Source organism: Mesoplodon mirus (assembly GCF_964341445.2).
Source record: "Mesoplodon mirus genome assembly, chromosome: 12".
In the NCBI taxonomy this organism is placed as follows: Eukaryota; Metazoa; Chordata; class Mammalia; order Artiodactyla; family Ziphiidae; genus Mesoplodon; species Mesoplodon mirus.
In genome coordinates this window covers 6,719,830-7,207,416 of record NC_138988.1, presented here as the reverse complement: position 1 = coordinate 7,207,416, position 487,587 = coordinate 6,719,830, and the positions used below count along the sequence as shown (strand labels likewise).

The following is a 487,587-nucleotide window of genomic DNA, read 5'->3' as shown; positions in this document are numbered from 1 at the left end:
GGTAGTGATATAAAATTTCTTCTCAAATGTGTTTAATTGCTTGCGTATGCATAGAATAATTTTGAAAGGAAGGACAAAAAAACATGATAACTGTTGCCTCCAGGAACTCTCTCTAGGTGGCTGGGGGGACTGGGAAAATTTCACTTTATCATACTTTTCTGTACAAAACTCAAATTTTGTGACCCCAAATGGAGACAAAACAAACTTGATCAATGAGAAAATTAGTAAATAAATAATAGTGCAGGAGGTAGGGAGAATATGGCAAAAACCATGAAGGTCTTAAGACAATGAATGAAACTAAAGAAACGCTGTGTCAGAAACGTACGAGAGGTACGAGAATCCAATTTACAGGGGAAACCCTGCGACAGGACGGCCTATCGCTACCGCCAGCTTCCGTGAAAGCGGGACCCTCAATCGTCAGGGGATCCATCTGAGCATGCGCACGGCCTCAAGCCGGCCATCTTCCAGGCTGTATTCCACCCCCCACCGAGAGCGCGCGAAAACTGCACGCACGCCTGCCGGGGACGCGCACGCCCCGCCCCGCCCCGCCCCGCGTGGCCCACGAATCCCGAGGCGGCTAGGACCGGGTAGTTCTGGCTCCGGGAGGTAATGCCCGGGAGGGCGGGGAACGCGGAAGAGGCAGAGACCGGCGCGGAGGAGGCTGACGCGGAGGAGTGCGGCCCGGAAGAGCCCCACCCGGAGGAGTCCCACCCGGAGGAGTCCCACCCGGAGGAGCCCGGCTCCCAGCAGGAGATGGAGGCTGGGCGGCCGCGGCCTATGCTGCGCTCAGTGAACACTCGCGAGCCGTCCCAGGTCATCTTCTGCAACCGCAGCCCGCGCGTGGTGCTGCCCGTGTGGCTCAACTTCGACGGCGAGCCGCAGCCCTACCCGACGCTGCCCCCCGGCACGGGCCGCCGCATCCATAGCTACCGAGGTAGGCGGGCCGGGGTCGCCCAGTCGCGCCCGGCCGCGCCGCCCCCTTGTCCTAGCCTCAACGGGCCCGGTGCTGAGCTGTGCCCAGCGCGCTGCCCAGCGCTCTAGGCCTGATAACAACGATAACGGTGACTCGATCTCACCGAATTCCCGCCCCATCCTGGGAGGCAGGTGCTGTTGTCATTATTATTCCCATTTTACACCTGAGGAACTGACGCCCCAGAGAGGTTGTGACAGATCCAAGTAGACTCAGCTAGTGACAGAGCATTCTTCTTTTAAGAGTGCATAATTTGCATTTGATGATCGACCCCACGTGTATTCCCTCCCTCACGCCCATTTGTTCAGTCCGTGAATGGGAGAATCCCACATTCTCATGTGCCCCGTGGGCCACGTCCGCGTAGGGTCCCTGCCTTCATGGAGATCGCGGTCAAGTGGGGGAGACGAGACAAATGCATAAGTAGTTAAGAACAAGCCAGTGTCATAATTGCTACCATAGGAACGGAGCACAGCAGGGCACCTGCTCAGTGAAAGAGAGGGGTGTGTGCTTTGATCTGGAACTTCCTACAGAAGAAAGAGAATCCTGCAGGATGAATGGGATCTTACTAACCCAAGACAGGAGTGGAGAGTTGTAGGCAGAGTGAACAGCATGGGCTAACACCTGGAGCCTGGGAAAGGGGAGAGGGTATGGAATGGTGGGAGAGGAAGTCTGAAAGGTGATCTTACCCCTAGGGAAATGGGGGCCCACTGAAAGTTTTTAAGCAGGGAAATGACATTGCCTGATTTAATACTGAAAAGCTTACCCAGGTTGCAAAGTAGTTTGGAGGGGGAAGAGTACTGGTAGCAGTTAGGAAACTGTCGTAATAACCCAGTTGGGGCTGTCTAGGCCTTACTGCCTAAAGTGGCAGTAATCTTCCCTAGGTTTTCAAGAAGAAAAGTTAATGCTTGCTAAATTTTCACTACCTTCCTCGGAGGATCCTAATGAATCTTTTTTCCTTGAGGGTGGCATATTCAATAATGCTCTTCAAACTTCTACACCGAAGTTCTGCTAATATTAAATGAGGAAGAACGTAATTCTTCCAGGCATTAACATTTCTGTAGTCTCCTATTTTATCTAGGAAATTGTGTGAATTTTGTATTCTTCTCCAAAATTTATCTGTGCCTGATTTAATATAAACATTAAAAAAAAATTACAACGTGAATGTACTTAATGTTATCAATGCTAAACTGTACACTTAAAAATGGTTAATAGTCAATTTTATGTTATGTATATGTTACTACAAGAAAAAAAATTACTTCCTACTTTACATTTCTTAAATTTTCCCACCAAATCTTCAAGTAAATTTATGCCCCAGGAACACATGCTGTTTTTTATTCTGAGGCAGCCTCCTCCCTCCTTAAACAGAATCTTAGCCCTGGGATTTTGTCTCCTTCCAAGTGGCCCCTTCTCTCTCTCTCTTATTTTTTGCATAAGATGTGTTTGTTTCTTAAATTCAGGTATAATTTACATAGAGTAAAATACAAATATCTTAGGGTGTGATGGGTTTTGACAACACCTAGATCAAGTTACAGATTAGAATATTTACGTCACCCCAGAAAGTTCTCTCTTACCCCTTTTCACTCTTCTGATTTTTCACACCATTGACTAATTTTATCTCTTTCTACAGAATGTACCCTTTTCTGTCTGGCTTTTTTCTTTCAACGTGATGTTTTTGTATCTTCTTGCTTTTGAGAAGCACAGTTCTGAGGAGTTGGTGACCTTTTCTCTCCTTTTAGTTTGCAGCCTTTGGTGTGATTTGCAATTCCCATACTTTGCTTTTGCACCAAGATAGCAGAAAGGGCCTGGGCTTTGGAGCCTCACTGGAATACTTGCCCTTCTCCTTACTGTCCCTGTTGCCTTGAGCAAGTCACTTGGCATTTTCAGACCTTTTTTTCTCATATTTACCTGGATCTTTTGTGAGGACTAAATAAAATAACATTATTGGAATGGCTTTGTATGGTATTTAAGCAGAAAGAGAGGCAGATATTTTCAGTGTCAGAGTGAGGAGATGAAGGAAATAGGTGTGTGGCTCCTTAACCTTTGCTTGTCTGAACAGGTCATCTTTGGCTCTTCCGAGATGCTGGGACATCTGATGGGCTTCTAGTTAACCAGACTGAGCTGTTTGTGCCGTCTCTCAATGTTGATGGACAGCCTATTTTTGCAAACATCACACTGCCAGGTACTGATGTTCCATCTTACTTTTTAAAAAGATAGGCTGTTGTACCAAGTAGAGGATAGGCCACTTGAAGGAGCCCAGTTATTAGTGATTTTTGCCTGATGCTGAGCAAGGTATCCAGCCTTTCTGTGTCCTATTCTCCACCATAAATAAAGTGGAAGTAATTTACTTGTATGCTGTATGTTGGACAAAGATGTCGTGGTGCCTCAGAAGCTCTTTGGGCTGGTCAGGGGTGGGCTAAATTAAAATACTTGATTGTAGAATTATGAATGCGTTTTGTTTCGCTGGCCCTGGAGCAGAATTATGCCCTGGAGTCTCAGGAGAAAAAAAGGTGTAGAGAATGAGATATCATGGCTTATTTATTGACTTCTAGTGTTGTATCTTTCAATGTAATTTAACCCAGTCAAGGTCACTGTGTCAATCAGGGGTTTTAAGAAGAATCACTGGGCTTCCCTGGTGGCGCAGTGGTTGGGAGTCCACCTGCCGATTCAGGGGACACGGGTTCATGCCCCGGTCCGGGAAGATCCCACATGCCGCGGAGAGGCTCGGCCCGTGAGCCATGGCCGCTGAGCCTGCGCGTCCAGAGCCTGTGCTCCGCAACGGGAGAGGCCACAACAGTGAGAGGCCCGCGTACTGCAAAGAAAAAAAGAAGAATCACCAAATTGAACATTAGCTTCACAGCTTACCACTTGTTTAAAACTCAAGTGATTTTATTAGGTTGAACCCTTAGAAACTGATGATCTGTTGGGTTAAAAAAACCCAAATACCTGCAGCTTCAAACGAGTATGTATGTAGGGTTCAAACTAGTATGTGTACTTAGATCCTGCTTTAAGGCAGTGGGTATACAGAAGTGAGCACTGGTAAGTTAAATGTAGGAAATTTTGCCTTAAAGGAGACCTTTAAAGAGTAAGTTCCCCGATAAGTTTAAAATAGGATTTGAGTTCCCCCAAAATCCAGTTACACACTTCTTTGGTTATCTATTGCTGTGTGACAGCTACCCCCAACCTAACAACAGCCATTTTATTTGTTTATAATTCTGCAGCCGGGGCAGGCAACCGGGGCAGAGCTCAGCTCGGTGGTTATTCTGCTCACTGGTGATCACTGCCTTCTGCTGGCAGGTTGGCTGGGGCCTGGGCCTCTCTCCCGGGTCATCTCAGGGCTTGGCCCTCTTTGTATGGTCTCTCCTGCTGGGTAGCTCAGAGCTCCTGAGAGTGTAAAAGCGAACGTTGCCAGGGCTTCTTAAGGCTGAGACCCAGAATCGCCACCGCGTCACTGTGCCCACATTCAGTTAGTTAAAGCACATCCCAGGCCCAGCCCACTCTCGAGGAAAGTTCCTACACAAGGTCATGAATACTGTGAGACGTCTGTTGCAGCCATCACATTACACTCTGCCGCAACCCATGTACTCACTTTTTTTGTCCAAAGCGAGGTCCAGCTGTTGCAAATGTAATTGCCACGGTTGGCAAAGCCTCTCACTCAGCGCTCGTCCTCAGGCCTGAGTCTGCTGCTGAGAGTCGGTTTTCTGCCCTTACAGTGTACACCCTGAAAGAGCGGTGCCTCCAGGTTGTGCGAAGCCTAGTCAAGCCTGAGGATTACAGGAGACTGGACATCGCGAGATCCCTCTACGAAGATTTGGAAGACCACCCAAATGTGTGGAAGGACCTGGAGCGGTTGACCCAGGAGCATATTGAAAATCAGCGGATGGTAGAGGAGACTGACGATTTTAATTGAAATTTACACTCCTGGGTCTCAACTTTTGACAGTCCTGACAAGTCTTGATCTAGACCTAGGACTGGTCACTTTTTCTTGGCTTCAAAGTGTCTCATTCTTGGAGTCAGAAAGCTCCATTGCTTAAAAGAAAGTTAAGTCACCTCACTACTGGGCACTGTGATGTTTAAGGGCAAATGTCACAAAACGTAATTTAATGCCTGTTCCTTCTAGAAGTATTTATTGAAGGGAAAGTAGTTGCATTTTTGCCTCCTAGTGAGTCAGGAAAGTTTCTGTGTAAGGACTTTCGTGTAAGTAATTCAGTGAGAATTGTAGCTTATTCTTGAGTTGTAGGAAAGCAGTGACGTCTGCTTTTCATTCCTGTATTGTGGTTGGTGATGTGCCCGCGTCCCGCACTGAGAGACCAAGATGTCCTTGGGGCAGGGGCATAGCGGTCTGCTCTTTGAGACTCCAGTGCCTCGCACGTTATGAGCCTTCCCTCAGTGTTTGTTGAATGAACAAACCAGTGGCTACTTTGGTAGAAAGTGTTAGACGTTTTCACCCTTTTTTTTGAGGGCGGGTGGTAGTGGGGACCTTACTGTATATACAGTAAACAAATGTTTTAAAGGGCATAATTTTATAGAAAGCAGTTTTTATAATTTTCTAAATTGTGGCTTTTCTCTGCCCACTGTTGTTGCAGAGCTGTTTTATTTCTGTTTCTAAGCCAGGATTAGCTTTCTACAGTTCTTATTGACGATAGCTTTTTTGAAACTTGCTGTGTGCACAGAAGATGGGAGAAAATAGCCGTCCCCTTGTTTAATCATAGTATTAAAGAGCTACTCCTGTACTATAAATAGGTTTTTGCCAAATGTGGGTACTTCTGTTCCTTTTTGTAAATCCAGGACATTTTTGTTCGATTCAGCAGTTTTTCATCAGGCAGGATCTGGTGACACTTTGCACCTGGCTGGAGGAGAGGACAAAGCCCTCCAGCCTCTCGGAAGTTACTGCTAACACACCATGGATTCAGAGGGTAGCCTGGAATGTTTTCTAGTTTTATACATGTACAGATCCTTTCCGATAGGCTGGACTTAAATTCATCAAATTCAATACTTCTATCAGGCCTCCTTTTTTGGTAGCTAATCGTTAAAAAAAACAAAAAACAAAAAACAAAACTACCCAGTAGAGAAGGTGTTGGAAGAGACAGAAAAGTAAAGGAAGAGAAAAGATCCAATTAGGTACACTACTTAAATACAACCACTAACTTAACATTTTGAACTTTTAGCCTTTTTTTGGCTTGGTTTTACGTAGTAGTTGAGATCATACTGAATATAAAGTTTTGTATTTCTACTTTCTCATTTAACTTTATAACTTAAATATTTTTCCATGGTATTATAAGCTCTTCATAGACATGAGTGCAGCCTTTTATAAATAATGTTGGGATATTTCTTGGCATCTTTATTAGTTCCTTTGAGCACAGTTCCTATGCTCTGATATCAGAGTGAAGCGAATGAATCAAACGCCGTACAGTTTTCCCACCTAATCTTATTCTCCTCTTTCAACATTCAGCAAGCAAGTGGGCTTTTTTTTTTCTTTAGCCTATTGTGGTACTCATTCAGTGACACACCTATAATTTTTTATCTAATTTTTTTGTCTAATTGTTGGGTAGGGAAGAAGAAATGCTGGTACAGAAGGCAACCATATGATTTCAAAAGTGGGATAGGATGGGAGATTTAAGGAAGCCTGCTGGTGCTCGATTAGTTCAGTGTTGGTTTTATTATTTTTTAAACCTGTCTTTGTGTCAAAATGAGATTTCATGTTCCTGTCAAAACTTGCAATTTGAGTACTGTGTTTTTTGTGTTTTTTGTGTTGTCCAAGGAAGATTGAAAACCTATAGCATGTATGTACTCATTTGAAATCTTAAGAATGTATTAAATGTATTACTTTTAAGAGACTGTGATCTTATCTATTTTGAGTTAAAAAAAAGCTTTTTTGGATACATTAAATGGTGCTAAGTAAAGGAAATAGGTAAGGTGTGGTGGTGTCATTTGCCAGGCTCTTCTCTCTTGGAGAGGTGTGAAGGCCATGTTTGCTTAAAGGCTTAAGGGGGGCGGGGCTGGGGTGGGGGAGGTGGATGGACAAAGGCAAGAAACCTGCTTTCATTGTCAGTCCCTTCTCTTTCCAGCACTGGATTTTGTTTAAAACTTTGTTTCTTTTAGCTTTATTTTTCTTGTAAAAATGAAATATCACTGTAAAAAATTTAAGCTCTACAGAAAAGTATTAAGAAAAAAAGCATTCACATTTGGAACACAGGTGGTTTGTTTTTATTTTTTTCATGAAAATAGAACCAACCGTAACAGACACCTCATACAGGTGGCAACTAAGTATATGAAAAGATGCTCCACATTATATATCATCAGGGAACTGCAAATTAAAACAACAGTGAGATACTACTACACACCTATTAAGAATGGCCAAAAAAAAAAAAAAAAAAAAAGAATCGCCAAAATCCAGAATACTGACAATACTAAATGCCGGTGAGGATGTGGAGCAACGGGAACTCTCTCTCATTCATTGCTAATGGGAATGCAAAATGGTACAGCCACTTTGGAAGAGAGTTTGGTGGTTTCTTACAAAACATATTCTTATCGTACAATCCGGTAATTGTGCTCCTTAGTATTTACTGAAAGGAGTTGAAAACTTACGTCCAAAAACTTGCACATGGATGTTTACAGCAGCTTTGTTCATAATTGCCAAATCTTGGAAGCAACCAAGATGTCCTTCAGTAGGTGAATGAACACATAAACTGTGATATAATGGAATAACTCTAGTACAATGGAATATTACTCAGCATTAAGATGAAGTGAGCTGTTAACCGTGAAAAGACACGGAGGAAATTTAAATGCATATTACTAACTGAAAGTAGGCAGCCTGCCAACGCAGGGGACACGGGTTCAATCCTTGGTCCAGGAAGATCCCAATGCCGTGGAGCAGCTAAGCCCATGCGCCACAACTACTGAGCCTGCACTCTAGAGCCCACGAGCCGCAACTCCTGAGTCCACGTGCTACAGTTACTGAAGCCCGTGTACCTAGAGCCCCTGCTCTGCAATGAAGAGAAGCCAACACAATGAGAAGCCCATGCACCGCAACAAAGAGTAGCCCCTGCTCACCGCAACTAGAGAAAGCCCGCGCACAGCAGCGAAGACCCAACACAGCCAAAAATAAATAAGTAAATATATAAATACATAAATAAATACATAAATAAATAAAAATTTAAGAAAATACTGTTGTCTTTGTTAAAAATAAATAAATGATAAATAAAAAGGGGTAGGGGGAGGGCTTACCTGGTGGCACAGTGGTTGAGAGTCCGCCTGTCGATGAAGGGGACACGGGTTCATGCCCCGGTCCGGGAAGATCCCACATGCTGCGGAGCGGCTAGGCCTGTGAGCCATGGCTGCTGAGCCTGCGCATCCGGAGCCTGTGCTCCACAGCGGGAGAGGTCACAACAGTGAGAGGCCCGCGTACCGCAAAAAAAAGAAAAAAAGGAGAAGGTAGATGCTTATTTAAGGACATGAAAAACTATTATTGATTGAAAAACATTTACAGAAAATTAAATGTTTTAAAATTTTTTATATTAAAAATTAATTTTATAGAGATCTAAAAATACGTGAAAGTATATACAGCAAAGTATTAATAATGGTGGCCCATCCAGGATGAAATTATGGGAAGGTGTTCATTCTCTTTGTCTCTCTCTCTCTCTGAGATAATTGAGATAATGGAATAGATACAGATATATAGACATAGACATAGATATAGATATAGGTATGTCTCTGCCCCAGTTCCTGGCACAGAGCTCCTAAAGCCCTTGTAAATTCCTAAGTGACAAGATCACTAGGGGCACCTTTTGTTCTAGCGAGAGGACTCTGGTGGGTTCCTGGATGACTGGGATGAGGTCTGGTCACCAGAAAAGCCAAGCCATCATTAGAAGCTTGGAATTTTCAGCCTGCCTCAGCCTTCTCCTGAGAGGGGAGAGGAGCTGAAAATGAGGTTCATAATTGATCCTGCCTACTTGAGGGAGCCTCCATAAACTCCCAAAGTAGGGGGTTCAGAGGTCTTCCAGGGGGACAAATGCACCCACACTGGGAGGGTGATGCACCCCAACTCCACTGGGACTGAAGCTCCTGTGCCCAGGACCCTCGAAGATCTCACCCTATATTTCTCTTCATCTGGGTGTTCATCTGTATCCTTTATCATATCCTTTAATAAACTGGTAAGTGTGTTTCCATGAGTTCTGTGAGCCACTTTAGCAACTTAATTGAACTTGAGGAGGGGTCCTGGGAACCTCTGATTTGTAGCCAAGTTGGACGGAAGTTATGGGTAACCCGGGGACCTACTACTTGGGACTGGCATCTGAAGGGGGGTTGGGGGCAGTCTTGCGGAACGGAGCCCTTAACCTGTGGGATCTGACACTATCTCCAGGTAGATAGTGTTAGCATTAAGTTTAATTGTAGGACACCCAGCTGGTGTCACAGAGAATTGCTTGTTGTGGGGAAACTACCCCCTCTCCTCCATTTGGTGACCAGAAGTGTCAGAAGTGACATGTGTAATAGTGTCACCGAACGAAACTTGGGTCTGCTTGCCCCGTGCAGTAGAGCCAATCCACTGACGCCCGGGTGTGGTGAAGGGGAGTGCAGCGTTTATTGCAGGGCGCCAAGCAAGGAGTCCAGGTGGCTGGTGCTCAAAAAACCTGAACTCCCCGAAGGCTTTTGGGAAAAGGTTTTTAGAGACAGCGTGAGGGAGAGGGTGTTGTGGGGTGTGTGGTCAGCTAGTGTACACTCTTCTGATTGGTTGGGGATGAGATAATTGGGAGTCAACAACATCAACCTTCTGGTCCCAAATGGTCTGGGGTCTACGTGCTTGTGGGCAGCGTAAGGTTAACTTCTTCCACCCAGTGGGGGTTTTAGTGTCTGCAAAACAGTTCAAAGAATTTGGCTCAGAATATTACCTATAGCCCTTGAGGAGGAGCTAAAAGTCCACAACTTTGTTTAATGGCTAAACTGTTATTGTTCTGTCGTGCTTGACTGTTTCCCTTTCTTTCTGCATTTTCTCACATTGCTGATTAAATTCACTCTTTGGAACTCGAGGAAGGCCTGGGGGCTAAAGGTTTTCTACAGACAAAAGACAGGCAGAGGACACTGGGGGTGGCAGGGGTGCGGGGTGTCTGTTCTGGGAAGGCCCCATAGGGTCCTGCTGGGTTACAAAGGTAAGGAGAAACACAGAAGGGGAAACTGGCTTTCCCCCTCTACAGGAGGAAGAAAGGTTAGGACTGGGTTTTTTCTTTTTTTGATGTGGACCATCCTTCAAGTCTCTGCTGAATTTGCCACAATGCTGCCTCTGCTCTGTGTCTTGTTTTTTTGGCTCTGAGGCATGCGGGATCTCAGCTCCCCGACCAGGGATCGAACCTGCACCCCCTGCTTTGGAAGGCCGAGTCCCAACCACTGGACCGCCAGGGAAGTCTCTGGGTTTTTTCTTACTTCACTCCTTTTTTCAGACAGTGATCATGTACTATCAGAAAAACCAATAAAGTTATTTTTATTAGAAAAGAAAAAATATGTGCAAAGTACACAGAAAAGCCTTACTGTGGTTATTTCCTTTTCATCAGCCTTCATGCCCATCTTCCTGTTGTCACATGGGTCCTCAACTCTGCTGGCACATAAGTAGAACTACCCAAGAAGCTTTTTGAAATGCTAGCGCCTGAGTCCCAGCCCAGAACAATCGCGCCTGGATCTCTGGATGGAGGTAGGGCTGGGCCTGTAGAGTCTTTTTAAAGCTCCCAGATGATTGATTCTAAGGTGTAGCAGGGATTGCAAACCTCTGATTGTAACTTCAAGGGAATAAAACATGAACAGGTCAAAATGGCACACTATATCACTAATTACATTCGGCCTCAATAACTGTTTCTAACTGATCCTGGTGCGGAGGCTGTTGGTCACGGAAAAGCGAATTAGGAGAAGACATGTGTGCAGGATCACAGGAAATTTTTCAGGGTGAGGTGATATAATAGGGCACAAAGAGCCCTCCCTTTGGAATCAGACTTGGGTTGAATCTTGTCACTTGGCCAGTTTGGCTTGGACAAGTTACAATTGACTTGAGCCTCAGTTTCCCCATCTGTAGAATGGGAATGATAAACCTACCCTGTAGGGTCGTTGTAGGGATCCCAGATAATATGTGTTAAATGCCTGGTACTTGATAGGTGAGTGGCAACTCTGTTAATTAGTGATAGCAGAGACCTTACTTTGAAGAACATATTCTAAAGAATGGGGACAAAGACGTGTGCCTAAGATGGCCTGCTTAGGCCCAAAACTACTCAGTCGTCTTTGCAGGAAAGAATCCTAGGACTCAGGTCACAAGCTCTGGAGCCGGGCAAGAAGGAACCCTGCAACCAGGGGCCGGAGGAGGCAGCAGAGAGAGAGGGCCTGCCCGGCCTGCCTGTCTCCTGGATGGGCCAAGGCTGTTGCGAACCTTATGTGGTTATAAAGCCTCACCAAGGGGAAGAAGCCCCCTGGCCCTAGGGGAAAAGCACTACAAGGGACAGCGGCTCTGTGCTTGCAGCAGAGGGGAAAGCAGGCCGGGACTCTGCAAATAGAGGAGAGAAAAAGAAGAACCCTTATCCTCCTTTGCCCCTTGCACCTGGGATGTAGGTGCTTTTTCCACTTGGCCTCTGTCAGACCATTCCTGGAGCTCTTCCACCTCAAATTCCTCCTTCAACCACTGCTGCAACACGAGACTTCCCCTGAAAAGCAGTCTTGGAGCGCTGGAATGCACCCCGTGTCAAACACCCAGGAGGTGCACTCACATAATGGTGATTCCTTATGGGGCTCAGCACTTTACAGTTTACCGCGAGCATTTTGGGGTCTGTTTAAATTTCACAGAAATCCTTCGAAGTGGGTGGAGCAGGATACCCAATTTACAAAAGAAGAAACTGCAAATTGGCTCAAGGATGAAGAGCCAGAGACAGTGACTGAACTAGGACGCAAATCCCGATAGGGCCCCAAGGCCGGTGAGCGCTTTTTCAATATTATCAATGGCGACTACCATTTTTGGATCGCATTCTCTGTTCAAGGAAGACCCTGTCTAAATTGATTTAATCAATATATGAGCGATTGTTTATAAACTAATCTGTTTATAATTGTGTAAATTGATTTAATCCACTTCCTTCGCTCACAGCTCTAAGCAGGAGGAATGATTAGTCCCACTTTAAAGATGTGGAAAGCGAGGCTCGAGAAGTGACATGAGTTGTCCAGGGTCGCAAAACCTGTTGGTAGTAGAGCTGGGGCTTGTTCTCAGGGCTGCTCACTTTCCTTTTAGTTTCCTTCTTCTTTCCATCGCTGATGTTTGCAGCTGCAAAGTGGTGCTCTAGTTGCTTATGTGCCTTAGATGATACTGCCTAACTTCTTGGAACCCATTTACTTCTGTGTAAAAGCATAGGCTTATGAGAGTTACATAAAATGATTTATGCAAAGCACATTGTAGGTATAGATAAACGGTAGTTATTGCAATAACGAGGCAGCTTGTAGCTAGTGGTCAGACTGATTGGGCTCAAATCCCAGCTCTGCCACTTTGTACCTGTATGATTTTAGGCAAGTTATTTGACTTCTCTGTACCTCAGTTTCCTCATCTGTAGAGTGGGGGTAACCCATAAGGTCATTGTGAGGAGTAAGTAAAACAACCCTGGTGAAGTTTGCCCATCATAAATGCTTAATAAATAGTAGTGATTATGTTCTCCTTCTACCCTATTCAATAATTCACTTTGCCTCCCAGTTCCTCTTACCGTATTCTGCTTTGCCCCAATAATATTTATCACCTTCTAAGACAATGAATAATGCAATTAGCTACTCCTACTCTCTTTTACTCTATTCTATTTTTATTCCCAAACGTTACCTATCACCTTCTACAGTGCTAAATTATTTACTTATTTAGCATTTTTACTGCTTATTGTGTGTCTTTCTCCAGGGCAGGGATTTTGTCCTTTTTTTCTTCAGAGGGAACCCCAGCACCTAGAATAGTCCCTGGCACATAGTAGCTGCTCAATAAATATTAGCCCTTAAAATCAGAGTCTAGGGACTTCCCTGGTGGCTCAGTGGTTAAGAATCCACCTGCCAATGCAGGGGATATGGATTCGAGCCCTGGTCCGGGAAGATCCCACATGCTGCGGAGCAACTAAGCCCGTGAGCCACAACTACTGAGCCTGCTGGCCTAGAGCCCGTGCTCTGCACCAGGAGAAGCCACCCCAGTGAGAAGCCCACGCACTGCAATGAAGAGTAGCCCCTGCTTGTAGCAGCTAGAGAAAGCCTGCGTGTAGCCACAAAAACCCAACGCAGCCAAATAAATAAATAAAATTTATTTGAAAAAAAATCAGTCTATCCTGACTACCTATTTAATACAGTCCTCCCCCTGCTCGCTCTAAACTCCTCATTCCTCTTTTTCTTTCCTTCCCCCACCCCCTGCCATAGCACTTTGATCTTTTAGCATTTCATGTAACTTACCTATTCAATACTGTTATTATTTGTTGCTAGTTTCCTCCCCCACTCCCACCCCCGCCTAGGTTGAAAGTCCCATGAAAACAAGGACTTAGGTAAGTTTTCTCCACTTATGCATCTCCAGCACCTCGAACATTGCCCCACATATAGCAGGTAATTAATAGACTAGCTCTTGAAGGAATCGTATGTGGCAGAGGGCCAAAAGCCCAGGAAGTGGAGTCAGAAGGTCTCTTGGGACTGCCAGTGAATTCCCGTGTGGCCTTGCACGTGTTCCTTCGCTCCTCTGGGCCTGTTTCCCCTCCCGGCGGCTCTGACCCTCTTGGTTTCGCAGCCGCTGGTTCAGCCGGCCGGGAGGCGTCGCGCCCCTGGTGGCCGCTGGGGGGCAGTCGAGCCCAAGCCCAGCCCCGCCCACTTCCCGGGCGGCCCGCGCTGGGTGGACCCACCGGCCGGTAGAGAAGCAGAGTCCTGCCGCGTAGGACTCAGTTGTCAGCGCCGCCTGCCCGCCGGCCCTCGGAGCCCGGCCATGTCCTGCTACATCTACCAGCTGCCCTCCTGGGTGCTGGACGACCTGTGCCGCAACATGGACGCGCTGAGCGAGTGGGACTGGATGCAGTTCGGTGAGTGGGCACCCCTGCGACCCCGCTAAACCCTCTCCCCGCCTGTTTACGCGGGTCCTGATTGTAGGGGCTCTCTGTGCTGCCATTCTGGACCCGGGCCTCGCTGTGTGCCCTCGGGCAGGCGCTGCCCCCTCTCTGTGGTCATTTGGAAGGTGTTAGATGATCTCGGAGGATTTCTGTTGTTACTCAGTCTGTCGCTAAGTAATGACTGGCTCGACTTCGCTGTTTACAGTAAAGCCGAAAATGATCGCTCTCAGCAGTGACTAGTGCTTACTGTGTGCCCGGCCCTGATGTAAGCACCTGACACCAATTATCTCATTTAATTCCCACGACAGCCTGTAAAGTGCCTATTTCTCTTACCCCATCTTACAGACGACGAAACGGCTTTAAAGGTAGAGTTACTTTGGGGGGCCAGGGTATGGCGTTGCTAAGTGGCGTACTGGGCTGTGAACCCCGGCGGCTGGCCCCGACAGGACATCGTAACTCCTTGGTGTATTTTGTTTATTTGTGCTTGGTGATTGGCTGAGGGCTTGGCATCCTGTGGGAGGCTGCGCGTGTGGTCCTCAGGCGCTTTCCAGGTTCCACCACATCCAGCTGGTGACTTTGGGCAAGTTGCTTAACCTCTCTGAGTCTCAGCTTCTTAATCTGTAAACTGGAGGTGGTCATGAGGAATGAAAATTGTATAAAAAGCACTTGACACCTATGTGTCAGAGGTTCTTGTAAGTATTAAGGAAGTGTTAACAGTTATTCTCAGGTTCATGTTTTAAGTCAATGTGACTGGTGCCACTTTATTTTTAAAGTAATATCTATATTTTCTTTAAAATTGAGATTATAATATATACCATTCGTACAAAGGGAATATAATATTTACGTACAGTGGAAAGAATAATAATAAAATGAACATGTATGTTTTTATCCATCCAGTTTGAGGAAATAATATATATTTTAACCTAGTAGTTCTCAACCAGGGGCGACGTTGCCCCCTTAGGGAACATTTGCCGATGTCTGGAGACATTTTTGGTTGTCGTAACTTGGGGGACGTAGTGAGTAGAGGCCAGGGATGCTGCTAAACGTCCTGCAATGCACAGAACAGCCCCTCCGCAAAGAACTACCCAGCCTAAAGTGTCAGTAGTGCTGAGGTTCAGAAGTCCTGTTTTAAACCAGTCACAAAAATAATGCACTCTTATTGCAAAATCCTGTGGGAGATAAAGAGTAGCTCAAACTCCACCACTCAGGGATACCATTTTTTTTTTTTTAATTTGGAGGGAGGTTTTTTTTTTTTAATTAATTAATTAATTAATTTCTGGCTATGTTGGGTCTTTGTTGCTGTGCACGGGCTTTCTCTAGTTGCGGCGAGCGGGGACTACTCTTCTTTGCGGTGCGCGGGCTTCTCACTGCGGAGGCTTCTCTTGTTGCGGAGCATGGGCCATAGGTGCGCGGGCTTCCGTAGTTGTGGGACGTGGGCTCAGTAGTTGTGGCTTGCGGGCTCTAGAGCTCAGGCTCAGTAGTTGTGGCGCACGGGCTTAGTCGCTCCGTGGCATGTGGGATCTTCCCGGGCCAGGGCTCAAACCTGTGTCCCTTGCATTGGTAGGCAGATTCTTAACCACTGTGCCACCAGAAAAGCCCAAGGATACCATTCTTTTTTTATTTTTTCCACATCTTTATTGGAGTGTAAATGCTTTACAATGTTGTGTTAGTTTCTTCTGTACAAGAAAGTGAATCAGCTATATGTGTATATATATCCTCATAAGGGATACCATTCTTACCATTTGGATGCCAATAGTAATAATAACAGCGGCCTCTGACATGTATTGGCTTCTCAATATGTGCCAGCGGAGTGCTGGGTGTTTATGCCTTCTGGTCTTTTTTACTAACCATATTTATTTATGTATGTACGTTTTCCAAAAATCGTATCATTTTGTACATTCTACTAGCCTGCTTTTTTCACTTAAACTATATCACAATTATTTTTTCTTGCCAAGCAATATTCTTTAGCAACATGGATTTAGGCTTTTACTTTCAGTGTGTATTTTTATTAACTTTTTTGTGGAAAAAAATAACAGATGTACTAGGTTAAATGGTGTAAATCATGCCCCTGGGACGGAGGGGAAAATAAATATCTTTTCCCTCCCTGCCCCTCAGCCTCCCCACAGAGGCTGTCCCTGGTAACAAGTCAGGGCACCTCTGAGAATGTCTGTCACCATCTGATTTTCTAGACTGCACTGTGTCCCTTTGCTCAGGTGATCCGTGATTTAACTACTTGCGACTGTTTCCTGGGCAGTGGACGAACTTTGTGGAAGAGACTCTCTCTAGTGTTTTCCATGTTGGCCTCAATTGTGAAGGCCACACCAACTTCTGTTTCTAGGATATTGTTGCTATTTTAGAAGGCGCACCTATGGCTTTCTTTTTTTTTTACTAAAATTTTAAAAATTAAGGTATAGTTGATTTACAATGTTGTGTTAATTTCTGCTGTACAGCAAAATGATTCAGTTATACATATATATATATATATATATATATATATATATATATACACACACATTCGTTTTAAAAATTCTTTTCCATTATGGTTTATCACAGGATATTGAATATAGTTCCCTGTGCTATACAGTAGGACCTTGTTGTTTATCCATTCTGTCAATATATATATTAGTTTGAATCTGCTAATCCCAAACTCCCAATTCATCCCTCCCCCACACCCCCTCCCCCTTGGCAACCACTAGTCTGTTCTCTGTGTTTGACTTTTTCTAAAAAACAGCTTGATTGGGCTTCCCTGGTGGCGCAGTGGTTGAGAGTCCGCCTGCCGATGCAGGGGACACGGGTTCGTGCCCAGGTCTGGGAGGATCCCACATGCCGCGGAGCGGCTGGGCCTGTGAGCCATGGCCGCTGAGCCTGCGCGTCCGGAGCCTGTGCTCCATCGCAACGGGAGAGGCCACAACAGTGAGAGGCCCGCGTACTGCAAAACAAACAAACAAACAAACAAAAACAGCTTGATTAAGGTATAATTCACCTACCATGCAATTCACCCATTTAAAGTGTACAATTCAGTGGCATCTAGTATATGCAGAGTTGTGCATCCGTCTCCAAATCAGTCTTAGAACATTTTCATTACCCCAGAAAGAAGCCCTGTACCCCTCAGCTGTTTCCCTCAGCACTCTCACACACATCTCCCATTTCCCCCCAGCTTTAGGCATTGCCTATTCTGGACATTTCATATAAATGGAATAAATCATACAATATGTAGTCCTTTGTGACTGACGTATTAACATGTTTCCAAGGTTCCTCCATGTCATAGCATGTATCAATGCTTAATATCTTTTTTTTTTAAGATTTATTTATTATTTATTTTATTTATTTCTTGGCTGCGTCGTGTCTTAGTTGTGGCACGTGGGATCTTTCGTTGCGGCAGACGGGCTTCTCTCTAGCTGTGGTGTGAGGGGTTTTTTCTTCTCTAGTTGTGGTGCGCAGGCTCCAGGGCACATGGGCTGTGTAGTTTTGCGGCAAACAGGCTCTCTAGTTGAGGCGTGCGAGCTCAGTAGTTGTGGTGCACCGGCTTAGTTGCCCCAAGGCATGTGGGAATCTTAGTTCCCTGACTAGGGATCGAACCTGCCTCCCCTGCATTGCAAAGCGGATTCTTTCCCACTGGACCACCAGGAAAGTCCCAATTTCTTTTTATTTATTCCTGAATAACATTCCATCATATGGATGTACTGCATTTTATTTATTCTTCTGTCATTTGATGGACATTTGGGTTCTTTCCACTTTTTGGCTATTATGAATATCGCTCCTGTGTACATTTGTGTACGTCTTTGTGTGCCTTTATGTTTTCATTTCTCTTAGGTAGATACCTAGGAGGGGAATTACTGAGTCATAGGGTAACTCTATGTTTAAGATTTTGAGGAAGTGTCAGACTGTTTTTGGAAATGCGAGTACCATTTTACATTCCCACCAGCAATGTGTGAGGGTCCCAATTTCTCCATGTCCCCTCCCCCCAACACTTGTTATCGTCTGTCTTTCTGAGTTTGTAGCCATCTGAGCAGTGAGAAGTGGTTTCTTGCTGTGTTTATTTATTTATTTATGTATTTATTTTGGTTGCGTCGGGTCTTAGATGCAGGCACACAGGTTCTTCGTTGTGGCGTGCGGGCTCTTCGCTGTGGCACTTGGGCTTCTCTCTAGTTGTGGTGTGCAGATTTTCTCTCTCCAGTTGTGGTGCACAGGCTTCAGGGCGTGTGGGCTCAGTAGTTGCGGCACGTGGGCTTAGCTGCCCCTCATCATGTGGGATCTTAGTTCCCCGACCAGGGATCAAACCTGTGTCCCCTGCATTGGAAGGCAGATTCTTTACCACTGGACCACCAGGGAAGTGCCTCTTGCTCTGGTTTTGATTAGCATTTCTGTAATGACTAATGATGGTGGGCGTCTCTTCATGAGCATTTGTACATCCTCTGAGGAGAATACCTCTGACTCCTTAGGGCTTGGAGACATCAGAATTGCTCAAGGTCCTCAGGAGCTGCTCATTGTGATTTAGGTTATAATCCAAATCCCTCACCAGACCTGCCTGGTCTGGCACAGTCTGAGCACCAGTGACTTTTGACGTCCTCTCCTCCAACACCCTCTCATGCCCACCCTGCTCCAGCCACACTGGCCTCCTTGGTCCAGACTCAGGGGCTTTGTACTTGCTGTTTCCTCTATCTGGGACATTCTTCTCCCTGTCCTCCACGTGGCTAGCTTTCTAGTCTCTGATGGTTTCTTCTTGCTGCTGTAACAAATTACCACAACTTTGATAGTTTAAAAACAGCCATTAGGGCTTCCCTGGTGGCACAGTGGTTGAGAGTCCACCTGCCGATGCAGGGGACACGGGTTCGTGCCCCGGTCCGCGAGGATCCCACATGCTGCAGAGTGGCTGGGCCCGTGAGCCACGGCCGCTGAGCCTGCGTGTCCGGAGCCTGTGCTCCACAACGGGAGAGGCCACAACAGTGAGAGGCCCGTGTACCGCAAAAAAAACCCCCAAAAACCAGCCATTATTATTTTACAGTTCTGGAGGTCAGAAGTCCTAAAATCAAGGTGTTGGCAGGGCAGCTGTCCTTCTGGAGGCTCTAGGGGAGAATCCATTTCCTTGCCTTCACTGGCTTCTAGAGGATGCCTGCATCCCTTGGCCTGTGGCCCCTCCTCCACTTTCAAAGACAACGGGATAGCATCTTCAAATCTCTTTCTCTGACCTCTGCTTCTGTCATGATCTTCTCTGAATCGTACACTCCTGCCTTCCTCTGATAAGGACCCCTGGGCTCAGTCAGATAATCCAGGATAATCTCATCTCAAAATCCTTAACTTAATGCCATCTGCAAAGTCCCTTTTGTCATGTAAGGTACCATATTCACAGGTTTTGGGGTTTAGGACACTGACATCTTTGGGGGGCCATAGTCTTTCATTTCTCAGTTCATATGTCACCTTGTTTGAGAGGCTGACCCTGTCCCCCTTTCCTCTTTATCTTATCAGCGTGTTTTATTTTCTTCATTCCTCTTAACATGCTTTGACCTTGTTCCTTATTGGTTTATGTCTGTCTCTCCCTATAGAATGTCAGCGCCATGAGGGCAGGGACATCACCCATCTAGTTTGCTCCTGTATTCCCAGTGTCTGGGGCAGTGCCTGGCCAGTGGGCAGACACTCAGTGCCACTGGAATGAATGATGGGCTGAAGGATGTGGGAACAGTGGGGACACGGGATGGCTTGGAGCCCATGCTTGGCCAGCTCTCCGTGCTGGGTCAGAGGTCACTGGGCTGGGAGCTAGCCGTGCCCCTCAGGTAGCAGCTCCTTGGCAAGTCACAGCACTCCATGGTTTTCTGTTCAGCACAGTAAGCGACTGTGATTGTCCTTCCACTCCTAGAGAGTCTCGGTTTCTGCGAGTCTTTTTTTTTTTGAGGTTGAAAAATCCTACTGCATATTCCACAATTTTTTCTTTTTTTTAAAAATGACATTCTAGTTTTTGACTATTACAGATAATGTGCATCATTTTAGAAGAGATCATCCCTTGGGGCTGATTGTGATACTGGGGAGTGGAGGTGGAAAAATCCATAAAGTGATTCAGAAAACCACAGAGCCACAAATATGCACGCTCTTTGGATTTGACAGTTTTGGCAAATAATGTGGCTGCCTCCTGCTCATTTCCCTATGATTGTGGCTGCGTTCATTTTTGCCCTTGGGGGAAACCAGGCTTCTCGCAGCTTCACTCACCCCAGGTGTATTCCGAGGGCTCCTGGGGCAGGGCTTCCTCTGTTGGATGGCTCTCCATCTTGCTGTCTCATGCATGTGCCAGCCTTTGTGCACAGGCCTGCTTTGTCCCTGCCCAGCTATGTGCTTCGGGCGAGTGACTGCCTCTCTCTGAGCCTTTAGTTTCCTCATCTGTAAAATGGGGATGAGTTGCTGAGAGGCTTAAGGGACAAGACGCTTCCCCCTTCCCTCAACCAGGAAAGAGTCTGGTTAGTCTGGACAAAGGGTGTTTCACCCGAGGGTGAGAGACCAGGAGGGATGGTCACCAGGTAGTGTTAACCATTGGGGATAAAAGCAGGTTTTCATGGAGTGTAGATGGCTTAACAATTGCAGTGAACATTTATATCACATACATATTATTCTATACATATAAGTAATCTAATCCTCACAACAACCTCTGAGGCAGGTGCTGTTGTTTTCCTCATTTGCAAATGAGGAAACTGAGGCACGGCGCGAAGTGAAGGGCCTTCCCCAAGCACGTGGGAAGTAAGTAGCAGAGAGAAGATTTGAACCCAGGCCTCAGAATCCAGTCTGGGCCCTGAACCCACCACTGTACCATACTGCTGACATAAGCATGTATTTTTATATCTAATAGAAAAATCTAGCAGATTAGAAGCAAGAGTATAACCGGTGCTTTTCTTGGGGTCTTCCAAGTGGGATGATCATGGGGGCTTTGATTTTCTCCCGCTTTCCAAATGTTCTGTAACGACCAGGTATTACTGGTGTGTGTTGGGCAAAGAGCCATGGACTCAGCAGGGCGCTCGGCAGTGACTCATCCCCCTGACATCTCTATCTTGTCTTGACCCTGTTTTAAGGGTCTTGTTAAACGCTGACAGGTCAACACCATAAGAGATGCCACTTTCACGGAGCTACAACATCCACATTGCAAGGCCCCTCTGGGTTTAATTCCTCTTCCTCCTGCGTTGCCTGTGAGGAAAGTGCAGCCCACGGACATGAGGGCTGGGCTTGGCTTCTGCTGCCACAGTGGAGCCCCAGGGGCGGCCCTGGGCTTCTGTTCTTCCCATGACATCACTCTACCTCAGAGAGTGGGAGGTGAGCCCACGAACAGAGCTCTGTGCAGGGACGGCTGGGGGGAAGGGGTTCCTTCCTCTTCCCTCTACTCTTTTCTCTCTGCTGCTGGAGGCAGCCCCTGACCCTGCTGACATCACTTCCCATGGACCAGGAATCCGGCCTGGGGTTTCCAGTGACTAATGTTACAACTCAAGAACTTTCCATCCCTAACAGGGCGCTTCTCCCAGAGGCTTTCTCTCTGTGGGAGGCTGTCACAACCTTCCCCATTCCTTCCCCATTCCTCCAGAGGGACAGGGACTGTACAATATGATCACGTCCCTCCCTGGCTCTGAGGTCTTCCATGGTGTCCTGGTGTCCGTGGCTCTTAGGATCAGGTTCAAACTGTAGCCTGGCCTTTGAGCCCCTTCATTACGTAGGCGTGGTCTCTTGTCTTCCTCTTCCCCACTCAGTTCACATATGTTTGTATTTTTCAAACAGAAAAGCTCTGTGGGCTTCTGGTTGACTCACCACTGTATCTCTAGAGCTTCTCACAGGCCTGGAGCTCAATAATATTTTGTTGAATGATTGTGTGACTTGATGTTCACGTAGATACCTGCTCCACGATTTCTGAAATCCTGGAACTGAAGTCCGATTATTTTAGTCCTAGTTTAGGGGAGTAAAAAATGCCTCCCTCACTCCAGGAAACTCAGCAGAATACTATATGACCGTTCAAAAATTCCATGTATGAAGAGCTTGTACCAACTTGGAAAATGCTTATGGTATAATGTCAGTAAATAAGGCCTGGATGCACAGTCTTACTTACAGCCTGGCAGTAACTGCATCCAGAAGCACACCTGTGCGTGTGGTGGGGAGACTTTTGGAAAGGGAAAGTACCCTAGTGGGATGCTGTGTAATTTATTAGCTTTTTTCCCCTGCATTTTTCCAAGTTTTCTTTAATGAGCAACCATGTTATAATAAACAATGAAAAGAAGGAATGCATTCGTTTTAGTATTGCAGACAGTAGCCCCCTGCAAATTGCACAGTGCTTCAGAGTTGGCAAACTGCTTTTAGATCCGTAGCTCTCTTGCTCCTCATAGCAGTTCTGTGAGGATGGTGGGCTGTGGATTCATTCATTCACTCATCCATTTATCCATTCAGTCCCCCCTGCCAGGGCTGGGACTTAGAGATGAGGAGAATGAGATGCCCAAGGGAAAATTATAGGAGGCACCTACTCTCTGGCTGCTGCTGCAGGTGGAGGACCAGCCCTGAGGATGAGCACCTCCTTCAAATTTGTGCCTTGGGTGCCTCCCCTGCCTCACTCTGGTCCTGGCCCTGCCCCCACTCCGTGCCAGGCACTCTTCTCTGTTCTGAGGATCTAACAGCGAACGGAACAGAGAAAACTCTCTGCCTACGCGGGGCTTCTGTTTGGAAGGGAAGTTCTCTCTTACAGTTGAGAAAACCGAGGCTCCAGTCCCACTGGGGAAGTGACTTGCCCATAGCAAATAAGCAGCTAAACCTCAAGGCCCCTGGCCCTCTCGTCCACTGGTCTTTCTCCTAAGTCTTGTGTGGCAACCCAGTTGACATTTACATTCAAGCGTGAGTGTGCTGGACCCCGCGGGCAGTGAATGACTTGGGCTGCCTGGGGACCCCAGCTCCTGTGGAGTTGCACGTAGGATGGGGCCAGGAGGCTTTGTGGTAGACAGAGCTGGGCCAGCATGGTGACCCTCTGGTGGAGGGGCTGCCCTTCTGGCTCTAAGCATCCCTTCTTGCTCGCCTTCCAGCCTCCTATGTGATCACAGACCTGACCCAGCTGCGGAAGATCAAGTCCATGGAGCGGGTGCAGGGCGTGAGCATCACACGCGAGCTGCTGTGGTGGTGGAGCATGCGGCAGGCCACCGTCCAGCAGCTGCTGGACCTCCTGTGCCATCTAGAGCTCTACCGCGCCGCCCAGATCATCCTCAACTGTGAGTTACCAAGGCCCCCTCGCAGCCAGCGTGAGCTGTGCCCTCTCACCTTAAAATCTTTCTTGGAGTTTCCCTGGCGGTCCAGTGGTTAAGACTCCGCACTTCCACTGCAGGGGGCATGGGCTTGATCCCTGGTTGGGGAACTAAGATCCCGCATGCTGCTCGGCATGGCCAAAATGTAAAAATAAATAAAATTAGAAAACCTTTCTTAATCTTAAAAAAATTTGAAAGAGTTTACCATCCAAGTAAGAAATTAGTAACGGTGGTCACCCCTGGGGAGAGGAATCGGGTGACCAGGGAACCAGGTGTTGGAGATAGACTTTATTGTCAGTCTTTTTGCACCTTTAAAATTTTTGTTCTCTGTTCTAAAAATAAATAAATAGAAATTTTAAAATGGCTATAACATAAAAATTCAAGAAAGTCTACAGTAAAAATTATTTACGTCCTCATCCTGTTTCCCAATTTGGCATCCCAAGAAGTAACCAGTAGTCACAATTTCTTATCTACCTTCCTAGAGATTTTCTAGGCAAATGTATATATGTGTCTACAACACTTTTTAATACAGATAGTAAGAGAACACCATGCACTTGGCTGTCCGCTTTATTTTCACCTAGCAGTCGATCTTGCAGATTGTTTCATATTGAGCCATTCTTTCAACAGCCACATTGTATTCCTTTGACAGATGTACCATGATTTATTTGATAGGTGTTCAGGTTGCTTCTAGCAGTTGCCTCTTGTGTACAGTGTTGGGATGTGCACCCCGTTTGCACACATGTGAATCTCGCGTGGGATGACTTTCCAATATTGGAATGGCTGGGTTGAAGGTTTGTGTATTTTAAGTTTTGATTGATATCAATACCAGTATTACCAAATTGTCCTCCTACAGGAGAATACAACCATGGTGGGAATGTATTTAGCAGGTAATAAATAATACCTCCCTACCTTGCAGGGTGTCTGTGAAATTGAAGAAATAGAACGTGTCAAGGGCCTGGTGTTCAGCCAGTGTTCAGCAGAGGCAGGGGGATGAGGGGTCTGATTATCTCCACCTGGGCCCCCCCGCCATGTCCCCAGAGACCCCTTCAGTGTGGGACAGTGAGCCAGACCTCTCACAGGTACTCACTGAGCCCCTGGCCAGTGCCTGGTGCCTGGTGCTGTCCAAGGTCCTGGAATACAGGTGGGCAAAGCGATAGGTCCTCTGCCCTCGTGGAGAGCATAGTCACGAGGAGACAGTCAGTAGACAGGAAAACAAGTAAAAATAATGGGATGGAGTGACAAGGTAGGGGAACCTTCTAGAACATGGTTGTCATGGAAGGCCAGTCTGAGGAGGTGAAGTTGGAGGAATGGAAAGAAGACAGCCACGTGAAGAGCTGGAGTAAGAAAGCCCAGGGGAGGGAGGGAGGGAGATGCATGAGGGAAGGGATGTGGGAACAGATGTATATGTATGACTGATTCACTTTGTTATAAAGCAGAAACTAATAAAAAAAAAAGAAAAAAAGAAAAAAAGAAAAAAAAAAAAAAAGAAAGCCCAGGGGAGAGGGGACAAAGGCCCTTGTGCAAAGGCCTGGGGTGTTGCAGGAACTAGCATAGAGCTGGTGTGGGAGATAGAGAGCAGGGCATTCAGAGCCCCAGAAGCCTGTGGAAGACCCTGTGGGCCCTGGAGCTGTCCTGGCTGCGGTTCCTGAGCTGGGAATAACCTGGCTGAACCAACAGACCTCAGTTCAGCACCTGCCTGACTAAATCAGGGAGGGCTTCCAGGAGGAGGAGTGGGGGCTTAGAGACCTCCACCCTCAGAGATAAATCAGGAGACACCTGGGTGGCCTTACAGGTGGAGACCTGCTCAGACCCATGCCACATTGGTTGGTTGGTGAGACCAATGCCTATCTTGTGTAGCTGCTTGCAGACCCCTCTCTGGCTTGTTTGTATCCCCAGAACCTGGCACGTGGTAGAACTGATTATTGAGTAGATGTGCCTTCACATACTTTTCATGTTTTAAGAGAATTAGTGATAAACTCTTTTTGTTTTAATTTATTTTTTAAATTTATTTTATTTTTGACTGCGTTGGGTCTTCGTTGCTGCGCACAGGCTTTCTCTGGTTGTGGTGAGCGGGGGCTACTCTTCGTTGTGGTGCGCGGGCTTCTCGTTGCGGTGGCTTCTCTTGTTGCAGAGCACGGGTTCTAGGCGCGTGGGTTTCAGTAGTTGTGGCACACGGGCTCAATAGTTGTGGTGCGCGGGCTCTAGAGCGCAGGCTCAGTAGTTGTGGCGCACGGGCTTAGTTGGTCCGTGACATGTGGGATCTTCCCGGACCAGGGCTTGAACCTGTGTCCCCTGCATTGGCTGGTGGATTCTTAACCACTGTGCCACCAGGGAAGTCCAGTGATAAACTCTTACTGGGTTCAAAAAGAGGTGAGGAAATTCATGCCCACCCAAGGATGCCAGAGAGAGAGAGAGAGAGGAGAGAGGGAAAGAGGTAGGTGTGGAGAGGGGGGGCTGCAGAGGGGGAGCGGGAAAGCCGCTGGGTCATGTACAGTTAGAATGGAGGGACCAGGCCTCCTGCTCAAGCCACTTTGAGGAGGGGGACGCCGGTTTTGTCTCTGCAGGGCACTGGGATGCTGCAGGGGTGTCCCGAGGCCTGTGGGCAGAGACGTACTGGGGATTGTGACACAGGCCTCTCACTGGGCACACCAACTTGCCACTGACGTCAGAACCTGGCTGTTGACTAATCTCGAACATATTCTTAACGATTTGAGGTCAGCACACAACACAGTGCCAGATTCAAAGAAACACACTCATTGCATTGTGACACTCTGTTTGAAGCTGACACTGACTGGGCACTTTTGAGGCACCAGGCGCTGTGCGTGGCTCCTCCCAGCAGCCCCTCGAGGTGGGCGATCTAAGGAGCCCCTTCTCCCCCTGAGGACACGGAGGTCAGGAACGGCTCAGAGCCTCCCCCAAGGGCACAGGTCTGGCCACACGCAGGCGCGTTTGGATCAGAGAGCCCTCGTTCTTAGCTTCTCTCATGGGAACTTCACTGCACTCGGTGTTGGGCTTCCAGGAAACAGTGATATTTGTCTGTCATCCTTTCTTCTTAGAACTTTACTCAGTTCCCCAGTCCTCTTTTCTCTGCTGCTTAGCCTTGCTGATTAAAATTGCCTGAGGAAGAGAGGGTCAAGCCTGTCTCCACACCCACTTTTGTCCTGGGAGTTCGGTTGTGTTGTCACTGTTGCCTTCAGTCCTCAGGCAAGACACTTCCCCTTTCTGTATCTTGGGTTTTTGTTTGTTTGTTTGTTTGTTTGTTTGTTTTCATTAGGGAGAAAAAGTGCCATAAGTCTTGGTCATTTTTGGAAGTGAATATAGAGGGCATGTGTGAAGCATATTAAGCTTCTCTTATTCCAACCGGTCAGTTTTCCCTTCCCTAATTGTAACATTAGTTAAACCTTATTTTTGCATTTACTTGCTGAAGATTGTTTATGAACTTGTGCAGTGGCCCCCCGCAGTTTGAGAACCTGACTTCTGCCCACCACTTATTAGAGAGCTTTAAGAATAAGTTTGAATAAAACAGAGCTTGAAAACCAGATACCAAAAGTCCCAGAGACAAAATGTTGTCCTCAGAGACTTATGACTCCAGGTAATATATTTGCATTTAGCAGAGGCCTTCCGGAGGGTGTACGTGAACCGAAAGGTGGAGTGTGGGGTTCCCTGGGGGCCACATGTGTGTCCAGTCTCTTGAAATCATGTCCTCTGGGGCTGCTAGTCCCATTGTAGAGAGAGCTAGGTGTGTGGGTCTCTGTTCCTTGGTATCTTCTCAGCATTAATTGCCAAGACCATTATTGTTCAATTGTCAAACATTAAATGTTATAAGAATTAGAATAAATTAGTGCAGAAGGCTTACCATTCCTTCTTCTGGCAAATCTGCTTGCCAGTGTCAACCATTTTACTCTTTTAGCTGTTTCTTGGTGGCTTTCTGTATTAGCATCCCAGGTTCATTGCTATTACTAAGGGTAGACTATAGTGACTTAAATGAGACAGACGTTTATTTCTCTCTCCTGTGACAGTCCAAGCTGCCCAGGGCTCATAGGGCATCTGCCCAGTGTCAAGGACCAGTTTCTTTCGTTTTCATTGCTCTGCTGTCTGGGACAGCTGGCTGCCAGCTCATACCTGAGATGGCTACTCTGTGCCTCCACATGTACCTTCCAGCCTCCAAGAAGGGCACAGTCCCCTGGAAGCTGCAACATAACCTCCCTTCCCAGGCCGATGGCCAGGACTGGTCACATGATCACGCCTAGTTGCAGGGGAGGCTGGGAAATGTAATCTGTAGCTGGGAGCCTGTGTGCACAACCAAAGCGTCTGTTACTCTAGAAGAGGAGGGGATACATACTGGAGGGACAGCTGTCTTCCTACAGGCCTCTGCTTTGGGCCACCCAAATATCCATATGCACCCTTCCTCCCACAAGCAAAACATGCTCACCCTTTCCCCAGGGGAGTGTCTTCTAGCAAGGGGAGTGAGTCCTTTGTTTGGTCCGTCTGGCAGCCCCTTGTTCTTCTCAGTTGACCAGTGATCCTCAAAGTGTGTTCCCTAGACTTCTGAGCATCAGCATCCCTTGGGAACTTGTTAGAAATGCAGGTTCTCAGGCCTCACCTCAGCTACCGATTCAGAAACTCCAGGGGTGGGGTCCTGAGTCTCCCTCCAGGATATTCAGGTGTGGATAAAAGTTTAAGAACCGCTGATCCAGTACCTGGTTCTCTGACTTCTGGCTCTGTCTTGGGGGGTGGGGTAGGCACTGGGGGAGCATGCCTGTGGCCTCAGTGGAAGTGGGAACTGGAGAGGCTGCCCTTATGGGGGCGCTACATGGCTTTCACAGCCCACTTCCTGCTGGGGGAGGGGTTTGGGCACCTGGGAGGAGCTGTGGCGTCAAATAATGGCCGGCTTTTGTCACACCAGGACTGTGGCTTCTTCAGCCGTACAGGTCTCTCAAAATGCTAGAAGCTTCTGGTCTCTTGGCTTCTCATCAGTTCTCTGTGTGATAACCACAGCTGATGATCTAGCCTAGGGAGCTTAGTTCTTAACCCTGAAAGGTTTGTTCTTTCACTTGGTGGCCTGTGTGCTCGGCCTGCCCCCCTCTCCTCCTAATTGAAGGTACAGACCTGGAGCCTCCCTCGAGGCCACCTGAAACAATAGCTTAGATGGGGCGGAAGCGCTCTTATTTTGACTCTTGTTTCTGGGCTCTGTGTCTGGCAGAGAGCCCCTCCTGCAGTTCATCAGTGGACTGAGAAAGGTGGAGTGGGGATTAGAATGGTTGGGGCCATGGTATCACCTCCTGCTGGGGCTGACCCTGCAGGGCCCCTGACAGGGGGGTTCTTGGTCAACTTGGATTGTCCACTACAGGCCAGGAGCCTTCCTTTTCATCTCTGCTTGAACCTGGTCTGGCTCCAATGGAGTTCTTCTCCCTTTGTTGGAGGTCCCTAAAAGAGAAGCAACATGCACCATCATTCAGAGCATTTTCAGCTTCTCCCCTTAGAGTCATGGGCACTCTTAGCACATGGCCTGCCTTCCGAGGGTCACGGGTGACGGTTTTGCTTTGGTATAAGAACCGTTAATCAGCTTTCCAGTCTGCAATATCTGGGTCCTTGCCACCTGGAGCATTGTTATGTTGATTTGGTTCCGGTAAGAAAGGCCAAAACAACAATAGGTTAAACTAAAAGAGGGTTTCTTTCCACTAGTAGTATGTGTGTCGGCAACCCAAAGCTGATAGAGTGGATCCACAGTGTCAGGGATTCAAGCTTTTTTTCTACCTTATTCTGCTGCCCTGCGCATGTGGCTTCCATCTTGTGGTTTGAGATACTCGCTCCGGCTGTTCCTCTCTTTTCCACTTTCCGGGCAGCAGGAAGGGGAGGGGATTTTCTTTCCTTCTAAGGGTACAATCTGGAAGATGCACTTTATCACTTCACTAAGTTCTATTAGCTAGAACCTAGTCACATGACCACAATTAGCTGCAAAGGGAGTCTGGCAGTAGCTAAAAAATGTGGTTTTTAGCAGCCATATGTCTAGCTAAACCTTCTAGAATATAGGAAGACAAGGGGAACGGCTGTTCTCTACCACATTTGTACCATCTCTAAATAATGTGCTTCTCCTGTTCTTTTCATATGTATCGATTTATATATTATCCATTAACTTCCTAGACAAGGATTCGGCTCCACATACCTCCTCTCCCCCTTTAGCTCCTCTGTGGGTCTGTAGGTCGTTTTTCTAACTTTTAACAAATATCATTACATATATAATTATTTTTCCATTAGCCCTAAGCAGTGCCTCTTGATGCTTCACTTTGTAAGGTGAAGCATCATTTACTTGCCCTTTCTTACCCTCCCCTCTCCACTTTCACCTCCCGACTTCTGGCAAAGACCCGTCATAAAGTGGTCTTCCATGGATGTCTTCACATCTCCAGGCTCTTCTGAGCCCAGAGGGAAGAGCTGGGTCTTGGATGAAGCCCCAGTCTGTGGGTCAGGACAGGAAGAAGAATGCCGCCTTTGTGTCCTGATTGAAAAATGTCTTTTTGTGATGGGGAAAGCACTGTGTGCATAGGACGTCCACAGGGCGAGTCATGGTGCAGAGTAGCATTCCCCCAATCACATACCCCAGACGTGTGCTCCAGCAGGTTACGCGGTGCAACTGGAGGCTTCATGAATCACTAACCTTGGAAAATCTGTATGCTTTATCAGTGCCCCCTACCTTTGGAGAGTCACAATGCACACCCAACGTTTTAAGGCTCTGATAAGTTCTATAGCAAAGAAATCTATTTAGGTCAGTGTTTTCCATTTACATTTGACCACAGAGCCCCCTTTTCATTTGATACTTATTAATATTCCCATGGAACCAATACACTGTGGGAATCACTGCTCTGGTAAAATGGTGGCCATGGTGCAATTGCCGGGCATCCCAGGGGAGCCTCATTATAGAGAGTCTGGGGGATCAGGGGTAGCATTTGCATGGCCAGGTCAGCATTCAACGTCAGGAGAGTCTGACCCTGGGGCCTAGGGCCAACCATCACCCTGGGGCTTAAAACGTGAGAGTCCTACTCCTGAGGAGGACTTTTCCCGACCACCAGGCTTATTTAGGGAGAAGACTGTGAGACAGGCTCCAGGGTCTAGTTGCTGGCATCTTCGGGTCTCAGGAGCCGGAATCAAGGCAGAGGCCGATGTATCAGAGCTGTGGCTTCCAGCCAGAGGCAAGTCGGCTGTCATCACGGCCACTGAGGCAGGCAGGGGACCTGAGCCTGCCAATGGGGGGGGTCCGATGGCTCTAACTCTGAGCATGGAGGCTTGAAACCAGGTGTGCCTGATTCGTGAGGTGACACTCTCCCTCGTTCCTCCCCATAGAGAGTTAGATACACAGAATCTGGACAAGAGAGTCAGTAGTGAACCGAGACATATTATCAAGTGCCTGCTGTGTGCTAGGTGCCGGGGACACAGCAGTGGAACTACAGACAAGGTCTCCGACCTCAAGGAGCTTACAGTTTAGTGTGGGAGACGGGTATGAACAGGATGATGGCATAGAGACATGTACCCAACCACAACAGGAGTGCTCAAGGGAGAAGTGTAGGTCGGGTGAGTAGGTAGGTAGGAGGGTGGGAGAGGGGAAGGTTTGATCTCATCTGGGGAAGCTTCCCCAAAGAGCTGAAACTTGAGCCTCCATTCAGAGGACTGGCGGGCCAACCACACAGGCGTATCCAGGCAGAGGGAATAGCATGTGCAAAGGCCCGGTGGTGGGAAGGAGCAGTGCTTGGGTGTGGTCAGGTCTACTTTCATCAGGCGTGTAGGGAAGGTTTTCGAGAGCTTCTACCTGGGAGTACCCCCATTGCTCTGGCCACAGTGGGGAACAGGGGCCTGTGAGGTTCCAGGTGTCAACTGAGTAGGAAAGCAAGAAGCTTCTGGAACCTGAAGGGACTCCAAGGGAGGCGACCAACGTTTCATCTTCCCATCTGCTACTACCATCTTCCTGGGAGTTTCTTTCAAGTTTCCCAATTTTCACACAGTCTCTTCTTGGTTGTGCAGCTTTCACAGTTTCTAACTTTTGGTTTGGCAGCTCAGCCAAAGTCATTTCCTTCCTGGAGCTGGGCTTTCACTGCGTGGGGAATTTCTATCTGCTGCCCGAAGTGAAATGGAGGAGAACACACCCTTTCTCTCCCAAAGAGGCTGAGGTGTTGCAAGGGCCAGACAGGGCTCGTGTGTGTTCTCCTGGAAGTTTTCCCAACATCTGTCCCTTTCCTACCACTAGGGAACAAAAAAGCGTGGGAAGGACTCAGACCCTGGGGCCCCTGGAGACTTGCCCCTGGGTGTGGCACTGCACAGGACCAAGACCCACCCCCCCAGAGTCCTGGCCAGGAGTCACTGTTATCTGAATGCTAGTCATAACTTGTATTTAGCACCTAATATGTGCCAGGCAAGCATCTTATCTCACAAATCTCGCTATTCCCATTTTACAGATGAGGAAACTGAGGTGCAAGGATTAAGTAACTTGCCCAAAGCCACACAGCAAATAAGCAATGGGCTGGGAAGGGATGCAGGTCTGCGTGACCTTAACCCCTGCTGGGGGAGGTCACTAGATGGCATCAAGTCTCTGAAAAATAGGCATAGACATTGCCCTGTCTGCTTTTCTCGTAAATGGGGGCGCTTCAGAACATAAGCGATGTGAGGCTCTTCTAACATCCTTGCTGTGTGGCTCAGGATGGTCTTCTGACTGTCCTGCGTGTTAGTTATTCCACTAGAAAAGAGCGAGGCTTTAATCACTGCGGGTTTCTTGGGAGTAAATGTGAGCATGGACAGAGGGGCTTGTGTGTGGTGCCTCTAAACCAGCCCCCAGTTTTTCAGAGAGGATGGGTGGGAGCTGGAGGGAGAGGATGTGCGGTTTACTGAGCTCCCGCTCTGTGCAATGCGGTCGTAAGCAGCTCCTCTGGGTTACGCGCTTTGGACACATGTCGAGGTTACCCATTAATCAGGATGGGCTACGTTATGTTGCAGTCACAGATAAACCCAGAAATCTCAGCTGTTCAACACAGCAAAGAATCAATTTCTCCAAGTCCAGTGCTGGCTCCTGCCTTCTTGCCCTCGGCAGGCCGTTGGGAATGCACAGCTTCCAGGGTCACTGTGGAGGGGAAGAGACAGATGGACGAGGCTCACCAGCTCTTCACTGCTTTGTCCAGGAAGTAACAGTAGCATTTCCACTTAAAATCCATTGGCCAGAACGAGTCACGTGGCCCCAGCCTAACTGCGAGGGAGGCTGGGGTCTGAGAGGGAGCCAATGACTATTTGGTAAGCCCTGTCTCAGCTACCGGGTACCTCAGTTCAAGGGGGTTTATTTTAAGGTTCTGCCTAACCATGGCCTACGAGATCTCACGTGGACTAACCCTTGCCCAGTTCTCTCACCTCATCTTGGCTACTTTCCCCCGCATTCATTCAGCTCAGCCACTAGGGTCATCCTTCATTTGAGGAGATGCACCAAACTGTTTTCTTCCTCAGGATTTTTGCATATGCTATTCCTTCTCCTTAGAATGCTGGTCCCTCCCGAACTCCCTTGCATTCTTCCCATGGCTCATCCCTCTCATCTTTTGGGTCTCTGCTTAAATGGCACCTGCCCACAGAAGTCTGCCCTGGGCACCCCATGTAAGTAAGTGTCAGGTACCCCCCCTCCCTTCCTCCAGTTTGTTGTCAACATAGAACTCCTCCCAGTTTAAAATTAGGCATCTTTTAACTGTCATGTGAGTTTTGATAACACAGTCCCCAGTCCCTAACACAGTGAATAAATGAATAGGGATGGATGAGTCATTTTAGCAGCCGGTGAGCAGGTCCAGTGGAGGAGCCGTGATACGGCGATTAGGTCTTAAGACAGGTCATGCCCTCCTATTTGCCTAACTTCCCATCTAGCTTGAGTTGGGAGTTTTGAGTGGTTTGTGTACGTGGACTTTGGATGCCCAGGAAGGTTGAGCCCAGGGATTGGGAGGGAAAGGAAAAGGAAAAGAGAGGGTCCAGAAAGCTCTTTTTGTCTTGATACGGCCAGCTGGCACCTAGGTTCTTTAGTTAGGGATGAATCACTTTCATTTTCTCTGGAAGGGATCTGTTTCAGCCACATGAGTCAGAATAAATACAAAGAATAAAAACAAATATATAAATATTACCTCACTGTTTACTTTGAGGGCTGAGAAGAGTGGGGGCAATTCCAGACTGTGCTCACTGGGGAAAGACCTTGCCGGCAGCTGGAGTCCCCTCTGCTCAAGCATGTGGCTCCCGGATTTGCCACTGTGTTAAATTTGCCCCAGGCTGCCAGCCGGGGAGGAGAACCCAGGCCCCTCTGCCAAGGGCCCAGCACACATAAGCCTTTTGACCAAAGGAAGCGGGGCCTCAATAAACAACATGTAAATAAGAGAACTATTTCAGGTTTCACTTTACAGAAGTATAACCTAGAGAGAGCAACTGGGCTTTCTCCCCAGAGGTATCCTCTGAATTCAATAGGCCACACCTACAGGAAAGCACTTAGGACCAAAAAAAAAGCCTGACCTAGATTTAGGGGTCATGATCCTAATGATAGTAAATTACAATAGTAGCTTATAACTGTTGAGCACTTACTTATTTCATCATCTCTGGGGGTGTAGGATACAGTTCCTTGTTCCACTTGTCGGATGAGATTTGGAGCGTTTCCCTTCCCTGTGAGCCTGGCTGTGGTGTGCATGGCGGGTTGGAAACCCTGAGTTCATCTTTGGGCTCCACAACACATGTGATTTGTGCTCATTAGAGAGAGTGGGACATCCTGAAAATACAAAGCAGAGAGAAAAAGGAATCAGGCCCGTCGTCCCCTGGGAACCGTGGAGAGAGCACAGAGAAATGCTTTTGCCCCCTTTCTCTGCCCTCTGGTGCCAGAAACTCAACCCTCATCACTCCGGGTTAAGCCAGTCCTTCTCAGCCTCACCTAGGGAACTTTCGAAAGCATCCAGACTCTGATTTAATTGATCTGAGAACCAATACATCAAACCCCTTGGTGCCCACAGACACTGAAGCTGTTATTTCGAGCACTGGTATCCCCTCCCGTCCCTAGGGGCACTGGCAGGGAAACCCCAAGCCACCTGTCCTCCTGTGTGTGACCAGGCTGGCTGCCAATGACACAGCGGGCGGAAGCAGGTCTAGCTGGGCTTCTGTATTACTCATCCCCACGGCCACTGCACCTTCAAGGCCCCGCCACTGCCCACTGAGAGTCATGTGTCCATTAGAGGGTTTTTTTTTCTTTTTTCTTTTTGGCTGTGTTGGGTCTTCATTTTTGCGCGCGTGTGGGCTTTCTGTAGTTGCAGCCAGCGGGGGCTACTCTTTGTTGTGGTGTGCGCACTTCTCGTTGCAGTGGCTTCTCTTGTTGCGGAGCGTGGGCTCTAGGCTCGCGGGCTTCAGTAGTTGTGGTGCGTGGGCTCAGTAGTTGTGGCTCGTGGGCTCTAGAGCACAGGCTCAGTAGTTGTGGCTCACGGGCTTGGTTGCTCCACGGCATATGGGATCTTCCTGGACCAGGGATCGAACCTGTGTCCCCTGCCTTGGCAGGCGGGTTCTTAACCACTGTGCCACCAGGGAAGTCCCCATTAGAGGGTTTAAACTGTTGGATACAGCCATCCACCCCATTTGCTTCCTTCAGGGACCCTAAGTTGGGATCACAGGTTCTTTTGGGTAGGGAGAGAGGACAGAGGATGACTATGTCATGGGTTGTGTCCTGGCCTTAGCCTTGGCCCAGCTGCTTGTTGTATCTAGTCCCACTGAGTCCTGGGACTGTTCTGGGACAGAGGGGTTATAATTATTCTGAGTCCACAGAAGATGCAAATGAAGCTCAGAGGGTTAAGAAGTCTGTCCCTGTGCGTACAGCTAGGATCAGAAAGGCTGGTTCTGGAAACTTCCCCACACTTGCTCTCGCTTCTCCTCTGTGATCATAATTCCTATTTTTGGATCTCATGATCCTGCAGAAGTAACTTTATGCGTGGAATCTTTGTGAGAATATAATTCTAGCGGAAGAAAGTGCTGTCCTAGAAGCATGAGGCTGTTCCTGTACACCAGTCATAGGAATAAGTGATATAACCGGCTTGCTTTTTGGTCTTGGCCTTGGCAGACAGGAAACTCACAGGAAACTCGTGAGATTTCAAGCTCCTCACGACCCTTTTTCATGAACATTTTGTCCTCCTTTGCTCCATCCTGCCCTCGATGTTCTATTTTCGTTTCAACAGCACTCTGGTTTATGCACCGGCCCAGAGGAGTGGGTGTTGTATCCGCTCAGCTATCAGGGGTCAGCTTCCAGGCATTAAGGGCAGAAAAGCCCCAGTTTCTCCCTCTTCTGGGTTTGCTGGTGGGAAAAGAGGCCAGCAAAGGCCTGCCCCGCACCTTCCAACTAAGATCGGGCACCAGCAACCTAAGAGTCAAAATGAAGACGTGTCCTGTTTATGCCTCTTATTTATTGTCTGCATCTGAAAACCCACAGAGGGCTGAAACGGGGGTTTCACAGGAAACTGAAGCCTGTCATCTGATTGTTACTGCAGGCCTGACGTTGGCCTCTGTGGCTGGGTGGGGCCCTCGTGTGTGACTAGGTGGGATGGGGCGCTGCAGCAGAAATGCACTGGCAAGCTCCGTCTCAGGCTGGCACCCACCGGTGCCGGTGCCGATGCCTCAGGATTGTTCCCTCCTCGGGCGGGCATGTGCCCCAATCCCACGTTTGCATGGACCACGGTGCCAGCTGTAGGCCCCTGCCTGTCACTGCAGACTCACCTTAGGTTGAGAACATAATGAAGCCTTTTCTATCCCCTGTTGGTGGAGGCCAGGGAGGTCAGCCACAAATGGGTGGGTGGCTTTGGTATTCCTGCCACATAGGTCTTGATGGAGAGGCAAAGATCTGTGCAGAAAGGGAAAGAAAAAAGGAACAGGACACTGAGGTTAGGTCAGGCCGGGACCGTCACCTTCACTTCCATTTGTCTGATGACGAAACAGGCTCAGCCAGGCCTTGGATGGGGGAAAGTGTTGCTTATTCTGGGGACGCAGGCAGTTGGGGTGCAGGTGGCACCTTTAGAAGCTGATACAGCCAGGAACACCTCCTACTGTGGTGGGCTGTCTGGGGTCCCCTTCACCAGCAGGCCCGGCCTGCCTGACGTGAGGGGAGCTGGGGCCGCAGAGGAGTCACATCTGCCCTTGTGTCTCATACACAGATGTCATCATGAGGATGGCGTGGACGTGGCCCTTTGAGGTACACGGGTGGGACCCCAACTGAGGCAGTTGGTGGAGGGAGGGTGCATCAAGGGGCCGTCTCCCTGGGCCAGAGAGGGGAGGGCAGGGGGGAAGAGGGCTCAGAGTGGCACTGGGACCCCTTCCTCCTGGGGTCTTTGCTTCTGCCCTGGATCTGCTCACGAGTCAGCCTTTGCCACCAGTGACTCTCACCGGCAAAGTTGTCACTTTGCACGAGGGGCGGTGTCACCCTGTGCCTGTGGAGAGCAGTGCATTACATGAGCAGAGACGTGGGAGTCTGTGAGTCCTGCCGGCAGGGCTGCCCTTGGGTGGGAGCCTCGCTTCTGGGATCCCAGTTTGGGCCAGAAGGGCCTCTCCCTGAGGTGACTGGGTTGGGGGTGCGTGGTGCCTGAGGACCCCAGGTGGGGAGAAACGAAGTGTGTGTCCTCCGGGGTCCCCACAGGGGCCGTAAATCCTGCTCACCGCCCTTGGTTCTGGCAGGGGACCCCGCCTCCCTGAGCTTCCGTTTCCCTCCTTGCTACCCCTAGGGTTGGGGTGAGGACACACACAGTGAAGGTGTCAAGGGCACGTCCTAGACAATCAGTGGCAAAATCCAGGAGCGAGCAGGCCCTGCATCTGCTGCTCACCTGCTTTCTGGCTACTCACCCTCATCGGAAGACTCCGTTCTAGTCCCTGTTTGAGCAAGCTTGCTTACTGACTTTTTTCTTAAGAAACAATTTAGGGGCTTCCCTGGTGGCGCAGTGGTTGAGAGTCCGCCTGCCAATGCAGGAGACACGGGTTCGTGCCCTGGTCTGGGAAGATCCCACATGCCGCGGAGTGGCTGGGCCCATGAGCCATGGCCGCTGAGCCTGCACGTCCACAGCCTGTGCTCCGCAACGGGAGAGGCCACAACAGTGAGAGGCCCGCGTACCGCAAAAAAAAAAAAAAAAAAAAAAGAAACAATTTACTGTGCAACTGATACATACATGATCATTGCTGAAAGATTCTGCCAAATGCAAATAACCCCCCCAACCCACAATTATACAGGCCTTGATAATCACACCATCCAGAAATGTTCACAGTTAGCATTTCCTGTATATTCTTCAGGTTCTTTTTCTCTTCATATGTAGATGTCTTCTATACTTCTACACATATTTTACAAAAAAAAAAAAAACCTGGGTAGCACATTATATATCCTCTTTCGTTGTCAGTCAACAATATATTGGTGGTTGCCAGAGGTGGAGCGGGGGCCCAAAATGGGTGAAGAGGGTCAAAGGGCAGAACTTCCAGTTACAAGATAAATAGGTACAGGGGATGTAATGTGCGTTATGGTGACTGTAGTTAACAATACTGTATTTCGCATAGTTGTAAGTTGCTAAGAGGGTAGACCTTAAAAGTTCTCATCACAGGGGCTTCCCTGGTGGCGCGGTGGTTGAGAGTCTGCCTGCTGATGCAGGGGACGCGGGTTCGTGCCCCGGTCCGGGAAGATCCCACATGCCGCGGAGCGGCTGGACCCGTGAGCCATGGCCGCTGAGCCTGCGCGTCCGGAGCCTGTGCTCCGCAACGGGAGAGGCCACAACAGTGAGAGGCCCGCGTACCACAAAAAAAAAAAAAAAAAAAAAAGTTCTCATCACAAGAAAAAATGTAACTCTGTGTGGTGATGGATGTTAACTAGACTTATTGTGGTGATCATTTCACAGTACATACAAATATCAAATCATTATGATATATACCTGAAACTAATATAATGTTCTATGTCAATTATATCTCAATTAAAAAATATATTAACACCTCTCCATATCATGGATATCCACATACATCTTTTTAGTTACTATTAAAGTGAAAAAAAAAAAACCTCACACAAGTCAAAATATTTAAATGAATAAATTCATAGAGACAGAAGGTAGAATGATGGTTGTCAGGGGCTGGAGGAGCGGGGAGGGGGAGTTGGTGTTTAATGAGGGCAGAGTTTCAGTTTGGGAAGATGAAAAAGTTCTGGAGATGATGGTGGTGGTGGTCGGACAGCGGTGTGAATGCACGCAATGCCACTGAACTGTAGACTTTAAAATGATTAAGATGATAAATTTCACGTGAAATGTATTTTACCGCAGTTTAAAAAAACAAATACAGTAAAACAACAAAAAAGTGTAAATGATGCGGAGTTGTGTTAAATGAAAACGGAAAGACTCCCGAACTATGCTCCTTACACCCACTCTGGGCTGTTTAAGAGGTGACCCGGTATTTTAAAAATATGATAACAATACCACCAACGAAGTTCCCACGTTTTGAGCTAATTGGTTAACATGTGCTCTCTCCCTTAGTCTCATGGAAGTTATCCAAAGCAAACACAGCTGGGAGGTGAGGGACCTGGTGTCAGGTCAGAGCCTGGACCCTGAACAGCTAAGCTCTGCTACTTCTTTTAGAAGATAGTTCCATTTAAAAGAACAGTATGTTGGGCTTCCCTGGTGGCGCAGTGGTTGGGAGTCCGCCTGCCGATGCAGGGGACACGGGTTCGTGCCCCGGTCTGGGAAGATCCCACATGCCGTGGAGCGGCTGAGCCCGTGAGCCACGGCCGCTGAGCCTGCGCGTCCGGAGCCTGTGCTCCGCAACGGGAGAGGCCACGACAGTGAGAGGCCCGCATACCGCAAAAAAAAAAGAACAGTATGTCAGTAAAGGAAACAAGGAAAAAGTCACCCACTCTCCCCCATTCGGCCTTCTGGTTACCTCTGTGCATTCCCTCTGGCCTTTCCTCACTTGCTCGTACCCTTTGTCCTGCTTTTCCTCAGTCGGGGCCCATCTGCAGAGGGGAGTAGGGATGCTGAGGACAGTGGCCATGTGAGTGGTTCTGCTGGACCGGATGACAGCAAAACCATCCCCAGGTTTGAATCCCATCAGCTGTTTGACTTGGGACAAACCATTTTAACCATCTGAGCCTCAATATGCTCAAAAATAAAATGCAGAGGGGCTTCCCTGGTGGCGCAGTGGTTGAGAGTCCGCCTGCCGATACAGGGGACACGGGTTTGTGCCCCGGTCCGGGAAGATCCCACATGCTGCGGAGCAGCTGGGCCCGTGAGCCATGGCTGTTGAGCCTGCGCGTCCGGAGCCTGTGCTCCGCAGAGGGAGAGGCCACAACAGTGAGAGGCCCGTGTACCGCAAAAAAGAAAATAAATAAAATAAAATCAAATCAGAGAATTCTGTTAACCATCAGAGGTTGTCAAGAAAATCAAATAAATCTGCGTCGTGCCATACACACTGTAGTGCCATTCACTGAGGCATTGCTAATATTGTTCTAGTCCCAAAGCTGGGATTTGAGAAGCTTGGTCCCGTGCTTGGTCCCGTGCTGACGATCGGTTTTGTTGAGAGAGAGAGACATTGTTTACCTGTTGGAATAAGTGCTCCTGGAGACTGAAAGGCTGGAGGTGTTTTGTCTCAGCCCCACCTGGTGCCTCATGTGAGAGTGAGCAAGTGGGCTGGCCTTCCCCGGACGTCAGTGCCCTCTGTTTTTTCGGTTCTCAAACATGGGTCCACCTCTGACCACCAGAGGATGAAGGGCTTTGAATGCAGGGCTGTAGAATTTGGATTTGGTCTGGGAGGCAGTGGGGAGATAGGAGGATTCATGTGAAGAGTGTGAGCCTTATCCTGCCCGTGGGGAATCGTAAAGGCTTTAAGCAGGGAGGTGGTGAGGCCAGGTCTGTATTTTAGCAAGATGCAGCCTGGGGAGGGCTCTGGAGGCCACTGGAGCTGGAGGCTGGGACCATCCTGGAGAGAGGATGGCAGTGGTGGGGGGAAGGGAGAGGAAGCAGGTCCACTCAGAGCGGAGCGGGCTCTGTGGAAGCCGGTGGAGACACACCCTCTGGCACCTTTGGGGTTTCCCAATTCAATGCAAAGAAGAAGTGATTACTCTCGAAAAACAGGTGACCTCCACCCAGGCTCTTTCAGCTGCTCCTGCCTGACCAGGCTGTGTGATCTCAGACAAGCCACTTAACCTGCTCAGGCCTCAGGGTCCTCATCTCCACCAGGCTGCAGTGAAGGACCTTGTGAGGACTGCATGCGTGCAGAGCTAGACCTGGCCACGCATCGTACATTGTCAGCTGGCAGTTGATGTGGCTGCTATTTTCAGGCTTCCCATCTCTAAAACAGGGAAGGATGCACATGTCTCCACTGCTCTTGGAAGGGGAAGCTGGAGGACTGCCAGTACTTTTATATTTAGGGGCTCGACTTAGGGACTCAGCTGGATGGAGGTCTTTGACTTCCCCATGTGCTCAGGGAACCGTGTGGTCTGCAGAGGCCTTTCATGTCTGCACTCTCATTCCCCCCTCCCAACAGCCCTGTGAGGGAGGCAAGCAGATGTTATGTTATCATGATGATCATCTCTGTTTCATAGGTGAGGAAACAGGCTCAGAGAAGGAAAGTGACTTGTCTAAGGTCACACAGCGGGTAGGATTGGAAGCCAGATGTGTCTGACAGGGTGTCTCAGCTGGACGATTGTCGGGTCCAAGAGCTACACCTTACACATTGGGGAGGCCGAGGCCCAGAGGGGAAAACAACTCTCGGGGGCACATCGTGAACTTGAGGCCGAGCCAAGACTCTGATCAAGGTCTCTGACTTCTGGACCCAGCCTGTCGATGGCTAGCCCCCTTCATTGAATGATAATAGCTTTCTTTCTTCCCACCTCATTTCAGGGAAATCAGTTCCTGAAATCAAGTCTTCCATCCCAGACTTCTTGGATATGGTGAAGCCAGGAAAGCCTTTGGCAGCTTCTGTAAGAAACGCTGAGGATGAACAAGAAAAGGAGCAGCCCATGAGGCCAGCCACCTTTCCAGGCCCGGGTAATTTTAATTTAACTTAATATTTTAATTTAAAGAAGATTTATTTAAGGAAATGTTTTATCTATAAATATATTTAGTTCAGGATATAATAGCAAAAAATTGGAAACAACAAATGTGGATGGCAAAATTAACCACAGATGGTGGTGACAATAAAATCCTGCTGGCAATGATGTAGGTCTGTATACATACATGGAAATATGCTCACGATATACTGAGTTTAAAAAGTTAAAATGTCAGATGACAAAAGGATATATACCGTCTATTACCTTTTTTTTTTTTTTGGTTGCTCTGCACGGCATGTGGGATCTTAGTTACCCGACTAGGGATCGAACCCATGCCCCCTGGTGTGGAAACGTGGATTCCTAACCACTGGACCACAAGGGAATTCCCAGCGAGGTGTATTTTAATTATTATTATTAATTTTTTTTTAATTTGGCTGTGCTGCGCAGCTGGTGGGAATCTTAGTTCCCCAACCAGGGATTGAACCCATGCCCCCTGCAGTGGAAGCGCAGAGTCTTAACCACTGGACCGCCAGGGAAGTTGCCCATTTTTGTAAAAAGAAAAAAGACACTCAGTAACTGGGGGCTTTCGATGTGTCAGACACTGTTCTAAGCCCTTCAAGAAGTTGAGCTGTTTAACCCTCAACTAACTGTATGAGTTTGGTATTGTTTTTCTCTCCATTTCACAGATGAGGAGAATGAAGCACAGAGAGGTTAAACAGCCTGCCAAGGTCATATGCTACGGAGCCCAGGTATTTTACCTGTGGTTTCCCAAGCCCCCAGCACAGGCATCTGAGCCATATGATTTGAACGCTTATATCCTCAACCGCTGCACACACCCCTACCCCAAAGCCTCTCAGCCCACTTCAGCTTTGTCTCCATCCCCTTGTGCCCAGGGAAGGGCTGGGGGACAGTTTGCCAAATGATGGAAGGACTCAGCCAGCGGGTAACTTCCCGAGGGGTACCCGCTCCTCATGCCGTCCTCCCCACCTCTCCCCCGGAGCCCCGCCCGCCTTCTGCTCTCCTGCAGCCTCATGAGTGCAAAGCCGGAGACCCCAAATCCATGAAACCTCCCCAATCCATTGACGTGGCTCCCAAAGCCAGGGTCAGCATTGGCTGAGAGGCGTGTGCACGGGCTTTTGCATCAGGCAGACCCATATTTGAATTCCAACTCTGCCCTTTCCAGCAGGAGAATGACTTAGCCTCTCTGTACCTCATTTTCTTCATCTATAAAATGCACATAATAATAGAATAATAATTCGTAACCACGTACATCATCGTGTGTGGTTAGGAATCATACACCTTGGTGTTGCCACCACGTAGGTGCTCATTAAATGTTAGCTGATATTAGGAACATTCCAGGCACCCCAGATAGGTTGAGTCTGGAAACTTAATCCTAGACCAAGGAGTCTAAATTATTTCCTGTAGCTAAAGAGTTTAAAAAAAAAAAAAAGCAGAACCTTGATCAGCAATTAAAGATAAGGGGAAATGGTCCTAAAGCTAATATGGTACTGATTGATGGCCAACGGGAAAGATAATAATAAAATAGGGAAATTCTAGGGGAGTGCTAGTGAAGCTGGAGGAGGTTACTGGTGTAGCAGCTTCTTCAGAGCTTCCTTATCTAGGCTGCCGTGGAAACAAGCATCATGTGTCTCTGCCAGACTTTGCACCCTCTGCTTTCTTGAATGGCACTTGGGAGGACATGTGCCCACACAGGTCAGGACGATAAATAGAATCTGTAGACAGAGACAGGAAGTTGATTGTCTATCTTTGCCCAAACTAAAAATAAAGGCATCATCATTAATTTCATCAGATAACCCAAAGCCAGTCTTTTCTTGGGAAAACCCAAAGTTCCATTGGGCCCAGAGTTCCAGCTGATTATCTCGTAGGAGTGGAGAACGCGGAGGCAGAGGTGGCTGGGGAGGAGGGCACACACAGGGAGGAATGGTGCCGGCTGTCACTGAATCAGCCTGACCACACGGGGAGGGGGCTCTTGATAGCTGGGGAAGGAGACATAGCCTGCCAGAGTTCCATGGCTGAACAAGCGGTGGGACTGGGATTCAGCTCAGGTGGATTGTTCCAGAGCCCACATCCTAACATCTGTAGTGGGGAGAGACATGGAGAAGGAAAATACACGAGCAGATGAGCCATGGACAGGTTCTAAGCACCTCCTTCAACAGATTCTCAAAGCTAGATTTCAGATAAAAGGGCTCTGAGTGGCTGAAATAACTGTCGCAAAGCCTTACCTATGGGAGAGGCCATCGTCTGTCCATCAGAATTGATTTAATCCACACATAGTTTTACCAGCCTTGGTACCCCACATATACCAGAGACTGATCTTTGTGCTTTATATCATGTCGTTTAATCTGGACAAGAGCCCTACAAAGAATGGACTATTTCTGTGTTTTTGTTTTTTGTTTTGTTTTCTACATCTAAGAAAGCTAAAGAAAGGAAGCACAACCCACCCAAGGTCAAATCTTTAGTAATGACAGAGCCAGGACTTGAGCTCAGTTCTGTCTGCTACCAAGAAAGAGATGGGGAAGCTGTAGAGGCCGACCCACTGCCAGCCACAGGGCAGGATCCAGAAAACCCCAAATGAGATACAGCAACATTGCGTGTTCTTTGTTGCTGCCTGCAGTGACGCAACTCAGCAGGACAAGATTTGGTGCATTCTGCTTGAGAAAGCAAACGTTCTAGAAAGATTTCTGTGGGAAATGGCACCGTGAAGGGTTAACTCTTAGTGTTTTGGAAATGTCATTTGTGTAGACCACTGTCTTCCCTGGCCCAGGCCTTCCATGAGTGGAAGCAAGGGCTAGTTCTTATCTGATTTCTCAGCCTTGCGGTATTGGTTCAAATTCCACTCCCTCCCCCCGCTCCCCCTCCGCAAACCACAGGGATAAATAGACTCAACCACCCCTAGTAGCCCTCCTGTGTCACAAGAGCAGACCTCAGTGATCCCCCCACACTGAGAGGCCTGGTGCAGCCCACAGAGCAAACCCCAGGCATCAATCAGACCAGAGAATCATGGCTGTGTGAGGCCAGCACTGACCTTGGCCTCGCTGGGCAGTGGGAGAGGATAAGGGACCGTGTGTGCAGCCTGCTCTGAGGTCAGCCCCGGGGCGGGGAGAGCAGATAGAGCAGAACTCCAGGAAAGAGGCAGGAGGGAAGTCGAGTTGGCCTGGAACAGCAGTTCCCAGAGTGTAGAGTCTCTGTCCCCAGTGGTACATGGAACACGGGTGTTAGGCAGAGAATATATCACATGCACAAAAACTAGGGATTTCAAGGCTGAATATGTAATACGTGAACTGGAGTGGATTGAAAGAAAACATCAAGTAACTCATTGTAGAGCAGCACAGACACATGGCCCACACCTAGGAGATGGATGACTGTGACCACACTTTGGGTGACTCAGGCCAAGGGTATTGAGCTGAGCCCAAGAGAAGGCAGGGCAAGGGCAGAGGCCTCCACCACGGGAGCAGCAGTGGCCAGGAGCCTTACTGCAAGGCAGTCTCCCCTCCGCACCCAGTCACCAGGGCTGGGGGCTCGGGGTGGGAGCAGCCTCGGGAAGCGTGGCCTGGGTGCACGTGGATACGTGGATGGATTTAAGTGAACAGCTGGGCTCTGGTCGGTTACAGGGCTGCCAGCTGGTCTGTAGCACGTTGCTGGTTTTAGTTATTTTGTTTTTTATTTTACCTTTTTATTTTTTTAATTGAAGTATAGTTGATTTACAATGTTGTGTTGGTTTCAGGTATACAGCAAAGTGATTCAGTTATATATATCTATTCTTTTTCAGATTCTTTTCCCTACAGGTTATTACAAAATACTGAGTATAGTTCCCTAGGCTATACAGTAGATCCTTGTTGGTTATCTATTTTATATATAGTAGGGTGTATCTGTTAATCCCAAACTCCTAATTTATCTCTCCCTCACCCTTTCCCCTTTGGTAACCATAAGTTTGTTTTCTATGTCTGTGGGTCTATTGCTGTTTTGTATGTAAGTTCATTTGTATCATTTTTTTTTAGATTCTACATGTAAGTGATATATGCTATTTGTCTGCCTGGCTTACTTCACTTAGTATGATAATCTCTAGGTCCATTCATGTTGCTGCAAATGGCATTATTTCATTTTTTTTATGGCTGAGTAATATTCTGTTGTATAAATATGCCACATCTTCTTTATCCATTTATTCTGGTTTTATTTTTGCCTTTTTTTGCCAAAGGTTTAATTCCCGTGTCTGAGCTATAGCTCTTACCCTGAAGCTCAGTTTATATATTAAAAAAATTTTTTTTGGCTGCATTGGGTCTTTGTTGCTGTGCAAGGGCTTTCTCTAATTGCGCCAGCGGGGGCTACTCTTCGTCGCGGTGCACGGGCTTCTCATTGTGGTGGCTTCTCTTGTTGCGGAGCTCTGGGCTCTAGGCACGCGGGCTTCAGAAGTTGCGGCATGTGGGCTCAGTAGTTGTGACGCACGGGTTTAGTTGCTACGTGGCATGTGGGATCTTCCCTGATCAGGGATCGAACCCATCAGGGATCGAACTCGTGTCCCCCTGCATTGACAGGCGGATTCTTAACCACTGCGCCACCAGGGAAGTCCAAAGGTCAGTTTAAGTTGTAGTGCACTGAGAGACAAAGAGGGTGTGTGTGAATGTGTGTGCGCACCTGTGTATTTTGGGGAGGGGTGTTTATTGTTAGTACCCCATTCTGGGGGTTGCTGGTGCAGTGTGGGTGTACCAGCACGGTACCTTCTCAAGTTTAGTCCTTTCAAATATCGCCAATGCTGGAAAATGTGAAAAAAAGAAAACAAACAAACAAAAGACTCTAGAAGCAGCAGACAATGCAGGGAGAGAGGCTTAGGGTGGCCCCTCCTCTGAGAGGATGAAAGAGCCTCAGGCTTTCTATCAGGTGAGTTTTGTTTTATCAGCTGCCTTGGTTAATAGTTTTGGAAGGCTGATTCTAGTTTCACCATGGTGCTGTTTTCAGTATTCTGAGTTAATTTTTTTTATGGTCAAAGGTCCACATTAATCACTCCTTTCTTGATGAGGTAAGCCAGAAATACTTGAAATAGGTGGATTTGGCCAGCAACCCTTGGGTCAAAGTTAGTTTCCCTTGGAAGGGCCGGCCCCCTGTTACTCAGAGGCCAGCCCTGCAGTAGGGCCACTTGGGTATTTCCAACGGTGACATCTGAAGCTTCAGGCTTCTGGTCAAGGTGCACTTTCATGTGGGTCAGCTACGTGGCCTGTCTTGTTCCCAGCCTGCACCTGCTCTGACCTGCAGACCCCAGACTGCCCCATTAGTCTTCAGATTAATCTTCACGTGGTGCCTGGTGAAGACATGTCACCCTCTTTAACCTGACTTTTCCCTGACCCTGAACTACTCTTCAAGCCACACCTCTCTTGTGAATCTTCTACATTCACTAAGGGATTAAGAGCACAGACTCTGGAGCCACTGACTGGGTGCCCTTAGAAAGGTTGGGTCACCCCTCTGTGCCTTAGTTTCACCACCTGTAAGGAGTAGATCATACTGGCATCTTTCTCCTGGGGCTATTATGAGCGTGAAATGCGTGATCTCAGGGAAGCATTGAGAATGCTGTCAGTGTTTGCTAAGTAAGCGTGCCCGGAATGTTTACTGCACGCCTGGGCTTTCCCGCTGCCACACCTCCTCGTGGGCCGGTTCCACGGCCTCGGTGCCCTCCCTACGTCATAGCTACTTGTTGCAAATGTTTTCCCCTTTTTGAAGCTCAGGTCAAGTGTTCCTTCCTCTGTGAAGCCCTCCTTGATCTCCCAACCCACTAAGGCAGGCTTCTCCTGCCTCTGCCCTGGGAGGCTGGTTATTGCCATTCCTGCTGCCATGGAGGTTTCTGGAAGGCAGGCTCTGTAGCTAATGCACCTGTGTCCTTCTCTGCTGCTTTTGTGGGAGGTGGGACAGTGTAGGGGTTGGAAGGCCCAAGGATCTCCATTTAAAGGCTGACTCTGCCACTTACTGTCAGCATGGCCCTGGGCAAATGGCCACCTGCAGTGCTTCCCTTTCTCCACCTGTCACATGGGGACTTTGTGTAGGACCAACCCACAGGGCTGTCATAAGGCTTCCACGGGGTAACGCTCGAGCAGCGGGTAGGCTGGCTCCTGTGGTGTCAGGAAATGGCAGCTGTCATCACTGACAGTAAAATGTGGAGTGAATGAGAGACTGACTGGGTCTGGGGACCAGGCAGGGACCCGTCCCTCCTTCCTCCAGTGGCTGTGGCCTGACCCACCATCCCTCCTTTCCAGGGCCTGCTCCAGCCAGAGCCAGCCTCCGGGGCCCTGCTGAAGATGCCTCTCCTTCCGTAAACACCGACCCGCCAGCCTCATCTGGTTCAAAGGTAAATCCTCTGCCTCCAAGCAGTAGCCCCCAGCTGTGAGCCTCTCTCAGAAATGCAACGTGTTGATTCCTCCAGAACAGTTTGGGGGTTAGGGGTCAGGGTAAAGGGGAGAAACGAGGCCCATCGAATTACTCTGAGCTTCTAAGACTCTCAGTGCTGGCCCTCAGTAAATCAGGGGCGGGGAGAGGGTGCACTCTAGTTTTTAATGAGCTTTTCCATTATTTGTATTTAAATGAGAGCTGATAATTGGCATCTTCCTCCTCCCCAAATATCTTGGTTGCAGTAGTCAAAACGCCTCCCCTTCAACCTTTTTTCAACACAAAATATATCGGAGTTATCCTGAATTTTTAATGATTTGGGTCCAGGGTCACAGTGACTTCTGTGAATCTTAAGCATTTTTGCCTTTCTAGGCCCTTTCTTTCATTTAAAAATATTACTTAAAATTATATTTTACGACTGCAATGGTATAAAGGTGAACATAATCCAAGTTGAATTAAAAATTAAAACATTTTCTTCAACTTGAAAAGTTCATTTTTGTTCATCAGACTTCGAAAGAAATGACGTTAAGATGTTTTCGTGGGCCCCTAAAGGTGTCCTGGGCAGAGTGCCTGGCTGGGAAGCCAGTGCTACATGGGTCTGGTTAGTGGAGCTCTTCCATAAAGGGGACTGTCACTTAAGCAGGCTTATTTATTTTTTAATAATTAATCATTTTCAAAGATGATTAGTAATTGGAAGAATGATCATGGTATAACGTTTAGAGAAAACACTGGAAATCAAAACGGTGGGTGCGGCATGGTCCCAATTTTTAAAAATAAATTCTCGTGTATCTAACTGGCAAGAATTACACTAAACTTTAATAGCAGTTAAGTGGATAATGAGATCATGTATAATTAGCTCTCCTCTAATTATCTAAAACTGTTTATAAGAGCACATATAACTTAAAAAAATGGAAGTTTATGTACACCTATTTTTAAGAAGAAAAGGGATTGATGCAGAGCTGCTTTTCTTAGGCTTACACAGGTTATGTGAACCTGTGTCCTGCTTCCCGGCATGTATACCGTGTGCAGGACCTGGGGCACAAGCCCAGCCATTGACCCGCTGTGTAATCTCACTTCATTTCTTTGACCCCCTTGGTGCTCACCTTTGTAAACAGGGGGGAAAAAAAAAAAAAGGAAACCTCTGCCATGGGCTGGGAATACTCACATTTTAGTTAATCTTCAGAATTACCCTCCAGGGTATTATGGTTATCTTTATTTTTGCTGATGAGGAAATGAAGGCTCAGAGAGGTTAAGTAACTTGTCCAAGGTCACGGAGCACGTTAGAAGCAGAGCTGGGATCTGTCCTCTTTGCCATCCCTCCTCACTGGATGAGATGATCCCCTTCACCCCTCAGTTCTGCTGTTCTAAGAGTCCCTGAGGTAGTAGGGAAAATAGCATTTTCCATATTAATTCCATATTAATCTCAGTCTCTTCTCTCTGAATTCCCAGGATTTCAGCACCTCCATTCCTAAGCAGGAGACACTTTTGAGTCTGGCTGATGACAGCCTTTTCTGGAGCGAGGTGGACGTGGTCCAGGCAACTGATAACTTCAACCCAAACCACAAAATCAGTGAGGGGACCTTTGCTGACATCTACAGAGGACAAAGGCTTGGCACTCCATTTGTCTTCAAGAAGCTCAGAGAGGTGGGCACTTCTTGGTTTCCAGTAAGGGGTGGAGACTACATGGTGAGGCTAGATTTTCATGTTTCAGTGTCTTTTCCCACAGATGGCGTGTTCAGGTCCAGGGTCAATTGAAAGATTCTTCCAGGCAGAGGTACAAATTTGTCGTAGGTAAGCCTCCCCTTTGGAAAATACTTTGTTTGATAGTGATGACCGCTAACCTGTATATAGTGCTTCCTATGTGGCAGGCACCTTTTAAGCATTCTCTTTATGTAAACTCATTTAATCCTCACAAGACCCCTGTAACATGGCTACTATTATCACATTATTTTACACATGGGCACACTGAGGCACAGAGACGTTAAGTGTCTTGTCCAAGATCACACAGCTAGTAAGTGGCAGAGCTGGAATGTGGTTGGTTGGTCTGGCTCCACGGCCGTGCTTTTTCTCTGTAGCCACTGTACGCATGGATTAGACTTAGAAAAGGACCTTGGCTCACTGGGCTCAACTCCTTCCTTCCGGGGAGGGGGCGTGGATAATCTGTTTTTGTCCCATTTTTTGAGACGGACAGAAACTTACTGATTCCAACTTTAATGGCGAATGATGACCCACAGGCTCAATCTGGCCCAGCCTGTGTTTTTATGGCCTGAGAGCTAGGAATGATTTTTACGTTTTTAAAAGGTTGAACAGGGACTTCCCTGGTGGCACAGTGGTTGAGAATCTGCCTGCCAATGCACGGGACACGGGTTCGAGCCCTGGTCCCGGAAGATCCCACATGTTTCCGAGCAACTAGGCCCGTATGTCACAACTACTGAGCCTGCGCTCTAGAGCCTGTGCTGCGCAACAAGTGAAGCCACTGCAGTGGGAAGCACGCGCATTGCAACTAGAGAAAGCCTGCACGCAGCAGCGAAGACCCAACGCAGCCAAAAATAAATTAATTAAATAAATTAATTTTTAACAAAAAGGATTGAACAAAATAAAAAGATTATTTCATGACACATGAAAAGTATATGAAATTCAGATGTCAGTGTCTTTAATGAGGGTTTTATTGGAACCCAGCCGTGCTCATTTATTTCTGTGTCATCTGTGGCTGCTTTGCGTGATCCTTCAGCAGAGGCCAGATGGCCTGCAATGGCTCTAGTATTTACTTTATAGAGAACTTTTGCTTACCTCTGGTTTTGAGCAGTAAGGACCTTCAGAAGTCATCCTCAGACCTGCATTTTACAGATGAGGAAACTGAGGCTGGAGAAGTAAAGTGAGCCTCCCCGTCACAGAGCTTGGTGGGGGGGACTGGGAAAGAGAGGGGGAGGACATTTGGATACCTGGACACTTATCTTGGCTCTGCTGTCATTGCCTGATGAATTGAACACGCACATACTGGACCCCTGCAGTGTGCTGGACACCAGCTGTCATTCAACCTGGCAAGTCACTGTCTGAGTTGCTCTGCCAGTGTGTAGCCTCGGCCAGTGTGTGATGATTGTGGAGTATTTTAATAAATAAAGAAAATTATAAAGAGGAAAATAGAAATCACCAATTTTCCATAGCACCTATAAGTAACTACTACGGTATTCAGATTTTGATATATTTCTTTAATCCTTTCTCTTTTCATACATATGCATGACTACACACACACGTGCGCACATGCACATATATACACACACACTTATCCACACACAGACACACTTAATGGAAACGGGAAATCTGATTCCCTTTCCACCTGGCGTAGTGCCTTTCTGGAGTCGGTAGTCACTCCTTCATTCATTGATTTGGCAAATGTGAGTCGTCAGTCAGGGCCTTTCTTTGTTCTAGGGAGTGCAGACATGAAGAATACACAGCCCCTGCCTTGGGGAAGCTTATGGTCCAGTGGGGAGAGTGAAGTGTAAATAACTCTACTGAGTGTGAAAATTGTGCAGTAGGATGGCCTGGGGGGAGTGGAGGGGGGCCAAGGGATCAATCAGGAGGCTGTTGCAACAGTGCTGGGGAGAGTTCATTGGGGTCGGACCCAAGGCAGAGGAGGGGAGAATGAAGGGGGTGTATTGAAAGCTATGTATGACAGTGAACGGTGACTAATTAGATGGGGGAGGTAAGGAGGTTTCTAGGAAACTGGATGGATGGTGGTGCCCTTGGTTGAGAAAATAACTGTGGGCAGAGAAGCAGGTTTGGAACTTGTTGAGTCTAGGTTGTTCACCTGGAACATTGGGATGCAATTTGACAGTCAGTTCTGGTGTGTGGGATGTGCCTGGAGATGAGAGGTTTGGGGGCGTTCCTCATAGAAGTGAGAGATTCCTGGTGGAGAAGCTTATAAAACAAGATGATGAGCCCAGCCAGGGAGATTCAAGTTTCAGGGGAAGGCAAAGGAGGAGGGTCTTAGTGGAAAAGGCCAAGAAAGAGCAGTCAGAGAGGTAGGAGGAGGGTCAAGAGGGAACATTGACTCGGAACCCACCAGAAGAGGATTTCAGGGAAGAATCCGAGTCCTGGGAGTCAAACAGACCTGCTCTCTGGTCCTGGCTTCAGTGTTTGCTAGTTGTGACCTTGAGCAAGTTCCTTAACCTCTAAGCCTCTGTTTCTGGAAGATGGGTGGTTAGGGTGTCATGTACTTTGAGTTACTTGATTTTAAGCTCCTTGAGGGCATGCAGTTGTCATCTCTCCTCTGTTGCTGGGCTCTCAGGGTTTAGAGCATTTAGTACCTGGGAGGTTACTGGTGGCCTCAGGGGTTGGAGAGGGCAGAAGAGGTTTAGGAGGTAGGAAATGGAGCAGTCTTTGGTGATTCTTTCTGTCTGACTCCTCATCCCTGTACTGATGTCTCATTTCAGATGCTGCCACCCCAATGTCTTACCTCTGCTGGGCCTCTGCACTGGAAAACAGTTTTACAGCTTGATTTACCCGTACATGGCAAATGGTTCTTTACAGGACAGACTCCAGGGTCAGGTAAGGGGCTCGGTCATGGTCAAAGAACAGGATTAGTCAGTACCCAGTTGGAGAATCAAGGGTTAAGGACTTTTAGGAGTCCAGAGGGGAAAGGGGCCTTTGAGAGACCCTTGAAGAGGAGGTGGGCCAAGACAGATAAGATCTGGCTAAACATCTTCAGGTAAAAACCTATTTAAAATGTTTTTTGACAAGAGGCATTTAAGTCAAGAGCAAGACAAAGGAACCCCATAGTGCTGTATTATTCAACATTGTTCTGAAGGTGCTAGCCAATGCAACAGGACAAGAAGAAGAATTAACAGAGTATGGAAAGTGGAGGCAGATTTTTATTAAAAAATGCTATTCTAATTAATCCCTATTTGCTCATGAATTTATGGAATATTTCTTGAAAGATACAAGAAACTGGTGCCTTGACTGCCTCTGGGGAGAACTATGTAGATGGAGCATAGGTTGGGAGAGAAACTTTTACTCCACACCCTTTTGACCTTTTGCAGGTCATACTATGTGAGTGCTGTATCTATTAAAATTACCATTTTTAAGACAAGCCTCCTTCCCATAAAATCCTCAAACAGAGGGCAAAAAGTCATTCTGCAACAGAATTATTGCTTCCCTTGGCAGGGACCAGACAAAGCAGTTATTCATGGTATAATAATGATTGGTAGCTTTGCTGAACTCTCACTGTGTGCAAGACAACTTGGTAATGGCTTTACACATCTCCTTCGGACCTTGCCACAGCCCTGGAGGTTTCCCCCATTTTCAAAAAGAGGAGTCTCTGGCACAGAGAGGCAAAGTGACTTACCCAAAGGAACACAGCTGACACGTATCAGGGCTAGAGTTTAAACTGGGTTTGTGTGGCTCCAGATTCCAGAGTTTTTTAGAAGAAATCCATTAGCAAGGCCAGTTCTTAGAGGATGTGGGACCTAAGAGACGACCCAAAAAATAAGAGGTGATTTTGCTTGGACATTCAGTGGCAGGTAGGGGAAGGTAGGGGGCTTTAGACCACCCATAATCCCCATCAGCTCTTGTGAGATCTCCCCAGATACTTATAAAATCAGCCCATGTGCTTGGTGTGCCAACACAAGCTCCCTAGCTCCTCTCTCAACCAGCCTCTCCTAGAGAAGAATTCCAGAGCTGCCCCACGATAGTCATGATAAAAATAACTTCTGTTTTTTGAGCACCCACTGTGTAACAGGCACTATGCTAGGGGCATACCATTCACTCCTTTGAATCCTTACAACAACCCTAAAGCATAGGGATTAACATTTCTATTTTATATCTGAAGAAGCAGAGGCTCAGAGACGTTGAGTGTCTTTTCCAAAGTCACACAGCTAAGTGCATGTCTGAGCTGGGATTTATACCTAGATGTGTCTGATGTCAAAACCGGTACCCTGCCAGTAAACCATGCTGGCTGAGCCCTGTTGCAGAGGACATGAGGGCTGGAGGAGAGACAGGAGCCCAGGACTCTGCCACTGGAACTTTACAAAGGCATATGTGTGACTGTTTTCTCCTCCTTTTCTTTGTCTTAGGGTGGCTCGGACCCCCTCCCCTGGCCCCAGCGTGTCATCATCTGCTCAGGGCTGCTTCATGCTGTGGAACATCTGCATGGCCTGGAGATCATCCATGGCAACGTCAAGAGGTGAGAGAGGTGGGCTGGGCCCTGCCCAGGGCTGGGCTACAGGGATGAGATGTCGCACACTCCTGGGTCCCATTCCTCTCCCTCTGTCTCTCTTCTCTTTCACTTTCTCTCCCTTGCCTCTCTTGGGGCTCTTCTTTCTTTGTTATACCCTCGAACATCAGTGTTTCTGGGTTGTACTCTGTCTCTAATTGCTGTCAGCATAAACTGCCTGTCTCCACGTTTGTCTTTCCCTAACAAAGGTATTTCCCCCAAAAGCTTGTTGGTATTTCCCCAACAAGCCCTCCACTTCCCTTCTGTATTTCACTTCCCCTCCAGCAGCTGGTCTGGATCAGGTCCTTGAGCTGTGGGCCATGTCTGCCAGGCTCCCTCAGCTTTGGAGCTCCTTGCTCAGGGTCTTTGCGGAGACCTGTTCTTTTTTTTTTTTAAATTAATTAATTAATTTTTGGCTGCGTTGGGTCTTCGTTGCTGCACGCGGGCTTTCTCTAGTTGTGGCGAGCGGGGGCTACTCTTCGTTGCGGTGCGCGGGCTTCTCGTTGTGGTGGCTTCTCGTTGCGGAGCACGGGCTCTAGGAGCGAGGGCTTCAGTAGTCGTGGCATGCAGGCTTAGTAGTTGTCGCTCGCGGGCTCTAGAGTGCAGGCTCAGAGGCTCACGGGCTTAGTTGCTCCGCGGCATGTGGGATCTTCCCGGACCAGGGCTCGAACCCGTGTCCCCTGCATTGGCAGGCAGATTCTTAACCACTGCGCCACCAGGGAAGTCCTGGAGACCCTTTCTTGCTTGTGCATCCGTTGTCACAGATACTGTGATGCAAGTTAGGTGTGTACCCCAGCATATCAGTAACGTGCTCCCAAGACTGGAAGCACGGAGAGGGATTCCAGAAGAAACCAGAAGATCTGGCAAAACTGACCTCGAAACCGTAGAATTCATACTTCCCCAAAGTTCTCTCCCCATTTGGCAAGCGGAAGCCCTTTCCTCTTTTCTCCCTCCTGATTTTTATTTGATTGCACAAACAGTTGTAATAGGAAGAAAGGAAATGAAAGGGCAAGTGGTCATCCTGGCCCTGCTGCCCTCACTCACCAGCTGGCCGCCGTTTTTCTGGGTTTTTTCCAGCCCCTGCCCACGCAGACATCTCAGCCCTAAGATAGCACCGTTACCTGTTTACCAATTCATATTCTTTTCCCCATGATTTAAACATGGTAAATGTTTCCCCACATTGCCTGTCATCATTTTTCATAACTTGTTAGTCTTCCATGGAAGGTATTTGCCCATAATTTACATAACAACTCCTAACAGTGGATATTGGAATTGGCGTCTACTTTTTATGACAAAACCAAAGGCTTTATTGAAAGGGGGAGCTTGAGCGCAGAGCAGCAGGGTAAGGGAACCTAGGAGAACTGCTCTCTGTGTCTACTTTTTAAAAACCATTTGGGGTTAGTTTGAATATTTCTATACTTGAAGCTTAGTTTTTACAAACTTTTAATTTTTCCTTTGGAGTACTTTCTCAGAGTGTTCATTCCCACTGTCCAAGAATATTTTTTTTTTTTTTTTTTTTTGCGGTACGCGGGCCTCTCACTGCTGTGGCCTCTCCCGTTGTGGAGCACAGGCTCTGGATGTGCAGGCTCAGCGGCCGTGGCTCACGGGCCCAGCTGCTCCACGGCATGTGGGATCTTCCCGGACCGGGGCACGAACCCATGTCCCTTGCATCGGCAGGCGGACCCTCAACCACTGCGCCACCAGGGAAGCCCTCCAAGAATATTTTTTATTGCTCTTATTCCCCATGATCTGGGCAGGTTCAGTCCCAAAGGATGCTGGCATTTAGACTTGAGTCAGCTGGGCCAGAGCTGGGGGTTGGAGCAGCTTCTGAAGAGATGGAGGCGGCACAGCCTCTGGGCTTGGCAGGCTGAGGTTGATCCGGGCTGACATCCATGGGGATCAGGATGGCTGCACCTGTCTGGCCACCAAATGCCATTTCTGGGGCAGCAGGACTAATCTTAGCTCCATCCCCATTTGCTGGTGGAGGTGGGCTCCCAGTCCCCACCCCCCGTCAGGACTGGCTTATAAACTTGTTGAGGGTCTTCAGTGACCCTAAGTTGCTGGCACTGCTCACTACTAAGCTGTTTTCCGAAAGGGTCTGCATGGCAACCTCTTCTTGTCTACCTCAAAACAGGAGGGTTCTCTCTGCCTTCTTTCCCACAGCTCCAATGTTTTGCTAGACCAAAACTTCACCCCCAAGCTGGCTCATTCGATGGCTCACTGGTGTCCTGTCAACAAAAAGTCAAAATACACCGCGATGAAGACCTGCCTTTTCCAGGCCTCCGCTGCATATCTTCCAGAAGATGTCATCAGGGTGGGGCAGCTGACAAAGCGAGTGGACATATTCGGCTGTGGAATAGTAAGAGCTTCCTTCTCTGCTCAGATCTGGGCCTGTACACATTTGTCCTTCCCATGGCTCCTTTGTAAGCGCATAATAGAGGGTCTTAGAAATGTTCCACCAAGTACAGCAGGCGTTGGCAAACTATGGCACACAGGTCAGAACCAGTCCAATGGCCTATTTTCTATGGCCTATAATTAAGACTAGTTTTTACATTTATAAAAGATTGAATAATAACAGCAACAACAACGATCATAATAAAAATATGTGACAGAGATTGTTTACGGCTCACAAAACCTAAAATATTTACTATCTAGCCTGTTACAGAAGAAGTTTGCCAACCCTTGAAGGTCCCCTGCCCCATGAGTGTCCAGATTCCAATAGGCTACAGATGCCTCCTGACTTCCCTGATTCACATCCAGCCGGCCATCTAACTATCTATCCAGTTGTCTCTTTGTTCTTGTTTGTTCATCCATCTGTTTTGTTCATCTGTCCATCCATCCATCAGCCCAGTTGTTATCCAGCCATTCATCGGCAACAGTCACCCATCCATTCAGTATCTATCGACCCATCCAATCTCTGTCCTTGTCACCACTGCGGCCCATCAGTACTGTGTGTCAGGCACTTGGAATGTAAATGTAACTGAAACGCAATCCCTCCCCCAGGAGTTCATGGTCTGAGTGTAGCAGTCTCCAAAGAACACCAGTTCTCTGAGATCTCAATAGGTTTGATGTGTTTAAAGGGTTTTGATGTGTTTAAATAGGTTTGAGAAATGCTGGGTTGAGCAAGGTTAAGCAGGAAAAAAAAAAAGTTACCACAAAATTAACAAGAGCCTTTCATATGGTAAATAGCCTTTAATCTGGTACTTGTGAATTCACCACCACCCAGCAATGGTATGGAGGTGAGCTCCCAATCCCCACCCCCCATCAGGACTGGTTTATAAACTTGTTGAGGGTCTTCAGTGACCCTAACTCGCTGGCACTGCTCACTACTAAGCTGTTTTCCGAAAGGGTCTCCATGGCAACCCCTTCCCAAAATGTTTCCCAAATTCCCTTGACTATGGAACCTTGTTTTCTTAGTATCTCTAAGCATCAGACACCTGTGGATCCTGGTCTGGGAAATGCTGGCTGAGAAAAGTGACAGTCGCTGGCTGACCTCTGCCAGGAGCCAACAGCTGCATCTTGGACCTTGCCTTCTCTCTTCCTCTCCAGCCTTAAACTCCACACTTCCTCTCTTTGAACACAGTCTGTCCATCTACCTCTCCCACTAATGCCCTTCCTCTGAGCCACTTTCTGCCCTCAGCCCAGCCTCCACACACCAGATTCTGCTTCCCTCTGTCTCCCAGCCCATCGGCCCTTCTGGTTTACTTGTTCCCCAGTTCCCTCCTGCCTCCCCCTCCTCGCCCCCATCAGCCCCACTGCGAGGGGCCCAGTGAAGCTCAGTAGGGCCAGCCCAAGCTCCTGCTCCTTTAAGAACCAGTGGAACTGAACCCCAAGGCTGCCAGGCACTTACAGGGTGGAGCTTAATAGCATGGGTTTGAGTCCCAGCTCAGTTACTTTCAGCTGTGTGACCTAGGGTGTCACCTATAACTCTGGGCCTCAGTTTTGTCCTCTGGAAAATGGGGGTATTCATACATATGGAGATTAATAAGATAACGTATATAAACTGGTTAGCAGAGTACGTTGCATAGGTCAACATGATTATTATTATTATGGTTATCGTTATTATTCCTACCTTCACACCCTCACTCCTGATTTCTGTTTACTCTTGACTTTTTAACTCGGCTCCTGATGTAACAATCGACTTTCCTATTCACTCATTCATTCATTCATTCAGTGAGTGCCTACTGGCTCCCTTCAGTCTTTTTCTCAGCCATGCCACTGATGGATGGTATGATTTTGAACTTTGGTTCTTGTCGTGGGGAACACTGCATTTCTCTGTGTGTTTTTTTTCTTTATTTTTTTATTGACGTATAGTTGATTTACAGCGTTATGGTCATTTCTGCTGTACAGCACAGTGACTCAGTTATACACATATATACATTCTTTTTTATATTCTTTTCCATTGTGGTTTATCCCAGAATACTGAATAGAGTTCTCTGTGCTATACCGTAGCAGGTCAGTGTTGTTTTTGATGAGCGCTAAGAAACCTCTGTAAAAGGCCTGGCACAGGGCCTGCCACGTGGAAGAGGCAGAGGAAATGTCTGTCTATTTATTTCCTGTTATGCTTCCCTTCTGCCTTGGCAGGACCCCAACCGGAGTCCCTTTTCCATGGGCTCCTCCGCCAGCTGCAGGGGTGCCCTCTGCTGCCCCCTCCTGGCCAGTGCCAGTCTGTTAGTAACCCTGCAGGCCCTTTCTGGGTGGAGGAGTTCTTGGCAGTCATGTGACCTTATTCTGACTTTGAGAGAAGTTGTGGGAGGGAGATTTGACACTAAGATGGAGTGCCCACTGCCTCATATTTACAGCCACTAGATCACCATGTACCACGTAAGGATACAGGCTCAGATGCGGCGTGTAGGATCTTAGTTCCCTGACCAGGGATCGAACCCGCACCCCCCTGCAGTGGGAGCGCTGAGTCTTAACCACTGGACCGCCAGGGAAGTCCCCAGATTTTAGTTTCTTGCCCAAAGAGCACCAAAGCATGTAAGGAACAGAGTCAGAACTTGAACCCAGGCCTGTCTGACTCTGGACCCCTTAGCCAGTGTACTGTCATCTCTGCTGAATTTCTGTTCAGAGAAGGTTTCCCATTTATTAAGATACAAATCAGTTTGTCAATTTTGTGGTGGCTTACAGAGCTGTGCTCCTTTCTTAAATGGATGTATTAATGAACAAATAATGTAAATAAAGGCCTGTGGATGAAACGTGCTATGGATATTGCTGAGATTTTCTGTCTAGAATAGGTGTCTGCACGTGGATTCCTCCTTTTCTTGAGATTAACATAGCAATGCCTGCTTACCGTTCCTGATGGGTTTTAAATGAAAATATCTTTAGTATATATAGTGTGTGTATGTATATGTATGTGTGTATACAGATAGATGTATATATGTATATCTATATAGAGAGAGGTGTGTGTGTGTGTGTGTGTGTGTGTGTGTGTGTGTGTGTGCGCGCGCGCATCTACCTATCTATCTGATGGTAATACACACACGTTTGGTTTTCATCCTCCCTACCTTGCTGTCAATTAACTTAAACCTTCTCCTAGTAGCTGGGTGGTGTGTTAAGTTGGAGGAGGTGTTCAGTGATAATCCCACGTTCCAGATTTTGGGCAAGTGTCTGTGCTGGCAGATGGCAGAGCCAGGCCTGGAGCTCAGAATTTGTTCCTGAGAAGAAACTTCTTTCTTGGCCAGAAGCTCCTGCGTGAACTTGTGCATGTGTGTGTGAACCGTGCTAATTCCATGTTCTCACAGGTGTTAGCCGAGGTCCTCACTGGCATCCCTGCGATGGACAACGACCGGAGCCCGGTTTACTTGGTAAGGGAACCAGTCACTTCTTTCTCACAGCTATGAGGGGTCAAGGGGTGGGGAGGGCAGGGACCTCCACTGTACCCATTTTACAGATGCTAACGAGGCCTCAGTCCCGGGTTTGATTTGTACTTGTGAAAAGTAGCTGTAACCTTCCCCCTTCACCATCCAGGCAACAATTACTTTTTCATGATAAGAAAGTTAAGAATGTTTAGGGGAAATCCATGTCTTCTCTCTGCATGTCAGGCAATCATATAGAGTTTGTCTTTATTTTTTTATTTTTAAATTTTTTGGCCGTGTCGTGCAGCACGTGGGATCTTAGTTCCCCAACCAGGGATCGAACCCATGCTCCCTACAGCAGAAGCCCAGAGTCTTAACTACCGGACCTCCAGGGAAGTCCTAGGGTTTATCTTTAAATTGGTGAAAGCTAATTTCAGCCCTTTTAGGTTTCTATAATAAAAACAATAATTTCCATTTTGTAGGTTTATAAGAACTGTCATTCAAATATACATGTGCATGTGTATAGTGTCATTTCAAAAATATAACAACATGGCCCAAGTCTGTGTTTGGCACTTTACATATATTACCTTTCTAAGTCATCTGAGTCCCCATGAGATTGATAAAGTCATTATGTTCACCTACAGATGAGAGCAGGCTCTGAGGTTTGCCTGAGATCTCAGCTTGACTAAGTATCAGAGTTGAGATCCTGAGGCACATCTGCTGGACTGCAGATCCTGAGTTCTTAACCCCAACGCTCTCCTGACTGTTTAATTCTCATGACAGTCCAACCATATGGATTCATCATCGTTATTATTACCATCCCTATTTTACAGATGAGAAAACTAAGGCCAAGGTGAAGAGAGTTATCTTATGACCCCCAGCGAGATGTTGGAGCTGGGATTTGAACCCATGTCTCCTGTAGAGCTCTGACCCCTGTGCAAGCCCTAATCCTCTTCACTAATTTGAGGGGGGAGCACTTTTCTGACTTGAAGTGGAGGCCGTTGGAGCAGCTGGCTTTTTTGTGACTAGACTCCAAAAGCATCCCCTTCACCCTGGGGTGGGAAGCTGAAGACCTCCCCTATATGCGGCCAGTCACGACCTGTCCCTTTGCTGAATTCCCAGAGCTCTGCCCCTTTTGGGCACCAGGCCCCCGGTACTGCAGAGAGGTCGGTTTGGTCAGCTCAGATGTGGTTCAGGGCAGTTTGGGACAATTTCTCATATTCTGACAGTTTCCTTCAGATGTATTACCCAGCACTCCTGTGGGGCTCCCTGGGTGAATGTCACAGGGGAAGGAGCCTTTGGAGACACTTAGGTGAAACTTTCCAGAAGGCTTTTTTGGTAAATGGTTTCTAAAAACGTGGAGGAAATAATTTTTTTAAAATCTAGTTTCTTTCTCTTCTTCTGGACCCAAATAGGATCTCCCATCATCCCTTGTGTGGTACTTATAATTCATTGTGCAAATAATTAAAATTCGAGTCAGAGATGAAAGCTGCTGCCAAGTGTGGTCCAGGGTGGGAGGAGCCGGCCTCTCCTCCACGCTTGGAAGTGTTCATGGCTGCAGTGTTTCTGGAGGTCATTGGGTGGTTTCCATCAAAATTTAAAATGTGTGTACCCTCTGATGCAGCAATTTCACTTGTACGCTAGGGAAACACATACAAGTAAAGAAAGACAGAGGGACGAGGATGTTCGTTTTAGCACTGGTTATGGTAGTGAAGCGTTGCTAACAAGTGAAAGATCTGTCAATTGGGAGGCAGTGAAACGAATGACGGCATGATCATACACACCATGGAACACCGTGAAGTTATGTATAAAAGAAGCTCTATGCGTATGTCTGCAAATACTTATAATGAGGATAAAGTGTATAATATGATAAATGTTGACATTTGTGTTTATCTGTGAAATCGTCACCAAATCAAGATAATGAGCATGCCCACTACCCCAGAAGTTAACTCTCCTCATTTGTCACCCTCCTCTCACCCCTCCCCACCCTGCCGTCCCCACAGCCATTGGTCTGCTTTCTGTCACTGTACAACTGTACAAAAGTTTCTCTTTTCTGGAGTTTCCTGTAAAGGAAACCGTAGAGAGTGTGTGTACCCTTTTGTTGTCTGGCCTTTCCCACTCAGCGTAGTTTTTGTGAGATGCACCCATGCTCTGTGTGTGTGTTGGGAGTTCATTTCTTTAGATGCCAAATGATGCTCTAGTGTGTGGATGTGCCCCCATTTGTCCATTCACCTGTTGACGACGTGTAGGGCGTTTCCAGCGTTTGACCAGTACACATAAAGCTGCTGGTACCTTTGTGTGGGGATCTCAGTGTGGACGTATGCACTTATTTCTGTCAAGGTGTAATTCACACTTTTGAGGTATACAAAAATGGTATGAGTTTTGACAAATGTAGACGGTCGGGTAACCACCACCACAATCAAGATATGGAATATTTATTTCATTCCAGAAAATTCCCTCACGTCCCTTTATAGTCAATCCCCTTTCCCCGCTTCCAGCCCCTGGCAACTCCTGATCTAGTTTCTGTCTGTGTAGTTCCATCTCTTCTGGAGCGTCATGTAAGTGGAATCATAGAGCGTGTGCCTGTTCGTTTCGGGCTCCTTCCACTTAGCGTTCTGCCTTTGAGATTCATCCATGGTGTATGTATCAGTGGTTGATTCCTGCTGGGGAATACTCCGTTGTATGGATGTCCGACCATTTGTTTATCCATTGACCAGTTGCTAGACATCTGGGTTGTTTCCAGGTTTTGGCAATTCTGAATAAAGCTGACATAAACATTCTTATTTTAGAAAAAAAAGAACAAGAAAGACGTATATTTTCTGACAGGGAGATATCTACAAGTGAGAAAAAAGCAAGTTCAAAACAGTATATATAGTGTGATCCCGTCTTTGGTAATAAATAGATGAATGAATTTACAAATTGTATCTTATATTTTCTTATTTATCTGGGGCTAATAATAGTACCTACCTGATAGGGTTTAGTGAAGATTAAATAATATGTGAAGTACCTAAAACAGTGACTAGAACATAGTAAGCACTCTGTGTGGTAGCTATTATTATTACTACTCTTTTTTTTTTTTTTTTTTTTTGCGGTACGCGGGCCTCTCACTACTGTGGCCTCTCCCGTTGCGGAGCACAGGCTCCGGGCGCGCAGGCTCAGTGGCCATGGCTCACGGGCCCAGCCGCTCCACGGCATGTGGGATCTTCCCGGACCGGGGCACGAACCCGTGTCCCCTGCATCGGCAGGCGGACCCTTAAGCACTGCGCCACCAGGGAAGCCCACTAGTCTTATTTTAATAGCTCTTAGGAGATTGCTTGCCACTATTATAATTACTGCATATAACTAAAGTGATTATAACTGTGGACTTTTATAGCAGAAACTCTAGAAAAATATAATCCAGCCTATTAGCAGGGGTTGCCTTTGGAGAGTTGAAATAAGGGGAAGGGTTAACTTTTGCCCTAAAACTTCAACTGCTTCTATTTTATTTTTTAACAACAACAAAAAAATGTTTTTAATAATATTGTTGATTTTGAATAATTTCTTTTTAATTAAAATGTTTAATTCAAGTAATCTGCATACTTGGCTTAGAAAACGTAGCAGCACCTAGCAACTACTCCAGGCCTCTTTCCCTGGCCTGCCCTCAGGGACGCCCACTTCCTTAAAAAGTCCTTTTTATTATGGACAATTTCAAACATACACAAAAGTCAAGAAAAGAATATAAGGAATCTCCATTCATCCATCCCATCAGTTATCAACATCATGCTTTTCTTATTTCTTTTGCATCCCCCAAACCATTTTTGTCTGTGTACTTTCAAGCAAATCCCAGATATTGTTATTTCACCCATAGAATTTAGTTTTCTTAATTACTTATCATTTAATACCCATTTCATATTTAGATGTCCCAAATTGTCTCAAAAATTGCTTTTTAAAGTTGGTTTGTTTGAAACCAGATGCAAGCAAGGTGACGTGTTTCTGAAGACTGGTTCTCTCATTGTGTCCCTCCCCACTTCTTTCTGCCTAGCATTGCATTTTTGCATAAAGTGGGTCGCTTCTGTGGTAGACTCACGTGCTGGATTTTTCTGATTGCATCTTGTTGTATCCTTAACTTGTTTCTCTGTTCCCCCTGTTTCCTGTGCCCTGGTTGTCAGCCCTTGAGACTTGATTAGAATCATGGTCTAGGTGGTTCTGTGTACTTCCTTTTGCATCACAGCCTGAGGAGTGCGGCAGACTGCCCTCCTTTTAGTACTAGGATTCATCAGGGTTCAGGTGGAGTTGCTGAGTCCCTCCATTACTAAGTTCCCTGTCACTCTGCCTCCGAGTGTTCTTGATGGAGGATGGCATCTCGTGATGGCCGTTACTGCATGAGACCCAGGATTTCATGGGCGGTAGTCAAGTGGGGAGCATCTTCTTACACTGTTCTTTCAGGGCAATCACTATGCACAGTTTCTCATTTGTTTCAGATGGTGGTGACCTCCATATCCATAAATAATATGCTTCTATTCTTATTGACAGATCTGTCAACTTTAAATACCATTACACTTTTTAAAAAAATAAATTTTATTTATTTATTTTTGGCTGCGTTGGGTCTTTGTTGCTGCATGTGGGTTTTCTCTAGTTGCGGTGAGCAGGGGCTACTCTTAGTTGCGGTGCCCGGGCTTCTCACTGCGGTGGCTTCTCCTGTTGCAGAGCACAGGCTCTAGGCGCGCGGGCTTCAGTAGTTGTGGCGTGCGGGCTCAGTAGCTGTGGCTCACGGGCTCTAGAGTGCAGGCTCAGTAGTTGTGGCGCACGGGCTTAGTTGCTCCGCGGCATGTGGGATCTTCCCGGACCAGGGCTCGAACCCGTGTCCCCTGCATTGGCAGGCGGGTTCTTAACCACTGTGCCACCAGGGGTGTCCCACCATTACACTTTTTAAAAAGATAAACATTTAAAAAGGCAGAGCTCACATGAAAGAATTGTGCAAAAGGGCATTTAAAAATGAACCCCTTGCCAGTTTTAGGTTTTCAGTCTGCAGGTACTGAGTTACCGATGGTGTCAGGTGTCTAGGTATTTTTTTGATCCTTAGACAGCCCATTTTCTCAATTGGGAAACTGAGGCAGAGTGGGGACTATTTTGTTTTGTTCTTGAAGCAAATATCACAACCCATGTCTGATAATCTCTGATAATATTTTACTCTGAGTTATAACTATTTGTATACAAAGCTGTATGAAGCAATAAAAATTTAGTTTTACATTTAATGAATCACTTCTATTAAAAATAATAAAATTACACAAAAAAGAAGAAACTTAACCAGAAAATAAATTAGCTTGTACAATATGTAAAAACATTTGTAAGGAACTTACTATTTGCCAGGTACTGTTCTTGGTGTTGGGGATACAAAATCAAAGCTCCTACCCTCCTGGAGCTTTCATTCTAGGGGAAGAGAACAAAGGATATTTAAGTAAATGAAAATATACGTAATTCCAGGCCAGTGGTAAGTGCTATGAAGAAACGTGAAGTAATGTTAGGGGACAGAGTGAAAGAGTTGGAGGAGGGCTGTTTTAGGTCAGGGAAAGCTTCTTGGTGTAGGTAACATCAGAGCAGAGACCCAAATGAAGGGAGGGACCAGAGCATGATAAAGCTCAAGGGAGGGGCATTCTAGACAGAGGGAAGAATAAGTGCAAAGGCCCTGAGGCAGGATGAGCTTAGGGGCTTCCAAGATAGAAGGAGGAGACAGAGTGGCTGAGTACAGTGAGCTAGAAGGACAGAGGGAGGAGAGGAGATGGGATAGGTCTGCAGGGGCCAGATTGTCACAAAATCGGGGGTTTCTGAAGGCCATAGTTAACAGATGGGGATGTATTATAGGAGGTCGGGGACGTATTATAGGAGGTCAGGAACTGTTGATGTTAAAAACAAACACACAGGGCTTCCCTGGTGGCGCAGTGGTTAAGAATCCGCCTGCCAATGCAGGGGACACAGGTTCGAGCCCTGGTTCAGGAAGATCCCACATGCCGTAGAGCAAGTAAACCCGTGCGCCACAACTACTGAGCCTGCGCTGTAGAGCCCGCGAGCCCAACTACTGAAGCCTGTGCGCCTAGAGCCCGTGCTCCGCAACAAGAGAAGCCACCACAATGAGAAGCCCGGGCACTGCAACTAAGAGTAGCCCCTGCTCGCCGCAACTAGAGAAAACCCGCGCGCAGCAACAAAGACCCAATGCAGCCCAAAATAAATAAATAAAATAAGTAAATTTATTAAAAAACACACACACAAAAAAAACCCTTTTATTTTCCAAATATAAATGCAAAACAGGCTTGTAGAACATTTAGTAAATATAGGAAAATATAGAAAATAAAATAGAAATCATTCTTGGAGATGACTATTGTTAATATTTTACACCCTGTCCCCTGGTATTTATTCTATGTATATATATATACACACAGTTTATATTATTTATATTTAAATATATATTTATATTTTATATTATTTATAACATGGATTTTCAATTTTTGCATTTTATATAGCATGAAATATACAATATTTTTATATAATGCATGTAGCATATAACATAAAGTGCATTGAAATATTTCTGTATAAATGTTTTATATAGTTATTTAAAGTATTATATATTATATATAAATATATATTATATATTTGTATGTTATATATATAGTTATATAAAATGTTTTATATAGTTATATGTGCAACCATATAAAGTACTATATATCTGAAATATCATTACAAATACGTATATATAAAACATATTGTTGGGCTTCCCTGGTGGTGCAGTGGTTGGGAGTCCGCCTGCCGATGCAGGGGACACGGGTTCTTGTCCCGGTCTGGGAGGATCCCGCATGCCGCGGAGCGGCTGGGCCCGTGGGCCATGGCCGTTGAGCCTGCGCGTCCGGAGGCTGTGCTCCGCGGCGGGAGAGGCCACAACAGTGAGAGGCCCACATACCGCAAAAAACAAACAAACAAACAAACATATTGTTTAAAGTATACAATATTTTATATATAAATATGTATACATGTAGAATATACATGGAAAATTTATATATAAATGTTATAGTGTTTACATAAATAAATATACCGCAAATATAAAAAATACATACAAATGTTTCATATTTTTTTAACATCTCATATGTTAATATATGATAGATTAATGCACTATATACTATGTCAATCAATATTATACATAATTATATTACATATTAATTTCCTATATTTAATATATTTAATCAGTACAAGTAATATATTTGTAACCTATTTATATAAGTAGGTTTATATTTATGTAAGTTGCAAATAAGTAAATATATACATGTGCAATGTCATATATAACATACAATTTGTACTATACAAGTATACTTATATACTAATATATTTATTATTATTTATACAGCATATCTTCTGTTTTAGGAATAGTTCAGATTTCTGCTTTCTAAGTAGCATAAAATGTAACATGTAAATACAAAATTTTAAATATAAAAATATACATAATATTATATATAGTACATCTCCTATTAAATATACATGGGTCAGAATCCTATATCCTAAAATGTTTATTTTGTATCATGAGAGATTTTTCCTGTAAATGTTATTAATAAGATGAATTATTGGTGTAAGTAAAGTGCTCAGCACATAGTAAGTACTATATAAATGGTAGCTATTATTACTATTAATTATTATCACTAATAGACTATTGAATGTAGATTGTGTCAAGTATCACACTTTATCACACTTTATGCTTTAGATGCACTATGTCATTTAATTTTTGTGTTAGTCCTATTATCCCCATTTTCCTGATGAAGCACCCCAAGGCCTAGAAAGGTTAAGCCCCTGCCTGAAGGGGCTTATGAGTGTGGTATGGAATGCCCTGTACATGTGGGGAATTTAGCAGTTCTCCAGTTCCGCTGTTTTACTTGTTCCTGGGATCCTTGCAATTATTTTTAAAAACACTGTTGGTTTTCTGAGTGTTTGCCGCTCTGGTGCAATCCTGGAGGCGGGTGGGGCCCGTGTGGTTAGACTCCACACCGCTGCAGCTCACACGGGGGTGTTCCCACTCTGCTTCCCACAGAAGGATTTACTCCTCAGTGAAATTCCCAGCAGCACCACATGGCTCTGCTCCAGGAAGACAGATGTGGAGAAAGTGATGGCCAAGGAGATCTGCCAGAAGTACCTGGAGAAGAGAGCAGGGAAGCTGCCGGAGGCCTGCGCCGAGGCCTTGGCCACGGCCGCCTGCCTCTGCCTGCGGAGGCGCAACGCCATCCTGGCGGAGGTGAGCCTAACGTTCAGCCTTACCCCAGCAATGAGCCCTGTCCTGCGTCAGCAGGGCCTCACTTCCCCGGCTGCATGAGTCTGCTTTACCAGGGGCTCTGTCACGATCCCTTTACCGATGGCTTTACCGAGAAGTGATTTCATACACCAGGGCCATATTTGTTTGCAAACAGCAGTATCTGCTGGAGCCCCCAGCAGCCAAACTGGGGTCTGGTCCTGAGGGTGCCCAGGACCACACCCTCGGCTATAACAGAAGTCCGTCTGCTTTCTCTGAACCGGCTTTATTCCTCCTCCTCTCTGTAGGCCCCTTCTCATTCCCTCCATCCTCTTGGTCAGGGGATACAGCCATATTCATTTACATGTCATGGTTCTGTCTTCACTGAGCGGCCCAATTCCAACCTCTTAGTGAGAGAAACTGATTGGCTTAGCTAGGGTCAGGTGACTACCTGTTGGCCAATCAGGTACGGTGGGGGTCAGGTATATAAACCCGGTGGCCAGGGGGTCAAGCCTGGAGGGTGGAAGGGCCAGGTTCCAGAGAAAGGGATCATTCCTTAGCCCATGGACTAGGCAGACATCAACCACCACAGAGGATAAAACATTTTCCTATGGACAGGATATGCAGAGGGGGTTTCCATGGTAACAGGTGTAAATTTGGGCACCAACTTTACTAGGCCTTTCTAAGGACAAAATAACTGCCTGAGAGGGCTCATAGAGATCATCCCACAGAGTGATTTTCAAGTGGTGTCTGACAGACAGGGGCTCCTTGGGAGTACCTTTTGGCAGGAAGAGGGCTGTGGATGGCTGCAGGCCCCACCCATGACTCCACGCAGACATCCACTGTCACTTCTCATAATTGTATGGGGTTCTCAGTATTTTATCGGAGGAAAGGGTTTGGTAGCTGAAAAAAAAAGTCTTCAAACACCGCTGCTATAGCCCAAGCCTCCCCTTTTACAGATGGAGATGTCGAGGCCAAGAGAGGGGGAGATGAGGCCAGAGGGAGTTTCTGTCAGAGCCCTCTGGACTCCTGGCTCAGCCCCAGGTCTACCCTCTTGCACCAGGACGTGGCAGGAGCTAGAGACCAAGTCACCACTCTCAGCCTAGGCTGTGCTCCAGCTGCCCGTGTGCCACAATGTTCAGTCACTCATTCAGCAGTGGTGTGCTGGGCCCCGGGGATATATTGGGGAGCAAGGCAGGCCCAGTTTCACTTTCCTGGAGTTCACAGACATTGTGCAGTAACCATCTGGTGAGCGCTGGTGTAGCATATTACAGCGGCCCCACCAGGACTTTCCCAAGGAAGTGATGTGTAAGCAGATGAAGAGCAATCGAAGCAGAAGGAACAATTCATGCAAATAGCCTGAGTTGAGAGAGAGCCTAGCAAGGTCAAGGGCCTGGAATAAGGTCAGAGTGGCTAGAACACAGAGTACCTGGGGCAGAGTGGCTTGTGATGAGGCTGCTGGGGAAGGAGGAGCCCGACCACAGAGGGCTTTGCAGCCACAGTCAGGATTTGGAGGAAGTCACTGGGGGTATTAAGCAGGGGCAGGACATAATCAGACTTATGTTTTAAAAAGATCTCTCTCCCTCAACCACTTATTCTTTCATTCCTTCATTTTATTCTTTTGTTCAGTGCATCAGTTAAAGTACATTCAAAGAAGCTGCTATAATGAGGAGACTCCAAGTGAGATAAAAGTTTGTTCTGTTTAGCTCAACAGTTTGAATGTAGGCAGTCCAGAGCTGATGTGGCAGTGCCGCAGTATTGGGGATTTGGGCTCCTGTATTGTTGCTCTGCTACCCTTATCATGTGACTTCCACTTCAGAATCCAAGAAGGCTGCTCTAGCTCAGGCCATCACATCTGCATTCCAGCCACTGAAAGGGGGTTAAAAAGGAGAACATACACCCTTCCTCGTAAGGGTGTGACCTGGAAATGCACATATCACTTTTTCTCCCATAGGCCAGAACCTAGGCCAGAGCCTAGTTATATAGTTTTGTAGTTTTTAGCTTGGCAAGTATTTATTGGGCATATATTGTGAAGATTTATCTCAAAAGGTGACATTTGAACTGGGCCTTGAAGCATGAGGAAGCATTTGCTATGTAGAATAAAGGGGATAGGGCACTTTCATATACAAAGAGGAATGAAAATGGTCATTGTCCGCAGTATTTCACAACCAAGCTAGGAAGATGAGAGATCACAGGGTCATGGCCTTGAAGAGAAGCAGACTTGGGTTTAGTGGTCAGCTCTGCCACTCACTGACTGGGTGATCTTAGGCAGGGAACTTAACCTCTCTGATCTTTTAATTTTTTATTTATAAAAACTCATTTACATTATGTGTCAAATGTGCTTTGTAAATTGCAAGGCACTGAGCAAATGAAATTTGTTATTTTTACTAAGGGTAGGTTTGTGTGCCATTTGTTGTGTGTGTGTGTGTGTGTGTGTGTGTAAAGAAGAAATATTCCTTCCCTGCCTGCCTCTAATTTTACTAACCTCCCTAACCAGAAAAGCCCTCAAGGGCAATATCTATATTACTTAGGGCATTTCTAGCTGAAAGTGATAGAAACTCAACTCGAATTATTAGATTCGACCCACAGACACACACGTAACCACATAACAGAGAAGGAAGCAGGGAGCCTATGAATGAGAGGATGAATGGTTTATTGCTCATTTAACCAAACTGCAGGCAGGATAGGTATTGCTGGGGCAGCTAGACCCAGGGTCTCAACCAGCAAAAGTACAAATATCTGTATCTCTGTTCCTGTGGTGCATTCTCTCTCTCTCTCTCTCTCTCTCTCTCTCTCTCTCTCTCTCTCTCTCTCTCTCTCTCTCTCGGCCTGGGAGACCTGGTAGATTTTTAATTTCAGGAAAAGTTCTTGGTGAGTGCTCTTGTCTCTCTTCCCCAAGGTGTGTGACTCTGTGGCTGCTGTGGAAGAACAGCTGAGAGGTCAGGAGACGTCGCTCCCTTGGAGTGGTCTTTCTGAGCGCACAGGCTCTTCCTCCAATACCCCGGAAGAAACGGACGACGTGGACAATTCCAGCTTCGAAGCCTCCTGCTCCATGAGGGAGGCACCCTGGGCCGGGGCTGCCGACTCGCCTCCCCCCACAGCGGATGGAGAAAGCGAGCTGCCGGCTGGTGGGGCAGTGGAAGCAGACTCCTCCTCTGAGGCCCGCGCCAGTCCAGAACCTCCCCAGGATGGTAAGCATGGCATTTGAGTCCTTATACACTCTCATTTATGTCCCCACCTCAGCCTATCATTTATTCCTTCTCTCCCTCATTCATGCGTGCATTTGATTATCCAGCTGTTCACCTGCTAGCTGGCCGCGCCAAGAGAATCATCCTCCCTCTCCCTCAGCCCCCGATGTCGAGTCCCTCACTCAGTCCTGTCCACTGACCTAAATATCCCTCGGCTCCATCTGCTTCTCTGCATTGCCCGTCCCCGTACCCCTACCCCTCATCTAAGCTACTCTCCTCTTGCTGGATGACCGCACAGCCTCCCTGTGGCCTCCCTGATCTGCTCTGGCCCCTCACCAGTTCTTCCAGGGGCCAGCCAGAGTGGTTTTTAAAAACAACTCATGTCACCCCCCGTTTAAAGCCCTTCTGTGGTTCCCCTTTGCACTTAGAGACCAAGTAAAAACTCTCTCTTGGGACCAGCAAAGCCCCTTGTGGTCTGTCGCCGGCCGCCTCTCTATCCTCACTTCACGCCTTGCCAGCTGCTTCCAAAGATAGCTTCTATTTCTGACTCTGGGGTCCAAACACACCAGGTTTCCTTCTGAAATAAAAATTCGGAAGGCCTTTACAATTCAGCGTCCTCATCCCCTGGTAAACGTGGCTCTGTGAATGTCTCAGGCTCTGACCTTTCCTGTTGTTCCTCCTCCCACATGGAGGTGAGAGGAAGAAGAGAGAGAGAGTGTAAGCTTCATTCTAACACTGCCCCCCACCCCCAGGGGAGAAGCATGGAAGCCCCTCCTCTCTGAAAGGTGGGGGGCAGGTGACAGGCCTTCCCTGAAAAGGCAGAAGCAATGACAGTGCTCATTCCACTCAGGGCCTGATTCAGAAGCCCGATTTAAGTGAAAAACTCTTAAAAGTCAGACCAAGTCTGACTTTCTAAGAATTATAACAACTGTTTCCAAATACCTTTTGTTCAAGTTCTTTACTTTGCATTGAATGTCAGCTACAGAGACTTCGTGGAAAATTGAGATCAATGAGGCCAAAAAGAAACTGATGGAGAATATCCAGCTCTACAAAGAAGAGAAACTGGATAGCATCGAGCTTTTTGGCCACTGATGACTTGAACACAGCTGAGGACCCTCGTCCTCCATTGGAAAAATGAACGTCAATCGAGAAAAAGATCTAAGGAAGAATCAGGATCTCCCAGGAAACACCAAACATCAGCTTCCCTTGGGTGGCGGCAGAGACACTTCCATTTTACCAGAGTGAGTTAGGGGAGACGGGACCTCAGCTTTCAGAGACACAAAAATCCATGAAGTCCTCTTCCTTTCTGAGATTTGTCAATCAGAGCTCTGGGTTATCAGGAGACTAAAGGGGAAACCCTGATACATGAGCCCAGGATGTGAGCGATTTTGTGGTTCCGGGGAGCATGTGACAATAACCACCCCAATAGATGCCATCGCCTGGCTCTCACCCTCGACAACCGACTGAGCATTCTGAGCGCTGATGGAACTTTCCAAAGCTAAGATCTCTGGGTAATATTTGCCACCAACCGCCTGCAAACTTTCATGACCTTTACATGAAAGACTTTCAACTTGTGTCCCATTTTGGTTCTTCACTCCCTCGTCAAGGTCTCAAGTTTTACAAATGCCAGACACCTGGCAGAAGGCTCTAGAGGTTTTCTGCTTTCTCTTTCAGAAATCTTGCAACCCACAGATATTTATTTAATGCCCACTCTGCACCTTTATCCTCCCATCCCACTAATGCTAATATTTTAAATGGAGTTTTTATTTAGAGAATATGTATTATTTATGGCTGGATGAAGAACCAGGAGAACTAGGTTCATGTTTGATTCTGCTGCTAATTTAATTTCAGGAACCTCAGTTTCCTTGTAAGTAACATGCATTCATCCTCCCTCCCTGGGCTGTTGGGGAGGAATGGGTGAGATATGGCTACAGAAGTACTTTGAAAATGCACTTGTCCTGTTTTATTAAATAAATTTTAAAAAAAGACATTAAGCGTTTATTTTTGTCACGTACCTAACATTTATTGCAGTGGGTATATTTCTGAAAAGTCACATTGCAAGTCTTTTTATTTTTTTTATTATTATTTTTTTTTGCGGTACGCGGGCCTCCCACCGCTGCGGCCCCTCCCATTGCGGAGCACAGGGTCCGGACGCGCAGGCTTAGCGGCCATGGCTCACGGGCCCAGCCGCTCCGCGGCATGTGGGATCTTCCCGGACCGGGGCACGAACCCGTGTCCCCTGCATCGGCAAGCGGACTCTCAACCACTGCGCCACCAGGGAAGCCCTGCAAGTCTTTTTAAATTCAGCGTGTCCTATTTTATTTTTATTTTTTAATAAAATTATTTATTTTATTTATTGATTTTTGGCTGTTTTGGGTCTTCCTTGCTGCGTGTGGGCATTCTCTAGTTGCGGTGAGCGGCGGCTACTCTTCGTTGAGGTGCGCGGGCTTCTCATCGCGGTGGCTTTTCTTGTTGCGGAGCACGGGCTCTAGGCGTGCGGGCTTCAGTAGTTGTGGCTTGATGGCTTAGTTGCTCTGCGGCATGTGGGATCTTCCCGAACCAGGGCTCGAACTCATGTCCCCTGCATTGGCAGGCGGATTCTTAACCACTGCGCCACCAGGGAAGCCCTTATTTCTATTTATTTATTTATTTATTTTTGGCTGCGTTGGGTCTTCGTTGCTGCACACAGTCTTCAGTAGTTGTGGCGCATGGACTCAGTAGCTGTGGCTGGCAGGCTCTAGAGCACAGGCTCAGTAGTTGTGGCACATGGGCTTAGTCGCTCCACGGCATGTGGGATCTTTCTGGACCACAGATCAAACCTGTGTCCCCTGCATTGGCAGGTGGATTCTTAACCACTGTGCCACCAGGGAAGTCCCACCCTTGTCTTAAACTCTGGTGGCTGTGAGGATTCAACCAGAGTCTGTGTTACGTGCCCTGAACAGGACCTGGCGTGTGGTAAGCACCTTAAAATTATGAGCAGTATGTTTCCAAAGCGTTTTGAGCAATAGAGGACAGTTGCCAATTGGGTAATATTACCCAGACAGATTTGTATTTCCAGACCAGGGCTTCACAAATTTCTGAAGAGGTCAGAGAACCACTTTGAGAATCCATGAAAGCTTTGGACCTTCTTCCTCCAGCAAGCTGTAAATTCATACATACACAATTCTGTATATGAATTCTAGGGGTTCATGAGCACCAAGGTGTCTTTCCATGAATTCCTAGAGGGAAGGCCTGACTTTTTTTAAGTTAATAGATGCACACAGCAACAAACAAACAAAAAACTCAAACAGTAGAAAAGATTACATGGGGGATTCCCCACTGGGATCTTAGTCCCTCATTTCTTCTTCTCAGAGGCAATAGCTGTTACTAGTTTGGGGATTCTTCCAGAGAAGATAAAAAAGAAATTTTTTTTTTAAATCTTTGTGCTCAACTTCATTAGTTATTAGGGAAATGAAAATCAAAACCACCATACAGAGAGACACCCCTGGGGGAAAAATATCTTCTAAAGAGATTTTTGAGAATGACTGGAAATTCCAATTAAAATGAGATAGATTTATCTTGACCAATATTGCAATACTAACAACATTTCTCTGAATGTGGGTACAACTAAGAGCATTCCAGTGACTTTATCATGTATGTTAAAAATTGAACATTTGTCATCTGTTTTGTCATCTCTATCAGGTATTTAAAATAAATTTTATTAGGTATTTAAAAAAATCAAAACCACAATGAAATAACCACTCACACCTGCTTAGATGGCTGGAATAGAGAAGACAGACAAAAACAAGCGCTGGGGCTTCCCTGGTGGCGCAGTGGTTGAGAGTCCGCTTGCCGATGCAGGGGACATGGGTTCGTGCCCCGGTCTGGGAAGATCCCACATGCCGTGGAGCAGCTGGGCCCGTGAGCCATGGCCGCTGAGCCTGCGCGTCCGGAGGCTGTGCTCCGCAACGGGAGAGGCCAACAGTGAGAGGCCCGCGTACCGCAAAAAAAAAAAAAAAAAAAAAAAAAAACAAGCGCTGGCAAGGCTGTGGAGAAATTGGAACCCTCATACATTGCTGGTGGGATTGTAAAATGGCCAGCCACTTTGGAAAAGTTAAACATAGTTTCCATATGACCCAGCAATTCCACTCTAGGTATCTACCTAAGAGAAATGAAAACATATTCCTACAAAAACTTACACACCAGTGTTCATAGCAGCAATATTCATAATAGCCAAAAGGTAGAAACAACCCAAATGTCCATCAAAAGATGAAAAGTTAAACAGAATGTCGTATATCCATACAATGGACTATTATTCAGCCATAAAAAATGAAGTACTGATACATGGTACAACATGGGCAAACTTGAAAAGACAATGCTAAGTAAAAGAAGCCAATCATATATTGTATGATTCCATTTTTGTGAAATGTCCAGAACAGGCAAATCCATAGAGACAGAAATTAGATGTGTGTGTGTGTGTGTGTGGAGGGGGAGTGGCTTGGGGAGGGAAGTGGTAAAGATCACAAGATTTTAGGGTGATGAAAAGTTCTAAAATTAGATTATGGTGATGGTTGCACAACTCTAAATGTACTAAAAAATCATAGAATTATATATCGGTGAACTTTATGGTATGTAAATTTTATCTCAATAAAGTAGCTAGAAACACACAAATACAGAGTGCTTACTCTCAGGCATTTAAAAACATTTTATCTCGAGGCTCCACTCCTCTCTCATTTATTATTTTTTGCTGTACACAGGGTATTTTCATTCATCCAGGAACCTGTGTTTTCTCATGTCTTTCTTGGCCATTCTTCCTCAACAGTCCTTTTGGAGCATTTCATTCTTTTTGCCTGGATTCCATTGTATGGTCCTTCTGTAATTTACATAACTAGTTTCACTTGCGGGTACTGAGATTGTTTCCATTCTTCTTGCTCCCAATGGTGCTGCCTTCCAAGGAGGCTCCACCAATACGGTGATGTATGGGAGTGCGTTTCCCCACATCCTCAGCTGCGAAGCATGTTACCAGGCTATTTGATCTTTGCTAACCTAATGGGTGAAAACATAATTTTGTTTGTACTCTAAATGACTGAGATGGACCCATTTTTCATATGTTAAAATGAAATCTAACAAATTTCGTGATTTGTTTCGTTCATCAGTTCGTTTCCTTTGTCCGCTGAAATATCTTATTGCCAGAGTTTTTACATAGTAGGGACATCAGCCCTTTGCCACGTGTTCCAAATATTTTTCCAAGTTCGTACCTTGTTTTTTAACTTTTATATTTTTTGCCAGAAGGATATTTTACATTTTTGTGTAGTCTTTTTTATTTTTTCCCCCGTAGTTTCTAATTTATAATTCCAATTCTCTCATTTTCTGTGTTTTGTCACTTGGTCTCTGTAAATGGAGTGATGATGCTGGTGTGGGTTCGATGAGCGTATCTGAATCTGAAGGCGTCCTGCTAAGGGGGACAGCGCTGAGTGGCAGGGAGCAGCCCTCGGGAACCCGGCTCCCCTTGTTGTCCCCTACCCACTCCAAGGGCAGGCCTGAGGAACTGCGGCCCGGCCTCAGCTTCGCGCTCTTCGAGCCAACGTGAGTGGCTCCGCCCCGTCTAGCTTCCGACCAATGGACGAGCTTCTTAAGGCGTAGGGTCCCGCCTCCAGACATCCTGGCCAAAAGGAAAGCTCCGTCTTGCTTGGAGTCCCGCCCCTTGCCGAGTTGACCAATGGGCGCTCTCCCTTCAGCGCAGGACCCGCCTCCGCCGCCCGCTCGGCTGCAGACCTCACTGCTCATTCCGGTAGGCGGGCGTAGCGGAGGCCAGTGTGGTCAGAACCCGGGCGGAGGCAGGGCCGGCGCCGCAGGAGTGGGGCGGGCGGCGAGCGAGCGGTGAGCGGGCGGCCAGGGCAGGGCGTCAGGCCGGTGCAGGCTGCGGGGCCGACGTCCGGGCCGCGGGAGCAGGGACGGGAGGCGGGGCGAGGCGGACCCGGGGGTGTTCTGAGGAGGCGGACTGGGGCGCCACCGGCTTCTGAGGGGCGGCTCGCCCCCTTCCGGCCCGGGGCTGGTCGGCGGGGCCGCGGGGGCAGGGCGGGCTGCGTGCCGGGTCTGGCCCTGCTCTGCGGCCCGCGCTCGGCGTTCCGGGCCTCCGGGCCGCGCTCTCGCCCAGGGGCTGCGGGTCTGGCCTCCAGGTGTGGACCTAACAGCGCCCTGTAGCCTTCTGAAGCGCTGACATCTGCGAAGGGCTTTGTATTGTAAACTCAATCAGAGCGCGTCGTAGTCCCGGAAGCGCTTTGACATCCCCGAAGTAGCGCTGTGCAAACTGAAGCGCTTGGTAATCGCGGAAGCACGTTGTGGGCTCGGAAACCAAATCGAACGAAGCCTTTGGTAAATCCTGGGACCTTCTGGACTTCTCCGAAGCGCTTTGGAATCGCAGACATTCGAAGCGCGTTGACATCTCTGAAACCTTGTGCACTGTGATGGGCAGTGGAAAGAAGGGGGAAAGGTCAGTGAAGCCAGCCCCTGGCTCTGACCTACTGGCCTGCCCTCCCTCGGGGAGTCCCGGGATAGCGGGAGGCTGAGGAGGGGCAGCTGTAGCAGGAGTGGTGGTGGATTCCCGGCCCCCTCTTCACCTTGCAGGTGCCCATGGCGTCGGAGAGGCGCAAGGTCAAGTACCACTGGAGCAGCCCTTCGGAGCGGAGTTCCCGCAAGCGCAGCTGCCTCCGGGAGCCCAGTGATGTGGCCCCCTCCAGCCGGCCAGCTCACAGCTCTGTGTCGCGTTCAGGAGGGGCCAGCAGCCCCAAGCGCATGAAAACCCAGAAGGAGCATGGTGTGTCCTGGGGCTCATCCCGCCGCAGAAGTTCCTCCTCCTCCTCCCATTCCTCTGGCCCAGGTGTGGGTGGGGCCGCCTCCAAAGGAGGCCTGATTCAGAGCTCAGGAGAATTCCTTTCGTCAGGGGGATCCCCTCTGTGCCCTGCCAGACCTTCTCTAGAAGAAATGGCTTCTCTCCAGGAGGAAGCCTGCAGCCTTAAGGTAAGTGGCCCCAACGCCTTGCAAACGGTGAAGCCCTTTCCACTTGGCTTGAGATGTTGGAGATGGGAATTTTGGTGAAAGGATACTAAAAAAAAAAGACCAGGTCTCTTAAGATCTCTGGGGTCTCCCCAGGGGAGAGCAAACTGGAAGACGTCAGAGGATGGCCTGAAGGTCGGTGGAGAGGTAGTTTGCAAACTTGGCAGCATTTTGGAACTACTTTAGAATCCTTGCGCCTTCCTGCCACCCTGATGAGGTTATGCTGGGGTGTGGGCGGAGCTGCCAGGTGTATATAAATATTCCTCAGGCGCTTGTAACCCACAGTCAGTCAGGATGGAGGCTCGCTGCGCCGGGAGGTAGATGGCGTGCCCCGGAGACACAGATGTATGTTATTTCGGTTGTAAATTTAGGGAATTGTGCCCTGTGAAGCACAGAACCAAGAAAAAGAAGTTGGTTCTTGGTGTGGCTTTTCACCAAGGTTACGGTTTCCAGCACGTTGGGGTTTTGCGTGGTGGGGCAGGGTTTAGTTTGGAGGTTCAGGGTTTAGTTCCCCAGTGGGTACACACAGGAGGATTTCATAATACTGGGGGGCAGACTGAGGAGTGCTTCATGGAGGACGTGCAGTTCATCCACTCATTTGTTTTTTGTTAACTCTTTTTAACTTTTTAAAATAAATTGGTTTGTTTGTTTTTGGCTGCGTTGGGTCTTCCTTGCTGCGCACGGGCTTTCTCTAGTTGTGGGAGCGGGGGCTACTCTTGGTTGTGCTGCACGTGTTTCTTATTGTGCTGGCTTCTCCTGTGGAGCTCGGGGCTCAAGGTGCGCGGGCTCAGTAGTTGTGGCGCACGGGCTTAGTTGCTCCGCGGCATGTGGGATCTTCCCGGACCAGGGATTGAACCCGTGTCCCTTGCATTGGCAGGCGGATTCTTAACCACTGCGCCACCAGGGAAGCCCAGTTTTATGTTAACTTAAAAAAAAAAAAAAAAATGTTTTCTCGGCGCGTGCGAGTATGTGTGTGTGTGTGTGTGTGTGTGACAGGGTTGATCGTGAGTTTGGAAAGGTTCAGTTTCTTGCAGTCAGTCTGCTGCTTCCAGGTTAGAGGGAGGAGAGGCGCCCTAGTTTATGTTACTGGCTACTGTGTTAGCGTCATCCACCTCTTTAATCAGGTCTTGAACAAATATTTATCTAGGGCCTGGTTTGTGCCAGGCAGTGTTTCTAGTTGCCTGGGATTTGCTTTCTAGGTTTTGGAGGTCTGGGCCTTCAGAGGTGGGGAGGAGTTCTGTGTGTGAAGGAATGGAGGAAAAGTCTTACTTGGGTGAGATGGGCTGCCCCTAGATAAAGTTATCATAAAAAAAAACCCAAACGCAGCCGGAAGGAAAGTGGTTTGTCCTTAAGCCTTTGCTCAGTGGTTTCTTACGTGGAATTGAGAAGTGAGGCTGTATTTAGCTCTGTATCCTCGTTGGCAGGCTGTTGTTTTTAGGCGAAGTGCTCCAGGTGTTTTCAGTTTGGCCCTCACAGTCAGAACTCTTGTGGGCACACTGAGTTTTTAAAAAAATTTAATGGTGAGCTGAAAAGCTTTGTCTGACCTAAGAATGCTGAATATGACTCAAATGTAAATCAGGTAAATATGAGGCTAATTTGATCTTGTCATTCTTGCTGCAGCTTCAGTGGTTCTGGGTACAGGGTAAAACTGTCAGTTGATTAAAGGTAATGGCAATAACAAGCTGAGGAGGCACGGGGGAATCTAGCTTAGTGTTTCATGTGTGCTGCATCCTCTCCGCTCGGGCTGTCCTGTGGGGCTGGAACTGGAGAGTTGAGGGTGTGGCCTCTCTTCCCGGGTGGTCTAATACAATCACAGACACACGTTTCTCTAATTTAGGGCTAATGGGTCTTGTTTTGCCCCAATTTAACGGTTAACCATGGAGCGATGAGTAGTCTGGTCCCGTCTCAGAAGTCTCGGGTTCTGCCGGTGCCTTGCTCTCAGGCATAAGCGCTTGAGTGAGGATTGTGTGCCGAGCATTCTGTTGGATGGTGGAGCCATGAGGTGGCTTGTAAGGAGCGTCCAGTCCGGAGGGAGGGCTGCGGAAGTCACAAGACTGCCTCACCAGGTGGTTTGGTGCGACAGAGATTCCGGAATGGAGGCTGGGGAGCTAGGTTGGGGGCAGCTTGCTGTACGGTGTTATGAGCCAAGGGAATTTAGATTTTATTCTAAGCCGTTAGGGAGCTCTATACAGGGGGAAGGCAGATTTGCGCTTTTGGAAGATCATTCATGTTGGATAGAATACGAGGATGTTGATGGGATCGATCCCAGTTGTGCTACTCTAGTACTGCTAAGGGCTCTCCTTAGAGAGTGTTTGTTAGTTTGAAAACAAGATACAGTACTTTACTCACATTTTAAAAAATAACTAATTAATTAAACGTCCTTATTGGAGTATAATGGCTTTACAATGTTGTGTTAGTCCCTGCTGTATAACAAAGTGAATCAGCTATGCGTATACAAATATCCCCATGTCCCCTCCCTATACTCATCTTGATGAATTTGAAAATGCTTCTCTGACCTTCCCCTCTCTCTGCACCTCTTCCCCCCCTTTTCTGCAGTCATTTGCACGCTTGTTTATCTAATAAGTCCAAAGTCCTGTCAGCAAGCGCTGCTGAAGGGCATGCACAGAAACGGCCTCTTCTCCCCTTGGGTCCTCCTAAGGTCCCCTTACCACTCGCCTACCTTCTACCCACCCATCCACCTGCTCTTCTGCATTTGCTCTGTAAACATTGAGGGGTACACACTTACCTTCATGTGTCCCCCTCAACGCAGAAGTCTCTGTGCCAGGTCATGGAATATTCTGAGGGGAAGATGTTTGTGTTAGTTCATTCTGGCTGCTGTAACAAAATGCCTCAGACTGAGTAGCTTATAAACCACAGAAATTTATTTCTTATAATTCTAAAGGCTGGAAGTCTGAGATCAGGGTGCCAGCTTGGTCAGGTGAGGACTCTTTTCTGGGTCACAGTCTTCTCTTTGTGTCCTTACATGGCAGGAGGGGGCAAGGAAGCTGTCTTGGGGCCCCTTGACTAGGGCACTAATCCCATCAGTAAGGGCTCCACTTTGATGACCTAATCACTCCCCAAAGGACACACCTAATACCATCACCTTGGGGGTCAGATTTCAACATAAGAGTTTTGTGGGGAACACATTCAGACCATAGCTAGACTGGGCATTTTGGAATCAATAGAGATTCCTGCTGGCCAGCCTCTCTTGTTTGTGCCTTATTACCTCCAGGATAATTGCGAGGTTTTTCTCAGATTCTAATGGTAGCTGATGATCTTTGTTTACTTTATAGAGAAGGTTAAATGTGTCTGTCATGAGCATCTTCACCTACCTTAATTTTAGTTTTTAGTATGACATACCCAAATTTCTAATTCAATTTAGGGAAGGAAGAGTGGAAGGGAAAATTTAAGCTTTATTATGTGCTAGAGCTTGTCAAATATGAGTCTCAATATTTGACCTCTAGATGCTCACATAATCCTCAGTCTTGTGAGGTGGGCCTTGTTATCTTTTTTTTTTTTGAGAAGTAAAATCATGATTATGCTAAACCCTTGAGATTTTAATCTTTTTTTGTTTGTTTTTTTATAGAAGTATAGTTGATGGCAGTGTTACCTTTACGTATTAGTTAACAAATACTTAGATATCAGTCAACACATATTTGAGCACCTGCTCTGTGTAGGCCCTGGGAAGATGAGACTCAGAAAAGTTAAATGACTTGACCAAGGCCACACAGCTTGTACGGGGCAGAGCTGTGGTATAATCTCAGATGAGTCTGTCTTCAAAGCCCTTGTTCTTTCTGCTGCTGCCCTCTGTGAGCATGTGCTCCTCCTGACCCAGTGTTAGGTGTGAGGGGTGGGAAATGGAGAGGGCAGGATCCTTCCCTTGAGGAGCCCTCTGCAGGGTCACGCAGCCCAGACACGAGAGCATTGTGCGTCTTGGCTCTTGAGGGATGCAGCTTTCACGGGTGGTCCTGTCTCCTGTATCTTCACTCAGCGGATGTCCAGTGCTTGGGTGCAAGGCTGTGCTGGGGCTGGAGGTGCAGAGAATAAGGCAGTTCATCACAGTGCAGTGTGTGGAGTGTTGTAACAGGGATATTTGAAGTACGAGGGGTCAGAGGACTTGAGTGAGTAACCATCGGGAAAGTCCTCACAGGAGAGGTGTCATTTGAGTTCTGTTGGTGGCCAAGGCAGAAGAAAGGACATTTCAGGCAACAGGAGCAACGTATGTCCAAAAAGTGTCAGGAGATGCTGGTCTGACACTCGGGGCACTGCTTGTTCCTGGGGCCCTCCTTTCCCCCTTCTCCAGCGCTTTCCTCATTCCCAGAACACCTGGGTGTGTGGAGAAAGGCGGGAGGTGATGCTGGAAGGAAGGCTGGGGGCCAGCCTGGGGAGGAGGGCTTCCGGGGTCACACTCGGGAGTCTGGGATGTATCCTGCAGGCAGATGCAGAGCCAATGAAGGTTTTTTTTTTTTTTTTTGCGGTATGCGGGCCTCTCACTGCTGTGGCCTCCCCCGTTGCGGAGCACAGGCTCCGGACGCGCAGGCCCAGCGGCCATGGCTCACGGGCCCAGCCGCTCCGCGGCATATGGGATCCTTCCAGACCGGGGCACGAACCCGTATCCCCTGCATCGGCAGGCGGACTCTCAACCACTGCGCCACCAGGGAGGCCCGCCAATGAAGGGTTTTAAGCAGAGGTGTGACATTGCCAGATTGTAGAACTCCTTGTGGCACCTGTAGAGAAAGGATGGGGGGAGGGAGCAGGCTGGGAGCCCCTGAAATTGTTAACAGTGGCTGACAGTGCTGAGGGCTGGCATGACATCTCCACTGATGTCTCATTTGCCAAGTGCTTCATATAGGAAATCACCTTTCATGATGTGTCATTTTCCTTCCAGGTTGATTCCAAAGATAGTTCTCGTAACCCCATGGATTCTGAATTTGCAGCTGAAGCTGAGGTTCAAAATGACATAATTGAGGAACCAAACAAGGTCCAGAAAAGGCAGAGGGATAGACTTCGAGACCAAGGCTCTACCATGATCTACCTAAAGGCCATCCAGGGCATCCTGGGAAAGTCGATGCCAAAAAGGAAGGGAGAGGCTGCCATGAAGGCAAAACCCAACACGGCAGAGCGCGCCAGCCGCGGAGAGGGGCCAGCCAGGAGTGTCACCACGCGTGCTCCTCAGAAAGAGAAAAAGTCTGCCCCAGAGGTCAGAGCAGAGGAGGAGAAGGCTGTGCCGGAGAAGAGCAGCTTCTGGGACAGGAGAGTGGTGATAGACCCTCAGGAGAAACCCAGCGAGGAGCCCCTGGGTGGCCAAAGGACAGTCATTGACAAGCGCTGTCCAGTCCTGGAGTTTTTGGATGACTCTGACTCGCATGTAAACGGCCAGAAAGTGAGTCAAGCTCATGCCAAGCATGGGGTTTTGAATTCTGTTAAATGTATTTGGTCTTTTTAGTTTGATCCTGAGTGTTACTCATTCAACACTGTACTTGACTTACCCAGGGCTCCAGGGAGCAAATTGTTGGTTCTCTTCTAACATAGCTTTCAGAGTTATTAAGAAACCTCAATTCAATGCTGTTTTTGTTTTAGGATTTATGTTTGTTAAGACATAGATTTGCCTGTGTAACAAAGGCCAAAATAATTGTGGCTTAAAGAAAACAAGTTTGCTTTAAGGAGGATGGCTCCACAGTGTGGGGGCCTGGGGTGTCTTCTGCTCGATTCTCTGCTGCCCCTCAGCAGTTTCCATCTTGCGGTCTGAGCCCCTGTGACCGGGCTCAGCACATTACATTGACATTCCAGCCGGGAGGAACAGGAGGAGAGCATAGTACATTCCCTGCCTTTTAAGAGTTGGGCTCAGAAGTGGTCCCCATTGTATCTGCTCATAGCTGCTGACAAGAATCTAGAAACCTGGCCAACACCTGCAAGAGAGTCTGGAAGATTCCAGACTAATTTCCATCTGGGAAGCTTTACATTCAGATAAACTTTTATTACTGTAGAGGAAGGAGAGAGTGATACTGAATGATATTGGAGGGAAACTAACGGTTATTAACACTGCTTATAATTCCGAGGAGAAAAGCACTCCTCTGTTGTACGCATCTCCGCCCATCCTTCACTACGGCTGCTTGGAGGTAGCCCCTTTCGTCTCTTTTAACTCTCGCTTCTAGTACTTACCTCCATATTTCTAAGTAATTTTTCATTGTTTATTTTTTGAAAATGTAGACATCTGTGGACTTCCTACTCAGGAGATGAGAATTTAGTTCTCTACACTTTGACAGCACCCACGCCCGTAAATGTATCCTCTCTCCCTTCCTGCAGCTCCCTGTATCATAATACCATTTTTAGCCAAATCTATTTGATTTATTATCACCATATTCATAGCTGAGTTACTTAGTATACTCTGATTACATTTCCTTTCTTACAAAAGGTGATTTTCCTTGGAGTTCATCTTACCTTGTTTTTTCCTTTAGTTTTCTCTGTTCCTGTGACTATGACTATTTCATCTCCAAATTGCTAGTACCGTAAAATTCTTCTCAATGTTGTCAAAATAAGTAATCTGTTCCCCACCTTTTTTTTTTTTTCGAGGTATAGCCCTTTTAATTGTTTCCTTAAGATTCCTTTTTTCCTCTGTCTCTTTTCATCTCTGCTTTCTTTATGAATAATTAAGGAGAGCCTATATAATGATAATATATACTCTTAAAATTTTTGACATACTTCATATCTAAGAACACTGGCTTAGTCTTCTGAGTATTCCTTTTTTTAGGACATCCTGTTCTTGTTTTGAGGTTAAATACCTTCTCTTGTTTCTCTGAGAATAGGAATAAAGGTTTGTTTTGAAGTTTTCTTTCTGCACTGCTGAGTTTCCTTCTGATTTTTTTTTTTCCTAAATATTTTGGTTTCTGTCTTTTGTGATAGGGCTTTCCTCAGATGTTTTGGGTATCTGTTCATATTTTTTAAATGACGCATTAAAAAGCTGATTGGAAGTTCTCAGTGCCTGGAAGGGCTTATTAACTGCTGCCTTGAACACAGGTGATAACCTGTGGACTCCCAGTTGGACCTGTAACTTTATTCTCAGAGGCTGCTAGGGGTCCCTGGGACAAATCTTCCAGTGCTGTGCCCAGGAGCACACCTCTGGCTGCTAGTGTTTTAGGGGTCAGATTGAGGGAGGTGCCTGGGTTCTCACTGTCCAGCGTGTGATGGTCTGTCACCCTCAGCTATGTGTCTGTTGTCCCTGATTACTCCACAGTCTCCGTGGTTTAAGTTTTCCAAGTGTGAACTTTATCTTTTGCTGGGTAGGGAAAGGGCAGGCCCCTCTGTGCAGGATGGGAGCAGGGATCTGGGGATCTCACTTCACCAATTCTCTTCTTTTCATCTCCAGCTTCACCTTCATTTTGAGAGGTCTGGTACCTCCAACTCCTTAGTCTTCTGGGGTCCTGTAGTGTGATTCAGCATGTTTTTGGGTTTTTCTCATCGCGGGCCTAGGTTTTGGCCATCTGCGATCTGCTTATCCAGTAACTGTTCATCTATCTGCTTTCTAGCATCACATTTTTATTTAATTTGCTTTGCTGTTTATTCTATATGCTTTCTCTTTGTAAGTTTATGCTTTTTCAAGTCCATTTCCTGTAATTTTAAGAGTTTTTGGGTGGGGAGGACAAAACCCACATGTGCTGTATTTAATTGGAAATCCCAAGAGCGGTAGGTTTTGTAAACTACTTTTCCCACCGAATATACAATGTCTGTGTTTCCTGTCTAACATAGATCATTGTTTGGCTGCCTGGAATTCCATGGTATGGATGAACTTCCCAAACGTATATACCCAAACTTCTATTTGTCAAACTGGACATTTAGATTATCTGTTGGGTATCTATTTGGGGCAGCATGAAATGGTAGGTCAACAGATGAGTGTTGGGGTCAGACATTTGGGTTCAAATCCTGGCTCTGCCCCCCTAAACTGCAGTCTTGAGAAACTCACTTTTAACCTCTTGGAGCCCCAGTTTCTTCCTCTGTATAAAAGGCATGGTTCTACAAATGTTATCACAGACTCATACAGGGATCAGCAAACTCTGTCTGTAAGGGGCCAGATAGTAAATATTTTAGGCTTTTTGAGCTTTTAAGGCCTCTGTTGCAACTATTAAACTGCGCTGGAGTAGCATGAAAGCAGCCATAGATAATATTTAAGTGAATGGGCCTGACTATATTCCAGTAAAACTTTATTTACACCAACAGGCAGTGCATTGGATTTGGCTTGTGGGTCACAGTTTGCTGAACCCTGAATTAATACATGAAAATCCTTTGCTCCGTGCCTCGAGTATAGTAGACTCTCAATAAATGTAGCTTTAAATTTTACCATATGGGCTTGAACCTTAGGCAGTCTTGAGTATAGGTAATCTCCGGTTTTCCCAAAAAGGAAATCCAAAAACATTTTCCTGGCCAACTTGACTATCTAAAGCTTTTCAGGGTCTTAGATGATGTCATCATAAGTCTGTTTATCATATATATTTCTAGGTGCATGTGCATTTTTGAAGTCACTTTTTTCCCCACTCTGCCATTTTTCCTCCAGCCTCACATTTCATTAAATAATTTTGTTAAACCTCTTTACATGTTTTTCTGACATGGTCTTTGTTGTCACTGGAGTTACTTTTTGTGTTATGTAATGTGATTTCCTGAACTTCCCTGATGATAAGAATGAAAGAATCTGACTCAGGAGGTCTGAGATGGGACTGGGGAATTGGTATTTTTTAACAGATACTCTCGGATGATAGAGAAGTTTGTGAAGCAGTCAGAGGACATGTCTACCCTTACATCTGAGTTGGAATTTTAACTGTTATTATTTCTATTTAAACTTCTTATTATGGGATATTTAAAACATTTATGAAAATTACCCACATACCAATCACTCATCTTCAATAAGTATTAACTCACTGCCAATCTTGTTGTATCTCTGTATCCCTTTTCTCTCCACAAATTATTTTGAAGCAAATCCCACCTACCGTATCATTTCATCCATAAATATTTCAGTGTGTATCTCTAAAATTAGATACAGGATCTTTAGGGAAAAAAACAAGCATAACTACAGTTCTGATCTCTCCCTCTGCCCTCTCTCTCCTCCAGTCCTTTTTTTTTTTGGCCGCACCATGCGGGATTTGGGATCTTAGTTCCCTAACCAGGGATCTAACCCATGCCCCCTGCAGTGGAAGCGTGTAGTCTTAACCACTGGACCACCAGGGAAGTCCCTCCCCACAGTCCTTAATAACATCAACTATCCAGTCAGTGATTAAATTTCCCTGTCTCATGATTGTTTCAGTTTTTTTGAAACAGGATGTAAGTCATGTGTGTCAGTTTCTAAATGTGTTAAGTCTCTTAGTCTCTGTAGAGTCCTCCTCCCCTCCCCAACCCTGTGTTGTTATTTATTTGTTGTTAAAATAAGTAAAAGGTTTCATTTGAGTTGCAGAATTTCCTGCAGATGAGATCTTACTGATGCAATGTAGCACTTTTTGAATTTGTATTGGTCTGCCCGTGGAAATTCTATCCCACCTTGCAAATAGCTGTTCCCATTGCATGCAGTTTGTGTTCAGTTTTTGGAGGTATATTTTTGGCAGCCCAACAGTGTAACCATGTCTAATTATTTTTTAGGTTACTTTTTAAAGAAATATATTTACATTGTTTAAAAATAAAAATGTTTTTAGTGAGAAATAGCTTTCCAGCTGGCCCTGTGTTGCCCTATTACTTCACTTGGATACCACTTTACACCTATCTTAAGTGTTTTTCCAGTGTAATTTTATGCATAACCACTTATACTGCTTTTTATTTTTTTATTTTTTATTTTTTATTTATTTATTTTTTTTAAAAAGATGTTGGGGGTAGGAGTTTATTAATTAATTTATTTATTTTTGCTGTGTTGGGTCTTCGTTTCTGTGCGAGGGCTTTCTCTAGCTGTAGCAAGCGGGGGCCACTCTTCATCGCAGTGCGCGGGCCTCTCACTATCGCGGCCTCTCATTGCGGAGCACAGGCTCCAGACGCGCAGGCTCAGTAGTTGTGGCTCATGGGCCTAGTTGCTCCGCGGCATGTGGGATCCTCCCAGACCAGGGCTCGAACCCGTGTCCCCTGCATTAGCAGGCAGATTCTCAACCACTGCGCCACCAGGGAAGCCCCATACTGCTTTTTAAAAAGTTATCTTTTAAAAAAAAGTAAAAACAATCTTGAAAAGCTTTGTTAAAAATGATGTCCAACACAGAACTGTGAGGTCATACCCGCAGGAATAATTATTAACTCTGTTACCTTTTTTGGCTTCCCATCTCCCCTCCTTTTTAAAGGAATGAGCTTAGAGAACCTTTTTAAACGTCTCAGATTAGCTTGATTGAGATTTGTTTGGGGTCATTTGTCTTTTTCAAATAAAAGAGTACATCTTGTAATAGAAGAGACTTTGTGGGGACTTGAATATAAAACAGACCCGGGCCTCCCTGGTGGCGCAGTGGTTGAGAGTCCGCCTGCCGATGCAGGGGATACGGGTTCGTGCCCCGGTCTGGGAGGATCCCATATGCCGCGGAGCGGCTGGGCCCGTGAGCCATGGCCGCTGGGCCTGCGCATCCGGAGCCTGTGCTCCGCAACGGGAGAGGCCACAACAGTGAGAGGCCCGCATACCGCAAAAATAAAAAATAAAAAATAAAAAATAAAAAAATAAAACAGACCCCTCAGAAAAGGGAGCATCATTTTGGGGAGAAACCCTTACCTTCCATGTGGGCATTTTTTGTAATTTTAATCAGATTAACTTTTGTTTTTGAAAAAAATGGTGAATTATATTTTGAAGAGCTAGATTGCAAACATGTTAATTATGTGTTAGTATATGCGATAGACATTTTATTTGTTCACATGTGAACACGTCAGGCACTTGGTGCTGGCACCTGTGTGTGACTTCTCTAGCATGTGGTCATGGGTACTCAGATATCATGTGGTGGTTGGCCTCTCCCAGAGGAGCAACCAGAGAGAACCAGGGGAAATAGCAAGGCTGCTCTGACGTAGCCCTGGAAGCTGCAGTGTCCCTTTTGGTTCCATCAGTTACAACACAAGTTAGCCCAGGTTCAAGGAGAGGGGTCACAAACCCCATCTTACAGTGGAGAGTAATATCAAAGAATTTGCAAACATCTTGAAACTGCTACACCTGTGTGGTTGTGCATTTTGAATGTGTGAGAGACCTGTTAAGGATGAGATGCTGGGTGCTTCTTTTCTTTAAAACCCCCAATACACTGTGTGTTCTAGAGAGCAGTTTTTCCCAAGAGGGGTCTTCAGAAAGGGAATGTAGGCACAGCTTCCCTTTCAGGGGTTGCATATGAGACCATGGGCACAAGTTTATTCCCTGAAGCTGATAGGACTGTTGCTAGTTGTAAGCTGGCTCGCTTTCTGGGAATAATGGGGAACACAGGTGACAGAGTGAGCAAAGGAGCCAATGCAAAGCCATCATCACGGCCAGAAAAGCAGCCAGGGCTTCTGTTCTGGAGGTGACTGAGCATGGGAGGCTGTCTTCACACAGGAAGAAGGCTAACGTGTTTCTTTTCTTTTCTGCAGCCTAAAGACCGGGAGGTGGTGATGGAGCACACCTCTTCAGGAAGCGACTGGTCCGACGTGGACGAGATTTCCACAGTCCGGTTCTCTCAGGAGGACCCCGTATCCCTGAAACCCTCAGCGGTTCCAGAGCCTTCTCCCTTCCCCACGGATTACGTCATGTACCCAGCTCACTTGTACAGCAGTCCCTGGTGTGACTACGCCAGCTACTGGACCAGCGGTCCCAAGGCCCCCGGCTACCACTCCGCGGGCAGTGGCGGCAGCGACACGGTGCAGGTGGAGAGGAGCGGCCGGGGCTCTTCCCCCCGTTCAACGGTGAGCCCCCCGCACAACTCCAGAGAGCCCCAGGCCGCTGAGGAAGGCAGATCCCGGAAGTCGCGTTCATCTCGTCTCTCCAGAAGCTCGGAAGAAGAAGAGGTGAAGGAGAAAAGAACCTTCCGGGAGGACGTGCCGCCACGTCCGTGTGGAGGACCTGCATCTAGCTCCCTGCCCAGGAGCCGTCGGGAGCCCAGGTTGGAGGGTTTCATCGACACCCATTGTCATTTGGACATGCTGTATTCCAAGCTGTCGTTCAAAGGGAGCTTCACAAAGTTCAGGAAAATTTACAGCAGCTCCTTCCCTAAGGAGTTTCAGGGCTGCATCTCCGACTTCTGCGATCCTCGCACGCTGACAGATGGCCTCTGGGAGGACCTGTTGAAAGAGGATCTGGTGTGGGGGGCCTTTGGCTGTCACCCCCATTTTGCACGTTACTACAACGAGAGTCAAGAAAGAAATCTTCTGCAGGCCTTAAGGCACCCCAAGGCCGTGGCATTCGGGGAGATGGGCTTGGATTACTCTCACAAGTGCACCACACCTGTCCCAGAGCAGCACAAGGTAATGTCGTCCTTAGTTTGTTGACAAACTATTATTTATTTAGTTCCTCTTTTAGTTGTTGAAACACAAGGTTGCTCTACTTTGGGAACTAATGAGTTTAGAGTCTCTAAAAATATGATTGCTCTTAGCCAGACCCTGTAGATGTCATTGGTCAAATGCTTCACAAACTGTTTCTTACCTTTCAGCTTAATTATACAAGAGGAGGGGCTTAGGTGCTGAGTGACTTTTACAGCTAATGATACAGGTGTCAAAACTTCCGTTCCTTCTTGGGAAGCAACACGTTGTGTTTGTTTAATTAAACAATATATTTTTATTCTGATTTTAAAGTTAGTGTGCCCATTCCAGAATATTTGAAAAATACACAAATGTGTAAAGAAGATCATTTCCCATTCCATCAGAGATAGTGACCATTACCATCATAAGACTTTCCCCTCCCAGCGGGCTGCATTTACTCTTGTGCTTCACCTGGCTTCCCAGGGAGGACAGATGCTCCAACCCAGGCACAGTTCCTGTCCCCTAACAGTTCTTCCTTCTTAACGTTTTTGAACTTCAGATGTGTTTTGAAATTCATATTTTTAATGTTGCTGTCCCTTGGAGAATTGCAAGGGACAATTGGTGGTATGTCTTACAAGCACCTGTCATGGAATCAAGGAAATGTGTGTTGTATGCATGTGCTTTTTAAAAAAGAACTTAGGAAAGTTAAGAAGAGAAAGTTACAGATTTGAATGTTTTTTCCACTGTGAAAATGTTCCTGCTTCATTGAACGTGCTTTGAAAACTACGCTTTTTAACAGCTATGTTATATTCCACCCCAAGGCTATAATAGTTTGAGTACTCAATAGTTTGAGTATAATAGTTTGAGTACTTGCGTAGTCAAGGCTATAATAGTTTGAGTATTCAACCGTTTGAGTATAATAGTATTGAGTACTCAAGGAAGAATTTTTTAGAAGCAAACATTAAATGTTGGAATCAGAATCCCTTGCAACCTCTTGCCTCTGGAGAAGTTCACGGAGGGTTGATGTGTTGGGGAGGGACCCTGCCGGCTGTAGGTAGTGGAACCAGCTCATCTTTAACGTCCTTGGCACGTATTCTATGCTGTTGGTTCCCAGGGTCACTTTGCTTTAGTTGAAAACACTGGTTAAAAGTGAGTTATATCAGAGCTGGTATTGGCACAGTGCCACTGTTTTGAGAAGAGGCAGTAGAAGTGTTGGACTTGAAAATGTCATTCTCAGGTGAATACCACCTGGCTCAAATTACCAAAAGCGTCTTCTTATTTGATGTTAAAAATTCAAACACGAATGATATTGCACAATTGAAAAAGCTACTCGTGAAAACATAAAGTTTAAGATGAGGTAATTTCTTTATAATGAATTAGTATTTTTGTCTTTTTTTCTAAACCTGAACTTAGAAAGAATAAGAATAAGGAAAGAATAAGAGGAAAGAATAAGTTCTAGCCCTACTTTTTTCTTTAAAATTATTAGCAACACGTGTATTTTACTACTGAAGACTTTTAAAGTAGCTAGAGTTTAAAAAAAAAAAAGTAGTATATCTGTAGGTATTCACCTAGAAGGAGATCTGATTTTGGTTAAGTAAAGAAAGCAAGCTGCAGGAAATATGTATAGTACTTATTCTTTCTGCAAATACTTGAGCACCTGCTGAGAGCCAGGCATTGCACGGACGTATAGTATACATGGCAACTTTTTGCATAGGAAAAGGTGTGCAAGGTGATGGATTACCTCTTGGGAGTGGGAGTGGAGGCGGGGGCAGTGAAGAGGAGGACACTTAACTTGTAGTGGTGTTCCTGAGCCCAGCCCAGCCCTGCAGCCGCACGTGAGCATTGCCTAGTGGTGGCTGTGTGGACAGCCTGGGTTCAGATTTGCATTGTGGTGCTGTAGTTTACCAGCTGCAAGTTTCTTGACCTCATTTAGAGCCTCAGTTTCTTTGACTGCATGATGGGCTGACAGCAGTACCCTATCTTAGGGTGCTTGTGAGGATTACATGTTATAATACACCTAAATAATAATACTCCCTAGTAAGCACTCGGTGAGTGTTAGCTATTATTATGCATTATAGAGTTTAAAAGTAAAGAAGAAGACAGTGGGGGTTGTGCAGTGGACCGGCTGTTCTGGGGTAACAGACATCCAGAGTAGCCCTAACCCACAGGTGTTGCCACTCTGTCTCCTCCCAGGTGTTTGAGAGGCAGCTGCAGCTGGCCGTGTCTCTCAGGAAACCCTTGGTGATCCACTGCCGAGAGGCTGATGATGATCTGCTGAAAATCATGAAAAAATTTGTGCCTCCAGACTACAAGATTCACAGGTGAGAGTCTAGGACTTCAGCGGGCAAATGAAGTGAACATGTCCCTCTGTCTAGGACGTTCGTGGGAAAACAAATTCAGTGAGGAGAGGATTGATGATGTTACGTCTTTACATAGAATCTTTTCTCAAGATTAACTATCAGGTTGACCCATGTGAAATTTCTAATTATTTGACCATTTTTTAACCTAAAAAACGGCAACTTCATATGGTTTGAGCTAATACCCTAAATCACTGTGACCCCCTATCACATGAAGCAGGCTGTAGTGGAGGCTCGGTTCCCAGAACTGAGAGCTGTCGATCTTGGGAGAGGCTGCTGTGGGTCCAGTGACGGAGCACACAGAGAACATTCCAGGGCACCTGAAAAGAAATTTTCTCTTCTACTTTGAATTTGAAAGCTCATCCCTCCCCACTTCCCCCACCCACAGTTAAAGTCCAGGATGTATTTTCTTTAAATGGTATCTAGGGGTTCTCCAGTTTGGTAAACTCACCAACCTGCCCTGGTGTGTCTGTCCTGGGCATGGGCTTGGCTTGGGGGGCCCTGGGGAGCAGTGGGAGATAGTCAGCTGGCGACTCTGCAGAGGGCATGGGGCCGAGGTGGGCACAGGGTGCCCTGGGAACCAGAGGAGGGGCCCTTAGCTGCGTCTGGCTACAAAGAGGTCAAGAGGTGATGCCCATTGGCACTTCCATGACGGGTAAGGTGGGTTAACTGGAAAAACAGGGAGTCTAGAGCCCAAGCCAGGTGGTGCCAGGTGGCTGAAGGGGTGAGGTTGTTAGGCCTGTAGAGCATTGCCTTCCAGGTGCCCAGGCAGAGAGAGTGATGCCTCTGAGTGGAGCCACCACCAGAGATGAGATGAGGCACAGTCCCTCGGCCCTTCTGGACTAACATGTACTGTCCTAAGAACATGAACAGATACCAGGTTAAGAGAAGAAAATTCACCTGTAGGCCACTCCCCAGTATTTTTATTTTTTGTTTCCTTCTGGTTCATTTGATTACCCGGACCTAGTTTTTACCTACTGTAGTTGTGATCCAGCTGGGCTGCAGTTTTTAATTCTGCTTCTGACTGTGTTGATTGTGAGTCCTTCCCTTGGATGCAGTCTTTGCATTTCTGAGAATTTACCCACCGAAAATAACTTAAAAGAGGTGAAATGTCCATAGGGAGTTGGGGGCTTCTGCAGAGGGGATTATGAGAGAGCCCTGATCTGGAATTCTCCTCCTTGCAGGCATTGCTTCACTGGCAGCTACCCAATCATTGAGCCCCTGTTGAAGTACTTTCCCAACATGTCCGTGGGCTTCACGGCGGTCCTGACCTACTCCTCTGCCTGGGAGGCCCGGGAATCTCTGAAACAGATCCCGCTGGAGAGGATCATCGTGGAAACTGATGCTCCCTATTTCCTGCCTCGACAGGTAAGGGTGTCTTCAAGCTGAGTTGAGGCACTGAGGAGAGAGGGTGGGAGGTGTGCAGTCCCCCTTACAAGGCTGGCAGGAACAGAGCCACAGTACCTTTCCAGGTCCCACCCTTGGCTGTGTAGGTGTCTCCTCTCTGTTGCTTTGCAGAACCAAAGTCTAGGGGGCTGAGAAGCTGAAGGGTAACCACTCTCTTCCAGGCAGTGCAAAGCCCTACCCTGTAGAGGGTAGTCCAAGGAAGCGTGGGACCCTGCTCACCCAGAGCCCCCCTGACTGGGACTCTCCCTGCACCTGCAGGTAAAGGGGTCTCTACACAGCTCCAAAGAGGCCCTGCTGGGGAAGGGCTGGGGAGGGACTTGAACGTGACAACTCTTCACAGAAGGCACAATGATATCCTGAATGCTTGGTGTCTTCCAGGTTCCCAAGAGCCTTTGCCAGTACGCCCACCCAGGCCTGGCCTTGCACACGGTTCGAGAGATTGCCAGGGTCAAAGACCTGCCGCTCGCCCGCACCTTGGCCACCCTGCGTGAGAACACCTGCCGCCTCTACAGTCTTTAAGCAGAGAGGGTGCCATCAGGAGTCTCCCAGAAAAGGTGATAAAAATCACATTACATAGTTTTTAAAAACCAGGACAAAAATGACTTCGGCTATATTTTTTATTTTTTTATATTTTTTAAATGTAGAGCATGTAGACATAGGGTGAGCAATGAATCTGGTCTGTGTTGAGTGAACTCAGGCTTAACCTTCATCCTTTTGTCTTCCCTGCCCTCCAGGATGACCAGCGGCCTGACAGGAGAAAGGCCGTGTGAGCTCTGTGTCCCTGCTCGAGGATGTTTGAGAGCCTGCTGGGATGGAGGAAACCCGGACAGGACGTTTCCTGAGACCTCGTCGGAGGCTTCCACTTCAGGCTGGTTGTGGGTGGGGCCGGCGTGTGGGGGGCTGGCGAGGGGTTCGGGCTGGCCTCCCGGCTGCAGTGCTCCAGGGCAGCCCAGGAAGAAGAGGAGGCTGATGTGAGGGCACAGCGAGCTTGCCCGCCCAGTGCCTGTCTCCACAGCTTGTGGTGCGAGCAGTCTGTGAATAAAGTCACACTGCTCCTCAGCTAAGTGCATGTAGGCGCGTAGCTTGGTTCCTGGTTCTCCACTGTCAACACGAGCCCCCGGTGGGAGATCTCTGGGGGACATTTGCCAGAGACCTGTGTTAGAGGCTGATGCTCCTGCGGCCGGAGAAGGCAGCCCCTCCCTTCCCCGGGTGACTCTTCAGTCTGGCTCTCACTGTTGCTGCGTCAGCTCCGAGTGGGCACTGGTGGAAGGACCTTGGCTGCTGGTCTCACTGGTTCCACTGCCATCAATATGGAGGGGCCAAAGGAGTGCTCATGGTCCAGGGCAAGTCCTGGCCGAGGAACATCTGGACAGACTGGGGGACTCGAGGAGGAGGAAGCCTGCTTGACGAAGACAACCCCGAGGAAGGTGATCCCACTTACCGAAGTCCCCAGGGCTGCAGCTCAGTTGTGTTAAACTGACAGGGTCCAGTCTGCAGCAGATGCTGTCTGCTAGTCTGATGTCAGGGGTTCCCAGCTGCCCTGTGCTCCACTTTGCCCCCTTCTCCTGGAGCACTGGACCAAAAATACTCCTTCTGTTTCATCTCATGTAACAGCCCCTTGTGTGCCCCATCCAGGTCGAGAGGTAAACCAATTTAATTTTCCAAAGCTCTGCTGGCGCTGCCCAGCCCTGTTCTATTGCCTATGCAGAACAAGAGGCCTGGTGTCCATGGATCTCCCGTTCCCCGTCCTAGGGCTCTCCCTTGCCTTGGCCTCTGCTGCGTCCTTTCTCCGTGGTGACAGTGAGAGCCCCTCTGTGGACTTTGAACAGCCAGGTCACCTCAGGTTCTGAGCTGGACTCTGCTCCCTGCTGGCGCCTTGTAAAGGTGTGTTCATTACAGGCCCTGGGAGGTTAGGACGGTCCAGGGTTAAGAGTGAGGATGCTCGGGCTTGCCTGGTGGCGCAGTGGTTGAGAGTCCGCCTGCCGATGCAGGGGACGCGGGTTCATGCCCCGGTCTGGGAGGATCCCACAGGCCGTGGAGCGGCTGGGCCCGTGAGCCATGGCCGCTGAGCCTGCGCGTCCGGAGCCTGTGCTCCGCAACGGGGGAGGCCACAACAGTGAGAGGCCCGCGTACCACAAAAAAAAGGAAAAAAAAAAAAAAAGAGTGAGGATGCTCTGCATTTGGGACAAAAGGATCCTTTATTCCAATCTTCCTCAGTGCGACAGGCCACCCTGAGTCCCTTGTCTGCTTCTTGGAGGCCAATAGCTGAAATCGTAAGATCCATCGCTTATGTTGGATGCCTCTAGGTATTTGTGGAAGGTGCTTTTGAACCTCGTAACCTGCAACGGAATGGACTTTGCATTTCATATGTAGTACTTCCCTCTTGCCCTGGTACCCAAGTTGCTGGCCTGGGAAGTAGGCCTTAATTCACTGTCGACCTTCCATGGATCAGCTGTGCGTCATCTGTGCCGCAGGTTTGGCAAATCCGGGGCCTTGTTCTCCTGCTTGGAAGACTTGGAGGACTAAGTATTTCACAGTGCTTTGTTGTCACCCAATGAACTGTCCCTTATCCATCTCCTTCACAGCAAGGCCTGTACATCACAACTGCCTCCGAGGGAAACCAACCGGGCCTGTGTTCAAGGACTAAGAGTGATAACTCAGTGGATGTCTCTGAGCCATTGCAGTCTCCCTGCCAAAGTAAAGCACAAGGTGCTATATACTTTTATCTCCAGGATTTAGGATTATCATTTCTGTTCCACAGTGAAACATTACCTGTGTGGGAGTGAAAGCTGGTTGGCATTGTTTTTGATTGTTTTTGGATGGCTGACTTGATTGTTTTTGCTGTGTTGCCGGAATGCCTCTGTATCTCTGCCCCCTCGCTCCCTTTGACCATCTCTTTCTGAAAATAAAGTGATGGATCTTCAGCCAACTCCCATGGTCTCCATGTTCGTTTATAGTTCTCAGAGTGTTAATGATGGTTTAGTTGTTGACTAGCTTTGTAACCTAAGAATCCAAAGGTCTGGAGACATTCACAAATGTACCTGTGCCTCAGCAGAATTCAACTGGAAAGGGCTTCCCTGGTGGCGCAGTGGTTAAGAATCCGCCTGCCAATGCAGGAGACACGGGTTCAAACCCTGGTCTGGGAAGATCCCACATGCCGCAGAGCAACTAAGCCCATGCGCCACAACTACTGAAGCCTTTGCTCTAGAGCCTGCGAGCCACAACTGCTGAGCCCGTGTGCCACAACTACTGAAGCCCGTGCGCCTAGAGCCCGTGCTCTGCAACAAGAGAAGCTACCGCAATGAGAAGCCTGCGCACCGCAACAAAGAGTAGCCCCCGCCCCTCTGCAACTAGAGAAAGCCTGCACACAGCAACAAAGACCCAACGTGGCCAAAAATAAAAAAAAAAAAAAAAAAAGATTTGCTAAAAAAAAAAAAATTCAACTGAAAGGAAGAATCCCTGGTACCTTCTTAAAAGTTCTGCTGCCTTTAAGCATTAACTCTCATTTTACCGCCTGGAAACACCCAGATACGCTGCTGCTTCTTAGCAGTGAAAAATACAGACACCTTCTTTGCTCCAGAGCAGTGCAGTAGGAGGAAGAAAAATTGAGTACACGAGGGTGTTGTTGATGACTCAGTTGTACTGTGGGCTTTGGACTGTGAACTCTGATGCAGCTGGGTAAACTTTGGAGGAAATTCTGTTTCACTGCTTGCAGTCAGTCTTCCAGTTTTGTCCTAAGGTATCCTTGAACACAAGTAAGTGCTCAAGCCCAAAGTAAACCCGTCAAAAGGGAGGCTCTGTTCCAAGAATGGTAAAGAAATTTGGAATCTGTTGATGCCTCATGTCAGACGCAGTCGTTGGTTTGCGTATTTCCAGCACATTCCTCACTGTCTCAGCTCTGTCCCAGCTGGACATATGGCAGCTGTGTCCACTGGACACAGTGATAGTCTCTTTGTGGCTGGAAATCTGCTCTTGGCCTTTCTGGTGTTTTACATCTCTCTCTCTGTATTAAGTTTGGGACCAATAGTAATCATTTACCACGAACACTTTCATTTTTGCCTCAGGCATTTCTGTAAGATCAGGGCAAAGGGCCCCTGAAGTGTACAGTGCTTGAATAAGATGTCCAGGATGGCAGCAGAACTGTCAGTGGCCAGGCAGCCCTGTGCTCCTTGTAAATGCTCATATGTCAACAATGTTTGGAAGTGGATTCAGACTAAAGGAAGGTAGCCAAGCGTGGATCTCTATTCTTCTGTCTGTACACCATTGTAAGAGAATTTCTTACCCCTCTGTAAGTGTGTAAGATGTTAAACACGGGCTTCCTTGGTGGCACAGTGGTTAAGAATCCGCCTGCCAATGCAGGGGACACGGGTTTGATCCCTGGCCTGGGAAGATCCCACATGCCACGGAGCAACTAAGCCCGTGCTCCACAACTAATGAGCCTGCAAGCCACAACTACTGAGCCCGAGTGCCACAACTACTGAAGCCTGTGTGCCTAGAGCCCGTGCTCTGCAACAAGAGAAGCCACGACAATGAGAAGCCCTCGCACCGCAACGAAGAGTAGGCCCCGCTCGCCGCAACTAGAGAAAGCCCACGCGCAGCAACGAAGACCCAACACAGCCAAAAATTAAAACAAATAAATTAATTAATTTAAAAAAAAGTTAAATACTTGAGCTGTTACACTAATGTACTGGGTATATTATAAAATAAAAAAGTTTTTTTATAAGGAGGGTTTTTTTTCCTGCAGCAAATATCTTGCTCAGCCCAGGGGTATATACAGCTGTTTTAGAGAACCAGAAGTTAGTGGTGTCAGGAAGTGACACATGCAGGAACAGGTCGAGAAGGCTGACGTGGGACCAGGTTTGAAATGCTACGTTTTCTCAAGTGTGTTGCCTGTTTCCTGTGATCAGTTTTATTTCTGCTGGTTGTTGACTTGAAATTGTCCTCAGCCCACTCCAAGTTGACCCCGTGTATTATGAAAGAAAATGAAAAACAGAAACAGAAGGAATCCCTAGGACCCCAAGCAGCAGGGCAAGAGGGTGACATTGGTAGAGAAGCAGCCGAACGTGGGGGAGTGGGTGCCTGAGCCCACAGTTGTGGGTGAGTCGGAAACGTGTTTGCTCTGTGACCTTGGGAAGTCACTAAATTCCTCTGAACTTTAGTTTTCCCTCTGAAGTGGGTCTGTTGTGAAAATTCACTGAAATTACATTAAGTTCATGTAAGAAGTATTTAGAAAAGTGCTGGTGCACAGCAAGAATGCTGTAAATGGTGGCTCTTTGGTTAATTGAATGTCTACTATGTGCAGGTGTCCTCGTGGGAGGTACTGTGTTCAATCTTGACAGTGACGGGGGGGGGTGTTTTACATGGGAGGAGCCTGAGGAGTTCAGTGTTGTGGGCTGGACCAGACAGCTGGTGTTCAGATTCAGGTGTGAGCGTGAAGGCCCCAGCTTTCCACCCCACCATGCTGCCTGGGGCAGGTAAGAGAGCCCGACCAGAGTGGGTGCTTAACGTCTGTTTCTGGAGTGACTGACCTAGGCAAGTGGGAGAGAAGGCTTGTGTGTCCCTTAAGAAAGGAGTAAGGCCTTGTCTTTGTGGGCGAGCATCAGGTGACCAGCATTCCCCCCAGGGCCTGGCCCCCATCCTCCCCGGAGCCCCGTCTGGCTGCTTCTCCAGCAGGTCGAGAGCTGGTTTCTTGGGCCCTTTGACCATGTTTGAGTCTTGGTGCCTCTGCTGAGTGTTGAGAAGAGGGCAGTGAGCCTGGCTAGTAATGATCAGCGTTGCACCCCTACTAAGCTTTAGAGCTGGGACGTGCCTCAGCTCCAGGCCTGCGTGTGGGTCTCTGCATCAGAGCGAATGGCTGGCTCACTGGAGGCGGACTTCTGCTTCCTCTCTCCCTCCACCCACGTAGTGCACCTGCTCTCCAATACCTTAGATTCCTCTAGTGGGGATAATGCCTTTCAAAGTGTGATTACCACTTAGAGGCAGATGCTTTCAGAAGCAAGGGCTCCGTGAGCTACGTCACTGTGCGGCCAGATAGTCAGGTGTGTGGTTCCCCGAGAGATGGAAGAGTGTGTGTGTGTTGTGTGCCCAATGCATGGGCATGGAGTTGACCGCAGAGCTGGGGCTTAGAGAGTTGGTGGGGGAGATAAGTGAAAGAGGGAACAGGACAGCTTTTTCATGCGCTCTCAGTTTTGTTGAGGGCCCCGTGGCCAAGTCTGCATTTTCTTAAGTTATATAAGAGTCCACACCTGCTCTAAGCCAGGTGGGCCGACCTGGCTCTGCTGCCTGAATAGGACCCCGTGGCCTCTAAGCCACTTCATATATGCGCCTGGGGGTCTTTTTAAAATGCAGATCCTGATCTACTAGGGCAGGGCGGGGCCTGAGACTGCATTTCTAAGCGGGTCTCTGATCATGTGACATTCCATGGACCATGTGTGGCTCCTCACACATGGTGTGAGGCATGGTGGTGGTGTTTCGGGATGCCCACTTAGTGTGATCAGTGGTTAGTGCTGTAGGGCTGTGCCTTGAGTGCCAGGTGGCCAGAATTTCACTCGAGAAGATACTTGGCTCCTAGAGGGAGCCCTTTGTGACAGAGGTTTCTCCAGAATATGGATGTTACCCCAGCTTCGCAGAGGGGCATCCTGCATGTTTCCGATGGGTGCGCACCTGTCGGGGTGGGCAGTGCTCCTTCCCTTGTGATCACGCATCCATCGTCACTAGCTCTCAAGTCAGTTCACGTGTTTATACCAAAGAGCAAGTGACTGATAAGTGACATTCCTCCCAGGAAGACTGGGTCTTCACTGGAATTCAGTTGTGGAACTTAAGGACCAAGGCTCACTTCAGCTGTGAGCTGGAGTTGGGAGTGTTTTTGGACATCAACCTGGTGTCCCAAATCAAGGTAATGGCCAGCCTTGGCCACATGAGGTGGTGTCTGCTGTGCCAGGTCTTTTCAGTGGATGAGGAGGAAGGAGGAGGAGTTAGGTCAGCCGTGTCCAGCAGTGGCTCTAGCCATTGTTAGCGGCCCACTCAGTCCAACTTCAAACTCAGGCTCTCACATTCCCAGCATCCTTTTCTGCCCATGGATCTCAGTGCAATGGCTATTGGCTCTGATAGTGTCACCTGAAGTTTTCCTGTCCACACAGGCCTTGCTGGTTGTTAATAAGCTCTCAGTGCAACTTTGCATCAGGAAGCTCTGATATTTAAAGGAACTTTGTCTTCTCGTTTTTCTCCTCTGTCTCGCCCCTCCTTCCCCCTTTCTGTCCACCTCCTCTCACCTACCTCCATTCCCCCAGTAGCCTTATCTGCTTGTAGAAATGGGTCTAATTTGGTTTTCTAAGCATTGACACCTCGTTGCAACATGTTCTTCTTTTCTCTTCCCTTTGACCATAGACCAAGAATGGGGCAGGGGGTGTTTTTCAGTGAAATGTGAACTTTTCCTCTTTCGTGAAATAAACATTTTGAACCTTCACCATCCAGTTTGAGCATTTATTCACCTCCTAGGCTGGTACCCCTCAGAGCTGGGGGTGGTCTCGGAAGCGTTCTGGAAGCCAGGTGAGTGCCTCTGAGGGTGGGAAAACGGAGAGGTGGCTAGACTCAGGGCTGGTCACTTGTGGGCTGGGGTTTCTGAAAAGCAAGAGGTCAAGTCAAAGTGCTGTGTCTGGGACTTCCCTGGTGGTCCAGTGGTTAAGACTCCATGCTTCCACTGCGGGGGGCACGGGTTCGATCCCTGGTTAGGGAACTAAGATCCCGCACACCGTGCAGTACAGCCAAAAAAAAAAAAAAAAAACCACCAAAAAAGTAGTGCTGTGTCCGCCATTCTGCCAGTGCCGTCAAAGTTGACTTTTCTTCCACAAGGTGACGGAGGTGGTGTGTTGTAATGGGGGGAGCGCTGGCCTCAGAATATGGACCGTGTGATTTGGGCACATCCCCTAAAAGCTGGGGGCCCTGGAACCAATCCCCCGCAGGTACTGAGGGATGGCTGTGTTTGGGAAAGAGGAATTAGAAGCTCTTTTGAGAGGCGAAGATGGGGAAGAAAACTTCTGTTTTGTCACCCATAGGCGGACTCACATTGGGACTCCGAGGAAACTGGAGAAAGGACTTACCGCTGGCGTCTTCCCCAAGGACGTCCTGAAGAAACTTCCCCAGGGTCTGGCCGTGCTGGTGGGACTGAGCCCCTGACAACTTGATCCCAACGTCAAAGGGGGCGCTGAACTAGGAGGACCCAGGAATTGTCAGAGGTCACACCCTCCCGTGCCTGCCCCGCCCCCATCCCAGTGGAAGCCCTGGGCTCTCAGGAGAGGGAGAGAGGGGGCCTGGGGTCCAGCAGGCACCACTGAGGGGACAGCTCAGCCAGGTTACTCTCCTGCCCAGGCCTAGTCTTACTGTCCGCACCATCTTTAGGAGGCTTACCTTGTACCCTCTTTCCTTACCTCTGAGAAGGTTACTGATAAAAGCTGTGAAGTCCCCTAGATCAAGTTTCCCCGCTCCTTGCAGCTTAGGAAGACATAAGGTTGAATGGCCAGTGGTAGAGCTTCAGGCCCTGGCAGGGTGATCTGGGGAGCAGGGTTCTCCCTGGTGTACACAGCACTAGCCTGGGGGACGGTCTCTGCCCCCCACCTTCCTCCCTTCCCAGGTGGTCTTCCTCTCATTTGCAAAGGCCTCTCCTTGTTTTGTACGAAGTTGGACAGGAAGCTGACCTTTCCCTAGAATGATGCTCTGAGTCAAGTTTGTTCTTCTTTCTGTGCCTCCATCTCGTCCCTTCTAAAGGGAGAGCACCCCATTTCCCCTATTTTCTCGGCAGCCTATAAGATGATTTACTGGAGCTCAGTTTTGGGTGAATAGGAAGGAGCTCTGTTTTCGGCCACATCATCGTTTCTCACCTGGGGAGCGGAGACTATCTTTAGCTCCGTTCATCCAGTAAACTGCCTGGGTTCCTGGCCCTGTTGGTCAGTGAGATCCTGGATGAGTTGATGCAGGGATCTTGGGGCTGAAAGGGAGCCCTCGGTCCTTGGTCCTCCTGCCTCCTTGCCCTCCAGACAGGACATGTCAGCCGCATTTTTCAGATGAAGGAGCTGAGGTCCCGACTTGCCTGGGGCCACAGAGGGAGGTGGAGGCAAGGGCCAGACTGCAGGCCTGAGTCCACCAGCCCTAGAGCCTCTCTGAGCCCCAGAGCCGCTGCCCTACCCTGCGTGCAGCCCTTGCCCTGGTCAGGCCCAGGCTGAGCCCCTTTCCCTCTGGGCAGGAGCCACTGTTGCTCCCATTTCACAGATGAGCAGAGATGCTCTGAGATGCTCAGAGATGTTATTAAAACAACAGATATCTGTTGGTCCCCTTTTTAAAATTTACCTGCCCCTCTTCATCGTGAAGGTAGAGCGGGTGGAGATGATATGAGTGATTTGGGGGGAACCGAGGCCGCTCTGTTCCTTCCCTTCAGTAAATACTCATTTCCTCTCCACCCCTGTGGCTGTTGCGGGTGGTTGGATGACCCCAGCCGACTTTGCAGCACCACGAGCACGAAGCTGGGGACCAGCTGGGCTGGTTTGCACCCTGGAACCGGTGACGGGCAACTGACGGGAGGCACAGCGGCTGTTGGATAGGGGAGCGGCTTCCAGTGACTTGAAAAGGCTCCTTAGTGTCTCATGTGGTCAGTGGGGGATGGGTGGAACTTGGTCTTGAAAGCTTCCAGCTGTGAAACTTGATTGATTTCAGGAAAACTTTTGGAGGGAGTGTAGGGGCCTGGGATGACTGAGGTGGGACCCCAGCCCTGGAGGGGTTCGGGGGGCACAGCCCGAGCTCTGCGGCCTGTGTTACAGGCCTCCCACCTGCCTCTGGCGTCTCACCACCTCTGACATTTCAGACTCCTGGTTCTAGTGGAGGCAGGGCCTGCCGTTTGCTCTGTGGAAACTGGAAATATCCAGCCGTGAGTCATCAGCCACTGGAACCTCTTCCCCGCCTGGGCTAACATAGGGCGTCTCTGGCCCCACTGGACCTGGCACTCTCACCGGGAAAGTTCCCTGGTTTTAGTCTAAGGATTTGCAGGCTGATGAGTGGGAACATGGCGGGTGGGGTCTCACACGTGGCCGAGGAGGCGCCTGGCGAGGGTCAGAGGGCGAGGGCTGGGGATTGGACCCCTGAGGGGAGGAGAGACTGGGGGTAGGTGGAGGGAGGCCGAGGCAGGGCAGAGGAGACTACCTGGGCCACCTGCTCGCTCTCTGCCAGACCGGTGATGGGGACACAGGGCTTGGGGATTGGAGTCCCCCGGACTGTGGGTCCCACCTCTTCCCCATGCAGGCTGTGGCCCCTCGGCCCAGTGAGCTCCCTTGGCTGAACCTCGGTTCCTCATCTCTAAGTGAGGGCACAGAAACCAGCCCCACTGACCTCACAGGTGGTTGTAGAGGTTAAATGCGAAGCAGGGGGGTAAAGCAGCCGGAAAGGGAGACCGCAGTTACTAACAGTAGTTACGGGGATTCTGGTTTCCCTGCGTGCGGGTATCTGTCCTCACCTAAACTCTTGTCAGAGCCATTCCCCAGACCGCAGCTGCTCGACAGGGGTAACTAAAACGCCTTCATGCTTTCTCTCTCCTAGTCCTCCGTTTCTCTCTAAACGGCTCCCCTGCCCCATGAACTATTCATCAAAGCTCAAGCAAGCCTGATGAGCCCCATCCTCATCTACAGGTGGGGTTTGGTGAGAGCTGGGCTCGTCGCTCACCTGTCCAGGCCGCCGCCTGTTAAGATTGGATAAGGTAAGGTCTGAGGGGCCCCTAAGTCAATCAGAAAGTTTTCTGCAGGAAACGCCTCCAGTCTGTGACCAGTCTTTCTTCCCGAGTGTCTGTTTGCTGGCTCCCCTCTGAGATCACCTGGCATCTGCTGGCGCCCCCTCTCCCCTCTGCTTGAGGCTCATCCTAGTACAGCAAAGTTGCTTAGACGTTTGCCTGTTGATCGGCAAAGCCGATCTCACCAGGGCCTAGTGGTGCAGAGTCCACTGTTTTTGTTCTATTTAATATTCCTTGAGTGGCTGGTGAGTCCCTGTGGATGGCCGCCTCTCCACGCCCTCCCCCGCCCCACCCCCTCCGCTGCTGAAAGTATAAAACTGCAGAGGGACCCACCTGGATTTCCAGCTCGTCCCCTGCGCCTTCCGCCTGACTGCTGACTTCTGTGTCAAGCCAGCCTTCCAGGGCCCGGGGCTTCAGTTTGGCTGACGGCTTCTTGGATTCCTTTCTCTGCTGGAAAGAGGAGGTATTCTCCTTAGGGCCCTAAGCCCCCCTGTCCTTGCAGAAGCAGAGTGAGGTGGGGGCCCACGGTCAAAACCAGAGTGCTTTGTGCTCTGGGAGAAGAAGGCTGAAGCGCAGAGAGGGTGAGCCACTGCCCAGGTCACGCAGCTCATGGCAGGACTGCAATGAGATTCCCCAGTCAGAACGCAGGGCTCGTCGGGGGACGTCTCACCTGCACTTTCTGGTGTTCGGGGCTCAGGAAGCTGGAGCCCGCCATGGCCAAGTCCACCCAGAGCACACTGAAGAGCAGCAGGCTGCAGACGGTCCCTGGGGAGGGCATGACCTCGGCTGGCTGGGGACAGATGGGCCTGGAAGAGAGAGCGTCTCTGGGCAGCATGCGCCTCCCATTCCATCCCCTCCCATTCCATCCCCTCTTCCCCCCCCCCCCCCCCCCCGCTTCCCTCCCTGTGCCTCTGAGCCCAGCAGACAGGCTGAAGGGCTCTGCCCTGGACCTGGGGCCATGATTGCTGAGTAGAGCGGCTCTTAGCGCCCTCTGCCCGCCTCCCCCCAGGTAGGAGCTATGGAAGGATGTGTGTGCTCTTTTCCAAGACTGTTCATCTGGGGGCAGGATGCTTGGCAGTGGGACTCCCCATGTCCTTTATCCCAGGCTCCGAGGACCTTGTGCCAAGTTTCTCAAGCATGTTTGAGGAAGCTGAACTGGCAAGGTCCCAGGAGACATGGGGGCACTGGGGCGGCTCCCAAGCCCAGCTCTGAGCAACCAGGCTGCCCCAGGTCGTGCGACCTCCCTGAGTTCAGATGGGCCTGCGGATGCCCGGTAGTGGAGGTGAATTAACCCATAAACAGACCCGCCCACACACAAGAGAGTCGCCAGGGTGCCTACCTGGGATTCCTGGTGGAGGTGGTGCCTGGTGGCCGTCTGGTCATTATATAGGCAGCCTGTGTTTGTTTTAAACCAGCAGCCCCACCTCAGGGCAGCCCAGTATCCGGGGGCTGATTGACATTCCTTGGGAACTAAAAATGCGCACGTTGTCCTCAGGGTAGAAATCAACAGCGGTGGGCAAACGCCCTGAGAGATGGCTGGGTGGCCTGGGACAGCCACGTGAGGTGGCCATCTGCTGCTCCTCTCCGCAAGCGTGCCTGGCCCTGGTTTAGGCGGGAGGGAGGAGAGTGGCCCTGGGTCTGGTCTGGCTTTGCTGCTCTGCGGCCTTGGCTTACTGGCCCTTCTGCCACTCCCTTCCTTCCGGGGTAGAACGAGGTATCCCTAGTCGAACTCAGGAGCTTGTCCTGCCCCTGCGCTCGCTGCTCTCCATGAGGGAGGCTGCTCTGGCTCCCACAGGCCCCGAGCACATGGAACGCTGGCTCATGGAACTCTCACACGTCCCCGAGGGAAGCCCCATTTTTCGGATGAGGAAACTGCAGGGGAGCAGGGCAGGGACCATCTCCAACAGGGGCTGAACTCCAGTCCTTTTTTTTTTTTTTTTTTTTAAATGTGTAGTATGATCCCATTTTATGGAAAAATAACAAGACAGAAAAATACAACAAATATAGACAGCCAACTATCTGGAAGGACATATGCTATTGAATTTTTTCTTCTTAGGAATTATATTTAGTACTTAGGTTGAATGTTCATTTGGTAATAAGAAACAAGCAAATAAGAAAAGTCTTACTTTTCTGTAACTCTTGGTAGAATCGCATGCTCCACCTTGCAAAAAACAATCAAACCTGAGTCTATAGCTGCTGTAGTTTCAATTCCCAAGAAATACAGGGGGTGGACGAGTGTGTAAAGGGGACCCTCAGGAATGCAATCAGCCCAATACACACTGAGGGCAACAATAAGGGGCAAGTGTCCAATCCTGTCTTCTGGGTGGTGGTGATGGCTCTGCTCAGCTTGGTCTTTCTTAATGTGCGGGCCTGTCTCCCCTCGCCCAGACAGGTTCTGAGAGGGAGCGGAGTGCCCTGGGGGCAGGAGAGCCGGGACCTGGTGCTGCCACAGGTGACCACACACAGATTGGCCTTATGCAGATCACTGAGCGTTCCCCTGCTCACGGCTGCCTCTCAGAGGGTCTTGAGGATTAACTGAGGTGATGGGTGTGAGATCCTTTATAACCTGTCAAGTACCATGCAGGTGACAACTGTTTTTTGTACCCTGGCCAGCCTTTGCCACGTCAGATGTTCGCGGACGAAGAGTGCATCAACCACGTGGGGGATTCCTTACGTGCCCGCAGCGGCTCATCCCACAGGATGCCCAGGTGGTGACCCCTAAGGGCTCGGTGACTTGTCTGTGTAGACGTTCTAGCGTTTCAGAGGAGGAGCTCCCTTGTGGCTGGGCTCGGGCTGGGAGGGCAGGAAGGGCTCCATGATGCAGGTGGCGGGAGTGGAGCAGGCCTTTGAAGGGAGGGCACCGCTGCAGGCAGAGGGGCAGGAGCGGAGGGGAACAGCAGGCGTGGGTGCAGACTGCTTGTGGCCCCAGTGAGAAGGCTGGGTGCTCGGAGGAGCGTGGCAGTGGGGCGGGTCGTAAGAAAAGGCCTAGAAGGAGCTGTGGGGTTGGGATAAGCACAGTTTGCAAGCTGGGGGCCCAAGGAGTTTGGGCTTGATCTGGAAGAGGGAGGCCGCTGAAGGCTCTTGAGCAGAGGAGTGACAGGACACGACCTTAAAGACCTGGGAGGCTGCACCCTTTTTTCACGGGGAGCAAACCTGAATGCCAGAAGGATCACACTTTCCCCAAAGCCACGCAGCCCTCAGTGGCAGTGCCCGGACGCCTAGCCAGGCTCCTGAGCACGACGGGATGGGGCAGGGGAGCCAGCAGAACGCTGGTCATCCGATGACCGCCTGACTGAGATGGTCGTCAGGGGGCACTGGACCCTTGTGGAGACTCTAGGGACAGTGGGTGCCCGGGAGGGGCTGGACTGAGCCCCTCAGTAGAATGTGGGGACTGAGTACCTCCTGCTGGAAAACTTCTCACCAGCTGTGCACTGGGTGGGGGGCCAGAATCCTCCCGCAGTCCCAGCAGAGTGTAAGCGTGTCACCTGGAGGCCTTCGCCCTTGGGGGCCACCTGAGCCGATGCCTCTTGGCCTTGGGGTTCAGATGGGCTGTAGGTGGAGCAGGTAGGGAGATGCTAGAGAAGGCCTGCAGCTTTTTCAGAGTGTGGTCCCCCCCGCCCCCCAAACCCCAAACAGACTATGGTGACCAGGCGCCACTGAGATGTGAGGCCTCTTCAGTCCCGGCCCTGGAGACAGGAGCTGCCAGTGTTGATCTTAGATAACACCCCGCAGGCAAACACCCACACCGGCTGCTGCGTTCCCTTCCGGAGCAGAAGCACATCCCGCAGGGCGGAGGCTGGTTGGGGGAGGAAGGAAGGATGCCGGAGCCACTGAGGGAGGGGGAGGCGGCACCCAGAAAGTACCTCGCTGCCCATCTCCAGCTGTGGACGGTGCGCAGGCTGGGGTGGGGACGCACGCAGACCTGAGCCCAGAGGCCTTTGAGGAGGACTGCGTGGCTCGTGGTGGGGAGGACCAACTTGCCCTAGCACGTGTTTCCCCTCGTTTTAGTGTGGATAATGAACGCCAAGGCCAGTCTGTCCGTCTGTCTCCTTCTCTGAACCTTCCTCTGGATTGCTTGCTGGTTGGTGGTTTCCTTCCCACGGCAGGGCCTTGAGGGCCCAGCTTCATCCACAGAGAAGGGCGCATCATCACCAAATTACTTGCTATATGTCAGTGGTGTCTGAGAACAAACTGTGTATACTGTCCGGTGTGAGTTTTGTTTCTGCTGTTAAGTAGTTGGCTGAGCAAGGAGTTTTTTCATGAATTTGGCCAAACCTTGGTGTGAATGAGGCAGATTCTGGGGTAACAGAAACAGGTTTCATTTTTTGAGATAGATAGGGCTCTTGGGCGGGGCTTATTTTTCTCTCCCTGTTGTGGCTTCCATAACTCGTAGAACAGCATCGATCGCTAGAAGTATCATGCCAGTCATGCCATTAAAAATTCCCTAGGAGTCCCATTACAAAATGTAAAAAGAAACATAAAATCAATTTTAGTAATGTTCTGTAATATACTCAAAATACTATCAATTTGACATGTAATCAGTGTTATAAATGATTTAGATATTTGGCACTGGTCTTCCTTTTACTGAATTTTCCGAATCCGTTGTGTATTATATGTTCACAGCACGTTTCAGTTCAGACCAGACACATTTCCAGTGCTCAGCAGCTACTTGTTGCTCACGGCTACTGCACTGGACGAGCTCTAGATCACCACGGGTGTCACTCTTACAACTTCCAAGCCTTAGCCCAGTGCTCTCTCATCCCTCCTGCTCCAAACCCAGCCCCTCCCAGTGGGAGAGAGGCTTCCCTGTTCTCCTGCCATCGTGGGGCTGGAGCCCCCAGTATTGGTCTCCTATCGTCAGTCTTTCTCTCCAAGAGCTTTTGCCCTCAGCGTTAAAATATGCCCAGGTCTCTCTAATCCTGGAATGGTGTGTTGATGCCTTCTTGCCCTCATGCTACCGTGTCCAGGCAGAATTTCCTGTCCCTGTATCCTGTTCCTTATGGATACTGGCCCCTCCACACTCTGTAGCTTGACTCCCCGCACCCCCGCCAGCCACTGTGCTGAGACTGTTCTCAGAGCTACAGGTGGCGCAGTCTAGGGATGGCTAAGAGCCCTAGGATCTCAGGGTGAGGCCTGTAGGGTCATCTAATCTCAGCCACTGGGTGTAGGCCTGTGCTGGGCTGCAGTGGATTCATAGGGGAAGCAGTAAGAAAGCAATCTTTTTTATGTCTCATCTTCGGATTCTGATCCAGTAAGTCCGTAGTGGGGTGAGAGAATCTGTATTTCTCAGATACTGAACAAGTATCTCAGGCACTTCCTTTCTGATTATAAAATCATGTTTCCAGCAGAAAATTTGGCCATATGTAAGATAAACTCTCTCTCCATGTATGTTTGAACTTCTTATTCTGGAAAATTTCAAACTTACAATGAAAGTAGAGAGAGTAATACAATGAGTCTCCACAAGCATTCATCATCAGTTTCAACATTTATTAGCATCTTGCTTCGTGTATTTATCCCCCATACTCTTTTTCCTTCGGGAGTAATATTCTAAAAGCAAATCTCAGCAATCATGTAATTTCAGCCTTAAAATCTTCAGTGTGTATCTTTAACAGATAAAACACACTCTCTTAGTCTACAACAACCCCCTTACCTAAACCTGATTCTTTTTCTATTGTTCCTTCCTACATTAGCATTTTTTCCTTCAGCAATTATTTCATCACCTTGATACACAGTTTGTACATGAAAGGCAAGAAAAATACATAATTTTTTTGTCTACTTACTAATGTTCAAAATAAGGACAGTCTCTAGATCCATCCACATCTCTACAAATGACCCAATTTCATTCCTTTTTATGGTTGAGTAATATTCCATTGTATATATGCACCACATCTTCTTTATCCATTCATCTCTCGATGGGCATTTAGGTTGCTTCCATGTCCTGGCTATTGTAAATAGTGCTGCAATTTACATTTGGGTGCCTGTGTCATTTTGAATTATGGTTTTCTCTGGTTATATGCCCAGGAGTGGGATTGCTGGGTCATATGGTAATTCTATTTTTAGTTTTCTAAGGACCTTCCATACTGTTCTCCATAGTGGCTGTATCAATTTAGTTTCCCACCAGCAGTGCAAGAGGGTTCCCTTTTGTCCACACCCTGTCCAGCATTTGTTGTTTGTAGATTGTCTGATGATGCCCATTCTAACTGGTGTGAGGTGATAACCTCATTGTAGTTTTGATTTGCATTTCTCTAATAATTAGTGATGTTGAGTACCTTTTCATGTGCTTCTTGGCCATCTGTCTGTCTTCTATGGAGAAATGTCTATTGAGGTCTTCTGCCCATTTTTTGACTGGGTTGTTTGTTTTTTTTAATATTGAGCTGCATGAGCTGTTTATATATTTTCGAGATTAATCCTTTGTCCGCTGGTTCGTTTGCAAATATTTTCTCCCATTCTGAGGGTTGTCTTTTGGTCTTGTTTGTACTTTCCTTTGCTTTGCAAAATCTTTGAAGTTTCATTAGGTCCCATTTGTTTATTTTTGTTTTTATTTCCATTACTCTAGGAGGTGGATCAAAAAAGCTCTTGCTGTGATTTATGTCAAAGAGTGTTCTTCCTATGTTTTCCTCTAAGAGTTTTATGGTGTCTGGTCTTATATTTAGGTCTGTAATCCATTTTGAGTTTATTTTTGTGTATGGTGTTAGGGAGTGTTCTCATTTCATTCTTTTACATGTAGCTGTCCAGTTTGCCCAGCACCACTTATTGAAGAGACTGTCTTTTCTCCATTGTATATCCTTGCCTCCTTTGTCATAGATCAGTTGACCATAGCTGCGTGGTTTATCTCTGGGCTTTCTATCCTGTTCCATTGATCTATATTTCTGTTTTTGCGCCATTACCATATTGTCTTGATTACTCTAGCTTTGTAGTGTTGTCTGAAGTCAGGGAGTCTGATTCCTCCAGCTCCGTTTTTTTCCCTTAAGACTGCTTTGGCTATTCAGGGTTTTTTGTGTCTCCATACAAATTTTAAGATTTTTTGTTGTAGTTCTGCAAAAAAAAAAAAAATGCCGCTGGTAATTTGAAAGGGATTGCATTGAATCTGTGGATTGCTTTGGGTAGTATAGTAGTTTTCACAGTGTTGATTCTTCCAATCCAAGAACATGGTATACCTGTCCATCTGTTTGTGTCATCTTTGATTTCTTTCATCAGTGTCTTACAGTTTTCTGAGTACAGGTCTTTTACCTCCTTAGGTAGGTTTATTCCTAGGTATTTTATTCTTTTTGTTGCAGTGGTGAATGGGATTGTTTCCTTAATTTCTTTTTCTGATCTTGCATTGCTAAGTGTCTAGGAATGCAAGAGATTTCTGTGCATTACTTTTGTATCCTGCAACTTTACCAAATTCATTGATTAGCTCTAGTAGTTTTCTGGTGGCATCTTTAAGATTCTGTATGTATAGTATCATGTCATCTGCAGACAGTGACAGTTTTACCTCTTTTCCAGTTTGTATTCCTTTTCTTTCTTTTTCTTCTCTGATTGCCATGGCTAGGACTTCCAAAACTATGCTGAATAACAGTGGTGAGAGTGGACGTCCTTGTCTTGTTCTTGATCTTAGAGGAAATGCTTTCAGTTTTTCACCATTGAGAATGATGTTTACTGTGGGTTTGTCGTAGATGGGCTTTATTATGTTAAGGTAGGTTTCCTCTATGCCCACTTTCTGGAGAGTTTTTACCATAAATGGGTGTTGAATTTTTCAAAAGCTTTTTCTGCATCCTTTGAAATGATCATATGGTTTTTATTCTTCAGTGTGTTTATATGGTGTATCACATTGATTGATTTGCATATATTGAAGAATCCTTTCATCCCTGGGATAAATCCCACTTGATCATGGCGTATGACCCTTTTAATGTGTTGTTGGATTATGTTTGCTGGTATTTTGTTGAGGATTTTTGCATCTATATTCACCAGTGATATTGGTCTGTAATTTTCTTTTTTTGTAGTATCTTTGTCTGGTTTTGGTATCAGGGTGATGGTGGCCTCATAGAATGAGTTTGGGAGGGTTCCTTCCTCTGCAATTTTTTGGAAGAGTTTGAGAAGGATGGGTGTTAGCTCTTCTCTAAATGTTTTATAGAATTCATCTGTGAAGCCATCTGGTCCTGGACTTTTGTTTGTTGGATTTTTTTTTTTTTTTTTTTGCGGTACGCCGGCCTCTCCCTCTTGTGGCCTCTCCTGCTGAGGAGCACAGGCTCCGGACGCACAGGCTCAGTGGCCATAGCTCACAGGCCTAGCCGCTCCGTGGCATGTGGGTTCTTCCCGGACTGGGGCACAAACCCGAGTTCCCTGCATGGCAGGCGGACTGTCAACCACTGCGCCACCAGGGAAGCCCTGGGGTATCTTTTTTGGTGAGTTTCAGTGTCTTCCTGTCCATGATTGTTCAGCAGTTAGTTGCGATTCCGGTGCTCTCCCAACAGGGAGTGAGCTCACGTCCTTCTACTCCGCCAACTTGAACCAATCTTACGGATTTTTTTCTTAAAATATAAGTGTTTCAATTCATTATAGTCATTTTCTTTTTGATGCTTCCATATTTGATGAGTTTATTCCTGTGTGCTTTTGACACAACCCTATCGTTTTTCATAGTTTATTTCCTTTCTGTCTCATTAAGAAATCCTGGCCTCATCTTGTGTGTGTCCTTCCTGCTTCTGACTTTATTTTGCCATTTCTCTAAGAAGTTTTGGTTTCTTTCAGTGGGAAATAGTTTTTAAAGAACAGAATCTGGATTCTAACTACTAGTATTGCTTCTAGGTGTTTTCAGTGCATAGATGAGAAAAACATAGTTTTTAGAAGGAGAAAAATAGGTCATGAATTAATACTGTTATTTCCAAGTAAAGCTTAAGGTCACTGTGCTTTCACTTCTTGGGTTTTATACTTAAATTCCTTCCTTTGTCTTAAAAATGTTGTTTTCTAATTACATTAACAAAATTCCCTCCATCTTGCTGTATTTTACAGTATCAACATAATACTTTCAAAAAAAGACTAGAACAATCACTACAAACCATAAAACTACTAACCGCAGTCTTAGGAATATACAGTCAAATGAGTTAAATATTTTCTATGTGTGGTTATGCCATCGGCTTGATGTATAACTAAGATTACATCCAATTGTTTTTTCAGATTTTAGGGATATTTTTCCCCTGTATTGGTTAATGGTTAAACATTACGTGGTTCCCAAGTCAATGGTATAAGACAAGGTACATGCAGAGACTATTATCTTCCCTTCCTTCCCCCTTCATTCTGTTCCTTCTTTACTCTATAGGTAACTATTTTTATTGTGATTTTTTTCCTTTGACCCATGAGTAATTTAGATATACTGCTTAAATTTCCAAATATTTGAGGGTTTTCCAAGTATTCTATTATTGATTTCTAGGTTACTTCCATTATAGTCTGAGAATATGTTCTAGATAATTTAAATTCTGTTAGATTTGTTAAAGTTTGTTTTAGGGTCCAGAAATTAGTGTGTCTTGATGAGTGTTCCAGATGTACTTGAATGCGTTTAACTGTTGCTGGGTAGAATGTTCTATGAGTGCCTGTTAGGTCAAATTGATTGATAGGTTTGTTTATGTATTCTGTAACTTTACTGTTTTTTAGGGTCCTATTTTTTCTACTACTGGAAGATGAGTGTTGAGATCTCCAACTGGAATTGTAAACAGACTTCAGTTCTGTGAGTTTTTGTTTCACATATTTTGTAGCTCTATTTTAAGTGCGTACATATTTAGGATTGTTGCCTTCTTGATGAATTGACCCTTTTCTTATTATGCCCCTTTTTATCCCTTATAAGTATTCCTTGTTCTAAAGTCTACTTTATCTGAAATTTCTTGTTCTAGAATCAGTTTTTAAAATACATTTATTTATTTTATTTATTTATTATTTTTGGCTGCATTGGGTCTTCGTTGCTCTGAGCAGGCTTTCTCTAGTTGTGGTGAGCCGGGGCTACTGTTTGTTGCCGTGCATGGGCTTCTCATTGCACTGGCTTCTCTTGTTGTGGAGCATGGGCTCTCGGCCTGCAGGCTTCAGCAGTTGTGTCTTATGGGCTCTAGAGCTCAGGATAAGCTGTGGCGCACAGGCTTTGCTGTTCCACAGCATGTGGGATCTCCGCGGACCAGGTCTTGAATGTGTGTCCCCTGCATTGGCAGGCAGATTCTTAAGCACTGCTTCACCAGGGAAGTCTGGTGTGTATAATTTCTAATGAGAAGTTGGTTGTCATTCTTATATTTTTTCCTGTGTATGTAATATGTCTTTTTTTTTTCTGGCTGCTTATATAATTTTTAAAAAAATTTCAGTCTTATTGTGTGTGTATATGTGTGTTTTCTTCTGCTTGGGGTTTTTTAATTTCCTAGAATCTGTAGGGTTATAGTTCAAATCCAGCTGAGAAAATTGGACTGTTTCTCTAAACATTTTTTTCTGTCTCCTTTGTAATCCAACTTACACATATTTTAGACTACTTAATACTGGAGTCACAGTTGCTTGTGTTTGTTTTGGCTTGTCTGCTTTTCTCCCTGTGCTTTAGTTTGCATAGTTTCTGTTGCCGTCTTCAGATGTCCTGATTGTTCCTATGGCAGTGTCTAATGTGCTGTTACTCCCATCCAGTGTATTTTTCACTTTAGATATGGAATTGTTCATTTCTAGAGACTCCATTTAAAGTTTCTTATATCTCCCATTTTTCTTATGTTCATTTTCCTTTACATTCTTTTTTTTTTTTTTTTTTTTGGCGGTACGCAGGCCTCTCACTGCTGTGGCCTCTCCCGTTGCGGAGCACAAGCTCCAGGGCGCAGCTCAGCGGCCATGGCTCATGGGCCCAGCCGCTCCACGGCATGTGGGATCTTCCCGGACCGGGGCATGAACCCGTGTCCCCTGTATCGGCAGGCGGACTCTCAACCACTGCGCCACCAGGGAAGCCCACGTTGTAAATTTTATGCTGTCATATGCTGAATTTCCTTGTTATTCCTTTAAGGAGTGTTGGGCTTTGTTCTGACAGAAAGTGAAATTATTGGTGGATCAGTTTGATGCTTTCAAGGCTTGCTTTTAAGGTCCAGAGCAGCCTTTACTGTAGACCTGATTGAAGATACACCATTGACGCATGATCTTTCTTAGGACTCGACCCAATGCCCTCTGTATCGCGAAGCTGTTGCCCTCTGCTTCTTGGGAACGTGAACTACTCGCCCTCTGTTGAGTTCCAGGAATTGTTTGGCCTACTGCTTTTCGGTCACGAGAGTTTCACCCTTCCCCTAAGCAGGTTAGTCCTTGGTCAAAAGTCTAGGAGACCCTCCTGCAGATCCGAGGAGCTGGCTATCTCTGAGCAGCTCCCTCTTCTGTAGTACTCTGCTGTGTAAAGGCCACCTTTGCCTTTCTGAACTCTCACCTGTCTTGTAAACTCAGTGAGGCTGCTCTGGATCCTGTTTCCCTGCCCTGTCCTGGGAACTCTCTCTAGGAAGAAGCTGGGGCAGTTGTGGGGCTCCCCTCCCACGCCCACCGTTTCCTCTTCTTGCAAACACTGCCTGTTGTCCTACATCGGAAAGCAGTTGTTTCATGGATTTTGTGTTTTTCTAGTTGTTAATGGCTTGAGGGAAGCTCTTGGAGCTGTGAATCCTTCATGTGTGGAAGTGGAAATCTCCCCCTTATGCATGGTCTGGCCCTACTCCTTGATGTTTCAGAGTTTGAGGAGCTACCTTAATGTCATCCGGAGGTTTCTTTTGCTATCCTAGGTGCTTTGCTTTTGTGAAGGGATTGAAAATCAGTGTGGCTGCTACTGCCATCTCGCCCTAACTAGAATTCTCTGTGTATCTTTTAAATTACCCTGACATTCCTCTCATTTGGGCTTGGCAACTGCCCTGAAGATGGACACTCAACATGGCATTGCACTTGGTTGGCTGGTTTTGTTCTTAGAAATCGGAGGTATTTCCCTTACCCCAGGAATGGCTAACATGTTATCATCACCCTAAGCATAAACTGTTGACAGTGGTCATTTCATTTACTTCCAGATTATTCAAACTGATCCTGTTGGTGTAAGCTAGAAACACAGCCTATGGCCAGGAGCCCAATGACCTATCAGTAACCCAGTGTGTGACACGCGACCAGTCCCTTCTCATTATTCATTTGTATGTGGCACTGTAAGGAGGACCAGGCCTGCCCTCGGGAGCACAGCGCTTGTTAAGGAAGGCAGATATGTAGAGCTAACTAGAATTCAGTGTAATTTGTGTCCATTGAGAAGCCCGAGCAAAGGTGCTTCCTTGGCCTTTCTTTTCGCATCTGAATAACGGAAGGGAAGGAGCAGCAATTTTCCTGTTGTTCTGTGAAGGCTAGGATTCTGCGGAATGCCTCCGGAGGCCTTGTGGGCCAGGCCCCTCTGTCCTCACTCACTTGAACCAATGTAGTTCCACTTTTTCCAATTTTATATGTTATGATGAAAGATTTATTTCACAACAGGGATTCTGCTGCTGAAAAATGGACAAAGAACAGGCAGAAGAGGGGTCCACATTTATCTGTGCACACCACCTCCTGCAGTGAGCGGCCTGACCTTTCATCTGTGTGTGCGCACATACAGGCCTGGCGTGAGCTCCACTCCTTGATTATGGCTGAGGAGCCGCAGCACCAGGTCCCGGGTTCCAGCCTTGGGAGTTCCGATTTCTGAGCTGAGACGGATTAGGATGCCAACGCTGCCTCTGGCACGTGGCGGTGGACGGCCCAGGGCAGCTCCTGACCTTCTTGCCAGTTTCCTCATCGGTAAGTCGTGGGTATGCGCCTACACAGGTTTTCTGTGCTGCTTCACTCAGGCCTCAGCAAATCCCAGCTACCGCTGCGACTGCTGCTTCAGGTCATGTCCCAGGGCCTCTGGGGAAAGGTGATCCTTGGTTCAGAGTCGCTTAGGACCAGAACCATGCTCTGCATACTCCGTGCTCTAAACTGTCAGCCCCACGAGAGGCCAGCCTTGGGACCCAGACTTCTTAGGCTCCAGGGATGTGATAGTAGCCTAAATTGCCATGGCCTGAGGGGACTTTATTAGGCATTTTTTTTTAATTTAATTTTTATTTCATTTTAAAGTATAGTCGATTTTCAGTGTTGTGTTTGAGATGTAGAGCAACGTGATCCAGTATAGATATACATACATGTGTACTCACTTGGATTCTTTTCCCATATAGGTTATGACAGAGTGTTGAGTAGAATCCTCTGTGCTCTACAATATTTCCTTCTTAATTATGCGTTTTATGAATAGTAGTGATTATACGTTAATCCCAACCTCCTCATTTATCTCCCCCACCTTTCCAATTTAGTAACCCTAAGCTTGTTTTCTAGGTCTGTGAGTCTCTCTCTGTTTTGTAAACTAGTTCAATTGTATCAAGTTTTGGATTCTACCTATAAGTGATATCATATGGTATTTGTCCTTCTCGGTCTAAGGTCTCTTAATATGATCACCTCTAGGTCCATCCACATTGCTGCAAATGGAATTATTTCATGCTTTGCGAAGGCTGAGTAGTATTCTCATGTATATACTTAACCACGTCGTCTTCATCCATTCATCGGTCGATGGACATTTCGGTTGCTTGCGAGCCTTGGGTGTTGTAAACAGTGATGCAGTGAATGTTGGGCTGAAGCGTCTTTTCCAGTTATGATTTCCTTTGCATGTAACCCCAGTAGTGCGATTTATGGATTGTATGGTAGCTGTATTTGTAGTTAAGGAACCTGTGCACTGTTCTCCACGGTGGCTGTTAGCCATGCACTTTACCATCAGTAGCACTGGACGGTTCCCTTTTCTGCACTCTCTCTCCGTTATTTATTGTTTGTAGAGTTTTTTTTTTTTTTTTTGGCGGTACGCGGGCCTCTCACTGTTGCGGCCTCTCCCGTTGCGGAGCACAAGCTCCGGACGCGCAGGCTCAGCGGCCATGGCTCACGGGCCCAGTCACTCCGCGGCATGTGGGATCTTCCCAGACCGGGACACGAACCCGTGTCCCCTGCATCGGCAGGTGGACTGTCAACCACTGCGCCACCAGGGAAGCCCGTTTGTAGAGTTTTTGATTAACGGTCATTCTGACTCCTGCGAGGTCGTACCTGGTTGTAGTTTTGATTTGCTTTTCTCTAAGTAGAAGTAATTTGGAGCATCTTTTCATATGCTTTTTTCTTACATTCTTTCTTTTTTTTTTGTAAACGTGATTAAAATTTAACTCTTAAAATTGGTTTGTTGTTAAGTTTGCCAGGTTTTGAATTCTCATTCGATGACCTACCCCAGGACACTTAATTAGAGTAGGTGTTATTTTTTTTATTTTTTTTTTTGCAGTACGGGGGCCTCTCACTGTTGTGGCCTCTCCTGTTGCGGAGCACAGGCTCCAGACGCACAGGCTCAGCGGCCATGGCTCCTGCCGCTCCGCGGCATGTGGGATTTTCCCTGACCGGGGCACGAACCTGTTTCCTCTGCATCGGCAGGCAGGCTCTCAACCACTGCGCCACCAGGGAAGCCCAAGGTGTTATTCTAATACAGCACCGCAGCCCTTGTGAACATTAAGTGCCCTTAAGCAGCGATTTGCAAGTTGTAGTTACAGGTAATGGCCACAAGGCGGCAGGATTTCTTCATGTCCCACTCTGGTTACTGGGGTGACCAGAGCCTTAGGGCAAGTTGTATTCCTGGGTTGTCAATTAGAGTGGAATGTGCCAGCACAAACACCCAAGGGCCTGTGTCTCATTACTCCTTTTCCTTACCCTGTGACCCCCAGATATATCCCAACCCCCCGCCAGACTGCTATGCCGAGGGGTTGTCCTTTTTCGGTGGGGTGAGTCTAAGGAAGGAGGCTGGAGGTGGGATCCCCACCATCCGAGACCATGGAGACGTGGTGACTTTTCAAATGTCTTTCAGCCCGAGGTTTAACCGGGCTGTTGGGTCCTGTAGCCTTGGTTTAGCTTCAAGAGGGCCCACCTGGATCTAAAGATTGTGGTCCCATCTAGGGGTTACCAGGCACTCGAGACCAAGGGGGCTCATAGCTGCCACATCCTCCTAGGCTCCCTCGGCCCCATGATAGTTAAGCCTTGGGACCCAAGTCTGGTTAGGGATGTGACAGTGGTCCTGGGGGCCTGAGGGGAATAGAGGACTCATTTTTATTTATTTATTTTTTGCAGTACGCGGGCCTCTCACTGTTGTGGCCTCTCCCCTTGCGCAGCACAGGCTCCGGATGCGCAGGCTCAGCGGCCATGGCTCACGGGCCCAGCCGCTCCGCGGCATGTGGGATCCTCCCGGACCGGGGCACGAACCCGTGTCCCCTGTATCGGCAGGCGGACTCTCAACCACTGTGCCACCAGGGTAGCCCAGTGAGGACTAATTTTTTAAAATTAAACTTTTATTTTGTATTGGAGTGTAGTTGATGTTTAACATTGTCTTTGTGTTAGGGGTACAGCAACATTATTCATTTATACACATACATATAATCTATTGTTTTTTGGATTCTTTTCTCATATAGGTTGTTATTACAGTGGGCTGTGCTATAGAGTATTTCCTTGTTGATTATTTATTTTATATATATTAGTGTGTAGATGTTCATCCCAACGTCTTGTTCTCTTCTTCTCCCCAGCTTGTTTATTTCGTAATCGTAAGTTTTTTTTCCTAGATCTTTGAGTCTGTTTCTTTCTTTCCTGTATTACGAAGGAAGATACAAAAACAGAAACAGATGTAATCCCTGTACCTCAGGAAGCAGTGCAGTGGGGTGACATTGGTTGGGAAGCTGTAGAACATGGGGGAGTGGGAGCCTGTACCCACAGCTCGGGTTGAGTCGGAAACGTGTTTGCTGTGTGACCTTGGGAAGTCATTTAATTTATGTGAATATCAGTTTTGTCCTGCTTAAGGGTTTTTTTTGTGAAAATGAACTTATATCATATGGTATTTGTCCTTCTCGGTCTAAGGTCTCTTAGAACAGTGCCTGGTGCACAGCAAGAATGGTGTAAATGGTGGCTCTCAGGCTGATTGAATGTCTACTATGTGTAGGTGTCCTCACGTGAGACACTGTGTTCAGTCTTGACAGTGACTAAGGGGGTGGGTGTTTTACATGGGAGGAGCCTGAGAAGTTCAGTGTCGTGGGCTAGACCAGACAGCTGGTGTTCAGATTCAGGTGTGAGTTTGAAGGCCTCAGCTTTCCACCCCACCTTGCTGCCTGGGTCAGGTGAGAGAGCCTGACCAGAGTGGGTGCTTAACGTCTGTTTCTGGAGTGACTGACCTAGGCAAGTGGGAGAGAAGGCTTGTGTGTCCCTTGAGAAAGGAGTAAGGCCTTGTCTTTGTGGGCGAGCATCAGGTGACCAGCATTCCCCCCAGGGCCTGGCCCCCATCCTTCCCGGAGCCCCGTCTGGCTGCTTCTCCAGCAGGTCGGGAGCTGGTTTCTTGGGCCCTTTGACCATGTTTGAGTCTTGGTACCTCCGCTGGGTGTTGAAAAGAGGGCGGTGGGCCTGGCTAGTAATGATCAGCGTTGCACCCCTACTAAGCTTTAGAGCTGGGACGTGCCTCAGCTCCAGGCCTGCGTGTGGGTCTCTGCATCAGAGCGAGTGGCTGGCTCACTGGAGGCGGACTTCTGCTTCCTCTCTCCCTCCACCCACGTAGTGCACCTGCTCTCCAATACCTTAGATTCCTCTAGTGGGGATAATGCCTTTCAAAGTGTGATTACCACTTAGAGGCAGATGCTTTCAGAGCAAGGGCTCGGTGAGCTACGCCACTGCGCGGTCAGGTAGTCAGGTGTGTGGTCATGCATTTCTGTTTTTTGGCTTGCGGGATCCTCGAGCTCATGGCAGCCCGCTCTTGGAACTCACACACCTCCCTGAGAGAAGCCCCATTTTTCAGATGAGGAAACTGCCGGGGAGCAGGGCAGGGACCATCTCCAACAGGGCTGGACTCCAGTCCTGTCTTCTGGGTGGTGGTGATGGCTCTGCTCAGCTTGGTCTTTCTTAATGTGCGGGCCTGTCTCCCCTCGCCCAGACAGGTTCTGAGAGGGAGCGGAGTGCCCTGGGGGCAGGAGAGCCGGGACCTGGTGCTGCCACAGGTGACCACACACAGATTGGCCTTATGCAGATCACTGAGCGTTCCCCTGCTCACGGCTGCCTCTCAGAGGGTCTTGAGGATTAACTGAGGTGATGGGTGTGAGATCCTTTATAACCTGTCAAGTACCATGCAGGTGACAACTGTTTTTTGTACCCTGGCCAGCCTTTGCCACGTCAGATGTTCGCGGACGAAGAGTGCATCAACCACGTGGGGGATTCCTTACGTGCCCGCAGCGGCTCATCCCACAGGATGCCCAGGTGGTGACCCCTAAGGGCTCGGTGACTTGTCTGTGTAGACGTTCTAGCGTTTCAGAGGAGGAGCTCCCTTGTGGCTGGGCTCGGGCTGGGAGGGCAGGAAGGGCTCCATGATGCAGGTGGCGGGAGTGGAGCAGGCCTTTGAAGGGAGGGCACCGCTGCAGGCAGAGGGGCAGGAGCGGAGGGGAACAGCAGGCGTGGGTGCAGACTGCTTGTGGCCCCAGTGAGAAGGCTGGGTGCTCGGAGGAGCGTGGCAGTGGGGCGGGTCGTAAGAAAAGGCCTAGAAGGAGCTGTGGGGTTGGGATAAGCACAGTTTGCAAGCTGGGGGCCCAAGGAGTTTGGGCTTGATCTGGAAGAGGGAGGCCGCTGAAGGCTCTTGAGCAGAGGAGTGACAGGACACGACCTTAAAGACCTGGGAGGCTGCACCCTTTTTTCACGGGGAGCAAACCTGAATGCCAGAAGGATCACACTTTCCCCAAAGCCACGCAGCCCTCAGTGGCAGTGCCCGGACGCCTAGCCAGGCTCCTGAGCACGACGGGATGGGGCAGGGGAGCCAGCAGAACGCTGGTCATCCGATGACCGCCTGACTGAGATGGTCGTCAGGGGGCACTGGACCCTTGTGGAGACTCTAGGGACAGTGGGTGCCCGGGAGGGGCTGGACTGAGCCCCTCAGTAGAATGTGGGGACTGAGTACCTCCTGCTGGAAAACTTCTCACCAGCTGTGCACTGGGTGGGGGGCCAGAATCCTCCCGCAGTCCCAGCAGAGTGTAAGCGTGTCACCTGGAGGCCTTCGCCCTTGGGGGCCACCTGAGCCGATGCCTCTTGGCCTTGGGGTTCAGATGGGCTGTAGGTGGAGCAGGTAGGGAGATGCTAGAGAAGGCCTGCAGCTTTTTCAGAGTGTGGTCCCCCCCGCCCCCCAAACCCCAAACAGACTATGGTGACCAGGCGCCACTGAGATGTGAGGCCTCTTCAGTCCCGGCCCTGGAGACAGGAGCTGCCAGTGTTGATCTTAGATAACACCCCGCAGGCAAACACCCACACCGGCTGCTGCGTTCCCTTCCGGAGCAGAAGCACATCCCGCAGGGCGGAGGCTGGTTGGGGGAGGAAGGAAGGATGCCGGAGCCACTGAGGGAGGGGGAGGCGGCACCCAGAAAGTACCTCGCTGCCCATCTCCAGCTGTGGACGGTGCGCAGGCTGGGGTGGGGACGCACGCAGACCTGAGCCCAGAGGCCTTTGAGGAGGACTGCGTGGCTCGTGGTGGGGAGGACCAACTTGCCCTAGCACGTGTTTCCCCTCGTTTTAGTGTGGATAATGAACGCCAAGGCCAGTCTGTCCGTCTGTCTCCTTCTCTGAACCTTCCTCTGGATTGCTTGCTGGTTGAAGGCTTCCTTCCCAAAGCAGGGCCTTGAGGGCCCAGCTTCATCCACAGAGAAGGGCGCATCATCACCAAATTACTTGCTATATGTCAGTGGTGTCTGAGAACAAACTGTGTATACTGTCCGGTGTGAGTTTTGTTTCTGCTGTTAAGTAGTTGGCTGAGCAAGGAGTTTTTTCATGAATTTGGCCAAACCTTGGTGTGAATGAGGCAGATTCTGGGGTAACAGAAACAGGTTTCATTTTTTGAGATAGATAGGGCTCTTGGGCGGGGCTTATTTTTCTCTCCCTGTTGTGGCTTCCATAACTTGTAGAACAGCATCGATCGCTAGAAGTATCATGCCAGTCATGCCATTAAAAATTCCTTAGGAGTCCCATTACAAAATGTAAAAAGAAACATAAAATCAATTTTAGTAATGTTCTGTAATATACTCAAAATACTATCAATTTGACATGTAATCAGTGTTATAAATGATTTAGATATTTGGCACTGGTCTTCCTTTTACTGAATTTTCCGAATCCGTTGTGTATTATATGTTCACAGCACGTTTCAGTTCAGACCAGACACATTTCCAGTGCTCAGCAGCTACTTGTTGCTCACGGCTACTTCACTGGACGAGCTCTAGATCACCACGGGTGTCACTCTTACAACTTCCAAGCCTTAGCCCAGTGCTCTCTCATCCCTCCTGCTCCAAACCCAGCCCCTCCCAGTGGGAGAGAGGCTTCCCTGTTCTCCTGCCATCGTGGGGCTGGAGCCCCCAGTATTGGTCTCCTATCGTCAGTCTTTCTCTCCAAGAGCTTTTGCCCTCAGCGTTAAAATATGCCCAGGTCTCTCTAATCCTGGAATGGTGTGTTGATGCCTTCTTGCCCTCATGCTACCGTGTCCAGGCAGAATTTCCTGTCCCTGTATCCTGTTCCTTATGGATACTGGCCCCTCCACACTCTGTAGCTTGACTCCCCGCACCCCCGCCAGCCACTGTGCTGAGACTGTTCTCAGAGCTACAGGTGGCGCAGTCTAGGGATGGCTAAGAGCCCTAGGATCTCAGGGTGAGGCCTGTAGGGTCATCTAATCTCAGCCACTGGGTGTAGGCCTGTGCTGGGCTGCAGTGGATTCATAGGGGAAGCAGTAAGAAAGCAGTCTTTTTTATGTCTCATCTTCGGATTCTGATCCAGTAAGTCTGTAGTGGGGTGAGAGAATCTGTATTTCTCAGATACTGAACAAGTATCTCAGGCACTTCCTTTCTGATTATAAAATAATGTTTCCAGCAGAAAATTTGGCCACATGTAAGATAAACTCTCTCTCCATGTATGTTTGAACTTCTTATTCTGGAAAATTTCAAACTTACAATGAAAGCAGAGAGAGTAATACAATGAGTCTCCACAAGCATTCATCATCAGTTTCAACATTTATTAGCATCTTCGTGTATTTATCCCCCATACTCTTTTTCCTTCGGGAGTAATATTCTAAAAGCAAATCTCAGCAATCATGTAATTTCAGCCTTAAAATCTTCAGTGTGTATCTTTAACAGATAAAACACACTCTCTTAGTCTACAACAACCCCCTTACCTAAACCTGATTCTTTTTCTATTGTTCCTTCCTACATTAGCATTTTTTCCTTCAGCAATTATTTCATCACCTTGATACACAGTTTGTACATGAAAGGCAAGAAAAATACATAATTTTTTTGTCTACTTACTAATGTTCAAAATAAGGACAGTCTCTAGATCCATCCACGTCTCTACAAATGACCCAATTTCATTCCTTTTTATGGTTGAGTAATATTCCATTGTATATATGCACCACATCTTCTTTATCCATTCATCTGTTGATGGGCATTTAGGTTGCTTCCATGACCTGGCTATTGTAAATAGTGCTGCAATTTACATTTGGGTGCCTGTGTCATTTTGAATTATGGTTTTCTCTGGTTATATGCCCAGGAGTGGGATTGCTGGGTCATATGGTAATTCTATTTTTAGTTTTCTAAGGACCTTCCATACTGTTCTCCATAGTGGCTGTATCAATTTAGTTTCCCACCAGCAGTGCAAGAGGGTTCCCTTTTGTCCACACCCTGTCCAGCATTTGTTGTTTGTAGATTGTCTGATGATGCCCATTCTAACTGGTGTGAGGTGATAACCTCATTGTAGTTTTGATTTGCATTTCTCTAATAATTAGTGATGTTGAGTACCTTTTCATGTGCTTCTTGGCCATCTGTCTGTCTTCTATGGAGAAATGTCTATTGAGGTCTTCTGCCCATTTTTTGACTGGGTTGTTTGTTTTTTTTTAATATTGAGCTGCATGAGCTGTTTATATATTTTCGAGATTAATCCTTTGTCCGCTGGTTCGTTTGCAAATATTTTCTCCCATTCTGAGGGTTGTCTTTTGGTCTTGTTTGTACTTTCCTTTGCTTTGCAAAATCTTTGAAGTTTCATTAGGTCCCATTTGTTTATTTTTGTTTTTATTTCCATTACTCTAGGAGGTGGATCAAAAAAGCTCTTGCTGTGATTTATGTCAAAGAGTGTTCTTCCTATGTTTTCCTCTAAGAGTTTTATGGTGTCTGGTCTTATATTTAGGTCTGTAATCCATTTTGAGTTTCTTTTTGTGTATGGTGTTAGGGAGTGTTCTCATTTCATTCTTTTACATGTAGCTGTCCAGTTTGCCCAGCACCACTTATTGAAGAGACTGTCTTTTCTCCATTGTATATCCTTGCCTCCTTTGTCATAGATCAGTTGACCATAGCTGCGTGGTTTATCTCTGGGCTTTCTATCCTGTTCCATTGATCTATATTTCTGTTTTTGCGCCATTACCATATTGTCTTGATTACTCTAGCTTTGTAGTGTTGTCTGAAGTCAGGGAGTCTGATTCCTCCAGCTCCGTTTTTTTCCCTTAAGACTGCTTTGGCTATTCAGGGTTTTTTGTGTCTCCATACAAATTTTAAGATTTTTTGTTGTAGTTCTGCAAAAAAAAAAAAAAAATGCCGCTGGTAATTTGAAAGGGATTGCATTGAATCTGTGGATTGCTTTGGGTAGTATAGTAGTTTTCACAGTGTTGATTCTTCCAATCCAAGAACATGGTATACCTGTCCATCTGTTTGTGTCATCTTTGATTTCTTTCATCAGTGTCTTACAGTTTTCTGAGTACAGGTCTTTTACCTCCTTAGGTAGGTTTATTCCTAGGTATTTTATTCTTTTTGTTGCAGTGGTGAATGGGATTGTTTCCTTAATTTCTTTTTCTGATCTTGCATTGCTAAGTGTCTAGGAATGCAAGAGATTTCTGTGCATTACTTTTGTATCCTGCAACTTTACCAAATTCATTGATTAGCTCTAGTAGTTTTCTGGTGGCATCTTTAAGATTCTGTATGTATAGTATCATGTCATCTGCAGACAGTGACAGTTTTACCTCTTTTCCAGTTTGTATTCCTTTTCTTTCTTTTTCTTCTCTGATTGCCATGGCTAGGACTTCCAAAACTATGCTGAATAACAGTGGTGAGAGTGGACATCTTTGTCTTGTTCCTGATCTTAGAGGAAATGCTTTCAGTTTTTCACCATTGAGAATGATGTTTACTGTGGGTTTGTCGTAGATGGGCTTTATTATGTTAAGGTAGGTACCTCTGTGCCCACTTTCTGGAGAGTTTTTCCCATAAATGGGTGTGGTGTTGAATTTTTCAAAAGCTTTTTCTGCATCCTTTGAAATGATCATATGGTTTTTATTCTTCAGTATGTTAATATGGTGTATCACATTGATTGATTTGCGTATATTGAAGAATCCTTTCATCCCTGGGATAAATCCCACTTGATCATGGCGTATGACCCTTTTAATGTGTTGTTGGATTATGTTTGCTGGTATTTTGTTGAGGATTTTTGCATCTATATTCATCAGTGATATTGGTCTGTAATTTTCTTTTTTTGTAGTATCTTTGTCTGGTTTTGGTATCAGGGTGATGGTGGCCTCATAGAATGAGTTTGGGAGGGTTCCTTCCTCTGCAATTTTTTGGAAGAGTTTGAGAAGGATGGGTGTTAGCTCTTCTCTAAATGTTTTATAGAATTCACCTGTGGGGCTTCCCTGGTGGCGCAGTGGTTGAGAGTCCGCCTGCCGATGCAGGGGACACAGGTTCGTGCCCCGATCCCGGAAGATCCCACATGCCGCGGAGCGGCTGGGCCCGCGAGCCATGGCCGCGGAGCCTGTGTGTCCGGAGCCTGTGCTCCGCAACGGGAGAGGCCACAGCAGTGAGAGGCCCGCGTACAGCAAAAAAAAAAAAAAAAAAAAAAAAAAAAGAATTCACCTGTGAAGCCATCTGGTCCTGGACTTTTGTTTGTTGGATTTTTTTCTTTTTTTTTTGCGGTACGCTGGCCTCTCACTCTTGTGGCCTCTCCTGCTGAGGAGCACAGGCTCCGGACGCACAGGCTCAGTGGCCATAGCTCACAGGCCTAGCCGCTCCCTGGCATGTGGGTTCTTCCCGGACTGGGGCACAAACCCGAGTTCCCTGCATGGCAGGCGGACTGTCAACCACTGCGCCACCAGGGAAGCCCTGGGGTATCTTTTTTGGTGAGTTTCAGTGTCTTCCTGTCCATGATTGTTCAGCAGTTAGTTGCGATTCCGGTGCTCTCCCAACAGGGAGTGAGCTCACGTCCTTCTACTCCGCCAACCTGAACCAATCTTACGGATTTTTTTCTTAAAATATAAGTGTTTCAATTCATTATAGTCATTTTCTTTTTGATGCTTCCATATTTGATGAGTTTATTCCTGTGTGCTTTTGACACAACCCTATCGTTTTTCATAGTTTATTTCCTTTCTGTCTCATTAAGAAATCCTGGCCTCATCTTGTGTGTGTCCTTCCTGCTTCTGACTTTATTTTGCCATTTCTCTAAGAAGTTTTGGTTTCTTTCAGTGGGAAATAGTTTTTAAAGAACAGAATCTGGATTCTAACTACTAGTATTGCTTCTAGGTGTTTTCAGTGCATAGATGAGAAAAACATAGTTTTTAGAAGGAGAAAAATAGGTCATGAATTAATACTGTTATTTCCAAGTAAAGCTTAAGGTCACTGTGCTTTCACTTCTTGGGTTTTATACTTAAATTCCTTCCTTTGTCTTAAAAATGTTGTTTTCTAATTACATTAACAAAATTCCCTCCATCTTGCTGTATTTTACAGTATCAACATAATACTTTCAAAAAAAGACTAGAACAATCACTACAAACCATAAAACTACTAACCGCAGTCTTAGGAATATACAGTCAAATGAGTTAAATATTTTCTATGTGTGGTTATGCCATCGGCTTGATGTATAACTAAGATTACATCCAATTGTTTTTTCAGATTTTAGGGATATTTTTCCCCTGTATTGGTTAATGGTTAAACATTACGTGGTTCCCAAGTCAATGGTATAAGACAAGGTACATGCAGAGACTATTATCTTCCCTTCCTTCCCCCTTCATTCTGTTCCTTCTTTACTCTATAGGTAACTATTTTTATTGTGATTTTTTTCCTTTGACCCATGAGTAATTTAGATATACTGCTTAAATTTCCAAATATTTGAGGGTTTTCCAAGTATTCTATTATTGATTTCTAGGTTACTTCCATTATAGTCTGAGAATATGTTCTAGATAATTTAAATTCTGTTAGATTTGTTAAAGTTTGTTTTAGGGTCCAGAAATTAGTGTGTCTTGATGAGTGTTCCAGATGTACTTGAATGCGTTTAACTGTTGCTGGGTAGAATGTTCTATGAGTGCCTGTTAGGTCAAATTGATTGATAGGTTTGTTTATGTATTCTGTAACTTTACTGTTTTTTAGGGTCCTATTTTTCCTACTACTGGAAGATGAGTGTTGAGATCTCCAACTGGAATTGTAAACAGACTTCAGTTCTGTGAGTTTTTGTTTCACATATTTTGTAGCTCTATTTTAAGTGCGTACATATTTAGGATTGTTGCCTTCTTGATGAATTGACCCTTTTCTTATTATGCCCCTTTTTATCCCTTATAAGTATTCCTTGTTCTAAAGTCTACTTTATCTGAAATTTCTTGTTCTAGAATCAGTTTAAAAAAAAAATACATTTATTTATTTTATTTATTTATTATTTTTGGCTGCATTGGGTCTTCGTTGCTCTGAGCAGGCTTTCTCTAGTTGTGGTGAGCCAGGGCTACTGTTCGTTGCTGTGCATGGGCTTCTCATTGCAGTGGCTTCTCTTGTTGTGGAGCATGGGCTCTGGGCGTGCGGGCTTCAGCAGTTGTGTCTTATGGGCTCTAGAGCTCAGGATAAGCTGTGGCGCACAGGCTTTGCTGTTCCACAGCATGTGGGATCTCCGCGGACCAGGTCTTGAATGTGTGTCCCCTGCATTGGCAGGCAGATTCTTAAGCACTGCTTCACCAGGGAAGTCTGATGTGTATAATTTCTAATGAGAAGTTGGTTGTCATTCTTATATTTTTTCCTGTGTATGTAATTTTTTTTTTTTCTGGCTGCTTATATAATTTTTTTAAAATTTTCAGTCTTATTATTGTGTGTGTGTATGTGTGTTTTCTTCTGCTTGGGGTTTTTTAATTTCCTAGAATCTGTAGGGTTATAGTTCAAATCCAGCTGAGAAAATTGGACTGTTTCTCTAAACATTTTTTTCTGTCTCCTTTGAAATCCAACTTACACATATTTTAGACTACTTAATACTGGAGTCACAGTTGCCTGTTATTTTTGTTTTGTCTTGTCTGCTTTTCTCTCTGTGCTTCAGTTTGCATAGTTTCTATTGCTGTCTTCAGATGTACTGATTGTTCCTATGGCAGTGTCTAATGTGCTGTTACTCCCATCCAGGGTATTTTTCACTTCAGATATTGAATTGTTCATTTCTAGAGACTCCATTTGCAACTTTCTTATATCTCCCATTTTTCTTATGGTCAGTTTCCTTTACATTCTTGAACATATTTATAATAGCTGTCTTTAAGGGAGTCATCTGCTAATTCCGTGGTCTATCTCTTTTCTGAGTCTGTGGCTATGCACTTTTTTTCCTCCCCTGGTTATGGGTCATTTGCTTGCTTCTTTGCCTGCCCAGTAATTATGGATTAGGTGATGGACATTGTACATGTTTGCTGTCATATGCTGAATTTCCTTGTTACTCCTTTAAAGAATATTGGGCTTTGATCTGGCAGAAAGTGTAATTATTAGTGGATCAGTTTGATGCTTTCAAGGGTTGATTTTAAAGTCCTGAGCAGCCTTTACTGTAGACCTGATTGAAGATACACCATTGACGCATGATCTTTCTTAGGACTCGACCCAATGCCCTCTGTATCGCGAAGCTGTTGCCCTCTGCTTCTTGGGAACGTGAACTACTCGCCCTCTGTTGAGTTCCAGGAATTGTTTGGCCTACTGCTTTTCGGTCACGAGAGTTTCACCCTTCCCCTAAGCAGGTTAGTCCTTGGTCAAAAGTCTAGGAGACCCTCCTGCAGATCCGAGGAGCTGGCTATCTCTGAGCAGCTCCCTCTTCTGTAGTACTCTGCTGTGTAAAGGCCACCTTTGCCTTTCTGAACTCTCACCTGTCTTGTAAACTCAGTGAGGCCGCTCTGGATCCTGTTTCCCTGCCCTGTCCTGGGAACTCTCTCTAGGAAGAAGCTGGGGCAGTTGTGGGGCTCCCCTCCCACGCCCACCGTTTCCTCTTCTTGCAAACACTGCCTGTTGTCCTACATCGGAAAGCAGTTGTTTCATGGATTTTGTGTTTTTCTAGTTGTTAATGGCTTGAGGGAAGCTCTTGGAGCTGTGAATCCTTCATGTGTGGAAGTGGAAATCTCCCCCTTATGCATGGTCTGGCCCTACTCCTTGATGTTTCAGAGTTTGAGGAGCTACCTTAATGTCATCCGGGGGTTTCTTTTGCTATCCTAGGTGCTTTGCTTTTGTGAAAGGATTGAAAATCAGTGTGGCTGCTACTGCCATCTCGCCCTAACTAGAATTCTCTGTGTATCTTTTAAATTACCCTGACATTCCTCTCATTTGGGCTTGGCAACTGCCCTGAAGATGGACACTCAACATGGCATTGCACTTGGTTGGCTGGTTTTGTTCTAAGAAATCGGAGGTATTTCCCTTACCCCAGGAATGGCTAACATGTTATCATCACCCTAAGCATAAACTGTTGACAGTGGTCATTTCATTTACTTCCAGATTATTCAAACTGATCCTGTTGGTGTAAGCTAGAAACACAGCCTATGGCCAGGAGCCCAATGACCTATCAGTAACCCAGTGTGTGACATGCGACCAGTCCCTTCTCATTATTCATTTGTATGTGGCACTGTAAGGAGGACCAGGCCTGCCCTCGGGAGCACAGAGCTTGTTAAGGAAGGCAGATATGTAGAGCTAACTAGAATTCGGTGTAATTTGTGTCCATTGAGAAGCCCGAGCAAAGGTGCTTCCTTGGCCTTTCTTTTCGCATCTGAATAACGGAAGGGAAGGAGCAGCAATTTGCCTATTGTTCTGGGAAGGTAGGATTTTGCAGAATGATTTGGGAGGCCTAGTGGGCCAGTCCTCTCTATCCTCACTTCAACAAATGTAGTTCCGCTTTTTCCAATTTTATATGTTATGATGTAAGATTTATTTCACAACAGGGATTCTGCTGCTGAAAAATGGACAAAGAACAGGTAGAAGAGGGGTCCACACTTACCTGTGCACAGAACCTCCTGCAGTGAGCGGCCTGACCTTTCATCTGTGTGTGCGCACATACAGGCCTGGCGTGAGCTCCACTCCTTGATTACGGCTGAGGAGCCCCAGCACCAGGTCCCGGACTCCTGCCTTGAGAGTTCTGAGCTGAGACGGATTAGGATGCCAACGCTGCCTCTGGCACGTGGCGGTGGACGGCCCAGGGCAGCTCCTGACCTTCTTGCCAGTTTCCTCACCAGTAAGTAAGTTGGCGGTACGCGCCTACACAGGTTTGCTGTGCTGCTTTACGTGTGAAAGGTCCAAGTTCATGCCACTCATACAGGTCTCGGCTCCTGCCGTGACTGCTGTTTCAGTTCAGGGTCCCAGGGCCTCCCATTAGAGGTGATCCTTGGTTCAGTGTCGGTGAGCCTGTCCTTCCACTGACTGGGCAGTAAACCAGGTGAATTGTGCCTGCTTTCCTCGTCAGTCTTGTAGACTCTTGGGATATGGTTGATACTACCCTGTATGTGCAGGGCAGACTTTATTAGCCTCAGTCTCCAGCAGAGGATGTATACTCAGGATAAGTAGCAGAGCTGGGGGCTGCAGTCCCATCGCTGAAGGCCAAGTGTAGCTTTGTATGGTGCCTTCAGCATAAACTGAGTCACAAGGACTCTTAAACAGTGACAGATCAGCTCTGTGGGCAGGACTCAGCTAGGCCCATAGGGACCTGGGTCTTGGTAAAATGCTGTTCAAGGACACTAACCAACAAGAGATAAAACGAGCTTTGTAGGGAGGGGTTAGAAAAATGCAGGAAGAATTATAAGCAATACAAGTTTATTACTTTGGAAACAACCCCCCCCAAATGATGCCTGAACCTACAAGGTACATAAAAATGACCAACAATATCTTAAAATAATAGAGCTGACGGTTAATTGTCGTTTTTCCCTCAGAACAAGTGTGTGTTCAGCTGGACAGTAAATTACAAACCATATCAAATCATGTTAAGGCAGATGATAAGTCTGGTTGCATCAGTTAATGACTCCCGGGAAAGTGATCTTGTGGCAGCTGGGTGTTCTTCCTCCCAGCTGTGTGGTCAGTTGGCAGGAAGGGGCAGTCCTGGAGGCAGCAGGTGGAGACCAGGCCCTGCCTGTCCTCTCACTGCTCGTTCTGCTGACCCTCTGTGACTGAAGTGGACACAGAACCCTGGCCCTTGTTGACATCACTGATGCACACCCACTGCCCGTCAACCGACTCCTTCCACAGGGTCACCTGCAAGCCAGCACACACATCCTATTACAGGTAAGTATCCCTGCCCTTACCTCCCTGCATTCTCTAAAGAGGGCAGAGATCTCCAGCAAGAACTACAGCTCACAGTCTTGTGGGTAAAGAGAGCACTTACCTTGGTTCCCCCCACTGAAATCCCACCAAAATGAAAGTAAAGGAAAAAGTATCCACACAGAGTAAGAAAGGAGGAGTATGGACAGTGATGTCATGAAGATGGTGACACAGCTTGTTCCTGGCTTCACTTTCCCTTAAAAGAACTAACAGCTATTCATAGAGACACACCACTGAACAAATCCTACAACACAGCAGTGAAGCTGAAGTGTCCTGCACTATGGACACTGAGACAGACTGCATTAGAAGGTAAGAGAAGGGGCCACATGTTGATCCCAGCATCCCTTCCAGGGGCTGGCACACTACCACAGGGAGCAGCCTCCCCTGAGGCTCTGGCCCCTCGAGTGAGAAAAGAGCCCTGGGTGACATCCAGCACCTGTTCCCCCCTCCCACTGCACTGTGGTCATCACTTTGCAGGTGCTGATACTCTGGTTTTGCTCCACCAGGATCGCAGCTGAATCTGTGAGGCCCAACTGCTGAGAATTGGATTGTGACCAGAGAGGGCTTCCAACAACCAGCACTCAGATCTCCACAGCCTGAGTCCCTACCTGCAGGGCCCAAGTGAGTCTGTTCTGACAGGGAAGCTGGGGCACAGGTAGGCTTCAGTCCAGACCACAAACAAAGTATTAGTAACCTTAAAGCTGCTCCCCTGGAAAGCACCAGTTCATAGCTGCACTTCCTACTGAATACAGCCTTTGGACTGCCCAACCAGCGAAGCCACACAGCCAGCCAGTCAACAACCCTGCTTAAGGTAACACAGGAATAGAAAGCACTGCTGGTGGCATTCACTGTCTGCATAGCAAATCCGGTGGCCTCACCTGACCAGGAATTCAGTGCACACTCTTGACTCTTCAGCTCCCCCCAAAATAAGCCATGCATTCTCTGGATTCCATCCTGCTGTGTACTGCCAGGGCAAGGAAGGTAATTCTCGCCTCACCTACTGCTGAGTCGAGTAGCCAGTCCTGACTGTCTAGCAAGCCTGACCAGAGAATACAGGCAGCTGTGAAGCCAATGCTCCAGCCTCACTGGTGCAGGGAAAGAAACCAGCTGTTCTATCTACCTGATCTCAGCCAGTGGCATATTCAGAGTTGAAAAAAGTGCCTCAACCCAAAACAGAACTTAATAGCAGGTCCTTTCAACCTAAGAACACTAATAGGAGAGAAAGCCTGAAACCCAAATTGAGCTGACTAGTGAAGAACTGTATTGGCACACTTTCAGAGGTACAATGAATTCTTTGAAAAAGAATTCAAAACAGGGCCCACTGTCAAGAAGCCCACTTCCAATCTCTTGCATGCCTATAAACTAACAATGAAAAATCAGAAAGAGAAATTAAGGAAACGCCCCCACTTATCACTCAAACAAAAAGAATAAAATACCCAGGAATAAACCTACCTAAGGGGGCAAAAGACCTGTATGCAGAAAACTATAAGACACTGATGAGAGAAATTAAAGATGATACAAACAGATGGAGAGGTATATCATGTTCTTGGATTGGAAGAATCAATATTGTGAAAATGACTATACTACCCAAAGCAATCTACAGATTCAATGCAATCCCTATCAAATTACCAATGGCATTTTTCACAGAACTAGAACAAAAAACTTTACAATTTGTATGGAAACACGAAAGACCCCCAAATAGCCAAAGCAATCTTGAGAAAGAAAAACAGAGCTGGAGGAATCAGGCTCCCCAACTAAAAAGTATACTACAAGGCTACAGTAAGCAAGAGAGTATGGTACTGGCACAAAAACAGAAATATAGATCAACTGTACAGGATAGAAAGAAAGCCCAGAGATAAACCCACGCACCTATGGTCAGCTAATTGACAAAGGAGGCAAGGATGTACAGTGGGGAAAAGACAGTCTCTTCAATCAGTGGTGCTGGGAAAACTGGACAGCTACATGTAAAAGAAGGAAATTAGAACACTTTATAACACCATACACAAAAATAAACTCAAAATGGATTAAAGACCTAAATGTAAGGCCAGACACTATCAAACTCTTAGAGGAAAACAAGGCAGAACACTCTATGACGTACATCACAGCAAGATCCCTTTTGACCCACCTCCTAGAGAAATGGAAATAAACAATGGGACCTAATGAGACAAGATTTTGCACAGCAAATCAAACCATAAACAAAACAAAAATACAACCCTCAGAATGGGAGAAAATATTTGCAAATGAAACAACAGACAAAAGATTAATCTCCAGAATATACATGCAGCTCAATATCAAGAAAACAACCTAATCCAAATATGGGTGGGAAATCTAAATACACAGTTTTCCAAAGAAGACATACAGAATGACAAAAAACAAAAGATGCTCAACATCACTAATCATTAAGAGAAATCAAACTCCAACGAGGTATCACCTCATACCTGTCAGAATGGCCATCATCAAAAAGTCTGCAAACAATAAATGCTGGAAAGGCTGAGGAGAAAAGGGAACCCTCCTACACCACTGGGGGGAATGTAGATTTGTAGAGCCACTATGGAGAACACTACAGAGGTTCCTTAAAACACCACAAATAGAGCTACCATAGGATCCGGCAAGCCCACTGCTGGGCACACGTCCGCAGATAACCATGCTTGGAAAGCCAACACTTGCACATTCACTGACTACAGCAAGACCTACAACAGTCAAGGTTCGGAAGCAACCACAATCTCCATCCACAGGCGAATGGAGAACATGTGGTACATAGATACAATGGAATGAACCCCCAGGCATAAAGAAGGAAATAATGCCGTTGGCAGCAAGGTGGATGGACCTAGAGCTCACACTAAGTGAAGCAAGTCAGAGAAGAACAGATATGATTTCCCTAAAAACTGACAGGCGTGAACTAACGTACAAAACAGAAACGGACTCACAGACGTAGAAGAGAAACTTAGGGTTACCAAGGGGGAAAGCATGGGGGGAGGGACAAATGCCATGGTTGGGATTAACCTGTACACACTAATATTTATAAAATGGATAATCAACAAGGACCTTCTGTGGAGCACAAGGAACTCTACTCAACAATCTGTCATAACCAATAGGGGAACAGAATCCGAGAGAGAACAGATATATGTATCTACATAACTGAAACACGTCACTGTACACAGGAAACAAAAACAACACTGTAAATGTACAACACTCCAAACTAAAATCAGAAGTAAAAACAAAATACAATAAAAAGAGAAAAATGCCTCCTCTATTCCATGTTGGCTTGGGGAACCTGGGCAGCCAGCAACACAAGGCTGGAGTGTTCTGGGCCTGAGGGAGCTGGGGAAGATGTACCAGCAAATGAGCCCCCCTTGGACCTGGAGTGTCTAGTCCCCTGGGGATGTCACCACAGTCTCCACTGTCTGGGAGGAGGGCAATGAAGTAATGAGATACAAGCCCTTGGGTGTTTGTGCTGACACATTCCACTAATTAATTCACAACCTAGGAACACGACTTCCCCTTAGGCTGTACATGCAGGTGTAACCAGAGGTGGGCATGAAAAAATCCTGCCACTTTTTGGCCGTTTCCAGTAACAACAACTTTAAAGCAGGTGCTCAGGGGAACTTCATATTCTCAAAGCCTGTGAGCCTGTAAAGACACCTGCCATCACGAAATGCCCAGAAGCAGGTAATAGGAAAGGAATTCAAAACAGGGCCCAGTTTTATGAGGCCAATTTCCAGAGGTACATTTTACTCATAGTGTTAAAAAGAGAGGCACATGAAAAGATGCTGAATATTCCTAATACTAGAGAATTGGAAATCAAAACTGCAAGGAGGCATCACTTCACACCACTCAAAATGCCATGAACAAAAAGTCTACAAACAATAAATGTAGCGGAGGGCATGGAGGAAAGGGAGCCCTCCTATGTTTTTGGTGGGACTGCCATCTGGTAATAACTACTATGGAGAAAAGAATGGAGGTTCCTCAAACAGTAAACACACAGCTACCATATGATTCGGCAGTCCCACTCCTTGCCACATACGTAGATAAAAGTATAACTGGAAAATGTACGTGCACCCCTATGTTCATAGCAGCACTATGTAGAATAGGCAAGATATGGAAACAACCTAAATGTCTACTGACAGAAGAATGGGTAAAGAATATGTGCTACATATATACAGTGGAATTATTATTATTATAAAAAAGAATATAATATCATTTCTACCAACATGGGTGGACGCAGATATTACATCAAGTGATATAAGTCATGATGAGAAAGACAAATACCATATGATACCACTTACATGTGAAACAAAATATGACACAAATTATCTATGAGACTCCAAGACGTAGAGAACAGACTTCTGGCTGCCAAGTTAGATGGGGGGTGTGGGAGGGATCTACTGGGGGTTTGGGATTAGGAGATGCAAAGTATTATATATAGAATGCACAAACAACAAGGTCCTACTGTATAGTACATGGCACTATATTCAATATCATGTGATAAACCATAATGGAAAGGAATATGAAGAAGAATATATATATATATGTGTAACTGAATCACTTTGCTGCAAAGTAGAAATTAATACATTGTAAATAAACTATACTTCAATAAAACAAACTAAAAAAATTAAAAATAGAACTGCCATATGATCCAGCAATTCCACTTCTGGGTATAAATCGAAAGGAAATGAAACACTAAGTTGAAAAGACATTTGACCCCCCAAGTTCATAACAGCAGTATTTACAATTAGCAATACATGGAAACAACCTAACTGACCATCAACAGAGGGGTGAATAATTAAGTTGTATTTATATATAAATATATACACACACACATAAAATGGAGTATTATTCAGCCACAGAAAACAAAGAATATTTGATATTTGTGACAACATATATGGACCTTGAGGGCATTATGCTCAGTGAAAAAAGTAAGACAGTGAAAGACAAGTGTACTATCTCACTTGGATGTGTAATCTAAAAACAAAAAACCAAACTCATAGAAAAAGGTATCAGATTCATGATTATCAGAGGCAGTGTGTGGGGCAGGGGGAATAGGAGGAAGATGGTCAAAACCCACAAACTTCCAGTTGCATGATAAATAAGTACTGGTATGTAATGTACAGCATGATGACTACAGCTAACACTTATGTATAATATATATGAAAACCGTTGAGAGGAGATCCTAAGAGGTAACATCACAAGGAAAGTAATTTTTTTCTCCATTATATCTATATGAGATGATGGATGCTAACTAAATTTATAGCAGTAATCATTTAACAGTACATGCAAGTCAAAACCATTATGCTATACACTGTTAACTTATACTGTGATGTATATCAAGTATATCACTAAAACTGGAAGAAGAGATTAAACAAAAAGCATATGAATAACAGTAACTGAGGGGCAATCCTGTGAATAATGATGTAACATGAAATATTGGCAATAATAATAATGTAAACATGGATGCCGTTTAACCAAATTGATAGAGCTCCAGTGAGAGGTTATGGGGTGTTAGAGTGGTTCTCAAAATGTGGTCCCAGGCCAGAGTGTGTGGAGCATCTGGGAACTTGTTAAAAATGCAAATTTTGGGGTCCCAGCCCAGATCCACTGGTTCAGAAGCTCTAGGGGTGGGGTGGGTAATCTGTTTTAACAAGTTTAGCAATGCTAAAGTTCGAGAACTGTGGTAGAGGAAGATAACAGATCAATAGGTATGTTATTTATACACCGAAGTAAACAGCAGAAACAGCAGCTAAAAGTTGAAAAGGTTTACCCCCATACAGGGAAAATTAGACTGCATTAAAAAAAAAAATCATAGCGACTTCCCTGGTGGCGCAGTGCAGGGAACATGGGTTCGAGCCCTGGCCCGGGAGGATCCCACATGCTGCAGAGCAACTAAGCCCGTGCACCACAACTACTGAGCCTGTGCTCTAGCGCCCGGGAGCCACAACTACTGAGCCCACATGCCTAAAGCCCATGCTCTGCAACAAGAGAAGCTACGGCAATAAGGAGTCCGCACACTGCAACGAAGACTAGCCCCCACTCACTGCAACGAAGACCCAAGGCAGCCAAACAACAAACAAAAAACCAAATAAAAACTACCTAAAGCTATGTACATTAACTTGGTAAAAAAAAAAGATTCTAAGAACTGCCTTAGGGATAGACTTTATTCACTGAGCATGCACTGTGTAGAATGCTCTGCAGTGAAAACACACTAAGTCCTTCAGCAAAGGAATGCAATAAAGACAGCAATAGCACTGAGCTCTTTGTGGGAAACAGGCTTATAAGGAAGAGTAAGAAGCATAAAAGACAGCAGACGTGGAACGTACAGCCAGGTACTTGCCTACTGATTTGTAAACACTACTGAGGGCAGTCAGGGTACAGTGGCCTGTCCTGGGTGCAACCAGACCTGGGTACTAGTCCTGATATTGGCACTCGCTAGAAATAGGGTTGGATTAGCTGTCCTTTGAGGGTCATTCCAGCTCAAATTCTGTGGCTTTTAGATAGGGCCTGATGGATCTTTCCAGGACCACTGAACACAAAAGGGACCCTAGGCTGGGTAAAAGCTGTCTGCAGAAGGTCTTAAAGAGATATTACTTGCACACCCATGTGCATTGCAGCATTATTCACAATAGCCAAAAGGTGGAAGCGCCCCAGTGTCCATCAACAGAGAATGGATAAATAAAACGTGGCACAATGGAATATTATTCAGCCTTCAAAAGGAAGAAACAATGACATACGCTACAACATAGGTGATCTACAACACAGATGAAGACACTATGCTAAGTGAAAATCAAAACTACAATGAGGTAGGTGTGAGGTACCACTTCACACCAATCAGAATGGCCACCATCAAAAAGGCTACAAATAACAAATGCTGGAGAGGGCGTGGAGAGAAGGGAACACTCCTACACTGACAGTGGGAACGTAAACTGGTGCAGCCACTATGGAAAACAGTACGGAGGTTCCTCAGAAAACTAAAAACAGAGCTACCAATATGATCCAGCAATCCTACTCCCGGGCATATATCCAGAGAAAACTCTAATTCAGAAAGACACATGCCCCCTATGTTCACAGCAGCACTATTTACAAGAGCTAAGAGTTGGAAACAACCTAAATGTCCACTGACAGATGAACGGATAAAGAAGATGTGAAACATACATACTTACCAGCCAAAGTGTTAAATCACTTATTGATCCAATTTTTTTGATCAACGGAACAAGTTACCCTAGGGATAACAGCGCAATCCTATTTTAGAGTCCATATCGACAATAGGGTTTACGACCTCGATGTTGGATCAGGACATCCTAATGGTGTAGCCGCTACTAAGGGTTCGTTTGTTCAACGATTAAAGTCCTACGTGATCTGAGTTCAGACCGGAGTAATCCAGGTCGGTTTCTATCTATTACGCATTTCTCCCAGTACGAAAGGACAAGAGAAATAAGGCCAACTTTAAAAAAGCGCCTTCAAACAATTAATGATTTTATCTCAACTTAATATAATAAGCGCAAATTACATCTGCCCAAGACCAGGGCTTTGTTGAGGTGGCAGAGTCCGGTAATTGTATAAAACTTAAACTTTTACACCCAGAGGTTCAAATCCTCTTCTCAACAAAATGTTTATAATTAATATTCTAATACTTATATACTCCCTATCCTTCTAGCCGTAGCATTCCTAACATTAGTAGAGCGAAAAATCTTAGGTTATATACAACTCCGAAAAGGACCAAACATCGTAGGCCCACATGGCCTACTCCAACCCTTTGCTGATGCAATTAAACTATTCACTAAAGAGCCCCTACGACCAGCCACATCCTCTACCTCCATATTCATCATTGCACCAATCCTTGCTCTAACTCTAGCCCTCACAATATGATGTGTCCCTTACCCATACCATACCCACTCATCAACATAAATCTAGGAGTACTATTTATACTAGCAATATCCAGCCTAGCCGTCTACTCCATCCTATGATCGGGCTGAGCCTCCAATTCAGAATATGCACTAATCGGAGCCCTCCGAGCAGTAGCACAAACAATTTCATATGAAGTAACACTAGCTATCATCCTTCTATCAGTACTCTTAATAAACGGCTCTTTCACCCTATCTACACTAACCACAACACAAGAACGACTGTGATTACTATTTCCTTCTTGACCATTAGCTATAATATGATTTATTTCTACTCTAGCAGAAACTAACCGAGCTCCTTTCGACCTAACAGAAGGAGAGTCAGAACTCGTATCTGGCTTTAATGTAGAATACGCAGCAGGACCCTTCGCTCTATTTTTCTTAGCAGAATATGCCAACATTATCATAATAAACATATTCACAGCTATCCTCTTCTTAGGAGCATTCCACGATCCCTACATATCAGAATTATACACAACAAACATCATCCTCAAAACACTACTACTTACAATATCATTCCTATGAATCCGAGCATCCTATCCACGCTTCCGATACGACCAATTAATACACTTACTATGAAAAAACTTTCTTCCCCTAACACTAGCCCTCTGTATATGACACGTATCATTACCCATTGTAATAGCGGGTATTCCTCCCCAAACATAGTAAAAGAAATATGTCTGACAAAAGAATTACTTTGATAGAGTAAATAATAGAGGTTTAAGCCCTCTTATTTCTAGAATAATAGGAACCGAACCTACTCTTAAGAATTCAAAGTTCTCTGTGCTACCATATTACACTACAATCTATAGTAAGGTCAGCTAATAAGCTATCGGGCCCATACCCCGAAAATGTTGGTTTATACCCTTCCCATGCTAATAAACCCGCTCATCTTTACCATTATCCTAACAACCCTTATTCTAGGCACAACAATCGTAATAACTAGTTCCCACTGATTATTCGCCTGAATTGGATTTGAAATAAATATAATAGCCATCATCCCCATTATAATAAAAAACCCTAATCCCCGAGCTACAGAAGCCTCCACTAAATATTTTCTAACACAAGCCACTGCATCTACATTGCTTATGATAGCCGTCATTATCAACTCAATATACTCCGGTCAATGAACCATTACAAACCTATTTAATCCAACAGCATCCATACTAATAACAATAGCCCTAGCCATCAAATTAGGACTATCCCCATTTCACTTTTGAGTACCTGAAGTAACACAAGGCATTCCTCTAACCACAGGCCTAATCCTACTCACATGACAAAAACTCGCACCACTATCAATTCTCTACCAAATTTCACCATCAATCAACTTAAACCAAATACTAACTATATCCCTACTCTCCATCCTAATTGGAGGCTGAGGCGGACTAAACCAAACACAACTCCGGAAAATTATAGCTTACTCATCAATCGCCCACATAGGATGAATAACAACTATTCTACTGTACAATCCAACCCTAACCCTACTAAACCTATTAATCTACATTACAATAACCTTCACAATATTCATACTACTTATCCAAAACTCCACCACCACTACACTATCACTATCCCAAACATGAAACAAAATACCCATTACCACAACCCTTACCATACTTACCCTACTCTCTGTAGGAGGACTCCCCCCACTTTCAGGATTCATACCCAAATGAATAATTATCCAAGAACTGACAAAACATGATACCCTCATTATACCAACACTCATAGCCATCACGGCACTCCTCAGCTTCTATTTCTACATACGCCTTGCCTACTCCACAGCACTAACCCTTTTCCCTCCATAAACAACATAAAAATAAAATGACAATTCCACTCCACAAAACGAATAACCCTCCTACCAACAGCAATCGTAATATCTACAATGCTCCTACCCCTTACACCAATAATCTCCACCCTACTATAGAAGCTTAGGTTAAATCAGACCAAGGGCCTTCAAAGCCCTAAGCAAGTACAATCCACTTAACTTCTGCCCACAAGGACTGCAAGATCATATCTCACATCAATTGAACGCAAATCAAACACTTTAATTAAGCTAAGTCCTCACTAGATTGGAGGGATACATTTCCCACGAATTTTCAGTTAACAGCTAAATACCCTAATCAACTGGCTTCAATCTACTTCTCCCGCCGCGAGAAAAAAAAGGCGGGAGAAGTCCCGGCAGGATTGAAGCTGCTTCTTTGAATTTGCAATTCAAAATGACTATTCACTACAGGACTTGGCAAAAAGAGGACTCTACCTCTGTCTTTCGATTTACAGTCTAATACCTGCTCGGCCATTTTACCTATGTTCATAAATCGCTGACTATTTTCAACTAACCACAAAGACATTGGCACCTTATACCTACTACTTGGTGCCTGAGCAGGAATAGTGGGCACTGGCCTAAGCTTACTGATCCGCGCTGAACTAGGTCAACCTGGCACACTAATCGGAGACGACCAAGTTTATAATGTACTAGTGACAGCCCACGCTTTTGTAATAATTTTTTTCATAGTCATACCTATCATAATCGGCGGGTTTGGAAACTGATTAGTTCCTTTAATAATCGGATCGCCCGATATAGCCTTTCCTCGTATAAACAACATAAGCTTTTGACTACTTCCCCCCTCCTTCCTACTACTAATAGCATCTTCAGTAATTGAAGCCGGCGCAGGCACAGGTTGAACTGTATATCCCCCTCTAGCTGGAAACCTAGCACGTGCAGGAGCCTCTGTTGATCTTGCTCTCTTTCCCTTACACTTGGCAGGTGCATCCTCAGTCCTAGGGGCCATCAACTTCATTACAACTGTTCTTAACATAAAACCTCCCGCTATGACTCAATACCAAACACCCTTCTTCGTATGGTCAGTCCTAGTTACAGCAGTACTACTTCTACTGTCACTACCTGTTTTAGCAGCTGGAATTACTATGCTACCAACAGACCGAAATCTAAACACAACCTTCTTTGATCCTGCAGGAGGGGGAGACCCAATCCTATATCAACATCTCTTCTGAGTCTTTGGCCACCCCGAAGTATATATTCTAATTCTACCCGGTTTCGGAATAATCTCGCATATCGTAACTTATTACTCGGGAAGAAAAGAACCTTTCGGGTATATAGGAATAGTTTGAGCTATAGTTTCCATTGGATTCCTAGGCTTTATCGTATGAGCCCATCATATATTCACAGTCGGAATAGACGTCGATACACGAGCATATTTCACATCAGCCACCATAATTATTGCTATTCCTACAGGAGTCAAAGTTTTCAGCTGACTAGCAACGCTTCATGGAGGAAATATTAAATGATCTCCCGCTTTAATATGAGCTCTGGGCTTTATCTTCCTCTTCACTGTAGGTGGCCTAACCGGTATTGTTCTGGCCAATTCATCTTTAGATGTTGTACTCCATGATACTTATTACGTAGTTGCTCACTTCCACTATGTGCTATCAATAGGAGCTGTCTTTGCCATTATAGGAGGATTCGTCCACTGATTCCCCCTATTCTCAGGATATACACTTAATTCAACATGAGCAAAAATTCACTTCATAATTATATTTGTAGGCGTAAATCTAACATTTTTCCCCCAACACTTCCTAGGCTTATCCGGTATACCTCGACGATACTCAGACTACCCAGATGCTTACACAACATGAAACACTATCTCATCAATAGGCTCCTTTATCTCACTAACAGCAGTTATACTAATAATTTTCATCATCTGAGAAGCATTCGCATCCAAACGAGAAGTACTAATAGTAGACTGAACCTCTACCAACCTTGAATGACTAAATGGGTGCCCCCCACCATACCACACATTCGAAGAACCAGCATTTGTTAACCCAAAATGATCAAGAAAGGAAGGAATCGAACCCCCTATAGTCGGTTTCAAGCCAACACCATAACCACTATGTCTTTCTTTATAAACGAGATATTAGTAAAGTCTTACATAACTTTGTCAAAGTTAAGTCACAAGTGAAAATCCTGTATATCTCTATGGCATATCCCTTCCAACTAGGTTTCCAAGACGCAACATCACCTATCATAGAAGAACTCCTACATTTTCATGACCATACGCTAATAATTGTCTTCCTAATTAGCTCTTTAGTTCTATATATTATCACTCTAATACTCACAACTAAACTAACACATACTAGTACAATAGACGCCCAAAAAGTAGAGACTATTTGAACTATCCTTCCAGCTATTATTCTAATCATAATCGCTCTTCCTTCACTACGAATTCTCTATATGATAGATGAAATCAATAATCCCTCCCTTACAGTTAAGACCATAGGCCACCAATGATACTGAAGCTATGAATACACCGATTATGAAGACCTAAACTTTGACTCATACATAATTCCAACATCAGATCTAAAACCCGGAGATCTACGACTACTAGAAGTAGATAATCGAATAGTACTACCTATAGAAATAACAATCCGAGTACTAGTATTCTCCGAAGACGTATTACATTCATGAGCCGTACCCTCTCTAGGACTAAAAACAGACGCCATCCCTGGACGCCTAAACCAAACAACTCTGATATCAACACGGCCAGGCCTATTCTATGGACAATGTTCGGAAATCTGTGGTTCCAACCATAGCTTCATACCAATTGTCCTTGAACTAGTACCCCTAGAAAACTTTGAAAAATGGTCCACATCTATACTATAATTTCATTAAGAAGCTAAACCAGCATTAACCTTTTAAGTTAAAGATTGAAAGCCTAGACTTTCCTTAATGGCATGCCACAACTAGATACATCAACATGACTTCTTGTTATCTTATCAATACTCTTAGCCCTTTTCGCACTACTTCAACTAAAAATCTCAAAACATTTTTATTACTCTAACCCCAAAACAATCACTAAATCACAAAAACAACAAACCCCCTGAAACACTACATGAACGAAAATCTATTTGCCTCTTTCACAGTCCCAGTAATACTAGGTATCCCTATTGTCACTTTGATTATTATATTCCCCACTATTCTATTCCCTACACCAAACCGATTAATTAATAACCGCACACTCTCTCTTCAACAATGGTTAACTAAACTTACGTCAAAACAACTAATAAATACACACAACCCTAAAGGTCAAACTTGATCCCTAATACTCATCTCACTCCTTTTATTTATCGCCTCTACAAACCTTGGAATACTACCCCACTCATTTACACCCACTACACAACTCTCAATAAATATCGGAATAGCTATTCCCCTATGAGCTGGCACAGTCATTATAGGCTTCCGCAACAAAACAAAAATATCCCTGGCCCATCTCCTACCACAAGGCACACCTACTTTTCTTATCCCCATACTAGTGATTATTGAAACCATTAGCCTGTTTATCCAACCAGTAGCACTAGCCGTACGACTAACCGCCAATATTACGGCGGGACACCTATTAATACATCTAATTGGAAAAACAACCCTTGTACTAATAAACATTAATCTATCTGTAGCCTTCATTACATTTATAATCCTCATTCTATTAACTATTCTTGAATTCGCTGTTGCTTTAATCCAAGCTTACGTGTTCACTCTCCTAGTAAGCTTATATCTGCACGATAATACATAATGACCCACCAAACTCACTCCTATCACATAGTAAATCCTAGCCCTTGACCCCTTACAGGAGCCCTCTCAGCACTTCTAATAACATCAGGACTAATCATATGATTCCACTTTAACTCAATTCTCTTACTTGGTTTAGGCCTATTAACAATCATCCTAACAGTCTCTCAGTGATGACGAGATGTAATCCGAGAAAGCACCTTTCAAGGCCATCATACACCAACAGTTCAAAAAGGACTTCGATATGGCATGATCCTATTTATCCTATCCGAAGTTCTATTCTTTACAGGCTTTTTCTGAGCCTTCTATCATTCAAGCCTTGCCCCTACCCCTGAACTAGGCGGATGCTGACCTCCAACAGGAATCCATCCCCGAAATCCCTTAGAAGTCCCACTCCTTAACACTTCCATCCTACTAGCTTCCGGCGTATCCATCACCTGAGCCCACCATAGCCTTATAGAAGGAAACCGTAAACACATGCTCCAAGCCCTCTTCATTACAATTATACTTGGTATTTATTTCACCCTACTACAAGCATCAGAATATTACGAAGCCCCTTTCACAATCTCAGATGGTATCTACGGATCTACTTTCTTTGTAGCCACCGGCTTTCACGGACTACACGTCATCATCGGATCCACTTTCCTTATTGTCTGCTTTCTACGCCAAATAAAATTCCACTTTACATCAAACCACCACTTCGGCTTTGAAGCCGCTGCCTGATACTGACATTTCGTCGACGTCGTATGACTATTTCTCTACGTATCTATCTATTGATGAGGTTCATAGTCCTTTTAGTATTAACAAGTACAACTGACTTCCAATCAGTTAGTTTCGGTGCACCCCGAAAAAGAACAATAAACCTCCGACTAACACTAATAACAAATATAACCCTGGCTCTATCACTTGTAATCATCGCTTTCTGACTAACCCCAACTAAATACATACGCAGAAAAAACAAGTCCCTACGAGTGTGGATTCGATCCTATAGGATCGGCTCGTCTACCCTTTTCTATAAAATTCTTCCTAGTAGCAATCACCTTCCTCCTCTTTGATCTAGAAATTGCCCTCCTACTCCCTCTTCCCTGAGCAATCCAAACAAATAATCTAAACACAATACTTACCATAGCCTTATTCTTAATTTCCTTACTAGCAGCCAGCCTAGCCTATGAATGAACCCAAAAAGGCCTAGAATGAGCCGAATATGGTATTTAGTTTAAACTAAAACAAGTGATTTCGACTCACTAGACTGCGATCCAAACTCACAAATACCAAGTGTCTCTAGTCCATATAAATATTATTACAGCCTTCACCCTATCTCTTATAGGCCTACTAATATATCGATCCCACCTAATATCTGCACTACTCTGTATAGAAGGTATGATATTATCACTATTCGTCCTAGCAACCCTTATAATCCTAAACTCACACTTTACCCTGGCTAGTATGATACCAATCATCCTTCTAGTATTCGCAGCTTGTGAAGCAGCTATCGGACTAGCCTTACTAGTTATAATTTCCAATACACATGGTACTGACTATGTACAAAACCTCAATCTCCTCCAGTGCTAAAATTTATCATCCCCACTATCATATTAATACCCCTAACCTGACTATCAAAAAGCAACTATATCTGAATCAACTCTACAACCCATAGCTTACTAATTAGCCTTACAAGCCTTCTCCTCCTCAATCAATTTAATGACAACAGCCTCAACTACTCTCTAATATTCTTCTCCGACTCTCTTTCTACACACTACTAATGCTAACAATATGACTTCTCCCTTTAATATTAATAGCAAGCCAATACCACCTTCTTAAAGAACCCCTTACTCGAAAAAAACTCTACATCACAATACTAATTATATTACAAGCACTCCTCATTATAACATTCACCGCCACAGAACAATCCTTTTCTACATCACATTTGAGGCCACACTAGTCCCAACCCTCATTATCATCACTCGCTGAGGCAATCAGACAGAACGACTCAACGCAGGACTCTACTTCCTATTCTACACACTAATTGGATCTCTTCCACTACTAGTAGCCCTGACATATCTACAAAACACAACAGGAACTCTAAATTTTCTTCCACTACAACACTGAACCCAACCACTATTCTCAACCTGGTCTAATAACCTAATATGACTAGCCTGCATAATAGCCTTTCTGGTAAAAATACCTCTCTACGGACTACACCTTTGACTACCCAAAGCACATGCAGAGGCCCCTATTGCAGGCTCAATAGTTCTTGCAGCCGTACTTCTAAAGTTAGGAGGCTACGGCATATTACGAATTACACCATTACTCGACCCCCTAACAAAACATATAGCTTATCCATTTCTCATATTATCACTTTGAGGAATAATTATAACTAGTTCTATCTGCCTACGCCAAACAGACTTAAAATCACTTATCGCATACTCTTCAGTAAGCCACATAGCACTCGTCATCGCAGCCATCCTCATTCAAACACCTTGAAGTTACATAGGAGCTACCGCACTAATAATCGCCCACGGCTTAACTTCCTCTATATTATTCTGCCTAGCAAATTCAAACTACGAACGAATCCATAGTCGAACTATAATTTTAGCACGAGGCCTACAAATTTTCTTTCCACTAATAGCCACTTGATGATTACTGGCAAGTCTAACAAATCTTGCTCTACCCCCCACTATTAACCTAATCGGAGAACTACTTGTGGTTATATCAGCTTTTTCATGATCAAACTTTACTATCGTTCTAATAGGAACAAATATTGTAATCACAGCCCTATACTCCCTATACATGTTAATCATAACACAACATGGCAAATACACACACCATATCAATAATCTCACTCCATCCTTTACACGAGAACATGTTCTAATAGCCCTACATATTATACCCTTACTACTTCTATCTCTAAATCCCAAAATTATTATAGGTCCCCTTTACTGTAAATATAATTTAATAAAAATACTAGTTTGTGAAACTAGCAATAGAAGACAGAACCTTCTTATTTACCGAAAAAGTACTGCAAGAACTGCTAACTCATGCTCCCACACCTAACACTGTGGCTTTTTCAAACTTTTAAAGGATGGGAGTTATCCATTGGTCTTAGGAACCAAAAACTTGGTGCAACTCCAAATAAAAGTAATAAACCTATTTACATCCTTCACTCTACTCACATTATTAATCCTAACAACCCCTATTCTAATATCCAGTACTAACTTTTACAAAAGTAACAAATACCAACACTATGTAAAAAATACCACCTTCTGTGCCTTCACCACCAGCTTAATCCCAGCAATAATATATCTTCACACAAACCAAGAAACACTTATCTCAAACTGGCACTGAATTACTATTCAAACCCTTAAACTAACACTCAGCTTTAAAATAGATTACTTCTCACTTATATTCATCCCTGTAGCACTATTTATTACATGATCCATTATAGAATTCTCAATATGATATATACACTCTGACCCTTACATCAACCAATTCTTTAAATATCTTCTCCTTTTTCTCATTACCATACTTATCCTTGTAACAGCTAATAACCTTTTCCAACTTTTCATCGGATGAGAAGGAGTAGGCATTATATCCTTTCTACTTATCGGCTGATGATTCGGACGAGCAGATGCAAACACAGCTGCCCTTCAAGAAATCCTATACAATCGTATCGGAGACATCGGTTTCCTCTTATCAATAGCATGATTCCTGTCTAACACAAACGCATGAGACTTACAACAAATCTTTATGCTTAACCAAAATCTCCTAAACCTCCCCCTTATAGGACTCGTACTAGCCGCAGCTGGAAAATCAGCTCAATTTGGCCTTCACCCCTGACTCCCTTCAGCAATAGAAGGCCCCACTCCAGTTTCAGCTCTACTCCACTCAAGCACAATGGTTGTAGCAGGAATCTTCTTACTTATCCGCTTCTACCCCCTAATAGAAAATAGTAAATTTGCCCAAACAATAGCCCTTTCCCTAGGTGCCCTTACAACTCTATTTACAGCTATCTGTGCTCTCACACAAAATGATATCAAAAAAATCGTTGCTTTCTCTACCTCAAGTCAACTAGGCCTAATAATAGTAACTATCGGTCTTAACCAACCCCATCTAGCATTCCTCCACATCTGTACACACGCCTTCTTCAAAGCCATATTATTCCTATGTTCTGGCTCCATCATTCACAGCTTAAACAACGAACAAGACATTCGGAAAATAGGAGGACTATACAAAATGCTTCCCTTCACTACAACAGCTCTTATTGCAGGATGTCTTGCACTAACAGGAATACCATTCTTAGCCGGATTCTACTCTAAAGATCCTATCGTTGACGCCGCCACTTGGTCTTATACCAACGCCTGAGCCCTATTACTAACCCTAATCGCCACCACCCTTACAGCTATTTACAGCACCCGCATTATCTTCTTTGCATTACTAGGACAACCTCGCTTCCTACCCCTTGTCGACATTAATGAAAATAACCCCCTACTAATTAACCCCATCAAACGCCTACTAATCGGAAGCATTTTTGCCGGCTTCATCCTAACTAATAACATCCCCCCAATAACCACCCCTTTAATAACAATACCCCTACATCTAAAACTAACCGCCCTTGCAGTAACAACCCTAGGCTTCATCCTCGCATTCGAAATCAACCTTAATACACAATATCTAAAACACACCCAGACCTCAAACCTCTCTAAATTCTCAACCCTATTAGGATACTTCCCTACAATTATACACCGCCTACCCCCTCACCTAAACCTATCAATAAGCCAAAAACTATCAACATCCTTACTAGACTTAACTTGATTAGAAATTATTTTACCAAAAACTACAAGCCTAATCCAAATGAAAGCCTCCACATTAACCTCAAATCAACAAGGCCTTATTAAACTCTACTTCCTATCTTTTCTCATTACCATTACCCTTAGCCTAATCTTATTTAATTACCCCGAGTAATCTCCATAATAACCACAACACCAATAAATAAAGACCAACCTGTTACAATCACTAACCAAGTTCCATAGCTGTACAAAGCAGCAATACCCATAGCCTCCTCACTAAAAAATCCAGAATCTCCCGTATCATAAATAACTCAATCTCCCAATCCATTGAACTCAAACACAAACTCCACTTTCTCACTCTCTAACACGCACAACACCACTAAAAATTCCACTACTAAGCCTAAAAGAAATGCCCCTAATACAACTTTATTAGAAACTCAAACTTCAGGATACTGTTCAGTAGCTATAGCAGTCGTATAGCCAAACACAACTAATATTCCTCCCAAATAAATTAAAAATACCATTAACCCTAAAAAAGACCCACCAAAATTTAAAACAATACCACATCCAACACCACCACCCACAATTAACCCTAAACCCCCATAAACAGGTGAAGGTTTTGAAGCTACCCCCACAAAACTAATTACAAAAATAATACTTATAATAAAAACAATATATGTCATCATTATTTTTACATGGACTCTAACCATGACCAATGACATGAAAAATCATCGTTGTATTCAACTATAAGAACACCAATGACCAACATCCGAAAAACACACCCACTAATAAAAATCATCAATAATGCATTCATCGACCTTCCCACCCCATCAAACATCTCTTCATGATGAAATTTTGGCTCCTTACTTGGCCTCTGCTTAATTATACAAATTCTCACAGGCTTATTCCTAGCAATACACTACACACCAGACACAACAACAGCCTTCTCATCTGTCACACACATCTGCCGGGACGTCAACTATGGCTGAATTATCCGATATCTGCATGCAAATGGAGCTTCCATATTTTTTATCTGCCTTTACGCACACATCGGACGTGGCCTATACTATGGCTCTTATATTTTCCAAGAAACATGAAACATCGGAGTAATCCTGCTCTTCACAGTCATAGCCACTGCATTTGTAGGCTATGTCCTGCCCTGAGGACAAATATCATTCTGAGGCGCAACCGTCATTACTAACCTCCTATCCGCCATTCCCTATATCGGCACTACCCTAGTCGAATGAATTTGAGGTGGCTTTTCCGTAGATAAAGCCACATTAACACGCTTCTTCGCCTTTCACTTCATCCTCCCATTCATTATCCTAGCCCTAGCAATCGTCCACTTACTATTTCTCCATGAAACAGGATCCAACAACCCTACAGGAATCCCATCTGATATAGATAAAATCCCATTCCACCCTTATTATACAATCAAAGATATCCTAGGAGCCCTACTACTAATTCTAGCCTTACTTACTCTAACCCTATTCGCACCCGACCTGCTAGGAGACCCCGATAACTACACCCCAGCAAATCCACTTAGCACTCCAGCACACATCAAACCAGAATGATACTTCCTATTCGCATACGCAATCCTACGGTCAATTCCTAACAAACTAGGAGGTGTCCTAGCCTTACTACTCTCAATTCTCATTCTACTATTTATCCCTCTACTTCATACATCCAAACAACGAAGCATAATATTCCGACCTTTCAGCCAATTCCTCTTCTGACTACTAATCGCAGACTTCTTAACCCTAACATGACTTGGAGGCCAACCTGTAGAACACCCTTACATAATCATAGGCCAACTAGCATCTATCCTATACTTTCTCCTAATCCTAGTACTAATACCAATAGCTAGTTTCATCGAAAATAAACTACTAAAATGAAGAGTCTTTGTAGTATAACAAAATACCCCGGTTTTGTAAACCGAAAATGGAGAAAACCACACCTCCCTAAGACTTCAGGGAAGAAGCATCACGCTTCACCATCAACACCCAAAGCTGAAATTCTACATAAACTATTCCCTGAAAAAGCTTTATTGTAGAATCACCACAACCCTACAGTACTACGTCAGTATTGAAAAAAAAAATCCCACAGTACATTTACTGTATTAATTACACAGACACACCCGCCCACCCACCAGTATATAGCGTCTCTCCAGGAGTGTATGTATATATATACTATGTATAACTGTGCATTCATTTATTTTCACTACGGAGAGTTAAAGCTCGTAATTAATTTTTTTAATTTTACATAAGTACATAATTTGCATTTATCGTACATGTGCCCGTCCATTAGATCACGAGCTTAATCACCATGCCGCGTGAAACCAGCAACCCGCTTGGCAGGGATCCCTCTTCTCGCACCGGGCCCATCAATTGTGGGGGTAGCTAATATTGCCTTTTATAAGACATCTGGTTCTTACTTCAGGACCATTTTAACTTAAAATCGCCCACTCGTTCCTCTTAAATAAGACATCTCGATGGATTAATGACTAATCAGCCCATGCTCACACATAACTGAGATTTCATACATTTGGTATTTCTCTTTTTGGGGGGTCTGCACCGACTCAGCTATGGCCTCGGGGAGGCCCCGTCACTATCAAGCAAATTGTAGCTGGACCTGTGTGTATTTTTGATTGGACTAGCACAACCAACATGTGCAGTTAAATTAATGGTCACAGGACATAGTACTCCAATATTCCCCCGGAATATTACTCAGGCATAAAAAAGATTAATGCTATTTGCAGCAACATGGATGGACCTAGAGATCATCATATCAAGTGAAGTAAGTCAGAAAGAGAACAACAAACACCATATGATATTGCTTATATGTGGAATCTAAAATATGACATGAACTTATCTATGAAAGAGACTCCGAGACATGGAGAACAGACTTCTGGTTGCCAAGGTGGATGGGGGGGTGCAGGATGGATGGATTGGGAGTTTGGGACTAGCAGATGCAAACTATTATATATAGAATGGATAAACAACAAGGTCCTACTATATAGCACAGGGAACTATATTGAATATCCTGTAATAAAGCATAATGGAAAAGAATATGAAAAAGAATGTACATACACATAACTGAATCACTTTGCTGTACAGCAGAAATTAACACATTTTAAATCAACTATACTTCAGTTAAAAAAAAAATGACACTGCTGAGATTGGTTCAAGGTGGCAGAGTACAGGGACGTGCTCTCACTCCCAATAGCGAGAGCACTGGAGTCACGGCTGACTGCTGAACAGTCATCAACAAGAAGACACTGGAACTCACCAAAAAAGATACCCCCAGGCAAGGACAAAGGAGAAGCAACAATGAGATGGTAGGAGGGGCACAATCACAATACAATCAAATCCTGTAACTGCTGGGTGGTGACTCACAAACTGGAGAACACTTATACAACAGAACTCCACCCACTGGAGTGAAAGTTCTGAGCCCCACATCAGGCTTCCCAACCTGGGGATCTGGCAACAGGAGGAGAAATTCCTAGAGAATCAGACATTGAAGGCTAGTGGGATTTGATTGCAGGACTTTGACAGGACTCGGGGGAAACAGAGACTCCACCCTTGGAGGGCACACACAAAGCAGTGTGTGCATCAGTACACAGGGGAAGGAGCAGTGACCCCACAGGAGACTGAACCAGAACTACCTGCTAGTGTTGGAGGGTCTCCTGCAGAGGCAGGGGGTGCCTGGTGCTCACCGTGGGGACAAGGACACTGGCAGCAGAAGTTCTGGGAAGTACTCCTTGGTGTGAGCCTTCCCAGAGTCCGCCATTAGCCCCACCAAAGAGCTGGATAGGCTCCAGTGCTGGGTGGCTTCAGGCCAAACAACCAACAGGGAGGGAACCCAGCCCCACCCATCAGCAGAAAGGTGGATTAAAGTTTGACTGAGCTCTGCCCACCAGAGCAACACCCAGCTCTACCTACCACCAGTCCCTCCCATCAGAAAGTTTGCCCAAGCCTCTTAGATAGCCTCATCCACCAGAGGGCAGACAGCAGAAGCAAGAGGAACTACAATTCTGCAGCCTGTGGAAGGAAAACCACATTCACAGAAAGATAGACAAAATGAAAAGGCAAAGGACTTTGTACCAGATGAAGGAACAAGATAAAACCCAAGAAAAACAACTAAGTGAAGTGGAGACAGCCAACCTTCCAGAAAAAGAATTCAGAATAGTGATAGTGAAGATGATCCAGGACCTCGGAAAAAGAATGGAAGCAAAGCTCGAGAAGATCCAAGAAAATGTTTAACAAAGACCTAGAAGAATTAAAGAACAAACAGAGATGAACAATACAATAACTGAAATGGAAAATACACTAGAAGGAATCAGTAGCAGAATAACTGAGGCAGAAGAACGGATAAGTGACCTGGAAGACAGAATGGTGGAATTCACTGCTGCAAAACAGAATAAAGAAAAAAGAATGAAAAGAAATGAAGACAGCCTAAGAGACCTCTGGGACAACATTTAACGCCAACAACATTCGCACTATAGGGGTCCCAGAAGAAGAGAGAAAGGACCCGAGAAAATATTTGAAGAGACTGCAGTCAAAAACTTCCCTAACATGAGAAAGGAAATAGCCACCCAAGTCCAGGAAGCACAGAGAGTCCCAGGCAGTACAAACCCAAGGAGAAATACACGGAAACACATAGTAATCAAATTGGCAAAAATTAAAGACAAAGAAAAATTATTGAAAGCAGCAAGGGAAAAACGACAAATAACATGCAAGGGAACTCCCATAACGTTAACAGCTGATTTCTCGGCAGAAACTCTACAAGCCAGAAGGGAGTGGCATGACATATTTAAAGTGATGAAAGGGAAGAACCTTCAACCAAGATAACTCTACCCGGCAAGGATCTCATTCAGATTCGATGGAGAAATCAAAAGCTTTACAGATAAGCAAAAGCTAAGAGAATTTAGCACCACCAAAGCAGCTCTACCACAAATGCTAAAGGAACTTCTCTAAGTGGGAAACACAACAGAAGAAAAGGACCTAGAAAAACAAACCCACAAGGGCTTCCCTCGTGGCGCAGTGGCTGAGAGTCTGCCTGCCAATGCAGGGGACGCGGGTTCGAGCCCTGGTCTGGGAGGATACCACATGCAGCAGAGCAACTGGGTGTTAGCCACAACTACTGAGCCTGCGCGTCTGGAGCCTGTGCTCTGCAACAAGAGAGGCCGCAATAGTGAGAGGCCTGGGCACCACGATGAAGAGTGGCCCACACTTGCTGCAACTAGAGAAAGCCCTTGCACAGAAACGAAGACCCAGCACAGCCAAAAATAAAATAATAAATAAATAAATAAATAATAAAAATAAAGGAATTCCTTTAAAAAAACCCCACAACAATTAAGAAAATGGTAATAGGAAAATTCATATCGATAATTACCTTAAACGTGAATGGATTAAATGCTCCCACCAAAAGACACAGGCTCGCTGAATGGATACAAAAACATGACCCATATATATGCTATCTACAAGAGACCCACTTCAGACCTAGGGACATATACAGACTGAAAGTGAGGGGATGGAAAAAGATATTCCACGCAAATGGAAATCAAAAGAAAGCTGGAGCAGCAATACTCATATCAGATAAAATAGACTTTAAAATAAAGAAAGTTACAAGAGACAAGGAAGGACACTACATAATGATCAAGGGATAAATCCAAAAAGAAGATGTAACAATTATAAGTATATATGCACGCAACGTACGAGCACCTCAATACACAAGGCACTGCTAACAGCTATAGAAGAGGAAATCGACAGTAACACAATCATAGTGGGGGACTTTACCACCTGACTTAAGCCAATGGACAGATCATCCAGACAGCAAATTAATATGGAAACACAAGCTTTAAATGACACAACAGACCAGACAGATTTCATTGATATTTATAGGACATTCCATCCAAAAACAGCAGATTACACTTTCTTCTCAAGTGCACATGGAACATTTTCCAGATCACATCTTGGGTCACAAATCAAGCCTCAGTAAATTTAAGAAAATTAAAATCACATCAAGCATCTTTTCTGACCACAATGCTATGAGATTAGAAATCAATTACAGGGAAAAAAACGTAAAAAACACAAACACATGGCTAAACAGTACGTTACTAAAGAACCATGAGATCACTGAAGAAATCAAAGAGGAAGTCAAAAAATACCTAGAGACAAATGACAATGAAAACACAACAATCCACAACCTATGATATGCAGCAAAGGCAGTTCTCAGAGGGAAGTTTATAGCAATACAAGCCTACCTCAAGAAACAAGAAAAATCTCAAATGAACAATCTAACCTTACACCTAAAGGAACTAGAGAAAGGGGAACCAAAAAAAAAAACCCAAAGTTAGCAGAAGGAAAGAAATCATAAAGATCAGAGCAGAAATAAATGAAATAGAAACAAAGAAAACAATAGCAAAGATCAATAAAACTAAAAGCTGGTTCTTTGAGAAGATAAACAAAATTGATAAACCATTAGCCAGACTCATCAAGAAAAAGAGGGAGAGGACTCAATAAAATTAGAAATGAAAAAGGAGGGCTTCCCTGGTGGCGCAGTGGTTGAGAGTCCGCCTGCCGATGCAGGGGACGCGGGTTCGTTCCCCGGTCTGGGAGGATCCCGCGTGCCGCGGGGCGGCTGTGTCCGTGAGCCATGGCCGCTGAGGCTGCGCTCCGCAACGGGAGAGGCCACAACAGTGAGAGGCCCGCGTACCACAAAAAAACAAACAAACAAGAAACAATACTCTCTGGGGATCTCCCTCCTCCCATTCCCGCAAACATCCCCATACGAGTCATCTTTAAGATAGAATGAAGTTAGTACCCTCTTCTGGCCGCTGAGCCTGCGCGTCCGGAGCCTGTGCTCCGCAACTGGAGAGGCCGCAACAGTGAGAGGCCCGCGTACCGCAAAAAAAAAAAAAAAAAAAAAAAAAAAAGAAATGAAAAAGGAGATGTTACAACAGACACCACAGAAATACAAAGCATCCTAAGAGACTACTATAAGCAACTCTATGCCAATAAAATGGACAACCTGGAAGAAGTGGACAAATTCTTAGAAAGGTATAACCTTCCAAGAATGAACCAGGAAGAAACAGAAAAGATGAACAGACCAATCAGAAGTAATGAAATTGAAACTATGATTAAAAATCTTCCAACAAACAAAAGTCCAGGACCAGATGGCTTCACAGGTGAATTCTATCAAACATTCAGAGAAGAGCTAACACCCATCCTTCTCAAACTCTTCCAAAAAATTGCAGAGGAAAGAACACGCCCAAACTCATTCTATGAGGCCACCATCACCCTGATTCCAAAACTAGACAAAGATACTACAAAGAAAGAAAATTACAGACCAATATCACTGATGAATATAAATGCAAAAATCCTCAACAAAATACTAGCAAACAATATCCAAAAACACATTAAAAGGATCATACACCATGATCAAGTGGGATTTATCCCAGGGATGCAAGGATTTTTCAATATACGCAAATCAATCAATGTGATACACCATATTAACAAACTGAAGAAGTAAAACCATATGATCATCTCCATAGATGCAGAAAAAGCTTTTGACAAAATTCAACACTCATTTATAATAAAAACTCTCCAGTAAGTGGGCACAGAGGTACCTACCTCAACATAATAAAGCCCACCTACGACAAACCCACAGCAAACATCATTCTCAATGGTGAAAAACTGAAAGCATTTCCTCTAAGATCAGGAACAAGACAAGGATGTCCACTCTCACCACTATTATTCAACATAGTTTTGGAAGTCCTAGACACAGCAATCAGAGAAGAAAAAGAAATAAAAGGAATTCAAATTGGAAAAGAAGTAAAACTGTCACTGTTTGCAGATGACATGATACTATACATAGAGAATCTTAAAGATGCCACCAGAAAACTACTAGAGCTAATCAATGAATTTGGTAAAGTTGCAGGATACAAAATTAATGCACAGAAATCTCTTGCATTCCTAGACACTAATGATGAAAAATCTGAAAGAGAAATTAAGGAAACACTCCCATTTACCACTGCCAGAAAAAGAATAAAATACCAAGGAATAAACCTACCTAGGGAGACAAAAGAACTGTACTCAGAAAACTATAAGACACTGATGAAAGAAATTAAAGATGATACAAACAGATGGAGAGATATACCATGTTCTTAGATTGGAAGAATCAATATTGTGAAAATGACTATACTACCCAAAGCAATCTACAAGTTCAAGGCAATCCCTATCAAATTATCAATGGCATTTTTTACAGAACTAGAACAAAAAATCTTAAAACTTGTATGGAGACACAAAAGACCCTGAAATAGCCAAAGCAGTCTTGAGGGAAAAAAACGGAGCTGGAGGAATCAGGCTTCCTGACTTCAGACTATACTACAAAGCTACAGTAATCAAGGCAATATGGTACTGGCACAAGAACAGAAATACAGATCAATGGAACAGGATAGAAAGCCCAGAGATAAACCCACGCACCTATGGTCAACTCATCTATGACAAAGGAGGCAAGGATATACAATGGAGAAAAGACAGTCTCTTCAATAAGTGCTGCTGGGAAAACTGGACAGCTACATGTAAAAGAAGGAAATTAGAACACTCCCTAACACCGTATACAAAAATAAACTCAAAATGGATTACAGACCTAAATGTAAGACTGGACACTATAAAACTCTTAGAGGAAAACATAGGAAGAACACTCTGACAAAAATCACAGCAAGATCTTTTTTGATCCACCTCCTAGAGTAATGGAAATAAAAACAAAAATAAACAAATGGGACCTAATGAAACTTAAAAGCTTTTGCACAGTAAAGGAAACTACAAACAAGATGAAAGCCCTCAGAATGGGAGAGAATATTTGCAAAGGAATTCATGGACAGAGGATTAATCTCCAAAATATATAAACAGCTCATGCAGCTCAATATTAACAAAACAAACAACCCAATCAAAAAATGGGCAGAGGACCTAAATAGACATTTCTCCATAGAAGACATAGGGATGGCTAAGAAGCACATGAAAAGCTGCTTAACACCACTAATTATTAGAGAAATGCAAATCAAAACTACGATGAGGTATCACCTCACACCAGTGAGAATGGGCATCATCAGAAAATCTACAAGCAACAAAGGCTGGAGAGGGTGTGGAGAAAAGCGAACCCTCTTGCACTGTTGGTGGGAATGTAAACTGATACAGCCACTATGGAGAACAGTATGGAGGTTCCTTAAGAAACCAAAAATAGAATTACCATATGACCCAGCAATCCCACTACTGGGCATATACCCAGAGGAAACCATAATTCAAAAAGACACATGCACCCCAATGTTCATTTCAGCACTATTTACAATAGCCAGGTCATGGAAGCAACCTAAATGCCCATCGAGAGATGAATGGATAAAGAAGATGTGGTGCATATATACAATGGAATATTACTCAGCCATAAAAAGGAACAAAATGGGGTCATTTGTAGAGACAGGGATGGATCCAGAGACTGTCATACAGAGTGAAGTAAGTCAGAAAGAGAAAAATAAATATCGTATATTAACGCATATATCTGGAACCTAGAAAAATGGTACAGATGAACCAGTTTGCAAGGCAGAAATTGAAACACAGATGTAGAGAACAAACGTATGGACACCAAGGGGGGAAAGTGGAGGGTGGTGGTGGTGGTGGTGTGATGAACTGGGAGATTGGGATTGACATGTATACACTAATATGTATAAAATGCATAACTAATGAGAACCTGCCATATAAAAAAATAAAGTACAAAAATTCAAAAAAAAAAAAAAAGACACTGTGCTAAGTGAAGCAAGCCAGTCACAAAAAAACAAATTCCTTATAATTCTACTTACAGGAAGTCCTTACAGTAGTCCATTCATAGAGACAGAGAACAAAATGGGGGTTGCTAGGGGCTGGGGGAGGGGGAATGGGGAGGTGCTTTTTGAAGAGCACAGAATTTCAGTTTGGGATGAAGAGTTCTGGGTTGATGACAGTGATGACTGCAGAATAACGTGGATGTATCAATACTTAACACTATAGAACTGTACACTTAAAGAAGTTAAGATGGTAAACTTTGTTATATGTATTTTACATATAACTAAACGTTACCATGAAGATGAGGTTGTCAAATGGTCAGGGTGATGGACTGCCAGGGTGGTGGCTTTGGATTTACCTTGGGTCTGATTATTGGCTATGCCACTGAACAGCTTCATGACCCCTATGCAAGTCAAATCTCTGTCACCCTCTCTATCTGTATAAGGGGGATATACAACCCCTCGGGTTTGGGTGGGGGGTCGTAAGAATTAATGATGTAAATAAGAGACATGCTCAAAACAGTCTTCATTCAGGTTCCTCCCAACCCTGGCATTAGATGGAAGATTCAACTGTGCCCTCTACTGGACAAACTAAAGACAAACAGGGCCCTGTGTGCCATGCCATGGAAATAGGGTGTATGTACCTTATTATCTCCGCCTGAGACAGCTAGGATGTTGGCTGTGATGGACCAGCTCACGTGCCATACAACATCATTGAACTTGTGCAGCAGTTTGGGGGACCACGCATTGCCCGAGGCATCATCACAGGTCCAAATGAACACTCGACCATCCTGGGAAAAGACAGGCTAGAGTCAGGAGACGAGGGCAGCAATCCTGCCCTGGTGATATCCTCTCAATCTGGAGCTACATTGGACTTTCGCAGGAATAGGGTGGGGGATTCAGGGCAAAGCACAGCCAAGGACCTCCTCAGTGTTCACAGCTTTGAGGACTAATTTCCAGCCCAGCACCCTTGCTTTTATCCCTTTACCCCAGGAACACACTTCAAATTGGTCAGGAGTCTCCCAGGTTCCTTTCCTCATACTGGTTTCATTGTCTGCACTGCTAATTCTCAAATTTTCTCTGGGGCTTTCCTGACATCTGCCAAGTAACTTCGTTGTTTTGGCTCCCTCTGGCTCTGTACTTTCTCAACTGAATGGGTATAGCTGTCTAAAAGCCAAGCTCAGATAATGAGATGGGACCAAGAAACAAAACAACACACACACACAAAACAAACTAAAACAGAACAAACAGACTTAACTTTTACATCATTTAAGCCTGTTCTACTTGGACCTCTCAAATTTAGGACCAAGTAGAAAAGGCTCAAATGACGTAAAAGGCCAGGCTTAACTCTCATCTTGGGTGTTAGCATATAATTAAAAGCTTATCCTTGGTCTTACTTTTGTTATCTGTCTGGGAATAGTGAGTAGGTCGACGAGCCCAAGGTCTTACAATTTCCCGTTGCTCCTGGTCCTTGCTTGGGAACACTCTCAGAATGATGCCTGGGTACCTCCATTCCCTATCCACAAAAGGGTCAGGAGGGGAAACTAGTCGTGAATTTGGTGTTGCTCTTGGCTCAGTGGAAGAAAGCCACTGTGGCTTCTGACCAAGGCTTCACTGCGTGATGACCGGGCTCCAGGTGCTCGCTTATTTTTTTTTTTTTAATTTTTTTTGCGGTACGCGGGCCTCTCACTGTTGTGGCCTCTCCCATTGCGGAGCACAGGCTCCGGACATGCAGGCTCAGCGGCCATGGCTCACGGACCCAGCTGCTCCACGGCATGTGGGATCTTCCCAGACCGGGGCACGAACCCATGTCCCCTGCATCGGCAGGCGGACTCTCAACCACTGCGCCACCAGGGAAGCCCCCCAGGTGCTCCCTTATTTACAATGGTCTACAGTTGCCTGTCTCCTGCCCTTCCCCTTCAAGGATTTCCCTAGGGGAACTGTAAGGGCTGATGGGACTTCCTGAGATTAACTAACACAGGATGCTTGCACAGGTCTGAGCTGACCTGGGAGCAGCTGGCGATGGTGCTGGTGGGCAGGCCGATGGAGGGGGCCCAGGCCACATCTCGAACCCAGTCACTGTGCGCTTCCAACTTCTGCTCCTCCTTCCACTGGCCGTCCTCTTCCTCCCTAACAGGGGAGATGGTGGGGAGAACTCAGCAGGCAGCAGCCCAGGTGCCATTCCCACACCTCCATTCCTGCCCCACCCCACAGGCTCCACAGGGGTGGAGAAGCTATTCCACCGTTCTGATAACATTTGCTGAACCTACAGAATTTTATTCAGTTCACCAGCTATAAAGAAGCCCTCCAGGAAATGCTCTGTTCCTCCACAGCCAACAAGTCGGCTCTAGCGGTTGTGAGTTAGGAAGAGTCAAAGCTCCTGAGTAAAGGGCAAGTTTTTTTTTTTTTTTTTTTTTTAAAAAGGATGTCCTCTGAGAGATTGAAGACAGTATTCTATGGGCAGAAGGGAAAAAGACAGTTGATCCCGTTTCTGGTGAACTGAGGCTGAGTCGTGGTAGGGTAGAAGGTGAGAAGTGTCCCCTTGAGAAGTTTACCAGCTCCACTTACTTCCACAGTTTGATGAGGTTGTCACAGCCGCCTGATGCAAACTTCTTGATGTAGTTGGGCTTCTGCCCAGATGGTTGGTCTATGAGGCTTCCAGGTATGACAGCAGGGGCCCAGCTGACGGCATTGCAGCCAATCTGTAAGGAGGGGGAAGGGGGACTTGTGGTGACTCTGCCCCTTTGCCTGGCAAAAGGATATACTGCTTCTGCAGACCCAACGCTGATGTTTATGCCCTCTGCAATTCTCAGGACTGGATTATGCAGGGCAGCTGTTTTAATGAACTAAGGATTAGCCACCCAGAACTCCTCTTCAAGGATTCCTAACAGTGCATGTATTTTTCAGCACATGTATTTAAAGAAGGAATTAGGGAATCTCAGGAATCTAAGAAAAGAACATTTTCCAAACATATGAAGGGAGGGCACAGATTCAGAAAACCACACAAAGTAAATATATGGATTAATGAATTACTCTAAAGCACTCTTGTAATCACTCCCAGGTCAAGAAATAAAACTACCATTTACCCAAGAAGCCCTATCATTTATGTCCTACCTGAATCATAGCCCCTCTGTTCTCCTGTAAGTAACCATTATTTTGATTTCTAATGTCTATTTTTTAGCTTTGTCATCCAAATGTGCATCCCTAGGTGCTAGTTTAGTTTTGCCATTTAAAATTTTGTTTAAATTGCAATATTCTCTTTTTTACTGAAATACAGTTGATTTGCAATACCATGTTAGTTTCAGGTGTATAGCAAATTAATTGAGTTATACATATACATTCTTTTTCAGATTCTTGTCCATTATAGGTTATTACAAGACATTGAATAGAGTTCCCTGTGCTATACAGTAAATCCTTGTTGGTTATCTGTTTTATATACAGTAGTATGTATCTGTTAATCCAAAACTCCTAATTTATCCTCCTTCCTTTCCCCTTTCGTAACCACAAGTTGGTTTTCTTTTTTTTTTTTTGGCCACACCATGCGGCATGCGGGATCTTAGTTCCCTAACCAGGATCGAACCTGTGCCCCCTGTATTGGGAGCATGGAGTCTTAACCACTGGACCACCAGGGAAGTCCCATAAATTTGTTTTCTATGTCTGTGAGTCTATTTCTGTCTTGTATCATTTTTTAAAGGTTCCACATATAAGAGATATCATATGGTATTTGTCTTTCTCTGACTTAACTTCATTTGTATGATAATCTCTAGGTCCATCCATGTTGCCACAAATGGCATTATTTCATTCTTTTTATGGCTGAGTAATATGCCATTGTAAACATGTACACCACATCTTCTTTATCCATTCGTCTGTCGATGGACACTTAGGTTGTTTCCATGTCCTGGCTATTGTAAACAGTGCTGCTATGAACACTGTGGTGCATGTATCTTCTGGAATTAGAGTTTTTGTATTGTCTGGATATATGCCCAGGAGTGGGATTGCTGGGTCATATGGTAGCTCTGTTTTTAGTTTTTTAAGGAATCTCCATATTGCTCTCCATAGTGGCTGCATCGATCTACGTTCCCACCAGCAGTGCAGGAGGGTTCCCTTTTCTCCACACCCTCTCCAGCATTTATTATTTGTAGACTTTTTGATGATGGTTATTCTGACCGGTGTGAGTAAACATTTTTTTTGATGTTTCTTGCATCTTCTAATTGACAGATTCCCCATCTGATCTCACTGGATCAGACTCAGGTTTCTTCCCTTTGCCAAGACTACAGGTGGTGGTGGTGTGTTCCTTCGTCAGGAGGCACATGATGTCAGGCTGTCTCTCTTTTTACGTTATTACCACCTGTCAATAATTTACGCGTCTCTCAATTCACTGGGCATTACAAAATGGTGATACTGTCATTCTATTCATTTATTTGTCATTTATTACATGGAATACTCTAGACAGGGGCAATTTCACTCATTAATATTTGCTTCCCGAGGGGTACAGATCAGATAAGAAAGGCAAGATAAATGCTTGATTCTTTCTGAACTAGTTCTGTCATTCTCCAAAGATGACTGATTCTCTTTTAAATATCAGGATGAACTCATGGATTGAAGCATATTTGACAGGTTTCAGTTCACTGCCATTATTCTAATTTTTTACACTCAAACTGCCCATCTTTGGCAGTGTGAGCCTGTTCACGTTAGCTCCTTTGACATAACCCTAGTATGTCAAAGAGTATGTCACTGATCATTTCTACCTGGTATGACAAGATGTTTGTACTTTTCCTGCCTGAGACCTGGGATCAGCCATTTCTTCAAGAGCTCTGGTTTCTTTTAGTGAGAAATTGTATTTCAAGTGTATTTCTGGTGCTAGGGATGCTCACTGGTACATATTTTATTTCATTTAACACACAGCAGAATAGTCTCAGAATAATATTGTCAATATGATTACTAATAACATTTAAAAAAGTATTTGCAATGCCCTCCCCATTCCCCCACCCCGTTTTTTTGGGGGGGTTTCATGTGAATGGTACCAGCTGCTTGTGCTGCACACCGTTTTTTTTAACAGTTATACTCTATCTATCTTAGCCGAGCACACGATCAGGACCTTGTTTAGTCTTAGTTCTTTAAAATTAACTGTATATTTAAATGGATGTCTTTCTAGTCATTTTTGTTGTCTAAAACTTATTCTTTAGTAGATACCTCAGGCAGGGCTCATGGAAACAACAGTCCTTGAGTTCTTGCATACTGGAAACAGTGCATTCTTTACACTCCAATTTTTTTTTTTTTTTTTTTTTTTTTTGTGGTACACGGGCCTCTCACTGCTGTGGTCCCTCCTGTTGTGGAGCACAGGCTCCAGACGCGCAGGCTCAGCGGCCATGGCTCACGGGCCCAGCCACTCCACGACATGTGGGATCCTCCCGGACCAGGACACGAATCCACGTCCCCTGCATCGGCAGGCGGACTTTCAACCACTGCGCCACCAGGGAAGCCCCCTACACTCCCAATTTTAAAGAAAGATCTAATTGACATTAACAGAACATAAAGTGCACAAGTTGATGAACTTTGACATCAGTATACTCTGTAAAACCATCACTACAATCAAGATAACAAATGAATCTCAAAGTGATGAAAGAAAAAAAAATTCCAAAGAAAAAAAAATTCCAACCAAGAATACTCTACCTGGCAAAGTTACTGTTCAGTATTAAAGGAAAGATAGTTTTCCAGACAAGCAAAAGCTAAAGGAGTTCACCACCACTAAAATGGCCTTACAAGAAATGTTAAAGGGACTTCTTTAAGCTGAAAAGAAAGGGTGCTAATTAGTAACAAGAAAACATATGAAAGTATAAATCTTCCATACGTTTTATACTCATAAGGTAAATATGTATTAAAGGCAGTGGATTAATTGCTTATGAAGCTATTATGAAGGTTAAAAAAATAAAAACTGTAACTACAGTAATTAAAGATACACAAGATAAAAAGATGTAAAATGTGACATCAAAACATAAAAGGTGGGTGGGGAGTGTAAAAATGTAGAGCTTTAGGGACTTCCCTAGTGGTCCAGTGGGTAAGACTCTGCACTCCCAATGCAGGGGGCCTGGGTTTGTTCCCTGGTTAGGGAACTAGATCCTACATGCATGCCACAACTAAGAAGTCTGCATGCTGCAACTAAGAGTCTGCATGCTACAACTAAGAAGTCTGCATGCTGCAGTGAAGACCTGGCATGGTGAAAATAAATAAATAGGTAAATAAAAAAAAAAATATATATATATATATTTAAAATGTAGAGCTTTAGAATGGGTTCAAACTTAAGTTGTAATCAACTTAAAATAGACTATTAATATGGGTTGTTATATATGTAAACTTCATTGTAAGGACAAAGCAAAAACCTATAGTAGATACACAAAAGATAATGAGAAAGGAATCTAAGCTTACCATTAAAGGTCATCAAACCACAAAGGAAGAGAGCAAAAGAACTATAAAAAGCCAGAAAAAACCAAAATGGCAATAAGTACATACCTATCAATAATTACTTTAAATGTAAATGGACTAAATTCTCCAATCAAAAGACACCATAGAGTGGCTGACTGAATTATAAAAACAAGAACCATCTGTATGCTGCCTATAAGAAACTAACTTCAGATTTAAGGACACTCACAGACTGAAAAAAGAAGGGATAGAAAAAGATATTCCATGCAAATGGAAACCAAAAAAGCTGGGGTAGCTATACTTGTATCAGACAAAATAGACTTTAATACAGGGACTGTAATAAGAGACAAAGAAGGGCATTAGATAATGATAAAGGAGTCAATTCAACAAGAGGATGTAACATTTGTAAACATTTATGCAATCAACACAGGAAAACCAAAATATATAAAGCAAATACTAACAGACTTAAAAGGAGATATAGGCAGCAATATAATAATAGTAGGGTTATGTCAATGGATAGATCATCCAGACAGAAAATGGCCTTAAAGGACACATTAGACCAGATGGACTTTACAGATATATAGAGAACGTTCCAACCAAAAGTAGCAGAATACAGGCATACCTCACTTTATTGTGTCTTGTTTCACTGTGCTTGATAGATACTGAGTTCTTCACAAACTGAAGGTTGTGGCAACCCTATGTCAAGCAAGTCAATTGGTGTCATTTTTCCAACAGCATTTACTCACTTCCTGTCTGTGTGTCACATTTTGGTAATTCTTGCAATATTTGAAACTTATTATTACATTTGTTTTGGTGACCTGTGATGAGTGATCTTTGATGTTACTGATGCAAAAAGATTATGACTTGTTAAAGGCTCAGATGATGGTTAGCTTTTTCACCTATAAAGCATTTTTAAATTAAAGTATGTACATTGTTTTAGACATAATGCTATTATTGTACACTCAGTAGACTAGGAGAGTTTAAACATAACTTTTATGTGCATTGGGAAATCAGGAAAGTCATGTGACTCCCTTTATTGTGATATTCGCTTTATTGTGGTGGTCTGGAACCAAACCTGCACTATCTCCATGGTATGCCTGTATATTTTCTTCTCAAGTACACATGGAACATTATCCAGGATAGATCATATGTTAGGCCAAAAAAAGTCTTAATAAATTTAAGAAGACTGAAATCCTATCAAGCATCTTTTCTGACCAAAATGATATGAAACTAGAAATCAATTACAAGAAGAAAACTGGAAAATCCACAAATATGTGTAGAATAAACAACATGCTACTGAACGACCAATGGGTTAACAAAGAAATCAAAAGAGTAATAAAAAAAAATACTTTCAGACAACTGAAAATGGAAATACAACACACCAAGATTTATGGGATGCAGTAAAAGTAGTTCTAAGAGGGAAGTTCACAGCGATAAATACCCACCTGAAGAAACAAACAAACAAGATCTCAAAAACACCCTAACTTTATACCTCAAGGAACCAGAAAAAGAACAGATGAAGCCCAAAGTCAGTGGAAGGAAGGAAACAACAAAAATCAGAGCAGAAATAAATGAAATACAGACTGATACCACAAAAATACAAAGGATCATCAGAGTCCACTATGAACAATAATATGCAAATAAATGACAACCTAGAAGTAATGGATAAATTCCTAGAAACACAGAACATTCCAAGACTGAATCATGAAGAAACAGAAAATCTCAAAGGGCCAATAACTATGAACAAAGATGATAAAATCCTCAACAAAATACCAGCAAACCAAATTCAACAATACATTAAAAGGATCATACACCATGATCAAGTGAGATGTATTCCAGGGATGCAAGGTTGGTTTACCACCCACAAATCAATCCAGGTGATACACAACATTAACAAAATGAAGGATAAAAATCATATAATTATCTCAATAGATGCAGAAAAAGCATTTGATTAAAGTCAGCATCCATTTATGATAAAACTCTCAACGAAGTGGGTACAGAAGGTATGTACCTCGACATAATAGAGGCCATATATGACAAGCCCATAGCTAACATCATACTCAATAGTGAAAAGCTGAAAGTTTTTCCTCTAAGATCAGGAACAGGACAGAGATGTCCATGCTTGCCACTTTTACTCATTAAAGTATTGGAAGTCCCAACCAGAGCAATCAAGCAAGAAAAAGAAATAAAAGCCATCCAAATTGGAAAGGAAAATGTATAACTGTCAGTATTTGGAGATGACATGATATTATATATAGAACATCCTCAACACTCCACCAAAAAACTGTTAGAAATAATAAACGAATTTAATAAATCTGCAGGAAAAAAAATCAATGTACAAAAATCTCTTGCATTTCTATACACTAACAATGAACTATCAGAAAAGAAATTATGAAAACAATCCATTTACAATTGCACCAAAAAGAATAAAATACCGGGCTTCCCTGGTGGCACAGTGGTTGAAAGTCCACCTGCCGATGCAGGGGACATGGGTTCATGCCCCGGTCCAGGAAGATCCCACATGCTGCAGAGCGGCTAGGCCCATGAGCCATGGCCGCTGAGCCTGCACGTCTGGAGCCTGTGCTCCGCAATGGGAGAGGTCACAACAGTGAGAGGCCTGCGTACCGCCAGAAAAAAAAGAAAAAAAAAGAAAAAAGAATAAAATACCTAGGAATAAATTTAACCAATGAGGACAATGATGAAAGAAATTAAAGACAACACAAATGAAAGATATTCATGCAGATGGATTGGAAGAAATAATATTGCTAAAGTGTCCATACTACCCAAAGCAATCTACAGATTCCATGCAATTTCTATCAAAATTCCAATGCTATTTTTCACAGTACAATCCTAAAATTTAAATTGTTTGTTTAGAACAAACAATCCTAAAATTTGTATGGAATCACAAAAGACCCCTTTATTAAAAAGATACAGTGATCAAACAGTATGGTATTGGCATTAAAAACAGACACATACTCTTTACAACACTGTTACTGGCTATCTACAATTTACTTGTCTACCTGATATTTTCTACCATCACTAAAGTGTAAAACAAAAACAAAAAACAAACAAAAAACCAACCAGACACATAGATCAATGGAACAGAACAGAGAACCCAGAAATAAACCCATGCATATGTGGCCAATTAATTTATGATAAAGGAGCCAAGAATATACAATGGGGAAAGGACAGTCTCTTCAACAGACAGTGTCGGGAAAACTTGACAGCCACATACAAAAGAACGAAACGGGACCACTATCTTACGCTGTACATAAAAATGAACTCAAAATGGATTAAAGAATGTGAGACCTGAAGCCATAAAACTCCTAGAGGCAAACATAGGTGCTAAGCTCCTTGACATTGATCTTGGTGATGATTTTCTGGGTCTGACTCCAAAAGCAAAGGCAACATAAGCAAAAATAAGGGGAACTAGATCAAACAAAAAGCTTCTGTATAGCAAAAGAAATCATCAACAAAGTGAAAAGGCAACCTACGGAATGGGAAAGAATATTTGTAAACCATGTATCTAATAAGGGGTCAATATCAAAAATATAAAAGAATTCATACAACTCAGTAATAAAACCAAATAATTCAACTTAAAAATGGCAGAGGATCTGAATATATGGTTTTCCCAAGAAGATACACAGATGGGTCAACAAGTACATGAAAAGATGTTCAACATCACTAATCATCAGGGAAATGCAAATCAAAACCACAATGAGATATCACCTCACATCTGTCAAGAATAGCTATTATCAAACAGACAAGAAACAGCAAGTGTGGAGAAAAGGGAACCTCTTTGTGCACAGTTGGTGAGAATGTAAATTGGTGCAGCCACTATGGAAAACAGTATGGAGGATCCTCAAAAAATGAAAAAGAGAACTATCTTATGACCCACCAATTCCACTTCTGGCTATTTATACCAAAAAACAAAGAAAAACCCAACAAAACCCCCTTAATTCAAAATATATCTGCACACCACCCCCCATGCACACTGCAGCATTATTTATAATAGCCAAGATATGCAAACAAGCTAAGTGTCCATCAATGGATGAATGGTTACATAGGTGGGGTGTGTACACACACACACAGGAATATTATTCAGCCATAAAAAAAGAATGAAATCTTACCAACTGCAACAACATGGATCGTCCTTGAGGGCATAATGCTAAGTGAAATAAGCCAGAAAGAAAAAGACAAAAACTGTATGATCTCACTTACCTGTGAAATTAATAAAAACCCCCAAGCTCATGGATACAAAGAACAGATTGGTGGTTTCCAGAAGTGGGGATGAGGGATGGGCAAAATGGGTGAAAGAGGTCAAAAGGTATAACCTTTCAGTTATAACAGCCTATAGGCTCCAGTGCTGGGACGGCTCAGGCTAAACAACTAACAGGGCAGGAACACAGCCCCACCCATCAGCATACAGGCTGCCTAAAGTCTTCCTGAGCCCACAGCCGGCCCTGCCCACCAGAAGTACAAGACCCAGCTCTGTCCACCAGTCCCTCCCATCAAGAAGCCTGCAGAAGCCTCTCAGACCAGCCTCATCCACCAGAAGCAAGAAGAACTACAACCCTGCAGCCTGCAGAACAGAAAATGCAATCACAGAAAGTTAGACAAAATGAGACGGCAGAGGAATATGTCCCAGACAAAGGAACAAAATAAAACCCCAGAACAACAACTAAGTGAACTGGAGATAGGCAATATACCCAAAAAAGAATTCAGAGTAATGACAGTAAAGATGATCCAAGATCTTGGAAAAAGAATGGAGGCACAGGCTGAGAAGATACAAGAAATGTTTACTAAAGGGCTAGAAGATCTAAAGAACAAAGAGAGATGAAAAATACAATAACTGAAATGAAAAATAAACTAGAAGGAATCAATAGCAGAATAAGTGAGGCAGAAGAACGGTTAAGTGAGCTGGAAGACGGAATGGTGGAATTCACTGCCACGGAACAGAATAAAGAAAAAAGAATGAAGAGAAATGAAGACAGTCTAAGAGACCTCTGTCACAACATTAAATGCACCAACATTCACATTATACGGGTCCCAGAAGGAGAAGAGAGAGAGAGAGGACCTGAGAAAATATTTGAAGAGATAATAGCTGAAGACTTTCCTAACATGGGAAAGGAAACAGTCACCCAAGTGCAGGAAGTGCAGAGTCCCAGGCAGACTAAACCCAAGGAGGAACAGGCTGAGACACATAATAATCAAATTGACAAAAATTAAAGACAGAGAAAACATTACAAGCAACAAGGGAAAAAGAATAAATAACACACAAGGGGAACTCCCATAAGGTTATCAGCTGATTTTTAAGCAGAAACCCTGCAGGCCAGAAGGGAGTGGCACGATATATTTAAAGTGATGAAAGGGAAGAACCTACAACCAAGAATACTGTACCCAGCAAGGCTCTCATTCAGATTCGATGGAGAAATCACAAGCTTTACTGACAAGCAAAAGCTGAGAGGTTTCAGCACCACCAGACAGCTCTGCAACAAATGCTAGAGGAACTTCTCTAGGCGTGGGAAAAAAAGGCCACAACTAGAAACAGGAAAATTACGAATAGAAAAGCTCACCAGTAAAGGCAAACATACAGTAAAGGTAGGAAATCATTCACACACAAATATGACATCAAAACCAGCAATCATGAGGAGAGGAGAGGACAAATGCAGGATACTGGAAATGCATTTAAAATGAAAAGACCAGCAACTTAAAACAACCTTGTTTATATATAGACCGCTACACCAAAACCTCATGGTAACCACAAACTGAAAATCTACAATAGATACACACACAAAAACGAAAAAGGAATCCAAATGCAACACTAAAGTTAGTCATCAAATCACAAGAGAAAACCAAAGGAGGATGGGGAGAAAAAAGACCTACAAAAACACATCCACAACTATTAGCAAAATGGCAGTAAGAACATACATATCAGTAATTACCTCAAACATAAGTGGATTAAATGCTCCAACCAAAAGACAGCCTGGCTGAATGGATACAAACTTTCAGTTATCAAATAAGTAAGTCATGGGGATGTGATATACAGCTTGGTGACTAGTTAATACCTCAATAAAGAAAAGAAGTGATTAAAAAGATAATTACTGGTAAAACAGAGAATGAACACATCTCTCATCCCCAAGTTTCCTGGGATCCCTTGCAATCCGTCTCTGCCGCCCACCTCCCCACGCTCAGCAGCCACGGACCTGCTGTCACTACACTTTGCTCTTCCATACAATGAAATCACAGTATGTACTTTTTGCCTGATTTTTTTCCAGTCAGCATAAGTATTTTAAAATTCATGTATCTTGTGTTTATCAATAGTCATTTCTTTTTATTGCTAGGTAGCATTTCTGTAGTATGGATATACCACAATTTGTTGACCCATTCACCTGTTCATACACATTTGGATTATTTCCAGGTTTTGGCTATTAAAGTTGCTATGAACTTCTGTATTTAAGTCTTTGTGTGAACTTGAAAGTCAACTTCACTAGTCATAAATCCTTGGCTCACACATTCTATCCTTGAGTATTGTAAATGTGTTCTCCATTTTCTCATGCACAGATCATTGCTGTTGAAAAGCCAGATAATCCAATTGTTTCCCTTGTAAGTTACATGGCTCCTTTTGCCTAGATGCCCAAAGGACTTTTTTTTTTTCCTTTAAGGCCAGTAATTTCCCTATACTTATGTCTTTTTGCTGGTGATTCTGGGTTGATAGTCAAGTATAGGGTATGTTCTCTCAATATATAGTTTCAAATATTGTTTTTAAATTTTAAGGTAGTTTTCTTGAATCAGTTTTTAGTATTTGTTCTGTTTTCTTCTTCTGGAATCCTAATATTCACGTTTGATCTCTGCTTGTCTTCACTTTTTGTCAAAATCTTTTTATTTCTTCATTTTTTCTTTTTTTCCTTTTTCACACTATTTCTATTAAGGCATTATCTGTTGTGTTTGTTTGCTCTGGTATTCCTTCTAGTTTAGTCTTTATTTGTGAAATAATTTTTAATTTCTAACTCTTTCCTGAGTTCTGTCACCTCATTTCTTCTTTCTAATTTTGATTTATGCTATTTTTTAATGTCTTATGTCATTTAAAAAAAGTCTCTTAGCTTGATTGGAAATAGTGGGTGACAACTGGTTCTGTTTTTGTGGGCATGTCTTTCTTCCACTGCCTGTGAGAATGTTATTCTGCATATTCATTTTTTCTTAAAGGAAAACACTTCCTTAAAGGAAAACTTTTGAGATTTCACCTCAAATACTTCTTCATTATTTTTAAGTGAAATTAGTTTTCCTGATCAAATGAGGTTCAGGAAAGCCTTTCTAAGTTCAGAAGTGTCTGTTTTTGTGTAGTAGTAACAAATGTGACAACTTGCTTCTGGGATTTCCTGGCTCTGTTCCTCTCCCCACCTTGGTCTACATCCTCTCTTTCCTTTCAGTGTGTGTCCCTCTCTGGCTCTGTGTCCCTCTGCTCACAAGGGGCACTACTGTGGAAGCAAGCCCAGTGGGTCATGAGGGTCTGATTTCCCCAAGTCCCTTTAGTCTTTCTTTTGGTAGGCCCCCTGCCCTCACCTGGTATGAGGTCATGCAACCACCAGGCCCCATGTCAGTTCTCCAAAGAAGAGATACAAATAGCCAATAAGCACGTGAAAAGATGCCCAACACCATTAGTCACTGGAGAAATGCAAATCAAAACCATGATGAGGTACTACTTCACACCCACTTGGATGGCTATCATCAAAAAGAAGACAACAACAACAAAAAAAGAAGACAACAAGTGTTGGCAAGGATGTGGCGAAACTGAAATCCTCATAACTGCTGGCAGGAATGTAAAATGGTGCAGTTAATTTGGATAACAGTTAGCAGTACTTCAAAAAGTTAAACACAGGGATTCCATGACTTGGCAATTCTCCTCCCAAGTAGTTACCCAAGAAAGTTAAAAACACAAAAACGGACACACAAATGTTTGTAGGAGCATTATTCATAATAGCTAAAAATGATCACTAACTGATGAATGGCAAAATAAAATGTGTATATTCACACAATGGAATATTATTCAGCCATAAAAAGGAACAAAGCACCGATATATGCTATGATATGGATGAACCTTGAAAACATGCTACGTGAAAGAAGTCAGTCACGAAAGACCACATACTGTATAATTCCATTTACAGGAAATGTCCAGAATAGGCAAATCCATAGACAGAAGGCAGATTAGCGTTGTTTGGGGCTACGAGTAGGGTGGGGTGGAGAGTGACTGCTAATGGGGTTTCTTTTTGGGTGATGAAAAAGATCTGGATACTAGCAGTGAGAGTTGTACAACTTCGTGAGTATATTAAAAACTACAGAACTGTATACTTTCAAAAAAGGGTGAATTTTATGATATATGAATTTTATCTTAATTTTTAAAAAAGTTACAAACAAAAGTACAAAATTCCTGTTCTCAACAGCTGCTGTTTGCCAACTGGCCAGCTATGCTTTCCAGTGAACACCTGTTGGCTCTTCTGGGGGTACTCCTCAGGTGTGGTGGAAGGCACTGCATTACTTCTTCCTCCTGCTCGGATGCCAATACCTCACAGTCTTGCGGTTGTCGGTGGTCCACTGCTCTCTGCTTGTATTTTGGAGTTTGTGGAAATACCTTGCTACCCAATTTTGTTGTTAACTGTTGTTCAGGAGGTTTTGTTTTTGCTACCTAGTTGCTCTGCTGGTTTCTATGCAAAGACTGGAAAAGACTCAAGCACTATGTTGCCATTCCCCACCATCCTCCCAGAAGCCTCTCAGCCTATTCAGTTTTGCAAGTTAGTAAGCAGATGGGGATCACAGGGTCCCAAGTAACAAGACCTTGAGACAGGCTCCTGGGGCCTTGAAGGCTGGGCAGGCTGTGGACCCCCTGAATTTGAGAACTGCAAAAGTACAGTGTCAAACTTGGGGCTGCTGACTTCCATCTGCATAGTTTTCAGAAGTGCTGGGGCCGTGAAAGCTGGACTGCTGTGTAGATAGAAGGTAGACGGATTCCAGGGTTCTAACCTCAGCACAGTACCTTCTCTAAGTCACTTACTTTTTCTAAGCCTCACTTACCTAATCATAAAATGAGAACGGGACTGGTAACCTTGTAAATCCGTACATTTGTTATTTTTTCTTTCATTCACAAACATTTGAGAGGATTACATGACATACAATAGATGCTCAAGAAATGTGAGATTTCCCCTCACTGTCCACTGTGCTTTCTTTCTTTCTTTTTTTAAATTTATTTTTGGCTGCGTTGGGTCTTTGTTGGTGCGTGTGGGCTTTCTCTAGTTTGCGGCAAGTGGGGGCTATCCTTCATTGTGGTGTGTGGGCTTCTCATTGCAGTGGCTTCTCTTGTTGCAGAGCATGGGCTCTAGGCACGCGGGCTTCAGTAGTTGTGGTGCACGGGCTCAGTAGTTGTGGCTCGCAGGCTCTCGAGTGCAGGCTCAGTAATTGTGGCGCACGGGGCTTAGCTGCTCTGCGGCATGTGGGATCTTCCTGGACGAGGGCTCGAACCCATGTCCCCTGCATTGGCAGGTAGATTCTTAACCACTATGCTACCAGGGAAGCCCCACTGTGCTTTCTTGACTGTTTTAACCTTAATGTCCAATGACTACAAGTAGAGAACTAAATTCCTATGATGATTTTTTTTTTTTTTTTTTTTTTTTTAGGTACACGGGCCTCTCACTGCTGTGGTCTCTCCCGTTGCAGAGCACAGGCTCCGGACGTGCAGGCTCAGCGGCCATGGCGCACGGTCTTAGTTGCTCCGCAGCATGTGGGATCTTCCCAGACCAGAGCACGAACCCGTGTCCCCTGCATCGGCAGGCGGACTCTCCGCCACTGCGCCACCAGGGAAGCCCCCATGATGATTTTTAACACCACTCAGTTCCAGGGGTCCCAATGACCATTGCAGGCCATGTCAACTTGAGGTGTCCACAGCAAGGGTGGCAGTTCGGCAGCCTACTGCTGCCACCTTGCCAGTGCCCTGGCCCTCCTCGACTTGGAGGGACCAGTGCCAACCCTGCCATGGGCTGAATGAGGCTGGTGCAGCCTGGCCTCCCTGGGTGCAGCCTGTCTGGCTTTAGAGCAGAGAGGCTCAGAGCTGCTCTCCCAAGCATGTCTGATCAGCAGCCCCCTCCGCTGGTCCACCGCACAGCAGTGACACTGTTCCTGCCACTCTCTGAGTGAACAGGGGACACATGGCAAGGCCACAGAGCTACCCACCATACACAGGAAGGGTGTGCCTTACAGTGTGAGCATTGTTGATCTTCTTCACTTCCCATTGGCCCAACCCGGTGTAAGTCAGCAGAGAGATGGCTCCATCCGAGCTCCCACAAGCTAGGATCAGGCCGTAGTCATGGGGGGCCCAGCACACAGAGTTTACTGCAAGAAGGAGGGAGGCACAGTGAGCAGACTTTCAGTTCTGAGACTTACTGTTTTACTAAATTTCTAAAAAAAAAAATTGTAGGGATCACCAGGGGGAGGTTGTAATTTTGTCAATTAAGGAGATTTTAAAAACCCATCACTACTAATATCATCATAAACTAAAGCCTATCTTATAATCTGAGAACAAGGCCAGTACTTAAAATGAATAAACCTTAAAAAAACAAAAATCTCGCTATGTTGTCTTTCCTTTTCTCATTTTGCTTTGGATTGGCTTTAGGTCTTAAGGCCTTACCTCTGCTGTGGAAAGAGTAACAGAAAAGCAACCGAAGCCCAGGGGACAAACGACGAGCATCACAAGGGGACAGCTGAACGTTAGCCAAAACAGAGGCCTCCCCCTCTCCCCCAGGGCCCCTCTGCCCGCCGCCCTCTCCCGCCACACTCAGTGTACCTGAGGAGTCGTGTCCCGTGTGCTCGTGCGTCTTCTCCCAGGTGCCATTTTCCTCTTTCCAGATAATGACTTTCCGGTCGTAGGAGCAGGATGCCAGGACATTGCCATACATGGGGTGGGCCCAGGCCACTTGCCACACAGGACCCTCATGACTGCAAGGGGAGAGGGTCAGAGGTTGCTCAGATGGGCCAGAGGAACCCACAGTGCCCTGCCAGCCACTACTTTGGACAGAAATGAATGGCTTCTCAGGACAGAACTGCCTAAAAATTTCAAAAAGGAGAGCTGTGTATATGTCACTCCAAAAGGGACCGTCATTGGGCAGTGAAGACCCTGAGGCCGAAGGCGAGTCAGCCCCTCTGTCCCGACCCGGCAGAGCCCTCACCTACCCCAGATGGTGGCCAGCATAGTCTACATCTACTGTCATCAGCACAGTCACCAACAGATCCAGGGTTTACCCCCACAAGTGCTCAGGATGTATCTGTAGATGAATCACTACTCATCTTCCCAGACGGTCACCTCCTTGAGGACGCAGTAACTATTTCATTTTGATACTTGCCACTACTCTTTTAACTTTATCAAAAGGCATGTCGCTCTCTTCTCTTCCCATCTCTGTGCGTTCACTGTCTCAGCACATACCCTGTGCCAGGCTCTGTACTGGGGCTGTCCCTCAGAACGGGGGGCACCCAGCACACAAGAGGTGGGTGGCACAGAGGGGAATAGACAGGCTCTTTCACACCCATTCCACACTCACTTGCTGCTTGACTTTAGGCCAGGGCCATATCCTCTCTTTGGCTTTGTCTCTTAATAGAGATGTCAACAAGACTTCTTTCACGTGGCGGTCATGAGGGAAATGTCTGTGATAACTCAGTAAAGAGCTTAGAACAGTGCTTGGTACAAGAAAAGGAAAAAACACAAGCTTGATGCCTGTTAGCTCTGAGTGTTGCTCCCTGCTCAGCCATTCACCCCGGGACTGCTGACACTCAGAGTTCTCCTCCCTCCAGCTGGGACAATGGGCCAACCCCAGTCTCTACAAAGGAGCTGCTAATGAAACTCTTGTAGACTCAAACGTCCTACAACTAGCGTCATTTTAACTGAGGGAATGAAGAATGGGGGCCTGAATTTATTACCCTCCAATATTTTTCATACTTTGAGTGCAAGGAAAACGCAGAGCAGAGGACCGAGTGACAGCAGACGGTGCAGCCCCCGCCAGTGCTGGCAGCCAGGCCTCGCCCTCAGAGCTCTCTGCTCAGCCACGGGCTGCTGAGCAGGGAAGGCGACATCTGGCTCCCGAGTCACTTGACTCCTGACACTCAGGAAGAGGTGGAACTTCTAGGCCTATCTCCCGAAACGGCTACTGACTTAGCTATGTCTTTTTTAACCCATTCACAAACATGTACTGAACACCCACTTGTCAGTGATTCTTAACTTCTCCTGTGCAGTCTGGTGAATGTTATGGTCCCTTCTCAGAATAATGGATAAAATACATAGAGCTAGGATTATAAAGAAAACCCAATTACACTGATATACAGTTATCAAAACGTTAAAGAACAATTTATGTTATTAGTGATACGTGTGCTTCTTTGTTAACACTTTAAGTAACAAACTCTAGTGGCAAGTCTAATAACCATTCTAACTTCAAAATAGTGATGAGCATAAATGCTGTTTTGAGAAAGCTACAACAACTGTAAAGTGATATAAAAATATCTGTGACTGTCTTCCCTGGTGGCGCAGTGGTTAAGGATCCGCCTGCCAATGCAGGGGACACGGGTTCGAGCCCTCGTCCAGGAAGATCCCACATGCTGCGGAGCAACTAAACCCGTGCGCCACAACTACTGAGCCTGCACTCTAGAGCCCACGAGCTACAACTACTGAAGCCCGCACGCCTAGAGCCTGTGCTCCGCAACAAGAGAAGCCACCACAATGAGAAGCCCGCGCGCCGCAATGAAGAGTAGCCCCCGCTCACCGCAACCAGAGAAAGCCTGTGTGCAGCAACGAAGACCCAACGCAGCCAAAAATAAATAAATTTATTTAAAAAAAAATCTGTAACTCCTATTGGTAACAAAGTGACAGGTACTATGAATTCTACTGCGGTTCCTGGCCTATAGCCATAATTGAAGGAAATGCTAAATATCAGAGTCACTGAAAATAAAGAGGTAATTCTTTCCCTTTCCCAGTTCACCACCTCCTGAATTCTACCCACAGAACCCTTGGAGATCCATGGTACCCAGGTTAAGAACCCCATCTACCTGAGGTAGTGAACTGAGGGAAAGCACTAGAGTGCAGCCACAAAACTGAGAGCCAGGATCTCAAGAATCTCAGCAGGGAGAAAGGTAAATGAAACATTTGTAAATATTCACTGAGGACCTGCCACAGGCAAACAGGCAGAATTATGGGATTTATATAATTACTATTACATTCTTAGATCACCAGCCTTGAGTCACGTTAGATCATGTGGTAGCTAAACTTGTTTAAAAAAAAAAAAAGCTAGTTTCCCACTTTTGAAAACAGCAGTGGCCGCTGGACGCTTGCTGCAAGTAGGCTCTACCTGGGCGGAGACAGCGGCACCTGTGTTGGGGGTGAGTGGGTGGAGGCTCTGAGAGCCTATAACTGACTCCCTCGCCCCAGGTCTGCCAGTGGGCATTTGGGCGGCAGAACTGGGATTCGCTCCGGGCTCCATCAGCCTGGGACACCTGACGAGGGCAGCCGGCTGGCTGGGACCGGGTGTCCTCTCCGCTGACTGCACTGCGGGAGAAGCCCACTCTCTGAGACCTTGCCCGGGGTTGGCTGCACTCACCCCCTGAGGTCGGCGATGAGGATCTGCCCTCCGTTGCGCACGTCGAAGATCTTGACGGACCTGTCTGATGAGCAGGTTGCCAGGCGGGTGCCGTAGTAGTCCATCTGGGCATCATGCTGCAAAGAGAGGACAGCTCGGGAAGCCGGCAGGCTGGGCGGAGGGGGGTGGGGTGGGGGCAGTCACCAGGACCGAGTCTAGTAGGGACCAGAATCTACCTGAAATTAATCAAACCTCAAAGAATCATCACTATCAGGCAGGAAGCTAGCATGTCAACGTTCTCACTTCTCTGACAGGTAATGTCCTTCTGAAAGGGACAAGAAAAACCACACGCAGCTGCTTTTAGACCCTCTACATCCCAGGGGAGGTCCTTCCCAATCCTGTTCTGCAGGGTGGGTGGGAGAAGAGAAGCTTGCCTAGCTCCTTCCTCACGCCCCACTGTGTTCCGAGGCTCCGTGGGCCGCCAGGAAGGTCTGGCTCAGCGCCAGAACCCAGGGCTAACGCTGACCCAAAGAAGCAGGCCACTGACTGCCTGCAGGCCCCAATCAGGTCCTCCATGATGCACATCTGGCCTGCACACAGGGCCCCATTCAGACATTTAGGCTCCTTCTTGCATCCATGGTCCTGGATCCTTCGTGGACCTTTGTTCCTGGGTTTCGACTTGACCTTTTCCCTAGTAGTGTGCCCAGTACCCCAGACTCTCCACTCATGCCTTAAATGTCACTGGTCCCATCACTGATGAACCGACTTCACCGATGCTGCCTGGCCATCCAGACCTAGGGCTGGGCCCTGCCCACAGCTCCCTTTCCATCTGGGCGATGGCTCCTCTGAGCCAATCCACCGGCTGCCTCACTGTACTTACTGACCCCTCCTGTTTGCTGGCCCTGCCTATTCCAACAGATGAAACTTTCTTCACTGTTGCACCTTGAGGGTTTCAGGAACTATTAGCTGTCACTCTTGCGGTCATCAGGGGCAATCACATCCTTTCAAAGGGGAGCAATCATTTCGTCTGCTTCAACATTCCTTCCTCACCTCCCTACCCAAGGAAAACATCCTGATTCTTCCTGGGAGGTCAACCCCCTCCACCATTCCAGGTCTTGGCTTGTTGGAAGGCAGGCAGGGCAGGTGCTATGACAGAGCTTCTCTGCAAGTGTTTTTCTGAAGCACTGCTCCAGCAGAGTGCTTTCACACTTCGGGAGGAAGGAGGGCAAAGAACCTAAGAGATTTAAACCCTATCTCAAGTTACCTGCTGTGCAACCTTAGAAAAATTTCCTAATACCCTTGAACCTAGTTTCCTTATCTTTAAATGGACCTAATGATGGCACCTACTTCGAGGGTTGTTATGAAGGTTAAATGAGAAGTATTCAGCATGGGGTGTGATGCACAGTGAGCACGCAGACGTCAGTCATTACTGCTTTGTCTCATCTGTTCCCCAAGATGAACCCACACAGAGAGGCAGCATATCTCTAATTTCCCCATCTCAGCTATGAGGAAATCAGGGCTGACTCAGAAAAGTTAGGAGACTGACTACGAGTCTGGTTCAAGATGGCCGAGTAGAAGGGCATGCCCTCACTCTCTCTTGCGAGAGCACCGGATTCACAACTAACTGCTGAACAATCATGGTCAGGAAGACACTGGAACTCACCAGAAAAGACACCCCACATCCAAAGACAAAGGAGAAGCCACAATGAGACGGTAGGAGGGGTGCAATCACAATAAAATCAAATCCCATAACTGCTGGGTGGGTGACTCACAAACTGGAGAACACTTATACCACAGAAGTCCACCCACTGGAGTGAAGGTTCTGAGCCCCACGTCAGGCTTCCCGACCTGGGGGTCCAGCAACGGGAGGAGGAATTCCTAGAGAATCAGATTTTGAAGACTAGTGGGATTTGATTGCAGGACTTTGACAGGACTGGGGGAAACAGAGACTCCACTCCTGGAGGGCACACGCAAAGGAGCGTGCACATCGGGACCCAGGGGAAGGAGCAGTGACCCCAGGGGAGACTGAACCAGACCCAACTGCTAGTGCTGGAGGGTCTCCTGCAGAGGCAGGGGGTGGCTGTGTCTCACCGTGAGGACAAGGACACTGGCAGCAGAAGTTCTGGGAAGTACTCCTTGGTGTGAGCCTTCCCAGAGTCCGCCATTAGCCCCACCAAAGAGCCGGGTAGGTTCCAGTGTTGGGTCGCCTCAGGCCAAACAACCAACAGGGAGAGAACCCAGCTCCCCCCATCAGCAGACAAGTGGATTAAAGTTTTACTGAGCTCTGCCCACCAGAGCAACACCCAGCTCTACCCACCACCAGTCCCTCCCATCAGGAAACTTGCACAAGCCTCTTAGAGAGCCTCATCCACCAGAGGGCAGACAGCAGAAACAAGAACAACTACAATTCTGTAGCCTGTGGAACGGAAACCATATTCACAGAAAGAGAGACAAGATGAAAAGGCAGAGGCCTATGTACCAGATGAAGGAACAGGATAAAACCCCAGAAAAACAACTAAATGAAGTGGAGACAGGCAACCTTCCAGAAAAATAATTCAGAATAATGATGGTAAAGATGATCCAGGGGGCTTCCCTGGTGGCGCAGTGGTTGAGAGTCCGCCTGCTGATGCAGGGGACGCGGGTTCACGTCCCAGTCCGGGAGGATCCCACATGCCGCGGAGCGACTGGGCCCGTGAGCCATGGCCGCTGAGCCTGTGCATCCAGAGCCTGTGCTCCGCAACGGGAGAGGCCACAGCAGTGAGAGGCCGGCGTACCAAAGAAAAAAAAAAAAGATGATCCAGGACCTCAGAAAAAGAATGGAGGCACAGATCGAGAAGATGCAAGAAAATGTTTAACAAAGACCTAGAAGAATAAAAGAACAAACAAACAGAGATGAACAGTACAATAACTGAAATGAAAAATACACTAGAAGGAATCAATAGCAGAATAATTGAGGCAGAAGAACGGATAAGTGACCTGGAAGACAGAATGGTGGAATTCACTGCTGTGGAACAGACTAAAGAAAAAAGAATGAAAAGAAATGAAGACAGCCTAAGAGACCTCTGTCACAACATTAAATGCAACAACATTCACACTATAGGGGTCCCAGAAGGAGAAGAGAGACAGAAAGGACCTGAGAAAATATTTGAAGAGATTATAGTCAAAAACTTCCCTAACATGGGAAAGGAAATAGCCACCCAAGTCCAGGAAGCACAGAGAGTCCCAGGCAGGACAAACCGAAGGAGAAAACTGCCAAGACACACAGTAATCAAATTGGCAAAAATTAAAGACAAAGAAAAATTATTGAAAGCAGCAAGGGAAAAACGACAAATAACATACAAGGGAACTTCTATAAGGTTAACAGCTGATTTCTCAGCAGGAACTCTACAATCAAGAAGGGAGTGGCATGATATACTTAAAGTGATGAAAGGGAAGAACCTACAACCAAGATTACTCTACCCAGCAAGGATCTCATTCAGATTTGATGGAGAAATCAAAAGCTTTACAGACAAGCAAAAGCTAAGAGAATTCAGCACCACCAAACCAGCTCTACAACAAATGCTAAGGGAACTTCTCTAAGTGGGAAACACAAGAGAAGAAAAGGACCTACAAAAACAAGACCACAACAATTAAGAAAATGGTAATAGGAACATACATATTGATAATTACCTTAAATGTGAATGGATTAAATGATCCAAGCAAAGGACACCGGCTCACTGAATGGATACAAAAACAAGACCCGTATATATGTTGTCTACAAGAGACCCACTTTAGACCTAGGGACACATACAGACTGAAAGTGAGATGATGGAAAAAGACATTCCATGCAAATGGAAATCAAAAGAAAAAGCTGGAGTAGCCATACTCATATCAGATAAAATAGACTTGAAAATAAAGAATGTTACAAGAGACTAGGAAGGACACTACATAATGATCAAGGGATCAATCCAAGAAGAAGATATAACAATTATAAATATATATGCACGCAACGTAGGAGCACCTCAATACATAAGGCAACTGCAAACTCTATAAAAGAGGAAATCGACAGTAACACAGTAATAGTGGGGGACTTTAACACCTCGCTTAAACCAATGGACAGATGATCCAGACAGAAAATTAATAAGGAAACACAAGCTTTAAATGACACAACAGACCAGATAGATTTAATTGATATTTATAGGACATTCCATTCAAAAACAGCAGATTACACTTTCTTCTCAAGTGCACATGGAACATTCTCCAGGATAGATCACATCTTGGGTCACAAATCAAGCCTTGGTAAATTTAAGAAAATTGAAATCATATCAAGCATCTTTTCTGACCACAACGCTATGAGATTAGAAATCAATTACAGGGGAAAAAAACGTAAAAAACAGAAACACATGGAGGCTAAACAATACATTGCTAAATAACCAAGAGATCACTGAAGAAATCAAAGAGGAAATCAAAATATACCTAGAGACAAATGACAATGAAAACACAACGATCTAAAACCTATGGGATGCAGCAAAAGTAGTTCTAGAGGGAAGTTTATAGCAACACAATCCTACCTCAAGAAACAACAAACATCTCAAATAAGCAATCTAACCTTACACCTAAAGGAACTAGAGAAAGAAGAACAAACAAAACCCAAAGTTAATAGAAGGAAAGAAATCATAAAGATCAGAGCAGAAATAAATGAAATAGAAACAAAGAAAACAATAGCAAAGATCAATAAAACTAAAAGCTGGTTCTTTTTTTTTTTTTTTTTTTTTGGCGGTACGCGGGCCTCTCACTGTTGTGGCCTCTCCCGCTGCGGAGCACAGGCTCTGAACGCACAGGCTCAGTGGCCATAGCTCACGGGCCCAGCCGCTCTGTGGCATGTGGGATCTTCCCGGACCGGGGCACGAACCCGTGTCCCCTGCATCAGCAGGAGGACTCTCAACCACTGCACCACCAGGGAAGCCCAAAGCTGGTTCTTTGATAAGATAAAATTGATAAACCTTTAGCCAGACTCATCAAGAAAAAGAGGGAGAGGACTCAAATCAATAAAATTAGAAATGCAAAAGGAGAAATTACAACAGACACCACAGAAATACAAAGCATCCTAAGAGACTGCTATAAGCAACTCTATGCCAATTAAATGGACAACCTGGAAGAAATGGACAAATTCTTAGAGAGGTATAACCTTCCAAGACTGAAACAGGAAGGAGAAAATATGAACAGAACAATCACAAGTAATGAAACTGAAACTGTGATTAAAAATCTTCCAACAGGGCTTCCCTGGTGGCGCAGTGGTTGAGAGTCCACCTGCCGATGCAGGGGACACGGGTTTGTGCCCCGGTCTGGGAAGATCCCACATGCTGCGGAGAGGCTAGGCCCGTGAGCCATGGCCGCTGAGCCTGTGTGTTCTGAGCCTGTGCTCTGCAGCGGGAGAGGCCACAACAGTGAGAGGCCCGTGTACCGCAAAAAAAAAAATCTTCCAACAAACTAAAGTCCAGGACCAGATGGCTTCACAGGTGAATTCTGTCAATAATTTAGAGAAGAGATAACATCCATCCTTCTCAAACTCTTCCAAAAAACTGCAGAGGAAGGAATACTCCCAAACTCATTCTATGAGGCCACCATCACCCTGATACCAAAACCAGACAAAGTTACTACAAAAAAATTAGACTAATATCACTCACGAATACAGATGCAAAAATCCTCAACGAAATACTCACAAACAGAATCCAACAACACATTAAAAGGATCATACACCATGACCAAGTGGGATTTATCCCAGGGATGAAAGGATTCTTCAATATATGCAAATCAATCCATGTGATACACCATATTAACAAATTGAAGAAGAAAAACCATATGGTCATCTCAATAGATGCAGAAAACGCTTTTGACAAAATTCAACACCCATTTATGACAAAAACTCTCCAGAAAGTGGGCCCAGAGGGAACCTACCTCAACATAATAAAGGCCATATATGACAAACCCACAGCAAACATCATTCTCAATGGCGAAAAACTGAATGCATTTCCTCTAAGATCAGGAAGAAGACAAGGATGTCCACTCTCACCACTATTATTCAACATAGCTTTGGAAGTCCTAGCCATGGCAATCAGAGAAGAAAAAGAAATAAAAGGAATACAAATTGGAAAAGAAGAAGTAAAACTAAAACTATCACTGTTTGCAGATGACATGATACTATACACAGAGAATCCTAAAGATGCCACCAGAAAACTACTAGAGCTAATCAATGAATTTGGTAAAGTTGCAGGATACAAAAGTAATGCACAGAAATCTCTTGCATTCCTAGACACTAATGATGAAGAATCTGAAAGAGAAATTAAGGAAACACTCCCATTTACCACTGCAACAAAAAGAATAAAATACCTAGGAATAAACTGACCTAGGGAGACGAAAGACCTGCATGCAGAAAACTATAAAACACTGATGAAAGAAATTAAAGATGATACAAACAGATGGACAGGTATACCATGTTCTCAGATTGGAAGAATCAATATTGTGAAAATGGCTATACTACCCAAAGCAATCTACAGATTCAATGCAATCCCTATCAAATTACCAATGGCATTTTTTACAGAACTAGGACAAAAAAAAATCTTAAAATTTGTGTGGAAACACAAAAGACCCCAAATAGCCAACGTGGTTTTGAGGGAAAAAAACAGAGCTGGAGGAATCAGACTCCCTGACTTCAGACTATACTACAAAGCTACAGTAATCAAGACAATATGGTACTGGCGCAAAAACAGAAATATAGATCAATGGAACAGGATAGAAAGCCCAGAGATAAACCCACGCAACTATGGTCAACTAATCTATGACAAACGAGGCAAGGATATATACAATGGAGAAAAGACAGTCTCTTCAATAATTGGTGCTGGGCAAACTGGACAGCTACATGTAAAAGAATGAAATGAGAACACTCCCTAACACCATACACAAAAATAAACTCAAAATGGATTACAGACCTAAATATAAGACCGGACACCATAAAACTCTTAGAGGAAAACATAGGAAGAACACTCTTTGACATAAATCACAGCAAGATCTTTTTTGATCCACCTCCTAGAGTAATGGAAATAAAAACAAAAATAAACAAATGGGACCTAATGAAACTTCAAAGATTTTGCAAAGCAAAGGAAAGTACAAACAAGACCAAAAGACAACCCTCAGAATGGGAGAAAATATTTGCAAACGAACCAGCGGACAAAGGATTAATCTCGAAAATATATAAACAGCTCATGCAGCTCAATATTAAAAAAAAACAAACAACCCAGTCAAAAAATGGGCAGAAAGGGCCTCCCTGGTGGCGCAAGTGGTTGAGAGTCCGCCTGCCGATGCAGGGGATGCGGGTTCGTGCCCCGGTCTGGGAGGATCCCATATGCCGCGGAGCGGCTGGGCCCGTGAGCCATGGCCGCTGGGCCTGCGCGTCCGGAGCCTGTGCTCCGCAACGGGGGAGGCCACAGCGGTGAGAGGCCCGCATACCGCAAAAAGAAAAAAAAAAAAAAAAAAAAAATGGGCAGAAGGGCTTCCCTGGTGGCGCAGTGGTTGAGAGTCCGCCTGCCGATGTGGGGGACATGGGTTTGTGCCCCGGTGCGGGAGGATCCCACATGCCGCGGAGCGGCTGGGCCCGTGAGCCATGGCTGCTGAGCCTGTGCGTCCGGAGCCTGTGCTCCACAACAGGAGAGACCATGGCAGTGAGAGGCCCGCGTACCGGAAAAAGAAAAAAAAAAAAATTGGGCAGAAGACCTAAATAGACATTTCTCCATAGAAGACATACAGATGGCCAAGAAGCACATGAAAAGTTGCTCAACATCACTAACTATTAGAGAAATGCAAATCAAAACTACAATGAGGTATCACCTCACACCAGTGAGAATGGGCATCATCAGAAAATCTACAAACAACAAATGCTGGACAGGGTGTGGAGGAAAGGGAACCCTCTTGCACTGTTGGTGGGAATGTAAACTGATACAGCCACTATGGAGAACAGTATGGAGGTTCCTTAAAAAACTAAAAATAGAATTACCATATGACCCAGCAATCCCACTACTGGGCATATACCCAGAGAAAACCATATTTCAAAAGGACACATGCACCCCAATGTTCACTGCAGCGCTATTTGCAATAGCCAGGTCATGGAAGCAACCTAAATGCCCATCGGCAGACGAATGGATAAAGAAGTTGTGGTACATATATACAATGGAATATTACTCAGCCATAAAAAGGAACGAAATTGGGTCATCTGTAGAGATGTGGATGGATCTAGAGACTGTCATACAGAGTGAAGTCAGAAAGAGAAAAACAAATATCATATACTACCGCATATATGGGGAACCTAGAAAAATGGTACAGATGAACCGGTTTGCAGGGCAGAAATAGAGACACAGGTGTAGAGAACAAACGTATGGACACCAAGGGGGGAAAGCGGCGGCGGGGTGGTGGTGGTGGGATGAATTGGGAGATTGGGATTGACATGTATACACAAATATGTATATAATGGATAACTAATGAGAACTTGCTGTATAAAAAATAAAATAAAATTCAAAAAAAAAAGAGAGATTGACTAGGGATCTCAGACTGTATCTTCTTACCCAAGGTGCCACGCTGTCTCCAAGGTGGTGTGGTCTCACAGCTAGACACACATGATCCCATCCAGGGAACATACAATTCTGAGACTAGGCAGCCCCTCAGAAGCCCAAAAGCAACTGCTGGTGGGAAGGATGTGATGGCAGGATGCCTGGGATAAAATGCTGTAGGCTGATTGACCTGGGTCCTGTTCAAAGGCTACCTGGACTCCTTGCACTGCAAGAAGCAGAGTCCACATCTTTGCTGCTGGAGACTTTAACCTCTGGACCTTCTCCCACAGCCCTGTCCTTTTACACCAAACCCTATGTTTGCCTCTCAGGAAACGCCTTGAGTTAATGACTTCGGGTTCAAAGAGTACTGTCTGGCCTGCTGTCTGTGCCGGTCCTACCTGGCTCTGCCTTTGTATCGAGTCATTTTCCTATTTTTTTCTTCCCTTTCCAATGGGGCTAAGAAGTGACAGCAGGAGGAAGATAGGTGGGAAGACTAATTCAAACCTCTGCACCCACTTCTACCCCATCCCAGAGACGGTTACTTTCTTGGCCAGGAGACCGAGGACCTTGAGCTACAAACTGTTTCCAGGTTTCTCCTGCCGTACAGTGACCAGACTATCACAGCCCTGCCAACTCAGAGGGCACTGCTGGGAGACTGACCATACCCCTCAGGTTACAGCCTAACTAGCAAAGGCTGCAAAGCCACAGTGGATTCATAAATGATCAACAGAAATGCCCATGTCCACAGCATGTGAGGAAGCGCTAAAGGAATACTTACAATCATGTCCTCATGGGAAGTATCCACAGTGTTAATTACTGACACCTAGAACCAAAGATATTGTTGGTAAATGCGCTGATAGTAGTTAGAATGCAATCATCTCACTGAATCCACTGATCATTTTTAAAGTTCTTGACTGCATCTGTTCATCCATTCATTCATTCATTCAGTAAATGTTCACTCTAAGTGCCTTCACTTTGCCAAGCACTGTAACAGGGACTGGAGATACAGACACGAAAGAGAGGTACTTCTTGCCCCTGAGAAGCCTGCACCTAAGTAACCCCAACAAGGCAAGATAAATACTTTAATGGTGGTTAACATATGCTATAGCAGTCTGAGGGGCTGGTGGTGGTGGACATAAACTGGGCTCAGATGATGAGGAATTTGCCAGGTGGCACAGGGAAAAAAAAGTACAGTCCAATCAGAGGGCAAAACATGAGCAAAGAAGGGGGGATGGTGGCATGAGCGGTCCTGGCTACATTTGAGGTTGAAGAGGGACCCTGAGGGAGCTATGGCTGGGGTTCCTTCCTGGATGACAGAGCCTCTGATGTTCCAGGCAGTTTTCTGCATAACAGGGTTAATACCTAACACTTTAATTGATTCAACTGATTCTCCTGAGGCTGCTGCCTGGTACACCATCTGTGACAGAGCCCAGTTTATAGGGCTGGAACAGAGCTGCCATGGTCATCACCTTCCTACCCATTCTCTGAGGTGCAGCTCAAATTACGCTGCCCCCCCCGCCCCGCAACTTGAAGATTCCCAGATTCCCCAACTGGCTGGACTCCTCTGAATATCAACACTGAATGTCTACAACACTTTACACCGTTTCTTCTCCCAACTAGAAGGTGAGCTCCCTGGAGCCAGGGTCGGTGTCATTGGCCGTTCTGAATCCTCTCAAATCACCCAGCACAGTGCTTTGCAACCAGAAGGAACTCAGTGACTATCTGCTGAATGCATAAGTAAATGAACAAAAATGCACAGTTTTACTTTGTTCAACCACTATTCTCTCAAAACTCTTGGGATAGAAAAGGGACGGAAAAGGAGGTTTCAGACTGGAAATGATATTTCTTACCATTTCCCCCATTTCATCTTTTTCCAGCACAAGCCCTTCAGGTATAAAGTCTGACCTGACTTTTCAGAAAGGTGGATACTAGAAGAGCATGGCTGCAAAGCAGTTCAAAAGGTACATGTCAAGTAAGCACAGGTTCTCTCACCAAAGTCTAGATGCCCTACAAAGCAGGCCCCCGAGGTCTGCAAAGGCCAAGTAAGGAAGATAAAGAGAAGCATCTCCTACGTGTGCCAAGCTGTCCGGGTTACAAAGTACTCTCACGTGTGCACTGGGAAGGCTGAAGGGCAGAGTTCATCAGAGCTGCCCGATGGACTAAGGAGATGAAGAAGCCCAGGGAATAGAAAGCACCTGCTCAAGTCACAGAGCTAGTTAAGGGTGGAGCTGGGAGAAGAGCCCCACCTGCTAACTCCCAGCCCACAAAGCTTTCCACTTGATTAGGCTGCCCATCTAGTTGTTACATCCAATTCCCTAAATCAGTGGCTGAGGGCTAAGCAGAGGCAGGAAGAAAGCTTACAGATAGTTTCATACTGGTTCGCTAGAGGACCTTGGAGATAACCAGCATTTATTTTGAACCACTCTCACGCACCAACCAGGACTGATGAACAAGTGCTTTTTTTTTTTAAAGCGCCTTAAAAAAAAAAAAGTCCCTCCTCCTAAGCACCTCAAGATGTACGGTCTTCCTTAAGTAGTAAAAGACAGCCCTCAAAACAATTAAGCTCTTCAGAATTACTTAATGAGTTAAAAACTCATTTTAAAAGAGCTGGGTGTCAGGGTGTAAGAGACCCCAACTCTACTTAGCAGCTGAAGAATCAGAGACCAAAAAAACCCCGAGAAATTTAAAACCCAGTGCCCTGCAAAGCAAGAGCCAAACCCAGCGTCCAGGCTTCTGGGTTCACCCACGTTTCCTCAAAAACCCAGGCACAGCCATTTTCCCGAGAGCACCGGCTTACCGAACCCCCCACTCTGTGCCAGACTCAGGCTAGATGCTTCTATCCATTAGTTCCCACTGGCGGTCATTCACTGGATGAGTAAGTGTGGAGTGAATGTACACTGTGGATACCACAGAGGTTTAAAAACCCGAGCCCCTGCATCACAGGGGCATTCAGCTCATCCTTACATCCTTACAGTTTCCTGAAGTGCCCGTCATACCTCGGGGCCCTGGGCTAAGCACCTGTTCCACAAACATCTCTGCTGGGAGAGGCGGGAGGTGGGAGAAGGGAATGGTTGTGAGGGTTTGAATCTCAGCTCTGCCACTTGTTCCCTGTGCAAGAGGCTTCACCTCTCTGAACCTCCAGCTTCCTCATTTGTCAAAGGTCGATAATAACAGCCCCGACTTCATGGGGCTGTTAGTAGGCTGAGAGTAGGAACAATGCTTGGAACCTACTAAGGGCTCAGGCCACAGTAGCTCCAACGGTGTTTGGGGTTTTGTTTTCAACTGTTGGGGAAAGAGAAGGAAAAGAAGCAGGAGACGCGGCCCGCAGAGTTCTGGGAGGTTCCGCGGCCTCCGCCTGGCCTCCCCCTCAGAAAGGTCCGGACGGGCAGGGCCAGAGCCCCCCAGACCCGAAGCGGTGCGGGAGAGCTGAACGGCTCCAGCTCGGGACTTGAACCTTAGCGCGGCGAGGAACCCGGGAGGGCCGCGACTACGGCCCCGGCACTCACCATGGTGGTGGCGGCGGTGGCGGTGGCGGCGGTGGTGGCGGTGGCGGCGGCGGCGGCGGCGGCAGCGGCAGCTCAAGGCCGCGGACGTGGCAGGCCCCGGCGGCGCCTCAGAACAGCTCACTTCCGGTGCCGGGCTAGCAGGCCGTCTGGCCGGGGCACAGGAGCCTCCGGGCAGCAGCACGTTCCGCTCGCACGAAGGTTCCGTCCTTTCTGGGGCGGTGCCAAGCCTTCCCACGGCCCCTCCCCTTCTCCGTGCGTAACGCTCGAGACCAAAGGGGTGGGACTCTCGTTTTCCAGGCGAGCCAGGTCCGGAACTTGAAATCTGAAGCTCTAACCTGTCTTCTTTCGTGACCAACCCTTCCCTTTTCCTGAGATCCATACATGAAAAAAGGGACTCATACGTAACGACACCTCCACCCACCTCTCTGCGGTTCTGGGTGCGACTGGCCTTATGGTGAACAATTTAGGATGACTAATTTTGGGAGTAGTGGCCAGACTGGTTTTAGTGCTTCCTTGTCAGTCTCTCCTCAGGACCCAAGGCTGGGACCAGGGACAAAGAAGCCCAGGGAATAACCCCCTAGCCAGAGGCTGAGCCTCTCGCCCTGCCCTCTCCAGGCCAGAGGACCCATGCCTTCAAACTGCCCCTTCCTCATAGCTCTGGGATCCTGTGAGTCTGGCCCATCAGGTAGATTCCCCAGGCAAGGAAGGATCTCAGCCAGACTCCCGCAGCTAGAGCCCAGGACCCAATCGCCAGTTTCCCCAACCCCCAGGTCCCTGGCTTCACATCGGCACAGTGAGAATGCTGTACAGCTGGACAGAGCCTGGGGGCTCCCCTCAGCCACACATGGTCTGGCAACCCTTGACCTCTCATGGCTTTAAGGAGTTGAGTGACCCAGGATGGAGTCTAGGCTTCCCTTGGTTGAGTCAAAATCCCTGTTTCCCCTCTTGAAACTGGAGGGAAGAGTCCTAGCAGGAGATGGTCACTGCTGGAGGGACGATGTTAAGGCTCAGAGGGTGTGATAGATCCAGACCATCGAGGAGCTTTGGAGAGGGTGTCGGGGAGTGGGGTCTTACAGAACTCAGGGCTGGGCCTCCAGGTAGCAACTCACCCTCCACCCCCACCCCAGCTTTCAAGACCCATAATTTCCCTCTAATGGAAAAAGATTGCAGGGGTGTGAGGGGTGGTGCTTATGGTGGAAATACTGCAGGGAACAAAGTGGGAGGGGCCCTTGGGTCTCCTGTTCTTCAAGGGACATCCCCTGATCTCAGATCTGTAGATGTACTACTGATTCTCTGGGTGATAAAATCATATCACTTCTTTCTGAGCCTCAGTTTCCTCCAGTAGAAAGTGGGGACAATGACACGTTAGATATAATACAAACACAATGCATGGGGCATAGTTGTTATTTAAAGAATTCCCTGGTGTAGGCATTGAAGTTGGAGAGATTGAGGATTTGGGACAAACAGTGCAACTGTTATCCTATTCATTAAAGTATTTGCTGGTGGAACTGAAAAGTTTTGAGTGCTGATTCTGGCATCAAGACTGTGAGGTATCAATACTGTATCCCCTACTTACTAGGTGGGCACACCCTTCTCCTCTCTGAGCTGCCATCTCCTCTTCTGTTAAGTGGGAATTGTAATAATACCTCCTCTGGAAGGTTGATCTTGTGAGTAAATGGACCTTTGGATGTGAAACTGGGTTTGGGTTTGGAAGCGGTTGGGCCTACAGTGCTTGATCTGGGGATCAGTTTTCCCTGAGAAGAGCTGGGTTTTAGTGTGTGTGTATGTGTGTGTGTGTGTGTGTGTGTGTGTACGTGCACATGCGTGCATGCATGTGCAACCATCAACCTTTGAACCAACATTGGGACTGTCTCTTGGTCTGGGCACATTCTCGTTCTTTGCTGATGTCCACCAGAGGTGTGCAAAGTTCAGATTCAGTGTGCCAGGGTCCCTTCTGCATCCCCCTGTCCCCAGTGGGGGATGCCACCTACATCCTTTGTCCACATCTCCCATCAGCTCCCTCCAGTTAATCCCAGACCCCAAAGCTAAAAATGCTTTCCCTAATTTGTGCCCTGACCTCCCAGATCCTGAACCTCCACCTCTTCTTCATCCTCCTGAGGCCTCTTCCCCCAGAGTCTTGCCCTCTGGGATTGTCAGCTGTTCCTCATGGAGGGTTAACGACTCATGGCAAGCTGAACTTGCCTCCCTCAAACGGTGACTGTTCAAAAGGTGTGACTCGGCGGAAGGAGAGAGACCACCCCTGAGCCATGCACCCTTGGGCAAAGTGCCTTTCCCTCCCAGGCACTTGGTTTCCCTCTGAGTTCAAATCCACGGAGGGTGGGGACCCAGCTGTCCCACGGAAAAAGGCCTTGTGATGTGTACTGTGTCTGCATTTCCACGTGTGCATTTATTGTTATTGCTCAGTATAGTGTTGAAAAGGCAGACAAATCCCATTAATTACAAAGAGCACAAGCCAGAGATACAGAGAAATCAAGAGTGTACAATAAGAGCACAGTCACTTCCCAGCCCCGATTTTCCCAGAGCCCCCCAGAGCCCGGGTAGCTCGTGGAAGCTGGAGGCGGCACCATTTCCTCGCTACTCTGGTATAAAATACGTGCACACAAGAGTTAGCAAAGTGTGGCGACTAACTCCCCACCACCCCTGCCCCGAGAGGAAAGGTGAGCAGGGAGAGCACCACAGGCGTTACAAAACAGACTTAGGGAGCCAAGAAGGGCAGTCCCAAAGCAGCCTTAAAGACCTTGTTTTCCGTGGAGGGGGTGATGGCTGATGCCCAGGGCCTGGGATCCCCCTCCCCCCACTTGGGTGAACAGGATCTTTACATCAAAATCAGGAGAGCTTGCTTTGGAACTTGGGAAACACCTGGGGATTTTCTGCTGTTGCTTGATTTCAGCCTTGGCTCTGGAGGACCCAGAAGCCTTCAGAGAAACGCAACCCATCTCCACCCCACCCCCCATCTTCTAGTGGTGGGATCTCGGACCCTACGGAGAGAGTTTTGTGTGGGAGGCACGTCACAGGGTGCGTTTGACAGCCTCCTGTAAGTAGAGCCAGAACCACTAGGGGGAGTCATCAGGGTGGTGAGAAGGTCCAGGGAAGAGATTGCTGCGTCCCAAAGGACGTATCGCAACTGCTGAAAACTGTGAATAAAGAGCGAGAGGTGACCCTGCCCCCACCAAAATAGTTCAGGAAAGGGATATAGGAATAAACATTACTCCATGAGGAGAATTGGTAACTGGGCTCCACATTCTGGTAGCTCCAGGTCTGGGAGAGACCCCTCTTTCTCACCTGGACCAGGGCAGATGGAGGGTCCACCTCAGCACAGCCAAGGTGGGTGACTTTGGGTCCCACACTGAGATTGGGTGGGGGCTTGATGGCCTCTCCTAACGACACCCTGGCTTAGGGGACAGGTGAGATGATGGGAGGACTATCTGGCTTCCCTCAAGATTCAGGATGCCCTTTTTATTTCTCCTTAGAGGGCTATTTAGTGAGCTGGGGTGCTTACAATGGTGGGAAGATGTTTGCACCTACAATGAAAGGGCCCAATATTTGGAGTGAGAGGAGGGCAGGAGGATGCAGGACTCAGCAAAATTTTAAGTTTACTTGGAGGAATAGATGTGAGAATAACCAGGAAATTTTGTAAAAAAAAAAAAAAAAAAAAAAAAAGGGTATTTATCCCACCACATAATGAAACATTATATAAAGTGACATTAAAACTGTGTGGTTGGTGCCAGATGAGACACCCAGATAAGGGAACAGAGGAGATATTCCAGAAATAGACCCAAGTCTCTCTGAGCTGTCAGGATGTGGTAAAGGGGGAATTTCAGCACAGTTGGGGAAGAGCATCTGTTCAATAACTGGGACGTCCGGGCTGAGACAGGTCCAGGGTCCTTGTCCCAGTGCAGTCACTATCATTGGTCTGGTCTCAGAAGCAGGGGGACCTCCTTCTTGTCCACTCTCTGCTCTGGTTGGGACAAGGGGGCAAGGGGCTATGGTGGGGGGCTGGTGGGAGCAACCCAGGCTGCTGCTGAGTTAGGGAAGAAAACTCTTCAGTTTCCTCCCTGTCCACCTCCAAAGGTGGGTGACTCGTTGAATGGGTCCCCTGCTCTTCCGTCATCTGTTAGGGGGAGACAGATTGGTGAGCTTAGACCTTGGAACTGAATCTGCTACCTTCTCCTGGAGCCCCTGTCCAGAGGGCAGACAAGAAGCTGAGGGGATGGTGCAGTCCAAAACCAGCAAAAAGTATACATTACAGAGTATATATTTACTATGTTCTGTTTGATGTTGGTTTTAGCCTTTTTTTTTTTTTTTTTAAGACCACAGACATTTCAGAACCATACTGCGGAGTAAGAAGAGTCAGCAATTGAAAGCATCACCATTGCATAGTATTAAATGAACAGAGATGGTGAGTTCTTTATTTACAGTTATTGTCTAGATAAAAAAATTCATAAAAACAGATGAATGGTCATAAATTATTTACCCCCTAATGGGGTGAACTGCCAAACGTACCCCATGCTGCTAGATATAGGACGCCGAGTGCAAGCTTTATGTACTACAGGGAGTTCTGACAAACCAATCATTTCCTGTGTGTGTGGATGTGTGTGTGCAAGTGTGAGGGTGAGGGTGTGTGTGTGTGTGTGTGTGTGTGTGTGTGTGAGCATCCATTATTCCTGACAAGAAAAGACCAACACTGACATGGGGCATTCTCGGTAGCTTCCATGGCTCCCTCTCCCCTGGGCTGGGTCCCACTAGGGGAGACCCCTCCTGCTTCCCTTGCGTCCTGGCTCCAAACGAGCAGGGAGCGTGGTGTGCAAGCGGGGCTTTCCTGGTGTCATGGAATGAGGTCACAGACACAAGGTTGGAACAAAGCGGGAAATGGAGAACCTTGAAAAAGGAAACTACAAAAGACACCACGTTCCAAAGCTGCCCCAGGTTTTACAGGAGCGGGTCTTCCTTTCTCTGAGGAGAACAGTGGGCGGTATTGGTGGTATTGGTCTTGGAATCCAATAAGCATATCTGAGGGTGGTCACCCCTCGGGGGATGCAGTTTCCTCTGCTGGGTACATTCAGAGATATTTCTTCACGACATTCAGGAGATGCTCTTGCGCACAGAAGGTCCTCCTTCCAGGAAGGTTTTGCCAGGTGGGTGGGCTGACTTGGGATCCTCAACCCTCGGGTTTCTCCACAGCCATCCAGATGCAGGCCCTCCCAGCTGACTATGGCTCTTTTCCCGAGTGGCTCTCATCTTGTCTGTGGAAGAATTCTCTGGGCCTGGAGAAGGGAAGGGCCCGGGTGGACACAGAGCAACTGTGGGAAGGGTCAGTGTGAAGAATGCATTTCGCAAGCGAGGCAGAAGCGTTTGGTTTTCCTTGAAGCATGGGACATCATCGATCATGGTATTCAAAATGTCTTTTGCACTGTACAAGTTTATGGAAAAAGATCGTATGCTGAAAAGTCTCAAAGCAAACTTTGTATTAAATACAAAAGTTCTTTTATGAAAAAAGCTGATACCCACAAAGTGCTTAGCAGTTAAGAGGCTGACATACAATTAAATTAGCTCCTATTTAAGTGGGATTACTACTGCTGTTATTGTCTCGGGGGAAAATAACCACCTTTTCTCACCTGTGATACTGTAGGGTTTCAGAATGGCTTTCTGTCTGGGAAAGCAAGACTTGCTGTTCAAAGGCTACAGTATATATTGCGACTACAGGAAGACAATTTGGTTTAAAAAAATCACACTGAATACATCTCAATATACATGTCATAAGGTTCGTTCGGATCTAAATAGTGCAGAGAAAAAGGCTATTCTTCTTCAAAAATAAAAATAAAAGCAGCAAGCCATAATGATCCTCATCCAATATGCCAACAGCTCACTTGCTGCAATTTATAAGGAAATAAGCCTCCAAATTACTAACTGAAAAAAAAATCAACACAATAGCATTTATAATATTGCAAAACTACCTCAGTCTCTGTACAGACAGCGCCAGAGAGAATCTCTGTTTGAAATGCTCTTAGTAAACTCAAGTGAGTTTCATTGAGAGGAAAGTCTTCACCCAGTGCTTTGCCAACCCCGTCACCCTGGGGCCGGGCTGGCCATCAGTGCTTTGAGCCCAGGAAGACTTCTCTCCTCCTCCCCCTTTGTCTACGGAGCACGCTGTTGGACCCCTCAGGATGGATACTCGCTAACATTTGGCTTCTGCCTGAGCCTCCCTCGGTAGTGATATTATTGAACGGAAGTAGCAGGCAAAAATCAGAGCATGGCTATCGTAAAACATCAAGGATGCAATCTAGGGAGGTGTCTATCAGGCTGAGCTGTTTTTATAGCATCTCAGCCACCAGTGTTCTTAAACCGTACAAATAGCCGAAGACGATATCTACAGGTTTGTAAACAAATTACATTCTTCTTTTAGGACATAAATAAGTTAAAATAGAGCAATTTAAGCAGAAACAAGGCAACATGCCGGCAAAGAAACTTTATATATCCATGTGTGTGTGTATATATATATATATATATATATATATATATATATATATATACACACACACACATATATATCTACCTATCTATATGGACGTATACAGTCTTGGGGAAGTATACGTTGATATAGATACAAAGAAATGGATATAACCTTGTGAGTGTCTGAAGTTCTTCGGTTCCATTGGTGCAAATTTACTAGGCGAGTTAAGCTCTGCAATTTCAAAAAGTTGTTAAATTAACCTATACAACTGAGACCATGCTGCGCAAGCATTTCAAAAACTCACAGACCGGTGGATTGGATAAATAGTCTCAGAAAAGAGTCTGTCTGCAGTTCCCGCCTAAGAAAACAAATAAACAAACAAAAAAACCCCCCTCCCCAACCCCCGAAAAACCAAACAAGGGGAGGACCGGAAGTGTACAGTACATTCATGCAGGGGACATGGCGCCGGGCGGGTGCATGGCTGGTCCATGTCGGGTGGGAGCCAGGAAGGGCTAGTTCTGGGAAAAAACCGCTCACTCCCTTAAGCCCCCGGAGGAGATCCCGCCCTCGCCTCAAAGTGAAAAAGAGTTCAAACAGCATCGCAGCCAGAAAAAGGGTCTGTTGGGTGGAAACGGTTTTCTCGCCAGTATTTGGTTTCCTGCTGTTGCTCGTTGCTGCTTGCGTGAGTCGGGTGCCTGGACGGGTGGCTGCCCGGGAGGTGGGTGGTGGCGGGGTCCTCAGCTAAAGCGACGTCTCCAGGCTGTGGATGGGGCTCCCTGGACTTGAAGAGGTAGCTGATTTGCTCGTGTCGGTCGTCAGGTTGATCCCGCTGTCGATGGCGCTGTTGTTCTTGTTGAGCGAGGACGGCGGGCTCGAGTTCCGCTTGAGCGCGGCGTCTTCTTCCAGGTCGGTGTCGTCGATGAGGGGGATGTGGGGCTGTGAATCTTCGACCCGGAATTCGGGATGAGCCATGAAATTATGGATGGAGGTTCGAGACTCAGGCTTTTCTAGACCTTCATAGAGAGAGCTACGGAACGCCTTCACGACGCGGATCTGCAAGGGAAGCACGGGGGTGAGGAGCACTGCCCCCAGGGGGGCCGGCGGCCAAGCTCTGGGGGGCTCGGAGGAGGGGTGGGTGGGGGAGAGGGGGTTCGGGCACAGCAGGTGGCTGGAATCCACAGTCGCCGGGTGTCATGAGCACGGAGAGGAGAGGGAAGAACGGAAGCGGGGATTTAGGTTGTGTTCATCCGTGAGGTTTTTAAAATGGCTTGGGTTTGGGTAAAGACTACAGTATTAGGACAGGAGGAGGGAAGGCCCATCGTAGCGATGATGGGAAACAGTGGTTAGAGGAAGCTTAGTCCACTCCAGCGGGCACCCAGACCTAGTGAGAGACTGAGCCTTGTTAACTGTAGAGCAGAGGTTCGACCATGCAGAAGGGGAGCGGGACCAGGTGGGAATAAAGGAGGAAGGAGAAGAGGCTATTTATTTGTAAAAAATTAATCTTAGAAAAACCACACGCGGTTAAGAAACCACACGACATGGAACAGATAACGTGTCACAAACAGAAAAGGAACAGGAAGGAGAGACAGTTGGATGAGCCGGGATGAGAAGGGACACACGAGGGCCAAACAGAGAAGGGCAACATCCAACCGAAGCAGCAAAGCAAACCGAAGCCAACTCGGGGCTTTCTGGGGTGCACAGCAGAGGCAGCCAGAAAGCACGATGGCAGCGGCGACTGATGACATTCAGGGGCACGAGCATGCTACGGGGTGGGGGGGGTGGGCGGGAGCCACACGGCACACAAAGACACGCGGCTACACTTGGAAGCCTGGACAATGTGAATGGAGGTCGTTTGTACCCAACGTTTCTTCCCTTCATGCATTTGGGAGGTAAACACTCGAGTATAGACTCAAAGCCCTGGCCACTCATTGGAGTTGGCTTTGGGGTCCCTTATTTCCTGGGGTTTTTGCCTCCTTTCTTTATTTGTGCTTTGAAAACACAATACCAAAAAACGAGGCCAGAATCAGAGGGCCAAACCCAGGCCCTGGGTGGGATTCTAAGAGGGTGTGGAACTGAGCCACAAAACAGCAAGTTCTTTCATTTTCTGTGTCTCAGTTGGAAGCTGGGTTCCCTGAAGAAGGGAAGGAGGCTGGACGCTGAGTCGTCCAGGCCAGTGGGCAGAGCGCTGGATCCAGAGTCAGGAAGACCCGAGTCTGCGTCCGGGCTCTGCCACTTTGGGTGCCTTGACCGCGGGCGAGCCACACCACCGGCCTGGCCGTCCCCTGTCCCGCCTCACAGGGTGCACAGGAACCGGACCCTCACTTTGAAGAGAGGCATCCCTTCTCTGGACTCCTGGGAGGGGGAGCCAAGCCTGCCATCTCAAGGGGCCGATGGGACTTGGGACAAAGGCGCCTCCTCCTCTCTTCCCAGCCCCAACTCAGAGTGGAGCCAGTGGCGGGGAGAGCAAGGCAGCATCCATGCTTCCAAGGAGCAGAACCTCAGCCGAGGCGGCCGGGGTGCTGCGGCCGGCCGTCTGGCCTTCCCTCCCCCCATATCACAGGCCTGTAGGGGGACAGTGGACTGGACAGGGCAGTTGTGGGGAGGCCCTTGTGGTCCCAGGATTTGCGGAGCTAAACCCAGAGGTAGCTCGTTGGTGGGGCTCAGGGTGGAAAGCCCTGTCCATAGGAGTGAATTTTCACAGCGACTGTGGCTAATGGTTTTAAGTGTCACAGCTCAGGGTTTGCTTGACTATTTCAGAGAGGAGTCTTTCTAAAGCACATCATAAGCTCCTCTGCCTTTTAATTTAGAGAACACAGAGAAGAATTTAAGTTTGTCAATAAGCCTTCTTGGTCTTGTGTAAGACCCCTACAGTTTTGATTTTTTTTTAAGTTTTTCTCCTTTGCTGTCAGCCATCACTTACTAGTTCTGACTTTCCCTTGTCTTCTCAAAAGCATCTCTGTCCCCTCTCCTTCTTATGTGCTATGGGCAGGGGACTCCAGGGAAACCTGCCTCGTGGAATCCTGCTTTCAGTAAGAGGCATCAGGTGCCAAGCGAGAGCCAGCCAGACGCCATGCATTAGTGCTGGTCCTCCGTGATGGCCATTTGGCTGCTCTGAGGTTTCTTTCTCCCTGGATTCCCTATTTGTGGCTCTGTAGAGATTATTCAATATTCTGATCTCCTGATAACTGGGCCATTACTCCCTTGATTACGTGAAAACAACAACAAAAATGATGTTGCAGGCCTCAGTTTTCTTAACTGTAAAATGGGAATAATAATGATCATTGTAGCTGCTCAGCCCAGAGCCTGGCTGAATTGCAATAAGATGCCAGCCGGGAGTGCCTGGTGGAGGAGGAGGGATGGTGGCAGGACCCTGTCGTGTGACTGACAACGCGGGGAGGGGGGATGACACACAATGAAATGTAGGCCCCTCGCCCTCCCCCTGGAATGGAGACAACAGAAAGAATGAACTGCTCTGGACAAGACTGTGGGGACAAGACTTTTCGGGACACCCCGCCACGGCCATCTCAAGTCTCCACTTCGGATCTCTCGCGGCTGAAATGGAAAAAAGTATGGGAAGAAAAAAAAGCTCTTCCATCTCCCCTCCCTGCCTGCCCTGGTGATGGGCCTTGCTGGCATGAGCTGCACTGGGGCGTGGGGTGAGGGGGAAGAGAGGAAGGGCCTCGGTCTGTGGGCTTTCAGACGTTTTGGTTCCATCAGCACAAAGCGGGTGGGGAGCCCCATGCCCGTTGTCGGTGGCTCTGAGGAAATGCATGGGCCCCGGTCTGGGGCGGGTTCGACATACTCGAATGTTTACCCGGCTTCAAGGAAGCCAAGAGTCTGGGATTGATTCACATTCATTTCAGGCTCAAGGTTAAAGACTCACAACCTCTTTTAATTTCACTCTCTCTTGCTGAACTCTGTGTCCAGGGTTCTCTAGCCCTCTAGGGAAACAAACACATGGAATATTCAGACAGCGGAGAGGTCTGGACTCCCCCCCAGAAGCAAGCCATTTTCTCGCCAACCCAAGGTTGCACTAAGTTAGTTACCAGAATGCTAATGAGAGGTCCAGCTTCCTTTCCTTCCCTTCTTCTTCACTTCTCCCCCTAAGAGATGCAAACTCCTTGCCCTAGCAGTCCTCAGAACCGGGAATCTGAAGGGGGAGTGGGATGGGGGATGCCCTATCTAGCAGGGTACGGCGTCCAGAAAGTGGCTGGTCTGGGGTTAGGAGTCTGATGCTCTGGGCCTGGTTGGTTTGAAGGAACAGGACCTTCACTCATGAACGTGGAGCGTGCTAATGAACTTGCTAAATACAAAGGTAGCTTGAGATGGGTTAGGAATTTGTGGCAGTAAGAGAGAGGAGCCCTGTAGCTTGGCCTTGGATCTAAGAGCTAAATGCTAATTCTGTTCCTGGTCACCGATCGGAAGATGCCTCTCTTCTCAGTCCCTGCCAGGCTGGTGGAAACTCAAGCAGAGAAAGAGCTTCCCTGGCCTTCTAGACCCCAGAGGACTGGCTCCTTTTCACTGGATGAGGCTGTAGGAGTGGGTACTGGTTCCACAGTGGAAATTCAACCTCTGTGGGCTCTAGGTCTGTGGGCTTATCTGGGAAGTGGCGTGGGTGGTGAGAAAAATGAGGGACTTTGGAGTCAGATCTCTTGTCACTTACATACTGTGTGATCTTGGCCAAGTCAGTTCACTTCTCTGAGCCTCAGGGTCTTGCTCAGTTAAATGGAGGTACTGGCAGCTCCCCCCCTTCACATTTCAGTTGTGAGGTATATGTGGAGTGAAGGATGTGCTGAACTGCTTTGGAAAATTTGGGGTGAGGCTCAAGTATAAGGCATTAGGGGTGTGCCATTAAAGTTTCTGGGAGAAAAAAAGAAACTCGCTTTTGAGTAAGTCAGAAGAGGAAAGCAAGGCTGTGGACCAGAGTTTCCTCCATATCATTCCAATGCCAGTCTGACCAGACAGACTGTCCTGTCACCGCATGGTATCTGTCTGCCTGGGGCCCTCCGCCTCACAGTGGTGCTGAGGGAGGGATGTGTGATGTGCTGGGGGGTTCCTCACCCCAAGTCATGAGTCAGAAGTCAGCCATGCACACGCCACCCTGCCCCAGGACTTGGTGGTCACTCCTGATAGCCCAAAGGACAGTGGTTTGACTCTTTCCAGGGCACAGAGAGCCCAGGTGTTTTCAACTCAACAGGCACCCTACTCTACTGGAGAATCCTGGGAAGAAGATCCTGCTCGGAGGAGACAGGGGGTGGGGGGAGCCCAGCTCTCCACCCACCCCATTGGGGACCCCTTCTCTTACTTCCTGGGCCCCTGCTTCACACCCTGTGGGAAGAAAGCCTTTTGGCTTCTGTAGGGACCCTGCCTGGTATCTAGAGGGCTCTCATTGAGTCCTTGGAGACCAGAGGAGGTGACATTGCTATACAAACTATTCAAGCAAAGGAGGAACTAGGGAATATTTCACATCGTGACTGTGTTGACCAAAACGTGTCTGTTGAAACCACAGAGGTTGTGATCCATTTTGGAACCAGTACCCTTGAGCAAGGGGGTGGTCAGGCTTTTTTTGAGACCCCATGCCCATAAAAGAGTCCCAGAAGGGACCCAGAATTACAGGCTGGATTCTACAATTGCAGGTAGGAATGCAAGATTCCTAAGGAGGCATGATGCCTGAGGGAGAGGCAAGACGGCACTTGGGTGAGGGAGTCATGCTTGATTAGCCCCTTTGGGTCCTCTGAGAAAATGATGGGTCATGGGCAAGGCCTATAGCATCCTTCTTAAAGGCTGTTCCAAAGTTGGGTCACCATGGGATAAAGGGATTAATCTGGGCTAGAAGGAGATTGGCTTAGAGATAGGAAGCAAAGGGCAGGCAGAAAGGGGCATTTCTCTGAAGGAAAAGTGTTGAGAACCAAGTGTCACAGGACTGGCCTTATTGCATGGTTTTATAAAGGACAGAAGAAAAGGTTCAAGATGACTGCGTTCTTTCTTCGAGACCGGAAGAGCTAAGGTGCGGGGCCTAACCAAGGGAGAGGCTGCAGGTGCCCAGGAGTGCCGTGAGCTCCGTGTTGGCCTGGGTGAGGCACCACGCTTCAAGAAAGAGGCCGAACCGGGGAGGACGAAGAACTGGGCCTGGACCCGGCGGCCACCTTCTGGCAGTCAGGCCGGCCGGAGGGATGCAGGAGGCAATGGGAGGGCAGTGGGAACCCCGAGAGGAAGAGATCCTTTCCCCAGGTGGCTCTCCAGCCCTGAGCACTTCTGGTCTCTGCACTTCACGACAGGAGGCAGCGCTGAGCAAGGCTGGAACTCGGCTGACGCAGGAGTAGGGCAGCTGGGCGCGGGCCTCCCACCGAGGCGAGGGCTCTCTGTGTGGAGCGGGAGTGAGTGGGAACAAAGCGTCTCCTGCTCTGAGAAAGCCTGGCAATGACTTGCCGGTGACAGTGCCTCATGGGAACGTGACTCAGACACCATCCGCTCAAACACGGCCTCACTTCACCTTGGCTCGTCTGGCCTCCCCATCGCTGTGTTTTCGTGCTGATGAACGAGCACAGGGGCTTTCCCCCGTTTCTGCATCCTCCCTGTCATTTTGTGGACTTGGCAGGACTGCACCCACGGAAAGGTCGTGGGACGTGAGCACACGCCACCGACAGCAACCTGTGGCTCGCGCCTCTTGTCCAAGGGCTCAGATGGCATCGTTCTCACCCAGCACATGGTCCTCTCCTGCCCGGTGGCAGAGATGTGTGTTTTGGGTGTTCTGTGCTTGGGAGGGGGGCAGAGGCACCTTATAAAGTATCAAGAGATGAAGCCTGGAGTCTCATCAAAGAAGCCCAAGGGCTGGCTGAGTGAACAGAGACAACTTGAGAGGACCAGACTGCAGCTCCCTTGTGGTTTAGGAGGGGCTGACTGGAGACAGGGAAGGGAGGCAGGCGGTAAATAGAAACTCCTTGTGCCCTCTGGGGCCTGGAGCCATGGGGGGTTCATAAAGATCTAGACAAGGCCAGAGTTGAGAAACTTGGGTCAGAAGCCCTGGTGTGAGGAGATGAGCTCGAGGGAGGGAGGTGAGGGAGGGGGTTGGAGTCCCAGGTGTCCCTCCAATGAGGAAGGAGGAAGCCACAGGTTAGACTGGGTCCCTCGGGCCTGCTGTCAGCCAGCCAAGATGAGACCCCCACTGTGCTCTACCTGAGGTCAAGTGGAATGGGTCAGGAGCCTTGTCCCTTCCAGGAAGGGCTCAGGCCTTCGCTGTGCTCCAAGCCCTGCTGCAGGGAGAAGTGTGTGTAAGGTAGCTGGTGCTATCAGATGTACAAGGAGAGAGGGCAGAAGGGGCTGAACTACTGGGTGCAGGGCCTCCGGGCTGTGATCTCCTTGGGGGCCTGGGTCCCCTGACCAACTGTGACCTCTGATCTACAGTGACCCCTCTGGGCTGGACCTCACTGTGGCTGACTGTGACCCCTCAGAGCCTTTCCTCCCTTGACCCACAGTAACCCTTGGCCTGACTTCGACTGCAGGACTGTGATCTCCTGGCCAACTCTGACCCTGGCCCTCACGAGCCAGGCTTTTCCTGACCGGGTATGACCCTACACTGATTGGGATGCTCCACGTCCCCCAGCTGACTGCTCCCCCTTGGCCACCGTGACCCTGTGGGGGACTGTGACATTCGATCACTGAAACCTCCCTGACCGACGGTGATCCTTTGACTGACCCAGACTTTCTGACTACTTGTGACCCTCACGACCCCATGACTGCCTGGTCATAACCCCTGACCCTGACCCCAGCCGACCCTGACCCACTAAGGGACTGCCACCCCGTGCCTGGCTGTGGTCTGCTGACTGCCTGGGACCCTCCTCAATGGCCGGGGCCCCTCAGCCCCCTGGGCCTAATCACGACCTCCTGCCCCCCGAGTCCCTGGCGCCCCGGCCCCTGCCCTCCTGCCCGCCCGGCGCTGGCGGCGGTGGCACCCGAGGCGGTAAGGATTCACACTCACGCCCAGCTGCAGCAGGAGGAAGGCTGGTCGGAGAGGAAAGAGCATTGGACAACGACACGCGACTAGGGCTAGAGAGATTGGCTACGTCCTGGCTCTGGCTGGTGACGGAGGATTGTCTCCGCAGGGCTCCCTGAAAGGAGGCCCCGCTCTTGAAAGTATTGACTACTTCAATCTGCAACGGAGGAGAGAACGAGACAAGTTGCGAAAAGAATGGACACGACAGCTACACGACTGACAGGCGCCAGGCCACGAGGACAGCCGCAGCCACGGCAAGACAGCACGCCACTTAAACCAAAATGACAATACCAGGCACGATCCAAGGCTCTGAGAGACGTCTGCTCAGCTCGGGCACCTGGGGTCCCCAGGGCCCGGTTGAGGGGGGAGCCACAGGGGCCCGGCCTTGGTCCTGCTCTAGTGACTCAGGGGCCGATGGGCTGGGCTGGGGGCCGCGGGTGGGGCGTTAAACATGGTGTTTGGAGGCAGAGGGGGTGCTCAGCCCTTGGGACCAGGCGTGGAGCCAGAGTGGTGTGCTGGGAGCTCTGGGGTGGACAGACCCTGGCCCAGACCCCAGCTCTATCACTTATGAGCTAGACGGCCTTGGGCAAGTCACTGCCCGGCGGCAGTTCCTTGTCCTTCAGAAGGGGCAATGCCACCTACCTGGCAGGGTTAGCTGTGAGGGGCAAAGCACTGGCCCACTTAGTGGTCCGTAAGAGTCAGGCTAGATAGGACTCGTGCTCACTCAAGAAACTACAGTCCCGGTGTCCTCCTCAAAGGCTTTGTGGCCAGGCTGGTGACAGCACCAGGGCCGTGTGTGTGCTGAGAGCTGCCAGGCTCGCCTGGGAAGTGGGGGGTGGGGGCTACCCGGAGGGCTAGTCCCGGAGCCCAGACTGCTGTCTGTCAGGAGGCTCTGGGTCTGCAACCTGCTCCCCGACCCAGCGCCCAGAAAGGGCTGTCTCCTGAACCTCGGTTACCCCTAAAACTAGGTGCGGGGCACACTGACCTCTCAGGGGGCTGGGAAGGCCCATGAGATAATGTTTGGGACAGTCCCTGTAGGGTGTGAGGCAGCCCAGGCGACCTGTTTTTGTTGCACTAGGTGGAAATGCAGCGGTAGGCCACGTAGGACTGCAGGACCGCAGGCCCAAGGTGGGGGGCCCTGACGCACTTCCCAGAGCGTGACGGGGGCAGGGTGGCCATGAACGTCCCAGCACAGCTGTCCCAGGCTGGCTGGGCAGGAGACTGAGCCTCTCTCGATTTCCTGGTCCCTCTGTTCCTCATCCTACAAGGCTGTGAAAGCACCCCGAGAACTGCAACCCTGACTCAGGGAGAGGGGCCGTGTGGGAACACGGGGGCTGCATGTTCATGGCGTGTGTCACGTGGTGGCCACGCAGTCCCGTGCTGAGGCAGAGACCTGCTTCTGGCCGGACACACATCCCGCACGTGTGCTCTACATGTGTGTCCTTGGGAGGGGGGTGCGTGCACGTGGTGTGTGTGTGGAAAACCAAGCTTTGGTCCCCAGAACTGACTCAATGCCCCAGTGGGGGCTAGAAGAGTGTCTGAAGCCCCCCGTGGAGGAAGATGTATGTGCATGTGCACAAGCCCGCACCGCAGGCCTGACCACGTGGCCGGGAGAATCTGGGGCCCACCCCGGCCTGAAGCTGCCATCCTGGCCTCACGTGGATCAGTCTCCAGCTTCGCCTGACCCTCCTGGCGGCGCCCCAGCAACCCTGGCAGGAGCCCCTCACTCACCTCGGCCCTCAGGGTCACCCCTCCTCCACCTTAGGGGCACCCCCTGCCCCCCGCCCCAAAGCCCACAGTGGGTGTGACCCCAGTCCGACCCCGGCCAGGTGGACAGGGAGGTGGGACCTTCCCAAGGAGGCTGCTCTTCAGCAGCCACGCAGAGTGTGTGTGTGGGGAACATGGGTGCACCGGAGGCTGGTGAGATGGCGAGAGAGGGTCTGGGCCCACCCTCACCCCCTCATCCCCATCACCACCCACCCCGCCAGGCACGGGCCCAGCCCCAGGAGCCGCCTGTACCTGGGTCTGGATCCGGTTCAGGCCTCGGAACCACAGGATCTGGCCCCGCCGCAGCTCTCGCTCGGCGTGGTCTATCTCCTCCACGTCCTCGTTCAGCTCCTCCTCCGGGATCTCCTCCTTCTGCGTGAGCCTGCCCGCCTCCTTGAGGAACTTGAGCCTGCTGGTCGGGATGGTGGCGATGACCTGCAAGGGGCCCAGCTGTCAGCGGAGGGGTCGGCCTCCCCCGCTCCCTCCTGCTCTTCTTACCCACTGACCTAGTTACATTCGACTCACTCCTTAACTCGTCTCACCCCTTCCTCAAGTCAATCTTTAGGTTTCTTTTTAATTTGCTTCTTAATTCACTCACTCATCCAGAGGCAGGGGGAAATCGTGGGAAATCTGGGGAGTTGGACACGTGTGACTTTGGATACCCCAGACCTTACAAGTCCTGTGACTTTGGGCAAGTCATTTAACCTCTCTGAGCTCCGGCTTTCCCATCTGGAAAGCTGGGAACAGTTCTCAGAGTTGGAGATGGTGTGTCTAAGTCACTGGCCCTCAGGTCTCTGGCTTATTCTTCCTGAGGTCACTGGGTCCTGGGGTGCCCAACCCTGGGCAACAGGGGCTCAGAGCTTGCGTGCCTTGGGGGCAGTCAATCCTGGGACTCTTGGAATGGCTGCCCTCCCGGAAAGGGAAGGCAATGTGGGAGGGGGATACGCCTTTGTTCTTACTCTTCCTCCAAAGGGCTTGTCCTGGGGCTGAGGCCTGAGCGGCAGGCCCTGTGGGGAAGCTGAGGTGGCAGAGGTCAGAGGCCCCTGACGTCTCCTCTAGGGACTGACAGGGGCTGCCCTGCACACTCCCAGGGGTTCCCCGGGGGTTTAAGGTGGGCCTTGCCCACTGGCATCTTCCTTAGGTGTTAGGAACCTGCTCATCCAGACGCCGAGGGCTCTCTGAGGGACTGTCCAGTGGGACAAAGATGCCCAGGCCCTGAGGGTGCCCAAGGAATGGCGTTGTTAAGTCAAATGTAGTTTATCAACTCTCCAAAGAAGCTCCAAAGCTTAAAGAAGATTGTTCTGAGTGAAACTAAATTTTATTCTTTACCTTCTAGTTCATTTCTCTCACTGGAATTTCCCACTCTAGCCTGGGAACAGCTTGAAGGCAAGACCAACGTCTTAGGCCTGTTGGGGCCCCCACTGCCTGGATCCAGCTCCGGGTACCATGTCCTGGTCAGGCGTCTTTGAGCTGCAAGCTGTGAGTTCCATGATGGTGCGTGTGCGTGCGTGTGTGCATGTGCCTGGTGGGAGAACGTTCCGGGGTCATGGCTAGAAGGGCCTCTAGAGAGGATCCAGCCCAGGGTTCGCCGAAGCTGGGGAGGGCCACAGATGGCTGCAGACACAGCACTGTGATGCAGCAGGGTTTGCCCTTCTTATGTTCCCTCTGAGCTCTCTGAAGGAGCCTCTGCTTGGTGTCACAGCACCTACTAATATGCTCTTTACAACAAGCCGGCTTCGAGCTCTGAGCCTTGGCTGGCCATGGCATCTAGTTAGACTTTAATAACGTCGTGCTTGTTACATTTTTGTTTGTTAGCTTCTGTTTATGACAAGTGATACTGATTTTCCAATCATATCTGTAATATGTTACCTTTTGAAATAAACTTCAGTTAGAAAAACAGATGTGACTAAAAGAAAGTATCAAGTAAATAACAGGATCAGCGGGGTGTATAGACAGAAGCAAAAATCACAGTGGCGATACCCAAATGACCAGCATTTGAGACCTGGGCCAACCCCCCATTGCTTCGGTCCCCAGAGACGGGGAGGCCCTTGCCCGGGGCCAGACAGCTAATCCATGGAGGAGCCATGACCCATGCCTGGGGCTCCTGGATTCCCCGTCCAGTGCGCTTTCCCTTCCCCTGCTGAGAGGCCCCTCCTGCAGCTCCCCCAGCACTCACCTGGCCCCAGACGAGCTCTCCTAACCCGATGAATATGCACCACATCCACTGGTCCAACTGCAGCGGAGAGCAGCTGAACGGTTTCCCACCAAACTGCACAATCACTATCTGGAGGTCACAGGGAGCAGAGAGAGAGACAGAGGGACAGGCCATCAGGGGCCAGCTCGGAGGTCTGGGCTCTCAGGTCACTGCTGAGGGGCCCCGGCTGTCCGCTGCCCTCTGCCCACCCCGGCCAGGTCAGGGTGGGGGCCTGGTACCTGGATGGTGAAGGTGCCCAGCACAATGGTGCAGAAGATGGGGTTCCGGAAGATGCCGTCGAAGACGTTGCGCTCGCCGTGGATCTTGCGGGCGTTGATCTCGTTGAAGAGCTGCATCATGACGAAGGTGTTGAAGATGATGGTGTAGTGCTCGGAGGGCGGCGAGTGCAGGGGTGCGTTCCTCCCGCTGTCGATCTGGAACATCTTCTCGCCTGCCAAGCCGAGAGGGCGGGAGCCGGGCTGAGGGACGGAGCTGGTGGGACGCCTGGCCCTGCGTGGGGGCCTCTTCTGAGCAGCCGGGTGGGTCACCCAGATGCGGGAGGTGCTCTCTGGACACTGGGGGACAGGTGGGCCTGAGCTGTGGGGTGTAAGTGAAGGGGTAACAAAACCCTTTCTCCTCTAGGGGAGAAAGGCCTTGGGTGGACTTTCTTCCACTTTTTCTGCAGAAATCTGATAAAGGTGGGAGGCCAGCTGTGCTACAAGGCGACAGGGCTTATAAAAAGCAATCCCTGGTTGGCAAACTCATCCGGACTGGGAGGTCGTAGAGTGACCTCACAATACCTGGCGGGAGACCACAGCTTTGGGTGCCCCCCAAAAGTCTTTCTGCTTGTAATTGAGCACGTCCTTGCTGAGACCTCTGGAAGCGCAAGGGGCTGTTACAGGAGAGACCAGTTCCTGCATGGAGGCTGGAGCTTCCAGGCCAGGCTGGCTCTGGACTCACCCAGGTGGCCTAATTCTCTGTCACAGGAGCTGCCACGTGGCGGTGTGTGGGGGACACAGCCCCGGGCTGCTGTGTGGACACCCACCCACGGCATGCCTGATGCCATCCTGCGTCCTTTTGCAAAGCTGCATGAGCTGGTGTTGGGAGGGCTTGTGGGGTTTTCTGAGTGTGAGGATCTAGCTGAGTCCAGGACCGCCCAGAGCAGGCGCTCAAGTGGGGAAGCCAGCAAGTAAAGCAGGAGCCCACCACGCCCCCTCTCTCCCCAGCCTGACAGCGTTCTCCGAGTCTCTACTAATTCTGCATTCCCCAAACATCCTCCAAGGCTTTTCATGATCATCTTTGCAACCGTGCTGCCAACACAATGGAAGGGAACTGCACTTTGAGGAATGGGATCGTGCCCCATCCCCATCTGGACTTTGAGGGCAAGGGCTTGTTGGCATTGAAAACCCAGCTCAGAGAGGCTCTGGGGACTCCAAGCTGGCCCCAACCTGCCATGCGGCTGTGGGCCAGCTCCTGCCCACCTCTGGGCCTCTCCAGGTGCCAGGGGTGGGCTTTGCCCGGATCATCTCTGAAGCACCCTGGAAGCCAGGCCAGTCTTAGAACCAGCTAGGGTGCCACCTCAGACCGGCTGCGTGCCCTTGGGCAAGTCACCTCCCCTCTCTGTGCTCGGTGCCCTCATCGTCATGGGGGTTGGTGGTAGAGGGTCCTAAATAAAAGTGTTGTGGAAACAGCTGGCGGGTAGGCAGGCATGTGGCTCTTTTCTGAGGATGGCGTGGTGGGGATCCTTCCAAGTGTGGGAGCAATGAGAGAAGGGGCTGGTCACTCCCCCTAGAGCTGCAGGCTCCTGTGGGGCTGGCGTGAGGCACCACCTTGCACTGTGTACACAGTGTCTGGAGCTGTCATCAGTGGAAAAATCCCTGGCTTTGGAGTCAGCCAGACCTGGGGCAGGGCCAGTCTCTACCCAAGATTTGCTGTGTGACCCTGAGCAACTAACGTCACCTCCCTAGGCCTCCATTACCTCACCAGCAAACAGGCAGGCAGCTGTGAATCCAGAGCACTGGGTCTGGGCCATGGCGTCCCCGGTGGGCAGGGTGGGGGACTCACCAACAAAGAGCAGGGTGAAGATGAGGGTCAGCTGGTAGACGGCGTGGCCCAGGATGTTCTTCATCATGGTCCGCGAGATGAGGGGCTTGTTGCGGCCGTACGGCTTCCTCAGAAGCAGGGCCTCCGTGGGGGGCTCGGTGGCCAGCGCCAGCGAGGCGAACGTGTCCATGATGAGGTTCACCCATAACATCTGCACGGCCTTCAGAGGGGAGTCCTGGGGACAGCGAGTGGACAGGGGGCTGTCATGGGGCGGCCGGCCCAGCTGCTGGCCCCAAGTGCCTGCGGTGGGGCTCCTTCCTGAGGCGTCAGCAGCTTCCCACCGGAGCCTTGAGGCCGGCTCTCCCCGTGGGTCTTCCTCAGCTGGCCCACCCCCTGGGCTCCAGAGCAGGCATGGCGCAGGTGTGCTAGGCCTTCCCTGGGGAACAGCCTAGACCCGCCCACTTCAGACCTGTCTTCTCCCACAAGGAGAAAATTGAGCCCCAGGCCCGATGGCCACCAGTTCCACAGCCCAGCCCCCATAAATACAGCCACATCCCCGCCATCTTCCCTCCTCCTCCTCTCCAGCCCCCGTCTGGACGAGCCTCTCTTCCAGGCTAAGGTCACGACCCTCCCACAACCATCTCCCGCCCAGACCCCACCTCCTCTGCTTCCCGCTGCCTCTTTCCTCTCGACCACCAATGGCTCAGGCCTCTCCTATCCCACAAACAATGCCTGGGACCCTGTCCCTTTTTTTACTACCACCCAATTTCTCTTTACCTCTTATGTTTAATTTAAGCAATTATTATGTGTGTCTGTGATGCCAAAAATAATGTATTTTCCTGGTAGAAAATTTGGGCAAGTAAGGACCAGAAGAAGCTAAAACTCATCAACATTCACCATTTACGGGTTCCCACCGTCCACATCCTGGTGTGGATCCCCACACTTCTCTCTGGCTGAGACAGGGATCACATATTCATACTGTCTGTGCACAGTCGTATCGTGTGGTCTACACTGCCCGAGCACCTCCTCCAGGAAGCCCGTAGATCCTATACACCCAGCAGCCTGGACTGAGCTGGCTCCTGAGGCCCCTCTGCCTACACCTTACACACTCACTCACCTCCTAGATATTTATCACCGCCCTTCCTCCACGCCACCTCTCCCACCTCTGCCCGGGCTCAGTCACACTCCCCACTCCCCTCAGCTTCCTCCTGCCCATCAGCCTCCTCTATGCACCTTGGGGTCAGGGCCCCCATCTCCCCACCAAGGCCTTCACAACCCTGCCACCAACTCAATCCAAGACCCCAGGCAAACTGACGGTCCCCTTGGCACTTCAGTTTCCTCATCTGGCACCAGCAGGTCTCCAAGAAGCCCGGTGGGAGCAGCTGTACCATGGGAGTGTCCCTCAAGCCACCACTAGAGGGAGCCTCTTGTCCACAGAGCAGGAAACAAGGCCCTTATGAGCAGAAGGGACCCCCGCCTCCACCCTGCCCTAGGCACCCCCCAGGGCTCTCACTCTCAGGGCTGGGGTGTTGGGTGCTGCCACGTGCACCCTCAAGGGCTCAGAGTACAACAGAGGGGACAGCATTCCCAGGGCCACACAGCTTTTCAGGGCAGTGCTGGCCTCTGTTGTGCTCTTATGGGCAGGAGCTTGCCTGCCCACCTGGTTCTGGGAGGGGCCAGGCCTCGGAACACCTGCCCTCTCCTGCCCCTGTTGGGGTGAGGGAGGAGGCTGCGGGAGCAACGTCATGTGCCTGGCAGGCCCATCCTCTGAGGCTCGGTTTCTGCCTCTGTGAAATGGGCATCACCACAGTTCCCGCCTCGTGGGGTGGGTGAGGAAGCAGTGAGGCTGCAGGTGTTGGGGCCTGCCTGTCGGCTCCATGAGGCCCAGGAACCCAGGCACAGAGGCATTTCCCAACACACTCCACGCCGGGGTTGAGGCTCCCAGGGCCCTGCCAGCTCAGCGACCTCAGCTGGCTGCCTGTCCTGTCCCGGCCTCTCTCTGGCCCTTTATGCGGCCAGGGGTCCTGCCTTCCCTTGAGGATCACCTCTCCTGCCTCTTGGAGCAAGGGCCAGGCCTGTGCCCGGGTCAGGCAGATGGGGAGGTGGGCCTGGCATCTCCACTTGCTGGGTGACCTTGGGCAAATCCCGCCACCTCTCTGAGCCTCATTTCCTGCACCCTGTGGGGCTGGAGCCTACGTGGGTGGGTCTGTGATGCAGTTCCTGGCCCTCAGCGTGCAGGTGTGATGATCTGGGACACCCCGTGTGGGTGTCCGCCCTCCCCAGGCTTCGGCCTGTGCCATCCTGCCCGCCCCTGGAGGACCCACCTGCGTGATGCAGGCGCCCGTGAAGGCCACGATCACGGCCACCACGTTGACCGTCAGCTGGAACTGCAGGAACTTGGAAATGCTGTCGTAGACATTGCGGCCCCACATCACCGCCTTGACGATGCTGCTGAAGTTGTCGTCCGTCAGGATGATGTCCGAGGCCTCCTTGGCCACATCTGTGCCTGCAATACCCTGTGGGGATGGGGACAGGAGCCTGGGTGTGGCGACCGGAGAGGCCGGCAGCGCTGGCGACACTGTCCTCACCCCTACACCAGCCCCTGCACACGCCCACCCACCCTCGCACCGCCAGGCCGCATGAGGCATGCACGAGTGTGCACACGCATGCACACCACAGCCCTGCTCCTCACAGACCCAGCCCTGAGGCCAACGGTCTGCCTTCAGGAAGGGGGGCCCTCCACTCCCTCCCCCTCCCTCCCCCAGACCCATCGCTACAGGAAGCCCCCTCTACCCTTCCAGGGAGACCCAGAGGCCAGGCCGAGCCTCAAGAGCGTTGGGAGCATCAGGTGGACGGAGGGTGGGTGGAGTGTGCACTGGGGGTGATGCACTCTCTGCCGGAGGCTGTGTGGTCCACGCCCCCCGAGCCCCCTGCCTGCGGGCTCCTGCCGGACGCTGCCCCGGGCCCGCGCGAGCTCCTACCATGGCGAAGCCCACGTCGGCCTTCTTGAGCGCGGGCCCGTCGTTGGTGCCGTCCCCCGTCACGGCCACCACCTGCCGCTGCTCCGTGTGCGTGCTGTCGATGATGCCTGTGGGTGGGGTGAGCATGTACTGGGGGCCCTGGGACTCCCAGCGGGGCGGGGACAGCCTCCTCTCTGGCCCCTGCCCTGCCGCCCCCTCCCGTCGAGCTTTTTCCCAGCACCTGCAGGGGACGTGGGGCCCCTGGGTCCGGGGCCGGCTGTGGTCCTCTGTGGTCTGGGCCTGTCGCCTCTCCAGCATCCTCTTTGCTTTCTGCAGCCCGTGGCCACAGTGGCAGCCGCCCTGGCCGGACGCACCTCCCCTCTGCCTATACCCCAGGGGCCCCTCTGTCCTCCTGGGGCACCAGGGTTTGGCCGGGGGGCCTACCATCTGCTCCCTCAGCACCTCCTGCCTGGGGGTGGGGCGGGCGGTGTCAGTCACACCCAAGGAGGCCTGGGCTCTGCCATTTGCCAATGACTGCTCTGCAGACGTTCATCCTCAGTAAAATCTTCAGCAAATAACAGAGTGAACAGATGACACACGGCCCCTGTCACTGCTCTGGGGCCAGTAGAAAAGAAGGCGTGACAGAAGTTGTCACTGGGTGTGTGTGGAGTTTGTGGGGCCCCAAGCAGAGACATCCATGGCAGGACAGAAACTCGGGTGTCAACCTTGATACATCCCTGTCCCATTCCGCACATCAGGTGCATCACTGCGTCTGCGGGTCCTACAGTCCCGAAGCCCCACTGGGATCCTTACCCTCCTCTCTGCCCACCCCACATGCAGCGCCTCCACTCCCCCTGTCCCTAACGCCAGGCTCCCCTCCAATCTGCACAGCAGCCCCAGGGCCTTTCTCTCTGACACCTGAGTCTGAACCCGGCCCCCATGAGAGTCACGCTCTCACTGCCCTTGCCTCAGGATGACGTTCTCGGTTCTACCCACTGGGTCCTCCGTGGTCACACCCCGCCCCTTCTCTGATCTCTTCCCTCCCCCCAGCCACCCCTAGCCTGTGCTTCTGCCACGGGAACGGCTCTCCATCCCATGCAGCTGGCCACCTGCCCGTCTTTGCACAGGCTGTTCCCTGGGCCAGCCGTCCCTGTCACCCAGTCCCCCGGTCTCAGCCCGGATACTGCTTTCCCTGGGAAGCCTTTGTGACACCCTGAGGACCCCCGCCCACCCTAATCAGGTCACTGTAGCTCCCACACATGTGTCCTGCAATTGGCAAACCGCAGCAGCCTCTGGAAAGAGGGAATGAGTTCCCTGAACTGGGGCACTGTACCCCCAGACCCTGTCTCCCCCCAGCTCCCTGCAAGGGTCAAAGCTCCACCCTCTTCAAGGTCTGGCTTCAGGACGTGTGCACCGGAAGTCCTCCTGGCCGCTCCCCCAAGCTGCTCTGCTGCCCCGGATTATCCGATCTCTGTGCACTTGGCATTTGAGGCCTTCACCCTGCCGGTTCCCTGGGCCCTACTGCGTGTTTCTCCGAGGCGAGGAGGGGGCCAGTTTTCCCCTGTGGCTCCCCAGGCTGGCCCAGCTCTCCTACGGCTCCCGATAGAGGGGGGAGCTGCAAGAGCCCCTTCCCCCAGACCTCTTTCCTCCACCACCAGTGACACGCCCCGCAGTGCATGGTCCCCGGGGACCTCCCTGTGGCCGACTCCTATGGTTCCTGTCCTGTCTCTGGACCTCTCAGCAGCCATTCACACCGTGGACCACGCCTTCCCCCTCAGCAGGCCTCCTTCCTCGGCCTGCTTGTCCCCCGGCCCCTCTGGCTGCCTCTTCTTGGTGACAGATCCGCTGACAGGTCTGAGCCTCTGCTCACCGCGCAGGTGGGAGGTTCCTGGGTCCAGCGGCTCCTCTGCTTACCCCCGCTCGGCACACCCCACCTACGTCTTCCTCGGGGGCCAGCTCTCTCTCCTGAGCCCTGACTCCATGGACATCTCCACTTGGATGTCAGAGGGCCTCCAGCTCGGCCTCCTAAAGCACGTGCATCAGCGTCCCCTCGAATTGGTCCCTTCTTGTGCGACTCCTGACACCTCGCTGCCCCCTGGTAAACTGTGCAGCAGACTCTCAAGCAGGTATAGACTGAGCAATCCTGGACTCCCCTCTCCCCGATCCTTCCACCCCACCTGAACAACCGCCGGGCCCAGGCCCTTCCTGCCCACAAAGAGTTCTCAGACCCGTCCCCTTCCAGTGCACCTGCACTGTCACCACCCCTGCCCAGGTGTCACCGCTCACAGCTGGACAATCCTGGTGGGCCCTGTGCTTCCAGGCCACTCTCCACACAGCAGCAGGGAGGGAGCTTTCTAAAACAACATTTCCCCTTCAAGGCCCTCCCTCGGCTCCCCACCTGGGCTAACTGTGCAGGTCACCGCTTGGCGTTCAAGGCCCTATGTGATCTGATGCTGGCACCTCCTTCTCTGGCCTCCTCCTCTTGTCTCTCTCTCTCGCTTGAGGCTCCAGCCCAGTCAACTGAACTTCTTTGAAGTCCTTGAAAGTGCCTGGAAATCTCTGCCTCTGGGCTTTCATAGTGTAGTTCCCTGTCCTGCCTGAAACACAGGCCCTTCCCCCTGGCCCCCCAACCCACCTTCCACGGCCTGCAATATGACACCCTCCCCAGCTCGAGTTAGAGGCCAGCAGAGGGCCCAGATCACCCTTCTCTCCCACCAGTGCAGCTTTAGCTCTACGTAGGGAAACCACCTATTCAGTGTCTGCTGGATAAAACCTGGACCACAAATTCCAAGACGGGAGGACCACGTCGGCCAAGACCTGGGCCTGGCACATACTAGATCCGCAGTAAACATTTATCAAGAGAATGAGTGAATGAATCAGTGCATGATTGAATAGGAAATGGGGATGGGTTGGGGGTGGTCTCCTGCTTGGGTATCTGTGGTTCTGGGGCTTTGTGTTTCTGTTCCAAGGCCAGATCTGCCTTCATTAATGTCTTTGGGCAGCACCCTTAGGAGAGGAATCCAAGATGCCCTAGGGATGACCTCAGCCAGAAACCTTCCCCCTACGGCCATTTTACAGATGGAAAAATTGAGCCCTGGGGCTGGGCACTTGCCCAAGGCCACAGAGCAGGGCAGGGGCAGAGTCTGGATTTAAACCCAGGCCTATGGGACTCTGAAAGTGCCCAGCATCTGACCAGCTAGATGGGCTCAGTGAGGGGTGTGCCCTCTCCCTGGAGGGAGTCAGGGAAGAAGGATGCTGAGTTTTGGCTCATTTCTCAGATTGCTATTCCCAGGACAGCCCATTCCTGGCGTCCTGGTTACACATGTCAGATAGCATCCTTAGAGAACAGGCAGACCAAGGGTCTCAAACTCACAAGCTCTGGGGTCAGACTGAGAACATAAGTAAATGAAATGGGCGGAGTGTCAGACAACAGTGGTTAAGACGGCATCACATGGGAGGAAGCAGGCTCTGTATAAAGTCATTCAACTTGAACATTAAAAAAGACCCACCACCCAAATAAACTCGTCTGTGGGCCCCATTCAGCCCTCAGGCCATGAGTTTTGGCCCCTGGATAGGCAATCCCATTGCTGCCCATGGGAGGTGGGGCCCAGGGAGCAGATTCGCCACCTCCTTATTTCACTATGGCCCTTAACAGGGGCCTCCCAGGGCGTCCCCAGGTGCGGGGAGCCCCAGGCAGGAGCTCCCTCCATCCTGGAAAGAAGCTGAAGGCGCCAGGACAGGAAGGCCCGGGGAGGCCTGGCGCCTGGGCCTCAGAGCTGCCCGTGCCCGCCCAAGTCTTACCTTTGACCAGGGTATGCTTGTCCGTCGGGGAGGAGCGAGCCAGCACCCGCAGCTTTGGCCAGATCTTGTCGATTCGCTCCTGCTCAATCTGGAGAGGGATGGGGGAGGGGCGGGTCGGTGGGGTCGGGGAGAGAAACTGAGGCCCAGAGAAGGGAGGGGACTTGCCTCGATCACTGGGCTCTGGGTGGCACACTGGCTGGCTGCTGGAGCTTCATGCATGCCCGTGCCTCCCAGCTTCCCATCCAAGCCCTGCCCTCTGAGGACCCTCTGCACTGGGCCACATACCTCCCCTTTCTCGTTGCGGATTCTCCGGTTGAACTCCTTGCCCTCAAGGCACAGGAAGTCCTCCCCAGGATGGATGATGCCACACTTGATGGCGATGGCCCGGGCTGTGTTGATATTGTCACCGGTGACCATGCGGACAGTGATGCCTGCTCGCTGGCACTTGCGGATGGCTTCCGGGACCTGGGTGGGAGGGCATGTGCCATGGAGTGGACATCATCTTGTGCAGGCCCTCCCTGCCCTCATGGATTCCAGAGTGAGCCCTGCTCACAGGTAACGCCACTGTGAGGGGCCTAGATGACCAGGAGGTACTGATGGCACACAGACCATCTCCTCCTTTCCTGTGCCCACGGCAGGCATTGTTAATCCATCATAGCACCCTCTGATGAAACCCTGATGTGGTCTCACAATTCTTTTCTGCAGTGTCCCAGACAGCCACCACCTATCACCCATGATACTGCATCCTAAGATGAAACCATTGGCTATCCTGACCTGGACAAGGACTTTGAGAAAGACCACAATAAACGTCCTCTTGGATATGGTCCCAGGCAAGAGTACAGAACAGTCCACTGCTGAACAAGATCTTGACCCTGCTTCATCTACATGCATATTTCCTGCAAACTCAACGATAAATATGTTTGCGTGTTTTCAGTTTTTTGCCAGGGGGGCGGGCAGGGGAAGGACATTGCATTTTAGGACAATTTATTTATATAATGTGACATTGGCTTAGAATAAATGCGAATGATTAGGCTTTGTGTAAAACATGACATCTCCTTGTGAGAGTAAGGGCTGCCTACTGCCCTCTTTGTAATAACAGACTGACATCTGGGCCATTTAGGCCAGAGCAGACCTAGCCAATCAGAAGCTGTCCACCCCCACCTTTGCAGGGCGCTGGATCTGCCCAGCAATTAGGATGCAAAAACCAGCCTGGAATCTTAAAAAAAAAAAAAGGTTCTGAAGAAACTAGGGGCAGGACAGGAATAAAGACACAGATGTAGAGAATGGACTTGAGGACATGGGGAGGGGGAAGGGTAAGCTGGGATGAAGTGAGAGAGTGGCATGGATATATATTCACTACCAAATGTAAAATAGATAGCTAGTGGGAAGCAGCCGCATAGCACAGGGAGATCGGCTCGGTGCTTTGTGACCACCTAGAGGGGTGGGATAGGGAGGGTGGGAGGGAGATGCAAGAGGGAGGGAATATGGGGATATATGTATACGTATAGCTGATTCACTTTGTTATACAGCAGAAACTAACACACCATTGTAAAGCAATTATACTCCAATAAAGATGTTAAAACAAAACAAAACAAAACAAAACAAAAAACCAGCCTGGAGCTGCCATGGCCCTTCACACACAGCACAGATCAACTGAACAAGTGATTCTGACCCAGTGACAAATAACAAAATAATAAGGCAATATTTGCTGTAAAACGTCCTTCAGTGGGAGAGGACATGTCAAGGGCAGAAAATCCAGTTGTACTAAAAGTACTTTAGAATCTCAGATCTGGTGGGAAGGGGGACCTGAATCCAACTCTCCTCTTCCACATCCTGGGGTCTGAGAACTCACTTCCACCCCGACCCTGACAAGTCACTGCTGAGAGAGTTTAAAGGTGTCATGGGCTGAATTGTGTCGTTTCCCCGCCCCCTCCCCTCCCCCACCCCAGAAAGCTCTTCACACCCAGTACCTCAGAATGTGACCTTCCTTGGAGACAGGCTCTTTATAGAGGTAATCAAGTTAAGATGAGGCCATTAGGGTGGGCCTGCATCCAATGTGACTGGTGTCCTCATAAAGAGGGGAAATCTGGACAGAAACACACACACAGGGAAGACATCATCATGGGAAGAGGAAGGCAGAGATCTGGGCGATGCTGCTACATGCTAGCCGTGCTGAAGACTGCCAGCATGTCACCGGAAGCAAGGGGAGAGGCCTGCGGCCGAGCCTCCCTCAAAGCCCTCAGAAGGAACCAACCCTGCCGACACCTTGATCTCAGACTTCCAGCCTCCAGAACCAGGAGACAATGCAATTCTGCTGTTTGTGGTACTCTGTAATGGCAGCCCTAGCAAAGAGTACAAAGAGTTAGAACGCTGGTCCAAAACCTGACTGCGGACAACTTATGCCCACCGGTCCCTTTCTGCGCTCAGAATTTTAAGAACAAGAACTGACACTGAAAGTATCTTGCCTCTATCCACATCCCGTCCACACCACCATCTCAAGCAGAGGTCACTGCCCAGCCCCTTCCCAGTCTCCCTGCCTCTGGCCTCGCCTCTTCCATCTTGCCCCTACCCCGACCACCAGCTACCTGCCCCAAGTTTAGCCTGTGTGCTGCTCCCTTTCTGGGCCTCCACCCCGCCGCCGGTAGAGAAAATTCCAACTCCTGAGCACGGCCATTCTGCGGTGGAGTGAGAAACAAATGCCGGGGACAGGCAGGGCCTAGGTCAAGGTTGGGGGAGGCCCCTCCAGCTCCCCGAGTTCTCTAACAGACCGGCTCTGTGGTGGCAGATAGCGATCTCCCTGCTGTTGAAGGGCTGGAGCGGGGCGAGCTGATCATGGGCCTCCTCTCAGTGTATTTCCAGAGTCTGGGGAGGAGCCTTCTGGTGCCCACTCAGGGCTTGGGGCCACGTGAGCAAGGCTTCTGCCTCGTGCCACGGCAGCTGCTCACATAACCAAACGTGACCTCTTTTTATAGAGCCGGAGGGAGTGGGGATGTGGAAGGTCCAAGATCCCGTTTACATAATTTATCGATGTCCCCACAATGGCTGTAACCTGGCTGCAGCCCCCTGCTGTCTCCTGCCCCAGGGGATAGGAAAGAGCCTTTGTTCTTTTGGGAACACACACCTCATCTGGCTCCTGCCCTGAAAGGAATAATTTAGGTTATGCTTGTTTAAAAGATGCTTGGAGTTGGAAGGGACTCTTGGGTCGTGACTCTGACCCTCTGCTCATTGCCTAGATCTCCTCCCAGGCATCCCTGACAGATGGTCAGAGAGCCTCTATTTACTTGCCTCTGTTGACAAGGTGCTCATGCCCTCTACCGTTGGCTGCTCTAAGGTAGAACAAGTCCATTGTATCCTTTCACATAATCTGTTTTTAAAAAATTAATTTATTTTTGGCTGCGTTGGGCCTTCATTGCTGCGTTCAGGCTTTCTCTAGTTGCGGCGAGCAGGGGCTCCTCTTCGTTGCAGTGCACGGGCTTCTCACTGTGGCGGCTCCTCTTGTTGCAGGGCACAGGCTCTAGGTGTGCGGGCTTCAGCAGTTGTGTCACGCAGGCTCAGGAGTTGTGGCACGTAGGCTCTAGAGCGCAGGCTCAGTAGTTGTGGCGCACGGGCTTAGTTGCTCCGCGGCATTGGGATCTTTCCAGACCAGGGCTCGAACCCATGTCCCCTGCACTGACAGGCGGATTCCTAACCACTGCACCACCAGGGAAGTCCCCCTTTCACATATTTGTTCTTTTTTCGGATAAGAGAGCAGTTACTTTGGGTCAGACCCATTCTCTTGTACAGAGACAGGGTCTTTGGTAAAGATGTGTACAAAGAGTTCTGGGAGCCCAGCGGAGCGCACTGTTACTTTAGAAGTGTGTGGGGAGGAGAAATCTGTGGGAGCTTCCCGGAGGAGGGGATACTTGATCTGCTTCTTTTCAGCCAACACTAACTGAGGCTCTGATGCCTGGCATTGGGCCCATGCTGGGGCTGCAGAGATGACCAGTTCACTGTGGTCCTGGCTGCAGACAACTGTCCCATGAGGTACACAGAGAAAGGGAGGGCACTGCAGACAGTGCTGCGGGTGATCTGAGTGGCTGAGGCCAAGGGAAGATGTGGGGTAGGGGTCGGTGGCCATGGAGCTGGAGAGGGGCTTCAGGTCCAAAGGTGTGGGAGTCAGGGCCTTGTTCCTTCAGGCCTGGGAGGCATATCAAGTTCTGAACTGGGAATAAGGTGATGGGTGCCATGTTTTAGGAAGACTTCTGTTTTCAAGACTGTCTCAAGAAGCTGAAATCTGCCTGCTTGGAATCCCCAACCTCTGGGCTTCCCCTGAACAAGCCAGACTGGGAAAAAAAGGAGGAGGCTAATTTTTATGGTCGCCACACTTTACTCTGTGCAGTGGAAGTGTCTCTGCCCTGTGGAGAGAGGGCTCAGGGGCCAAAAGGCTGGGCTGGGCTTTGCCCTGGGCTCCCACCTAAGCCTTGGTTTCCTCATCTGTAAAATGGAGTGATAGCCTCCGCCCTTCACTGAGGCTGGAGAATTCTGTGACAGCAGGAAAGGTCACCAAGCTCAGGGCCAGCACATGTCGGTGACGTGTGGGTGGAGGAGGCTGGCAGGACGCTTGAACCCGGGCTCCCTTGTTTGCTCTTTCCGCTTCAGGGTGGGTACAGGGACACAGAGGAAGGATACAGATGCGGATGCGTGGGATGGGGGTGCAGCGGGCATCTAGAGCACTTGGAGGCACAGGTATCTGGGGCGGTGGGATGGGCTGGGCTCCTCACCACGACCCTTGGATCAGGTATATTAGGGGCCTGTGACCTGCCTTGAAGATGTGGGGGGAGAATTCAGGACAGATCTGGAAACACCGGAGGAGCCTCCTCTGGCCACCACGAGTTACTCCACTTCCTTTATAGGCAATAGGCCCCTAACTGGACGTCCTTGCCGTGCTTCAGTCCTGTCTGGTTTTACACTCTCGTGTGCCATGAATATATACTTCCCCTCACCCTTCGTTTCACTAGGCTGTGGGTCTGGAGGGCAGGGGCTGCTAGCCGCTCAGAACGCTCTCAGGGGCCTCGTGCAGGGTAGGTCCTTGGTCAATGTGGGTCACTGTGAAACACCTTTGTGCTTAAGTCCCTTGAAGCCTGACCCGGGTGAATGGATTTGGACGGGCACATGCAAACCCTCTACAGTTTAGCTCCAAGCTCCCTTCCCAGCCTTTTCTCTCATTAACCCAGCTAGGGTTTTCACTAGTCCCCAGACACGTAGCATCCCTTCCCACCTCTGTGCTTTCGCCTGTGCTGTCCCCTCTACCTGGGATGCCCTCTCTCCCTGAATCTCTGTGTGTCACAAATCTTCCCCATCTTGCACATGAAATGCTCTGTGTTCAGGAAGCTATCCTTGGTCCCTCCAACCCAATGGGACACCTCCTGCAGCTGCTCAGCCCTTCCTTTTATCGCTTCACTCACTCATTTATGCAACAAACAGCTATGGAACATCTAACTGTTCCGGGCAGGGAGGATGCAGAGAGGATGAAGACCCAAGCCCCAGAGGCATTGATCTGGTTGAAATGTGCTTTCCCCATAGATAAAATAGCTGTAAAAAAAGACTCCTTCTTTGGCTAAAATTATCCTAGATATTTCTCACTGAGGAAAACCAGCCAGGAAATGGGTGCTTCCTGTTTTCATTACATAAAGGCTTTTAAACACCTGTCGTTTGTGGCGACAGCAGTTGTCTGTGACTCCGAGGGTCCCAAACACCCCCGGGTAACCCGGCAAATCCCAGGCCGCTGCTCTCCTGATGGCTTCATCCTCACTGGCTTCCATCAGACTTGGGAAATGCATCACTGTAGCATCTTGGGGGAGGGGGGTTTGCAACCCTGTTTTTATCTGTTCTGTCCTTTGTCTTCTCAAGGGAGGAAGGCACTATGATCTTCTCCCCCTTGACAGATGGGGAAACTGAGGGAGGGAGGCCGAGTTTCTTTTCCTGCAGCAAATGAATCTGACCAGGCCTGTGGGACCCTAGAGGCAGTCTGGGTGGGGATTTTTTCTCTGGCCGGCCTCATGGTTGTCCTGGCAACATACACACACATGCTCACCAGAGGCAGGGACCCTCTCCAAAGGTCACCCGAGAAACTGGTGACTGTGGCTGCCTCGGAGGTGGGCACTGGGGTCTGGGGGTGGCATGGGGGGCTACTTCACCCTGTTTGTGCTATCGAACCTTTTGAATTTGGCTCCATACATCACCTAGCCTAAAACAAACAAATCAAAAACCATACCTGCCTGTCTCCTGAGGCTCTGCGTCCACCCCCGCCCCACGGGAGATGCTGAGTCAACAGGTCAGAGCTTTAATACGTTCTTTTTTTTTTTTTCCCTGTGCCACGCAGCATGCAGGGATCTTAGTTCCCTGACCAGGGATAGAACCCATGCCCCCTGCAGTGGAAGCCCGGGGTCCTAACCACTGGACTGCCAGGGAAGTCCCTGAGCTTTCATACTTTCAGGTAGCATCACCAGGAACTCCACTGTGCCCCTCACTTGTTGACGTACAACTTTCTTATTGTTCAGATGGAAAAACTGAGGCCCGGGGCAGCGATACACCAAAGGTCTTCTGTGAAGGAGCGGCAGGGGCGGGATGAGAACCCCTGTCCCTAGACTGCTGTGTCCTTCCAGTACGTCCCTGCCCTCCAACACAGTTACAGCTTCCAAATCCACATCCCGGGGGGAGCCCAGGGGAGAGAGAATGTCACCCACAGGGATGTGTTGACGGAGGGAAGCAAAGAAAGGCATGAGAGTAAACCTCCCAGGCAGCTGGCTCAGAACCTTAGAGCTGGATGGGACCTGAGGGGCCCCCAGGCCGACCACCCATTTTACAGATGAGGGGACTGAGGCACAGAGAGAAGTGGCTTGTTAGTGGCAGAGTTGGGGTTGGATCCAGGCCCCCTTTCTCTGACATAGGCTGAACATGTTCCCAGCCCTGCTGGGTGGACAGCACCCCCTCCCAGAGTCTGCGCCTGAAGCCAGCTTCTCTGGATGATCTTGGTGGCAACAGAAAATGCCAGGGAACCAGCTCAGCCCTCTCAGGCCCTCTCTCTCCTCTCCTCACCCTCCTGACTCACAGCCACTTGCCCTCTCGTTTATGTGGCCCCCAGGAGAAGGCCCCAGGCAGGAAGGTAGAAAACCTGTTCTAACCTGGATTTGGTGAGCCACTTACAGCGAGACTGTGGGCACCTCACTGTCCCTGTTTGGGCCTCTGTGTTTTCTTCTGCAAATTGGGAGTGTGGGAAGGAGTTTGGAATAGATCAGCAGTTCAGACCTTGAGTCATGCCCCTCTAGTGGATTTTGAAATCAGTTTCGTGGGTGGTGACCAGAGTTTAAAAAATGAAAAGAAGAAATAGAAGAGAATAGAAAATACTTCTGTGCATCACTTGACTTTGTGAGAGTCGTATTTTGGTTAAGTGTGTGTGTTTGCTGAGTCCTGACATAAAATACATTTCTTATCATTGGGGTCACGGCCAAAAAAGTGTGTGTCCGATGCCACTTTCCATACCTCCCTCGCCCTGGGTGATGAGGCAGGGGCTTGGGTGTGGAGCTGGAGGGGGATCTGGGGGCAGGAAGGATGGGGGAGCCACAGGCCGGCCTTGTACACTGCGCATCTCAGTCGCCTGTAAGGAGATAACACATCACAGCAAAGCCCGAGCCCATTAGCAGCTGGTAATGAGCGGGTGTCCCACAGGGAGACTGGTAAGTGGCTGTGTGTCCAGGGAGAGGTGCAGGCTACAGGCAAACACATATGGGCTCCAGTGCCAAGCACCGGGGGCATTAATTGCCTTTGCTGTTTTAGGCTGGGGGTGGGAGTGAGGAGGCGCATGCGCGTGTGTGTGTGTGTGTGTGTGTGCATGTGTGTAGAATACTATTATTGTCCCTAGTCTTCAGATGAAGAAATGTAGGCTCAGAGAGGTTATGTAACTGGCCCAAGGTCACGCAGCTCGTAATGCCAAGGGACTCAAAATCCCAGGTCTATCTGATGCCCGAACTCACACTTTGGACCCCTCTCCCTGCTGCCTAAATGTGAAAGTCCACGTCTGTGACCTTCAAGTTTCACTTAGTCCTTGGAATGCAGAGTCTTACAACAGCGGGGCCAGGAGCTTGGAGGGCATCTTGCCTGCTCCCTTTCACTTGAAAGAAGGGGACATGGAGGCTCCAGAAGGAGCAGGAAACAGCCAGAGGCCCCAGAGGATGGTGTCAGGGTAAGCGGGGGACACTGAAGTTGCCCTTGGTGGACGAAGGCGGCCCTGAGACAGGCTGGGACCTGGGACCGTTCTCTGCAGTGCTTGCACCTGGACAGACGTCTCCTCGAGCAAGACATACAAAGAAACTATAAGCGATCAAAAATAACCGCGTGCATGTCCCATTGGGGCAAATTATAGACAACAAGATACAAAAAAGACCAAAAGAACCCAACTGCCACTTCCCAAGAGTTGGGAGCAAAAGCAGGGTACTGGGCATGCCCCCTGCCCACAGCACCACCAAAAGGGTGGGCAGACCACCTAAGCGCCCCCTTCAGCTCGACCCCTGGACACACCCCTACCGTCACCCCATAGAAGGAACCAAGAGCAAAGGAACCTGTTCCTTGTTCTCACTCCCCCCTGCTGCAGCAGGAGCCCCAATAAAGCCTTGCCTGAATTTCTTGTATGGCCTCCTGTCAATTTCTACTGACAAAGGGGGCCAAGAATCCTGGTCAGAAACAGTCCCAAGGGGCAGCATTACCAAATCCCGCTGCCAAGGCCCACCTGGGCCCGGCAGCATTAGTCCTCGAGGAAGAGGAGGCCAGCCCCTCCTGTGCCTTGCCTCCCGGGCTCCCAGGGTGCGCAAGCTCGCTCTGCCTGCCCACAGCAGCATTTCGGAGATTCGAGGCAGCTCTCTCCTCTTCCCACACCCTCTTCCCAGCCTGGGCAGCTCGACCGACCACGCACGTCCCATCCTTCCCCAACCCTGCAAATTCCCGGCACTGGATTCTTGGCCTTCCCCCCAGATGCAGATTCAGCTAAAGGAGACTGAAGACCCACTGTCATCTGAGCACCCCAGTAGGTGCACATATTACATCACTTTTCTCGATCTTTACGGGGTGGGAATGCTGTCATACACACACCCCACCCCCGTTCTGCTTGAGAACTTGACCTTTGGTTAACTTTCCACCTCTGTTCCCCTGGAAACCTGATAGAGGCAGACTGCCCACTGCGCCACTAGGGAAAACTAACTGGTAAACTTGGTCTGGATGGGGAGAACTCTAAATGCTGATGGCGATGCCCACATTTGGGGTCTTCTTGAGTGTGGTAACCTTTGTTATTGGGTGTCTCCTTTGCAGGGACCCTGGAATCTGGGCCTATGGATTTGTGACAGGAGATCCTGGCTCCTCTGAGGCTTCTAGGGCAGGGCAGCCTTCACGGTACAGCAACGCTGGCTGGCAGGCTGTGGGTTGCACCCCATGTCCCAAGCAGATAACTGTGGCTATACTGGCCTTAAGAATCTGAATGTTTAGGAGTAGGTACAGAGAAGACCCCGTGGGCCTTGCAGGGAAACTGAGGCTTAGAGGCGTGAGGCGACGTACGCCAGGTCACCCAGCAGGCAGGACGCCCAGCTTCACCCCCTTCCCCGAGCTCCACGGCGGGGCACCTGCCTCGGGCCGCACAGGGTCCTCGATGCCCACCACGCAGATGCAGGTGAGGTCGTTGAGGATGTCATTCTCGTTGTCCCAGTCGGGCTCGGGGCTGCTGGGTAAGTCGCGGTAAGCCACGCAGATGGTACGGAGCCCGTCGCAGGCCATGGGCTCAATCACCTTCTTCACCATCTCGTCCCGGTCGCGGGGCCGGAAGACCCGGGGCTCACCCGCCCCGTTGAGGATTTTGCAGCACCTGGGGGAGGTGGGAGGGGGCCAGGTAAGGTCCAGCCAAGGGCCCAAAGACCCTCCCTCCAACGGGCTCGGAGCTCACCCCCACCTCCCCAGTGACGTCCCACTGGCCGTGGTTGGTCATCCAGGGCTCGTCCAGACCATCTCCCATAATGCTTCAGGGGTGGTCCTGGCCCCTGGGCCCCAGGCAGGGATGAAATCAGGACCAGCCAAAAAGAAATCAGGCGGCCTTGTTGTAATATCTGCCCCAGGCCATTTCAGCAAGAGCAGATCTACTTTGCTCTGTTTCATCTTCACAAGATTTCATCTGAAAAAAATAGTTCCACAGCGAAAATGGTATTCAGAGGGCATGAAACCTGTCCTAGTAGAGGTTCCTGACCCTGTCTGCGCATCAGGATGGCTTGGGAAAGCCCTGAAAAAACACCCCCCTGCGGGCCCCACGCCAGAGGTTCCAATTCAGTTTGTTGGGGGCGAGTCCAGGAACCAGTGTTTTTTTTTAAAAGCTCCCTGGGGCGATTCTAATGTGTGACCAGGGTTGAGTCCCCCTCAAGGTACAAATGGGTAAACTGGGGCCCAGAGAGGGGGGGCTGACTTGCTTAGTTCTCCAGGCTTACTTCTGGCACCTGGAGTCAGAGGAGACCGGCTCACAGTGAAAACTCATGCTGTCTACCAACTCCAGCTCAGGGAAGTGACATGAGGGGGCTCTGACGGTGACTAAATGGGAAGAACTTCCTGATGAGCCAGTGAACTTAGGGAGGAGAAGAGGGAGGACCCCCTGCAGAAACGCTTAAGAGGAAATAGTAGCAAAAGCCCTGGGGGAGGGCACGTGCAGGCGGTCTGGCTGCGGGAGGTTGGGCACGGCCCTTCCTGTGACCCTGGGTGCCCCCGGCCCCTCCCTGTGGCCTGTGCCTGCGCCCTGCCCCCCACCCCCGCTCCCGCACCGCTTACTTCTTGAGCAAGATCTCCGAAGCGCCCTTGCTGTACATGCGGAAGCTCTCGTCTGGCAGCTTGATTACGGTGCTCATGGACTTGCGCACGGAGTTGAAGGTGTAGACCTTGTACAGCTTCTCCTCCGGCATCTGGCTGCGCACAGGCTCGTAGTCCTGCTTCAGGTCCAGCACGAAGCCCAGCAGGCCGCACTCTGTTTTGTTGCCGACCTGCCGGGGCAGGGCGCCCTCCTTCTCCGGGGGCTGCGGGGAGAGGTGGGGTGCTCACCGGGCTGCCGCTTGCCTGTGGGTGGGGCCACCCCTCCCCCCCACCTCAGGCTTCTGCGTCCCAGACCCAATCCGGGCTCTGTTTGAAGGGAATTAAGCAAGATCAGCTGTTTAAAAATTATGAACTAGGTCAAACATAAACCTGTGACCGAATAATAAAAAAATTTTGTGTACAGACCCTCCAGTTCTGGAGAACCTTAGTTCTAGGCCATGTTTGCTTCAGATTTTTCTTTAAGAAGTAAAACCTAACAGATAAAGTTGAATCCCCCTATGTACCCCTCCGCATCTGCATAAGGCACCCCTTGTCCCAGAAAGAAACTCTAACTTAAATCTGGCATTAATACTTGCCCTGTGTGTTTTAACTTTTTATTTCGAGATAGTGCTAGTTTCACAGGCAATAAGAAATAACACAGAGAGATGTCATATCCTTCATCCCGTTTCCCCCAGTGCTCACTTCCTGTATGACTGTAGCACAATGTCACAACCAAGATGTTGACACTGATACAATCTAACCTGCTGGATTCAGATTTCACCAGTTTTAGTGTACTCCTGTGTGTGTGTGTGTGTGTGTGTGTGTGTGTTTAGTTCTGAGAATGGCATCGCATGTAGATTCCTGTGACAACCATCATCAAGACACACAACAGTTTATCACAGCACTCCCCGTGCCACCCTTATATGACTGCAGTCACCTCCCTCCCTTCCCCATCCCTGCCCCTGGCAACCACTAAGCTGTTCTCCAGCCCCATAATTGTGTCATTTTGAGCATGTTATATAAATGGAATTGTACAGTATGTAACCTTTGGAGATTGGCTTCTTTTCACTCAGCACAATCCCCTGGCAATGCAGACAAGTTGTTGCATGTGTCAGGAGCGTGTTCCTTTTCATGACTGGGTAGTATTCTGTGCTCTGGATGCAATGTCCCTTGTGACTTCAGTGGAGGTTGAACCAAATGCAACTGCTATTTTTGTATGTCACAATGGCCAACCACTGGCAATTTCATGTAGTTTAACCTAACGTACATATGTGCAGCACTGTTTTGCATGTTGAAAATGTCATGTAAGGAGGCTGTACATATTCTTCCGTAACTTGCTTCACTCATGTAACATTCAATTTTTGAGAGTCATCCCCATTCACAGCGTTAGTTCGTTTCTTTTTAACTGGACACCACAGCCCCTGCCCTGAGCCTCAGTCAAGCCACCGACCACATCTCCCCAGCGCCTCTCACTTCTTCGTGTGGCTGCCCGAACACGAGCTGTTTCATGCCTCTGTGCCTTCACCCCTGCTTCCTCCTTCTCTGCCAGGCAAACTCCTCCTTGCCCTTTAAGGACCAGCACAGATACTTCCTTGTCTTTGAAAACTGCTTTGTGGGTGTGTCACCCCGAGTAGGAGTTGTTGTATTCTTTCCCCACTGGGTTCTCAGGGCCAGCACAGAGCCCGGCACATAGTAGGCATTTACTCATTGTTTGCTGGATGGCTCAACGCAGACCAGTCTGGCGGGGGGGGGAGGCACAGGCGAATAGGTAAGAACGAGCCGCCTCCACGTGGGCACTAATGGTAGGATTGGCAGGTGGCTGTGGGAAGTTCATAAGGCAGGTAAACTCACCTCCCACAGGCAGCTGCCACACGTGCACATACACACTCAGACCACTGGTATAAAATTAATGTGCAGCGACTCAGGTGGAGCTGGCTGTGGGAGTGGTAAAAGCCACCACGGATAAACCCAAACCCCAGAGAGATATTGAAGAGGAATAATACCTATGAGCATTCTGTGTCCCCCGACCCTGCTGTGAGTGGCTCTTTGTGGGTCTCAGACCAGCCTTGCACAGGAACCCTCTGGATCCTCACCCTCAGCTTCCTTCATGTTGTTCCAAAGAGCAGCAGGCAAGAAGAAGACGGAGTCTAGAAGATGCTGCACAGACTGGCTGTGCGGGGGGGCAGGATGGCAATAGGACATGTCCCTGGCCAACTGCCCCATCCACAGTTAGGACTCGGGCCCCAGGAGCAGACCCGAGCCCTGTCCGGTCATGGGCATTGACCTAGGCGTACATACCCTTAGACCCTAAGCTCTTGTCCTCAGTTTCCCCATCTGTAAAATGGAGAGGCTCTAGCAGATGATTTCTAGCTGAGAGAAAAATCAACCCACTCCTTCAAGTGGATGGTGGACGGTGGTGAAGGATAGTAGAACAAGGCAGAGCTGCAGGTCCCTCAGAGGGGGTCTGGGGGCCGCGGGTCAAGCCTTAGAACACCCTCCCTGCTCCATGCCACGTTCAGCTATGTCCAGGCATCATGGGCCTTGGAAGGCTCCCCACACCCAAGCTCTTCAGTGGGATTTGATCTGGAAGCAGAGGAATCTGACAGTTTCACCTTTCTGATGTTTGGGAAAAGAAATTCTAAGCACGCCCGTTAGTCTCTGCAGTATGCAGTTATGTTGTGCTTTTAAAATTTATATATTTATTTACTTATCTTTTTTTTTTTTTTACAATTTTATAATTAACCTTCTGGTGATTTCCTGGGTTTTATGTATCTTCCACAACAGTTTTTTCCCCCTCCACTAATGAAAGAAGATGATGACACGGAGGACTGAAATAAAAATGCCTAATTACTTATTTGCCCAAGAGACCTAAGCAGTTATGCCTGTGAAACAGGCAGCATTTTATTACCCTCTGTGAGATATTTTAATTTTCCCCTAAAAGGATTTCAAACAATCTATGGTTGCAAATGGCAGAGCTGCCTCCTCCGTAATTCAATTTGTTACCATGAACTTGAGCTCTAAAATCGCCTACATGCATTATTAAGAAGTAGGGACTCGCCCCTTTTTTCTTTTGGCTTTTTTTATCTTGACAAACCCAGAGGTTTTACTATTGCTGTAGACTTTCCATGAGGCTTGCTCTCCAGGGCTCTAATTCTGTAAGGGAGTTAAGGCTAATGTGGTTTTGAGGGGCAGGAAGCAGGCCCGGGGGGGAGTGATTTGCTCCTCATCACAGACCTGCAGGGCGGTAGGCCTGGGGCTACCCCCAATTCCCCTGATTCCTAGTGCCACACTGTATCCAGCACATTTCCCTGTATGGGCACTAAGCCCTTTGGGAGTGCTGGATGCAGCTATGGGTGTAACTTTGAGAGGACAATTCATGCTCCTGTTTTGGGATGCTTGGGGGTCACTAGAGCTAAGACCAAGGAATGATGACTTGAAGAGTGACAAGTTATAAATAACACCTGCAAAAATGAGATGAAAAAACACATAGCTAGTGGGTACTGCCTCACACTCATGAGGATGGCCATTATCCAAAACAACACAGAAAACAAGTGCTGGCGAGGATGTGGAGAAATCAGAACCCCTGTGCACTGTTGGTGGGAATGTAAAATGGTGCAGCTACTGTGGAAACCAGTGTGGCGGTTCCTCAAAAAACTGCACATAGAATTATCATATGATCCAGCGATTTTACTTCTGGGTATATACCCAAAAGAATTGAAAGCGAGAGACTTGAGAAGATATTTGTACACCTGTGTTCACAGCAGGATTATTCACAGTAGCAAAAAGGTGGAAGCAACCCAAGTGTCCATGGACAGATGAATAGATAAGCAAAGTGTGATCTACACATACAGTGGAATATTATTCAGCCTTAAAAAGGAAGGAAATTCTGACACATGTTACAACATGGATGAACCTTGAGGACGTTATGCTAAGTGAAATAAGCCAGACAAAAAACGACAGATACTGTGTGATTCCACTTACATGAGGTCCCTAGAGTAGTCAAATTTATAGACACAGAAAGTAGAAGGGTGGGCGCCAGGGGCTGGGGGAGGGGGAGGAGGAGTTAGTGTCTAATGGGGACAGAGTTGCAGTTGGGGAAGATGAAAAGTTCTGGAGATGGGTGGTGGTGATGGTTGTACAATGTGAATGTACTTAATGCCACTGAACCGCACACTGAAATGGCTAAGATGATAAATTTTAAGTTATGTGTATTTTATTACAATACTAAAAAATCCTCAACACCCCATCCTCCTTGTCCCCCCAAATGCAGCAACCATAACACAGTAAATCGCAGCAACTGCCACAGGATGACATTTGTGAGAGCGCATTAGAAAATGACTTTTTGCTTGCTGGCTGTCTCTGGTGGCCTAGTCCACTCCCCCTCACCCCTTGAGGACAGGCACTGGCAGACGATGCGCAGATGGACCATCAGGCAGCCTCGGCAGCTGCAGCAGTGACTTTGCTAGCTCTTTACTAAGCTCTTCACATGCATCCTCGGTTGCATCCTCATGGCTCCCTAGGGGTCAGGCTGTTATTATTCCCATGTGCACAGGGAGGCCTGGAGAGACCAGGTCACACAGCTAGTAAGTGGCCGAGCTAGGATCTGACCCCAGCTGTTCTCAGCTCTGAGCTCACACAGCACACGCTCTCCCAGCAGCCCTGCCTCTCTTCACTAGCATTTGAGATGGTTGCTTAACTAGGTAACCGGTGTTACCGGTTATCAACCGGTGGGTGATTGGTTTAGAGCCCATGGTGGGGGTGGGGGGGTGGGGAGGTCTGTCTTGCTTATCTCTGCTTCCCACTTGGGGTAATCAATGAATATGTGTTGAATGAATAAATGAATAATTTGGTGTTTGTGGGTGTGGAGAGCTGCCAATGGGAGGCCAGGTGGGATGGGATTTTGTCAGAATTTTGGCCTCCAGGATTGTCATTTGAGGGTCTGCCTCCCCAGGAGTCTCTCAGGTGCTGGGCCTCGAGGAGCAGCAGGGGGCAGAATCACGGACATTCCCCAGAGACTGCAAAGGCATAGGGCAGGGTGTGTGTCCTGAACAGCTGGGATAGGCTGAAACGCCCTGGGGAGACACACGCTGGAAAGCAGGTTTCCTGGGGACCTTCCCGAGCTTGCCAATGCACTGTGCATATGTGTGCATGTGGCGTGTGTGTGTATATTTGTGCATATACCTGTGTGATTTGTGTGTAGAGTATGTGTGTGGTGAGTGTATGTGCTGTGTGTTTGTGGGGTGTGTGTGTGTGTGTGTGTGGTATGCGCATGTGGTGTGTGTTTTGTGTCACATGCACAGGGTGAGAAGGTGGGATATAGGGATTAACAGTGCTGTTAAAATCAGAATTCCCCATTCAGGGTTATGTGCTTTAAACTGTTCTCCTAGGGATGGTGTTTGCAGAAACAAACAAACAAAACCAAACAGAACCAAAACAGCTGCTGTATCCAACACAAAGGCCCCTGTCACTTCACAGACCAGAACGAAGGGCCGCCCCACCTCCCCATCTTAATGCCCTGCTAAGCCACTTCCAGGGGCTTCTGTGCCTTCTGGAACCCCTGTCTTGGCCAGAGCCCCTCGCAGAGCTGGCTTGACTCAGGGGGTTTGAGGTTCATTGGAATATTTAGTTGCACCCTGGGTTTGGAGCCAGATCTGAGTTCAAGGGCTGACTGCTTCCTAGAGTCACCTCCCCACTCTCCCCTCCTCTCAGGAGCTCTAGGTCTAAGATTTGTGAGAAATACAATCAAGCAGATCCTTCCTGCCTTTGGGGGTCATGGGGGCTCTCTGTGGATGAAGGCACCTCAGTTTGGGAATGGGGTAGACTGTAGACCCGGAGTTTCTAACTAGGTGAAGTTTGGCTTATTTATTCAGGAAAACCATCCTTCCAGGCAGACCCTCCCTGCTCCTTCTTCCAGAACCACTTCAGGGACTCCAAGGAGATTTGTTTTTCTTTCAGTAGTTGATGTTTCCAGAACATACGTCGTAAACTTCCAACAATTCGGCTCCACAAGTGCCCATCTTCATTTTAATGATTCAAATGTTAACTGTAGTGTCAACCTACGTTAAAAGAGGTCTCATAAAATATAAACTTAAAGTCCGCTTGGGTGGTTTCAGCACACAGAATAAACGTGGGTGGAAAAGGAGAATGTTTTCCCAAGAAAGCGCAGTGCCTCTAAAGTCTGAGGAGGAGCTATTTCCATTTGAAAGCTCAGCTGCAGCTCAAGAAGCAGCAGGGCTACAAGAAGAAGCCAGCAGAAATCTTGACGTTCAAAGAGTCAGAAGCGACAAAGCAAATCTGAGGGTGTGCCAGGATTTCTGAGGTGGGGAAGCAATTTCTGACTACACGATGATTCACGTAGCTTCCCTCAGAGGGCAAGTCTCGTTCCTAGTGATTAGAAATAAGAGTGGAAAGAAGAAAGTTCTGCCACCCGCAGAAGGGATGGGGCATGGGGTTGAGGCTGGTCCTCTGAGAGGGGCCTCCTGGGTCACTTTTTCTGGCCTTGCCGCTGGCAGCCTTGGCTCTCACACCACCCTCCACCCGTGCCTGGGTGGTTCTGAGCATTGTGATGAGAAAGCCTACTAAGGGCTTCTCTGCTGCCACCCAACTCCCCCTCAGCCTTCCCAGCCTCGCCTCTCATCACTGTGGCCCTGGGAAATGTCCAGGCCACAGACTGCCACATCTCCTGAGAGGTCTCTGGGCTCTGGCAGGCTGTGGCCCTGCCTGGAATGACCTTGCTCCCTCACCCGCTTGGTAAACTCCTCCAGAATTCTCAGGACTCAGTTCTGTCACTTGGCGTCAGGAGCTACTCGATATTTCTGCAGCTCTGTTTTCTTAGCTGCAAGACGGGAATTGTCCTATCTGCCTTGATTACCTAGAAGGGATGTGGAGGGTCAAGCTAGACAGTGGCTGGCAAAGCAAACTACAGAGGGTAAGGCTCAGAAATAATAACAGAAGTAATAAGAGTAGCAACTGGAGAGGACTGAGTGCTTGTTACATGTCAAGCACTGTGCTGACAGCCACACATACATCTTCTCATCTGATCTTAGAGCAGCCCTGGAACTGCCTCAAGGCAAAGGTGCAGCCAGAGGACTTGGAGAAGGAGTGGTGGTGAGCTGTGCAGGCTCTGGACTGGACAGACCTGGATGTGAACCCTGGCTCAGCCTCTCATCTGCCCTGGGGCTCTGGGCATGTTCTTTAACTCCTCCCAGCATCAGTGTCCTTATCTATGAATTGGAGATGTGATGTCACCTACTTCATGGGGTCCTCATACAAGGCAACATGGGTTAAGCACACAGCAATGAGTCTGGCTAAGTGAGTATTAGTGATTATGATTAATTGTATACTCATTTTACAGACTGGAAAACAGAGGCTTGAAGAGGTTAGTTAGCTTGCTCAGGGTCACATGGGTGGTAAGTGCTGCAGCTGAAGTTTGAATCTTGGTTTGTCGGACTTCAGAGCCAAAGCTCTTAACTTCTGCTTACTGGATTGGGTGTCAGGACATCTGGATTCTAACTCCACTAACCCACAGGGTGACTTGGCCCAAGTCCTCTCCCATTTCTGGGCCTCAGAGTAAAGTGAGGGGGCTGGACCAGGTGGTCCTTAAGGTCCGCGAATCCATGTAGATTACACCTACACAACCTACCCCTGCAAATAGTCATCTAGTTTAAAAAAAAAATCTTTTAGAATAACAGGCACTAGCTAATTTGGAAGTCTCCGGATCAATGCAGACTAGAGAGTTGAGGGCAGTTTCAGAAGATATTCGCTCGGCATGCTGGAGGTACCAAGAGAGCACTGGTATTAGCCGTGGGACTGGGACCAAGGCCAACTCCTACTTCTTGCTGCCACAAGAATAGGAGAGTAGAACACAGAGGTAGCCCTGTCCTGAGCCTCTTATCAATTCATATTCATCCATCCACCACCCACATATTTATCCGTCTGTCTACTCTTCCATTTACTCATCCATCCATCCACCCACCCATCTCTCCATCCATGCCCCACCCATCCATCCATCCCTCTGCCTCTAGTCCTCATCTCACTGATACATATCTATAAATTTATTCACCAGTCAATTCACTGACCTCACCCACCCAACCAGTACTTCCCAAGAGCCTATGCTGGGGGTGGGGAGCAGAGATAACTCAGCTGTGTCTCTCCCTCTCAAAGAGCACACAGCCCGCATCAGACTGCAAGAAGACACAGAAGAATTGGCACCCTCGTACAGGGGGAAATACAGCCTTGCCCGTGGTCTGTTTCCCAGGTCAAGCTCATTTCCCAACCAAAGCTTATGGGTAGTGTGGGGACACTGCGTGCCTTTCCTGCCCATCTCCTCTTGCACGGTAAGGACGTTTTGCAGTCTAGATTTCCCAGACTTGTCTGGAGGGTGGCTGGACTTCCACCCTCGATTGAGCAGCCTGTGACTCTTCTCAAAATTCCTCTAGGCCTAGAAGGGCAGTCCCTGGGAGCCCCTTCTCCCAATATGGCTGACAGCCCTGGCTGTGAATCGGACCCTCTGGACTCCAGGCAGGCCTTCCTTCCTGAGACCAACCAATACTAAAGATGCTGCAGGATTGGTTTCAAGGACCAAGAACCGAATCTGGACACCCTACTCAATAGCTGGCTTTAGGGTATCTATAAGTTGGCTTTGCCACTAATTGGTTGTGTAACTTTGGGCAAGACCCTTTCCCTCTGTAGCCCTGATGCCTCTGCTGTCTATTCGTTTATTGATTAGCCTCTGCCTGGTCACAAAGGGATGATTTTACTGCTGACGAACAACAACGCTAATCACCCTGAGTGCTGAATACGTGCCAGGCCTTGTGCTAAGCACTTTCCACTTACTAACTCATTTCATCCTCACAGTAACCCTATCATCTCCCCCAGGAAACTGAGGCACAGAGAGGTTAAGTAACTGGTTTACAGTCACACAGCCAGTGAGGGATTTGAACCCAGGCCGTCTGGCTCCAGAGTGTGAGCTTTAACTACCATCCAGACATACCAGGGGCCTCTGCTGTCCCTTCCACACTGACGGCCATCAGCCCCCAGCAAAGAGAACCGTGTGGCCAGGGTTCTTTCAGGGAAGCCCCAGAAGGAAAGGCACAAGGGTTCTAGATGCCAGGGTTCAAGGCACAGAAGGGGACACCACTGGTGCCCGAGAGGTAAGTGACTTGGCCTGTTTACAAACCAAGGATCCCGGTTCCCAGGTCCTTGAGCTCTTTCCAGCCTTGGCAGATACACTTTTCCCCCAGGCGGACTGATGGACCCCTGTCCTTTAAGCCACCTGGATACAGCCTCAGTCAACGACATCTGGAAATGAATTTTAGCTTTGCCACCGGTGCTGTGAAGCACTGCCTAATTGAGCCTTATCGCTGCAAAGATGTTTCGCAGCCCTCCTGGCAGATCCAAGAACTCCTTTTTACTGTAATTGCATAATATACATCTCAATTCAAGCCCATCTTGCAGGGCTCTGCCCACACAGCCACCCCCATCACCAGAAGCCTGTTCTGGGAATTGCCCCACTCCCCTCTCTGCGGGACGAGATCATTAACAGTATCTCAGTTATTTCAGGAAGGCCTGGGGAACAGAATAAAGCATCGTCAACCTCCCTTGATTCCCAAATTGGGGCTGGGAGGTAGGGGATGGGGTGGGGTGGGGAGAAGACAAAAACGCCGTCATTTCTGGCATTCCCCCGCCCCGCGCTCCTGCCACCCCCAGCATCCTCTATCATCCATCTGCACGCTTTCTCCCGACCTACTTTCTCCTTCTGTCAGTGCTGCCTCCCCAGCCTGCAGCTCTGGGCTGATGCAGGAGAACCTGCTCAACCGCAGGGGAGGGTGCAGTCCTTGCAGCCCCAGGGTCTAGAGGCAGGAGTCACCTCCTCCCGTACCCCCCACCAACCTTTGGCCCTTTGCCGCTGACTCATGCTCTTCTCCCAGATTCGCTAAAGCTTCTGGCACTCCCGCCACCCAGCCTGATCCTGAAGGTTCAGGCTGGCTCAGGAGCCGAAGGAGAGGTCAGGGCTAGGGCACGTTGGCAGGGTAAGCAGCAAAGCTCAGCTGCTCACCCAGATGTTCACACTGTAGAAATGTCCTACATCTGGGAGCCGACTGAGCTCTGGATGGACAAGTTTGTATTTCTCTTCATTCAAATACTGGTTAATTACAAAAAGGCAACCTATGCTTCTAAACCAATCAGGGATTCTAGCATGATGCGTCTAGGCGGCTGAGCTGAGACAGGAACATGAGAGCTTTTCTCAACAAAACTAGTACTGCCAGTACTATTACTAAAAACAATGTCGTCGCCAGTGGTAGATTGTGTAAATGGCCACAGTTAGTACCCTCTCTGAATCCACGCCCTTTACAATGTGACTTTGAAGTTCCTCCCATTAGAGATGGAGTCTATTTCCCTGCTGCTTGAATCTGGACAGGCCTCTCGACTTGTGTTGGCCAATAGGATGTGGCAAAATGACAACGTGAAGAGCCCAGCTTAGCCTGCTGGAGGAGGTGGACCACACAGAGCAGAGATGAACCATCCCAGCCGGGGTCATCCCAGATCAGCCTAGAGTCCTGCCAGGATCAGCAGAGCTGTGGATGTGACCCACCGCAGACACACGAGGACATGGTCCCCCAGTTGAGCCCGGCCTGAACTCCTGACTCCCAGAAATGTGAGCTAAATACACAGTCTGGTTTTCAGCCACTACATTTTGGAGTAGTTATACAGCAAAAGCTAACTAATAAAAAGATTATTATTTTTTGGTAGGGAGGGCAATGACAGGGTCTAAAAAACACAATTAACAACAATCTTTTTTGTGTGTCATGCAAACAGCATAGCTAAGTCAGAGAGAAACAAGCTGTTTACTATCTGACCACCCAAAATACATCAGTAGGATTTAAAATTATGCATCACATTGCTTAGCCTGCCCAGTACTTCTGTATCACCCCTTGGATGCTCCTCCCTCTGGTGGAGGCTGCACCACTTACCAGAATCTTGGTGGTGTAGGCGCTGTTGATGGCAATGGCGCTGACCAGCAGCTCCATGGTTTTGGCATTGATGGAGCTGGGGTCGGGGATCTCCTTGTAATGGACATCACCCACGTAGGCCTGCACCACCGTCATGCGATTGGTGGTGAGTGTGCCCGTCTTGTCCGAGCAGATGGCCGTGGCATTGCCCATGGTCTCACAGGCGTCCAGGTGGCGGACCAGGTTGTTGTCCTTCATCATTTTCTGGGGGAAGGGGCAGGTGAGATGGCAACAGTGAGGAGAGGGAGCTGGGAGGCAGGGTCACGGTGTAAACACGCAGGAAATGAGGCGGAGCTGCCCCTTTGCGTCACACACGTGTGGAGGATCTTGGTTGTTACGGCCCCTGTCATCTGGACTCCTTTTCTGTGTGTAGCCCTTTCTCTCTCTCTCTCTTTTTCATTTCTTTTTAATTATTTGAGGCATTTAAAAGAGTTGATTCGTTGACTTTATTAATTTGGATTACAGAAGTCATCTGTATTCTTTATGGAAAAAATAGGGAAAAGGATGATAAATGAAGATTGGGTCCTTTCTGATTACTTCAAATAGTTTCCTCTTACACCCTAACAGAAATAAATTCCTTATTTGGTTATGGGTTTTTTCAAAGGTACCATCTCTTACTGGTGCTTGGTTTTCACTGTCACTTTGGTTTCACCAAAAGTGAATAAATTTAAGTTATACATATGTTAATAGACATAGGACACTATCTGGAAATAAACAAAATATTAGTGTCATTATTTCTGGGTGGTAGGTTTATAGAAGATTGTTATTGCCTTCTTTTAAAAATCGATAGCTTCTATTTTTCTACAATGAATACACACTATAACTTGTGTAATAAAAATCACAAATTTCTTTTAAATATAGATACATAAAAAAGAAAACAAATCAACCATAATTCTACCACCTAGCACTGATACAGCTTACATATCAATATCCTTTCTTTTTAAATTTATGACAAAAATGAAATCCTACTCTACATATTATTAGTTTTCTTATATTCACTGTCCTTTCTCTCTTCCCAGCATCACACTCCTAGCTTCCTCCAGGTTCTCAAGCAAATAATGCACAAAAAGTGATTCTCAAGGAACCACCACTCTTACTGCAGGCCCTTAGGACATAGTGACCCTATCTGGCGAGGACGGATGTGAAAAGGTGCAGTTAGCTAAAGGCTGAGGCAGATGTTGTTCTAGTCTGTGCCTAGGAATCCGATTTCCTTTATTCTTGCTCCTCATTATAACTCTTTATACCAAGGGTAAAAAAGGAGTGCAGTTAGAATAATTTTATAGTAGGTCATGTTACTAAAAAATGAGTATTGGTAGAATTATGTGCTCTTGCAGTTTCTCTTATCATAACCTGTGATAATAGTAACAATAAATGTATGTTGAATGGATGCATTCAGCAGCAATTTGAGTTTGCAACACACTTCACAGTTTGTAAAGTTCTTCCACACTTATTTTCTCATCTGATGTTACGAGGATCCTACGAAACCTTCAAGGACTCGTGTACTCCATTCCGGCAACCAAAGAAGCCAAGGCAAAGCAGCTTGACCAGGATGACACACCTACTGAGGGTTAAAGCTGGCGTTTTGAACTCAGCTCTGTTTAACCTCACAGCCTGGATCATTCCATCAGGACCCTGCCCATCTGTCCTCTGTGACGAGGGCTCATCTCTGGGGCTTAAGAATCTACAGGCCTGAGCCTCCCAATATGGTTGCTACGTGAGGCTGTTGAGTACTGGGAACGGGGCTGGTCTGATGTGACATGTGCTGCAAGTGTGAATTACACACCCAGGTTTGAAGACTTAGTATGAAAAGAGAAATGTAAAATACCTCGTTAGTAAGTTGTACATTACCAAATATTACATGTTGGCTTGATAATAACTTGGACATATGAGATTAAGCACATTATTAAAATTAATTTCACCTGTTTCTTTCTGATGTTTCTTTTTAACGTGGCTACCAGGAGATTTAAAATCACACGTGCAGATGACATTATGTCTCTATTGGACAGCGATAGATCTAAGTGGTCACCGCTATTCTTTTGATGACGGCTCCCAGGGGCTAGGTCCAGGCTCAGAAAGGGGAGAGTTTGCCCCTCCTGGGCTGGGGGAGCTGTACTAAGTACTAAGTTTATCACGTGACTGTACAAGTAACACTACCTAAGGCAGCTGAAGGCACAGGTGCCAGAGATACAAACTACAGGTGTAGAGGCCTAACAATGTCTGTATGGGAAGCCCCGAAACCGAAGCTGTAAGACTTTTAAGGAGACCTCGAGCTCAACTGGGTGGCTTGTGGGGTCCCGGCTCACGGCAGCATGAGGTCTCCATCTCCGGGCCCCAGGCCCCTGATCAGCATTGTGCTGTGACCTGTTTGGGCTTTGGTTTGTGGGATGGAGTTTCTTCGAGAACCCCAAAACAAGGAGATGATAAGGGCGGTATCCTTTACACATAGCTGCCACTTTCTGGCACCTGCCCTGAGATCTCTTTTCTGTATGAAATTACATCGGTGAGCCCAGCCCAAATTCCAGCTTGGAAACTGACGCTCATCGTGCCCTCTGGTGGCTCTGCATTCTCGGAGCGAATGCCTTGTTTTTAAACATGGCCTGGCCTCTGCCCTGGCAGGGACATCCTGGACTCAGGGCCCTGGGAAACAGGAGCGCAGGGCCCTGCTCTCCCAAGTGGGGAAACCACGGGACCGAGGGAAAATGATGAGCCCAGGGTGTGAGGACCTGGGGGGGTGAGCCAGGCTTGAAGTGTCCCTAAGAGGGTCAGGCGCCCAATGCTCATGAAATGCCAGCCGCTTACCCCAGCGTTTGGGCTCTACCGACGGCCATGGGCCTGGGAGCAGAAGGAGGTGAGGCTCTGCCATCAGGGTGGCATTTAGGAGCAACCCCCAGACCCAAGGCATTCATGGGCCTACTTGCCCTTTATTGAATGCTTTTAAAACTTCATATTTTTAGCCCATCTCCTGAGAGGAGGGGGCTTTTTTTTTTTTTAAGTAATAGAAGCTATTGTTTTTATTTATTTTTTTAAATTAAAATTTTTTTTTCTTTTTTAAAAATACTTATTTATTTTTGGCTGTGTTGGGTTTTCGTTGCTGCGCACGGGCTTTCTCTAGTTGCAGTGAGTGGGGGCTGCTCTTCGTTGCAGTGCGTGGGCTTCTCATTGCAGTGGCTTCTCTTGTCGCGGAGCATGGGCTCTAGGTGCGTGGGCTTCAGTAGTCGTGGCGTGTGGGCTCAGAAGTTGTGGCTCGCGGGCTCTAGAGCACAGGCTCAGTAGTTGTGGCGCAGGGGATTAGTTGCTCCGCAGCATGTGGGATCTTCCCAGAGCAGGGTTTGAACCTGTGTCCCCTGCATTGGCAGGCAGATTCTCAACCACTGTGCCACCAGGGAAGTCCGAGGAGGGGCTTTCATAAAACCAGACATCCTTTTTATTTTAGGCTTATCCCTTTCAAGCTTCAGGGAGCAAACTCTGAGATTAGTCATACAAATACTATGGCTACAGCAGGGCCTGAGGCTGCGATGGCCAGGCTTCTGCCTACGTTTGGTGGGACAGGGGTGGGTGTGGGCCTGTAGGGTGATACCTGCATCTAATTTATTTTTTTAAAGTTGAGTTGATTGTCAATGTTTAAAAATCAGGAGTGTTTATGTTAAGTCCAGATTTCTGGCTTCTCTTGGAAAAAATGTGAATATCTGGCAACGCTGGACCCCATCCCTACAAGGCAACGCTTTGCTGTGCTGAGTAACAGCTGTCCCCTTAGCCAGGGTGTGGCTCTCCTGGAGGCATGTGAGTTTCAGCCTCCTGCATGCATCCTCTCTCCGAGCTTCCACCGTCCCCACGCCCTCTACTTAGCTCTTCTCTCAGCCCCGGCACTGGCCCCGCCAGCCACCCCATGGACCCCCAGCTGGGGGCGGCCGATCTCAGTGGCATCAGCTGGCCCGCCCTGCTCTCCCCTCCTTACCTTCACCGAGTAGGCCAGTGAGATGGTGACAGCCAGAGGGAGCCCCTCGGGCACGGCGACCACCAGCACCGTCACACCAATGATGAAGAACTTGACGAAGTACTGCACGTAGACAGGCGTGCACTCGGGCAGCCATGGCTTCTTGTTGACCACGAAGGTGTCCACGGTGAAGTAGAGTACGAGGATGATCACCGTGATGGCGGACATCACCAGGCCTGTGACACGGCGGGGAGGAGACCTGTCAGGGGATTTCCTGGGGGTGCGGGGCCCCAGCAAGGGAGATGTGGACCAAAGTCTTGGCTCAAAGGGCTCTGGGGTCAGGCAGGCCCCAGCTCACACCCCAGCTCAGCTTGGTGGCGTGGGGCAAGTCCTTAATCCTCGAAGAGCCTCAGTTTCTTCCTCTGTACAATGGGGATGCATATTTATTTCACATGGTTTTGTAAGGATCAAATGCGATGAATGCATGTAAATTGCCTAGTACAGTGCCCGACGCATAGTAGGTGCTGAGTGATCATGTGAATAAGTAACTACTTGCACGGTGCCCTCACACAATAGGATGTGCAGAGGGTCCCACTTATTTCCTCCTGCCTTCAGGTACATACTATGTCCTATGCCAGGAACTAGGGACACAGCAGTAAAGAGGACAGAGTCCCTTTCAGCCCTTGGGAAGCTGAGAGTCTAGAGGGCGAGGCAGACAAGAAACACACACACACACACACACACACACACACGAACAAGATAATTCAGATACAGATAACGCTGTCTAGAAAAACTCCAGGATGACGTGGTAGGAAGTGACATGGGCTGAAGATACGAAAACAACCCAAATGTCCATTGACAGATGAATGGATAAAGAAAATGTGGGCTCTACGTACAATGGAATATTATTCAGCTTTAAAAAGAAGGAAATCCTGCCCTTTGCAACAACATGGCTGGATCTGAAGGGCTTTATGCTCAGTAAAATAAGCCAGACACAGAAGGACTTATCTGAATAATCTAAAATAGTCAAACCCATAGAAGCAGAGAATAGAAGGGAGGTTGCCAGGGGCTGCACGGAGGGAAAGAGAGTTGTTTTTAGTGGGGAAAAAATTTCAGTTATGCAAGATAAGAAAGTTCTAGAGCTCTGCCGTATAGCATAGCGTCGATAGTTTAACAATGCGGTATTGTGCACTTCATAATTGCTTAAGAGGATCTTAAGTGTTCTTACCCAAAAAACAAAAACCGAAAAAACCCATGAAAGAACACAAGGGAATTTTTGGAGGTGGTGGATAGGTTTAGTACCTTGGTTGTGGTGACTGGTATCATGGGCATATGCATATGTGGAAACTCATCACACTTTAAACGTGTGCAACTTTTTAATATATAAATTATATCTTAATAAAACTAAAAAGAAAAAGAAAAAAAATGCGACATGGCCTGGTAGATCCAGTGGCTACTTTAGCTAGGGTGGCCAGAGAAGACTTCCTGGAGGAAGTGATATTTGAGCAGACAGAGGAACGATGAGCAGCCAGGTAGTGACCTGGGGGAAGAGTGTTCCAGGCTAAGGAAGCAGCAGGGGCTCAGGGAGGGGAAGTGACTTGCCCGAGGCCACAGGCCAGGGAGGCACTGTAGAATTAGCACCTGCAGGTGGCTACTGGCTGCTGGCAGGATCTCTCTTGCCAGCCCCGTGCGCCCAACTACCCCCATCTGCTGCACGTGCTGTACAGCTGCCGTTGAGGCTGCCCACACCTGAAGCCTCTGTCAGAGGAGGATGATGCTTGGGCAACTGGCGTCTCCTTGTCACAAAGTGCCTGGGAGTCCACCCACCCCAATTTGATGGCCAATATCCAATGGCTGAGGTGGAGGTCCAGAAGCCCAGACACCTTGCTGCAGGGCAGGTCAGACCCTGCAGAGGTACCATGCTTCCAGAGCTCCCCGTAAGATCAGGTGGAAACTGGGATTTCTCCAGACTGGCTGCCTCTGCTTCTTCCTGGCCTCTGTTGCATCCCTGACCCTTTACTGGTCTCACCTGAGAGCACCCCGCCAGATCCTGTGCCCACCCATCTCAGGTTCTGCTTTCAGGGAATTCAGCCCAGGAGAGAAGCAGAGGTGGGACTTGAACCAGAAGTGCTCGACTCTGAACTCCATGCCTGGCAGGGCTGAGTAGGGGAGGGACATGAGTGAGGACTGTGAAGGCCACGGGGTGGTTCTCGTCGCTTTGTTCCCTGCCCTCCGGAGCCACGTTTCCGTGGAGTTTTCTCCGTGGCGGGGATGGAGGAAATCCCTGGACCCATCACTGCCCCACCCGCGCCGCCAGCTGCGGAGACACAGAGCCGGCTCGATCCCTGTCTGACAGTTGCAGAGGCGGGAAGCCAAGCTCCCAGCAGCCGGGAGCTGTCATCAGGCCCCCAAGTTTAAATATAGACAGTCAAGCCTGTAATTTGCCTCTTTTCTCCGTGCTGTGGTGCCTATAATTAGAGCCGGGAGACAGCCATGGAGGAGCAGGCAGCCAGGTGGGGAGGCCTTGGCATCTGCCACATCCTTCTCCGGGAGGGGAGGCCAAGGCCGTGTCAGGGCAGCAGGGCTCACCTTGCTTCCGGGCTCGGCTTCCGGGGCAAGAGGGGCCGTCATCAGCCATCACCTGCAGCTACTAACTCAGGAAACCTGGCTTCTCTGGGCCTCAAACAAGGGGCTTCTCACCGGGCTCCTGGCACTGCCCTCCACTTCTTCAATCTTTCCTTGGCAGGGCAGCTGGGCGGTCATCATACAGCTCAACTCCATCCCTGCCCTCCCCTGCTCACACCTCTTCCAGGGATCCCACTGTCCTCAGGATAAAGCCTCCATTGCAAACTCCAGGCCCTACAGGGTCTGCCCCCTGTCCAGCCACCACACTTGCCAAGTGCTGAGCGCCTGTACAGGTAAATAATCTCCTTTACTCCTCATAGCAACCTGTGAAGTAGGGACTACGGGATCCCAAGTCCACAGACCAGGAGGCGGAGGCTCAGAGCTCAGTGATGGTACCTGCCCAAGTTCTCAGAGCTGTAGCTGGACAGGAACACAGGCAGGCTGCCCCCAGAGCCCACGCTTTTACCTTCACTCTTCTGCCTAAGTGCGAATGGAGTGCCTACTGTATAAGGACTCAGACTGGTTCTGTGGCAGAGAAGGGAGGGTCGCACGCAAGCCCTCACTTTGCAGAGGAGGTAACTGAGGCCCAGGTAGGGGCAGGGCCCTGCCTGGGGTCCCCCTGCATGCCCTGTGTCTCCCCGTACCATCTCCCGGGGCCGCGTGCTCACCCGCCTTGCCGATCTGCACAGCCAGCTTGGTGAGCTTGCCCTGCAGCACCGACTTCTCCTTCTTGTGCATGCTGGCCTTCTTCTTGTCGTCAGTGTCGCCGCCCTCGGCACTCTTGAGGGGCTGCATCTCCATGGCGGCCGCCCCGTCCTGCTGTTTGGCTGCAGGGGGCAGAGCACGCGTGCACACACACAGACACAGACACACAGACACACAGACACACACACAGGTTAGCCTGCAGGGTGGGGATGTTGGCACCCACCCAACTGCCCAGCGGAGCACGGTGAGGCCCTCACTCCCCAGCCTGGGCCCCCGCTTGGCCGGCACACAATCCCCGTGATGGGGGGTTGGTCTCTTCCTGCTGGAGACCCTGGTCCCAGGGCCATTGGCTGCCTTGGACCTGGAATTCAGGACACAGCAGGGAGTGACACGGCTCCACCCTGGATTTCCAGCAGGAGTGGACTAGGGTCCCCTCTGGGCCTGAACAAGCCCACAGACCCTTCCCCCAATGGCTCTTCAACTTCTCCACATTCAGACAAGACACAGGCTTGGGCTTTGCCCAGTTGGTCCTTGGGCCATGTTGCTGGATATTAAGTAGTCACTAGACAGAAGGGGCACAAAGGGGGCTTAAAGAGTAGAAGAGAGTGTCCTCATCCACAGGTGTCAAGCTCCTCCCCCCTTCAGCACAGGCCTGACTGGTGGGCCTGCGGCCTGACCCCTTAGCCCCTAAAGATCTCAAAGACCCAGCTCCAAGTCTTCAGCTGAATGGGCAGCATAGCTCAAAGGCTGGGGAGAAGCTGGCTTGTGGTGGCCTGTCCTCAATGGGTGATGCCTCCATTTGACCTGGCACCATACGATCACAGCTACCCCCCCCCAAAGGTGTCAGGCGCCCATAGGCATGGAAGTCTGCCTCTGCTGTGGCCCTCAGAACCGGCGGGGAGGGGCCGCAGGGACCACAGGTTAATACAAAAGGGTTACCTTTGCTCTGGCTGGCGTCCACATTGCCATCCTGCATTTTACCTATACGACAAAGAATTTTAACAGACAACAGAGAATCAGACAACACACGTTGGTCACCATGAAGACGCAACAGGGCCACAGACATTCATGTCAGATGGAGGGAGGGCCAAGCCGGCTCCGCCCTTCTGTGCAGGGACGCCGGGGAGGCCCCTGAGACAAGAGCAAAGCCGTGGTGGCTGCAGGCTCTCTCTTGATTCTCTGGGGCACAGAGAGAGCGCTTCTGGCATTATTTTGGCCCTGAGCATTTTACAGATTAACCGGAGGCCTTTGAGGGTAAAGGAACCATAGTTGGCTGGCAGGAAGCAGAAGGAGTGGGAGATCTAAGGTCCCCAGTGATTAATGTGGAATTTGGTTGGTGCCTTTTGTGGGCTGAGAGGAGGCAAAGGGAAAGATGAGAGAGAGAGAGAGAGGCAGGGAGGGAGAGAGAGAGAGAGAGAGAGAGGTTGATTCTAGAATGGGGAGGAGTTTGGTCAATGTGTTCCTTAGTTTCTGGCTCCAGGAGGGATGATTCTACTTTCTCCTTCTCCTGGTGAAGGGGTGTGAAGCCACGACATGGAGAAACCCCCGCCCAGCCTCACTGAGAGTGACTCAGGCAAACGGTGGGCAGGGGCTCCCCAGCGGTGGGCTCTGAGGTACCCACGTGTGTCCAGGGGCCTGGTGGCAGTGCCCTGGCTCCCAAGGGGAAGCTGCCGACCCCTCCCGTCCACTGAGCTGTGTGCTCTGTATTCTGGGTTGACCAGCTCAGGCCACAGCAGACAGGTGAAGTCTGGCTGGTGGGATCCCCTGGGTGCTCCCAGTCCCCCACCCCAGCCCTGCCTATCAGGGACAGATGCTGCCTAGTGCTGGGTCTGGGGCTCCCCACCCCCTAATCAGGGCCATCGGGGAGTCCGCCTACCCAGTCTCAGCCCAAGGCGTGTGGCCTGCATTCACAGGATGGGAGGTATTGGTGACTGCTGCCTGGTAGCCAGACACCTGCCTTCACTTGCTGGCACTGCAGGGGTCGGGGGGCACCCTCCTGTCCCACGGGCTCACCCTGAGCTTTGCCCAATGGCTCGCCACCTCAGAAGGACTCTGAGAAGGTTGCCCCCCGCCCCGGCCATTTGCCGAGAAGGAGATTTTCACAGCTCATGTTCCAGGCACATACATGACGACCACAGTTTCATCTGGGCCTGACCACATCCCTACCGGGACGCTGCAGATCACACCCACTGACAGATGAAAAACTGTGGCTCAGGGAGGGACACTCAGCAGGGTCTCTGCCAGGTCTCAGCTGGTAAATGGAGAGCTGGCCCCAAAGTACATGCACATTTCTGCCCCCATCAGGGAGAATGCAGCCACCCCCAGTCCCCTGAGACAGGGGGAGGGCAGGTGTTGAGGCAGCACTGGTGGGACGGGGCTCCTGAAGCTGCTGTTTCGAAACCAACTAGCCGTGTGGCTCCACCTCTCCCAGCCTCGCTTCCATCTCTGGAACAAGGGGTGGCCACGTCGCCTCCCCGGAGCTCCTAAAAGTTGCCTTAGCGATAACCACTCGCCCAGCAGCCTTTGGCAGTTTGCAAGTGTCTCCAATCTTGGCAGTTTTCCTGATACCCTGCAAGGTGGGGCGGGAGGGGTTTTCATCACTCTTATTTTACAGATGAGGAAACTGGGGCCGAGGGAGGTTCAGAGGCAGCTGTCATTTATAGAGCATCCTGATGACCGTCCTGAGGCTGCGTGAGGAGTTCAATAAACACGGTCATCCCCACCACCATATCCGTTATAGGTGACTCGGAGGGGAGAAGTGGCTTCCTGGATGCCAGCCCCGCACCATCACTCCAAGGTCAGTGCAGGGCTGTTCCCACTGCCTCTCCCAGCAAAGGGTCAGTGACCCACCCTGGGGTTTAAAGAGAAAGGTCCCCGTTGCTCTATTGTAAAATTCTTTCTACTGGATTAGAAACAAAACAGAAGAAGGCATTTTGGAACCAATAGGAATTAACTACAATAATTATTTTTATTTTTAAAAATAACTTTACTAACTGGGCTAAAGGGCACCAGAGGACTCCTCTTCAATAGTCTGGTGTCAGATGGCACATAGGGGCCTTTATCTGCATTGCATATTATCAGATGCAATAGCCCACATGTGCCCATCAACCAAGCTAGCAATTTCCTCTTTTATTTCCACAGTGACCACATGGCCAGAAAAATAATCAACAATGCATATGTTTGAGGGAGGGAGCCATATCCTGGGGGTGCTTTGGTGCAGATGGCCTGGTTTCTCAGAAGCAAGCGACTCATCTGGGGTTCTCCTTACCCAGATGGGTACTAGCCTGGCCCTGGAACTGTGGTGGGACGTTGCTCTGGTCCCCCATGGGACATGGAAGATGGGCTGTGATTCAGGGGAGCTGAGATGGAGGACAGGACCCAAGATGGGGAACCGAGGTGGAGACCTGGAGGCCCCTCTACATCAGATGCTAGATGCAGCTTTGCCAAATGGGTGTGTCCTCTCCATGCACTGTGAGGGTCATGGGTGCAGAAAGCTTTGATGTGGAAGGTCCACGGTGAGAAGACCCGATAAACCAGCTTAGGGGAGACAGGTCCTAAATAGGAGACCTGGGAGGTGTCACTTCCCTTCCTTGTGTCTCTGTTTTTCTCTCTCTGTGAAAAACAACACTTTCAACCAATGTGATGCTTATGAAAAGCACTGCAAAGTACCTTGTTAATGTCCAGAGTTAAGAGTGATGTATAATTAATCATGATGTATTCTATAGTGATATATTAATAAATATAAAAGAAATAATAAAATAAAAATGGCAATTATAATGCCTCCAAAATGAATGGAACACCCCTACCTTTCAGTTGGGAGGGGCTTGGGGGAGTGGAGTGAGGGGGGCATCCTGCCACCTGAGTGTGCTTTCCACATCCAGGTCATCCTGATTTGGCTCAGACGAAGGAGGGGAAAGGAACAGTTAATTCTCTCACTCACCAAGGCTCAGCTTAGCACCCCTCAGCCTTCACTGCACTCTGCCTGGAGCCTGGAAAGCACGTTAGGATGCAGGTTCTCATTCAGCAGGTCTGGGTGGGGCCTGAGATTCTGCATTTCTACCAAACTCCTGGGAGATGCCCAGGCTTCTGGTCCTCCGACCACAATTCGAGTAGCAACAGCTTAGAGTATTGGTTCCCAAGTATAGTTTGGGGGCCTACCAATCCCATGACATTCAGCCAGGAAAGGTCCCACAGCCAAATCAGCCTGGGAAACCCTGTGTGGCTCTGTAACTCTCCACCACACACAGCACAATCAAGGCTGTCCCTCTGCAACAAGGAAGAAACCAATTTTACCCAGTGGGTTCTTAAACACCTTTGACCACAGGATCCTTTCCTTGGGCAGGGGCGTTGGTGGTGGGGAAGACTTCTTAACATCCTTGTGAAGTTTACAAGACATCAGCAAGAGTGGCACACTCTTTAGAGCCAGGTAGGCCTGGGTTCACATCCGTGCTTTGCTACTTTCTAGCTCTGTGATGTTGGACTAGTGTCTTGATCTCCCTGAGGCTCAGTTTCCTCATCTTTAAAGTGGGGACAAAAAACTCTGAATCATAGGGTTATTGTGAGGATTCAGTGAGATGCTTGCAAAGTGCCTGGTGCACAGGAGGTGGTTAAGGACTGACAGTTCCTCATCTTTTCCAGCAGTTCTTCTTGGGACACTTGGAGTCTTCTGCTACAGTTGCAAGTGAGGCTGCCCCTTTTTTGGGACCCACCAGTCTGGATGCGGTCTATATGTTCCCCGAGCCCAGCAGGCTTGTCGTCCTGGGGGAAGCAGGATGCCACTTCCTATTTCCTCCCTGCCACCCCCCAGCCCCCCACGTGGGTTTGCCTACATTGGTTCTTCCTGTTATCTCTCGCCACCCCTCCCTCACACACGACACCTCCCACACCCCAGGCTGTCCTGATTTCTCCTCCTGTGCCTGAAATAGACCCATACCCGAATTAGCCCTTCTTGGTGAGGCCCTGCTCACAGAGCAGTCTTGCCCAGCCCCTGACATCTACGGGGTGTGTGTGTGTGTGCTTCCATCTTTGGTCACTTTGATTCTGGGTGGCTCAGCCAGAGGTCTAGGGCAGGGGATGGGAGGATGAGGTGGGACCAGAGCTCCATGTTTTCCAGGAGTGGTGAAGAGTAAATGATCTAATGGATGAGAAACCCACAGCCAGAGATGCCTGGGATGCGTGACGCTGGAAAAAAGAAGACTTTCCCTCCCCTTCAGTTCTCCAGGGCAATGGTTTCACGACCAAGCCCTAACAGCTCCCAGGAGCAGTCTGGGTGACTTTGTGTCACCTAATTTGGGTACGGGGACGTATCTGAGAAGATGGGAGGGTGCAGAGATAAGAAACCTTGGAGGCAGATGAATGGAATTCCTTCCTGCCTGTGCGTCAGGAGGTTAAGATGCAGCTCCCAGGTACAGTGGCAGCCCCCTGCCCCCACCGCTCATCCCCGAGGAGGCCAGTAAGAATGCAGAGACTCAGAACAAACGCTCCAGCACAGGCAACAGCAAGAAACACCAGTCCACATCCCAGGGGCAGCACTAGGCCCGAGCCCAAGCGAACCCCCGGCCCGCTCACTCCGTGGGAGAGAAGAGAAAGAACGTCTACTAGTGGTTCAGCCATGCTACGGGGTGGGGCCCAGGAGCTGAGCTCTGGCCTGGGTCCCCCTGCCTCGAGGGGACTGTCGAGTCGAGGACCGGAGCCTCCAGTGGGGACCCAGACGCCAGCTTCAGCCTAGGTCCTGACCCCGGGCCTTCTTCCCAAAGCCGGGGCCAGGAACGGGCTTAGGAGAGGGCCACGCCGGGTGGGACACTGCTTCTTGGGGGCCAGATCTGAAGCCAAGGTCATGGCCCTCTTCCGGGCTTCACCGGGGGTCAAGGGCCCAACAGGAGCCAGTGCCATCGTGGCAGCCATGAGTGGGGGCAGAGCTGGATCCCCGGTGGTGGCTTCTCTCTTAAGCACCTGCCCCGTGTGAGAGGACGACCGTCCCCTTGCTGCCCATGCGCATCCAAGTCTGTGCCGTCCAGACTAGGGAGAGGCAAGCCCAGAGTTGAGGGTGCGGGAGACGCCCATCCAACCGAGACCGAGAGCTCGCCCTGGGAGTGGGAGACGTACCATTGACTAGGCTGGTATTTGCATTATCTGCAGCATTTGAACCTGCCGCACCATCGGCCGCTGCGGGGGTGGGAGGGATGGAAAATGCAGTGTGTCACAATGGAGAAAAGCAACAACGCAGGACAGCAACAACAATCGACATGAACCAACTTGTGGGAAATAAGATGACTACATTCTTAAAAAACATCTCCGTTGGAGATCAAGAAACTCAGATTTGGGGGTGGAGGTGAAATGTTCCCACAGAGATGCCACAGAAGTCAGGGGGAAAAACTCAGACGTGGAGGGTCTTTGAAATAAAATATGGAGGATGGTCGGTGTGGTTGCGTGGGGTGGCACTGTTGGTGGTGAGGTCTGGACTGAGGCACCCCGTTGGCCCAAGCAATCAGGCGGGTGCCTTTCAGAGAGGGTTCTGTGAGAGGGTCTGGCTGACCATCAGGGCCAGAGGTGCTCATGGCCAGGAGTCGATTCAAAATATTCAGCGAGCAGTGCAGTGCGGGCACTGGCCATTCTGAAGGGGTGCTTGCTATGACCATTGCTGTGTCCCGGAAGAACATCCGTCCATGGCAGTGACTTAGGATTCATGCCCTTGACTCAGGCTACTGCCCATGGCCAACTCCTCCTTCCCTGTCACTCAAAAGATTGCCTTGGTGACCCCTAGAGGAGATGCCCCACCATTTAAAAGGTGACATCAAGCATGTGGTATTTTGTGCATGAGACAGAGAAAGTACTAGCGAGTTTTCCTTAATTTAGGAATCAAAAATGATAGGATGTGCTCCAATTCACTCTTGCTGCTTTTTCTTGGGGTGGGGAAACGGGTTCTGCGGGAAGGAGAGGGAAGAGATGCCGGGTAAGGTGGCTGTGCTGTGAGGTGAGGGGGAGGTGGGACGGGCTCTGTGGGGTCACGGGGTGCTGAGTGGGCTGAGGGCGTGAGGAGGTGGTGGTGGTGCCATCTGCACTGAAAGCCCTGGAAGGGCAGGTAGGCAGACCGGGGTGCTGGCCGGTCCCGTGGGGCTGGCAGTGCACGGGGGCACAGTGGAGGTCTGGTGGGGCAGAGCCCCCAGCAGTCAGGTACCCCCTTTAGCTGTGTGCTGGGGATCTAGAGCCAGGGCTCAGGGTCAATGGCTGCTGCTATTTCTAAAACCCCATCTACCCTGAGGGGTGTCTTACTGTACCTGGTAGCTGAAGGCCATCCCCCTTCTTCACACCTGTGTGATGATTTTTGAGACATGTTAATGAAGGAGAAGCACATACAGCCTTTTGTGTGTGCACGCGCACACACACACGCACACGCGCACACACACACCGGTACGCCTGGGGTCATCCTGAAACGGGAGGCTCTAAGCAATGTCCCTGGTGGAGGTGATGGAATGGAAGTGCCGAGGGGGTCCAGCCTGGCTGTGCTGCTCGTGGGGGCCTGAGGGGCTGGGCTGCCCTCCCAGATTCCTCTGTCACGTCCCCTGCACATCCCACCTCTTCCTTCTACACTGATGTCCCCATCCCGTTGGAGCGCAGGTAAACGTTCAGCAAGGGACTCTGACCTGTGCTTTGGGGCAGAAGAGGTCTGTTTTTTTACTGGCATTTTAAGAAACACCAGTCTGGCCCATGGGAGCTTCTGGGTACTTGTGCCCCTCACCCAGGCCCCAGTGAGGCCAAGGAAGTGGGCAAAGCTGCTGCAACCTGCCCAACTGCCCGCACCTGGGGCCACAGCTGGCCATAGCTGCTACGTCATTGTGTGGACGCTGTCCTGACATGCTCTGGGCCTCTTGGCCAAGACTTGGTCCTCAGTTTCAACCTCAGCTCTCCCAGATCACAGCTTATTTCCATTGCTCCTGCTGGTTGGGCCATCATAATCTTAGGGGTACCCCACCAGGAAATGGGTTTTGCCCGTGGGAACAAGTATCCTTTGATCATGACCCAGACTTGGTGCCTGGCTGACCTCTGAGAGCTGGAGGGAGGCTGGCTGCCCCTAAAACTGAAGGAGGGGTCATCTATTAACTCATCTCCTTCCCCTGGACTCCAGAAGGTCTGGGTATTGGGCCCCTCCTCTGGATCTTGGGGAAGGAGACAAAAGACTGCAGATGTGAGACTGGGGGGTGTCCCCGAGACCGAGTGTGAGTGTCGGGTAAGTTGTCAGCTGTTCTGGGCCAGAGGCTGGGCCTTGGATTTGGGCCTGGTCTGATGGGATTGGGGCTCATGTTTTCCAACCATCCCTCCTCTGCTCTGAGAGGCAGCTGTAGCCCAGGCCGACAACCTGCTGCACCAAGGGGAGCCCATGGAGTGAGGAATCTTGTTTGCAGGGGGAGGAGGAGACAGAAGCCAGCTGAGATGGCAGCTCTGGGGACAACGGGGAGAGGCTCACAGAAGTTGATTTGGAGGCACACATTAGGCCACCTTCCCCAGAAGACCCACCTCTGGGCAGAGTCTATACTGGGTGAGTGTGCAGCTCTGCTCAATGGAGTTGAGAATAGCGGAGGAATTCGCCCAGGTGGGGATTTCTACTCAGTATCAGGGGTGATGATGGGAACAGGTCACACTTGAGGCTGGAGACTCAAGAAAAGGCTCAGCACCCTTGGCCTGGCCCAGGGGGAAGGGGGGCCCCCCATGACATGACTGGACAAGACAGAGACTGGAACGAGACCCTGGAGATGGAACAAACAGAGCCTCCTGGCCCAAGAAGGGCCTTGGGGTTACAGGAGGCAGCTGTTGGCACAGGGTATGGACATAAAAGGCACTCAATAACTGTTTTGTCTAGTGAATGAGTCAACAACAACAAAAATGTGGCCTTAAGAGCTCCTTTTCTGGTCCACAAGGGGGTTGGGCTTACCTTTCTTGTCCTTCTTCTCTTCCTCCTCACCGCCGGCCCCCAGCAGGGTAAAGATAATGCCGGTCTGAGAGTTCACACCCACGGCGGTCACCACCATCCGTCCAGAGCCCTCCATCACATGAGTCCCTGGGGAAGGGGACAAAAGCCAAGTTACCATTGCATGGCCCAAGCCCCCTCCCCCAAGGAGCGGAAGGCACTGGGTCTCAGTTGACGCCAGGCAATTTGCCTGCTGAGGTCTTAGGGCACCACCTACAGTTAAGGTTCAAGGTGTGTGCTCAAGGTGGGTCCTTTAAAGATGATTTCACCGTGGGATAGTGCTGTGATGGGTCTGGAGCTCAAATACTGCTATACCTCAATTCTTAGGCCCCCAGAAAGCTCAGGCCTCCCACCTCCCACCTGCTCCTAGAGAATCCCTTCCTCTCTCCTCTCTCTCCCCTTCCCCCCTCCTCTCTCTCCCCTTCCCCCCTCCTCTCTCTCCCCTTCCCCCCTCCTCTCTCTCCCCTTCCCCCCTCCTCTCTCTCCCCTTCCCCCTCTCCCAGTCTTACGGGCCAAGCAGGGACCACGCTCTCTTTTCCTTAATGATATATCTAGAACCAGACCTCGTTCTGCATGCAACCAGCAAAAAAAAAAAAAAAAAAAAGCCAACTAAGCCCTGGACAGGACTGCTTAAAATGGGGTCCACCAACTTCCCAAAGATCTGGGGAAAGAATTCAGGGCTCTATGAAGTTGGATGAGAAAACAATGACCTCTTTATTTTCACAAACATCAAACTGAAATTTAGCATTTCCCCCTATTAAGAACATAGGCAATAAACCCCAGGAGTGTCAGTGGTGGCCACACCACCATTACATATGTTACAGAGATCATGGGGTTTTTTAAATATTACTTTATAGCTGTTGCAGATACTTTTTAGGCATATCCTTATTTTACACCTAAGGCAATTATCACACTGACCGCTGGATCTTGTTATTCAGTGTGCTAATAAAGAAGCACATATGTTACTACACCACACATTAATTCTTTTTTAATTACTTTAACTATTTCAATGTAATTGGCTTCCTTTGTGATCCAGTGTATTTTATGTATTTCAAAGCTTTATTCTGAATAGGGGTGGCGCATGATGACCTCAGACCTCCCCAGGGGTCTGCGGTGCAAGAAAAGTTAAGAACTCCTTTCCTAGAATTTTAGATTTTTAAAACTGGGTTCCAAAGCGTCCTGGAATTCTTTCAGGGGGCAGGAGGGGAGCCATAGGGGGCAAGGGAGGCCTTTGGTCAGAGTGGCCCCAATTTTATTCATCTTTGGGGTTTCTGTGTCAGCTTTTATTTGACAAGAGGGCACTCTGCTTAGTAAAGAATCTAGATAAATGAAGTTGGGCCTGTCAGGTGTTCATTTTTTCCGATTTTCATTTTTACCACTCTGGCTAGAAAGCTCTCTACAATGCAGCGTACAGTTTCTCCTTCAGCAGAGAACTAACAATCCAATCCTGCCTGGTGCAGGGTCTCCAGCCATCCCCAGGCCGCACAGGAAGAGCTATACCTGGTCTACCAGACAGACGGCCACGGCCACTGACCCCAGCCACTACACGGCCCTGGTGACTTGCTTCTTGAACTCCTTCTGCTGTTGAGAGATTTTCCTTCTTTCCCCTCAAGATGGATGGTCATTTCCTCCTGTTTTCAGGCTCACTTGTCACTAATGGCCTTCTCCTGGCCTCCCAATTTGCTTCAGACTTGAAGTCTAGGTGGACAAACTCATTAGAATTGTATCTAAAATAAGAATCAAGAGGTTCTGAGTCAGGGCAAGAAGCACTTTCATTAAAGCAAGGAATCTATTTTCACTTTTCAAGAGGTTTCACCCACCACTTCCTTTTCCTTCTGGGATCTGAGAGACGTCTTGAGACTGTGTGTGTGCATGTGTGTGTTTGCACACGTGCCTGTGTGCGTGTGCATGTGTGGTGTTCCAGCCTCTTGGCCTCCAGGATCTCAGGATCTTAAAGTGCTTTACAGACAGACAGATACCCTCCAGTAAGTTCCTTTGAGGTGGTAAAGGTTGGTGTGTCCATCCATGATGGGTAAACCAAGTCATGAAGGCTCCCAGAGGCAGCATGGAGCCCAGCAAGCTGTACCAGAACCTGGGTTCTCAGGTGGTGAGCTCCTCAGCTGGCTCTTTACCCATTCCCAGCCTCTTCTGTCCCCAAGCAGGGAACAGTGGGGACCACAGAAATGAGCTCGGACACTGACTTCAGGCCGATCAGCCCAGGCCTGGTGTCTTCCCATCACAGACAGACCCTGAAGCACACTTACCCCACAAGGGGCACAAACGGGGAGAACCTGGGCCCAACTATGGGACTTTGGGAACTACAATAACTTGCTGACAAAATGCTTTCTCATGCACGGTCTCAGCTTGTGTGGGAGCTGGCAGGATGGACTGTTAAATACCAGCAGTATTAGACAGAGGGGGAAACTGAGGCCCAGAGAGGTCACACGTGGGTGAGAGTGAGGTCACTGTAGATCTTTAAAGGTGAGGGTTGAACACACTTCAGTGCATTCACAGGGCGTAGATGGCAGGGACAGTAACCAGTGCTACCTTCTGTGGGACACCTACTCCGCTCCAGGCATCGTGCCCTAACCCTAACCCTAATCCTTCACACGCACTCATCTCATTAGTCCTCATACTGGCCCTCGGTCGACAGAAGAGGAAACTGAGGGAGAAGCAGCTTGCCCAGGTCACCAGCTGGTGAGGGACCAAGCCCTGGTCCGGTTTGTCACATATTGCTCTTCCCCAGGAAAAAAGGCTTCACGCTGTGATCTCAAACATGTTTGTGAAAAAGTTGGCTCTGCCTGGGTGGTGATGGAGAAGCTGTTCCCCACCTCCCCAGTCCTGGGCGGGATGGAAAAAGACACAGGGGGCCAGTTTCCACCCAAGATAATCAGACCCCAAATCACCTTCTAATCTAATCACTCCCATCTCAGCAGGGAGCTGCACTGGGAGGCCAAGGAGGAGGGAGGAAGGAGGAGGAAGCCAGGGAGGTGGCCTCTGGCTGCAACATGGGGACACGGGGACATGGGTTGAAGGCACAGCATGGCCCCCACCCAGCGTCGATGAGCCCTGGGGAGTCCTCCAGGCCCCAGCATCAGATGGTTCAGAGACGTTGGGGGCATCAAACTCCCCCTCTGGTCCTCCCTCCCTCTGTGCCCCAGCAGCACGCCCAGCCTTCGCTCTGACCATTGCCCCCCAGCTCAGACACCCCCCATAGCTCCCCAAAGTCCAAACACCTTGGTCAGCACCCCCTGGATCAGACCTCAACCTTCTTCCGGCCCTTGACCACTGATTCCCACACTGCGCCCTCTGCCCTGGGAGCAGCACAGCTCACTGGGCCCTCCTGTCCAGCCCTGCTCCCCAGCCCCATTCCCGCCTCTGCTCACATAGTTATCACCACCTGAATGCCCTTCCCCCACCTCTTCTCCAAAACCTCCTCCTCAAGGCTCAGGACAAATGCCTCTCCTCTTAGGTGACTCCCCTGACCCCAACAAAAGGACATCACCTCTCCCCTCTGGACTGCCCCCCGGGGTTTCCCCTGGGGGTGCCTCCCAGCCCGGTGTCCCCACTAGCCTGTGAGCCCCTGGAGGGCAGGTCTGAGGGCGAGTCCTCCCCTCCTGCCGCAGCGGAGGCTTGTAGCTGGGATCCAGCACTGTCCTCCCTGCTGCCCCCTTTTCTGTGTTTCCCATGGTGGACATGTATTACATTTGTAATGGAGAATCCACACACCCTCAATAAGCCATCTTTACGGTTTCACCAAGGGTCAAATTCATCCAGCCCAGCCGTCCTCCCTGGGCTGCGCCTCTCCCCCACCAGGACCTCACAGCCTGGCTGCCCTCCTGCAGGAGGAAGAACAGAGCGGACCAGGTCACCCCCAGGCTGCCACTCCCCAGCCCCAGGATCCCCTGCAGGGGACAATGTTTAACCCCAAGGGCTGCAGCTCCAGCAGTGGAACCAGAGGCATGTAAGCCATGGGTCTTTGGGTGCGGACAGAGGAGAGAACCTTTTGGGGAGGGGGGCGCTGGCTGGGCCCTGCACCAGGCTCCCAAGTCCATGGTCCCTTGGGTACCATGCTGTAGCCTTCACCTCCTTATGCTCCCATGGAGCCCCTCAGAATACACAGCATGGAGGGTGGTTGATAGAGAGGACCCTAGGCTGAGAAGGAGGGGACTGGGAACAAGTCTGGTGTCTGCTGCTGATGTGCTGTGTGACCTGAGGCCAGCCGTCTCCTCTGTGGACCTCAGTTTTGTCCTCTGTAAAATGGGGAGGTCTGGCTTAGGTCACCACCTCTCAACGGTGAAGTCTGGGCACCTTAGGTCCCAAGGAGATGAGGGCCACTCCTGGGTGGGGTAGGGCAGCCTCCATTAAAAGGCAGCATCTCGGGGAGTTCTGATGGGCCGGCAGAGGCCTGAGCAGACAAACTGGCCATGTGTCACTCCCTTCCAGGGCCACGCTTGTTCATGGGATGGACAAGTGTGGTGGCGTCCAGCTCTGTGCTGGGCTCTGGGGCCCAAGGGGCCTCTGGTGGTCCCTGCCCTCCAGGGGCTCACAGTCTAGTTAGGGTTGAGGGGAGCAGACAGGCACACACATCAGCAACAACACAGGACAACAGAGACCCAAGGGTCCCTTGGCCGGCGGGGGACACAGCCCAGGCAAAGGGGGGAGATGGGACAGTGTGAGAGCTGTGGATCAGCTGGCTGAAGCTGAGGGCTCGTGAAGGGAGGGTGGCCTGAGTGGAGAGCTGCAGGGTTGGGTGTCTCCTCGGGGTTCAGTAGGGAGCTGTCGGAAGTATTCTGGGGGGAGGGAAGAAGAGAACTAATATTTATGGAGGTTCCCCATGTACCCCGTGCTATCTGAGCCCCTTTTCCCACTCGGTGGCCATGGTCCCCGGGTGAGGTCATTATCATCACCCGCATTTCACAGGGCATTGCTGGGGCAGCCGGGTGGCTCCCGGCTCCTGTGCTCTCTCCCTTGCTGGGAAGGCTTGTGCACACAGTCAGCGGCAGAGCTGTTTGGGGACACAGCCCCGAGGAGCAAGAGGGAGGCGGGCGAGCGGTGAGGGAGCTCTGTCAGCGTCTAGCTCCCGCCCATCCGTCCGTCCATCCATCTGTGAGCCAGAAAGGAGCTCGGGCCCAGGGAACATTGTGGGCTCTCACCAACAGGACGGCCTGTCCTGCCCCACCTGAACCTTCATCTCCTGTCCCTGGAGATGACTTCTGCGGCCTCTGACCTGGCAGCTGAGTGTGGGCCAGAACTTTCCCAACTGCAGGCTCAAAGCCCATCTCTGCCTCAGACTTGCTGCAGGCCTAGTCCAGATGGCATCTCGGGGCCAAAGCCTCATGTGACGGCAAGTGGGGTGCACTGAGCCCCAGTTGGCAGAGCTAGAGGAGCCTAACTTTACAAAATGAAGCTTCTTAGCCCAGAGAGGGCAAATGGCTCAGTGAGGCTGCACAGCACGTGAGGCACAGGTAGGGGCTTAAACCCAGAGCTCCCCACTCTCCTGGTTTTGACTTCCTAAGCCTCTCTTTGGACAGGGAGAGGGGGGAGGTCAGACCTTCTAAAGGGTCTTTTCCTGGGGGTGGAGAAGGGCAGAAGGGACGGAGGCCTTCTCTGGGGATTATTACCTGCCTCTAGCACAAGCACCAAGCAAAGCCAAAGCGATTCCCAGGCCAGACGCGCTTCTGTCATCATTATTGTTATCAATGCAGTTCATAACGGTAATAACGCATGCTCACAGAGCGTTAGACAGTCGGCAAAGCGTTCCATGGCCCACAAGCCCGTGCCCCTCACAACAGCCCTGTGAGGTAGGTTTCAGCGCAGGCACAACCCCAAGCCCCTCCGCCCACCTGTGGCTTCTCTGGCTCAGAGAGGTTAAGCGATGGCCCAGGGTCACACAACCGTGAGCGGTGGAGCCGGGACTTGAACCCGTGCTCTATCCACTACACCCCGCTGCCTCTCATGGAGAAGAGGCAGGGTAGTGTAATGGAGAGAGCGCGGGCCGAGCGGCACACTGGGCCTTCCTGCGGTCACGGTGCTGTCCTAGGCTCCCTGGTGGCAGCGGCAGTGGTGGTAGGTCCAGCTCCCCGTGCCTGGCCTTCCGCTCGGCAGGCAGGGTGGGTGGCAGGCCCGAGAGAGTTTGTCGATGTCCTGGGTAACCTCATGCTGTTCATGCTCTGGTTCCAGGGGTGATGGAGGAGGGTGGGGTCCTGCAGGGGACCGAGCCAATGGGCCTGCTGGAGCCAGGGCCTGCTGCTTTTGAGGACAGTCCCCACCCTGGCCCGCTGGCCCCTGTCCCTTCCATGGCCACATCGATGGTGCCTGGTTGTTGGTTTCCCCGTGGAATTCACTATCAGGTGCTTCAAACAGGCCACGCCGCTGGGTAATGAAGTCACGGGGTCCTCGGAGGCGAGCTCGCGCGTGGGCGCTAGGAGGCTGCCGGGCTGGAGTCTCCCTCTGGCCCTGGCCTCGGTGGGGCTTTACACGCCTGCTTGGGGCCTCAGTTTCCCCAGCTGCAAATCAAGACTGCAAATCCCATGGTTCTCTAGGGATCTGTGAGTCCACTGACAGGCTGTAAGGTGACAAGTCTGGACATTTACTTCTCATAAGAGGGATTATTGCTTTCATGGGACTCTCATGGGGGTTCATGACCCAGGCAGGTTAAAAACCACTGGCCTTCCAGGAAAGGCAAAAGAATGCTGAGGACCTGCTCTGTGTCAAAGGAGGCTGAAGAGGCAGGACATCTAAATGCCACGCGGCATCCTGCGCTGGCTCCCAGCCTGGGGGACGCTGTGGGGACAGTTGGCACACGTGAATATGGATGGTATGTCGGGTATCAGTACTGCATCAATGCTTCCTGAATTGACTGCTGTGCTGTGGTTATGCACAAGGACCCCTTTTCTTGGGAGACACACCTGAAGTAGGAAGAGGCCCTGACGAAGGAGAGAGGGAGGCTCTTGAGAGCAAGGCAGGCACAATGGCAATAGCAGGTGAACCAGAGGGGAGGCCATTCAGCCGTTCATTTTACTAGTCCTGCAACTTTTCTGAAAGTTTGAAATTATATTAAAATACAAAACTAAGGAAAAAAATAGGCCGAGGTCAGAGTTTGTATTCCAGGGCCCACCCATAGGTTGTCAGACCCACACAGGCTTTTGAAAAATTGGAATTTCTTCCCAACGTCTTAAACATCGGGAGATTGACCTGAAAAGTCTGAATCTCTTGCTCCCCTTGCAGAGAGCGGACTTCGCAGCCACACGGGGGGCACGTCCACGGGCAGCAGGGGAAGCAAGTGAGTGCTTGGTTTGGCGTCCACACTCCCCCTACCTCACCCCGTGGACGTGGGGACCTGCGATTTCTGCACGTTTCTACTCTGCCTGGGCTGAAGCCACTGCAGACATGGGCCTGTGTCTGCCTGTCTGTCCTGGGCGACAAGCTCCAGGCCTTTAGGATTTCCTTTGTGCCCTCAGCTTTGGAGACATCTGAATCTTTCTGAAGGCTGGTCTGCCCCCATTTGTCAGAGGGGGAGACTGAGATCCTGATGGGCAGAGGTCATAGCGGGAGCCAATGCAGGGCTGGAACCTGGAGGTTCTGCCTCCAAAGGCTGTGTTCATTCCACACCACACAGCATCTCACACGTGCACCATTCACAGAGGACAGTCACATCTGTCCAGGCATGTGGTCCCCACAACAGCCCTGTGGAGTAGGCAGGGGGGAAGGGCTCCTCACTGGCTCACTGCACAGACACAGACGTGGAGGCTTAGAGAGGAAGGGATCTTTCCAGGGTCAAAGGTCAGGCATGGCAGGCCACCTGATCCAGAACTGAGCGTTCTTTGCCTTCCTCTAGGCTGAGCCAGTGTGCCAGATGCCATGTGGGGGTGTCTGAACTACCATGAGGACCCTGCAGGTGCCCCCAGCATGGTCCCTCTGTGTTTTCTGAGGGTCATCTGACCAGAAGGCCCAGCAAAGCCACCAGCACAGGTGAAGGGTCCGAGATGTCCGGTCATGTGAGAGTCCAAATGGCAGTTATGCAGGGTTCAGAGCACTGGGGAAGACAGCAATCCAGGGGAACCCCCCGGAGGAGGCAGGCTCGGGCAGGCTGAAGGTGGGGAGGAGCTAGATGGGGGAGAGACAGGGCCAGCCTAGAGAGGGGGAAAGGGGACACATTCAGGAAGAAGGAAGGGAGGGGAAATGGACATATAAGCTGGGGTTACTCTCCCATTTCACAAGTGAGAAAATGGAGGCTCAGAAAGGGTAAGAAGATTGTCCAAGGTCTCCCAGCCAATGAAGGGCAGAGTCGGGATGTGAACCCAGGCTATTTCACTCCCAAGTCCAGGCTCCGTCCGAGGAACAGGGAAGGGAACCAGCCTACTGTGAGCACCCCTCCGGCAGGACTGTGCTAGGTAGGGGCCTCACCTACATCACACACCAGGACGTCACTGTTGTCCTCACAGGTAAACTGAGGCTCAGAGAAGTGAAGTGACATGCCCAAGGCCACACAGCAAGTTCATTTCAGAGCCCAGATCTGGCTCAGCCTGCCCAACTCTGCTCTTTCTACAACGCAGCGCAGCCTCCCTCCTCACTCTGGCAGACAGTGCCTGAGCCCTAAGGTGTGCAGGGTCTGGGGTGGAGCTGGGCTGACCTCCCGACAGCCTCAGGCTCAGGCTCCCACCCTCTTGGACCAGCCAAGGATGGAAGGGGCCCATAAAAGTGAGACCTGTTAGATTTGTTTGGGTGGTGGGACTGTGGATGGTTTTGCTTTTTATTTTATTTGAGATGCTTTGCGCAGCACAAAACTCAATCAGCATGATGAGGCTGCGTCCGAATGGGCCGAGCACAGTGTGACGTCACAGGCTAATGCATGGGTCCCAGTTGGCGCAGGGCAGGGGTGGCCAGGGAAGACTTCGTGGAGGAGGTGGGACAGAGCAGATGGGCAGGAGTTAAATGTGCAATGGGGAAGGGAGAGAGCCGTGTGGGAGGAGGGAACGGTCTCAGCAGAGGCAGGGCAGAAGGAAGGAAACAAGGCGGGTCTATAGCAGAGGTGCAGGTGAGGACAGGTGTACTGAATCTGTGACTCACCGCAGGGAGAAGCACTGAATGCAGCGCCCATTCAGGGTTTTGGCCTCCTCTACAACAGATCCACCCATAGCCTGTCCAGGCCCTGCTCACACACAATCAGTGACGGGGAACTCACTACCATACAGGCAGCCTCTTTTGTTCCTAGAATGGTCCTGACTGTTACAGAATTCTTCTCTTTCCAATTAGAGTGCTTTCCATTGGGCTGACCATGCCCCTTTCTCACTGTCTTTTCCCCAGGAGCCTGGGCTAAGCCACTGCCCTCCCTCTCTGCCACGCAGCTGGGTTTCTGAATGTCAGTACTGCAGCTCACAGTCAACTTTCATTTTCTTGAGTCTAGTTCACCCTGCACTCTGGCCATCTCTGTGGGTACTGACTCTTGCTTTCTCTTTGTCAGCCTTCCTGGACTTGTGGTCTCTGTGAACTTGATGGGCATACGTTCCATACTGCCACAGGACAGAGCTTCAGGGAAGGCTGCTAGAAACCTTTCACCAGATTGCCAGCAGTTCAAGAGTCAGCACAAACTGACCGAAATCCCCTGGCCTCAGCAGAGCCTTCTCCATCTTGCCCACAAAGACACCACGGGAGACCCTGTCTCCTGTCTCCTGACATCCAGAGGCCCAGGGTCTACTCCATTTGCCTGGGCTTCCAGCCAGATGGATAGATCGAGACTAGACTGGTTGATTCCACTTCAGCTGGCCAGCCGACTTCCCAACCATCTCTGCCCTGTTGCTCTTTTCCAGAGTCTTTGCACCTGTGCCTACCTCTGTGGCTGGTTGCTCGTGCTTCAGGTCAGTGACCCTGAACGTTTTCTCTCCCCAGCCTCCTGCCAGGGAGCCATCCCTCCTCTACTTCCTCTGTCTGGAAGCTTCATCACTCATCCACTCAGGCCTAGCACCTCCCCTTGACTTCCACTGATCCTCATGACCCACCGGCCACTTCTCCCAAGGATGCTCGCCTCTCTGACAACCACTTCAGCCCAGAGGTCAGAACCAGGGCCACAGGGCGATGACCATTTACTGAGCTCTCATGTGGCTCTAAGTTCCAAGAGGGCATTTGAGGCTTTCCAGGATCACTTGGTCAGACCCCCCCGGGCCTTTGCACTCGCTATCCTTCTGCCTAGAAGGCTCTTTCTTCTCATTGTTCTGGTTTTAGCTCAAATGCAACCTCTTCAGACAGGCTTTTCCCTGATCAACTAAGATTCCCGTCCCCTTCCTCAGGGTCTCTATCTCACTATAATGGTGTAATGTCTCCACCTGACTTATCACTAACTGAAATTATGTCACATATCTGCTTGTTTGTTCCTTCCTTGTCTGTCTCGTTTACTAGATTCTAAGCTCCAGGAGGGCAGGGACCTTGTTTGTCTCATTAACCACTGGCACATAGTAGGTGCTTAATAAATGTTGGTTGGATAGTTTTTGATAATAAATGCCCCAGACCTAATTCTCACTCCTTTTTACCATCGTACCCTGCAGACATGCTGCTCCTCCTCTGGATTTCTAGGAAATCCTGCTGTGCCTCTGCTAGGAGGGCCCTTTCTCCACAACTCTGCTTGGTGGACTCCTACTCACCCATTAAAACCCAGCTCAATTCCACCTCTCTGGATAGTTCTGTTCTGTTGGTTTTCTCACACCTTCCTCACTCCTCTACTGTGGAATTAGCTGTTTGCTGGTTTGATTCCCCCAGCTTACCCAAGCTAGGGGCTTCCAAGGCAGGGATGAGTCTGTATCATCATGGAAGGGAGGGCCCAGGGCCTGGCCCAGAGCAACTGCTCAGAGGATGTTTGCTGAGCACTGCTGGACAATAAAGCCTTTTTGGTGTCCCTGCTTGGAGGGGGGGTATTTCACCTGTCTGGTGCCTCACCTCTGCAGGGTCTCTCCTCCTCTCTTGCCCCTGCAGCAGCCAGACTGAGATCTTAAAAATGTAAATATGATCAGCTTACTGCTGATTCCAGAGAATCCTCATCGTACTCAGAAAATTTATAAACTCCTGACCATGGTGCACAAGGTCTCCCTCTTGCTCATGGTCCTGCCTCAGGGCATTTGCACTTGCTACTCCTGCTCCCTGCTATACTCTTTCCCTGCAAAGTTGCAAGACCAGCTCCTTTCCATCATTCACACCTCAGCTCACACGTGGCCTCCCCAACCTCCCCCACCACCTGCACTCCATTGCCCTGCTTTTTTTTTCCATCATATACCTATTACCCTCTGGAATTTTTACATTGTCTGTCTCTCCACACTACACTACAAGCTCCTCAAGGCTGGGGCCTCATCTGCCTTGTACACTGCTGTGTCCCCAGCCTCCAGTCCAATGCCTGGCATACAGCAGGCATCTAAAGTAGGCATCACCAGACTGATTCTTTCTCATCTCTAACGAGAACAGGCTTCCATGTTCGACTTTTCAGAAAATCAACTTACTAGAAGGTAAGTTTCATGGGGGCAGGAATTCATTGTCAGCTTTATTCACTGTGCTCGCCCCAGGGCCTGGAGTGCTGCTGAGTGCACAGTAGGCTCAATGTATGACTGCAGGGGAAAAGGGAGGGAGTTCTCGTTTGGGGCCGAGTTGGCCAGAGATCCGGAGACAAGGACCAAAGTCTCTGAGACCCTCCAGTCTCATAAAGGGGACATGGATGCCCCCTGGGCATGGGGGCAGGAACCGGCAATGGGAGTGAGCCCACCGTGGGCCACAGCTCACCTGACAGCAGCATGGGGTCCTTGTCCACAGACTTGCGCACCTGGTCAGACTCCCCCGTCAGGGAGCTTTCATCGATCTTGAGGTCATTGCCCTGGATGAAGAGGCCGTCTGCAGGGAGGAGGTCGCCTGGTAGGAAGAAGGGTGAGGGGGTCAGTCAGCAGGGTCTCAGGTGACTGGAGAGGCTGGAATATTCTCTTCAAGGCATGATTATAAGGAAGGTTTGCCTTTGGGAACTGGCTGCCTAGAGTTCCCAGGATACAGGAGCCAAGATGGCGCCCATCAAAGGACAATAGGTAGCTGAAGCCTGGGGCCAGGGTGAAGCGCATGAGGCCTGGAGGGCTGAGGTTAGGTCCCGCAATAATGCTAGCTTGGGTGGGCGTGTCCTTCAGTTTATAAAGTGCTTCTCTTGGCATGGCATGGATTTGGGGCCCAGTTTTCTCAATGATTCAATCTTCTCTGGTCTCAACTATGTCTTGGGGAAATTCCTTTGGAAGGGATTAATCTCTCTTGACTAGGCTGAAAAGCCCCCAAGACAGGCATGTTATCAGAGGAAACCAAGCCCCCTAGGGTTGAGTGAGGAGAGGCCTGCCAATCTTTCCCTCATCTTTGGCCTCTACTTACCTAGGACATATCTCATCTAAATCCCCTTTGGCACCAGCCTGCTCACTATCTCCATGGCAGTATCACAGGCCTAGAATGTTCGCTCATCCACGTCCACTCCCTATAACACCTTCTCTAGCCCAACAACCATCCATTAACAGCCAATCAGAAGTGGGAAATGGATTTCACCTCATCAACCCATTCTGAGTGTTAGTGGTCCTTGGAGTGTTATATTGAGAAGGCGTCTGAGGATGTATCTAGGCTTTGAGCTGAGATTGATTAGGAATGTCTGCTAAGGGTAGAAGTCTGGAGAGTTGTGGTACGTGTGCTGTGTATTTGCCGTTTCTGATTTAAATGGATTCTGGAATCTTACCTCCAGAAAGGAGCCTTCCACCTCTCCAAGGAGCTCAGAAGACAACCTGGCTTGGGCTCAGCCTTCAGGGATCCACCCCCTGCCCTGGGCCAGCCTCTCTGGGTCCCACCTGTGCCCAGATGCCAGCTCCAGCATGTGGCTCTGTGGTTGGGTCACTTACCATATTTGACCTGGGCAATATCCCCAACCACGATCTCAGCCACAGGGATCTGGACCACCTGGCCAGCCCGGACCACGGTGAACTTCTGCTCCTGTTCAATGCGGCTCTGCAGGCCCCGGAACTGTTTCTCTTTGCTCCAGTCATTGAAGGCCGTGACCAGGACCACGCAGATGACCGAGAGGAGGATGGCGGCCCCCTCGATCCAGCCCGCCTCCGCCTCCCCTTCATCTTCTGCCCCGCCCTGGGCCGTTGCACATCCTGCAGAGCAGAAGGAAGCAGGTGGGGTGGGCCAGCCAGGCAGAAGGGGCCTTACAGCAATCAACAGTGCAAGTGCTTCAGGGTCTAAAATGCAGTTTTGCAGATGCCCTTTCCTCCCCTTCTTCCAGCAACCATGAGGCAGGTTCCTAGGCTGGGGCGGGAGCCATAGTGCTGGGCCTGCCCTCCAACAAGCGGGTCTGAATCCTGCTGCTGCTCTCTATGGTCCTGGGTAAGCCTGCCCTAAGCTTTGTGTCCTTATCTGCAAAATGCGAGTCACTGAGACCACCTTCCAGACTCAAGGGGAGGAAGGCAAAAGCTCCAGCCTGTGCTTAGCACACAGGAGGTTCTTACTCAGCCCTTGTTGGATTTGAGCCCCGACTCCACAGTGAGGACACCGACACTCTGAGCCACTTGTCTGATCCACAGTGACCCTCCACCCCACACCCTTGCACCACTGAACCTCCAGGTCTGGGCCCCACATTGCTTAAGGCCTGCCAGACCCAGCATTGACAAAGACAAAGAAGACACCAGACACATTTGATGCCAAGGCCTCAGACTGGAAGGACTTGAAGACAGGTCCTGCCCACGCAGTGCTGAGCCCTAGGGCCTTTCCAAGCCCCTCCGCACATCCCGTCTCCTGCATCCCCACAAGGATCCGGAAAGTGGAGGTATTACCCCCATGGACAGATGTGGAAACTGAGGCCCAGAGAGATGAGTGCCATACCAGGACTGGCCTAGGCCCTTCCTTCCAATGGGCAGGGGTTGGGGGGTAGAGAAGGGTCTCTCCAGCATCTGAGGATCCACTCCTAGAAAACTCAGAGTGGGCCCCTTCCACCGAGGCTGGGCCCCACTGGGCCATTCACAAGGCCTGCTGTGTGCCAGGCATTCACTTTAATCCTCAAGCTGGCTGAGAGGAGAGAAGCGGTTCAGAGAGGGACAGCAACTCAGCCAAGATCACACAGCAGATCTGGAGTTTGAATCCAGCCCTGGAATCTGACACCGGACCTGGGCTGCCCACTATCCCTGAGCCCAGCGGTCCTCTCTGCCACATGCTGGCCTCATTGGGAAAGTACAAAATGTTGCCAAAGACCCATGGTCGACTGTCTGGAAGTCTAATTCAGTCCCAAGGAATAGAGAACAGCAGTTTCAAGAGTCCCCAGCATGACTTTCTAGGAAATGAGGGGTTGAAAGCAACATGACCAGAAGGCCAGGTGGTACCAGGGAATGTTTTCTGGCTCTCAGCTCCTGGAAGGGTCAAGGCTCAGCTGGTGGGCCCATGCTTGGGATGATACAGAGTCATTGCAGGCCAGCGGTGTGGGTCACCAGAAAATTCCACATCTTTCGCTGAACCAGCCACTCCTCATCGTCTAATAAACAACTATATCACTGTGTGGGGTTCTCAAAGCCACTTTTCTTTCCTTCGGGAATTTCAGACTTTTCCAATAATTTTAAACTGTTTAACTGAACCAGCCTTTGGTGGTGATGACAAGCATTATCATGGTGATGATAACCAACATCGGGCTAGCTCTGAGTTCAAATCCCAGCTGTGTGCCCAGAGCTATCTGCTTAACCATCGTGCCCTGGTTTTCTCATCTGCAAAACTGGGGTAATGCCAGGTGCTCCCTCCTAGGTGGTGGTGAAATCTGGGGAGAGGCTGTACGTAAAGCACCTGATGCAGTGAGCACACAGTAAACGCTCAGTGTAAGGGTGGCTTCTTGTCCAGCACGTGATGTCATCACACAGGCAGCCTGAATGGGGCCTCAAGCCCCATGTGTCGGAGGGGATCCAGTTGGACTTCAGAACCACATGAAGATGGGAGGAGGGGAACTAAGGTGTCCCTCTACTAGTGAACGACACCAGTGAAATCCCCCAAACTGGGAAACACAGGTGAACCTTGCTAAATAGAAACCCAGTACACGGAGATGCATTCTCTTGGACTTCAGGGGAGTGATTCAAGATACAGAGCCCAGTGCTTCTCCTTCTGGGACTTTTGTTATCCCCTGCTCCTGCTACATGCTCTGTAAGTGGGAGGGCTGTTTTTTCCCTGTCCTGTGCTTCATCAATGGCCCCCTGCTTTAGTTACTGAAACGTTTAGGACACTTAGAGACAGTCCAGGACAGTGAAAAGCCTTTAGGCCCTGGAACTGGAAAGACATGGCTTCAAATCTAGGCTCTGCTGTGTGATCTTGGGTAAGTGACTTGGCCTCTCTGAGTCTCAGTTTGGACAGCTATAAAGTGGGATGACCCCAGGAACTTTGTGAGCCCAGGGCTTTGTAAGAGTCTGGCATGTGGTGAGTACACAGCAGACACTGGTCCTCTCCTTTTCATGAGCTTCTCTCTTTGGACTGACTTCTGAGAGCCAAAGGCATGGTAGCTGAGTGGGTCCACACCCTGTTACCTTGACTCCAAGCCCTGTCTGCTGCCCTTGCTGATTCAATACCAAGGAGCCCTCTGGGCCCTTGAGGGCACTCACTTGGCCAGCAAAAGCCCATGAGCTTTTTGAGAACTGTCTGATGATTACATGGTGCCCTGGGATGGCAAGAAAGTAGGGATGCAGATTGCTTAAGCTATTGGGAGCCACCAAACCCTGAAAACAACTCCTGCTGCTTTGGTGCAATTAAGGGAAAGAGATGAGAAAGGGGAAGAAAGAGGGGCGTGGGTAGGCCCTGCTGAGCTCTCCTATGGGGCTCCCTTGGACTGGCGCAGGGACAGGATCTGGAGATTGTGACCACAGGGTCTGGGAAACCTGCAGCTGCCCTCCCTGGACCCAGGGTTTTCTAGGATGTGGCCGCATACTGTCTGTGTGACCTTGGGGAATCCACTTGGCCTCTCTGGGCTTCCCTCTAGTTGTTCATCAGTAAAATGGAAAAACTACTTTCTAGGTGGTTACCAGGGCCTGGCATCGAATAAGGACTCTCAAAACTGGTCAAGCCACGAACATTTTCTAAGCACCTGCGATGTGCCAGTCACTCTGCTGGCACTCTGGCACTAGGGGAGCTGTCACAGGCAGGGAGTTGGAAGCATGGGGTATGCCTATCCCAGCCCTGCCACAAAAGTGTTGTGTGACCTCTGACAAGTGTCTGGAGGTCTCTGAGCCAAGAAAGCAAACAGGGAAGGGCTGTGCATGCTGCAAGGCAGTCTAGAGCCTGTTAGTTCATCACCAGTGTCATTTTATACAGAACTGATGCAGCCTGAGTCTGACATGGCAGGGGGTGGTCCAGGCAACATGGAAGGTCCAGAGCTCAGAGCTCAGGCCGGGGCCTGGGTGTCGGGGAGGAGGTAGTACAGTCACGAAGTGGAGGAACTTCATCCTGTGGGACTGGAGTGTGTGCATCTGCCCTCATCAACTGAGTGTGGCCTGAGCTTCTGTCTCGGCTGGAGGGAGGGAGGGGCAGTAGAAAGAACCAGAAGCCTTGGGTTTAAAATCCAGCCTTACTGTCTAAAAGCTGTGTGACCTTAGGCAAGTCCTTCCCCTCTCTGGGCCTTGGCTCCCACCTCTCTAAGATGGAGGTGATCCCAGCCACCTGTGTGCAGGGCTGTGGGAAGGCTCCTCCTGGTACAGCCTGGGAGCCTGATCCATGTTCCCACTGCACCCCCTCTACCATCTGCCTGCTGAGTTCTAATCTTGCACTAAATTGGGTCACATGAGGTCACTTCTCTGGGTGGCACTGACTCAACCCGGTCACTTTCTGAGGAAACGTAGCCGAGGGATAGGAGCGTGGGCTCGGGAGCTGGAACGCCTCGGTCTGAGTCACGGTGCTGCCGCTTCCCAAGTCATTTACCATCTCAGGGCCTTGGTTTCCTGGGTAATAATAGCACCTGCCCACGGGGTTGTTGTGAGGGTCAAGTGAGGATCAAATGAACTTTTACCCTAAAAGCTTTCAACTAGTGATGGCTCTAAAAATAGCAGGAATTACCCTTCTTATTATGCTTTGTGTTGCACCCTTAGCTTTGTCCAAGGCTCATGCAAGTAGCCATGTGCCATCTTCTATATTTTCTGGAAAACTTCTGCAAAGAATGCTGCCCATTATGCATCTCTCATAATATCCTACGTGAAAGTTCATTCCAGAATTCATTGTCAGGGGACACGCTATCTTCCTAAAGAACTACCTTTCCTCATTGTTGATTACTTGAGCTATGCAAATCATCCTAATTCACTTTCTGCTTTGGCTGCCAGAAAGTTCAAAGTCAAGTTTATATCTCAATCGTGGTAGCAAATTTATTTGCTTTAAACCCTCTTTGGAAAGAGGTCATGCAGGAAAAAGAAATCAGCTAGTAATATGAGGTATAAAATTGAGGTAGTTGGCCAGAGAGACTTGGCTATCCAGTTTCTCAGAAAACTCTGACCTGGGAGGGGGTGGGGTGACAGCTGTTCAAGGAACCTCAGAGACCACTTTCTCCTTTGGGGAAAGGAGGCTCATAAGGGTTATTTCTTACACGCTTTTCACTTTTTATTTGCTTGCCTGAAGCAGTGACCCTAGTAGGATTTCTACTTACAAAGCACATTGATTAGGAAATGCCTAATTATAATTAATAACAAAGAAAAGTGTTTACACTTTTCTATTAACGCCAAATCAGATTATAAAAAGCTAACAACAAAAAAATATGTGATCCCACATATCTCATGGTATGTATGTGCATATATATCTGTCTGCCTATCTATCTATGTATATATGCGTAGAGTGACACAGGTTTAAAAGACTTTGTCATCATAAAGGAAAGCTGTCATGGAGCTGGTGAAGCCCTAGCCCTTGGGAGGTGCTCAGTTTCTGGAATGAAGAATGAGTGGAGGTTGAGGTTTTCTTTCCTTTCTTTTTTTTAAATTGAAGTATAATTGATTTACAATGTCATGTTAGTTTCAGGTGTAGAGCACAGTGATTCAGTTATATGTGTGTGTGTGTATATATATATATATACACACACACACACACATATATTCTTTTTCAGATTCTTTTCCCTTATAGGTTATTACAAGATATTCATTAGAGTTCCCTGTGCTATGCAGTAGGTCCTTGCTGGTTATCTATTTTATATATAGTAGTGCGTATATGTTAATCCCAACCTCCTCATTTATTTATGAGGTTTTCCATTAGGACTTCTAAGTCCTGACTTTGAGAAAGTGGGTTTGCCCCAGAACCCTCCCTGGGTGAGTGGCACAGTGTTTCCTCCACCCACAAAACAATGTCCCCATTCAGAACCCAGGACAGGTTTCGGGATGCCCTCTTAAGTCCGAGACTCGTCACGTGGGAAAGCATGTTCAGCATTGGGCCCACAAGGGTGTGCCTGACACTGAACCAGGCTAGGACTGGGACTGAGAGTCCTTCTCCCGCAAGGCACACAGCTTGGGATCCCTGACGGGGATGCAGGGAAGGAAGCCCGGGGCGTTCTACCCGCAGCGGCTGCAGGTCCAGCACCTCCAGGTGCCCTCTGTGTGTGCCACGCTGTCCACACAGCCCTTCACCACCTCCCTGTAATAATCCTTGGAGGTGAGGTCTGTCGCCCTGTTTTGCAGATGAGGAAACTGAGACTCAGAGAAGGAAAGTGACTTGCTTAAGGGCGCACAGCCGGGAAGTGATGGAGACAGGATTCTAACCCGGGAGAATGGGCTCACTTCAGAAACTGAGTCTTCATCCACTTTATTCTCCTTCCACACTCAGAGATCAGTGGCTGGCCGGGGAGAGGGAGAATGGCTTTCTTGGAGCAAAATTTCCCTTCCTGATCTTCTAGGACAGAGGTTGGCGAACTTTCTCTATAAAAGGCCTGAAGGTGAATATTTCAGTCTTTGTGGGCCTTGCTGTCTTTGTCACAGTCACTCAACCCTGCCGTTGTGGTGGGAAGTCAGCCACAGACAGCATGGAAAAGAAATGGGGGTGTCTCAACGAAACTGCATTTTTAGACAATGACATATGAATTTTCATACAATAGTCACGTGTCGTGAAATAGTATTATTTTGATTTTCTTTCAACCGCTTAAAAATGTAAAAACCAATCTTAGCTCCTGGGCCATATAAAAACAGGAGGGGAGACAGAGTGGGCTGTGGGCTGAAGTTTGTGATCCCTGTTGTAGAATATCAGGTGCACAGACCTCTGATGTCATCATGGATTTTTTCGTAGTTGCAGGCCTTGAGGAGCCAGCAATTTCGGGGTTCTGAGGAGAAACCCAGTGTTGGAGCTGAAACAGAGTCACTCAGAAGCTGGAGCACCCAGAGAGCAGGGCACCTGAGAACAGGGCTGATGCCCTGTCAGATCAGAGTGTGGAGGTAGGCCCCGGGTGAGCGATTCGGGGGTTCTGTACCCAGCTGTGAGAGTGGGGAGCTCTTAGACAGCAGCCTGGACAGAAAAGTTTGGGGTCACCCACCCTTGGGCTCCATCCAACACAACCAGAGTCTCTCAGGGAGCGGTCTGGGCAGTGGTGTTTTTAGCAAGCTCCAGTGCAAAACCTGGGGACAATTTCTTCGCTGGGTGACCTCGAGCCAGTTAACTCACTTCTCTGTGCCTTGGTTTCCTCATCTTTAAGATGGGCATAATCATGGACCCTACTTCATGGGGTTGTTAGGACAGCATCTCAGCCCAGAGCTCGGCACCCTGTAAGTGCTCAATAAACACTCACTCTAACATGACCATTGTTGGTCCAACCCCTGCATTTCACACATGGGAGAATGGGAGCCGGGCACTCTCAGCCTGGGGTCGGGCTCAGCCACCCACTAGCTGTGGGTGAGGCCCTGCCCCTTGGGCCTCAGTTTCCTCACCTGGAGGGAGCCATGGCCGCGAGCCCCTAGTGCCCTCCTGTGTGGCCAGGCACGCACGCTGCCGGGTGGGCAGCAGGGGTCCCAGGCCCTGTCTTACCTTCGTTGTTTTCACCGGGCGGGTGGTAGAAGGACAGCCCCAGGGAGATGATGGCCGCGATTTCCAGGATGATCAGCGTCACGTCTTGCAGTGCCTCCCAAACGAGCTGCAGGAAGGTTTTTGGCTTCTTTGGAGGTATAAAGTTTTGCCCAAAAATCTGCTTTCTCTTTTCCAGGTCTGGAGCAGTGCCTGGCAAACCTGCGGACAGAGTGCAGAGAGGTTGGCCTGGGGGTCCAGGAGACACACACACGTTCCGGGAATCATCCACATGGTGGAGGGAGGAGAGAAGGGGAGAGAGGCAAAAAGAAGGCAGGGGGCTGGCAGGCACCCACCAGGAGCCCGGCGCCCAGTGTTTGCTTTGGCCCAGAGGGTCTCCTGAACAGAGACACTAGCGTGCTGGGGTTGGAGGACTGGAACATTCTGCTGTTACAGTTGTGGGGCCTCGTGGTCTAATATCTACTATCATAGATAAGCTACCACATCGCAGCTTCTACAGCTCCAATAGTCTGTCGTGCATTTGCTCATTCATCCAGTTATTCATTCAACCCGTGCTTCTCTCGCTGCTGCAGGCCCAGCCACTGTGAGTGCTGGGGTGTGTCCCACGAAGGGAAAAGCCCCACACTCAGGGATGCAGGATCCCAGCGGTCCTGGGAGTCCCACAGTCTACGGTTCAGGGATACAGGACATGGGCATGCCTCCTGTCTGGGTTTCTAGGTGCTGATGCCGACAGTGAGACACCCACCTACCGCCGCCAAGAGCCGGACTGGCGAGACCTCATGGGAGAGCCGGGGGTGGCTCATTCCCAAAGAAACCCCACACCTGCCTTGCCTATCAGTGCAGGTAAGCACTGGAGATCCGCTGTCCTGCCTGTGCACGGGAGGGAGGAGCCCGAGCTGAGTTATGCCCATTTCATAGAGGAAGAGACCAAGGCCTTCATGAGACCCAGAGGTGGCCTTGACGCTGCTCCTGAGACCTGAGAACCCAGGCCAGCCCTGTTCTAAGCACATGGAAATGTTGCCCCCAGCCTCTTGTGCGGTGGTGGCATCTGGGAGCTCCATATCCAGAGCAAGCAGGCACGACGTAGGAAGATTCAGGGACTGCAGGGAGGCCCTGTCTTCCTTCCTTTGCCCAGTTCTACCCACAGACAATGTCTGAAATTCTTCCCTTTACCTAAAAGCTCCAATTCCTTTAGACTCCCTGGGAGGGGAAGCCATCATTGGTTCCGGACACCATAGTGTGAACGAGCTTCAGGCTTTTTCCTGGGAGTGGGTTTTTTTTTTTTTTTTTTTTTTTTTTTTTTTTTTTTTTTTTTTTTTTTTGCTGTACACGGGCCTCTCACTGCTGTGGCCTCTCCCGTTGCGGAGCACAGGCTCCGGACACACAGGCTCCGCGGCCATGGCTCGCGGGCCCAGCCGCTCCGCGGCATGTGGGATCCTCCAGGATCGGGGCACGAACCCGTGTCCCCTGCATCGGCAGGCGGACTCTCAACCACTGCGCCACCAGGGAAGCCCCTGGGAGTGGGTTTTGATGAGGGGAAGAAGGGAGAATTTGAGAGGGTGGTGGGCCTCTGAGGAAGAGGCTAGGCACAGTCAACAGTGGCCTGTTACAGCAGTTAGCTATGCCTTTGGTCAGCCAGTTCCTTTCTCTGAGCCTCAGTTTCCCCATCTTGAAAATAGGAGAGCTCAATAGAATGTACGGACCCTGAGGAGCCCAGGGATTTCAAGGTCTACAGGCCCTGAAGTGGACTTGCTGGGGTCTGTTCACATTTTGGGGCTCCTCATAAGGTTTGGAGTAAATGAAGGTTTCACTAAGAAGTTTGGTGACAGTGGGACCAGCCCACCTCCTGGTCTCCTCCTGATTGATTCAGAGAGATGAGTCTTTGAATCTCCTGAGGGTCTGTGATTCAAATGTTCTGGAGTCTACCAGTAGTGTGACCAGTAGAAAATATGGGTGTCCTCCAGGTCAGGGGGTCTAGCCATGGCTTAGAGGTTCTGTCATCTGGTTGTTCACAAGCCTAACGTTGAGATCCTCGGTCCTGGGACAGAGTACAGGGCAGGAGCTGCAAATGAGAATAGCTGTGGGGTCAGGCAGGTTTTGTGAATGAGTGAAGTAGGTGGGTGGGAGGCAACAGGGAGTGATGGGGACTGGGGCAAAGTGAAGAATCTCAGCCCTTCTAAAGGGGACAGATATTTCTCATCTCCTGTGGGGGACTGTGGGCCCAGTGTGGTAGACTCTCTGGTCTTCTAAGACAAGCTGGACACCTGGAATTTGATGTAAAATTTCCCCATTAAAAAACATTCCAGGGCCAAACACAACATATCCATAAACTGGATTTAGCCCGTAGGTGGCTAGTTTGAGACCAAGCACCAAGAACTCGGGTGGGGCTTGGAGTCAGATGTCATGGGCTCAAATCCCAACTTGGAGTGACTTTGGGTAAGTGAATTCACCACCAGTGCCTCAGTTTCCCCTTCTGTAAAATGTGGGTAACTGCGGGGCCCACCTCACAGGGGCAGGACGAGGCTTTGGCAGGCTGTCCGTGTAAGGTGCCTAGTGCTATGCCGCCACCAGGTGAGGATATCAGGTTATTATTGTCCGGTCTTAGGAGGTGGAGTAATTAATCACGACCTCCTGGAGGAGGAAGACTGCAGGAAGACTTCCTCCCAATAAGATGGGGAGGAGGGCGGTCAAGGTGAGGACAGGCACAGTGGAAGGCCATGTGACTGCAGACAAGCCACTTCCCTCTGGACCTCAGTTTCCCCACATGTGACATGAAGGATGTGCTTGGCTGAAGGCCGGGGACTGGTAGCTCTGATACCTTATATCCAAAGACAGTTTTCTCGATAACACATGGACACAATACCACTAGTTTATGTGCACACATGTGGACGTGGCACAGAATAGGACCAGCCACTTGTGAGCAGCCACAGACACTGTGTCCCTCTAGCCATCGTGACACACGTGGACATAAATTTCTCCACTGATTTAAGTCCCCAAGTCTGGCTGAGTTTCCACCCCTATCTCGCTGTAGGAATTCCTAGACCCATGAAACCTGTGAGCCCATGGCTCCAGAATTTCTATGTAGGCGGGAAAGTGGGCACTGGCAGGAGGGTGGGAGTGGGTGGTGAGGATCTGGTTGGAAGGTGGGTGGCCAGGTCTTCATCTAGAAGCTGTGAAGATATAAATTATCTGTATCAAAGAAACGGGGGGGGGGCGGTCCAGTGGAGGTGAAGGCCCTGAATAGGGCTGCCCAATAAAATACAGGATGACCAGTTAAATCTGAATTTCAGATAAACAGCAAATAATTTTTTAGTATAAGTTATGTCCCCTATAATACTGGGGACATACTAATAAAAATTATTTTTTTACCTCAATTCAAATTTCACTGGATATCCTGTATTTCATGTTGTTAAAGTAGGGGTGCTCCTACCCCTAAAGCACCCCCCATCCCCTCCCCACCGGTTCTCCCATTGTTGGAGCAGGACAAGTCCTGTGGTCAGCCAGTCTCACTCTCCCATTTGACAGGCAGGAAAATTGAGGCCCAGAAATGGGGAAATGACTTGGCCCAGATATGGTGATTCAGCTGCAGAGCCGGGGCTGGACTCCTGACTCCTGGCCCAGGCCCTTTTCACCAAGGGAGGGGCTTCTCATCTTGCTCAAAAGAGAAGTGAGTGAGCTTTAAAAAACTAAGCCTTATTACACACACAAAAGTATGGACATTTCATACTCTCTCTCTCTGTCAACCTCATTTAAGAGATTTTTGATTCAGACTATCCTGAGGTGACCTCTGAGTAGCCTTTATCTCATCTCCTTGGAAAAAGGGAGGCCAGAAAAGCCATTTTTCTCTCCTCCTGCAAAGGGTTCTTGATGGTTGAATGCAGACATCTGAGATGTCATCATGAGAGGAGCTTCCCTATCTTTCCACGAGGGGGCGCTCTTCAGAGCAGCTGCCTGCAGCCTCAGGGCAGCTTTCAGAAACAGAGGGACCAAATTCCAGTCTCAGCCTGCCACTAACTGAGACTTGGGTATGTGGCACCCCTTCTCTCGGAATCTCCGTTGCCTCACCTGCAAATTGAGGCAGAGGGACAACCCTCTGCTCTGCCTGCTGGGGTGAAGGTGAAAGGCCGTGCAATATGGGAAATGCCTGGCACACAGTAGGTGCCCAGAATCTGGGCAGAAAACCCCTTTGAACTCATATGCCACCCCCACACGGCATTGCCAGCAGTGGCAGAGTATTCGTTTTTTCACTGTTCTGGGACCTTGAGTGACCCCTTTAGAGATGCAGGACCTACACCCACGCCCTCCCCCCCGCCACCGCATTCCCTCCACTATGTTGGGCTGTAGACAGCGGGGCACTAAATGCACACATACGTGCTCTTAGGTGGTCATCGCTTTACACGTGGCATGCACTGACTTCTCCTGGCCATTCCATAAGATGGCAATTATAAACCCCATTTCATGGATGGAAAACTTGAGGCTCAGAGAGGTAAGGCTCAGAGAGGTAAGGTGACCTGCTCAGGGTCACACAGCTAAAGCTGGGATTTGAGGTCTCTGAGGCTCCACAGCTGTACTCTTTCTACATCGTGCCAGGATGCCTATTTTAGGGCCCAGGACCTAAAAGCTAACAACTCCACCATTCTCTCTCCTTGTTCTCGAGACAGCCTTTGGCTATAAACAGAGACTTGGCGATAGACAAGAGCTAGCTCCCAGGGATGCCAAGCACCTGAAGAAAATGGGAAAATTTAGTCACCAGCCTGGGTGTTGCTAAATATTTCTGTTGTCGCTGTGGTGTAGGTTCCTCCATTAGCATAAATAAAAGTCTTATATTTTGAAAGGAAAAAAACCCCATAAGCCCTTCAAAAGCTACAACATTTATAGAAAAATGCATTTCTGTCTTTGGAAAGTGAGTGGGCTAAATCAACTGTGGTGCATCCAGTCCATAAAATACTATGTAACAATTTTTAAAACTGCAATCCATTTATATGTAGTACAGAGTACAAACTGATTGAATAAAGCAAGTTGCAGAGCAAAGTGTGTAGTTTGATTCCATTTACGTAAAACAGAAGACTCCGGAAAACCATAATTTATATTTTCTGTGGGTACATATATATGTAAATATGTAGCAAAATGTCTGTAAGGATCTGCTCCAAACCCATGACAGTGGAACCTCTGGGGAGGAAAAGGGCACTCTGATTGGTTGCAGTGGTTGGGACTCTAGCTTTGACTGAAATATTTTGATTTTAACCAGGAGAATGTATTCATGTTTTATTTGAATGATTCAAAGTTTAATTTAAAGGGGGAAATCAATATGTACTGTAAGAAAATACATGTCTTTTTCCATGTAACCTTTAGACATGAACTTGGAGACAAATATTCCTGGGTTAAAATCTTGGCTTCAACACTTAGTACCCGTGTGTACCTCCGCCCAAAGAAATACTTAACTCAGATCCAACCGCTCCCCTTCACTACCTGCATATTAGTCGTAGCCATCTCCCTGCTGCTACCCTCAATCCATTCTCCACCTAGTGGTCAGAGGGATGGTTTAAAAGCATAAAGTGCACTGTGTGAATGTCAGGTCCTTGCTGGAGATGCTCCAGGGGCTTCACTGCACAGAGAAAATCCACTCTCCTTGCCCAGATCTGGAAGGCCCTGTACAGTGTGGTCCCTGCTTTCTTCTGAAGTCTTATCACCCCCTCCCCACCACTATATTCCAGTGCCACCAGCCTCTGTAGTATGGCTTCAACACAGTGCCCTCCGGCCTCAGAGCCTTTGCATGTGCTGTTCCCTCTGCCTGGAATCCTCTTCCCCTCATTTGCATCTAACTCAGCTGAGCCTGTCTCTCTCCCTGCCCAAGTTGGACCCCTTTTTGAAGGCTCTCATACCTCACTGAAAATCCCTTTCATTTTAATTTTTATTTTAATAATTAATAATGTAATTGTTTTTTCTTAATGTTGGACTCTCCTGCTGACTATTAAGCCCCATGAGGGCAGGGACTGCATCTGTCTTGGTCTGATACACACTAGCTGTTCAATAAACAGGTGCATAGGAAGAAAGGAGGTGAGGAGGGCGCAATACTTAACTCCAAAGCAACGTCTGCTCTGAGGTATTTTCAGGCTGAGGCCGGGGTTGGGGGGCAAGGGAGATACTCAGGGTCTCCTCCTCTGTCCAAGGCAGTGGTCTCCTCTGTCCTTCCTGCTGATAAGAGGGATGGAGAAGCCTCCAACCAGATCTCCACAAAAGGACTTGTTGGGGAAACACACATGTCCAGCCTCAGCCTCACCCTGCGGCAATCCCTCACACTTAGGGAGTTGCCTGAAGTTACTGGGGGAAACTGTTGGTGAGATCCAGTACCTGACATAAACACCAGGAAAGGAGAGGCCTTCGTTTCTGTGACAGTAGCTTCTCCTACTCTTCAAAAAGGCAGTTTTATTGAGGACCAGGAGGCATCTCTTAGAAATAGAGTCTCTCTCAGGATGAAAGAGTTCTGGGGGGGGATGGGAGAGACGGGAGCAGGGAAGGAGGATGGTGGTGTGACAGTTTTCACCCATGAAGACCCCAGAAAGCAGAGAGTAACTCCCTTGTAAAAGTTTTAGGAAATGGGTCCTCATCCCTGATCTCGTTTGGGCCTCTCGACTCTGCAGAGCGTGTATTAAGAGGTCCATGTTGCAGATGAGGAAACCGTGGTTCACAGAGGTTCAGGGACCGACCTGAGTTCGCATACCTAAACCTCAAAACAGTGATGAGGGCCTCCCTGGTGGCGCAGTGGTTGAGAGTCCGCCTGCCGATGCAGGGGATACGGGTTCGTGCCCCGGTCTGGGAGGATCCCATATGCCGCGGAGCGGCTGGGCCCGTGAGCCGTGGCCGCTGGGCCTGCGCGTCCGGAGCCTGTGCTCCGCAACGGGGGAGGCCACAACAGTGAGAGGCCCGCATACCGCAAAAAAAAAAAAAAAAAAACCAGTGATGATACTCATGTTTTCCCTGTGACGGCATTTTGTTATCCCCATTTTACAGATGGGAAAACTGAGGCATGGGGATGTCAAGAAACCTATCTGCTGGAGGGCAACTCCAAATCTGTCTGAATCTAGAGTCTACGTCTGAACCACTGTATCATGACCCCCAGAACATGAACCTGGGTCTCTTCACAGTATGTAACCAGTGCGAGCTCTTCCAACCAGGCTGATCCTCATGAGGGAGGCTGGAAAGGCATCAGGAATAGCCCCATTTTACAGATGAGGAAACTGAGGCACAGAGAGGGGAGAAAGTGAGTCTCCCCAAGGCGAATCCTTGAGAGCTCAGGGATCCACACTCTGGGCCATCCACAGCCGCACTCTCCCTCCTTTGAAGAGGAATGTTTCAGAGCCTTGAACTCTGACATGCTCCTTGCACTTGGGTCACCTGGCAGGTTCTGAGCACCTGAAAGGCTGTATGGCTGGAGGCTTAAGGAGATCTGTGGAATCAGGTAGACCTGAGTTTGACTTCTGGCTTTGTCACTTTCTAGCTATATGGCCTTAACCAAGTTATTTACATAAACAGTTATGGACCTTGGTTTCCTCATCTGTGAGAGGGGGATAATTGGTACCTACTTCCTCGGGTGCGCAGCATAGCACTTGGTGCAGGGAAATACCCTGATGAATGGAAATCATTATTGGTACTATTATTATCTGCTAAGGAGCTGTGACATTTGTTTTTGTGTCCAGGGCCACAGCCCCTTGGTCCTCTGTGACTCCAAGCTGCAGCTGTGGTGGGCAGCTCTGGAGCACACTGGCCATACCCCCATGTGCCCCCCCCCGAATTTGTCTTCTGGCTTCAGGGCTCTTCCTGTAGCTGGGTGTTCACTGGATGTCCCCAAGCAGGGGGCCCAGGAGTGCCGACAGTTACCCAGACCACACCCAGTGGGAGCTGGGAGTCAGATGCCCCAGGCTTGCACCCTTAGAGGGACAATTCTGAGATGCATCCCACACACTCCCTGCAAAGGTCCAGCAGGGCTGAGCCCCCACTGCCTGCAGCAGTAACCAGCTCACCTCCCATCGGCATTTCTCTCTTCCCTGCTTTCCTCTCCTTCCTCTCTCACTCCTGAGATGATTCCCAAACACACCACCTGCACCCCATCCTCGACTTGTTTGGGGAACCCAAACAAAGACAGGTCGGTGGGGAGTGAGCACGTGAGCAAGCCGGGGGTCTGGCGTCCCACCTTGATTTTCCTCCAATCTCTGGCCGTGTGACCTCACTGGGCCTCTGCTTCCTCTCAACGGAGGGGCTGGGATTAGCCCTCTGAGGGCCCTGCTTGCTCAAAAATTCCAAGATCCTCCTGCACACTTGTCTTGTAACCGTATCATCCATTCATATAACCATTAAGCTTTTACGAGGGGCCTTCTAAGGCTGCTGGGTCAGCCTGCGTCCCCGCACTCAGCGGAGGTGCTGCCAGCGGAGGTACAGACTGGTACCTCCTGGTACCAGCTGGTACCAGCGGAGGTACAGACACCGATGATGTCACTTTGGTGGAAAACCTCTTATCTCCTCTTGCTCTACCTCCAGCGCGCCTGCGCTCTCTCTGCCTGGCCGTTTGCCTGCCTGGCTGCCCTTCTGGTCCTCCTCCTCCTGGGTGGGTCACTGTGCCTTCCTCAGGAAGCCACCCCTGACTGGCCCCGCTCTGATCTAGTGGCCCCTCTACACTGCTCAGCCCTCACGGAAGTTATTAAGTGGTGGTTTTTTTTTGACAGTTCTATATTTTTATTGTAATTTATCCCTTCTCTGAAATCACGCTATTTGTACCCTTAAGGCTGAAGATTTTGTACTTTGTATTTTATTATTTATTTTTTGTTTGTTTTTTTAACATCTTTATTGGAGTATAATTGCTTTACCATGGTGTGCCAGTCTCTGCTGTACAACACTGTGAATCAGCTATACGTATACATATATCCCCATATCCCCTCCCTCTTGCGTCTCCCTCCCTCCCACCCTCCCTATCCCACCCCTCTAGGTGGTCACAAAGCACCGAGCTGATCTCCCGTGCTATGCAGCTGCTTCCCACTAGCTATCCATTTCACACTTGGCAGTATTTATAAGTCCAAGCCACTCTCTCACCCTGTCCCAGCCCACCTCTTCCCCTTCCCCGTGTCCCCAAGTCCACCCTCTACGTCTGCGTCTTTATTCCTGTTCTGCCCCTAGGTTCTTCAGAACCTTTTTTTTTTTTTTTTTAGATTCCATATATATGTGTTAGCATATGGTATTTGTTTTTCTCTTTCTGACTTACTTCGCTCTGCATGACAGACTCTGTGTCCATCCACCTCACTACAAATAACTCAATCTCGTTTCTTTTTATGGCTGTATTAAGTGGTATTTTAACTGACTCCTGGGATTACTTAATTTTGAGCTCCTGAAAGGCAAGACCTGTGTCATTTCATTTTGTGTCCTTGGTTATGGCTGGCACACAGGAAACACTCACTGTGTGCTTGTGGCGGAAAAACAGAGGAAGGGGAGAGAGAGGGGGAGGGAGCAAGAAAGCGGGGGAAGGAGGGAGGGGGGATCACTGGCTGTGAAAACACCTGGGGCAATAGCTCTAATGCTCAATCGCAACATAAATACGCAACCCTCTGGTTAAATCACTCGTCCTCACCATCACCACAGGCAACACTTAGTGTTTACTCCGTGCCAGGTTCTGTGCTAACTGCGTTCACATGTACAAACTCATTTAATCCTCCAAGTGGATCCTTGCAGGAGACACTATTATCATCCCATTTTACACACAGCTAGGAAGTGACGGAGCTAGAACTGAACCCAGGGAAGCTGGCTTGAGTCCTGTTCTGAACTAGTACATGTGTGGCCTCATTCGTTCGTCCGTTCATTTATTTATTCATTCAGTAAACTGTGACTGTGCACCTCCCTGCACCAGCATCCCACCAAGCACCACACACTGGTGAGCAGAAATGTCACTTCCCACCCTCCCTGGCTTTTCTACACCTACCTGGGGGCCTAACCGTGTAGTGCTGTTGCCATACATGGCCTCATCATCTTCCGGGGGCAGGTGAGATATGCACTTAATTTGGATCCTCTGGGCTTAGAACTGTATGGTCACAGCCTCCGACAACTAACCACGGCTCCGGCTGTACCACTTTCCACAGCTGTGTGACCTGCAACAAGTCACTCACCTTCTCTGGGCCTCCTGGGCTATAAAAAGGGGAGATCCTGCAGACCCCAGAGGGCTGATGAGAGGGTTATGTGAGGCAATGCCTGGCATAGAGTGCTTAGTATAGTGTGCGCATTGAGAATTATTCCCTAAATGTACAGGTTAAAGGACTGCAACTACAGAAGCCAATAGCCTTTGGACACTCCATGGAGGAGGAAACTGAGGCTTGGGGAGGTGACGTGACTTGTTCGAGTGCATGAAGCCATTAGCAGCGTAGCCAGGACTAGAACCCAGGTCTCGAGATGCCAAGACCCCATTCCCCTGTTATTCTACGATGTAGGCTGTGCTCTGTGACACAGGCTCTTTCAGGACCAGCTAAGCATTTGCGCCAGGAATCTATCACTGATGTTGATGCTTCGCTGCACACTGCTGGGCGTTCTTTTGTAGTTTAAATGTTTTGTGTGTCTCTCCAGTAACTTGACAAAGGCCACCTCTGTCGCTGCCCATGCAACAGAGAAGGGTCAGCACCGCTTTCATTTCAGGAGCAGGACACTTCCCGTCCCCTCACTCAGGGGCCTGGCATGGCGGTGGGTGCAGCACTGGGCTTGATAAAGATGCTTCATTGACCCAGGCTCACGCTAATACCAAGAGCATGGTGACCGTCGGAAACACACACTCAGGGACTCCAACCGGAGCAGACATGGTCATCACCACATCCATCTCCTGATTAGTGGCAAAACCTAGTGATGTCTCTCTCTAGAAACCTGCCACATTCTCTCTGAAGTGTTTTATTTAGAAGTGTGTTGCTTTGGGAGAGTGCGCTTCCTTTAGCAAGCTGTTTCTGTAGTTTTGCTAACTCTGAGTGCTAGAGAAGTTTTATGTGCCTGCTTTTAGGAACCTGGTTCTTGTGAGGCTTGAGGGCCCACAGGTCCCCGGCCAGCCCCGCGGTGCTGGTCCTGCTGGGAGGTGAGTCCACCCTCCTCTGGGGGTGGAGAGATGGTGACTCTGCTGACCAGCCATACCCCTGCTCCTGCCAGGTTGGGGGCAGGGATGCTGGCAGGTCGACTGTGACGCTTTCTTGATAACTGGAAGGTGACAGAACACCCTGTCTTTTTTCTAGCTGTTAAGCTGGCTGTGAAGGAGGAAGGGTCTCCGGGGCCAGTCACCGGTGAAGCCATAGATGGCTCTGAGGCCAGCTCTTGCCCTAGTTTGCCAGGCTGTAAGCTCCACGGTGGAGACTGTCCTGTTACTTCGAATAGAGCCCAGCACATAGTAAGTGCTCATGAAACAGGTGTGGCATGAATGGCTGGCAGGCCACCGAGCCCACAGTAGGAGAAAGGCACGCTCCTTAAGCCTTCACCGAACAATAAAACTGAGGTCAGTTGAGAAGAGTTAGGCTTCTCAGGAAAGTTATCAAAATGTACCCTCAGAATATTATTCTTCACAAGAATGGATGCTTTTTCACTAATTGGAATGAATGAATAATAATAGCTGGGTGATTTTGCTTAAAAAAAAAAACTCTTAAAGAGTTTAAGTGTTTATAAAGATAGAACTACCACACGACCCAGGAATCCCACTACTGGGCATATACCCTGAGAAAACCATAATTCAAAAAGCGTCATGTACCACAATGTTCATTGCAGCTCAATTTACAATAGCCAGGAAATGGAAGCAACCTACGTGTCCATCGACAGATGAATGGATAAAGAAGATGTGGCACATATATACAATGGAATATTACCCAGCCATAAAAAGAAATGAAATTGAGTTATTTGTAGTGAGGTGGATGAACCTAAAGACTGTCATACAGAGTGAAGTAAGTCAGAAAGAGAAAAACAAATACCGTATGCTAACACATATATATGGAAGCTAAAAAAAAAAAAGTTCTGAAGAACCTAGGGGCAGGACAGGAATAAAGATGCAGATGTAGAGAATGGACTTGAGGGAGGGGGAAGGGTAAGCTGGGACAAAGTGAGAGAGTGGCATGGACATATATACACTACCAAATGTAAAATAGCTAGCTAGTGGGAAGCAGCCACCTAGCACAGGGAGATCAGCTCGGTGCTTTGTGTCCACCTAGAGGGGTGGGATAGGGAGGGTGGGAGGGAGATGCAAAAGGGAGGAGATATGGGGATATATGTATACGTATAGCTGATTCCCTTTGTTATACAGCAAAAACTAACACACCATTGTAAAGCAATTATACTCCAATAAAGATGAATGGATAAAGAAGATGTGGCACATATGTACAATGGAATATTACTCAGCCATAAAAAGAAACGAAATTGAGCTATTTGTAATGAGGTGGATAGACCTAGAGTCTGTCATACAGAGTGAAGTAAGTCAGAAAGAGAAAGACAAATACCGTATGCTAACACATATATATGGAATTTAAGAAAAAAAAATGTCATGAAGAACCTAGGGGTAAGACAGAAATAAAGACACAGACCTACCAGAGAATGGACTTGAGGATATGGGGAGGGGGAAGGGTAAGCTGGGACGAAGTGAGAGAGTGGCATGGACATATATACACTACCAAACGTAAAACAGATAGCTAGTGGGAAGCAGCCGCATAGCACAGGGAGATCAGCTAGGTGCTTTGTGACCACCTGGAGGGGTGGGATAGGGAGGGTGGGACGGAGGGAGACGCAAGAGGGAAGAGATATGGGAACATATGTGTATGTATAACTGATTCACTTTGTTATAAAGCAGAAACGAACACACCATTGTAAAGCAATTATACTCCAATCTATTTGCCACCACTCCCTTTCCACCAGCTCCAGATCTTTACCTCATTTCTGTATAAGGCAAACTATCTAGCACACAGTAGGGCCCCAATACGAGCTGAACTGATTCAACTTCACTTTTTGAGTAAATCTCTCATGTGTTCTATTTCTCCTCACTGACCCCCAATCTGATCTCTCAGACAGGCCATTCACCCATTTGCTTTGGTACTGGGCTTGGGGCTGGACTGCCTGCCTCTGCCACTTACAGGATGGGTATGTTAATCTCCAGGTGCTTCAGTTTTCCCATCTTTAAAATGGGGATTTTGATAGTAACTGCCTCATAGGCTTGCTGTGAAGATACAACGAATTCATGTTTGTTAATGTGCTTAGAACAGTATTTGGCACAAGGTAAAAGTGTGGGCCACTATTATGGTCATAAAGGGCTTTCCCTACATACGTCCTTCTCTTTACTTTTCCTGTGGGCCTGAACTCATTTCATGTTTGTTTGGAGTTGTCACCCTCTCCTGTTAGCACTTACTTTGCATTTTGTCCCCCTCATCATGAGTCCCTGGGGTTCTCCTGCCTGGCTGGGAGGGTCTGGATCTTGAGGGGTTATGGAGAGGGGAGGGTGGGTGGACCTGCCATTGCTGTATGGGAAGAATCATCGCCCCCACCACTCACAGGGTCACACCTGGTTGCCTAGCAACCAGCAACACACATCTCTGCCTCGGCTTGTAATTTTACAGGGAAACAAAATGTTTCCGATGAACCCTCAAATCACACTCCATTGAGTTCTGTTCAGCCCGTGGCCCAGCAACAAAACCAAAAGGAACAGAACAAAGCAGCAAGACCTTTGGGGACAGGGCACTGTGCTAGGAGACCAGAGCTGGGTTTCTGGCCATGCTGACCCCTGGCTGGCTGGGTGATGCAGAGACCCTCACCCAGGTCTGGGTTTAAAAAGTGGCCCTGGGCTTCCCTGGTGGCGCAGTGGTTGAGAGTCTGCCTGCCGATGCGGGGGACACGGGTTCGTGCCGCAGTCCGGGAGGATCCCACATGCCGCGGAGCGGCTGGGCCCGTGAGCCATGGCCGCTGAGCCTGCGCATCTGGAGCCTGTGCTCCGCAACGGGAGAGGCCACAACAGTGAGAGGCCCGCGTACCACAAAAAAAAAAAAAAAAAAAAAAAAAGTGGCCCTGTCACCACCTCCTCACTGGCTAAGCCATATCCACTCAGTGCCTTGGCCTCTCCTCACCTTCTGGAGTGTGGATTTGGTACCTGCTTTGTAGGGCCTGGCAAGAATGAACGAGATAACATTATCATGTCCCTCTCCTGTTCTCAGCTCTCCGGCAGCTGGCCCACTTGAGAGGAAACCCCACAGCCTTCCTGCAGCTCCTGTGGTTGTCCAGCCCTCGCAGGCTTGCCCTCAGACCCCCACTCCAAGCCTTTGTCCACACTTCCCCTCATTCCACAGGGCAGCCTTCCTTTCGTTCTCCAGGTCCTCTCTGCCTCCCGATCCCAGGATCTCAGACTATCTCTCTGTTATTACTCCCCAGGCCCTTGCTTATTTCCTCCAGAGCCCTTATTACAAGGGATGATCTCAATTATTTTTCCATTTACTTGGCTTTTTTTCTTGCCACCCACACTCAAACACAAGCCCCACAAGGCCAGTAATATTTTGGGGTTCATTCGTTGCTATATCTATCCCCAGAGCCTAGAACTATGTCTAACACATAGTAAGTGTTCAAGAAACATCTACTGAATGAATGAATGAATGAATGAACAAATGAAAGAGCTTTCTGATGCCTGGAGCTTAATAGGTGCTTGGGAACTTCTAGCCTTTTGTTCCACTCTAGGTTTTTCTGCTGACACCTTCAAACTCTGTACTATTTGGTCCAGCATCGACTGGAGGCAATTCTTTCTTAGATATTTACAGCCGAAGGTAAAAATATACATTAATAGAGAAACACGCTAGCATGAAATCATCATCTCTGGCACTTTTCAGGGGCAAAACTTCAGGACAGAGCTGGCAGGATGTGTCCCAAGAGGCTCTGAAATTGAAATACCTGCAGATAAGAAAAAAACATCTAAGATCTGAGGGCGTCTAGAACACACTAAAGAGTGGGGGCTTGGGCCAGGTGGGCCTGGGTTCAGATGTCACCTCTGCAACCTGTTGGCAAATGACCTTGGCACACGGTACCTCAGTTTCCTCATCTCTAAAATGGTAACAATATTGAAAAGAGATGCCACACATAAAAGGCACGTTCCCCAATCCCCACCATCCTCCAGTGCTCAGAATGAAACCTCGGGGCTGGGACTCACTGCAGCCCCAAGGCTGGTCTCCATCAGCCTCCCACATCGTGGCTGCACTTTCTTTGTTACTGTGCCAAGGCCAGAAACACGGCTGGCTCCCTGAGATGGTAATTGTTAGGACAATTTAGGAAACCTTTGGGGGAGACAGAAAAGCTGGCAGTTCCAGATCAAACAGCCAGCTGTCCCGGAAGCCCATTGTCAGAACATCACAGGGACAGTTTTGCAGCCTGGCCTCACATTAACTGCAGCAGTCAGAAAACGGATTATTCCAAACCCCAGCGTTCACTCACTCAACAGTTTCCCCTTGTCTGGATAATTAGATCTCCCAGGACTTCAAGAAGATGCTGGCAGCTTCATGCCAGCTCATGCGTCCTTGAGGCTGGCAAGGGGGCAGCGGGACATGCATCTCTGTTAGATCACAGCCTCTCCCGGCTGGCACCCTCCCCCCGGGACCTGACCTCTAGGTGGGGATGAAAAGGACAGACCTTGTCAGGTAAGGAAACAGTGGGAATGCAGGGAAGCTGGCCTGGTGCATGTACCGGGAGGTGGTGGAGACATTGCTGGCAGCTTTGGCCAGGGTTAGATTTTCTGATATCTCTGTGATGCTCAAGCTGAGCTGGGCTGAGGGTTCTGGTTGGCGGCAGGTGGACTAGGGAGCCCTTAGCATGCTTACACATGTCATCATCACTCCTATTTTCATTTATGCAGAAACCCTGCTAGGTGCTGAGGTTTCAGAGGCAAATGAGACTGCCCTTGTCCTCAGGAAGCTTAAGATCCAAAAGTCTAGGATGGTGCCTGCCCACTCACCGGATATCCTATAGCTGCCTCTATCAAGTGGAAGGAAAACACTTTGGCCCTTTAGGAGTTGAGCCAAAATGTGGTAATTTACAAAGCTACCCTCTGCACTCTACAGTTTGCCTCTGCAGGGACATATATATATATTTCCCCCCCCTTGCAGTGGGGCTTGCCCAGGATTTCCCCACATGCCTCCTTCTCTGGGATGGGAACAGTTTGGTGACCACTTTTTCTCAATGAATACTTAGTGGTTTCTTGGGACTTGGCTCTCTCCCAGCTCCCAGCTCCAGCTTCTAATAGACTAGGGAGCTTTTTTTCTGACACTGTGATTCCTCCAAACACATCCCAGCAAGGAAAGAGGTGGGGCAAGGGGCACAGGACTGGGAAAGTGAGGAGACCCAAGGACAAGTCCCAGCTGTCACCCACTCACTGTTTGACCCCACACAAGTCCTCTCTGAGTCTCAGTTTCTTTATTGTAAGATGGGAGGCTGAAAATGCTTGTCTCCCAGGGAAGCCACCATGGAAATGAGCACACACTACACACAAGGACACCCTCTCAACCCAGAGGGCTGCATGTTAAACGTCTGCCAGCACAGCACTGCCTGGAATCTTGAGCAATACAAGGACCCAAGACGGCTGGCTCAGAATCCACCCCCCCACCCCCACCCACATTCTCCAAGGACGCATTTGTTCTGTCGGTCCTGCCACCCATCCCTGCACGTCCCAATCTCCCTAGGTTTTCTAGCCTCTGCTCTGACACAGGGGGACCTGTTCTGCCCTCAGATCTGCAGTATGCTGCCCAGATGGCTTCTGTTGCTTACAACCAGCATGCCTTAGTTGACCAACCTTAGAACATCCCCAGCAGTGCAGAAGGAGGAGCTGAGAGAAAAACCATCACCCCTAATCTCACCCGTAACCACAACACCGGCACTTTCTGGATGTTTCTTTTCAGCCTTTTTTCCTCGCATCTGTTTCTATGGAGTTGTTGCCATGTACCATGCTACACCCTGCTTTTTTCACATTGCATTATATCACGAGCCTCATCCACATTGCTTCTTGTTCTCTGTAACAACAATTTCCCACATTGTCCCATCAGGCACATGGAGAAGCTGAAGGCGGCTTAATTGCTTTCCTAATGTTAGGCATTCAGGAATTACTTAAAAAAAATATCACACAGGGATGTGGTGAAGAAAAGCTGGGACTGAGGGTCAGGAGACCTGAGTTCTCATTTGGTTTTGTGCCAGGCGGCTGTTGAGCTTGGGCAAGATCTTTCCCTCTCTGGGCCTCAGCGTCTTGAACCTATAATATGTAAATAGTGATGATGGTAGTGATAACAGTAATGGAGGTTTCCGTTCCCTGCAGGCTTCCTGCACTGAGCTGTGTGTTCTTACTCACAGCGGCTCATGTGTTCCTTACAACGGACCGCGAGCAAGTACTGTTTCACAGATGAGTAGACAGGTTCTGAGAGGTGAAGGTATCTGCTTCGCACAACACAGCTGGTAAGTAAGTGGCACAGCTGGGATCAGACCCAGGACGCCTGCTGCCGAACGCTTAGGCTGTATCGCTGCTTCCTAATGCCCACTGTGTGATGGGCTCTCGGAGACATACATGTTCACATGCAAGGGAGCTCGTCTGCCCTCACCACAGTCCTCATCTGTCCCCCTGTACATCCCACTTTACAGGAGAGAAACCGTGGCTCCAAGTATAGAAGTGATTGTCTCAAGTGAGAATGTTCTGGGTGGATTACGCCCCCTGCCCCAGTCCATATGCTGAAGTCCTAAGCCCCAGAACCTCAGAATGTGACCAGATAGCATCACTGCAGAGGTGAGTAGTTGCTAAGTTAAGATGAGGTCTTGAGGGTGAGCCCTACTCCAGTCTGACTGGTGTCCTTACGTAGAGGAAATTTGCAGAGACAGACACACACAGAGGGAAGACGATGTGAAGACACAGGGAGAGGACGATCACCTACAAGATAAGAAGAGAAGCCTGGGACAGACCCTTCCCTCACAGCCCTCAGAAGGAACCAACCCTGCTGACACCTCGATCTCAAGACTTCCAGCCTTCGGAATGGTGAGACAATACGTTTCTGTTGTTTAAGCCACTCAGTTTGTGGTCCTTCGTTATGGCGGCACCTGGAAATGTATACAGCAGCAGGGCAGGGATGAATGAGAGCTGAGGTTCTGCGGGGAGGTGAGGCGGCTGCAATGGGGGCAGGGAAGAGGGACGTCTGCCCCCTTCACCGTGTGCAGGGGCGACTCGGGGGCCCCGGGCCTGGGTCAGGACCTCACCCACGGTACACCTGGGCAGGTCCCTTCCCTCCTGGCCCTCAGTGCACCCTGGGATTGCTGGCTGAGATGGTCCCTGAGAGCCACTCCAGACCTGTGGTTCCACGGGTTTGCGAGGTCCTCAGGCTATCGTCCCATCTGTCTTGACCTGACTGAGCTGGTGTGTGTCGGGGCAGCCCCAGGGAACCTTCTATTCTGCTACAATAAGTCCCCTACATACGAACAAGTTCTATTCTGAGAGTGCATTCGTAAGTCCACTTTGTTTGTAAGTCCAACAAAGTTAGCCTAGGTACCCAACTAACACAGTTAGCTATAGAGTACTGTACTGTAATAGGTTTATAACACTTTTCACACAAATAATACATAAAAAACAAACACAAAAAATAAAGAAAAAGTTTTAATCTTACAGTACAGTACCTTGAAAATTACAGTACAACAGCTGGCACGTTCACATCTTCGAAAGTTTGCAACTTAAAGGTTCGTATGTAGGGGACTTACTGTATTTTGTCCAGCAGAGGTTTCCCAAGATCTCATGCAGCAGCCTGTCCCTGGGGCTATTACTCCTTCATTTATCGTCCTTGGACCCCTCCTGGCAACCCTTACTAACTGATTGCCTATCCAGCGTAAGACACCCTGACCACACCCTACCTGCAGGTGACACTCTCCTTCTACCTCTCTGACTTCTCCTGCTTTGCTGGTTGCCTGCTCCCTTAGCAGTTGGTGTTCCCTAAGGACCTGTGCTTGACGAGCACCCCAGGTGAATTCATTCCTGCACGTTTATTGACTGTACTGTCTGCCGGGCACTGTTCCAGGCACTAGTATACAGCAGTGAACAGCACAGGCCCAGATCTCTGCCCTCCCCCCATGCAGGTTTGGGACCTGTTAGCAGAGACAGGACTTCTCTGTAGGTGTCTTTGTCATCTAGATGTTCTGCCTCCGGGCCTGCCTTCCTATCCCCCGGGCCCTGAGGATGCACAGTGCCCAGCAGAGACCTTTCATTTCACCCCAGCCTTGCTCCTTTCCTTGCTGGCCCGTCTCCACCACAAGCGGCCAGCTGCTGTCTTGAAAACCGAGTCTGCATGACACTCTCGCCCTTGACCGTCTATCACAGGCTATGTCCTGCTGTATGGTGCGCCGTCCTCTTCATCACCATCCCCGGCTGGGTCCAGCCCTCTCTTTTGGATGCCTGTCCTTCCCTCCTCACTGGCTTTATTTCCTGGGGTATCTCCCCATCCAACCCATACTCACGGTTGCCAGACCCATTGTCCTAGCCGCACTGTTCCTCTGCTCGAGAACCTTCAAGGCCTCCCTCCTGCCTCTTAATTTAAGCCCAAACTTTGTGCCTTAACATTTGGAGTCCTAGTATGGACTCTGGAATTGCCTGCCTGGGTTTGGATTCCTCCACTCATTAGCTGTGTGACCACGGGCAAGTGATTTAATTTCTCTGTGCCTCGGGTTCTTTATTTGTAAAAATGGGGATACTACTAGTGCCCACTCCACAGGGTCGTCAGGAGGATCAAATGAGGTGATGATGTGCGTAAAACTCTTAGAACAGTGTCTGGAGCATCTACAATGCTCACTCTTAATTATTATCACTACTGCTGTGGTTCCGTCCTTCAAGCCATAACCAAACAGAAAGATCGGCTCTTCCTTTTACATAACCTTCTTTGCCTCTGTGCCTTTGTCTACACTTTTCCCTCTACGTGGAGTGTCCTTCTCCACTGCAAACCCTGCTTATCCCTCAGCATCTTGCTCAAATACGGCCTCCTCCATGCAGCCCTCCCAGATCCTCCCATGGGAAGGGCTCACTTCTGCTTCTCAACTCTCTGGCATCTTCTCCAAAGTTATCCTATAGGAAGAGCCTCTGAGTCTTCTCTGCTCAGAAACGGTCCCTGGGATCATTTGCTGGGGCCATAGCAATTTCTAGGGGGCCTCCCTTTGGGGTGGAGGCTGACACTGGCAGGTGGGTACGAGGGAACCATCTGCAGAGGCCCTAATTTCCACTGACTATAAATAACTGTGCGTCTGAAACCACAGCAGGGCCGGGATTGTGCCAGGAGGAGTAAGATAATCGCTGTGGGGAGACAGGGGAGCCTGTATAAGTAACTCACCTGCCCTGTCAGGGCCTCTCGTGTGACAGGCAGGCCTGGAGGGACAGGCGGCCTCAGCTCTCTTGCGCTTTGTGGGACCTGGGCTGGGTGGACAACTGAGGTCGCCCTAGCGCCAGAGACAGTGTAGCCTGTGGTTACCAAGCAGCATCTCTCCCCACTCAGCCCATTTGACAGATGAGGAAACTGAGACTCAGGGAGGTGAAGTAACCAGAGACTGGTGTCCAGGGCAGACCTATTGCATGGGAACCCCCCACGGGTCTTTGGAAGCCAGTGTGGGCAGGACTCCAAAGCCGCCTGGTAGGGAAGCTGGGCCGGGGCTTGGGGCAAGGGGCCGAGGGCACTGCCCTGGCCAGGGCTGGGGTGGGGCCTCAGCTACACCCCAAGGATATGAAGTTATAGTCTTTCAAGGGAAGAGGGATCTGGGGGCTGGCTCTGAGTTAATCACCCTTTGGCCAGTCTGATGTTTGTACTGCTCTTGGTGGGGTGGTGGTTCCTGAGGACTTGGAAGAGCCCCAGAGACTCCTAGACCTGCCCTCTTCATTGGCGGTGGGGCTTGGAGATGTCTCAGTCAATAGGGACCAGAGTCAGGTTGGTCCCCACTCGAGGCTTTCCAGCCCCGTGTGTCCTCTAACACAGGTGGGTGGGCCACGCACAAGGCCAGAACGTGGTTAGGGTGGAGTGGCTGCAAGATGAACCTCCCGAGGCCCCACTGTGGGCCAGGCTCTCTGAGTGTGTTTTCTCATTTAATCCAGAGACCAGTATGGACCCTGGGGGCTGGATATTACCCACTCCATTTTACAGATGTAAAAACCGAGGCACTGAGAATTTACAGAACCTGAGCTCCAACCCAGGCCTTTAGACACTACAGTTCAGTATCTTTCTCTAGTACCAGAGGTTTTCAAATTTTTTTCTTTTTAAAAAATTCTTTGTTTTAAAAACAATCTCACCAGATGCTTTACCATGCAAAACAAATTAAAAAAAAAAAGGAGCTGCTCTGTTACATGGTGGGGCAGAAAGGCCAGAGCCCCCCACTCAGCATCTCGCTGTCCCCTGGGGCACCTCTATGGACTCCCAGGGAACCTCGTATCAGAACAACCTCACCCAAACCTCAGTCTCTCTGCCTTCAGCGAGTTCTTTGGCTCTTCAGCCCCTGAAGAGGAGCTGTACTCACGCCTCGCCCTCATGGAGCTCACGGCCCATTTCACACTCACGTGGACAGCACAGCATAGACAGACATAAACACAATCACAAGGCTGACAGTCTGCACACACTGCATGAACACACCAGCTAAAACCCAGCCTGCAAAAATCAATCCATAGTCCGTGGGCTGGAGTCCTCTGTCCTTTGAGATACATCCTAGGCTCCAGGCACAAGGAATCCCTCACTTCTCCCCATGCATGTCCCGGCTCTAACCCCAGGGCCTTTGCTCAGGTGCTCCTCTCAGTAAGAGCTGTCTTCCCCATCTCTGTGTGCTCAACTGCTCCCTGCCCTTTGAGAGCTGGCTCAGAGGAAGCCTCTCCTGACCCTGTCTCCAGTCAGGCAGAGACTGCTCCCTCCTTCGCCTGGAAGCTCACTCCCCCTTGCTGTAGAGTTATTCTTCTCAACAGGAGGCAGTAGATTAAGGGCACCTTCGGCAGCCAGCCTGTCTGGGTACCAGTCCTGGCTGGGCCCCTTGTTAGCGGTGGTGCCCTGGGCCCTGATTTCCTCATCGGAAAGCTGGGATACAAACAGTTTCTGTTTCACAGGGGTTTGTGTGGATTACATGAGGTGATGCCGTGAAGCCTCAGCAGAAGAGCTGGCCTTCCGTTAGCACTCAATACGTGTTAATGAGTCTCTGGTGTCACAGCTGAACCGTGTATCACGGCTATACCTGGAATCATAGCTGGAACTGGGGTCACAGCTGAACCGGGTATCATAGCTGTACCTGGAATCATAGCTGGAACTGGGGTCACAGCTGGCAGCCCTATCACAGCTAGACTGGAAAGAGTCTTCAGAGCAGGGGGATTTACTACCCAGCTCTGCACCCCCCCCCACCCCTTTCCAGGGAATCTTTAGGGAGCTCTGGAGCAGAAGGGGGTCAGGAAGGGGCTCCACCGTCCTGGACCCTGGACCAAGAGGGAATGTCCTGGAAGGCTGCCCCATCCCGGCCTCCCACCTGTCCCTGTTCAGCCACACCACACAGATACTGCCTGAGGAGCATACGGAATCCAGAGGAACAATGTGGCCCAAGCCCGTGCATAGCAGGTGCACAACACACATTTGTTCAATGCGTGAATGTGTGTCAGCTTACATCTCCACTCAGCATGACAGAAACACAGGAAAAACTGGGACAACCTTGAACACCTGTATCCATTGGTTCTGGAAGGTGGGTATTCTTATCATACCATTTACACATGGGGAAACTGAGGCTCAGAGGGATGGAGTGACTTGCTCAAGGGCCCCGAGGGTAGAGCTGGAACTCAAGTCAGTGCTCACCGTCAGTTACAGCCACTAGGTGGCTTTGGGACGCAGGGTTTTTGGATGGTGGGTCCGCCTAGTGAGAGGCCTACCTGAAATGCTCCCCACCACCCCATATCCTCCACGCCCCCTTTGGGTGCCTGATGACGAAGCACTGACCAAGCCAAGCAGCATCGGTCAAGGAAGGTGCAGTCCCTCTAGTCCTGCTGGAACCCCCCAGGAGCCCCCTGTCAGTGGCAGGTCAGGCCCTTTCTCTAACTGTTCTGCATTCTCCCCAGGCCTGCAGAACCTTTTGCCCAGCACAGACTCCGCTGCCCCAGCCTGGGAAGATGGAGAGCACGTATCAATCAACACGTGGGTTTATTTTATTGATGATTCACAAAGATGTGCGGGTGGCATTCTGGAAAGCGTCTACACGTGATTCATCGGACTTTCGCAGAAAGCTGTGCCTCTAAGGGATTTATTTTTCCCGGTGGCGCTGGGGGTTGGGGAGGGAATATAAGCATTGCAAATCAAATACGGCGCTCATTTTTTGAAACCCATAGACTCACACGTGTTGCTTAAGCCCATTATCTGCCCTGATAAGCTGCCTCTTTCTTCTCCACTAATTTAAATCCAACCTGTCCCTTCAAGTCACCCAGAGTCCCCAGCTGACACTGAGACAGCACCTGCCATGTGCCATGCACTCAGCACTTGACACGTGTTACTCTGATCCTCACAGCGACCCTGTGAAAGAGGCACTGTTATGATCTCATGACACAGATGAGGAAACTGAGGCACAGAGAGGTTAGATAACTGGCCCATTGTTCCACAGCTGGATAAGAATGGAGCCAGGACTTGACCATGACACAGAGTTGGCCCCTTCACTGCTGGGACACTAGTCGTAGACCCCCGTCCACGCGGACGGACCCAGCTTCTGCCTGCTTCCCTGGTGTAATTATTAACCGTGTCATTACCATCACTCCAGATCTGGTGCTCCTGAATCCTGCCTCCTCAATTCTCTCCTTTCTCCCCATCCTCAAGGGCATGCAGCATGCCTGCTCTTCCTCCATACCTCCCCTGCACATAGTAGGACCACACCCCTCTGGGGTGAGCATACGACCTGGTCTGGCCTATCAGCCTATTCCATCCTCTGGCCACAGGGATTAGTTCAAGAGTGGTTCCAGGTGACCCAGTAGGGGGGAAACCCTGAGAAAGAGGTGCCTTTGGCTGCTGGGGGCCTCATGGGGTGAAGGCCTGCCCGAGAATGAAGCCAATACAGAGGATGGTGGAGGTGGAAGAGAGCAGGAGAGGGATGGACAAAGCAGCCCTGGATTCAGCCATGCCTGAGGCCAGAACAATCCCTGGACTTCTCAGGTGCACAAGCCAGAAAAATCCCCTTTTTGCATAAGCCAGTTTGAGATGGGTTTCTATCAAATAGAATCCTAATAGATAGAGATGGTGATGGAAAACCTTCAAAGCACTTTCAACTCACTATCTCCAAATGGCAGAGAGTAGCACAATTCCCATTTTACAGATGAGAAAGCTGAAGTTATCAGTCTAAATATCTTGCCTGAGGTCATGAACCTACTTAGTGACAGAGGCAAGGCTGGGAAACCTCCCCAGGCTTCACGCCTGGCCCTCCTCCACCCCTGCATGTATTTGAGAAGGTGGTTGGTTACCTCAGCCTCTTAAATACTTGGAGGGGCTTTGCTCTTCCAGGCCTCGCCCCTGACAGCGTCCTGGGCTGCTTCACATGGAGACGGCGGTGGGGAGGGGCTGGTGGGGGGAGGCATCCTCCCTCATCTCTGGCCAGGTATGAATTCCCTGCATGGACCCTGTGTCTGAGTGGCCCCCAGCTCCACCCTGCCTGGGACACTGCTACAGCTGTGCCTGCCTCACTTTCCCTGTTGACCTCTCAGGGCTCCAGAGATACCTGGGGAGACGGAGCACACGGAGAAACAGAGCGTCACAGTGACAAACAGGAGACCCCCTTTGCTGCCTTCGTGCCCCTCCCCCCCGCCCCGTGCCTGCGCAGTGGTGGCTCTGCGCAATGTGGGCCCTGCCAGGTCTGAGGGGTGTCTCGTTCATCATCGTGTTCATGCCACGTGGGGTACCATCTCCCACGATCTGCTCTCCTGTCCTCCCTCAGCCCCTCTCTCTCCCCGACTTGCGCAGGCCATAGGATTCATACAAAATTAACTGGAGGTTCCATTTCACAACACTCCGATGTATCCGGTTCCCACCCTACCCTGCGGCTGCCCTGTCTTCTTTGTCCCCTTTCTCCCCCACCATGAAATATGCAACGCAGGGAGCGCCCAGCAGGGCCTCTTGAGCTGCCCCTGCTGACAGCTGGTGGCGCAGGGTCAGGAGTGAAGGGTGAGAGCCACGCATGCCGAGCGAGTGGCTCAGGGCACTGCCACTCCGGGCTCCCGGGAACCGAAGCTAAGTGTTCTCTGGGTGACGCAGCGTATCCCGTGTCCTGTCCCCATGCTGCGGCCTTCCGTACTACACAGAGAGGGACGCTGCGCACCCCACCTCTCCTTTCTCCCTCCCTCCCTCCCTTCCTTCTGCTGATGCTTTCTGAGCCCCAGGCACTGCAGCAGGTGCTGGGACACAGTGGAGAATGACAGTCAGCTCCCGCCTCAGGGCTCACAGGCCACCCCAACACCCAACACCCATCTTTCCAGACAATGTGAAGCCACCTCCTCTGGGAAGCCTCCTCTGATAGTACACTGACCCTTTGTTGGGCATCATCTTATTTAATTGCCTAATTTTTGTACAGGAATGGGGCCAGAGCATGATTTTTTTTAAAAAAGAGATACTTGGGTATAATAATAACAATGATAACGAACATCATTTTGTAAGTGTCTAGGGACTGCCACACAGTGCTAAGCCCTTCATGTGCATGACCTGATTTATTTCTCACATCATCCTGTGAGGTAGGTAGTGTTATTATGCCCATTTTACAGATAAGAAAACTGAGGCTCAGAGAGGATTCACTGAACTCTCCTAGTGTCCCTTGAAGAGTAAGCCAGTCAGGATTCAAACCTGGGTCTCAGGGGCTCTACTGTCCTAGGCTGGACAGGTGTGGAAAAAAAGGGAGCAGTGGAGGGCATGAAGGGAGGGGCATTACCAGGATGGAAGAGAACCAGCAGTGGGAGAGGAAAGCAATGGCACTCAATGGCCCAGTGAACTATCCAACACTGCCAGACCATGGGCGCTGAGTTCATGGCCTGTGCAGGTAGCAGGTGGTGCCCTGGGTGGGTGTTGATTTCTATGGCTTCAGATCCCCTCTATCACTTGCAGAGATCTTTTTGCCTAAAATTAGCTGGATGTGAACAGGAAGGCTAATTTACGTGTGGCCTGGAGCAGTTTCCAGGAGTGTGACTCAGAGGCTGCTCTCTGCTGACGTCAGCAGACTAGGGCAGTGGGTATTGGGAATGGCCAACCTGGGATCCTGGGACAGGTTGGAGCTGGGACAGCTCCAGACCATAGGGCTTTGAAATTGGGGGCTGGGGCTGGAGGCCAAGCATTTCTCTGAGTCAGAAGAGGGCTAAACAGGGCAGGACAAATGCTGAGCATGAGAGGGAAAATGAAAAGTACCCTGGTGGCTCCACCCTCCTCAGACCCTTGGCAGACAGAGGGCGCCTTCGCAGGACTGTTCCTAGGTACATGCGCGTGGCTGGGGGCTGAGGGCACACCTGGCTGTGGTGTCTGACACAGTTGTGTTCGAAGTCTGAGCTGATGTGAGCCATGGTGGTGACCTTGAGCCCTCATGCTTCCCATCTGTGAAATGGGTAACACCACCTGCTTCCAGGAATGTGGGTGATAAGGATGCAGAACAGCCTAGTAAAACGTGTAGCACCAGCTCGGACACTGGCCAGTGTCCCAGAAGAGTCAGATTCCACCGTTTCCGGAGAACGTGACTGCTTCTTCCAGAGTAGTGATAATCATACTGGAAACGACAAAAGCTGATGTTGATTGAGGACTTCTATGCCGGGAACTTGGCCTGATCTCACTCAATGTTCAAAACCCATGTTACTGATGGGGAAATTGAAGCGTTTAGTCTCTGGGGCTGAATCCTAACACACAGTGCTGTCCATGTGCCTGGTAGGCGGGGTACTAAGCTACTTCACTTTAGCCTCACCACAACCCTATGAGGTAGTCACTATTATTATCCCATTTTTCGGGCGAGGAAACTAAGGCACAGAGAGGCTGAGTAACTTGCCCAGAATCACACAGCTGTTAAATGACACAGCTGGGATTTGAACCCAAGTTGTCCAAGTCCAAGTCCAAGAGTAGCATTACGCTCCTCTGTCCTTCCCCAAACCTCTTTCAGCTCCATCTGCACCCTGGGAAATCCTTCAGGGGATCAATGCAGCAGGGGCTCTGGTTAATCCTACTATGGGCTTTCCTCCTTCTCAGGGATGTTTCCCATGAGAGATCTCACTTGATGCTCATGAAATATTAGAAAACCAAGGCCCAGCGAGGTCAGACAAAAGCCTCAAAGGCACACAGCTGACAGGCAGCAGAGCAACAGTCAGAGCTGTCATTATCGTTTCCATTTTACAGATGAGAAAACAAAGTCTCCTTTATTTTTCTTTTCATTTAACTTCTTGCAGCACATCAGCAGTCTGGGGAATTCTATCTAAGAAATGTCGCTCTGTGCCACATCACATGCTTTCCCTTCTCTTCCCTCCATAGCCAAGTTCAAACACCTCCTCCTCCAGGTAGCCTTCCCTAACCCCCACTGCCCACCCATCTCGTTTCTCCTCGATCCCTGGGGTCCTTGCTGCACTTGGTCTGGATTATCTGCTGTTCTGGCTGCTCAGCCATCTGAGAGCTTCTCTCTGTGGGCTGGGGACTCAGTGGCCACATCTCAGGGTTTTATGGGTCAGTTATCCACCCTCCTCTGTGCCAGGCACCAGGCTGGGTGCTGGATGTTCAGAGAGGAGCAGGACAGGATTCCTGCCCTCAGGTGCACACCTGCTGTCCTCAGCGCTGGAGCGTGGCCGTGAGCCACTCGATTTCCCAGGTCCCCAAGCCTGTCAAGTGGGAGGGGAGGGCGGATTTCTTAACCTGGGGTCCCGGGCCTGGCTTTGAGGGGCTCTGCGAACATGCTGGTAGCGTGGACCACACTGTTGCACACAGTTGACTATTCTTCTGCGGGGAGGGGCCATAGCTTCCATCAGGTTCTCCACAGAGTCTGGGGTCCAGAGACACTTAAGAATTCCTGACTCAAGAGAATCTCCTGGTCCCATTCAAAAGGCAAAGACCATTGGGACAACCCTGCCTCTTAGCAGGTCAGGTGTGCCCAACTGATGGTGGAGGTGAACATGGGCCATTCTGCCCCAGACTGATGTTCACATGAGGCCGGGGCCCAGGAGCCCCCCAGGCTGAGCCCACTCCCATCTCAGGGCCACACGTGGCTGTTCTCAAGCCCTGAGCTAGAATCACACAGGGAAGAAATGACGCTTCCCCTATTTCCACCCTCCCCGCCGAAACAAAACCAAACAATATCAAAAAAGAAAAAGGTGTTTCTAAACTTCTGCCCAGACTCAGCAAGGTGGGCAAAACATCAGAGACAGCAGCGAATCTGGGAAGAAGGACCAATCTTAGCTTTTCCTCCTGACCCAAGAGAGGAGGGCCCCAGACGAAGAGGGACACTGACCCCTGGCGCCGCAGGGCACAGTGGGTGCCGGAACAGCAATGGACTGTCTGGCCCTGGCTGAGCAGCTAGGTCCCCAGGCAGCCTCAGATTTCTTGTCTGTCAGTGGGGATGAGACTTCAAATGCTGCCTGCCTCCCAGGTTGTGGTCTATACCTGGTGGAGGATTGTCATCCACTCTCTTTAGAATAATAATGGCTGCCACCTATTGAGCACCTACTGTATGCTCAGGCTTCCACTAGGCACTGTGAGGGAGGTATTGGCCCCATTTTCCAGAGGAAGAAAGTGAGGCTCAGTGCAGCTTCTTTGCACAAAGTTGCAGGACTGGGAGTGCCGGGGCAGAGTACCTCACACCTGTGCTTTTGGGGTTTATTTAGGAAATTTTTCTTCTTCCTGGTGAGGGGAAGGTAACTGTGGGGATGGAACCCAAACTCTGAGCTCAGGTGCCCAAGCTGGGCTGGTGCCTTTCCTCTCTGCCTTGTGGCAGATGACATGGCTTTGGTCCCCTCCAGAAAGCTGAAACCTTCCCTGTCTGGAGATCGCAGGCCTGCTCATTTTGGCAGTTGTAAGAAAGCCCCATGCCCAGCTCCAGGGCAAGACACACATGGGCATCTGTCACCTTTCCCGTGACAGCCCATTTTCCTGCCTGCCCTGTCTTCCCAGCAGCTCCACAGCTGCCCCAGAGACCTAGGGATCCCCAATCAGAGTCTGGATTTGGATGAGTCGGACATGACGCAGCCCAGCAGCAGGGGCTGGGGAGCTGGAACTGGCTCATTGGTTCCGTGCTCAAGCCCAGACGAGGGGGTTCCTGGGGCCTGGGTAAGGGAGCCCAGGGTCTGACTGACCCCCGAATTCAAACCCCGTGTTTGAGCCTTGTGCACCTACCTTCGACAGGTGAGGTTTTGAGGCGCCGGCAGATGGTGTCAGTGTCCCCGTAGGTCTCCTTGATCTTGACCACGGCCTCGGTGCCCCGCAGCTCCATGAGGGAGCGCAGCTCCTCCATCGTGCACCCAAACTCGCCCCCATGGCTCGACTCATTTCTTTGGTTTTTGGAGTAAAAGTCACTGTTGGTCATGTCACCCATGTCTGCTGCAGTCCCCGCTCGGGGTGGGTCCGAGGGTCAGTGCTGGACGGGAGGCTGCCAGGCGATGGCTCCGTGTGGCTGTCCTCGGCACAACCTCACTGGACGGCTGTGGCTCCTGGCAGCTGACTCCAGGGGGCAGCCGAGGTGGGCTGGCGACAGTGGCGGTGGGCTCTGAGGGGTGTCCCCAGGCGTGGGGCAAGGTCCAGGGGCCGGAGGGGCTCAGGGCTGTAGACCCAGGAGTCTCCATTCAGCGGGGCCCATGCTGCTCCCTGGAGCTGGCATCTACATGGTCAGGGGCGGTGGCTCCTGCAGGGTCAAGCAGAGAGTGGTGACAGGGGTCAGGCACTGGAGGCCTCATTGGGACAGGTACCCAGGAAGGCCCGGCTTGCAGGTGCTACACACACGCCCCCCACCCCAAATAACACCCACCACACATACACATACCTGGACGTGGATGTTCGTACAATACCCCATCATGCACTGGCACACACTGCAAATCCAAATGCACTGACACCCACTAGGCCCTCCATGCTATACCAGCCCCCCGGCACAGCCTGATGCATCCTCATAACACATGCTAACGCCCTAATTGTCCACTATGGACACACTGACTTCGCGATACAAACCCCAGTGTACACACACCCTGTGACACGCCGCTCGGGATGCAACACCCCACCTGCCTACTTTTAGGGCCCACCCACTGCCATACACACACACCAACACAGGGCCCCCTTCACACACATGGTGGCGGACACCCCCTCCCCACCATGCACACTGTCACACGTAGTCACATTTACAGGCATCATCGTAACATCCCCACCTCCTCCCCTCAAAAATGCCAGTGTTCACAACCCTGTGTACACACATGCCATGCCCACACAATCAGGGGCCTAACCCCCTGCCCCCAAGCAACGGCTCCCAGACGCCCCAGCACAGATGCCTCCCCTGTCCACGCCTCCTATATCTGCCGAAACGCACTGCTCTCCCCACTCGAGGCTCACAGGCGTGGGGATGGGAGAAAGCAACCCGCCTGCACCCGCAGACCACAGCTACACTGATCGAGGGCCTCAGCCTCGCCAGAGGGTCCGTCTCACACATATTCACCAGGATGTCACTGTGGCCCCCAGAATGAGCCAGGGTCAACAGAACCCTCACCTTGGGGCCCCAGAGTCCGGAACCACGGACAGCGGCTGCCACGTCCCTTAGGGAGCCCAGGAGGAGGAGGGAGCACCGGCTACTCCCTGCCCGCCTGGCCACCCTTGCCGGAGTGTGGCATCTGTGGAGCTGCCAGGAGAGAACCCAATCCACCCAGATACCCAACACCGGTGGCCAAGGCCCCGGCAAGCGTTGGGTGACAAAGGGCCTCTGCTGAGCTCGGCTGGGTCTGGCACAGGGACCGGCCCCGCCCAGCAGCTGCGGAAAGCTGGCCGTCCTAGGCCCAGAACAGTGAGGGGGAAGAGGTGGGGGCAGGAAGGTGGGACTGAGCCCCACCCCAGCCCCAACTCCTCCCTCGTGTCCCCCTCCCCTGCCCCATCTCTTTCCTTCACAATCCTTTCCTCTTGCACAGAGTTTTAGACCTGGAGGTAATTTAGGGTTAATCTCGTTTTCCCAGTGAGGAACCTGAAGCTCAGAGAGGGAAAGGAACTTGTCCAGAGACACAGAGAGCAAGAGAGGATGGAGCCCAGAGCTGGGCTGGGATCTCCTGACTGTCAGCCCGCTGCTCTTTCCCCTCCCACTAGGGGGCGCTCCCTCCCCTCTCTCTGAAGAACAACACAGGATCCTAAATCACAGCAATCCGGGTTCAAATCCGAGCTCTCCTGAATCCTGGCTGTGGGATCCTGGGCAAGTCCCTTCAATTTTCCGAGGCTCAGTTTCTTCATCTGTAAAATACGTCATTCTCCCCTGTGCCCCAGCTACTTCCCAGTTTACTGGGAACTAATTGTGAACCACCATGTTCAAATCCAGTGAGTTTCCACCCGGGGTACAGAGCTTCCCAGCCTGGATCAGGGGGTGCTGGAGCCACAGGAGAAGCCTGTCATACCTCACAGGAGGGCACTTTCACTCAAGAACGCAATAGGAAGCCTTATTTTCACACTGGGACCAACTGGTATCTTACCGAGTAGAACTTAAAGTGGGCCTGATGCCTTAAGCAGAGACACGAGACACCAAAGAAAGTGTGTGCTTGGGATTCCCACCCGCAGTCCTGCAGGAACACTCGGGGTCCCTGGCCATCCGGGCTTGCACCACCACCATAACCCGTGAGTTTTGACCCCAACGGTATATCCCCGAGAGGAGCAGGGGAGGCAGGGACCAAGCAGGCCCGTGTGTAGAGATGCGGTGGAGGTCAACTGAAGGGGCTCTAGGAGACACAGCCTCTGGGTTCAAGTTTTGCCACCTCTCAACAGACTGGGAGGCCAATTGACTTTAGTTTCATTATCTCAAACAAAGGGAGGGGGAGTAATAGTATCTACCTCATAGGTATTATGAGACTTAAGTGAATTATTTCATGCAAAATACTAAGAATTGAGCCAAGCACATGGTAAGCACTAGTTATTGTCATTATTAGCGATCCATAAACCACTTTATGAGACAGGTAGTCTTGTTACTTCCTAGAACACATGAGGAAACCGAGGCCAAGAGAGGTGAAGTCACTTGCCCAAGGTCACAGAGTTAGCACGTGGCAGAGCTGGGATTTGAACTCAGGCAGTCTGGATCCAGAGACATACTCTTAGTCAGGATGCTTTGCTGCCTTCCCTGGTGCATCTCCCTCATGGGGTTCTTACAATGCTTACATGAAGTGCCATATGTGAATGAAAGTGCTTTGCAAAAACCACAAGGGACTCTCTAACGCCGAGGTGCTGTTTTCTATCTGTCTTCCTGCTACCTGTGGCGTGTCTTACAGGCACTGATAATTACATCTCTGACAGCACAAGCTATGAGAACCGTTAGCAGTAATTATATCTGTGATGACAACAGTAGAGATGAGTTAATGGGCTACTGGTGATTTTAATGACTATTGTGTTAAGATGAACAATGATCTTCAACCAACGATCCATCCATCTACCCATATGTCCATCCATCCATTCATCCAACCAACCATTCACTAACTGTGTTGTGTGCACCTACTTTGTGCTGACAAGGGGGAAGAGAGACAGTTAGATGAATGACCTCCATAATATGATGGGTTTGCCATGACAGGGAGTCCCAGGTGCTGTGCATGTCCAGAGCAGGAAGATGTGACCTGGGCCAGGGTATCAGAGAAGATTTTTCCTTTTAACATGAGTAGGGGATTTTTTTTCCCTTTCAGGAAAATGGGCTGTGTGACTTTGGAGAAGTCACCTTACCTTTCTGGGCCTCATCTGCCCAGTGAGGTTGACCCATCTGTCTTACAGGCTGCTGTAAGGATCCATTGAGGCCCTTATGTGTGGGTCTCTGTGTGGCTCCTGGCCTGGAGCAGATACTCTACAGTGCTGGCTTCTGCACCTCCCCCAGCCTCCCTCCTACCTACGCACCCTGTTATTAGCAAGTGCACCTCCCTCAAGGCTGAGATGAGGTTCATTTGCAGCCAGCTCTTAATACCACACTGACAGTCACCCCTGTCCTAATTGATGCGCACACAGGCTGCTATGGACTGAATGTGTCCCCCTGCCCCAGATTCATATGTTGAAGCCCTAATCCCCAGTGTGATGGTATTTGGAGGTGGTGCCTTTGGGAGGTAATTAGGTCATGAGGGTAGAACCCTCACACATGGGATAAGCCTTCTTATAAAAAAGAGACATGAGAGAGATGATCTTTCTTGGTTGTGTGAGGACAGTGAGAAGATGGCCATCTGTAATCTAGGAAGTGGGTTCTCACCAGGAACTGAATCTGCTGGTACCTTGATCTTGGACTTCCCAACCTCCAGCACTATGAAAAATAAATTTCTGTTGTTTAAGCCACACAGCCTATGGTATTCTGTTATAGCAACCCGAGCTAAGACATGTGCCTGGGCAGGGCAGATGTCTGGGCAGCCAGTCCTGGGCCCAGAGAGGTTGAGCAACATAACTAGGGGTCACACAGCCAACTGGGGTCACAGCCCACTGAAAAGCCCCGCCCTGTTTTCCGAGCTCCTGCTGTGTGACCCTGACCAAGCCCCTTTCCTCCCTGGGCCTCAGTTTCCCATGTGGAAACTGAAGAGATTGGACTAGTGTTCTCTGGGGTCCCTTCAGGCTCTGATGCGCCAGCCCCTTCAGAATCCAGAATGAATGTTCTGACAATATTGGGTTTATACACTTCGTTTCAGCTTATTAGCATTTAAATGACTCTGTATTGTTACATTTCAGTGACTCAAGAATAGGTTGGGGCACCTTAATAAAAAGTCTTTGCCAGGAGAGACTCTGGCAGAGGAAGGAGCAATGGATTTTTTTTTTGGGGGGGGTTAATTTAACAAAGAGGAAATCTATCTTTCGAAGGAAGGTTTTAAAAAAAACACCCCAAAACCTAAACCATCAGCTTTTCAAATCCTAATTGAAGGATGGGACATCGCAAATGAATTACGTGCTAAAAATAATTTTCAGATGCCGAATCCTTCTGTTTTCAGACGTGCGGAATTTAAATGCCATCTTAATACGTATTTATAAAGTCACCCTTTACTTTGAATTGCCCCTGGCACCAGTGACAGATGTGGGGACACAGGCCCCGTCTGGAGATCCCTGATGACGAGGCCTGATGCTGCCATTTGGTAGTTTTGTGATGGGGGTGGAGTAGAGGGGGGCAAGGTCTTAGCCCCTCCCTGGGCCTCCATCCCCTCCTCCCCGCACGCCTCCCTCCCTCACAGGGCTTTGCGTGGCCTACCTGAGCTAGAGCTTAGAGCAGTTCCTGGCACAGCGTAAGACTTGTTCAACAGGGACTGTTCTTCTGATGGTAACTTAACTCGCTCCTTCCCTCTGCTCTCAGCTCACCCAGACTGTCCCCCACACTACTGTCCTGAACATGGGGCTCAGGCCAAACGTGCCATCCCCACAAGGCTCCCAGCACCGCTTGGAAGGCTGAGGAGGGTCCCAGTTTGCAGGCACAGCTTACAGGGCTAGCCTCTCCTCTGCTCTGGTCCTGACTGACTAATCCCCACAGGCAGGACATTTTCTTTCCTCTCCTGGATGCAAATTCTGGCCTTTCTGTGGTCCCCACCCTGCCCCGCCCCGGCTGAGGGGACCCTCCTCGGCACTGACCGGGGAAACGGGTGAAATCAGCCAGGCAGCTGGGGGCAGAGGGACAACTGCTCTTCCCTCAGCCGCACTGGGAGAGTCAAAGGGTTGTAGCCATTGTCTTAGCTGCCCCTCTCTGGGGGAGGGAATGTTCCGTGTATGTGTGTGTCAGAGGGTACCAGTGGTGTGTCAGCAGATGTGTACTGACTCTGGGTGACCCTGAAGGACAAGGTGTGCGGTGCAGGTCTACTGGAGTACGGCAGGATGAGTGTGTATCTGTGAGTGTGAGTGAGCCAGAGATGTGTGTGCCCATGCCTGCCTCTGAGTGTGCAAGCCCCGCGATCTGTGTGTGTGTATGCGTGTGTGTGCATCAAAGCTGACAATGACAGTCTCGGCTTTGATTTCTCACAGTCAAGGAGAGAGAACGGGGAAAGAGGAAGGGAATTGAAAATGAATACCTCAGAGGCGAGTTTAGTGCTATTTTTAGAAAACTCCTATCCTGTTAACCAGAAAAGGAAAATCTAAAAAAAAAAAAAATATATATATATATATATATATATGTATATATGTATATATTTATATATCCCACAGAAGCAGCCACGCACCAGCCTCAAAGGCACAGATGGCGGAAGCAGGGCCAGGGGGTGGGCTGCTAGGCACTCAGGGTGTCTCACATAGCTTCTCACTCTCCTGCCTGGCTCAAGGGAGGGTAGGTCCCCAGCCCTTAGCTGCCCAGCAGGGTCAACTCTCTCCACTTCCCCTGTTCTCCAAAGGAGTTTCCAATGTTACATGGTAGGAAAAACTCCACATTTCTGGTCCTCTACGTGTCTAACATACCCACCCATCCACTCACCCATCCATCCATCCATCCATCCATTTGTCCATCCATCCATCCATTTGTCCATCCATCCACCCACCCATCCATCCATCCACCTCTCCAATAAAAAGCTGCATCTCAGGCCCTGCCCCAAGCACTGGGATTCTGAAGAAAGCAAGGGAGGTGCACAGACCTTCCTTCTAGCTGCTGAAGTTATGCTCACTTTGCCACACAGAGTCCCCTGAAACCCCATGGTCAGGCTCTGCAGACCAAGCTGAATGATTCCTGCACAACTTTTGCTTCAGATTTTGGGAGGATGTAATCCAAATGGCACTTGCCTGGGAACCAGACCTGCTGAGTCCCAGTCTTGGCTTGACCACTACTATTAATAGAGATTGCTTAGCATATGCTTCCATGGGCTGTGTAGTATCACTGTCCCTGTTTTCCAGGCAAGAAAGCTGGGGCTCAGAGGGTTACAGATGGCCAGTGCCATACAGATGGGACCTGGCATAGTTTAAATATGCCTGCTTGAGCCCAAAGCCTCTGTGTTTCCGCTGTGTCTCAATGCCTTTCACCAACTCACGGTATGGCCTCGGACCAATGCTTTCTTCCCTGTGCCTCAGTTTCCTGTCCTATAAAGTGAGAGGGGGGGTTGGACAGATACTCAGTCTTAAGGGGCCATTTTAGCGCCATCCTCAAGGATTCTCCCATCACCGGATACTTGTTTCTAAGGGCACACACACTTCCCCAAGCCTCCTTGCTGTCCTGCCATCCCCAGCAGGGCACCATCCTAGTTGCAAGCCAACTCCTGCTTGGCTGGAGGCCTAAGGAAGGAGAAATGCCCTAGAACCTGGGAGTCACAGGCTGATGAGAATTCACCTGGTGCCTTTGACATCCACTGCCCGCCCCCCTCAGCCTCTGCATGGCAGTGCCTGCCTTCCAAGATTTGTACCCTTTATGTGCTCCTTGTTTAGAAACCTTCCCTTTAAAAAGGAGAGTTTTCTGATGAAGCAAAAACAGTAAAGTCATCAGCATATCGGGGCAAGAAAGCTTAGCTGAGGCAGAAAAGTGTTGGGGGGGAGACTTCACTTTGGCAAGAGAGGGGACATGCAGTGAGAAGGCTGGGGACGGTCACTCTGCCTCAGATGGACCAGCTGTTCTGGACAGTGTCCTCTGGCTTCAGTCAAATGTCTCGGCCACCTCCCCAGCCTCATCCCTCGCCCTGCCCAACTTTCCTTACAGATGCAATGACTTCCCTGGCTGCCCCCAGCCTCCAGATCCTAACTGGCTATAGTGACACTGTCCCCTCCTGTCTTCATCTGCCTCCTTCTCTCCTACCTCCAGCTTTGTCTCCGTGGATTACAAGCAGAGGCCTGAAGGAAGGACAGAAAATGATAACAGCAACGCTTGGATCATACCTGCTATGTGCCAAGTACCATTCTATGTGCTTCACATTTGTTATCTCATTTAATCCTTCACAACAACCAACCCTACGCCACGGGTACTGCCACAGTCTCGTTTTCCAGAGGAGAAACAGAAAAAGAGAGTGCAGTGATTGGCACAGGTCTTTGGTTGGAGGAGTGAGGGCGGCAGAGGCAGGTCTCACACACACACACACACACACACACACACACACAGACACTCTTAAGGGCTCACTCACATCCCTCTTTCCACCAGACCAGGCTTCTACCCTTTTTTCTGGTTTCTATAATGAAGCACAGGGTTCTGCCATGTCAGTGCTCTGACCATAAACAACAGCAGGTCACTGGCTCCTTGGTGAGTCTTCAGGCTTCACCTCTGACCGTGGAGGGTTGGGGCCCAGGGAGCCGTCTCTGGGGATGAAGTGTTGATGGATGGATGGAGGTGGGTGCTGGGAGGGACTGGGTGGCTAAGGTCAGGGAACCTGATAACCACAGGCCCCCCTCTCTCCCCTGCAGGCTGACTAGCAGAGGCCGGGAGTGAGCGCTGCCCACGTGCTTATGGTGCTGGCTGACAGCCCCCCTGGGGAGGACAAAGAAACAGGCAGTGGGGAACGGTCTCCACTGGGAGCTGTCCCCAAGGCCACGGTGCTGATTCGGGATCTGAGTTGGTTTTAGGGACCACGTGCCAAGGAGCTGTCCATGTTCTGTGGTGCTGACATAGGGCAAAGGGTTATAAGTGCCCTTAGAGCTATCCAGGATAGAGCAGCGCTGACCAACGGAGTGCAGAGTTGGGAAGCCTGAGGAACTGGGTGTGGGTGCAGCAGGGAGGGCACAGGGCATTTTCCTTGAGTTATGTGAGCAGGCGTGGGTAGCTGACCCCAGGTATTTGTGCTGTCGCTCAAAGCCAGGTTGTCAGGCAATGAGGTGTCCTAGTGAGCAGGCCTGAGCCCAGAAGATGACACCAGGCAAGAGGTCACTTGGGGCCACTTGCATGCATACACAGAAGACTCACCTTGGGCCACCAGTGCCACCTGTCACCAATGCCAGAAATCCCACGACTAATGATCCATCCTTTTGTGTTGTGCTTGGTCCCCTCCCTCTGGTTCCTGCTGGGACCATAGTTAAGTGGTGGCATCTCAGTCTGTCTGAATTTATTCAATTCTTTCCTCCATGGAATGGGGAAGGAAAATTCACCCACAGAGATGCCCAGGGATGAGTTTAAGTTGGGAGATTACTTTTGAAGAGCTGAGTAAGTTCTTTGGGGTCCAAATCAGAGAAGCTGGAAGCTAAGGCTTGGGGAAAGTCATTCTATGTGGCCTGAGAACACAGAGGCCAGGAAATAGAACTATATAGAAAAGGGGAAAAGGCAGAAAAGCAGGACTCCTAGATTCCAAGGAGAAGGGCAGTCAGTCTGATGCAGGCACTGGCAGGGGTGTTTGTATGTGTTGGGGGGTGTTTTTCAGATTCTGTTTCTCACTACTGCAGTGAGTCTTCCAGCCTCAAGTGGAACTATCCCTGGTTTGGTGACTGTGCACTCACTGCCTTTCCTGCCCCAGCCCAGGTTCTCTCCCTCAGAGTCTCCTTGGTGGAAAGCTAGTGATGTCTGTCAGGACACTGACTTGGCTTCAGACCTGAAGGTGGTGAATCAGAAGGTCTGGAAGCCAGAGGAGGAGCCCAGAGCAGGAACTGCCTCCCATGGCCAAGGTTTCCTCTCCTTCCTCTCTTGATAAAAGCTTCTCTGAGTGGAGCTCGGGGACCCCAGAGCAGGGCCACTCAAAGTGTGGTTCCCCAAGGGCCACCTGTGTTGGCATCACTTGGGGGCTGGTTGAAACACAGATTCCCATGCCCAGCCTGCAGAGATGGGTCAATCTCTGGTGGTGTGCCTGGGAATTTTAAACAAATAGAACCACTGCCCTAGAGCTCTGGGGGTCCCATTCCAGCCCCTCTTTTGGCCTTCTTCCTCCTGTAGCCAACACTCCCCTGGTTCTGCATTCTAGAATCCTGTCCTGCTCTTGTAGCCCAGCCTATGGCTCAAAATCATTTCCAGCTCCCTGTCCCTGCTTTTCCAAATGCCACTTCCGGCTAGGCCAGGCCCTAGGTGTCTTCTGGGAATGACTCCCACCAGCCGCTCCAGGGCCCTTCTGTCTTTACACCCTTGCCCACACCTGATGACCCCCATCCCTTCTTCCCACTCTCCTATGGCTTCCCTGTTTTGGGTGAACTGCAGTCTTTTCCCACAGTCCTGCCCTTGACCCTCTAAATGCCTCACCTCTCCCTGGCAATGTCACCCACCTGACATCAACCTGCATCCTAACATGAGTGGTTCTCAAGCTGACATTCCCACCCTGCCCTTTCTCCTAAGCTCTAGAACCAAACCTTCCATGACTCTCAAATGTCCCCTCTGAAGGTCCTCCAGGCTCTCAGACTCTCCCAGATGTCCTCATCCTTCTGTGACCTCTGTGCCAATTACGGCATCTAAAGTGTCCTCGCAGATTCCCAGAGTTGGACTATCAGGGTCGCCCTCGACTCCGTTCCCTCCTTACACTCAATCAGGTACCCAGACCCAGGGAGCAATGGGGTAAGAGCTCAAGCTTCATTTTCTTCCTCGCTGTCCTGGGCTCCTGACCTAGTTCAGGTTCCTTATCCACAACCTTTCAACTGGTTCCTCACAACCCGCCCCCTCCACCTTCACTGTCCCCAGAGTGATGTTGACAGGGACTCTCGTTTACTGAGTAGCTTCCATGTGTCAGGAGCTCTGTTAGGCTCCGGAAACATCTTATTCCACAATAACCCCATGAGGTAGGCATTCTTATGCCTATTTTACAGATGAGGAAACTGAGACTCAAAGAGGTGAAATAACATCATGCCAAGGTCACAAAGCTCACAGGTGGCAGAGCCAGGAGTAGAGCTGGGGCCTGTCTGGCTCTAAAACCTCTTGGATCTGCACATGCCACTCTCTGGATTAAAAACCACCACTGGCTCCTTGGTGCCTATTAAACAAAAACATATTCATGACCACTGCATCCAGGATCCTGCCTAATTGGCTCAGAGCCAACTTCTCTGGGCTCTGGTGTAAGTGAACTCCTTGTATTTGCTGAACAACTAACACATGTTCCTGCCTCCAACCCTCTGTATATACTGTTCCCTCCATCTGGGATGGTCTACACCCACTTTGCCACTAATCCAAACCTTCCTCTCTAAGGTCCAGCCCCAATGCCAATCTGCGAAGTTTTCTCTAATTCCTCTGCTACACATTTCAACCCCCTTCCCACTGCCAGCTCATCACATGTGGCTCATTCCTCAACTTTGCACCCTCCACCCTCGGTCTGGGGGTGGGTTCTACCAGCTTGCCTCCCCCACTAGACTGTGAACTCTCTGAGAACAGGGCCTCTCCAGCCCCCAGCACAGGACCGGCCTCCACCAATGCTGGTTCCGTCACTGAGAAAGCAATCTGACTACGGAAGGACACTGGGGACAACAGATCTGGGGATGCAGCCTGCATTTGGAAAGCGAAAACTGGTCAGCCGAGTGGCTGGATGAGTGAGTGCTGAATGCACCCAGGCAGCGTGCATTACAGAAAGCAAGCTGGCAAATCTGCACCTGAACCATGGGAAGCAGCTGCTCCAGCATCCCATTTCACAGATGAGCAAGTGGAGGCTTTGCCAGGTTAAGGAAGTTGCCCAGGGTCACATCACGGTTGGATTTGAACCCAGGCAATCTGCCATCAGAAACCCTGCCTAAGTCCCTCCCAGGATGAGTCAGAAGCCAGAGGTGGTGGTGGCTAAGGCAGTGTGACACACAGAAGCATCTAGGGTCTAGCGGGGAGATGTCCCGGCCCCTCTGGACCACACTGATCAGACCCGTGTCTTCTGCCACACCCAGTGTTACATCCCACAGAGGATCCTTGTGGTCTGGTCATTGTACTGTTCTCCCTCCAACTCTTCTCTGTATTCTACCCAAAGCTGGAGGACAGGGATAAGGTCAGGTCAGAATCTGTCAGGAGGCAGGTCCAGGCTCAGGCCCAGGGACTAGGCGGGGCACTGGGAGCACAGGATGCCCTGCGATGACCATCCCTGGCCCCAGAGCCTCCCCTCTGGCAGCCCCAGACCCCCGACCCCAGAATCCCATGCCTCATGGGCCTGCAGAATCTCTTTGGTTCCCTCACCCAGCAGGCCAGCTCTGCAGCTCTTCCTCTGACTTGGCATGGCTGTCCCGGCCACTGCGGAGACAAACAGAATCCGCCCGGCACCTTGAACAGATGGCGCCACTTCTAAAAATAAGGCTGCACCACACTCCCCGGCGCAGCCAGTCCCGGCGACAGAAGGGGGTGCGGGTGGGCGCTGCTAGCTGTGCTCACCAGCCATCTGCACAGGGACAGATGCGAACGCAGCCTCCCGGGGGGCGTGGGCCCAGGGGACCCCAGCCTCGCTGAAGCTGTGCAGAGCCGTGGGCCTTACATTCCCTGAAGCGAATGTAAGGTGGCGACGACGGGTGTGTGTAGCCTGGCTCCCCTCTCTCCCCATCATCGTGCAGCCCCTCCTCCACACGTTGCGTGGCTGGGATTCCCACCTGGAACACCCATTCTTTTTCACCGGTTGCTTCTACCCCATATCTGGGCCCCTATACCCACAATCGCTAGTGCCATCTTCTCTTGGGAATTTCCTTCCACTCCCAGAAGCTTCTTCTTCCTTCTATGAATTCTTAAACCACTTTTCAGTGGACTTGCAACCTAGTAGGGTCAGAATCCCTTTCTTTGCGCTTAGAGTCAGAGAGATCTGGGTAAGAACCCTCAATCTGCCATCACTGAGTGATCGTGGGTAAATCAAGGCACTTCTCTGGCCTCAGGTGCCGCGTCTCTAAAATGGAGACGGTAATCGTCCCTTCCTTGCAGGGTGAGTGGGAAGACAATGTGAGTTGATGCAGGGCACAGGGTTCAGCCCAGAGCCTGGCCAGTGAGAGACACACAATCACTTGGAATGATAGTGATTTCTAGATGGGGAAATGGAGGCCCTGAGTGGAAGGCACTGGCCCAAGTCCTCAGAGCAGGTGCTGGCAGAGCCAGGTTCAGGCCCAAGGCCTCTGCCAGAGCTTTTACCCTCCTGAGACATTCTCCTGTTTCTGGGATATTCCAGGGATGTGTCTCACCTTCATCCTTGTGCAGGATTTTCCCTGAGTGCCAGTTCATCTCCAATCCTGGGAGCTGGCCAGGAGGCCTAAGGGACGCCCTGAAGATACCCCCTCCCCATTTCTCACTAAGAACCAGCCCTGAGCCCCAGCCTGACCCCGCCAGCTTCTCAAGGAAGTTCAAGTCCTGCCAGAAAGTTTAAGAGCTCAAAAGCCAAACTGCTTCCAAGGCCCCAGGAGACCCCAAACCTTGGACCCTGGAGGTATCCACATCAGCAGACCTCCCACAATGGCCCCCAAAGGTGCCACTCCCCCTGATTTCCCAGCCTTGCAGTCTGCTCTCCGCCTCCTCCCAAGTCTGGTGATGAGGCCACTTGGAGGAGTGGGGGATGGAGGACCTGTCTGCTTCCTCTCCCCGGGGGGCATGGCCCAGACGCCCTCCCCCACCCCCATCACCGTTACTCTGCTTTTCAAAAGTCCTGCTCCAGCCACGTCTGCCCTTCCTATCTCTCCTGGAGTTCCCCATGGCTCTGGGGGGTCTCCCAGAAGAGAAGGGGTACAGGGATCCATGGTGGGGGGAGCCTGATGTCCCCTAGATTTCAAGCCTCATGTCACGCTGCTTCTAGGACCTGCTCTCTGCTGGGTGTAATACAGGGGAGTTTAGATTTTGGGTTTCAGATGCAGTCAGAACCTATGCTCAAGTCGTGCACAATTCCAAGTCCTGGGAGCTTTCTCCAGCCTACCTCACTCACTCCCTACCTCTCTAGATATTTCAGTCCCTGACACCTCCTGCTAAATCAGGGCTTTTGCTACCCCAGACTCCTTGTTACAGCTGATGACTGACAAAGCCAGAGCTGTCACCTCTCTTTCCCTCTCCAGGGTCAGGCCTGGCATGAAATGGGTGCCAGGTTCCGGGGGCTCTGGTGTGTGCATCTTTAGTGGCTGCCCCAGATGCCAACGATATCAGGCCTGCTCGGAGCTGGTCCTTGTCCACCACATCCTGAACTGCGGGGGTATTCCAGGAAGCCCCTCCCCAGAGCAGAGAACACCAAAGGGGTATCACTGTTTGCAAAGCTTGAGGGAAAGCCAGAAGAGGCCCTGATTCCACAAGCTTACTTGAATCCACAGACCAGAAGGGACCTCAGAGGTCAAAATCCCTGTGATGCCCAAGCCCCTTCATAGCACCTGTGCAGAGTCCTGCTTGGGCTTGCATGCTTCCCTTGACAGGGGGTTCACACCCTCCTTCCATGATAATCTATGTCCATGCTAGGAATTACCAAGTTCTTTGGGTTGAGCTGAAATTTTCTTCTTGCTAACTTTTTATTGTTTTACAGGTAATGGGCGTTTTCCAACTCAAAGAGAACAACCCTGCTCCCTCTTCTCCACTTGAAGTTCATGGCCGTGGAGGCATACATATGTGTGTGCCAGGGAGCACACGTGTGGTTGCACAAGGGCGTGCATAAGCCTGCTTGAACATGTGTGAGCTGGGAGCGGGGGCAGCGGGGGCTGTGCTGAAATTTGCAGAAATGTATATATTTTGGAAATAAGACTCTAGATGGTGCCTGTAGGGGGATGTCAGGGAACCATGGGTCACGGCGAAGAGTTTTATTACCACCTTGAGACAACCTTAGTCTCCCAGTTTGGGAGATGGGTAGGTGGCGAGAGTGGGCACCCACAAAGGCTCCAGAACAGAACAGAAGGCCAACCTGTAGAAGATGCCTTGTCACTGCCTCTGTGGCTGTCTGCAAGGTGGCCCTGAACCTCTGAACCCCACACCATGCCATCAGATAACTTTATCTCTCAGGGAACTGTGCCATTAGGGTTTGACCTGAACAAAATGACAGCAACGACAGAATATCATTTTATAAGAGTAGTCATAAAATGCTTTTCAGCTTGAAGTTCACAAAGAACCCACTGATTATTTACATTTCAGAAGTAAGGAACTAAGGCGAGAAAGATGCAGGGGTCTATGGTGGGCCCTGCAGAGAGTGATGTCTCCGGGGGGCAACCTGGGGGATCAGGATTCTGCACAGAACATACAACTCCGGGGCTGGTCACCCCCAGCCATGGGTGGAGGGGCTTTGAGCAGGCTTGGCCAGGAGGTCTGCCATCAACCATCCCTGGGCCACCATCTTCCCTCTTCGGCTTGAGTTTCTCCATCTGTAAAATGAGGAGCTTGGACTAGATAGCTTATAAGAGACCCTCACATACTGGCTTGTGATAAGTCTTGGACACTGGATTGGGCACAGGGGAGGGGGCTTCTATGGCTCTCGGAATCCCTTCCCCAATGGCCATGTGTTTGCCCTTGGATCAGCCAGAGTTATCTTCTGGATACTGGGACATCTATGGGGGGAAAATTTCCTGTTTTAAAAAATAAAAAAATCAGCTCAGAGCTTCCTTGTGAACATGCCTTAGTACAAGCTCTTCCCTTCCATTTGCTTCTCTGCCTGGTAGACTCCTATTCACCCTGCAGGGCCCAGCTCAGAGGGCCCCTTCTCAGTGAACACTATGCTGACCCCACTCTCCAGGCAGAGACAATTGATCCCTCCACTGGGCTTGACCGTTCACACCATCGAGGTCAGGGGACTGTGTCCATCTATCTCCAGGTCCCCAGTGCACCTGACAGAGTCAGTTGTCTAACAGAAGCTTGCTGAGTGACCACAGGAACCCACAGCTTGACCTCAGAAACTGAGAGAGAACAAGATTGCCTGAGTCCTGGGCTCACCCACTTCTTCAACAGCTGCTTGCTTTTGAGGCAGACAGCATGCACTGAGCGCCTACTGTGTACCTAGCACTGGCCTCCAGGAAGGATGGATGCTGTGGCCTAACTAGAGGAAGTGAGATCACCTCCCTAGCAGGGGGATGGTCACAGTAATCATGGCAGCAGAGTAGCAGTAACAGTAATAAAAATAATCATAAGAGCAACTAAGTGTTATTACTGCCAAATGCCATTTAGCTTTTTCTATGCACGATCTTGCTCATATGCATAACAGCCCCTGAGGTCGATACTCTAATTTCCTTCATTTTACAGATGATAAAACTGAGGTTCAGATGGTGGGGTGACTGCCTAAGGTCACATCAGGGTCTGCACTATGGTTTGACTCCCAAGGCTGTACTCTTGACCTTGGCACTTAACAGATTCCCAGATCTGAGTTCCTGGTGTCCAGGTGGGCTGGGGGCTGGGAGGAGGCCCCCAGGCTTTTGACAACTTCAGCATCCATAAGGAACCCCCCCAGTGGGATTCTTGTCTGCAACACTGCTGACAGGTGCGAGGCGGGGGCTTTGGCTGACCTGGCAGGCTGGGTATGAGGGGCGGGAAGCAGATGGCAGCCCCTTCCTGTGTTTGGAAGAAGTCAAGGGTGAAATCCTGGAGCCGTCAGCCTGGCTGCATCACCTGCTGTTAGAAACGGCCCCTAGGCCAGAGGGCTGGCGGCCACCCAACATGGCTTTGCTGACGAATGGTAGGCCTGGGGAGGTGCCAGCCCAGCCCTTTTCCATGGAGAGCATCGCTATCTTCTTATAATTAAGGACTGTTACTGGAAGGGGTTCTTCACAGTACTACCTCCTTTGTCTTGCCTGTGACTCTGGGGCAGAGGGAGCAGGGTGCCCATTTTAAAGATGAGGAGACTGAGGCTCAAAGAAGACAAGCGACTTCCTTGATGCAGGTCCCTCACAGTGCCGGGACTGCGAGGCAAGGGAGGCCCCTAGGGTGCAAAATGCAAGGCAGTGCTCATTCTCAGGCTCCTCTAAGTGCCGAGTCCCCACCCCTCCCCTAGCTGTCTGTCCTGCAGTTCAAGTCCACCTGAATTAGCCATGCACCTACTTGCCCCACCCCCACCCCAAACACAGGGAAGAGAGTGAAAATCTACAAAGTGATTTTAAACCCATTTTGGTAATTGTGTAGATGACAAGGCCGTAATAGATTCTAAGAAGTACCCAGAACTGTAAAAGACGTTTAAAGTCGATGTCCTAGGAATCAGTGCCCTGAGCAGCAATAGATTTTGGGGCAAAGAGTTCATTTCTCACTTCCGTTCACTTGGCAAACTTTTGCTGTGGGCCCACTACATGCCTGGACTTGTGGGATGCGTTGTGGACAGAAAGGAGTCGGACACAGCCCTGTTCCCTCCCTGTGCAGCACGGGTTCTGCACACTGTAATGATTTCATGCAAATAATCATGATAAACTAACATTTATGCTGCATTTTCTATGTGCCAAGATCTGTGCTAAGCATTTTACAGTCATCATCTCATTTGATCCACATCACAACTCTGAGGCAGGTATTCTTAGTATCCCATTCTGCAGAAAAGAAAAATGAGGCAAAGAGAGGTGAAGTAACTTGCCCAAGGTCAGGCAGAATACAGCAGAGCTGGGATGGATGCTCAGTACAATGTTTCATGGGTGAATGAATGAAAACGTAGGGCAGGCCATGCAGGGAGGCCAAGTAAACAGAAGGGTGATGTGATTGGTTAAATGTGACCATGCAAAGTGCCCTCAGAGCTCCAGGAAGCGGCATCAGGCCTCCTGAGGGCAGCACTAGGAGTGGGTCAGGGAATTATCTGTGCTTTGGGGTAAACTTCGGCTGCAGGCTTCCAAGAAGAGGGTGACAGTGACAGCCACCGTATCAGTTAGCAGCGCGAGGAAGCTCCGATTTCTCCCTCTGTGAGCCTGACCACATGCCCCATCTATAAAAATATCCCAGGCTGATGGCCCCTTTTACCCCGAGAAAGTGGGCTCTGAGACAGGTCGGCCCTGGGCAGGTATGAGAGGAACAGGAGGCCTCTCCTGGGCTGCCCCGGTCAAGGGTCCCAGCCCTGAGCCCTCCTGCTTCCCGGCCACATAGTGACCATAGTGACGGGGCTCTGGCCTGCAGGGAGGGGGCTGCAGCTGGACACCCTGACACCCAAGCCTCCCCAGCTCGCGCCTCAGTTGCCAGGCAACCAGGCAGCTCAGGTTTCGGGGGCTGAGGACAGGGCTCGGGTGAGGGCATCAGTTAATTATAATAGATACAGCCCAGCCCGGGGGGGCTGCTTGAGATACACAAATCTCAGACCTGGGCAGGGCGTGGGTGGTCCTGTGGTCATTTTGCAGATGGAGAAACTGAGCCCTGGGAGGGAAAGGGAGTTGCCTGAAGTGACCAGTGAGTTAGTGAGGAAGGCAGGGTCATCTCGCTGAGAAGGTCAGAAGAGAAATAAAAATTCAGAAAGTGATGGAAAGTGTAGTTGCCACGTGCAGGGACTGACTGTGTGCCTGGCACCGTGCCAGTGGCTTCTCCCACCACAGCCCAACTCATCCGCAAAACTACAATGAGGGGCAGATGTTGTTTTCATGCCCATTCTATAGATGGGGAAACTGAGGCTCAGAGAGATTGTGTAGCCTACTTGAAATCATGGAGTTGGTAAATGACAGAGGCCAGATAGGAATGCAGGCCAGTGTGACTCTGAAGTCTGTAAGCTTCGCCCCGACCGGTACCGCCCTCAGGGACTAAGGAGAGGATGGGTGAGAACTAAGGGGGCTGCCTCACAGCTGGTGGTCTCTGATCTCTCCGGCAGCCCCTGGAGGGGGAGGCGTATCAATCTTCCTGTCTCAACACTGAGGATGCTGAACTCAGGGGTTAAGTGGTGGTCCCAAGGTGACCAAAGTAGTAGGTGGGGATGTAGGATCTGAACCCACATCTCTCTGGCTTCAAGGCCTAGGCTGACCCAAGTTGCCCAGTACACTGGCTGAAGCCTGGGGCAGTGCCCCTCTGCCAGGCCTCCCAGCGTCAGGCATCTCTGCCCCTCCCCCACCCCCAACAGCGTGAGAGTTCTCAGGGGACAGGACCCCACTCCCCAGTCCCGGAGAGAGCCGGCAAGCCCCAGCATAGAGCGGTAACCTTTGATTCCAAGCCACTGGACCTCTCCCTCAGTGGCCCATGCCTCCCGCAACCTGAGCCTGGGCTGGACGGGGACACGCAGGTTGCCATGGCGACAGCACATTGGATACTGACCTGGGGACCCGCTGGCAGCACAGGGGATGGGCAAGCCTTGCCTCAGAGGGATGGCTGGAGGGATGGAGGACAGGGGGCCTGGGGGCCCTGCAGCGGCCGTGGTTGCTCTGTGGGCTAGGCTGGGCACAAGATGCTATTTATAATTCTGCTGAATGGGCCCAATGACCCGACCCGCAGTCCAAGGGCTGGGAAGCCCAGCAGCTGCACAGAGGGGAGGAAACAGCTCAGGAACCTCCACCCCACTCCCGCACCCCTGGTTCCCAGCTCTAAGCACGGGGCTGAGGGAAGTGGGGAGGACAGGACGTCTCCCCCACCACATTCATTACATCCCCCGCATCCACCCCTCTGGCCGATCCTGCCCTCATCCCTGTGTCCTGGGCCAGGTTCGGCCAGTGTGGGAGGCTGCGGGGGGGCGGTGCTGGGCTCAGAGCTCGTGTGTGTGTGTGTGTGTGTGTGTGTGTGTGTGTATGTGTGTGCGTGCGTGCGTGTGTGTGTGTGCGTGTGTGTGTGTGTGTGTTCCAGGATGCCTCCCACTGGAGGGGGAGGAGGGGGTTGGGTGGAGAGCAAAGAAAGGGGAGAAAGAGAAGCCGTAAGGCAGAGAGGAACTTGAGAGGCTGGGGTGGGAGGGACGGGGGAGGAAAGGAGGTGGAGGAGGGGGAGAGAAACAGAGGCAGCCTTGGAAAGAGATTAAGTGAGACGCAGTGAGAGAGAGAGGAAGGACAGGGGCAGGGAGGTGGACAGCAGGAGGGAGGAAGAGGGGGAGAGAGAGAGGGAAATGGACGGACAGACACAGAGCCAGAGAGACACAGAGAAACTGGGACGATGACACAGAGAGGAAGGACAGAGCACCGCGTCCTCTCTGCGCCGGTGGTCAAGCCGCGGGTCCAGAAGCTGAAACGCAAACATGACTGGGTCCTCATGCGGCAGCTCAGCAGCCTGTGTGTCGGGGAGAGAGGGCCTGGGCCACGGTGCCTGCACTGACCACCCAGCCCCCTCGGCCCGGGCCTGGAACTCTGGCCTGGGCATCCCTCCTCCAGTCCCCTTGCCACCCGGGGACACAGGGCAGTGCGAGGGCGGCTGCAAGGTCACCGGCACTCAGCCAGGAGAGGCATGGTGGTGGCTCCCGGGGCTTGCCGGGCTGTCCGCCCTCGGATCGGGGTTATTTTGGGAGCTAAGCAGCCAGAACCCACCTCCTCCTCCCTTGTTCGTGGGCCAGTGGCTGCTGACTCAAAATATTCTCTCAAGGAAAGTGTCTCCCTGAAATCCAATGTCACTTCGTCTGGGAGGCCTTTCCTGACCCTCCCAGATTAAATTCTCTGCTTGCACAGGGCCTGGCTTGTACATCCGGTCCAGTGCTCGTCCTGAGGAACCAGAGCCAGGGTGTATCTACCCGTCTCCCCCATTAGACTGTGAGCTCCATGTTTACTGAGCAAGAACTTGACGTGCACCATCCTATTTAGCCTCTCAGCTGCCCTTGCGGAGGCTTCAGGAGCAAGCTCTGGCTTACAGAGGAAGAAACCGAGGCACAGAGAGGTTAAGGGGTTTGCCTGTGGTTTCACAGCTGGAAGTTGCTGAACCAAGGTCTGACCCCTGGCAGTCCGATTTCAGAGCCCAGTCACATGGCCACCGGGCATACAGCCTTCCCTGCTCTAAGGATCACTTCCACTCCCAGGACTCTGCTCAAGATCCTCTGTGGCTCCCCAGTGCCTCTAAGATCAAATCCCAATGTCCCACCGGGTACTAATTCCTTTCCTCTATTCGTCCTTCCATGGTCCTTTCAGGTCTCATTCTCTCCCCCCGATCTCCTGCTTCTAGGTCCCCTCTGCTCTGGCCTTTTGTGATTTACTCACTCAAGAGTTATTTAATGAGCACCTACTGTGTGCCAGACACACCGTGCTTGCTTCTGTTGGAAAAGACAGGTTGTGAAAAGTGCTATGAAGAGACTAAGGCATTATGACCGACTGCCGGGGGACTTATTTTGCCAAGTAGACGTGCAAAGAGCTGGGGCCAGTGTGGGCCAGGCAGAGGGAACAGCACAGGCGAAGACCCTGAGGCGGGAAGGGGTGGAGCATGCTTTTAATAACACAAAGCGTGGCTGGGCCTTGGGAGCGAGGCAGAGCTCGGAGAAGGGCACGGGCCAGGCTGTGTGCGGCTTCGAAGCCGTGGCGAGGAGTTCGGGTTTTACGCCAGGTGCAGAGGGGCGCCCCTAAAGACTTCTAGGTGGCAGAGTAGCACGACGTTTGTTTGTTTTTAAGATCCATCATCCATTGGAGGATACACTGTCAGGGTGAGAGGGAGAGAGAGTGGGAAGAAAGAGCGGCTACTGCATCATCCAGGCGAGTGCGGACAGGGTGCCGGCTGCAGGGCCGTGGGCAGGTGGGAGATAGGAAGAGAACCAAGAGGATGAGCGGGGGAGAGGCAGGCGCAGGAGCATGGCCGGTAAGGGCTCCGCCTTCAGCAAGAGGGTGGGTGACGGTGCCATTTACTGGGATGGTAAGTTGGGGAGGGAGCAGGTTTTGGGGGTTGGGTGGGCACGATCAAGGATCCTGTTTTGGACTTGTTAACTTTGAGATGTTTGTGAGACGTCCAAGAAGAGATGCCAAGCGGCCAGTTGGATGATGAGTTGGGAATGCAGAAGAGAGACTCTGGCTGAAGATAAAAATATGGGAATCAGCAGCTTAAAGATGATATTTAAAGCCATGGGACGGGGTGAGATCACCAATGAGAGAGCACAGTGAGAGAAGGGAGGCAGCTCAGAGCCGAGCCCCCAGCATTTGGAGGTCAAGCAGAGGAGGACGGAGCCACGCAGCCCGCTGGCTGACCTGTCAGGTGACTCCCTGCTCAAAAGCCTTCAATGGCGCCCTAGAACCCTCAGAACAAGGTTCAAAATCCGTAGCTCAACACACAGCTCCTGCCTACTTCTCCAGTCTCATGGCCTTCGGCCCCTCACTTGTATCCTTCCTTCCAATTGTAATAAGCACCTTGTGAAGTTCCACACCCCCAGGCTTTCGCCCGGGCTGCTCCCCCAAAGCGCTCTTCTTTGGGCAAAGGCTAATTCTAACTCTTGCTCTTCTAAAGCTTTCTCGGATCTTCCAGGCAGACTTTGCAACCCCGCCTCTGTGTTTCTATGGCCTTCTCAACATGCTACACTATCACTGTCTTTCTGGGAGCCCCCTGGGGGAGGGGGCTGGTCCACCTCCGCGTCCTGGGCCTGGCACGTCCGAGGCTCACGGAGAGCCCTCGTGTACTCAGCATCCATCTCCGCGTCACCCATGAGTTGGAAAAGTACCATCTGAGCTGGGAGGGGGCCAAGAATGTGGACTTCATTCCTTCCATCCTGAGCCTGGGCTGCCGCTCTGAACAGACTCACAGGAAGGAAGCTGCACAGAGGGAGTAGGTGAGTGGGTGTGAGAATGAGGGGCGGCCACTGGGCACTTGCCGGGCCTCCCACCTGCCGCTGCAGCAGGAGCGGAAAAAGTGAAAAGACAAAATCAGGGAGCAAACAGCAATCAAGTTCATCTTCCTCACTACTGCCCCAGCTCATGACTAGAGACTTCATTGTGTAGGAAATCAAAGAGGCCTTGGGGAGAGGGGGACTTTGTCCTGCACGCTCCCAGGCCACTTTTATTCTGTATTGTGTCTGATGTTACCACCCGCAGGCTCCTGCAGAAAGCCTCTCTAGCTGGGGGGCTGGGGGTGGCACCTTGCCCGTTTAATGAGCACCTAGTAGGTGTCAGGCGCCATGTGTTTGTTCAAGGGCACGGACTGGGCTTAGGCAGACCTGGGCTCTGATTCCAGCTCTGCTACTTCTACACTGCCTTGGGCAGGTCATGGCCTTGCTCTGGGACGGTTTCTTCATCTGCAAGAGGGGGATATTTACACGTGCTTGCCTAGGCTTTGGGAGAGGAGATGTGTGACAATGGCTGTGAAATGTTGAGCACAGTGCCTGTCACACAGCTGTCTACTTTCATCTTCCTAATAGCCCTGTCAGAGGAGTGCTGCTGCTCCCATTTTACAGACAGGGAAACTGAGGCTCCGAGAGGCCCAGATTGCAGAGCTGGGATGGACAGAGCTGATGTCTAGGAGCATTTCTGTTTCCAAAGCCAAAGGTCCCTCCCCCTGTGATGCCCCATGCATTCTCTTAGCTGTCATTCAGTCAGTTGATTTTGGGGCCTCGGGTTGGATGCTGGGAACTCAAAGGTGAATCAGGCAAAAGCTCCACCCTCTGGGGGTCAAGGCCTCCCACCACTGATTACTTGATATCCCCTCCTCCCAATCAGAGAAGCTGTGAATGGGAGGGTGGGGTGGGGACTCCCAACTGTACAGGAGGAGAAATAATTTGGTTACAGGCCCAGTTACTCCTTTTGGGACCAGGCAGACAGCTAGGGTTACTCCTCTGAATCTCAGTTTCTCCATCTACAAAATTGGCATAAATTTTATCTCCCCCTGAAGATATAACCAGAGGGTTAAGCAGAAAAGCATTTAGGTAGGCTTGGCGCCATTGCAGGGAGCCCCAGATCAGGCTGTCTTTAGCCGAGGTCCATGTAAAGGTCCTTTGTAAAGGTTTGTGTAGATTTGCATTTTTTTCTGAGGAGAAAACCTATGGCTTTCATCAGCTTCTCAAAGCAGTCCCTGACCCCTTTGTCCCACAAAGACCCAGAATCACTCTGCAGCGGGACCAAGTCGACTCCCTGCTTTCCAATGAATGCTGTGTAGAAACAGTACCAAGATGGTGGAGCCAGGAAATCCAGGGGCCTGGGGATGGTCAGAGAAAGCAAGGTTTGAGGCTGGGACCCCAGGCTTGGGGGCCCTCAGCAAGGCAAGGCCACTTGAAAATCACCTCTCACTCTACAGCTTTCCCACAGTCCTGTGGGTCTGGATACTGTAGTAACCAACTCCCCTCCAGGCCAGCCTGGCGGAGGAGAAGGAGCTCGGATACTGGTCTTTCCCAAGCAAAATGCAAAGCTAATTCTTCCAGACAGCAAGTTCCGGTCACCATAATTGATCAGCCTGTTGTTTAGAGGAAATGAGATTTCATCCGACTCCTCCATTAGCCCCAGGGATGGGAGAGAAAGCGACAGTGCAGTGCAGAGAGCTGTGATCACAGATGCACCCCGAATCTGGCCAGAGAAGTAGACGGACGGTATAAGCTACAGCCCAGTGAGATGCCACTCAGAGAAGATACCTTGGAAAAATGCTCAGGGGCTCATCTGCTTGGACATCCACAACTAGACCTATTCCAGAAGTGGCCCAAAGTCACTTATTCTAGTCTGGTGGATCCTAAGGTGGGTGACCCCATTGGCGGCTCCAAAGGCAGATTGTAGCTAGAAACATCAGTTGACTTTGGGGCCTCAACGTGGTTCCTCCAGCCCACACCTCATCACGAGCGACAACCAGCTTCCTACCTGGCCTTTCTACCCGGATGTCCCCACACCTCACACTCAACCGAACTCAAGTCCAACTTGTCAGTTTTTTCTTTTATGATAAATGCTTTTTTGTGTCTTCTCTGAAAAAGTCTTATTCCTAGGTGGTGAAGATGTTCTCCTATGTCTCCTAGAAGCTTTACAGTTGCAGATTTTACATTCGGATCTATGTGTCATCTCAATTTAATTTTTCTCATCTACTTTTTTTCCTATTGTGGTTAAATCTACATAACATAAAATTTACCATCTTAACCATTTTTTTTTTAATTTTTTTATTTTTTGGTACGCGGGCCTCTCACTGTTGTGGCCTCTCCCGTTGCGGAGCACAGGCTACGGACGCGCAGGCTCAGCGGCCATGGTTCACGGGCCCAGCCGCTCCGCGGCATGTGGGATCCTCCTGGACCGGGCACGAACTCAGGTCCCCTGCATCGGCAGGCGGACTCTCAACCACTGCGCCACCAGGGAAGCCCTCTTAACCATTTTTAAGTGTACAGTTCAGTGGCATTAAGTACATTCACATTGTACAACCATCACCACCACCCATCTCCAGAACTTTCTCATCTTCCCCAACTGCAACTCTGTCCCCATTAGACACTAACTCCCCATCCCCCACTACTCCCCGCTCCTGGCACCACAATTCAACTTCTGTCTCTATGATTGTGACTACTCTAGGGGCTTCATGTATGTGGAATCACACAGTATTTGTCCTTTTGTGTCTATTTCACTTGGCATGATGTCTTCAAGATTCATCGTGTTGCAGCATGTGTCAGACCTTCCTTCCTTTTTCAGGCTGAATAATATTCTGTTGTATGTTCAGACATACATTTTATCCATTCTTCTGTTGATGGACACTTGGGTTGCTTCCCCCTTTTGGCTATTATGAATAATGCTGCTATGAACATGGATGTGCAAGTATCTGTTTGAGTCCCTGTTTTCAATTCTTTTGGGTACATACCCAGAAGTGGAATTGCTGATCATATGGTAATTCTGTTTAATTTTCTGAGGAACCACCATACAATTTCCTACAGCAGCTGCACGATTTTACATTTCCATCAACAGTGAAGAAAGGTCTCAATTTCTCCACATCCTCGCCAACACTTATTTTCTGGGTTTTTTTCCCATAAATTTATTTATTTTTGGCTGCACGGGGTCTTCGTTGCTGTGCACGGGCTTTCTCTAGTTGCAGCGAGCGGGGGCTAATCTTTGTTGCAGCGCGTGGGCTTCTCATTGTGGTGGCGTCTCTTGTTGGGAAGCACGGGCTCTAGGCACGCAGGCTTCAGTAGTTGTGGCATGTGGGCTTAGTAGTTGTGGTCTGCGGGCTCTAGAGTGCAGGCTCAAGTAGTTGTGGCGCAGGGGCTTAGTTGCTCTGCAGCATGTGGGATCTTCCCGGATTAGGGCTCGAACCCGTGTCCCCTGCATTGGCAGGTGGATTCTTAACCACTGCACCACCAGGGAAGTCCCTGTTTCGTTTTGTTTTTTATAATAGCTATCTTAATGGGTGTGAAGTGGAATCTCACTGTGGTTTTGATTTGCATCTCCCTGATTATTAGTGATGTTGAGCATATTTTCATGTGCTTATTGGTCATCTGTGTATTGTCTTTGGAGAAATGTCTATTCAAGTCCTTTGCCCATTTCTGAATTGGGTTGTTTGGCTTTTTTTGGTTGAGTTGTAGGAGTTCTTTATATATTCTGGATATTAATCCCTTATCACATATATGATTCACAGATATTTTCTCCTATTCCATGGATCATCTTTTCACGTCTTTTCACTGTTGAGAGTATCCTTTGATGAACAAAACTTTTTAAGTTTGATGTAGTCCAGTTTAACTATTTCTCTTTTGTTGCTCATGCTTTTGTTGTCATAGCTAAGAAATAATTGCCAAAAACTTCCCCCGTCCTGTTTTCTTCCCTCTCAGTTTGATTTGTGTATGGTGTGAGGTAGGAGTTCAACCTAACGTATCTGAAATCCAACCCTTAAACTTCCCCACCCCCACCTCATTCTCCCCTGGGGTTCACTGCCCCCATGAATGGCCTCATCTTCTCTTCAGGTGGACAGCTCAGAACTCAAGAGTTACCCCTGTCACTTCCCTCTCCATCATCCAAGTCCTGTTGATTTCGCTCCTTCCTACGTTTCCTTGAAACCACTCACTTCCCTGCATCTCCACATCCCCTGCCCTTAAGCTTTCCTCATCTCTTGCTTGGGTGACTGCAGGAGCCTCTTAACTGGCCTCTCTGCTTCCACTCAGAAAGGCAAATCTGATTACATCACATCCTCCCCATCTTGCTCTTAGGATTAGGACAAAACTCCTTATTAAGTGACCTTGAAAGCCCCGGGTGGCCTGACCCAGCTCCACCAGCCCTGCCCAACACCCCATTCTCTCACTTTCTCTGCTGCAGCCACACTGCTCACTCTCCCCACTAGGCCTCTGTCTGTTCTGTTCCCTTGCCTGAATGTTATTGCTGTTCCTGCCCTATGAGCACCTAGCAAACTCCACCTCATTCTACTATTCTCGGCTTAATCCCACCTCCTCAGGGAGGCCTTGCCCGACTTGCCTCCTATATGCTCTGTTGTTGAACTCATCATGATTGTATTTTACACGTATTTGTGTGACTGCTGGATTACTGTTTGACACTAGATCAATGAGCGCAAGGTCTGTGTCTGCTTTTTAATCACTACTATACATTCCCAGGGCCTTGCAGTGTCTAGCACATAGTAGGTCATCTGTAAATAGTTAAGGAAGGAAGGAAAGAAAAAAGGAAGGAAGGAAGGGAGGAAGGGAGGGAGGGTGGATGCGTGGAGTGAAAAGATTGATTTCCTTTGCTTTACAAGATTCTTCCCAAAGTGGGCCGCTATGGTGTTCATCATTTCCAGAGGGCAGGGAGTGACACTCACTTTCCATCAATTTCACTTTCTATGACAAACATCATGCAGCCCCTTTCTCAGCCTCAGTTCCCTCATCTGTAAAGTGGGGATAATAACATTCCCCTGTAGGACTGTCACATAAGAAGAGATGATGTATGTGAAAGTGGTGAGCCCCAAACAGGTGCTCCATAGATGACCCTGAGTCCAGCCATGCTCCCAGATACAGCCAAACTCTCCTAGGTTCTCTGTGCCTCAGTCTTCTCTTCATTAGCCACCAGATTTGGGCATGGACGCATCCCTAAATGGTACATGGAGACACAAGTCCCTTCTGAAGCATGCAGTCTTTGAGAACTGCCCTAGGTACATGCCCTGGGAAGCTTAACTCAGATATACCTGGATCTCCCCTTACCTGAAGCCTGGTCAGAGCAGGAACCTTAGAAAAATGCTCATGTCTCATCTGATTGGACATTTTTTTTTTTTTGGAAAGTTTGGAAATGGCCCAAGACTTAGTCTAGTCTGGTGGGTCAGAGATGGGTGACCCAGTGTGGGCCCCCCATCTTCCATAAGCCTAGACTCTGGGCAGTTCTTCTCCTGCACGTGACTTGAGTCAGTCTCCCTGACTCAAGGCAGGGCAGACCGCTTAGCTGCCCTTAGGCACCAAGAATATGTCAGGACAGGTCCTGAGAAGCTCTGGGACTTACCTAGGACCCTGATGTTGCTCACAGGGGATATTGCTCTGCCCTGGACCCAGCACTGGTGGAAGGGGCAATAGCCATGTCTGAAATAGGAGGCTTCCTCAATTCTGGGCCTCCTGTTGTCTGCTGGGTGGGCTCCTCGACCTCTCAACTCTCCTTTCCTCACAGCTGGGGCCATTTGGGCCCTACCTACAGGCTCCAGGCTCTGGGCTCAATGGGACCCTAACTGGGAGAGGAGTGCAAGATCTGAGGCCTCCAGATCAGGGGGCTCATGCCATCTGGGCAAATAGGCCCCAACTCTAGGGACTGGCCCCTGCCTTGCCCCTAGCACAGAGCTCCCTCCCCCACCCCAGTCCATCTGGAGTGTAGACTCTGCCACAGTCCTTGCTGGTGACCCTATTCCCACCTGGGCCCCAGGCTTGGTCCAGGGTTTCCCCTAAGTCCCCTCCCCCAGTCCATCCCCTTCCCTCCATCTCTACGTCCATCATCAAGGCTCACCTGGGTGATCGCACTAGCCTCCTCATCGATCTCCCTGCTAACCCCTTGCTCCTACAATCCATTCACCACACAACAACCAGACTGACATTCCTAAAACATAAATTATCATGCCACTTCCTAGTTTAAAACTTTCTATGGCTTCCAGTACACTCAGAACTAAGTCCAAAGTCCAGGGTCTACAAGGCGGGGCCCAGGTGCGCTGGCTCTGCCGGCCCTCCCCCTTCCCCTCCCATTTCTTTATCTCCCATGCTCTACCCTCAGCCTTCTCGCACCTGCCATGCCTGGACCTTACAACAGAGCATCTCTTTTTGCTGCAGGTACAGACACATAGGACATCTGGCTGGGGCTGTTGGGACCTTCCTGAGAATGAAGATAACACAGATGCAAGCAGAGCTCACGAATAAAAAAAACTCATTTGAGCACCAAGATACAGCCATACCTGAAGTCAACACATCTTTTTTTCTTAAGTTAACTTGAGTTGACATTTATACTACTTGCTTCTGGAAGGAACCCAAATTAATTCAACTGGCCAACCCTTCCTCACCCCGCTTCATCTCCTTTTCTGTTCCTCCAATGTGCCAGCACACTCCCACCTCAGGGCTGTTGCCCACGCTGTTCTCTCTGCGTGCAGTGCTCTTTTCCCAGATGTCTACATGTCTCACTCCCTAACCTCTTCAGGTCTCTGCTCAAATGTCACCTCCTTAGAGAGGCCTGCCCTGCCCACCCCATCAAAAATGACAAGTCTCATCATCACCCCCTACTCCCTTACTCTGGGTTATTTAAAAAAATAATACTTTCAACCACCATGAATGTTATATGTTTACTTATTGTCTGTCTCCCTCTACTAAACTTTAAACTCCATAAGGGTAGGGATTGTGTTAGGATGTCCAAGTGTCCTGATTTTCTTGAGAATGGGGGGTTTTCTGGGATGCAGGACTTTTAGTGCTAAAACCAGAATGTCCTGGACAATTTGACGACCCTAGACAGCTTTGTTTGCTTACTGTAAAATCCCATTGCCCAGATCAGGGCTGGTACACGGTAGATGTTCAGTACACAGTTGAGTGGGTAAATGAATGCCAGCCCTGGGCCAGGTGGTGCCATGTCATATTTATGTGCACTATTTTGTTTCATCCTCACAGCCAGCCTGGGAGGTGGGCTCTATTATCCCCATTTTACAGATGAGGAGCCTGAGGCTTGGGCAGCTTGCCCAGGCCACGTAGCTGGGGAAGCAGGACTGGAATCCACCCAGAGGTCAAGCCCTTAACTGTACTGCCATGCGTGCCTCCCAGTTACAGCCTGCTCTGCTTACGCCAACTGACCCTCAACCCCTGTCGCCTAAACAGCCCCATCTGGGCCCAGAGCAGCTCACCCCTCACCTTGCCCCACCCAGGTGGGTGAGAACTCACCCAAGGGTGGCTTGTTCTTGGCCAGAGGAGAGGAAGAGCAGGCATTTCAGGGGCTGGAGTCGAGCTGCACTAAGGCGGGAACCCTAGAGCATGGTGGCCACCTCCCTGAGCTGTGCATTCCCAGGGCACTTCCAGTCCAGGCTCCACTGGCTCCATGTCTCCCTGGGGGTTTGTCAATCACAGCTGCCTTCTCAGCTGGTCCTATCCCCTGTGACTGAGCTGGAGAAAGCCTGTTTTCTGCCCACCCACAGGGGCCTAAACTAAAACATCCTTCCCACCCCAGTTAAGGGAAAGGCTTCTCTGCCATCCCAGACCTGCTGCCCTCCCCCACCCCAACTCGCCATCAGAACCAGAACAACACTGGGAGCGGGGACAGTGCTTCCCCCAGGCCAATTTACCTCTCATCTGATCCCTACAAGCACGTGCTCTTTCTTATCCTAATTTCGTGGATGAGGAAACCGAGGCCCAGAGAGGTGAAGTCACCTGCCCCATGCGACACAGCTCATAGAGACGGAGTCAGGGCTGTCTCCCAAGCTCACGCATTATCTATCTATTCTATGTTGGAGATGATCCGAGTTTCTGTTGTCTACCGAGCCAGGCATTTCCCACGCCTTAGTTCTCATTTCAACCTCGTGCAGTAGGTATGATTGTGTCCATTTTTCAGGAAGTCGGACAGCACAGGAGTGAAGTGGCTGACCAAGGTCACACGGCCTGGATGATTCCTAGTGGAGCCCGTCTTACCAATATGCTTCCCTCCCTCCTTTCCTTCCTCCCTACCCACCCACCTAGGCACCTATCGCACCTATCTCATAACCAATCAGCATTCACTGAGTGACAGTGAGGGACCGACACCACCCCAGCACAGAGCAGGAGGATGTCCTGGGCTGCAGTGGCTGTCCTGGCTCCTGGCCCAGAGAGGCTAGAAATCCCTTCCGAGAGGCTGCCCGGATTCCAAACCAGGATCCCCTGGGTCCTATTAGAGATCTACTTGGGAGTCTCTCACTGGGGAATTCTTCTCCACAGGTTTCAATCTGGGATCTCAGCAGCTCTGCCCCCTTCCTAGTCACCAAGGAGTTGTTTTTCAGAACAAAGTAGGGTGGGAGAAGGGCCACGGAAGGTTTCAATAATTCCATCATTGGAAATTTCCACGGCGGTGGAAAAGACCTGCTGGCCACCCTCCAAACACGTCCCTGAAAAAACTTCCAAAACCAAACCTCTGTACTGGGCCACTGCAGAGCCGGCAGATGCTGGAGCCACCCACGGAAGGGCTCGGGGCCAGTGTGTGGGCATCAGCCCCCAGCATGGGGCTGGGCACCAGAGGCCCAGGGATCAAGGAGAATGGGGGGCTTTTCTTCTCTTGAAGGGAAGTGTGGAAGAACAAAGCAGCTGCTCCCCTGGGAGCGAGTCACAAGCCCAGAATCCATTTTCTCTGCCATCCCCTCGCTGTGTGACCTTGAGCAGTGACTAGACCTCTTGGAGTCCAGTTCCTCCCCTAGGAAAGGAGGCAGCTGGTGGGAGGCTCTTTAGGGTCTGAAGCATCGGTGATGTGTACTGGCTCTGACTTTGGGTCTCCTGAGTTCTGGGGACTGAGGCCAGAAAGGGTGCAGAGAAACCGAGTCCCTGGGAACACTTGAGGAATCTAAAGGGCTCAGAGGCTTCCTGGGAGGGAGAAAAGGACCCGCAGGTCCTGGAGAGTGTGAGCTTTCAGGTGAGCAGGCAGCTCCTTCACCGCCCAGCCACCATCTGCTTCTCCCACAGGCACGCAGCTCCCCCCGCTGCCCTCCGCGAGAGGAAGGGACACATGGAAGGGTCTGCACAAAGGTGAGGATCCTGGGGACGCCCTCCCCTCAGCATCTTGCCTGCTGTCACCCCCACAGCCATCCCTGAGGGTCTTGGTGGCATTCTGAGCTCTCCACACCAACCTGCTGCAGCCGCTACCCACTCCTGCCTCGGTGGTTCCTTCCCACCATCCCCAGGCTGCCCCACTCCCGGCTCTGCCTCTACTCACCAGCCAGGCTGGTCTCTGCCCATCCCCGCTCTGACCCTGTCCTGCTGAGGGCCCCCAGGGCCCCAACTCCCCGCTGGGGCAATAACCCAGAGCATCAGGTCTCCCTCCACCTGAAACCTCTCCTCCCAATGCAGGAAACACCCTCACACACCAAGGCCCACAATGGAGCACAGCCTCCACAAACAAGCTAAGAAGAATCTCCAAAGGTTAGGAAAAGTGGTGATTTCCTGTGCAGACCTGGGTTTGAGTCCCCCCCACCCCGAGACTCCTTCACAGCTGGGAGCCTATTTCCTCAGCCGTGACGTGGGGGTGAGGCCATGGCCCTTACGCTGTTGTCCTGAGGATGGAATGAGAACGAGCCAGAAGCCCTGAGCCCAGAGCCTGGCCTACAGCAGACCCTGGGCAGACCTGACCCAGTGGGACCCCCTCCGTGAACAGGGCTGGGTCAGGGCTCAGATGGGGCGTGGCGGGGAGTGTGACACGGGGGAGATGGTGGCAGGGGGTAAGAGGCGAGGGAGGTTTTAGGAAGACGGGTGGCCGCCATCATCCCTGCCATCACAGGCGTGCTGTCTGCTTTTTAAACTGGCTACTTAGTATATGCCAGGCACCAAGTTGAGGGCTTCTTGCAGCTCCCTCAGTAACGTCCTGACCGGGAAGGTTTATCACCTTGTTTTGCAGCTGTTGGACAGGTTCAGAGCGGTGAGGTCCCTTAGCTGGTGGGTGACACAGCCAGGACCTTTACCCCTGAGCTCTGTGCTGGTGAGGGCGCAGGAGGGAAGCAGCGGGGTGACAAGAGGGCTTAGCAGAGGAGGTGGGTGATGGTTTTGTGCCCCCTTCGCTGTGCCCCTGAGCAGCTGCTCAGGGTGAGTCGGGCACACAGGGCACAGCCCCCTCATGCCTTGGTGGATCCTCAACAGGTTCCTCTCTTGCCTCCTGCCCCGGGGACCCCTCTTCTTTGCTTTCTGCTTGTCTCCTTGTGGAGCCTGTATAAAGCAGGCCCTTGTGATCACAGCAAAGGAACCAAATTTACTCTGCCTGTCTCCAAATTTTCTCCAGGGGTGGGTGGGGACGGGGGGTGGAGCGGGGTCGGGGAGAATCTTGTCCATCCCTCCTGCCCACTCCACAGAGCCACAGAGGCCGGGGCTGCACACCAGCTGTCCTGGGCTGCTTGCTCCCCTGGTCCCCGGGCCAGCCCTCAGCTGGGACTTGGCTCTCAGGGCCTGGGAGTCAGGAGGTCAGTCTGTGACTGTGCTGTATGCCAATGGCAGGGGAAGGCCTTTGCAGAAGCTTCTGGCAGAATCCTGTGAAATCCATGCTCCTGGCGCCCACCCCCCAAGGCCCCCGAGTGGAGGCAGGTCCAAAGCATCAGGGAATGAACCAGTGCCTCTGAAGCTGGAGCCAAGGGGTGGTGAGTGAGATGAGGGGGCGTCTGCCCTAGGGGCACAGAGGCACCCAGGCAGGGACCAAACCAGAGGCCCCTAACCGGTCAATGGCCACATCAGCATCCTGCAACCCGACCTGCACCATGCCATTTCCCGGTCCGGGGTCCTTCCGTGGGTGCCCACGATCATGTGCAGGACTTGGACATGCAGATGTGGGTTCAAACTCTGCTCTGTCACTTACTAGCTGTGCAACTCAGTTTATCTGTGAAATGGGAATTTCCTTATCAACTACCCAGAACTGTTGCAAGGAATGAATGAGATGACAATCCCTTTTCCACATTGCAGCCAAAGGGGGCTGTGTGTGTGTCTCACCCCTGCTTAAGACCCTTCAGGGTCAGGATCAAATCCAAACGTCATTCCATGACCTATAAAGCCCCCACGACCTGGCCCCTTATCGCGTCTTCTGCCTCATCCACCTCTCTCCCTTCTGAGCACTCTACAGCAGCCACAATGGCCTCGATCTCTGAACACGCCTCACTCGTTCCCACCTCAGGGCCTTTGCACATTCTGGCTCCTTCGCTGGGATTGCTCTTCCCCCAGATGGTGGCATGGCAAGGTACTTCTCATCATCTCAAACGTCACCTCCTCGGGGAGGGCCTCCCTGACCATCCTACTCAAGCTGTCCCAGGCGGCCCCTTTTATTGCCCTGTTAATTTTCTTTGTAACACTCACCACTGCCTGGAATTATTTATTTTACTTATTAGTGAGACCTGTCTTGTTCACCACTGTATCCCCACTGCCTCAAACAGTGCCTGGCACGTAGCGGCAGTTCAAGAAATATTTGTTAAGTGAACAAATATGTAATGAGCCTGAAACACAGTGGGCATTAAATGCACGCTGGTCCCTTTACCTTTACCCATTCCCAGCACAGTCTTTCCTCCCAAGCAAGTGAGCACATGTACACACACACACACACACACACACAATCCTCAGATGAAACCAAAGAACAAAAACCCCAAACAAGAAAACCCCAAGCTAGAAGGAGGATGCTAGGGGTCACTCGGTTCCAAGACCAGTCATAAGGTCGTGCCTGGCTTACTGGAGGGTCTCCACTGAGGCTGCAGAGAGTCAAGGTCTCTGGGAAGGGTAGAAAGCAACCCTTCCCTTCTCAGCATGAAGCCGGTGGGCCACTGAGCCCCAAGACTAATCTGCATCCTGTCTCTGGTTCTGAGGCCCATCGGAGGGTGAACATGTGTCCTGTGGGCAGAGACCGCATCTGGTTCATTCACACCAGGTCCCCAGAGTGCCCTCATGGAGTAAACGCTCACAGAATACTTGTGATGTATAAATGAAGGAGGGTGGGGTGTTGGACAGCAGGAAACAGGATCGGCCATCAGTGCCCACAGAGGTTACCAGCTTGGGAGACGGTGCCAGACACTGCCCAGTGCCACCATCTGACAGTGCTTCCAAGGGTCCTCACGTCCTGTCATGCCCTTGCTCAAAAACCTGCAGTGGCTCCCACTACCTCTGCGAAAGTTTGGATTTCTTAACGTGGCATTCAAGACCTGCCTCCTTGCCTCTCTCCCTGCCTCCATCCGTTCATCCATCCTGCACCTCTACCCATCCATCTGTCCATCTGCCTGCCATCCATCCTTTCATCCAACATTTACTAAGTGGTTCCCAGGTTCTAGACAATGTGCTAGGTGCTGGGGTCAACCCAGCTCTTCAGTTCTATAATAAAATTATCTCACCAAAGATCGATCTGCAAATCCTGTCTGCTCTACCTTCAAAACATACCCCAAATGTGATCACTTCTCACCACTGTCACAGCCTCTACCCTGGGCCAAGCCACCGTCTTCACTCACTGTGCTCATTGTGGAGCCTCCTCCCTGGTCTCCCTGCCTCTCACCCCCATCAACCCACCCCAGTCTGCTCTCCACACACAAATCCAGTCCTTTTCTGTTCACAACCCTCCTGTGGTTCCTGTCACTCTCCAAGGAAAAGCCAAAGTCCCCGCAGTGGCCCTACATGATCTGTACCCCCCACCCTGTTACCTCTCTGACCTCATCCCCTCCGCTCCCCCTCGCTCGCTCCCTTCCACCCCACTGTCTTCCTCGCTGTCCCTTGAGCCTACTGAGCATGCGCCCACCTCAGGGCCTTTGCAGTGGCTGCTCCCTCTTCCCCAGACAGCCACAGGGCTCCCTCAAGTCTCTGCCCAAATGCCACCTTCTCAGGGAGGTCTTCCCTGGCCCCATACTTGAAATAACCCTCTTCATCTTCCTTCCTCTGCCTTATTTTTCTCCATCCATGAACCACTCCCTGACATGCCACCGGCATGCATCTTTGTTTACTGTCTATCTCCACCCCTTCGAATGCAAACCACGAGGCAGTGAACGGGTCTGTTGTACCGAGTGTGGCATCCTCAGTGCCTGGCACACAGTGGGCCCTGCACTGACGTTTGTGGCCTGAAGGAATGCCCTCCACCTTTAGGTATGGGTAGTCATTTCCATTTTATGAAGGACTTTCCCATTCCTTTTGTCAATGATCTGTCATAATCTGATGATTATGTCTGTTTGTAATCATCCCTCTGGGCTCTCATTAAATAGATTCGTAGGTTTTCCCTGACCTGCTTCCCCTCTCACCATCTCCATCCCTTTCTAAATGGCCCCAGTGACCCCAGTGTCAGCTGGGGCTCTATGTGGCCTCCCCCTGGCTGCCCTCTTAAGTCCCAAAGCCTTGTCAGCTCACGCTGCCCCCTCCCCCCAGAACCTGCCCCTTATTTACCCAGATGCCTGTCCAGCCTCCACCTCATGGGCCTCCAGCCTCCAGCCTCGTCTCTCCAACCCATTATCCTCACTAGGGCCACAGGATCCTCCAAACGGGCCAATCTGCCCACATCACTCCGCAGCTTAAGACTGCCCTTGGCCTGGCCCTGCTACCTCTCTGCTGAGGGCTCACCACCCCGGCCTGGGGCCTTCTGCTCTGGCTGCTGCTGGTGGCCTCCGCCCGTTTAGGCGGTGCCTTTGCCTGGGGCACCCTTCCCACCTCCTACCTTCCTTCCAGCTGGCTGACTCTTATTTATCCTTCCATGTGGCCCCGTGAGGCCCTCCTGGGGCTGTTCCTTGACAGCTCCAACGACCGACCGGAGGCCTCCTTTGGGCCCCGCATCCCTGTGGCTTCCCCTCGCTGGGCTGTTAGCACTCTGATCTGCAATTACTGGTGTCCCTGCTAGACCGAGCACTCGGGGACTCTAAGGCTGCTGTCCTCACGGTTAAGCTGGGGGCTCTGGAGCCAGCCTGCTGGCTGGGTGCCCTTGGGCAGGTCACTGTATGTCGCAGAGCCTCTTTCCCTCACCTGTAAAGTGGGGATAATAACTGCCAGAGGGATGTTGTATTAAATAAATCCCATAAAGCACTTAGAGCAGCACCTATATATGCGTCAGTCACCGGCATTCAGATGGAGAAACTGGCGCAGGGAAGGACCCGAGGGCCCTGGCGCATAGGTGCACCGGGCTGCTCCAGGCCTCCTGGTGCTGGACCTACCCTGGTGAGGGCTGGGCCAGGTTCCACAGGATCACCTTGGCCTCTCTGTGGCCTTCTTCTAAGAAGTCTCTATGTGCTTCAGCTGATTTTAAAAATGTGTCTTATTTGCTTTGGGGGTGACCAAAGCGTCCTTTCAGGTTTGCGGTTAATGCCCTTCGGTTTTTTTCTTCTGACCTTTGTGCCTGTTTTCTGACTTCGCCTCCTGCCCTTGTTTGCATGTGGCTTTTTTTAGCCGACCTTTCGCATCCAACCTTTTTATTTGAGCTCAGACTCCCCGCCCCTCCTCTGGGTCTCAGGGCTACATGGGAGAAGACGGGAAGCACCAGCCCCGGGTGCACGCTTGGTGCCAGTCTGTGCTGGGCACTGCACGTGTGCAGTGCTGGGGGCACAGAGAGGGCACACCACAGCTGGTAAATGGCAGAGCGAGCAGCTCCCAAGCCCTTGTCACCTGCACTAGCCTCTGCGTCTCTCAAAGACTGCCGAGCCACCAGGATGGCCACAGTACCCTAAGGACGTAACAAAGCCACGGGTGTGAACAAAATGATGTCAAAGAAAAGAAACAAAATCCCTCCGAACATATATGTACCAGTAAGTGAACATACAAGCAAGGGAGGGAAACAGCAAATTGCCAGATTTCGTCAAACCTAAGTCAAACTGAGTCGCACCACGATTCTACGGACCACTGAGAAAGGGAAAGCTATTCCGATAAACTATGACATGATTCAGGTTTGTTTTATTTTTTTTCAGATTATACTGTACACCTGAAACCAACGGAATATTGTAAATCAACTATACTTAAAAAAAAACAAACTATAATGTGTTGTCAGCTGCAATATTTATCCCTTTCTCAGGGCTGTGAAAATGTGGGAAAATGTGCATCCCACAATCGACGAAACATGGTATCAACAATGGTTACATCAGGTAAACATGGGATGTGGGGAGAGGAGAATTAGTTGTTTTGTTATAAACCCTTCTGTATCATTGTTTCAGTAAACATGCCATTATTTTTTAATTCAAATGACTGAAATTTATAAAAAGGAAATAGGTTTTCCAAGCAGTTGCTGCCTGGTTTCTTTTCTAGCCACCTCATGGGTTGGGGACATAGTAATTGGCAGCTCCTGGTGCCTGCTGGGGGAGGAGGTTGGGGGCTTGTGGAGGGGGAGGCAGGTGAGCATCAGGCACGCACTTTCCAGAGCTTGTCCTGGGAGAGGCTCATCAGCAGAAATTTCCTTTTATTAAGGCCTGCCCCCCAAACTCGTCATTAAGGGCTCTTCAAGTCTGAAAGTACACAGTGGAACCACAAACAATGCAACAAAGCCCAGTTTCTCAGAGAATGGGATAGCCGAGGGCTCTTCCTCCTGCACCTTCCTCCACTGCATCTGCATGGTCACTGCTACCTGGTATTAAACCATTTAAAGACCTGGCTGTCTGTTTACTGCCCTCTCTCCAGCTAGAATGTAAACAGGAGGAGAGTATGGATTGCATTTGTCTTGTTTAGGGCTGCACCCCTCACCCACTCTCTCCCTCTCTGGTTCCTCCCTACAAGGCCTACTAGAGGCAGGTAGGGTGAGCATGGGGTTCCCAAGCAACCCCCAGAATCATTTCTCTTCATCTTGTATATACAGGGTCAAGTGTGATACTGAGGAAGGACACTGCTTTGCCCTTCACAGCCTCACGAAACAGAAACCCTCCCCTGATCTAGGCCCTTGAATACAACAGTGAATGGGACTGTCCTCAAGGAGCTGGTTGTCTAGAGGGTAGACAGACAACAAATAAGAGAACAAATACTGAAAACAATGTCAATTGTGATAAATGCTTTTGAAAAACAACTGCTGTGACAGGGAAAATTCTTTTAAATAGATCAGGGAGGACCTCAGTGGTGACCTATGAGAAGGAACCTATAATATAAAGCAAAGGGGGAAAAACAGTCTAGATGGGGAAATAGCATGTGCAAAGGCCCGGAGGCAGGAAAGAGGCTGATAAGTTTGAGGAATGGAAAGAACACCAGTAAGCTAGAGGAGACGAGTGAGGAGAGAGGTGGGTAGTGAGGGGCCTATAGGCCATGGAAGGAGTCTGGGTTTTATCCTGTGCAGCATGGGGAGGACTGCAGAGTTTTAAGCAGAAAGCACCACAATCTGATTTATATGGTTAAAAGGATCCATCTGGCCACTTAGGGAGAACAGATGATTTGGGGGGAGCAAGAGAAGATATGGGGGACCAGTGAGGAAGGTCATCCTTTCACTTATTCCACATGTGTTTATTCAACAATGTTCTAATGAAATCTCTGACTAACACAAAGATGAAAACAAACAAGACTCATCAGCTGAGGCACGACTCCAGAGGTCCAGGGCCTGCCACCGGGAGCTTACAATAAAGGGAGAGGCAGGGAGTCTTCCTGCAGAAGGAGCCATTTAAGTGGGGCTGAAGGATGGCTAAAGGGTGTTCATGGATGGGCACAGCCTGGGCAAAGGCTCAGAGGTGGGGAAATGGTCAGTGTGAACAGGAACTGTACTCCAATTTGTATTGAATGACTAAAGTCCTGACAAACTTCATGGATGAAATAACTGATGAGGGAGAAGTAGTATGAAGGTGAAGCTGGAGGAAGGTGCTGGAAGGGTAGGTGGGGTATAAATCATGGGCGCACCGAATGGGGGCCAAGGGGCCTGAGCTCTATCTGCTTGGCAACAGGAACACTGAAGGCCTTGCCCAGAGAGTGGCCGGCCAGATGGACATTCTGAGAGGGGCCCCCTGCACTGGCGGCCACACGGGGCCGTGGAGGAGGCTGGGGCAAGACCCAGGGAGAGAGGGTGAAGGGTGGGGCCTGGCTACCCTGCCCATTCTGATTCTATGATTAATAATAAACAGCTGATACTTCATAGAGCTTCCTATGTGTCAGGCACTGTTCTAAGCACTTTACACCTATTAACTCATTTAATCAGCACAAGAACACTATGAAGTTGGTACTATGATTTACTCCCATTTTGCAGGTAAGGCGACTGAGGCTCAGAGAGGTTAAGTCACTTGCTCAAGGCCACAAAGCATGGAAGGATTACGGCTGGGAATTGAGCCCAGGTTCTCAGACTCCAGAGTCCACTCTTAACCACTGACCTTGGCTGTCTCCTCTACCTAGGATCCCACAATCCTACATTCTGGCAGAGAAAACCCTCTCTCGACAGTGCCCCTGGCTGCCTTCTGAGGCTTCAAGAATACGTCAACAAGCCCCTCAAAGCATGTGAACTGACCAGCTCCCACTCACGGCTCTGTTGCTGACCTGAGACCAGGGTGAGTCCCTGGACATCTCTTAGGGACCTGTATCTGGTCTGCAAAGTGGGGATGAGAACGCCTTCTTTGCAGGATGGGTACGAGAACCACATGTTGCTAGTCAGGGCAATAACCCCATGAGTTAGCTAGGAGGCAGCGGGCAGGGGACGCACAGAGCCTTTGATTCACGTCTCACCTCACTCCACAACAGCTACGGTCATTTCTCCCATTTTAGTGGTGAAAAACATGAGGCCCATATAGGAACAATTCACCCAGGGGGACACAGCTTGTCAGTGGCATAGCTGGGGTTTGAACTACAGTTTGCTCAACAGTGCCTAGTCGGCGCTTAAGAAATGTAGTCACCCCTCTTGCCCAAATGTGGACCCAGTGTGGCTCCAACCCTACCAGGGTTACCGAGTGTCTTTAGGGGGTGAGAAAGAAGAGCAGAACATGCTCGATTCCTGGGGTCCAGGCCTGTTGTTGCCGAGGTGTCCGCCTTCAGGGTCTCCTGAATGTCCCCCGGGTGTGAATGGCCCTGTTCCTGGCTTGATGTCTGGCCTGAGGCCTCGCCATTTCCCCTGGAGGGCTGGGGCAGCACATAACCTTTGGGGGTGGCAGCCGGTACCACGGACAGAGTCCTGGCCTTCTGGGCTCTCACTGGGCAACCTTGGGCGATTCTGGTCTGGGCCTCGGTCTCCCCTTGAGTCCAGTGCACACAGCAGGATGATGGGGGCGAGGGGGTCGGCTTCCCCCCAGTGGTGCCCTTCCCAGCCGGGAGAGCTGGCCTGAGCCACCGCACTTCCCCCAGCCCGGGTGTCCTCCTCTGTAAAGGGGTCCAGTCACGGCCATGAGGGGTGAGGGGACGCATGCGCGGACAGCGCTGCACACAGAAGCCCTTGGTCAGTGACACTCTCATCGTTAATCCGGTTACCATGAAGGCTGCAGTGAGGCTCGGGGAGGCCACCAGGTGAAGGCTCACCGGTCGCCATTCAGCACCAGCACCGCCTGCATTCACCTTTAGCTGCCGCAGTCCCACTGTCGAGTTCTGACTCTGGAGTTCAGAGATTCCCGCGAGAAGCTTTTGGAGATCCCAGGCTGAGGGAAGATGTTGGAATTCCCTCCCCCTGAGGACGTCTGTGCAGACTCCGGCCTCTGAGAGGGCAGAGAAACAGCCACAAACAGCCTGCACCCCGACGCCCAGCCACTCTTAATTCTATTACCACTGCCTGAGCGTAAGGTGGCCACGGTCACCGACTCCTCCCTACACTGGCCCCATTTCACAGATGAGGAAACTGAGGCCCAGTGAGGTCCAAAGACTGTGGTTGGAGAGGCCAGGCCTTGTGCACAGGAGTTATTCATGGTCCAGCCCCCAACTGGGCATCTGCCATCACCTACCACCTTCGACTGGGGGCTGCACATGGCCTGACACACGCTAAGTACTCAGCCAATATTGGTTTTATTGATTTCTATTCTCTTCCCTTTTCAAGATCCTCTGAGTTTGGAAACCTGAAATTGGCTGGGGGTGGGATGGGGAGAAGGGCCTCGTTTTTATCTGAAGTGAGTCATGTAAGTTGATAAATTTAGAAGTGGCCTAAAGAGCTCTTAATCTCCTGCCTTCAGATAGTTGCTAGGAAGAGGCTGGTTCTCAGCAACCTCTGCGTTGCAAATACACATGACCACACGGCCACTGTCGGTGCCCCGCCCGGGTCCCCTCACCGGCCTGCAGCACCCGTACCCCAGCTGCTGGGCTGTCACGCCTTCTGCCTACCTCCTCCTCTCGAGGAATCGCCCTGGGATGAAAAGGAGCTACTGCTGTCTGAGGCTTGCTCCCACGGACCCCAACCCGAGGTCCATACCGATGTGCACACACAGCCACAAGCTCTTTCACTCCAACCCTGTCCCTTCCCCGTGACCTTGACTATCAGCAATGCCTGGGAAATTTCGAATCTTAGACATTTAAAGTCCCAGGGGGCCCATCTGGCTCCAAAGTCCTTGTTTCAAAGATGGGAAACTGGTGCCCAGGGAGGGACCGTGACAAATCCAAGGTTACTTGGAGTGTTCGTCAAGGCCAAGCTGCACCCAGGTCTCTGCTCCCCCTCTCCCATCCCAATCCATCCTGTGGCCCTGGCGCTGCTTGGTGTCTGGACCAGCTGGCCAGCGGGGCTTTTGCTCCCTCCAGGAGGGAGCTTTGCTGTGTCAACTCTGCAGCAACCACCGAGAAGGCACTTGGAGGCCAGGAAGTGCTGGCAGGTAGACTTGCAGGGTGGTTGGCAGGCTCTGCGGACCTTGGGCACAGCCCAGCTCAGCCCCTTCACCTGTGCTGTGGTGAACAGGCAGAAACGTAAAGGAAGAAGCAAACCACTTCTGATGAGAACCCCAACCCAGCAGATACTGCATCTGGCTGCAGCTTCTTCTCGAAAGCCTTCCTCCCCTGGCAAGAACTCCCTTCTCCATAAGAATCACAGAGTCCCAGACCGACACGGGCGAGGACGCAACATCAGACTGCTGCCTGGATGCTGGGGTGAGGTTCCAGCTCTGGGGAGGGCCAGCTGTGTGACCTTGCCCAAACCAACATGCAGCTTGGGCCTCAGCTGCCCCATCTATAAAACGGGTGCAGTCTGTCTTGTTATTACTTTATTGAGCCCAGTGTCCATTTTAGCTCTATTTATGGAACTAGAAGAGACTCATTAGGAGCTCATTAAATAATAATTGCTTACACTTCTGTCAAGCACTGCTCTAGGCACTTCAATTTTATTTAATTCTCACAGCAATCGTATGAATTGGATACTTCTGTTATCTCCATTTTATAGATGGTGGGGACTAAGGCGCAGAGAAGTTAGGAAACTGGCACAAGGTCACATGGCAAGGAAGTGGTGGAGGAGGAGTGGGAATCCCAGAGTCTGTGCTTTAAACCCCTTCCCACACTACCATCTTCGTTGCTTCCTTTGGAATGCCAGTGATTAGGCACCTACTGCATATGGGTACTCTGCTGGGCATGTGATATACACGAGCTTGCTAACTTCTCACAACAGCCCTGGGAGGCCAGGATTCTCATGCCCATTGTTTCAGAAGAGGAGATGAAAGCTCCTATGAGATGCACAGAGATGCCCAAGATCCCACTGTGACTGAGCTGGGGACGCAGGTGGGAGACGGGTTTGTTCCCACCAGCCTGGTGGCCCTAAGTCCTTTATAGGTTTTATCTTATTTACCATATTTCACTGAATCTAAGGTGTATCCACTATAAGAAGCATCGCTACTTTATGTATCGTTAAGAAAGAGAAAGGCTGGGTCTACTATGATGAGTCACCCGTTGTAACAGGCCCTCTGATTCAGATATGTCAAAACGTGCATCTGGGAATCCATACGATTCAGCTTTAATCACCATACCCTAGAAAATAGGCACTGTTATTACTCCCATTTTACAGCTGAGGGAACTGAGGCTCAGAGATGAAAGACACACAGCTGGTCAGGGCTCGGGCCTCAGGTTTGAGGCTGGGTTGGCTGGGCCCAGACTTGGTCCTGAACCACCATTTACGTCACTGCTCAGTCAGGCCACGTGGGACGTGCCCCCTGCCCCCAGCACATTAGGACGTGGAGAAGAATCAGTCAGCTGGAGCCCAGAGCCCCTTGTTTCCCAAACAGCTTCCCAAGGATCCTCCTCTCCACCATGGCCTCGACAGAATGCGGTGACAGCTCAGCTCCCGAGCCACCCTGGAGCCGGCACTCAGCCCAGTGAGGCAGGGGTATCGGGCACCAGGCTGGGGTGGCTCCTCTGTACGAAACTCCCCACGGCCCCTGTAGTGGAGACCCCAGGCATCCAGGCATGGATGGGTGGAGCTGCCCAGGCCAGTGTGGAGAAGGCCACCACTTCACAGACAACTTCCCTCGTGGTGGCCTGAGCGACCTGCTTCTTTCCTTGGAAGCTACATGGCTCTTGGACCCAAAACGGGGTCATGCATTCACAGCTTCCTCCCACAAGCTCTTCCAACCCCAAGCTCCACTACAGCACGACTTCTCTGGGTCTTTGAAAATCGAATCCACCCCACCCCTTTGACTAGGATTTGCCCCTTCTAAGGACATCTTTAAGGAAGTCCTCTGGGGGTTTTTCCCCAGAAGCAGGACAGAAATTCAACTTCTTTCAAATGTCTGACATGATTGGGGCTCCACCTGTGACAGCTTTCTGTCCATCATGTCACATACACTATCTTGTGAGACAGGTTTCTTTAACCCCACTTTACATGTCAGGATGCCAAGCTCAGAGAGGCAAAGCTACTGACTCAAGGTCACACAGCAGTAAACGCTGGCATTAGGATTTCAATTCAAGTCTTTCTAACGGCACGAGAGGAGGCCACTTTAACATCGATCTCTGGGCAGGCCCTGAGCCAAGTGCTTCCTCTGCATTACTTCACCAAATTCTCACACAAGTAATAGTATGATAATAACAACACTATTATTACCCCCACCTTACAGATGAGGAAATATCCCCTGGCCTTCAACTGGAACATAACCCCAGGCAAGGCACTTTACTTGAATCTCATTTGCCTCTCACAGCACCAAAGAAGTTGGGTACTAATGTTACCCCCTTTAGTGGAGGAGTAAACTGAGGTTAAGACACTAGTTCAACCACACACAGCTATTTCATGGGAGAGCCACTCATTAGGATGTGGCTTGGAATAAGCAATTACCCTCCCACACATTAAATTAAAAAAATTTGCAAAGTGCTTTTGTATACATTTTAGCTATCAGTGATGACTATGATGATTAGCATTTTAGAACTTGCCAATTACCCCATGAGGTGGTGTTGCTGTCCCCGTTCTCCAGATAAGAACACTGAGGCTCACGGAGAATAAGTAGCAGATAAGAAGGGACTGTGGGCTCTCAACCTTCTGCTCCACACTGGTCTCCTGGGGCCAGCAGGGCTCACTCATGCCCCCGGGCTGCCCTGTCCATCCTCAGCTCTTCTCTCTGGGGCCCAGGAGCCCCGCAGGCCCTGGGTGAACACAAGGCTGGCTGGAGGTCCCACCCCGTGGGTTCCTGGCTACGGGCAGCCCCCATGCAGCTCCAAAAAGGTAGAAAGGAGAAAGCGCACCAGAGACCTGGGTTCAATCCCAGGTCTGCTCCCACTTGCCGTGTGACTCGGGCACCTCTTAATTCCCCAGGTCTTGGTTTCTTTGTCTATAAAATGGATGACAGTGAGGAAACGCGGCACTGTGCAAAGGACTTTACTAGCAGTAAATACTCAATAACTACAGTCGTCCCAAGACCCCCTGCAAATACCAAACTTCGAGGATGCTCAAGTCCCTTCCAGGGGGCCTTCCGCACCCGTGGGCTCCACATCTGCAGATATGAAGGCTGACTACAATCATGACTGTCGTGGGTTGAATAGTGTCTCCCCAAATTCACATCTACCCAGCACCTCAGAATGTGCCCGTATTTGGCAATAGGGTCTTTGTATATGTAATTAGTTAAAGATCTCAGTCATCCTGGATTTCAGGTGGGCCCTATATCCAACGACTGGTGTCCTGATACAAAGAGGAGACACACAGAGGGTGAAGTGAAGATGGACTCGAGATGGAGTGATGCAGCTACGAGCCAAGGAATGCCGCGGATCGCTGGCACCACCAGAAGCTGGGAGAGAGGCAGAGGGTGGATTCCCCCTCAGGGCCTCCAGAAGGAACTGGCCTTGCCAGCATCTTGCATTCAGACACCCAGCCTCCAGAACTGTGAGAAAATGAATTTCAGCTGTTTTAAGCCACTCAGTCTGTGGTCGTTGGTTCCGGTGACCACAGGAAACGCCGCAGCTGTAACTGCTGCAGTTGTTAATGCCTCTGACTTGCAGTGGCTCAGACCCTTTACCCTAAGGGCCTAAGGGCAGGAGAATCTGCTCCCACTGAGGACATGAAGCAGGCAGGATCACTGTCCCTTCCTTCCAGGGGAGAGCATGCGACCAGGGCGCTGACACAATTTGCCCAAGGTCATCTGCCAGTGCCTGAGGTGGGCCTGGAAACCAGGTCACCTGACCCTCAGACCAAGGCCGTCTCCCCTATACCCAGGGGGCTCTGCAGCCTCAGGAACCCCAGCCTTGGTGTGGCTCCCTTTGGCCCCATCAGGCCCAGCCATCTCGTCCTGCATCTGACCCTGCAGAGGTTTCCTGGATTGTGCATGATGATTCCAACGTCTGGAGACCAGGGTGAAGCCCTTAGCACATCACCTGGCACATGGCAGGTTCTCAAGAGATGTTGAAAGCATCACCTATTTTTTATTGTTGTTTTATTGTTACACTGCAGTCCTATGTAATAGGCAGCCTGGGAAACACAGTCCCATTTTACAGATCCAAAACCAAGGCTTGAAGAGGCAAAGGGGCTGACACAAGGGCACTCTTAAGCAGCAGAGGTAGGTTTTAAGCTCACACCTTCTGATTCTCAATCTCGACGCCTTCCATTCACTAAGCCATAAATATGGGCCACACCCTGAGCCCAGCACTCTTCCACTTGCCCCTCACCACGGCCTGAGAAGTGGGTATCACTGTCATCCATTCTACAGATGGGTGAACTGAGGCTCCACCCAACCATGTAGAACACCAGGGCCTTGCCATCTCCATCTACTTCCAGCCCTTAATGAGGGGTAAAGCCAGACACCCAGTTGTCTCCAGCCAGGGGGACATTCTCCCAAAATATTTTGTTTGAGGTTCCTACAGGGACGGAGAAATGAATTACTGCAGGTTCAATGTTCTGGCTTTGGAAAGTGCAGGGTGGGCTGGGGGGCGCCCAGATTCCAGGCAGGACACCCACCCCTGCCTCCCACATTGCACTGTGTGCTCCAGGCAGGGTTGGGGGAGGGACCTGTCCACCCCCTACAGCGTGTGTGTGCACGTGGCACCTAGATCCTGCACCTCAGACACCTCCACTGCAGCCCTTTGGGAGCTAAGGGAGGCTGAGAGGAGTCATATTCTGTACCTCAGGCTCCCCCACGGCCCCAACCTTGACCATGCAACTATTATGTGCCAGCTGTTTCTTAATTTTAATTTTAATTAAGCAGCTCTGCCCTAAATCTATCCCCCTTCTAGAGAAGGGCAGGATGAGGTTTACGTGTCCCCCACTGTCAGATGGCTGGGGAGAGGCACCACCAGGACTCAAGGCCATGGTCCAGTGAATCTCTTTGGAGCCCTCATCGCAGCCACACTGGATGTGAAGGTTGCCCCGCTCCCAGAAGGGCCTGATTTAACTGTGCATGCATGCTGAAGCCAGGGGCTGGGGGTGGGACAGGGGACTGGAGGGCTGGAGACCCGAGTTTCAGTCTCCCTCCGGCACCACCTTGCCAGGCAACCTCAGTTTCCCCAGATGTGGCAGTGGCAGGGGAACAGCATGATGCCCAGGTCACCCCCAGCTCCAAGAGCCTGTCAGCTCCCCGAGCTCATTCTCACGCACCTCGGCTCCCCCAAGGCACAGAGCCATAGAGATGAGAACCCTGGGGCTCCCGTGAAAAGACAGCCCCCAGGACCTCCTGACTTACTGGGAGACCCAGAAATCTGCCCCCACCAGGTGATTCCTTAAGTGCAGTCGTGCTTGAGACTCACTGACCTAGAAGTTCCCATCCTTGCTCCCCCTCGTGACCTTGGCCGATCGCAGCAGCAAGGTGCTCTCCTGCCCTGGCTCCCAGCCCTGACGCCAGTCACAGCTCTGTGCACAGTCCTCTACAGGAGTCCAGGGCCCCGGCCACTGTGGGCTAAGGCAGGGCAGGGACAGGTCTACCCTGGTCACACGTGAGGACGTTGAGGAGCAGAGAGACAAAGCGACTCGCCCAAGGTCACACAGCTGGCCAGGAGCAGAGCCTGGGTCTGGCGTAAGCATCCTTTTAACTTGGACTCAAACATCTGGGGGAAACCAGGGGCCCAAACAGGCCTTTGCTGCTGCATGCCTGGGACCTGAGACGGGCTAGCAAGACTCCGCACTCTCCCTAGAATACAGTATGACCTTGGACAAGCCCCTTCCCCTGGCTGGGCCTCAGTTTCCCTCTTATCATTGGGTCTGGGCCAGGGAACTTTAGAGCGCACAGTCTGCTTGGCTTTCTAGGTGCTGTCAATTCCATGGGGTCATGGGATGGCAGAACTGTCCGGCTGCCCTAGGACAAGGCCACGCCTGCCTGTGGAGGGCTCTGCCTTCACCCGCAGGAGACCCTCAGGACCCTTTCTTGGAGCCTCACCCCCAAATCCTAAGTTCTTGGTCTACTGGTGCTCAAGAAGTTGGCACCCCAAATTGGAGCTGGCCTCACACAGGAAGGGAAAGGAGGAGAGCGTCCAGGAGGGCAGGCAGGGAGCCTGACGGCCTGGCTTCCATCCCATCTCTGACACGTTCCAGCTGTGTGACCTTGGGTAAGTGTCTTCACTTCTCTGCGCAGCTTCCTCATCTGTGGCGTGAGAATAACAAGGCTATGAGAGGCCCCAGTGAAGCGACGCACGCAGAGTCATTAGCTCAGCGAATACTAGAGGGCTTATTGTTACCTACCCCCGTCCCTTGACCCGCACCTGTGCTGGGCAGGGAGAAGTGGGGTGGGGGTAGTGGGAAAACAGCGGGAAGGGACCAGCCACGGGCAGCTTTTCTGACCTTCGGTTTGAAGAGGACTTTGGAGGCTGCTGGAGGCATCCCAGGCCCCAGCTTTCTGAGACCCCACAGCCGTGTGCCGGTTTTCTGGTGCCAGAGAAGGGGGTGGTGGGGCTGGTCCAGGCTCCTGGTGGTCTGGAGTTGCCTCTAGACCAGTAGCTGGTCTGCCCTGGTGGGCAGTAGCCCCCGCCCCCTCCTCTGTTTCCTTTCCAACTCCGGGCAGCCCTCTCTGCAGAACATCAATAGCCCAAGATGGCCTTGCTGAGCCCAATCACGGCTTCCTGGGAATGAAGCCTGGCCCTCCCCTTAGGCCTGTGTGGGAGCAGGTGTCCCTCTGTCCCCACAGGCAGTCCCTGAGATGCAAGCCTCTCCCCAGCGCCTAGAGGGGCACCTTCACTCCCATGGAGGATGCCTAGCTGCTGAGGGGGGGGTGTGCGCACACAGCACCTGCAGAGGTGCCGCATCTGTGTGCCTGGGCCGTCTTTGTACCTGTGCAACCTACATTCACCTGTGGGCACATTCCAGCAGGCTGTGTGCCTGCCAATGCACAGACAGGCATGCAGATGGCACTCAGGACACCACATGTGTGTGCCTGTCACTTTCACAGGGGCCAGCCCTCACATGGACACATGCCACATTTGCGGCTGCTGCAGGGCACCGTGGTGTGCAGGCCGATTCACCCATGGGCAGCCTACTGCATTCCTGTGTTGGTGCTACATGCATGTGCGGGCATGCTGCATTCACAGGTATGAGTGTGTGTGTGTGTGTGCGCGCGTGTATGCTGCATTCGTGTACATGCTGTATTTTGCAGGTGAGCAGTGGTATTCAGGAATGTGAGCTGTATTCACATGTGCTGGGTGTATCTGAGGGCACGGGCACACCGTATGTGTGTATGTGATTTAAACATATACAATGCACTACTCTGTGTACTATATTTGTACATGTGCACCTGTGCAAATCTGCGGATGTATATATGCCTTGATGAGAATGGGACTGGGGGTACAAAGGTGGCTAAATAATATGGGCCATCAGCCTCTTTCCTGGACCCTGCCAGCAGGGTTCCCCCAGAGCTGCAGCCCCCTCCCTGCCACTGCTCCTTCAACGAAGTTAACAGGCGGAGGCCCCCAAGGCCTGTGCTCCAAGCCCCCTCGTACTGCACACGTCAAAGCAGAATTTCTCCGGAGGGCGCCCGCCGCTCCTGGAAATGCCCCAAACATCATCTCTGCCCCCTCCCAGCGATTTGGAGAGCAATGCAGGTGAGGAAAGGAGCCTGTTCTGTGCCAGGCAAGGGGGGTTCAGGGTCACACGAAGACCCTCTGCTGGTCCAGCCTGCTGCTCACTTACCCTTCTGAAGGTCGAGCCAGGCTGGGTCTCTGGGTGGAGGCCCCCAGATCCCCGGGGCTCTTGCCTGACTGGGGCAGGCCAGCCACAGAGACCCCTCCCCACATGACCTGGATGAGCAGAGGACAGCCGTGGCGTGGAATGGCCACTTGGCTAGAAAGGGTGGCTGCCCATAGCAGCCCACCCTTGGGGAGTGCAGAGGCCCCCTGCTGGATTTCCCAATCTTGACCCTGCCAGGGAGCAGGGAGGAGCCCCAGGTGCCTAGGGCTCAGCCAGAGGCCACCGAGGCTGGCAGAGGAACGGGGCTTTGGGGAAGAAAGTGCCAACTCCACCACCCAGCATGACTGCTACAAAATGGCCCAGCCATCCCGCTCCTGTCCCTCTCCTGGCCATCTCAGGGACCGGGGGACTTGTCCATGCCACCACACACCCTGGCTGGCCTGACCCGGTGGTCCGGAGCACACAGCAGCCCACCCCACCAAGGGGACCCTCCACGGGGGCCTCCCTCTGCCTCTTTCCTGGGACTCTAGACGCAGTGGGCAGGGGGCACCCTCTGGTCCTCTGTTTCCCTGGGACGCAGCTCAGAGGGAAAAGAACCTTGCCCCGCACTGTCGGCTGGCCGGCCCTTGCGTAACATCCATTAGGGGCATTTGCTGCCCAGAGGCTGCCGGAATCTGCCTGAGATCCCGGGTATCCGCCTGTCCGAGGCCCCCCTGCCCGTGTCCCCAGCGCCCCAGCCCTCCCCCCAACACACGGACCCTCACACTAGTGCCTCCCTCAGCGGCGGCTCCCAATGCAGCCTCAGCTGCTGTCAGATAAACAAGCCCGGCTCCCCCCCGGCCCCCCCCCCCACCGCTGCCGCCGCCACCACCATCAGCACTGAAAAAAACCAAATGAAATGAAACAAAATAAAATGGGTGCGGGAGGAAGGGGAGAGCGGAGTGGGACGCTTTTTATTTTTTATTTCTCATGCTGGGGGATGCCGGTACTTACTTGGCTATGAAAATCGCCACAAATCCGGCACGGTTTCCAGGCGGGCAGCCCCGTAATCTCGGTGCGGCAGCTGGTGCCGCGGCTGAGCCCAGCCAGTGTGCCCGGGTCCCTCTGCAGACTGTACCATCCTGCCCGAGGAGGGGGGGGGCGGGGGGGGGAGGCGCCGGCGCTGGCTTCTAGGAGAGCATCTCGCCCGGCAAAATGCAGTCTCCGGGGAGGCAGAGGCCGCCGCGCTGCTGGAGGCTGGGGGAGGGGGCTGGAGGACAAGGGAGGTACGCGGGGAGGCCTCATTCTGGTGGGGGGACTGGGGGAGGAGAGTGGGGGGCGTGGGGGCGTGGACCGAACCACCACGGTGGTGTTTGCGGTTTTAATTCCTCCCGTGGGATCATGAGGAACTGAAGCTGGCGGAGTCCCAGGAATACGCCCGCTCCCCCGAAGTAGGAGGGAATGTCAAGGGCATGGTGAGGGTGGCTTGGGGCTGCGCTGGAGGGGAGGGGCTCCTTCGAGTAGTGGAGGGGGGTCAGTGAAAGAGAGAGGAGGATTTTGCTCAAATGGCCCTGTCTTCCTTTACTTTCTGGGGGACCCATTCGGCTGGGCAGGGGCTCTGGTGACCCCTCTTTTTGATCAGGACACCCCCAGACCTAGGGGGCAAAGGTCACATGAGGAGCAGTGGACTCAACACAGTCTAAACACAACTGTGGTTGCAGGACCAACGGAGCAGAGCCCGCAGTGAACTCCCTGCTGCCGTGGAAGCACAACCCCTGAAACCCTGAAGCCCCAGGGCTGGACTGTGTGCAGCCCCACCTGCCTGGGGGCTGCAGGTCTGCAGAGGACCCCTCAACAGGCCATTTCTCTACTCACGGGTGCCCACTGCGTATGCCTCGCGCATCTACAGAATTTGCAGGGACATCTGTGATGAGTTGCCGGGGGCTGGTGATGTCCAGAGGACCCTAGGGACCCCCCACAAGGAGTCTAAAGGAATGGGATTCCCCCAGCCAGCTGCCTGCTTCTTCCTGCCTCATCTCTGGCAGACCTGATGCCTCTTTAAATCCAGCCAGGTGGGAGGACAGCCCCAGGAGCAAGGGGAGGAGGTCACAGTGGGTGAAGGGGCTCCTCTCAGATTCAGGAGCCTCCCCCTCCACTGCCGTGCCCCCTCCAGGAGGGTTGCCGTGCTTGGCAGGAGGGCACTGAAGGTGGAAGGACCTTCAGGAGTGTCTTGGGGCACCTGTCCGCGTGGAGGGGGTGTGTGAGGGCTGGGGGGTGCCCCAGGAGGGAGTTCCAGACTAGAGCTGCCTCCTTCCCCTGCCACCACCCCCTGACCACTTCTGAGCTGCCCGCCCAAGCGAGCGTCCCAAGCTGCCACTCCATCCCTGGGCTGGCACAGAATATCAATTTGTCTCGTTAAGCTGAAAGTCTGCACTGCACCAAAATCAGAACCCGGCCGGGCAGAGGGGCCACAGGAGGCACAGAGCTGGGAGCGCCAGCGGCAGGGCCCCTGTCAACAAGGCCACGCTGATACCCCCTTGCCTTTCATCCCCCTAACCCCACCAAGGGGTCCCCTTCTGTCTCTGAGCCAGGCAGAATGAGATGCAGGGAGGCTGCTGAGAAGCTTAGGGTGCTGAGCACTGGGTGGCCCTGGGCTCCAGCAGGGCAGGCAGGGAAGGCACCCGGCTGGGTTCCGAGGGAGCAGCCCAGGACACCACTTAGGGAGGCTTTCGTCCTCTACCAATAGCCTGCGACAGGGACCTCCCACCTTGGCCCCTTCTTGGGGGTGCAGACGGGGGACTCCACTGGCCCCTCTCCAGTCAGACTTCTAAGACAAACTCCACTTCAGGAGGGGCCAGGCCAGCCTCTGACCCCCAACACGGGGCCAAGTAAAAGCGTCAGAGACACTGGGGTGAGGGTGAGCACAGACCGGCAGAGGGGAAAGGACCACTCCAGCTCCCATCTGTTGGGGCAACTGTCTGGGCCAGGAATCCCACTCTTATTACCATGACATTAATGGGGGCAAAAACCCTTTCCCTGTGATTACAAAACGAACAGTCCCACCAGGGGCCGGTTATGAGCTACCATCTCAGCAATCACAATCCCGTCCGTGTCCGGCACACTTTTGTTCACAGAGGCCACCTGCAAAATAGTCAATCGCTTGCTTCTCACAAGTACTGCTGGAATGGCTGCTGTGAGCACCCATGTTACAGATGAGGAATCGGCGTGTGGCTCAGAGGCGTGTGGTGGCCAGCACAAGTTCCCTTGGTTGGGAAGGGGTAGGCTGAACCTGTGACCCAAGCCTGAGGACTCCAAGCCCAGGGCTCCCTACATGTGAAGGCCAGCATGGCACAGGCCGCCTGGGGGCCCCAGTACTCATCCACTTGGCAGTTCTAAGTCCTGCCTGCTCACTAGCCCCTGTGAGGGGTGGGCTGGGCCTTCACCGACAGACACCAAACTCTCAGGAGCTTATGGAGTTTGGTTCTCAGGATCTAAGACTAGCACGGCACCTGGCTAAGCTCCCATCTTCTTGGCATTTCAGGCCTGTGTACTTCAGCCTCTGCATCCATACCCCAAGTACGGGATATTCCCTAACTTTGGAGGCAGTCCGAATGTTAAATAGCAGAGTTTGGAAGTTTTTTCTTATGTTAGGCCTATAACTCCTACGCATCCTTCAACGTCCAGCTCAAATGCCCCTTCCTTGGACAGTCCTTCCTCATTCCAGCAACAGAATTAGTTCATAATTCTGGCCCAGCTCTGATCACAACATATTGTGATAGTTTCACATCTGTCTCCCTCATTGGGCTCTGTCCACATCAACTCTGTCTCCAGAGTCCCTACCAGCTCCCAGAACGTAGTGGGTGCCGCAATAAAGGCTTGAATGAAATCTGCTGCTATGTGATTTTAAGTTCCAATACCAGAACTAGAAAGACTCTTATCTAGTTCTCCCATTTTATAGTGGAGCAAACTGAGGCCTGCAGAAAAGAATGTAAGTGGCTTGCCACGGTCATCCTTGAGAGTCGAATCTGGCCACAGACATTCGTCCCCTGCCCTGTCCCCTTCGCCTCCCCTTCCTGCAGCAGACACACCTGGGGCATCTGGCCTGTCCTTCCAGGATATGTTGGGGGCAGGAGGTACTGGACAGGCAGAGGTGTTGTGAAATCAGACAAACAATGGCACCAGTGTCGCAACTCTGGGAAGGTTGGAAACGACAGGTCAGGGTCACTCACAGGGAAGAGGGGGAGAGAGGCAGGAGGCCAGCCAGGAGGATTACCCATAGCTTCTGCCTTCAGCATGATTTGGCTTATGGTGGGCATGGCTTGACGGTCAGGGTTGGGGGAAGATATGAGAAATAGGGCAGGGGTGAGGGGAGAGCTGGTCCAGTCATATTTCAAACAGTGTTTAGTTGCCCAGTTTTCTCCCCTTGGGGCAGATCCTGGGGCCGGAGAGAGAGGGGGAGTAGAGAGGGTCAGTCCACCCAGGGGTGAGGGTGGGGAGCCTGGCCCCAGCTTATGGAGGCATTTTGCATAAGGGAGACTGATGGGGTAGGTCCAGACAGGTCTGAGGCAGGCAGAATGGAAAGCAATCCGAGCCAGCCGTGTCCTCTCTGGGAGATACGGGCCCTCTGGGGCTTTCCCCCTTGTGGGGAAGCAGGAATGAAGGCTATACCTGCCCTCACCTTGCCCAGCTCAGGGTCTTCTGAAGCCTCGGCGGGGGTCCTGGGGCAGCTGCCCTAACAATGAGCTGCTGGCTGGGCCCCTCAGGGGATGAGAAGCTATTTCCAAAGGGCCCTCCCAACCCTGCCTTGTCTGACTTCCACTAATCACTCACAGAGAGATTGGGCTTCTTCCCATTTTGCAGGAGAAAATTGAGGCCTGGAGATTTTGAACAACTTGCTTCGGAATTACAGGGCCAGTGAGGGCCAGAGCTGAGATCTGAACCCAGATCTGTCCCACTCGAGCTTTAGGCTCTTCCCTCTGTCCTTGCCTCAAGCCACCCAACTCTGAGGCCCATGACTCAGGCTCTCCTAGGCCCATGACCTCAAGGGGCCACAGAATGTCTAGGGGGCTATGTGGCCCAGCTTGTCCTAAGTCTTTCCTCCACCACATTGGGGTCCTATACCCACTCCCACCAAAGTCCAAAAGTCCTTCAAGACAACCTGATCTTGGGCTGAGACAAGACAGCCCAGGTTTGTGGTCAGACAAACCTGGGTTCAAATCCTGGCTCCTTCATTTACCAGCTATGTGACTTTGGGCAAATGACTCAACCTCCCTGAGTCCCAGTTTTCTCATCTGCAAAGTGGGGACAATAATAACTATTTGGCAGGTTTGCACGCTAGAGGAGAATGGCAGCTGTTATTCATAGAAAAAACAGGGGTGAACTTCTTCCGAAGGCCCCTGGGAAAGGCTGGGGGAGTGGGCCTCTCCCAGCCCCTCATCCCACTGGCTTATGATGGTTCTCAGATACCACCAGTGGGGCCTAGGCAGGGCTGGTCTCTAGGACTCTGAAGGCCCAGACAGCCCTGCTGAGACTCGATCCCAGGTCCCCGATTCCCAGCTCCTCCCACTGGGTCTTGCTCCCTCAGGAAGGAGGGTACAGGCCTGACCCCTGGCTAACTCCAGCTGCCATTCACATCGACATCCTACCGGGTGTCTCATGTGGTGTGAGCTTCACAAAATTCTGGGAGGTAGGTCCTATTTTTACCCTCCTCCCCGCCATTTTACAGATGAGGAAACTGAGGTACAGAGAGGTGAAATGATGTTGCCCAAGGTCATAGAGTAGGGGAACTGGGGCCTAAAACCAGGGCTGCGCGAGGCCCCACGCTGAGTCCAGGGACTGTAGGAGGCAGGCATAAGCCTGGGTCCAGGGAGCCACGCGGGACCTCGATTTCCCACAGATCAGAAAAACTCAGCCCAGAGGGCCCACCCCAACCCTCCAGCGGGGTGGGGCAGGTATGTGGCTATGGCTGACTTGCCACCTCTCTGCGAGGGCAGGAATAGGGGCCAATTAGGGAGCAGGCACTTTCCCACCTGGCAGAACACAGAGCCTAGTGAGTCAAGAGCTACTCTGGGAGGACTCCCTGGGGGAGGCTGCCTTTTCCAGGCCCGAGAAACACGGTCTCATCCACAGGCGGCTAGCCCTTCAGGTTAATGCTGCCTTGTTAATGCACGCACACTTACACACTGCCCACTGCCACCCGTCCATCCTGCCTCCTCACCTCGGTCTCCCTGCTGCTCCGCCTGCCATCCTCCTCCCGCTTACCCACCCCCTGCACCCTAAGGACCTTCCTTAATTCCTCTAAACCCCTCTTTGGCTGCTCTGTGCCTTCAGCATAAAACCCAAATTCCTCACCATGACTCATGAGGCCTGGATGACTGTTCCAGGCCCCTCCCCTTATCCTCTGTCCACTTTCTCTACATCAAGCCTTCCTTGCTTCTGAAACGCACCCTTGCATTTCCATGCTTCTGTGTATTTGTGTGTACCGTCTACACTGCCAGGGATGCCTTGCTTCCCCACTTCTCTGCCAGGAGAACTTCTATCATCCTTCAAACTCAACTCCAACAATCTCTCCTCCAGGAAGCCTTCCCTGATTTCCCCTCCATCATCCCTGCCTCCCCCTCCCCCTCAAAAGATTTGCTGCAATGAATTTTTTTATGTACATCTGTCTTGTCCATCAGTCTGGGGGGATCCTTAGGGATAGGGAACAAGTCTTATTTGCCTGTTGTGTCCCAGCACTGGGCACAGAGCCTGAATAAATATTGATTCAACCGATGAATACAGGTTTGTTGAATGAAAATGCAATTCCCCTGGTGGTTTTAAACTGGTATTTGCATCTCTCTATGGCTCTGGAAATATTCTTTGGGCTTGCTTGGAGGTCCTGATTTAAGAGTTGCTATTTCCTGAACCTGTCAATGAATGGGGCTTCCTCTGCATGCCCACCTTGGGAAGAAGAAGGAAGACCCCCCAGCTTCACTCAGATACCCTGTCCAGAGATGTCTCAACAGGCTCAGGATGCCTGAGCCCAGGGCTGGACTCAAGGTGAGTTAAGCAACCAGAGAGGAGCCCCTGTTCCTAAATGCTCTCTCCAAGGTAACTACAGCCTGACATTTTACCGTTAGTAATTCATTTCTTTGGATTATTTAGTCATCAGATATTTATTCAGCCCTCACTAAATGTGAGGTACTGTGCTGGGGTCCCTATTTAACACTAGTGTGTATGTATGTGTTTTCACTCCTGCCAGAAGGCTAACTCTCTGGAGGAAGAAAAGGAGGAGGAAGGAGGAAACAGAGGGAGTGGGGACAATGAATCCAGGAATGTCAGGAGAAGAGGGAAGAAAATCTGTCATTTGCTGAGCACCTACTATGTGCCAGGCACTTAACACAAGAGCTGTCATTTACTCCTCATCACCACCCCAGGAGAATTTAGTGTTCTCAGCCCTCAGTTTAAAGGAGAAGATCAAGCCCAGAGAGGGTGAGTGTCTTGCCTAAGGGCACAGAGCTGTGTGGCACAGGATTGAGCATTCAAACCTGACGCCAACTGCCCTGAAGCCTGTGATCTCTGTGGACGTCCTCCCACTGAGGAGGCTGTAGGGACCCAGCAGGGAAAGAGGACCTCCCAGAGAGGACAAGGGCAGAGGGGTGACAACTGAGATGCTACAAGCTGAGAGGCCTGCCTGCTGACTGGCAGGAGAGCCGGACACAACTGAAGTTGTGATCAGTAAGAAGTTCAGGCCTGAACGTGGCTACGCCTGTGGTCGGCGGCTCATCAGAATGGGAGGGAGGCTGCGGGGGCCATATCAGCTGTCTGCTGAGCGTTTTGCTGTGTGCTAATGCACACATCTAGGTACACACAATTAACCTGCTATGTGGAGATCACTCCTGTTTTACTGATGAGGAAACCGAGGTCTGGAGAGTGGAGGGGACAAGCCCAGGACCAAACAGCTGGAGCCAGGGTTAGAACTCAGATCTCTCCTGGAAGGCTTGCAGAGGGGCGGCAGGCTTGGGGGTTCACCCCTTATGAGGTTCCCAAGCAGCCAGGGCTCTCAGCATAACCGAAGCCCTTGACCTGTTACTCAAACCCCTGCCTCTGGGACATGAAGGGGCTCAGCAGTCTCAGTCCCTCTTTGCACCCACAGGTAGCAAGGAAGTGGGGGTGGGTGCACCAAGCTTGGGAGCTTGAGCCCGATGGACTAGCTCAAACCCTGCTCCACCCTGATGGGCTGTGTGACTTTGGGCAAATCTCTCCATCTCTCTGGCCTCAGGCTCCTCATCTGTAAAACAGGCACGGCACCATGTACTTCCTGCCTCTCTGACGGCTCACTTGTTCAACAAATATCCACTGATGTCCACTACTTGTCAGGCTCCTTGCTAGGTGCTGAGAATACAGCGGTGAGCAGAAAAGCTCACCGTATCCGCTCTCAGGAGGGTTTAGAGACAGCTGTGAAATGAAATGAGCGCACAGACGAATGTAAATTTACCAAGGGGTCTGCGATAAAGGGGCAGAGGCCATGAGCACGTTGGGCAGAGGCCATGAGCACGTTAGGCAGAAGTGTCTCTCGTGGGAGTGAGGGGGGAGTTGGAGAAGGTTTCCCCGAGGGGGTGGTGACTGAGCAGGAGTTCATTAGGTAAAAGGACGGGGTGGTGACAAAGGGCCTGAGGCCGGAAAGGGCTTAGCCTTTCTCAGGGGGTGGAAAGGACGCCCGGATGACTTAGACAGGGAGAGTGGGCAAGGGGCAGGAGCGGGCAGGGGCCTGTGGACCAGTTACAGAGTCCTGTCCTTATCCTGGGAATAGGAGGAACCTTAGAAGGGTCTGAAGGATTAAACAGGATGAGGAACATAAGGCCCGTGGCAAGGGCCTGCCACAGGATAGAATTCCACAGTGTCGTGGGACAGCCGCACCACGTAACACCCACCTTCCCCAAGGGACGTGTTCATTCTGCTAACCAGGATTGGGGCAGACTCTGGGCCAGGGACACGTCAGCCTCGGCTGGGAGGAAAAGCACATCCAATAGACACATACAGACTCCCAGATGTGCTGAGAGCTGAGGGGAGCCACCTGACAGACGGAGAAACAGGCCAGGAGAGGGGAAGGGGGCCCTCGTCCCCAGGGTCGTGGGTGACTTGAGATGAGAGCTGTGGGCTCAGGACTCTCAATCCAGTGCTCCCTCCAGGGCCTGGATGGTTGCCCTGATGGGCAGAAAAGATGGTATTACTATGAACCCTAAATAGTAGTACTGAGAGGTGGTATTGGCCAAACAATTATTACATGCCAGGTACGTTTGTTCTAAGAACTTTTCGTGTTTTGGCTCATTTAATTCTCACCCTTTAAGGTAGTTTTGACTATTATCCCCATGTTATAGATGATAAAACTGAGGCACAGAGAGGTCAGGGACCTTGGCCAAGGTTGTTCAGTAAGTGGAGTTGGGATTTGAACTCAGACATCTCCTTCCTACCCTGCTAGACGTCTGGGGAATGCTTGGGCCCCGCTAGGGTGTCCAGCAAGTGGCCTACGGAAGCAGGGTAGAAGTGAGATGTGGAGTCAGAGCTGGCTGAAGAGGGAGGTGGGCAGTGGGCAATGCTGATGGCCTTGGTGGCCTCCAAAGTTGTCCCCACAAAGGCATCCCACTTTTATCCCCAGAGGGAATTCCCTTTGGGATCTGCCTGTGGAGCTGGCTTATGTGGAATCGGGGCCCGTCGGGGCTGGGAGACGCTGCCATGCCCCTCTGTCAGCCTACCCTTCCATTTTACAGGTGGGGAGCCTGAGGCCCAGTCAGGCAGCCATCTGCCTTGGACACACCACAGCTAAGTCAGGGCTGGGAGGCAAGTGCTGGCTCCAGGGCAGACCTTTAACCCTATAAGAAAACTCTCCTGGCACCTCGTGGGGCTACCTGTTCAGCACCCCTCTTCATCAGATACGGCTCCAAAAGCAAGCACCTGCACAGGGGCCAGGGCCGCCTTCTAAGGAGACCCTGCATCAGTGGGGTCCTCTGTGGATGGGACTGCCCTCAAGGCTGGGCCAACACTCTCACTACAAGGCCACCAACAGGCTGCCCCGGGAGGTGGGGTGAGTCCTGGACCAGGAGTCGGCCGGGGTGGGACTCAGTGCTGTGGGGCAGGGGGCATCCTTCTCTCCTGAGCCCACCTTCCTCTCCCCCAGCGTTCCTGCCCTGCCACCGCCATGGGTCAGTTTGCAATGACAAAATACAAGAAGGAAATGGACAAGTCTTGACAAACTGTAAGTAGCTTCCTGGATAAAAGGTGCTGTTTCTTTCTGGGGGACACAGCACAGCAGAGGAGGAGAGCAGGGGCTTGGGGGTCAAAGGTATGGGATGGAACCCCAGCTCTGCCACTTACCATCGGGTGGCCTTGAGCTAGTCATTTGGCCAACTTGAACCTCAGGTTCTACATCTGTGAAATGGAAATGATAATGCCTGCAATTGTGAGAGTGTTGGGAGGCATGAATGAGTAACGTGTATGCACGTGACACATAGTAGGTGCTCAGCAAAGTCTGGCTTGCTTCTCCGTCCCTCTTCTGCAAGGTGATAACACTTTGAAGCCACAGGAAATCTGGTCTTTGATTTCAAACAAAATGAGAGAGAATCAGAAGATATCATTGGTTCACTTCTTCAGTGTGAATTGAGCACATACTACATGCCTGGCAGTGTGGGGACTGCCTCCTGAGGCCGGACACTCAGCTGCAAAGAAGGGAAGGAGGGAGGGAGGGTCTGAGGAGCCCTGGGGGTGCTGAGTGGTGCCTCTGCCCTGGGTGAGGGCTAGGTAGTGCCCCACCCATGTGGGGGTGTCTCAAACCTCTCAGAACCTCCCCCAAGGGAGGTAAGCATCTCCTCTGGGCCTTGGTCAGGACTCTCGGCTGCCAGCCCCACAGAGGGATCCCATGAACTCCTGCCTGAAAATCCAGCCCCAACTGAGGTCCCAGAACTACCTGGCTGGAGGCTGGGGGTGTGTGTGGCTGGGGTGTGGGCTCTGAACTCACACACTCCTGGTTTCAAATCCAGGCTCCATAACTCACTGGCTGTGTGACCCTGGGCAAGTCACTTCACCTCTCTGAGCCTCAGTTTCTTCATCAGGACGATAGAGATAATGTCTAGCTCAGAGGATTGTGCTTTGAGTTAACTGAGATACTGCAGGTAAAAATGCTTCACCTGTCATGTGCTATGTCCACAGTTAATGGTAGCTTAAAACGGCACACAAGGCCCTCCTCTCTTTCCTTGAAGCAACTGGGACATAAGTATCCCACCCTGTGTGGCTGCCACAGCAGCAGTCTTGCCTGGGGTGCTCTGGAGTCACTCCGACTGGCTCGTGAGAACTGATCGTGTCTATGGCCATCTCACGTTGGTAGCTTGTGACCTGCCAGGTCACAGGGAGCACTTACACCACAGACGCCGGCAAATGCTACATATCAGGGCAGAACGTTCCCCAGCACACCAACGAGCCCTGGTCAGGAGCGCAAACCTGCTGCCTGGAGTCTGTTGCCTTCCGGGTCTCGGGACCCCCTTCTGCCCTGGTTTCTCTCCACCTGCTCGTCCCCACCTGGCCACCCTCACCCACCCCAGCATTGGTAACCTGCCCTTGGGTCTCTCTTATTCTCTGCCACGGGGCTGGCTGAGGATAACTGCTCTGCCCAGAGGGATTTCGGATTCAGATGATGTCAGCCTGGTGAGGCACAGCCCTAGAAGGCCGGTGGCCAGTTATCTTCTCTCTCCCTCGCCCCCTTTTCTGAAACTTGTCAGCCCTCCTCTCAGCCTCCAGTATCCCAGCCACAACCTTCTCGCTCACACTCTCATCTTGAAGTTCCACGATGCCTGGCACCCACTCCTCTGATCTTTCCATGCCCACCTCTTCTTCCTCCAGCCCCATGAGGCCCACTAGCAGCCAGTGAACTACTGCGTTTGGAGTCAGGTGGCCCCGAGGAGGTCCTGGCCCGGGGCCTTTCCCCTGTGACACCGAACAAGCTTCTCGGCCTTTCAGAGACTCCTTGGTAAGGATGGTGATATAAATCGGGCTCGTGCCATGGGTCAGGCACCGTGCCAACAGCTCTACCAGCCGAGCTCATCCTTGTTTCCTCACCTGCAGGATGGGGACGAGAAAAGTGTCTGCCCTGGGGACATGCACGGTGATCCCCAGCGATAGCTGGGGTGAGGTTGACTCTAATTGTAAAGCGCCATGCTAATGCTGTTATTCTACTCTGAAGGGCAATGCTTGTTGAGATCTACAATTTTTAGATGTGTTAAAGGAAAAAAACGCCACGGGCATGTTATTTATAGTCAGCTCCGTACAGGTTTTTATCATTCCTCGCCTGCTCTGCTAAAAATAACAAATGACAAAGGTCACATCTGCTCCCACCTATGGGAGGAATCTACAAAGAACGAGGCTTTTGATTCACTGCCTGGGTGAAGTGAGAATTCCGCAGCCCCTGGAATTCCTCCCCAGTCTCACTGGGAAGCTTGGGAGGCCTGCTGTGTCTCACTGGGCAGGTGAGTCCGGCCTGTCACCTCCTCCCCCAGCCTGGGGAGGGAGATGGCGGTGGAGCAGCAGGAGATTGGGCCTCAGTTGCCCCATATTCAAAATGAGAGGGGCAGAGTCAGTAGGCACCGAGAACTTTCTCCTGATCCTAAATGCAAAGATGCCCTAGTCCTATTCCCTTCCCCTCCACCCTGCACCACCGTGGACTCACTTACTGAATATCCATCGGCCCCTGATGATGACAATTGTGCTGGTGATGCGAATAATCAGGATTATGTTTGTGGAGTGCTGACGTGGGCCTTTAGGTGGAGTAAGCACACTGACTCCATGCACCGGCCCCCCCGCCAACCCCAGGGAAGGAAAGTTGGTGTCCCCATCTGACAGATGAGGGAGGGGACGGAGCCCCGAGGGTGACAGTGCACGTGCACGGACTGGCACCAGGCAGTGACGGCTCCAGAATGTGATATGCTGGGCATAGCAGGAGGACAGAAACACCCAGAGCTTGCTTTCCCCATCACCAAGGGAGCCATGGTCCCAGCTATGGTGACTCTCACGTAGGCAGGGAGTGGCCGTGGATGGACAAGGGCCTAGGGCAGCCCGGAGGAGGTCCCAGCGAGGACCTCATTTCTCCTGGCCTTGCCAGGAAAGGGGGACAGGCACAGAGAGAGTGGAGGTGGGGTGGGGTGCCAGTGCCTGACATGTTTGGGGAGGGTGGGGCTGGGCTGTGGGCTGGGAGTGGCAGAGGCCACTGGGACCCCACGGCAAGGGGGCTGGCAGTTCGCCTGGGGACCAGAAGCCCCTACACCTCAGGAATGATGCTTGCCGCCTCCACAGGTATAGCACACACTTCACATCCTTCTTTCACTCAACTCCCTTCTAAGAAACGTATATACCTTCTTAGTATATTATCTTAAGCATTCACAGCCACGAGATCATGGATTTGCTTTGCCAGTTGTGTTTTCCCCCAAACACATTAAATTAAGTGCTCACTCCCCAGAATGCGGCCCGGGTCTGCCCTTTGCGAACCACAGCTGTGGCCTTGACTGGCCTGTGGGTTTGAGGCGGCTGATCTGATCTGGGTTACAGGAGGGTTTCTCAAGGTTCACAAGGGGCAGGAGAGGGCTTCCTGGGGGTCAGCCCCTGCCCCATGACAAAGGCCGGGTGCCAGCGTGCCCCCCACTGGGCACTGTCTGTCGCCCTCCTCCTCCTCCTCCTCAGCTCCTTTCTCCAGGAGAGCTCGCTCCTGGATACACCCTTTTCCAGCCAAGAGCTGCCGCGGCCCAGCTGACCTCAATGATTAACACACATTCCTGGCCTAGTTAGAAAGCCCCTCGCCTCTTGTATTTATAGCCACCTCTACTCGGCGCGCGCCTCTGAGGGAGGCCCAGCTCTTCTCTCGCCACCTCTGTGCTGCCCCAGCCCTGCTTGTCCTGACAGGCACTGCCAGACCCTCCTCTTTGAGAGAGAGCAGTGGAGCCGGGATTTCATTCTGGGTAACCGGGGCCAAGTGGTTCCTCCTCTCCAAACCTCATCTGTAAAACGGGAGCCACCGTACAGGCCAGGCTTTGGTGAGGAATCAGTGAGCTCCTAGCTCTGAAATATGAGGAATAGTTAATACTTAGGAAGCGCCAACTACATTCTAGGCCCTGTTCTGAGCACTTGGCACGTATGAACTCACTTAATTCTTACAACAAGCGTATGAGGGACATACTATTACTATCACGCCCATTTTGCAGAGGGGAAAACTGAGGCACAGAAAGGTTAGGCGACTTGCCGAAGGTCACACAGCTAGCTGGGATTCAAATCAGACTCCAGAGCCTGTGTCCTGAGTGCTCTGCTGAACCTGGCACACAGAGTGGGTCCTCAGCCCCCATGTGTTCCCTGCCTTCGGGGTCTCCTTAATTAGTTAAGCATGTCACTCATTGCCTGCAATCAAGTGGGCACTGAGTAAACAAATAATGATGGCCACGTGCTGGCTGCGGACATCAGCCCCTGTGAGGAGGTTAGGAGGACACGGCTAATGAGGGGACAAAGCAGGAAGGGGCTGAACATCACAGGTGGGACTCGTATCAAGGCACCCCTCCTTCCAGAGGGGATGCTGAGTCCCACATAAAGGAAACCAGGCGGTGGGAGCACAGCCCTCAGTTCCCACGCCCACTGCCCCAGCCATCCCTGACCTTGCTTGCCCTCACATTTCAAAGGGGAAACATGTGCAATAAACATATTCACATAAAGGTTTTAGGAACTTAGCCACCTTGTCCCATGAATATTTATAGTTACAAATGGGAATTCCAGGAAGGACAAGAGACTGAACATCGTTCAGTGTTTACTCTGTAAGCGGCACTGGGCCAGGCGCTTTGTAGTCACTCTTTCATTCAACAAACATTGGCTCAGCCCCTGCGCCATGCTGGCTGCTTTATATGTTGCATGTGAGAGGCTGTCACCTGCTTCATCTCCTCACACACCTTCCCCAAGCTGCTCAGATCTGGCTGCACCCCAGCCCTTCAAGCCCCCTACCTGCTCCCACAGGGTCACCCCGACACGGGGCAGAGGGGCAGCGAGGGAAATGTCCTGTCTCGCTGCTCTTCCTCAAATCAGCCCTAAGAGATAAACTCTGTTCTCAGACTCAAACAAAGCTGCAGCCAGGGTTTCAGAATCCCGGAATGGAGAAGGAGGGGTCGGGCTGCCTGTCCTTAGCCAGAAAATTGATGGCCGACCCTGATTTAGTTAGCTTTTCCTTAGAATCATTGAGGTAAGCCCGTAATTAGCTCAGGGGCCCAGAGGGAGAGGCCGGGTGTGGGAGCCAGCACTGGAGCAGGCGGTAAGGGGGCTGGGGGCCAGCTTTAAGCTCAGACGCCCAGTCTTGCACCAGCGTTGAACCCCTCTGTGCCCGTGGGAGGTGAGTGGAGAGAAATCCTAAGTAACACGGAAGAAGAGATGGGCTGGAGGGGCCAAGAGTGGGCTAGGGACTGTTCCTTTACGTTGTGATTATGTTGGACCAAACTGCAGGACTTTTGTAGGCACCATGTCACCAGGGGCTCAGGGGGTTGCAGTGAGACCATGTTGCTGCAGACAATCTCTCCGAGGCCCTTGCCGATGGCCGCGGAGATGCCCCAGCAGTGCTGGGTGTTAAAGCAGGATTTCCCAGCTAATAACAGGGGGAACCCTGTTTCCAGTTCTGAGGACGAGGCTCCCAGAACAGGGTCTGCACTGCATGTAGGGTAAGTGGGTGTGAGCCAGGCACGGACAGGCTTCAGGCTTCAAGGGCACACACATCCCAGATGGGCAGGGGACCCCTTTATGGGCCCAAACCCCACCAGCCCCACCTTAGTGGGATTCCTGCCGCAGGGATCAGAGCCAGGGCCACCTTTCAGGAACGCAGCCTGACCAGGAGGTGCCAGAGAGGCACCCATAAATAGTCAGTTGAGCAGGGTTTCCAGGCCATCCTCGAGAATAAGACATGGGATCCGGGACCAGAAAGCCCTTCATTCATGAACTTTCCACATGAGAACTTTCAGAGACACTAATGAACTTTCGCGTTCTCACAGCTAGAGGATGGTGTTTTAGAGCCTGAGGGTGGTTTACCCTTCATCCCCAGTGATCTGCCTTCTGATGCTCATTTTCGAGGTGTTTTATGGATGTTATTAAGCCCACCACGTCCAATCAACAGAGGAGCAGTGTGGAAATTATGTAAAGAGACTGTGGGAATGGGGGTGACACTTCTTCTTCCCTGATGTATACAGCCTAGGTGCCTGTCTCCTGTCATCTGAGATGTAAAGACAAACCGTGAACTCCTTGGGGAGTTCCGTCTGCCTTGGGGAGAAGAGAGGAGCCAGAGGTGGCCCGGGGCTACACGTGGAAGGAACAACAGCAGTACCACCGCTGGGACGCCTACTCTGTGTCGGGACCACGCGAGGTGCTTTCATCCACAGCCTCTCCTACGGTAGCTCTGCTGGGGGGAGGGGCGGTGTTAGCTCACTTACAGAAGAGGAAACTGAGGGTCAGAAAGGGGAGGTAATTTGCCCAAGGCTACTCAGCCAGAAAGGGCAGAGTGTGGATTTGAATCCCAATCTGTCTGATACCAGAGCCTGTGCTCTTCTACGCTTCACAGAGGCGGGTGGTGCGGTTGGAGACTGAAGGACAAGGAGGAGTAGATGGGTAGCTTTGAGGCAGAAAGGAAAGTGGATGCTAAATTCAGTTTTTAAAATCTAGTCTGTGCACCGGTCAGGAGCCAGGCCACAGGGACGAAGAGTATACTGTGCCTGCCCTCCAGCTACTCATGGGCCAGTGTACATGCGCGGCTAAGACCTACTTGGCTGGCGTTCCTTCCCAGTGCGTGTGTCCTGCTAAATCCTGCTTGACCCGTGTTCCCTTCCCAGGTTCAGCAGGAACTCTTCTCCCCCGGCCCCGTGGCTGGTTTCTATCCAGCCCCCCACCCTCTGCAAGGTCTGCTGCCCCAGCCTTGGACCTGGTACTTGTCGGGCTGGATGTTTGTGGATCCTCATGCTGTGCTTCTCAGCAGCCATGCTTAGCACCACCCCACCCCGACCCCCCATCATAACAATAGTCTGTGTGAGGCTTAGAGAGGTTAAATAGCAGGTTCAAGGTCACCCAGCTAGGAAGTGGAGGAGCCAGGATTTGATCTGACGTCTATCTGACTCCATAGCCTGAGGCCTTCTGCATGACCCTGTCTCCCCTGCGGCCACCATGCCCACCTCCTTCCGCCTCCCAGGTCGTCGCACTGGAGGTTACTTGCGTTAGACATAGGCCCTGCTGAAGCCAGCTTTGCACTTGTTAGATGGAGAGAGGAGATGCATTTTGGAACCCACCCAAGAAAAAGGCACTTGAAATAAGTTTCCTCTGTAGCTCTTGCTGCCAAAGCACACTGAACCCCGAAAGGGATCAGGCCTCTGCAGGACTCACATTAATGCTGCCCATTTGCCTGGGATTTGCAGCTGGCAGTGCACTTTCCAAGTCATTACCTCATAGGTGCTCACAGCAGCCCTGGGGTGGGTGTCCTGAACCTCCTTTTACAGATGAGGAAGCTAGAGGCTCAGGAAGGTAACAGTGTGTTCTCAAGGTCAGGTCCCCCTGTGGGTGTGACCTTGGATAAGTCATGTTTCCTCCGAGAGCCTCAGGTTCTTCATCTGCAAAGCTGATGATGGTGTTGGCTCCCCAGTGTTGCTCTGAGGGTTAAGAAAGAGAAAATGGGTGGGAGGGTCTAGCATAGAAGGTGACCTATGAGAGGCACTCCACAGCTGGTAGGTCTCCAGACAAAGCTAAGATCACAAACACGTAGAGAGTCAGGGTGAAGAAAGGCCAGGAGCCACAGCTCCTCAAGTCACCACCTGTGCGGACAGGGAGGCGGGCTGCAGCCGACAATGACAACCACACTGGTTTTTATTGCTTAATCCTCAACACATACTGTCTTATTGCATCCTCATCGTAAGCTGCAGGAGGTTTAGTACAATGTTTATCCCCATTTTACAGATGAGGAAACGGAGGCACAGACAGGTTAAGTAAATGGGAACCAAAGAGCAGTTTTTCAACAGAAAAGAAAAAACAACTCAAGTTCAGAGTATGACAGGTCTGTAAATTAACCCTCTTGCAAAAAAAAAAAAAAAATCCCTCCAGAACATGCGTCCCCCCATTCCTCAACCCCTTTAGTTCTCACTTAGCGACTTTCTTTACATAGAGTTTATTGCTAGCTCTTTCCCACAGACTGAGGGTCAGGAACCCCTTGGAATCGTGGCCTCCCATCTGCCGGGCCAGTGCTGGAAGTGAAGCTGGGGGTCCCGGCATCCCTAATCTTTGCTAAGGCTTTGGAAGTGGGGAAACTCTGCTTCATATCAGGTGCACCCCTGACGCATGGCGCAGATGGCATCTGGTCAGCAAACATCATATTTCAAATATGCTACTGGAAGAACCCAGGCTGAGGGGGAAATTCCCCCTCAAGTCCCCCTCCCTCACCTGCTGCAAAGCCTGGTGGATTCCCCAGGGACCCCGTGTCGCTTGCAGCCGGGAGAGGGAAACTAGGAGATTGCTTCTTGCCTCCACTAAAAAGTCAGACACACAGATCCAAGCATTTCTCTCTGTGCCTCAGTTTCCTTTTCTCTAAAATGCAGGCAAAAAATAATAAAAGAAAGCAAACTGGCAGGGCTAGACTGGGGTGGAAGCTGCAAATCAACTGTTTGGGAGAGCAGCCAGCTTAAAATACATTTGTTTGTTTTGCTCAGAGCTTAAAATAAAGTTGAACTAAGAGCCAATGTTTAAAAATTGGGGAACTGTACAGAATCCAGATTTCTGGCTTCTCTTAAAATATGAGAAATGCTGCTCACCCCGGGGTTGGCTGGAGTGGGTGAGGCCATATAGATGGGCACCTGGTCAGCAGTTCGGCCCTCACCCCACCTGGCTTCGTGAAGGGCAGTGTCCTGCCTGGATTCAGGAGGTAAGAGAATGTATAACGCCTGGACCTCGATCTCTGGCAAGAGTCAGTGCCTTCCAGAGAGAGGAGTGGGTTTCTGGTATAAAACCTCTCCCAGGTATTTAACAAATACTTGTTATATGCCAGAGGTTGTTTTCAACATACCAGGTATAGTCCCAGGGGCTACACACATACCAAACAACTACTTAATTCTCATAACAACCTCGTGAAGCAAATTCTCATAACAACCTCGTGAAGCGAGTGCTGTTGTTATCACATCTATTTTACAGAGAAGACACTGGCACACAGAGGTTAACTCACTTGCCCAAGGCCACGTGGCTAGTAAGTGGTGGCCTTGGAATTTGATTCCTGGCAGCCTGGCTCCCGAATCTGTGCTCTAACCACTGTGTGAAGCTACCCAACCCCTTTTCTGGGTCAGTGGCCAGTCCTGTGGCTTCATCCAGGTTTCCATGTCCCAGTACGAAAACGAAATCATCACCCCTCCCCCATTTCTCCTTCCCTCCTGGCCTATATTTATAACTTCCCTCCCTCATGTCAATCAACTCTAATCCTCTCCACACTCCTGTAAGGCACAGGAGCTACCATTATCTCCACTTTCAGATGAGGAATTTGAGGCACAGAGAGGTTGACTTGTCCAAGGTCCTGTGGCTGGAGGTAGCAGACCCAGACCATCTGGCTGCAGAGTCTGTACTCCTGGCACCCTTTATTCCCCCCACCCTCTCCCAACCATCCACGCTTTCCATTCATTTCTTCCCCCCTTCATTTCTTCACTCACCCATCCATCCAACACTCAACTCAAACCCCATGCTGGCCATGGGGACATGTATCAGGTGTATTGAGGCTGGGGAGGGGGGAGTGGGAAGGCGACACCCTGCTCCCAGAACAGGAACTGCCCATGACCACTCCCTTTGGGGCCGAGGCCAGTGGGAGAACTGGTTTCCAACTGACAGCCCTGGAGAGCTCAGGGGGAAGCAGTAGAGGGAAGCCGGTGGCACCTGGCAGCTTCCTGTAGAGCGAGTCCTCAGCAAGGCACTCAGGATTCAGGGAGACCCTGGCAGCCCTGAACCCACGCCCCAAACCCTATCCTTCACAGCTGAGCACTGACCAGCCTTTCGGTCCTGGCTCTGCCACTGACCTACTCTGGGGCCCTGACGAGTGCCTTCCCTTTTGGGGGACTCAGTTTCCTCATCTGTAAAATAAGGGCATTAGACCACTGGAGGTCACAAACTGGCAGCTCAAAGGCCAGACCCTGCCCATGGATATATTTTGCTTAAATATCTGAAGAGTGTTTTTTTTTTTTTAAATAGACTTTTTGTTTTAGAACAGTTTTAGATTTACAAAAAATTTGCTAAGAATAGTACAGAGGGTTCCCACCTACCACACATCCAGTTCCCTTTATCATTAACAGCTTACATAACTATGGTGCATTTTTCACAATTAATGAATCAATACTGATATGCTAATATTAACTAAAGTCCATACTTGATTCACATTTCTTTAGTTTTCACCTAAAGTCCTTTTTCTGTTCCAGGATCCCATCCAGGATACCAGATTATATTTAGTCATCATGCTTCCTTAGGTGCCTCTTGGCTGTGATAGTTTTGCAGAATTTTTTAAAAAATTAAATTTGTATGCCTCAGAAGGAATGTTTGGGGTACTGGAAATATTCTGTATGTATTTTGATCAGGGTGGTGTAAATATGTGTAAAAATCATCAGATGGTACATTTGAGATGAGTGCCCTTTACCTGCTTTAATGTATGTGTATCATGCCTCAACAAAAAAACAAATGAATGACTCTCTCCAACTTGCCAGTCCCCAGCACTCCCTGTTATCCCACTCAGAATCTATCCTTCTTTATTTCGTCTGCTTGGCATCTGTAGTTACCACATGGTATATAAATAAGTCTCTTCTAGTTTACTCACCTGTAAAATGGGTATCATGATATTTTCTACCTGATTAGGCTATGGTCAAGATTAATTGAAATAACATATATAAAGTTCTTAGCACAGTGCCTGGTGCATAGTAAGTGCTCAATAAATGGGAATCATAATAATTATCATTGCTCATGTAACATTTATATTATTAAAACAAGAACATAACTCTTCTTTCTCCTTAAAGCAAACTCCATCCTCTCTCTCCTCTCCCTCCTCAGCCTCCTCTTGTGTCTCCATCCCTCCCTGCGAGGGAAGGCCCAAGCTCAGATGGCTAGAAGGTGGAGAGACAGAGGCAAGCCTTCAGAGGTGCTCCAGATCAGCTAAGGAACCAGGAGACCCCTGAGGGTGACCCCAGATCTGTCCCCAACATCCAAGGAAACCTTGGTGGAAGTTGAGGTCCCAATCCTTCCCTTCCTAAGGAGCCTCTTGGAAAACAAGGAGTTCTGCCCTCAAAAGCTGTATCCTGCCCCCCTCAGGGGTCTCCCTGGCCAAGGATCCCTGGCTACAGCGGGAAGCTGTGGGCTTTTGGAGGGGCACTGAGGAAATCATGGGGAGAAGATAGCCTCCCCCAGCTCTCTGCTGGCCCAGCATCTTGGGGGATGCCAGCTTCCCCTGTGTGGTGCCCCCAAATCTGTGCCCGAAGCAACGAGGTCAGTAAACGATAGGTCTCATATGCTTTAGGGTGACCTCTTGCAAGCGGAAACCAAGCTCTAGGCAGGATGTGCTGAGGGGCGGCGAAGACCAATGAGGTTCACTGAGATGGTGAGGGAAGCAGAAAGAACAGGGACGGGGGGGTTAGGAGGTCGGGGCTGGACCCTGTCTTGCCCTCTGACTTGCTGTGTGACTGCTGGCAGGTCCCTTTCCCTCTCCGAGCCTCCCTTTCCTCAAAACATCATCATCAACGACGACGACAATAGCGATGATGGTGGTGGTGATAGTGGCTCCCGATTTAAGTATGAAGTACAGGCTAAACCTTTTATACGTGAGGCATGATTTCATCCTTGCAAGCATCCCATGAAGTAGATCCTATAACTATCTCCACTTCACATATGAAAAGATGGGGGTCAGAGGGTCAAGAACTTGTCTGAGGCTTCCAGCTGAAAAGTTTGCAGACACAGGGTTCAAACCCCGGTCTGTCTGATTTGAAGTCTGAGGCCATAACCTAGATCATCTCCTTTGCAGTTGCACCTGTGAAATAGGCAAGATAGCCTAAAGAGTCTCTTAATTTTCCTTCCAGTGCTGATAAGGCACCCTCTGAAGGTGGGTCCCTTGTTCAGGGAGTAGCAGGGGGCAGTGGAGATGCTCAGAGCTACGGGGCTGCATCTACCATCTTCTTTGATCTTCATAACAGACTTAAGAAATAGGTCCCACTATCACCACTCCCATTTTACAGGGTGGGAAACTGAGGCACAGAGAGCAGAGGTAAATGTGCAAAGTCACACAGGGGTCTGGATTTGAACCTGGGCTATCTCACTCTCTCGCTCACGTTAGCAGCCCTCCGCAGGAAGGGTGCCCAGAGAGCTGAGTGAGGGCCAGAGACTGACCCCGTGGGGCTCCTCATCAACTTCCAAAGGGCGTGCCTGCCCTCCAGCCTCCCTCCTGGCCCAGTACTCACAGGCTTGCGGTCCCTCCCCTTGCACTAAGTTGCTTCCATCTCAGTGCCCCCCTTGCACTGGAGTGCCAGGCCCCCGAGGGGCCTAGCCAGTCCAGGGCTGCGGGCTGTGCCCGTGAACCACTCACCCATACCTGGGCTGGAGATGGTGGCAAATCCCCCGGTGTCCCCGCTGCATCCCAGGTCACGGACACAAACCCCCACTCTGACCTCTTGGCTTCAGCACCGACAGCGACCACAGAAGTCTGCAGCCTGTGGCTATACCCTGTGAGGTGGCCACGGTGCCTGGTCCAGCTGCCAGCAGGGCTGCCTCCCTCTCTGGTCTTGGGACCAGAGAGGGGGAGGCCAGGGTGGGGAGGGGCAGGGGAGCATGGCCGGCCTCCACAGCGCCTGTGCTCGGCAAAACAGTGCCACTGCCAAAAGCAGTGTGGGTGGTGGGCACTTCTCTGTGGCCCTGGCTTCCTCCTGGGCTACCGTTCACTTGAGGCTTCTGATCCTATCAGCGGTGCCCTGGCTCCAATCCTGGTTACCTGGAAGTCCTTTTGTTCTGAGGACTCCCTGTACAAGTCACTGGTATACAGTGGCCCTGGGAACGTCGGGAAAGGGCAGCCACCACATGTGAATCTGGCCAGACCCGAGCATAGAGGCTTCCAATGAAGCAGCCACGTGAGTGTGAGCACTGGGGAGAGGCCAGGCCAGGGGCAGTGGGGAGGGCCTGGACCAAACAGCCTGGATCTCGCCTCCTCCAGGAAGCCTCTCTAGACTAAAGGGAAAAAAGGTGACACAGTCCCCCACTCATCCTGTCTCGTGGCCCCACGACACTCCTTGCTTGTTCCCTTATAGCATGCCCGATTCCCTTCTGTCCACTGACAGAGAACAGGAAGAAAACATGCCTGTTTCCTGTCGAACGGAGAGACAGACCTTCTCCAGCATCTCTGGAGAAGGAGCACTTCCACACGAGGGACTTCCCAGCTCCTGTAATCTTCCCCTTTGCATGCTGACGTTTGTTTTATTTTAAACATTTCAGGTGTAAGGAACTCGCCCTTGACTCTGTTTTTCCCTTTTACATGAATTGATATTTTGCTGATCACAAAGGCTCCTATTTGACAAACAGTAGAACATCTATGTCGCAAACATATTATTTCATCAACCTAGCGATTTCCTTCGCTTCTCAGCCTTTTGCTTTTTAAAAGGCAGTTTAAGTCACACAGGTACTAGATGAACACCTTCCTGTTGAACAAAGTCGGTTCAGGGACCACAGGGCTGGCAGTTCGCCTGGGGTGGCTCCTGGGTGGTGATGGGTTTCCCTCTGCTGCCCCTTCCCTAAGTAGCCCGACTGCTGCACGTGTCTGGCCTGTGCACCTTATTTTCCTGTTTTGTCTCTTGGCTGCAGCACTGCACGCTCTTCCAGCAGAAAAGCTCCCTCCCCTGCCACCTCATAACTTGTACCCGTGGCCTCCTTGCGCTTCCCCTCCTCAACAAGTGCTCAGCACCCACTGTGGGTCAGGGACTAGGGAGACGGGGTAAGAGGACTTGGACTCTGCTCAAGGAGGGCAAGAGGATCATGAAGACTCTGACGTTGATCCATGTGCTCAGAGAGGTTAGATCATTTCCTCTGGGTCACACAGCCAGGAGGGAATATAGGGCATGAAGGTCAGACCTCTTTGAGTTAAGGTCCAAGCAAGCTCCTTCCACTGCCCCACTCCTCCTAGGGAGTTAGGATCTAGTGAGAGAGATGTAACTGAACAGCCAAGTAAAACACAATAGGGTACATTCTACAACAGAGACCTATCTGAAGAGCTGCAGGGACAGAGGGCGAGTGGTTAACTTTCATGGGGATGGAAGTCCTGTTGGGGATGTTTCAGGGGAGGTGAAACCCGAGCAGGGTCTTCAATTAAGCTAAAGAAATCAGATAACTCATGTGGTTAAAATTGTGTGTAAAGTAAAAGTCATAATGCCCTGAGTAAGGAGCACTGGGTTTATATATGCATAAAATGCCTGCGCACAAGGTGTGTGAACTGGGTGCCATCTCTGCTCGTGGTCACACAACAGGTAGTGAGGTCCCTGTCCCTGGAGGTAACCAGCAAGAAATTAAAAAGTTACCAGTCATTGGGTGGGGTTGTTGAGGAGTTCTTTGGTTCCTTCTAACAATAAGATGCTACAAGTTTTTATTGTTCTTCCCTAGTGAAGGGAAGGCAGCTCCCTTCTTAGTTCTCCCACTGATCCTGGGGAGGGTGCACCCTCGACCCCAGGCAGGCCAAGGTTGAGAGTGAGGCCTGAGGGAGCTCAGGAATGCCTGGGACCCCAGTGGCCTTCGACCCCATTGGACTCTGACGCAGCAAATAGTTTTGAGCAATTACCTACCAGGCCCTTGCATATTGGTTACCTCAGTAGCCCCCATGCCAGCCCCTGAGGCAGGGGGTGCTGCGCCCACTCTACAGACAGGCAAATTGAGGCACAGAGAGGAAAGGGCCCCACAATGAGTGACTGAAACTGTCTGGTCTTTCCAAGCCTGAGCACAGTGCTTCTGCTACTGCAGCTGCCAGCACCCAGCGAAGATAGACCAAGTGAAAGGAAAGACCCGGAGGGCACGACCCCTCCCAGGCCGGGCCCAGGGGATTGTGTTCTTGGCATCTGAGGTTGGGCATCTGGCCTGTCTGCATGCCAGGGGCCCAGCAAAGGGGGCAAGGCCTGCCATGCAATCAGCTGGTGGGGTTGGGGGCGTGGGGGAGAGAGTAGGCTGGGGTGGGCACGTGGCCTACAGGAGCGCCTTTGGTCCTCATGACAACACCAACACTGTGACCTGTTTCTAGATCAGCCAGCTAAGGCCCAGAGAGGGGAGGTCACTTGCTCAAGGTCACCCAGCAGGGCCAGGTATGAACCCAACGTCCATGCTCTCTCTACCACGCCACGTGCCCACTCTACTTCCTACATATTTTCTTGTTTCATTCTCACCTTGGCGCGGTGCGGTGAGCAGAATTCCCCCAGAGACAGTGAAAAGGCGCCAACAGTACCATCTCAAGGCTCAGGGTCAGACCTCACTCCACAGCAAGAGTCGCAGAGAAAGGCTGACTTGAATGCAGCCCATCCCTAGCCTTCCTGCCCACAAGCCCAGCATGAGTGCGCTAGTGGCTTCTGTTATGCATCTTCTTCTACTGCAGCTCCACTCTGAGAATAGAAATGTCCCTGGGACATTTACCTCCCTCCCCGAGAAGGGGTAAAACATTCTGCCCCCTGGACTTCAACCTGGGTGAGCGGATCCCGTAATACATTCAGCTGCACAAGTACTTGTCGGGTGCCGAGCACAGGACATGGCATGTGCGAGGCACTGGGCGGTGTCCCCATGAAGATGCCTTTGCCTCCAGCATGCCGGAGGTGGCCTGGGTACCTGGAGGTGGGTAGGGAGCATCTGATTGGCATTCTCAGAGCCTTTGAGGCGGGCAAGAAAAGAATGGGGTATGAGAATTTAGGGCACCTGGTGAGGCACACGCTCAGACCTCTGGCTGGCTGCATGAGGTCAGAGCCTCCAGGAGCCTCGCCACGGTCACCCTGAGCCACCAGGCCTGTGAGCAGTGCGGAGCAGTCGCCCCAGCTCACTCAGCGAGCTCCTGGCAGGGCAGGCCTATGGGCTGGGAGGTTTCTTCTGCCTGGCCAGACGCTGGACTCCCTGGAGGGCACCCCAAGAGCCACATGGAGCTCGCCAGAGCCCGTTTGGGCCAACAGCCTTGCTTGCAGGGGAGGAAACTGAAGCCCAGAGAGAGAAGAGGGAGCATGCCAACTGGGTGCCCAGCACTGCACGAGCCCTTTAAAGATGCCCCTCACTCTACTCGTAAAGTAGGAACCATCTCCACCTTGTACATGGGAAACTGAGAGTGGAAAAGCGCAAGATTCACCTGGGATCACAGAGCTCAGACTGGCAGTGTTGGGACTCGACCCAGCACCCAGGCCTGCTTGTGCCTAGTCCAGGGCACTCCTACCCGGTCACGGCACCTTTGGAAACGGATTCCTGGCTCTCAGTTCGAGTGAAGTGGGCACCTCCAATATTCAAGGTGGGGGAGCTTATTTTAAGAATGGAGATAAGACAAGAAGGTGGGGTCTACTACTGACCCCTCACTCTCCAGGGACCCGGGCTGGGGGTGCCATGGGGATGATGGGCTCGGGGTTCCCCTGCACTTCCTGTGTAGACAGAGGCCCAGGAGTGGGTCTCATCCCAGAATGACAGTTGATTGACTGATGAGTTATCTGACCACAGAAAGAGCAGGTGAGGGTTCCCTTGTGGTCCTGGGAGCACTCATGTCCACCTGCAAGGAGACAAAGGCTTCCTTCCCGGGAAGGAAGCCTCTTCCCCTCACCTCTCGAAGATTATTGCTGGGAAGGACCCTGGTGGCCCCAGCACCCACCTGCCCAACAACAGCCAGGTGCACTCCTACTGTCCTGTGGCCTTCCCCTGTGACCCCATCAACAGCTGGGACCGTGGCTTCCCATGTTCCTGGAGCCCAGTTCACAGTCAGGGCTGACCAAGGGCTTGGGTTCAAACCCACTTGCTCTTCATATAAGATAATGGCTGAGAGAGCCAGACTGGGGTTCGCTAAGGCCAAGTGTTCATGAGGGATCTACTGGAAGCTAAGGAGACAGTGATGTTGAGGCCACTGTTCTTTTAGAAAATGATGTAAAATATTCTTTGAGCCTATTTCAGAAACGTGAATGAAACTGGAGCCCATTCAGAATCAGCTTCAAACAATTAGGAGGGTGTTGTGTGTCCCCCAAAAGGGATGTTGAAGTCCTAACTCCCAGTACCTGCGAACAAGACCCTATTTGGAAATAGGGTCTTTTCAGAGGTAAGCAAGTTAAGAGAGGGTTATTAGGGTGAACTCTGCCCCTACAGGACTGGTGTCCTTATAAAAGGGAAATTTGGACACAGAGATAGACAAGCAGAGAGGGAAGATGATGTGAAGGTGGGGATGGGGTAATGCATCCACAAGCCAAGGATCACCAAGGACGATGAACCTTCCAACCACTAGAAGCTGCAGGGGAGGCCGGGAACAGACTCTCCCTCACGGCCCTCAAAAGGAATCAACCCCGTGATGCCAGACTTCCAGTCTCCAGATCTGTGAGACGCTAAACGTCTGCTAATTTAAGCCACCCAGCTCGTGGTGCTTTGTCACAAAAGCCCCAGCAAACTAACACAGGTGGCAAAGTGTTCCCAGTGTTTGTACGGTTCAGAGAAACTGATATGGTTCCAGTGGGAAGGGGCCCCGGGTCCTCACACCTGAGGCAACCGTTCCCACTGGGGCCACCGGGGGGCAGAGACCCACTGAGCAGCAGGTGACACTCCATGCCCTGAGATGTCCTCTCCCACTTAATCCTTCCAACAGTCTCAAGAGGGAGGGCTTCTCACTCCCATTTTAAAGACATAAAACTGCAGTGGCAGAAATTTAAACGCCTTGCCAAGGATTGCACGGTCAGGACCTGAAACCGGCAGGAAAGCCGTGGAGCTTGGTCGTCTGCCACGCCCACCTCCCCATACAGAACCTGTTTTGAGGAGTTTCCGGGGCTTGGGGTGCATTGCCCCAGCCTCTCTGCTCCATCCCTGGTACTGCAGACTCTTGGGCAGACTGGCCAGGGCATGGGCCCACATTTTTCTCTGTTCTCTCATTGAGGAGAGCAGGATGCAAGGAAAGGATGAGATGTTGACGCATCCGCATATACTTTAAAAGCCCTTATGTGTGCAAATTTTCACCTTTCACACAACACTCTCGCACGCATCATTCCCCGGCTCCAGCACTGCCCCTCAGATGGGAATTACCGTCCACCTCTGAAGGCCCTCTGCTTTGGCCACTGAGGAGCCAGCAGGCTCTGTGGGGGACAGTTCAGCCCTTCGTGGTCTCCCACAGGCTCCCGGAGGGCCTGCCCCACCCGCAGGCCTGGGGCTTAGGCCCAGCCCAGGCCTGGCCCCAGACTTGGAAATGCAGATGGCACCAAGTCAGATCGTAGGTGGTCCACTTCCCCCAACTTACACTGCATTTTGCTAAAAGCCTGGACTCTGGAGCCAGAACTCCCGGTTTCAAATCCTGGCTAGGGTAAGCTCCGTGCTTCAGTTTCTCCTTCTGTAAAATGGGTATAATGGTCGTGCCTGCCTCATGGGCTGTTGTGAAGGCTAAATGATTAGTGGTTTTTTTTTTTTTTTTTTTTTTTGCGGTACGCGGGCCTCTCACTGTTGTGGCCTCTCCCGCTGCGGAGCACAGGCTCCTGACGCACAGGCTCAGTGGCCATGGCTCACGGGCCCAGCCGCTCAATGGCATGTGGGATCTTCCCGGACCGGGGCACGAACCCACGTCCCCTGCATCGGCAGGCGGACTCTCAACCACTGCGCCACCAGGGAAGCCCTAGTGTTTTTTTAAAGCACTTAGAGTAGGGCCTGGCACATAGCCAGCACCATAGTTAAGTGACTGCTCTCATTATTGCTGTTGCTGTTTTTGTTATCAGTTCATTCAGCCAGCATGGACTGAGGGCCGTACGCGTGGAGTCAGATGGATGAGGTTCAAATCCCACCTCTACTACTAACTCGCTGAGCAACCCTGGGCATTTCACTTCACCACTCTGTGCCTTGGTCCCCTCCCTCTTCTGTGAAATGGAGATAATGAACGTACACATATCACAGGCTGGTGGTGAGGCTGAGGGGCTCGGCCCAATGTCTGGCTCACAGCCAGTAAGTGCTTAGTAAATCCTAGGTACTATTATTACCATCAATATCAGAGTTACTGTGATTCCTGCCGGCTCAGGCCAGGCCCTCCACAGCTGCCCTGGGAGAAACTCTCGCCATCACCTTGGACAGATCCATTCGCGTTTGGGGCCCGGCCAGCCCCTCCTGTGCCTTCCCTGGAGTCTCCCTGCCCACCCCCAGCACTCCAGCCCTAGAACCTCAACCCAGCCGTTCCCTGCATGCCTGCCACCCCCCAGTCCTCTCCCAGCTGCAGACGGATGTTTTCCTAACATTCATCAGATTGCTAGAGCCCTCCAACAGCTTTGCCGCTGCACACAGACTGCAATTCCAACTCCTCATGGGGGCCCTCTCGGTCCGGCCCCAACAATCCTGGCAGAGGGGTAACCCTCTGCCTGCGTCGCCTACGTGGGGCCCTCACTCACCCCTCCCCAGCCCACTGCCTTCCTTGCTCTTCCTCAACCCCACCAGGGCCACTTGCTCCTTGCCCCCATCCCCATCCGCCTGGAATGCTCTCCCCACCACCCTGACCTCTGCATGGCTGGCTGCTTCTCCCATCGGGACCTCTGGTCAGAAGTCCCCTCCTCAGGGACTGCCCGCCGTTCCCCACCTTGCAGCCCTGTTACCTGCTTACCATGCCCGGAAGCCATCTTCTACATTTATTTGGTCACCTGTATGAGGACCGGGTCTCATGTGCTTCATACTCAAAGGCACCCCAGGGGTGAATCAGAGTGTAACAGAGACTGCACATAGAGGATGCTCAGTAAACACTCATAAACAGATAAACAGGTGGCCAAGCCCTGGCTCCAAGCATCCTTTAGGGAAGAGCTAATGCACCTTTGTTGTTATATAATAAAAGAGGTGGAACCCCAATGGTGAAAATTCCACTACGTTTTTGCCAACCATAAGCCTGGGAAGCCTTTCAACCCACCTCAGGAGGAGGAGGGGGCTGTCACCTCTTTTCCCCGTAATGGCTCATAGATGGCTCTCCTCAAACTCCTTCCCCACCCACGCCTGTCAAAAGCTGCTGGGTTTAGACGCCAGTGTCTCTGTTCCAAATTATCGATTGTTTAATATTCAAGAGATGGCATTAAATAAATATGTGCACAATTATGTAATGTGTTTGGAAACAATCTGGTTAGTCCCAAAGTGCTTGGGCAAGAAACAAAACTTCAGCATGGTAAGAGATCTGGGTGATCTCTGAGGGCTGAGGAGAGGCACGCAGCTGGTCTGCCTGTCTGCTTCCTCCCCTATTTGGGTCTGGAGTCACTCATCTTTCTTGATGCCGGCAGGGTAGGGTAATAGAAAGTGAGTTCAGAATCTCTGAGTTGCACCCTGGCTCTCCCAGCTCCTGGCTGAAAGTTACTTCTCTCTGGGTCTCAGCGTTCTCACCTGTGAAAGGGCTGACGACACCTTCTGGGAAGGTCAGATGAAATCCTGACTCTGAGCTCTAGCTCAGAGGCTGTTCTTTCGGAAGGTAAGTTGCTTCTGATGCTCAAAGATGAGCAGTGTGACCTCTGTTCCCTGACAGGGGTGGGTCTGGGGGAGCAGGCACGGACTCTGAGGTTCTTAGATATATAACGCAGGGCGGATCGAGCAAGGCAATAACAGAGGCCCAAAGAAAGGGCTTTGGGAGAACAGAGGAAGATGTGGTTAATCCCAGCTAGGAGCCAGAGAAATCTCACAGAGCTGCAATATGGGCTGGCTCTGGAAGGCTAAGCGGCATTTTGACCCCAGAGAGAGGGCTGTCCCATTTAACTAACATGCACTAGGCAACCAGCATTTAGTGAGCACCTATTATGCTCCAGCTACTCTTCCAAGCACTTTGCATGGATTACCTTTGCTTTGACCTTGACAAGAGGGAGATGCCGCTGCCACCCCGTTGTACTGACGAGGGACCTGAGACTCAGGTCAGTGTGTGCAGTGAGGCTGCCTTCCTCCTACGCTTCCTAGCTGTGCTCCCTATTCCAACGCAAAGACACCTGGGGGCATTTCCCCACACCTGCACAATGGTGCATAAATAATTCAAGTGGCCCCGCTAGAATGGCAGAAGGAAGGCAGCTGCTGTCAAACACTGTTTTCCTGCTTATCAGACCCTCCATCAGCACCCCCTGCAAGGCTGCCCTCTTCCCAGATCTTCCCCATCTCCAGCTCCAGCAAAACCCCAGTCTCCAACTCACCCCTCCACGTCTTCTGGTTAAATGAAAGGCGTCAGGGTTTGGAAAATAGGGCCCATGTCTTGCCGGCTCTGGGGACTGGGTGACGAAGTTCAGCTCTGGAAAAGGGGAGATGGCATTGGTTAGGGGTGGGTGACCCAGTGGGGACTCAAGTCAGCAAGGAGTAGGAAGGGAACAGTGGTGTGGAGCGTCCCCTGTGTGCTGGCACTGGGCCAGTGCCCGGGTCAGGTGGGGTGGAGATGGAAGAGAAGCAGGGGAACGCTGCCGCTGCCTTCCCCGTCAAGACCTGCCTGGGTGGGCTTCACCCCTCCCAGGCCCCGTCTCAGGGGAGCTAGTCTACTGCCAGCAGGGTGTCAAGGTGGGGTCTCCCTGTCCTCTATCTGCTGTCTGGTGTGGCCTGCAAGGGCAGAGGGAGTGAGGCAGAGTGGTCATGGGCATGTGCTCTGGAGAGACAGAGACCCTGGGGCTCGTGGCTGGACCTTTCCAAGCCTCTGTCTCCCCATCTGCAGGACAGGATAATAATATCTATTTTTACATGCACTTGTGTGTACGTGCATGTGTGTGTGTACAGTTTTATCATGTGTGTAGCGTTATGTAGTCACAATCACAATCAAGATACAGAACTTTTTGTCACCATAAGCTTCCTTGGGTTGTCCCATTATAGTCACCACCTCCCCCCACCGCGCCGCCTGCATCCCTAACTCCTGGCTATCATGAATCTGTTCTTTAATAATGTTGCTTTTTTAATGATATCTATAAATGGAATCATGCTATGTGTGACCTTCTGGGACGGGCTTTTTTCACTCAGCACAATTCAGTGGAGATTCATCAGGTTGTTGTGTGTATAGACAGTTCAATCCTTTTTATGGGTGAGTACCACTCCATGATGTGGGTGGACCATAGGTAGCTTAATCATCTATTAAAGGACATCTGGGTTATCTCCAATTTTTGGCAATTATTAGTAAAGCTACTATAACCTTGTGTACAGGGTTTTTGTGTGAACATAAGTTTACATTTATTTGGGATAAATGCACAATAGGACAATTATTGGGTCACATGGTAGTTGTATATTTAGTTTTTTGTTTTGTTTTTTTTAAAGAAACTTCCAAATGGTTTTATAGTACCATTTTACATTCCTGCCTATGATGTATGAGTGAACCAGTTTTTCTGCATCCTCACCAGCATTTGGTGTTATTTTTTATTTTAGCAGTTCTGACAGGTGTGTAATTATATCTCACTGTGGTTTTAATTTGCCTATCTTTAATGACTAATGACGTTGAACAGCTTTTCATGTGCTTATTTGCCATCTGTATATTCTCTTCATAGAAATTTCTCTTCATGATTTTTGTCCATTTTCTAATTAGATTGTTTGATTTCTTTTTATGGTTGAGTTTGGAGAGTTTTTTATACATATCAGATACCAGTACTTTGTCAGATTTTGTGGTTTGCAAATATTTTCTCCCAGTTGGTAGCTTGTCTTCATCTTTTTAACAGGGATTTTTTGTTTGTTTTTGTGGATCATGAGCTTTTAACTTTGGTGAAGTCCAATTTATCATTTTTTTTCTTTTATGGATCATGCTTTGGTGTCAAGCTTAAGAACTCTTTGCCTAGCCCTAGATCCTGGAGATTTTCCTCTTACCTTTTTCCCCTAAAACTTTTATAGTTTTACATTTTATAGTTAAGACCATGATCCATTTTGAGTTAATTTTTTTTTTTTTTTCTCACTGTTGTGGCCTCTCCTGTTGCGGAGCACAGGCTCCGGACGCGCAGGCTCAGCGGCCATGGCTCACGGGCCTAGCCGCTCCGCGGCATGTGGGACCTTCCCAGACTGGGGCACGAACCCATGTTCCCTGCATCGGCAGGCGGATTCTCAACCACTGCGCCACCAGGGAAGCCCTTGAGTTAATTTTTGTATAAGGCATAAGACTTAGATAGGTTTTTGTTTGTTTGTTTGTTTGTTTTGTTTATGGATGTCCTATTGCTTCAGCACTATTTATTGAAAAGGTTATCATCTTTCCTCCATTGAACTGCTTTTGTACCTTGGTCAAAAGTCAGTTGGCCTTATTTGTGTGGGTGTACTTCTGGGTCCTTTATTCCATCCCATTGCTCTATGTGTCATCTCTCTGTTGATACCACAAAGTCTTGATTTCTATATAATAAATCTTAAAATCAGGTAGACTGACTCTTCTTACTTATTCTTTTTCAAGACCGTTTCAGCTATTCTAGCTCCTTTGCTGTTCCATATAAATTTTAGAATAATCTTTTCTACATCTACAAAAATTTTGGGGGATCTTGGTAGGAATTGCAGAGAACTGACATCTTTACTATGGTGAGTCTTCCAATCCATGAACATATATGTTGCTTCATTTATTTAGATATGTAAAAAAAATTTTTCATCAGTTTTTTTTGTGGTTTTCAGCATGCAAATCTCGTACATGTCTTGTTAAATTTACACCTAAGTATTTCATTTTTTGAGTGATTGTAAATGGCGCTGCATTTTTAATTATTGTGCCCACATGTTCATTGCTAGTATACAGAAATACAATAGATTTTTGTGTGTTTATCTTGTACCCTATGACCTTCCTGAAATCACTTATTACTTCTAGGAGGTTTTTTTTTCTTTAATAGATTCTTTTGGATTTTTCATGTAGACGATGAAGTTAGCTGCATATACGGACAGTTTATTTCTTCCTTTCCAATCCGTACTCCTTTTCTTGTCTTGTTGCATTGGCTAGAACTTCCAGCATGATTTGAATATAAGTGGTGAGAGCTAACATCTTGCCTTATTCCAAATTTTAGGAGAAACCATTCAGTCTTTAACCATTAAGATAATATTACCTGTAGTTTTTTGTAGATGTTCTTTATCAAGTTGAACGAATTCCCCTCTATTCCTATGTTTCTGAACATTATACCATGAATGGTTGTTGAATTTTATCAGATGTTTTTCCTGCATTGATGGATTTATCATGTGATTTTTCTTTAGACCATTAACATGGTGAATTATACTAACTGATTTTTAAATGTTGAACCAACCTTGCATTCCTGGAATAAAACCTATTTGTTCATGATGCATAATTGCTTTTACACATTGCTGAATTTTATTTGCTAATGTTTTATTAAAGATTTTCACATTATATTGATGAGGGATGTTGGCCTGTAGTTTTTCTTTTTGGTATTGTCTTTGTCTGGTTTTGATATCAGGGTCATTCTAGCTTCATAAGATAAATTGGAAAGTGTTCCTTCCTCTTCTGCTTACTGGAGAACATTGTGTAGAGTTGGTGTTAATTTTTTAAGCATTTGGTAAAATTCTCCAGTGAAACTATCTGGTCCGGGGATTTCTTTTTAGGGTATTTAAAAATTAAAAATTAGGGCTTCCCTGGTGGTGCAGTGGTTGAGAGTCTGCCTGCTGATGCAGGGGACACGGGTTCGTGCCCCGGTCTGGGAGGATCCCACATGCCGCGGAGCGGCTAGGCCCGTGAGCCGTGGCCACTGAGCCTGCGCATCCGGAGCCTGTGCTCCGCAACGGGAGAGGCCACAACAGTGAGATGCCCGCGTACCGCAAAAAAAATAAATAAAATTAAAATTCCTCAATAATTATAGTGCTATTCAAATTATCTATTTCATGTGGGTGAACTGTAGTAGTTTGCATTTTTTGAGGAACTGGTCCATTTCATTTAGGTTGTCAAATTTATGTGCGTAGAGTTATTCATAGTATTCCCTTACCATCCAATTGTGTACTTGCGAGGTCTATAGTGATATCATATTTCATTTCTAATTTTGGTAATTTCTCTCTTTCCTTCTCTTTCTTTCTCTCTCCCTGTTAGTCTTGCTAAAGTTTTGTCAATGTTGTTGATATTTTCAAAGACTCAGCTCTTTGTTCCACTGCTTCTTCTCTATTCATTTTCTGTTCTCAATTTTATTGATTTCTGCTCTTTATTATTTCCTTCCTCCTGCTTGATTTGGGTTTATTTGGCTCTTCCTTTTTTATTTTGTCAAGATGGAGCTTAGATTATTGATTTGAGGCTTTTCTCTTTGCTAATTATGCATTTAGTACTATAAATTTCTGTCTCAGCGCTGCTTTAGGTATGTCACACACATTCTGATATGTTGTATTTTTATTTCAATTCAGTTCAATATATTTTAAAATTTTTCATTTAGACTTTATCATTGACCCATGGATTATTTAGATGTGTATTATTTAGCTTCCAAGTGGCTGGAGATTTCTCTGTTATCTTTCTGTTATTGATTTCTTGTTCGATTTTACTGTAATTGGAGAACACATTCTCTTTGATTTAAATTCTAATTTTGCTGAAGTTTATGTCCCAGAATATGGTCTATCGCAGTGTATGTTCTCTGGACACTTGAAAAGAATGTGTTCTACAAATGTTGATTTGGTCCTGTTGGTTTACAGTGTTGTTGAGTTCTTCTATATCCTTGTTCTGATATTCTGTCTAATTGCTCTATCAATTATTGAGAGAGGGGTGTTGAAGTCTCCAACTATAATTGTGGCCAGTTCCATCACTGTTTGCTTCACATATTTTATAGCTCTGTTGTTTGGTGCATATACATTTAGGATTGCTGTATCTTCTTGGTGGCTTGACTCTTTTACCATTATATAATATTCCTTTCTTACTCTAGTACTTTTCTTTGCTCTGAAGTCTACTTTTTCTGATATTAATATAGCTACTCCTATTTTCTTTTGATTAATGTTGGTATGATATACATTTTGTCTATTCTTTTACTTTCAGCCTGCCTGTTTTAATTTATTTGAAGTGAGTTTCTTGTAGATAGTGTATAGTCAGGTCATGTTTTTCAAGCCACTCTGTCAATATCAGTCTTTTACTTGGTGTATTTAAACCATTTACATTTAATGTAATTATTGATATGTTAAAGTTTAAGTCTGCAATTTTAATTTTTGTTTGCTACTTGTTCTTTCTACATCACTTAAAACTACATCAGAAAGTGTTATAATTTTTGCTTCAATTGTCAAATATAATTTGGAAAACTCAAGAAGAGAAAGAAAGGGTCAATTGCATTTACCCATATTGTTGCTTACCATATTTTTTTTGCTTCCTGATGTTCCAAGATTCATTTTTTATTGTTTATTTTCTGTTTAGAAAACTTCTTTTAGCATTCTTTTAGGGTAGGTATTCTGGCAACAAATTCTCTCAGTTTTTCTTCATCTGAGACTGTCTTGATTTCCCCTTCATTCTTGAAGAATATTTTTGCCGGATATAGGATTCTGAGTTGACAGTTCTTTCCTTTCAGCATTTGAAAAATGTTGTGCCACTTCCTTCTGGCCTCCATGGTTTCCAATGAGAAATTCACTGTCACTTGAATTGTTTCCCCCTTATAGATGAGGTGTCACTTCTCTCTCACTGCTTTCAAGACTTCTGTTTTGTTTTTAGTTTTCAGAAGTTTACCTATTTTTTACCTCGGTATGGATTTTGTTGAGTTTATTCTCTTTGGAATTTTGCTCAGCTTCACGAATCTGTAGGTTTATGTTATTTGCCAAATTTGGGAAGTTTTCAGCCACTATTTCTTCAAGTATTTTTTCAGTTTTACTTCCTTTCTTATCTCCTTCCAGGAGTCCAATGACATAAACATGAGATCTTTTGTTACAATCTCACAGGTCCCTGAGGCTGTGTTGACTTATTTATCTTGTGTCTATTTTCTCTTGGTTATTCAGATTAGGTAATTTCTATTGTCCTATATTCTGGTTCAGTGATTCTTTCCTCTGTCCCCTCTGGCCTGCAGTAAAGCACATCCATTGAATTTTTCTTTAAAATCTCAGTTATCATATATTTCAGTCGAAAATTTCTATTTGGTTCTTCTCTATGCTTCTGTTTCTTTGCTGACACACTCTATTTTTTAAATTTGTTTCAAGTGTGTTCATAGCTGTTTCCTGGAGCATTTTTATGATGGCTGCTTTAAAATCTTTGTCAGATAATTTCAACATCTCTGTCATCTTGGCGTTGGCTTCTATTGATTGCCTTTTTTCATTCAGTTTGAGATCTTCCTAGCTCTTGTTATACGTGAATTTCTACAGAAACTTGGGCATTTGGGGTATTATGTTATGAGACTCTGGATCTCATTTAAACCTTCTGTTTCAGCTGGCTTCCTCTGACACTACTCCAGCAGAGAAAGGGGGTTGGTTGGGAAATCCAGCTCCCCATCAGGCTCCCACTGATACCTCCATAGCTGGGAGGTACAGGAGTGCCTTGTTACTGCTCCCAGTGTGGTCTCTCCACTATCATGACAGGGACTGGGGTGAGGTCTTGTCACCACCCAGTGGGGAATGAAAATCCTGGCTCCCTACTTGGCCTTCTCTGACACCACTCCCGTGGGGGACTTGGGATGCTTCATTACAGTCTGGTGAAGGGGGAAATCTAATCTCCCCACTGGATCTTTGCTGGTGGGGGTGGAGCCACAATGTTTTCTATGGTGTTTAGTTAGAGTAGAGCAGTTTTTGCCTAAAAGTGTCTGTTCTGCTAGGCTGCCCCTTTCCTGCTTCTTTAGCTAGAGAGACCAGGTTTCTGTTAGGGCATTTTTTTGCCTGCCCATTGGCATTTCCTCATTTCTGGCTTCTTCAGCTCCAACTCTGGGCTATATGAGGCAAAAAGAAAACTCACCAGGAACTCACTGCTATGCTGTTTCTTGGGTGCCCAGGTCCCAAGAAGCAGGTCTATCTTCTCTCTATCTTTTAGAATTTTCTTATGTTTATTTTATATAGAATGTCTAGGGTTCTCAGTTGCACCTAGGGACAAGTACCTTTAATCCACCATCCCGGAAGCGGGAGCCCACCTGAAGCCCTCTTAACGTGCTTTCCAGCTCCCTGGAGTTTTCCAGAATCACCTCTATCTTCTTAACACAGCTAAACAAATCAGATTTGCTAAGATGCCTGTCATTTCCCATGGGCTCCCAGCTTTCTACCTGACCCAGGTGAATGCCTACCTGTCCAGCCAAGGACCAGAAGAACTCTGGGCTTTTAGAAGGCCTTTTCTTTTCAAAGCTGTAGGTGGTAATGGGTGACCTGGAGCAGAGCCCCAAGGCTGCCGATTTGTTAAAACTAGAAATCCTGTTGGGCATCTCTTTCAGGGTCTCTAGGTCTAACCTTCTGAGGTCTCTTCAGGGGAATACAGGGATCTGGGCAGTGTCACTAATCAAAAATGGCTTAAGGGCTTCCCTGGTGGCGCAGTGGTTGAGAGTCCGCCTGCTGATGCAGGGTACATGGGTTTGTGCCCCGGTCCGGGAAGATCCCACATGCCATTGAGCGGCTGGGCCCGTGAGCCATGGCCACTGAGCCTGTGCGTCTGGAGCCTGTGCTCCGCAACGGGAGAGGCCTCAACAGTGAGAGGCCCGCGTACCGCCAAAAAAAAAAAAAAAAAAAAAAAAAAAGGCTTAAGCCAGGATGTGAAATTTCATAACTTTGCCTCATTCCCCACCACAGCTGGTTCCTCTTGCCTGGGCTGTGCATTACCTTTCACAAAAGGCTCTCAAGTCTGTACCTTATTTCCTTCCCTCCCCAGCTCTGGGAGGCAGGAAGCTCCCACCACCCTTTATGTGTAAAGTGCCTGGCTTCTAGAGGTCAGTGAGCTATCCAAGGCCACTTAGTTCCACACTGGCAGAGCTAGAATCACACCCAGGTGTTGTCACTCTGGCACCAAGGTCATTTTCGAGGCCTCAAATCATCTCTGTATTTTTTATCTAGGTCAAAATGGTTCTCAAAGTGTGGTCCACATGCCCGTGAGGGTTCCCAAAATGCTTACATGGGGGGCTGAGAGATCGAAACCATCTTCCTAGTAACATTTAGATGTTATTTACCACCTTCACCTGTTGGTATTTGCAAAAACTGCTGGTGCAAAAACTGCTGGTGCCCTAGCATGAATCAAGGGAGTGGCACCAAATTGTACTAGTCGTCATCCTATTCTTCATCACCACACGCAGGCGGTAAGAAATGCCAGCTTCACTAAGGAATGTCCCGGAGGAAGCAGTAAAAATGATTAATTTTATTAACTCTCAACGTGGGAACACGGAATGGGAAATATATGCATCAAGCATTCTGCTGTAACCCAAGTATGATGGGTACTGGAGGAGAGGTTCTCCTATGAGCATTGAGCTGTGAGCTGAACTTGCCTCTGTTTTCATTTTTACATAAAAGAACAACTGACAGACACACAATAGTTTTTCAGACTTGGGTATCTGGCAGACGTTTTCTCAAAAATGAACAGAGTGAGCCTATCATTTCAAGGAAAACAACTGACAGTATTTGTTGCCAATGATAAGATTTGAGCTTCCAAAGTGAAGATTAGAATTTTGGAAGACTTGTATGTGCCATCATGAACTAGACAGTTCCCAATACTTAGAGATGTTCCTGATGAGGTCAGTGCTAAGATAACAAATGTGACATTTTATGATATTGTATAATGAAATATGCAAACATTTAAAAGATCTGCATAACTCAATGAGCCAATATTTTCTAAATGACCAGTGCAGGATGTTGCAAAACCATGCCTAGGTAAAAACATTTATCAAAGTGAAAGAAAAAAATGGATTATAATGTACAATATGAAAAGTTCATTGTCATGGCTTCAGATTCTTCATTGCAACTAATTTTTAAAATGCTGTCTGTTCTGGGCTGAATTGTGTCCCTCCCAAAGTTCATATCTTGAAGTCTTAACCTCCCAGTACCTCAGAATGTGACTGTACTTGGAGATAGGGCCTTTTAAAGAGGTGATTAAGTTAAAATGAGGACATTAAATGGGCCCTAATCCAAACTGACTAGTGTCTTTATAAGAAGAGGGAATTTGGACACAGAGAGAGATACCAGGGATGGGCACACAAGAGGAAGGACCCTGTGAGGATATAGCGAGAAAACAGCCATCTGCAAGCCAAGGATATAGAGGCCAGCGTGCCTTGATCTTGGACTTCTAAGTGCCACAACTATGACAAAATACATTTCTGTTGTTGAAGTCATTCAGTGTGTGGTATTTTGTTATGGCAGCCCTGTAACCGAGCAGGACTCTGTGGGGCCTTCTTGCGGACAGACTCCCCCACCATGTCCCCCCACCTCTTGTTTATAAAAAAGTTTTAGCTTCTTAGGCCTTCTCTGAGTTCCAAAGAGCAAATTTAATCAGAGAAGTGAGAAAATGCAGAAACAAAGGAAAACAGTCAAGCAAGACAAAATAATAATAGCTTAGCCATAAAACAAAGTCAAGGACCTTTAGTTCTTCTTCAAGGGCTCTAGGTAATCTCTTGAGCCATATCCTTGAGTTGTTTTGTGGATACTAAAATCCCCTCCAGGTAGAAGAAGCTAACTGAATGCTGACCACCACCATGTAGACCCCAGACCGGTTGAAACCAGAAGGATGATGATGTTAACTCCTGAAAAGCCACCCTATTACCTCACTACCAACCAATCAGAAGAATGTCCACAAGCTGATCAAGTACCCTACAACCCTCACCCCTAATGTTGCCTTTCAAAACCCTTCCCCAAGAGCCATTGAGGAGTTCAGGTCTTTTGAACACGAGCTGCCTATTCTCCTTGTTTGGCCCCATGTTGGGTGCCTTGCAGTAAATGCTATACTTGCCTTTACCACAACCTGGTGTCAACAGATTGGCCTTATGTGCGCGGATGAGTGGGTCCAAGTTTGGCTGAATAACAGCCCTAGCAAACTAATACGCTATCACTTGTTGAGTTTGGGTGTAGTATCAAAGAAGGATATCAACAATTATCTGAACGGCTATTAGAATCCTCCTCCCTTTCCCACAACATATCTCTGTGAGGCTGGAATTTCTTCAAACACAGTAACCCAAACATCATATGGCAACAGATTGAATGCTGAAGCAGATGAGAATCCAGCTGTCTTCAATTAAGTCATTAAAAAGACTTGCAAAAACATAAAACAACACTACTCTTCTAGTTTTTTTTTTTGGAAAATATAGTTATTTTTCATAAAGTATGTTACCATAATGGATTTATTATTGTTATTTTTAAAAGAATTAATACATAAGTATTATTACAATCTCAGTTTTGACTTCGAATATGGTAAACATGAAGAGATAATATTCACATAAGCACAACTCTTTGGCGTCCTCAATCATTTTTAAGAATGTAAAGCATCCTGAGAGAGAAAGTTTGAGAATGGCTGATTGAGGTCAGAATTTCCCCAACCTGGGTCAATCAAATATGACTGTCAAGATGATTACTATCTGTCCTTTAATCAATCTTATTTTTTCTTAATAGCTTGCCTTATTAAAACTTAAACATATTTATTTAAAAAGGAAAACCAGTGCCACTCACCACAAATAAAAGATGACCACAACAGAAAAATTATAACAGGATGTCCTGATGTTTAGTGGATTCTATTGCCTGCCTGAGGCCCTGAGTCCAAAGTTGGCTTGCTCTCTGCCTAGAGTCTAGCCAGTGTTCAGGCAGGGAGGGGGCCATAATTAAAGACACACTAGTTCCAGACAGAACCTTTTGCCTTGAGGTAACCTGGAAGACTGAAAGAGAACTGGAAACAGATGAGTTTTCTCACCAGGTGATGGGCTGTTATTTCATACCACCTAGTATCCTCTTAGGTACCATCAGGGGTATACACTCCACACTTAGGGATGCTCATATTGAATGGCACCGAGGCTAAAGAGGGAGGGACAGTGATTCCCTTCACAATCAGTGCTTCTGCCTCCTTGAAGGTGGGCAGGGGAGAGGGTTCTACTCTTGCTCCCAAGCCCAAGACAATGACCTTGGCAGCTGAGCTTGAGAGATGAGAAATGGCGCATTCTAGTTCAGGCAAGCCCATGAGACATTCTGTGTAGTAGCCCTCCTCCAAAACCAAATCAGTTCATGGCCTGTGGACAGCTCAACTCAAGCTGTGTGTGCCCCACTCTGGATTCTACCCCCTCCCACATCTGTTTTAACCTCGTGTGTTCCCTTTCTAGGTGATGGCGCCATGGCCAAGAATGTCGCCAGCAACAGTGATTGCAACAGCTGCTTGGAAACAACTCACATGTTCACCAGAAGGAGAACAAATCAACAAGAGTGCAATATCTTCATGCCTCGGAATACTATACAGCCATACAAATGCACCAACTCCAGCTGCAGCAACCACGTGGATGAATCAGAGAAACCCAGTGTTGCCGGAAAGAAGCAAGACTCAAAAGGTTCCATACGGCGCAATGACATTTTAAGGAACTAAAGCAAAAGCAAAACTAAACAATAGACGGTGTAAGCATACACACACGAGATAAAATTGTTTTTTTAAAAAAGGCATATGGGAATTCTCTGTACTTTCTATTCAGTTTTGCTGTGAACCTAAAATTGCTCTAAAAAATACAATCTATAGAAAAAAAAAAAAAGCAAGGAAATGATAAACACAGGATGGTCATTTCCTCTGGAAGAGGCAGGGGGTTGGGATGGGGACACTCACACAGGGATATGCAAATTATTGGTGACATTCTAAGTCCACGATATACATTGTATTATTAAACTAACATATATGCTACATAATTTCCTTTGTATGTATTAAATATAATACTAAAAAACGAAATAAAGGAAAAAATGTACATCCTCTTACCCAGTCATTTTGCTTAAGAACTTATTCTAACGGAAGTAATTAGAAATGCAAACAATGTTTGAGCCATATCGATGTTGATCACGGTGTTTTTCTTTTTAATCATGGCAATAATCTTGACACAATCTAAATTTCTAATCTAAGAGATTAGTTATGTAAATTACTGAGAAGCCATAGGACAGAATATTATGTATCTATCAATAATCATGTTTTCAAATAATTTTTTTTTTGGGGGGGGGTACACGGGCCTCTCACTGCTGTGGCCTCTCCCGTTGCGGAGCACAGGCTCCGGACGCACAGGCCCAGTGGCCATGGCTCACGGGCCCAGCTGCTCCGCGGCATGTGGGATCTTCCTGGACCAGGGCACGAACCTGTGTCCCCTGCATCGGCAGGCGGACTCTCAACCACTGTGCCACCAGGGAAGCCCTCAAATAATTTTTAATGACCCAGGAAAATATCTTAATAACCTGAGGTGAAAAATGCAGAGTAGATAAGATCTCAATTTCTATGACCTACAACAAGAAATGTATTATGTTTATAGCCTAGAAAAAAAAAAGATATAGTAATTTTGAAAGACATAATGTTCCCCAAATGTCAACACTGTGGGGTAAAGGTTTCGGTTCTTCTATAAAGTGTCTGTATTTCCCTGTTTTCTGTAGTAAACATATATGTAGGAAAACATGCTTGCACATGGTACATCAGTCAGGAAGATGGGCTTGCCCATCCCCCAGCACCCTCACAGCCCCCTCCCCTCAAATGATTATCCCATCGTCCCGAGGCTGGACCTTAGTCTGATAAGCCTCCATCAGCCTGACTCCAGCAGGGGGCAGAGGAGGGAGGGAAGGAGGCCTCTCACATCCCCTCCCTCCCATCCTTCAGTCTCCCCACTGAAGACCAAAGACCCTCTCATTGTGCCCCTTGCCCACCTCGGTCCGACCTCTCCTTCCCTGGGCCCACCCTACCCAGTCCCTCTGTCCAGGGTTACCTATGGGGAACAGAGGAAGGGTCTGGGTCCCCGGGCTTTGCCTGGCTCTGACCCAGCCACCAGCCAATACACCCCTCCATGGGGGCACGGCGGGGTCACACCTGGGACAGCTCCGCTCCAGGCCCCAACTTGGGGCCTGCCAGGGATCCTTCCTTCCGACTCCACTTTCCCATCACTTCCCCTCTCTAGAGCTAGAAACCAGCCCCCAAAGTCCCCTCACCACATGTGTATCTTCTCCCTCGATGAAGCCATGTGCCTATGACATTGATAAAGGATGGCCACTGATAATTAACTTGCTTAAAAACACCTCTTGCCCATTCCTGTCTCACTTTCCTGTTCCCCTACTTGCATTCCTGTGCCTCCCAAATAAATTATTTACACTTGAATCATTGTCTCATGGTCTGCTTCTGGGAGAACCCAGGCTGAGATGAAAGGCACTGATATTATTCTCATGTTGATAGGAAAGAAGCTGACGCTCAGAGAGGGGTAACTTTCCCAGAGTGACGTGAAAAGCTCATATCTGAACCCAAGCCTGAGATGTTCTGTTTTAATCATCACATATTCCAGGAAGAAAGAACTAAGAGTGTGATTGAAAGTCTAGTGAGAGAATGGCCATGGAAGAACATTCACTCACTCACTCAATCAATCAAAGACACTTTATTGAAATCAACTGCTTGTCAAGTCCTAAACTGGGTGCTGAGGGTACACTGGTTAAATGCACCAGCTCTAGAATCTTGGGGACCTGGGCTCAAATCCAGGGTCCAACCATGTGCCAGCTGTGTGACATGGGCAAGTGATTCAACCTCTCCTGACCTCTGGTTTGTCATCTGTCAATGGAGGATCATGGTGGTGGCTACCACACAGGCTGCTAGGAGAGTAAACAGGCTCACATGTATAAATAAGTGCTCAATATGTGTCAGCTATAAGATGATGGTAAAATCGGTGAAAACTGGGAAGTGATACGTGGCAGCAATACTATTGTTTTTAGCATGTCTTATCACTTAGGCCAGTCTGTTGTTAAAATAAATAACTATGAGTTCCAGGGGAGCTGAAAATTTGCACTTCCCCCTACTTTTCCTTCCTCTCTTCCTCCTTCCCTCCCCTTCCTTCCTTTTTCCCACCCCAAAACCCCTGCCCTCTGCTCCTTGCCAGCCTCTGTGCTAGGCACAGGGACACAGAGATGACAAGACTCTCTCCCCAGGTAGCTCTCAGGGTCCGGGAGGGATTGAGGAGGTAGACAAGGGAAGCACATAGCTCAATGTGGCAAACAAAGGCTCACACAATGGCAGGGGAGCACAAGGAGGGGCACTTGACCCTGCTCATTGATGCTGAAATTAAGGGGAGTCAGAAAGGTTAAGTCACCTGCTCAAAGACACAAAGCAAATAAATGGCTGTTCTGACTCCAAATTTCATATGATTTCTGGTATCCTGCCATGTGGTCACATTCTGTTAAGAGCCCCAAGGAAATCATAATAACAATGACTTCTATTGCAAGATAGGTCTTGGGGACTCAGCCCAAGGGAATCTTTTGTGGCTGACTAGCCAGAGAACAGAGCCTCTGAAGTCTCAACAGTATGAGCAACCGAAGAGTTGAGAAAAATATAAAAGCAATAAATATTTATTTCAAAGGGAAGCTAATAAGACATATTTTTCTAAGAATTAGAAGCTGAGCAAATAGTAGAAATGTGACAAGACACTTTACTGAAGAATAAGTTGGAACTTAGGGCATTTTACCTTGCTGCAGATTACTGTTTTTCTTTTCAGTCATCTCAAGATTAATTCAACCACATAACAATATCTTTATTTTTTCCTCTTTAACACAGAAATAAATTAGATCCTAATTCTATAAATCAGATTTTTGTTTTGTTTGTTTTCAGAAAGCACATTTTTCTCTGATTTTTTCTTTTTTTTTCTTTTTTAAGACCTGGAGCAATCTGAGATACAGCTCTCTTAACTTTTGGGGTTAAAAACTTCTCCCTTCCAGAAGGAGACATTCTAAATGCTCCAATGAAAGTCAACCAGAACCCAGGTTTTCATATACAGAAATTCATTTTATAGAAACCTTGTCAAGACAATTCCAGGAACCCAGGCTGCCTGGGCACCAACATCACACACTCTTCTGATTATGGTGAGGATCAGTGTCACCCCAAACTCTACCGAATGAGCTGCAGAAGAGTTTTAAATAGTAGGAAATCCATGCCGGCTGAGGTCATGGTGAAAAGGAAGGGGAAACATTCACAGTTGCTCTGGGAGAGAAGGAAGCTGTTAGGCAGAGCAGCCAAGACCTGATGTAGACCAGAGCATAAACTCCAATCAGGCCAGGCTGCTGGCAGGATATGACTCAGCCTGCTGCTCCGCTGGCTGAAAGGGCAGTCTGGCTTTTCTCGACCCAGGTCAAGCAAGTTTAAGGCTCAGACAGGCCTGAGGTTGGTGGGAACGCCTGTGGACCCTTTCCGCCCCCTCCACTCTCATTTATGGCTACTTCCCTCTGGCCTGAGCCAGAGAGCATAGCGGTTCACCTGGCAGACTCCAGCCAGGGGCAGCCAACATGCAAAGTCACCGGAATGACTATGCAAATATTTTCTATCCCCTCCCCCACCAACACAGGGCCTCCCAAGCTGAGCTCGAGTCCTAATTAGCTCACAGGACAGTGAGTTGAGTACCTGATGGAAGAACAATTAGTGAATTCAGTGGGGAAAGAGGAAAGACACAGCCCCTGGAGAAGCAGGTAGTGCTGTTTTAGGACCAGGCAAGGCAAAGGTGAATGGATGCCCACACACTGCAGCACAGTGACAATGGGGCAAGAGTGCCAGATCCAAGCTAGGACCTGTGATCACTGCGGCTGCTATCTGCAAAGTATGATCCTCAGCACCACGTCCTTTCCCTTTAATACTCAGTTACCACATGCATCCTCCACAGGCCCAGCTTTGCACTACAAAGAAGTTTTGAAGTTTCGTATAAAGAAATATTCCCCCTAAAACGTGCTTCTAGTTTATGTGAACTTATATTTAGAAATAGATTTTTCTTTCTTTTTATCAGAAATCGACTTCAAACTTCTAGCCCACCAACCGGACATAACTGCTCACAATTACGTTTCATTTGACAAAGAATAAAATGTATCATATTACCTGTTTTGCTGTCTCTGGTTCCAAAAGCTAAGTAAGGAGCCCGCCGGCCATAGAGGGGGAGGTCTGAGGGCTGGTGCAGAGGGCCGGGGCTGCGAGTGTCCTAGCCATGCGGTCACAGGCACGGCTCAGTTTCCCCACCTGTATAGTGTGGAGGCCGGCCTCTGCCTGGGCTGCAGGAAGCAGGGCATAAGGTCTGGCTGGGCCGGCTCTCTAGGGCCCTCAGCAAATGGAAGTGAAGGAACATTAGCCTTGCTTTTGAACAATGTCAAAAAGTTGCATAAGGAGGGTAGCTGTGCTTATCGTGGGGCACGGTCCTGGCTTTCTGGAGCAATCTTGTGCAGCATTGCTGCAGCTGGAGAGGGAACACCCTTCCCACGGCCTCCGCCTCGCCTCAGCGCTGGGTGGTGACTCAGAGTGCTGCAAGGGGTGTGGGCGGGAAACCACTTAGGCATCACCATGGAATCTGACAGATTTGCCCCGGTGGAGCTGCTCTGTAAAGCAAAGGGGAAGAGGGACCCTGCTCCCTCCGGCAAGGTGAGTGGGGCTGAGGGAGCAGCTTTCATCAGCCCAACCCCCTCCCTGCCAGCGCGGCTGGACGCAGAGGACCTAAAGCACGTGGTGGCACAGGCTTCCGGGGTCGGGAGGCAAGTCCCAAGTCCCACCTGTGGGGACTCCTCGCCCCGCAAAGGGTTCAAAGACCCCTCCGACACTTCACGTCAGGAAGGCAACACAGAAGTCTTCCGAGCACCACTCCTGTGTGCTGGGCCCCCTACCAAGCCCTCTGCATGCTTTGCTTCAGCCCATCCTCACAATGACCGATTCTCATGCCCATTCTACAAATGAAGAGGCTGAGGCTGAACGCACGGCACACTGCGGCCCTGAGGCAGAGCTCGGACTCCAGCGAGATATTCCCAGGGCTCTGCAAAGCGTCGGGAGACCCCCAAACGGGCGTCTGTGGGCACGTGAGGAGCAGGAGAAGGGTCTCAAAATGCAACTGGTGGGCCACAACAGCTCAGGGTGGAGGCGCTCATTTTAGGCAGCTGCCATTTTTTAAGGAATTTTTCTGCGCTGTCGCGTGTACTCTTCACAACAGTTCTCTGCAGCAGGTGCTAATATTTCTATTTCACAGGTGAGGAGGTGGATTTTGAGTTGCTTCCCAAGGGCACCCAGCCATTCACTGTCTTGACCACCACCCTCTGTGACCCCTGGCCTCCAGCTCCTCATCTGTACAATGGGGACTTGAAATCACACCCTCCAATACATCAGGGTTAAATGAGGGAACAGAAGGGAAACACTTTAGAAACTGCAAAAGGCCACCCAAATACCAAGGAGTATTATTATTTACTAAAATAGCTTAGTGGGGAGAGTGCAAGTGAAGCTGAGAATGGCAAGGTTCTGGATGCAATCCTAGATCCGGCAGAGTGTTAAGTGGCATTCTTCCCTGGACTGGAAGCTCCCGAGAGCAGGGATCGTATCTGGTTTGCCTCGGTTCCCAGCTCTGGGTATGGCACAGAAAGAGCCCTTGAAAAATCTTGGCTGAACTATTCAGGATTAATTCAGGACAGCAGGAGAGGGTAGAGGGGAAGAAAAATACATTCAAGGGCTGGAGGTGGCCTTAGGGCGATCAGAAAATTGATCTTCCAGATGGGGACACTTTTGAGAATAAAAAGGACATTTCTAATAGTCATGATAAGCCAGGACTGTTCTAGGCCAACCAGGACATATGGTCACCCTATTTGCTGATCATTTTATCTGATCCCCACGTTGCGAGGGAAACTGAGTCTCAGCAGGAGGCACAGAGCCAGGCGCAACCCAAGGCTCCCTGTGCCCTCACAGGCCTACTCTAAAAACAGCCAGAACAGCAGCTACGAGTGGGTGGAGCTTGCCTTTGAGGGCCTGCAGTTCTCTGGAAGGAACTGGGTGTTCTCCATATAGCCCAAAGTTTCTGCTGGGTAAATATCAACACTTCCGGTCCGGTTATTAAGGGCCTGAGGAGTTGCTAAGTGGCCATATGACCTCATGAGGGCTACTGTTCAGCGTTCAGTAAGCCTCCTTGAGTGACATTCCTCAACTCCCAAATGCCAGGGGCCCCTGGGGTTCTGTGAAAAGACATGAGAGATTATAAAAAGCAGCAGCGATTGAGAGAAACATGGTTGCTTTCTGGGGTAAGGGGTGGAGGGGCTGCAGCCTTTCAGAGCAGAGCACGGGATGTTTGGGTACTCAGTGAGAGCCAGCAGCAGCTGATACTAGCAGCAGAAACACCCCAGGAATAGAGAACTAACCCATGAACAGTGCCTGAGCCTCTCTAATCCACCTGAACAGACATGATCTCAGTTTGTTTCCAAAGCAGCCATATGGGCGGGGAGGTTGTAATGATCACCCCATTTCAAAATATAGGAAGCTGAGGTCCAGAGAGAAGAAACAGCTGCCCAAGGCCTCCCCAGATGTTTGCCAGGTGTGGGGAACAGAACAGCAGCCACCCAAAGACACCCATGTTCTAATCCCCGAGCCTGTGACTATGTCAGGTTATGCGGCAAACGGGGACCAAGGTTGCAGACGGCATCAAGGTTGCTCATCAGCTGACCTGAAGAGGGCGGAAGGGCCCGTGAGAAACACGTTGGCAGCCTTTAGAAGCTGGAAAAGGCAGGGAATCGGATATTCCACAGGAGCGTCCAGAAGGGGACAGAGCCCTTGATTTTAGCCCTGTAGACCTGCACCTGACTCCTGACTTAGAGAGCTATTAGCTGATATATTTTAAGTTACTTGGTTTGTGAGAATTTGTTGTAGCAGCAATAGGAAACTAATGTGCTAGGGTTAGAAATCTGCAAGGTCTGAGCCAGAAGCCGGGGCCTTGGAGATCATTTAGCGAACTTGGAGTTAAGGAAAGGAGAGGCCCAGAGAAATGAGTGATTTGCTCAGGGTCACAAAGCATGAGACAAAGATAATGACAGAGACCTCCCCAAGGCCACTGACACCATCCGCCGAGGGGTTGGATCTTCTAGGCCACTTCTCTGCTGATTCTCCACCGACAGGTCTCATTGGGACCCAGGGCCCCAAACCCTGTCCCCTCTGTCTCTCTCGGCAGGCCAGTGGCTCGTTTTATGGCAGGTAGAAGGCGCTCTCCTCCTGTGTCCCACCACCAAACACAGGTGGCCTGGAGCCAGCATTCACAGCCCACGGCCTTGTAGCCTCAGTTTCCTCATCTGAAAATGGGCACAGCACCCTTCACATCAGGTGGAGAGAGAACAGTGCAAAAGGACAAAGGGGAAGCCTGCGGCACCACGCCTGGCACGCGGTCGGCACTCAATACCTGCTCCCCCCTTTCTCTCAGTCAGGACCAGGCCTGCCATGGGTCCCCCAAGGCCACTGGCTCTAAAGCCTTTGGAATTCAAGAGCCTCATTCCCAGAAGAGCGTTATCTCTGCCTGGCACACACAAGGCGCTCAATGAATGCTTGTGGAATGGACCACAGAATTGACACCTGAATGTTCCTCTTCCTCCTCTTTGCCTAGAAAACCCCTTATGTGTCCATCAAGATCCAGCTCACATGCCACCTCCTCCAAGCAGCCTTCCTTGACGTCAAGGTGCAAGGTCATGGGGTACTCTTTGTGCTGCGTTTCCAGCTTTTCTGTGGCACCCTGGCTTCATGTTTAGGGCTCAAGCCATGCTGTCAGATACCCCTGGGCTCCAGTCCTGGCCTTGCCTGTGTGGTTCTGGGCCAGTTACACCTCCTCTCTGAGCTTCGTCTCCTCTGTTCCATCGCTGGGTTGTCGGGAGGAGCACATAAGGTGCTACATGGGAAGGGTTTAGCATAGCGATGGCACAGAGTAGGCTTGTAGTAAATGGCCGTTGTTTTCATTAGAAAGGTTATTACCTTAGATGCTTCCTAGTGTAAAACCACGGTCTCCAGGGCAGGGGAGTGTCTGATTCATCTCTGACAGACCTCAAATCTTTACTGAGCACCTATTACGTGCCAAGCTCTCCTCTAGCTCTGGAAGGATAGAGGGGAACAAGGTCCCTGCCCCCATGAGCTGACTTTCCAGTGGTGGAGGAGACAGACATGGAACAATCTACACAAATAAAAACAGAATGTACCAGGCGGGGGTGTCACTGTGATGAAGCATGGAGGCACAGCAAGGGGCAGGGAATGACAGGGGAGCCTCTGCTTTGGATAAGGGGCCAGGAAAGGCCTCTCTGAGAAGGTGGTGTTTACACCCCTACTGGAGTCAGTGAGTAGCGTGAGCCACGTAGACATGTGGGGAGAAGCATTCCTGGGGAGGGAACGGAAAGGGCAAAATCCCCAAAGACTGTGTCTGGCGCGTCTGAGAAACAGCAAGGAGGCCACGTAGTGTGTGCTCAGAACACGTATGCAGAACTGACATGTTATTACATTATTTATACTATTATAGAAAAAATACTGTTATATCCATTTATTTATTCTTTCCTATTTTATTAATTGGAATCATATTCATTGAGCTTCTTCCAAGTATCATGTCATTGAATGCTCACAGCAACCCTTTGCGGGGGGTGCCATTGTCCCCACTTTGCAGATGTGCAAAACTAAGGCTCAGAGAGGTATAGTGCTTTGCCCAAGGTCACACAGCAGGTGGATGTCTAAGTCAGGATTTGAACCCAGGACTGTGTGATATTTCAGTTCTTCCTTTTTCTCCCAGGACGCCAGGCTTGGGTGGTACTCATGCTCCCCGATTCCTGCTCCCCCACCATGAGTTACTCTGAGCCCCAGGTGGTGACCTCCCTCCTTCCTTCCCTGGCCGGGTATTTATAACTGGTTTCTATGGCCTCCAGCCTGGGTCTCTATTCTGAGACACAGAGGTAAGCATGGGGAGTGGACCCTGGGGTGGCCACTGTGGCCTCAGGGATCCAGTTCCAGTTCCAGGGGCCCAGGAGTGGCTGAGGAGATAAATGAAGATGCTGGAGGGCAGGCAGATGCTTGGGAAACATGGGCTTCTAAGAAGTACATCAAAAAAGTCAAACTGCAAATGCTCCACCAGCTCAGCTCAGGTCTCTCATGGCCTTGATGAGCCTGGATTCCCAGGGAGATCGTGCTTCAGCAGTGCAAGGGAAGGAGACAGAAGAACATTCTAATAGAAGAGCTGATGGAAGGAGGTGGCAGAGAGATCCCAGGGCAGGGCTCCAGTAGAGACCAGGCTGCAGTGGGATGCAGGGAGTGGGCATGGAGGGGATAGGATTCCCAGAGGACAGGGTACTGGGGCCAACTTCACAGGGAGGGAGGAGAAATGGATTGGGCATTGAGTCGGGTACCACAGGGCGCAGTCACCAAGGGCTGTGTCCGGGGTGGGGAGAGTGGTCAGAAGCAGCTGGAACAAGTGTTGTACCAGAGGGCAAAGTTCTGTACCATTATTCGGTCTTCATCCTTCCCCTGCCATCATTTATCTCAGTCAGTGGCAGAGATTCGAACCCAGATCTGTGTGAGTCTGAGGCTCATGCTGTTTATACTCTATCCTGCTAAGAAGCAGAAGGTGGGTCATCATGGTGAAAGGACCAAGGTGGTTGGGGAGGACAGGTATCAGAGGTACAGTGGCAGAACTAGGCATGGCCCAAAGCTGGGGGGTGTAGCGCTGCATGCTGGCTGAAGATGGTACTGTGAAGGTGGCATGGCAAGCGAGTAATCCGGGGACATTTCCCCCATATCCAGAAGTAAGGCAATACCAGGAAGGAAGGCCAGGATCGTAATAAGCTACTTGGCAGAATGAAGTGTCCTGCCTGGCATGGTGATGCCTGTGGTGCCTCTGCTGGCATCTGTGCCTCTTCCTCTGGGTCAGAGCAGCCTGGATTGCCTTTGGGAAATTGCTCGTTCCTGACTCTCAGACTGTGGGACTTTGATGGGACTCCCAGGATGGGTGTCAATCCCAGCCTTGGCCAAACAAAGCTTTGCGGTCCCCACCCAGTGACCGGTCTGTGGATGTGCACGTGACCTGTGAGCCACTGAGAGTTAGCCTTAAGACTTTTGCTAAGACTAAGGGGAGTGAAGTGCTCTCTTTCTTTTGGGGTGGCTGAGCTGTTAGGATGTAAACCTGAAGCTGCTGGGGGCCACATTTACCCCCACACAAGGAGAGAATGCCTGAGGGTGCAGCCCGAACAGCAAGAGGCAGAAATGAGAGATGGAGAGAGAGAGGAAGAGAATAAGTTCTGATATTATTGTCCCAGCCCCTGGATCCAGCTATACCTGAAGCCTGTTGCCCTAGGACTTTTCAGTTAACACAAGCCAATAAATTCCTTTTTGGGCTTCAGCCAGTTTGAGTCACTTTCCACAGAAAGGCTCTTGACTTACATAGCTTATAACTTTCTTGGAACAAAAAAGAGAGAATGGAACTCAGAAGAAAAAAAGGAGACAGATGGGTGTGGGGAGGGGGGAGTGAGAATTAGCGTGTAATGGGTGTAGAGTTTCAGAGTTCTGCAAGATGAAAAGATGATCTGTTGCACAACAATGTGAAAACACTGAACACTACTGAACTGTACACTTAAAACTGGTTAAGGTGGTAACTTTTTAAAAACCAGTGTGTAAAAAAAATGGGTGAGGGGAGCCAGTAGAACAGAAAGGGGAGGAAAGGCAGGCAGGAGCGGTGAGAGGAGGAGAGGGGAGAGGAGGATGCCAGAAGGTGGCCGTGCAGCCTCCAGGAGTGAGGCCAGCTGCTTCTGTCACCTCCTCTGCTATGTTTATACCTCATGGCTCTCCAGGTAACTTCACACTTGGTATACCTGCCCTTCAAACACTAATTTGTTTTCCAACATTTTAGAAATTCCTTTCTTCCCTGAGAAACTCTGCCTGTTTCTCTAAGTTCCTTATTTTTTGAAACATGTGTGTCCCTGGGAGGGGTAACAGGCAGAATAACTGGTAACCACTGGGGTTGTGATGCTTTTGTTCACTTTCACACTTCGTGTCTTATGGAGGCCTCTCAAAAACCTGTGAGGTAGATAGGGACGTAATCAGCCCATTTTACAGGTGAGCAGACCTCAGGCAAGGACAGACACGCTCCAGGCCGCCCAGCAGGGATGCTGGGTTTGAATCCAGGTCCTTTGACTTCCAGTCTTGCCCTCTGAAATGTGGTGGGGAGCCAGATGGGGCAAAGCGGGAGCTTGGAGGCTATCTGCAGACCTCACTGGCTTCTCAAGATTCATCCTGGGCTTGATTGGAAAGAATCTTCAAGGAGGCACAAGGCCCACAGATGACGTCCCCGCTCGTGTTCCCTCAAGGGGAGCTCAGGAATCCTGGGTATTCCGCTTCCAAAGCGAAATGATTTAAAGATGCAGCAGGCAGTTCAAATGCTGGGAATTGCTTAACACTCTTCCTTTCAAGTTTCCGTGCTGAACGATTTGGTTTCCATTTTGGGAGGAGTGAAGTTGCCCCGGTTTAAAGGCGCTGCTGATAAGAAGGATGCTGGCCTCTTGCAGCCTTTGATCATTGGGTGCATTTAACTCTGACTTCCCAAACCTGAACAGCTGGTCCAGGCCCTCTCAAATCTAGCAGGCAATTAAATTTTCGCAAAAAGAAGTAGAAACTCCAGGGATAATGAGATGGGTGAAACTCAAAGGCGGCAGCTGGGCTTCTGAACAAACCAGGGAAAAGCATGGTGTAGTAGACGTCCTCCATAACGAGGTGTCACAGGCAGACCAGGGTGGGGAGCCTCGGGTGTGAGAGCCCCTCAGTCAGAATGCGCCAAGCTTCTGACACGGCTGTGGACAGCCAGGACCTGGCCTCTGAGGAGGCACGGCTCGGCAGGTCCTCAAGGCAGGGGCTGACAACCTGTGCTATCTCGCTGAGGCTCTCTCTCTGACACGTTCTGAAAACAAAGGCACCTCCCCATGGCCGGCCCCTCTTGTGAGTGTCTGGCCTTGCAGCTGAGAAGCCCCTCAAATGCCCCACGGGCCCAGCTGAGCCCTGTCCTTCTCTCCTCCTCCTCCAGTCTCAGGATACGGCTCCCACAGCCAATCAGCTGCCTGCCACCCATCAATGGCTCACAGCCAGCCCACGGCCCAATCCCATAGGTTCTGCATCCCTCTCCCGCCTCTCCCCTACATGGTTACCAGCCCATCGGTCCACTGTCATCACTGGCCTGAATGAATTTCGTACCTTTGACCTGGTCTCTGGCCTTCACTCTCACCCCCATAATCAATCCACTCTCCAACAGAAGGGTCTTCTGGAAGCCAGATCCCATTACAGGAAGCTTTAATCCTTTAATGGCTCTCCTGCAGTTAGGATAATGTCCAAAGTCTACACACGTCCTGCCGGCCCCTACACACCCTCCTCAGAGCGCCAGTCTCCTGCTCTGTGGACTCTAGTCACCTTGGCCCTCCTTCAGTGTTCCCAGAGCATGAGACCTGTTCCCACTTCAGGGCCTTTGCATATCATGCTCCCTTTTCTTGTGCCCCTCATGGCCTGCTTTCTTCCTGGCAAATTCTTCTGATCATCCAGGTCACTGGGGCAGAATGGTCTTCCCTGACACTCTAATCAGAAGCCATTCCCGATGTGCTCATAGAGCATCTGTATGTGGCTCTCATAGCAGTTCCTGGGATGGAAACTGTACAGTTATCTGTGTGATGATTTGTTTGATTCTTGTCTCCTCCACCAGACTGAGAGCTCCTGGGAGCAGAGAGCATTTGTCCTGTGTTTAGCTAGTCTCTCAGAGCCTAACACTGCACCTGGTACACAGTTGCTGCTCAACTGATCGTCTGAATGAGTGATGGAGAGAAGTCAGCTGATCTCTGGATGCCTGGCCAGAATGGGATGTGGCGGCGGCTGGCTTCCATGGCACACGTGCTAAGTGTTGTAGGGCATCATAGTGGCTAACTCCCCAGGAGTCCCCTGACATTTCAGTAAGCAAACATCTGCAATGTCTGGCACATGGATCAGAACATGTCTGCTAGTATTATCATCCCCATTTTACAGATGAAGAAGCTGAGGCTCAGAGAGGTGAAGTGACTTGCCCAAGGTCCCATAGCAAGAGGCAGAGCCGTGATTCAAACGCTTCCTGACTCTAAAATTGCTGCACTTAACTGCTAGATTATCCTGCATCTCCAAGAGCACCTGACACAAAAGCTGCATCCTTTGTGCATTTCTAGAACATGCTTTCAGGAGGGACTCAACAAACAACATCCCTGCTCTTGGGGAACTCAGAGTCTGGAGGGTAGGGTGGGCGAGATCACCAGTATATAAACGGTCACGGCACTACATCGTGGGAGGTACTGTGATCCTCTAGAGCGCTGTGGGGTGGTGACAAAAGCCGTTATGGAAAGGAGACCATTTGATCTGCATCTAAAGATGATTACCAGGGGCCAGAACTAGTGAGAGGGTGTTCCATGCTGGAGGGACGGCAGGAGCAGAGGCAAGGTGGCATGACAGGGAATGGTGCGTAGCTCGGCGTGGCTGCAGAGTTAGGCATGAGCTTGCTCCTGGTGAGAGAGTGGGTTGCTATTCTCTGTCTCATATCTGGTCTGATCTCATGACGAGCTGCTCCCCTCCCTGTGGTGGGGATCCTGCCTCATTTTCCCTTCTTGGTCTGCAGGATCTCCCCCACTGGGCCTTGGGGAAGGAGGGAAAACTCGGCAGGGAAACGATGGCTGGATGTCTCCCTGAATCACCTCTTGCCCTGTCCCCTCCACCCACCAGCCCTTCTCAATCTCCAGTCCCTAATTTCTTCTCAGGACCCCCATCTCATCCAAGCTCTGTTTGTTCCCTTCCGGAAGACTAGGTAGGTCTGCGCCTCAACTTGGTCACTGAATTGATAGCAACGTTGGGTAAATATTAAGAATCAGTTAAACATGTGGGTACTAGGATGTTCATGGTAACATTGTTTATGATAGAGTAAAATCGGAAACAACCTAAATGCCCACCAATGGGGATTAAGTAAATAAATTATGGAATACCCACCCATATGTTCTATAATGAATATGATTGTTTTTGCCTTAGGTATGGTTACAATTATGTATGTATGTGAAACACATCTGGTTTCCCTCTTTGCTTTGGCTTCTGGGAGACTCAAAACCAAATATAAGCCATAGGCTGTGAACTAACTTTCCCATGGTTCCATCTTATTTTCCCACCATTATTTTCTGAATTCCTAGTTCATTTCTCTTCCACCTCGTTGCATTATATAAACAGGCTGACACAAAACTTTTGTTTCTTTTTTAAAAAATTGTTAGAAGGCTTCCCTGGTGGCGCAGTGGTTGGGAGTCCGCCTGCCAATGCAGAGGACACGGGTTCATGCCCCGGGCCGGGAAGATCCCACATGCTGCGGAGCAGCTGGGCCCATGAGCCATGGCCGTTGAGCCTGTGCGTCCAGAGCCTGTGCTCCGCAACGGGAGAGGCCACAACAGTGAGAGGCCCGCGTACCACAAAAAAAAAAAAAAAAAAAAAAAAAAATTGTTAGAGTACTAATGATACCAGCACCTTATACTGAGTGTTGGCTATGGGTCAGCACAGAGCCAAGAACTTTGCATGTATTATTTCATCCAATTCTCGTATCAACCCATGAGGAAGATACTATCATCACCACTTTACAGACGGGGACACTGATGCCAGAGAGGTTAAGTCACTTCTGCAAGGACAACTGCTCAGCAGTGGCTGGACCAGGACTAAGACCCAGTTTTGCCTGACCTCAGGACCCTGGAGTCCTAACCACTATTCAGCACTACCTCCTGGTAACTTAACAATCCAATCAAGCCACCATGGAACCACTCTGACCCTCACTGTTTGCTCAAGATCTTATATGGCTTTTCTCCTTCTACTCTTTTTTTTTTTTTTTTTTTTTTTTTTTTTGCGGTACGCAGGTCTCTCACTGTTGTGGCCTCTCTCGTTGCGGAGCACAGGCTCCGGACGTGCAGGCTCAGTGGCCATGGCTCACGGGCCTAGCCGCTCTGCAGCATGTGGGATTTTCCCGGACCGGGGCACGAACCCGTGTCCCCTGCATCGGCAGGCAGACTCTCAACCACTGCGCCACCAGGGAAGTCCTCTCCTTCTACTCTTATAGGTGAGAGAGCCAGGCATTGCTGGTTTGGGGTTGACCTTGTCAAGTCTGAGAATCAGAGCCTCCTTGAACTTGGGCATCCCCCAGATTGCTGTTGAAATGGTGCAGGAAATACATCAGTCACTGCTTTTCAGGGCTGGCAGGGACCTCAGAGGGCCTCCAGGGCAACACCTCCTTGTCTCCTAGGGGTTTTCTGGATCCTGACAAGCGATCGTCAGGCTTCTACTTGCATACCGTTTGTAAAAGGGAGCTCACCATCTACCAAGGCATCTTCTCCGCATCAGTTGGCTCAGACTGTTGGAAATCTTTTGCTTACACTGAAATTTGCCTCACTGTAACCATATATCATTAATAACAACAATGAACAAGAAAAACCAGGCCACTGTGTCAGCCACCTTGCTATGATTATTTCATTTGATCCCTGCAAACAAGTGTCCAAGGGCCGTATTAGCATCCTCATTCCGCAGAAGAGGAAATTGAAGCTCAGAGAGGTTCAGAAACTTGTTCAAGGACACACAGCTCTTAAGTAGTGGAGCCAAGTTTAGAACCCAGTCTTCTTATGCTTTAAATTCCACCTGTGGAGCCCAGTTCCACCCATGGGAGCCATAGCAAACAAGCCTACACTTCTGACCAAGGTGACCCTTCAGATGTTTGGAGGCTGCTCTCTTCTGTCTCCTGGGCATGGGAGATATGGTGAGGCAGGGGCAGGCAGAGAGGCAGGCAGAAGGGCAGAAATGGATAGAGGGGGATGAGCAGAAGTTATGGGAAGCCACACATGGTTGTGTCTGCACGCACGCAAGCCTCACACAGAGTGTTTCCATAGGGCTGCCACTCCGGAAACTTCCACCAAGCCCTGGTGAGAAGGAATTGTTAAGGATACAGCCAGATCTCCATTCTGGGCTAGCCTCCCCTCTCAGACTTGGAATCTTGACTCTGGCAGCTAAGGCCAAATGGATCTATCCATGCGGAAAAGGCTCACACTACCCAAACCATTGAGGGCTTATAAATATAAGATCCACAGCATGACAGTAACCTTCTGCTGTTACTAATCCCTGGGTTGCCCCCTGTCATTCATGTGGCTTAAGTTCTTCTATTACCATGCAACCAATTCCCTGCATTAAATTCCCTCTGTTTGAAGTACCTGGAGTGGTTTCTGTTGTCCCAGTTGGCCTCCCATACCTCCAAGTCTACACCTGAGCTAAGCTGACACACAGGTGGACTATTAGGCCAGCAGCCCCTCCTCCCCTGCTCCCCAGTAGGGGGTATGTGCCTTGTCAACATCCTTCTGCCTTCTGCTCAACCCTGGCTTCAGTCTGACCTTGCCTCCCTCTTCTCCTAAAACATTTCCTTCCCTGACCGTATCCTGCCCAGATTTTGGCATGAAAGCTTCCTTTCCTTTTTGAAACTGCCTCTAGGCGTCTCTGATCTCTTTCACTATGTGCTGATCTGTGGTCAGACCCTCCTAGCTCTGGGAGTGCCCTCATGCACCCTTGTACATCCATTAAGAATAATGGTAATGACACCTGCCATTTCTAAGCTTCCACCTCATGCCAGGTATACGTTGGGTGCTCCATGAACATTATCTCATTTTGTCCCAATGATAAACCTGCGTCCCAACATTTCCCAGCTGTGACAGATATCCTCTTGTCCTCCCAAGGTCATTTTCCTCTCCTTCCAGAGTAATGGAGATTTGGCTGGACACATGGCTGCTCAGATAGACTACACTTCTCAGCCTCCCCTGCAGCTAGGTGTAGCCATGGAGCCAAATCCTGGAGTGGCATATGAGTGGAAATAATATGTGTCACTTCTGGACCTTGACTTAAAACATTTGGGTGTGTGTCCTTCACCTGGTTCCCTTCCCTGTGGGCTGGAATGTGACATGCCTGGGACCCAGTTTCAACTGTGCAGATGAGAGTAACATCCTAAGTGGTAGCAGAGCCAGAAGATGGAGGGAACCTTGGTCAGTGAGTGACCCTGTGGAGCACAGCCCTGTGTCAGGCTACAGCAGCCACCTGTTACCCTAGAAAAATGCTTCTAGCTTGCCTAAGCAGCAGTGCTCAGGGGCCTCTTTGTTATAACAGCACTGCCTTTATTGCCCTAACTAATACATACATTTGATGCAGGAGGTAAGGTTCAGGAAAGGTAAGTGACTGCATTCAAGGTCACACAGACCTCTGTGATTTTCGCTGCTCTTCCTCTCTCACTTGGGCTTAGCCACCAGGTCCTGACAACTTGGGATTCTGGAAGCCTCCTGAATCCATTCTTGCTTCTCTGCCCCCTCAGCTGTATCCCTGGCTCAATTCCTCATAGACTGCTACTACAACAGCCTCCTCACGGGTGGGCTCCCCTAAAACCTGGCCACTACGTTGCTGGGTGAAATGTCCTTCTAAACCCAGAACGGATGGTGTGATGGCCAGACTTACACAAAACCCTTTGCCAGCTCCCTGGTTGCCTGAGGATGAGGTCCAGGCTCCCACGGCATTCACAATTGATCCTCAGTGGTCTTCTCCAGTCTTCAGCCCATTGGGGCAGTCATGAGTCAGACAGACCCGGCTTCAAATCTTGGCTTCATCTATTCCTAACTGGGGACTTGGGCAAGTTACTTCATCAAATGTAATGCAGTGATTAAGAGAATGGGATCTGGAGTCAGACTGCCTGGTTTCCAATTCTACAGGCCAGCTGTGTGACTTCAGGAAAGTGAATAAAAGTCTCTGTGCCTCATCTTACACCTTCCTCATCTCATCCACTCATCCACTCATCCTTCCCCCTAACCACCCACTCACCTGTCTGTCTGCCCACCCGCTTTCCCATCTGTCCATCTGTCCCATCTGTCCATCCACCCATCCATCTGTGTCTGCCTAGCCATTGCATCTGTCCACCCATCGGACCATCTGTTTACCACCTGACTGTGCACTCACCCACGCATCCGTCCACCTACCCCTCTTCTCCATCCACCCACCACCCACTCATCTGTCTGCCCACCTATCATGTCCATCCATCCACTTGCCTCTCCATCTGTGTACCCACCTAAACGTCCATCCATCCATTCACCCACCTGTCGGTCCATCCAAATGCCCATCATCCATTATCTGTCAACACCTCCTGTTCACCTGCTAGTCCAGTGGGAGAACCAAGTTAAAAAGATGATGTCAGAGGCCTGGGGTAAGAGCTAACGCTCACGCTTGTATCTGAGGTCCCAGCTAACTAGGGGCAGGGCAGCATCCACAACCCCGTTTCTGTCTGCTATGCCAGTGGTTCTTGGCCCCATCTGATCCAATACCCCTTTTACCATGTAGAAAGTAAATTCACAGCAATACTACCTAGCAATACACATAATTTAAAGGGCCTGTAATGCCCCAACTGTAATACAGAGGAGAAGTGAAAGGAAAGTCATCTTTAACAACACAGAGCGCACGTCCACATCACAATGCCTGGCTGTGACGGCTCCAGAAGACACGATGAAGCCATCAGACGATGGATCCTACTGGGGATGAACAGTTTGGAAGAGAAGACACCATTCATCTGAGTGTTGTCAACTCTTTTCTTCATGTTGGGCATTTTGAAGTGAGGGCTAAATAAATAAATTCTAACACATACATTGAATCACTGGAAATGTGACAGTTACTAACACAGGCACAGCTATTGTATCAGCATCTCAAAAACCACGGGTGGCATTGCTGGTCCCGAGTTTTAAATTGGGGACAGTTCTTGGTGAAGTTCTGAATAAAATGAAGTATAGATTTCCCTTGATTTACTTGGTAGTTTGCTGGAAATTCCAGGATATATCAAGAGTCAATATGTAACACAGAGTTAGGTTCTGGGCTTAGATACGAACAAACAGGATCTTCACCAGCATCAACGTTCAACAAGACATTGACCACTGTCAGACTGAGGATAGGTCCACATGCATTGCAAGGCCTGTTGCACCCCCGATCATTGCCCAGAAGTGCCGGCAGCCCCCAGCCATTGTGACAACCCAGAATGCTCTCCATTCTCGCCACTGACAGCCAGACCGGGCCCATTCCTTTCAGGGCTGAGTCTTCTGGAGCCAGCACCTCCTCCCAGCCAGAGTCTGCCAGGGGCAGGTATCCAAGGCATATCTGCAACCTACAAGCCTTCATTTTAGCCACAGCTCATCAAAGCCCACAGAAGGACAAAACGCCCTTTTGGAGTGAAGGGGCCATATGTCACAGCAAAAGGAGTTTTGCAGCTGGAAGACCAGAAACCAAAGTCTCAGCTGGGTGACCTGAGGGAATTCTATTGGCCTCTCTGACCCTCAGTTTCTGGAATCACTAAGTCAGAATAATAATGTCTCCTGTGTTAGGAAGAGACCAAATCAAACCTGCATTTGCCAATCCTGACTTTGTTCACACTGACAGGAGAGGCACAGAGGCAAGAGAGGGCTCGCCAGCCTGGCTTTTGGCCATCTGATGACCCCATCTATCAGCTGTGTGGCCTTGGGCAAGATGCTTGACTTCTCTGAGTCTCAGTTTCCTCTTCTATAAAATGGAGGTGATAACAGGGGCTGCTTCACAAGATAGTTGTGAGATTTTCAAGAGAAAATTCAGGCAAAGTGCTTTGCAGAGGTGCTTCGGCCCGAGCAAATGCTCAAGAAATGTTAGCTCCAGTACTGTTGTTATTTCTATTTCTGACTATTATGAACACGAGGAATATGTCCTAGGCTTGGGGAATGGGATGTGGTGATGGAAACAAGGACAGGTTTGGGCACTCCCCGCAGGCCAGGACTGTGTTTTATCCACAGTACCCAGCAGGTGCCCAGTGAGTGACTGAATGGCTATTGGGTTCATGTAGAGCTCACTGAGTGGTCCTCGGGACCCAGGGGTCAATGGAGAGGGAGGGAATTGTGTGACGGAGGCAGCATGGACTTTCTGAGAAGGGCTAAGACAGCATCTCCTGTTTGGCCAACTCCCAAAATGAGCCCTGCCCCTCAGGCGAGTTGAAGCTGTTGGGGACAGGCTCTGTCCCTCAAGGGAGTAAGGAGAACCAAGAAGTGTGGGCCTGGTTCTTTCTAGGGGGGGCCCAAGGCCCAGGCCATGCCCCTGACGCTGCCGACCCTGCCAGCATCAGGTGTACAGCTGCTGCTGAATGAAAGGCACCCCTTTGCCTCTGCTCATCCCTCAAGTGGGAGACCCGGGAGGGCATCAGGAGCTTTCCTGGACCACGACACTGGAGCTAAGCCAGCCTGTTCCCACCTCTCTGTCGTCCACATTCCAAAGGCATGAAGGTCAGGGAAGAGCTGTTCAGGGAAGACCTGGGCTTTTAGGCCCCTGGCAGGATCAGGGGTTGGGTGGCCTGTGGTATGAAAATCCACCCACCTGATGTTCAAAGAAAGAAAAACCTCCCAGAGAAAACCTAAGTATTCCAAGATCTAAAGAGATACAGGTTTTCAGGAGGCTGGAACTCAGGGGAAGTTTGCTTCCCACACCTCAACTCTGACTGTTGAACAATCAGTTTACTACCGGCTATTTCTGTCCCCCACTGCTTCAGAAACGTCCTTTCGGGAGAGAGGCCTGGGAGTCATTGCCTCTCCTTTGGTTTGAGCACCACACATGACTTCCTGGATAAGCTCAGGCAACATCCCCTAAGAGTGGCTCCGATGATGCTCGGAAGGTGTTCCGACCCCAAAACCATCTCTTTCCACTTGCATGGTTCCTGCTGTTTAGATTGCAGGCGTGTAGCCTTGGTTTTCCATTTTCCCTGCCTCAGTTTTGTTTGAACAACAAACAGGCAAACTAAAAACCTACCAACTGACCAGTGTCTGGGGAAAAAAAAGAAAGGATAGAGATTTGCCATCAACAGGAAACAACAATCACGCCAAATATAACCACAATGCCGCTATTTGCAGAGCCGTCCCATTTTGACTGAGCCTCCGGTGAACTCAGTGACGTGGCGTTGCTGCCCTCTTTTTCCAGATGAGGTAAACCGGGTTCAGAGAGGTGACATGAGTTTCTGAGCTCATATTCTGGGGACGTCAGAGCCAGACATCAAATCCTCATGTGGCTCCAAAGCCCACACTCCACCCGAGTCATAGTGACAAAGGTGACAACTGTGAAGACAATGCTGCTCTTTACTGAGCACGTCCTACGTGCAAGGCACTATCCTGTTATACAGGTGATACAGTTTAATTGTCTCCACTCCTCACTCACCTCCTACTGGGAAGAATGCAGCCTGTTTTGTAGGCGACGGGACAGACGCTTAGAGAGGTGAAGTGACTTGCCCAAGGGGGAAGTGGTAGAAACACGACTTGACTCCTTTCCTGTCCCAAAGAGTGATACAGATGCTTTTAAATACTATCCTGACAATGAGTTTTTATTTTAGTAGTTATGGATTAGTTGCATGAAGTGGAAAAAAAGTTTAACTAGAATGTGAACCCTGACCTCCTAGACATGATTCCTTATGACAAAGCTAAGGATGATGTTTAACAGAAACAGACTCATGGACATAGAGAACAGACTTGTGGGTGCCAATGGGGAGGGGCATCCGGGAGGGGTGGAGTGGGAGTTTGGGATTAGCAGATGCAAACTATTGTATATAGAATGGATAAACAACAAGGTCCTACTGTACAGCACAGGGAACTATATTCAGTATCCTGTGATAAACCATAATGGAAAAGAATATGAAAAAGAATGTATATGTATGTATAACAGACTCACTTTGCTGTACAGTAGAAATTAACACATTGTAAGTTAACTATACTTCAATAAACAAAATTTAAAAAAGAAAGAAGAAAAAGAAAATAAATGGTGAAATTGAGTGCACTCAAGGAAAAATATTAAGCTGAGCCATTCAGAGCCTCCTGGGGTGTCTGAGCGAGAAGGGGCTCAGGCTCAGCCCTCTGGGATGACGGTGGAAGAGGCAAGACCCGAGAAGGGAAGGGTCCTGTGGAGGGTCAGCCACTCCAGGCTGGTAGGGTTCACAGCACACACCCTCTTTACACCCCCTGGGGCTGCCTCTACTTACGGACTCTACTTTACAAGCACAGATTGGGACACCTGGTTGGCCAAGAGACTCTGGAGAATTTCCAGGCGTGGAAAGAGAGGAAATAAAATTGGGAAGCTGCACTAGTGCCTATGGGGGGCCATTGTATGGCTTATTTGGAACATAGGAATTATGTTTAAAATCCAGCCTAACCAACACATTGTCCCTGGGATGCTTGTCATTTACTTTGGCTGCCTGGTGCCTGAAGCCTTTCCTCTATTTGGGAGCTGCCCGACTTTTGACTCAGAGCCCACCTTCCCACTCAAGAAGCTGAAAATGCCTGTGGCTGGCTTTCCACCTCCTTTGCTGCACAGGGTCAGGCATGTGACCCAGGCTCCACTGGCCAGACACCCCAGACCTCGCATTGGGAGCTAGGGAGTGCAGAGGCAGTAACCTTGGGAGTGGGGTCTTTCCCAGGCTGATTTCACTGTGAAGTGTGGAGCCTTCATCCTGATGAAGCAGCCCTGAGCCTGGTTCCCAGCCCTTGCCATGAGTTCCTTCAAGACCCAATGTACTTTAAACAGATTTCTTTTCTGCCAAAATTATCCAGGTTCAATCTTGTTGTTTGTAGTCTAAAATCCAGTCAGAGGGGCTTCCCTGGTGGCGCAGTGGTTGAGAGTCCGCCTGCCGATGCAGGGGACACGGGTTCGTGCCCCGGTCCGGGAAGATCCCACATGCCGCGGAGCGGCTGGGCCCGTGAGCCATGGCCGCTGGGCCTGCGCGTCCGGAGCCTGTGCTCCGCAACGGGAAAGGCCACAACAGTGAGAGGCCCACGTATTGCAAAAAAAAAAAAAAAAATCCAGTCAGAGCCAGCACTCTGTGGGTTACTTATCCAGGATCATTTACAATTATAATAAGAGGCCCCCTAGAAAGAGGTCAATGCTAACTTCCACTAGGAAGAAGTTCCTTACTGGGGAAGAAGAGAAACATAGGGATCTAAAGGACCCAAGTTCCGGTACCATCTATGCGAGCTGTGCCACTTGGGGCAAGTTGCTTGTATTGGTTTTCTATCACTGCCACAACAAATTATCATAATTTTAGTGGCTTCAAACAATGAAAATTTATCATTTTACAGTTCTGTACGTCATAATTCCAACATGGATCTCAGTGGGCTCAAATTAAGGTGTTGGCAGGGCTGTGTTCACTCTGGAGGCTCTAGGGGAGAATCTATTTCCTTAACCTTAATCACTTCCTTTTGCCATGTAAGGTAACAAAGTCACAGGTTCTGGGGATTAGGATATGAATTTGGGGGCCATCATTCTGTCTTTGACAGGTTGCCCTGTGGCCCACTAAGATTCATGTCTATCTCACATGCTCACTAAGGTAGCATGTGTTTGCAAATGAGTACTTTTAACAGCCTGTGTCTTGTCAGTAGAATTTGAGGCATCTGACAGCCTACTTTCATTTCATATTTTCTTTCAGGCCAATCTGGCAGTGTTTCTGCTGGTATAACATTCTCAAGAATCCTGTGGGTCTCCTGTGTATGTCATGGGGATTCACTCCATTAGACAAGAGGCTCCACACATCTTTCCTTGTAAATCCCTTCTTTATTTTTGGAATTTGCTGAGATGGCTTAGGAAATGCACATCCTTAAGCTTCTGAGATACTCTTGGGTTTGACTGAGGGGATCTGTGACTCACGCCTTTAATCTCTTCAAAGAGCCTTCTGTGTGACTGAATACTTTGAACTTTTGGTTTTTCTAAGGTACTAGCAGCAAGTTGTACAGCTGCACACAGAGCCTTTCTCTAGAGCATGATTTCTTGACAGCGAACCTCTTAATTTTAGCATCTTTCCCCAGTGAGATAGGCAGAGAACTCCCCAATCACCAAGTCCTGCTTCCTTTTTGTATAACAGTTCTTCTCTCAAATTCATCTCTTTCTGCTCACATTTTTCTATAAGCAACAGGAAGAGCCCTGCGGGCCATACCTTCCACACTTTGCTTAGAAATCTCAGCTAAACATTTAAGTTCATCATTTACAAGTTCTGTTTTCCACAAAAATGCAGGACACAGTCCTTCTAAGATTTCTGTCCCCATATGACAAGGATCCCCTTTCCTCCAGTTTCCAATAATATGATCCTCATTACCTCTGAGTCATCATTAATCAAGTTGTTAATAACCATGTTTCTACTAACAGTATAGTCTAGGCAAACTACGTTTTTTTCTATCATGTGTCTCAAAATTCTTCCAGCCTCTGCTCACTGCCCGGTTCCAAAGCCACTCCACATTTTTAGGTATTTGTTAAAGCAACAGCCCACTCTGGGCACCAAATTCAGCATTTTTAAAAACTGTCGCTGTCATAACAAATTACCACAAATGTAGAGGCTTCAAACAACACGGATGCATTATCTCACAATTCTATAGGTCAAAATTCCAACACAGGGCTCACCGGGCTAAAATTAAGTTGTTGGCTGGGCTGCATTCTTCTCTGGAGGCTCTAAGGGAGAATCTATTTTCTTGCCTTTTCCAGCTTCTAGAGGCAGTCTGCATTCCTTGGCCTATGCCCCCTTCCTCCATCTTCAAAGCCAGCAAACGTCATATCTCTCTGACCCCCTTTCCATCATCACGGATCTCTCTAACCACAGCTGGGAAAGGTTCTCTACTTTTAAGAACTCTTGTGATTAGACTGGGCCCACCTGGATAATCCAGGTTAATCTTCCACCTCAAAGTCCTAACCTTAATCACAGCTGAAAAGTCTCTTTGGCCATGGAAGGTAACACAGCCATTGGTTCCAAGGATTAGAGCGCTGACATCTCTGGGGGGCTACTATTCTGCATGCCATATTACCGAACTCTCTGACCCTCAATTTTCTCATCTACAAAATGGGAATAATAACATCCTTCCCATGATTGTCATGAGGACCAAATGAGGGAGCTTGTCAGAAATGGAGAATTTCAGGTCACACCCCAGACCTACTGACCCAGAATGTGCATTTTTAACAAAATCCCTGGGAGATAGAGATGCATAGCAAAGTCTGGTGTTGGGAATTTCACAATGGATGGAGAATCTCACCCCTGGACTTGAACCCTGCTCTGCCATGAATTCACTCTGAAATAAGGGGCCTGTTCAGGTACCCTCTAGGAACACTTTGAGCCAGGACACTGAACTACTTACAGGTTCCTAGGCTACTTACAGCCTGACATTTTACAATTTGATGATTAAAGTGCTGATGGTGGAATTGCAGGCAGCAGCAGTTTGGTGAGTGGGTGGGATTTGTAGCAGGCAAAGCTTCCTGGCACCCCTCAAGAAACATCACTAAGGTGACCACCCACTCTGCCTAGCCGTGAGGTCAGCTTGGTCCATTATTTGTGATTTTAAGAAGTCAATGTCTTCCCAGCAGGCTGGGCTGGAGCTGTAATGGATCCTAGCTGTTGCACCTGAACCAACGAAATAGTTGTCAACTATCCCAACTGATTTTCCCCCATAATTCAGGCAAGGATAAGAAGGTAGATTCCTCACTCTCTCTGGCCAAAATTATGTGAACACAGAGGCTGCTTCTTGGTGGAGAGAGTTGCATGTAAACCCCCCGGCGTGTTGAGCAATGAACTGGCACAGGTCGGCATCGCTGGAGCCCAGCCTGATGCTCCACTGGCCGGAAGCCAAGGGCTTCCTGCTCCTCCAAGGACAGCCCGCTTTTCCCACAACTTCTCAGTCCCCCAACATATCCCGCCACCTTGACCCAGGCCTGAAAGACCCCTCCCTCGGCTATACCCAGAAAGGTCCACTTTGCCCACCTGAGCCCCCACCCTGCTCCCTAGTCCTTAATGGAGATAAATTCTCGCTGTCATTACTGAAGCACATACGCAAAGCTGAGTTTAAATATAACATTCTGGGTCAGCGATCTGGCCTACTTCATCCTTTTTGTCTATCTTGGGCCCCAAATGAAAAGAGAGAAATTTCTCCATGTTTCAGTTCTTCCAACAGTTCAGTCTGAAACTCCAGGGGTGGAGAAGGGGAGACATCTGGAAGCTCTGTTCTCTGGCTACCCAAGTGAAGAGGAGGAGGCTATTGCCAACACTGACTTGGTGCCCACGGGGTCAGTGCCTTCCCCCCGGGGCTCTCCAGCTCCCTGAGATGGGCAGAAGCTGGGGAAGGCCCTTGTCTGGGGGTGAGAGGATTGCCCAGTGGTGCCAGGGACAGAACCTTCAGCAGGGATGCTGGGGGTGGGGCAGGTGACTCATGGGCTGGGAGAGGCAGCTGTGCCGCTCAAGGCCAGGGGAGCCTGTGCCCAAGGCCAGGGGTGCCTGTGCTCCAGGCCAGGGGAGCCAGCTTCCCGCCTGGAGCCCCTAGTGACAGCCTGGAGGAGGGGGCCCTGCCCTGGATGCAGAAGCCTGGGTGGTTTCCACGAAGCAGTCCACATGAACAGAGGCACAGACATGGGTGTGCAGCAAACAGTCTGGAAAAAGCTAGGGGCTTGGAAGGGCGGGGAGAGCCTGATAAGCCTGGCTGGGCCATTCAAGCTCACCTCCCAGCACTGAATGCCAAGCTAAAAGCTTTGGATGGAGCTGTAAACTGTTGAAGGAAGCTAAAACCACTGTGGTGGGAGTGCCCTTATTTAAGTGCACCCTGGATGAATCCTTTCCTAATGGAAGTGAGCACTGTTGGGCTCCTCCTCTGCACCCAGCAGTGTCCTGCGTGACTTCCCATGGCCTCCTGGATGACTCTTTAAATGACCTGTGAGGTAGGAATTAGTCATCTCTAAAATGGAGCTATGGAAGGTCATATCACGGGCCCTCATTCTTGAGCTTGCCCTGGATTCATGCCTCTTGTTAATTGACTTTGCAGTTATGCCCATTCAAGGAGTGCAGTCAATTTCCTTGCCCCGGGCTTTGCATCTGGCCACGTGCCTTGCTTTGGCCAATGGACTGAGGGGTGCCACCTGGAATCTAGACCTTAACAGCTGTTGCAGGTTTCAATCTGGCCCCTTGGACCGCTGCTGCCAGCATGAGACAAATATTACTCTCAATGAGTTTGCTGGCTCCAGGCAGAGCCTCAGAGACAAACGGAGCCAGCCTGGGTCAGCCAAACCCTGGCCCACGTGCAGACGCGTGAGCTAAAGGAGAGCTTATTATCGCATCTGGCTGAGGTATTGTGGTTGTTTGTTACACAGCATTACTCTGGCTATGCTTCACTGATATCCAGGGATAATAACAGACCCTATCTCTCAGAGTTGTAGTGAGGATCCAATAAAAACAACCCACCTAAAACTCTTAGACAAGAGTTTCAGTTTGGGAAGATGAAGATTATTGGAGATGGATGGTGGCGATGGTTGTACAACAATGTGAATACAGTTGACCCTTGAACAACATGGGTTTGAACTGCATGGGTCCACTTACACATGGATTTCTTTCAATAAATATGGTATTATGTCTATGATCAGTGTTTGGTTGAATCCATGGATGTGGAACCACAGATAAGGAGAGCTGACTAGGTACATTTTAGTATCCACGTGAGAAATAAAATATTGTCTGCCACATCAGTAAACAAAGGATGTCACAGTCATCAGCTATTGCAGCCACCACTGAAGGTGAGCTGGTGAGCTCTGAGGAAAGTCAGGAAGGAAACAAAGAATACCTGTCATCTAGCAGCCATCAGGCTGCAGCCCCTACGGTGAGCCCTGAGGAAATTCAGGATGTGAAAATACAGGATACTGGCCCCAGAGAGCTGAGGTGCATATCAAAGGAATGAGTTCAGAGAGTCCAGACTCGTGCATCTTCCCATACATAGAAAAGCGCTAAATTCCTTAACTTGAGATATCTAGCTTTCTTTTAATAACAGTAGTCTTTTGTTCCTACTACCTGCCCTTTGCGAGAGCTCCCCCCTCACCTCGGAGCAGTTTTCTCAGGGTTGACTTGCTGCCTCCCAGGCTTGAAGTCCTCAGTATGTCCGCCAAATAAAACAGAACTCTCAATTTTTAGGTTGTGTATATTTTTTTTAGTTGACACATGTCAGGTCCTGGTGCTAGTCTCGCATGGATACCTAGAGATGACTGTAGACTTAATGCCACTGAACTGTACACTTAAACATGGTTAAAATGGTAAATGTGATGTTATGTATATCTTACAACAGTAAAAAAACAAAACCAAAAACACACACTTGGTGCTTGGCACATAGGGAGTGCTTGATAAATTATTACCAATTATTGCTAATAATAATTAGCAATTATTAACAGAAGGCAGGAGGAGGTGTGTGGTGAAACTACACACTCCAACCACACGACAAGGGTGATCAATGAAGCTCCCAGGTAAATGACTCTGCGGTGACTGGCCTCTCTGCTCATTTCTTAATGGAAGGGGCATAAACTCATTCATACTAACAGGCTGAAAGGGCAACTGCATTGGTCATGTGATAAAGAAAATAAGGTCCGAGCTGGAAGACTGTTCAGCAGTTTCTAACTCAGCCCCCTCATTGAGAGAAGCTGAGGCTCAGAGAGGCAACCCCACGGTCACTCAGGAACTTGGTGGCAGATCTAAAGTTGGAAGCTGGATCTCCTGAATCCAAGTCCGGTGCTCTCTCTATTCTGCCATAGATAGGGACACAGTAAAGTTTCATCTAACCACTAACTGTGTACACCCTCAGACACCTGCAGACAGGATCTGGGGCTTCCTGGTGCATCTCAAACCACACGCACAAGACAACAACCAGCACACAAAGCAATTCCTGCCCTCAGGTTCCTTTGACACACGGTAAGGATATAAAACATTGGGTTTTTTCCCCTCTCCTCTTTCTTTTTTTAATTAAGCCAAATATATTTCTGCATGGGATCTTTACTCCCGTTTTGGACAGGGTTAATTAAAAGAAAAAAATACATATTAAAAGGCCAATTTGATTACTGCTACACATTCCTAATGCGATGAATAATTGATTGAATGTCTATGTTAATTGCTCCCTGAATCAGTGATTTTGCTACTGAATACTCAAGAGCTGTTGCTATTTTGAAACGGGTAATAATTTCACCGCATCCAGATGGCAGAATGTGCCACATGAGTGTCCTCCTGGGTTTAAACCTACCTCCATTTCCTGTTCACTCCTTTCATCCTGACTTCTCCATTTCTTCCCTGGGTCCTCGTCTACCACCCACTCCTGACACCAGCGGGTCTCAAACGGTGGTCTGGTTTTGACCTGGCAAACCTGGGACTCTGTATTGTTAATAAGCATCTCAGAGGCTGGGTTGGGGGTTTCCTTTTGAAAAGAGCTGGCTGAGGTAGAGATGTCTTATGAGGTGCCAGGCTCCAAACTCAGAGAGCAACAGTTTTCTCTCAGCGGGTTTCAACCCTCTGCTTCTTTGCTGGTGGATCTCTCTCCAGCCCAACTCGTCTAAAATGAATCTGTGGGAGTTCCCTGGTGGCCTAGTGGTTAGGAGTCTAAGCTTTCACTGCCGTGGCCCGGGTTCAATCCCTGGTCGGGAAACTGAGATCCCGTAACCCGCGCAGTCAGGCCAAATAAATAAATAAAAATTTTAAAATAAAAAAAATAAAATGAATCATGATGGGCCTCCCACAACCTGCTTTTCCTCCGCCAGCTGCCAGCTCAGCAAATATGGGCTCTGCCCAGCCCTACTTGCTCAAGCCTGGAAGCCTCTTCTGTTCTTACCAGCCCTTCCCCAAACATCCACGCAGCAGCCAGACTTGCTTGTTTCTCCCCATTACAAATCCTATTGAATTAGGATTCTTTTCTGCAACTTTAAAAGTAGGTTTCCAAGAGTCCTTTCTGTTCTCCCAATGGTCCTCCTATCACCTCTCTGCTTCATAGATGCAGTATCTTACCTCTCTGAGATGTCAATTACAGTGGTTTCTGGCAGTTATCTTCTGTTTCCTGCATCATCTCTATTTTCTCTGTTTCTTTTCTCTCTGTTTTAGTTCCTGCTTCCTTCAGATGCCTGCTGAGCCTAGATGTCTATTTCCATTGAGGGGAGAAGCACAAAGAGCTGACTGGGAGCTCTGTGGGGTAGGGGTGATCGGTGAAGGGTGGGCTTCACTGAAGGTGGCTGAGGTGAGCTGTGCATGGGGGGGCCCCAACATGGCAGTGTCTGTGGGTGTTCCTTTGGGGACTGGTGAGTCTCCCGAGAGCTGAATCATCCAGTCCTCTGCCTGGGGGATCTGCCTGGCTGCAGGCATTCTCAGAGCAAACTAGTCAAGGGGTTTTCCCCATGTCGACCTTTTCTTCTATTGACTTTCACTCCACCCCCTCCCAACATGGCCTCTAACACCATCCTCATCTTCAACTGTGCCTTCAACACACTTTCTGTCAGTGCATCTGACCACTCCCGCTCCCTGAGACTGTTGGTTCCAGCTTCCCTGGCACTGGCTCTTCCTCCCCTCCAGGCCCTGGTGGATGCCCACTAAGGGCCCAGCTTGCATGCCCCATCTCTGGGCAGCCTTCCCGTCGCCCCAGGCAGCCCTGCAGCGCCTCCTGAGTCTCACGCACCCAGCCAGGTGGTCAAGGGCACAGGCTCTGGAGCCAGACTGCCTGGATTCAGGATGTCCTGGGGTTCCTGTCTTGGGAAAAGGGCATGAGAGCAGCACTCCCTCCTTAAGAGGATGAGAGAGAGGCTGTGTGGGAAACCCAGCACAGCACCTGGCACAGAGCATGCCTGGGAAACACCAGCTCTTCTGTCTGCTACTTTACATTCTGACTTCGAGCTAAGCATGCAGCCCATTCGCGAGAAGAAAATGTCTCGTGTGAGGGCAGGTGGTGGACACAGCCTAGTGGGAACAGGGTCCAGGGGCTCTGCTGCTTTCATCTCTAGGGATGAGGGAGGAGGGAGACCATAAGTCACCAGGGTCAGGGCCTCAGAAAGAACCTCGGAAGCATGGAGCAGGGACCAGACTCCTTTCTTTCTTTTGAATGGAATTCTGTTTAGTGCAAAACACATCCCACAACACAAAGATACACGGGATACAGGTGAAAGCTCCCTGATGCCTCATCCCACTGTCTCTTCTATGTTCTTATTAATTGAGAACATTAAGAAAAACAATTGAAAATACTTTGTTTGTTTCAACTTATTGTTAAAAACTTCACCAAATGTCGGAGCTGAAGATTCCTTTTAGGATCACTGAGCATGTGGGGAAGCCAAGGCCCAGAGAGGCAAATGGACTCGTTCAAGGTCACACAGAGAGGGGTGCAGAGGTGAAAGGACAGCCCAGGTTCCCAAATCCCAGGCCCACACCCACACTGGCCTCCTCGTGTCCCCGCTGCCCACCTCTCCCCCCAACACAGGCATTGGTTACCACTGTCTCAGGGGGCCAGAAGCTGCATAGGAATTCTGTCTTTCTTGGACTCTGCAGGCTTTCATAACTGAGCCCCCTCCCAGCCCCCAGGTCCTCTCCAGCCTGGGCTAGGGAAGGAGAAGGTTAAGGGGTGAACCACTCCTAGATCTACCCCCAGACAGATGCTAGAGGGCATGTGGAGTTTGTTTTCTTTTAAAAGCTTTAAAGGAGTGTGTGTGTGTGTTTGCTTTCTTTTAAAAGTCCATATTAAGAAAAGTGACTCTATAATTAAACAAGCCTCAGCTAAGAGAGAGCAGGTTATTTTCTTTCTGGGGTTTTTTTTCTGCCTGAGACTCAGTTTTCCTCATCTGTAAAATGGGAATAATAAATCTCACACATGCTTGAGAATTAAAAGAGACAAGGGTAAACGTACCCGGCCTAATACTAGGTACACCACTGGTGATCAATAAATGTTCACCCTTCTCTTCCTTAACCTCAGTGCATAGCTTCCCTTCGGCTGGATGCTGGATGCTGGAAGCAGCCATGGAAAGTGATGGGAGGCCACAGTCTAGCTCATCACTGTGTTATTTAAAACAAAAGAATTATAAGCCCCTTCTTTGCTCAGCAACACAGAAATCAGAGTAGATGGACTTGATGTTCTGGGATGTGGCTGTTTATAGTCATAACATCCACAGCACAAGAGCATTTGCTTTGATTGAGCTCTGACTTACGAGGTGCTGGGCCCTGTACTCTCCCTGCAGGATGTCATTCCTCCCCCATCCCAACCCCACAGGGTCGGCTCCATTATCATCCCCACTTTACAGATGAGAATATTGAGAAATGAATCAGAGTAAAACTAGTACAATATAAAATTGGCCATACTTCATAATTATATCTGTATAATAACAGAATAAAGAAAAGGCCAGAAGGGAATGCAAAATACAACAGTGGTCATGTTTTTGTTCTATTTAAAAAATTCTATAATGTTGATTTATTACTTTTAAAATCTTTTAGAAAAGTAGCTTGAAATTTAGGCAGTATGGGATCACAGAAAACCACCAGACAGACCCAATCCAAACCCCAGCTCTGAGACTTGCCAACTGTGTGCCCTTAGATGAGCCAGTCTGTGTGTCTGTGCCTCAATTTCCCATTTGAGATATGAGTGTGATATTTTGGGTGATTATTATTTTCTTTTTTCCCTTATCTCTAACTGGTCTTTAGGTTTCACTATAACTATACTACTTGCATAACATGGAGAAAAGACATTTAAAAGGAGCAGTTTGCATGATGTTTTAAAGATTAAATTAGGTCATGAGTGTAAGGAACCTGACAGAGCTTACGATATTCATTTTAAAAGAATAAACAGGGGAGGGGGAAGGGTAAGCTGGGACCAAGTGAGACAGTGGCATGGACATCTATACACTACCAAATGTAAAACAGATAGCTAGTGGGAAGCAGCCGCAGGGAGATCAGCTCGGTGCTTTGTGACCACCTAGAGGGGTGGGAGGGAGGGAGATGCAAGAGGGAGGAGATATGGGGATATGTGTCTATGTATAGCTGATTCACTCTGTTACACAGCAGAAACTAACACACCGTTGTAAAGCAATTATACTCCAATAAAGATGTTAAAAAAAAAAAGAATAAACAGGTCTCAGCAGGGTGGGGAAGGGGTGTCATACTTACACCAGTAGTCAACGTGTCCATTTTATTGTGTTTTTGGCAAAAGATATGCCTGGTACTTCAAACCAGTGGTGAATCTATGTTACTGGTTAAAAGAAATCTAAGTTTTCAAAAAATGTGATTTAAAGAAACACATGGGTTGAGGGAGGGGCTCCTGGGCTCTTGCTACCCAAAGTGTGGTCCTCAGACCGGCAGTGCCATCATTTGGGAGCTCTACAGAAACTCAGGTTCTCAGACCAGACCTGTTGAGTCAGAATCTGCATTTAACAAGATTCCCAGGAGAATTGTATGACCATTGGAACTTGAGAAGCACTGGGCTGGATGATAAACAAATGTGTCAAAGTCACCAAGTTGCCCAAGGAAATGCTGAGAGAGGCCTTCGAGCCCCATACACCAGCCCAGCCTCCCTGACTTCTTTTTATGCATCTCCATTTTATGCACAGTGACAGGGGCTCAGAGAGGAAAGGCGACTTTCCCAATGTCGCCCAGCAAGACAGTAGCAGGGCTGGCCTAGGATCTCGGGGTTTTGGTGTCTCAGGCCCTAGCCTTCGTTTCCAAGGCACACCCAGAGGAACACAGGGCTCTAGAAACCCAAGGCTGGGCCAGAGCCGACCAGGAGTCTGAGGCAGCCCCGGCATCCTCATTAATCTCCCAACCTCAGAAGGGGTTGTTTTCCTGAGAGGAACAATCAGTGCCTTTGGGAACAGTAGAGCCCCTGGACGGGGACTCTGAGAGAGCCCTGAGCTACAGAATGTAGACTGTGTCCTGCCAGCTCACAAAAGAACAGTCTTTCCTGGCAAGCTCATGGGGACGCATTCCCAGCAGTGTGGCAGGGAAGAGCAGAGTTACCAGGGAGCCCGGGCTCTCCATGGAGAGGATGGCGCAGACCCAGGGCACTGTGCCACCAAGGCAGAGGACCGGCTTGGCCCATCACTGCCACTGATGAGTGTTCTGGTTTTCAACCATGCACTTCACATTCAGAAAACACGTATACAAGCACCTCCGCTTCCATTCTGATTCTGTCCTGAGCTCTGTGCCTTGAACTCTGGCTACGACACAGTCCCAGAATCTCACGTAGCCCGCGTCTCTGCTCTGACATTAGTAGCTGTGTAGTCTCTGGGGCAAAGGGCTCAGTGTGTGTGGGCCTCAGTTTCTGCTTCCATGAAATGGGTATGATTACACACTTAACAAAATGACTAAAAGGAAAATGACGGATTCTACAAGTATAGTTGAGGCTGTGGAGCCACAGGAACTCTCTGACACTGCTGCTGGGAGTATGGAATAGAACAGCCATTTTGGAAAAAGTTTTGACAGTTTCTAGGAAAGCTAAACCTACACCTATCCTGGGGCCCCCAACTCCTACTCTGAATAAAAGAAATGAAAACGTATGTCCACTCACAAACTTGAATATTCATTAGAGACCTAATTCATAACAGCCTTAAGTTGGAAACACCCCACATGTCCACCCGCAGGAGGACAGACGGACAACCTGTGATGGAGTGTGGCCCCTCCCTGTCCCCTTCCATAAACGTGGTACAAGTCAATCCATCAAGCTTGACAAAGTCGCTAACACCCCCCGACACGTGGGAGCTCTGGGTGCCCTGGTCACAGAGAGGCCCAGGGAGACCCATGCAACCACGACCAGGGGCTCTAACGGTAAGGATGGTCCAAGGTCCCACCATCCTGTGTCAACGGCGGGAAGCACAGATCACAGGCCTTGTGTTAGAGTCAGGAACACGGAGGTTCACAAAAGTAAAGGGGCAGAACGGCAGGGCAGTGAAGCTCATGCCCAGGTCAGTGTGACCCCAAATCCTGTGCTCATCCCATTGCAGCAATAGAGACCTTGGAAATGCATTGCAAACCAAAGGATGCTTACCAGCTACGCGATCTCCAGGAAGGTGCCCTGGGCCTCAGTTTCCCTCCTTCAAGGGAACATAAGCTCTTATGAGGGCAGAGGTTTCTGTGTGTCTTGCTCTCCTATGGCCTCAGCACGCAGCACAGTATGTGGCACATAGTAGGTGTTCAGTAAGTACTTGTTACACACAGAATTGGTGATTCCGTGAATGTGTATAGCATTCAAGGTCAGCCTGGCCTGGCCCAAACTTACATTGCCAGGCCCCCTCCCATGCTACCCCCGCACACAGAGCCTCTTCCCCTCACCCTCTGCTTCTTGTCTTTGGGCCTCACCCCTGTCCAGAGCACCTCCTCCCGATCTCCCCCTTCTTGCCTGTCTGCTCCCATGCCTTGCTCTCTGCAGAAACTTCCATGCCTGGGAAGGAAGTGAGAGCCCTCTTTTTTCTGATCTTTACAGCATTTCAGAGACAATCATAATAAGGCTGCTCCGAAGACCAGGTGTCAGCAAACTCCAGTCTGTGGGTCAAGTTTGGCCGCCATCTGTCTTTGTAAATAAAGTTTTACTTGAACACAGCTACTCTCCTTTGTCTATGGCTGTTTACACACTACAACAGCAGAGCTGAAAAGCTGCTGCAGAAATTGACCTGCAAAGCCTAAAATATCTACTATCTGGCTCTTTGCAGAAAAAAATCTGCTGACCTCTGACACAGATTAAGTGCAGACTATGAGATTTTACACATTATTTTGTTACATCTTCACAACAACTCTATAGGGCTTGGAAACTACTGCTATGCCCATTTTATGGATGTAAAGGCTCAGAGATGAAGGGACTTGTCCAAGGTCATGTATCTAGTAGGCCAGCGGTCCGCAACCTTTTTGGAACCAGGGACTGGTTTCGTGGAAAACAATTTTTCCACGGATGAGGGTGGGGGATGGTTTAGGCGATAATGCAATCAATGGTTCAGGCGGTAATGAAGGCAATGGTTCAGGTGGTAATGTGACTGATAGTTCAGGCAGTAATGCAAGCAATGGGCAGAGGCAGATGAAGCTCGCCTGCCGCTCACCTCCTGCTGTGCGGCCCGGTTCCTAACAGGCCACAGACAGGTAGCGGTCCGCGGCCCGGGGGTTGGGGACCCCTGCAGTAGGCAGCAGCACTGGGATCTGAATCCACCAATATGTCCTAGATTCCACGAACAGTCTCATTACAAACAAGGCAAACACACCAGGTCTAGCTTACAAGATGTAAGTAGATTCCACAAGAGAAGTTCTGTAGATGAGGGTAAATGGGGCCAGAGCAGCCCAGAAGGCTCTTGGAAGAGGCAGGATCTTAGCTGAGTCAGTCAGGGAGAGGAGATTTAGCTGGATGGGAGGAGGGGAGAGATCTAGAAGAGCACATGAAGGAAATTTGGAAGTGTGGTCCAGCTAACTGGGACAAGGCAGGGGCATGAGCCAGCTGGGGAAGGCTGGCCCAAAGCTGGGGGGATGGGAAACCACAGAAAGACACTCTTGAAATGATGCTTCCAAATGATGGTTTGTCTGAGGACCCCAAAGGGCTGCCAAGTTCACAGGAAAAGGAGAGAAACAATGCAGGAAATTCCTTACCGAGGCATTGCAAGGATTCCGAATTTCCTAAAAAGGGCACAAGCGAAAGCTGGGTACCTTTTGACAGGGTGGGTTATAAGCAAGGTTTTCCCTGTGGCCAAAATGTTGGTGAAAACTCCCCCAAGGGCACTAGCCATATGAACTTGGGCAACCGATTTAACTCCATGCCTTGATTTCCTCACCTGTAAAATGGGGAACACCATGGGCTGGTGGGAGGGGTAAAGGCATTGATATTTGCAAAGCATGTCAAACAGCGCCTGGCACAGAGTAAGTGCTATAGAAAGGTTTGCTAGGTAATACTGAACATAAATAAGATCTGGCTTCAGCAAATATCAGCTCCCAATTTTTTGCCCCAAATGATTCACAGGCTGTTTGGAATTCGCTCGGTGCATGATGTGGTTAATTTAAACACTGCCGCAGAGTGGTGAGCCTGAACGGCATTTCAATGAACACAAACCTTATTTTTAACAAGACACACTTTGGCACTTGCAAGAACATTTAAAAATACCTTCCCTATTCCAAAGCAGTAACCAGGTCCAGGGAGAAATCCTTAGTTTTGGGGTCACTGTTTTTTCCGGGAGCTGGGCCCCGGGGAGGGGTGTTGGACAGAATTGTTGTAGAGGCTGCTATGGGCGTCCAGGGCTAAGAGTAGGAAAGAGAATTTGTGGATTGTTGATCAAACACCCAAGTTGACACCTGCCAGTCTGTCTGCTCTCCTGTGACTGGGGGCCCTCAAACAGAGATTCTGCATGTTCTTTCATTCAGCACACACATAGGGATGCCTACTGCCCTGTGGACATGGGGATGGGTCCTAAGTCCTGGGGCTCACATTCCAGTGGGGAGACAATGAACATGGAGATGAGTAAACAAGCCAACGAGATCATTCCAGGGGGTTATATGTGCTGTGGAGAAAATCAAAGGGGAAAATGGGACTCCTGTGTGCCTGGTGGGGGTGAGGGTGTTAGGATGGTCAGGATGGGCTTCTGGGAGGTGGTGACATTTGCGATGAGAATGGAATGAGGAGGCGGAGCTAGTCCTGTAAGATCTGGGGAAGAGTGCTGAGGGCAGAGGTAGGGTGGAGCCTGGTGATTTAAGAACCAGCAGAAGGGTGGGGTGCTGGAGCGTGACGGGCTACGAGGAGAGCGGCCAAGGTGCCGTGGCACGGCCACCACACAGGACATGGAGACCCAAGTAAAGGCCCCTGCTGGATTCATGGGAAGAGGAGCTGGGTGGCCTGCATTAGGGTGGGGACAGTGGCTCCGGGAGCCATGGGGAAGCCACTGCACAAACCCAGCTGCCTTCCTGTGAATGGTGTCCCTTTGATCACTTAACCTGGCTGTTCTGTCCTGGCACCGTGCCGGGCACAGAGTAGGTATTTAATGAAGGTTTAATGAATAGTCATTAAAACCACCTTCGCTTCAATGTCTGTGACAGGCTCCCAATCTCCAGCAAATTTGCTTGTTTTTAAACCAAGTGCATGCTTCCCGCACTTTCTGCTTTCAGACGATTCTTGTGTATTTCTTCTCATCACCTTGGTTATCTGGATTGTTGGGCAAAAGGAACACTTGATGTGATCTAGACCGACCGTGTGGCATCTCGAAGCCCCTGCAAGGAGGCAGGGACATCGTGGTCCTGTCGCTCACAAGTCCCATGGCTGAGAGGACTGCATTTTGATCGATGCTTGGGGTTGCAGTGAAACGCTGATGTCCAAGTGCTCAAGGAACAACAAAGAGAGGGGAGTCTGCCCACTAACGAATCATTTCTTTCAGCACTTCCTGGACTCCCAAGATAATGCTGGAGACGTGCTTGGCCTATCCCAGAACACATCCAGAAGACCTCATGAAGAAAAGACTGATTCCTTGATCCTAAGCCCCGTTTATTCCTAGCCTGAGCATATTCAATCCTTTGTGGTGAAGAAACTATGGGATTGTAGGCTCCCTGCCCTGTTCCCACCTTTCATCCAGGTATTTCTTATTTCAGGTGACTGACTACAGAAGATACAAGTTGTTTTAAACATATTTCATGAACACCATCAGGTAGCTTTGCAAACAGGACCTCGTTGAATCCCCCTGTGAGGGAATCTGTGATTCCCAGTTTACAGATGAGGAAACTGAGACCCAAGGAAGTTATGGGACGAACAGGATTTGTATCTGGTGGTGTTCAGATTTACCTGGGTCTTCTGCCTCCACTCTAAGGGGCCACTACAAATGTGAAAGCTGAGTGTCACGTCGTGAGCTGGGAGGGAGCTATGAGGGTCACTGAGCCTCGGTCACCAGCAACTCCTCAGCACAGACTGGAAACCAAATGGAGCAGCTGTGCCTGGGACCCTGATGACAGCTCCTTGGTGAATCCAAGTCAGCAAGTCACTGGCCGAGCCCTACTGCTTGCTGGGCCCTGGGAACATCGCAGCAAACTAGACAGCGGCAGCCAGTACCCTCCTGCAGCGGACAGTGTGGCTGCATGGTGGTTATTAAGCAAAAGAGACTTGCTGAGAAGTGAATGGTGAGCTTGGTCTTGAGGGAAGAGCAGGTGCCAGCCAGGCAAAGGCGGTGAGAAGAGGTAGCGGGAAGGCCCAGGGAGGGGAGTGACCCGCAGAAAGAGGGAGGCAGAGGCCAGGGTGGGGAGATGGGGAATGGGGACCGACAGGCAGGGGCGAGGCTACCGTGGCACTTCCCCCGAGGGGTCTGATGGCTGGAGGAGGCCCCACGAGGCAGGAGGAGGAGCATCTTGGAGTCCAGCTCATTCACTGGGCCAGGAGGTTGAATTCAGACAGGGTTTTCCCTTGAGATCTTTCTTGCTCCCCTTCTGTTGGTCCGACACAGCCTACAGGGGTCCAAATGGGGGCTCTCCAAGTGACCCCTGGGATCTTTACCAGGCTTCCTGACACACGTGAGCACTTCTGTACCCAGCAGAACCTGCGACTACTACAGAACCAGAGGAGCACGGATTGCAGTCCTGACAAGCCGTGTAGAGCTGAGCTGGCCACTCTCTCCAGAAGGAAGAGGCCACATTTAGCTCATGGCTGATGTTCACATGATGTCCTCACAACCACGGCTCCCAGGGGCTATTTTCCCTGAATATCCTGCCTTAACTTCCTAGTCTTAACTTTCTACTTCTGGGCAATCTTAAGGCTCTAACTTTCCATTCCATCACTTCCCAGCACTCACCCGATTCCAGAAACACAATCCACCTGCCTCCTTGGCATCACGGCTGGGATATCTAACAGGCATCCCAACATGACCCCGCTCCACCAATCCTTCTGCCCTGGGCTCCCCACCTGGGCAAATGGCCACCATCTTCCCAGGTGCTCAGGAAAAAAACCAGGAAGCCGTGCTTGGTTCTTCTTGTTCCACCAGCCCTTGCGTCCAATCCCCTGGCAAGTCCTAATGGTGCGATCTCCAAATATATCCCAAATAGGAGCCTTCTCTCCTCCTCCCCACCACCCAGGTCCAAGCCACCACTGTCTATTACATCTCTGTAGCGGGTAGAGCAGCCAGAACGGGTCTTTTCAAAGCACAGATCAGACCATGTTACTCCCCTGCTCAAATCTCTCCAATGGTTTGCACTGTAATTAGAATCCAGTGCAAGCTCCGTTCCATGGCCTGCAAGATCCTACATGGTCTGGCTCTGTTTGCATCTCCAGCTTCTCCTTTGCCTCTCCTCCTCCATCACTCTCTACACCTGCCTTCGTTCCCTTTCACCAACACACAGGTTTGCTCCTGCCTCAGGGCTTTTGCACTTGCTATTCCCCCTACCTGGACTGCTTTCCCCAGATGTGCGCCTGCCTTCCTCCCATGATTCAGATCCAACCCCCATGTTCCTCTTCACAGAGGCCTTCTCTGAGGCTGCCTCCCCATCACTTTCTTTCACATTGCTGTCAAAACTAGCTTCTCTATTTGTTTATGCGTTTAACGCCACTGTCCTGCCACTGGAGTGTCAGCTCCATGGGAACACACCCTCTCCGTCCTCTCTGTTTAGTTTGCTGGGGTATCTCCAGCATCCAGAGCTGTGCCCAGAAAATGGCAGGTACTCAGTAAACACCTGCCGACTCACTGACTCACTCAGCGCCTTTGCTCAGACTGCTTCCTCGCTGTAGGCCTTTCCCCTTAGCGGTCCTGTTTATTAGCCAAAGACATGTTGAGAGAAGACAAATAGTGGCACTGGTTTGCTTCTGATCAAAACCACAGCTCATCGCTTTTGCTCGGTGATGTCCATATGCTGCCATTATTCAAAGAGTGGCATTGGAGACTTCATCTTCTTCACATCTGCAACCTGGGGCCCCTTAACTCATATCACCAGCAAGAACGAGAGAAGGATGCAGGGAACAGAGAAGAGGAGGGAGGAAAGGCACACGTATAGCACCTCTATGTGCCAGGATCCATGGCAGAGCTTCCTTAGTATCATCTCATCTGAGTCTCCATCACTCCAGGGGGATGGGTGTTACTGTTGCCATTTTACAGATGAGAGATTGAGGCTCAGAGAGTTTAAGCAACCTGCCCAAGGTCACACAGCTGGCAAGTGGCAGGAGTGGAACTCGAGGCTGCCTCCCCAGGAATAGAACCTCTGTGGGTCCTCGACAGAACCTCTTCCCCATCCTCAAAGGTCCAGTCTTTAAGTGTCTGTGCATCCTTCCAGTCCTTCTCAGAGGAAGGTACTGCTTAGAAACCGCCATCGGCCTCTCCTCAGAGGTGTCAGAGGGAGCATCTTAAATGGATTGCATTTCCAAAATAAGAATTCCTGCCATTTCTCAAAGCTTGACCGAGACCTTCCAGAGAAGGGCGTACATGTCTCTGCTTTAAACACACATGACATCCACATTTTGTCCATTTATCATGTCCTGCTCCCCGGCTCTGCTCAGGTCCCTATTCAAAAGTCACCTCCTCTGAGAGGTCTCCTCCGGTCAGCTCTTCATCACACCCTCTCCCTGCCCTATTTTACTTTCCCTCACAGCACTTGTCACCACCAGCTGTTCTGTTGTATTATAAATATCACATATTTATATGTTTAGTCCTTCATTGTTTTCTTCTGCTAGAACATAAGCTCCAAGAAGGCAATTTTATCTGTTTTTTCCCCCACTATTGTAGCCCCAGTGCCTAGAACCATGTCTGGTATATATTGGGGGATCAATAAATACTGTTTAAATGAATGAATGAATTTAATTACTATATAGATTCAGTACACATTTTACGCCTTTCTGACATTATCCTGTTTTTTCCTTCCTTAAATAAAGTTTTCATTACATAGCATTACAAATCATAGTGGGAAATTTTTTAAAAATACAGATAAGCGGGATTCCCTGGTGGCACAGTGGTTAAGGATCCACCTGCCAATGCAGGGGACATGGGTTCGAGCCCTGGTCCGGGAAGATCCCACATGCCTCGGAGCAACTAAGCCTGCGCGCCACAACTACTGAGCCTGTGCTCTAGAGCCCATGTGCCACAACTACTGAAGCCTGTGCGCCTAGAGCCTGTGCTCCACAACAAGAGAAGCCACTGCAATGAGAAACCCGCACACCGCAATGAAGACGAGCCCCCGCTCTCTGCAAGTAGAGAAAGCCCGCGTGCAGCAACGAAGACCCAACGCAGCCAAAAATAAAAATAAATTAAAAAAAAATACAGATAAGCAAAGAGGAGAATAGGAATCTTCAGCAATCTCACCATGCCAATGGTACATTTAGGAGTACTCTCTGCTAGATTTTACTTAGCCATCAGTACATTATTTGAAAATGACATATCGCAGGTTCACTGTATTCCAGGCGCTGTGCACGGCACTGGGCTCTTACGGGATCCTGGACTAGGGCACGGATCCTCAGCCATGGCACTCTGTAGACATTTGGGCTGCATAATTCTTTGCTGTAGGGGTTGCCACGTGCCTTGGTCTCTATCCACTGGATGCCAGTAGCTCCTTCCAGTAGGTCATAGTCATGACCATCAGAAATGTCTCTAGACATTACCAAATGGCCCTGGGGCGGGGTGGGTAAGCTAGGCAAAAATCACCCCATTGAGACCCGCTGCTCTAGAGGAGGAGACAGATGTTTAAAGAGGATTACACTGTACCTTGCCTTGAGTGCCTAAGGGCTGTCACTCATCAAAATTTGTGAACCTATTTCCAAGTCCTCAGACCCATTTCTGACGGCTGTCTGTTGCACAATTTATACCCACAATCCACGCGGCTGGACACTTAGGTTGTGTACCTGACTCTGAGTCAAAGGCAGAGCCCGGAAGAACAGGGGGCCCCACTGCCTAACTCTGGCCAGCCTCACCCAGCCTAACAGCCACAAGCACCGCCTTGGAGGAAAAGGTCTCGGGACATATGTCTGCCTGGCTACACAGGGTACCAAGCCCCCAAATCCTCTCCCGGAGCCTCCTCACCACATCTACTCACTTCCTGCACTACAGAAGGAATGGGAAAATGGAACCTGGAAGGGGGAGATTCTTAGAGCAGGGGAGCTGGTTGAGACTGTCTCGTTCAACATTCCCATTTCACAGATGTGGAAACTGTGGCCGGGAGAAGGTAACGCTGGTCACCTCCTGGCATGAATGTCCTAAGGGGGTTTTGGCACCATTTTCTGAGGGCCACAGTGAGACTCAAATGAGACGGAGGCTGAGAGAGAACAGTGCTGCATGATAACTACTCTCATCCAGCATGGAGCACCGCCTTTGGGGCTCCCCTGCTGAGCAATTCACCGGCATTATCTCAATGAATCTCTACCACAATCTTTACCGATTGTTGGCCTCCTGTAAGCTCCAGGACCACCCCTGGACCAATCCTTCCTCCCCAGGACCGCCCAGGGCTGGTAGGTCCTCACTTCGCCCTGCCTGGAAGCCCAGTCTTCTCCACCCCGAGCTGGAAAGGGAGGCAGGGCAGCTCCTGGACTCACTCTCCCCCATCATTAGCCTGGGACCTCCCCCAGCAGCCACCCAGGCCCATGGGAGCAGTGGCTTCTGTAGGTTCTCCTATGTGGAGCCCCGATGCTCCCTCCTCCCCAGCTGAAATCAGTGAAGCTGAGGGAGGGGCAGCTGTGCTCCCCATCCTGGCCTCGGGAAAGAGGGTCTGGAGCATGTGCACCTGTACGTGTGCCTTAGACTCAGGAACTGGGGACCAGGTTTCAAAGACCAGCCGTCCATGTCTGCTGACACGAAGGCTCAGCTCCTGGACTCCCTGCCTCCTGGTCCCCGCACTTCACAAGCTGTGGTGTGGTGACAATGGGCTAGAGGGGCTTCCTGCTGAAGGCTCAAAAGCGCCTCGTTATCCCTGGTGACTGGCCTCAGCAGACAGCTCAGCACTGGGATTCACCGGGATACCCTTCACTGGAGCATTCCCCGACCCTCCTCAATGGGTCTCCTCAAGCAGTCTTGCCCTCAGCAATCCGTCCTCCCCACGGCAGGCATGACCATGCCACCTCCCCTGCTCAAAGCTCTTCAATGGCCTCACGGGTTTCAGGATAAGGTTCAAACATACCAGCTGACCCCCAAGGCCCCTGCGACCATGGGCTGCTGACAGTGAAGCCTCATACACGAGCTCGCCCTCATGGGCACCCCTGCTCCCCTCTCCCCTGAATCATCCTCTTGTTCTTTCTCTAGTGGATCATTCCCATTATGTCCTGAGCATGCTGTACTCTATTCCATCTTAAAAACATACCCTCTCTCTACCTCAGGCTTTTCCTCTTGCTCCATTTCTCTCTCTTCCTTGACCCCTACAATCCCTTTCTACAATGCTTACTCCAAAGGGGATCAGTAGCAGAATATTAGGCACTGTAACAGTCCTCATAGTTTAATTCTGCAAAGCACTTTATAACATGAAGGCAGTGCTATTCCAGAGGAGGAAGCTGAGATCTGCACTGGGGACAGCCCTTTAACTAGTGTGACAGAAATCCATGTTTCCTGACTTTCCATTCCTTGGCATCTTCCTCAGCCCTGGATTAGGACAGACCAGAGGAATTGAGGGGCAACCTCAATTCCCAAAGGTGAGGGGCAACTAGAATAATGGGGGCCAAGTTCCAGAAGGTAGGTCTGCACACAAAGGTTACATGTGAGCAGGAGGCAGATCAGAGAGCCTTACCCTGGAGAAGAAGGTCTGAGGGCCAAGTCTGCATTGATCCAAGGCTCAACCAGAGGGGAGGCTGGGAAGAAGAGAGAACTCACAAACGCTGAGAACGACCGCTGTCAGGACTTCATCTTTCTCTTTCTTCATCTTCCCACATACCCTGTGTTTTTTTTTTTTCGTTTTGCGGTACGCGGGCCTCTCACTGTTGTGGCCTCTCCCGTTGCGGAGCACAGGCTCCGGACGCGCAGGCTCAGCGGCCATGGCTCACGGGCCCAGCCGCTCCACGGCACGTGGGATCTTCCCGGACTGGGGCACGAACCTGCGTCCCCTGCATCGGCAGGCGGACTCTCAACCACTGCGCCACCAGGGAAGCCCCACCCTGTGTTTTTTTTTTTTCAGGTACTCTGGCCTCTCACCGCTGTGGCCTCTCCCATTGTGGACCACAGGCTCTGGACGCGCAGGCTCAGCGGCCATGGCTCACGGGCCCAGTTGCTCCGTGGCATGTGGGATCTTCCTAGACCGGGGCACGAACCCGTGTCCCCTGCATCGGCAGGCGGACTCTCAACCACTGCGCCACCAGGGAAGCCCTACCATGTGTTTCTGATGTCACGGTCAGCCCTGATTTACAGCTTAGGAAACTGGGCTCAGAGAGGTGAATACTTACTGCCACCCAGCTGATCTGCCTCACTATGATAGTAGTAGGATGGAGGGAAACGGATGGGGGAGATGAAACAAGATTCATCAATGGTTGATAATTATTGCCACTGGGTAATGAGTATATGGGGCTTTGCCATACTAGTCTATTTTTCGATATGTTTGAAATTCTCCAAAATTAGAAGTTAAACATAAAGTTGCCCAGCAAAGTGGTGGAGCAGACATCTGAAGTCAAGCCTAGGTGATGTGCTTTTCTCTCTGCCCACAGGGACTCTGTCCATCCCAGCTTTGTGCTTTTCTGTTGGAAAAGTTTCAGGCACTCAAATACCCACTGCTTCATTCTTCTTCCCCTATGAATATGGAAACTTTTGAAACAAACCTCATAAATATTTTTGTTCTTACACACCAAGGGTTCTATCCCTTCTGAGAACAGATCCTTTTCTTGGGGTCATGACCATTTAACACAGATGGTCGTGTGTGTAGACTCCACCTAAGGGCGATGGTTTCCCATAGTGGTTATATCTGCTCAACTCAAACATGTCAGTTTTCACTTCATGTCACCCTGTCACATTGGAACACGACCATGTGCTTTGATTTACTGTCTGCCCCCTTTTAATGGAGTTCAGGGAAACATCATAAACCTGCTGTTAGGTTAGAGATGGACTTCAAATTAAATTCTGTTTTAAAAAGGAAAGCAAGGTCACCTGAAAATTCAATCGAAATCCACAAGTCTTTGCTTGGTACTTATTAAACTCTAGCTATCCCGTATGCAAGATGAGCCCCATTTAACAGGTGAGTGGCTTAGTGACTCACACCATTAGGAGGAAGCAGAGCTGGAACTTGTATGAGGTCTGAGGGACCCCAGAATCCTCACCCTCATAACCAATCCTCTGGTCTAGAACAGACTTATCTGAGAGTTCACTGCCCAGGCAGAGGAACATCTATTTAATGAGCACCTATACAAACCAGTATGAAACAGCTATCACCACCCCCATTTTAAGGATGAGGAAATGGAAGTTTAAGTACTTAAGGTCATCATCTGGTTAGAGATTTTAAGCCAGGTCTGCCTGATCCCAAGTGTGGTTCTTTTCCCAGATACTTGTTCTAGGTCCAGATGTGATTACCACAATCCATTTCTAAGACAGTTCAATTGGAGTCAGAGCTATATACTAAGGTAGGTGACTGCAATATTCTGGGAGCACCTGCTGGTCAGGACCCTGGAGAGCTCCAAGCACCTTGTGGGATTGGCTCCAGGACCGGTAAGCCATAGTACGGCTGGCATCTTCTGGTATAAGTGGGCCTTTACTTACAGGGCATTGTCGGGTGTCTGGGGGGACTCTGGGGGAAGGAGGGGTGCTGGAGGTCCTCAGGGCACGAGGTGGGGCATTAGATACTCTTCTTTGATATCTTCCTCCCTCCCCTAGTGTTTAGGTCTTCCAAGACTTTTCTTTTTTTAAACATCTCTAGTGAGCATCTTCTCCTCTAGGTGCAATCTAAGGTCCTAATTGCTGAGGGATGCTACAGTGGAGAATTCTCAGTGGAATCATACATGTTTCCAGCTGCATACCACCTGGCAGTTTATAAAATACTTTTTTGCGGAATTATCATTTTTCATTTTCACAATAGCCTTGTGACTCAAATATCACCCCTCTGCACATATAAGGAACCAGTGGCTCAGAAATAGTAGATGACCTGCCCAAGGTCACACAGTTAGGAAATCTCAGAGTGAACCTTGAGTCCTGTGATCATTACACCAAGTTTCCATGACTCATTTAAAAAGACCCTGTCACCTTCCATTTAGGATATTACCTTCACCAAAACTGTGTTTACCCAATGCTTGAAAATTTAGTTGTGAGAACAAAACAGTAAATGTGACCATAATCCATCACCTTTCCTGAATTAAAACATCACTTGCTGGACCTCCCTGGTGGTGCAGTGGTTAAGAATCTGCCTGGCAACGCAGGGGACACGGGTTTGAGCCCTGGTTTGAGAAGATCCCACATGCCGCGGATTAACTAAGCCCGTGCACCACAACTACTGAGCCTGTGCTCTAGAGCCCGCGAGCCACAACTACTGAGCCCATCTGCCACAACTACTGAAGCCCTCGCGCCTAGAGCCTGTGCTCCGCAACAAGAGAAGCCACCGCAATGAGAAGCCTGTGCACTGCAACAAAGAGTAGCCCCCGCTCACTGCAACTAGAGAAAGCCTGCGTGCAGCAACAAAGACCCAGTGCAGCCAAAAATAAATAAAAATTTTAAAATGCTTAAAAAAACCCCCCAAAACATCACTTGTTAATCAACAGAAAATGCAGTCTACTTAACAGAATAAAATCCAAGCTCTCTGCATGGCTGACAAGTTTCTACACGAACTGGCCTCTGCCCAGCTCTCTGACATCATCTCCCACCGCTGTCACCTTCCTTACCACTCCTTGAAATCACCACCCTTATTCCTAACTTGGTGCTTTTGCATTGACTATACCCTCTGACTGAAGTGCATTTTCCTCCGATCTTTGCACAGCTGCCTGCTTGTCACTCTGCTCTCAGCTGAAAGGCCCCCTCTTCACACTACCTGACTACCTGAGCTAGGTGGCCTCTTATCACTCTATCATGTCACCTTGTGCCACATCCTTCCAGGCAGTTGCCACCATCTGAAACCATCGACTTGATTTATTAGTGCATTATCTTTCTCTCTGTACAGAACCCAATTTCCATGAGGGCAGGGACTATGCAGATCTGAACACCTCCATAACTCCAGCATCAGGCACAGCATAGACACCCAAGAAATGCCCGCTGAATGAATAAACTTCACCATTCATCTCACAGTGACCACTGATTTAGATTTTCCAGGTCTCCAGGGTGTCTATGATGACCTCAAGGGAGGTGCCAAGGCTTTGAAAACAAGTTCTTAAAATTTTTTTTTTAAATGAGCATGCCCCACATCACAGTTGTAGAGTGAGAGGCTGTCATTTTAGGGTGGTTGAGAGTCACTTTGGTAGTCAAAAGAGCCCATATATTTTTTTTTCAAAGAAGAAAACACAGTCCTAGGCAGGATTGTGAATTTCTTGGCTGTCATGCTTCTGTGGCTTAGTTTCAAAAGAAAACTGGAGTTTCCCGAAGAAGGCTCAAATCATTCTGAAGGACCCGCACTTCTCTCTGTCCCTTAAGATGAAGACCTGACAGTCGGCTGCCAGCAGCAGCCCAGGGACGGGAGAAACACACAATCAAGAAAGCCTTTATCCCCAAGTGAAGGAGACTGCAGGGAGTCAGAGAGAGCCGTGGTGTGTGAGGCTTCCCCAGGCTGCAAGGAATCTCAGCAAACTGGTACACAGCACACCACACGCATGTACACACACACATAAACACACACACACACACACACAGGAGCACATCCTCTCAGTGACCAACAGCACTTAAACCAGCCCCTGTAGCATGTGGGATTCTGTGGTGTCAGGACAGTCAGAAACCCTAGGTTGAGAAGGAAAGAAAGAGGATGCCACCAGTGCAGCTGAAGGAGGGGTCGGTAATGAGTAATGAAGTCATCCCCCCACCCCCAATTTGCCAAGTCCTCTGCCCTCTTCCCCACTAGCCAGCTGAGTGAAATGGGTCAGGCTGTGGCTCTGGAGCCTGACTTCCTGAATTTGAACCTCAGTTCCGCCTCCCACTAGCTGTTACCTTGGATAAGTTACTCTAGAAGCCGTGCCTCAGTTTCCCCAAGTGCTAAAAGGGAATAACAACAACAGTACGTACTGCCTGTACGTAAGCTCAGCGTACATTTTAGCTGCTGCAATTTTTATTACTGCCATTGTCCTCAAGTCTTTGAGCCCTGGTCACCTCCTCTGTCAAATGGCCGTCAGTGTCACCTCAGAAGGAGGCGGCAGGGATTAAATGGGAAAAGGACTTGCGAATGGTGAACATCACATAATTAGGAGGCCAAGGAGGAGGACAAGACCTCAGATTAGACTCCAGGCTGGGCTACTGCGGGGAGGGGCCCAGACATCACAGCTCTTCCAAAAGGCAGATATCAGGGGGGAGATAAGGGATAAGACCACCAGCAAAGGAGACTCCTCCGAATGCACAGACCTCCTTGGGATTCGGGGGAAGGGGACAAGATCCTCTGAGATGTGTGTTCCAGAAAGGCCTCACAAAGATGTAAATTGAGCACGATTCGGGGTGAGCTCAGCTAGCTGTAGCAGTATGAGAAAGATGGCTATACTATCTCAAAATAGGGTTTACGGGGTTTGAGCTGCTGGGTTCAAAACCCAGTTACTCTGCTTCCAAACTATGTGACTGTGAGTAAGTGACTTACCCTCTCTCAGCCTTAGCTTACTCACCTGTGAAATGGAGGTAATTACACTTCTTACTTTCATGGGTTGTTATAAAGATTAAGAGGTGACACGTGTTAAGCACTTAGCCTAATGCCACAAACTTTATGTTCTTACATGACAAAAGGCTATAAGGGTTTAAAATAAAAGAGCTTTAGCCTCCTCTTCAACTAATCCCAAATGTATTCTTAGCTCTGAGCCTCTGCCCATGCAGCTTCCCCACCCACCCAACCTCCAGGAGAATCTGTGGTTGAATAAAGTAAATAAGCAGCGAGCAAACAAAAACCTGGATCTGCACTAAACAAGTGTTTGTTGATTGACTGCACAACATGCATTTAAGCAAGAGGATGGCATTTCTAAGTGCCAAGAATGAACCAAGCAGGGGTGATGACCTGAAGTCCCAGGCCTGGAGAAGAACACACCCGGGGTACACAGATGTGGTACCTGTCCTCTCAGCCACTAAGCTGGAGAAGACGTTTATCCCCTTCAGAGGAAAGCATATCTTATAACAGGTATGTGATCCCCCTTGCCCTGCATCTTACCGCCGGGCCCTCTGCAGAGGCCTGCACTGTCAGTCGTCCTCAGAGAGGGGCCCAGTGCCTGGTGTCATATTCCATTTCCCTTGTGGAAGCAAAGGCAGGCCCCGAATCCTCTGGAGCTTTGGTCCATGCTCTGAGCTGCTGCTGGAGAAATGCTCCTAAAATACAGCTGCTGGTGCCCTGCCCCTGCTGAATAACCTTCAGTGGCTCCCCACTGCCCTCTGGACAAGGTCTGGAGTCTGGGTGTGCCATTTGAAGCCCCTTAGGGACACGTCTTCACCAACCCTCCAACCCTAGGCTTCACCATTCCTCGTCATTGGTTCTCAGAACAGCCTCACCCTCTGGGGCGCTGCACCCTCTTCTCTCCCAGCTAGACTGCTGCTCATCCTCCTGGATTGTCTCCTTCTCCAGGAAGCTTCCCTTCCCCTGGCTGGACTCCCTCCAGCCCTCCATTACAGCCGTATCCTGCTGAACTGTGATTTCATGTCTGTCTTCCCCTGGACTGAGAGCTCCTCGAGGGTGGGCACGGTGCTGGCTTCATCTCTGTACCCCCAGCACAATCCAGCGCAGGGACCGGCACAGAGTGAAACAGGGGCTCAGGGAATCTCCGCTGATTGGACAAGCCCCAGAATCAAAGTGGTCACGACAGACCTTTACACTCGTGAAATTATGTCATGTTTTTTTTTTTTTTTTGCGGTACGCGGGCCCCTCACCGCTGTGGCCTCTCCTGTTGCAGAGCACAGGCTCTGGACGCGCAGTCTCAGCGGCCATGGCTCACGGGCCCAGCCGCTCTGCGGCATGTGGGATCTTCCCGGACCGGGGCACGAACCCGTGTCCCCTGCATCGGCAGGCGGACTCTCAACCACTGCGCCACCAGGGAAGCCCTATGTCATGTTTTTAAGTGGAGTCTTCGCCCCCCAGGTTTTACCTAAGCGTATTCACTCAACCACTGCTGAGTATGTGATCTGTGCCAGGCGCCAAGTGAACAAAACAGACAAAGCTCTTGTCCTCATAGAGCTTACGTTCTACCGGGGAGAGATGGCTGATTCACAAGAATTCAAATCAACAGAAAAATGCTTTTAGAGTGATGGGTAACAGGGAGTATGGGGTGGTAGGGGATAACCCATATTCTGGAGGGTTTTTGGAGGAGGAGACATGTGAGCAGGGATTATATGGATCAAGGGGAAGGTGGGATGGGTAGCATGGGCTGTTTTCCCACAGGCCCCTCGACTCAGAGTTTAGTCTGGCCTGGCTTGCTGAGCAGTGGACTCTTTCTGGGCAAGAAACCAGCGTGTGGCAGGCACAGAGGATGCTATCAGAGAGCAGAGGGGCTGGGGCGGGAGAGGGAACAGGCTGCCACCCCAGCACAGCCCTCCATCAGCTCCCTTCTGAGGCCTTGCTGGCCCTGTGTGACATCAGAAAATATCTTTCTCCTGCTCTTGGGTTTAATTTCCTAAGTGTGTCCCTAAAGGTGCCGCTAACTGGATATCCAGGAGGGCTGGCATCCTGCAGCGTGGATTCCTCTGCACTGACATTAACCATCTGCTGACTGGCATGGAACTAGCCGCCCAGGGCTCCCAGCCCACCTCCTGTTCATCATTTTCCAGCCAGGGTGAGGCCCGCACCTGCCTCTGCCGAGCGGCTCCCCCTGGGCCCCGAGGAGAGGGCTCGGGCAGCCTGCTCAACCCCCGCCTCTGAGGATTTAATTAAAATGGAATCACTGCTCACCCAGGAACCCGGGGGTGCGCGGGGGGGTGTGTGGAACAAAAGGCCCTTTCACGGTGGGAACAGGCTTGGTGGCATCAGTGGCGTCGGCTACAGCTTCCCTCACAAGCCTCTGGTTTCAAACTCCAGACGGGCTGGTGCTGTGGTTCTCCATCAGCAGCATCTGCAGCCCTCTCCCTGCCCCCTGCCCAGCCCATGCCAATCCTGACTCTGGCTTGCAGGGGGCTCAGAGAGCCTGCGGGCAACTGACTGTCTTGGGGGCAGCTGCAGACTGCATACCTTGCTCACCAGGACACCAACCTTTTCCCTCCCTGTAGAGGGGAGGGGGCCTGGGAAGATGGGACAGAGGTGGGAGGTGGGTGGTGTGTGCGCTGGGGTAGGGGGGTTGACCATGGAAAACCGATGGAGGTCGGGCAGAAACCAGAGGAAGTATTAGGGGATGGAAAAACTAAGGATCCTGGGAGAGAGGCTGGCTCTGCAGTTACAGTTAAGGACCCCCAACCTGCATTCGAGCAAGACCCCCAGTTTCCAAGCCCTGGACACACTCTGACCTGCAAAACCCAGCTGCTCTGAAAGGGGAGGTCCTGGTGCATGCAGGGAGGGCGCCCTGGGTGGGGACATGGGGGTATCCTCCCATGTGCTGGAAGCCTCCCGGCCTTGCCAAACTGCCCGGTGGAGATCATTTCAGAATCTCTGAAGATGGAGACTTTGTATGGCATGCTTGGCAGAGGGCAGGGGAAGTGGCCACAATCTCCAGGCAGAAAAGGGGAAGGTGTCCCCAGAGGCCATGATCCAAGGTGAGTGTGAGCAAAGATGCTCCTGGAACAGACTAGGCACAGATATGAGTCTAGTTGGGTTGAACCCTGAGCTCAAGGCCTGCACAACAGGGACACCCACCTGGCAGGTCCTTGGGGCGGGTTCTGAAGCCACTCACCAGCCCCCCTGAGAGGAGGAATCATGCAGGGGGAGAGGCCTGGGCCACAGTCAGGAGACTGGGGTCTGGATTGGCTCAGCCCCAGACAGGCTGTCAGACCTTCCCCCTCTCTGGGCCTCGGTCTCTTCATCTGTAAAATGGAAGTCATAATTTGCACCCCTGGCCGTGGAGTAACAATGAACTAGATGGTCTCTAAGATTCTTTCAATCTAACATTCTCTCTCTGCTCTTGGTTGTTCAGAAGGCATCTCTCCCTTCCACCCCCGCCCCCTCCTTGTTAAGGCCAGGAGCTGAGCAAAGCCCAGTAGGGAAGGCCTCCTCGGAGGCCAGGAGGGGACTCTCAGGAGCACGCACACGCCATACAAGCTTGCACGTGACTGCAGGGAAAGCTGAAAGGGGGACCCACAACCCCAGAACCTGGGCAGAGCCCAGAGGGAGGCTGTCTGGAGCTCAGGGTTGACGGGGACGACTCTGACCCTATTGGGAGCAATCCCCCGGCTCCCCTCCAGCCTCCCAGGGAGGGAGAGGAGCTTGCTTAGTTTCATTTCCCCCAACTAAGCTAGCTCTGCGGCACATAAATTCATTAATATGGGATTACGGGGATTACAGGCTGCCCCACCCTGCAGGTGATCGAGGGCAAACTCGAGGGGCCTCAAGACGTCCTCCCCACCAGGTGGAGGAAGAAGCCGAGGCTCCAGCAGCTCTCCCTGGATGGCAGAGGGAGTGCTGGGCTGAAGCCCCCTCGGAACCTCATCTGCCCCTCCCCACCCCATCAAAAGGGAGAAAGCATGGGAAACGTGTCCACCTCTTGTCACAGAAAGTAGGGCCCGTCCTGGAATCCCACCCCTTTCTGCTCTCTTTCGAGCACCTCTTGTGGCTTCTCCAGCCCAGACTTTCTCAGATTCAGTGCTGGAAGGTTAGCGCATGACTTCTGGCTGGCTTTCTGCAGAGCGTGACCCCAGACCCTGGGGCTCGCAGAGGTGATTTCAGGAGCACAAAATGCTGCCCCATGTGTGGCAATGGGCTTCCGGCTGACTACCTCAAGGAGGAAAGACTCCACTCAGGGTCAATGGGTCTTTAACATCCACCCCCTGGCACCTGATGAGCCCCTTCTCTTTTAACAGACAGACAGAGAGAGAGAGGGCCTCAGGCCACACAGCTGGGTAGAATTGAACCACATAATTATTTTTCATTTCATTGTATACATTTTGATGGTTAGCTTCTACACATGAGGGCTATTTTAGTCCACTGAAGGTACATAATAAAGTTTATCTTTAAAAAAATGCAATCGAATAAAAATGGAACTGACAAAACGAAGAATAAGTGGGTAACAGTGCAGGTGGTTTTCAGAGGCGGTGAAACTTGTGAAGGGGGACACAGATGACCCAGGTTGGGGAAAGTTGATCCACAGGACAAACTGTACCCTCTGCAGATGGGTAAACTGGGGCCCGGAGAGGGGGAAAGGACTTGCCCACAGGGAGCTCGTGGCAAAGCTGGGATGTGAATCAGGCCGCACCCAGTACCAGCCCTCAGAGTCCACCTCCTCCTTTTCCTGACTTCTCTGCCCCCTCTCTCCATCCTTGCCCCTCTTCCCCTGCTCTCCAAACCCTGTGAAGCTCCATTTCAGACTATCCTTGCTCTGGTTGAGGGATGGAAACCTGAATTAGGGAGAAAGCACCCTGAGGTGTAGCAGAAAGAACTCAGACCTGGTAGCAGCCCTGGGTGACTCTGCCCCTGCAGCTGAGCGCACCTGCACCCGCAGCTCACCTCCTCTGGCCTCCCTTCCTCTGTAAGAAGTGATAATGCCACCCCTCTGGGCACCGTTGAGAGGCTTAGATGAGCTGGTGCCTCTCCCATGCCCGCACAGCGCCTGGGGTATGTGAGCTGCTCGGTAAATGTGAGTTCCCTGAGAGAAGAGTTTCTTTTTCACAAAAAGCGCAGCAGCATTGCTCTGAATGTCCTTGGTAGGCTCAGTGACACTCTTGACAGCAGATGAGAAGTCTTAAACCGCTTTAAAAATAGATAAGGAGTCATTTATAATTTGTACACTCATTGTTGGAATGCAAATGTTGCCGCTAAAAGCCCGTGCTCCTAAGTGGGCTTGTTAAACCATCAATCTGCTTAGCAAATCCTTTTCTTCTCTCAAGTACAGGTAAAACCCTGTCGCCAGATTTCAGGAGAGCAGAGCTCAGAGACTGCTTCTGGGCACGGGACTGGGATTTCACCACATGGTAGCTGTGTGCCCTGGGTAACCCGTATGTCCGCTGACTGTCCTCCCGCCAGGTGCCCACGTCACGGGGTGGGGGCGGGGAGACGCCATCAGAGCTGATGAATTCACAGATCTTTGTTCTGGCCTTACGTCTCAATCTGCTCTCTCCCTCTTCAGGGCTTTCTAGGAACAAAACACAAACTAACACCCAAGAAATAAACTTCTCAACTCTCAGACCACAGAGCAACCACAGACAGAACAGAAATCTTCGGTGCACCTGGAAAGGGTAAGATCCGGGTGCGGGTGTGATGCTGAGTCTTCAGCCCTCCTTCTCTTGACAGCTGCATGTTTGGACACATGGCACAGCTTCTCTTGGGTGTTCCAAGGGCATGGAAACTTAACATGGCCCAAACCAGGCTCATCGCCCCTCCTCCACTGCCCCCCACGCACTTCTCCCCCAAGGTTTGCCGCGTCAGTGAGATGCACCACTGAGTCTCCAGGTGGATTGGGGGCTGGGGAACTCTGCTCTTCCCCTTTTGTGCTCTCCAAGTCCATCTCGCAGAGGTGATGCCTCTAAGAAGCCCTCCTCTCCTGTATCCCACAGCCTTGGCCCCGGCCACCAATACCTTCTGCATGGAGCCCTGTTAAGCATCCTGACCCAACTCTCAGCCTCCCATCTCCCCACTCCAAGCCAGCCTCCATGTGGCAGGTGGAGTAATGGCCATAAAACAGCCGTGCCGGGCTTCCCTGGTGGCGCAGTGGTTGAGAGTCTGCCTGCCTATGCAGGGGACACGGGTTCGTGCCCCGGTCCGGGAAGATCCCACAGGCCATGGAGTGGCTGGGCCCGTGAGCCATGGCCGCTGGGCCTGCGCGTCCGGAGCCTGTGCTCCGCAACGGGAGAGGCCATAACAGTGAGAGGCCCGTGTACCGCAAAAAAAAAAAAAAAAACAAGAAAAAAAACCCCCAGCTGTCCCATCACTTTGCTCTTCTGCCCCAAACCTTAGCCTCCCCTAACCTTCTAGGTAAAGTCCAAATTGCCTGACTCATCCTCAGAACAAGCATGGATGGCATGTGCCAGGTCCTGGCCCCAACGCAGACACAGGCCCACCGGCACAAAGCAGTGTCTAGAATCCAGTTTCACTTCCTCTGGTGCCACCACTCACAGCCCACCTCACACACAGCCTCTAAACCAGAGGCTGCAAACTGGTGGCCCCCAGGTATACTTTGTTTGGCTTCCTCAGTATTGGCACAGTGTTTCAAAGTCAGGAGATTTCGCATAAAAACCTGGGTTCCTGGCATCTCTTGACAACTTGGAAGACCTAGCAACAGGAGGCCAGCTTTCATTCCCAGCAACCACTGCCTGGAGCTAAGTCCCACTTCTCCTTTAGAGTCGTCAAGTACCTTTGAGTTGGCCACAGTCCCCACCACTCCGTATTTCCTTACCCTTGCCTGCTTCTCTCCCCTAGCTCACATGCCAGGGCCGTAGATATCAGGACCTGCTCCCCCGCTCCATGATCACTTTCTCTAGTGCACTGACTCTTCTTGTCCTGAACTTTTGCCTCTACTGGTCGCTCGTCCTGGAATGCCCTTTCTCACCCTATCTGATGGGAAAATATCCCCCTCTTAGGAAGCTCCACTCCAGGGCTCCCCTAGCTTCTTGATATAATGTATCACAGCCTTCTGTGTCCTCACTGTATCCCATTCAGACCTCCTTCCCAGCATCTCTTGCACCAAAGTACCTTTACTTATTAATACTTCCATCTCTCCCACTAGAGTGCAAGTCTGCCCCATATGTCTAGAGCATAACACACTAATTCCCCCACCAAATGGGCCCATAGGAAATCACTGATGGGTGGATGAACAGATGCCAAGAATAATGAAACAACAGTACCCACTCTGTGTTGGGCTCTATGTTAAGCATTTTACGTGCTATCTCATTTAACACCGAATAAAACCCAACGTTGGTACTCTTATTACACACATTTAACGGCTAGACAGACTGAGGCTGGAGTGGGGTGGGCGTCTTGCTGCAAAGCAGCCTGTTCACCACCCCTGGGCGGCAGCCTCCTCGCAGCTCTATGAGGTTCAAAGTCCTGCCTTCTTCCCACTTGATAAGTCAATGCCCAGAGAGGCCAGGCTGTGAGGAAACTGGACAATGGCTCCAGGAACCAGGCCTGGGGCATCAGGGGAGAGGTGCCCCATGTCCCAGGAGGCCTCAGATTGTCAGGAAGTTATAGGAAAGGCCCGAGAACCCCACCATCCACGGAGGCTCTGGGCATCGGGGTCACCCTGAGCAACACCAGCTTTGGGCTGCTGTTTTCAGTGAGGATTTCAGAGTTCAGGTCTGTACTCTACCACTCGTGAGTTGCGTGACATCCTGGGTGAGATGTCCCATCTTTCTGAGCCTCAGTTTCCTCAGCTATAAGATGGGGTAATAACTGGACCCACCGCCAGGGCTGGATTAAATGTGAGAGGAAACAACACATGCCAAGTGCCCCAGGCCGTGTTCAATAGATGGTGGCGGTGACCCTCAGCAGAATCTCCGGCAAAGCTGCACCTGCACCATCAACTCTGGGAGCTTGGGCCCTGGCTGATGGGCAGGGTGGAGACAAGAGTGGGACTGAGGTCCTGGGCTGGTCTTTATGGTGAAATAGGATGGGCTGCACGTCAAATCCTCTTGGCTAACGTATCAGGCTGAGGGTCCAGTACCCTCTGCTGAGTTAACCCCTGTGGGTGGATGTGTGTGTACGTGGGGGTGAGCACACATGGGAGTGTGAGACTGGGGCACGTATCTATGTGGATCTATTTGAGGCCAATGTGCCTATCCTTATGACATTGTCTTGGAACACTGATGCGTGCATACATGTATGTTTGCACCCCTCCCCATGGGCCCTCCCGTGACTCCCCAGGAGCCTAGAAAAAGTCTGCCTCAGTCACTGCTGTGTCCCCAGGATCTGGCACGTAGTAGGTGCTCAGTAATACATAAGTGTGATAATATGTGTCTACACACACACACACACACACACACACACACACACACACACACACACACACACACACACACCCCTTCTGCTGCTCCCAATCAAACACTTTATTTGGTGATTCCAGGATGAATCTCATACTGTTGGCAAATGTTCTATCTTTCTCAACTTTAGGCAGAGACCAGGGTTTGCCACTGGCATGGCAGTGGGTGGAGAGAGAGGAGAGCCCTGCTCCAGAGTCACCCAGGCTTGCGCAGGAACCCAGCTCTGCTATGTACTGGCTGTGTGACACTGGCCAATTGCTTCACCGCTCTGATCCCCGTGTATGAGGATTGAATATGCCTGGACAGGGGAAAAGGCAGCACACAGCGCAACACAATGGAGTTGTCTGTCCAAGTGACTCTGACCTGGGGATTCCCCGCAAAGCCAGGCACCCCAGACCTTTAGCACTGGGGCTTCCCACCTCAGAAACAATCTCTACTTCCTGTTTATGTTATTTATTTATTCTATTATTTATTTCTATTCCCTAATCTCTGTTTCTATTTCTCCTAACCCCAAGGTCTTTTCCAAAGCCAAGCAGGATCCCAGAAGGCAGTGAGTGGGGGGCCAGGGCAATGCTCGATCAGCCAGACTCCAGTTGCCCCTCCTTCACCCCCCTGCCACTCTGTCGAGGGTCTCTGGGCATGTGGCCAGCACACAAGACTTCCTAAGGGTCCAATTTCCATCATAGGCTCTACACCACCAACCTGCTCAGCAGCATCCCATTCAGAGTTGGGAAATCTGCCCAGTGGGGATGCGGCACCTCTCTTTCATACATGCACACAGGATTATGTACTCCCAAGCGGTGAAGATTCTAAGCACACAGGAGGTGCAGGGTAGGATCTTACTGCTTGACTGATGGCTGACACACAATTCATCAGCCACAGGCGGAGGACCAGGAACCTCAGGGTATGGAGGTCATAAATCTGGCTTTGACTCAGCATCCCCAGAGGCTTTACCATGGAGCCCTCCAGGATAAGGGACTGAGGGTACCTGCCAGTGCCACCATCTTAGAGTGATGTCCCTCTAGCACCTCTAGCTCAGTATGGCCACATCTGAGCTCATTACTTGTCCTTCCTGCCCCCCTGCCACCTGCTCCTCCTCCTTCGTTCCCTCTCTCATCAAGAGGCCCCATTGCCCATCCAGTCCCCGTGGTACAATTTGAAATCACCCCAGACTCCTGCTTTCCCCTTACAGTCGACCTTCCACCCTCCCTTGACACTCAAACTCAGAAAAAAGCAGAGCTGTACCCTGTTCCTCACCTCCCGATGACCTTGGTCTAGAGCATGGGCCTCCAAGAGTTTGAGCTTTCTCCTCGGACGTCTTCCTGTGTCCTTTCTCCTCCTGTCCATACTGTAGCCAGACTGAGTTTTCTAAGATGTAAAACTGACCACATCATATCACTGTTTTCAAATCTTCAGCATCTCTCACCTGCCTGCAGGACCAAGTCCAAACTCCTTCACCTGGCATTTGAGGCCTTTCATGATGTGGCCCTGTCCATCTTTTCTGCTTACTTTCTGCAGCCTCTGGTCAGGCCTGCTGAGCCTGTCACCACACCCTATTACACGTTTGTGTGTTCAGACCTCTTTGTACTCACTCATAACATCTTGGCTGTCTTTTGTCCCCTGAAGAACTCCTATTCATCCTTCAGGACCCAATCCAAATGGCCCCTCCCCTAAAAAATCTTCTCTAGCACCCTGAAGTCCAATTGGCCTCTTCCTCCCCTAGACAGACCCTTTCTTATCATGCATCACATGACACTATAGTTACTTAAGCAACCATCCTCCTGGCAAGACCAGGGGCACTTCTGGGTAGAGGCCTCGTTCTTGTCCTCCTTGAACGCCCTGGTGCCCAGCAGGGAGCTTGGAATGTACACGGCCCTCAGTTAACATCTGACAAAGAATGAGGGAAGGAGCTACGGTTCTTCAGGGAAGTCCTATAACTGTCTTGCTCTGGCCGTGAGTCAAGAGCAACCTTCCTTCCCCAGAATTCTGGGCCACCTCAAGTGTGGGCAGAGCCAAGTCCTGCTGTTGCTTCACAGAATCACCAGGAACGGGCTCTTGAGCTGTTTCCTCCTTAAATCTCCGCAACAACAGCTTTATCAGCTTTGTTTTTCTAGAAGTCCCAGAGCCCATGGCTCCTTCCCAGCCTCCGTGGGTCCACGGCACTTGCAGCCCCTCACTTACCCTTCCGAGCGTGTCCCGGGCCAGCTATGCCAGAGGAGTGGGCCTCTCCCACGCCCCGGGCTCCGGGGCTCCGGACCGGAGGGGTCTGCAGGGTGCAGAGCTGTCCAGACCTCTGGCTGCCAGTAGCAGAGGTGGGTAGCCGCTGCTGCAGAGCCCGCAGCTGCCCCCACCCAGGACTGCGGCTCTGGCAGCTGCAGTTAGTCTCCCGGCATCGATCAGTCCTGCTACTACAAGCCTCCTCGGCGTGCCTGGCTGAAGGCGGGAGCTTTGCAAGTGTGCGTAAAAAGAAATAGAAAGTTAAAGAAAAACATCTAAGAAAAGGCCATAGGTGGGGGCTGGACAGTACACCATTTGCCAATACAGAAATGATACTGGCCGGGGTGCAGGAAGGCCCCCGACCTTCCTGCAAGGGGAGGGGTGGCAGAGGGATTTCCAGATAACTGAAGGTTAACCCAATAAGAGCCAACTCCTTTGCCTACCAGGTTTCTGGGTTGGTTTTAATGGGAATGGGCACAAAACTCACAAGGTAATGTGTAGCAGACCTCACTTGTAATTTAAGCATCTTTTGATGACTCAGAGCTGTTGAGGTGAACACGCTGGGACACTGCAGTGTCTCCGCTCTATTCCCAGGTGAGTGGGCTGTTTGGCCAGACACTGAATGACCCCGTAGTGCTGGTCACCCCTCAACCAACTGAGCTCTCCACCCCCCTTTGCTGCTGTGCTGCCCACTGCCCTGTGCTGCTCCTGATGTCACTGCACATTCCCAGTGGACTCATCACAGGTCTGGAAAAACCTGTGACCCAGTCTAACCTCCCAGACCACTGCTGCTTCCTTTGCTTCTCCCCATTCTTCTTTTTTTTTTTTTTTTCCTCATCTATCTCTCTAGCTAGCTAGCTACCTAGCTAGCTAGCTATCATCCTTTTTTTGGCCCACTGTTCCAGACTCTCGCCTTGAAGATGTGATGATTACATTCCCGGCAACCAAAGGGCATGAGCCTTCCTTCCAGCCAATCCCTGACCAATCAGTTCTGGACTCTGGACTCTGGAAGCCTCTCATTCCCTCTGGTTATTTTTGGAGTGGCCCAATTCGGGGGCATTTGGAGGACCTTGGGGCTCTTCCAGGATTTGAGCCAAGGGATTCCCAAATTGCGGTCTGCCATGAACTGCATTTGAGGAGAGTGGGCCCCTGGGACTTGCAAAGATGATAGAGGGGAAGGAGAAAAGAAGAGCCAAGCCAATTGAGGGACCAGGTCAGGATCAATGCGGCACCAGCCTCAGAAGCTCAGTTGAGGGCATGCACGCGGGCAGTAGCAGGCAGACTCTGGACCCAGGCTCCAGATCCCGTGGGCCCAGCTTCCCATCCTGCTCTCCTGCTTGTCGTCTGGGTCATCTAGGTAAATTCTTTAGCCTCTCTGTGCGTCAGTTTGCCCGACTGTGAAGTGGCACAAGTCTGGAGTGAAACAGCTCACACAAATCTCCAGGCTCGGCACTAACTGCCCCTCCTTCAGATCTCCCAAGGGGCACATGGAGACGCCAAGAACTAAGGAAGGAAGCTCCAGAAAAAGCTGTGAAATACGACCTGCAGCCAAGAACCAGCCAAGGAGGTTTGGGAGTCAGGGTTTCTGGAAGGCAGCACGGAACCCCCGGGAGAGTTGAAAGCGCTCTGGCTTTTCAAGAACTGGCCCTGTGGCTGCCCGGGGAGGATGGGCGAAAGCAGACAGGGCCAGCATCCCTCAGACTTGTTCACCATCTGCCTCTTGATCCCAGACATTTTCAAACCCAGGCCCCTGGTCCACAGTTTCGAGCCCCTTTCCAAGTCACTTGTGCATGGGAGTGGCAGGATGTCATGCCCTCTACCCTATATCACTAAGTGCTATCTCCTTCTAGATGCTTCTGCCCACACAACCTGAGACCAAGCCATCAATACATCTGCTGCAAAAGGAGAATGAAATAGTTGGGACACAGACTTCCAGGTAAAGTGACCGGCTTGACAGGTTCCAAAGTGAGAATGTTCTAGGCCTCACTTGCTCTCCAAGGAGCCAGGATTCCTAGTTCCCTTCTTGAAAGCAAGGATGAGCCTCCATCCTCCCAAACCCATGCAGCACCCTGGGTCTCATCCCTTTCCCATGTCCTCTTTTGCCCTCCCTCCCTCCCTCCCCTACATAAAAAGATTTAGGGAGGAAATAATAACACCTGCCAGCCTCATAGATCCAACTGCCTCCTCCCCATCTCCACCTGGATGTCTAATGAGCGCCTGAGAGTCAACATGCCCCAAACACTACCCTTCATTCCCCCACCAAACCTACTACTCCCAGGCCCCACCCCTGGTCTCCCTTCTTCTGCTGGTCTTAGTAAATGGCACCAGCATCTACCCTGTTGTATCATAAAGAATTGAACTGCTTTTTGTCCCTGGTTCCTGGGAAGTCTAAATTCTTGGAATTTCCCAAGAGATAGCGGTGTCTTTGCTGTTCCTGAGCCCCTGGGACCACACCTGAGTTTATGCTAATGCGCTGAGTCAGGATGGGGGCTGGCCACCAAAAAGACCAACCAGGGGAGTAGAGGGTTGGGGCTTATGGACCAGCCCTGCCTCCAGGGAGGGGGAGGGATAGAGATGCAGTTTAATCATGATTGCGCTGTGTATCTCTTCATTTGGCTGGTCTTGACCTGGATCCCTTCTCATAAAGCTGTAATTGTAAGTACAGCACTTTCCTGAGTTCTGAGTCATTCTAGTGAATTACTAAACCAGACGGGTTGTAGGAACCCCCAAATTTGTAGCCTGCCCATTAGAAGTATGGTAGCCTGGGGACACCACTGGTGGCTGGCATCTGAGGTGGGGATGGTTTTGTTGGGAACTGTGCCGTTTATCTCATAGGGTCTGTGCTAACTCTGGGTGGTTAGTGCCGGGTTTGAACGTCAGCACCCCAGCAGTGTCAGAATTACCCCCGCACGCCAAGAGTCACCCATGATTCCTCTCCTTCTCTCTTCCCCCATACCCAATAAAAGAGAGAGTCCAATCAGCTCAACCTTCACATCTGTTCAGAACACGGCCACTTCTCCCCACCCCCACTGTACCGACCTGGCCCAGCCACCAGCATCTCTCACCTGAATTATTGCCGCTGAAGCCTCTTCCCTGATCTCCCTGCTTCCCCCCTTGCCTCCTGCTGCCTACGCTCCACAGAGCAGCCAGGGGGCTGCCAAGTCGGCCACGTGCCCCTGCTCGAAACCTTGAAGCCTGCCCCCATCCGTCCTGGAGTTAAGGCAGAGTCCTTGCCATCTGCCCTCACTTCCCTCCCTGACCTCAGCTGCCACCACGTGCTCCCCTGCTCTGTCCATTCAGCCACACTGGCTTCTCCACGCCCCCAGACAAGCTTCAGCCTGCCTCAGGACTTCCCCTTTATCTGGAATGTTCTCACTCCTTTCATTCAGTCTGAAAGGTCACCTCCTCAGAGAGGCCTTCCGTGACCACCTTGTGTAAAACTGCCCCACCCCCAGTCCCTCCCCACCACCTCCTCTCACCAGCTTCACTCTCCCCGATAGCCTGGACAGTCTAATAGACAGCAGTTTCGCTGTTGACTGTCCATCTCCCTTACTGCAACGGCAGCGCTTGAGGGCAGGGGCCACGTCTGTCTTGTTTGCTGCTGTCTTCCCAGCATTTGACTCAATAAATAGTTGTCAAATGAATGAATAAATAGGTGCCACCAAGAAAACTGGTCAGATGCTGAGAAGGGTATTGTACCAATGATGGTGTGTTTCATCGAATCTTTTGCTTTGCAGCTGGTTGTGATAAAGATGTATTTACATGGATGTGGAAGGACCCACAATAGGGTGATACAATAGTTCAAACAGTTTGAGTGAAAGATAAAAAATGTTGTGTTGGTAGGTAACCAAAAGATGCTCTGAAAGCAAAATGTGCCAGGTCATTTACTTCAAAAGTTACTGAGAGATGAAAGACAAAAAAGGCAATTGAGAAAAATTCATTGAATGTGGAATCTCCTAACTTGGGTTTTGGTCTTGTTTTTCTCATTTCCAAGTTGTGTGACTTTGGACAAGTGGCATCCTCCCCCTGAGCCTCAGTTCTGTTATCTGTAGAATGGGGAGGATGCTAATAAGGCCTCCTGGCCTGTGTCCCAGTGTCGCTGTGAGGGTCCCGTGAGAGGCAGTTGGAAGCAGGCCTGTCGGATGTTACTCAGTTTACTGCTGTGCTAACATCCACCAGGGCAGGAGCCCCAGGACATTTCCCAGGAAAGATGCTGAGGGAAGAGATTTTGCTGAATTAGAAGAAAATGCTAAACCAAGTTGTCATGCATGGTGGGGCAAAATTTTCTCGATAACTGTCCCCTCAACAACTGTCCCCTCAACAACTCTGAAATCCTGGGCACAGTCCTGGGTCCCAGCCTGGGCCCTGATATAGGACCACAGGCAGGCGGTCTCTCCACCTCCCTGGACCTTGAGGTCCCTGGGGGCCGACTGCGAGGCCACTGTGAGTCAGAGTCCCTCTGAGGGGCTGGCAGTTGGACTGTTGGAGCTCGGTGTGGGGTGAGAGTTTGGTAAAGGCACCCCCAAATACCTCTGGGAGTGTCCTCCTATCTGCCCTTGCCTAAATCCCAAACCTGGAGTCACCTGTGACTCTCCTCCTTCCTGCCCACATCTTGACTGTCATTCTCTTCGGTTTACTTCCTGTCACCCACAGGCACCATTGAGTCCAGGTTACTGCCATTTCTCACCAGGACAACTGCATCAGCCTCCTAACTGGTCCCCTTCCTGCTCCTGGCCATCTATTCACTCCAAGGCAGCGGCCAGATCAGTCCTTTAAAAACACAAGTCTGTTCCCATCACTCCCTGACTATAACCCTCCAAGAGATTCCTGATATTCTTAGGCTAAGATCCAAACCCTCCTGACAATAGTGGCCTAATGATGCTGTCCTCCTGCCTTCACCTCTGACCTTTCATCTCACCAGCCTCGCCCCCTTGCTCTTTTTTTTTCTGAAATTTTGAATTTATATATATACATATATTTTAATTTTTATTGGAGTACAGTTGATTTACAATGTTGTGTTAGTCTCAGGTGTACAGCAAAGTGAATCAGTTATACATATACATAGATCCACTCTTTTTTAGATCCTTTGTCCATATAGGCCATTACAGAGTACTGAGTAGAGTTCCCTGTGTTATACAGTAGGTCCTTATCAGTTATCTATTTTATATATAGTAGTGGGGATATCTCAATCCCAATCTCCCAGTTTATCCCTCCCCACCCCTTACCCCCGGTAACCATGTTTGTTTTCTACATCTGTAACTCTATTTCTGTTTTGCAGATAAGTTCATTTGTACCCCTTTTTTATATTCCACATATTGAGCTTAAAAGCTTTTGCACAGCAAAGGAAACCATAAACAAAATGAAAAGATAGCCCTCAGAATGGGAGAAACTATTTGCAAATGAAGCAACCAACAAGGGATTAATCTCCAAAATATACAAATAGCTCATGCAGCTCAATATCAAAAAAACAAACAATCCAATGAAAAAATGGGCAGAGGATCTACATAGACATTTCTCCAAAGAAGGCATGAAGATGGCTAAAAAGCACATGAAAAGATGCTCAACATCACCTCACACCAGTCAGAATGGCCATCATCAAAAAGTCTACAAACAATAAATGCTGGAGAGGGTGTGGAGAAAAGGAAATCCTCCTACACTGTTGGTGGGAATGTAAACTGGTACAGCCACTATGGAGAACAGTATGGAGGTTCCTTACAAAACTAAAAATAGAGCTACCATCTGATCCAGCAATCCCACTCCTGGGCATATATCTGGAGAAATCCATAATTCGAAAAGATACATGTACCACAATATTCATTGCAGCACTATTTATAAGATCCAGGACATGAAAGCAACCTAACATTCCTCCATCAACAGAGGAATGGATAAAGAAGATGTGGTACATATATACAATGGAATATTACTCAGCCATGAAAAAAGAATGAAATAATGCCACTGCAGCAACATGGATGGACCTAGAGATCATCATGCTGAGTGAAGTAAGTCAGACAGAGAAAGACAAATATCATATGATATCACTTATATGTGGAACCCCTTGCTCTTTGTATTCTAGTAATGCTCAGCTTCTGTGTTTCTAATACTTCTTGTTCACCACAGGACCTCTGCAGTCTGTGCCTTTGCAGGAATACATTTTCCCCTTATTTGGGCTTCCCTTTTCCTCACCTTCATCTTGGTCCATCATCTAACGTCTATGACCTGGTCAAGTAGATGCATTCTCACACACCCTCCAATTTCTTTAATAAGCACTTCCTCAAGGAAGTGCATCTTGATTCCATCACCCCTACCCCACCATTAGGCTCTCACAGCAGACTGGGCTTCACAGCACTCATTGCATTATAATTATTACTTTATTAGCTGTTTCCCCCATTAGGCTGTAAGCTCCATGAGGAAGGGACCATGTCTGCCTTGCTCACTCCTCTCTCACCAGAGTTACACTCATAATCGGAGATTGATAACTAATAAAATTGTCACCCTGGAATCATTTTGGAATTATGCTCCACCTACCTCTGCAGCTTACACCTAATCACTGATTTCCTTTACACCACTAACCTCAACCCACGGACACTTGCTGAGGACCAACTTCTCAGCCCAGTGAGGCCTGGCAACAAACAGGGAGGTGTGCAGACAGGTCCCCATGATGTGGTATGCCAGTGCTCTAATGGGGGGCAGCCCGAGAGGAGCAGTGACTGCCTGGGAGGTCAAGAAAAGCTTCCAGGCAGAGGGGCTCCATGAATGGGGCCTTACAGGATGCTTAGGAGTTTGCCAGGTTGGGGGTAGACTAGAGAAAACGGCATGCACAAAAGGCCCAGATAAATAAACAGCACTAACAACATCTCCCAAATCTCCTCTGGAGTTTTATTTCCAGAACTTAGATCTAGACCCTCATCCCAGCACTTCTGCAAAGCCTCCTAACTAGATTTTTCTGCTGCTTTTTTCTCATTTTAGCTCAAGAACCTGCTATAGCTCCCTACCATCCTCTAGCTTAAACCTAAGGTGCCTGCCTGCCGTTGGACGCCTGCCTCAGCCTCTCCCTGCCTCTCTCACTCTCAGGGACATTCTTGCTCATGACCCTCTGACATAATCAGCTTTGCTTCTACCAAATTCAACGACCACCACCTTCCACACCCGACTCGCTTATCCTATTCCTTCTCCCCACCGTTGATTTTATAAATCAATATCACTTTCAAGTGGACACTAAGAAAAATTATATTTTTGAATTTGAATTTGAGTGTTCAGAAGCCCATTTGAATGATTAATTAATTGCTTATAGCTAAGTCACTGCTTCTGACTGCAGTAGACATGCTTGAGAGTTTCTTAGTAAAATTAATTTTTGTGGGTTGAACTCTTCTTCTGACCCTGAACAGGTAGATGGGCTCAGCTAGGAATGGTCGTACTTTTGCTTCCAGGTCTTGGAGAGGTGAGGTGTTACCCAGAGCCCTGCCTGCATTAGGGGTCTACATCACACCTCACCAGGGGCCCATAAAGGCGAGGGCAATGTCCGTTCCATCTACACCCACTGCTCCCACTCCAGCTTCAAGCTCACTGCTCTGCAAAGGGAAGGCCTGAGTCACCAGGAATAAGCTGCCCTTATTATGAGATGAGTTGTGACCCCAAAACTCATATGATGAAGCCCTAACCCCCGGAGTACTTCATAATGTTACTGTATTTGGAGATACAGTCTTTAAAGAGGTGATTAAGGTAAATGAGGTCATATGAGTGGGCCCTAATCCAATATGACTGGTGTCCTTATATGAAAGGGAGATTAGGACACAGACAACACAGAGGAAGACCACATGAGGATCCAGGGAGAAGTCAGCCGTCTACACGCTATGGAGAGAGGCCCCCAAAGAAAGCAACCCTGCCGACACCTTGATCTTGGACTTACAGCCTCTAGAGCGGTATGAAGATAAATGTCTGTTGTTTAAGCTCCCCAGTCTGTAGTAGGTTATGGTGGCCCCGGCAGACTAATCCAGCCCCAAAGCTGGTTCTCCCGGAACCACAGTTCTGGGGACGGAAGAAAGACTACGTGACAACGACATTGGTTTCGGGTAAAAAAAAAAAAAAAAAAAGATGTTTTGAGAAAAAGAGCCGTTCAGAATGAAAAGTGTCAACATAACAATTCTTCTTATATGGCTGACTGGCAAAATGTACACACACACACACACACATATTGGTGGGGGTGGAAAATTTCTTCTTAACTGTAACTACCCTTTGTGATTATATAAACAGTAAACATGCCATGGTGGGAAATTCAGAAAATTCCAAAAAGCACAAATTTAAAATGTCACCTGTTATCCTCCCCCATTCCTGTTTCTCCAATTTTTTCTCTCCTTCTCATTCTCTCTCTCTCCTCTCTCTTCTACCTTGCTTACTTATATTCCTTTCCACATTTTTTTTAATGCACTTAGAATTAATTTTGGCAAACTGATTTTTCTCTTAACAATGAAATATGACCATTTCCCCTACATTATTAAAAATTCATCTCAGATGTCATATTCACTGGCTGCCCAGGATCTTCCACGGTCTGCATGTGCCATGATGGGTCTCCCTATCCCCTGCTGTTTCTATTTTTTAACTAATATAAACAATACTGTGATAAATACCCCTGTAGATAAATCTTGGTATACATCTTGTGCTATTTCCTCAGGGCAAATTTCCTAGAAGTGAAATTACTGGTTACTCACATTTTTAAAGTGGAAATTTTTAAAAACTCTTAAAACTTTCTAGTAGGTTATATCACTTTTAGGGGTGTAACAACTTCTAACCACACATATTAAAAGCTCCCAAGAGTTTATGTTGTAATTTTAGACATCTTAAAAAAACAAAAGAGAAAAATAAGAAAGAAAGAGCAGAGAAAACCTAGGTTATCTGGCTATAAACATAAGAAAGTGACATCCATTTCTGACTTAGGAAGGGAAGGGGAGGAGCTGTCCCGGCTGTATTTACAGCACTCTGTGGAGTGGGTACCCATTTTACAGATGAGGAAACTGAGGCACAGAAAGATTAGAGTCACTCACTTGTTCAAGGCTATGCACAGCTAGGGAATGAAACAGGACTGAAATTCAGTTTTGCCTGACTCCAAAAACCAAGGGCCTTACTATTATGCCACACAGGCCTAGGGCAGGGTCTGTGGGAGATGGTCTCAACTCAGGCGTGAGCAGCTGGGCAGGGCATCTCCAGGGCCACTCCCAGCCCTGGTGTCCTGTTCTGCCTTTCTATCTGGCAATGTCAGGCACCGGGTGTGCGGGGCTGGGAGGAGGCAGGGTGTGTTCCAGGGGTGCAGGAGCCTGCAAGGCCCACATGCCCCAACCAGGTGATGGTCAACATGCCCACCTGGCCGTTGCCCGTCTGGATCACAATTCTCATTTCTGCACTGACTTTATTAGAAAAGCCACACTGGTGTGACAGCCTAGAGGAGGATGCAGGAATGTGAGTGTTAAAGCAAACATGTATATGGATAAACGCAGGAAGGATTAAAAAAAAAAACAACCCTAAACACCTGTGGCAATAAGGAAGTAAAATTGTGAATAAATTGTTCCCTGCACTTTCCAACCTTTTTAAAAAAGTGATGTTGCTTTTACAGGATTATAGTGGGAAAAACAAGGTCTTTGAAGTCACATGGACCTGGGTTCCAATCCTGCTTCTCCCTAGATGTGTGACCTTGGATGAGTCACTTCACTTCTCTAAGCCTCAGTCTCCTCACCTGCAGAATGGGGCATTCCGTCTTGTTCTCAGGATGAACTGAAGCGAGAGATTCCCACCACACCCTTCGCACCTTTACTGCACATGGCAGGGACTCAGCAAATACCAGTTGCCACGCACACTAATGCCTTGCTGAGGCCTGGAAATGCAGAGGGAAGGCCACAGGGCCCTGCTCTGGGAGGAGCTGAGCAGGGAGAGGAAGGGACAATTGTATCCTGAAGTGAGAAGCACCTTGATGGAGGGAACAACCAAGCCCACGTTATTTTTGGAAGATGGTCACGATCCGGCTTCCTAGCTCACGACCACAGCAAAAGCAGAGGAGGCCACGCCACCTTCAACAGAGCTGTAATCCTTCCTCACTATCACCTTTTACTTCTCCATCAAAACTTACCTGCCCATGTCTTGGTTCCCCAAACCCTGCTATCTGCTAATGGCTAACCTGGTCAGAGAAGTTCTGCAGTAGACATGCATGCCCAGGGCTCCCTAGACCACTCCAGATAGCGTTTGGAAAAAGACAATGCAAGCAACACAGGCTTATTACATAAAACTCGGAAAACATTGAAAACCCAAATTGCCCATCCTCTTGTAACTAACCTACAGCATGACATCTGGACAGAAGCTTTCAAAGCTACCTCATCCTTTCCCAAGGAGTGACGCAGATGGTGGCAGTGAGTGGGTGTTGGGTGGAGAAGCCTCTCTCCTATCAAACGCCCTGGAGTGACTGCTGATTCCACCCAGGCGTGGAGCCAGCTCCCTACACTTGCACCCCGTGAAAGGACAGTTTCTCTGATTCTCCGATTTCTCTGAGGTTGCTAGGGAAGCGGCAGCCCAGGGCCGTTGGCAGAACTCCCAGGCAGTCCCCCAGGCAAAGGGGCTGTGTCTCTGAATGTTTGTAAACGGATGGACAAACAGTCATGAAGCTCTGGGACAGTGCTCTGTGGGCTCCCAGGCCCTCGTTCCGTCCCAGGCCCCACCCAGGCTCAGGCAGGGCCCTCCGCACAGGGCTCCCCCTTCTCAAGTCCCCAAGTCAATAATACCCCTCGGTGTGGCTGACCTCAGTCAGACACAAATTGAAAAATAATCTGACAGCATTAAAAGATACTCAAGCGTGAATGACTGAAATGATAGCCATGTAACCCACCCAGGAACATTGCTCTTTATCTCAAAAGGACATTGGCTGGGACTTCCCTGGTGGCGCAGTGGTTAAGAATCCGCCTGCCAACACAGGGGACACGGGTTCGAGCCCTGGTCTGGGAAGATCCCACATGCCATGGAGCAACTAAGACCGTGCGCCACAACTACTGAGCCTGCACTCTAGAGCCCGCACGCCACAACTACCGAGCCCGCGCGCCTAGAGCCTGTGCTCCGCAACGAAGAGAAGCGACCACAATGAGAAGCCCGAGCACTGCAAAGAAGAGTAACCCCAACTAGTTCTCGCCGCAGCTAGAGAAAGCCAGCGCGCAGCAACGAAGACCCAATGCATCCAAAAAAAAAAAAAGAAAGAAAGAAAAGAACAAAGACATTGACTAACCCAAGCACACCTCTGTTTCAGTGGAATATAGCAGCAAGGTAAAGTGGCAACATACAGGCTCTGTGGGGACAGGGAAGGGAGAAGATCACACCTGCAGCAAATGTGTCCAAACCTCCGTTTTACATTTGCTTCTTGCTTCCTTTTCCTCGCCGGCTACTCACAGGTCCACAGGGTTTGGGGAGCGACGGCCCAGAGCCTTGGTGTCAGGAAGGCGTTAGGGAGGCTGGGGCAGTCCGGGCAGTCGGGGTGGGGAAGGGAGGTCGACGGCGCTGAAGTGTAGGTGGGAATAGTTGACTGTACAGAGAGGTGGTTTGCAAACCAAGTGTTTCCTAATCGGGGCCATCAACGGCGCTGAAGTGTAGGTGGGGATTCTGAGCCCCCCAGGTGAACCAGGGGTCTTGGTCTCACACTCACCTGTCTCCTGGGCTCTCTCAGTCTGCTTTCCAGGTGTGAGAAACCTATAAGCAGAGATCAGAAATGCCTGTCAGAAGGGCTTGTATTTTCTGGTGGCCAGGGATGAGGATCTGGCTGTTTAAAATTTAATATTTGAACTGATCCCAGTATTTAGAAACCGAGGGATTGCACACTTAAAACCCGGCTTTCTGACCCCTCCGGGGAGAGCTGCATCTCTGGGCCACGTGCAGGTTGGACAGTGATGGGCTGCAGCTGCGTGGGGCTGTCCCTCTAGGCCCACAGATGCTCCCCAATCCCACCCATCGGCCCCCGTGGGCGCTAGAGTAAGCAGCCCTGCTCCGGCGTCTGACTGCACGACCTGCACAGCCCAGGCTGCTCCCTCTCGGTCCTGCCAGGCTCCCTCCCTCACCCCTCCCTTCTCTGCTCCAGATACACAAACTGAGAATTCCAGGGAGAGAACGACAGGCCCGTCCCTTGGAATAATCAAGGGTGAGAAGATTGAGTCAGACTCCAGGCAAAGTTTGGCTCAGGGGCCCTGCCACCCCCTCTCCGGGGTCCCTTTCCAGTATCTCTGCTCTGCAGCTCTGGGGTGCTGAATCAGGTAGTGTCCTGAGGGTTTAACAAAGGACCTCTTGACAAAGATGTGAGCAGGAGTGGTGCAGGTCCCCAGTGAGACCAAAAGTGGCGGTTCCGTTGCTACCATCCCTAATCTGGAAGGGGGTGGGAGGAAGACATAGTTTCCAGACCCAGGCACACGGTGGGCTGCGTGGGAGGACTCCTGATAGGAGCTGTCACCTGTGGGCAAGGCATGCAGCCAGCCCAAGGTGACCCTGAGAGGGACAGCTGGGAGACTAAATACCCCAACATCTCCCCCACCCCTCACTCTACAGCTTGCCAGGGCTCCCCATTGGACAAAGCCAACAGGAAGCTGGAGGGGGAGGGACTGAATGGATGCAGCCCTACAGGTCCCCTCCTGGCACAGGGCGGGGTGGAGAAGGGCAGACAGTGGGTCTCCAGGGGTGAATGGCAGGTATCCAGCGCAGCGGCCCCGCCTCCCGTGCCCCGATCATCCACTGGATCCGCACCCCTCAGGCCCTAAGCCAAGGCCGACCAGGTCCGTCAAGGTGTCAGAAGCTCGGTTCCACTCCAACAACTATTAGTTGGCCCCATCCTTCCGAAGCCTCTCTGTTCTGCTCACCTGGCCTCCGCCTGAGTCTTCCGCCCCATCCTCCAGCTACCCCCTCTCCCCCAGCCCCTGGAGCCCCATCCGTGGGGGCCTGAGCTCACCTCGCCACCCGCGCCTATTCTCTTCCACTGGACACCCGTCAAATTCCTCTCACTACGGAGCCAGGCTGTCCCCTTCCCAGAAAGACAGCCCGGCACTGGGTTCACAGAGGTCTGGGGGCACAGCTACAGGGAATCCACAGGCACGAGGCTGACACAGAGCCGTCACGGGGAAAGCGGCCAGCTGGGAGAAACAGGGGCCTGACAAGAGGCAGCCAGGTGCAGGGTTTCGTGGAACCCAGAGCTGGAAGTGACCTGGGAGATCACCTGCTCTGGCACCTGCTCTATACAGATGGGGAAACTGAGGCCAGGAGAATTGGGGGAGGCTTGCACCAGCCACACAGCCAGAAAGTGGCAGAGCCACTGTCCTGTTGGCCTGCCAGGCTGTCCCTGCCTTCTGGCCTGGGACACACGAGGACCCGGCTGAGTCAGGAGACTGGTGTCAGGTTCAGTTTTCTCAATAATGGTTTTACTAATAAGCACCAACGTTAAGGGGTCGTGGTTCATCCTCTCCTCGTCCCAAATCTGTGAGGCAGGTACTGTAATGATGCTAACAGGTAAGGAAGATGAGTCCCAGAGGAGTTACCCAACATGGCTTAGACCAGCACGGCAATGAGTCCTGTAGCAGGGGCAACAACATTGATGACAATAATAATAACTAGCACTGCCGACGAGGAGGCTTTCTCCAAACTGGCCCCATGCTTAGGTCCTCACACACATTAGCTCACGAAGTGTCCTGTTGTTTTGGGAGTTTTTAATGAACGTTTCCCACTTGGTTAGAATGTGGAGGGTATATATATCAGCTTTACTGAAACATAATTGACATATAACATTATGTGAGTGTGAGGTGTATGTGTCATTTGATGTACTTATATATCGCAAAGTGATGATCACTATGGCATTAGCTAATACCTGCATCACATCACATAATTACCATTTCTTTTTTGCTGTGAGAACATTTAAGAGCTGCTCCCTTAGCAACTTTCCATAGTTTTATTTTTTAAATTTTTTTTTGCGGTACGCGGGCCTCTCACTGCTGTGGCCTCTCCCGTTGCGGAGCACAGGCTCCGGACGCGCAGGCTCAGCAGCCATGGCTCACGGGCCCAGCCGCTCTGCGGCACGTGGGATCTTCCCGGACTGGGGCACGAACCCGTGTCCCCCGCATCGGCAGGCGGACTCTCAACTACTGCGTCACCAGGGAAGCCTTATCCCATAGTTTTAACCGGACAGGACTAGCTATGGGTTATTTAGATGACTCCTGACTAGTTTCCACACACTCATTTTCTGACCCTCTGTGGGCCTCTCCCTGACATTTCAGCCTGTATGAGGCAGAAAGCAGAATCGGCCACCTGTCACGCCCAGTACCCTTCCGTGATGTCCATGGGGCCCCCTCAGGCTCGGCTGGGCCCACCTGCTCTTCATCTGAGGCCCTGAACTCACACACACAGTGGCAAGGGCCCAGGCTGTGGACAGCCAGGCCTGCCTCATCGGCGGTGCCCTGTCTTCTCCAACAGGGACTGCTGGGATGAAAGACTAATGAGCAATCTGTCCTCGCTGGCAAATTTTTAATTATGGAAGAAAGGAGACCCCGGCCCCTGGCCCAGCCAGCACTGCAGGAAGGGTGGTGCTTGGGTGTCACCACTGTTAACATTTTATCCACACTGTCAACAGCTATGAACCCTGCGTCCACGTTTTTCTGTCCGTAAATGAAAGTGAAAGGCTAAGATGAGGGGTGATTGGCGGGAAAACTGACAGACCCCCGGCATGGAAAGTTCTGAAGTGACATGAGGGTGAGTGAGACTAGGTCTCCAGAAGGCCTGGGGCAAGGCTGGGCACAGGGGTAGGGAGTATGGGAAGCTGAAGGCCATGCCAGCTGTCAGTCAACAACTCTTGCCCTTCTAAATTGCAGGTGACTGCACCTCGCTCCCTGAATCCTCTAACAGTGAACCAGCCGAGACAGGGCTGAGCTTGGAGCACGGTCCCTGGGTGGGGGCCCCAACCCCCAGGCTTCAGGTCACTGCTCCAGGAGAGCAGGAAGCCTGCGGGATTATCCACAACTCAACTCCATCTGATTTCACAAGCCAGCCCATAAAGAGAAATGAAGGCCTGAGTTCAAATCTTCACCTCATCTTTACTGGCCCATGTTCTCGAGCAAGTCACTTCAACCTCCTGTGCCTCAGTTTTCTCCTCCATAAAATGGGAATAGAGGGCTTCCCTGGTGGCGCAGTGGTTGAGAGTCCGCCTGCCGATGCAGGGGACACGGGTTCGTGCCCCAGTCTGGAAAGATCCCAGATGCCGCGGAGCGGCTGGGCCCGTGAGCCATGGCCGCTGAGCCTGTGCTCTGCAACGGGAGAGGCCGCAACAGTGAGAGGCCCACATACCGCAAACAAAAAAACAAAACAAAACAAAATGGGAATAGAAATAGCCACTGGAGAGGGCAGTGATGAAGATAAACTGAGAGGATGCAGGGAAAACATGGAGGGCTGTGCCCGGCATACAGTGAGTTCTTGATAAACATTAGCCATAACAAGGAAGAAGAAACCACCAGCTCTGCTTGCAAATTACTTATAAACTAGTGGGGATCTCACACTGGCTAAGAACAAAACTCACAAGGAAGATGAAGTAAGGGTAAAACGACACTACAAAACACTCGGAATGAGGACTTGGGGTGTGGGCTATCATTTTGATTTAGAGCTGGCAATCAGGGGAGGCTTCCCAGAAGAAGGGACCCGGAAAATACACCTCCAGGTGCCTCCATCCTTTGTGAGTTCAGGGACTAATCTCTGGCGGGAGGCCCTCCCCATCCTGAAGTCCCCTTTCAGCAAGTTGGGCATCGATGAGGTGACAGTGAGTGCTGCTTCTCAGTAACACCACTGTTTAGCCAATAAAGTCACGAATCATTGGCTCCCAGGGGCCCCAGACTTTCTTCCAGGAATCTTCCCAGGATTGCTTCAGCCCATGTGGATTCCATGCTTCTCATGTGGCACTAGCAGCCAAAGCCCAAACCACATGCCCTCAACAGCCTGCTTGCAGGGGAGGAGCCCTGGGTTCTAGTCCCAGCTCGGCCCCCTGCTTCCTGTGAGATGTTGACCAAGTGCCAGCCACTCTCTGCGCCACAGCGTCCCTATCTGTGCCCGGGGGATGGACTAAATTAGAAACCCCCTGAATAAGCTCTCAGAAGCGCTAGACTTTTGAGAGGCTGCTTAGAGGGGACCATGGTTCATGCGGTAGCCCCTGCCGCCCTTGTAGATTTCACAAAGCAATGAACACATCAGGCTCTGGTAAGTCCTGCAACATAGAAACCAGCTTAGTTTTGCTTGACCCAGCATTTCCCAAACTAACTTGACTTTCAAACTTTCTGGGGGGAGTAATGTCTATTAACACCCACAAAACTAGCATTCCTCAGAACCCACTTTGGGAATGCTGGCCTCAAAGATCTCTCAGGTACCTTCCTGCTCTGTCAATAAGGGGATTCAATAAGAGTCTGGGGTGTGGAATTTCACCCTCTGGGTAATTTTTCCAAAACGTCTCTGCTGCATTTCTGACCAAGATGGGAGGGTGCCCTCCTGCAGCTCCCATGGCAGGTGCCGTGTCTGGATCTCCGTCACAGCCATCCTTGCCCTGCAATGGTGGGTGTGTCTCTTCCCACAATGGACCATAAGCTCTTGAAGGACGGACCGTGTGTGGACACTGGTGTGTCCAAGGGCTTGACAAACTCAGTGGCTGAAACACACACACACACAGTGTGTGCTCAATAAATATGTTTAGGGATGATGTTTAAAATATTTTACACAGGGCAAGTGCCAAGAGGGACACCAGCTATAAATAACCTACAGGTTCTTGTCAGTTGAACACCAGCCTGGTGGAATGAACGAATGAAGAATGACAAGAACTGCAGGAGAGAACATAACTATTAAATAGAGAGAAAAAGCACTTTCTAATGCAAAGCCCAGTGCTGTTTTTAACATTTTTTCCCCTTCTGGGTTTTCCTGGCTTGGCTATTCAGATCTGGGTATGGGGGCTGGGTGCTACGAAGATAACCCTTCCCCCAGTGCCCCAGGCGGGAGCCAAGGCCAGAGGAGAAAGTGGGCTTTTCTGTGTCCTCAAAGGAGCTGGCAGTAGGTGCAGCATTTCAAATATCCTTCTGAAATCTGAATCCAAAATGGAACATTTTTTCGAGTAAATAATACGCTTGAAGTCAGTTCAGGGCACCACAGCCCCCTGAACTTCAGAGGTGGGGCGGCACACGGAGCTGTCAGAGCACAGCGCACCCCAAAGCCAGGTCTCCTGGCTCCCCCAGGCTGCCTGCCTTCCAGGGGCAAGAAGAGTGGGGGCATTTCAGGCCTTGGAGTATCCAAGAGACATTTTTCTCTGATCAGACCTGCTAATGCCACAGGGAGATTCTGGAAGGCCATGCCCTGGGGGCCCTACAGGGTCATGGGCTTTGGGGGCCCTGGGTCAAGGGTGGGGGGGTGGAGACGGAGTGGAGGAGTCTGGTGGCTGAAGGTAAGATTAGAACGGGTCAGGGTCCTCTCCGAGGGGCGGGCAGCGCCTGACGCCGTGGAGCTAGCGGATGGCACGGCTTCAGATTTCCATATTGGTTTCTCTCCGCCATCAGGATTTGAAGCAGATACCACCCGGTTTGAGTTACAGAATCCGGCTCATGGCTTCCTGACCCTTGCCTTCTGGGAGGCTTGCAGAGGAGGTGTGAGTTCTCAGGAGGGGCCAGGCCCGGGGCACATGCAAAGGGTGCAGGAGAGAGTGGCCAGGACAGAGCTAGGACAGCCGGGCTCCACTGGTGGGAAGCAGTGTCCACCTCAATTTAACCAGCAGTTTGCCTTTTTTTTTTTTTTTTTTAGTATTTTTATGGTTACTTTCTATTCATAACTGCTGTTACCATTTTTTTCCATTTACGGTAGCAATAAGGTTTCATTTTGATTTTTTAAAAAGTGAGTTCATTTGAATAGAAACACAAAGTACTTTTCAGGACAGGTGACCTCATCTACAGGTGAGGAGGAGGTATGAGAATGACTGGAATCTGGAAAACTCTCATCTAGCCCAACCTGCCCACATCACAGATGCGTACACGGAGTCCAGAGGGGAGGGGTCTTCCCCAAGCACACACAGCCAGTTGATAGCAAGAGTCGGGATGAAGAACTCAGGGTCGGGGTCTTTCTGTTGGGCCATCTCTTCTTTGTGAAGCCAGGCTGTGAAGCTCCCCCTAGTGTGGTCCTCACGGTGCAGGGGAAACCTGCTGCCTCCAGGGTACTGGGGGCTCTGCAGAGGCCGGACCTGAGCCATGTTCATCTCTCTACGCCACAGAGCCAGTCACAGAATTGGTGTCCAGTAAGAATCTGGTAAAAGGAGTGGATGGGGGGATGGATGGGGAGATGGATGGATGGATGGATGGGTGGGTGGGTGGACGGATGGATGGAGACAGGTAAGTGGATAGATGAAGATGCAGGAGAAAGAAGGGGATGGACGGAGACATTAATGAATAAATTATGTGGCTGATGACTTAGGTTCTCCCTCCCAACTTCACCCATCTAAGGGTATTTTCATTCTGTTAGAGAACTAGTAGAAATTTCTCTAAGACAAAAGACTTCATGGTGAAATTTCAGATACCATGACAGACTGGGAGAGACAAAGAACCTTTCCCTGCCCCCACTTCACCAGTGAGACCTCGAGACAAAAGTGAGTGACACTGCTCAGGGAGCCCCGGGCCTCAGCTTCTCACTTTGCTTTTGAAACTTACTCTATGACCTTGGATGAATTCTCTCCCTTTCCTGGCCCTCACTTTTCTCATGCATAAAATGGGGAGCGGGAGGTGAGTGAAATGAGTCCCGCTATCTCAGCATCCTAGGACCAACCCCCATCCCCCCTCCCAAGACCTATCAGAGGCCAAAGCCTCTCCAAGCATGTCCAATGCTGCCAGTAGGCAGTGAATCCTTCAGTCAGACCTGGCTTTTCTAAGAGGTGAGCACCTTTCTGCAAAGTGATGTGCTGAGGGCAGCCAGCCAAGCAAGAGCCCCAAGAACAGATCAGCAATGGGCTCCATCTTGCTGTGCCTTTGGAACCAGCGTATATAAAGAAGCAAACATCAGAAAGCAAACATCAGACTTGACATGAGGTCAAGTCCTCCATCCCCTAAATGATGCAGCCCTTCATATATAAAACTGTCATGCACAGGGTGTGGACAAAGCAAAGGTGGGAAGACAAGGGAGGGGCAGGAGGGAGAGGCTCAGAGCACAGGCCCCTGAGTCAGCCAGGCCTGGGTGCAAATCCTGCCCCTGCCCCTTATTAGCTGTGTGACCTTAGGCCAGTCTCTCTGAGCCTCATCATCGTTTTCTTCCAACGTGGGGCACATATTAGCTCGCCACTTCACTGCGCAGTTGTGAGTCAAAGAAGATAATCCATGTGCATGGCTGGGCTCCACATTTCCCCAATGGGCTGCATGGGGATGGCTGTTTGCTCAAATGCTAAGTGTTTATTGAGCACCTAGACATGCCAGGCCCTCTGCTCTGCTCCGGGGCCTCAGTGGTGAACTAAGGCAGCCCTAGTGTCTAACCTCGTGGAGTTTAAAGTCTAGGGGAAGAGATGGGGAGATGGTCATTTACAAAACGGTCACTCAAATGAATGTGAAATGTCACTGAGACAGGTTCTATAAAGGGGAAAGTGGGGTGGAGTGGGGGCTATGTCACAGGGCCCCCTTTGTCCTGGGGCAAGGGTCATCAGGGAAGTGACTTCAGCTGAGACCTGAAGGGTGTGCAGGCTGTGAACAGGTAAAGGTGTTGGAGGTGGGGAGTGGGTAATGGGAATAGGGCGAGAGGTTTAGCAAGTGCAAAGGCCCTGTGGCAGGAGGGACACAATGTATTCAAGGATCTGGGAAGAAGCCAATGGGGCTGGAGCAGACAGCAAGAGGCAGCGTGGTATCAAATGAAGCTGGAGACGTAGGCAAGAGACTGACCATGCAGAGACTCGTGAGCCACAGGCAGGGCTTTGGGTTTTTTCCTGGGAAAAATGGGAAGCTATTAAAGGGCAGAAAGTGGAAGGGTGAGGAGTCCAGTTACTGTGATGTGGAGAATGGATGTACAGAACCCAGACGGGAGGCTAGGAGCAGTAAGACAGCCATGCCTCTGTCCAGGCAAGGTGGCCCAGACTGGCTGGTGGCCACAGAATGGACATCAGCCAGGAACAGCCCTCATCCAAGCTTTGGCAAATGACTAATACACAGGGAAGTGGTGCCTGTGAGGCACTAGGACATGCCCTGTCCCATTTCAGTGAGGTGTCTTAAAGGCCCTAGAGCTCAATCTCAGCCCCGAGGAACAAGGCAGGCCCTCTCCAGAGTCCTCAGTGCAGGATGACTTCCCTGGAGCAGGATGTCCCTGTGATAGTTAAGGTAATGCTTATCCACAGACTTTACAGTTTACAACCACCCTTCACAGCCTTTATCACATTTGATCCTCACAACCGCTGTCAAGCTGGGAGAACTCCAAATCCAACCTCTTTCCCGACTCCCTTTTGAAGAACAAAAACCATAATAATAATAATAACTATTGCTATACAGTTGATTCTTATTATTAGTGGTAGTTATGTTCTATAAAATCTCGACAAACACTGCATTAGTAAATACTGAAACAGTGGTCCTAGCGGAAATACAGGGATAGGTTTCTGTGAGCCTCAACTGACATTTTCATCAACTGATCCACACATAACCTTGTTTTATGCGTGTTTCTGTATAAAGACACCTTAGTTAGTATCTACTGTTGATTCGTTAACATGGAACTCATGCCTGAACGATGCTCATCTGACATACGTATTTTCTTCATAAGACGCATCACAGCCTTCCTGGCTTAGGAACATTAGACAGCACTTCAGCACCGTGCGTGGGGGCCATTTAAAAGAGCATAATCACCAACAAAGAGTGCAAAAACGTGAAAAACATGGCACCAAGTAGACCACCAGGAAGCACGCTTGTTGACACATGAGAGCTGAAACAAGAAAGCAGAGCGACACCCTGTTCAACCTCGGCTGGGAACTTTCACATTGGGTGACTCAAAGTTTTCACCGCTTTGCACATATCTGCAAATGACTGCAAAAGCACCGTGAGTACTGATTTGGGGGTTACAAATAAAATTTAGTTAGGAGGCAGATTTAATAAGGAACATGGAATCTGAGAAGCATGAGGATCCACCATATGCATCCACACAACGCCAGGCCCTCTGGGTGCTGGGGGCGCAGAGCCCGCTTTCCCAGGGCTGACCCTTCATTTGCAGAGTGCGTGCTGCCTGCCAGGCATCATGCAGCCTCACCACCCTGTGATGGTTATTTTGCAGAGGAGATGGAGAGCTTTGGCTGCAGGTGGAGGGCCACAGCGCGGGAGTGGCCCAGCAGGGATGCTAACCAGGGATGCGCCCTCTGGAGTCCAGTTCCGCACCCCTAAGCTTCATCTGCATGCCCTCATTCTAAAAACTGTTTTTACATCAGGTTTCTTAAAACCCTGATTCATTTCCGCCTTCCTGCCAAGTAAGCAGTTCGGCCCACAAACTATATTAATCCCTGGCATAAATTCATTTAAACAAAATATTGCCAAGCAACACAAAGGCAGAAATCCTCTTACGACCCACATGGGTATCGATGCTTTGCGTTGAGGGAGGGCTGAGCTTCTTAGTGCTGGATTGTCAACACACCCAAATCCTGGAGCAGAGTCCAGGCAGGGCCAGAGGACAGGCCTAAGAGACATGGCCCGCCCCCAGGACAGAATGACCACTCGCCATGGTGGGGGACAGGCACAGCTCTTTGCCTGACATAGTTTCATGGGATCCTCATAGAAAAGGGAGGGCAATGCTTAAGGGCTGGACACTTTGTAGTGAAAACCAGCTTTATGATCCTGACTATTTAACTCCCCCAAAGGCCAAATCCTGCATTTAAGACTTTCTAAAGCACTTTCACATCCATGGCTGACTCCACTTTCCTCCAACTGAGAGGTAGCTGGTGGTATTAGCCCAGTTGAGAGACGAGGAAAGCGAGGCTCAGGGGAGGGGGATCCCTTGCCCGATGTCACACAGCCAGGCAGGACGCAGAGCAGGGTTTTGATCCCATGTCTTTTGTCTCCCAAGGCACAGTCTTTCAATCGCTTCCTCATGTAGAGAAAGGACGGCGTCTTCCTCTGAGATGGTCAATTCCAAACTGGAACTTGTGTTTCAGAAGCAGAAAAGGGGAAGTACATAGTTGTGCGCACAGACCCTATCCCACGTGGATCGGTTCTGCAGCCCAGCCCTGCCACCTGCCAGCTGCACGTCCTGGAGCAAGTTACTGATTCTCTCTGTGTCTCAGTTTCCTTATCTGGAAATCTCTAAAGTAGTATCTGCCACAGAGAGTGGTTACAAGGATTAAATGAGTCAATATTTGCAAAGTGCTTAGCGTAGAGTTTGCCACTTAGTAAGTGCGATGTAAATGTTTATTAAAATTAAACAAAATTAACCTAGGTATAAATCAGAAGGGGAAAGCATATGCCAAATCTGTTGTTACCCAAAATTTTCTAATTCAGTTGAACTCCATGTTTATTTGCTATGATTAACACTACTATTAACAGCCACGTGGTAAGTCCATCTCTCCTACCTATAGCAACTTCAGGTAGGAACAGAGTTATACTGCAACTCTGCGTGTAACTATTACCAAACCCGTTTTATAGATGAAGGCTCCTGGGGCTCAGAGAGGTGAAGTGACTTGCCCGAGGTCACGTAACTGGTAAGTGGCAGAGCCAGGATTCAAATCCAGCAAAAAGCCCTGTGCCTCCCATCTGATCAGAGGTGCCTAAGCTCCTGCTAACTGAGACAGGCTCCTGGAGGCCCAGGCTTTGGGAGGGAAGGTCGTTGCCAAGGGGCTGCTGTGGATACAGTGGGACAGACCATGCAGAGTGGACCCCACTCCTGCCCCCAGAAGAGAACTCCGGGCTCCATACACCCCACGCGACACAGGCCCTGCCTCCTTTAACAAGAGGCATTGGGTCCCCTGCATTCTGGCAGGAAGGAGCAAAAGCGGCTCCATGTCAAATACAACGTCAGGATTAAAATTCAGAAGGTGGCAGAAGAATTAATTTCCCAATCTGTTTGTTATAGAAGTTTCAGGAGGGCTGTATTTCTTACCCTAAGTGCCCAAAGCTAAAATATTGTCCCATATCCAGAAGAGAGAAGGGACTTTGAAGTTAATGTGAAGCAGGCCCATGAGGTCCCTCGCTTGGATCAGGACACTCGGGTTTGAGGCCTGGCTCGGTCACTATCTTGCTGTGTGACCTCAGGAAAAGCCTTTCCTTCTCTGTGTCTCATGAACAGTGGGAAGTGGCCAAAGGCTGTATCCAGTCTGGAGACGATTTTTTGTTGTTGGCATGGAGACAGGTTTAAAAATTAGGAAACTTACATATAAAAGTGCAGATTTCTGGATTTTCTTGAAAATGGGAATATCTGGCTCCTGGATCTCACCTTCCCACAAGGTGAACTATTGGATGGCATGAGTGTGACTATTCCCTTAGAGGCACCAAAGTCCCTCTAAGTCCCACTATTCCTCACTGCTTACACCCACCTCCCCCCACCTTCCTGCAACCTGGCATCAGTCTGGCCCTGGGGACATTTGAGTTTGCCATCCATGTAGTCAATATCCTCTTTGGGTCCTGTAAGCATGAACAGTTACTGGTTTCAAGAGTGTCCCTCCATGTTAGCTGTCATTGTTCTGAGGACCTGTGGGAACAGGGACCTCGCCTCCTCGTCCTGGTTACCCCAGGGCCCAGCACATGGCAGGTGCATCACAATTTTTGGATGAAACAGACTTCTGAGACAAAGTTGACTGTGGAACGAGCCCTGAATGAAGTGGGAGAGCCGGGCCTTGAGCTCTACCCTGCCACAGAGGGACACCTGACATGGAGGGGTCCCTGCCCGTCTCCTGGGCTTCTCTTTTCACCTCTAAAGAAGATGGGCCAGCTCTGCCAGGCCCCCTGCAGGAGCCTTTGGCGTGAGGCTCTGCCCTCTGCCAACATGCAAATTGCTCCACTCTTTCTAGGACTGAGCTTCACAGAACTTTCTCGAGGGACAGGTTTGCTAGGCAAGCCCCATCACATAGGGAGCCAGGGCTCACAGGTCTGAGCTGGGTGCCAGGGAGACACGGCCGCATTTTACTCAGCTCGAGGCTGTCACAAAGGAAAGGGAGATGACCCCTTAAGTGTGGCTTCAGGGACCCTTCCATGGATACTAGAGGGGGCAGGCCGTACCTGACAGAGGACGGGCCTTCCCACATCCACAGGATCACCAGGTGAGTGTCCATCCACAGGACCTGGTGAGTTCCCAGTGGCCCTGCTGTGTGGGAGGCAATAGGGAGTGGTGGGGACTGTGGGGGCTTACAGAGTGGCCACCGCTCAGCTCACAGTTGCCCGTGCTTCTAAAATTTTCAAAAGGAGTTGGAAATTCAGGTTCTTCCATGACATCTCTCAATTTGGGGATTTGGGCAGCTAATTCCAGTTTAAAACAGCAGGTGGGATAATGCAAGGTACACAGAATTAAATATGCATCCACAGGATTAGCCTGAAGACCCCCCAGTTTGGAGGCTCTGAGTCAGAGTTTCGGGGGTTAGGAGTGTTGCAGGTCAAGTAATCAGGAAGCAGCTCTAAAACCCACATGCAGTGCCCTTCCCTCCACCAGTGACACCCTGAGGACACCAGGCAATGCGACTTCCTGGCTCTTAGGTATGTACGGTGGTGAAGTTTCTCCATCGTACCCCTGTGCCATTTCTTCCCATGTCTGGAGACTCGGAAGCCCACCCCATCCCTTCCCCCCCACCCCTCTCCAGTGTTCTGAGCACTTGGGACGCAGGGACAGACAGGAATCAGATGCTGCTGTCCAGCACAGTCTGCCATGATTTGGCCTTGGTGGAAAATTCCACTGGCTCCTCCTAGGTAGCACTTTGCATACAGAGACAACACAGCATCCAAGGGCATCCTCCCACAAAGCCCCGCTCTCCCCTGACAAGGATGGCACCTTCTCGGTCATCCTCATCAATCCCTGCTGGCTTTGCACTGACCAGGCAAGACCACCCTCTGCAAATGGTCTCCTGGGGGGTGTTTCACTGAGTGCTCCCTGGCCTCAGCTCAAAGGGATTCCTGTGGCGAGAGAGGCTGTGTCGGTGGCTCTGACGCTCACTCCCAGGCTTTCCTGCTGGGCCTCCTGGGACATGCGCAGGGGCAAAGGACCCCTCAGGGCTACCCAAATTGAAGCCTTGGGTCCCAAAACTTGCACAAGTGTCCAGAGATACAAACCATGCCACTTAGCAACTGGATGACCTCCCACAACTTCAGCCTCTAAGAAGGGGATAAAATCCTCGGTCTGCTGACCCTACAGGGGCAGGATGTGGGCAAGCCCGATGCAGAAGTGCTGTTGTAATGTAAAGGCAAGTTTCTCTTCCTGTGGCCCATGAGGGCTCTCCTGGCATCAGTGATGAGCTGCTTCGCTCACCCAAATGCTCCCTGCCTCTGAGAGCCAGGGACCCACAGACAGGAATGTGAGGTGACAGCGGGGGAGGCTGGGCCACTTCCCAGGGGATGCACAGGGATGGTCCTGAAGGTCTGGCTTCATGCCCACACCACCTTTCTGGGTTGGAGGAGGCTGGAAAAATGAGCTCACTCAGGCAGAGCGACCTGGTTGCTTATGGCCCCACGCAGATTAGAAAGAACTTCTAGAAACAGGGATTGTTCTAAAAGGTGAAGATGGTCCATTCCTTCCCTGATTTAAACTGCTCAGGGGACTTTCACTTCCAGATGAGATGGTGTAACAGAGACCAGCTTACCCCCAAGCCTGCAAAGACTGAAAAGTAGGCAAAACATACAAAACAATAATTTGTTTGCAACTGGACATCAGACAATGAGGGACAGTGGTAACCGAAAGATAAGAAATAAGAAGTGAGCCCAGTGACTGCCCCAGCTTACTGACTTGAGAAGTTTCCAGGCCATAGCTCAGCAGGGGGAACCCAGGTGGAAACTAGTGGACTCCTTGCATTGAGGAGATGGAGCTGAGGGTCCAGGACAGGAGACTGGAGAGACAAGCAGTGCAGAGAGATCTGGAGATCGCAGAGGGAACCATGCAGTATGCAGCTGAGTACCGATCTGGCCTGTGTGTGAGCAAACTACCGAAGGCCAGGGGAAGAACCACCCAAAAGGACTACAGAGAACAAGGCCTGACACTCAGGTAGGGCTGGGAATAGTGCCCGTAGCCACCAGCCAGACTG

At 49.5% G+C, this 487,587-nt stretch overlaps 6 protein-coding genes and 1 long non-coding RNA gene across 10 annotated transcripts; 4 read left to right on the top strand and 3 right to left on the bottom strand.

The window, feature by feature from the left end:
- Nucleotides 1–564: 564 nt before the first annotated feature.
- VHL (von Hippel-Lindau tumor suppressor) lies at nt 565–10,598 on the top strand. 2 transcript variants are annotated; one of them, XM_082638585.1, is made up of 3 exons: nt 565–934; nt 3,027–3,149; nt 10,513–10,598. In XM_082638585.1, the coding sequence occupies exons 1-3, from the start codon at nt 610–612 to the stop codon at nt 10,569–10,571; spliced, it is 507 nt and encodes a 168-aa protein (XP_082494711.1). In that variant the 5' UTR covers nt 565–609; the 3' UTR covers nt 10,572–10,598. The 2 variants fall into 2 exon arrangements, with proteins under 2 accessions (XP_082494711.1, XP_082494710.1); XM_082638584.1 differs by lacking the exon at nt 10,513–10,598 and adding an exon at nt 4,681–6,800.
- On the top strand, nt 10,552–73,632 carry IRAK2 (interleukin 1 receptor associated kinase 2). 2 transcript variants are annotated; one of them, XM_082638583.1, is made up of 13 exons: nt 10,552–10,649; nt 23,064–23,246; nt 41,153–41,299; nt 47,562–47,653; nt 49,141–49,335; nt 49,418–49,482; nt 52,125–52,239; nt 53,763–53,872; nt 56,066–56,261; nt 59,647–59,709; nt 67,748–67,948; nt 70,842–71,133; nt 72,110–73,632. In XM_082638583.1, the coding sequence occupies exons 1-13, from the start codon at nt 10,595–10,597 to the stop codon at nt 72,220–72,222; spliced, it is 1,827 nt and encodes a 608-aa protein (XP_082494709.1). In that variant the 5' UTR covers nt 10,552–10,594; the 3' UTR covers nt 72,223–73,632. The 2 variants fall into 2 exon arrangements, with proteins under 2 accessions (XP_082494709.1, XP_082494708.1); XM_082638582.1 differs by lacking the exon at nt 10,552–10,649 and adding an exon at nt 13,851–14,007.
- Nucleotides 73,633–76,879: 3,247 nt separating this feature from the next.
- TATDN2 (TatD DNase domain containing 2) lies at nt 76,880–99,605 on the top strand. Of its 2 annotated transcripts, none has more exons than XR_014295652.1 (8): nt 76,880–77,602; nt 77,737–78,129; nt 83,054–83,548; nt 89,716–90,585; nt 92,773–92,900; nt 94,121–94,304; nt 94,505–94,601; nt 94,722–94,841. XR_014295652.1 is itself a non-coding variant. In XM_082639784.1 (8 exons), the coding sequence occupies exons 2-7, from the start codon at nt 77,743–77,745 to the stop codon at nt 94,860–94,862; spliced, it is 2,205 nt and encodes a 734-aa protein (XP_082495910.1). In that variant the 5' UTR covers nt 76,889–77,602; nt 77,737–77,742; the 3' UTR covers nt 94,863–94,897; nt 95,078–99,605. The 2 variants fall into 2 exon arrangements, 1 of the variants encoding a protein (XP_082495910.1); XM_082639784.1 differs by lacking the exon at nt 94,505–94,601 and adding an exon at nt 95,078–99,605 and having other exon boundaries at nt 76,889–77,602; nt 94,722–94,897.
- Nucleotides 99,606–102,289: 2,684 nt separating this feature from the next.
- On the bottom strand, nt 102,290–107,815 carry GHRL (ghrelin and obestatin prepropeptide). The gene is made up of 4 exons (XM_082638574.1): nt 106,451–107,815; nt 105,782–105,917; nt 105,445–105,561; nt 102,290–102,551 (listed from the first exon to the last, which is right to left on the bottom strand). The coding sequence occupies exons 1-4, from the start codon at nt 106,492–106,494 to the stop codon at nt 102,339–102,341; spliced, it is 510 nt and encodes a 169-aa protein (XP_082494700.1). The 5' UTR covers nt 106,495–107,815; the 3' UTR covers nt 102,290–102,338.
- A 2,805-nt stretch (nt 107,816–110,620) lies between these two features.
- On the top strand, nt 110,621–133,093 carry LOC309813590. Its single transcript, XR_014295520.1, has 3 exons — nt 110,621–114,814; nt 129,570–129,642; nt 132,353–133,093. It is a non-coding gene; the product is annotated as an uncharacterized lncRNA (long non-coding RNA).
- A 107-nt stretch (nt 133,094–133,200) lies between these two features.
- SEC13 (SEC13 homolog, nuclear pore and COPII coat complex component) lies at nt 133,201–193,923 on the bottom strand. Its single transcript, XM_082638573.1, has 9 exons — nt 193,905–193,923; nt 191,177–191,221; nt 181,841–181,956; nt 179,047–179,198; nt 178,462–178,595; nt 164,364–164,497; nt 163,802–163,925; nt 162,440–162,586; nt 133,201–133,652 (listed from the first exon to the last, which is right to left on the bottom strand). Exons 1-9 carry the CDS (start codon nt 193,905–193,907, stop codon nt 133,539–133,541), a joined length of 969 nt encoding a protein of 322 aa, XP_082494699.1. The 5' UTR covers nt 193,908–193,923; the 3' UTR covers nt 133,201–133,538.
- A 6,558-nt stretch (nt 193,924–200,481) lies between these two features.
- Nucleotides 200,482–405,851, bottom strand: ATP2B2 (ATPase plasma membrane Ca2+ transporting 2). The gene is made up of 26 exons (XM_082639686.1): nt 405,351–405,851; nt 389,665–389,759; nt 308,561–309,065; nt 279,222–279,419; nt 272,120–272,377; nt 270,987–271,112; nt 259,188–259,313; nt 257,536–257,568; nt 256,364–256,423; nt 251,198–251,239; nt 250,222–250,380; nt 246,950–247,164; nt 242,956–243,198; nt 231,965–232,206; nt 230,786–231,020; nt 221,420–221,599; nt 221,135–221,222; nt 217,355–217,461; nt 216,698–216,889; nt 214,395–214,608; nt 212,570–212,781; nt 212,313–212,420; nt 210,389–210,571; nt 208,351–208,526; nt 204,263–204,317; nt 200,482–201,429 (listed from the first exon to the last, which is right to left on the bottom strand). The coding sequence occupies exons 3-26, from the start codon at nt 308,757–308,759 to the stop codon at nt 201,118–201,120; spliced, it is 3,963 nt and encodes a 1,320-aa protein (XP_082495812.1). The 5' UTR covers nt 308,760–309,065; nt 389,665–389,759; nt 405,351–405,851; the 3' UTR covers nt 200,482–201,117.
- Between the last annotated feature and the right edge of the window lie 81,736 nt (nt 405,852–487,587).

What these genes read in the sequence shown, in the direction of transcription:
- GHRL (XM_082638574.1), bottom strand. Translation starts at nt 106,494, where the DNA reads ATGACCAGACGGCCACCAGGCACCACCTCCACCAGGAATCCCAG. An exon ending in ACCTCCACCAGGAATCCCAG is followed by an intron (nt 105,918 to 106,450) that starts GTAGGCACCCTG and finishes TCTCTCTTCCAG; the next exon opens with GCCCATCTGTCCCCAGCCAG. An exon ending in GGGACGAGCTGGAAATCCAG is followed by an intron (nt 102,552 to 105,444) that starts GTGGGTCCCTCT and finishes GGGTCCTCCTAG; the next exon opens with TTCAGCGCCCCCTTTGACGT.
- SEC13 (XM_082638573.1), bottom strand. An exon ending in CACGGGACACGACTCCTCAG is followed by an intron (nt 178,596 to 179,046) that starts GTACACTGAGTG and finishes TCCTTCTTGCAG; the next exon opens with TAAACTCTGTGTGCTGGGCC. An exon ending in CCATCGCCAGCTGCTCCCAG is followed by an intron (nt 162,587 to 163,801) that starts GTCAGCTCAGAC and finishes GTCTTTTCCCAG; the next exon opens with GATGGTCGAGTGTTCATTTG.
- ATP2B2 (XM_082639686.1), bottom strand. Translation starts at nt 308,759, where the DNA reads ATGGGTGACATGACCAACAGTGACTTTTACTCCAAAAACCAAAGAAAT. An exon ending in CAAGCATACCCTGGTCAAAG is followed by an intron (nt 217,462 to 221,134) that starts GTAAGACTTGGG and finishes CCCCACCCACAG; the next exon opens with GCATCATCGACAGCACGCAC. An exon ending in CCTGCTGCAGCTGGGCGTGA is followed by an intron (nt 204,318 to 208,350) that starts GTGTGAATCCTT and finishes TTGTTTCCCTAG; the next exon opens with AGGGCTAGAGAACCCTGGAC.
- VHL (XM_082638584.1), top strand. Translation starts at nt 610, where the DNA reads ATGCCCGGGAGGGCGGGGAACGCGGAAGAGGCAGAGACCGGCGCGGAG. An exon ending in CCGCATCCATAGCTACCGAG is followed by an intron (nt 935 to 3,026) that starts GTAGGCGGGCCG and finishes TTGTCTGAACAG; the next exon opens with GTCATCTTTGGCTCTTCCGA. An exon ending in TGCAAACATCACACTGCCAG is followed by an intron (nt 3,150 to 4,680) that starts GTACTGATGTTC and finishes CTGCCCTTACAG; the next exon opens with TGTACACCCTGAAAGAGCGG.
- TATDN2 (XM_082639784.1), top strand. Translation starts at nt 77,743, where the DNA reads ATGGCGTCGGAGAGGCGCAAGGTCAAGTACCACTGGAGCAGCCCTTCG. An exon ending in AGGAAGCCTGCAGCCTTAAG is followed by an intron (nt 78,130 to 83,053) that starts GTAAGTGGCCCC and finishes TTTTCCTTCCAG; the next exon opens with GTTGATTCCAAAGATAGTTC. An exon ending in CGCATGTAAACGGCCAGAAA is followed by an intron (nt 83,549 to 89,715) that starts GTGAGTCAAGCT and finishes TCTTTTCTGCAG; the next exon opens with CCTAAAGACCGGGAGGTGGT.
- IRAK2 (XM_082638582.1), top strand. Translation starts at nt 13,914, where the DNA reads ATGTCCTGCTACATCTACCAGCTGCCCTCCTGGGTGCTGGACGACCTG. An exon ending in ACATATTCGGCTGTGGAATA is followed by an intron (nt 56,262 to 59,646) that starts GTAAGAGCTTCC and finishes ATGTTCTCACAG; the next exon opens with GTGTTAGCCGAGGTCCTCAC. An exon ending in GCAACGCCATCCTGGCGGAG is followed by an intron (nt 67,949 to 70,841) that starts GTGAGCCTAACG and finishes CTCTTCCCCAAG; the next exon opens with GTGTGTGACTCTGTGGCTGC.